This window comes from Lepidochelys kempii, chromosome 8, assembly GCF_965140285.1.
Source record: "Lepidochelys kempii isolate rLepKem1 chromosome 8, rLepKem1.hap1, whole genome shotgun sequence".
Lineage (NCBI taxonomy): Eukaryota > Metazoa > Chordata > Testudines > Cheloniidae > Lepidochelys > Lepidochelys kempii.
In genome coordinates, this window is record NC_136387.1 from 37,612,883 (window position 1) to 38,178,066 (window position 565,184).

The following is a 565,184-nucleotide window of genomic DNA, read 5'->3' on the forward strand; positions in this document are numbered from 1 at the left end:
CACGTATATCACCTTACTGAAGGGACTCTGAACGTTGCAGGGTTCTGAACACAAGGCTTCTTCTTAAGGGAATTCGCATTAGGTACCCCTATCAGTTTATCCCTGAATCTCAGCATCAATGTCTGCACACACAGAGAGTTATTAGTTTAATTTTGTTTTGAATTACAACAGGAAGCAGAGAGAATCGGAAAAGAAAATACGTTTTTCCAGCCAAGAGGCTGGAAATGAGGCCGTTTATCCTGGTAAACGTCAATGGGGAACCAATTCCCAGTATTTCTGGGGGTAATTGCTAGTCGATGAGCAGCGACTTGTAAAGCCAGTAAAAAGGGGTGAAAAGAAAATATAAATTATTGGCCTATGGGCTGATGTGTTTATTAGGTTTGTGTGTCTGATTTCATACTGGTTCATTTGATAAGACGTCATGAACAAAGCATTAGGTTGAGAATGATGGGGGTTGCTTAGTGGACTGTCGGTCTGTAGGTTGTGTAGATCTGAGAACAAGTAAAAAATATATATTCTCTCATACTACAGAACCTGTGAAAAGTTCCCCCTACAAAAATGTATTGTCTTGAGAACTTCCTGTGGGAGTGGGAAAGGAGGAAATGGAAAAAAGGGATTAATAAAATAAAGGCTACAGAGGCAGTGAGATTTCCTGAATATCCTCTCCTTGTGGAGTTATTGGAGACAGTATCATGTTTCCTGGCTTGACTCTCAGGAGCTCCAGGATTATTCCCACTAACCTAGGAATGTTGCTACTCCACAGACAGTATCAGTGATGATAAGTCCTGTGCTGGGATATGGAATGCCTACAGTCACCTGTTAATTGCCAGTGATTACGAAGTCATTGCATTTGTGCTTTGTAATTTATAGCCTTATCACATTCACCTGTGAAGATTTCATGACCCTTTCCTGTGTGTGACACAAATTCCACAAAAAGAGTAGATTAAATGTAGACAGCATAATGCTTAGTGACAGGCCCTCTCAGAGGTCCTGAGAGGCCTGGGCCACTTCCAGCTTTTGAGGCCCCTAGCCATAATAAAAATAAAAATTGACAACATGTAAACAAAATAAGGCACCAAAAAAAGAGGGAGACATAATTTGAATATTTTTTTATTTTACAAATGCTTTTCTAGCCTTTTTCTGTGCAAATGCATTAATTATTGAGGAAAAATCTAGCTCTTTTCCCTTAGTTGAATAGTGACAGTTCTTTACCTGCTTCAACACGTTAAAGGTGCATTCACCTGAAGCAACTGATGCAGGGAAACTGACAAAAATACACAATGCAATTGTGATATTAGGAAACACCCGAGAGAGTCCAAGTTAGAGTATTTCTTGAAGCAATTCCTTTGGCTTGCAATCCAATTAAAGTTTGTGGAATATATTCGTTTGAGGTAGATGACCTTGTCACTGAGATTATTTGAGATTTCTTTGTTGTACTGTTGCTGAAATTGTTCAGCTGCACAAAGTAGATCTTCATTACTCAGTCTGTTGAACTTCCAAAGAAACCCAAAAAGGGTACAGATTAGTTGCAGTGACTCAACTCGACATGTAAGACCTGATTGAATAGAGTCAATGATGACAAGGAAGAGATTGACCCTACGATGCTGCTCGGCATCGGATTCAGTAGGTAAGTTGTGATTGGTGGAGAACTCGGATGAAATGCCAATATTCTGTGCTACTAATTTGGACTCAGTCAGGATTGCATCCCATTGTTCACAAATCTGTTGAATGTCATTGATAAGACTTTCAATGTTATCCCTCTCAACATCAAGTGTAGCATTGCATGCTTCAATTACCAGAGTAGTTTGGTGAATCATTGTAAGTAGCTTCATCCACAAAGATGACATCAGAGTGCATTCAAATTTGGACATATGCTTCTGAATAGACTGAAGTTCAGTTTGAGCCTGTGCAGTGAGATTGAGAGATTCAAGCTCATGTAAAGCCTTTCTCACTGAATTCAAATGCTGCGTAACTGGTTGAACACCATCAATCTGTGCAGACCATCTAGTTTTCGACATCCCATGCTGTGAAACAGGAAGATATTGCTTCAGAATTTCCCATCTTTGTGGACTGCTCCTGAAGAGATTGTACATTTGCTGAACAGTTCCAAAGTAAGTAATTGCCTCCGTGCATGATTCAGCACAGTCAACACCTACAAGGTTTAGTGTGTGGTTTCCAGAGCTGGAGAAAATACAGTCTGAATTATGCTCAAGCAGAACTGCTTGTACACCTTTGTACTTCCCAGCCATATTAGATCCATTGTCATCGACTTGACCAATGCAGACTTGAAAATCTAACTTAAAACCTTCTAGAATTGCTAGTACTCGAGCAGCAATTTCTTTTCTAGTTTTTCTCATGAAATTATCAAACAAAATAAACCTTTCCTCAACTGAAAATTGTGAGCTGGCTACAATCTTAACATATCAAATAATCAAAGTAGTCTGTTCCTTGTGAGAACAATCTGGAGTGGCATGAACAATGATTGAAAAATACTTGGCATTTTGAATCTCATCAAGAATTGTTGTTAGTACAAATGACCCACATAGGTCAATAAACTCGTTTTGTATGCATTTAGAGAGATAAGGAACTTGCATGCGCTTTTGACTCTCTTGCAATTCTCGAACACATTTAACATGCTCTGATAAAAGTGGGTCATATTTGCTGAGAAGTTCAACTATGCCTAGAAATTTTCCATTTGCACGATCACCAATACGTTGACTAGAACCAAAGAAAGCCAATCCCTGCTCAGAAAGAGAAAGGATGACATTCAGGATGCTCTCAGGAAGCTTTTTCCAGTTATTAGTTTCTGTAGAGAGTTCAGTCAAGAGTAAATTCTCAACTGAACTTTCAGCTGATGCTGCCCTACTGGCTGATTTCCATGCAACATAGTTTTCTCTGTGTGACATTGAACTCTCATGTGATGGTATTCGGTCTTTCAACTTCCTCCAACCTCTGTTGATGCTCCATCCTGATTGATCAGAGAGAACTGATGCATTTGAAGCACTTTTGTTCAAAATGAAGCAGGGTGTACAGTACAGAGATTGTTTTTCTGTACTCCAGCATAACCAGTCTCTTGTGCAGGTCTCACCATTAGGAAGAGTTTTTGTCAGCAGATGAGTAGGGAAAGCATGATTATCAGCATTTCGTGGAGTGTTACTTGGAATTTCAGAATAACTAATTTGAAGAAAAGTTTGCATTTGGGCAACATTGCTCTTGTCAATAATTCCAATGTCAGTCACAGTGAAACCTGTAGTACCCATGAATTGCTCTTGCTGCGTAAGATCTACATCAGAGGTTCTCAAACTGGGGGTCAAGACCCCTCAGGGGGTCACGAGGTTATTACATGGGGGGGGTCGTGAGCTGTCAGCTTTCACCTCAAAGCCCGTTTTGCCTCCGGCATTTATAATGGTGTTAAATATGTAAAAAAGTGTTTTTAATTTATAAGGGGGGGTTGCACAAAGAGGCTTGCTATGTGAAAGGAGTCACCAATACAAAAGTTTGAGAACCACTGATCTACATCTTCCTGTTGCTGTTGCGTTTCTTGATCATACACAGGATCTTGAGCTGCATCTGTTACGGTTGGCACATCTCCTTCTTGACTACTGTCCTCATGTTCAGGTATTGGCATTGAAATATCACCTGTTGCAGTTGCAGAGTTTTCATTATCTGTAGCATTGTTTGTTGGGTAAGGTGTGTTTTCCAGTGGTTTGAGAAATGAAGTTATTGGCTTTGAGCTCTTAGCTGCTGCATCACTCAGTTGTTTTTGCGGTCTCTTGCTTGCACCACTTTCAAATCTCCTCTTCATAGTGATCTATCTGGTCAATATGTAGCCTATCCACAGTTGAAATATTCTGCTGTAAATAAGTAGCTTATCTACACTTGAAATCTTCTACTGTAAACATGTACACAAATGCTGAATGGTACACAAATGCTGAAAAGACTTCAAATGAAGGAATTAAGAATTAATTAAGAACACAAAATGAAACAGACAGGTTATTATCCTTATCATGGAATCAAAACTCAAGCATGCAAGGTATAATATAACAGGCTGAGCTGAAGACAAAGGGATGACATATATATATATATTAAACACAGACATGGGTATAGACAGAGGGATAATGTCCAAAAATTTCAAACCTGTATCCTCACAAAACTCACTCTACGAGATTGTCCTCACAAATTTTCACCTTGAATCTGGGCCTATAGACTATGAAAGCCTATGATGATGGCCAACCTACCAAGCTATGGCTCAATCAACCAACCAGTCACCTCTTTTAGCTACCATATGAAGATAATAATGAGGAATTCTCACACATAAATAATCCCTAAGTTAACTAGATGTAAAACTATAAGGATACTAAAATGTAACAATTCTCTACCATTCAACACGCACTTGATCCAGCACCAGCCACTAGTAGTGGTTTGTTTATATAATCATCTGATCTGAGAGGACATGTTGATCATTGTCTAATCTTGCGCCATCAGAACTGATATATTTTATGAACATTTTAAACTCTTTAAAATGACAAAATCTATATCAGTTAACAAAAAATGTCTTTTACCAAATCACATCTCTTATATGCTTAAATTTGCAGCTCTAAACTGAGAGAGTGTGACACATTTTGGTCCGATAGGGATGTGCATAAAAACAAGTTGCAAAATTAATCAAATCCCAAAAAATTAACAAGTGTCTCAATTTGAGGCCCCCTTTGAGCTTGAGGCCCTGGCCAAATGGGCCTCCTGTCCCCCCCTCTGATTGGCCCTGCTTAGTGATGCACCAGGCCACCAGGCAGCTTCAGTGCTATTTCGCAGACTAAGGGTTTCTAGGCTAATTTAATTCTATCTTGGTATTTACAGTCTTTGAAATAAAGAAAAAATTGTATCTGGTGAATATGTAGAAGATGGAAAATACTTGGAAGGCAGGGATGTGGAATAACACTCTAAATGTCAGGATCTATGAAAAATGTAACAGAATTTCACTTTCTTCAGCAATGATCTCCTAAAGTGTCTCTCACTTATATTCATAGTAAAGCAAAATACGGATTTTTTCCGGGGCAAAACATTCTACTATATGAATGATCTGCAGGTTTCCATGGCTTCTTTCATGTCTTTACTGAAAATAACCTATCTTTTGATTCTAACACTGTTTTACCGCCAACTTTCCCCTTTTACATTGACCCCTCCCACTAAACGTTAACACTTGGTTTAAACCCTCACCCTTCCCCTAGAACTAAACCAAGACCCAAATTGTAACCCGAACATTTATCCTAGACCTTTATCCCCAACCTCATTTTACAGCTAGCCCCTAATCCTAAACCCTAATCCCTATTTTAAAGACCTACAGTGACAGGGTTTGTGAGGCACCTCTTTGTAAAGTGCTTTGAAGATGTAAAGCACTCAATAGAGGCTGAATCTTTCCTCCTGAAGCTATCCCGCACACTGGCTTATTTTTCAAGATAAGGTGTTTTAAGTAGCATTCTTCAGAGAGATGCTTTTGGTTTATTTAGTAGTATAAACAAAGGGGCTCTTGTTCTCCCTGCCATAGATGGAAAAGCCCATCTCAGCGCATTCAAGTTTAATGCAGTGCTGCTGACAGTTCCCAGATCGGTTGTCCTGGGATCTGACTGAAGTCACTGTACCGTCCCGGCGGCAGGAGGCCAAGCTGCCTCCCTCAATGTACCCCACCAGCTTTCCTCCAGCCTTCTTTGCTAAGAGCCTCTCTACCGACGGGGGGAGACTTGGTCTCCGAGTTCCTTCACCCCCCGACCTCGCCCTTCCCAAGTGCCGGCGGGAGGCCAATTAGCGCCAAGGGCGATTCTGAGTCGCGTGATGGACTGCTTTAATTTTCCCTTTGTGCTGCAGGCGACCTGCTTTGTAAAACAGTTACGAGAAACCGCGACTGTCACTCTGCAACCCAATTAGACCGGCCCCTGGGAAAGAACAGCCGACGCACAGATAAATCCTGAGCCTGGTAATTTTAATACAAGTCACAGCTTGTCGCCCTCTCTGCTAGGCAGTGGCGACAGATTTCGCTAATGTTCAGCTCGGTCTCTAGCGCACCTAACAATGGGATGTGACAAAGCACCCGAGGGAGGGACAGAAGCTGCGCCGGGATCCTGGCCTGATTGGAAGGGGAAAGCACCTTTCCAGCCCGTGGCGGGGTTGCCGGGCCTGACCGCTGCACATCGGGAGACAGCAGAGTTGGCTTCTCTGCAGGCGCTGGGCGGCTTTTAGGAAGAGCTGGGACCCAAGGGCGCTGGTGGAAATAAGGGACAGGAACGGCGATTGCCTTTAAAACAGCTCAGGTCTGATCGGAACAATAATACCACCCGCTGGGGTAAATACACACCGGGGCTGATTCTGCTTATTCACCAAGGCTGGACAGAGAGCTTAGTTGAGTGCTCCAGATTGGGAGGCTCATCTGGCACTTTGCACAGTCCAGAATAGATCCATTGGTTTGGGACCTTAGACACAAAAATCTCCTTCCCGGGGTTTGTTTTCCACCAGAAAGCCCACAAGGCCCACAGAGTAAAACTGAATCCTGTTTCAGACGCTGATGATTCAATTACCCGAGTATTTCCTCCCTAGTTTGAGGGCCTGGCACTGTTACCCCAGCTAAAATCGGGCATAGGAAAAAAGAAAAGGAAAAGGCTTCCTCTCCCCTTTCCTCCCACCTAACTTCCAGGATTGTTGATGTTCATGTAAAGGTACCAGTACCAAAAGGTAAATTAACAACTCTTTCTGGCCCCAGGTCTGAGCAATCAGGGAATGTAATCTGTGTGCTGGAAAGTGCCCCAGCAGCTGGTAGGTTTTTAATAAATTCTATGCAATCTGTCCAGGATGAACCTCGGAATGGGCATCTAAACCATCTGCTCTAAGGTAGTAATCCTAATGGTGTCTGGGATCTTTTGGAAATGGACATAGAAAATAAATGGACATAAACCTGCTTTGCTTACAAGGGCTGAAAATGTCAGGTAGTATGGTCACAAAAGCAAGGGACTTCTGAATTCAGCAGGAATTTTGGATGTGCACAGAACACAGACAGGACTGGTTCCCGCATGGTTACAGAACTGGAGTAAAGTGGAACAATTTTCAGCTTGTGTGATTGGAGGATATCTGGATCCATATTATAAGACTGTCCTACATAAATGAGGAAAAGTTGAGGTGCCTTTGTTATTCTTTTGTTCCACTCTTTGTTTCTACAGGGAATTTGCCAATGCAATATTACTGTCTTCCTTTTAAACAAACAAAACTAAAAAAAATGGAAATGGCTGTTGAAAATAGCAATTCCAGTCCTAGTTAGCACTGGGGAGATGCCAGCATTTCTTGCTCAATTTTGTTCTACTTTTTCTACAGCAAGTTACAGCGGATCAGCATATTTGATTTGGGCAAAATGAAGTAACAGCAGCCTAAATTGAGCTTGAGCACTCCTGAATTTTAGGAGTGTTCAAATCTGGAAGGCAAGTGCTAGATTCCCTTTCTGAATATTAGATAAATCTGGAAAGGAAAAGCCAATTTCTGCTTCTATGGCTCAGATGTGGAAATCCTCCTAAGTGCCTGGTACTGTACCTAAAGCTGCCCAGGACCTCTAGTAGATCCTTCCCTCCCTTACTCATCATTTTAACTTCTGGTGGGATCCACATACCTCCGTGGCTAGGCTTCAGATAGTGTCCATTTAGTCCACCCAATTTCTTCTTGGGGGCTGCTAGGCAAGGTCACACCAGCATCCCTAATCCAGTCTGGGGAAGTCTTCTGAAGGTGATATCTGGGCCAAAGCCTTCTATTCCTTGGGCATACTTGTTCCCCATTCACAGTGCTACCCCCTTCTAGCATCCAGCTCTCCATTCACAGCAAGCTGCAGGGCATGGGGTCTCAGCTTCCCCAGTCCCTCCCACTCCCATTCCTGTTGATAGCTGACAAGGAAATGCTGGGAAATGTAGTTCCGTCCCTGCTCCAGGGCTGGCTCTATAGGCAGGGAGCTGGCCAAGGAACTATAGCTTCCACATCCCTTTGGGTTCTCAGTTCCCATGCTGGATCCCTGCTTCTCCGAGGCTCACTCTTAGGGCCTCCACTTCTGCAGTGCTGCGAGAGGGGAGGAAGTGAGTGTTATGGGGCCCCTTTTGACCTTGGGCCTGGCGCTATGGAGCCATTGGCGCCATGGTAAATCTGGTACTGCTAGGGTAGAGTCTCTGATTGTTACCATTAACAGCCTCCCTGAATGTTGTAATAATCATGGAGAATGTCCACTCCTGAGGTGAAGCACTGACCACTGTTACTGCCTGTAACTGTGCCTTACTGGGTCACAACTGAGGATGCCAAATGCAGGACGAACTGCTGAGAAATAGGGCAAACGCAAACCGAAACTGGTGGTTATTCTTTTATAAGATATGCCAAACCAGCCACAACAGTAAACTCCTGTTTTACTACACTGGCTAACGAAAATATAAAGACAATTTCCTCAGGCATTTGGGTTCTTATATCAGCACCAAAAACATTGGATTCAGAGATGAGTGGTTCTTTACAACCGGTCTCATCAAATAATAGGTTCTTCTGATCCCAAAGGACCAGCCACACACCCAGGTCAATATATAACTTAGATCTTACCCAAAAATCATGCTGGTGCCAATCCTTTAGTATCTAAAATCTAAAGGTTTATTCATAAAAAGAAAGAAAGGTGAGGGTTAAAATTGGTTAAAGGAATCAATTACATAGAGTAATGACAAAGTTCTTGGTTTAGGCTTGTAGCAGTGAATAAACTGCTGACCTAAATCAAGTCTCTGGAGTACATCCACAGCTTGGATGGGTCATTCAGTCCTTTGTTCAAAGCCTCAGTTTGTAGCAAAATTCCTCCAGAGGTAAGAAGCAGGACTGAAGACCAAATGGAGGTGTTTCCAGGGCCTTTTATAGCTTTTGCCATGTGTAGGGCATCCCATTGTTCTTATTGTGGAAAATTACAGCAACAAGATGGAGTTAGGAGTCACTTGGGCAAGTCACAGGTTGTCATAAATATAAAGGGAAGGGTAAACACCTTTAAAATCCCTCCTGGCCAGAGGAAAACATCCTTTCACCTGTAAAGGGTTAAGAAGCTAGGATAACCTCGCTGGCACCTGACCAAAATGACCAATGAGGAGACAAGATACTTTCAAAAGCTGGGAGGAGGGAGAAAAACAAAGGGTCTGGGTCTGTCTGTGTGATGCTTTTGCCAGGGACAGAACAGGAATGGAGTCTTAGAACTTAGTAAGTAATCCAGCTAGATATGCGTTAGATTATGATTTTTCTTTAAATGGCTGAGAAATTAAGTTGTGCTGAATAGAATGGATATTCCTGTCTGTGTGTCTTTTTGTAACTTAAGGTTTTGCCTAGAGGGATTCTCTATGTTTTGAATCTAATTTCCCTGTAAGGTATTTACCATCCTGATTTTACAGAGGTGATTCTTTTTGACTTTTTACTTCTATTAAAATCCTTTTCAGAAACTGAATGCTTTTTCATTGTTCTTAAGATCCAAGAGTTTGGGTCTGTGGTCACCTATGCAAATTGGTGAGAATTTTTACCAAACCTTCCCCAGGAAGTGGGGTGCAAGAGTTGGGAGGATTTTGTGGGGGGGGGAGACGTTTCCAAACAACACTTTCCTAATAAAAATAAACCCAGATAAACGTTTGGTGGTGGCAGTGGAAGTCCAAGGGCAAAGGGTAAAATAGTTTGTACCTTGGGGAAGTTTTAACCTAAGCTGGTAAAAGTAAGCTTAGGAGGTTTTCATGCAGGTCCCCACATCTATACCCTAGAGTTCAGAGTGGGGAAGGAACCTTGACACAGGTTCATGTCCAATTTCCCTCAGTCATTGCAGGAAGCCATTACCTACATTCCAGACAGCACAGTTTACATGACAGTCCACTCAGCGTAGATGGTCATCTCTCATAATCCATTGTCAATCAAGTGTTTCTTGCTGAACCACTTAATTTGAACACTCCCTCCAAAATGTGGTGGCTAGCTACCTTGTGGATGTTACTCCAGGAGCAAACATTTGATATCCAAGTATAGAGCCAATACTTATAACTTCACATAGAAAAATAATACATGCATACAGATAGCATAATCATAACCAGCATATCAACCTTTTCATAGACACCTCACTCAACAACCTTTGTACTATATTTGCTGCAAATATATAACAGTGGTTGAAACAATGATCTATATGGTCATATGTTAATCAGATAATGTCACACTGCCAGAACAGGCTGCCCTGTTGTAGCCCATCTGGAAGATCTCCCGGCCCTTTTCCTGGAAAGGGTGTAAGGCAGCATCAGATGGGAAAATCTTGATAAATGCAAAGTTTATCAAGGAAATGCAAAGTTTATCACTAAATGCAAAGTTTATCACTAAGGAAAACATAATCCCAACTCTACATATAAAATGGTGGGTTCTAAATTAGCTGTTACCACTCAAGAAAGAGAACTTGGAGTCATTGTGAATAGTTGTCTGAAAACATCCACTCAATGTGTAGTGGCAGTCAAAAATGCAAACAGAATGTTGGGAATCATTAAGAAAGTGTTAGATAATGAGGCAGAAAATATCATATTGCCTCTATATAAATCCACGGTATGCCCATATCTTGAATACTGCGTGCAGCTGTGGTTGCCCCATCTCAAAAAATGATATATTGGATTTGGAAAAGGTTCAGAAAAGGGCACGATAATGACTACGGGTATGGAACGGCTTCCGTATGAGGAGAGATAAATAAGACTGGTACTTTTCAGCTTGGAAAACAGATGAATAAGGGGGGATATGACTGAGGTCTATAAAATCATGGCTGGTGTGGAGAAAGTAAATAAAGAAGTGTTATTTACTCCTCATAACACAAGAACTAGGGGTCACCAAATGAAATTAATAGGCAGCAGGTTTAAAACAATCAAAAGGAAGTATTTCTTCACATAACACACAGTCAACTTGTGGAACTCTTTGCCAGAGGATGTTGTGAAGGCCAAGACGATAACAGGGTTCAAAAAAGAACTAGATAAATTCATGGAGGATAGGTCCATCAATGGCTATTAGCCAGGAGGGGCAGGGATGGTGTCCCTAGCCTCTGTTTGCCAGGAGCTGGGAATGAGCAACAGGGAATGGATCACTTGATGATTACCTGTTCATTACATCTACGGCACTTGACACTGGCCGCTGTCGGAAGACAGGATACTGGGTTAGATGGACCTTTGGTCTGACCCAATATGGCCATTCTTATGTTCTTCCTGTTTGATGAGTATATTACCCTGGCAATGAAAAGTGGCCACCCATGTGTGATTTACAGAAGCAGTAGCTGCTGAAAAGGATAATAATGCTTCCTACAAACAGAAAGCTCTTTCTGTATTGTCCTTTGGCCTGATTAAAATTCTGGGTGGGTCAATTTAAGTATTTGAAATATTTTTCAGGATCTAAGAGTCAGAGAGGATTAGTGGAGTGAAGACTGGCCAGAAGTTAGAACCCTCTGAGCTGGAGGTTTGGCAATTTATTCTCTCAAGTAAGTCACTTATAATTTCTGTGACTTAGTTTCCTCACCTGTAAAATTAAGATAATACTCTTTTGAGGTTGCTGTGAAGGTTAATTAGTGTCTGTAAAGCACAGTATAAGGGCTAAGTAGTCATCTTATTATTTTCCACTGGAAAAAATCCAGCTTTTAGGCCACTGGCCTTGATTAAAGGTTAGATTTATTGGGAGGATCTTCATTTATATATAACTCACTAACTCTAACTTGCGTAACTCACAAGTGTCTCATAGTTCCATGAAGCTGTAATTGGTGACCTCAACTGGATGGGAAACAAATATTTTAAAAGGACTTTGTCTCTTCAAAAAAATGGATCTTGATCCCTTTTAAAAAGTGGAGACTGTACAGATAGTCTTTCAGAAAAGAGTCTTTCGTCTCACTAAATAATATCCTGGAACCTTTTGAAATCAGATGGGAGGTATTGGGGAGAAAGAAAAAGAAGAATCCACAGCAGAATCAAAGCCACAAACAGGAAGAAAGGAAAAATATACACTTTTCCTTCTCTTTAATACCTTTACAGGTATCTTCTGTGTCATTTGGAACTCTCTATTTTCTCTCTATTTTCTATTTACCCGTTCCTCATTAATTACATTCCTCAGATATTATAATGTACTTATTTATATGGGCTGCACAAAATAATGCTATCCTTTAATTTAATACAGTGACCAATACTGCAGCATTCCAGATGGAGTTTAATAACTGCCACATAGATGTCATAGTTTTATTTTCTACCTCTAATTAAATCTAATACGTTCTTTGCCTTTTACTGCAGCTGTGCATTGGCCAGTGATTTGTCTGCAATGATACTTTCATTGGTTGCCAGATTCGTGTAATGCTGCATGATTATTCTATTTAGTATAAATTAATTTGACTGATTCTTTGCTCATATAGGGCCAGATTGCAGATCACTTACTTATCCAGGTGAGCAGTTACCTACACCAGCAGTCTCATTGAGGCCTGTGAATCATCAAGGAAGTTTGTGAGTCTGACAAACTAATCATCAATGAGTTCACAATCTGGGAGCATATATTTAACATTTTTTCAACACGGCTTTATTTGCCTTCTATTGACAAATCCTTTGAACAGAAACATCCTTTGTGATCGTATCACAGAGCTTTAAAATGTGATGCTGGCTGAATTGAGGGGTTGTGCTCCTATAATCTCTGAACATAGCAAAAATACAACATATGTTTGTTTACATAAGCATGATAAAAAGAAAAGAAAACAAAACATACAAAATACAATTTCAAAAGAAAAAATTACATTTAATTGGATGTGTGATATCTCTATATGGCTTTATTTCTGATAATGACCACTTCATGACATCTATGAATGTTCCAAAACCATTATCAGATATCAATATTGATATTGTCAGTCTTTGGTCTGCAAGTATGCCATCATTGATTTGTTTCTAAATGGATTGAAGTAGCTGACACATTACGTATCAGCATGGAATTATTGTTACATGTTTGGCTTAAATGCAGTCATAAAGAAATCTGCATGGAATTTTGTCTGGCTATAGATCCAAATGTATTTGATGAGAATTTGGTACTTTCTTGAAAGCGTGACATTCAATGCATATTTTTTTTCAGAACATAACCCTTATGACAATTGGGAAAATGAGATAATAATAACTTTGAAAATGTTCTCTAAAAACATCTGCTCAATGTGCTGTGGCATTCAAAAAAAGCTAACAGAATGTTAGGAACCAATAGGAAAGGGATAATAATAAGACACAAAATACCATAATGCCACTATATAAATCCATGGTATGCCCACCCCATGAATACTGCATGCTGTTCTGGTTGCCCCATCTCAGAAAAAATATATTAGAATTGGAAAAGGTATAGAAAATGATTAGTTTCCATATGAGGAGAGTTAAAAGACTGGGACTGTTCATCTTAGAAAAGAGACGACTAAGGGGGAATATGACAGAGGACTATAAAATCATGAACTGGGTGGAGAGAGTGAATAAGGAAGTGTTATTTACCCCTTCACATAACACAAATGTGATAGTGGCAGACCAGGTGTCAGCTCATGGCAAGGTACCTCAATTGAATACTGACAAATGCGTAGCTGAATTCAGTTTGGCTCACCTGTGTGTTATATTGTGAAAATAGGTAACAGAATTTTAATAATGTGTTTAGTGTTTAGACTTTATTGAATGCTTGTAAATTGCTGCATGCATTAATCTCACTTATAATATCTGTGTCCCATATTATAAGATAATATTTGAGTGTTTGCATTGTAAGCCTCTGTGTAAATCACCAGACAGGAGAGAGACATTAACTAGTGTAAAAGGAAAAGGAGTACTTGTGGCACCTTAGAGACTAACCAATTTATTTGAGCATAAGCTTTCGTGAGCTACAGCTCACTTCATCTTCAAATAAATTGGTTAGTCTCTAAGGTGCCACAAGTACTCCTTTTCTTTTTGCGAATACAGACTAACACGGCTGTTACTCTGTAACTAGTGTAAAGTGCTGACCTCCAACAGAAGGTGTTATGTCCTGGCCATCACAGAAGGCCCAGTAACACCAGGTGGATAAGAGGGAACCTTAAAGAAGACAAAAGACTTTCTAGTTTACTCTTCCTCTCCTCCCCCGACCTCTCACGAAGATGAGTATTGCAAATGAATTCCTCCATCAGCTGAGTTTGCATCTAAAGCAGGGGCATGAGAGGGTGTGGGTAAGGGAATAAAAACCCCTTGTAAATAACTTCTAATTTCTTTTTCCAGTATAATAAATTCTTTAGATAGTTTATTAGAGGATTGGCTACATATGTTGTCTTTGGTGTGAGATCTAAAGTGCAGTTGACTTGAAGTAAGTGACAGGTCCTTTGGGGCTGGGAGTAACCTGAATATTGCTGTGATCTTTGGTGTAAGGAACCATCTATCACAAAGCTAAGCTTACCTAGTTGGCAAGACAGACCCCAGAATACCTGGGTGGCGAGGCGGATGGGGACTGTCTCTGACTCCATGTTAAGGCTGTTATAGTGCTTGAACATAAAAAAATCTTGACACAATTCACAGTCAACATGTGGAACACATTTCTAGGGGATGTTGTGAAGGCCCAAAGTATAACTGGTTTCAAAAAAGAATTAGGTAAGTTCATGGAAAATAGGTCCGTCAATGGCTATGAGCCAAGATGGCTGCAACGCAATCCCATGCGCCAGGTGTCCCTAAACATCTGCCTGCCAGAAGCTGGGAATGGATGACAGGGGATGAGTCACTTGATACTACTCTCCCTGTTCTTTTCATTCCCTCTGAAGCATCTGGCTCTGACCACGGTCAGAAGACAGGATACTGGACTAAGTGGACCATAACTCTGACACAGTATGGCCATTCTTAAGTTTTTATGTTTTTGTCCTAAAGGAATATGTATTTTGCAGAAAAAGAAAACAAGCTTTAGAAGTAGATTGCAAATTCTTAATTCTTTATTTTCTTTATTAACACAGGTCTAAAGTGTACGGGGAGATGTCAGCAAACCAGTAAAGTGCCTGAAACCACTATGGCTTATTGCTAAAAGCAGCCAAGTCAGCAGGCTGTAAATTGGCCATGTCACAGCCTCAGCTTGACAAAGGCAGGAGGGGAGGGGATTTGGGTGCCACATAAAGGGCAGCTTGACCCCATGTCCTTCCTGATAAGAATTGTGTTGAAGCTGCTGATACATGCATCTTAGAAGAGCAGGATGTACCCTCAGGAATGTGTCTAACAGGGTCTCAAGGCTGCAAACTCTGGGAAAAAACCCACACCTGGTTCATCAATAATCATAAGGAAGCCTCTTGCTTGACCATTGGAACTGCTTGCTTAACAAGTTTTCGTTAAGGGACATGTCATTCTATTACTAATGTATAAATAAGGGGGACAAGTTTGAGGTAGTTGGACTCTCCCTCTGGATACATCTTGCAGTCCCCAGCGGCAGACGGGCTGCTGCTGTGCCACTCGAGAGCCAGACTCAGCTTCGGTAATTATCGAGGGTTCGGCGTGTTTTGCTAACCTGCTGTGAATGTGTGTAAGTGCTTGAGGCTAAGTAAAGTTTAGCTTTAAGTGAAAGCACTCTTGTGTTGTCCTGTTTGTGCCAGCCATCTATTGGTTGGATGGCTGCGTCTCCCCTGATTTATTTCCTGACACCACCTCACACAGAGTAAAAGTTACCAAGAGCTTTGGGTTGAAAGAGCCCCAGGTAACAAAAGAACTTGCAATTACAGCAACATCTCTTCTGAAATATTTACAGGGGTTAAAACTCAGGACCAAATTGCACATTGCTGGGAAGATTCACCAATAAACAGTGCCAATCAAAGAACTTCGAAATTCAATTTTTTTCAACAAAAGAGGGACAAATTGAAAAGTTAGTCCCTCTTTTTGACCAGCTGTAAATGCAGGTGAGATCCAGGAAGATTTCTCATTTGAAGGCTGGAAGAAATAAATGAAGCTTCTTCTTTAACTGAGTTACTTCCAGTGTTCCAACCAGTGAGTCTAAATACACAGAAAAGAATCTGCTCAACCACCTGCTAACTAGGTCCAAACCAGTGGAAAATGCCAGGGCACTCTGATCACATGGATCATTTTTAATTCCCCACTAAAGGAGAGTCAACCAGCATCTATACTCAAACAGGTGGTGATCCCTCCAGCCCTTGCTCAAGAAACCATCTTTTAACATTCATGCTCTTGACAACTATTGCCATAACATTCTTTTCTGAGACTTACTATTGAGAAGGAGGCAGTGGGCCATCTCCAGTACCATAGAGCATCCTCTAAATCTTTGGACACCAGCAAGTCAGATTTCAATCCTAAATGTATGTGAAAATGTAATTAAATTTGGGTGTTCTCTTAATACTGATAGGCCCTTACACTGCTTTTTGTACTCTAGGGCATGAGGTACTTTTGTCTGTGGAACCTGGCAGGGATGAAAGTAATCACTTTAAATTGGTTTCGCCTATTCCTTGTGGAGAGAGACTGGAGGCTGATGATGTGTGACTGCTCCTTAAATTCCAACAGAACCAAAGAAATAACACTTAGTGAATTAGAAGAGTCCAAGAGAGATTTAAGGAATAAATGACTGTGACGTTCTGTACCTTGGGGGAACACCCAGCACCCCCATATTCATCCATATAATATGATTGTGTGGTATCTAACGCAAAGTTTGTCATGTCAGGTGTCTTTGGAAGGCTCATAGTGTACTGAGCATTGTTGTTATAGTAATCGTTGTTACAGTAATGTTATAAGTTGTAATTTCATGTATATAGTTATGAGGCTGAAAATGTGTCCCCATGACTTAAAGCAAGTCCAGGCAAAAACTCTCCAGAAGCAGAGGGGCAGTTTACACCTCATCAGGGCATGTATGGGACAAACCCAGCCCAGCCTCACAGGAACAAAGGACACTGGCCTGGGCAATAACAAAGGATCTGTTGGACTCTCGAGTGAATCACCCCACTTCCTTTGGTCAGTTTGGGATTGTGATAAGGTAATGCTCACCTGCCTCTGAAGTGGGGGGGGGGGAGGAAGAAAGGACATGATAAAAGGGAGAGATGTTTGCTGTGCTCTTCCTCTCTCTTCCACCTCCATCTAGAAATATCACCACCAAGTGACTAAAGCGCTGATCAAAGGGAAGAGCCTGGCTGAAGGGCAACCAGCCAGCCTGTGGTGAGAAACATCTAAGTTTGTAAGGGCATTGAAAGTGTTAAGATCAGCTTAGAATGTGTTTTGCTTTTATTTAATTTAACCAAATCCGACTTGTTATGCTTTGACTTATAATCACTTAAAATCTATCTTTGTAGATAATAAATTTGTTTGTTTATTCTACCTGAATCAATGCGTTTGGTTTGAAGCATGTCAGAGACTCCCCTTGGGATAACTAGCCTGGTGCATATTAATTTCTTTGTTAAATTGATGAACTCATATAAGCTTGTAGTGTCCAGCGGGCATAACTGGACACTGCAAGATGGAGGGTCCTAGGGTTGTGTCTGGGACCGGAGATATTGACTAGTGTCATTCGGTTGCACAATCCAAGGAGCAGCTTACATGCTAGAGGCTGTGTGTGAACAGCCCAGGAGTGGGGGTTCTCACAGCAGAGCAGGGTAAGGCTGGCTCCCAGAGTCAAGGATTGGAGTGACCTAGCAGATCACTGGTCCAGATAACACCAGGGGAATGTCACAGTAGTGCAGGGTGTATGTGCAGCTTGTTACTCCAAGTGAAGTTTATACTTTAAGCACTGATATTTGTGATTTTAAATGAGTCTTAAGTGCAGTGGCTAAGAACAGTCAGGAGGAGGTCACAGTTTTGTTATTTTCTGTTTGTTTATTTCGGGTGAGGGAAATAAGCACGAGAAATGGCTAGTGTCATTTGGTTGCACAATCCAAGGAGCAGCTTACATGCTAGAGGCTGTGCGTGAATAGCCCAGGAATGGGGGTAAGGCTGGCTCCCAGAGTCAAGGATTGGAGTGACCTAGAAGATCACTGGTCCTGGTAACAGCAGGGGAACAACAGAATGAAACAATTGAAAGGGTCCCAAATTCAGGACAAATGATTGTAAAATAAATTGACACAGAAAAACAGGGATCTACAAGATGTAGTAACCCAGTGGATAATCCACAGCAAGAAATATATACCCATTGATTGCCACACCCTTGAGAATGCATCATTAATTTACATTTAATACATTGGGAGGTGTTCCTGAGGAAATTTCACATCACAAAAACTTGGCTTGTTGCAATCAGTGAGAATCAGTGAGTAAGAGGCTATCCATTGTGGCAAATGGACAATATAGTTTTTTTTTTGGTGTGTGCAATGCCTGTCACAATGGAGCCCTGTTCTCAGACGGCTTAAGTGTACATACATAAATAAATAAATAATAGGGTAAAGATATGGCACATGATATGGTTAATAAATCTGGAATTATGATACCATTTTGATATGGGGGAGTTTTGCATTAAAACCCTTTTTATTTTTATTTTTATTATGCAAAAATACAGTAACACAATATGATGTGTGTGATGGGATGGATTAGGCCCATAGGCCCCCTGTTGGAGGCCTCAGGGTCCTGCCACACTCTGTCCTAGAGGGGAGCAGAAGAGAAGTCCTCCAAGTGGCCTAGAGTGGTTGCAGGGAAGCAGCCAATGAGGGTGGCCATACGGAGCAGCCAATCAGGGCCTAGCAAACTCACATAAAAAACATTCAGGGCCAGAGTCAGTCAGTTGCTGCCTAGAGCTGGAGGAGTGAGATCTGTGTTCCTGGCTGGCTGAAGGAGCAGCAGGACTAGAGCAGTAGGACTATGGACAGAGCAGTTGCTGGTAGGGACTGGGGGAGCAAGGAAGTGCTCCTGACTAGCTGCTGGGACTGAGCCCAAGCCAGTTGCTGGCAGGGACCAGGGGAGGAAGAGGGAGCTCCTGGCTGGCTGCTGGGACTGGGTAAGGACTGAGCCCAGGGAGGGCTGCAGGAACACAGTGTCTCCAAGGAGTAAACCCTTGGGATACGGCCTCATACCAGGGCCAGGATTGGTTAAAGACTGAGCCCAGGGAGGGCTACAGAGATACCAACAGAAGGCTAGTGGGATAGGCACCTGGTGGACTGTATGCCCTGGAATGGGTCTGTTCTGTCTCAAATACAGATGGTGTGTGTGACTTGGCTAGAAGGTTGAGTCACTGAAAACCCACCTGAGAAACCACCAACAGGGGCCATCACAAATTGAGAGAGTTTAGGCACATGCACTTCACCAGGGGGCACTCACGAGAGGTGGATGCCACCCCATTAAATTGTGGCCAATTATATAAGCATTTTTATAGTCAAATTTAATTTTTCTGCCCTTAGTTGGGTGAGGATAAAACCATTGGCTTAAAATAAAGCTGTGTGCATGCCTCTGAGTGCAGAATTTGGTCCACACAATATGAATGTTTGTTACAATGTCCATTTCAGGTTATACTCATAAAATAGATAGAAGGAAAGACAATAGATGGTTCACAGAACATCTGCCATTCTGGGGAGGGAGACTGATATGATGAGATCAAATAAACATTATTTAGAACAGATTCATAGATTCTAAGGCCAGAAGGGGCCACAGTGATAATCTAGTCTGACCTCCTATATAACACAGGCCAGAGAACTTCCCCAAATTAATTGCTAGAGTAGATCTTCTAGAAAACATTTGATCTTGATTTTAAAAAAGGTCAGTGATGGAGAATTCACCACAACCATTGGTAAATTGTTCCAAAGAACAATTACTCTCACCATTAAAAAATTATTCCTTATTTTTAGTCTGAATTTGGCTAGCTTCAACTTCAACCCATTGGATCATGTTATAACTTTCTCTGCTATATTGAAGAGCCCATCATCAAATATTTATTTCCCATGTAGGTTGTCAAGGTTCCTTCCCCACTCTGAACTCTAGGGTACAGATGTGGGGACCTGCATGAAAACCTCCTAAGCTTACTTTTACCAGCTTAGGTTAAAACTTCCCCAAGGTACAAACTATTTTATTCTTTGCCCTTGGACTTCCACTGCCACCACCAAACGTTTATCTGGGTTTATTTTTATTAGGAAAGTGTTGTTTGGAAACATCTTGCCCTCCCAAAAAATCCTCCCAACGCTTGCACCCAACTTCCTGGGGAAGGTTTGGTAAAAATTCTCACCAATTTGCATAGGTGACCACAGACCCAAACTCTTGGATCTTAAGAACAATGAAAAAGCATTCAGTTTCTGAAAAGGATTTTAATAGAAGTAAAAAGTCAAAAAGAATCACCTCTGTAAAATCAGGATGGTAAATACCTTATAGGGTAATTAGATTCAAAATATAGAGAATCCCTCTAGGCAAAACCTTAAGTTACAAAAAGACACACAGACAGGAATATCCATTCTATTCAGCACAGCTTATTTTCTCAGCCATTTAAAGAAATCATAATCTAATGAATATCTAGCTAGATTACTTACTAAATTCTAAGACTCCATTCCTGTTCTGTCCCTGGCAAAAGCATCACACAGACAGACCAAGACCCTTTGTTTTTTCTCCCTCCTCCCAGCTTTTGAAAGTATCTTGTCTCCTCATTGGTCATTTTGGTCAGGTGCCAGCGAGGTTATCCTAGCTTCTTAACCCTTTACAGGTGAAAGGATGTTTTCCTCTGGCCAGGAGGTATTTTAAAGGTGTTTACCCTTCCCTTTATATTTATGACATAGGTACTTACAGATTGCAATCAATTCGCCCCTTAACCTTCTCTTTGTTAAGCTAAATAGATTGAGCTCTTTGAGTCTATCATGATCAGACACGTTTTCTAATCCTTTAATCATTCTTGTGGCACTTCTCTGAACCCTCTCCAATTTGTCAACATCCTTCTTGAGTTGCAGGCACCAGAACCAGAAACAGTATTCCAGCAGCAGTCACACCAGTGCAAAATGCAAAAGTAAAATAACCACTCTACTCCTAATTGAAATTCTCCTGTTTATGCACCCCAAACAGGGCTGGATTAACTTTTTGTGGGCCCAGTGCCAAACATTTTTGTGGGCCTCCATGGGGAATTATTGTAAAAGGGGCCAGGGGCAAAAGCACAGTGGGGCGGGAGCTAGGGTTGGTCTCTTGAGCAAGGGAGGGGCCGTGGGTAAACTGCAAACACAGCAGGGCTGGGGAGGGGGTAAACAGGATCCCCTCCCCAGCCCCTGCCCACATAGAGAGGGTACCTACCTGGTTCTAGTCCATTCTCTTCATCTCTCTCTGCACTGAGCTGCCCCTCCTCCCGCAGCAGCGGACAGGTTCTCTTCCAGCCCTCTGGGGTGGGTGTTGGGAGTGGGAGGAGAGGAGGCTAATGTGTTTACTCCTATAACCGGACTCTTAGTTTCCAGTCCGCACTGCTAACCGGACACTCAGGTCCTGTTTTCTACTGGATTTTCCAGTCTAAAACTGGATACCTAACAACAGGGCTGCCAGAAAAGTCAGGGTGGGGTGGGGGGGAGGGACAAGCAATCATTTTTAAGTGGGGGGGAAGCAAGTGGTGGGTGGGCTAGGGAGAGGAGAGGAGCTAGTGGGCAGGGCCATGTCTGTTGTACTGCTACCCAGGTAGGTTGGAAACTGGGGGGATCAGTTGACACAGTATCCCCAGCCCAGGTGATGTGAAGCCAGTGGTGGATTTAGAGTTAGTGGGGCCCCCTGGCACTGTGCTCAGCTTCACTTTTGGGGCCCCTCCTTGGGACTCAGCCAAGAAAAAGAATATTCTCTTTTATCTCCCCCGCCCCCATTTTTCATTCTTTCTTTCTTCATCCTCCTCCTATAAGTAATAGCAAGTAAATGAAAATAAAGTGAGGTACCTTGATTGTTCTTGTAATCTGACTTATTTTTCCACAGATCACTTGAAAATCGCTGGGGGTCTTGGTGGACACTTAATTATCTTTCCAAATATTGTTTGTACCATTAGCTAACTATTGTAAAGTGCATTGGATGAGAGCGCTTTATAAAAAAATATAAAAAAACCTTGGGGTGTGGGGTCTGGCCAGGAGCTAGGGTGAGGGAGGGGGCTCAGGGTTGGGGCAGGAGGTTGGGGTGTGGAGCACCTACCTAGGGAAGCTCCTGTTTGGTGCCGGGCTGCAGGAGCTCCCGTTTGGTGTTCAGCGTGGGGGTGGGGATGGTGGGGTGCAGGAGTCAGGGCATGGGGTGTGAGGGGGGATGGGTATGTGTGGGAGATGCAGGAGTTAGGACAGGGGGCTGGGGAGATGTGTGGGGGGTGCAGGAGTCAGGGCTGGGGGCTGGAGGTGTGTGAGGGGGTACAGGAGTTGGGGCAGGAGGCTGGGTTGTGTGTGTGGGGTGCAGGAGTCTGACAGGGAGCTAGGGGTGTGGGCTGAGGTCGTGGGAGTGCTCACGGCAAGGGTCTGGAGGGGGTAACCCCGATTCCAGCCCCTTCCCCAAGGTCCCAGCCCCGCCTCTTCTCCTCCTCCTCCTCCCTGGAGCAGCAAGCACACTGAGGCTCTGCTCTTCCCCCTCCCTCCTGCTGGCAAACAGCTGATCGGTGGCAGGGAGAGGGGGAGGGGAGGGAATGCAGCACGCTAGGAGAAGAGGCGTGGGGAGGAGCTTGGCTGCCAGAAGAGCCTGCCCTGCTGCAGCAGGAACTGGCAGCATCAAGCTTCTTCCTCCACAGGACAGAGCGGGGGGCAGAGAAGAGCGGGTAAGGCGGGGGCCCCTTTGGACTGTGGGGCCAGCACCATGGCACCACTGGCGGCATGGTAAATCCAGTACTGACCCCAAAATCACATTAACTCTCTTGGCCACAGCATCACTCTAGGAGTTCATGTTTAGCTGATTATTCACCACAACTTCTAAATCTTTTTGAGAGTCACTGAGTCCCACGATAGAGTCACCCATCTTGTAAAGTATATTCTTTGTTTCCAGGTCAGGTGCATATGTAAAGCTGCCTGCAGTGGTTCAAGAGCGAGAGTACCAAACTTGGGACAGACTGTCAGGAAGAAGGGCATAAATGACAAACTGGTTGTGACTTCTAGACTTCGATTTCACCAACCAATCATCAAATGTGAACTCCTCCGGCACTATAATGACACAGGATTTTCCAGCTGCTCTCTGTGCTGAAAACATTGTTCAGCACTACGCGCTGTCCAACATCAATAGTGCTGATCTGTCATCATTACAGGTGAAGCATGGCGAGATGAGATTTCGGTTTATGTAAATTAATGAAATTGGAGTGGTGACAGTGAAACTGAAATATGTAAATGACAAGGTCCCCTGCTTCGAATCGGCCTCTTACACTGTCTGTGTGGCAGCGAATCACTCTGAGTCTGGCCGCCTCCATTTTCGCGGTGGCTGGCGTGTGGACCCTGATGGCTGAAAATGGCCGATTGTCCTACACCATCTTGAGCGGCGAGGCGCTGGGGGACCGCTGGTTTCCATCAGCTCCCGGGGCGGGGATATTTACGCGCTGGGCACCTGGGCCTGCGGGCGAACGAAGAACTTCAGTGTCCATGTCCCGGCGGCGGACCCTGGGGTCCCCTCCCTGAGCGGCACAGCCTCTGTGCACATCTTCATTCTCCACGAGGATAACAACGTTTGTTGCCTGCTGCCAGCTGGGGAGCCGCGGGTGTTGCGGGAAAGTGCCCTGCGCTGCGAGCTGCGGGCACTTGGCTCACAGGCTGCGGGTTTCTGACGGCGATCTGGGCTGTCACACGTGGCTCTCCTTCCAGCGGGCCGCTGACCGCAGCCTGTTCCGGGTGGGGCTGCACATGGGGAATCAGAACGCTGCGGCTGGGGAGCAAGGCCGGTGACTGTGGTGAAAGATCAGGGCGACCCAGTGCTTTCTTTCTACAGCCATAACCGTCACCCTGAACTGATCGAGCAGCTCACCGAGGGTTTGTCTTATATGACAGTGTGACTGATAGTCACCCTGGGGTGCATTTCCTTTATTTTCTTGTTCAAACGTATAGTCCTGATTTCCAGCCACTGCCGGAGTACAGGGGACTAGCCCGGGATCCCTTTGCTCCTGCGAGGGCTCCGGGAAAAGGGATGAGAATGGCTCCTTCTGTGGCACTTCTAAGTGTCAGGCGGCTTATCTCGGCTGCTGTCCAAGAGTGACCTGATTTTGGTGAAACCCTTGAATCCCATCAGGATTTCTAACGGGTGGAAATTCTCATGCAAAAACCTTAGAGGGGATGGACCTAGCGAGATGGTAAAGCAACTTTTCCCTGGGGTGAGTCATTGCAGGCTCGTTACTTCTCTTCATATGTTCTTGGAGGATCGTATCATAGTCTGAATGTTGGATTTGTGCAGAGTTGTTTTCATTTATGCTTCCTGCTTTTCCTCTGGGTCCATTTTCTCTCGGGTATGTGGTTCATCTTAGTCTGACTATCTGATGACTATTATAGGGGAAAAAAGAAATGGTTATATATTTGGAACGAACAACTTTTACGAACAACTTTCTGCTGACTGATGCTTTCGCTGGTGCTACGCGGTATCTTTACCTTCCCATTGACTTTCAGTTGTGGCAGACAGCATAGTTCCATGTTGGCACTCAGTGTATGTAAGGATACCGGGGGGAGATGGTTCCAGGTATGACAAAACCCAAGGAGTCTGGTGGACCATAGTGCTTTTCTCTCATGTCTGGTTGACCAGAAGATGGTGATTTTTCACTCTCAGATATGGACCTCACCCCACTTACCCATGGGTTTATCACATGGATTATTGTCATTCATGCTCCTTGAGCTTCCCTTCCTGAGGCTCTGGATTTTTTTTTTATGTAGCGTTCAACTGCTCAGCTTTTGAGTGAGGTGGGATGGTATCTGCACATGAACTCCATTCTTTCCACTGGCTACCACTTCTGGGTGCAATTCAAAATACATTTTAATGCCAGCCGTAGCCTGCAAGGGAACCCAGTTATTTAAGAGCAGCGCCTTTCTTAAGCTCTGTAAGGGCAGCTGAGATGCGCTGTGGCATATCCACTATCAGAGGCTGGAACTCTGCTTCCCAGAGACAGCAGGGTTGTCCTTGTCTCAGGTTTTTTAACTTTCTCTCCTTGACTGTGATCTGTGCATGACAGCCCAAATTCAGGAAGCTTCCGATTAGGAAGGAGATGTTTTGTTCAGTCAGCTGTTTTGAGTAAAAAGCTTTGCTTTCTTCTTTTCGTTTGTAAGATATGTTAGTTTCTTAACAAAGATGGAATGAAGTTTAACCTTTTGTAGATAACTAGGTACTTTGAGTGGAGGCAAACATTTAATAAACTTATGATCCTGCTGTTATACTATTTTTCTAATTCATCCGCATACGATGATGACTAATGTGTAAGGAGACAAACTCCCAATACTGACGACTAACAATTACATCCTAATTATTTATGTCTAGCTTTAAATATTTCATTCATCGGCCTATTTGCCAAAGTATATGAGATGCGTCATTAGCAATCGATACGGAGCCTAAGGGTATGTATTAAAAGAAAATGGACTCTGGAGTAAGAGGACATATTATAACTGGGTCAAGACCTATATTTGTCGTTGGTTTCTAAATTACAGAACCCGATACTTTCACAGCCTACACGTGCAAAAGAATCAGTAGAAAATATGTGTTTGTAGCTTTTATGACATTCCCACATCTCTCTTTCCTCTTCACATTTTATGAAGCATTTCCGTGAGAGAGAGGTTTTGATGTTGCGATTCATTTAGAGCAATTTTTGGTTTAGACTCAAGATGTCGCTGTTGTCTACAGTTACGGACAAGGATCGCGGATGATTTATCCCTTTCACAGTGCAGTCAGCAAAGCAAGTCACGAAAGACAACGGTCACCACACGAGTAAACAGGCAAAGGGAAAAGAAAGGTATTGTCAAAGGAATGTATCTGTATATTTAAATTATTTCTTTATTTTGTTGCACAACATAGTGAACCATAGCGAGGCGGAGACAAGAAATGATCTTCTTGCCAAGCCTTTATGAAGCGGTTACTATGAAGAACAGAAGCAAACTAAGATGTCGGACTCAGGGCTGGTACTTAAAAGACCTATTTACTGCATGCTGGTTCTGCGTGTCTGTCTCTGAAGAGGCTCGTTACTGAGTGTCTGAAGCGCTAGCCTGGTGCTTTTATGGGGAATATGGCCGAGGATCTAGAACTGGATAATATCAGAAACCTGCCAGCTCGCAGGCTGCGGACTGTGTCAGGAAAAGAGAATTTGTGGAGCTGAAAATGCAGAATGGAGCCCTGATCGTCACTGTGAAAATGGACAGAGCAGAGCTGCGTGGGCAGACAGTAAGTTGTGCACTGAAATTTAAGATTGTGGTTGAAAATCTTGCAATGTAGTATGTGGAACTAGAAATCCTGGATGATTTCCCCACGTGGCTGAATCTGTTTTAGTGGGCAGTGTACTTCCTATAGTAGGGCTCAAGATCCTCTTTGGTCACATATGAGATTTGGGCAAATGCACACTTTGCTTTGAAAGTAGAGAATCGTGGCGGACATAATAAAGTGCCAATTTTAATACTGGAAGAGTCATTGGACAGAGAAAAAGGATCGACTCAGAATCGAATAACAGCAGCCAAACACGATGGGGCTCCCCAAAGATCTGGCACCCTCCATATGAGTATCACTGTGCTGGAGTCTAACAATAACGCCCCTGCATTTGATGGAAACATCTACACTATCTGCCTAGTGGAGAATGTGGACAAAGGCATCCTGGTTATTGACTGAATGGCACCGATTTAAATGAAGGAGGAAATGGAAGGATAGAGGAAATTGTCGGCAGCAACACGACAATCAATGTTCCGAAAATGTTTTCTATCGCTCCTGATAACGGGGAGCTAGGGGTGGAAGGTGAAGTGAATTGTGGAGAATATAATGTGGGAGTGCAGGCGCGGGAGGGAAGTCAGTTAGCGTTGCACAGTTCTTGTAAATGTTGTGAATGGCAATGACAATGTCCCAGCAGTGACGGTAAATTCCCTTTCTAATCCTATCGGGGAAGACACTGCAGCTGGGACGATGGTCGGTCTGCTCAGCGTCATAGACCAGGGCTCCGAAGACAACGGGAAGATCAGCGGCCACATTCTGCAGAACGTACCGTTTCAGCTGCTGTCCCTGCGGAAAACACATTCTCCTTGGTGACCAGCGGCGTCTTGGGCAGAGGGGCGGCCACCTACAACATCACTCTAGTTGCCTGTGATTGCGGCTCCCCTCCCCTATGCCCTATATAGCAGGGGAACCCTCCCAGTGCGCATTTCTGATGTAAGTTACATCACAAGGGGTGGCAGTCACCCCTTCCCCAGGCCAGAAGCCTGAGCCTCAGACTCTTTGGTGTCCCGCCTTGATCCAGGGCCTGGGCTAATTGACTGTTTGTTCCCCTGCCAGCCTGAGCACAGGCCTGGGCCCCCAGCTACAAGTGGAGACTGCTTCGTTCCCCACGGTGGCTGAAGTATCATTAACGTAGTGAGGCAGAGTGGCCTCCTGAGGACCCAGAGTGGGAGTGTCCCCGATTGAGCCACTACAATACATATAGTAATTGTAAAGTTCTTCTTTTAGGCTTGTAGCTGTGATGGAATAAACTGCTGTCTTAAGTCAAGTCTCTGGCTGCTTCCAAATCATTGAAAGGTCCTCAGTCCATGGGTTAGAATGCGCCCATTAGTATAGTCCGGAGGCTTGGGCAGGATAGAGGCTGGAACAGGATAGAGGCAAAATGGAGGGGTTTCCAGGGCCATTTATATCCTCTGCCATGTGGAGGGAAACCCATTGCTTCAAACAAAAACCTCAGCCCAGCTAGTAGAGAATCACAGGTGACCAGATAGTGTTTGGAGTCACATGGGCAAGTCACATGTTCATGCCCAGTTTCGCTCAGTCATTGCAGGAGGCCACTTTTACGTATTTTCCAGATAGCACATTTGCAGGACAGTCCACTCAATGTACAGGGGTGTCTACTATGGTCCGTTGTGAGTTAAGTGTCCTTTTGACGGGCCACTCAATTTGAATAGTCCCTCCAAGATGCGCTGACTAACTACTTCATGAGCATTACCGCAGGAGCAAACATTTGAAATCCAGGTATAGAGCCAATGTTCATCATTTCAAATACAAAAGTAATACATGATTACAGATAGCATAATCACAATCTGTGACTCATAACCTTTTCATAGACATCTTACATGCCACATTTTACACAAGCTGTGTTGCAAATATATAACTGTGGTTGCAACAATGTTCTACATGATCATATTTTAATCAGGTAAGGTCACACATGTGTTCTATATATAAATCTACAGTATTTACAGCTATATAATCTCTCTCCATGTATCGCAGATAGTCAGATCTACCACTCTAGGGGTATCTATCATTGCAGTGTGACCTTGAACATCAGTACCCCTCAGTCCCTCCTAGTCTCTCCCTGTAGCAAATAATTGTTTAGTTTTAAGTGGGCTGTAATACTTTGGTCTAATTTTGGCTGTTGTGTTTAGTGTGTGGGTGCTGGGTGGTGCTGGTGGCCTGTGATACACAGGAGGTCACACTAGAAGACCTGGTTGCCCCCTCTGGCGTTTGACTCTGTGATTCTTTGCTTTTTGAATATTGCTAGTAGATGGATGAAATTAAAATCAAATGCTAACTGATCATTTTTAAAAACTATTGCCTTTTTGATAGAATTCGCTGTAATAATCCATTTCGACTCAAGCTGTCGCTGCTGTCCATCACTATCATACAGCTTTCCCTACGCAGACCACTCTTCTAGTAAAGGCAAACACGGAAGGGATTTTTCCTGTGGGAACGGATGACAAAGGGAAAAACAAGGAAAAGACTCGATGTTCGCAATTGAGTTATACAAAAGCATTCCACTGAAATCTGAAATAGTCTTGTTCTTCGGCAGAAGATACTGAACAAGGCTTTATTTGTGGAGAGGTTGACACTATGAAGGGGATAAATGAAAGCAGATATCGGGTTCGGAAATAGCCCTTCTTTCCTTTCTTTCTAACCTATTCTGCTTTTGTTCTGCAATCGCTGGATGGGATGCTATTCGGTACTGTAGATGCTATTCGGTTCCCGCGAATTAGAGCCTGGTACCTTTATTATAGGGAATATTGCCGATGAGCTGGGGCTGGGTATCAAACATGTCTCCTCGCCGCGGCGGACTGTGTTTTGTGCAGGGAACTGAACGAAAGCTTGGAGAAGTGAATTTGCAGAACGGGGCCCTTCTTGTCAGTGAGACGATGGACAGAGGAGAGCTATGTGGGCGAACAGGAAGCTGTCAGATGAAATTTGAGCTTGTCATTGAAAATCCTCTCTCCTACACTATTGTCGACTGGCAGTCCTGGTTCCAAATGACAGCTCGAGCAGATTTCTCCAGAGTGGAGAAGTATCGCTCCCAGGAGCTGAATCAGCAATGCCTGGCACGGTGTTCCCACCAGTCGGCTCTCACGATCCGGATGTTGGGAATACTTCTTTGGCCCCTTACAAACTTACGAGAAGTGAGCATTTGCTTTAAAAGTACATACGTGTCGTGAATGGAATAGAATCCCAATGTTAGTGTTACAAAAGTCACTGCAGGGAGAACAAGAGCCGATCCAAAATATCACTGTAAAAGCGAAAGACAACGGGATTTCCCAAAGATACGTCTGCATCGGTGTGCTGGATTCCAACGCTGCCGGTCCCGTGCTTGGTTAAAAGAGCTACGCTGCCAGACTAGCGGAGGATGTGGTCAAAGACGTATTGACTATTCAGCTGAATGCTACTGATGTATTGGAATGGAAGAAAAGAGTACACTTTGGGCACTAACTCTGCACCTGAAGTGCAGAGACTATTTTCTACTGAGCGTGATACCGGGCAGATACTGGAAGGGGGTTGGGGGGGGGTGGATTTTGAGAGAAGGTGGAGAATATGATATGGAAGTGCAGGCGCGGGAGGAAAGTCAGTTACTATTGGCATCCCATTGCAGTTCTTGTAAAGGTTGTGAATGGCAATGGCAATGTCCCAGCAGTGACGGTAAATTCCCTTTCTAATCCTATCGGGGAAGACACTGCAGCTGGGACGATGGTCGCTCTGCTCAGTGTCATAGACCGGGGCTCCGAAGACAACGGGAAGATCAGCGGCCACATTCTGCAGAACGTACCGTTTCAGCTGCTGTCCCTGCAGAAACCACATTCTCCTTGGTGACCAGCGGCGTCTTGGGCAGAGCTGTGGCCGCCGCCTACAAGGTCACTATAGTCGCCCGGGATTGCCGCTCCCCTCCTCTGCCTCTCAGGGAATCCCTCCGAGTGAGAATTTCCTATGTAAATGACAAGGCCCCCTGCTTCGAATCGGCCTCTTACACTGTCTGTGTGCGAGCGAATCACTCTGAGTCTGGCCGCCTCCATTTTCGCGGTGGCCGGCGTGTGGACCCTGATGGCTGAAAATGGCCGATTGTCCTACGCCATCTTGAGCGGCGAGGCGCTGGGGGACCGCTGGTTTCCATCAGCTCCCGGGGCGGGGATATTTAGGCGCTGGGCACCTGGGCCTGCGGGCGAACGAAGAACTTCAGTGTCCATGTCCCGGCGGCGCACCCTGGGGTCCCCTCCCTGAGCGGCACAGCCTCTGTGCACATCTTCATTCTCCACGAGGATAACAACGTTTGTTGCCTGCTGCCAGCTGGGGAGCCGCGGGTGTTGCGGGAAAGTGCCCCGCGCTGCGAGCTGCGGGCACTTGGCTCACAGGCTGCGGGTTTCTGACGGCAATCTGGGCTGTCACACGTGGCTCTCCTTCCAGCGGGCCGCTGACCGCAGCCTGTTCCGGGTGGGGCTGCACATGGGGACTCAGAACGCTGCGGCTGGGGAGCAAGGCCGGTGACTGTGGTGAAAGATCAGGGCGACCCAGTGCTTTCTTTCTACAGCCATAACCGTCACCCTGAACTGATCGAGCAGCTCACCGAGGGTTTGTCTTATATGACAGTGTGACTGATAGTCACCCTGGGGTGCATTTCCTTTATTTTCTTATTCAAACGTATAGTCCTGATTTCCAGCCACTGCCGGAGTACAGGGGACTAGCCCGGGATCCCTTTGCTCCTGCGAGGGCTCCGGGAAAAGGGATGAGAATGGCTCCTTCTGTGGCACTTCTAAGTGTCAGGCGGCTTATCTCGGCTGCTGTCCAAGAGTGACCTGATTTTGGTGAAACCCTTGAATCCCATCAGGATTTCTAACGGGTGGAAATTCTCATGCAAAAACCTTAGAGGGGATGGACCTAGCGAGATGGTAAAGCAACTTTTCCCTAGGGTGAGTCATTGCAGGCTCGTTACTTCTCTTCATATGTTCTTGGAGGATCGTATCATAGTCTGAATGTTGGATTTGTGCAGAGTTGTTTTCATTTATGCTTCCTGCTTTTCCTCTGGGTCCATTTTCTCTCGGGTATGTGGTTCATCTTAGTCTGACTATCTGATGACTATTATAGGGGGAAAAAGAAACGGTTATATATTTGGAACGAACAACTTTTACGAACAACTTTCTGCTGACTGATGCTTTCGCTGGTGCTACGCGGTATCTTTACCTTCCCATTGACTTTCAGTTGTGGCAGACAGCATAGTTCCATGTTGGCACTCAGTGTATGTAAGGATACCGGGGGGAGATGGTTCCAGGTATGACAAAACCCAAGGAGTCTGGTGGACCATAGTGCTTTTCTCTCATGTCTGGTTGACCAGAAGATGGTGATTTTTCACTCTCAGATATGGACCTCACCCCACTTACCCATGGGTTTATCACATGGATTATTGTCATTCATGCTCCTTGAGCTTCCCTTCCTGAGGCTCTGGATTTTTTTTTTATGTAGCGTTCAACTGCTCAGCTTTTGAGTGAGGTGGGATGGTATTTGCACATGAACTCCATTCTTTCCACTGGCTACCACTTCTGGGTGCAATTCAAAATACGTTTTAATGCCAGCCGTAGCCTGCAAGGGAACCCAGTTATTTAAGAGCAGCGCCTTTCTTAAGCTCTGTAAGGGCAGCTGAGATGCGCTGTGGCATATCCACTATCAGAGGCTGGAACTCTGCTTCCCAGAGACAGCAGGGTTGTCCTTGTCTCAGGTTTTTTAACTTTCTCTCCTTGACTGTGATCTGTGCATGACAGCCCAAATTCAGGAAGCTTCCGATTAGGAAGGAGATGTTTTGTTCAGTCAGCTGTTTTGAGTAAAAAGCTTTGCTTTCTTCTTTTCGTTTGTAAGATATGTTAGTTTCTTAACAAAGATGGAATGAAGTTTAACCTTTTGTAGATAACTAGGTACTTTGAGTGGAGGCAAACATTTAATAAACTTATGATCCTGCTGTTATACTATTTTTCTAATTCATCCGCATACGATGATGACTAATGTGTAAGGAGACAAACTCCCAATACTGACGACTAACAATTACATCCTAATTATTTATGTCTAGCTTTAAATATTTCATTCATCGGCCTATTTGCCAAAGTATATGAGATGCGTCATTAGCAATCGATACGGAGCCTAAGGGTATGTATTAAAAGAAAATGGACTCTGGAGTAAGAGGACATATTATAACTGGGTCAAGACCTATATTTGTCGTTGGTTTCTAAATTACAGAACCCGATACTTTCACAGCCTACACGTGCAAAAGAATCAGTAGAAAATATGTGTTTGTAGCTTTTATGACATTCCCACATCTCTCTTTCCTCTTCACATTTTATGAAGCATTTCCGTGAGAGAGAGGTTTTGATGTTGCGATTCATTTAGAGCAATTTTTGGTTTAGACTCAAGATGTCGCTGTTGTCTACAGTTACGGACAAGGATCGCGGATGATTTATCCCTTTCACAGTGCAGTCAGCAAAGCAAGTCACGAAAGACAACGGTCACCACACGAGTAAACAGGCAAAGGGAAAAGAAAGGTATTGTCAAAGGAATGTATCTGTATATTTAAATTATTTCTTTATTTTGTTGCACAACATAGTGAACCATAGCGAGGCGGAGACAAGAAATGATCTTCTTGCCAAGCCTTTATGAAGCGGTTACTATGAAGAACAGAAGCAAACTAAGATGTCGGACTCAGGGCTGGTACTTAAAAGACCTATTTACTGCATGCTGGTTCTGCGTGTCTGTCTCTGAAGAGGCTCGTTACTGAGTGTCTGAAGCGCTAGCCTGGTGCTTTTATGGGGAATATGGCCGAGGATCTAGAACTGGATAATATCAGAAACCTGCCAGCTCGCAGGCTGCGGACTGTGTCAGGAAAAGAGAATTTGTGGAGCTGAAAATGCAGAATGGAGCCCTGATCGTCACTGTGAAAATGGACAGAGCAGAGCTGCGTGGGCAGACAGTAAGTTGTGCACTGAAATTTAAGATTGTGGTTGAAAATCTTGCAATGTAGTATGTGGAACTAGAAATCCTGGATGATTTCCCCACGTGGCTGAATCTGTTTTAGTGGGCAGTGTACTTCCTATAGTAGGGCTCAAGATCCTCTTTGGTCACATATGAGATTTGGGCAAATGCACACTTTGCTTTGAAAGTAGAGAATCGTGGCGGACATAATAAAGTGCCAATTTTAATACTGGAAGAGTCATTGGACAGAGAAAAAGGATCGACTCAGAATCGAATAACAGCAGCCAAACACGATGGGGCTCCCCAAAGATCTGGCACCCTCCATATGAGTATCACTGTGCTGGAGTCTAACAATAACGCCCCTGCATTTGATGGAAACATCTACACTATCTGCCTAGTGGAGAATGTGGACAAAGGCATCCTGGTTATTGACTGAATGGCACCGATTTAAATGAAGGAGGAAATGGAAGGATAGAGGAAATTGTCGGCAGCAACACGACAATCAATGTTCCGAAAATGTTTTCTATCGCTCCTGATAACGGGGAGCTAGGGGTGGAAGGTGAAGTGAATTGTGGAGAATATAATGTGGGAGTGCAGGCGCGGGAGGGAAGTCAGTTAGCGTTGCACAGTTCTTGTAAATGTTGTGAATGGCAATGACAATGTCCCAGCAGTGACGGTAAATTCCCTTTCTAATCCTATCGGGGAAGACACTGCAGCTGGGACGATGGTCGGTCTGCTCAGCGTCATAGACCAGGGCTCCGAAGACAACGGGAAGATCAGCGGCCACATTCTGCAGAACGTACCGTTTCAGCTGCTGTCCCTGCGGAAAACACATTCTCCTTGGTGACCAGCGGCGTCTTGGGCAGAGGGGCGGCCACCTACAACATCACTCTAGTTGCCTGTGATTGCGGCTCCCCTCCCCTATGCCCTATATAGCAGGGGAACCCTCCCAGTGCGCATTTCTGATGTAAGTTACATCACAAGGGGTGGCAGTCACCCCTTCCCCAGGCCAGAAGCCTGAGCCTCAGACTCTTTGGTGTCCCGCCTTGATCCAGGGCCTGGGCTAATTGACTGTTTGTTCCCCTGCCAGCCTGAGCACAGGCCTGGGCCCCCAGCTACAAGTGGAGACTGCTTCGTTCCCCACGGTGGCTGAAGTATCATTAACGTAGTGAGGCAGAGTGGCCTCCTGAGGACCCAGAGTGGGAGTGTCCCCGATTGAGCCACTACAATACATATAGTAATTGTAAAGTTCTTCTTTTAGGCTTGTAGCTGTGATGGAATAAACTGCTGTCTTAAGTCAAGTCTCTGGCTGCTTCCAAATCATTGAAAGGTCCTCAGTCCATGGGTTAGAATGCGCCCATTAGTATAGTCCGGAGGCTTGGGCAGGATAGAGGCTGGAACAGGATAGAGGCAAAATGGAGGGGTTTCCAGGGCCATTTATATCCTCTGCCATGTGGAGGGAAACCCATTGCTTCAAACAAAAACCTCAGCCCAGCTAGTAGAGAATCACAGGTGACCAGATAGTGTTTGGAGTCACATGGGCAAGTCACATGTTCATGCCCAGTTTCGCTCAGTCATTGCAGGAGGCCACTTTTACGTATTTTCCAGATAGCACATTTGCAGGACAGTCCACTCAATGTACAGGGGTGTCTACTATGGTCCGTTGTGAGTTAAGTGTCCTTTTGACGGGCCACTCAATTTGAATAGTCCCTCCAAGATGCGCTGACTAACTACTTCATGAGCATTACCGCAGGAGCAAACATTTGAAATCCAGGTATAGAGCCAATGTTCATCATTTCAAATACAAAAGTAATACATGATTACAGATAGCATAATCACAATCTGTGACTCATAACCTTTTCATAGACATCTTACATGCCACATTTTACACAAGCTGTGTTGCAAATATATAACTGTGGTTGCAACAATGTTCTACATGATCATATTTTAATCAGGTAAGGTCACACATGTGTTCTATATATAAATCTACAGTATTTACAGCTATATAATCTCTCTCCATGTATCGCAGATAGTCAGATCTACCACTCTAGGGGTATCTATCATTGCAGTGTGACCTTGAACATCAGTACCCCTCAGTCCCTCCTAGTCTCTCCCTGTAGCAAATAATTGTTTAGTTTTAAGTGGGCTGTAATACTTTGGTCTAATTTTGGCTGTTGTGTTTAGTGTGTGGGTGCTGGGTGGTGCTGGTGGCCTGTGATACACAGGAGGTCACACTAGAAGACCTGGTTGCCCCCTCTGGCGTTTGACTCTGTGATTCTTTGCTTTTTGAATATTGCTAGTAGATGGATGAAATTAAAATCAAATGCTAACTGATCATTTTTAAAAACTATTGCCTTTTTGATAGAATTCGCTGTAATAATCCATTTCGACTCAAGCTGTCGCTGCTGTCCATCACTATCATACAGCTTTCCCTACGCAGACCACTCTTCTAGTAAAGGCAAACACGGAAGGGATTTTTCCTGTGGGAACGGATGACAAAGGGAAAAACAAGGAAAAGACTCGATGTTCGCAATTGAGTTATACAAAAGCATTCCACTGAAATCTGAAATAGTCTTGTTCTTCGGCAGAAGATACTGAACAAGGCTTTATTTGTGGAGAGGTTGACACTATGAAGGGGATAAATGAAAGCAGATATCGGGTTCGGAAATAGCCCTTCTTTCCTTTCTTTCTAACCTATTCTGCTTTTGTTCTGCAATCGCTGGATGGGATGCTATTCGGTACTGTAGATGCTATTCGGTTCCCGCGAATTAGAGCCTGGTACCTTTATTATAGGGAATATTGCCGATGAGCTGGGGCTGGGTATCAAACATGTCTCCTCGCCGCGGCGGACTGTGTTTTGTGCAGGGAACTGAACGAAAGCTTGGAGAAGTGAATTTGCAGAACGGGGCCCTTCTTGTCAGTGAGACGATGGACAGAGGAGAGCTATGTGGGCGAACAGGAAGCTGTCAGATGAAATTTGAGCTTGTCATTGAAAATCCTCTCTCCTACACTATTGTCGACTGGCAGTCCTGGTTCCAAATGACAGCTCGAGCAGATTTCTCCAGAGTGGAGAAGTATCGCTCCCAGGAGCTGAATCAGCAATGCCTGGCACGGTGTTCCCACCAGTCGGCTCTCACGATCCGGATGTTGGGAATACTTCTTTGGCCCCTTACAAACTTACGAGAAGTGAGCATTTGCTTTAAAAGTACATACGTGTCGTGAATGGAATAGAATCCCAATGTTAGTGTTACAAAAGTCACTGCAGGGAGAACAAGAGCCGATCCAAAATATCACTGTAAAAGCGAAAGACAACGGGATTTCCCAAAGATACGTCTGCATCGGTGTGCTGGATTCCAACGCTGCCGGTCCCGTGCTTGGTTAAAAGAGCTACGCTGCCAGACTAGCGGAGGATGTGGTCAAAGACGTATTGACTATTCAGCTGAATGCTACTGATGTATTGGAATGGAAGAAAAGAGTACACTTTGGGCACTAACTCTGCACCTGAAGTGCAGAGACTATTTTCTACTGAGCGTGATACCGGGCAGATACTGGAAGGGGGTTGGGGGGGGGTGGATTTTGAGAGAAGGTGGAGAATATGATATGGAAGTGCAGGCGCGGGAGGAAAGTCAGTTACTATTGGCATCCCATTGCAGTTCTTGTAAAGGTTGTGAATGGCAATGGCAATGTCCCAGCAGTGACGGTAAATTCCCTTTCTAATCCTATCGGGGAAGACACTGCAGCTGGGACGATGGTCGCTCTGCTCAGCGTCATAGACCAGGGCTCCGAAGACAACGGGAAGATCAGCGGCCACATTCTGCAGAACGTACCGTTTCAGCTGCTGTCCCTGCGGAAAACACATTCTCCTTGGTGACCAGCGGCGTCTTGGGCAGAGGGGCGGCCACCTACAACATCACTCTAGTTGCCTGTGATTGCGGCTCCCCTCCCCTATGCCCTATATAGCAGGGGAACCCTCCCAGTGCGCATTTCTGATGTAAGTTACATCACAAGGGGTGGCAGTCACCCCTTCCCCAGGCCAGAAGCCTGAGCCTCAGACTCTTTGGTGTCCCGCCTTGATCCAGGGCCTGGGCTAATTGACTGTTTGTTCCCCTGCCAGCCTGAGCACAGGCCTGGGCCCCCAGCTACAAGTGGAGACTGCTTCGTTCCCCACGGTGGCTGAAGTATCATTAACGTAGTGAGGCAGAGTGGCCTCCTGAGGACCCAGAGTGGGAGTGTCCCCGATTGAGCCACTACAATACATATAGTAATTGTAAAGTTCTTCTTTTAGGCTTGTAGCTGTGATGGAATAAACTGCTGTCTTAAGTCAAGTCTCTGGCTGCTTCCAAATCATTGAAAGGTCCTCAGTCCATGGGTTAGAATGCGCCCATTAGTATAGTCCGGAGGCCTGGGCAGGATAGAGGCTGGAACAGGATAGAGGCAAAATGGAGGGGTTTCCAGGGCCATTTATATCCTCTGCCATGTGGAGGGAAACCCATTGCTTCAAACAAAAACCTCAGCCCAGCTAGTAGAGAATCACAGGTGACCAGATAGTGTTTGGAGTCACATGGGCAAGTCACATGTTCATGCCCAGTTTCGCTCAGTCATTGCAGGAGGCCACTTTTACGTATTTTCCAGATAGCACATTTGCAGGACAGTCCACTCAATGTACAGGGGTGTCTACTATGGTCCGTTGTGAGTTAAGTGTCCTTTTGACGGGCCACTCAATTTGAATAGTCCCTCCAAGATGCGCTGACTAACTACTTCATGAGCATTACCGCAGGAGCAAACATTTGAAATCCAGGTATAGAGCCAATGTTCATCATTTCAAATACAAAAGTAATACATGATTACAGATAGCATAATCACAATCTGTGACTCATAACCTTTTCATAGACATCTTACATGCCACATTTTACACAAGCTGTGTTGCAAATATATAACTGTGGTTGCAACAATGTTCTACATGATCATATTTTAATCAGGTAAGGTCACACATGTGTTCTATATATAAATCTACAGTATTTACAGCTATATAATCTCTCTCCATGTATCGCAGATAGTCAGATCTACCACTCTAGGGGTATCTATCATTGCAGTGTGACCTTGAACATCAGTACCCCTCAGTCCCTCCTAGTCTCTCCCTGTAGCAAATAATTGTTTAGTTTTAAGTGGGCTGTAATACTTTGGTCTAATTTTGGCTGTTGTGTTTAGTGTGTGGGTGCTGGGTGGTGCTGGTGGCCTGTGATACACAGGAGGTCACACTAGAAGACCTGGTTGCCCCCTCTGGCGTTTGACTCTGTGATTCTTTGCTTTTTGAATATTGCTAGTAGATGGATGAAATTAAAATCAAATGCTAACTGATCATTTTTAAAAACTATTGCCTTTTTGATAGAATTCGCTGTAATAATCCATTTCGACTCAAGCTGTCGCTGCTGTCCATCACTATCATACAGCTTTCCCTACGCAGACCACTCTTCTAGTAAAGGCAAACACGGAAGGGATTTTTCCTGTGGGAACGGATGACAAAGGGAAAAACAAGGAAAAGACTCGATGTTCGCAATTGAGTTATACAAAAGCATTCCACTGAAATCTGAAATAGTCTTGTTCTTCGGCAGAAGATACTGAACAAGGCTTTATTTGTGGAGAGGTTGACACTATGAAGGGGATAAATGAAAGCAGATATCGGGTTCGGAAATAGCCCTTCTTTCCTTTCTTTCTAACCTATTCTGCTTTTGTTCTGCAATCGCTGGATGGGATGCTATTCGGTACTGTAGATGCTATTCGGTTCCCGCGAATTAGAGCCTGGTACCTTTATTATAGGGAATATTGCCGATGAGCTGGGGCTGGGTATCAAACATGTCTCCTCGCCGCGGCGGACTGTGTTTTGTGCAGGGAACTGAACGAAAGCTTGGAGAAGTGAATTTGCAGAACGGGGCCCTTCTTGTCAGTGAGACGATGGACAGAGGAGAGCTATGTGGGCGAACAGGAAGCTGTCAGATGAAATTTGAGCTTGTCATTGAAAATCCTCTCTCCTACACTATTGTCGACTGGCAGTCCTGGTTCCAAATGACAGCTCGAGCAGATTTCTCCAGAGTGGAGAAGTATCGCTCCCAGGAGCTGAATCAGCAATGCCTGGCACGGTGTTCCCACCAGTCGGCTCTCACGATCCGGATGTTGGGAATACTTCTTTGGCCCCTTACAAACTTACGAGAAGTGAGCATTTGCTTTAAAAGTACATACGTGTCGTGAATGGAATAGAATCCCAATGTTAGTGTTACAAAAGTCACTGCAGGGAGAACAAGAGCCGATCCAAAATATCACTGTAAAAGCGAAAGACAACGGGATTTCCCAAAGATACGTCTGCATCGGTGTGCTGGATTCCAACGCTGCCGGTCCCGTGCTTGGTTAAAAGAGCTACGCTGCCAGACTAGCGGAGGATGTGGTCAAAGACGTATTGACTATTCAGCTGAATGCTACTGATGTATTGGAATGGAAGAAAAGAGTACACTTTGGGCACTAACTCTGCACCTGAAGTGCAGAGACTATTTTCTACTGAGCGTGATACCGGGCAGATACTGGAAGGGGGTTGGGGGGGGGTGGATTTTGAGAGAAGGTGGAGAATATGATATGGAAGTGCAGGCGCGGGAGGAAAGTCAGTTACTATTGGCATCCCATTGCAGTTCTTGTAAAGGTTGTGAATGGCAATGGCAATGTCCCAGCAGTGACGGTAAATTCCCTTTCTAATCCTATCGGGGAAGACACTGCAGCTGGGACGATGGTCGCTCTGCTCAGTGTCATAGACCGGGGCTCCGAAGACAACGGGAAGATCAGCGGCCACATTCTGCAGAACGTACCGTTTCAGCTGCTGTCCCTGCAGAAACCACATTCTCCTTGGTGACCAGCGGCGTCTTGGGCAGAGCTGTGGCCGCCGCCTACAAGGTCACTATAGTCGCCCGGGATTGCCGCTCCCCTCCTCTGCCTCTCAGGGAATCCCTCCGAGTGAGAATTTCCTATGTAAATGACAAGGCCCCCTGCTTCGAATCGGCCTCTTACACTGTCTGTGTGCGAGCGAATCACTCTGAGTCTGGCCGCCTCCATTTTCGCGGTGGCCGGCGTGTGGACCCTGATGGCTGAAAATGGCCGATTGTCCTACGCCATCTTGAGCGGCGAGGCGCTGGGGGACCGCTGGTTTCCATCAGCTCCCGGGGCGGGGATATTTAGGCGCTGGGCACCTGGGCCTGCGGGCGAACGAAGAACTTCAGTGTCCATGTCCCGGCGGCGCACCCTGGGGTCCCCTCCCTGAGCGGCACAGCCTCTGTGCACATCTTCATTCTCCACGAGGATAACAACGTTTGTTGCCTGCTGCCAGCTGGGGAGCCGCGGGTGTTGCGGGAAAGTGCCCCGCGCTGCGAGCTGCGGGCACTTGGCTCACAGGCTGCGGGTTTCTGACGGCGATCTGGGCTGTCACACGTGGCTCTCCTTCCAGCGGGCCGCTGACCGCAGCCTGTTCCGGGTGGGGCTGCACATGGGGACTCAGAACGCTGCGGCTGGGGAGCAAGGCCGGTGACTGTGGTGAAAGATCAGGGCGACCCAGTGCTTTCTTTCTACAGCCATAACCGTCACCCTGAACTGATCGAGCAGCTCACCGAGGGTTTGTCTTATATGACACTGTGACTGATAGTCACCCTGGGGTGCATTTCCTTTATTTTCTTATTCAAACGTATAGTCCTGATTTCCAGCCACTGCCGGAGTACAGGGGACTAGCCCGGGATCCCTTTGCTCCTGCGAGGGCTCCGGGAAAAGGGATGAGAATGGCTCCTTCTGTGGCACTTCTAAGTGTCAGGCGGCTTATCTCGGCTGCTGTCCAAGAGTGACCTGATTTTGGTGAAACCCTTGAATCCCATCAGGATTTCTAACGGGTGGAAATTCTCATGCAAAAACCTTAGAGGGGATGGACCTAGCGAGATGGTAAAGCAACTTTTCCCTAGGGTGAGTCATTGCAGGCTCGTTACTTCTCTTCATATGTTCTTGGAGGATCGTATCATAGTCTGAATGTTGGATTTGTGCAGAGTTGTTTTCATTTATGCTTCCTGCTTTTCCTCTGGGTCCATTTTCTCTCGGGTATGTGGTTCATCTTAGTCTGACTATCTGATGACTATTATAGGGGGAAAAAGAAACGGTTATATATTTGGAACGAACAACTTTTACGAACAACTTTCTGCTGACTGATGCTTTCGCTGGTGCTACGCGGTATCTTTACCTTCCCATTGACTTTCAGTTGTGGCAGACAGCATAGTTCCATGTTGGCACTCAGTGTATGTAAGGATACCGGGGGGAGATGGTTCCAGGTATGACAAAACCCAAGGAGTCTGGTGGACCATAGTGCTTTTCTCTCATGTCTGGTTGACCAGAAGATGGTGATTTTTCACTCTCAGATATGGACCTCACCCCACTTACCCATGGGTTTATCACATGGATTATTGTCATTCATGCTCCTTGAGCTTCCCTTCCTGAGGCTCTGGATTTTTTTTTTTATGTAGCGTTCAACTGCTCAGCTTTTGAGTGAGGTGGGATGGTATTTGCACATGAACTCCATTCTTTCCACTGGCTACCACTTCTGGGTGCAATTCAAAATACATTTTAATGCCAGCCGTAGCCTGCAAGGGAACCCAGTTATTTAAGAGCAGCGCCTTTCTTAAGCTCTGTAAGGGCAGCTGAGATGCGCTGTGGCATATCCACTATCAGAGGCTGGAACTCTGCTTCCCAGAGACAGCAGGGTTGTCCTTGTCTCAGGTTTTTTAACTTTCTCTCCTTGACTGTGATCTGTGCATGACAGCCCAAATTCAGGAAGCTTCCGATTAGGAAGGAGATGTTTTGTTCAGTCAGCTGTTTTGAGTAAAAAGCTTTGCTTTCTTCTTTTCGTTTGTAAGATATGTTAGTTTCTTAACAAAGATGGAATGAAGTTTAACCTTTTGTAGATAACTAGGTACTTTGAGTGGAGGCAAACATTTAATAAACTTATGATCCTGCTGTTATACTATTTTTCTAATTCATCCGCATACGATGATGACTAATGTGTAAGGAGACAAACTCCCAATACTGACGACTAACAATTACATCCTAATTATTTATGTCTAGCTTTAAATATTTCATTCATCGGCCTATTTGCCAAAGTATATGAGATGCGTCATTAGCAATCGATACGGAGCCTAAGGGTATGTATTAAAAGAAAATGGACTCTGGAGTAAGAGGACATATTATAACTGGGTCAAGACCTATATTTGTCGTTGGTTTCTAAATTACAGAACCCGATACTTTCACAGCCTACACGTGCAAAAGAATCAGTAGAAAATATGTGTTTGTAGCTTTTATGACATTCCCACATCTCTCTTTCCTCTTCACATTTTATGAAGCATTTCCGTGAGAGAGAGGTTTTGATGTTGCGATTCATTTAGAGCAATTTTTGGTTTAGACTCAAGATGTCGCTGTTGTCTACAGTTACGGACAAGGATCGCGGATGATTTATCCCTTTCACAGTGCAGTCAGCAAAGCAAGTCACGAAAGACAACGGTCACCACACGAGTAAACAGGCAAAGGGAAAAGAAAGGTATTGTCAAAGGAATGTATCTGTATATTTCAATTATTTCTTTATTTTGTTGCACAACATAGTGAACCATAGCGAGGCGGAGACAAGAAATGATCTTCTTGCCAAGCCTTTATGAAGCGGTTACTATGAAGAACAGAAGCAAACTAAGATGTCGGACTCAGGGCTGGTACTTAAAAGACCTATTTACTGCATGCTGGTTCTGCGTGTCTGTCTCTGAAGAGGCTCGTTACTGAGTGTCTGAAGCGCTAGCCTGGTGCTTTTATGGGGAATATGGCCGAGGATCTAGAACTGGATAATATCAGAAACCTGCCAGCTCGCAGGCTGCGGACTGTGTCAGGAAAAGAGAATTTGTGGAGCTGAAAATGCAGAATGGAGCCCTGATCGTCACTGTGAAAATGGACAGAGCAGAGCTGCGTGGGCAGACAGTAAGTTGTGCACTGAAATTTAAGATTGTGGTTGAAAATCTTGCAATGTAGTATGTGGAACTAGAAATCCTGGATGATTTCCCCACGTGGCTGAATCTGTTTTAGTGGGCAGTGTACTTCCTATAGTAGGGCTCAAGATCCTCTTTGGTCACATATGAGATTTGGGCAAATGCACACTTTGCTTTGAAAGTAGAGAATCGTGGCGGACATAATAAAGTGCCAATTTTAATACTGGAAGAGTCATTGGACAGAGAAAAAGGATCGACTCAGAATCGAATAACAGCAGCCAAACACGATGGGGCTCCCCAAAGATCTGGCACCCTCCATATGAGTATCACTGTGCTGGAGTCTAACAATAACGCCCCTGCATTTGATGGAAACATCTACACTATCTGCCTAGTGGAGAATGTGGACAAAGGCATCCTGGTTATTGACTGAATGGCACCGATTTAAATGAAGGAGGAAATGGAAGGATAGAGGAAATTGTCGGCAGCAACACGACAATCAATGTTCCGAAAATGTTTTCTATCGCTCCTGATAACGGGGAGCTAGGGGTGGAAGGTGAAGTGAATTGTGGAGAATATAATGTGGGAGTGCAGGCGCGGGAGGGAAGTCAGTTAGCGTTGCACAGTTCTTGTAAATGTTGTGAATGGCAATGACAATGTCCCAGCAGTGACGGTAAATTCCCTTTCTAATCCTATCGGGGAAGACACTGCAGCTGGGACGATGGTCGGTCTGCTCAGCGTCATAGACCAGGGCTCCGAAGACAACGGGAAGATCAGCGGCCACATTCTGCAGAACGTACCGTTTCAGCTGCTGTCCCTGCGGAAAACACATTCTCCTTGGTGACCAGCGGCGTCTTGGGCAGAGGGGCGGCCACCTACAACATCACTCTAGTTGCCTGTGATTGCGGCTCCCCTCCCCTATGCCCTATATAGCAGGGGAACCCTCCCAGTGCGCATTTCTGATGTAAGTTACATCACAAGGGGTGGCAGTCACCCCTTCCCCAGGCCAGAAGCCTGAGCCTCAGACTCTTTGGTGTCCCGCCTTGATCCAGGGCCTGGGCTAATTGACTGTTTGTTCCCCTGCCAGCCTGAGCACAGGCCTGGGCCCCCAGCTACAAGTGGAGACTGCTTCGTTCCCCACGGTGGCTGAAGTATCATTAACGTAGTGAGGCAGAGTGGCCTCCTGAGGACCCAGAGTGGGAGTGTCCCCGATTGAGCCACTACAATACATATAGTAATTGTAAAGTTCTTCTTTTAGGCTTGTAGCTGTGATGGAATAAACTGCTGTCTTAAGTCAAGTCTCTGGCTGCTTCCAAATCATTGAAAGGTCCTCAGTCCATGGGTTAGAATGCGCCCATTAGTATAGTCCGGAGGCTTGGGCAGGATAGAGGCTGGAACAGGATAGAGGCAAAATGGAGGGGTTTCCAGGGCCATTTATATCCTCTGCCATGTGGAGGGAAACCCATTGCTTCAAACAAAAACCTCAGCCCAGCTAGTAGAGAATCACAGGTGACCAGATAGTGTTTGGAGTCACATGGGCAAGTCACATGTTCATGCCCAGTTTCGCTCAGTCATTGCAGGAGGCCACTTTTACGTATTTTCCAGATAGCACATTTGCAGGACAGTCCACTCAATGTACAGGGGTGTCTACTATGGTCCGTTGTGAGTTAAGTGTCCTTTTGACGGGCCACTCAATTTGAATAGTCCCTCCAAGATGCGCTGACTAACTACTTCATGAGCATTACCGCAGGAGCAAACATTTGAAATCCAGGTATAGAGCCAATGTTCATCATTTCAAATACAAAAGTAATACATGATTACAGATAGCATAATCACAATCTGTGACTCATAACCTTTTCATAGACATCTTACATGCCACATTTTACACAAGCTGTGTTGCAAATATATAACTGTGGTTGCAACAATGTTCTACATGATCATATTTTAATCAGGTAAGGTCACACATGTGTTCTATATATAAATCTACAGTATTTACAGCTATATAATCTCTCTCCATGTATCGCAGATAGTCAGATCTACCACTCTAGGGGTATCTATCATTGCAGTGTGACCTTGAACATCAGTACCCCTCAGTCCCTCCTAGTCTCTCCCTGTAGCAAATAATTGTTTAGTTTTAAGTGGGCTGTAATACTTTGGTCTAATTTTGGCTGTTGTGTTTAGTGTGTGGGTGCTGGGTGGTGCTGGTGGCCTGTGATACACAGGAGGTCACACTAGAAGACCTGGTTGCCCCCTCTGGCGTTTGACTCTGTGATTCTTTGCTTTTTGAATATTGCTAGTAGATGGATGAAATTAAAATCAAATGCTAACTGATCATTTTTAAAAACTATTGCCTTTTTGATAGAATTCGCTGTAATAATCCATTTCGACTCAAGCTGTCGCTGCTGTCCATCACTATCATACAGCTTTCCCTACGCAGACCACTCTTCTAGTAAAGGCAAACACGGAAGGGATTTTTCCTGTGGGAACGGATGACAAAGGGAAAAACAAGGAAAAGACTCGATGTTCGCAATTGAGTTATACAAAAGCATTCCACTGAAATCTGAAATAGTCTTGTTCTTCGGCAGAAGATACTGAACAAGGCTTTATTTGTGGAGAGGTTGACACTATGAAGGGGATAAATGAAAGCAGATATCGGGTTCGGAAATAGCCCTTCTTTCCTTTCTTTCTAACCTATTCTGCTTTTGTTCTGCAATCGCTGGATGGGATGCTATTCGGTACTGTAGATGCTATTCGGTTCCCGCGAATTAGAGCCTGGTACCTTTATTATAGGGAATATTGCCGATGAGCTGGGGCTGGGTATCAAACATGTCTCCTCGCCGCGGCGGACTGTGTTTTGTGCAGGGAACTGAACGAAAGCTTGGAGAAGTGAATTTGCAGAACGGGGCCCTTCTTGTCAGTGAGACGATGGACAGAGGAGAGCTATGTGGGCGAACAGGAAGCTGTCAGATGAAATTTGAGCTTGTCATTGAAAATCCTCTCTCCTACACTATTGTCGACTGGCAGTCCTGGTTCCAAATGACAGCTCGAGCAGATTTCTCCAGAGTGGAGAAGTATCGCTCCCAGGAGCTGAATCAGCAATGCCTGGCACGGTGTTCCCACCAGTCGGCTCTCACGATCCGGATGTTGGGAATACTTCTTTGGCCCCTTACAAACTTACGAGAAGTGAGCATTTGCTTTAAAAGTACATACGTGTCGTGAATGGAATAGAATCCCAATGTTAGTGTTACAAAAGTCACTGCAGGGAGAACAAGAGCCGATCCAAAATATCACTGTAAAAGCGAAAGACAACGGGATTTCCCAAAGATACGTCTGCATCGGTGTGCTGGATTCCAACGCTGCCGGTCCCGTGCTTGGTTAAAAGAGCTACGCTGCCAGACTAGCGGAGGATGTGGTCAAAGACGTATTGACTATTCAGCTGAATGCTACTGATGTATTGGAATGGAAGAAAAGAGTACACTTTGGGCACTAACTCTGCACCTGAAGTGCAGAGACTATTTTCTACTGAGCGTGATACCGGGCAGATACTGGAAGGGGGTTGGGGGGGGGTGGATTTTGAGAGAAGGTGGAGAATATGATATGGAAGTGCAGGCGCGGGAGGAAAGTCAGTTACTATTGGCATCCCATTGCAGTTCTTGTAAAGGTTGTGAATGGCAATGGCAATGTCCCAGCAGTGACGGTAAATTCCCTTTCTAATCCTATCGGGGAAGACACTGCAGCTGGGACGATGGTCGCTCTGCTCAGTGTCATAGACCGGGGCTCCGAAGACAACGGGAAGATCAGCGGCCACATTCTGCAGAACGTACCGTTTCAGCTGCTGTCCCTGCAGAAACCACATTCTCCTTGGTGACCAGCGGCGTCTTGGGCAGAGCTGTGGCCGCCGCCTACAAGGTCACTATAGTCGCCCGGGATTGCCGCTCCCCTCCTCTGCCTCTCAGGGAATCCCTCCGAGTGAGAATTTCCTATGTAAATGACAAGGCCCCCTGCTTCGAATCGGCCTCTTACACTGTCTGTGTGCGAGCGAATCACTCTGAGTCTGGCCGCCTCCATTTTCGCGGTGGCCGGCGTGTGGACCCTGATGGCTGAAAATGGCCGATTGTCCTACGCCATCTTGAGCGGCGAGGCGCTGGGGGACCGCTGGTTTCCATCAGCTCCCGGGGCGGGGATATTTAGGCGCTGGGCACCTGGGCCTGCGGGCGAACGAAGAACTTCAGTGTCCATGTCCCGGCGGCGCACCCTGGGGTCCCCTCCCTGAGCGGCACAGCCTCTGTGCACATCTTCATTCTCCACGAGGATAACAACGTTTGTTGCCTGCTGCCAGCTGGGGAGCCGCGGGTGTTGCGGGAAAGTGCCCCGCGCTGCGAGCTGCGGGCACTTGGCTCACAGGCTGCGGGTTTCTGACGGCGATCTGGGCTGTCACACGTGGCTCTCCTTCCAGCGGGCCGCTGACCGCAGCCTGTTCCGGGTGGGGCTGCACATGGGGACTCAGAACGCTGCGGCTGGGGAGCAAGGCCGGTGACTGTGGTGAAAGATCAGGGCGACCCAGTGCTTTCTTTCTACAGCCATAACCGTCACCCTGAACTGATCGAGCAGCTCACCGAGGGTTTGTCTTATATGACACTGTGACTGATAGTCACCCTGGGGTGCATTTCCTTTATTTTCTTATTCAAACGTATAGTCCTGATTTCCAGCCACTGCCGGAGTACAGGGGACTAGCCCGGGATCCCTTTGCTCCTGCGAGGGCTCCGGGAAAAGGGATGAGAATGGCTCCTTCTGTGGCACTTCTAAGTGTCAGGCGGCTTATCTCGGCTGCTGTCCAAGAGTGACCTGATTTTGGTGAAACCCTTGAATCCCATCAGGATTTCTAACGGGTGGAAATTCTCATGCAAAAACCTTAGAGGGGATGGACCTAGCGAGATGGTAAAGCAACTTTTCCCTAGGGTGAGTCATTGCAGGCTCGTTACTTCTCTTCATATGTTCTTGGAGGATCGTATCATAGTCTGAATGTTGGATTTGTGCAGAGTTGTTTTCATTTATGCTTCCTGCTTTTCCTCTGGGTCCATTTTCTCTCGGGTATGTGGTTCATCTTAGTCTGACTATCTGATGACTATTATAGGGGGAAAAAGAAACGGTTATATATTTGGAACGAACAACTTTTACGAACAACTTTCTGCTGACTGATGCTTTCGCTGGTGCTACGCGGTATCTTTACCTTCCCATTGACTTTCAGTTGTGGCAGACAGCATAGTTCCATGTTGGCACTCAGTGTATGTAAGGATACCGGGGGGAGATGGTTCCAGGTATGACAAAACCCAAGGAGTCTGGTGGACCATAGTGCTTTTCTCTCATGTCTGGTTGACCAGAAGATGGTGATTTTTCACTCTCAGATATGGACCTCACCCCACTTACCCATGGGTTTATCACATGGATTATTGTCATTCATGCTCCTTGAGCTTCCCTTCCTGAGGCTCTGGATTTTTTTTTTTATGTAGCGTTCAACTGCTCAGCTTTTGAGTGAGGTGGGATGGTATTTGCACATGAACTCCATTCTTTCCACTGGCTACCACTTCTGGGTGCAATTCAAAATACATTTTAATGCCAGCCGTAGCCTGCAAGGGAACCCAGTTATTTAAGAGCAGCGCCTTTCTTAAGCTCTGTAAGGGCAGCTGAGATGCGCTGTGGCATATCCACTATCAGAGGCTGGAACTCTGCTTCCCAGAGACAGCAGGGTTGTCCTTGTCTCAGGTTTTTTAACTTTCTCTCCTTGACTGTGATCTGTGCATGACAGCCCAAATTCAGGAAGCTTCCGATTAGGAAGGAGATGTTTTGTTCAGTCAGCTGTTTTGAGTAAAAAGCTTTGCTTTCTTCTTTTCGTTTGTAAGATATGTTAGTTTCTTAACAAAGATGGAATGAAGTTTAACCTTTTGTAGATAACTAGGTACTTTGAGTGGAGGCAAACATTTAATAAACTTATGATCCTGCTGTTATACTATTTTTCTAATTCATCCGCATACGATGATGACTAATGTGTAAGGAGACAAACTCCCAATACTGACGACTAACAATTACATCCTAATTATTTATGTCTAGCTTTAAATATTTCATTCATCGGCCTATTTGCCAAAGTATATGAGATGCGTCATTAGCAATCGATACGGAGCCTAAGGGTATGTATTAAAAGAAAATGGACTCTGGAGTAAGAGGACATATTATAACTGGGTCAAGACCTATATTTGTCGTTGGTTTCTAAATTACAGAACCCGATACTTTCACAGCCTACACGTGCAAAAGAATCAGTAGAAAATATGTGTTTGTAGCTTTTATGACATTCCCACATCTCTCTTTCCTCTTCACATTTTATGAAGCATTTCCGTGAGAGAGAGGTTTTGATGTTGCGATTCATTTAGAGCAATTTTTGGTTTAGACTCAAGATGTCGCTGTTGTCTACAGTTACGGACAAGGATCGCGGATGATTTATCCCTTTCACAGTGCAGTCAGCAAAGCAAGTCACGAAAGACAACGGTCACCACACGAGTAAACAGGCAAAGGGAAAAGAAAGGTATTGTCAAAGGAATGTATCTGTATATTTCAATTATTTCTTTATTTTGTTGCACAACATAGTGAACCATAGCGAGGCGGAGACAAGAAATGATCTTCTTGCCAAGCCTTTATGAAGCGGTTACTATGAAGAACAGAAGCAAACTAAGATGTCGGACTCAGGGCTGGTACTTAAAAGACCTATTTACTGCATGCTGGTTCTGCGTGTCTGTCTCTGAAGAGGCTCGTTACTGAGTGTCTGAAGCGCTAGCCTGGTGCTTTTATGGGGAATATGGCCGAGGATCTAGAACTGGATAATATCAGAAACCTGCCAGCTCGCAGGCTGCGGACTGTGTCAGGAAAAGAGAATTTGTGGAGCTGAAAATGCAGAATGGAGCCCTGATCGTCACTGTGAAAATGGACAGAGCAGAGCTGCGTGGGCAGACAGTAAGTTGTGCACTGAAATTTAAGATTGTGGTTGAAAATCTTGCAATGTAGTATGTGGAACTAGAAATCCTGGATGATTTCCCCACGTGGCTGAATCTGTTTTAGTGGGCAGTGTACTTCCTATAGTAGGGCTCAAGATCCTCTTTGGTCACATATGAGATTTGGGCAAATGCACACTTTGCTTTGAAAGTAGAGAATCGTGGCGGACATAATAAAGTGCCAATTTTAATACTGGAAGAGTCATTGGACAGAGAAAAAGGATCGACTCAGAATCGAATAACAGCAGCCAAACACGATGGGGCTCCCCAAAGATCTGGCACCCTCCATATGAGTATCACTGTGCTGGAGTCTAACAATAACGCCCCTGCATTTGATGGAAACATCTACACTATCTGCCTAGTGGAGAATGTGGACAAAGGCATCCTGGTTATTGACTGAATGGCACCGATTTAAATGAAGGAGGAAATGGAAGGATAGAGGAAATTGTCGGCAGCAACACGACAATCAATGTTCCGAAAATGTTTTCTATCGCTCCTGATAACGGGGAGCTAGGGGTGGAAGGTGAAGTGAATTGTGGAGAATATAATGTGGGAGTGCAGGCGCGGGAGGGAAGTCAGTTAGCGTTGCACAGTTCTTGTAAATGTTGTGAATGGCAATGACAATGTCCCAGCAGTGACGGTAAATTCCCTTTCTAATCCTATCGGGGAAGACACTGCAGCTGGGACGATGGTCGGTCTGCTCAGCGTCATAGACCAGGGCTCCGAAGACAACGGGAAGATCAGCGGCCACATTCTGCAGAACGTACCGTTTCAGCTGCTGTCCCTGCGGAAAACACATTCTCCTTGGTGACCAGCGGCGTCTTGGGCAGAGGGGCGGCCACCTACAACATCACTCTAGTTGCCTGTGATTGCGGCTCCCCTCCCCTATGCCCTATATAGCAGGGGAACCCTCCCAGTGCGCATTTCTGATGTAAGTTACATCACAAGGGGTGGCAGTCACCCCTTCCCCAGGCCAGAAGCCTGAGCCTCAGACTCTTTGGTGTCCCGCCTTGATCCAGGGCCTGGGCTAATTGACTGTTTGTTCCCCTGCCAGCCTGAGCACAGGCCTGGGCCCCCAGCTACAAGTGGAGACTGCTTCGTTCCCCACGGTGGCTGAAGTATCATTAACGTAGTGAGGCAGAGTGGCCTCCTGAGGACCCAGAGTGGGAGTGTCCCCGATTGAGCCACTACAATACATATAGTAATTGTAAAGTTCTTCTTTTAGGCTTGTAGCTGTGATGGAATAAACTGCTGTCTTAAGTCAAGTCTCTGGCTGCTTCCAAATCATTGAAAGGTCCTCAGTCCATGGGTTAGAATGCGCCCATTAGTATAGTCCGGAGGCTTGGGCAGGATAGAGGCTGGAACAGGATAGAGGCAAAATGGAGGGGTTTCCAGGGCCATTTATATCCTCTGCCATGTGGAGGGAAACCCATTGCTTCAAACAAAAACCTCAGCCCAGCTAGTAGAGAATCACAGGTGACCAGATAGTGTTTGGAGTCACATGGGCAAGTCACATGTTCATGCCCAGTTTCGCTCAGTCATTGCAGGAGGCCACTTTTACGTATTTTCCAGATAGCACATTTGCAGGACAGTCCACTCAATGTACAGGGGTGTCTACTATGGTCCGTTGTGAGTTAAGTGTCCTTTTGACGGGCCACTCAATTTGAATAGTCCCTCCAAGATGCGCTGACTAACTACTTCATGAGCATTACCGCAGGAGCAAACATTTGAAATCCAGGTATAGAGCCAATGTTCATCATTTCAAATACAAAAGTAATACATGATTACAGATAGCATAATCACAATCTGTGACTCATAACCTTTTCATAGACATCTTACATGCCACATTTTACACAAGCTGTGTTGCAAATATATAACTGTGGTTGCAACAATGTTCTACATGATCATATTTTAATCAGGTAAGGTCACACATGTGTTCTATATATAAATCTACAGTATTTACAGCTATATAATCTCTCTCCATGTATCGCAGATAGTCAGATCTACCACTCTAGGGGTATCTATCATTGCAGTGTGACCTTGAACATCAGTACCCCTCAGTCCCTCCTAGTCTCTCCCTGTAGCAAATAATTGTTTAGTTTTAAGTGGGCTGTAATACTTTGGTCTAATTTTGGCTGTTGTGTTTAGTGTGTGGGTGCTGGGTGGTGCTGGTGGCCTGTGATACACAGGAGGTCACACTAGAAGACCTGGTTGCCCCCTCTGGCGTTTGACTCTGTGATTCTTTGCTTTTTGAATATTGCTAGTAGATGGATGAAATTAAAATCAAATGCTAACTGATCATTTTTAAAAACTATTGCCTTTTTGATAGAATTCGCTGTAATAATCCATTTCGACTCAAGCTGTCGCTGCTGTCCATCACTATCATACAGCTTTCCCTACGCAGACCACTCTTCTAGTAAAGGCAAACACGGAAGGGATTTTTCCTGTGGGAACGGATGACAAAGGGAAAAACAAGGAAAAGACTCGATGTTCGCAATTGAGTTATACAAAAGCATTCCACTGAAATCTGAAATAGTCTTGTTCTTCGGCAGAAGATACTGAACAAGGCTTTATTTGTGGAGAGGTTGACACTATGAAGGGGATAAATGAAAGCAGATATCGGGTTCGGAAATAGCCCTTCTTTCCTTTCTTTCTAACCTATTCTGCTTTTGTTCTGCAATCGCTGGATGGGATGCTATTCGGTACTGTAGATGCTATTCGGTTCCCGCGAATTAGAGCCTGGTACCTTTATTATAGGGAATATTGCCGATGAGCTGGGGCTGGGTATCAAACATGTCTCCTCGCCGCGGCGGACTGTGTTTTGTGCAGGGAACTGAACGAAAGCTTGGAGAAGTGAATTTGCAGAACGGGGCCCTTCTTGTCAGTGAGACGATGGACAGAGGAGAGCTATGTGGGCGAACAGGAAGCTGTCAGATGAAATTTGAGCTTGTCATTGAAAATCCTCTCTCCTACACTATTGTCGACTGGCAGTCCTGGTTCCAAATGACAGCTCGAGCAGATTTCTCCAGAGTGGAGAAGTATCGCTCCCAGGAGCTGAATCAGCAATGCCTGGCACGGTGTTCCCACCAGTCGGCTCTCACGATCCGGATGTTGGGAATACTTCTTTGGCCCCTTACAAACTTACGAGAAGTGAGCATTTGCTTTAAAAGTACATACGTGTCGTGAATGGAATAGAATCCCAATGTTAGTGTTACAAAAGTCACTGCAGGGAGAACAAGAGCCGATCCAAAATATCACTGTAAAAGCGAAAGACAACGGGATTTCCCAAAGATACGTCTGCATCGGTGTGCTGGATTCCAACGCTGCCGGTCCCGTGCTTGGTTAAAAGAGCTACGCTGCCAGACTAGCGGAGGATGTGGTCAAAGACGTATTGACTATTCAGCTGAATGCTACTGATGTATTGGAATGGAAGAAAAGAGTACACTTTGGGCACTAACTCTGCACCTGAAGTGCAGAGACTATTTTCTACTGAGCGTGATACCGGGCAGATACTGGAAGGGGGTTGGGGGGGGTGGATTTTGAGAGAAGGTGGAGAATATGATATGGAAGTGCAGGCGCGGGAGGAAAGTCAGTTACTATTGGCATCCCATTGCAGTTCTTGTAAAGGTTGTGAATGGCAATGGCAATGTCCCAGCAGTGACGGTAAATTCCCTTTCTAATCCTATCGGGGAAGACACTGCAGCTGGGACGATGGTCGCTCTGCTCAGTGTCATAGACCGGGGCTCCGAAGACAACGGGAAGATCAGCGGCCACATTCTGCAGAACGTACCGTTTCAGCTGCTGTCCCTGCAGAAACCACATTCTCCTTGGTGACCAGCGGCGTCTTGGGCAGAGCTGTGGCCGCCGCCTACAAGGTCACTATAGTCGCCCGGGATTGCCGCTCCCCTCCTCTGCCTCTCAGGGAATCCCTCCGAGTGAGAATTTCCTATGTAAATGACAAGGCCCCCTGCTTCGAATCGGCCTCTTACACTGTCTGTGTGCGAGCGAATCACTCTGAGTCTGGCCGCCTCCATTTTCGCGGTGGCCGGCGTGTGGACCCTGATGGCTGAAAATGGCCGATTGTCCTACGCCATCTTGAGCGGCGAGGCGCTGGGGGACCGCTGGTTTCCATCAGCTCCCGGGGCGGGGATATTTAGGCGCTGGGCACCTGGGGCTGCGGGCGAACGAAGAACTTCAGTGTCCATGTCCCGGCGGCGCACCCTGGGGTCCCCTCCCTGAGCGGCACAGCCTCTGTGCACATCTTCATTCTCCACGAGGATAACAACGTTTGTTGCCTGCTGCCAGCTGGGGAGCCGCGGGTGTTGCGGGAAAGTGCCCCGCGCTGCGAGCTGCGGGCACTTGGCTCACAGGCTGCGGGTTTCTGACGGCGATCTGGGCTGTCACACGTGGCTCTCCTTCCAGCGGGCCGCTGACCGCAGCCTGTTCCGGGTGGGGCTGCACATGGGGACTCAGAACGCTGCGGCTGGGGAGCAAGGCCGGTGACTGTGGTGAAAGATCAGGGCGACCCAGTGCTTTCTTTCTACAGCCATAACCGTCACCCTGAACTGATCGAGCAGCTCACCGAGGGTTTGTCTTATATGACACTGTGACTGATAGTCACCCTGGGGTGCATTTCCTTTATTTTCTTATTCAAACGTATAGTCCTGATTTCCAGCCACTGCCGGAGTACAGGGGACTAGCCCGGGATCCCTTTGCTCCTGCGAGGGCTCCGGGAAAAGGGATGAGAATGGCTCCTTCTGTGGCACTTCTAAGTGTCAGGCGGCTTATCTCGGCTGCTGTCCAAGAGTGACCTGATTTTGGTGAAACCCTTGAATCCCATCAGGATTTCTAACGGGTGGAAATTCTCATGCAAAAACCTTAGAGGGGATGGACCTAGCGAGATGGTAAAGCAACTTTTCCCTAGGGTGAGTCATTGCAGGCTCGTTACTTCTCTTCATATGTTCTTGGAGGATCGTATCATAGTCTGAATGTTGGATTTGTGCAGAGTTGTTTTCATTTATGCTTCCTGCTTTTCCTCTGGGTCCATTTTCTCTCGGGTATGTGGTTCATCTTAGTCTGACTATCTGATGACTATTATAGGGGGAAAAAGAAACGGTTATATATTTGGAACGAACAACTTTTACGAACAACTTTCTGCTGACTGATGCTTTCGCTGGTGCTACGCGGTATCTTTACCTTCCCATTGACTTTCAGTTGTGGCAGACAGCATAGTTCCATGTTGGCACTCAGTGTATGTAAGGATACCGGGGGGAGATGGTTCCAGGTATGACAAAACCCAAGGAGTCTGGTGGACCATAGTGCTTTTCTCTCATGTCTGGTTGACCAGAAGATGGTGATTTTTCACTCTCAGATATGGACCTCACCCCACTTACCCATGGGTTTATCACATGGATTATTGTCATTCATGCTCCTTGAGCTTCCCTTCCTGAGGCTCTGGATTTTTTTTTTATGTAGCGTTCAACTGCTCAGCTTTTGAGTGAGGTGGGATGGTATTTGCACATGAACTCCATTCTTTCCACTGGCTACCACTTCTGGGTGCAATTCAAAATACATTTTAATGCCAGCCGTAGCCTGCAAGGGAACCCAGTTATTTAAGAGCAGCGCCTTTCTTAAGCTCTGTAAGGGCAGCTGAGATGCGCTGTGGCATATCCACTATCAGAGGCTGGAACTCTGCTTCCCAGAGACAGCAGGGTTGTCCTTGTCTCAGGTTTTTTAACTTTCTCTCCTTGACTGTGATCTGTGCATGACAGCCCAAATTCAGGAAGCTTCCGATTAGGAAGGAGATGTTTTGTTCAGTCAGCTGTTTTGAGTAAAAAGCTTTGCTTTCTTCTTTTCGTTTGTAAGATATGTTAGTTTCTTAACAAAGATGGAATGAAGTTTAACCTTTTGTAGATAACTAGGTACTTTGAGTGGAGGCAAACATTTAATAAACTTATGATCCTGCTGTTATACTATTTTTCTAATTCATCCGCATACGATGATGACTAATGTGTAAGGAGACAAACTCCCAATACTGACGACTAACAATTACATCCTAATTATTTATGTCTAGCTTTAAATATTTCATTCATCGGCCTATTTGCCAAAGTATATGAGATGCGTCATTAGCAATCGATACGGAGCCTAAGGGTATGTATTAAAAGAAAATGGACTCTGGAGTAAGAGGACATATTATAACTGGGTCAAGACCTATATTTGTCGTTGGTTTCTAAATTACAGAACCCGATACTTTCACAGCCTACACGTGCAAAAGAATCAGTAGAAAATATGTGTTTGTAGCTTTTATGACATTCCCACATCTCTCTTTCCTCTTCACATTTTATGAAGCATTTCCGTGAGAGAGAGGTTTTGATGTTGCGATTCATTTAGAGCAATTTTTGGTTTAGACTCAAGATGTCGCTGTTGTCTACAGTTACGGACAAGGATCGCGGATGATTTATCCCTTTCACAGTGCAGTCAGCAAAGCAAGTCACGAAAGACAACGGTCACCACACGAGTAAACAGGCAAAGGGAAAAGAAAGGTATTGTCAAAGGAATGTATCTGTATATTTCAATTATTTCTTTATTTTGTTGCACAACATAGTGAACCATAGCGAGGCGGAGACAAGAAATGATCTTCTTGCCAAGCCTTTATGAAGCGGTTACTATGAAGAACAGAAGCAAACTAAGATGTCGGACTCAGGGCTGGTACTTAAAAGACCTATTTACTGCATGCTGGTTCTGCGTGTCTGTCTCTGAAGAGGCTCGTTACTGAGTGTCTGAAGCGCTAGCCTGGTGCTTTTATGGGGAATATGGCCGAGGATCTAGAACTGGATAATATCAGAAACCTGCCAGCTCGCAGGCTGCGGACTGTGTCAGGAAAAGAGAATTTGTGGAGCTGAAAATGCAGAATGGAGCCCTGATCGTCACTGTGAAAATGGACAGAGCAGAGCTGCGTGGGCAGACAGTAAGTTGTGCACTGAAATTTAAGATTGTGGTTGAAAATCTTGCAATGTAGTATGTGGAACTAGAAATCCTGGATGATTTCCCCACGTGGCTGAATCTGTTTTAGTGGGCAGTGTACTTCCTATAGTAGGGCTCAAGATCCTCTTTGGTCACATATGAGATTTGGGCAAATGCACACTTTGCTTTGAAAGTAGAGAATCGTGGCGGACATAATAAAGTGCCAATTTTAATACTGGAAGAGTCATTGGACAGAGAAAAAGGATCGACTCAGAATCGAATAACAGCAGCCAAACACGATGGGGCTCCCCAAAGATCTGGCACCCTCCATATGAGTATCACTGTGCTGGAGTCTAACAATAACGCCCCTGCATTTGATGGAAACATCTACACTATCTGCCTAGTGGAGAATGTGGACAAAGGCATCCTGGTTATTGACTGAATGGCACCGATTTAAATGAAGGAGGAAATGGAAGGATAGAGGAAATTGTCGGCAGCAACACGACAATCAATGTTCCGAAAATGTTTTCTATCGCTCCTGATAACGGGGAGCTAGGGGTGGAAGGTGAAGTGAATTGTGGAGAATATAATGTGGGAGTGCAGGCGCGGGAGGGAAGTCAGTTAGCGTTGCACAGTTCTTGTAAATGTTGTGAATGGCAATGACAATGTCCCAGCAGTGACGGTAAATTCCCTTTCTAATCCTATCGGGGAAGACACTGCAGCTGGGACGATGGTCGGTCTGCTCAGCGTCATAGACCAGGGCTCCGAAGATAACGGGAAGATCAGCGGCCACATTCTGCAGAACGTACCGTTTCAGCTGCTGTCCCTGCGGAAAACACATTCTCCTTGGTGACCAGCGGCGTCTTGGGCAGAGGGGCGGCCACCTACAACATCACTCTAGTTGCCTGTGATTGCGGCTCCCCTCCCCTATGCCCTATATAGCAGGGGAACCCTCCCAGTGCGCATTTCTGATGTAAGTTACATCACAAGGGGTGGCAGTCACCCCTTCCCCAGGCCAGAAGCCTGAGCCTCAGACTCTTTGGTGTCCCGCCTTGATCCAGGGCCTGGGCTAATTGACTGTTTGTTCCCCTGCCAGCCTGAGCACAGGCCTGGGCCCCCAGCTACAAGTGGAGACTGCTTCGTTCCCCACGGTGGCTGAAGTATCATTAACGTAGTGAGGCAGAGTGGCCTCCTGAGGACCCAGAGTGGGAGTGTCCCCGATTGAGCCACTACAATACATATAGTAATTGTAAAGTTCTTCTTTTAGGCTTGTAGCTGTGATGGAATAAACTGCTGTCTTAAGTCAAGTCTCTGGCTGCTTCCAAATCATTGAAAGGTCCTCAGTCCATGGGTTAGAATGCGCCCATTAGTATAGTCCGGAGGCTTGGGCAGGATAGAGGCTGGAACAGGATAGAGGCAAAATGGAGGGGTTTCCAGGGCCATTTATATCCTCTGCCATGTGGAGGGAAACCCATTGCTTCAAACAAAAACCTCAGCCCAGCTAGTAGAGAATCACAGGTGACCAGATAGTGTTTGGAGTCACATGGGCAAGTCACATGTTCATGCCCAGTTTCGCTCAGTCATTGCAGGAGGCCACTTTTACGTATTTTCCAGATAGCACATTTGCAGGACAGTCCACTCAATGTACAGGGGTGTCTACTATGGTCCGTTGTGAGTTAAGTGTCCTTTTGACGGGCCACTCAATTTGAATAGTCCCTCCAAGATGCGCTGACTAACTACTTCATGAGCATTACCGCAGGAGCAAACATTTGAAATCCAGGTATAGAGCCAATGTTCATCATTTCAAATACAAAAGTAATACATGATTACAGATAGCATAATCACAATCTGTGACTCATAACCTTTTCATAGACATCTTACATGCCACATTTTACACAAGCTGTGTTGCAAATATATAACTGTGGTTGCAACAATGTTCTACATGATCATATTTTAATCAGGTAAGGTCACACATGTGTTCTATATATAAATCTACAGTATTTACAGCTATATAATCTCTCTCCATGTATCGCAGATAGTCAGATCTACCACTCTAGGGGTATCTATCATTGCAGTGTGACCTTGAACATCAGTACCCCTCAGTCCCTCCTAGTCTCTCCCTGTAGCAAATAATTGTTTAGTTTTAAGTGGGCTGTAATACTTTGGTCTAATTTTGGCTGTTGTGTTTAGTGTGTGGGTGCTGGGTGGTGCTGGTGGCCTGTGATACACAGGAGGTCACACTAGAAGACCTGGTTGCCCCCTCTGGCGTTTGACTCTGTGATTCTTTGCTTTTTGAATATTGCTAGTAGATGGATGAAATTAAAATCAAATGCTAACTGATCATTTTTAAAAACTATTGCCTTTTTGATAGAATTCGCTGTAATAATCCATTTCGACTCAAGCTGTCGCTGCTGTCCATCACTATCATACAGCTTTCCCTACGCAGACCACTCTTCTAGTAAAGGCAAACACGGAAGGGATTTTTCCTGTGGGAACGGATGTCAAAGGGAAAAACAAGGAAAAGACTCGATGTTCGCAATTGAGTTATACAAAAGCATTCCACTGAAATCTGAAATAGTCTTGTTCTTCGGCAGAAGATACTGAACAAGGCTTTATTTGTGGAGAGGTTGACACTATGAAGGGGATAAATGAAAGCAGATATCGGGTTCGGAAATAGCCCTTCTTTCCTTTCTTTCTAACCTATTCTGCTTTTGTTCTGCAATCGCTGGATGGGATGCTATTCGGTACTGTAGATGCTATTCGGTTCCCGCGAATTAGAGCCTGGTACCTTTATTATAGGGAATATTGCCGATGAGCTGGGGCTGGGTATCAAACATGTCTCCTCGCCGCGGCGGACTGTGTTTTGTGCAGGGAACTGAACGAAAGCTTGGAGAAGTGAATTTGCAGAACGGGGCCCTTCTTGTCAGTGAGACGATGGACAGAGGAGAGCTATGTGGGCGAACAGGAAGCTGTCAGATGAAATTTGAGCTTGTCATTGAAAATCCTCTCTCCTACACTATTGTCGACTGGCAGTCCTGGTTCCAAATGACAGCTCGAGCAGATTTCTCCAGAGTGGAGAAGTATCGCTCCCAGGAGCTGAATCAGCAATGCCTGGCACGGTGTTCCCACCAGTCGGCTCTCACGATCCGGATGTTGGGAATACTTCTTTGGCCCCTTACAAACTTACGAGAAGTGAGCATTTGCTTTAAAAGTACATACGTGTCGTGAATGGAATAGAATCCCAATGTTAGTGTTACAAAAGTCACTGCAGGGAGAACAAGAGCCGATCCAAAATATCACTGTAAAAGCGAAAGACAACGGGATTTCCCAAAGATACGTCTGCATCGGTGTGCTGGATTCCAACGCTGCCGGTCCCGTGCTTGGTTAAAAGAGCTACGCTGCCAGACTAGCGGAGGATGTGGTCAAAGACGTATTGACTATTCAGCTGAATGCTACTGATGTATTGGAATGGAAGAAAAGAGTACACTTTGGGCACTAACTCTGCACCTGAAGTGCAGAGACTATTTTCTACTGAGCGTGATACCGGGCAGATACTGGAAGGGGGTTGGGGGGGGGGTGGATTTTGAGAGAAGGTGGAGAATATGATATGGAAGTGCAGGCGCGGGAGGAAAGTCAGTTACTATTGGCATCCCATTGCAGTTCTTGTAAAGGTTGTGAATGGCAATGGCAATGTCCCAGCAGTGACGGTAAATTCCCTTTCTAATCCTATCGGGGAAGACACTGCAGCTGGGACGATGGTCGCTCTGCTCAGTGTCATAGACCGGGGCTCCGAAGACAACGGGAAGATCAGCGGCCACATTCTGCAGAACGTACCGTTTCAGCTGCTGTCCCTGCAGAAACCACATTCTCCTTGGTGACCAGCGGCGTCTTGGGCAGAGCTGTGGCCGCCGCCTACAAGGTCACTATAGTCGCCCGGGATTGCCGCTCCCCTCCTCTGCCTCTCAGGGAATCCCTCCGAGTGAGAATTTCCTATGTAAATGACAAGGCCCCCTGCTTCGAATCGGCCTCTTACACTGTCTGTGTGCGAGCGAATCACTCTGAGTCTGGCCGCCTCCATTTTCGCGGTGGCCGGCGTGTGGACCCTGATGGCTGAAAATGGCCGATTGTCCTACGCCATCTTGAGCGGCGAGGCGCTGGGGGACCGCTGGTTTCCATCAGCTCCCGGGGCGGGGATATTTAGGCGCTGGGCACCTGGGCCTGCGGGCGAACGAAGAACTTCAGTGTCCATGTCCCGGCGGCGCACCCTGGGGTCCCCTCCCTGAGCGGCACAGCCTCTGTGCACATCTTCATTCTCCACGAGGATAACAACGTTTGTTGCCTGCTGCCAGCTGGGGAGCCGCGGGTGTTGCGGGAAAGTGCCCCGCGCTGCGAGCTGCGGGCACTTGGCTCACAGGCTGCGGGTTTCTGACGGCGATCTGGGCTGTCACACGTGGCTCTCCTTCCAGCGGGCCGCTGACCGCAGCCTGTTCCGGGTGGGGCTGCACATGGGGACTCAGAACGCTGCGGCTGGGGAGCAAGGCCGGTGACTGTGGTGAAAGATCAGGGCGACCCAGTGCTTTCTTTCTACAGCCATAACCGTCACCCTGAACTGATCGAGCAGCTCACCGAGGGTTTGTCTTATATGACACTGTGACTGATAGTCACCCTGGGGTGCATTTCCTTTATTTTCTTATTCAAACGTATAGTCCTGATTTCCAGCCACTGCCGGAGTACAGGGGACTAGCCCGGGATCCCTTTGCTCCTGCGAGGGCTCCGGGAAAAGGGATGAGAATGGCTCCTTCTGTGGCACTTCTAAGTGTCAGGCGGCTTATCTCGGCTGCTGTCCAAGAGTGACCTGATTTTGGTGAAACCCTTGAATCCCATCAGGATTTCTAACGGGTGGAAATTCTCATGCAAAAACCTTAGAGGGGATGGACCTAGCGAGATGGTAAAGCAACTTTTCCCTAGGGTGAGTCATTGCAGGCTCGTTACTTCTCTTCATATGTTCTTGGAGGATCGTATCATAGTCTGAATGTTGGATTTGTGCAGAGTTGTTTTCATTTATGCTTCCTGCTTTTCCTCTGGGTCCATTTTCTCTCGGGTATGTGGTTCATCTTAGTCTGACTATCTGATGACTATTATAGGGGGAAAAAGAAACGGTTATATATTTGGAACGAACAACTTTTACGAACAACTTTCTGCTGACTGATGCTTTCGCTGGTGCTACGCGGTATCTTTACCTTCCCATTGACTTTCAGTTGTGGCAGACAGCATAGTTCCATGTTGGCACTCAGTGTATGTAAGGATACCGGGGGGAGATGGTTCCAGGTATGACAAAACCCAAGGAGTCTGGTGGACCATAGTGCTTTTCTCTCATGTCTGGTTGACCAGAAGATGGTGATTTTTCACTCTCAGATATGGACCTCACCCCACTTACCCATGGGTTTATCACATGGATTATTGTCATTCATGCTCCTTGAGCTTCCCTTCCTGAGGCTCTGGATTTTTTTTTTATGTAGCGTTCAACTGCTCAGCTTTTGAGTGAGGTGGGATGGTATTTGCACATGAACTCCATTCTTTCCACTGGCTACCACTTCTGGGTGCAATTCAAAATACATTTTAATGCCAGCCGTAGCCTGCAAGGGAACCCAGTTATTTAAGAGCAGCGCCTTTCTTAAGCTCTGTAAGGGCAGCTGAGATGCGCTGTGGCATATCCACTATCAGAGGCTGGAACTCTGCTTCCCAGAGACAGCAGGGTTGTCCTTGTCTCAGGTTTTTTAACTTTCTCTCCTTGACTGTGATCTGTGCATGACAGCCCAAATTCAGGAAGCTTCCGATTAGGAAGGAGATGTTTTGTTCAGTCAGCTGTTTTGAGTAAAAAGCTTTGCTTTCTTCTTTTCGTTTGTAAGATATGTTAGTTTCTTAACAAAGATGGAATGAAGTTTAACCTTTTGTAGATAACTAGGTACTTTGAGTGGAGGCAAACATTTAATAAACTTATGATCCTGCTGTTATACTATTTTTCTAATTCATCCGCATACGATGATGACTAATGTGTAAGGAGACAAACTCCCAATACTGACGACTAACAATTACATCCTAATTATTTATGTCTAGCTTTAAATATTTCATTCATCGGCCTATTTGCCAAAGTATATGAGATGCGTCATTAGCAATCGATACGGAGCCTAAGGGTATGTATTAAAAGAAAATGGACTCTGGAGTAAGAGGACATATTATAACTGGGTCAAGACCTATATTTGTCGTTGGTTTCTAAATTACAGAACCCGATACTTTCACAGCCTACACGTGCAAAAGAATCAGTAGAAAATATGTGTTTGTAGCTTTTATGACATTCCCACATCTCTCTTTCCTCTTCACATTTTATGAAGCATTTCCGTGAGAGAGAGGTTTTGATGTTGCGATTCATTTAGAGCAATTTTTGGTTTAGACTCAAGATGTCGCTGTTGTCTACAGTTACGGACAAGGATCGCGGATGATTTATCCCTTTCACAGTGCAGTCAGCAAAGCAAGTCACGAAAGACAACGGTCACCACACGAGTAAACAGGCAAAGGGAAAAGAAAGGTATTGTCAAAGGAATGTATCTGTATATTTCAATTATTTCTTTATTTTGTTGCACAACATAGTGAACCATAGCGAGGCGGAGACAAGAAATGATCTTCTTGCCAAGCCTTTATGAAGCGGTTACTATGAAGAACAGAAGCAAACTAAGATGTCGGACTCAGGGCTGGTACTTAAAAGACCTATTTACTGCATGCTGGTTCTGCGTGTCTGTCTCTGAAGAGGCTCGTTACTGAGTGTCTGAAGCGCTAGCCTGGTGCTTTTATGGGGAATATGGCCGAGGATCTAGAACTGGATAATATCAGAAACCTGCCAGCTCGCAGGCTGCGGACTGTGTCAGGAAAAGAGAATTTGTGGAGCTGAAAATGCAGAATGGAGCCCTGATCGTCACTGTGAAAATGGACAGAGCAGAGCTGCGTGGGCAGACAGTAAGTTGTGCACTGAAATTTAAGATTGTGGTTGAAAATCTTGCAATGTAGTATGTGGAACTAGAAATCCTGGATGATTTCCCCACGTGGCTGAATCTGTTTTAGTGGGCAGTGTACTTCCTATAGTAGGGCTCAAGATCCTCTTTGGTCACATATGAGATTTGGGCAAATGCACACTTTGCTTTGAAAGTAGAGAATCGTGGCGGACATAATAAAGTGCCAATTTTAATACTGGAAGAGTCATTGGACAGAGAAAAAGGATCGACTCAGAATCGAATAACAGCAGCCAAACACGATGGGGCTCCCCAAAGATCTGGCACCCTCCATATGAGTATCACTGTGCTGGAGTCTAACAATAACGCCCCTGCATTTGATGGAAACATCTACACTATCTGCCTAGTGGAGAATGTGGACAAAGGCATCCTGGTTATTGACTGAATGGCACCGATTTAAATGAAGGAGGAAATGGAAGGATAGAGGAAATTGTCGGCAGCAACACGACAATCAATGTTCCGAAAATGTTTTCTATCGCTCCTGATAACGGGGAGCTAGGGGTGGAAGGTGAAGTGAATTGTGGAGAATATAATGTGGGAGTGCAGGCGCGGGAGGGAAGTCAGTTAGCGTTGCACAGTTCTTGTAAATGTTGTGAATGGCAATGACAATGTCCCAGCAGTGACGGTAAATTCCCTTTCTAATCCTATCGGGGAAGACACTGCAGCTGGGACGATGGTCGGTCTGCTCAGCGTCATAGACCAGGGCTCCGAAGATAACGGGAAGATCAGCGGCCACATTCTGCAGAACGTACCGTTTCAGCTGCTGTCCCTGCGGAAAACACATTCTCCTTGGTGACCAGCGGCGTCTTGGGCAGAGGGGCGGCCACCTACAACATCACTCTAGTTGCCTGTGATTGCGGCTCCCCTCCCCTATGCCCTATATAGCAGGGGAACCCTCCCAGTGCGCATTTCTGATGTAAGTTACATCACAAGGGGTGGCAGTCACCCCTTCCCCAGGCCAGAAGCCTGAGCCTCAGACTCTTTGGTGTCCCGCCTTGATCCAGGGCCTGGGCTAATTGACTGTTTGTTCCCCTGCCAGCCTGAGCACAGGCCTGGGCCCCCAGCTACAAGTGGAGACTGCTTCGTTCCCCACGGTGGCTGAAGTATCATTAACGTAGTGAGGCAGAGTGGCCTCCTGAGGACCCAGAGTGGGAGTGTCCCCGATTGAGCCACTACAATACATATAGTAATTGTAAAGTTCTTCTTTTAGGCTTGTAGCTGTGATGGAATAAACTGCTGTCTTAAGTCAAGTCTCTGGCTGCTTCCAAATCATTGAAAGGTCCTCAGTCCATGGGTTAGAATGCGCCCATTAGTATAGTCCGGAGGCTTGGGCAGGATAGAGGCTGGAACAGGATAGAGGCAAAATGGAGGGGTTTCCAGGGCCATTTATATCCTCTGCCATGTGGAGGGAAACCCATTGCTTCAAACAAAAACCTCAGCCCAGCTAGTAGAGAATCACAGGTGACCAGATAGTGTTTGGAGTCACATGGGCAAGTCACATGTTCATGCCCAGTTTCGCTCAGTCATTGCAGGAGGCCACTTTTACGTATTTTCCAGATAGCACATTTGCAGGACAGTCCACTCAATGTACAGGGGTGTCTACTATGGTCCGTTGTGAGTTAAGTGTCCTTTTGACGGGCCACTCAATTTGAATAGTCCCTCCAAGATGCGCTGACTAACTACTTCATGAGCATTACCGCAGGAGCAAACATTTGAAATCCAGGTATAGAGCCAATGTTCATCATTTCAAATACAAAAGTAATACATGATTACAGATAGCATAATCACAATCTGTGACTCATAACCTTTTCATAGACATCTTACATGCCACATTTTACACAAGCTGTGTTGCAAATATATAACTGTGGTTGCAACAATGTTCTACATGATCATATTTTAATCAGGTAAGGTCACACATGTGTTCTATATATAAATCTACAGTATTTACAGCTATATAATCTCTCTCCATGTATCGCAGATAGTCAGATCTACCACTCTAGGGGTATCTATCATTGCAGTGTGACCTTGAACATCAGTACCCCTCAGTCCCTCCTAGTCTCTCCCTGTAGCAAATAATTGTTTAGTTTTAAGTGGGCTGTAATACTTTGGTCTAATTTTGGCTGTTGTGTTTAGTGTGTGGGTGCTGGGTGGTGCTGGTGGCCTGTGATACACAGGAGGTCACACTAGAAGACCTGGTTGCCCCCTCTGGCGTTTGACTCTGTGATTCTTTGCTTTTTGAATATTGCTAGTAGATGGATGAAATTAAAATCAAATGCTAACTGATCATTTTTAAAAACTATTGCCTTTTTGATAGAATTCGCTGTAATAATCCATTTCGACTCAAGCTGTCGCTGCTGTCCATCACTATCATACAGCTTTCCCTACGCAGACCACTCTTCTAGTAAAGGCAAACACGGAAGGGATTTTTCCTGTGGGAACGGATGTCAAAGGGAAAAACAAGGAAAAGACTCGATGTTCGCAATTGAGTTATACAAAAGCATTCCACTGAAATCTGAAATAGTCTTGTTCTTCGGCAGAAGATACTGAACAAGGCTTTATTTGTGGAGAGGTTGACACTATGAAGGGGATAAATGAAAGCAGATATCGGGTTCGGAAATAGCCCTTCTTTCCTTTCTTTCTAACCTATTCTGCTTTTGTTCTGCAATCGCTGGATGGGATGCTATTCGGTACTGTAGATGCTATTCGGTTCCCGCGAATTAGAGCCTGGTACCTTTATTATAGGGAATATTGCCGATGAGCTGGGGCTGGGTATCAAACATGTCTCCTCGCCGCGGCGGACTGTGTTTTGTGCAGGGAACTGAACGAAAGCTTGGAGAAGTGAATTTGCAGAACGGGGCCCTTCTTGTCAGTGAGACGATGGACAGAGGAGAGCTATGTGGGCGAACAGGAAGCTGTCAGATGAAATTTGAGCTTGTCATTGAAAATCCTCTCTCCTACACTATTGTCGACTGGCAGTCCTGGTTCCAAATGACAGCTCGAGCAGATTTCTCCAGAGTGGAGAAGTATCGCTCCCAGGAGCTGAATCAGCAATGCCTGGCACGGTGTTCCCACCAGTCGGCTCTCACGATCCGGATGTTGGGAATACTTCTTTGGCCCCTTACAAACTTACGAGAAGTGAGCATTTGCTTTAAAAGTACATACGTGTCGTGAATGGAATAGAATCCCAATGTTAGTGTTACAAAAGTCACTGCAGGGAGAACAAGAGCCGATCCAAAATATCACTGTAAAAGCGAAAGACAACGGGATTTCCCAAAGATACGTCTGCATCGGTGTGCTGGATTCCAACGCTGCCGGTCCCGTGCTTGGTTAAAAGAGCTACGCTGCCAGACTAGCGGAGGATGTGGTCAAAGACGTATTGACTATTCAGCTGAATGCTACTGATGTATTGGAATGGAAGAAAAGAGTACACTTTGGGCACTAACTCTGCACCTGAAGTGCAGAGACTATTTTCTACTGAGCGTGATACCGGGCAGATACTGGAAGGGGGTTGGGGGGGGTGGATTTTGAGAGAAGGTGGAGAATATGATATGGAAGTGCAGGCGCGGGAGGAAAGTCAGTTACTATTGGCATCCCATTGCAGTTCTTGTAAAGGTTGTGAATGGCAATGGCAATGTCCCAGCAGTGACGGTAAATTCCCTTTCTAATCCTATCGGGGAAGACACTGCAGCTGGGACGATGGTCGCTCTGCTCAGTGTCATAGACCGGGGCTCCGAAGACAACGGGAAGATCAGCGGCCACATTCTGCAGAACGTACCGTTTCAGCTGCTGTCCCTGCAGAAACCACATTCTCCTTGGTGACCAGCGGCGTCTTGGGCAGAGCTGTGGCCGCCGCCTACAAGGTCACTATAGTCGCCCGGGATTGCCGCTCCCCTCCTCTGCCTCTCAGGGAATCCCTCCGAGTGAGAATTTCCTATGTAAATGACAAGGCCCCCTGCTTCGAATCGGCCTCTTACACTGTCTGTGTGCGAGCGAATCACTCTGAGTCTGGCCGCCTCCATTTTCGCGGTGGCCGGCGTGTGGACCCTGATGGCTGAAAATGGCCGATTGTCCTACGCCATCTTGAGCGGCGAGGCGCTGGGGGACCGCTGGTTTCCATCAGCTCCCGGGGCGGGGATATTTAGGCGCTGGGCACCTGGGCCTGCGGGCGAACGAAGAACTTCAGTGTCCATGTCCCGGCGGCGCACCCTGGGGTCCCCTCCCTGAGCGGCACAGCCTCTGTGCACATCTTCATTCTCCACGAGGATAACAACGTTTGTTGCCTGCTGCCAGCTGGGGAGCCGCGGGTGTTGCGGGAAAGTGCCCCGCGCTGCGAGCTGCGGGCACTTGGCTCACAGGCTGCGGGTTTCTGACGGCGATCTGGGCTGTCACACGTGGCTCTCCTTCCAGCGGGCCGCTGACCGCAGCCTGTTCCGGGTGGGGCTGCACATGGGGACTCAGAACGCTGCGGCTGGGGAGCAAGGCCGGTGACTGTGGTGAAAGATCAGGGCGACCCAGTGCTTTCTTTCTACAGCCATAACCGTCACCCTGAACTGATCGAGCAGCTCACCGAGGGTTTGTCTTATATGACACTGTGACTGATAGTCACCCTGGGGTGCATTTCCTTTATTTTCTTATTCAAACGTATAGTCCTGATTTCCAGCCACTGCCGGAGTACAGGGGACTAGCCCGGGATCCCTTTGCTCCTGCGAGGGCTCCGGGAAAAGGGATGAGAATGGCTCCTTCTGTGGCACTTCTAAGTGTCAGGCGGCTTATCTCGGCTGCTGTCCAAGAGTGACCTGATTTTGGTGAAACCCTTGAATCCCATCAGGATTTCTAACGGGTGGAAATTCTCATGCAAAAACCTTAGAGGGGATGGACCTAGCGAGATGGTAAAGCAACTTTTCCCTAGGGTGAGTCATTGCAGGCTCGTTACTTCTCTTCATATGTTCTTGGAGGATCGTATCATAGTCTGAATGTTGGATTTGTGCAGAGTTGTTTTCATTTATGCTTCCTGCTTTTCCTCTGGGTCCATTTTCTCTCGGGTATGTGGTTCATCTTAGTCTGACTATCTGATGACTATTATAGGGGGAAAAAGAAACGGTTATATATTTGGAACGAACAACTTTTACGAACAACTTTCTGCTGACTGATGCTTTCGCTGGTGCTACGCGGTATCTTTACCTTCCCATTGACTTTCAGTTGTGGCAGACAGCATAGTTCCATGTTGGCACTCAGTGTATGTAAGGATACCGGGGGGAGATGGTTCCAGGTATGACAAAACCCAAGGAGTCTGGTGGACCATAGTGCTTTTCTCTCATGTCTGGTTGACCAGAAGATGGTGATTTTTCACTCTCAGATATGGACCTCACCCCACTTACCCATGGGTTTATCACATGGATTATTGTCATTCATGCTCCTTGAGCTTCCCTTCCTGAGGCTCTGGATTTTTTTTTTATGTAGCGTTCAACTGCTCAGCTTTTGAGTGAGGTGGGATGGTATTTGCACATGAACTCCATTCTTTCCACTGGCTACCACTTCTGGGTGCAATTCAAAATACATTTTAATGCCAGCCGTAGCCTGCAAGGGAACCCAGTTATTTAAGAGCAGCGCCTTTCTTAAGCTCTGTAAGGGCAGCTGAGATGCGCTGTGGCATATCCACTATCAGAGGCTGGAACTCTGCTTCCCAGAGACAGCAGGGTTGTCCTTGTCTCAGGTTTTTTAACTTTCTCTCCTTGACTGTGATCTGTGCATGACAGCCCAAATTCAGGAAGCTTCCGATTAGGAAGGAGATGTTTTGTTCAGTCAGCTGTTTTGAGTAAAAAGCTTTGCTTTCTTCTTTTCGTTTGTAAGATATGTTAGTTTCTTAACAAAGATGGAATGAAGTTTAACCTTTTGTAGATAACTAGGTACTTTGAGTGGAGGCAAACATTTAATAAACTTATGATCCTGCTGTTATACTATTTTTCTAATTCATCCGCATACGATGATGACTAATGTGTAAGGAGACAAACTCCCAATACTGACGACTAACAATTACATCCTAATTATTTATGTCTAGCTTTAAATATTTCATTCATCGGCCTATTTGCCAAAGTATATGAGATGCGTCATTAGCAATCGATACGGAGCCTAAGGGTATGTATTAAAAGAAAATGGACTCTGGAGTAAGAGGACATATTATAACTGGGTCAAGACCTATATTTGTCGTTGGTTTCTAAATTACAGAACCCGATACTTTCACAGCCTACACGTGCAAAAGAATCAGTAGAAAATATGTGTTTGTAGCTTTTATGACATTCCCACATCTCTCTTTCCTCTTCACATTTTATGAAGCATTTCCGTGAGAGAGAGGTTTTGATGTTGCGATTCATTTAGAGCAATTTTTGGTTTAGACTCAAGATGTCGCTGTTGTCTACAGTTACGGACAAGGATCGCGGATGATTTATCCCTTTCACAGTGCAGTCAGCAAAGCAAGTCACGAAAGACAACGGTCACCACACGAGTAAACAGGCAAAGGGAAAAGAAAGGTATTGTCAAAGGAATGTATCTGTATATTTCAATTATTTCTTTATTTTGTTGCACAACATAGTGAACCATAGCGAGGCGGAGACAAGAAATGATCTTCTTGCCAAGCCTTTATGAAGCGGTTACTATGAAGAACAGAAGCAAACTAAGATGTCGGACTCAGGGCTGGTACTTAAAAGACCTATTTACTGCATGCTGGTTCTGCGTGTCTGTCTCTGAAGAGGCTCGTTACTGAGTGTCTGAAGCGCTAGCCTGGTGCTTTTATGGGGAATATGGCCGAGGATCTAGAACTGGATAATATCAGAAACCTGCCAGCTCGCAGGCTGCGGACTGTGTCAGGAAAAGAGAATTTGTGGAGCTGAAAATGCAGAATGGAGCCCTGATCGTCACTGTGAAAATGGACAGAGCAGAGCTGCGTGGGCAGACAGTAAGTTGTGCACTGAAATTTAAGATTGTGGTTGAAAATCTTGCAATGTAGTATGTGGAACTAGAAATCCTGGATGATTTCCCCACGTGGCTGAATCTGTTTTAGTGGGCAGTGTACTTCCTATAGTAGGGCTCAAGATCCTCTTTGGTCACATATGAGATTTGGGCAAATGCACACTTTGCTTTGAAAGTAGAGAATCGTGGCGGACATAATAAAGTGCCAATTTTAATACTGGAAGAGTCATTGGACAGAGAAAAAGGATCGACTCAGAATCGAATAACAGCAGCCAAACACGATGGGGCTCCCCAAAGATCTGGCACCCTCCATATGAGTATCACTGTGCTGGAGTCTAACAATAACGCCCCTGCATTTGATGGAAACATCTACACTATCTGCCTAGTGGAGAATGTGGACAAAGGCATCCTGGTTATTGACTGAATGGCACCGATTTAAATGAAGGAGGAAATGGAAGGATAGAGGAAATTGTCGGCAGCAACACGACAATCAATGTTCCGAAAATGTTTTCTATCGCTCCTGATAACGGGGAGCTAGGGGTGGAAGGTGAAGTGAATTGTGGAGAATATAATGTGGGAGTGCAGGCGCGGGAGGGAAGTCAGTTAGCGTTGCACAGTTCTTGTAAATGTTGTGAATGGCAATGACAATGTCCCAGCAGTGACGGTAAATTCCCTTTCTAATCCTATCGGGGAAGACACTGCAGCTGGGACGATGGTCGGTCTGCTCAGCGTCATAGACCAGGGCTCCGAAGACAACGGGAAGATCAGCGGCCACATTCTGCAGAACGTACCGTTTCAGCTGCTGTCCCTGCGGAAAACACATTCTCCTTGGTGACCAGCGGCGTCTTGGGCAGAGGGGCGGCCACCTACAACATCACTCTAGTTGCCTGTGATTGCGGCTCCCCTCCCCTATGCCCTATATAGCAGGGGAACCCTCCCAGTGCGCATTTCTGATGTAAGTTACATCACAAGGGGTGGCAGTCACCCCTTCCCCAGGCCAGAAGCCTGAGCCTCAGACTCTTTGGTGTCCCGCCTTGATCCAGGGCCTGGGCTAATTGACTGTTTGTTCCCCTGCCAGCCTGAGCACAGGCCTGGGCCCCCAGCTACAAGTGGAGACTGCTTCGTTCCCCACGGTGGCTGAAGTATCATTAACGTAGTGAGGCAGAGTGGCCTCCTGAGGACCCAGAGTGGGAGTGTCCCCGATTGAGCCACTACAATACATATAGTAATTGTAAAGTTCTTCTTTTAGGCTTGTAGCTGTGATGGAATAAACTGCTGTCTTAAGTCAAGTCTCTGGCTGCTTCCAAATCATTGAAAGGTCCTCAGTCCATGGGTTAGAATGCGCCCATTAGTATAGTCCGGAGGCTTGGGCAGGATAGAGGCTGGAACAGGATAGAGGCAAAATGGAGGGGTTTCCAGGGCCATTTATATCCTCTGCCATGTGGAGGGAAACCCATTGCTTCAAACAAAAACCTCAGCCCAGCTAGTAGAGAATCACAGGTGACCAGATAGTGTTTGGAGTCACATGGGCAAGTCACATGTTCATGCCCAGTTTCGCTCAGTCATTGCAGGAGGCCACTTTTACGTATTTTCCAGATAGCACATTTGCAGGACAGTCCACTCAATGTACAGGGGTGTCTACTATGGTCCGTTGTGAGTTAAGTGTCCTTTTGACGGGCCACTCAATTTGAATAGTCCCTCCAAGATGCGCTGACTAACTACTTCATGAGCATTACCGCAGGAGCAAACATTTGAAATCCAGGTATAGAGCCAATGTTCATCATTTCAAATACAAAAGTAATACATGATTACAGATAGCATAATCACAATCTGTGACTCATAACCTTTTCATAGACATCTTACATGCCACATTTTACACAAGCTGTGTTGCAAATATATAACTGTGGTTGCAACAATGTTCTACATGATCATATTTTAATCAGGTAAGGTCACACATGTGTTCTATATATAAATCTACAGTATTTACAGCTATATAATCTCTCTCCATGTATCGCAGATAGTCAGATCTACCACTCTAGGGGTATCTATCATTGCAGTGTGACCTTGAACATCAGTACCCCTCAGTCCCTCCTAGTCTCTCCCTGTAGCAAATAATTGTTTAGTTTTAAGTGGGCTGTAATACTTTGGTCTAATTTTGGCTGTTGTGTTTAGTGTGTGGGTGCTGGGTGGTGCTGGTGGCCTGTGATACACAGGAGGTCACACTAGAAGACCTGGTTGCCCCCTCTGGCGTTTGACTCTGTGATTCTTTGCTTTTTGAATATTGCTAGTAGATGGATGAAATTAAAATCAAATGCTAACTGATCATTTTTAAAAACTATTGCCTTTTTGATAGAATTCGCTGTAATAATCCATTTCGACTCAAGCTGTCGCTGCTGTCCATCACTATCATACAGCTTTCCCTACGCAGACCACTCTTCTAGTAAAGGCAAACACGGAAGGGATTTTTCCTGTGGGAACGGATGACAAAGGGAAAAACAAGGAAAAGACTCGATGTTCGCAATTGAGTTATACAAAAGCATTCCACTGAAATCTGAAATAGTCTTGTTCTTCGGCAGAAGATACTGAACAAGGCTTTATTTGTGGAGAGGTTGACACTATGAAGGGGATAAATGAAAGCAGATATCGGGTTCGGAAATAGCCCTTCTTTCCTTTCTTTCTAACCTATTCTGCTTTTGTTCTGCAATCGCTGGATGGGATGCTATTCGGTACTGTAGATGCTATTCGGTTCCCGCGAATTAGAGCCTGGTACCTTTATTATAGGGAATATTGCCGATGAGCTGGGGCTGGGTATCAAACATGTCTCCTCGCCGCGGCGGACTGTGTTTTGTGCAGGGAACTGAACGAAAGCTTGGAGAAGTGAATTTGCAGAACGGGGCCCTTCTTGTCAGTGAGACGATGGACAGAGGAGAGCTATGTGGGCGAACAGGAAGCTGTCAGATGAAATTTGAGCTTGTCATTGAAAATCCTCTCTCCTACACTATTGTCGACTGGCAGTCCTGGTTCCAAATGACAGCTCGAGCAGATTTCTCCAGAGTGGAGAAGTATCGCTCCCAGGAGCTGAATCAGCAATGCCTGGCACGGTGTTCCCACCAGTCGGCTCTCACGATCCGGATGTTGGGAATACTTCTTTGGCCCCTTACAAACTTACGAGAAGTGAGCATTTGCTTTAAAAGTACATACGTGTCGTGAATGGAATAGAATCCCAATGTTAGTGTTACAAAAGTCACTGCAGGGAGAACAAGAGCCGATCCAAAATATCACTGTAAAAGCGAAAGACAACGGGATTTCCCAAAGATACGTCTGCATCGGTGTGCTGGATTCCAACGCTGCCGGTCCCGTGCTTGGTTAAAAGAGCTACGCTGCCAGACTAGCGGAGGATGTGGTCAAAGACGTATTGACTATTCAGCTGAATGCTACTGATGTATTGGAATGGAAGAAAAGAGTACACTTTGGGCACTAACTCTGCACCTGAAGTGCAGAGACTATTTTCTACTGAGCGTGATACCGGGCAGATACTGGAAGGGGGTTGGGGGGGGTGGATTTTGAGAGAAGGTGGAGAATATGATATGGAAGTGCAGGCGCGGGAGGAAAGTCAGTTACTATTGGCATCCCATTGCAGTTCTTGTAAAGGTTGTGAATGGCAATGGCAATGTCCCAGCAGTGACGGTAAATTCCCTTTCTAATCCTATCGGGGAAGACACTGCAGCTGGGACGATGGTCGCTCTGCTCAGTGTCATAGACCGGGGCTCCGAAGACAACGGGAAGATCAGCGGCCACATTCTGCAGAACGTACCGTTTCAGCTGCTGTCCCTGCAGAAACCACATTCTCCTTGGTGACCAGCGGCGTCTTGGGCAGAGCTGTGGCCGCCGCCTACAAGGTCACTATAGTCGCCCGGGATTGCCGCTCCCCTCCTCTGCCTCTCAGGGAATCCCTCCGAGTGAGAATTTCCTATGTAAATGACAAGGCCCCCTGCTTCGAATCGGCCTCTTACACTGTCTGTGTGCGAGCGAATCACTCTGAGTCTGGCCGCCTCCATTTTCGCGGTGGCCGGCGTGTGGACCCTGATGGCTGAAAATGGCCGATTGTCCTACGCCATCTTGAGCGGCGAGGCGCTGGGGGACCGCTGGTTTCCATCAGCTCCCGGGGCGGGGATATTTAGGCGCTGGGCACCTGGGGCTGCGGGCGAACGAAGAACTTCAGTGTCCATGTCCCGGCGGCGCACCCTGGGGTCCCCTCCCTGAGCGGCACAGCCTCTGTGCACATCTTCATTCTCCACGAGGATAACAACGTTTGTTGCCTGCTGCCAGCTGGGGAGCCGCGGGTGTTGCGGGAAAGTGCCCCGCGCTGCGAGCTGCGGGCACTTGGCTCACAGGCTGCGGGTTTCTGACGGCGATCTGGGCTGTCACACGTGGCTCTCCTTCCAGCGGGCCGCTGACCGCAGCCTGTTCCGGGTGGGGCTGCACATGGGGACTCAGAACGCTGCGGCTGGGGAGCAAGGCCGGTGACTGTGGTGAAAGATCAGGGCGACCCAGTGCTTTCTTTCTACAGCCATAACCGTCACCCTGAACTGATCGAGCAGCTCACCGAGGGTTTGTCTTATATGACACTGTGACTGATAGTCACCCTGGGGTGCATTTCCTTTATTTTCTTATTCAAACGTATAGTCCTGATTTCCAGCCACTGCCGGAGTACAGGGGACTAGCCCGGGATCCCTTTGCTCCTGCGAGGGCTCCGGGAAAAGGGATGAGAATGGCTCCTTCTGTGGCACTTCTAAGTGTCAGGCGGCTTATCTCGGCTGCTGTCCAAGAGTGACCTGATTTTGGTGAAACCCTTGAATCCCATCAGGATTTCTAACGGGTGGAAATTCTCATGCAAAAACCTTAGAGGGGATGGACCTAGCGAGATGGTAAAGCAACTTTTCCCTAGGGTGAGTCATTGCAGGCTCGTTACTTCTCTTCATATGTTCTTGGAGGATCGTATCATAGTCTGAATGTTGGATTTGTGCAGAGTTGTTTTCATTTATGCTTCCTGCTTTTCCTCTGGGTCCATTTTCTCTCGGGTATGTGGTTCATCTTAGTCTGACTATCTGATGACTATTATAGGGGGAAAAAGAAACGGTTATATATTTGGAACGAACAACTTTTACGAACAACTTTCTGCTGACTGATGCTTTCGCTGGTGCTACGCGGTATCTTTACCTTCCCATTGACTTTCAGTTGTGGCAGACAGCATAGTTCCATGTTGGCACTCAGTGTATGTAAGGATACCGGGGGGAGATGGTTCCAGGTATGACAAAACCCAAGGAGTCTGGTGGACCATAGTGCTTTTCTCTCATGTCTGGTTGACCAGAAGATGGTGATTTTTCACTCTCAGATATGGACCTCACCCCACTTACCCATGGGTTTATCACATGGATTATTGTCATTCATGCTCCTTGAGCTTCCCTTCCTGAGGCTCTGGATTTTTTTTTTATGTAGCGTTCAACTGCTCAGCTTTTGAGTGAGGTGGGATGGTATTTGCACATGAACTCCATTCTTTCCACTGGCTACCACTTCTGGGTGCAATTCAAAATACATTTTAATGCCAGCCGTAGCCTGCAAGGGAACCCAGTTATTTAAGAGCAGCGCCTTTCTTAAGCTCTGTAAGGGCAGCTGAGATGCGCTGTGGCATATCCACTATCAGAGGCTGGAACTCTGCTTCCCAGAGACAGCAGGGTTGTCCTTGTCTCAGGTTTTTTAACTTTCTCTCCTTGACTGTGATCTGTGCATGACAGCCCAAATTCAGGAAGCTTCCGATTAGGAAGGAGATGTTTTGTTCAGTCAGCTGTTTTGAGTAAAAAGCTTTGCTTTCTTCTTTTCGTTTGTAAGATATGTTAGTTTCTTAACAAAGATGGAATGAAGTTTAACCTTTTGTAGATAACTAGGTACTTTGAGTGGAGGCAAACATTTAATAAACTTATGATCCTGCTGTTATACTATTTTTCTAATTCATCCGCATACGATGATGACTAATGTGTAAGGAGACAAACTCCCAATACTGACGACTAACAATTACATCCTAATTATTTATGTCTAGCTTTAAATATTTCATTCATCGGCCTATTTGCCAAAGTATATGAGATGCGTCATTAGCAATCGATACGGAGCCTAAGGGTATGTATTAAAAGAAAATGGACTCTGGAGTAAGAGGACATATTATAACTGGGTCAAGACCTATATTTGTCGTTGGTTTCTAAATTACAGAACCCGATACTTTCACAGCCTACACGTGCAAAAGAATCAGTAGAAAATATGTGTTTGTAGCTTTTATGACATTCCCACATCTCTCTTTCCTCTTCACATTTTATGAAGCATTTCCGTGAGAGAGAGGTTTTGATGTTGCGATTCATTTAGAGCAATTTTTGGTTTAGACTCAAGATGTCGCTGTTGTCTACAGTTACGGACAAGGATCGCGGATGATTTATCCCTTTCACAGTGCAGTCAGCAAAGCAAGTCACGAAAGACAACGGTCACCACACGAGTAAACAGGCAAAGGGAAAAGAAAGGTATTGTCAAAGGAATGTATCTGTATATTTCAATTATTTCTTTATTTTGTTGCACAACATAGTGAACCATAGCGAGGCGGAGACAAGAAATGATCTTCTTGCCAAGCCTTTATGAAGCGGTTACTATGAAGAACAGAAGCAAACTAAGATGTCGGACTCAGGGCTGGTACTTAAAAGACCTATTTACTGCATGCTGGTTCTGCGTGTCTGTCTCTGAAGAGGCTCGTTACTGAGTGTCTGAAGCGCTAGCCTGGTGCTTTTATGGGGAATATGGCCGAGGATCTAGAACTGGATAATATCAGAAACCTGCCAGCTCGCAGGCTGCGGACTGTGTCAGGAAAAGAGAATTTGTGGAGCTGAAAATGCAGAATGGAGCCCTGATCGTCACTGTGAAAATGGACAGAGCAGAGCTGCGTGGGCAGACAGTAAGTTGTGCACTGAAATTTAAGATTGTGGTTGAAAATCTTGCAATGTAGTATGTGGAACTAGAAATCCTGGATGATTTCCCCACGTGGCTGAATCTGTTTTAGTGGGCAGTGTACTTCCTATAGTAGGGCTCAAGATCCTCTTTGGTCACATATGAGATTTGGGCAAATGCACACTTTGCTTTGAAAGTAGAGAATCGTGGCGGACATAATAAAGTGCCAATTTTAATACTGGAAGAGTCATTGGACAGAGAAAAAGGATCGACTCAGAATCGAATAACAGCAGCCAAACACGATGGGGCTCCCCAAAGATCTGGCACCCTCCATATGAGTATCACTGTGCTGGAGTCTAACAATAACGCCCCTGCATTTGATGGAAACATCTACACTATCTGCCTAGTGGAGAATGTGGACAAAGGCATCCTGGTTATTGACTGAATGGCACCGATTTAAATGAAGGAGGAAATGGAAGGATAGAGGAAATTGTCGGCAGCAACACGACAATCAATGTTCCGAAAATGTTTTCTATCGCTCCTGATAACGGGGAGCTAGGGGTGGAAGGTGAAGTGAATTGTGGAGAATATAATGTGGGAGTGCAGGCGCGGGAGGGAAGTCAGTTAGCGTTGCACAGTTCTTGTAAATGTTGTGAATGGCAATGACAATGTCCCAGCAGTGACGGTAAATTCCCTTTCTAATCCTATCGGGGAAGACACTGCAGCTGGGACGATGGTCGGTCTGCTCAGCGTCATAGACCAGGGCTCCGAAGATAACGGGAAGATCAGCGGCCACATTCTGCAGAACGTACCGTTTCAGCTGCTGTCCCTGCGGAAAACACATTCTCCTTGGTGACCAGCGGCGTCTTGGGCAGAGGGGCGGCCACCTACAACATCACTCTAGTTGCCTGTGATTGCGGCTCCCCTCCCCTATGCCCTATATAGCAGGGGAACCCTCCCAGTGCGCATTTCTGATGTAAGTTACATCACAAGGGGTGGCAGTCACCCCTTCCCCAGGCCAGAAGCCTGAGCCTCAGACTCTTTGGTGTCCCGCCTTGATCCAGGGCCTGGGCTAATTGACTGTTTGTTCCCCTGCCAGCCTGAGCACAGGCCTGGGCCCCCAGCTACAAGTGGAGACTGCTTCGTTCCCCACGGTGGCTGAAGTATCATTAACGTAGTGAGGCAGAGTGGCCTCCTGAGGACCCAGAGTGGGAGTGTCCCCGATTGAGCCACTACAATACATATAGTAATTGTAAAGTTCTTCTTTTAGGCTTGTAGCTGTGATGGAATAAACTGCTGTCTTAAGTCAAGTCTCTGGCTGCTTCCAAATCATTGAAAGGTCCTCAGTCCATGGGTTAGAATGCGCCCATTAGTATAGTCCGGAGGCTTGGGCAGGATAGAGGCTGGAACAGGATAGAGGCAAAATGGAGGGGTTTCCAGGGCCATTTATATCCTCTGCCATGTGGAGGGAAACCCATTGCTTCAAACAAAAACCTCAGCCCAGCTAGTAGAGAATCACAGGTGACCAGATAGTGTTTGGAGTCACATGGGCAAGTCACATGTTCATGCCCAGTTTCGCTCAGTCATTGCAGGAGGCCACTTTTACGTATTTTCCAGATAGCACATTTGCAGGACAGTCCACTCAATGTACAGGGGTGTCTACTATGGTCCGTTGTGAGTTAAGTGTCCTTTTGACGGGCCACTCAATTTGAATAGTCCCTCCAAGATGCGCTGACTAACTACTTCATGAGCATTACCGCAGGAGCAAACATTTGAAATCCAGGTATAGAGCCAATGTTCATCATTTCAAATACAAAAGTAATACATGATTACAGATAGCATAATCACAATCTGTGACTCATAACCTTTTCATAGACATCTTACATGCCACATTTTACACAAGCTGTGTTGCAAATATATAACTGTGGTTGCAACAATGTTCTACATGATCATATTTTAATCAGGTAAGGTCACACATGTGTTCTATATATAAATCTACAGTATTTACAGCTATATAATCTCTCTCCATGTATCGCAGATAGTCAGATCTACCACTCTAGGGGTATCTATCATTGCAGTGTGACCTTGAACATCAGTACCCCTCAGTCCCTCCTAGTCTCTCCCTGTAGCAAATAATTGTTTAGTTTTAAGTGGGCTGTAATACTTTGGTCTAATTTTGGCTGTTGTGTTTAGTGTGTGGGTGCTGGGTGGTGCTGGTGGCCTGTGATACACAGGAGGTCACACTAGAAGACCTGGTTGCCCCCTCTGGCGTTTGACTCTGTGATTCTTTGCTTTTTGAATATTGCTAGTAGATGGATGAAATTAAAATCAAATGCTAACTGATCATTTTTAAAAACTATTGCCTTTTTGATAGAATTCGCTGTAATAATCCATTTCGACTCAAGCTGTCGCTGCTGTCCATCACTATCATACAGCTTTCCCTACGCAGACCACTCTTCTAGTAAAGGCAAACACGGAAGGGATTTTTCCTGTGGGAACGGATGACAAAGGGAAAAACAAGGAAAAGACTCGATGTTCGCAATTGAGTTATACAAAAGCATTCCACTGAAATCTGAAATAGTCTTGTTCTTCGGCAGAAGATACTGAACAAGGCTTTATTTGTGGAGAGGTTGACACTATGAAGGGGATAAATGAAAGCAGATATCGGGTTCGGAAATAGCCCTTCTTTCCTTTCTTTCTAACCTATTCTGCTTTTGTTCTGCAATCGCTGGATGGGATGCTATTCGGTACTGTAGATGCTATTCGGTTCCCGCGAATTAGAGCCTGGTACCTTTATTATAGGGAATATTGCCGATGAGCTGGGGCTGGGTATCAAACATGTCTCCTCGCCGCGGCGGACTGTGTTTTGTGCAGGGAACTGAACGAAAGCTTGGAGAAGTGAATTTGCAGAACGGGGCCCTTCTTGTCAGTGAGACGATGGACAGAGGAGAGCTATGTGGGCGAACAGGAAGCTGTCAGATGAAATTTGAGCTTGTCATTGAAAATCCTCTCTCCTACACTATTGTCGACTGGCAGTCCTGGTTCCAAATGACAGCTCGAGCAGATTTCTCCAGAGTGGAGAAGTATCGCTCCCAGGAGCTGAATCAGCAATGCCTGGCACGGTGTTCCCACCAGTCGGCTCTCACGATCCGGATGTTGGGAATACTTCTTTGGCCCCTTACAAACTTACGAGAAGTGAGCATTTGCTTTAAAAGTACATACGTGTCGTGAATGGAATAGAATCCCAATGTTAGTGTTACAAAAGTCACTGCAGGGAGAACAAGAGCCGATCCAAAATATCACTGTAAAAGCGAAAGACAACGGGATTTCCCAAAGATACGTCTGCATCGGTGTGCTGGATTCCAACGCTGCCGGTCCCGTGCTTGGTTAAAAGAGCTACGCTGCCAGACTAGCGGAGGATGTGGTCAAAGACGTATTGACTATTCAGCTGAATGCTACTGATGTATTGGAATGGAAGAAAAGAGTACACTTTGGGCACTAACTCTGCACCTGAAGTGCAGAGACTATTTTCTACTGAGCGTGATACCGGGCAGATACTGGAAGGGGGTTGGGGGGGGTGGATTTTGAGAGAAGGTGGAGAATATGATATGGAAGTGCAGGCGCGGGAGGAAAGTCAGTTACTATTGGCATCCCATTGCAGTTCTTGTAAAGGTTGTGAATGGCAATGGCAATGTCCCAGCAGTGACGGTAAATTCCCTTTCTAATCCTATCGGGGAAGACACTGCAGCTGGGACGATGGTCGCTCTGCTCAGTGTCATAGACCGGGGCTCCGAAGACAACGGGAAGATCAGCGGCCACATTCTGCAGAACGTACCGTTTCAGCTGCTGTCCCTGCAGAAACCACATTCTCCTTGGTGACCAGCGGCGTCTTGGGCAGAGCTGTGGCCGCCGCCTACAAGGTCACTATAGTCGCCCGGGATTGCCGCTCCCCTCCTCTGCCTCTCAGGGAATCCCTCCGAGTGAGAATTTCCTATGTAAATGACAAGGCCCCCTGCTTCGAATCGGCCTCTTACACTGTCTGTGTGCGAGCGAATCACTCTGAGTCTGGCCGCCTCCATTTTCGCGGTGGCCGGCGTGTGGACCCTGATGGCTGAAAATGGCCGATTGTCCTACGCCATCTTGAGCGGCGAGGCGCTGGGGGACCGCTGGTTTCCATCAGCTCCCGGGGCGGGGATATTTAGGCGCTGGGCACCTGGGGCTGCGGGCGAACGAAGAACTTCAGTGTCCATGTCCCGGCGGCGCACCCTGGGGTCCCCTCCCTGAGCGGCACAGCCTCTGTGCACATCTTCATTCTCCACGAGGATAACAACGTTTGTTGCCTGCTGCCAGCTGGGGAGCCGCGGGTGTTGCGGGAAAGTGCCCCGCGCTGCGAGCTGCGGGCACTTGGCTCACAGGCTGCGGGTTTCTGACGGCGATCTGGGCTGTCACACGTGGCTCTCCTTCCAGCGGGCCGCTGACCGCAGCCTGTTCCGGGTGGGGCTGCACATGGGGACTCAGAACGCTGCGGCTGGGGAGCAAGGCCGGTGACTGTGGTGAAAGATCAGGGCGACCCAGTGCTTTCTTTCTACAGCCATAACCGTCACCCTGAACTGATCGAGCAGCTCACCGAGGGTTTGTCTTATATGACACTGTGACTGATAGTCACCCTGGGGTGCATTTCCTTTATTTTCTTATTCAAACGTATAGTCCTGATTTCCAGCCACTGCCGGAGTACAGGGGACTAGCCCGGGATCCCTTTGCTCCTGCGAGGGCTCCGGGAAAAGGGATGAGAATGGCTCCTTCTGTGGCACTTCTAAGTGTCAGGCGGCTTATCTCGGCTGCTGTCCAAGAGTGACCTGATTTTGGTGAAACCCTTGAATCCCATCAGGATTTCTAACGGGTGGAAATTCTCATGCAAAAACCTTAGAGGGGATGGACCTAGCGAGATGGTAAAGCAACTTTTCCCTAGGGTGAGTCATTGCAGGCTCGTTACTTCTCTTCATATGTTCTTGGAGGATCGTATCATAGTCTGAATGTTGGATTTGTGCAGAGTTGTTTTCATTTATGCTTCCTGCTTTTCCTCTGGGTCCATTTTCTCTCGGGTATGTGGTTCATCTTAGTCTGACTATCTGATGACTATTATAGGGGGAAAAAGAAACGGTTATATATTTGGAACGAACAACTTTTACGAACAACTTTCTGCTGACTGATGCTTTCGCTGGTGCTACGCGGTATCTTTACCTTCCCATTGACTTTCAGTTGTGGCAGACAGCATAGTTCCATGTTGGCACTCAGTGTATGTAAGGATACCGGGGGGAGATGGTTCCAGGTATGACAAAACCCAAGGAGTCTGGTGGACCATAGTGCTTTTCTCTCATGTCTGGTTGACCAGAAGATGGTGATTTTTCACTCTCAGATATGGACCTCACCCCACTTACCCATGGGTTTATCACATGGATTATTGTCATTCATGCTCCTTGAGCTTCCCTTCCTGAGGCTCTGGATTTTTTTTTTATGTAGCGTTCAACTGCTCAGCTTTTGAGTGAGGTGGGATGGTATTTGCACATGAACTCCATTCTTTCCACTGGCTACCACTTCTGGGTGCAATTCAAAATACATTTTAATGCCAGCCGTAGCCTGCAAGGGAACCCAGTTATTTAAGAGCAGCGCCTTTCTTAAGCTCTGTAAGGGCAGCTGAGATGCGCTGTGGCATATCCACTATCAGAGGCTGGAACTCTGCTTCCCAGAGACAGCAGGGTTGTCCTTGTCTCAGGTTTTTTAACTTTCTCTCCTTGACTGTGATCTGTGCATGACAGCCCAAATTCAGGAAGCTTCCGATTAGGAAGGAGATGTTTTGTTCAGTCAGCTGTTTTGAGTAAAAAGCTTTGCTTTCTTCTTTTCGTTTGTAAGATATGTTAGTTTCTTAACAAAGATGGAATGAAGTTTAACCTTTTGTAGATAACTAGGTACTTTGAGTGGAGGCAAACATTTAATAAACTTATGATCCTGCTGTTATACTATTTTTCTAATTCATCCGCATACGATGATGACTAATGTGTAAGGAGACAAACTCCCAATACTGACGACTAACAATTACATCCTAATTATTTATGTCTAGCTTTAAATATTTCATTCATCGGCCTATTTGCCAAAGTATATGAGATGCGTCATTAGCAATCGATACGGAGCCTAAGGGTATGTATTAAAAGAAAATGGACTCTGGAGTAAGAGGACATATTATAACTGGGTCAAGACCTATATTTGTCGTTGGTTTCTAAATTACAGAACCCGATACTTTCACAGCCTACACGTGCAAAAGAATCAGTAGAAAATATGTGTTTGTAGCTTTTATGACATTCCCACATCTCTCTTTCCTCTTCACATTTTATGAAGCATTTCCGTGAGAGAGAGGTTTTGATGTTGCGATTCATTTAGAGCAATTTTTGGTTTAGACTCAAGATGTCGCTGTTGTCTACAGTTACGGACAAGGATCGCGGATGATTTATCCCTTTCACAGTGCAGTCAGCAAAGCAAGTCACGAAAGACAACGGTCACCACACGAGTAAACAGGCAAAGGGAAAAGAAAGGTATTGTCAAAGGAATGTATCTGTATATTTCAATTATTTCTTTATTTTGTTGCACAACATAGTGAACCATAGCGAGGCGGAGACAAGAAATGATCTTCTTGCCAAGCCTTTATGAAGCGGTTACTATGAAGAACAGAAGCAAACTAAGATGTCGGACTCAGGGCTGGTACTTAAAAGACCTATTTACTGCATGCTGGTTCTGCGTGTCTGTCTCTGAAGAGGCTCGTTACTGAGTGTCTGAAGCGCTAGCCTGGTGCTTTTATGGGGAATATGGCCGAGGATCTAGAACTGGATAATATCAGAAACCTGCCAGCTCGCAGGCTGCGGACTGTGTCAGGAAAAGAGAATTTGTGGAGCTGAAAATGCAGAATGGAGCCCTGATCGTCACTGTGAAAATGGACAGAGCAGAGCTGCGTGGGCAGACAGTAAGTTGTGCACTGAAATTTAAGATTGTGGTTGAAAATCTTGCAATGTAGTATGTGGAACTAGAAATCCTGGATGATTTCCCCACGTGGCTGAATCTGTTTTAGTGGGCAGTGTACTTCCTATAGTAGGGCTCAAGATCCTCTTTGGTCACATATGAGATTTGGGCAAATGCACACTTTGCTTTGAAAGTAGAGAATCGTGGCGGACATAATAAAGTGCCAATTTTAATACTGGAAGAGTCATTGGACAGAGAAAAAGGATCGACTCAGAATCGAATAACAGCAGCCAAACACGATGGGGCTCCCCAAAGATCTGGCACCCTCCATATGAGTATCACTGTGCTGGAGTCTAACAATAACGCCCCTGCATTTGATGGAAACATCTACACTATCTGCCTAGTGGAGAATGTGGACAAAGGCATCCTGGTTATTGACTGAATGGCACCGATTTAAATGAAGGAGGAAATGGAAGGATAGAGGAAATTGTCGGCAGCAACACGACAATCAATGTTCCGAAAATGTTTTCTATCGCTCCTGATAACGGGGAGCTAGGGGTGGAAGGTGAAGTGAATTGTGGAGAATATAATGTGGGAGTGCAGGCGCGGGAGGGAAGTCAGTTAGCGTTGCACAGTTCTTGTAAATGTTGTGAATGGCAATGACAATGTCCCAGCAGTGACGGTAAATTCCCTTTCTAATCCTATCGGGGAAGACACTGCAGCTGGGACGATGGTCGGTCTGCTCAGCGTCATAGACCAGGGCTCCGAAGATAACGGGAAGATCAGCGGCCACATTCTGCAGAACGTACCGTTTCAGCTGCTGTCCCTGCGGAAAACACATTCTCCTTGGTGACCAGCGGCGTCTTGGGCAGAGGGGCGGCCACCTACAACATCACTCTAGTTGCCTGTGATTGCGGCTCCCCTCCCCTATGCCCTATATAGCAGGGGAACCCTCCCAGTGCGCATTTCTGATGTAAGTTACATCACAAGGGGTGGCAGTCACCCCTTCCCCAGGCCAGAAGCCTGAGCCTCAGACTCTTTGGTGTCCCGCCTTGATCCAGGGCCTGGGCTAATTGACTGTTTGTTCCCCTGCCAGCCTGAGCACAGGCCTGGGCCCCCAGCTACAAGTGGAGACTGCTTCGTTCCCCACGGTGGCTGAAGTATCATTAACGTAGTGAGGCAGAGTGGCCTCCTGAGGACCCAGAGTGGGAGTGTCCCCGATTGAGCCACTACAATACATATAGTAATTGTAAAGTTCTTCTTTTAGGCTTGTAGCTGTGATGGAATAAACTGCTGTCTTAAGTCAAGTCTCTGGCTGCTTCCAAATCATTGAAAGGTCCTCAGTCCATGGGTTAGAATGCGCCCATTAGTATAGTCCGGAGGCTTGGGCAGGATAGAGGCTGGAACAGGATAGAGGCAAAATGGAGGGGTTTCCAGGGCCATTTATATCCTCTGCCATGTGGAGGGAAACCCATTGCTTCAAACAAAAACCTCAGCCCAGCTAGTAGAGAATCACAGGTGACCAGATAGTGTTTGGAGTCACATGGGCAAGTCACATGTTCATGCCCAGTTTCGCTCAGTCATTGCAGGAGGCCACTTTTACGTATTTTCCAGATAGCACATTTGCAGGACAGTCCACTCAATGTACAGGGGTGTCTACTATGGTCCGTTGTGAGTTAAGTGTCCTTTTGACGGGCCACTCAATTTGAATAGTCCCTCCAAGATGCGCTGACTAACTACTTCATGAGCATTACCGCAGGAGCAAACATTTGAAATCCAGGTATAGAGCCAATGTTCATCATTTCAAATACAAAAGTAATACATGATTACAGATAGCATAATCACAATCTGTGACTCATAACCTTTTCATAGACATCTTACATGCCACATTTTACACAAGCTGTGTTGCAAATATATAACTGTGGTTGCAACAATGTTCTACATGATCATATTTTAATCAGGTAAGGTCACACATGTGTTCTATATATAAATCTACAGTATTTACAGCTATATAATCTCTCTCCATGTATCGCAGATAGTCAGATCTACCACTCTAGGGGTATCTATCATTGCAGTGTGACCTTGAACATCAGTACCCCTCAGTCCCTCCTAGTCTCTCCCTGTAGCAAATAATTGTTTAGTTTTAAGTGGGCTGTAATACTTTGGTCTAATTTTGGCTGTTGTGTTTAGTGTGTGGGTGCTGGGTGGTGCTGGTGGCCTGTGATACACAGGAGGTCACACTAGAAGACCTGGTTGCCCCCTCTGGCGTTTGACTCTGTGATTCTTTGCTTTTTGAATATTGCTAGTAGATGGATGAAATTAAAATCAAATGCTAACTGATCATTTTTAAAAACTATTGCCTTTTTGATAGAATTCGCTGTAATAATCCATTTCGACTCAAGCTGTCGCTGCTGTCCATCACTATCATACAGCTTTCCCTACGCAGACCACTCTTCTAGTAAAGGCAAACACGGAAGGGATTTTTCCTGTGGGAACGGATGTCAAAGGGAAAAACAAGGAAAAGACTCGATGTTCGCAATTGAGTTATACAAAAGCATTCCACTGAAATCTGAAATAGTCTTGTTCTTCGGCAGAAGATACTGAACAAGGCTTTATTTGTGGAGAGGTTGACACTATGAAGGGGATAAATGAAAGCAGATATCGGGTTCGGAAATAGCCCTTCTTTCCTTTCTTTCTAACCTATTCTGCTTTTGTTCTGCAATCGCTGGATGGGATGCTATTCGGTACTGTAGATGCTATTCGGTTCCCGCGAATTAGAGCCTGGTACCTTTATTATAGGGAATATTGCCGATGAGCTGGGGCTGGGTATCAAACATGTCTCCTCGCCGCGGCGGACTGTGTTTTGTGCAGGGAACTGAACGAAAGCTTGGAGAAGTGAATTTGCAGAACGGGGCCCTTCTTGTCAGTGAGACGATGGACAGAGGAGAGCTATGTGGGCGAACAGGAAGCTGTCAGATGAAATTTGAGCTTGTCATTGAAAATCCTCTCTCCTACACTATTGTCGACTGGCAGTCCTGGTTCCAAATGACAGCTCGAGCAGATTTCTCCAGAGTGGAGAAGTATCGCTCCCAGGAGCTGAATCAGCAATGCCTGGCACGGTGTTCCCACCAGTCGGCTCTCACGATCCGGATGTTGGGAATACTTCTTTGGCCCCTTACAAACTTACGAGAAGTGAGCATTTGCTTTAAAAGTACATACGTGTCGTGAATGGAATAGAATCCCAATGTTAGTGTTACAAAAGTCACTGCAGGGAGAACAAGAGCCGATCCAAAATATCACTGTAAAAGCGAAAGACAACGGGATTTCCCAAAGATACGTCTGCATCGGTGTGCTGGATTCCAACGCTGCCGGTCCCGTGCTTGGTTAAAAGAGCTACGCTGCCAGACTAGCGGAGGATGTGGTCAAAGACGTATTGACTATTCAGCTGAATGCTACTGATGTATTGGAATGGAAGAAAAGAGTACACTTTGGGCACTAACTCTGCACCTGAAGTGCAGAGACTATTTTCTACTGAGCGTGATACCGGGCAGATACTGGAAGGGGGTTGGGGGGGGTGGATTTTGAGAGAAGGTGGAGAATATGATATGGAAGTGCAGGCGCGGGAGGAAAGTCAGTTACTATTGGCATCCCATTGCAGTTCTTGTAAAGGTTGTGAATGGCAATGGCAATGTCCCAGCAGTGACGGTAAATTCCCTTTCTAATCCTATCGGGGAAGACACTGCAGCTGGGACGATGGTCGCTCTGCTCAGTGTCATAGACCGGGGCTCCGAAGACAACGGGAAGATCAGCGGCCACATTCTGCAGAACGTACCGTTTCAGCTGCTGTCCCTGCAGAAACCACATTCTCCTTGGTGACCAGCGGCGTCTTGGGCAGAGCTGTGGCCGCCGCCTACAAGGTCACTATAGTCGCCCGGGATTGCCGCTCCCCTCCTCTGCCTCTCAGGGAATCCCTCCGAGTGAGAATTTCCTATGTAAATGACAAGGCCCCCTGCTTCGAATCGGCCTCTTACACTGTCTGTGTGCGAGCGAATCACTCTGAGTCTGGCCGCCTCCATTTTCGCGGTGGCCGGCGTGTGGACCCTGATGGCTGAAAATGGCCGATTGTCCTACGCCATCTTGAGCGGCGAGGCGCTGGGGGACCGCTGGTTTCCATCAGCTCCCGGGGCGGGGATATTTAGGCGCTGGGCACCTGGGGCTGCGGGCGAACGAAGAACTTCAGTGTCCATGTCCCGGCGGCGCACCCTGGGGTCCCCTCCCTGAGCGGCACAGCCTCTGTGCACATCTTCATTCTCCACGAGGATAACAACGTTTGTTGCCTGCTGCCAGCTGGGGAGCCGCGGGTGTTGCGGGAAAGTGCCCCGCGCTGCGAGCTGCGGGCACTTGGCTCACAGGCTGCGGGTTTCTGACGGCGATCTGGGCTGTCACACGTGGCTCTCCTTCCAGCGGGCCGCTGACCGCAGCCTGTTCCGGGTGGGGCTGCACATGGGGACTCAGAACGCTGCGGCTGGGGAGCAAGGCCGGTGACTGTGGTGAAAGATCAGGGCGACCCAGTGCTTTCTTTCTACAGCCATAACCGTCACCCTGAACTGATCGAGCAGCTCACCGAGGGTTTGTCTTATATGACACTGTGACTGATAGTCACCCTGGGGTGCATTTCCTTTATTTTCTTATTCAAACGTATAGTCCTGATTTCCAGCCACTGCCGGAGTACAGGGGACTAGCCCGGGATCCCTTTGCTCCTGCGAGGGCTCCGGGAAAAGGGATGAGAATGGCTCCTTCTGTGGCACTTCTAAGTGTCAGGCGGCTTATCTCGGCTGCTGTCCAAGAGTGACCTGATTTTGGTGAAACCCTTGAATCCCATCAGGATTTCTAACGGGTGGAAATTCTCATGCAAAAACCTTAGAGGGGATGGACCTAGCGAGATGGTAAAGCAACTTTTCCCTAGGGTGAGTCATTGCAGGCTCGTTACTTCTCTTCATATGTTCTTGGAGGATCGTATCATAGTCTGAATGTTGGATTTGTGCAGAGTTGTTTTCATTTATGCTTCCTGCTTTTCCTCTGGGTCCATTTTCTCTCGGGTATGTGGTTCATCTTAGTCTGACTATCTGATGACTATTATAGGGGGAAAAAGAAACGGTTATATATTTGGAACGAACAACTTTTACGAACAACTTTCTGCTGACTGATGCTTTCGCTGGTGCTACGCGGTATCTTTACCTTCCCATTGACTTTCAGTTGTGGCAGACAGCATAGTTCCATGTTGGCACTCAGTGTATGTAAGGATACCGGGGGGAGATGGTTCCAGGTATGACAAAACCCAAGGAGTCTGGTGGACCATAGTGCTTTTCTCTCATGTCTGGTTGACCAGAAGATGGTGATTTTTCACTCTCAGATATGGACCTCACCCCACTTACCCATGGGTTTATCACATGGATTATTGTCATTCATGCTCCTTGAGCTTCCCTTCCTGAGGCTCTGGATTTTTTTTTTATGTAGCGTTCAACTGCTCAGCTTTTGAGTGAGGTGGGATGGTATTTGCACATGAACTCCATTCTTTCCACTGGCTACCACTTCTGGGTGCAATTCAAAATACATTTTAATGCCAGCCGTAGCCTGCAAGGGAACCCAGTTATTTAAGAGCAGCGCCTTTCTTAAGCTCTGTAAGGGCAGCTGAGATGCGCTGTGGCATATCCACTATCAGAGGCTGGAACTCTGCTTCCCAGAGACAGCAGGGTTGTCCTTGTCTCAGGTTTTTTAACTTTCTCTCCTTGACTGTGATCTGTGCATGACAGCCCAAATTCAGGAAGCTTCCGATTAGGAAGGAGATGTTTTGTTCAGTCAGCTGTTTTGAGTAAAAAGCTTTGCTTTCTTCTTTTCGTTTGTAAGATATGTTAGTTTCTTAACAAAGATGGAATGAAGTTTAACCTTTTGTAGATAACTAGGTACTTTGAGTGGAGGCAAACATTTAATAAACTTATGATCCTGCTGTTATACTATTTTTCTAATTCATCCGCATACGATGATGACTAATGTGTAAGGAGACAAACTCCCAATACTGACGACTAACAATTACATCCTAATTATTTATGTCTAGCTTTAAATATTTCATTCATCGGCCTATTTGCCAAAGTATATGAGATGCGTCATTAGCAATCGATACGGAGCCTAAGGGTATGTATTAAAAGAAAATGGACTCTGGAGTAAGAGGACATATTATAACTGGGTCAAGACCTATATTTGTCGTTGGTTTCTAAATTACAGAACCCGATACTTTCACAGCCTACACGTGCAAAAGAATCAGTAGAAAATATGTGTTTGTAGCTTTTATGACATTCCCACATCTCTCTTTCCTCTTCACATTTTATGAAGCATTTCCGTGAGAGAGAGGTTTTGATGTTGCGATTCATTTAGAGCAATTTTTGGTTTAGACTCAAGATGTCGCTGTTGTCTACAGTTACGGACAAGGATCGCGGATGATTTATCCCTTTCACAGTGCAGTCAGCAAAGCAAGTCACGAAAGACAACGGTCACCACACGAGTAAACAGGCAAAGGGAAAAGAAAGGTATTGTCAAAGGAATGTATCTGTATATTTCAATTATTTCTTTATTTTGTTGCACAACATAGTGAACCATAGCGAGGCGGAGACAAGAAATGATCTTCTTGCCAAGCCTTTATGAAGCGGTTACTATGAAGAACAGAAGCAAACTAAGATGTCGGACTCAGGGCTGGTACTTAAAAGACCTATTTACTGCATGCTGGTTCTGCGTGTCTGTCTCTGAAGAGGCTCGTTACTGAGTGTCTGAAGCGCTAGCCTGGTGCTTTTATGGGGAATATGGCCGAGGATCTAGAACTGGATAATATCAGAAACCTGCCAGCTCGCAGGCTGCGGACTGTGTCAGGAAAAGAGAATTTGTGGAGCTGAAAATGCAGAATGGAGCCCTGATCGTCACTGTGAAAATGGACAGAGCAGAGCTGCGTGGGCAGACAGTAAGTTGTGCACTGAAATTTAAGATTGTGGTTGAAAATCTTGCAATGTAGTATGTGGAACTAGAAATCCTGGATGATTTCCCCACGTGGCTGAATCTGTTTTAGTGGGCAGTGTACTTCCTATAGTAGGGCTCAAGATCCTCTTTGGTCACATATGAGATTTGGGCAAATGCACACTTTGCTTTGAAAGTAGAGAATCGTGGCGGACATAATAAAGTGCCAATTTTAATACTGGAAGAGTCATTGGACAGAGAAAAAGGATCGACTCAGAATCGAATAACAGCAGCCAAACACGATGGGGCTCCCCAAAGATCTGGCACCCTCCATATGAGTATCACTGTGCTGGAGTCTAACAATAACGCCCCTGCATTTGATGGAAACATCTACACTATCTGCCTAGTGGAGAATGTGGACAAAGGCATCCTGGTTATTGACTGAATGGCACCGATTTAAATGAAGGAGGAAATGGAAGGATAGAGGAAATTGTCGGCAGCAACACGACAATCAATGTTCCGAAAATGTTTTCTATCGCTCCTGATAACGGGGAGCTAGGGGTGGAAGGTGAAGTGAATTGTGGAGAATATAATGTGGGAGTGCAGGCGCGGGAGGGAAGTCAGTTAGCGTTGCACAGTTCTTGTAAATGTTGTGAATGGCAATGACAATGTCCCAGCAGTGACGGTAAATTCCCTTTCTAATCCTATCGGGGAAGACACTGCAGCTGGGACGATGGTCGGTCTGCTCAGCGTCATAGACCAGGGCTCCGAAGACAACGGGAAGATCAGCGGCCACATTCTGCAGAACGTACCGTTTCAGCTGCTGTCCCTGCGGAAAACACATTCTCCTTGGTGACCAGCGGCGTCTTGGGCAGAGGGGCGGCCACCTACAACATCACTCTAGTTGCCTGTGATTGCGGCTCCCCTCCCCTATGCCCTATATAGCAGGGGAACCCTCCCAGTGCGCATTTCTGATGTAAGTTACATCACAAGGGGTGGCAGTCACCCCTTCCCCAGGCCAGAAGCCTGAGCCTCAGACTCTTTGGTGTCCCGCCTTGATCCAGGGCCTGGGCTAATTGACTGTTTGTTCCCCTGCCAGCCTGAGCACAGGCCTGGGCCCCCAGCTACAAGTGGAGACTGCTTCGTTCCCCACGGTGGCTGAAGTATCATTAACGTAGTGAGGCAGAGTGGCCTCCTGAGGACCCAGAGTGGGAGTGTCCCCGATTGAGCCACTACAATACATATAGTAATTGTAAAGTTCTTCTTTTAGGCTTGTAGCTGTGATGGAATAAACTGCTGTCTTAAGTCAAGTCTCTGGCTGCTTCCAAATCATTGAAAGGTCCTCAGTCCATGGGTTAGAATGCGCCCATTAGTATAGTCCGGAGGCTTGGGCAGGATAGAGGCTGGAACAGGATAGAGGCAAAATGGAGGGGTTTCCAGGGCCATTTATATCCTCTGCCATGTGGAGGGAAACCCATTGCTTCAAACAAAAACCTCAGCCCAGCTAGTAGAGAATCACAGGTGACCAGATAGTGTTTGGAGTCACATGGGCAAGTCACATGTTCATGCCCAGTTTCGCTCAGTCATTGCAGGAGGCCACTTTTACGTATTTTCCAGATAGCACATTTGCAGGACAGTCCACTCAATGTACAGGGGTGTCTACTATGGTCCGTTGTGAGTTAAGTGTCCTTTTGACGGGCCACTCAATTTGAATAGTCCCTCCAAGATGCGCTGACTAACTACTTCATGAGCATTACCGCAGGAGCAAACATTTGAAATCCAGGTATAGAGCCAATGTTCATCATTTCAAATACAAAAGTAATACATGATTACAGATAGCATAATCACAATCTGTGACTCATAACCTTTTCATAGACATCTTACATGCCACATTTTACACAAGCTGTGTTGCAAATATATAACTGTGGTTGCAACAATGTTCTACATGATCATATTTTAATCAGGTAAGGTCACACATGTGTTCTATATATAAATCTACAGTATTTACAGCTATATAATCTCTCTCCATGTATCGCAGATAGTCAGATCTACCACTCTAGGGGTATCTATCATTGCAGTGTGACCTTGAACATCAGTACCCCTCAGTCCCTCCTAGTCTCTCCCTGTAACAAATAATTGTTTAGTTTTAAGTGGGCTGTAATACTTTGGTCTAATTTTGGCTGTTGTGTTTAGTGTGTGGGTGCTGGGTGGTGCTGGTGGCCTGTGATACACAGGAGGTCACACTAGAAGACCTGGTTGCCCCCTCTGGCGTTTGACTCTGTGATTCTTTGCTTTTTGAATATTGCTAGTAGATGGATGAAATTAAAATCAAATGCTAACTGATCATTTTTAAAAACTATTGCCTTTTTGATAGAATTCGCTGTAATAATCCATTTCGACTCAAGCTGTCGCTGCTGTCCATCACTATCATACAGCTTTCCCTACGCAGACCACTCTTCTAGTAAAGGCAAACACGGAAGGGATTTTTCCTGTGGGAACGGATGACAAAGGGAAAAACAAGGAAAAGACTCGATGTTCGCAATTGAGTTATACAAAAGCATTCCACTGAAATCTGAAATAGTCTTGTTCTTCGGCAGAAGATACTGAACAAGGCTTTATTTGTGGAGAGGTTGACACTATGAAGGGGATAAATGAAAGCAGATATCGGGTTCGGAAATAGCCCTTCTTTCCTTTCTTTCTAACCTATTCTGCTTTTGTTCTGCAATCGCTGGATGGGATGCTATTCGGTACTGTAGATGCTATTCGGTTCCCGCGAATTAGAGCCTGGTACCTTTATTATAGGGAATATTGCCGATGAGCTGGGGCTGGGTATCAAACATGTCTCCTCGCCGCGGCGGACTGTGTTTTGTGCAGGGAACTGAACGAAAGCTTGGAGAAGTGAATTTGCAGAACGGGGCCCTTCTTGTCAGTGAGACGATGGACAGAGGAGAGCTATGTGGGCGAACAGGAAGCTGTCAGATGAAATTTGAGCTTGTCATTGAAAATCCTCTCTCCTACACTATTGTCGACTGGCAGTCCTGGTTCCAAATGACAGCTCGAGCAGATTTCTCCAGAGTGGAGAAGTATCGCTCCCAGGAGCTGAATCAGCAATGCCTGGCACGGTGTTCCCACCAGTCGGCTCTCACGATCCGGATGTTGGGAATACTTCTTTGGCCCCTTACAAACTTACGAGAAGTGAGCATTTGCTTTAAAAGTACATACGTGTCGTGAATGGAATAGAATCCCAATGTTAGTGTTACAAAAGTCACTGCAGGGAGAACAAGAGCCGATCCAAAATATCACTGTAAAAGCGAAAGACAACGGGATTTCCCAAAGATACGTCTGCATCGGTGTGCTGGATTCCAACGCTGCCGGTCCCGTGCTTGGTTAAAAGAGCTACGCTGCCAGACTAGCGGAGGATGTGGTCAAAGACGTATTGACTATTCAGCTGAATGCTACTGATGTATTGGAATGGAAGAAAAGAGTACACTTTGGGCACTAACTCTGCACCTGAAGTGCAGAGACTATTTTCTACTGAGCGTGATACCGGGCAGATACTGGAAGGGGGTTGGGGGGGGTGGATTTTGAGAGAAGGTGGAGAATATGATATGGAAGTGCAGGCGCGGGAGGAAAGTCAGTTACTATTGGCATCCCATTGCAGTTCTTGTAAAGGTTGTGAATGGCAATGGCAATGTCCCAGCAGTGACGGTAAATTCCCTTTCTAATCCTATCGGGGAAGACACTGCAGCTGGGACGATGGTCGCTCTGCTCAGTGTCATAGACCGGGGCTCCGAAGACAACGGGAAGATCAGCGGCCACATTCTGCAGAACGTACCGTTTCAGCTGCTGTCCCTGCAGAAACCACATTCTCCTTGGTGACCAGCGGCGTCTTGGGCAGAGCTGTGGCCGCCGCCTACAAGGTCACTATAGTCGCCCGGGATTGCCGCTCCCCTCCTCTGCCTCTCAGGGAATCCCTCCGAGTGAGAATTTCCTATGTAAATGACAAGGCCCCCTGCTTCGAATCGGCCTCTTACACTGTCTGTGTGCGAGCGAATCACTCTGAGTCTGGCCGCCTCCATTTTCGCGGTGGCCGGCGTGTGGACCCTGATGGCTGAAAATGGCCGATTGTCCTACGCCATCTTGAGCGGCGAGGCGCTGGGGGACCGCTGGTTTCCATCAGCTCCCGGGGCGGGGATATTTAGGCGCTGGGCACCTGGGCCTGCGGGCGAACGAAGAACTTCAGTGTCCATGTCCCGGCGGCGCACCCTGGGGTCCCCTCCCTGAGCGGCACAGCCTCTGTGCACATCTTCATTCTCCACGAGGATAACAACGTTTGTTGCCTGCTGCCAGCTGGGGAGCCGCGGGTGTTGCGGGAAAGTGCCCCGCGCTGCGAGCTGCGGGCACTTGGCTCACAGGCTGCGGGTTTCTGACGGCGATCTGGGCTGTCACACGTGGCTCTCCTTCCAGCGGGCCGCTGACCGCAGCCTGTTCCGGGTGGGGCTGCACATGGGGACTCAGAACGCTGCGGCTGGGGAGCAAGGCCGGTGACTGTGGTGAAAGATCAGGGCGACCCAGTGCTTTCTTTCTACAGCCATAACCGTCACCCTGAACTGATCGAGCAGCTCACCGAGGGTTTGTCTTATATGACACTGTGACTGATAGTCACCCTGGGGTGCATTTCCTTTATTTTCTTATTCAAACGTATAGTCCTGATTTCCAGCCACTGCCGGAGTACAGGGGACTAGCCCGGGATCCCTTTGCTCCTGCGAGGGCTCCGGGAAAAGGGATGAGAATGGCTCCTTCTGTGGCACTTCTAAGTGTCAGGCGGCTTATCTCGGCTGCTGTCCAAGAGTGACCTGATTTTGGTGAAACCCTTGAATCCCATCAGGATTTCTAACGGGTGGAAATTCTCATGCAAAAACCTTAGAGGGGATGGACCTAGCGAGATGGTAAAGCAACTTTTCCCTAGGGTGAGTCATTGCAGGCTCGTTACTTCTCTTCATATGTTCTTGGAGGATCGTATCATAGTCTGAATGTTGGATTTGTGCAGAGTTGTTTTCATTTATGCTTCCTGCTTTTCCTCTGGGTCCATTTTCTCTCGGGTATGTGGTTCATCTTAGTCTGACTATCTGATGACTATTATAGGGGGAAAAAGAAACGGTTATATATTTGGAACGAACAACTTTTACGAACAACTTTCTGCTGACTGATGCTTTCGCTGGTGCTACGCGGTATCTTTACCTTCCCATTGACTTTCAGTTGTGGCAGACAGCATAGTTCCATGTTGGCACTCAGTGTATGTAAGGATACCGGGGGGAGATGGTTCCAGGTATGACAAAACCCAAGGAGTCTGGTGGACCATAGTGCTTTTCTCTCATGTCTGGTTGACCAGAAGATGGTGATTTTTCACTCTCAGATATGGACCTCACCCCACTTACCCATGGGTTTATCACATGGATTATTGTCATTCATGCTCCTTGAGCTTCCCTTCCTGAGGCTCTGGATTTTTTTTTTATGTAGCGTTCAACTGCTCAGCTTTTGAGTGAGGTGGGATGGTATTTGCACATGAACTCCATTCTTTCCACTGGCTACCACTTCTGGGTGCAATTCAAAATACATTTTAATGCCAGCCGTAGCCTGCAAGGGAACCCAGTTATTTAAGAGCAGCGCCTTTCTTAAGCTCTGTAAGGGCAGCTGAGATGCGCTGTGGCATATCCACTATCAGAGGCTGGAACTCTGCTTCCCAGAGACAGCAGGGTTGTCCTTGTCTCAGGTTTTTTAACTTTCTCTCCTTGACTGTGATCTGTGCATGACAGCCCAAATTCAGGAAGCTTCCGATTAGGAAGGAGATGTTTTGTTCAGTCAGCTGTTTTGAGTAAAAAGCTTTGCTTTCTTCTTTTCGTTTGTAAGATATGTTAGTTTCTTAACAAAGATGGAATGAAGTTTAACCTTTTGTAGATAACTAGGTACTTTGAGTGGAGGCAAACATTTAATAAACTTATGATCCTGCTGTTATACTATTTTTCTAATTCATCCGCATACGATGATGACTAATGTGTAAGGAGACAAACTCCCAATACTGACGACTAACAATTACATCCTAATTATTTATGTCTAGCTTTAAATATTTCATTCATCGGCCTATTTGCCAAAGTATATGAGATGCGTCATTAGCAATCGATACGGAGCCTAAGGGTATGTATTAAAAGAAAATGGACTCTGGAGTAAGAGGACATATTATAACTGGGTCAAGACCTATATTTGTCGTTGGTTTCTAAATTACAGAACCCGATACTTTCACAGCCTACACGTGCAAAAGAATCAGTAGAAAATATGTGTTTGTAGCTTTTATGACATTCCCACATCTCTCTTTCCTCTTCACATTTTATGAAGCATTTCCGTGAGAGAGAGGTTTTGATGTTGCGATTCATTTAGAGCAATTTTTGGTTTAGACTCAAGATGTCGCTGTTGTCTACAGTTACGGACAAGGATCGCGGATGATTTATCCCTTTCACAGTGCAGTCAGCAAAGCAAGTCACGAAAGACAACGGTCACCACACGAGTAAACAGGCAAAGGGAAAAGAAAGGTATTGTCAAAGGAATGTATCTGTATATTTCAATTATTTCTTTATTTTGTTGCACAACATAGTGAACCATAGCGAGGCGGAGACAAGAAATGATCTTCTTGCCAAGCCTTTATGAAGCGGTTACTATGAAGAACAGAAGCAAACTAAGATGTCGGACTCAGGGCTGGTACTTAAAAGACCTATTTACTGCATGCTGGTTCTGCGTGTCTGTCTCTGAAGAGGCTCGTTACTGAGTGTCTGAAGCGCTAGCCTGGTGCTTTTATGGGGAATATGGCCGAGGATCTAGAACTGGATAATATCAGAAACCTGCCAGCTCGCAGGCTGCGGACTGTGTCAGGAAAAGAGAATTTGTGGAGCTGAAAATGCAGAATGGAGCCCTGATCGTCACTGTGAAAATGGACAGAGCAGAGCTGCGTGGGCAGACAGTAAGTTGTGCACTGAAATTTAAGATTGTGGTTGAAAATCTTGCAATGTAGTATGTGGAACTAGAAATCCTGGATGATTTCCCCACGTGGCTGAATCTGTTTTAGTGGGCAGTGTACTTCCTATAGTAGGGCTCAAGATCCTCTTTGGTCACATATGAGATTTGGGCAAATGCACACTTTGCTTTGAAAGTAGAGAATCGTGGCGGACATAATAAAGTGTCAATTTTAATACTGGAAGAGTCATTGGACAGAGAAAAAGGATCGACTCAGAATCGAATAACAGCAGCCAAACACGATGGGGCTCCCCAAAGATCTGGCACCCTCCATATGAGTATCACTGTGCTGGAGTCTAACAATAACGCCCCTGCATTTGATGGAAACATCTACACTATCTGCCTAGTGGAGAATGTGGACAAAGGCATCCTGGTTATTGACTGAATGGCACCGATTTAAATGAAGGAGGAAATGGAAGGATAGAGGAAATTGTCGGCAGCAACACGACAATCAATGTTCCGAAAATGTTTTCTATCGCTCCTGATAACGGGGAGCTAGGGGTGGAAGGTGAAGTGAATTGTGGAGAATATAATGTGGGAGTGCAGGCGCGGGAGGGAAGTCAGTTAGCGTTGCACAGTTCTTGTAAATGTTGTGAATGGCAATGACAATGTCCCAGCAGTGACGGTAAATTCCCTTTCTAATCCTATCGGGGAAGACACTGCAGCTGGGACGATGGTCGGTCTGCTCAGCGTCATAGACCAGGGCTCCGAAGACAACGGGAAGATCAGCGGCCACATTCTGCAGAACGTACCGTTTCAGCTGCTGTCCCTGCGGAAAACACATTCTCCTTGGTGACCAGCGGCGTCTTGGGCAGAGGGGCGGCCACCTACAACATCACTCTAGTTGCCTGTGATTGCGGCTCCCCTCCCCTATGCCCTATATAGCAGGGGAACCCTCCCAGTGCGCATTTCTGATGTAAGTTACATCACAAGGGGTGGCAGTCACCCCTTCCCCAGGCCAGAAGCCTGAGCCTCAGACTCTTTGGTGTCCCGCCTTGATCCAGGGCCTGGGCTAATTGACTGTTTGTTCCCCTGCCAGCCTGAGCACAGGCCTGGGCCCCCAGCTACAAGTGGAGACTGCTTCGTTCCCCACGGTGGCTGAAGTATCATTAACGTAGTGAGGCAGAGTGGCCTCCTGAGGACCCAGAGTGGGAGTGTCCCCGATTGAGCCACTACAATACATATAGTAATTGTAAAGTTCTTCTTTTAGGCTTGTAGCTGTGATGGAATAAACTGCTGTCTTAAGTCAAGTCTCTGGCTGCTTCCAAATCATTGAAAGGTCCTCAGTCCATGGGTTAGAATGCGCCCATTAGTATAGTCCGGAGGCTTGGGCAGGATAGAGGCTGGAACAGGATAGAGGCAAAATGGAGGGGTTTCCAGGGCCATTTATATCCTCTGCCATGTGGAGGGAAACCCATTGCTTCAAACAAAAACCTCAGCCCAGCTAGTAGAGAATCACAGGTGACCAGATAGTGTTTGGAGTCACATGGGCAAGTCACATGTTCATGCCCAGTTTCGCTCAGTCATTGCAGGAGGCCACTTTTACGTATTTTCCAGATAGCACATTTGCAGGACAGTCCACTCAATGTACAGGGGTGTCTACTATGGTCCGTTGTGAGTTAAGTGTCCTTTTGACGGGCCACTCAATTTGAATAGTCCCTCCAAGATGCGCTGACTAACTACTTCATGAGCATTACCGCAGGAGCAAACATTTGAAATCCAGGTATAGAGCCAATGTTCATCATTTCAAATACAAAAGTAATACATGATTACAGATAGCATAATCACAATCTGTGACTCATAACCTTTTCATAGACATCTTACATGCCACATTTTACACAAGCTGTGTTGCAAATATATAACTGTGGTTGCAACAATGTTCTACATGATCATATTTTAATCAGGTAAGGTCACACATGTGTTCTATATATAAATCTACAGTATTTACAGCTATATAATCTCTCTCCATGTATCGCAGATAGTCAGATCTACCACTCTAGGGGTATCTATCATTGCAGTGTGACCTTGAACATCAGTACCCCTCAGTCCCTCCTAGTCTCTCCCTGTAGCAAATAATTGTTTAGTTTTAAGTGGGCTGTAATACTTTGGTCTAATTTTGGCTGTTGTGTTTAGTGTGTGGGTGCTGGGTGGTGCTGGTGGCCTGTGATACACAGGAGGTCACACTAGAAGACCTGGTTGCCCCCTCTGGCGTTTGACTCTGTGATTCTTTGCTTTTTGAATATTGCTAGTAGATGGATGAAATTAAAATCAAATGCTAACTGATCATTTTTAAAAACTATTGCCTTTTTGATAGAATTCGCTGTAATAATCCATTTCGACTCAAGCTGTCGCTGCTGTCCATCACTATCATACAGCTTTCCCTACGCAGACCACTCTTCTAGTAAAGGCAAACACGGAAGGGATTTTTCCTGTGGGAACGGATGACAAAGGGAAAAACAAGGAAAAGACTCGATGTTCGCAATTGAGTTATACAAAAGCATTCCACTGAAATCTGAAATAGTCTTGTTCTTCGGCAGAAGATACTGAACAAGGCTTTATTTGTGGAGAGGTTGACACTATGAAGGGGATAAATGAAAGCAGATATCGGGTTCGGAAATAGCCCTTCTTTCCTTTCTTTCTAACCTATTCTGCTTTTGTTCTGCAATCGCTGGATGGGATGCTATTCGGTACTGTAGATGCTATTCGGTTCCCGCGAATTAGAGCCTGGTACCTTTATTATAGGGAATATTGCCGATGAGCTGGGGCTGGGTATCAAACATGTCTCCTCGCCGCGGCGGACTGTGTTTTGTGCAGGGAACTGAACGAAAGCTTGGAGAAGTGAATTTGCAGAACGGGGCCCTTCTTGTCAGTGAGACGATGGACAGAGGAGAGCTATGTGGGCGAACAGGAAGCTGTCAGATGAAATTTGAGCTTGTCATTGAAAATCCTCTCTCCTACACTATTGTCGACTGGCAGTCCTGGTTCCAAATGACAGCTCGAGCAGATTTCTCCAGAGTGGAGAAGTATCGCTCCCAGGAGCTGAATCAGCAATGCCTGGCACGGTGTTCCCACCAGTCGGCTCTCACGATCCGGATGTTGGGAATACTTCTTTGGCCCCTTACAAACTTACGAGAAGTGAGCATTTGCTTTAAAAGTACATACGTGTCGTGAATGGAATAGAATCCCAATGTTAGTGTTACAAAAGTCACTGCAGGGAGAACAAGAGCCGATCCAAAATATCACTGTAAAAGCGAAAGACAACGGGATTTCCCAAAGATACGTCTGCATCGGTGTGCTGGATTCCAACGCTGCCGGTCCCGTGCTTGGTTAAAAGAGCTACGCTGCCAGACTAGCGGAGGATGTGGTCAAAGACGTATTGACTATTCAGCTGAATGCTACTGATGTATTGGAATGGAAGAAAAGAGTACACTTTGGGCACTAACTCTGCACCTGAAGTGCAGAGACTATTTTCTACTGAGCGTGATACCGGGCAGATACTGGAAGGGGGTTGGGGGGGGGGTGGATTTTGAGAGAAGGTGGAGAATATGATATGGAAGTGCAGGCGCGGGAGGAAAGTCAGTTACTATTGGCATCCCATTGCAGTTCTTGTAAAGGTTGTGAATGGCAATGGCAATGTCCCAGCAGTGACGGTAAATTCCCTTTCTAATCCTATCGGGGAAGACACTGCAGCTGGGACGATGGTCGGTCTGCTCAGCGTCATAGACCAGGGCTCCGAAGACAACGGGAAGATCAGCGGCCACATTCTGCAGAACGTACCGTTTCAGCTGCTGTCCCTGCGGAAAACACATTCTCCTTGGTGACCAGCGGCGTCTTGGGCAGAGGGGCGGCCACCTACAACATCACTCTAGTTGCCTGTGATTGCGGCTCCCCTCCCCTATGCCCTATATAGCAGGGGAACCCTCCCAGTGCGCATTTCTGATGTAAGTTACATCACAAGGGGTGGCAGTCACCCCTTCCCCAGGCCAGAAGCCTGAGCCTCAGACTCTTTGGTGTCCCGCCTTGATCCAGGGCCTGGGCTAATTGACTGTTTGTTCCCCTGCCAGCCTGAGCACAGGCCTGGGCCCCCAGCTACAAGTGGAGACTGCTTCGTTCCCCACGGTGGCTGAAGTATCATTAACGTAGTGAGGCAGAGTGGCCTCCTGAGGACCCAGAGTGGGAGTGTCCCCGATTGAGCCACTACAATACATATAGTAATTGTAAAGTTCTTCTTTTAGGCTTGTAGCTGTGATGGAATAAACTGCTGTCTTAAGTCAAGTCTCTGGCTGCTTCCAAATCATTGAAAGGTCCTCAGTCCATGGGTTAGAATGCGCCCATTAGTATAGTCCGGAGGCTTGGGCAGGATAGAGGCTGGAACAGGATAGAGGCAAAATGGAGGGGTTTCCAGGGCCATTTATATCCTCTGCCATGTGGAGGGAAACCCATTGCTTCAAACAAAAACCTCAGCCCAGCTAGTAGAGAATCACAGGTGACCAGATAGTGTTTGGAGTCACATGGGCAAGTCACATGTTCATGCCCAGTTTCGCTCAGTCATTGCAGGAGGCCACTTTTACGTATTTTCCAGATAGCACATTTGCAGGACAGTCCACTCAATGTACAGGGGTGTCTACTATGGTCCGTTGTGAGTTAAGTGTCCTTTTGACGGGCCACTCAATTTGAATAGTCCCTCCAAGATGCGCTGACTAACTACTTCATGAGCATTACCGCAGGAGCAAACATTTGAAATCCAGGTATAGAGCCAATGTTCATCATTTCAAATACAAAAGTAATACATGATTACAGATAGCATAATCACAATCTGTGACTCATAACCTTTTCATAGACATCTTACATGCCACATTTTACACAAGCTGTGTTGCAAATATATAACTGTGGTTGCAACAATGTTCTACATGATCATATTTTAATCAGGTAAGGTCACACATGTGTTCTATATATAAATCTACAGTATTTACAGCTATATAATCTCTCTCCATGTATCGCAGATAGTCAGATCTACCACTCTAGGGGTATCTATCATTGCAGTGTGACCTTGAACATCAGTACCCCTCAGTCCCTCCTAGTCTCTCCCTGTAGCAAATAATTGTTTAGTTTTAAGTGGGCTGTAATACTTTGGTCTAATTTTGGCTGTTGTGTTTAGTGTGTGGGTGCTGGGTGGTGCTGGTGGCCTGTGATACACAGGAGGTCACACTAGAAGACCTGGTTGCCCCCTCTGGCGTTTGACTCTGTGATTCTTTGCTTTTTGAATATTGCTAGTAGATGGATGAAATTAAAATCAAATGCTAACTGATCATTTTTAAAAACTATTGCCTTTTTGATAGAATTCGCTGTAATAATCCATTTCGACTCAAGCTGTCGCTGCTGTCCATCACTATCATACAGCTTTCCCTACGCAGACCACTCTTCTAGTAAAGGCAAACACGGAAGGGATTTTTCCTGTGGGAACGGATGACAAAGGGAAAAACAAGGAAAAGACTCGATGTTCGCAATTGAGTTATACAAAAGCATTCCACTGAAATCTGAAATAGTCTTGTTCTTCGGCAGAAGATACTGAACAAGGCTTTATTTGTGGAGAGGTTGACACTATGAAGGGGATAAATGAAAGCAGATATCGGGTTCGGAAATAGCCCTTCTTTCCTTTCTTTCTAACCTATTCTGCTTTTGTTCTGCAATCGCTGGATGGGATGCTATTCGGTACTGTAGATGCTATTCGGTTCCCGCGAATTAGAGCCTGGTACCTTTATTATAGGGAATATTGCCGATGAGCTGGGGCTGGGTATCAAACATGTCTCCTCGCCGCGGCGGACTGTGTTTTGTGCAGGGAACTGAACGAAAGCTTGGAGAAGTGAATTTGCAGAACGGGGCCCTTCTTGTCAGTGAGACGATGGACAGAGGAGAGCTATGTGGGCGAACAGGAAGCTGTCAGATGAAATTTGAGCTTGTCATTGAAAATCCTCTCTCCTACACTATTGTCGACTGGCAGTCCTGGTTCCAAATGACAGCTCGAGCAGATTTCTCCAGAGTGGAGAAGTATCGCTCCCAGGAGCTGAATCAGCAATGCCTGGCACGGTGTTCCCACCAGTCGGCTCTCACGATCCGGATGTTGGGAATACTTCTTTGGCCCCTTACAAACTTACGAGAAGTGAGCATTTGCTTTAAAAGTACATACGTGTCGTGAATGGAATAGAATCCCAATGTTAGTGTTACAAAAGTCACTGCAGGGAGAACAAGAGCCGATCCAAAATATCACTGTAAAAGCGAAAGACAACGGGATTTCCCAAAGATACGTCTGCATCGGTGTGCTGGATTCCAACGCTGCCGGTCCCGTGCTTGGTTAAAAGAGCTACGCTGCCAGACTAGCGGAGGATGTGGTCAAAGACGTATTGACTATTCAGCTGAATGCTACTGATGTATTGGAATGGAAGAAAAGAGTACACTTTGGGCACTAACTCTGCACCTGAAGTGCAGAGACTATTTTCTACTGAGCGTGATACCGGGCAGATACTGGAAGGGGGTTGGGGGGGGGGTGGATTTTGAGAGAAGGTGGAGAATATGATATGGAAGTGCAGGCGCGGGAGGAAAGTCAGTTACTATTGGCATCCCATTGCAGTTCTTGTAAAGGTTGTGAATGGCAATGGCAATGTCCCAGCAGTGACGGTAAATTCCCTTTCTAATCCTATCGGGGAAGACACTGCAGCTGGGACGATGGTCGGTCTGCTCAGCGTCATAGACCAGGGCTCCGAAGACAACGGGAAGATCAGCGGCCACATTCTGCAGAACGTACCGTTTCAGCTGCTGTCCCTGCGGAAAACACATTCTCCTTGGTGACCAGCGGCGTCTTGGGCAGAGGGGCGGCCACCTACAACATCACTCTAGTTGCCTGTGATTGCGGCTCCCCTCCCCTATGCCCTATATAGCAGGGGAACCCTCCCAGTGCGCATTTCTGATGTAAGTTACATCACAAGGGGTGGCAGTCACCCCTTCCCCAGGCCAGAAGCCTGAGCCTCAGACTCTTTGGTGTCCCGCCTTGATCCAGGGCCTGGGCTAATTGACTGTTTGTTCCCCTGCCAGCCTGAGCACAGGCCTGGGCCCCCAGCTACAAGTGGAGACTGCTTCGTTCCCCACGGTGGCTGAAGTATCATTAACGTAGTGAGGCAGAGTGGCCTCCTGAGGACCCAGAGTGGGAGTGTCCCCGATTGAGCCACTACAATACATATAGTAATTGTAAAGTTCTTCTTTTAGGCTTGTAGCTGTGATGGAATAAACTGCTGTCTTAAGTCAAGTCTCTGGCTGCTTCCAAATCATTGAAAGGTCCTCAGTCCATGGGTTAGAATGCGCCCATTAGTATAGTCCGGAGGCTTGGGCAGGATAGAGGCTGGAACAGGATAGAGGCAAAATGGAGGGGTTTCCAGGGCCATTTATATCCTCTGCCATGTGGAGGGAAACCCATTGCTTCAAACAAAAACCTCAGCCCAGCTAGTAGAGAATCACAGGTGACCAGATAGTGTTTGGAGTCACATGGGCAAGTCACATGTTCATGCCCAGTTTCGCTCAGTCATTGCAGGAGGCCACTTTTACGTATTTTCCAGATAGCACATTTGCAGGACAGTCCACTCAATGTACAGGGGTGTCTACTATGGTCCGTTGTGAGTTAAGTGTCCATGCGCTGACTAACTACTTCATGAGCATTACCGCAGGAGCAAACATTTGAAATCCAGGTATAGAGCCAATGTTCATCATTTCAAATACAAAAGTAATACATGATTACAGATAGCATAATCACAATCTGTGACTCATAACCTTTTCATAGACATCTTACATGCCACATTTTACACAAGCTGTGTTGCAAATATATAACTGTGGTTGCAACAATGTTCTACATGATCATATTTTAATCAGGTAAGGTCACACATGTGTTCTATATATAAATCTACAGTATTTACAGCTATATAATCTCTCTCCATGTATCGCAGATAGTCAGATCTACCACTCTAGGGGTATCTATCATTGCAGTGTGACCTTGAACATCAGTACCCCTCAGTCCCTCCTAGTCTCTCCCTGTAGCAAATAATTGTTTAGTTTTAAGTGGGCTGTAATACTTTGGTCTAATTTTGGCTGTTGTGTTTAGTGTGTGGGTGCTGGGTGGTGCTGGTGGCCTGTGATACACAGGAGGTCACACTAGAAGACCTGGTTGCCCCCTCTGGCGTTTGACTCTGTGATTCTTTGCTTTTTGAATATTGCTAGTAGATGGATGAAATTAAAATCAAATGCTAACTGATCATTTTTAAAAACTATTGCCTTTTTGATAGAATTCGCTGTAATAATCCATTTCGACTCAAGCTGTCGCTGCTGTCCATCACTATCATACAGCTTTCCCTACGCAGACCACTCTTCTAGTAAAGGCAAACACGGAAGGGATTTTTCCTGTGGGAACGGATGTCAAAGGGAAAAACAAGGAAAAGACTCGATGTTCGCAATTGAGTTATACAAAAGCATTCCACTGAAATCTGAAATAGTCTTGTTCTTCGGCAGAAGATACTGAACAAGGCTTTATTTGTGGAGAGGTTGACACTATGAAGGGGATAAATGAAAGCAGATATCGGGTTCGGAAATAGCCCTTCTTTCCTTTCTTTCTAACCTATTCTGCTTTTGTTCTGCAATCGCTGGATGGGATGCTATTCGGTACTGTAGATGCTATTCGGTTCCCGCGAATTAGAGCCTGGTACCTTTATTATAGGGAATATTGCCGATGAGCTGGGGCTGGGTATCAAACATGTCTCCTCGCCGCGGCGGACTGTGTTTTGTGCAGGGAACTGAACGAAAGCTTGGAGAAGTGAATTTGCAGAACGGGGCCCTTCTTGTCAGTGAGACGATGGACAGAGGAGAGCTATGTGGGCGAACAGGAAGCTGTCAGATGAAATTTGAGCTTGTCATTGAAAATCCTCTCTCCTACACTATTGTCGACTGGCAGTCCTGGTTCCAAATGACAGCTCGAGCAGATTTCTCCAGAGTGGAGAAGTATCGCTCCCAGGAGCTGAATCAGCAATGCCTGGCACGGTGTTCCCACCAGTCGGCTCTCACGATCCGGATGTTGGGAATACTTCTTTGGCCCCTTACAAACTTACGAGAAGTGAGCATTTGCTTTAAAAGTACATACGTGTCGTGAATGGAATAGAATCCCAATGTTAGTGTTACAAAAGTCACTGCAGGGAGAACAAGAGCCGATCCAAAATATCACTGTAAAAGCGAAAGACAACGGGATTTCCCAAAGATACGTCTGCATCGGTGTGCTGGATTCCAACGCTGCCGGTCCCGTGCTTGGTTAAAAGAGCTACGCTGCCAGACTAGCGGAGGATGTGGTCAAAGACGTATTGACTATTCAGCTGAATGCTACTGATGTATTGGAATGGAAGAAAAGAGTACACTTTGGGCACTAACTCTGCACCTGAAGTGCAGAGACTATTTTCTACTGAGCGTGATACCGGGCAGATACTGGAAGGGGGTTGGGGGGGGGTGGATTTTGAGAGAAGGTGGAGAATATGATATGGAAGTGCAGGCGCGGGAGGAAAGTCAGTTACTATTGGCATCCCATTGCAGTTCTTGTAAAGGTTGTGAATGGCAATGGCAATGTCCCAGCAGTGACGGTAAATTCCCTTTCTAATCCTATCGGGGAAGACACTGCAGCTGGGACGATGGTCGGTCTGCTCAGCGTCATAGACCAGGGCTCCGAAGACAACGGGAAGATCAGCGGCCACATTCTGCAGAACGTACCGTTTCAGCTGCTGTCCCTGCGGAAAACACATTCTCCTTGGTGACCAGCGGCGTCTTGGGCAGAGGGGCGGCCACCTACAACATCACTCTAGTTGCCTGTGATTGCGGCTCCCCTCCCCTATGCCCTATATAGCAGGGGAACCCTCCCAGTGCGCATTTCTGATGTAAGTTACATCACAAGGGGTGGCAGTCACCCCTTCCCCAGGCCAGAAGCCTGAGCCTCAGACTCTTTGGTGTCCCGCCTTGATCCAGGGCCTGGGCTAATTGACTGTTTGTTCCCCTGCCAGCCTGAGCACAGGCCTGGGCCCCCAGCTACAAGTGGAGACTGCTTCGTTCCCCACGGTGGCTGAAGTATCATTAACGTAGTGAGGCAGAGTGGCCTCCTGAGGACCCAGAGTGGGAGTGTCCCCGATTGAGCCACTACAATACATATAGTAATTGTAAAGTTCTTCTTTTAGGCTTGTAGCTGTGATGGAATAAACTGCTGTCTTAAGTCAAGTCTCTGGCTGCTTCCAAATCATTGAAAGGTCCTCAGTCCATGGGTTAGAATGCGCCCATTAGTATAGTCCGGAGGCTTGGGCAGGATAGAGGCTGGAACAGGATAGAGGCAAAATGGAGGGGTTTCCAGGGCCATTTATATCCTCTGCCATGTGGAGGGAAACCCATTGCTTCAAACAAAAACCTCAGCCCAGCTAGTAGAGAATCACAGGTGACCAGATAGTGTTTGGAGTCACATGGGCAAGTCACATGTTCATGCCCAGTTTCGCTCAGTCATTGCAGGAGGCCACTTTTACGTATTTTCCAGATAGCACATTTGCAGGACAGTCCACTCAATGTACAGGGGTGTCTACTATGGTCCGTTGTGAGTTAAGTGTCCTTTTGACGGGCCACTCAATTTGAATAGTCCCTCCAAGATGCGCTGACTAACTACTTCATGAGCATTACCGCAGGAGCAAACATTTGAAATCCAGGTATAGAGCCAATGTTCATCATTTCAAATACAAAAGTAATACATGATTACAGATAGCATAATCACAATCTGTGACTCATAACCTTTTCATAGACATCTTACATGCCACATTTTACACAAGCTGTGTTGCAAATATATAACTGTGGTTGCAACAATGTTCTACATGATCATATTTTAATCAGGTAAGGTCACACATGTGTTCTATATATAAATCTACAGTATTTACAGCTATATAATCTCTCTCCATGTATCGCAGATAGTCAGATCTACCACTCTAGGGGTATCTATCATTGCAGTGTGACCTTGAACATCAGTACCCCTCAGTCCCTCCTAGTCTCTCCCTGTAGCAAATAATTGTTTAGTTTTAAGTGGGCTGTAATACTTTGGTCTAATTTTGGCTGTTGTGTTTAGTGTGTGGGTGCTGGGTGGTGCTGGTGGCCTGTGATACACAGGAGGTCACACTAGAAGACCTGGTTGCCCCCTCTGGCGTTTGACTCTGTGATTCTTTGCTTTTTGAATATTGCTAGTAGATGGATGAAATTAAAATCAAATGCTAACTGATCATTTTTAAAAACTATTGCCTTTTTGATAGAATTCGCTGTAATAATCCATTTCGACTCAAGCTGTCGCTGCTGTCCATCACTATCATACAGCTTTCCCTACGCAGACCACTCTTCTAGTAAAGGCAAACACGGAAGGGATTTTTCCTGTGGGAACGGATGACAAAGGGAAAAACAAGGAAAAGACTCGATGTTCGCAATTGAGTTATACAAAAGCATTCCACTGAAATCTGAAATAGTCTTGTTCTTCGGCAGAAGATACTGAACAAGGCTTTATTTGTGGAGAGGTTGACACTATGAAGGGGATAAATGAAAGCAGATATCGGGTTCGGAAATAGCCCTTCTTTCCTTTCTTTCTAACCTATTCTGCTTTTGTTCTGCAATCGCTGGATGGGATGCTATTCGGTACTGTAGATGCTATTCGGTTCCCGCGAATTAGAGCCTGGTACCTTTATTATAGGGAATATTGCCGATGAGCTGGGGCTGGGTATCAAACATGTCTCCTCGCCGCGGCGGACTGTGTTTTGTGCAGGGAACTGAACGAAAGCTTGGAGAAGTGAATTTGCAGAACGGGGCCCTTCTTGTCAGTGAGACGATGGACAGAGGAGAGCTATGTGGGCGAACAGGAAGCTGTCAGATGAAATTTGAGCTTGTCATTGAAAATCCTCTCTCCTACACTATTGTCGACTGGCAGTCCTGGTTCCAAATGACAGCTCGAGCAGATTTCTCCAGAGTGGAGAAGTATCGCTCCCAGGAGCTGAATCAGCAATGCCTGGCACGGTGTTCCCACCAGTCGGCTCTCACGATCCGGATGTTGGGAATACTTCTTTGGCCCCTTACAAACTTACGAGAAGTGAGCATTTGCTTTAAAAGTACATACGTGTCGTGAATGGAATAGAATCCCAATGTTAGTGTTACAAAAGTCACTGCAGGGAGAACAAGAGCCGATCCAAAATATCACTGTAAAAGCGAAAGACAACGGGATTTCCCAAAGATACGTCTGCATCGGTGTGCTGGATTCCAACGCTGCCGGTCCCGTGCTTGGTTAAAAGAGCTACGCTGCCAGACTAGCGGAGGATGTGGTCAAAGACGTATTGACTATTCAGCTGAATGCTACTGATGTATTGGAATGGAAGAAAAGAGTACACTTTGGGCACTAACTCTGCACCTGAAGTGCAGAGACTATTTTCTACTGAGCGTGATACCGGGCAGATACTGGAAGGGGGTTGGGGGGGGGTGGATTTTGAGAGAAGGTGGAGAATATGATATGGAAGTGCAGGCGCGGGAGGAAAGTCAGTTACTATTGGCATCCCATTGCAGTTCTTGTAAAGGTTGTGAATGGCAATGGCAATGTCCCAGCAGTGACGGTAAATTCCCTTTCTAATCCTATCGGGGAAGACACTGCAGCTGGGACGATGGTCGGTCTGCTCAGCGTCATAGACCAGGGCTCCGAAGACAACGGGAAGATCAGCGGCCACATTCTGCAGAACGTACCGTTTCAGCTGCTGTCCCTGCGGAAAACACATTCTCCTTGGTGACCAGCGGCGTCTTGGGCAGAGGGGCGGCCACCTACAACATCACTCTAGTTGCCTGTGATTGCGGCTCCCCTCCCCTATGCCCTATATAGCAGGGGAACCCTCCCAGTGCGCATTTCTGATGTAAGTTACATCACAAGGGGTGGCAGTCACCCCTTCCCCAGGCCAGAAGCCTGAGCCTCAGACTCTTTGGTGTCCCGCCTTGATCCAGGGCCTGGGCTAATTGACTGTTTGTTCCCCTGCCAGCCTGAGCACAGGCCTGGGCCCCCAGCTACAAGTGGAGACTGCTTCGTTCCCCACGGTGGCTGAAGTATCATTAACGTAGTGAGGCAGAGTGGCCTCCTGAGGACCCAGAGTGGGAGTGTCCCCGATTGAGCCACTACAATACATATAGTAATTGTAAAGTTCTTCTTTTAGGCTTGTAGCTGTGATGGAATAAACTGCTGTCTTAAGTCAAGTCTCTGGCTGCTTCCAAATCATTGAAAGGTCCTCAGTCCATGGGTTAGAATGCGCCCATTAGTATAGTCCGGAGGCTTGGGCAGGATAGAGGCTGGAACAGGATAGAGGCAAAATGGAGGGGTTTCCAGGGCCATTTATATCCTCTGCCATGTGGAGGGAAACCCATTGCTTCAAACAAAAACCTCAGCCCAGCTAGTAGAGAATCACAGGTGACCAGATAGTGTTTGGAGTCACATGGGCAAGTCACATGTTCATGCCCAGTTTCGCTCAGTCATTGCAGGAGGCCACTTTTACGTATTTTCCAGATAGCACATTTGCAGGACAGTCCACTCAATGTACAGGGGTGTCTACTATGGTCCGTTGTGAGTTAAGTGTCCTTTTGACGGGCCACTCAATTTGAATAGTCCCTCCAAGATGCGCTGACTAACTACTTCATGAGCATTACCGCAGGAGCAAACATTTGAAATCCAGGTATAGAGCCAATGTTCATCATTTCAAATACAAAAGTAATACATGATTACAGATAGCATAATCACAATCTGTGACTCATAACCTTTTCATAGACATCTTACATGCCACATTTTACACAAGCTGTGTTGCAAATATATAACTGTGGTTGCAACAATGTTCTACATGATCATATTTTAATCAGGTAAGGTCACACATGTGTTCTATATATAAATCTACAGTATTTACAGCTATATAATCTCTCTCCATGTATCGCAGATAGTCAGATCTACCACTCTAGGGGTATCTATCATTGCAGTGTGACCTTGAACATCAGTACCCCTCAGTCCCTCCTAGTCTCTCCCTGTAACAAATAATTGTTTAGTTTTAAGTGGGCTGTAATACTTTGGTCTAATTTTGGCTGTTGTGTTTAGTGTGTGGGTGCTGGGTGGTGCTGGTGGCCTGTGATACACAGGAGGTCACACTAGAAGACCTGGTTGCCCCCTCTGGCGTTTGACTCTGTGATTCTTTGCTTTTTGAATATTGCTAGTAGATGGATGAAATTAAAATCAAATGCTAACTGATCATTTTTAAAAACTATTGCCTTTTTGATAGAATTCGCTGTAATAATCCATTTCGACTCAAGCTGTCGCTGCTGTCCATCACTATCATACAGCTTTCCCTACGCAGACCACTCTTCTAGTAAAGGCAAACACGGAAGGGATTTTTCCTGTGGGAACGGATGACAAAGGGAAAAACAAGGAAAAGACTCGATGTTCGCAATTGAGTTATACAAAAGCATTCCACTGAAATCTGAAATAGTCTTGTTCTTCGGCAGAAGATACTGAACAAGGCTTTATTTGTGGAGAGGTTGACACTATGAAGGGGATAAATGAAAGCAGATATCGGGTTCGGAAATAGCCCTTCTTTCCTTTCTTTCTAACCTATTCTGCTTTTGTTCTGCAATCGCTGGATGGGATGCTATTCGGTACTGTAGATGCTATTCGGTTCCCGCGAATTAGAGCCTGGTACCTTTATTATAGGGAATATTGCCGATGAGCTGGGGCTGGGTATCAAACATGTCTCCTCGCCGCGGCGGACTGTGTTTTGTGCAGGGAACTGAACGAAAGCTTGGAGAAGTGAATTTGCAGAACGGGGCCCTTCTTGTCAGTGAGACGATGGACAGAGGAGAGCTATGTGGGCGAACAGGAAGCTGTCAGATGAAATTTGAGCTTGTCATTGAAAATCCTCTCTCCTACACTATTGTCGACTGGCAGTCCTGGTTCCAAATGACAGCTCGAGCAGATTTCTCCAGAGTGGAGAAGTATCGCTCCCAGGAGCTGAATCAGCAATGCCTGGCACGGTGTTCCCACCAGTCGGCTCTCACGATCCGGATGTTGGGAATACTTCTTTGGCCCCTTACAAACTTACGAGAAGTGAGCATTTGCTTTAAAAGTACATACGTGTCGTGAATGGAATAGAATCCCAATGTTAGTGTTACAAAAGTCACTGCAGGGAGAACAAGAGCCGATCCAAAATATCACTGTAAAAGCGAAAGACAACGGGATTTCCCAAAGATACGTCTGCATCGGTGTGCTGGATTCCAACGCTGCCGGTCCCGTGCTTGGTTAAAAGAGCTACGCTGCCAGACTAGCGGAGGATGTGGTCAAAGACGTATTGACTATTCAGCTGAATGCTACTGATGTATTGGAATGGAAGAAAAGAGTACACTTTGGGCACTAACTCTGCACCTGAAGTGCAGAGACTATTTTCTACTGAGCGTGATACCGGGCAGATACTGGAAGGGGGTTGGGGGGGGTGGATTTTGAGAGAAGGTGGAGAATATGATATGGAAGTGCAGGCGCGGGAGGAAAGTCAGTTACTATTGGCATCCCATTGCAGTTCTTGTAAAGGTTGTGAATGGCAATGGCAATGTCCCAGCAGTGACGGTAAATTCCCTTTCTAATCCTATCGGGGAAGACACTGCAGCTGGGACGATGGTCGCTCTGCTCAGTGTCATAGACCGGGGCTCCGAAGACAACGGGAAGATCAGCGGCCACATTCTGCAGAACGTACCGTTTCAGCTGCTGTCCCTGCAGAAACCACATTCTCCTTGGTGACCAGCGGCGTCTTGGGCAGAGCTGTGGCCGCCGCCTACAAGGTCACTATAGTCGCCCGGGATTGCCGCTCCCCTCCTCTGCCTCTCAGGGAATCCCTCCGAGTGAGAATTTCCTATGTAAATGACAAGGCCCCCTGCTTCGAATCGGCCTCTTACACTGTCTGTGTGCGAGCGAATCACTCTGAGTCTGGCCGCCTCCATTTTCGCGGTGGCCGGCGTGTGGACCCTGATGGCTGAAAATGGCCGATTGTCCTACGCCATCTTGAGCGGCGAGGCGCTGGGGGACCGCTGGTTTCCATCAGCTCCCGGGGCGGGGATATTTAGGCGCTGGGCACCTGGGCCTGCGGGCGAACGAAGAACTTCAGTGTCCATGTCCCGGCGGCGCACCCTGGGGTCCCCTCCCTGAGCGGCACAGCCTCTGTGCACATCTTCATTCTCCACGAGGATAACAACGTTTGTTGCCTGCTGCCAGCTGGGGAGCCGCGGGTGTTGCGGGAAAGTGCCCCGCGCTGCGAGCTGCGGGCACTTGGCTCACAGGCTGCGGGTTTCTGACGGCGATCTGGGCTGTCACACGTGGCTCTCCTTCCAGCGGGCCGCTGACCGCAGCCTGTTCCGGGTGGGGCTGCACATGGGGACTCAGAACGCTGCGGCTGGGGAGCAAGGCCGGTGACTGTGGTGAAAGATCAGGGCGACCCAGTGCTTTCTTTCTACAGCCATAACCGTCACCCTGAACTGATCGAGCAGCTCACCGAGGGTTTGTCTTATATGACACTGTGACTGATAGTCACCCTGGGGTGCATTTCCTTTATTTTCTTATTCAAACGTATAGTCCTGATTTCCAGCCACTGCCGGAGTACAGGGGACTAGCCCGGGATCCCTTTGCTCCTGCGAGGGCTCCGGGAAAAGGGATGAGAATGGCTCCTTCTGTGGCACTTCTAAGTGTCAGGCGGCTTATCTCGGCTGCTGTCCAAGAGTGACCTGATTTTGGTGAAACCCTTGAATCCCATCAGGATTTCTAACGGGTGGAAATTCTCATGCAAAAACCTTAGAGGGGATGGACCTAGCGAGATGGTAAAGCAACTTTTCCCTAGGGTGAGTCATTGCAGGCTCGTTACTTCTCTTCATATGTTCTTGGAGGATCGTATCATAGTCTGAATGTTGGATTTGTGCAGAGTTGTTTTCATTTATGCTTCCTGCTTTTCCTCTGGGTCCATTTTCTCTCGGGTATGTGGTTCATCTTAGTCTGACTATCTGATGACTATTATAGGGGGAAAAAGAAACGGTTATATATTTGGAACGAACAACTTTTACGAACAACTTTCTGCTGACTGATGCTTTCGCTGGTGCTACGCGGTATCTTTACCTTCCCATTGACTTTCAGTTGTGGCAGACAGCATAGTTCCATGTTGGCACTCAGTGTATGTAAGGATACCGGGGGGAGATGGTTCCAGGTATGACAAAACCCAAGGAGTCTGGTGGACCATAGTGCTTTTCTCTCATGTCTGGTTGACCAGAAGATGGTGATTTTTCACTCTCAGATATGGACCTCACCCCACTTACCCATGGGTTTATCACATGGATTATTGTCATTCATGCTCCTTGAGCTTCCCTTCCTGAGGCTCTGGATTTTTTTTTTATGTAGCGTTCAACTGCTCAGCTTTTGAGTGAGGTGGGATGGTATTTGCACATGAACTCCATTCTTTCCACTGGCTACCACTTCTGGGTGCAATTCAAAATACATTTTAATGCCAGCCGTAGCCTGCAAGGGAACCCAGTTATTTAAGAGCAGCGCCTTTCTTAAGCTCTGTAAGGGCAGCTGAGATGCGCTGTGGCATATCCACTATCAGAGGCTGGAACTCTGCTTCCCAGAGACAGCAGGGTTGTCCTTGTCTCAGGTTTTTTAACTTTCTCTCCTTGACTGTGATCTGTGCATGACAGCCCAAATTCAGGAAGCTTCCGATTAGGAAGGAGATGTTTTGTTCAGTCAGCTGTTTTGAGTAAAAAGCTTTGCTTTCTTCTTTTCGTTTGTAAGATATGTTAGTTTCTTAACAAAGATGGAATGAAGTTTAACCTTTTGTAGATAACTAGGTACTTTGAGTGGAGGCAAACATTTAATAAACTTATGATCCTGCTGTTATACTATTTTTCTAATTCATCCGCATACGATGATGACTAATGTGTAAGGAGACAAACTCCCAATACTGACGACTAACAATTACATCCTAATTATTTATGTCTAGCTTTAAATATTTCATTCATCGGCCTATTTGCCAAAGTATATGAGATGCGTCATTAGCAATCGATACGGAGCCTAAGGGTATGTATTAAAAGAAAATGGACTCTGGAGTAAGAGGACATATTATAACTGGGTCAAGACCTATATTTGTCGTTGGTTTCTAAATTACAGAACCCGATACTTTCACAGCCTACACGTGCAAAAGAATCAGTAGAAAATATGTGTTTGTAGCTTTTATGACATTCCCACATCTCTCTTTCCTCTTCACATTTTATGAAGCATTTCCGTGAGAGAGAGGTTTTGATGTTGCGATTCATTTAGAGCAATTTTTGGTTTAGACTCAAGATGTCGCTGTTGTCTACAGTTACGGACAAGGATCGCGGATGATTTATCCCTTTCACAGTGCAGTCAGCAAAGCAAGTCACGAAAGACAACGGTCACCACACGAGTAAACAGGCAAAGGGAAAAGAAAGGTATTGTCAAAGGAATGTATCTGTATATTTCAATTATTTCTTTATTTTGTTGCACAACATAGTGAACCATAGCGAGGCGGAGACAAGAAATGATCTTCTTGCCAAGCCTTTATGAAGCGGTTACTATGAAGAACAGAAGCAAACTAAGATGTCGGACTCAGGGCTGGTACTTAAAAGACCTATTTACTGCATGCTGGTTCTGCGTGTCTGTCTCTGAAGAGGCTCGTTACTGAGTGTCTGAAGCGCTAGCCTGGTGCTTTTATGGGGAATATGGCCGAGGATCTAGAACTGGATAATATCAGAAACCTGCCAGCTCGCAGGCTGCGGACTGTGTCAGGAAAAGAGAATTTGTGGAGCTGAAAATGCAGAATGGAGCCCTGATCGTCACTGTGAAAATGGACAGAGCAGAGCTGCGTGGGCAGACAGTAAGTTGTGCACTGAAATTTAAGATTGTGGTTGAAAATCTTGCAATGTAGTATGTGGAACTAGAAATCCTGGATGATTTCCCCACGTGGCTGAATCTGTTTTAGTGGGCAGTGTACTTCCTATAGTAGGGCTCAAGATCCTCTTTGGTCACATATGAGATTTGGGCAAATGCACACTTTGCTTTGAAAGTAGAGAATCGTGGCGGACATAATAAAGTGCCAATTTTAATACTGGAAGAGTCATTGGACAGAGAAAAAGGATCGACTCAGAATCGAATAACAGCAGCCAAACACGATGGGGCTCCCCAAAGATCTGGCACCCTCCATATGAGTATCACTGTGCTGGAGTCTAACAATAACGCCCCTGCATTTGATGGAAACATCTACACTATCTGCCTAGTGGAGAATGTGGACAAAGGCATCCTGGTTATTGACTGAATGGCACCGATTTAAATGAAGGAGGAAATGGAAGGATAGAGGAAATTGTCGGCAGCAACACGACAATCAATGTTCCGAAAATGTTTTCTATCGCTCCTGATAACGGGGAGCTAGGGGTGGAAGGTGAAGTGAATTGTGGAGAATATAATGTGGGAGTGCAGGCGCGGGAGGGAAGTCAGTTAGCGTTGCACAGTTCTTGTAAATGTTGTGAATGGCAATGACAATGTCCCAGCAGTGACGGTAAATTCCCTTTCTAATCCTATCACATTCTCCTTGGTGACCAGCGGCGTCTTGGGCAGAGGGGCGGCCACCTACAACATTACTATAGTTGCCTGTGATTGCGGCTCCCCTCCCCTATGTCCTATATAGCAGGGGAACCCTCCCAGTGTGCATTTCTGATTAAGTTATATTGCCCCCTGCTTCGATGTGGCCTCATACACCAGTGGTTCTCAACCAGGGTTACCTGTACCCTTGGGGATACGGAGAGATCTTCTAGGGGGCACATCAACTCATCTAGATATTTGCCTAGTTTTACAACAGGTACATTATAAGCACTAGCGAAGTCAGTACAAGTTAAATTTCATACAGGCAGAATGAGGACGTAAGTCTTTTTTCAGTAAGAGTGTGCTATGACCCTTTTGTATTTTTATGTCTAATTTCCTTAGTAAGTACTTTTTAAGTGAGGTGAAACATGGGGGTATGCAAGACAAATCAAACTTCTGAAAGGGATTCAGTAGTTTGGAAAGGTTGGGAACCGGCCTCTTGCACTGTCTGTGTGTCAGGGAATAACTCTCTGGGCCTCTGCATTTTCTGGTTGGCCATGGTGGACCCTGAGATAAAGACCCCAGAGAAAGTTGCTTTATGCCATAAATGACTTCTTCTTGGAGCAGCTAATCCTGGAACCCACAAGGGGAGAGGTAGTCCTAAATGGAGTATAGGATATGCTCTAAGAGGTGAATGCAGCTGAACTGCATGGTAACAGGGACCATAATATAATTATATTTAACATCCTTGTGTGTTGGAAGGGTGAAAACAGCGAAGATGCCCACCACAGAAGCCCATCACAGTAGCATTTAACTTCAGAAAGGGGAACGACACAAAAATGAGGATGCTAGTTAAATATAACGAAAAGGAACCATCATAAAAGTTAAATGCCTGCAAGCTTCATGGGAACAAATACACCATAATAAAGGATTATTAAATATTGCCCCCAAATTAAAAACCATAATAAGAAGACCAAAAAAGCAGGGCCAATTGTTGGGGTAGGGGGTGGCAAGAGGGCCATTTGCACTGGACCTCAAGCTCAAAGCAGACCTCAAATTTAGACACTTGTTGTTTGTTTATTTATTTGCATTTGATAAGTTTCACAGCTTGTTTTTATGTGCATCCCTATCGGACCAAAATGTGACACATTCTCTCAGCTTAGAGCTGCAAATTTAAGCAAATAGATGCGGTTTTGTAAAAGACATAATTTTTTGTTAGCTGAGATAGATTTTGTCATATTAAAGAGTTAAAAATGTTCATAAATATTAATTAAAATATATTGGTTCTGATGGCACAAGATTAGACCATGATAAATGTGTCTTCTCAGATCAGCTGATCATATAGACAAACCACTTCTAGTGGCTGTTGCTGGATCAAGTTTGTGTTGAAAGGTAGAGAATTGTTACATTTTAGTGTCTTTATAGTTTTACATCTAGCTAAAAGAGGTGACTGGTTAGTTGAGCCCTAGCTTGGTAGCTTGGCCATCATCATAGGCTTTCATAGTCTATTGGCCCAGATTCAGGGTGAAAAATTGTGGGGACAATCTTGTACAGTGAGTTTTGTGAGGACACACGTTTGAAATTTTTGGACATTATCCCTCTGTCAGTATCCGTGTCTGTGCTTACCATATATATATATATATATATATCATCCCTTTGTCTTCAGCTCAGCCTGTAATATACTTTGCATGCTTGAGTTTTGTTTCAGTGATAAGGATAATAACCTGTCTGTTTCATTTTGTGTTCTTAATTAGTATTCCTTCATTTTAAGCAATTGTGTACCATTCAGCATTTGTGTACATGTTTATAGAAGAATATTTCAAGTGTGGATTGGCTACATATTTACTTTAGAACATTTCAGATGTAAATAAGTTGAGGAAAGGTTTATTGTTTGATAATTTCATGAGAAAAGCTGGAAAAGAAATTGCTGCTCGAGTACAAACAATTCTAGGAGGTTTTAAGTTAGATTTTCAAGTCTGCATTGGTCAAGTCGATGACAATGGATCTAATATGGCTGGGAAGTACAAAGGTGTACAAGCAGTTCTGCTTGAGCATAATTCAAACTGTATTTTCTCCAGCTGTGGAAACCACACACTAAACCTTGTAGGTGTTGACTGTGCTGAATCATGCACGGAGGCAATTACTTACTTTGGAACTGTTCAGCAAATTTACAATCTCTTCAGGAGCAGTCCACAAAGATGGGAAATTCTGAAGCAATATCTTCGTGTTTCACAGCATGGGATGTCCAAAACTAGATGGTCTGCACAGATTGATGGTGTTCAACCAGTTACGCAGCATTTGAATTCAGTGAGAAAGGCTTTACATGAGCTTGAATCTCTCAATCTCACTGCGCAGGCTCAAACTGAACTTCAGTCTATTCAGAAGCACATGTCCAAATTTGAATGCCCTCTGATGTCATCTTTGTGGATGAAGCTACTTACAATGATCCACCAAACTACTCTGGTAATTGAAGCACGCAATGCTACACTTGATGTTGAGAGGGATAACATTGAAAGTCTTATCAATGACATTCAACAGATTTGTGAACAAGGGGATGTGATCCTGACTGAGTCCAAATTAGTAGCACAGACTATTGGCATTTCTTCTGAGTTCTCCACCAATTGCAACTTACCTACTGAATCTGATGCTGAGCAGCATTGTAGGGTCAATCTCTTCCTTCTCATCATTGTCTCTATTCAATCAGGTCTTACACGTCGATTTGAGTCACTGCAACTAATTTGTACCCTTTTTGGGTTTCTTTGGAAGTTCAACAGACTGAGTAATGAAGATCTACTTTGTGCAGGTGAACATTTTCAGCAACAGTACAACAAAGAAATCTCAAAAGATCTCTGTGACGAGATCATCTTCCTCAAACAAATATATTCCACAAACTTTAAATTGGATTGCAAGCTGAAGGAATTGCTTCAAGAAATACTTGGAGTTGGACTCTCTGAGGTGTTTCCTAATCTCACAGTTGCATTGTGTATTTTTGTCAATTTGCCTGCATCAGTGGTTTCAGATGAACACACCTTCAATGTGTTGAAACAGGTAAAGAACTATCACTATTTAACTATTGGACAAGAGCATTTGAATGGGCTCACCCCATGCTTAATATCAACTGTGACAAAAAAGCTAGAATTTTGTCAATTATTAGTGCGTTTGCATAGAAAAAGGCTAGAAAAGCATTTGTTAAATAAAAAAAATACAAATTATGTCTCACTCTTTTTTTTTGGTGCCTTTTTTTTTCATGTGTTGTCATTTTTTATTTTTATTATGGATAGGGGCCCCAAAAGCTGGAAGTGGCCCGGGCCTCTCTGGACCTCTGAGAGGGCCTGCAAAAAAAATGCCAGCATGGATAAACAGCAAAGTAAAAAGTGGTTAGAGGCAAAAGGCATCCTGCAAAAATTGGAAGTTAAATCCTATTGAGGAAATACAAAGGAGCAAAAACTCTGGCAAGTCAAGTGTAAAAGTGTAATTAGGCAGGCCAGAAAAAGAATGTGAAGCGCAACAAGCAAAACTAACAGCAAACTTCTTTAAAAGTAAACCAGAAGCAGGAAGTACATCAGTGGGGCCACTAGGGAATGGAGGTGCTAAAGGAGAACTCAAGGAAGACAAGGCCGTTGTGGAGAAGCTAAATTAATTCCTTGACTCAGTCTTCACTGCAGTGGATGTGAGGGACATTTGCACACCTGAACCATTCTTTTTACATAACAAATCTAAGGAGCTTTCCCAGACTGAGATGTCAATAGAGGAGTTTTTGGATTAAATTGATAAATTAAACAGTAATAAGTTACTAGAATCAGAAGGTATTCATCCAAAAGTTCTGAGGGAACTCAAATATTAAATTGTAGAACTACTAATTGTGGAATGTAACCTATAACTTAAGTCAGTATCTGTTCCAGATGACTGGAGGACACCAACTGTTAAAAAGTCTCCAGAGGTAATCCTGGCAATTACAGACATGTAAGACTAACTTCAGTACCATGAAAATTGGTTGAAACTATAGTAAAGAACAGAATTAACAGGCACATAGATGAATCCGGTTTGTTGGGGGAAGAATCCACATGGCTCTTGTGAAAGGAAAATCTTACCTTATCAATCAATTAGAATGCTTCTTTTGGTGCGGGGAGGAATCAACAAACATGTGGGCACGGGTGATCCAGTGGAAATAGTATATTTGGACTGTCAGAAAGCCTTTGACAAGATCCCTCCCCAAAGGCTCTTAAGCAAAGTAAGCAGACTGTGGAATAAGAGGCAAGGACCTCTCGTGGATCAATAACAGGTTAAAAGACAGGAACCAAGGGGTCAGAATAAATGGTCAGTTCTCAGAATGGAGAGAGGTAAATAGTGGTGTCCCCCAGGGGTCTGCACTCAGACCTGATGTTCAACTATTCACAAATAATCTGGAAAAGGAAATGAACAGTGAGGTGGCAAAATTTGCAGGTGATATAAAATAACTCAAGATATTTAAATGCAAAGTAGAATGCAAATAATTAGAAAAGGACCTCAGGAAAATGGGTGATGGAATTTCATCTGCCATTTTCTTGCCCAATATCGATAAGTGCAAGTAATGCATATTGGAAAACATAATTCCAACTATACATACAAGATGATGTGATCTAAAGTAGCTGTTACAACTCCAAGATTAAAAAGAGATTAAAAAGACTGTGACTGGTCAGATTGGAAAAGAGGAGACTGAGAGGGGGAATATAACAGAGGGCTATGAAATTGTGGATGACATGGAGAGAGTGAAAATAAGTGTTATTTACTGCTTCACAGAACACAAGAACCAGAGGTCACCTAATGAAATTACGAGGCAGCAGATTTAAAACAAAGAAAAGGAAGTCCTTCTAAACAGGAGGCACAGTGAACCTGTGGAATTCGTTGCCAGGGGATGTTGTGAAGGCCAAAACTATAACAGGGTTCCTAAAAGAATTAGATAAGTTTATGGAGGTGAGGTCCACCAATGACTATTAGCCAAGATGTTGTAAGGATCTATCCCCATGCTCTGGTTGTCCCAAGCTTCTGACTGCCGGAAGTAGGTGGGTCAATAATACATCTTAAATTTATTATTTGTTACCATAGCTTAATGTAGCATGATATGGCAGTGTGTAGAACGATGTCTTTGTATACGTGTCAGTTTTTATGAATGTTGTTTTACATGAATTTCACAGCAACTGGTCTTTATTGTATGTATATTATCACTTATAAGAAAATGAGGCTAGCTACAGTCAAGTGCTATGTACTGAACTGGCAGGACAACCTTCAGCATTAGATACGTTCTTTGAATTAGTTAAACTCCTCAGCTGTCTCGTCCGGTGTGGGAACAGGAACAAGTCTGATATAATATAGACAGACAGTGAAACAGTCAAGACATTCTATCACAGATCGGACCCAGAGTCTAGGTATATGCAGTTGTTATAATTACGAGATGGTGACAATAGAATGGAGATGAAACTATAAGTGAGCCTCAAACGTACGGCCTGATTGAAAGCAGCCAAAGGTGAACTTTAAAGAGTAAAATTTAGGTTGGGATTTTCATAAGAGAGTTAGCTCCCTAAGTCCCATTGCAAGGCAATGAAAGATAGGCACCAAACTCTCACCAAAATCCCAGCTTCCATCTTCAAGAGGCTCATTTGTCACATCAGCTTTTGCTCTCCCTGCCCAGTGAAGTGGTAGGTGTTTTGGTTACAAACAGCAGTTTAACGATTTGATTAATGTTCAAAGGCTTACATTGATATTGTGCCGGGTCACTTCTACTACTAAATATAACTTGCCTTCCCGAGTAGAAGTTTTGTTGTTGTTAGTGACTAAGACAATGCATTTCACTTTAATCTTCAGAGCCTGTAATGTATCTTTCAATTATTCACCTTTTAATTCCAACCACAAAAAAAGGCATAAAAGGAAATAAATGGAAGAACGCAATACCACTGGCAATTGTGAAGCAATTTTCTGTATGAGGAAAATATGTAATGCGCACAATCAGCCACATGATGTCGCTCTCCACCTAAAAAGAAATGGTAAGGCAAAAAATCAAAACCTCTCCTCTTTTGCCTGTATACGCAGACAATCAGGGGTTCAGGAGGACGTCAAATACCGTGGCATTGGAATTAAACTACCAATTTCCAGAGGCTTACACATTTTTGTATGATTTGGCTGTATATTCGAAGAAATCGGCGTCCGCGATGCCTCTTCTCCGGCGAGACTCCCTGGGAACTGGGCAGCTGCTGCGGCTGGTTCTGCTACACACGGCCTGGGAGGTGGGCAGCGGCCAGGTCCGTTATTCCCTGCCGGAGGAATCCAAACACGGCACCTTTGTGGGCCGCCTGGCCCAGGACCTGGGGCTGGAGGTGTCGCAGCTGGTGCCTCGGATGTTCCGGATGATCTCCAAAGGCAGGGGAGACTATTTTGAGGTAAATTTGCAGAGCGGCGTTTTGTTTGTTAATTCGCCAGTAGACAGGGAAGAGGTGTGCGGCCAAGGCCCCCTGTGCGCCATTGACCTGGAGGTGATAGTGGACAAACCCCTGAGGATATTTCACGTGGAAGTGGAGATACAGGATATAAATGACAATGCTCCTGTGTTCCCCGTAACTGAATTAAATCTCTTTATATCAGAATCAACACTGTTGGGCTCGCGTTTCCCACTAGAGGGCGCGTTTGACACAGATATTGGTACAAACTCTCTGCTAATCTATAAACTGAGCTCTAATGAATATTTTACTTTAGATGTACAAGTGAGAAATGACCATAATAACTTAGCAGAGCTTGTGTTAAAGAAAGCTCTGGACAGAGAGGAAACCCCTGAGCATCGTTTATTGTTCACCGCCACTGACAGGGGCAAACCGGAGCTGACGGGCACGGTTCAGCTGGTGATCACTGTGCTGGATGCCAATGATAACGCGCCTGTATTTAATCAGTCTGTTTATGAGGTAACTGTGTTGGAAAATACAGCTAATGGGACATTAGTAATCAAACTTAACGCCACCGATTTGGATGAAGGAACTAACAAGAACATTTCATATGCGTTTGGTAATTTTGTGCCTCCCATTGTAAGAGCGGCGTTTAACCTAAATTCCGATACCGGTGAAATCAGGGTGAAAGGAGACCTCGATTACGATCACGTTCAGTTATATGAAATTCGAGTTGAAGCTCAAGATAAAGGTCACCAGCCAATGACGGGACAGTGCAGTGTTTTACTTCATGTTTTAGACGTGAACGATAACGCCCCTGAGCTGGCCGTGACTTCCCTTTTCCTGCCGGTGCCGGAGGACGCTCCCCCGGGGACAGTGGTGGCTCTTATTACCGTCTCCGACCGGGACTCGGGAGACAACGGCAAAGTCACCTGCTCCATCCCCCCGGACCTGCCCTTTCAGCTCGTCTCCACCTTTAAGAATTATCACTCGCTGGTGCTGGCGGAGGCCGTGGATCGGGAGCGAGTGTCTGAATATAAGATCCTGGTGACAGCCAGAGACGAAGGGGCCCCGTCTCTCTCGGCCAGCAGCAGCATTTTGGTGCCGATCGCGGATGTGAACGATAACGCCCCTGCTTTCCCTCAGCCCGTGTACACGGTGTTTGTGAAGGAAAACAACCGTCCCGGGGCCCATCTCTTGAGCGTGTCGGCGTCGGACCCGGACGTGCGGGAAAACGCCTTTGTGAGCTACTCGGTGGTGGAGCGCAGTGTGGGAGAGCAGCAGCCCGTGTCCAGCTACATCTCGGTGCACTCGGAGAGCGGGCACATCTATGGGCTGCAGCCCTTTGACTACGAGGAGCTGCAAGCGCTGCAGTTCCAGGTGAGCGCGAGGGACGCCGGGTTCCCCTCCTTGTGCGGGAACGTGACTGTGCAGCTCTTCGTCCTGGATGAAAATGACAACGCGCCGGCAGTGTCCCCGCCTGGCTCCGGCCGCGGGTCGCCAGGGCCCGAGCTGGTTCCGCTGTCGGCCGGCGCAGGGCACGTGGTGGGCAAGGTCCGAGCGGTGGATGCGGATTCCGGCTACAACGCGTGGCTTCGCTACGAAGTGCAGGAGGCCGGGACTGCGGGGCCTTTCCGGGTGGGTGTGTACAGCGGGGAGATCAGCACCACGCGGGCCTTGGAGGAGGCGGACGGCCCCAGCCAGAGACTCGTGATCCTGGTGAAGGACCATGGGGAGCCGGCGCTGTCAGCGACAGCCACGGTCAGCTTGTCCCTGGTGGAGAGTCCGCAGGCTGTGAAATGGGACTCGAGGCAAAGGGTCGGGAGCGAAAGGCCCTTGGTTGACATGAACGTGTCTTTAACGATCGCCATTTGCTCGTTGTCCGGGCTGTTTGTGTTGGTGATTGTCGTGTACGTTGGCCTTAGTTGCCATCCGGGTCCGGAAGTGATGTGCGGTCCTGGGAAAGCCACCGTGGTGTGCTCGAGCGAGGTGGGGAGTTGGTCCTATTCGCAGCGCCAGAGCCGGAACCTGTGTGTCTGGGAAGGCACCGCCAAGAATGACTTGATGGTTTTCAGCCCCAACTTTCCTCAGTCCTCGGAAAATGGAGAGGCAGGGAAGGGGCAGATTCTCACACCAAATGTGTCTGGCCAGGTGAGTTTCATGAATTTGTTCTATATTTGTTTGTGAATTTTTTAAAAATGTTAATTCCTTAATGTATTTGAAGAAATTAAACTAAGACGTATTGCTTTATAAGCCACCTTTTCGCTCCATTAGATTTAGGAAGACAGTTTCAACATTATTAATTAAAGTGATAATTATTTTTGAGTATGAAATAATAGTAAAAACATATATAGCGGATGAGAGCAGTTGTTCTCTCCTCCGAAGGTGACCAGTTAAAGATACTTCTGAAGAAGGTTCAGGGATCTCCATAATGGGCAATTATGGGAAAACCTGGCCTATAGGTGAACCCCTGGCACATAGATGTTGGTTTATGTTATGAAACATTAGATTTTTATAGCTTTTAGTGGTATTTTATTCTTTCTAAACTAATTGTAATTTTAAATTATCTAAACACACCTTTCATCTTTGATTGTTTCTCAGTAAACTGTTGGTCTCTTCAGTGTCTAGAGGCAGAGAGTTCCACAAGTCGAGAATGTACGGCGTAAAATGTGTTTTATTTTATCAATTTTAAATTGGTTCCTCCTCAGTTTCAATTCTCTTGTTCTTGTATTATGATAAGCTATAAACCAGAATTTTTCACTGATATTTGTCTGTATAATTCGTTATATTGTATGGCTCTTTTCAAGTCCCCTATCACTCATCTCCTCTCTCAACAGTTTTAATCCTTTCAGTATCACCTATTTTTCATTCCAGCTCGCTCGATTACTTTATTTAATTGAATAGTTTCAGTGGAAATTTTAATGGAGGAAAGGTAAATAGCTAAAATATTTTGGTGAGAACAATGCCCTAAGTTATTTTTCTGATGAATTATTATGTATAATATATGAATTATTATGTATACTTTAGCTTTAAACATGAGTAGATGTTGTAACAGTTATTGTTAGTCACAGTTGATAGGAAATTTAAATGTTGACACAGTTGCTGAAAATCATATGGAGCTATAGAGATTTGTGGTTGACAATTGCATCTTCGAAGAAGCAGTAATAGTAATAATAATAATAAGAAGAAAAACACTATTGTTCTAAAGTTGTCATCTGTTGCACAATATAAGCAGAGCAATAATTTTCTGCTTCTGCATTAACTTCAGACTATGCAACATGTTTAGAGTGCTAGACAATTTCAGCAGAGAAATGCAAAGGGAAGAAACAACTTGAAATTACACTTTCTTTTCTTGTTTGGAGCTGGTAATAGGAGATGCAAAGAGAGTGAATGTAAGCCAAGCATTGGCTGACTTTCACACAAATATTGACTTTTAAAATATGTTGCTATAAAAGTAAATAATTATTTCTTGTGGTGTAATTTATTTCAGAAAGAAGATTAAATATTGTGACTTATTTGAAGGAATTCAAATGCTTTCAGATATTAGGATTAGGCTCCCAAAATCACGCCACTTGTTTCCCTTCGTAATTGGTATATACTGGTCATAATAATAGTCCTGATTGTCTTCTCATTTATTCCTGAGATCAATAGAGTTATGAAGTGAAAAAACATGGAATGTGAGAGAAAAATTTGGCTGAATATTAATTTGCTGAGAGGTTGCAAGTGTCTGTAATATGAAGATCATGAAGATGTAATTATATTTATAAGTATAGAATGTCATTTTAAAACTATGGGATTTTGGTGCTGAAAAGAGACAATAGAAAGTTTTAGAAACGAAAACTGTGATTTTTTACATTAAAGGGAAATTGTACCTTTCTCTTATTCCTTCCATTCAGGGTAGGTACTAGAAACTGACTCCAGACGACAGAACATTCAGATTTAAGTATATATACGTAACCCTTCTGCCTGAAAGAGTTGTCAGCAACAAGGGCCAGGTTCAATATCTAGGGGATCCATTCCAATAACACAATGCAAACCAGCTCGAGCCCCCACCCAGTGACCTGGGACAAATATATACCACCCCTGCTGGGCACCTCCAAGAGGCAATACTTCCCCTCTCCCAAGCACCTAGTCTGAGTGTAGCAGAAAGCCTTTTAATAACAGAGAGAAACAATGTGGCATTATGTTGGGGAAATACCACCAACAGGATTCATAACACAACCCATGAGCAAAAAACCCACCCCAAGCAAATTGGGGCATGCCCTTTTCCCAAAAGTCCAATGACCCAAAAGTCTCTGTCCCTGGTCAGGGCAGCCCCAGAGTTCGAAAGTTTATCTGCAGAGCTTTACCTCCCAACCTGGGTGGAGATGGAGGTAACAGGCACCTTACATCATCTGAAGCTGACCATCCCACAGCTCCATAGGCCTTCACTCCACTCCACCAGCCACCCCGCTAACTGCTTTGCCCAGTGCCGTAGCTCCACAAGCAGGTCCCCCGTCCCAAGAGCTGCTCTGCGTCCCACCAGCAGCTACCACTGTCCTATGAACTGCTCCACCAGCCTGTCCACAAGGTACTCCAGCCCTCCTGCAAACTTCTCCACAATATATCTTCAGGCTCCCACACTACTAAACACAACACTCAGTGATTTCAGCTCTTAGTCAGTTCAGCTCTTTGGTGAATTCAGCTTGTAGCAGGGGAGCCTCAGTGCTGGTGCACCATTAGCCCAAAGTGAGCTCAGCAGTCTGTAACTAGACTCCTAATGAAATCAAAATTAGCTCTGATATTCCACAGTGGAGAGAGGAGGAAGTGCAATTAGCATGTAAGGCCCTCACCAAAGGGCCCATGCCACCAAGTATAAATACTTGTCCCCAACCTCTCTCAATTCATAGAGTTTTGGAACCCATGACCCTTGCCTAGCAAGTGCTACTTAGTTGATGGTGAGTCCGTCCATCATAACAAAAGGCCAAGTACAGTTCCAAGCACAGTTCCCATAATCAGGGTAATAACAATTTATTCTTCCTCCCCCAATAACAGAGACACTGGGGATCCCACAGCAGCCAAAGTGACCATTTGGGCAGCTATGGCCTCATTCTAGGCGGGGTGGGTGTGCCTATGCAAATGATATCAGCTCTTGAAGTTCTTTTCCACAACTTGCCACACCTCACCACCAGATGTCAGGATGGAGCTCATCCTGACACTGCTTACATATAGATGAACATATTTATATTAAAAGTTCAAACTGAGGAGTTCAGGCCAGGAGGGAACACTGCTACATTTTGGGTGAGGCATGCTTTTTAAAAAATGCTCCTAAATGAAAAGGGATTTTTTTCTTTTAAATCAATAGAAAACAAACACTTTTGGAAGGGTCTTTCTTCAGTCACTGTGTACTGATTGTAACTCTGGTTTGAAGAATTTGCTAAATTTAAAAGTACCTCAAATTCTTCTCCTTCCCTTTCAGACAGTGTCTGAATTGCTGAACTGCTGTACTTTAGTTAAGAAAACTCCCGTTTCCGAATAATTTCTGAAAATTATGTTGTGACAAATGGAATTTTCTGTAATATTTTCATGTGCCTAAGTTTCCTTCTGTAGTTACTCAGTGGATGCAAAAGGGACTTGGAACAGAGTAGGAAACATGAGTTGTGTGTCTCCTAGCTGTATGGGGTGGAATGAATGGGTCATTAAAGAACTGGTTGAAACTGACCCAGATAAACAGAGGCTCCAGAAAGACAATGAGACCACACGCATGCACGCACGCACGCAGGCAAGGACTGAAAAATTGACATCTAACAGCAGGAAACCCTGTTAGGCAGAACATGTGAACTCGTCTGGAGAAGAAAGGAGAAAGGTATCAAGTGACTGGAATAAGGGCTGTGCTTTGGAGAGACATACAGCTCTTATCTGGGACTGAGGACCAGGAAGAAAGCCAGAGCCAGCTTGTACTGGCTGGACCAGGATGGACTATGTCTTAATCTTTGCCCCTCTTTGCAACCTAAGGACTTCCATATACTGTGTGCCAAGTGACTAATACATTATTACCTTGTTTTGAAATGGCTGCCTGCTGTTGCTGAAAATATTCACTGAAAGCCTTTTGCATGAAAGAGGGACAGTGCAAGCCTTCCATCAGAATCTGTCTTGCCTGGATTTGCTACAGAGAATCATGGTCAGATACAGTGATCACTAGTGCCTGAAAGCTCAGTTTTTGGAATTTCGGAGACCATGGGCCTGCTCCTCAGGAACTGTGTGAATCCTTGGGGTTTGGCATATTAAAAGGGTCACTGTCAAGGGACTGGTTATTGCTGGGGCATAAACCAGACTCTGTGGATCCATGACAGATGTCACTGTCCTTTTAGGTGTACAATCTTCTCTTCAGCCTCCGGAATGACATTGCAGCCATTATTTTAAATGGCTGCCTAACAATATCTTTTCAAATTGGATAATCCTGTTAACATTCTTCAGAAAGAAATTGCAATCATTTAATAATTTCTCTGGAGGTATTTAAAGGTCCATAAAAATAATAACTCTATTTGGTCAAAATTCAGAAAGAAGGTATTAGATATTTTTACAGACAGTAAGTATAATTAACAAAATTGCTGGGTAAATGATTCATATGGACAGCAGTTCTCTGCCCTAATCAACAGATATATAATTTATTCCAGATTATTTCTTCACCATGAAGGAGTTTAATAATAGTTTTAAAATTAGTCTTGCATAATCCTTCAATATTATCTGTAACTGGCGTCCCTGGGTATTTAATTTCCTCCCAAAGACTCAAAGATTGTAAATGTAGTATCCTACATTTGGAGAGTCCAATCAGCAGTATTTCTGTTTTGTATAGTTTTAATTTTGTTTCCTAAAGCATAGAACATTAATCCAGAATGCAGGCATCCTCAATGATAGATTATAGGGCCTGGGGTGTAAGTGTTCATGTCTAATGGTTAGAGTCAGGCACATGGAACCAGAACTGGGGTCAGAGTCAGGTGTCAAGCCAAAGGTCAGAGCTGGAGTCATGTGTAGCGCATAGAAGCAGGGATCTGGAATGAGCCAGGAAAGGAGGAACAGAGAGGGATCTTGAATAAGGATGACAGGAACCAGGAACAGGCAGAAAGGCAGGGCTCAGGCAGTATCAGCAAGTTAGGAATTAATCTAGTTGCTCAGATAACATCTGTGCCTCTTTCTGGTTTAGGTAGAGCATCCCAGCTAGTTGGTCTGCTGGATATCTCCCCCAGCCAGGAGCTTTGTGGGTGGGGCCTTTGCAAGATAGAGCTTCACTGGCTCCCTTCTCAACTGGGTCAGGTGGGTTGCTGGGTGGTGGCCTTGGTGTGAGGACTGTGTAGGGACACCTGGGCAGAAGTTCAAGGACTGTGATCCATCACATAGATTTACATGATCGTGTTAAAGCATAATAGCATCAGCTTAGATCAACACTTTTTGATGTATCCTGTTATAAAAGCAAATAATAGAGGAAACTTGGGTATGCCTGATACATTCTTCTTTCCAACTTTATAACATTGGCCACGGACCACTCTGTAGATCAGAAATATACCAATGAAAATTAAGGCTGGATATAAATATTGTTATGCATTGAACGAAGAAAAGCCACACAACCCGGTCAAAAGCCTTCTGAGCATTAGAGAGAATGAAATCATTGCTTGACATTTTGCTGTCCAATGGTGATTAGAAAAGCTGCTTCCAGTTATATGTACAGATTTATATGGATGTATTTATTTTCATATTACCTTTTCAATTCTAATAGCATATGTCAAACTGTTCTATAGTGGCTCAAGAGAGTGGCTACTAACGTCAGTGGTATGTTAGAAAACAGGCCACAAACCCCAAACTGGCTGTGAGTTCTCTGGTTAGATTTAAACAACCAGTTATCAAGTGTAAACTCCTCAGGCACTATAACAACCTTAACATGGAGTCAGAAACAGTCTGATCTGTCTTTCCATCCAGGGGAGCTTGCCTGTGGGATAGATGATTCTCAGGTTACTCCCACTCCCAAAGGACCAGTCACTTACCTCAGGTCAATTGCACCTTAGATCGCAAACCAAAGACAATACTTGTAGCCAATCCTATAATAAACTATCTAAAGATTTATTATGTAAAAAAAGGAGACAAGAGAGTTGTTTACAAGATTAAAGCAGGGAAATATATATACATACAAATAAGTTCCAATCTTAAATTAAAAACAAACAAACAAACCAGAAGCTTTTATAATAAGCAAGCTCTGTATGTCCTGTAGGGCTAACTCAGGCTAAGCACTGGGGATCTTTTGGTCATCCTTTCCACCTCACAGTCCAAGCAGCATAAAGATACACTTCCTTCTTGTGAGGGGTTTTTACCCCTTCCCTCCTTCTGCTTCAAGTGAAAACTTAGCTGGTTGGAGGAATTCACTTGAACCTTTCCTCTTCATTGGCAGGTGGGGGAAGGGAAGGAGAAGGGGGCATGGAAAGGCAGGATAGAGCAGAACAATCAACAAAAGGTTTTATTCTCTGATGTTCCATAATAGTTCATCTGGTGTCAATGGGCCTTTTTGTCAGGTGGGACATAACACCTTCTATTGGATACTAGTACTTCACACTAGTTAATACTTCTCTCCTGTCTCCTGACTTATACAGTTACAGGGGCTCACAATGCAAATGCTCATATATTACCTTACAACATGGGATATGGATGTTTTAAGTGAGATTAATTCATGCAGCAACTTACAAGCATTCAATAAAGTCTAAACACTAAGCACATTATTATAATTCTAATACCTATTTTAAGAATACTAATACAGAGATGAACCAGACTGATTTCAGCTATTTGTTTGTCAGTATTCAAGTAAGGCCTGGGGACCTTGGCATAAGCTGGCACCTGCTTTGCCAGCATCACAGCATAGACAGAGCCATTATGTTAGTGACATTATTCATGAAAAAAGTTGGGAGATATGATTATTAGATACGAATTTCCCTTTTGCAGCAGCAAGACCACTGTAGCATTTATTAGTCTCATTTTATTTCTGTAATTTTCAGTGGTAGGCATGGACCCAGTTTGCCAAATTGGGGCTTCTGTTATCACCCACAACTTATTTTAATTTACATTTATATATACATTTTAAATCCCAGTTGTTCCCCCTTGTCTTATTTCTTTCTTGTCTTTCTTTTGAATATACTTGTGTGTTAAGTTTAACCAATGCTAATTCATTATACTGTTTATTTTTATTCTATTTTAACTCATTATTTCAGGCTATTGATTTTATTAAAGGATAAACTGGCTTATTTCCAAAGGTTTTAATCATCCTTCTATATCTGTGACCTGCTGGCTTCTTGAGATCCTGGAGATTTTCCTCTGGTTATGTCAATAATTCCAGGAAATGTGTGGCATCTCCTGATTTTTGAAATAAGGAAACATTGAAAAGTATCCAAAGCATTTCAGGATATGAGAAAGCTTGTGTGTGGAGCACTGTGCAAACAGTTCATTAATGATAGTCCTTGGCTCAGACAGCTTCCAATATAAAATGGAGTTTACTAGTCTGAAAGGCTTAGGTCTCTAAGAGCTAGAAATATTAATGCTTTTTTCCCTTTGTGATTTTAAAACAAGATAAAATACCATACTTTTACATTTGGTGTGTGCACTGACTTAGAGTGTATGTGGTAGACTCCAGTCTTCTGGCAAGATAAATAACCTTTTCCCTATCCTGAAAATTTAAACAAGTTTCCTGTAATAGTTTTGGGCTGGTTGATTCTCTGGACCCTTTCAGATCAATGACAGCTGACGTGACCTTAATAAAGATTTCTTTAAAAAGGAGCCCATAAACTGGAGCATGTTATTGGCTCGTTCCATTTCTGGTAAATTAATTAAATGCGGAGTAGAGTTTCTGGCTATGTTCCCTAGGCCACCTGTTTGATAGATACTTTTAAATAATTACTCTGAATCTTGCTGATCTTTATTTCCACTCTGTGGCTTTTCTGTTTTCAAGACTTCCACCTCTTAATACGAAGTGAGCTTCCACTAGCCTTTCCTGAGAGGCCTCTGTGCCGTTTCATATATTTCAGGATAGCCGGAAGAGCACCAACCTGTTCTGAAAGTTTCATGTTTCCATTGTGCAATGCATTAAGAATTTCCATTACTTTCATTAAATTAATTCAGTGGCTTCTTGAGCTATTCCACTGCAATGTGTCTTTGTCGTGGACTGCTCAGGTGGGGAGTTGTAAGAGGACGCCCGCAGTCAGGTGGATTCTGACTGGAGAAGATCCGAATTGCCAAGCCACCATGTTTTTGTCGGCTCGTTTTAAGTTCAGCCATCTTCTAATCTAGAGAGAAAGTTCCTTAGGGCTTTTGAGTTGCTTTCTAGAGGCGAGGCATTGCTGGGGGAGCAGAGCTCTGGCTGTAGCGATCTGTCACAATATAGGGTCACTTGATGTCTACCCGATAATTTATATTTAGAAACACAGGTAGAGATTTTGCAAAATGTCTATTATTCACCAGGCATGAAGTAATGGTGTGGGGATATTTATTCAGAAATACGTCATATTACAGAGTAAAACGAGCACCCAGCCTGGGCAAAAGGGAAAATGTTCCTTGAATTTTCACATTCACTTCACTAACAATTACTGTCACAACACCTAACTTACATGTAGTTGTAGTTAGCAGGCCTATTATAGTTCATTGTGACTTGTTAGTTCCATTCTGTGTACAGACATTCACTGTAAAGGGACTCACCAATGCATTTCGTAAAATAAGGTGGAAAGTTTTCAAATGAAAGTGTACTTTAAAACCCGAACAAGAATGATGTTTTACGTTTTCTTTTACTGAACACCTGAAAGATGGAAAGCCTTTAACTTTCTGCATTCAGATAAGTATAAAAACCATATTATATATTTCCAGTTAGCTGATGCATATTTCCTCTTAGCAAAAGACAAAACAAGTATGAGAGATCATTAATTTAAATACTAACTTAGCTAACACTAATATTGGGGGCGGAGACCAGGCTACAAGAATCTCACCTCAGGGACGGCAAAAAGATTAGACGCCATGTACTACAACCCACAGCATCAGCATTGCTCCAGACTTTTAACGATTATTCCTTCTGAAATTAAGTTCCGATGAAAGGACAATCTACAAAAAATAGATTAGAGCCAATAATTAAGTATAGTTGATCAAAAGAGTCCTTATACCATAATGGGAGGGCGGAACGGGGAACAGGAAGGAATGATGATTAAATATAAGGAAAAGAAAGAGCTAGCAACAGACTTTATATGTACACCACAAGGTGTCGCTGTTGACTGAACGTACATTTTCATTGAAGGAAAAAAGACAGCTCCTCCCACCGTATTCATAACAACATCTGCAGCAAATCAGAGACTGATCGGCATTGCAAAGGTTCAGTTCGAGTCGTGGAAGGCAAAGACGTGGCAGGATATATTAAAGCATATTTATTTTCAGGCAAAAACTTGGATTTTATTTGTTAGCCGGCTCTCTCCGCATTCGCAATGAATCTTCTCTGGCGAGACTCCCTGGGAACCGGGCAGCTGCTGCGGCTGGTTCTGCTACACACGGCCTGGGAGGTGGGCAGCGGCCAGGTCCGTTATTCCCTGCCGGAGGAATCCAAACACGGCACCTTTGTGGGCCGCCTGGCCCAGGACCTGGGGCTGGAGGTGTCGGAGCTGGTGCCTCGGATGTTCCGGATGGTCTCCAAAGGCAGGGGAGACTATTTTGAGGTAAATTTTCAGAGCGGCGTTTTGTTTGTTAATTCGCCAGTAGACAGGGAAGAGGTGTGCGGCCAGAGCCCCTTGTGCGCCATTGACCTGGAGGTGATAGTGGACAAACCCCTGAGGATATTTCACGTGGAAGTGGAGATACAGGGTATAAATGACAATGCTCCTGTTTTCTCGATAAACGAAGAAAACCTGAGTATAGCAGAATCACTGACGCTTCCAGGTTCGCGTTTCCCACTAGAGGGCGCATCTGATGCAGATTTTGGTACAAACTCGCTGCTAACCTATAAACTCAGCCCAAGTGAATATTTCACCATAAAGGTGCAAACTAATGAAGAGCAAAGTAAATCTTTAATCCTTGTTTTACAGCAATCTCTGGACAGAGAGGAAACCCCTGAGCATCGTTTATTGTTCCCCGCCACTGACAGGGGCAAACCGGAGCTGACCGGCACAGTTCAGCTGGTGATCACTGTGCTGGATGTGAATGATAACGCCCCTTCTTTTCATCAATCTAGTTATAAGGTTCGATTGTTAGAAAATACAGCTGATGGATCAATGGTAATTAAAGTGAACGCAACCGACTTAGATGAGGGAATTAATAAGGATATTTTATATACACTCCGCGGTGTTACTCAACCCAATGTAAGTGCCACGTTTAGAATAGATTCAAATACTGGAGAGATCAGAGTAAATGGAGAACTGGATTTCGAAAACACTAAATTACATGAAGTTCGAGTAGAGGCCACTGACAAAGGTAATTTCCCATTATCTGGGCACTGCAGTGTTTTCGTAGAAGTGTTAGACGTGAACGATAACGCCCCTGAGTTAACAATAACGTCTCACTCTCTGCCGGTGCCGGAGGACACTCCCCCGGGGACAGTGGTGGCTCTTATTAGCGTCTCCGACCGGGACTCGGGAGACAACGGCAAAGTCACCTGCTCCATCCCCCCGGACCTGCCCTTTCAGCTCGTCTCCACCTTTAAGAATTATCACTCGCTGGTGCTGGCGGAGGCCGTGGATCGGGAGCGAGTGTCTGAATATAAGATCCTGGTGACAGCCAGAGACGAAGGGGCCCCGTCTCTCTCGGCCAGCAGCAGCATTTTGGTGCCGATTGCGGATGTGAACGATAACGCCCCTGCTTTCCCTCAGCCCGTGGACACGGTGTTTGTGAAGGAAAACAACCGTCCCGGGGCCCATCTCTTGAGCGTGTCGGCGTCGGACCCGGACGTGCGGGAAAACGCCTTTGTGAGCTACTCGGTGGTGGAGCGCAGTGTGGGAGAGCAGCAGCCCGTGTCGAGCTACATCTCGGTGCACTCGGAGAGCAGGCACATCTATGGGCTGCAGCCCTTTGACTACGAGGAGCTGCAAGTGCTGCAGTTCCAGGTGAGTGCGAGGGACGCCGGGTTCCCCTCCTTGTGCGGGAACGTGACTGTGCAGCTCTTCGTCCTGGATGAAAATGACAACGCGCCGGCATTGTCCCCGCCTGGCTCCGGCCGCGGGTCGCCAGGGCCCGAGCTGGTTCCGCTGTCGGCCGGCGCAGGGCACGTGGTGGGCAAGGTCCGAGCGGTGGATGCGGATTCCGGCTACAACGCGTGGCTTCGCTACGAAGTGCAGGAGGCCGGGACTGCGGGGCCTTTCCGGGTGGGTGTGTACAGCGGGGAGATCAGCACCACGCGGGCCTTGGAGGAGACGGACGGCCCCAGCCAGAGACTCGTGATCCTGGTGAAGGACCATGGGGAGCCGGCGCTGTCAGCGACAGCCACGGTCAGCCTGTCCCTGGTGGAGAGTCCGCAGGCTGTGAAATGGGACTCGAGGCAAAGGGTCGGGAGCGAAAGGCCCTTGGTCGACATCAACGTGTCTTTAATGATCGCCATTTGCTCGTTGTCCGGGCTGTTTGTGTTGGTGATTGTCGTGTACGTTGGCCTGAGATGCCTCCCGGGTCCGGAAGTGATGTGCGGTCCTGGGAAAGCCACCGTGGTGTGCTCGAGCGAGGTGGGGAGTTGGTCCTATTCCCAGCGCCAGAGCCAGAACCTGTGTGTCTGGGAAGGCACCGCCAAGAATGACCTGATGGTTTTCAGTCCCAACTGCTGTAATTGGGCAGAGAAAAGTGGGACAGTGAAGGAACAGGAGTTGGCACCAAATTAATCTGGCCAGGTGAGTTTCATGAATCTGTTCTATATTTATTACGTATTCAAATATTTTGAGATCTAAATGTGGGTTGACAGGATTGTTTTCCATGAAAATGTAATAGAAATAAATTAAACCCGATTGTATTGCGTTAGAAGAGATGTTTATGAGGACAGTTTATATATTTTAATTGCAGTGGTAGTTTATTTTGGGGAATGAAATGGTAGTGATATGTCTGCTGTATCAGAGCAATTGCCCTTCAGTTTGGTATCTTGTTTCTGACGGTGACCAGTTAGGGATGCTTCTGAGGAAAGTTCAGGGATCTCCATAATGGACAATTATGGGATAACCTGAGTATATGTGAAACTCAGTGCTAACCTCTGGCATATAGCTTTTGGCTTATGTCCACAAACATTAGGTTTGATATAACTTTTTTGTATTATATTATATCTAAAGTAACTGGCTTTAAATTATCTAGATGACATCTAATCTTTTTTGTTTCCCAGTAAACTCTGGGTCTTGTAATGTGTCCTGGCAGAGAGTTCCACAGGTGGATAGATCATGGTGCAAAAATATGCTTCCTTTTTTTAGTTTACAATTAATTCCTCCTCAGTTTTATTGAATGCCCCCCCCCAATTCTTATATGAGGAAAAATGGGGAACTAGAGTATTTCCCTGACTTCCTCTGTGTCATTCATTATGTTAAATGCTTTTATAATGTCCGCTCTCACTCATCTCTTTTCTAAACAGCTCGGCCATATAAAACTGAATTGCCTGACGCTTAAAGTAACCCCATGGTCTACTCCCCCACATGCTCCAGTGAATGCTACTACCATTGCTCCAGGGGCAGGACTGGAGCAGGAGGTAATCCTAGCAAACTATATTAGGATTAACAACGAGGAGCACTTTAGAGACTAACAAATTTATTTGGGCATAAGCTTTCATGGGCTTTTGTGGGCTCTAACCCACTTCATCAGATGCACGGAGTGAAAAATACAGTAGGTATGTATAAATATACAGCACATTAAAAGATGGGAGTTGCCTTGCCAAGTCGGGGGGGGGGGTCAGTGCTAACGAGGCCAATTCATTCAGGGTGGATGTGGCCCATTCCCAACAGTTGACAAGAAGGTGTGAGTATCAGAGGGAAAATTACCATCCTAGCCACTATGGATATAGAAGCTCTCTACACCAACATTCCACATAGAGATGGACAACAAGCCATCAGGAACAGTATCCCTGATAATATCATGGCAGACCTGGTGGCTGAGCTTTGTGACTTTGTCCTCACCCACTATTTCAGATTTGGGGATGATTTATACCTTCAAGTCAGTGGCACTGCTATGGGTACCCACATGGCCCCACAGTATGCCAACATTTTTATGGCTGACTTAGAACAGTGCTTCCTCAGCTCTCATCCCCTAGCACCCTTACTCTACTTGCTCTACTCTACATTGATGACATCTTCATCATCTGGACCCATGGGAAGGAGGCTCTTGAGGAATTCCACCAGGATTTCAACAATTTCCACCCCACCATCAACCTCAGCCTGGACCCATCCACACAAGAGATTCACTTCCTGGACACTACAGTGCAAATAAGCGATGGTCACATAAACACCACCCTATACCGGAAACCTACTGTCCGCTATACTTACCTACATGCCTCCAGCTTTCATCCAGACCACATGCCACGATCCACTCTCTACAGCCAAGCCCTAAAATACAACTGCATTTGCTCCAATCCCTCAGACAGAGACAAACACCTACAGGATCTCTATCAAGCATTCTTAAAACTACAATACCCACCAGGGGAAGTGAAGAAATAGATTGACAGAGCCAGAAGGGTACCCAGAAGTCACGTACTACAGGACAGGCCCAACAAAGAAAGTAACAGAATGCCACTAGCCATCACCTACAGCCCCCAACTAAAACCTCTCCAACACATCATCAAGGATCTTCAACCTATCCTATCACTCTCACAGACCTTGGGAAGCAGGCCAGTCCTCGCTTACAGACAGCCTCCCAACCTGAAGCAAATACTCACCAGCAACTACACACCACACAACAGAAACACTAACCCAGGAACCAATCCCTGCAACAAACCCCGTTGCCATCTCTGTCCGCATATCTATTCAAGGAAAACCATCATAGGACCTAACCACATCAGCCACACCATCAGGGGCTCGTTCACCTGCACATCTACCAATGTGATATATGCCATCATGTGCCAGCAATGCCCCTCTGCCATGTACATTGACCAAACCGGACAGTCTCTATGCAAAAGAATAAATTAACATAAATCAGACATCAAGAATTGTAACATTCAAAAACCAGTAGGAGAGCACTTCCAATCTCCCTGGACACTCAATAACAGACTTAAAAGTGGCCATTCTTCAACAAAAAACCTTCAAAAACAGACTTCAATGAGAAACTGCAGAACTGGAATTAATTTGCAAACTTTACACCATCAAATTAGGCCTGAATAAAGACTGGGAGCGGCTGGGTCCCTACAAAAATAAATTTTCCCTATGTTGCTATTCACCACTTATTGTCAACTGTTGGGAATGGGCCCTGTCCACCCTGATTGAATTGGCCTCTTTAGCACTGACCCCCCACTTGGTAAGGCAACTCCCATCTTTTCATGTGCTGTATATTTATACCTGCCTACTGTATTTTTCACTCCATGCATCTGAGGAAGTGGGTTATAGCCCACGAAAGCTTATGACCAAATAAATTTGTTAGTCTCTAAGGTGCCAGAAGGACTCCTCATTGTTTTTGCTATACAGACTAACACAGCTACCCCTCTGAAACCTATATTAGGATTGAGTCTTGGGAGTGTAGTGAAGCATTTATCAAAAATTCTAAGGTAAATGGCATAGACTAAGGGCTGGACTCTGGAGGGACATAGCATCCCACATCATTTTGGTCAAGAAAAGTTTGATAAAGGAGGATGACAGACTTCTGGTAAAAGTGTAATTGGCTTTGGCTGAATTCCCTATAACTGTACCATTGGCCAAGGTCTACCTTGAATGCAAGAATTTTAAAGGAGATGTTAAAATTGGAAATCTAGTTTCCCACTGATGTTTTAATTAGTAGTGATATTCTAGCCATGTCTAAGCAGGTTAATATCATGACTCGCAGTCAGAAGGAGTATTGCTTTGCCTTGCCTGGCTTGTCTGTGGACAGCAGGGAGGGCTTTGGGTGTGTGTGTGTGAAAATGCCCCCCAGTTCTTTGTCAGCTGAAAGTAACAGTTTGTCCCCTGAGGAGGGGTTTGGAGATCTCATTGCTTTGCCAGAGTCTGTTCTTAGCATAAATGAGACTCACAAGGAATTTGTGGGGGCATAACATGCTGATCCTTCCCTGGACAAGGAGAGGGATAAGGCTCAGAATAATACCGCATCTGTGAAAGAAAAGGGCTGATTTTTTTCTAGAAAGAGGCTTGTTGTACAAGGAGGCTCCCATAGGGAAAAATTGATGCCGTACTGAGGTTTACAAGTGGGTACTGGTGCTTGTTGAGCCTAGGATAGAGTTGCTGAAGCTAGCTCATGATTGTCCCTTTTCTGGACACTTAGGAGTGGAGACAACCTTGTGATAGGCTAAAACAGAATTTCTATTGAACTCACATTTTTGAGATGGTGAAAGATTACTGCAAGATTTTTGTTTTATGTCAAAAGAGTTAGAGGTTAAAGGGACCATGTGAGACATCTGACCTGACCTTTGCCTATCATTAAGGTGGTGTTTGCCAGGGTATTTGTAGATATTATGGGACCCCTACCCAGACCTTCCAGAAATGGGAAAATATAAACTGATCGTGGTGGATTCTGCCAGCAGGTACCTGTAGCAGAGCGATAACTCACCGGTGCGGCACCTCCTGCTGGTTGTCTGGGAATTAGCTCTTTTCCAGTTTATGGAGCACCCTCTGCAGGCCAGTGTCTCGCCTGCCACTGGTCCCCACGTCCCTCCCAGACCCTGGTGCCCCTTTACCTTGGGGTGCTGCCCCCTGGCAGTGCCCCCACACTCTGGGTCTCCCTTCCCAGGGGAACCCCCAACCCTCTATCCCCACCTTGCCTCAGTGGCTACTGCCAGTTATCATCTAGCCCCTACTCACTGAGGCAGACTGCAGTCTGTAAACCACTCATCATTCACAAGGGGGTAGGACCTGCTGCCTCTGCCTATTCCCAGGCTGCCCCTCTGCAGCCCCAGTACCTTTCTGGGCCTTTACCAAGGCCTGCAGCCTGGGGGGTTACCAGGCTGGAGCGCCTCAGCTTCCTGTGCCCTTCCCCAGCACTGCTCCACCTCAAGTACCCTTCTCTCCTTCTCTTTCAAGAGCTAGAGAGAGACTGGTTTAGCTCCTGTCTCACAGCCCTTCTGTGGCCTGACTGGGGCCTGACTGGGGCCTGGCCCAAGATGTGGCTTCCCCAATCAGCCTAGCCATTTTCTCTCAGCCCCAGGCCTCTCCAAGGGCTGGTTTTTAACCCCTTCTGAGCTGGTTTTGTAATGACCCAACCACTCCCAGTCTTTATTCAGGCCTAATCTGATGGTGTCCAGTTTGCAAATTACAGACTCCAACGTGAAACTGCAGAACTGGAATTAATCTGTAAACTGGACACCATCAGATTAGGCCTGAATAAAGACTGGGAGTGGTTGGGTCATTACAAAACCTAAACCTAATTTCTCCAATACTAATTTCCCCTTACTGTTACTCACACCTTTTTGTCAGCTGTCTGAAATGGGCCACTCTCATTACCACTTCAACAGTTATTTTTCCTCCCTTGGTATCCTGCTGTCAATTGAATTGTCTCAATAGACTTACCTCACACTTGGTAAGGCAATTCACATCTTTTAATGTATTTATACCTGCTCCTGTATTTTCCACTCCATGCATCTGATGAAGTGGGTTCTAGCCAATGAAAGCTTATGCCCAAATAAATTGTTAGTCTCTAAGGTACCACAAGGACTCCTCATTGTTTTTGCTGATACAGACTAACACGGCTATCACTCTGAAACCTGTCACAGAGCTCTTCTGTTTCCTGAAACCTGTGTGAACCCCTTATGCTTAAGGATCAGTTCCACCAGGTATTTAGCTTGGACAATCTGCTTATCTTCTCCAGATCTGAGGAAAAGCTCTGTGAATCTCGAAAGCTTGTGCTTCCCACCAACATAAGTTGATCCAATAAAAGATACTACCTCACCTACCTTGTCTCTGTTATATATTCATCACTACTTTATTCCAGTCTGCAGTCAGATATATGTAAGATCCATATGCACCTGTTATAGAGACTTTCTATTTGCCAAAGTGAAAACAAGTATGATACACAATTAATTTAGACATTAAACTAAATATCACTAATATAATGTTGTCTGCATATAACTTGACTACAGCAGTCCCAATAGCCACACCTCAACAAAACAGAATTTATGAAAGAAACCTCCCAGTATTAGACTTGTTCTAGATCTTTGACGATCATCTGCTCTGAAGTTAAGGTCTGATGTAAAGAAAATCTTAAAAATTTGTTCAAAATGGTTGATATTTACTAACAAAATTAAAGATGATTAAATGGTTTTTTAATCATAAATATAATTTAAGCGATTTCTTTCCTTCAGAAAAGAAAAAGGGAAACTATTTGGAAGATTAGTATATTAGGTCACGGACTAAAGGTTTTATCTTTATAAACATAATATATAAACATATATATAAACATATATATAAACATAATATATAAACATAATATATAAACATAATATATAAACATAATATATAAACACCTAAACAGTGTCCATGACAAGAGGAAAGTTAAGTTAAGTCAAGAATGATTAAATATAAAGAAAAAGAATAGCTAGTAGCTAGCTGACTTTATATATTTATGTCACAAGGTGCCGCTGCTGACTAAAAATACGTTTTCATAGAAAGGGAAAAATACAGCTCCTCCCCCCGTCCCCATACTAAAATCTGCAGCAAATCAGAGATTCACCAGTATTGCCTGACATTGGCCTTGAATGAAACCTCTACATAGACGTGGCCCGATACATTGAAGCATACTTAATATATGGGAAAAACAGGGATTTTACTGGATAAGCGACACAGACCCGCGACTGCGATGGCTCTTCTCCGGCGAGACTCCCTGGGAACCGGGCAGCTGCTGCGGCTGGTTCTGCTACACACGGCCTGGGAGGTGGGCAGCGGCCAGGTCCGTTATTCCCTGCCGGAGGAATCCAAACACGGCACCTTTGTGGGCCGCCTGGCCCAGGACCTGGGGCTGGAGGTGTCGGAGCTGGTGTCTCGGATGTTCCGGATGGTCTCCAAAGGCAGGGGAGACTATTTTGAGGTAAATTTGCAGAGCGGCGTTTTGTTTGTTAAGTCGCCAGTAGACAGGGAAGAGGTGTGCGGCCAAAGCCCCCTGTGCGCCATTGACCTGGAGGTGATAGTGGACAAACCCCTGAGGATATTTCACGTGGAAGTGGAGATACAGGATATAAATGACAATGCTCCTGTGTTCCCTGTAAGTAAAGAAAATCTGTTTATTTTAGAATCGAGATTCTCCGACTCACGCTTCCCACTAGAGGGCGCGTCTGACGCAGATATTGGCACAAACTCTCTGCTGACCTATACACTCAGTCCAAGTGAACATTTTACTGTAGACATGCGAACGAATGATGAAAAAAGTAAATCGTTAGTCCTTGTATTAAGTAAACCACTGGACAGAGAGGAAACCCCGGAGCATAATTTATTACTCACTGCCACAGACAGGGGCAAACCGGAGCTCACCGGCACAGTTCAGCTGGTGATCACTGTGCTGGATGTGAATGACAACGCGCCTGTATTTAATCAGTCACTTTATAAGGTCCAGTTACTAGAAAATGCACCAAACGGATCACTAGTAATTAAACTCAACGCCACAGATTTGGATGAGGGAATAAATAAGGATATTATATATTCAGTTCGCAGTGTCACTCCGCTCAGTGAAAGCTCCATGTTTAGCATAGATTCAAACAGTGGTGAGCTGAGCGTGAATGGAAAATTGGACTTCGAAGACACAAGTTTACACGACATTCAAATCGAGGCTACGGATAAAAATCCGCATCCCTTGGCTGGGCACTGCAATGTTTTGGTGGAAGTGTTAGACGTGAACGACAACGCCCCTGAGTTGGCCGTGACTTCCCTTTCCCTGCCGGTGCCGGAGGACGCTCCCCCGGGGACAGTGGTGGCTCTTATTAGCGTCTCCGACCGGGACTCGGGAGACAACGGCAAAGTCACCTGCTCCATCCCCCCGGACCTGCCCTTTCAGCTCGTCTCCACCTTTAAGAATTATCACTCGCTGGTGCTGGCGGAGGCCGTGGATCGGGAGCGAGTGTCTGAATATAAGATCCTGGTGACAGCCAGAGACGAAGGGGCCCCGTCTCTCTCGGCCAGCAGCAGCATTTTGGTGCCAATCGCGGATGTGAACGATAACGCCCCTGCTTTCCCTCAGCCCGTGTACACGGTGTTTGTGAAGGAAAACAACCGTCCCGGGGCCCATCTCTTGAGCGTGTCGGCGTCGGACCCGGACGTGTGGGAAAACGCCTTTGTGAGCTACTCGGTGGTGGAGCGCAGTGTGGGAGAGCAGCAGCCCGTGTCCAGCTACATCTCGGTGCACTCGGAGAGCGGGCACATCTATGGGCTGCAGCCCTTTGACTACGAGGAGCTGCAAGCGCTGCAGTTCCAGGTGAGCGCGAGGGACGCCGGGTTCCCCTCCTTGTGCGGGAACGTGACTGTGCAGCTCTTCGTCCTGGATGAAAATGACAACGCGCCGGCAGTGTCCCCGCCTGGCTCCGGCCGCGGGTCGCCAGGGCCCGAGCTGGTTCCGCTGTCGGCCGGCGCAGGGCACGTGGTGGGCAAGGTCCGAGCGGTGGATGCGGATTCCGGCTACAACGCGTGGCTTCGCTACGAAGTGCAGGAGGCCGGGACTGCGGGGCCTTTCCGGGTGGGTGTGTACAGCGGGGAGATCAGCACCACGCGGGCCTTGGAGGAGACGGACGGCCCCAGCCAGAGACTCGTGATCCTGGTGAAGGACCATGGGGAGCCGGCGCTGTCAGCGACAGCCACGGTCAGCCTGTCCCTGGTGGAGAGTCCGCACGCTGTGAAATGGGACTCGAGGCAAAGGGTCGGGAGCGAAAGGCCCTTGGTCGACATGAACGTGTCTTTAACGATCGCCATTTGCTCGTTGTCCGGGCTGTTTGTGTTGGTGATTGTCGTGTACGTTGGCCTTAGTTGCCATCCGGGTCCGGAAGTGATGTGCGGTCCTGGGAAAGCCACCGTGGTGTGCTCGAGCGAGGTGGGGAGTTGGTCCTATTCGCAGCGCCAGAGCCGGAACCTGTGTGTCTGGGAAGGCACCGCCAAGAATGACCTCATGGTTTTCAGCCCCAACTTCCCTCCCTCACCGAAGATTGAGGGGAACTGGAAACAGGAGCAGCTAATCTGTGATGGACAGGTTAGTCATGTAACTGATTTCACGAGAAATATCCCTCTGAGATATAAGAGTTTTTTTACAGGATTTTCATATTGGCTACAGTATTAGGATTTCATAATGTGGTCTAGGTGAAAACCATAATTTAGGTAGAAATCGTGTTTATCAAAATTTCCAAAACGGGCTATTGAAAAGCAGGTGAGCGGTAATTTGTTATGGGAACGTCTTTTTTATTAATAGTATGAGTCGATGTAAACTCCTTTGCAGTTGCAAATTTAAGGGTAAAGCTGTTTATTTAAAAAAATCATACTACTATTTTAAGATAAATGGTGAACGTCTTTTCCATTGGTGGAAATAGATATGATCATATTAGCATACGTTGCCTGACACATTGTATTTAGGTTAGGGTCCTATTCTCTTTCATTATTTTCTATTTCTTCAGACCTATATATTTTAAAGAAATCTACACTAAATTTTCTCTATGAATACTATGACTTTCAGCCTTTGTGTGGTTGATAAGAAAGTCTGGGTGCTTAAGTGTGTTTCTTTTCTTAGTGATCGTATACCTCGCAGAAAGGTATTTTACAAATGTAGGTCTGCATGGTGTTCGTGAAAACATCATCAGAAGTGCAGTCCTTTGTGTGAATTTGATTTTATTCTTAAGAACTCTAAAATTACTTGCATTTGAGCAAAATCTCATCCAGACATTTTTCGTTGCTGATAATCCCAATGTCATTCAGGCTTCAGAAAAGAATCATTAGTTCACAAAAAATCCCTTTGGAAAGGTGACTCTTTACTTGGTATTTTTTTAAATCTGAATTTGAGACATTGTCTGTAACATGTCCTCATCTGTTGGGCATTTTAAATATCCCTAGTTCAGTAAGAAAAAATTAAGTTGAGATTTTAAAAGTTCTTATTTAGTTAATATAGTACCGATAGGAAGTGAAGAGAAACAGTCAAATGAAAAATGAGGCATCACATGAAGGCAGATAACTAAAAAGTGACAAATTTTGTAAGTGTTAGTATGGAAATGCTAGAAGTCTAAATAGTAAGATGGGTGAATCTGATACCTTGAACTTGGTATTAAATGAGAATATTAGTATAATAGAAATCACAGAAATTAGGTGGATTGATGACAATCATTGTAAACAGTAGTACTTGGATGCAAAATATATTGTAATGACAGAGTAGGTCATGCTTGTGGGGGAGGGGCAGTATATGTGAAAGAAAGCACAGAGTCAAATATAGTGAGTATCTTAAACAAATCAAACTGGTCAATAGAATCTCTATGGCTAGAAATCCCATGCTTAAATGAGAAGAATATAGTAGTAGGAATACACTATCAACCACCTGACCAGGAGGGTAACAATGACTGTGAAATGCTCAGGGAGATTAGAGAGGCTATAAAAATAGAAAACTCAGTAATAAGGGGGTATTTCAACTATCTCCATATTGACTGGGTACCTGTCACCGCAAGCCAGGATGCGGAGATAAAGTTTCTAGATACCATTAATAAGTGCTTCTTTAAGCCGCTAGTCCTGGAACCCACAAGGGGAGAGAGAATTCTTGACAGTCCTAAGTGAAGCACAGGAGATGGTCCCACAGATGCATATAGCTGAACCACTGGATAATACCCACCATAATAAAATTAATTTTAACATCCTTGTGTAAGGGGGGAAATACCAAAGAAACCCACCACATTAGCATTTAACTTCAAAATGGGGAACTAAACAAAAATAAGGATGCTAGTTAAACAGAAATTAAAAGGAACAGCCACAAGAGTGAAATACCCAGAACCTCCATGGAAACTTTTAAAAAACACCATAGTAGAGGCTCAGATTAAATGAATACTCCAAATTAAAAACCATAGTAGGAGGACCAAAAAATGCCACTATGGCTAAACAACAGAGTAAAAGAGTCCATTTAGAGACAAAAAGCTATCCTGTAAAAATTGGAAGTTAAATCCTACTACAGAAAATGGAAAAGAGCATACACTCTGCAAGTCAAGTGTTAAAGCATAATCAGGTGGGGGAAAAAAAGAATTTGAAAAGCAACTAGGAAAAGACATAAAAACCAAAAGCAAAATTATTTCTAAATACATCAGAAGTAGGAAGCTACCAAGCAACCAGTGGGGTCACTGGGCAATGGAGGTGCTAAAGGAGCACTCAACAAAGAGGAGGCCATTGCAGAGAAGCTAAATGAATTCTTTGTGTTGGTTTTCTCTGCAGAGCCTGTGAGGGAGATTCCCACACTGAGCCACTCTCTTTACATGACATATCTGAGGAACTGTCCCAGATTGAGCTGTCTATAGAGGAGGTTTTGGAACAAATTGATACATTAAACAGTAATAAGTCACCAGGGCCAGATGGTTCATTATTTGCCCAAAAGTTCTGAAGAAACTCAGATATGAAATTGCAGAACTTCTAAGTATGGTAAGTAACCTATCACTTAAATAAGCTTCTGTGCCAGATGATTGGAGGATAGCTAAGGTGACACCAATTATTTAGAAAGGTTCCAGAGGTGATCCTGGAAATTACAGGCTGGTAAGCCTGGCTTCAGTCCAGGAAAATTGGTTGAAATTGTCATAAAGATAAGTATTATCAGGTAGATTAACATTATATATTGGGGAAGAGTCAACATGGCTTTTGTAAAGGGAAATCATACCTCACCCTACTAAAATTCTCTGAGGTGGTTAGTAGATACAGTGTACTTGGACTTAGAGAAAGCCTTTGACAAGGGGGGAGGGATAGCTCAGTGGTTTGAGCATTGGCCTGCTAAGCCCAGGGTTGTGAGTTCACTCCTTGAGGGGGCCATTTAGGGATGGGGCAAAAATTGGGGATTGGCCCTATTTTGAGCAGGGGGTTGGACTAGATGACCTCTGAGGACACTTCCAACCCTGATATTCTATGATTCTAAGGTCCCTCACCAAAGGCTGTTAAGCAAAATAAGCAGTCATAGGATAAGAGGAAAGGTCCTCTCATAGATCAGTTGCTGGTTAAAAGAAGGGAAATAAGGGGTAGGAATAAATAGTCAGTTTCCAGAATGGAGAGAGATGTTTCCCAGGGATCCATACCAGTTATTTTCAACATATTCATAAATTATCTGGAAAAAAGGGGTAAACAGTGAGGTGGCAAAGTTTGCGGAAAATACAAAATTACTCAAGATAGTGAAGTCCAGAGCAGATTGTGAAGAGCTAAAAGGGATCTCCCAAAACTGGGTGACTGGGCAACAAAACGGCAGATGAAATTCAATGCTGATAAATGCAAAGTAAATTATCATAAATTGTTTTATAAGGATTAGGCATTAAACAATCTCATACTTTCTAAATAATCCTATATTCTTCCCTTTTACTGACTGATTTCACATTTTACTTAATTATTCCAAATGATTAATCTGATTAACATAATTTAAGAGGGGTAATAACCTTATGTGGGGAGCAGAGCACATACGAGCACCACTGATCTTCATTTTCAGTATTTGATTTTGTTTTTGAGCATTCCTTTTGCCCCCCTCTTCTGGAATTTCTTTGAACGTATCTGAGATGTGTCATGTCTGGAAAAACAAGAACCCGTGGCTAGGCAGACGTTTTTTTCTGTCGTAGAAACATAGACCGGGAAGTTGGTGGCCTCTCTCCCTCCATGTGCGTGTGAGCAGCCGAGCAATAGCGTATGAAGAGCTCTGCTCTGCTTCTAAATCTGTCTCTTATTCACAGTTAGCTAATTTGCAGACATCTAGTTAAATAAAGGGCAAAGTCGAAGCTACAGATGAGAGATGTGTGGAGTGATTTCGAAGCACTGTGAAGAAGAAAGCTTCCAGAATCTACAGCCTCACACTGTGCTTATACTGTTACTGGCCCGGTAAGGGACAAGATGTTGCTTTCCAAAATGAATGATATGAAGAAGACGCCTAGGAGACACCTGAGACTTGTTGATGTTCTAGGTGGGTTAGAGTCTACTAATCTTTCTTCCCTTTTTAGAAAATTAAACTGAATGATTACAGTTGTCTGACACTAGGGACTCCCATGTCCCATCCAGTGCTCTTGGCTAGAAGACTTTCTAAAAGTGGGGAAGAAACCCTCATCTAAATCTGTGCGATGTGCCGTACTAACAACTTGAAGCTCTGTGTCGTTTCATATCGTAGTTCTTGAAGATGCTAGTGCACCGGTTGCTTTTCAAGATAACTGAAGTAGGTGTTTACCTACATGACATGACAATTTTAGGTAAACTATGCAAAGACATTATTTAATCGAAGATTTGGGGAAAGGGGACACAGAGATGTTGTTTATACCCCGATCAGGTATATGCCGAAGTGGAAGACAATTTCTAAATATTCAAGCTGTGGAAGAGACAGACGATATTGCTTAGCTGAAGAGGTGGAGAAGGGCCTTGGCACCGATTAATTTTCACCTGAAGAGTCAGATATGAAGTCGGAGTCTATGCAAATTAATATCTTAAATACAAGATGTAAAAATAATTGATTGTACACGAGAACCTATACTGTGTTTTGCATTATTGTGCTTTATTTATATGAATGCATCTACATCGAATGGTCTCAGAGGGGAGATCTTTATCTTCCATGGATTTCTTCAGAGATGTACTGGTATAAATTGATAGAAGAATTTCGCTCCAGCTTGGGAAATTACATTCTGACCATCCATTCTCCATGGCATTTATAATTAGATATAGTGTTGTGCACTTGTTTTTCTAAAAGCGGTTGTGTGTATTGATAATGCAAACTGGTTGACGTGAAAAATTTACATATTGCTACATCCCAGCCCAGCAGGTGAGTGACCCTTATGTAGAATCTGAAAGACATTTTGGATCCTAGAGAATGAGTGTTGCTAAAAGAATGAAAATTCTTCTTCTTCTTCTTCTTCTTCTTCTTCTTCTTCTTCTTCTTCTTCTTCTTCTTCTTCTTCTTCTTCTTCTCCTCCTCCTCCTCCTCCTCCTCCTCCTCATCAGCAGTAGCAGCAGGAGGAACAAAAATTATAATTAATAAACTATTTAGATGCAGGAAAATATTTTTAAAATATCAAGCATGTATTGGAAAAACCTAAGAAGTTCTGAAAAACGAATTTCCTCAAATGTTGTGCACCGGGTATTGATGCCAGTCAGACATAAGACTTCTCATGATTCCCTCATGTATTTAAATAATAAAAATACAGGATAAATGGTGACTACTGAAGAAGAATTAGGAGATACTAATTCAATTACAACCCATTATTTTTTGCCTCTTCTGCTTACTCTTAAACGCCGCACTTAAAATTATTATTCTTTATAGACGAGAAATTAGGGGGGCATTTTCCTGTGTTAAGACAAGTGGCAAGAAAATAGAGTTCAGCAGTGTGTGATCATAGAGATCTATGGATACTAGGAAATTGCACAGCGTTCAATAGTTAAATAGTTAAGGGCACTTCATCGTTTCAGCTTCTAAACGCGTCCTTGCAATCTCTTATTCACATTACTTACTGATCCCAGTAACGCCACTGAAGCTCAGTAGGTACGAATCAGCTCCTAAGAATTAAAGATACAGGACTGCGTACTTAGAGTCTAAGATCTTCAAGACAGGGAATAGGAGTTCGGTATCTATATGGTAGAATGTAAATGTGCAGCGTATATACATGATAAGAAAGATAAAATAATAACAGAAAGAAAGACAGGTTATAAGCTGGTAAACCAAGTGATGTATTTAATAAACCCTCCAGTTGTTTTGAAGATCGCAGTTTTTAAGGGGCTCATGTTCTGAAATCATCACAACAGAAAATAAACACTGGACATGATAAAGTCTCGTACAATGAAAAGGGGTGTTATCGGCACACAGGCGCTGCTAATGTTACCACTGAATATATAATGAAAACAATGTACTTCAGTATACCCTAAGTTATCACAAATTAAAATACACATATTTCTATAAAATTTAAAAATGAGTTGTAAAAAAATTCTGAAAAAGGGACAAGAATAAGAACAATAAGAAGACAAAACACAAGCATATGACATAAAAATAATCATAACAATGACAGGTTTCAGAGTAACAGCCGTGTTAGTCTGTCTTTGCAAAAAGAAAAGGAGTACTTGTGGCACCTTAGAAACTAACCAATTTATTTGAGCATGAGCTTTCCTGAGCTACAGCTCACTTCATCGGATGCATACTGTGGAAACTGCAGTAGACATATATACACAGCAGGACAGTGCGGTGGGAGGGGGTATTGTTTCATGGTCTCTCTGTGTATATAATGTCTACTGCAGTTTCCACGGTATGCATCCGATGAAGTGAGCTGTAGCTCACGAAAGCTCATGCTCAAATAAATTGGTTAGTCTCTAAGGTGCCACAAGTACTCCTTTTCTTCATAACAATTATGTTGTATTTCTACATTTAGTCACATGGTGTCGCTGTAGACCAAAAAAAGGACTTCGGTGAGAAAGGAAAACGGAAGCCCCTCCCAGGTTTGTACTATGAATCACGTCAATATCAAAGGGCGGATCAAACCGGGCACAGAGGCACTAGACTGAGCAATTTGCAAAGATAAGGCTAAAATATATTTTAACTTTTTTTGTATTAGCCACGTCTTAACTGGCGAATTTTGAAAGGAGAGTTTCCGCGATGGCTCTTCTCCGGCGAGAGACCCTAGTAACCGGGCAGCTGCTGCGGCTGGTTCTGCTACACACGGCCTGGGAGGTGGGCAGCGGCCAGGTCCGTTATTCCCTGCCGGAGGAATCCAAGCACGGCACCTTTGTGGGCCGCCTGGCCCAGGACCTGGGGCTGGAGGTGTCGGAGCTGGTGTCTCGGATGTTCCGGATGGTCTCCAAAGGCAGGGGAGACTATTTTGAGGTAAATTTGCAGAGCGGCGTTTTGTTTGTTAAGTCGCCAGTAGACAGGGAAGAGGTGTGCGGCCAAAGCCCCCTGTGCGCCATTGACCTGGAGGTGATAGTGGACAAACCCCTGAGGATATTTCACGTGCAAGTGGAGATACAGGATATAAATGACAATGCTCCTGTGTTCCCTGTAAATGAATTAAATCTGTTTATATCAGAATCAACACTGCCGGGCTCGCGTTTCCCAGGAGAGGGCGCGTTTGACGCAGATATTGGTACAAACTCTCTGCTAACCTATAAACTCAGCTCCAATGAATTTTTCACTCTAGATGTACAAAAGAAAAACGACAAAAGCAAATCTGCTGAGCTCGTGTTAAGGAAGGCTCTCGATAGAGAGGAAATCCCTCTTCATAATTTATTACTCACTGCTACTGATAGGGGCAAACCGGAGCTGACGGGCACAGTTCAGCTGGTGATCACTGTGCTGGATGTCAATGATAACGCGCCTGTCTTTGGTCAATCCGTGTATGAGGTCAGTGTAACGGAAAATACAACTGTTGGGGAGTTAGTCGTCAAACTCAACGCCACTGATTTGGATGAGGGGATTAATAAAGATATCGCATATTATTTTAATATTCTTTCTGATCCCGAAGTAAAAGACATGTTCAGTATAGATTCTCATACCGGAGAAATTAGAATCAAAGGAGAACTGGATTTTGAAGGTACTAAATTGTATGAAATTCAAGTCCAAGCTACAGATGAAGGTCACGCTCCAATGGTCGGACACTGCAAAATTTTGGTGGAAGTTTTAGACGTGAACGACAACGTCCCTGAGCTGGCCGTGACTTCCCTTTACCTGCCGGTGCTGGAGGACGCTCCCCTGGGGACAGTGGTGGCTCTTATTAGCGTCTCCGACCGGGACTCGGGAGACAACGGCAAAGTCACCTGCTCCATCCCCCCGGACATGCCCTTTCAGCTCGTCTCCACCTTCAAGAATTATCACTCGGTGGTGCTGGCGGAGGCCGTGGATCGGGAGCGAGTGTCTGAATATAAGATCCTGGTGACAGCCAGAGACGAAGGGGCCCCGTCTCTCTCGGCCAGCAGCAGCATTTTGGTGCCGATCGCGGATGTGAACGATAACGCCCCTGCTTTCCCTCAGCCCGTGTACACGGTGTTTGTGAAGGAAAACAACCGTCCCGGGGCCCATCTCTTGAGCGTGTCGGCGTCGGACCCGGACGTGCGGGAAAACGCCTTTGTGAGCTACTCGGTGGTGGAGCGCAGTGTGGGAGAGCAGCAGCCCGTGTCGAGCTACATCTCGGTGCACTCGGAGAGCGGGCACATCTATGGGCTGCAGCCCTTTGACTACGAGGAGCTGCAAGTGCTGCAGTTCCAGGTGAGCGCGAGGGACGCCGGGTTCCCCTTCTTGTGCGGGAACGTGACTGTGCAGCTCTTCGTCCTGGATGAAAATGACAACGCGCCGGCAGTGTCCCCGCCTGGCTCCGGCCGCGGGTCGCCAGGGCCCGAGCTGGTTCCGCTGTCGGCCGGCGCAGGGCACGTGGTGGGCAAGGTCCGAGCGGTGGATGCGGATTCCGGCTACAACGCGTGGCTTCGCTACGAAGTGCAGGAGGCCGGGGCTGCGGGGCCTTTCCGGGTGGGTGTGTACAGCGGGGAGATCAGCACCACGCGGGCCTTGGAGGAGGCGGACGGCCCCAGCCAGAGACTCGTGATCCTGGTGAAGGACCATGGGGAGCCGGCGCTGTCAGCGACAGCCACGGTCAGCTTGTCCCTGGTGGAGAGTCCGCAGGCTGTGAAATGGGACTCGAGGCAAAGGGTCGGGAGCGAAAGGCCCTTGGTCGACATGAACGTGTCTTTAATGATCGCCATTTGCTCGTTGTCCGGGCTGTTTGTGTTGGTGATTGTCGTGTACGTTGGCCTGAGATGCCACCCGGGTCCGGAAGTGATGTGTGGTCCTGGGAAAGCCACCGTGGTGTGCTCGAGCGAGGTGGGGAGTTGGTCCTATTCGCAGCGCCAGAGCCAGAACCTGTGTGTCAGGGAAGTCACCGCCAAGAATGACCTGATGGTTTTCAGCCCCAACGTCCCTCATTCCTCGGGGAATGTGGGCATAGAGAAACCTCAACAGGAACTGACACTGAAGTCTTCTGCGGTGGTGAGTCAGATGACTGAATCCTTATTTGGAAATATTTGTATGTTGTAGGTCTTTATGTGTTCTTAGGCATGTTGTCTGTGAAACGAATGAAGAAGCAACTTTTAAAAAAATTGGATGTTCCTTATAGCAACTGCGATAGTAGTAGCTGGAGAAAGGTTTTTTTTTGAGAGAATTAACTGTTATCAATAACTTCTATAATTCTACTTATGTGTAGGTACTTTGGTAGTCATAGACAGGAATGTGGGCTTTAATAATGAGAATTAATTGTAAGAAAAGTATTTGGATGTTTATGCCACTATTTCTGTTTATGTCATATTTATACTAAAGAAAATCTTGTCGTGAATGTTAATTAGAGAAATACAAAAGTCCTTGCAGATTCACATTAGGGTGAGTTTGTTTATATTGTTCGGTATTTATATTATTGCTATTATTAGTGCCTATATTTTACATAGTGGAAATTTTTTTTATTAACAAGTATCAATAAACGTACAAGTTTTGTCCTACGATTTTACAACACATGAAGCAGTGCTCTGTCTTTTTGATGCATTGCTATGTGTCAGCGTTAGCAATATTAAGAAACACATTAATTTTGCCACTGTCTTCTGACCCCCAAACTCTGGTATTTTATTCTTATGGTAGAAATGATTGTAACTGAAGGAAAATTACTCACATTCTTCATTTTTGTCAAATATTTTACCTGTATTTTTAAAATAAGTTTATTACATTATTTCCTGAAACCCTTCAAAGTAAGGATTTAAATGACCCCAATAGTAAAGTTTAATCACCCTATAAATAATCAATTTTACTGCAGTGTGGATGGATTACTTCACTATTGTGTCATTTATGCCCTTGTATAAATTGTAACACACACATACACACACGATTGCAGAGATACACAGTTCACCCCGCCCCTCTCTCAACTAACTAAATCAGCGCTTTTCAAACTATTTAGGCTGCCTTCCCTTTTCCAAATAATGCAGTCTACTGCATACCCTCCTAGGAGATAGGCAGACACAACACGTTTGGGTCAGGTGCTCCCAGATTTCTCCCTTCCATTTAGCAACAGCTTCTAGAAGTTTTGAAGCTAGAAGTTGGGGAGCACAGATGAATGTTTGGAGGGGCAAGTGGCGACACCAGGCAGCTCGTACCAGCCCCTCCTGGCAGGGCTTGGGGAGGGAATGCCACCGTCACCCCGACTCACCTCAGGGGGCCACACAGCCTGTCTTTGAGTGTGTGTGTGTGTGGGGTGCAACCAAAAACTGTAAGTCAAAGGTAGGGGGCTCAGCTGCTGCCCGCTGAGGAGAGTCAGGGTGTGGAGATGGTTTGCAGCTGGCCTGAGCCACCTGGCATAGCTGCTTGCCCCTCGGATGTTCCTACACCTTAAGGGAGTGCACCCCACATTTTGAAAACCTCTGTACTAAATAAAATGCATTGTCGTCCATTACAGGATTTTTCTTGTATACCTCCTGACGAGAGCTTGTGTACTCCTAGGAGTATCGGTACTCCAGTTTGAAAACCACTGCTGTAAACTGTGGTATACTGCCACCTATCACTATAGTACTGAAGAACTTCCACATACAATCGGTAATAATAGTGAAATCCCTAGTGGACTTCATGAAGGCTCTAGCACTTCTTCCGTTTCAGGGTCATAATTCTGATTAGGGTAGCCCTTTTTTCTTGTCAATTTTATTATTCTCCTTTTTTGTTTAGTTGTCCAAAGTGACGAAGAGTCAGTACTGTGAGGTCATTCTTATGGTGGAAAAGCTTTTTAAAAAAGGAAGGTCTTACAGTGTTTTCTAAAGATGGTCAGATTCTGGATTTGCCTCCTCCCGTCTGGAAATTTATTCTCTAGTCCGATTCCCCTCAGCTGAGAATGCTTTGACCCCAGCTGTGAGGTGCTTTGTCTTTCTTGGGTTTTGTCATCTGAATTGTCCCAGGGAAACACAGCTGTCATAGTGGTTCACAGATTGAAATTCAGTCTTTGATATAGCCAGGGCTTGATCCATTAATTGCTTTGAAACTTACGTTCAAAGCCTTAAACTAGCATGGGAAACTGACTGGCATCCAGTGGAGGGATTTGAGCATGACTTGATGTGCTCCGGATGGTCTGAGCTATGGAGAACGGTGGCAGCTGCATTCTGTACCAGCTGGAGCCAGTTCATTGTCTTCATTTTCAGATTCAGTGAATTACAGTAATCCAATTTAGATATGCATATACATGGATCACCGTGGCCAGGTCCTTGCTTAGGAGGAAGGAAGTTTCCTAGCAAGCCGGAAGTGAAGTAAAGTATTTCTAGATACACTTCTTGATCATCCATGCTCTGCTAAGAGCGGAATAGGACCTCCTACTGTGGAGAGCTCCACAGTTTCCCACATCACATGGGCTTGGTATCATCTCTGTATCTTTTGCCTCCTTTTCCCTTTCATCCTTGTTGCTTTTAATTCCAGTTGCTTTCTGTGTAATGTCACCTCATTTAATACTTTCCTCCCTACCTCGCTGTTAACACCATCCTTTGCTCAGCACCTCTCTTTGCTATTTTATTTTTAATTCTGCTCTTGCTGAACTGCACCCCCATTATTATTAATATTACTCTGTATTACATCCTTGGGATTATTTTAAACAAAAAGCCTTCACACTATACAAGATCTTTAAAAATAAGAAGGGGAAAGCAACTGTCTAAATTTTATCCCCATGAGTCACCAATAAATCTTGACTATGAACTGCCTCTGTAGGTTTGAGTAGTCAGGAGTATTGTTAAACCCTTTGACACTTTCCTGATAACAGGAGAGGCACATAGGGCCTGCCTCCCCTGTTTACATGTTAGAAGGAGTCTGAGCAGAGATATTGAGACTCAAAGAATGATGAAATGCAGTCCATTAGCCATTGATAGGTAAAGATTGCATGAAGCATTACATAAATCTGGAAATTGAGGGATAGCAGTTTTAAATGTTGGTCACTGGCTGTGCTCTCATCAAGACAGCTGCTCAAAGAATTTCTTGAGAGGGACCTAACAAAGAAATTGCAACTCTCCATCCCATCAAAAATACTTTTGAACTTCAGAAAGGGGATGATCAGTGCATCTCTCCTCCCACTGAAGTGAAGTGAAATAATCTAAGTAAAATTCTCCCTACCACCCCCAAACTCCTCTCCCCCGCTTGCTTGGTTACATGCACAGTTCTGTTATCAGGAAACTGTCAAGTAAAATAGAAAGGCCTTTTCAAACTTCTAAAATATATCTTCCAACAAAAAAGTCAACAAAGATTCTTAAAGTTGTGTGGAGTTGTCTTCCTTGTGCCCTGGTTCCTAATTATTGCCTGAAGTTAACTGCATTGGTTTCACTAGTTGCTGCAAAATGGGAAGTTGGTGTGGAATTGCAAGTGAAATAAGACTGTAATGTTGGCATTTATGTATATTTGATTACAGTAGTCTCAAAGTACTGGGTCAGATTAATTGTCATTCTAGCCCAGTATTCTGTCTTCTGACAGTGGCCAGTGTCAGATGATTCAGAGGGAATGAATAGAACTGGGCAATTTTGAGTGATCCATCCCCTGTCATGCCATCCTGCCCCAGCTTCTGGCAGTTGGAGGTTTAGGTACACTCAGAACATGGGGTTTCATCCCTGACCATCTTGGATAATAGTTATTGATGACCCTATCTTCCATGAATTTAAATAATTCTTTTTTGAACCAGTTATACTTTTGTCCTTCACAATTGTGATGCTAGTATACCAGGTGACAGCTTATGCCAAGGTCCCAAAGTCTCAGCTGGACATTGACAAATACATAGCTGGAATCAGTCTGGCTCACCTCTGTGTTAGTAGTGTAAAAATAGGAGTTATGGGACATAAGAGAGAGACACTAATTGGTGTGATCTGCAACAGAAAGAGTTATGTCTTTCCCAACAGGAAAGGTTCATTGACACTAGATGGTCTATTGTGGGATGTTAAAGAGGACAAAATACTTTGTTGTTCTGCTTCCCCCTCCCACCATGAAGCTGAATCATGAAGGTGGAGTCCTCCCATCAGCTGAATTTGCAGCTCAGAATGCATGACAGGAGGGGGTAAAACCCCAAACAAAAAGAACTAGGTATCAGTATTCTGCTTGGACTCTGGGAAGCAAGTTTTCTAGATATAAGCAACAGATCCCCAGTTGCTTAGCCTGGGTTAGCCCTAAAGCACAAGTAGAACTTGCTTATTATAGATGCTGCTATTAGCTTTTGAAATTTAAGATTGTAACCCATTTGTGTAATTATATTTTCCTGCTTTAACCTTGTAAGTAATTCTCTAGTTTCCCTTTCCTATTTAATAAATCTTTATATAGTTTATTATAGGATTGGCTACAAGTGTTGCCTTCAGTGTGAGATCTGAGGTGAAATTGACTTGCTGTTTGACTGGTCCTTTAGGACTGGGAGTAACCTGAATATTTTTGTGATTGTTGGTGTCAGGGACCATCTATTAAAAAATGTGTGCTTACCAGGGTCGTGAGATAGATTGGAGTTCCCAAAGGACTATCTGTGATTCCATGTTAAGGCTGTTACGGTGCCTGAGGAGTTCACATTGAATAATTGATTGGTGAAATCTAAGTATAGAATTCACAACCAATTTGGGGTTTGCGCCCTGCTTCCTAGCAGTCTGCCCTGAGGTTGGTAATCACACTCTTGAGTCAGTGCAAAAAGCATTATATTAACATCCTATGGCAATGAGTTCCACAGATTGATTATGCATTGTGTGAGGTATTTCCTTTCGTTTGTTTCAAATTTTCTGCCTATTAATTTCATCAGGTGACCCCTACTTCTTGTGTTATGTGAAGAGGTATTATGATATTTACTGTCTTATTATCTATTATTGTCTTATTCTCTATCCCTTTCCTAATGGTTCCTAACATTCTGTTAGATCTTTTTGACTGCTGCTGCATATTGAGTGGATGTTTTCAGAGAGCTATCCTCAATAACTCCAAGATCTCTTTCTTGAGTGGTAACAGTTAATCTAGTGTATGTATAGATTAACATGTATGTTAATCTAGTGTATGTATCTAATATAGTGTATGTATCTAATAGTGTATGTATCTAATAGTGTATGTATCTAATCTAGTGTATGTATAGTTAATCTAGTGTATGTATGTACCTCACCATCAGTCTCAGTAAGACAGAGGTCTTGTTCCAGACAGAATCTCATTCCAATGCCTTAGTGCCAGCCATCTTCATCCAAAGCATACAGCTGAAAAATGGGGATCAGTTTAAGTATTTGGGCAGCATCATCTCAAGTGATGGTTCCTTTGATATGCCCCCAGCATCAGTAAAGCCAGCCAGGCCCTCTGCCGACTCCAGACAAAAGTCTTTCACCAACACAACATTTGTCTCTCCACCAAATTGAAAATCTACAGTGCAGTGGCTCTGACATATCTCCTGTAAGGATCTGAGACATGGACTCTTTCTAGATGGCACAGTAAACAGCTTGAGCAATTTCACATGAGCTCCATCCACTCAATAATGAGCATTTGCTGGCAGGACAGAGAGACGAATATTAAGATCCTTGAGAGAGCAAACACAACCAGCATTCAGGAAATACGATTCAGAGCAGAACTTAGGTGGACTGGAAATGTCATCAGAATGGAAGACCACTGTCTCCCAAAACAGATCTTGTATGGAGAGCTGAGTCAAGGCAAAAGAAAGAAGGTTGTCCATATAAGTGCTTCAAAGATAACCTGAGGAGAAATCTCCAGTGGGCTGGCATCAATCTCAAAGAACTCAAGGAAATGGCTCAGAACAGGTGGCTCAGAACAGGCTTGCTGGTGGTCTCTAACAAGATCAGCATGTAACAGGTTCAAGTGGGATTGACGAAATCGTCTCCAGGCTGCACGTGCAAAGTGCCACAAAGCTGCATCATCAAACCTCAGAGATTTGACTTCCCATGCCCTCAGTGTGTCTGACTCTGTGCATCAAGGTTTGGACTTAAGAGAAAATTGTGACAATATCATCATCATCATCATTGTCAGTGATGGACTACCAACAATCTCTTCGAGCATTTCATAGTGACTGTCACCATTTTGATCAGGTGGCCGGTAGTGTAGTCCTCCTGATAGTCTTATTGTTCAAGCATGGAATTTCTATCAATAGAGATTGTATGATATAGTTTGATTCATTTGAGGTTTTTATTTTATTTGACTCTATGCATTTTTCACATATAGTGCCACTCCCCCACGCGTGTAACCTACTCTGCTATTCCTGTGTATTTGGCACCTGGTATTACCATGTCCCACTGATTATCCTCATTCCACCAAGTTTCCCCAATGGCTATTGTATCAGTATCCTTATATAATGTCAGATACTGGAGTACCTGACAACCACCCATCTTAGTATTTATACTTCAGTCATTTGTATATAAAGCACTTGTACATTTTGTCAATATTCAGTGGCTTGCCTTCATATGTTACATTTAAATAAGATGGTCTTACATTTAACTGTTCCTCACTAGCTCCTACCTTCCCTTTACCAACTTCTTTCCTATCCTCTTTACTAGGATGTAGAGTCCCCTCTTTAATATATTTATCCCCAAAGGATAGCTCCACATGTGCTCCTCTGCACCTGTTGTTTCCTCCCCAGGCCTTAGGGTTTAAAAAATCCTCTGCAACCTTTTTGTTAATATGCCAGCAATCTAGTTCCATTTTCCTTTAGGTGGAGCCCATCCTTCCTGTACAGGCTCCTCTGTTCCCGAATGCTTTCCCGGGTCCTAATAAACCTAAAACACTTCTCCCTACACCATCCTCTCATCCAGGCATCGAGACTCTTATCCTACAATTCTGCCTAACTGGCCCTGCAAATGCTGCCTGAATCCTTTCATTTGATAAAACCTCCCATTACTCATCTCCACCATGATATTGTGCCCGCTAAACCTGATATTATAACTATTTCCTGTGTTTCATACTTACTTTCTGAAATGGACTGTAAACTCCTTGGCACATCGCCGGTGCATTTAAATTGCCTGCAAAGCGCTATGCGCATGTATTGCACTCCACCGCTCGCACCAGTGCCATCCTCTTGCTAATCATTACCACCAGCGCAGCTTCTACTGCTGCTCGTCCTCTTCATTATGAGGCAAAATATATCAGCCCGGCTGATGAAAAACAACCGCCAGTTGGATCGTAGCTCTGCATTGGCAGCGCACTGGACATTATTAGATCAAGTTTTTAAGTCCTGTGGCGCGATCATCTAGTCGGGTGGGTGGATGGAGTTCCCCTTTACTGCGCTTCCATAGGAGATACGCTTGTGCAACTGACAGAATAACTAGGCTTCTGATTTTGTTCTTCAAAGCTCTCAGTGAGCTGGGATCTGAAAGGTCGCTTCTCCCTCTGTGACCATAACCTCCCGAGATGGCTGCGATCCTCTAGGATGATGAAATGCCTGATGTAAAGAGTAAGAACAGTGAGAATGGGAAACAGAACCTTTGCTGGCTCATGAGCAGGGAACTCCCTTCCTGAAGAGCTGAGGATTGCAAGGGCCCTGATCATATTCAGGACAAAATACAAGACCCAACTCTTTGATATAACCTTCCCATCACATACTCGCTGATTCATACCAACGCACACACTTGCACTTGCAAGTGCATGCACAAACACAAAAGCGAAACAACTCAACGCTACTATTCTGTCTTCTCTTAGAAAGAGAATAGAAATACAAGGAACGACAAGAATACAAAGAAAAGAAGAGAAAAGTGCATTTGATCCTTTATATCCCTGGACAAGGAAGAGAAACAAAATATCAGGGCTGCCTGTAATCCACTCACATATATCAGTTTTGTAAGGCGCTTAGATACCATGGCTTTGGGCATAGTATAAAATATAAATAAATATATTTAATCTTCTTTGATTAAACTGATCTGTTGTTGGTACCAGCTGAACTTCTATTTAAAAGTTAATTGTTATTAGTAGGAAATACAAATTGATCTTTTTAAAGCGGAAATCTTAGTTGTTTCACAGTTTAGCTGTTGGTAACAAATTTAACTCTCAATTAAAATTCTTGTTCCTTCTACTAAATGACAAATGCTGGACACTCGCTCAATAAATGATAAACAGTAACCCAGGAAACAATAAAAGAACATTTTATTTTCCACTGCATTTATCTTCGTGTGCCCCAAAGCATTTTACAGGGTTACGGTAAATTATACCACTACGGAGTTAAATAATAAATAATAGAAAAAAGAAAGATAAATTAAAAAGTAAAGAGAAAAATGTTATAGATGAGATTTTAGAGATGGAGAGTCACTGGGACAGACATATACAAAGACTTCCTAGAGGATAGAGCTGGGGAGGTAAGATTGCGGACGGAATGTGAGGAAATCGGGAATGAACCAAAGCTTATTAAAATTAGTGAAAGAATCTTATTAACGTCAATGGTGTTTCATTAAGGTTTGAATGAAGGAGTGGGGAGGAGAGAAGCCGAGAGTTTCAGAGTACCCATGAGGTCGGATAGAGCAAATCAGGGAGGGTTTCAAAAACGAAACAAAATGTAGAGAACAGAACTCCTGTTTTCAAACGTCAGAGCTCAAATCTCTTTGTAAAGAAAAGGCCAGAATCATTAGCAAAGTAATTTTTAAAAAGTTAAATGAGATGCTTGTGGCATTTCCCATTTCCATCAATAAAAAGTGGACACTCTGAGTACTGGAGAGCGAGGAAAATATAAAATAGATATTATCGTTTTACATTTATATCTGCTTTACGGTTAAATATTTCAATATTTCTTTTATTGGGGGAAAGAAAGTTCCTTTAGTCTATCCCCGGTTATTACAACATCATTCACTCAGATTTTTCTATGCACACACATAATATGAGAATGATCAGAAATCAGATTAAGTATAAATAACATGAAAATATTTATTCTCAAAGATGCATTAAATATAAATACGAAAAAAATAATTTGTTGCTGTGACTCACATTTACCACATTGTGGCGCTGTCTACTAAAAGACCGCGTTATCCCAGGAAAATAGAAACATAGCTCCGCCCTGGGAGGAAGAAAACATTGGCTGCCCCAGTCTCAGAATAACGGATCATACTGGATGCGACAAGAGGGGACGGAATGCATTGTGACCGTCCTCCAGGGTCGCTCAAAAATATTATATAGAACGGCTAGTTCTTAGCTAATCAGATTTGAATCGGAAACATTCTGCGCCCGCGATGGCTCTTCTCCGGCAAGACTCCCTGGTAACCGGGCAGCTGCTGCGGCTGGTTCTGCTACACACGGCCTGGGAGGTGGGCAGCGGCCAGGTCCGTTATTCCCTGCCGGAGGAATCCAAACAAGGCGCCTTTGTGGCCCGCCTGGCCCAGGACCTGGGGCTGGAGGTGTCGGAGCTGGTGTCTCGAATGTTCCGGATGGTCTCCAAAGGCAGGGGAGACTATTTTGAGGTAAATTTGCAGAGCGGCGTTTTGTTTGTTAAGTCGCCAGTAGACAGGGAAGAGGTGTGCGGCCAAAGCCCCCTGTGCGCCATTGACCTGGAGGTGATAGTGGACAAACCCCTGAGGATATTTCACGTGGAAGTGGAGATACAGGATATAAATGACAATGCTCCTGTTTTCCCTGTGAATGGCTTAAATATATTTATTGCAGAATCGAGATTGCCGGGCTCTCGATTCCCACTAGAGGGCGCGTCTGACGCAGATATTGGTACAAACTCTCTGCTGATTTATACACTCAGCCCAAATGAACATTTCACTCTAGACTTGCAAACGAAAAATGATCAAACCACATCTGCAGATATGGTTTTAAAGAAACCACTGGATAGAGAGGAAACCTCTGTGCATAATTTATTACTCACCGCCACTGATGGGGGCAAACCGGAGCACACTGGCTCAGTTCAACTCCTCATCACTGTCCTGGATGCCAATGATAATGCGCCTGAATTTAATAAGCCAGTCTACGAAATAAAATTATTGGAAAATACAGCTAATGGTGTATCAGTGATGACCCTCAACGCCACAGATTTGGATGAGGGAACGAATAAGGATATTTCCTATTATTTCATTAGTCATCTTCCCCCTGATGGAAGAGACTTGTTCAGTATAAATTCAAATACTGGTGAGATCAGAGTAAAAGGAGAAATTGATTTTGAAGTGTACAATGTATATGAAATTCGCGTTGAGGCGAAAGATAAAGGGAATCCCCCACTGGCTGGACACTGCAAAATTTTGATAGATGTTTTAGACGTGAACGACAACGTCCCTGAGCTGGCCGTGACTTCCCTTTCCCTGCCGGTACCGGAGGACGCTCCCCCGGGGACAGTGGTGGCTCTTATTAGCGTCTCCGACCGAGACTCGGGAGACAACGGCAAAGTCACCTGCTCCATCCCCCCGGACATGCCCTTTCAGCTCGTCTCCACCTTTAAGAATTATCACTCGCTGGTGCTGGCGGAGGCCGTGGATCGGGAGCGAGTGTCTGAATATAAGATCCTGGTGACAGCCAGAGACGAAGGGGCCCCGTCTCTCTCGGCCAGCAGCAGCATTTTGGTGCCGATCGCGGATGTGAACGATAACGCCCCTGCTTTCCCTCAGCCCGTGTACACTGTGTTTGTGAAGGAAAACAACCGTCCCGGGGCCCATCTCTTGAGCGTGTCGGCGTCGGACCCGGACGTGCGGGAAAACGCCTTTGTGAGCTACTCGGTGGTGGAGCGCAGTGTGGGAGAGCAGCAGCCCGTGTCGAGCTACATCTCGGTGCACTCGGAGAGCGGGCACATCTATGGGCTGCAGCCCTTTGACTACGAGGAGCTGCAAGTGCTGCAGTTCCAGGTGAGCGCGAGGGACGCCGGGTTCCCCTCCTTGTGCGGGAACGTGACTGTGCAGCTCTTCGTCCTGGATGAAAATGACAACGCGCCGGCAGTGTCCCCGCCTGGCTCCGGCCGCGGGTCGCCAGGGCCCGAGCTGGTTCCGCTGTCGGCCGGCGCAGGGCACGTGGTGGGCAAGGTCCGAGCGGTGGATGCGGATTCCGGCTACAACGCGTGGCTTCGCTACGAAGTGCAGGAGGCCGGGACTGCGGGGCCTTTCCGGGTGGGTGTGTACAGCGGGGAGATCAGCACCACGCGGGCCTTGGAGGAAGCGGACGGCCCCAGCCAGAGACTCGTGATCCTGGTGAAGGACCATGGGGAGCCGGCGCTGTCAGCGACAGCCACGGTCAGCCTGTCCCTGGTGGAGAGTCCGCAGGCTGTGAAATGGGACTCGAGGCAAAGGGTCGGGAGCGAAGGGCCCTTGGTCGACATGAACGTGTCTTTAACGATCGCCATTTGCTCGTTGTCCGGGCTGTTTGTGTTGGTGATTGTCGTGTACGTTGGCCTGAGATGCCACCCGGGTCCGGAAGTGATGTGTGGTCCTGGGAAAGCCACCGTGGTGTGCTCGAGCGAGGTGGGGAGTTGGTCCTATTCGCAGCGCCAGAGCCGGAACCTGTGTGTCGGGGAAGTCTCCGCCAAGAATGACCTCATGGTTTTCAGCCCCAACTTCCCTCACTCTTCGGAAAATTGGGAGGAGAAACAGCAGGAGCTCACACCAAATGCAGCAGGACAGGTAAGTCTCTGGAAGTAATGTCACGAGTAGTCTCTCAGAGAAGACTGTGATAGTATCTCCTGCTTTTTGTGTAAATAGTTATTTGAGATGGCTTTTAAAATAAAGACATTTGAAAGTAATCGCTATTTTTTTAAGGACATATCTAATGGTTTCACAAGAAATGAATGATGCTCAATCGTGATTTTTGTATTTCTGATGAGTGATCTGAAGCTTTGGTGAAATTTAAGGGGAGGGTTCAGTCCTGAGGCTTGGGTAGATTGTTTTTAATAATGAAAATTAATATTTTAAATACATTTTCTCTTTTTAGTGTTACCTTTTACTTTTAATCAGTATGTAACCCGGAAGTGTTTTTCTTTAAAGTCTGCAGGAAAATCACGCTTTTTATTTCGCACTAATTTCGAGCTGAAATAGATTTCAGCCTCTGTGTGGTTTGATTCTTAGGAACTCAAACCGTGCAATAGCAGGATATATTTAAAGTTCTGAAAAATTAGCTCTGATTGTGAGTTGTCAGATCCGCTAGATTTTATTTATTTATTGTTTGAACAGACTGTCACTTTCAAGGAGTGTTCCAGTTCGATTTTAGTAATCTGAAAATAGACGCTTGATTTCCTTTTCCATCTCTTAATGAAAACATTGCTGTTTTTCCTTCAGTCCCTGACTGAATTTCAGTCTTAGTTAAAATGAAGAAATGGAGAGACTGCAGCTCATAAGAAAGATGAAGGCTCCTGTTAGGAATACAAACATTCACGTTTTTTCAGTGTCCTACAGTCAATTGGAGGAAAAATAATATGTTGCCATCTCCTATTTTCGCAATTTTGTAGCAAAATTCTCACAACGAGGCAAGTATTCCTGTCAGTGATGAGAGTTTGGACTCTATGGTGGACGGTGTTTCTTTATCTCAACACTGTGGCACTAGTGTAGTGGCAAACACAATTGTATAATATTGTATGGTGAAAAATAGTTTTAAGTGTTAGACTGAAGCATTGAATTTCAGCTGTCCTCCTGAATAAAAATGCTCAATATATATTAATTGGAGATGGTAAGATCTGGCAAATGTATATTAGGAACGTCTATAAGTTTATGGGTTTAGATTTCAGAAATTTCAGCTACTGATGTAGTGGGAAGAAGTAGTAGTGAAAAGAAAGAGAGGACCGTATCTTGATTACACTAGTGTAAATCCAAAGTAATTAGGTATTCCAATGGCATTCCATCCTCTACCTGTAGGAAACAACGAACTCCTATTGGCTTGAGTAGGAATAACTCATATCCTGGGAAGCACAGTTTCTAAGTATTGATTCATAAATATCATATTATGATGATTTTTCACCTTATTCTTTTGAAGCATAGGAACTGCCTTATCGGATCACACCAATGACTGTCACAGTAGCATACTAGTAGATGTCTTGAGGAAGGTGTAAAATTCCAGTGACAAATGCTAGCATGCCTCTGGGAAGCTTCTTCTTAATCCAGGGCAGTTGTTGGTTGCTTCAGTCTTGAAGTAAGAGGCCTTTTTATTATGTATAGTGCACGAGAAGATATTTCAGAAATGCGGAGTCCTGGTGATGAAGATAATAGTAATGGTTATTTGTAGCATAATCATATAAATGTAGGGCTGGAACTGGAAGGACCTCCAGAAGTCATTAAGTCCAGCCCCTGGGTTGTGGTGAACCAAGTGAACACATCTCTAACAGATGTTTGTCCAACTTGTTTTTAAAAACGTCCAATCATGGGGATTTCACAACCTCCCTTGGAAGCCTGTTCCTGACCTTAATTACAAAATTACTCAGATTTTACAGAAGTCGATTTTTGGGAACAGATTGTATAAAGTCGAGTGCATGCATCCACACTAAGCACATTAATTCGGCGGTGTGCATCCACAGTACCATGGCAAGCATCGACATTCCAAGCAGTGCACTGTAAGTAGCTATCCCACAGTTCCCGCAGTCCCCACTGCCCATTGGAATTCTGGGCGGAGCTCCTAATGCCTGATGGTGCCAAAAATTCGTTGGGGGTGGTGATGGGTAAATGTCATCAGTCAACCCTCCCTCCCTCCCTCCGTGAAAGCAACGGCAGACAATCATTTCACGCCCTTTTCCCTAGATTGCCCAAGCAGATGCCATAGGATGGCAAGCATGGAGCCGGATCAGCTCACCACAGCAGTTATGACCATTGTAAACACCTCACGCATTATCGTGCAGTTTATGCAGAACCAGAATCTGCAAAACCAGGTGACAAGGCGATGGCAGCATGGTGACGAGAGGGATGAGGACATGGACACAGATTTTTCTAAAACCGCAATCCCCGGCAATTTGGAGATCATGGTGTTAATGGGGCAGGCTCATGCTGTGGAAAGCTGATTCTGGGCTCGGGAAACAAGCACAGACTGGTGGGACCGCATAGTGTTTCAAGTTTGGGATGATTCCCAGTGGCTCCTAAACTTTTGCATGTGTAAGGGCGCTTTCATGGAATTTTGTGACTTGCTTTCCCCTGCCCTGAAGTGCAAGAATACCAAGATGAGAGCAGTCCTCGCAGTTGAGAAGTGAGTGGCCATAGCCCTGTGGAAGCTTGCAACACCAGACAGCTACCGGTCAGTTGGTAATCAATTTGGAGTGGGCAAATCTACCGTGGGGGTTGCTGTGATGCAAGTAGCCAACACAATCATTGAGCTGCTGCTATCAAAGGTAGTAACTCTGGGAAATGTGCAGGTCATAGTAGATGGCTTTGCTGCAATGGGATTCCCTAACTGTGGTGGGGCTATAGACGGAAAGCATATCCCTATCTTGGGACTGGACCACCAGGACAGCCAGTTGATAAACCGCAAGGGGTGCTTTTCAATGTGCTGCAAGCACTGGGGGTGGATCACAAGGGACATTTCACCAACATTAATGTGGGATGGCCGGGAAAGGTTCATGATGCTCACATCTTCAGGAACTCTGGTCTGTTTAAACGGCTGCAGGAAAGGATTTACTTCCCAGACCAGAGAATAACTGTTGGGGATGTTGAAAAGCCTATAGTTATCCTTGGGGACCCAGCCTACCCCTTAATGCCATGGCTCATGAAGCCATACATAGGTATCCTGGACAGTAGTAAGGAGCTATTCAACTATAGGCTGAGCAAGTGCAGAATGGTGGTAGAGTGTGCCTTTGGACGTTTAAAGGGTCACTGGCGCAGTTTACTGACTTGCTCAGACCTCAGCGAAACCAATATTCCCATTGTTATTGCTGCTTGCTGTGTGCTCCACAATCTCTGTGAGAGTAAGGGGGAGACGTTTATGGTGGGGTGGGAGGTTGAGGCAAATCGCCTGACCTTTGAATACACGCAGCCAGACACCAAGGCGATTAGAAGAGTACAGCAGGAAGCGCTGCGCATCAGAGAAGCTTTGAAAACCAGTTTCATGACTGGCCAGGGTACCGTGTGACACTTCTGTTTGTTTCTCCTTGATGAAAACCCACTCCCTTGGTTGCCTCTAATTCCCTGTAAGACACCCACCCTCCCCTCTTTGATCACAGCTTGCTTGCAAAGGAAATAAAGTCACTATCATTTAAAAACCATTCTTTATTAATTGATTATAAAAATAGAGAGAGAACTCACAAGGTAGCCTGGGTGGGGTGTGGGAGGAGGATAGAAAGGAAGGAAAAGGCCACTTCAAAATTTGTTGAATGACAGCCTTCTGTTGCTTGGGCTGTCCACTGGGGTGGAGTGGTTGGGTGCCCAGAGCCTCCCCCCGCCGCGTTCTTGGGCAACTGGGTGAGGAAGCTATGGAATTTGGGGAGGTGAGAGGGCAGTTAAACAGGGGCTGCAGTGGCACCCTGTGATCCTTCTGCCCTTCCTGAACCTCCATCACATGCCGGAGCATGTCCATTTGATCCCGCAGTAACCCCAGCATCGCATCCTGCCTCCTCTGATCTTCCTGCCGCCACCTCGCCTCACGTTCATTGGCCGCTTTCCTGTACTGTGCTACTGTGTCCCTCCACACATTCTGCTGAGCTCTGTCAGTGCCGGACGACTGCATGAGCTCAGAGAACATTTCATGGCGCTTGTGGTTTTTTTTGCTGCCTTATCTGAGATAGCCTTTGGGACGGAGGAGGGAGGCTTGAAACATTTGCAGCTGCTGGAGGAAAAAAAGGGAGTGAAGTATTTAAAAAGATACATTTTACAGAACAATGGCTATACTCTTTCACGGTGAACAACACTATTCACATTACATAGCACATGTGATTTTTGTACAAGGTCGCATTTTGCATCTTATATTGAGTGCCTGCGGCTTTGGTGTTAGAGATCACATATGCAGTGCCAGGCAACAGAATTAGGCTTGCAGGCGGCCATGGTAAGCAATAGTCTTTCGGCTTCTGCAACCTTCATAACAGCAGTGCTCTCCTTTCCCATACCAAGCAAAGCCCATTGAGTTGGCCATTTAGTGCTGCGGTTTTCATGTTAATGTGCAGCATAGTCTTTCGGCTTCTGCAACCTTCATAACAGCAGCGCCCTCCTTTCCCATACCAAGCAAAGCCCGTTGAGTTGGCCCTTTAGTGTTGCGGTTTTCGTGTTAACATGCAGCCGCAGAAACCAAACTAAACCCCCCACCATCCAATTCTCTGGGATGATCGCTTTACCCCTCCCCGCACCGCATGGCTGGTATCAGGGAAGACCCCTGGTAGCCAAATGTGAACAGCTCAGCGCCAATGCCCCTCTCCCCCACCGTGTGGATAACTGTGGGGAGGATTTCTTTTCAGCCACAGACAAACAGCCCAGTAGAATGGGCACCTCTGAATGTCCCCTTAGTTAAATTCCCCTATTTCAACCAGGTTACCATGAATGATAACACTCTCCTGAGGATAACACAGAGAGAGAAAGAACGGATGTTGCTTGAATGCCAGCAAACGCCAGGACCATACGCTGCCAGGCTTTGTCATGTAATGATACCAGATTACTTGCTACTAGTATGGTGTGGTAAAGTGTCCTACCATGGAGGAAGGAATAAGGCTGCTCTCCCCAGAAACCTTCTGCAAAGGCTTTTAGAGTACCTCCAGGAGAGCTTCATGGAGATGTCCCTGGAGGATTTCCGCTCCATCCCCAGACATGTTAACAGACTTTTCCAGTAGTGGTACTGGCCACTAAATGCATCCCAAGTCGTCAGGGCTGATTAATAATTAAAAAATGCTTGCTTTTAAAACATGTATTATATTTAAAAAGGTACACTCACCAGAGGTCCCTTCCCCAGCTTGGTTGGGTTGGGAGGGTATTTCATAGAATCATAGAATATCAGGGTTGGAAGGGACCTCAGGAGGTCATCTAGTCCAACCCCCTGCTCAAAGCAGGACCAATCCCCGACTAAATCATGCCAGCCAGGGCTTTGTCAAGCCTGACCTTAAAAACTTCTAGGGAAGGAGATTCCACCACCTCCCTAGGTAACTCATTCCAGTGTTTCACCATCCTCGTCATGAAAAAGTTTTTCCTAATATCCAACCTAAATCTCCCCCACTGCAACTTGAGACCATTACTCCTTGTTCTGTCATCTGCTACCACTGAGAACAGTCTAGATCCATCCTCTTTGGAACCCCCTTTCAGGTAGCTGAAAGCAGCTATCAAATCCCACCTCATTCTTCTCTTCTGAAGACTAAACATCCCCAGTTCTTTCAGCCTCTCCTCATAAGTCATGTGTTCCAGTCCCCTGTTTCAGTCAGAGTGATAAAAAGATCCTGGCTGTCAGGGAGAACGATGTGCTGTGTTCTCTCCTCAAGCTCGTCCTCTTCCTCCTCATCTTCCCCATCCGCAAAATCCTCAGGCATGGCGGAGAGTATCCCATCCTCGGAGTCCATGGACAGGGGTGGGGTAGTGGTGGCGGCCCCCCCTAGAATTGCATGCAGCTCAGCATAGAAGCAGCATGTCTGGGGCTCTGTCCCGGAGCGTCCGTTTGATTCTTTGGTTTTCTGGTACACTTGTCTGAGCTCCTTAAGTTTCACGCAGCACTGTGTTGCATCCCTGGTATAGCCTCTGTCCCTCATGGCCTTGGAGATTTTTGAAATGTTTTGGCATTTCGTCTTTTGGAAAGTAGTTCTGATAGCAGGGGTTCCTCTCCGATGAAGTGAGCTGTAGCTCACGAAAGCTTATGCTCAAATAAATTGGTTAGTCTCTAAGGTGCCACAAGTACTCCTTTTCTTTCTCCCCATACAGTAATCAGATCCAGTACCTCCCGTTCTGTCCATGCTGGAGCTCTTTTTTGATTCTGGGACTGCATGGTCACCTGTACTGATGACCTCGCCAGGCCAAACAGGAAATGAGATTCAAAACTCCCCGGGGCTTTTCCTGTACACCTGGCCAGTGCATCCGAGTTCAGAGTGCTGTCCAGAGTGGTCACAATGATGCACTGTGGGATAGCTCCCAGAGGCCAATGCCTTCGAATTGCGTCTACACTAACCCTAATTTGAAACAGCAATGTTCATTTCGGCGCTAATCCCCTCATCAGGGAGGAGTACAGAAATTGGTTTTAAGAGCCCTTTATGTCGAAAAAAATGGCTTCGTTGTGTGGACGGGTGCAGGGTTAATTTGATTTAATGCTGCTAAATTTGACATAAACTCTTAGTGTAGACCAGTTAGAAAGTTTTTCCTAATATGTAACTTGCTTCTTCCTCCCTATGCACTAGGTCAGTAAACCCCTAAAGAAGGCAATTAGATTAGTTTGGCATGATTTGTTCTTTACAAATCCATGCTGGCCATTTCATCCTACAGGTGCTTACAAATTCACTGTTTAATAGTTTGTTCCAGTATCTTTCCAGGTATTGCAGTTAGGCAGACTCATCTGAAACTCCCTGGTCCTCTTTGTTCCCCACTTTAAAGATAGGTACTATGTTTGCCCTCCTTCAGTCTTCCGGGAACTCACCAGTCCTCTGCTTCTCAATGATAATTGCTTATGGTTCCAAGATTGCTTCAGCTGGTTCCTTAAGTACCCTAGGATGAATTTAATCAGGCTCTGCCAACTTGAATTACCTAAGGTATATACATATTCTTTAACCTTTTATTTCCCCTATTTTGGCTTTCATTTCTCAAATTATTTTTTTGCTGGTCAGTCTCATTTTAAACACTGAATTTTAGGGATTGATTTTTGAACATAAGTCATTGATCTCATACTTGCCACCCAAGAAGGAAATTGCAAGTAAGCGAGATTTCATTTTAACAATAGAGTCCATGGATTACAGGAATGATCACCCTTTTTTCTACTTGATAGTAAACAAGAAGTAAAATCGGATTATGGGAATGGATAGATATTAATCTGAATGTTCTCTTTCCCTTTTTATTTTACCTTGGGTTATTCAGCAGGTTTTCCCTCACTATAACATTTAGGTTATTTACAAAATATGCAGTAATTACTGAGAACCAGAATAATGTAAGCAGAACAATCAGTGTAAGCAGAACAATCTGATATTGAAGGAAACAAAATAAATATCGTCAGTGCAGATGCATCTACCAGAGAATCTATGACTTTTAAATTGCATCGTTTATTTCTCTGCAATGGTCTCGGAAAGCTCCATATAGAAATTCTGTTTTACAGAAATAAATAAAGGCTAATAGAAATTGGCTCTAAATTAAATTGTGGGGTTGTAAATGCATTGTAACATAGCAGTCACAACTTCTAAGAGGAACTTGACTGAGAGCATCCAAGCTACTAATGGAAGGAACACACCTAGTTCTAGACTAATGCTTGTTTCTGGGTTTTATTCACAACAGAAAATAATATCTGGGTTAAGCTGTGATTTACTTTTAGAATATGTACTAACTCAAAGCTAAACCAGCCAATAACGACTTCCCACCCCTACCCCCCAGAATGGAGTCTTCTATACATGACAACTTCTTCGACATAGTAGAATTCCTTGCATACTATGGAAGACACTTTCCCTCTCATCTTGACACGCACAATCAGCTGTCAGTTGAAAAATAGTTTGCGCAAATCCTTGCCAGAGCGTAACGTATTCATGACACTCCCCATACCAGCAATATTTTAGAGAAAATATAATTTTAATGGTCGTGGGAATAGGAAGATAACCAACGCACGAGACTGAATGAGGATTTTCTCGAAGTTACCTCCTCCGAAGCTGTGTCCTGCACGGGGGCGCTGATACAGAAGTAGTACTGAGGAAATGGAAATCAGATCAGATCTCCAATTGTGAGAGAAACTGGGATTCCCACAGCTAAGGACTCCCGTGGTCCTCTGAACGGAGGGAGCAATTCCCAAAGAATAAAAGGGATGAGAGAAAGCGGTTCTTGTGAAGAAAAGAGTTGTGTGTGCCAGAAAATGGCCAGAGGGACTTGGAAGGGATTCTCATTGGAGCCTCTACTGCTTTCAAGAACCACGAAGAAGCATTGCAGGAAATAGTTAACTGTAAAAGTAACCACTGGTGCTTTCTGATTTGGGGACGTGGGGAGAAGGAGATTCCGATCTTTCCAGACTCTAGGACTAGGACACAAACAGGAAGGAATTAAGACAGATTTTTTTAAAAAAGAAAACGGTTTTCTGTTTCCACACTACCAGTCATCAGAGAGAGGAAAAACAAAATGAAACATTTTTTGGGCTTCATTCCATTAACATATGTTTGGAAATGGTAAAAAAAAGTTAATTAAGTTAATGGCCGCAGAACTTTGGAGTCTGAATTCAGGTAATATATTTAAATAGGAACACACAAGCCACAGATATTATGGTGATATATATACGATAAAATGCAGAACTATGTGATAAATAAATTTCTCTGTGACCACTTCACTTTTCTGCGCACTCAGTCACAGCTGATGAAATTATTCTGCAACTGGGGAGTCATGAGATCATCTCAAATTGTTGATGATAAAAATCCCTTTACTACATCACACCATCACATACACATATGTCATTTGTTGAGGGAGATGACTGACTCAATACAGATTCAGAATCTAGGTATCCGAATGTGAAAATAACCTCCCTTAATTGTACTATGTGTGTGATGAGTGTGTGTGGTTTTCTGTATAACTAATTTTAAGTTTGCATGCACTTCAATATCTGTTGATGCGATCACTTACAGAAAGTTAGAAATGGAAATGTTGCGTAAACATTTTGCAGAGCAACTTTTAAAAGCACAAAGTAACGGAAAACAGATAAACCAGCCAGAGGAGACAACAGAAGAAAAGCAATATATGAGATATTAAAGCAGGTAACTACAATTCAAACTACTTCTTTCTCCTCTCCTAAGGCCTCCTGCTGTTCATCTCACATGATTTATGTTGTGACTTTTGTTCTTTGTACAACAAAACTAGTAAGAACAAACCACAAGGGCACAGTTAAAGCTCAAATAAAAGTATGTACTAAATACATAAACATGTAACTCCTAACGACATACATACTGCTTCTCTGGCTGTTTTCTAGCAGTTTATCAAAATATAAAACACAGTAAGCACCTCTAGAGGGTTCAAAAACTATTTTAAGGGATACTACCCTATTCATATAGATTATAATTTGTAACTGAAGAGATATCTTATCATTCAGAGCCGCAGTGAAACACTTGACTTGGCTACAGAGCTCCATATTATTGCCGTCCTTAGAGAAACTCTGAGGCCATTTTTCCTGTCCCTTTCGTTGACCCCATTGCTAAAAAATTCTCTTCTACCTTTACATAAATTAGATGATTACACCTAGTTATGTATTATCTTTACATATGTCTAGTGAGCTCACTATAACTTGATAACGAGATTGTATTTTCTACGTTTTCCGAAAGTTAGAGTTTTATAAGATAGAAAACATATTCCAATAAAAATTTATTAATTTCCTAGGTGCATTTATTAAGAAATGGAAACTTTTAAATCGCACATCATATGTTCTCACATTATCACCTAAAATATCAAGTCAGTCAGTCAATCAAACAAACCCCAGCTGTTTCTAGACCCCCTTATTTTAAAAAGCTATTTAATGTCTTCATATATACATATTTTACTTGAATACAATTTTCCATAATATCAGATAAGATCACCTTATGCAAGAACTGCGTTTGAAGACTGAGACACAAGGGTAACCAGTGCCCATGTGGACAGAGAATAAAAATATTGACGAACAACTATGAAGAAAAATAGTATGGTATTGCATTTATAACTTCAGTCACAAAGTGTCGCTGTCTACCTAAAAAGGAATTTCCTTCAATAGGGAAAAACACAGCGCCAGCCTGATTTAGAGCAGTTTGAATAAAGCTCAAGAAGATGACGAAATAATACTGGAGGAAAAGGGACTGGATTTAAAGCATTAAATTATGATATTTTGGCACATATTTAAAATAATTTTCTACATTTGAGAGACATAAAGCAGTAACATTTTACAAAGAAGAAGCATCCTACGTCCGCGATGGCGGTTCTCCGGCGAGACTCCCTGGGAACCGGGCAGCTGCTGCGGCTGGTTCTGCTACACACGGCCTGGGAGGTGGGCAGCGGCCAGGTCCGTTATTCCCTGCCGGAGGAATCCAAACACGCCACCTTTGTGGGCCGCCTGGCCCAGGACCTGGGGCTGGAGGTGTCGGAGCTGGTGTCTCGGATGTTCCGGATGGTCTCCAAAGGCAGGGGAGACTATTTTGAGGTAAATTTGCAGAGCGGCGTTTTGTTTGTTAAGTCGCCAGTAGACAGGGAAGAGGTGTGTGGCCTGAGCCCCATGTGCGCCATTGACCTGGAGGTGATAGTGGACAAACCCCTGAGGATATTTCACGTGGAAGTGGAGATACAGGATATAAATGACAATGCTCCTGTTTTTTCGGTAAATGAAGATAATTTCATTATTGCAGAATCCAGACTCCCAGACTCGAGTTTCCCACTAGAGGGCGCGTCTGACGCAGATATTGGAACAAACTCGCTGCTAACCTATAAACTCAGGCCAAGTGAACATTTCATTCTAGATGTGCAAAGAAAAAATGATCAAAGTAAATCTTTAGTGCTTGTTTTAAAGAAAGCTCTGGACAGAGAGGAAACCCCTGAGCATCGTTTATTACTCACAGCCACTGACGCGGGCAAACCGGAGCTGACAGGTTCAGTTCAGCTGGTGGTCACTGTGCTGGATGCCAATGACAACGCGCCTGTGTTTAATCAGTCTGTTTATGAAGTGAGTTTATATGAAAATGCTGCCAATGGGACGTTAGTTATCAAACTCAACGCCACAGATTTGGATGAGGGAATCAATAAAGACGTTTTCTATTCATTTAATAACCGCATGTCTATCAAAATAAAAGACATGTTTAGCCTAGATATTAGCACTGGCGAAATAAGAGTGAAAGGAAATATGGATTTTGAAACTCAGAACACCTATGAAATTCAAGTGGAAGCTATTGATAAAGGACACGCACCATTGGTGGGACACAGCAAAGTTTTGGTGGAAGTGTTAGACGTGAACGACAACGTCCCTGAGCTGGCCGTGACTTCCCTTTCCCTGCCGGTGCCGGAGGACGCTCCCCCGGGGACAGTGGTGGCTCTTATTAGCGTCTCCGACCGGGACTCGGGAGACAACGGCAAAGTCACCTGCTCCATCCCCCCGGACCTGCCCTTTCAGCTCGTCTCCACCTTTAAGAATTATCACTCGCTGGTGCTGGCGGAGGCCGTGGATCGGGAGCGAGTGTCTGAATATAAGATCCTGGTGACAGCCAGAGACGAAGGGGCCCCGTCTCTCTCGGCCAGCAGCAGCATTTTGGTGCCGATCGCGGATGTGAACGATAACGCTCCTGCTTTCCCTCAGCCCGTGTACACGGTGTTTGTGAAGGAAAACAACCGTCCCGGGGCCCATCTCTTGAGCGTGTCGGCGTCGGACCCGGACGTGCGGGAAAACGCCTTTGTGAGCTACTCGGTGGTGGAGCGCAGTGTGGGAGAGCAGCAGCCCGTGTCCAGCTACATCTCGGTGCACTCGGAGAGCGGGCACATCTATGGGCTGCAGCCCTTTGACTACGAGGAGCTGCAAGTGCTGCAGTTCCAGGTGAGCGCGAGGGACGCCGGGTTCCCCTCCTTGTGCGGGAACGTGACTGTGCAGCTCTTCGTCCTGGATGAAAATGACAACGCGCCGGCATTGTCCCCGCCTGGCTCCGGCCGCGGGTCGCCAGGGCCCGAGCTGGTTCCGCTGTCGGCCGGCGCAGGGCACGTGGTGGGCAAGGTCCGAGCGGTGGATGCGGATTCCGGCTACAACGCGTGGCTTCGCTACGAAGTGCAGGAGGCCGGGGCTGCGGGGCCTTTCCGGGTGGGTGTGTACAGCGGGGAGATCAGCACCACGCGGGCCTTGGAGGAGGCGGACGGCCCCAGCCAGAGACTCGTGATCCTGGTGAAGGACCATGGGGAGCCGGCGCTGTCAGCGACAGCCACGGTCAGCCTGTCCCTGGTGGAAAGTCCGCAGGCTGTGAAATGGGACTCGAGGCAAAGGGTCGGGAGCGAAGGGCCCTTGGTCGACATGAACGTGTCTTTAACGATCGCCATTTGCTCGGTGTCCGGGCTATTTGTGCTGGTGATTGTCGTGTACGTTGGCCTGAGATGCCACCCGGGTCCGGAAGTGATGTGCGGTCCTGGGAAAGCCACCGTGGTGTGCTCGAGCGAAGTGGGGAGTTGGTCTTATTCGCAGCGCCAGAGCCGGAACCTGTGTGTCGGGGAAGGCACCGCCAAGAATGACCTGATGGTTTTCAGCCCCAACGTCCCTCACTTTGCCGAGAACTGGGAGAAGAAGATAGAATCCGAGTTCACACCTAATGAGAATGAAATGGTGAGTTTTTGTTGTGTGATATATATGCCTTGTTTATATTTTTCTGTGATTATGTCCTATTATTTTCCCTTGGTATTCCCCTGCAAACTATGTTCATTTACATAAAGTTTTTTTGAAATTTTTAATCAGTGGCTTTAATTGTCTTCAAAATAATCCTGGAAATAAATCCAGGGCATTATAACTCCCCAAATCTCTGTTTTAATGTTCAGTATTATAACTTTGGACATTCTTGTTCTTCACATAATAGTGTAATCCTTCTCTGAAGGCAAGTGAAACTAGTTATTTTTGTTTAGTGTGTTATAGGTGATACATGTAGTAGTCATGCCTATAGTTAAGGTTGCCTGGCATATTTCTTTTCATTCACTTAATATTTTCCTAAATTTAAATAGTTCAGAGTGAAATTTATCATGGTGAATATCTGCATCACACATTTTTTTCTTTTTTTAAAATATTTCAGCCAAAAGTTTTGATCTATTTCTGACAATTAGGTATATTTTGTCTATGTTAAAAAAAGTTCGTACATGTGTTTTTTTAAGCAGCTCTTACACTTCTATTCTTTGATGCAGGGACTTGAAATTTGTATCTGGGATTTCCCTTTGGCTAGCTCCATGAAAATTCACCATAATTTAGTGAAGTTTTAATTTCTTGAACAATCTCAAGTAGCACATGCTCAATAGAGACTTGTTGGAATTTGGCAGCTAAATTCTCTGAAGAGTCCATATGCACTGAGCATGCTTTATGCCCTTTCAGATTTTACATGCCAACTGGAGTACACATGTGCTTCCCCACAGAGTAATTACCCATGCTCCATCCCAGGCATGCAGGGACTGAGCAGGCCTTTTCTAATAATTCCTCCTGTTGGTGGCTGGGGGACACTGTGGTGGTGGACACAGGAACTGAGATCAGGGAGACAGTGTATCCTGTGCTTTCAGGCAGAATGGAGGAGAAGGATGAAACACCCTGATTAAAATGCAAAGGGGTGAAGAGGAGGAGGGGAGGAAGGAATGCAGGAGTGTGTTTGAGTGGAGGTTAAGGGCCTCTGGGAGGAATGGGAGTTAGGACAGTTGCTGGGGATAGGAGCAGGGGGTGGGGGCAGAAGGCTGAGAGGGAGGAACAAAGGGGGGGGGCAGGAGCTAGGGGTAAGGTTGCAACCTGCCCAGGGTTTACCAGAATTCCCCCCCTCCTTTTTGAGGTAGCTTTCCCAAGAAATCTGTAAGGGTGCTTAGTCCACACTGCCAGCTGTCCAGTTTTTTGGACTGAGCATCATCCCAGATGTCCCATTTTTCTGTACCTCAGAGGTAGCAACCTTAGCTAGGAGGGAGTGTGATAGGAGCAGGGAGGAGGGGAAAAGCAGGATCCCTGTAGGTGATAGAAGATGAGCAAGGAGGGGGGAACACAGGCAGGAGCCAGGGGAAGAAAGGGAGGGAGGGGTAAGATAGGGACAAATGGGCAGGAGTTGGGCAGAAGATGGATGATCAGGAGACAGGGATATCAATAGACAGGATATATGAGTAGGAGTTGAGGAGGGGACAGAAGAGGACAGAGAGAGGCTTGAGTGGAGACAAAGGCAGAAGGGTCTAAGTACTAGAACACACTCCCCTTCAGAACCTGGACTTGAACCCAGCATTTCTTGGTTATCTAGTAAGCAGCTGTGAAATCTACTCAGCCTACTACACCAGTTACTCTGTTGGTTCACATGGTAGAGGCCTGTGTTGTGGATATAAAGAGCCTAACCCTGTGGGTGACCCATGTTAGGGGTCAATATGATTTTATATGATGAAACATTTGTATTTAAATTTTTAATTTTTTAAAAACCTTAAATTACATTAAAAGGACCTATGTTAAAATAAAATTCAGGTTGAAACGTCAGTTATTCAAAGTTATGAAATGCCAGAATTAAGGTTGCCCAAAGAATATTAACTCGGCCCCATCATGGGTATGCATTATGATACAGTATATAATTACATGAACTGTATACACACACTGTTTTCCACAGGACCCCTATGTTGTTCAATGCATAGGACAGACTGTTCTCTGGGAATTAATCAAGGTTGTGTAGTGAATGAGTATATTTTCTGTAGGAACCCAGCCTCATTTGTTGCAGAAGCTGGAAGGTATATGGTGAATGAGGCAGAGAACTGCAGAAAGAGAAAGGATGGTTTTGTAGTTAAGGCAGTTGAATGCCACCCTAAAGAACTGGATTCTGTCCATGTCTCTGCCACAGAGTTCCTATGTGATGCTGGGCAAGCTACATAAATCTAAATGCATGCAAGTGGACAATGTATATTCCTCATTTTCTGGATATCCAACTAGATACATCTGGGCTCTGATTTGCAGAAGTGCCGAGCACTAACTATATCTGAAGTCAGTGGAAGCTTTGTTCCAAACATATAAAGTGCTGTAAAAATGATTATGTTCTCTGAAGATATGGCCCTAGGCTTCTCAGATGGGCACCAAAATTAGTTGATCCTTCCAACAGTTTTGGCTTTCATCACTGAGCCTCATTTCCTCATGTGTGAATTGGAATAATAATACCACCTTGCCTCACAGGGGTGTTGTAAAATTAAATTCAGTAGTGTTTGTAAAGAATTAATATTCTACTATCAGAACAGGAAATTAATAATTCTGTATTCAGTGTGGGGTTTGGATGGTGTGTATCACATAATGCGTGGCACCACACATTGAATGATGATGATAAAAGTAATATTGAATAGCTACCCATTCAGTATGCACTGAGTGAGGGCTCCTGAGGAAAAATAGTTTATGCACAAGGGGGCTGAATTAAGTTTGCAAGAGAAAACCTATTTGTCAATAACCCTACCGTCATTGCAAATATCTTTATTTTGCCTACTATAATCCTTGTCCCTGGTAGCCTCTTGGGTCTAGATTCATTAAAGGACTTAGATATTGTGATGCTGAGTGTCATGGTACCTAGAAAATTGCTGGGATGCACAAAGCCAGATTTAGGCATGGGGACTCCCTATACAATGAATGGGAATGGATAGGTGCCTCAGAATGGGAGTGGGGAGCACTGAGAAGGGAGCTGCCTAACATAGCCAATAGGAGCTATCAAGGTGAGAGGTGTCTCCTAAGCCCTGCCTCTCTCAGGGAGTTAAGTGCCTAAATCCAGACTGGAAGGAGATGCCTATCTCTGCTTGGGATTGTCAGCTGTGAACCCTCACCTGCACTCAGGCACTTCTTGCAAGAAGCTGGTGGTGGGAGGGCAGAAGAGGGAAGAGGAGGAAGAAAAGAAGAAAGAAGAGGGGACGGATTAGATGCTGGGTCTTGCAACCTCCCAGGTGATACTCCACCCACCGGGTACAGAGACATTCTTATGTGATTTCTGACCTAATTACCATTTATTTATTTACCTAATCCAAAATGGACTAGATTCAACAAGAGATACTCAGGGAGTCCCACATCAGACTAGGACATGGGCCAGTGGTTAGGACTCTCACCTGGGAGGTGACAAATAAATATTCAAATCCCTTCACCCCCTTAGGCAGAGTGGAGGGACTTGAACGTGTGGTCTCCTACATCCTGGGTGAGTATCTTAATCACTGAGCTAAAAGTTATGAGGGAGTGTCTTCTTCTCCCCTCCCGCATTTTTTGTGGAGGTAGATGGCCTCTGAGCATGCCAGATTGAGCCCACATGCCAGTTAGGCAGAGGAACACCTTTCTTCTCCCTGTTTGTGAATTGCTCTAGGATTTAGGTGGCTGGCCACCTAGAGAGAGACTAAAGCACATATGCCCAGAGGCAGAAATATAGACATCTAGGGAATTTTTACTGCAAAAATGCAGGTGCTGAGGGAGTTTAGGCACCTAGAGAGTTAGGCAGCTGCTGAGGAAGGGTTTTGTGAATATGAGTGGCATCTCAATCTGGGATTTAGGTAGATGAAGTTAGGCACCTTTGAGAATCTAGCCTTTGTATTTAGAATTTTTAAATTGTGTACCAGCAGCATTAATGGTCACACCATCCTCTTCCTAATTCCAATTGGGTAGGAGAACTGAAACAGACAAACTCAAAATTTTACACAAATAGAAAATTACCCAAAAGCAAAAAATTGAGTGAAAACTAGCAAACATTCAGTTGTTTGGTAAAAGACATTAACACCTTTAACAATGACCCTCTTGCCTGTCCCTTCTCAGTCATATTCATCCTCCTCACTTAGAAAGTCTTCATATTGTTATAGATGAAAATGGCTATTTTGCCAAAAACAATGTATTGAACTTTAACATGCAATGAATATTAATTTGGGAGTGCTCTTAGAGCCCTAATTCAGGGGGACAGTATCGCAGTCTCTCAGTCCAGCCACTTCCTCAGTGGCAAGTCGGGGTGGAAGAGACCTGGGCCCACTCATTACTCTGGGTCCCGGCCCAGGCACCCTGTAGATGGCTGCCACTTGCATCCCCTCTGACTCCTCAGTTAATTTCCCTGGGCCACTTCCCTGCAGCGTAAAGCACCCTTCTTTGTCCTTACCTCAGGGCTTCAGTCCTCCAGTCTTAGCAGCTAGCCAGGAGCTGTCTCTAGCTTTCCTGGTCCCTTCTGGCAGCACTGCTCTGTCCAGGGTGCTGGCACTCCTTCCTCCTGCTAGGAACCTGATCTTCTGTGCTCAAGCTCCAGGCAGCTACTGAAGCTGCTCTGCTCTGCAACCCTCCTTATATGGGAGAGCCCAGCCCTGATTGTCTGCTCCTTGCAGCCCCTCTCTAATTATCTGCCCCCTATGCAGCCTCCTTAGGACTCTATTAACCCCTTATGGGCCAGTGTGGAGCAGATTTCCCATCACAGTGAACCAACAATAGTTTTAAAATGAAATGCCCAGTAACAGATTTTTAAACATATAGAAGATGTTTGTAAAGCCATGTGTTCCTTGTCCTTTTTAAAATAATTTTCCACTTTTGCCCTATTTTCTTTATTGTCTATATTAAATTCATTAGTATGCTTTACGTCCTTGCCTTATTCCTCTTTGAAAAGAGAAGGTATTAGAGCTACATCATTTTATAAGAACTATTGGCTGGGGTGATATAATGCTTCTCTTTGTGTCATAAATTCAGAGCCATATCCTGGGGCATAGTGTTGTATTTAAATAATTCAATTCAACCCCATCAAAGGCTTTTTCTCACATCTAATGATAGGAGAATCTGAGTGTTCTTTTGGATCTGGACTGAATATAGTATTTTTAGTTCCCATCTTGTATTTGTTAGGTATATCTACATTTCATAAATCCTGTTTGGTCTTTATTAATATAGCTTGGTGATACCTGAAGTGGTGTACTCTACAGTGCCTTAGCCAGAATCCTTACACGTGAACTTAGTAAATAAATTGATTTGTATCGTTAAAATCCAATTCAGGTTTGGGAATGACTTCTGCACAGAGGTTTATATTTCTTTCTCTCTGAATATTGTGTAACACGCATCTGTGAGAGGCCTATCCAATTTTATTTTAGAGCTTTATAATATTTTATAATTAACCTATCTTGAGTCAGGGCATTACCATTTTCATACCATCAATGGCTATTAAGATGTCTTCTTCTGTGATAGATTGTTCAAGCATATCTATATCTAAAACCTGAAATATGGAGTATCATTTTGTTTATCTAAAGTGCATTTTCTCTTAATAATGGATAATCTATTATGTGCATTTTTACGATAAGTTGAAAATGCATCATGTAGTTCTTTGGGGTGGGTAACCATTTCTCCATGGCATTTCTAACTGTTGGGATGACATAGTTAGTTGACATTACTTTTAATTTTCAGACCAATAGTTTGCTTTCCCTTTGCTTATTTGTTTTTGTTTTTTGTTATTGTTGATTTTGATTTTTTTTGTACTGGAGGTCTATTTCTCTGGTTTCAATTATAGTCTAGGTTAGTCTATCTATTTTGAATTTAAGAGGGTCCTATTAATACATCAACCTCTCACTAATGTTTTAAATAGGTGCCAGATATCTTACATTTACCGTTATGTGTATGTATGATATCTTCATCCACATTTTCTAAATATTGAATAATATGATTTTAAAATTATTTACTTGGTCTGGATCTTGTCATGGGAGACAACTCAAACTCCAGGTTTTCTTAGAGAGCTTTTTGTCCCTCAAGTTAAATGTCAATTCAACTGGAGTATGGTTTGACCATGTAATATTATGTATGTCTGCATGCATAGTCTGCAGGAAGATGGTCTTCTGCAATTCTGGTCAGAATTTAACCAGACTCAAAATCTATCCTGAACAAAGGTTATATGGGTGAAAAAAGATTAGAAATCTTATTCATATGAGACTTCAAATATATTTCAATCCCATTGTCCCTATGCTTAAAAAGACAATGTCCTAGAAAGACAATGTATCTTTAAAAAGACAGTGTATCTTTCCATTGCTTCAATATATAGATATAATTTCCTCATAAAATTATTTCTCCTTCTTGGATAGAGTCTAAAATCCTATATTACTCATTAAAACACTGTTTTTTATTTGAGTTACGGGCATAAATTGATCTTATTGTAACTCTTCTGCCATTTAAATATCCTTTGAGGGTAATAAATCTACCATTAGTATCTATAATTTGGTCTATTATTTTAAATCTAGTGTGTTTGGATAAAGGAATAGCTGTTCTTTTTCAACTCTGGCAGAGGCATAATAGTTTTGTCCCAAATATATTCCCTTTAAGCCACTCTCCCATCTCTCATTAAAATGTGTTTCTTGTATACAGAAAATATTGGATAGAGTTTTCCTTAGTTCTTGTCATAAATATAAAGGGAAGAGTAAACCCCTTTAAAATCCCTCCTGGCCAGAGGAAAAATCCTCTCACCTGTAAAGGGTTAAGAAGCTAAAGGTAACCTCGCTGGCACCTGACCAAGATGACCAATGAGGAGACAAGATACTTTCAAAAGCTGGGAGGAGGGAGAGAAACAAAGGGTCTGTGTCTGTCTATATGCTGCTTTTGCAGGGGATAGAACAGGAATGGAGTCTTAGAACTTTTAGTAAGTAATCTAGCTAGGTATGTGTTAGATTATGATTTCTTTAAATGGCTGAGAAAAGAACTGTGCTGAATAGAATGACTATTTCTGTCTGTGTGTCTTTTTTGTAACTTAAGGTTTTGCCTAGAGGGATTCTCTATGTTTTGAATCTAATTACCGTGTAAGGTATGTACCATCCTGATTTTACAGAGGTGATTCCTTTACCTCTATTTACTTCTATTTCTATTAAAAGTCTTCTTGTAAGAAAACTGAATGCTTTTTCATTGTTCTCAGATCCAAGGGTTTGGGTCTGTGGTCACCTATGCAAATTGGTGAGGATTTTTACCAAACCTTTCCCAGGAAGTGGGGTACAAGGGTTGGGAGGATTTTGGGGGGAAAGACGTGTCCAAATTACGTTTCCCAGTAAACCCAGTTAGAGTTTGGTGGTGGCAGTGGATATTCCAAGGACAAAGGATAAAATTAATTTGTACCTTGGGGAAGTTTTAACCTAAGCTGGTAAAAGTAAGCTTAGGAGGTTTTCATGCAGGTCCCCACATCTGTACCCTAGAGTTCAGAGTGGGGGAGGATCCTTGACAGTTCTATACTGACCTTGTGTCCTTTAACCACATAATTTAGCCTATAACATATATTCAGGCAGGCTTAATAAGAGCTAATTGTTACAATAAGATCTAAATGATTATAAGGTACACCGCTTTGAACATTATAATCATTTTTATATATTGTATTCTAATCCATCAGAAGTAGCTATACTTTCCTGAATTCTTTTGAGTAGATTTAAAACAAAACAATGTGCTTTCTTAAACAATCAAAACCACAGTATACTTATCAGATCATTTCTTAATGTAACCTTATACCCCACTTCTGTTAAACTGTCTTTGGGGTATATCATAAGAGTAAAAAGTTTGAGTGGTGAAATAAAATAAATATTCGTAATAAACAGTAATATTTTACCCATCATTCTCTATCTTATGCTTCCCTTCTATTGAACTACTTCTGTAGTGCATCTGTTTGTTGTTCAGATTTTGGTGTTGACCTTTACACACTTTTCTTTTAATGGAAGTTATTGGGGAATACATAAATTCATAGATATTTAGGTCAGAAGGGACCATTATGATCATCTAGTCTGACCTCCTGCACAACGCAGGCCACAGAATTTCACCCACCACTCTTGCAAAAAACCTCTCACCTATGTCTGTCTGTGCTTTTGAAGTCCTCAAATCGTGGTTTAAAGACTTCAAGGAGCAGAGAATCCTCCAGCAAGTGACCCGTGTCCCATGCTACAGAGGAAGGCGAAAAACCTCCAGGGCCTCTTCCAATCTGCCCTGGAGGAAAATTCCTTCCTGACCCCAAATATGGTGATCAGCTAAACCCTGAGCATATGGGCAAGATTCATCAGTCAGCTACTACAGAAAATTCTTTCCTGGGTAACTCAGATCCCACACCATCTAATATCCCACCACAGGCCATTGGGCCTATTTACCATGAATATTTAATTACCAAAACCATGTTATCCCATCATACCATCTCCTCCATAAACTTATCAAGTTTAATCTTAAAGCCAGATAGATCTTTTGCCCCTACTGCTTCCCTTGGAAGGCTATTCCAAAACTTCACTCCTCTGATGCTTAGAAACCTTTGTCTAATTTCTAGTCTAAATTTCCTGGTGGCCAGTTTATATCCATTTGTTCTTGTGTCCACATTGGTACTAAGCTTAAATAATTTCTCTCCCTCTCCGGTATTTATCCCTCTGATATATTTATAGAGAGCAATCATATCTCCCCTCAACCTTCTTTTAGTTAGGCTAAACAAGCCAAGCTCCTTAAGTCTCCTTTCATAAGACAAGTTTTCCATTCCTCGGATCATCCTAGTAGCCCTTCTCTGTACCTGTTCCAGTTTGAATTCATCCTTCTTAAACATGGGAGACCAGAACTGCACACAGTATTCCAGGTGAGGTCTCACCAGTGCCTTGTATAACGGTACTAAAACCTCCTTATCCCTACTGGAAATACCTCTCCTGATGCATCCCAAGACCGCATTAGCTTTTTTCATGGCCATATCACAATGGCAGCTCATAGTCATCCTATGATCAACCAATACTCCAAGGTCCTTTTCCTCCTCCGTTACTTCTAATTGATGCGTCCCTAGCTTATAACTAAAATTCTTGTTATTAATCCCTAAACGCATGACCTTACACTTCTCACTATTAAATTTCATCCTATTACTATTACTCCAGTTTACAAGGTCATCCAGATCCTCCTGTAGGATATCTCTGTCCTTCTCTAAATTGGCAATACCTCCCAGCTTTGTATCATCCTCAAACTTTATTAGCACACTCCCACTTTTTGTGCCGAGGTCAGTAATAAAAAGATTAAATAAGATTGGTCCCAAAACCAATCCTTGAGGAACTCCACTAGTAACCTCCCTCCAGCCTGACAGTTCACCTTTCAGTAGGACCCTTTATAGTCTTCCCTTTAACCAATTCCTTATCCACCTTTCAATTTTCCTATTCTTATCCAATTTAACTAATAATTCCCCATGTGGCACGGTATCAAACACCTTACTGAAATCTAGGCAATTTAGATCCACTGCGTTTCCTTTGTCTAAAAAATCTGTTACTTTCTCAAAGAAGGAGATCAGGTTGGTTTGGCACGATCTACCTTTTGTAAAACCATGTTGTATACGAAGCTTTCCATATATCTTCTGGATCATCTAATTTAGCTTTATGTCACATCTGAATAATAATGACTTCTTTGCTTCAACAGTTATCAAAGAGAGGGCAATAAGGAAGACAAAGTATAAGATTTTATATGTATAGGAAAAACAGCTTTATATTTAATTAGCTGTTGATAAGAGCATGAAGAATTGAAGGAAAAAGTTACTAATATTAAAGCCACAGTGTGCAACTATGGACTTTGAGGTGGTGTTGATTTTCAATGTGAAAATAAAAGTGAGAGTGCATGGGATAAAAATAGGTTGTGATGATGCTGAGGAGATGAAAACTTTCCTCATCTGATATGAGCACCAATAGAGAAAAAATAATGATAAATGTTTGAATGATTCTGTCAACAACCCTACAGCTGACTTCCTCTCTGATTTTGACTAGGATACATTGCTTTGGTGTGCTATTTTTCCTGCTTTATAGTCATTATATATTTATTCTAACTTGCCTATAGTGCATTTTTATTTTTTTACTTTTTTATTATTGTCCTACATGGAATATTTCAGTGTGTATCTCATATACTAGGCAAAATTGAAAGCATCTGGAAGATTTTGATTAGATAAAATATAATCTAACTGCATATTTCAAAAAAATCTTCTTTCTGTTTGACAATGTCATTAATAGTTTTATTATAATTTAATTTGAAAATTACAAATACTTTGAATTTTGAAATTTAAAATACATGAAATTTAAATTTTTATATAAATTTTTAAAAAATTATAAATACTTTAAAATTTTACATAATATAAGAATTTCCATTATTTAGCCAAATCCTGAATGCCTTTCTCTGGAAAAAAATCCAAAGAAGCCAAAAGAAGTAAAGTCAATGGAAGCTTTGTCTGAATAAGGAGTACATGATCTTCCCCATTTTCTTCAGTGAAAGTTCTCATCTGGGAAATGGATATATGGCCAAAGTTTTCTGACATGGCAGTCAAATCTTTGGGAAAGTCATAAATCAAGGGGAAAATAGATGCTGAGTGACACAGTCATATAGCATGACTTTCACCTCCTAATAATCCAGAAGGAAATCATATCCCACCATTCTAAATCCAGAATTCCCCAATTGCATGTTTATTATAGTCATAGTCATCTAAATGTTATAATTTCTGAAGACAGAAAATGAAATACAAATTTTTCTAAAATAAAACCTGATTTTACTAATTATTTTATGCTTAGGTATACTGTTCAAGAATCGGATTTGGTTGTCAAAACTTGCATCTTTTAAATATTTGGATGAATTTTTCAAACATGACGTGTTTTTCCCCTCAAAATGTAGAGAATGATTTGTTTATTGAAAATAAAAATAAATTCTACATTAGTGGGTTTAGTTGCTATAACTTTTCATGCAGTCTTGTTGAATTTCCAATTAATAGCCACATGCCTGATGATGTGAGGGACCAATGCGCTGAGCTCCAATTCTACATCACTGGACAGAGCCCATAACTGAATAGACACAGAAAGTGAGGTTGTATGACAAGCAATGCTCCTTATGTTTATCAAATGAAATCTGCTATTCCAAGTTGGTTCTCTTTCTAATACATTAGTAAGTAGCACAGTAAATCTGTGCAGTGTTTTTTATTAACAGAGGTAGTAACCTGGAAGAACAGACTGTTTGGCAGCTGTCACTGGACTGTGTGATCTTAGGGACACAGGTTGTCTTTTTCTTCTGTGTTTGTACATCACCTAGCACAACGGTGTCTTGGTCAATCACTGGTGCTCCTAAGCACAACAACAACAACAAATGCAGACTACCCTGTATCAAATTGGATTATAATTCAACCCACTTTACCTTAATTTATCATATTTCTGTCTATGATTTATCTATTAGATAATTACCCATGGAAAAGTTTGGTATGAATAAAATAACTAGCGTAGGTTACTTCAGAAATGCACAGTTCGGTTGTCATGGCAGATCTGTTAAAAAGGACTCATAGGAAGGAGCAGGTTTAAGTACTAGGCAGCCACATCAAATTTGTTCTAAGATGCTAGAAAGATGATAAAATGAGATTATGCAACATGTCAACAAGCTGAGATAAACAACAATATTCACTCAATGGAAAACACATGTGTGCTTCAGTTCCATATAAGGAGAGATTAATAAGACTTGGACTTTTTACTTGGAAAAGAAATGACTAAGGAAGGATATGATAGAGGTCTATAAAATCATGTCTGGTGTGGAGAAAGTAAATAGGGAAGTGATACTTACTCCTTCTCATAACACAAGAACTAGGGGTCACCAAATGAAATTAATCAACAGCAACTTTAAAACAAACAAAAGGAAGTATTTCTTCACATAATGCACAGTTAATCTGTGGAACTCTTTGCCAGAGGATGTTGTGAAGCCCAAGACTATATAACAGGGTTCAAAAAAGAACTAGATAAGTTCATGGAGGGTAGGTCCATCAATGGCTATTAGCCCGGATGGTCAGGGATGCAACCCCCGTCTGAAAGTCCATAAACCTCTGACTACCAGATCCTGGGAGTAGACAACAGGGGATGGATCACTTGATAACTGCCCTGTTCTGTTCATTCCCTCTGAAGCACCTGGCATTGACCACTGTTGGAAGACAGGCTACTGGGCTGGATGGACCATTGGTCTGATCCAGTATGGCCGTTCTTATATTCTTATGATATATGTTTGCATATTTTTTGTTAAAAGGAAAGGATGTCAAGTACTATTGAAATAGTAAATCTTAAAATGATTTTCTTTTACTGTTATATACATGAAGGAGGAAATTGTCTTGTGCCAAATAGTAGACCAAAGCACCAGGGGAAATTCCTTATCTAAGACTTTTTCTGTAAATCCATACATTTACATTTGTTTTCTTCAACAAGTTCAACAACTTCATTATATAATTTTGAAATTGCATCATTGAAGACTCTAATGATCACTACCAAATTTTCAGTCTGTGGATGTCTGCTATTTCCTGGAGTTTGAGATACTATAATTTAAGTATGTACTGGTACCTTTTCCATACAGATGGTTCTTAGTAATATCTTCAGGTCCATTCTTTTTTTCCTTTTAAGTGTCTCCCCTACTCGTTGCAGGCCCACATGTCCCCATTTTAAAAAAGGATAGGTGTTTTCTCATACAAAGCTTAGATTATATCGAATTGCCCTAAAGGGAGAAGCTTAGGATTGGCACTCACTCTTGCTTTATTCCAGGTTTTTGATATAATGGAAATTGCTGAATAGGAACTCATTTGAATATGTCTCATCTGTTTTGGTAAGAAGAATATTGTCCCATGGGGTCAGTGAAAGTTTCCTGCAGGCAATCGTTGTCCACTGGCTATTACTATCCCAATTGTTCTATGCTACACGATCTGTAGTTGTGCTGCTCAGTTCTATAGGGTAAGGGGCTGCTACCACCTTTCTTGCATAATGACTTATACAAAGTTTTTCTATTAACTCCAAGGACCATTGTCCAAATAAAATGAAACATGGAGGACTGTGATTCTTCTAATACCTCAATAGGGTTTTATGTTGACAATTTTACCATCATGGCTGTACTAAACCACAGAATTTATTATTAGCTTATTTTATTTGATTAAATCTTTCAATAGATTTTTTTCAACAGAAATGTAATGTACATTGTATAATGTTTCCAAATGGGGGATAATAAGTATAATAAGTATAAGTATAAATAGTAAGTTACTTTATCAAGGTTTTTGCACAATGGAAGCTGATTTTTCTTATATTTTTGATATAATTGATTCTAAAACCCAAGGTTTCTCTGAATTGGATGATTTTATTCATAACATGAAGCAGTGGGGTAAGGAGGTCTAAAATCCTCATAAAAACATCATCTGTATGTAGTACAACTTTAATATTTAGGCCTCCTGCATTTATTCCATTGTTACTGAATCTTTTATTACTTTGTTTTGGTTTGGAAATGGTTTCAAGACAATTAAAAATAAGAGTGGTGGCAGGGACAGCCCTTTCTGGGTGAATCTCTGAAGGCCAATAAGTTCAGAGAAGCTATGACTAATTTGGAATCTGACTATAAGAGTTTTATAAAGGGATTCCATCTGCCTCATAACTTTTTCTCACATCAACCAGTATTCTTCTGAAGTAATTCCATTCTCCCTGACCAAGACTTCTCTAGATCAAAAGACAGCCATATACTAAGTGTACTATTTGACTGGCCCAAATGGATTACACCTGGAACTCTCCATATGTTACCCACTACTTGGAAACATCTAATAAATGGTGTCTGGTATCTACTAATTACTTATGCCACCAGAAGGTCTACCCTAGTGGCAAATACCATGCCAAATTCCTTCATATCAATATTTAGTAGGGAAATAGGTCTATATGAGACACAATACATTTTATCTTTGTCAGACTTCACAATCAATGAAGTATGGGCTTCTAACATAAATTGTGGAATTTGCAAAGAATCTAACAGTCTGTTAAATAAAATGCTAAATCTGCTGCTGAATCTTTATGATATTGACTAAAGAGCCCAGCAGGGCCTGGTTACTTGCCAGCAGGCATCTTTTAAATTATATTATGAATGTCTTCTGCACTGATAGGTCTAGCTTAGCTTCTCTCTTGGTTCTTAGTCAAAGCAAGTAAATTAACAGTTGCAATATACTTTTAGCTGATTTTTATCTAAATTTCACTTGTATAGAATAAGTGTGAAAATGTTCAAACATTTGGTATATTTCACTGTTTTATTATTCAGACTTTACCACCTTCTATTTCAATGATGTTTCTCGTTCCTCTCACTTACCTCAGTCTATAAGCTAATTTTTAAAGTTAACACTACTTTAGCTCACAGATGACTCTTTCCATTTAATATGTAAGAAAAGCTTTAAGTTGCCCTGCCTGTGTTGTCAAGTTTTTAGAAAACGTTTTGCCTCTGTTTATTTATGTAATATATATATTACAATATTTTAATTCCTGGTAATAAGCAGTTTCTTTCAGGTTCCCTTTCTCTTGCTATTACAGTCAGTTTACCCTAACATATTCTTTTATATGTTTCTCATATGGTATTAAGACTTCCCTTTTTTCATCCTTTGAAAGTATTTGTCTCACCTTTCAAAATGTTCAGTGGTACTGGGTCCCTCTGAATGAAGATATGTATGCCTGGATCTAGCAAAACATGTTAGCTCTTGTTTAACTTGTTATCTTTGAAAACTCGTGGCGAACCGGGGAAGTCCCGGATGACTGGAAAAAGGCTAATGTAGTGCCAATCTTTAAAAAAGGGAAGAAGGAAGATCCTGGGAACTACAGGCCAGTCAGCCTCACCTCAGTTCCTGGAAAAATCATGGAGCAGGTCCTCAAAGAATCAATCCTGAAGCACTTGCATGAGAGGAAAGTGATCAGGAACAGCCAGCATGGATTCACCAAGGGAAGGTCATGCCTGACTAATCTAATCACCTTTTATGATGAGATTACTGGTTCTGTGGATGAAGGGAAAGCAGTGGATGTATTGTTTCTTGACTTTAGCAAAGCTTTTGACACGGTCTCCCATAGTATTCTTGTCACCAAGTTAAGGAAGTATGGGCTGGATGAATGCACTATAAGATGGGTAGAAAGCTGGCTAGATTGTCGGGCTCAACGGGTAGTGATCAATGGCTCCATGTCTAGTTGGCAGCCAGTATCAAGTGGAGTGCCCCAAGGGTCGGTCCTGGGGCCGGTTTTATTCAATATCTTCATAAATGATCTGGAGGATGGTGTGGATTGCACTCTCAGCAAATTTGCAGATGATACTAAACTGGGAGGAGTGGTAGATACGCTGGAGGGGAGGGATAGGATACAGAAGGACCTAGACCAATTGGAAGATTGGGCCAAAAGGAATCTGATGAGGTTCAATAAGGATAAGTGCAGGGTCCTGCACTTAGGACGGAAGAACCCAATGCACAGCTACAGACTAGGGACCGAATGGCTAGGCAGCAGTTCTGCGGAAAAGGACCTAGGGGTGACAGTGGACGAGAAGCTGGATATGAGTCAGCAGTGTGCCCTTGTTGCCAAGAAGGCCAATGGCATTTTGGGATGTATAAGTAGGGGCATAGCGAGCAGATCGAGGGACGTGATCGTTCCCCTCTATTCGACATTGGTGAGGCCTCATCTGGAGTACTGTGTCCAGTTTTGGGCCCCACACTTCAAGAAGGATGTGGATAAATTGGAGAGAGTCCAGCGAAGGGCAACAAAAATGATTAGGGGACTGGAACACATGAGTTATGAGGAGAGGCTGAGGGAGCTGGGATTGTTTAGCCTGCAGAAGAGAAGAATGAGGGGGGATTTGATAGCTGCTTTCAACTACCTGAAAGGGGGTTCCAAAGAGGATGGCTCTAGACTGTTCTCAATGGTAGCAGATGACAGAACGAGGAGTAATGGTCTCAAGTTGCAGTGGGGGAGGTTTAGATTGGATATTAGGAAAAACTTTTTCACTAAGAGGGTGGTGAAACACTGGAATGCGTTACCTAGGGAGGTGGTAGAATCTCCTTCCTTAGAGGTTTTTAAGGTCAGGCTTGACAAAGCCCTGGCTGGGATGATTTAACTGGGAATTGGTCCTGCTTTGAGCAGGGGGTTGGACTAGATGACCTTCTGGGGTCCCTTCCAACCCTGATATTCTATGATTCTATGATTCTATGAACTTTAGACATAATATTTGTCCCATTGACTTCGATGAAACTACTTGGGTTTAAAGTTAAACAGGTGCTTAAGTGCATTGTTGGAGGGGACTCAGTGTCCATGCTTTTGGCTTTTACTGCTATTCTACTGAAGGAAGACGCCAACACTGGAGGTTGGCCTGGCCATTTACTTGCCGTATAGTGGCCTCATTGAAAAAGGGTCACAAAGAAGATCTGCCTCATACTGAGAAAGAGGAGCGATCAGCAGGTTACCTCAAGTGCCTATATACAAATGCACAAAGCTTGGGAAACAAGCAGGGAGAACTGGAAGTCCTGGCACAGTCAAGGAATTATGATGTGATTGGAATAACAGAGACTTGGTGGGATAACTCACATGACTGGAGTACTGTCATGGATTATAAGCTGTTCAGGAAGGACAGGAAAGGCAGAAAAGGTGGGGCAGTTGCACTGTATGTAAGAGAGCAGTATGACTGCTCAGAGCTCAAGTATGAAACTGCAGAAAAACCTGAGAGTCTCTGGATTAAGTTCAGAAGTGTAAGCAACAAGGGTGATGTCGTGGTGGGAGTCTACTATAGACCACCAGACCAGGGGGATGAGGTGGACGAGGCTTTCTTCCGGCAACTTGCAGAAGTTACTAGATCGCAGGCCCTGGTTCTCATGGGAGACTTCAATCACCCTGATATCTGCTGGGAGAGCAATACAGCGGTGCACAGGCAATCCAGGAAGTTTTTGGAAAATGTAGGGGACAATTTCCTGGTGCAAGTGCTGAAGGAACCAACTAGGGGCAGAGCTCTTCTTGACCTGCTGCTCACAAACCAGGAAGAATTAGTAGAGGAAGCAAAAGTGGATGGGAACCTGGGAGGCAGTGACCATGAAATGGTCGAGTTCAGGATTGTAACACAAGGAAGAAAGGAGAGCAGCAGAATACAGACCCTGGATTTCAGAAAAGCAGACTTTGATTCCCTCAGGGCACTGATGGGCAAGATCCCCTGGGAGAATAACATGAGGGGGAAAGGAGTCCAGGAGAGTTGGGTGTATTTTAAAGAATCCTTATTGAGGTTACAGGGACAAACGATGTGTAGAAAGAATAGTAAATATGGCAGGCGACCAGCTTGGCTTAACGGTGAAATCCTTGCTGCTCTTAAATACAAAAAAGAAGCTTACAAGAAGTGGAAGATTGGACAAATGACCAGGGATGAGTATAAAAATATTGCTCGGGCTTGCAGGAGTGAAATCAGGAAGGCCAAATCACACCTGGAGTTGCAGCTAGCAAGAGATGTTAAGAGTAACAAGAAGGGTTTCTTCAGGTATGTTAGCAACAAGAAGAAAGTAAAGGAAAGTGTGGGCCCGTTACTGAATGAGGGAGGCAACCTAGTGACAGAGGATGTGGAAAAAGCTAATGTACTCAATGCTTTTTTTGCCTCTATCTTCACGAACAAGGTCAGCTCCCAGACTACTGCACTGGGCAGCACAGCATGGGGAGAAGGTGACCAGCCCTCTGTGGAGAAGGAAGTGGTTCGGGACTATTTAGAAAAGCTGGATGAGCACAAGTCCATGAGGCCGGATGCGTTGCAGCCGAGAGTGCTAAAGGAGTTGGCGGATGTGATTGCAGAGTCATTGGTCATTATCTTTGAAAACTCATGGCGATCGGGGGAGGTCCTGGAGGACTGGGAAAAGGCTAATGTACTGCCCATCTTTAAAAAAGGGAAGAAGGAGGATCGTGGGAACTACAGGCAAGTCAGCCTCACCTCAGTCCCTGGAAAAATCATGGAGCAGGTCCTCAAGGAATCAATTCTGAAGCACTTAGAGGAGAGGAAAGTGATCAGGAACAGTCAGCATGGATTCACCAAGGGCAAGTCATGCCTGACTAATCTAATTGCTTTCTATGATGAGATAACTGATTCTGTGGATGAAGGGAAAGCAGTGGATGTGTTGTTCCTTGACTTTGGCAAAGCTTTTGACACGGTCTCCCACAGTATTCTTGCCAGCAAGTTAAAGAAGTATGGGCTGGATGAATGGACTATAAGGTGGATAGAAAGCTGGCTAGATTGTCGGGCTCAATGGGTAGTGATCAATGGCTTCATGTCTAGTTGGCAGCCGGTATCAAGTGGAGTGCCCCTAGGGTCAGTCCTGGGGCCGGTTTTGTTCAATATTTTCATAAATGATCTGGAGGATGGTGTGTATTGCACCCTCAGCAAGTTTGCAGATGACACTAAACTGGGAGGAGCGGTAGATACGCTGGAGGGTAGGGATAGGATACAGAGGGACCTAGACAAATTGGAGGATTGGGCCAAAAGAAATCTGATGAGGTTCAACAAGGACAAGTGCAGAGTCCTGCACTTAGAACGGAAGAATCCAATGCACCGCTACAGACTAGGGACCGAATGGCTCGGCAGCAGTTCTGCAGAAAAGGACCTAAGTGTTAAAGTGGATGACAAATTGGATATGAGTCAACAGTGTGCCCTTGTTGCCAAGAAGGCCAATGGCGTTTTGGGATGTATAAGTAGGGGCATTGCCGGCAGATCGAGAGACGTGATCATTCCCCTCTATTCGACATTGGTGAGGCCTCATCTGGAGTACTGTGTCCAGTTTTGGGCCCCACACTACAAGAAGGATGTGGAAAAATTGGAAAGAGTCCAGCGGAGGGCAACAAAAATGACTAGGGGACTGGAACACATGAGTTATGAGGAGAGGCTGAGGGAACTGGGGATGTTTAGTCTACGGAAGAGAAGAATGAGAGGGGATTTGATAGCTTCTTTCAATTACCTGAAAGGGGGTTCCAAAGAGGATGGATCTAGCAGATGACAGAACAAGGAGTAACGGTCTCAAGTTGCAGTGGGGAAGATTTAGGTTGGATATTAGGAAAAACTTTTTCACAACGAGGGTGGTGAAACACTGGAATGCGTTACCTAGGGAGGTGGTGGAATCTCCTTCCCTAGAAGTTTTTAAGGTCAGGCATGACAAAGCCCTGGCTGGGATGATTTAGTTGGGGATCGGTCCTGCTTTGAGCAGGGGGTTGGACTAGATGACCTCCTGAGGTCCCTTCCAACCCTGATATTCTATGATTCTAGGATTCTAGGATTCTAGGATTCTATGATCAGTATGTGGCTAATACTGGTATGAGCTTCAGGGGGTTAGGAAACAAGAAGCAATCTCTTACATAATCTCTTCTAGAATCAAGAATTCACATTTCCAAAGGTACTTTGCATATTTATAGTCCAATCAAACTCATCTTCCCTTTAAATTGTCTGATCTATTTATTTGTGTGTTAAATGTTAAATTAAGGTATCTAATATTTACCTCTTTAGAAACAAAGCTAAGCAGAGTGGGGAAGAACTTGTCAAAGAAAGATTTTTATCCTCTTCTATTAGAGATATACATTGAGCAGATGATGGTCTCTTTGCCCACAAGGTCACACCTTATTGTTATGAATTGACCAAATTTGTCTTTTTTGGCATATTTGGCCTCCGATTGTAATGATTTAGAAATCAGTCTAGACACGCCTTCCATACTGTAGACATACAATTCCTGCCTGAACCAGGAATAGCCTATTTCTTCTTTCACATTTCTAATGAGATTATTGTAAAGACTCATAACTAGTCTTTATTTTTTGTAAGTATTCAAACCACTAACATTTAAATTAAGGTGCTAAGATATAGGGACTCCTGTTAATATAAATCATGCTTTCTTCATATAACATTACCCATTCTTGTCAAATGTAAAATTATTGTCATTGCTACACTTTCTCTTTTCCTACTAATTCAGTTGTAAATTTCCCATATTTATACCAAACAGGTGTTTTAGTATTTTTGACTGCTTGATCTGTGAAGGCTGAAATACTTTTCCTCTCGCCCTTTCCCCTCTTTGTTTCCTTCTTAGAGGATACATCTTTATGGTGGGAAGCGTCCTACTCATCCACATCGATTTGGTTTCATTTCTTTTTTCTGTTTTTAAGTCTGATCCCGACGTTATTAGCAGGTTTTAACTGAGTCTCAGTTCTGATAATATAACATGAATGTTAAGGGGAAATCAAAGCTTAAGAGGGAGGGACCAACAGTTTCTTACATTGGCACAATGCAGAGATCTGGTGTTTCTTCTGAGTGCCTTTCTTATTCTTAATGTGAGCAAGGACAGAGTTTGAAAAATAGAAATGCATTGTCCCTCCACTTCCAATGGGACACGCCATTCTCTAATAATTCTCTTTAGGTGCTCCTTGTTCTTATAGTAGTGCAGCCAATTATACAATAGGTTGAGTCCGTGCATCTACGTGTGGAAACACTGCGTGGCATGTTCTGTTTTGGTACATAGGAGCTTCTTTCTCCTTCCCAAAGAATTATCGTAGTAGTGTTTTCATATATTTCTCCCCATTTTCTATCCCTTCTGTGAGTTCTTTCAGTCTTAACGCTATTTTTTCTCTTTGCCTTTTCAAATCATTTTAAGGTCCAGATCAAACTTCTTGATTTTAGCCAACTGAATTCCTTTATCTACATTAGTTAGTATATCAGTACATTCTTATCAGTAAATTCTTCTACGTATTTATTACTTCCTGAAGATGGTTTCCATCTCCGTTTATATTCATTTTTATTTCAGATAATATTTCTCTGATGTCTGCCTTTGTAGCAGGCACATTCTTATCCTTGTCCATTGCACGTTGTTTGCCCACAGGTAGCTCTGTAGTGGGTCTTACTGCTTCTCTCTGGTGGCGTGCATAGAAGCTGTTAATATCATAAGCAGCTTTCTGTACAAGCATCCTGGATTTGGGAATCTCCAGACACCTGTCATATGAGTTTTCAGGGATTCATATTTATCTAAGTCATCTCAGTTGGCAAACGTACAGACAGACCATTGCTTTGGTTCGCTAAACAGGAGCAATCGCTTGATGTCATGGTGGATTATATAACGCATAAAATACAAGGGGGAATGGGGAGCTCGAAAGAGTTAGCGAGAGAGAGAGAGATGGGAAAAACTTGGCCACTGTTCCTGCCTCTTCTGGGATCCTTCCGGATACTTATGGAATATTCCTGCCCAAGCATCTCTAAGGTGCTTATCACCATTATCTATTTTGATAAACACACACAAGATGACGAACTGATGACAAAATATGAAAAGCACAGAATGAAGGTACAATAAATTAATACAATTGAACAGTTATATAGTTCAATTATTTCTCATAGGTTCAAGTATATTAATATAATTTGTATAAAATATTTCTCCACACTCTTAGGCTAGCACTCATTCCTTCACCACAGAAGAGCCATAGAGTTTGACTACCCAACATTTCACACATTCGAAAGACGTGGGGAATTTTGGTCTGATTTATCTACTGAAGGAAGGTCAGTACATTTGAATGTTTGCAAATGAATTTTTCCTACTATTTGTACCTGAACACGTAGATCATAATAGAGTATCTTTTGAGGTAAATCATTTTGTAAAATAATACATAAAATACTAGGGCTTCTAAAAATATTTTTCACACCCTTGTCTTACGAATTAATAACTGAATTTGAAAGGAAAAGGACACAGGCATCGAGGAAAATTACCAGAAATGAAAAATAATACATCTTAGGGGCCAGCAACTAGCAAAAATCCCATGCTATCTAAGGGAGTAGATTCACACAATCAAATTAGAGTTCTATAATTTCCGGTAAGAATATAAACTATTTTAAATGTTAAATTAAAAAGCACAATACTGAAAACCAATGGCGTCATCAGAATAGTAAAACACCACGAAAAAAGTGTATACATTACAAAGAAAATAGTGTTACAACTATTGATAATCATTGTTCACTTACACATTCACAAACACATGGTGTCGCTGTCCCCTAAAAATCCGTTTCAGTAAGAAAAGAAACACATAGCTCCCCCTTCAATTTAAACGACAGCATTAGATGAAACGTCAGGAGGGCTCCCGGATGTGAGAGAACTGGATTTAATTAAACTGCTTTCAAAGGTACCGCATCCCCCCCATTCACTGGACTCTGCAATTCGCTCAGTTCAAAACTGATTTATAAACCGGCACCGGCGCACCGCCCAGTGTGCGCGATGGCTCTTCTCCGGCGAGACTCCCTGGGAACCGGGCAGCTGCTGCGGCTGGTTCTGCTACACACGGCCTGGGAGGTGGGCAGCGGCCAGGTCCGTTATTCCCTGCCGGAGGAATCCAAACAAGGCGCCTTTGTGGGCCGCCTGGCCCAGGACCTGGGGCTGGAGGTGTCGGAGCTGGTGCCTCGGATGTTCCGGATGGTCTCCAAAGGCAGGGGAGACTATTTTGAGGTAAATTTGCAGAGCGGCGTTTTGTTTGTTAAGTCGCCAGTAGACAGGGAAGAGGTGTGCGGCCAGAGCCCCTTGTGCGCCATTGACCTGGAGGTGATAGTGGACAAACCCCTGAGGATATTTCACGTGGAAGTGGAGATACAGGATATAAATGACAATGCTCCTGTGTTCCCCGTAAATGAGCAAAACCTGGGTATTGCAGAATCACTAACCCTTCCAGGTTCGCGTTTCCCACTAGAGGGCGCGTTTGACGCAGATATTGGTACAAACTCTCTCCTGACCTATAAACTCAGCCCAAGCGAACATTTCACTCTAGATGTCACAGCTAACGATGACCAAATCAAATCTGCAGAGCTTGAGTTAAAGAAATCTCTGGACAGAGAGGAAACCCCTGTATATCGTTTATTTCTCACCGCCACTGATGGGGGCAAACCGAAGCTCACCGGCACAGTTCAGCTGATGATCACGGTGCTGGATGTGAATGATAACGCGCCTGTGTTTAATCAGTCAGTTTATAAGGTCCAAATGCTAGAAGGTTCAGCTAATGGGACATTAGTCATCAAACTTAACGCCACAGACTTGGATGAAGGTATTTATAAGGATATTACATATGCCTTTAGCAGTCTTGTTCCTCCCCATATTAAGGACACGTTTAAAATATGTGAATATTCTGGTGAAATTAGGGTTAAAGGGAAAATGGATTTCGAATACATTAACTTGTACGAAATTCAAGTTTCGGCCAAGGATAAAGGGAATCCCCCACTGGCTGGACACTGCAAAGTTGTGGTGGAAGTTTTAGACATTAACGATAACGCCCCTGAGTTAACAATAACGTCTCACTCTCTGCCGGTGCCGGAGGACGCTCCCCCGGGGACAGTGGTGGCTCTTATTAGCGTCTCCGACCGGGACTCGGGAGACAACGGCAAAGTCACCTGCTCCATCCCCCCGGACCTGCCCTTTCAGCTCGTCTCCACCTTTAAGAATTATCACTCGCTGGTGCTGGCGGAAGCCGTGGATCGGGAGCGAGTGTCTGAATATAAGATCCTGGTGACAGCCAGAGACGAAGGGGCCCCGTCTCTCTCGGCCAGCAGCAGCATTTTGGTGCCAATCGCGGATGTGAACGATAACGCCCCTGCTTTCCCTCAGCCCGTGTACACGGTGTTTGTGAAGGAAAACAACCGTCCCGGGGCCCATCTCTTGAGCGTGTCGGCGTCGGACCCGGACGTGCGGGAAAACGCGTTTGTGAGCTACTCGGTGGTGGAGCGCAGTGTGGGAGAGCAGCAGCCCGTGTCGAGCTACATCTCGGTGCACTCGGAGAGCGGGCACATCTATGGGCTGCAGCCCTTTGACTACGAGGAGCTGCAAGTGCTGCAGTTCCAGGTGAGCGCGAGGGACGCCGGGTTCCCCTCCTTGTGCGGGAACGTGACTGTGCAGCTCTTCGTCCTGGATGAAAATGACAACGCGCCGGCAGTTTCCCCGCCTGGCTCCGGCCGCGGCTCGCCAGGGCCCGAGCTGGTTCCGCTGTCGGCCGGCGCAGGGCACGTGGTGGGCAAGGTCCGAGCGGTGGATGCGGATTCCGGCTACAACGCGTGGCTTCGCTACGAAGTGCAGGAGGCCGGGACTGCGGGGCCTTTCCGGGTGGGTGTGTACAGCGGGGAGATCAGCACCACGCGGGCCTTGGAGGAGGCGGACGGCCCCAGCCAGAGACTCGTGATCCTGGTGAAGGACCATGGGGAGCCGGCGCTGTCAGCGACAGCCACGGTCAGCCTGTCCCTGGTGGAGAGTCCGCAGGCTGTGAAATGGGACTCGAGGCAAAGGGTCGGGAGCGAAGGGCCCTTGGTCGACATGAACGTGTCTTTAATGATCGCCATTTGCTCGGTGTCCGGGCTGTTTGTGTTGGTGATTATCGTGTACGTTGGCCTGAGATGCCATCCGGGTCCGGAAGTGATGTGCGGTCCTGGGAAAGCCACCGTGGTGTTCTCGAGCGAAGTGGGGAGTTGGTCATATTCGCAGCGCCAGAGCCGGAACCTGTGTGTCGGGGAAGGCACCGCCAAGAATGACCTGATGGTTTTCAGCCCCAACTTCTCTGACTCTGCAGAGAATGGTGAGCACGAGAAACTACAGGTAGCACAGGTGAGTCTGGTGTATCTGCATGTGGAATTTTTCTTACTATATGTCTAAATAATTGTGGTTAGAATTCCATATGGAATTTGTTTCGTCTGTAGAATAACGTGATTTACCATCTAATGAACAATTTCTTCGTATAGTGGTTCTTCATGTAAGGTATACTCTGGACAGCTGTATAAGGTGAAAACACCTGTGACTGTTTTATCTGGTATCCATTTGCCGTATTTCAAAATATTTGGATACCAAGTGTAAAGGGCCAACAGTTTTCGAGATACTGTTTGAATGAAAATAGTACACGTGTTTGTAAAATTCAGATAATGAGGCTTTAAATATTAACTGAAAGCATGGAGATCATTTCTCTGAAAAAGTTTTTTAAGATAAAGATATCCACTTTTTCTCATTGTACTCCAGTTTTCAAGAGCATGCAGGCGATCTAATATTTCCTGTGCTATGAAATAATGGGAGTAAATAAATGCTATGTTTCAGTCAAGCTATCTCTGCTTGGAAAGATTTGATTTAGTGCTGTAGGTCAGCATCAAGGCATGAAGTTCCCTACCATGGAACCTGTTCAACATGGAAAACATTGATACAAAGGGATATAAATTCCGTGTTGAAGTGTGCGGCAGACATTACTACAGGGATATTTATGTGGGGTTATTTATGTATATATATACTTTCAAGATTATGGACAAAACTTTATAACTAAAGGATAGTTTAGGAAGGGATAGCTCAGTGGTTTGAGCATTGGCCTGCTCAACCCAGGGTTGTGAGCTCAATCCTTAAGGGGGCCATTTAAGGATCTGGGGTAAAAAAAAATTGGATGATTTAATTGGGAATTGGTCCTGCTTTGAGCAGAGAGTTGGACTAGATGACCTCCTGAGGTCCCTTCCAACCCTGATATTCTATGATATTTTGTAAGCAGAAGGATAAATCACGTGCAGTATTTGGTCAAGTGTGATGCCGGTCTGTTCTTTGGCCAATTAATATTTTAATAATAATTTGGTGGAACCCTCTTCTCTTAAAAAATGTTCCATCAAGATCAATATAGCCTCAGAGTATCTATTAGTAGAAATATCGTATCACTCTTTCGCTGTGTCTTTAGCTAAAGTTCTATCTCAGCCTTGAAAGAACGTTCCTTTTCCTCCTCATTGGTGGCCCTCGCTACACCTGTTACTTACTGTTTTCCATTCCATCAGTCTTCTCTCTTGCGTTTGCAGTAGAGGCATTTTTACATTTCCCATATTACAGTTCTACCAGATTGTCAGCATGTATGTATCAGCGTTCTTAGCATCTTTTATATTTGCTTTTAGGGCTTGATTGTGGCACTTCGAGATGTATCTTCCTCCGCAAGTAGTTCCATTTAGTTTAATGAGACTTGGCGCCAAGGGCTATTCAAAGTGAATAAAGTTACCACAATCTAGCCTGTGTTGATGTCACTGATAGTGGAAATATAATAACTGTTGTTGAACGAAGAGCAACTGGAAACATTTTAATGGAAAATGTGATGGTGCTAATAAACTATCTGGATGTTGGAAGCCAGTTTTAAATCTCTAGTTTTGTCATCAGGAATTTAAAACTTGCCCGTGATATCTCTAAATGTGGAGTGGACCCCGCTTGCTTTACTCCGGCTAGTGTTTTCTTTGACTTCACTGAAAATAGGAATTGCTGCTAGACAAAAATGCCTGAAATTGTTGGAAAAGGGTTGTTACAAGGAATACGACCCGGCAATTCAGATGAAAGTGCAAATGGAGAGGTGCTTTACTAATAATGTTCCATTTTATCCGAACCGGCTTTTACTTTCTAACCCCAAACAATTAGAATTTCTTGTTTCTGGTTTTCTCTGTGAATGTCTCACAGAGGGGCAGTGTGGAATGAGAAACCTTTCACCATAGCGAATAAAGGAGAGATTTTACTAGGACCTAGGAGTCTTGTTCTTTCCTCCAAAGTCGGAAAAATACTGACCGATTTGAGTTCAGTATTTTAAAGATGTGATGGGGAATGTAAATATAATAAAATGCTGGGCTTCTCAGCTATAGGGACACTCAAGTGAAAACACATTCTAGTATCAGAGGGTCTGTATCGGCAAAAAGAATGAGTAGAACTTGTGGCACCCTAGAGACTAACAAATCTATTCTTTACACTGTAGTATGTGTGTCCAGTGGTATGGAAAATGGAAACACTAAAATGGAAGAGGGTTTCTGACTGAATTTGTTTCCAGTAGAGGATAGATTGGGGGAGGAGTGTAAGGGGTGCTGATAGTACTGCTCCAAGCTCCCCACAGAAAATAAACTCTGCCCTTGTGAGTAGCCAGAATGAGGCACCTCATAGGAAATTTGTGGTCCTCTGTGATCGCTTGAGGTCAAGGATGATCTCTTTCATGGGTTTTATTCTTTATGGATCCTTTGCTGACTGAGGAGTCTGATCTTTGAGCACCAGGCTCCTTGGCAGATGTTGCAGATGGTGTTGGAAGTCAAAGTTGGGACATGATTGCTGCATGACAGTTGTCTTTTCTTTCTTCTCTGGCACTTTTCTGTGACCAGGGCAAGGTGATTTTCCTCAAAAGTGGATGTTTCTTCTCTGATAAGTCTTTGCCAGTTATCCCTATCCTGGGCTACTGTCTCCCAGTGTGTGGTGTTGATGCCACATCTCTTGATGTTTATCTTGAGCGTGTCTTTAAAGCATTTCTTTTGTCCTCCCCATTTCTTTTCTTCTTTGGTGAGTTGGGCATACAACAATTGATTTGGTAAGCGTACATGAGGCATGCGCACACAGTGCCCGCTCCACATCAGCTGGTGCTGGATAATCAGGGCCTCTACATTGAAGATGTCAGCCTCTGTGAGGACACTGACATTACTGCAGCGATCCTCCCACTTTATGTTGAGGATCTTCCAAAGAAAGTGCTGGTATTGGCATTCCAGGTTTTTCAGGTGTTTTCTGTAGGTCACCCAAGTCTCCCAGCCATAGGGGAGAGTTGGGATTACCACTGCTCTATAAACTAAAAGTATAGTATGTGTTCTGATGTCATGATTGTTGAACGCCCAGCAAGACAGTCTGCCAAAGGCAAGGCTGGCATAGTGGATTCTGTGCGGAATATCAATGTCTATGTCTGCCCTCTGTGACAGATGGCTGCAAAGATAGGCAAAGTATTCTACATTTTCCAGTTCTTCTCTGTCAGTGTAGATCTTCTTTGCTGGGTCTTATGATTGACTGGGAGCTGGCTGGTGGAGAACTTCTGTTTTGCCGATGTTCACAATTAGCCCTAGGATTTTGTAAGCTTAAGAGAAGCAATTAAGGGATGTTTGTAGATTCTCCTTTGGGTGTGCAACTACAGCACAATCATCAGCATATTGGAGTTCAGTTATTGTTGCTGATATTACTTTAGTTCTGGTACAGAGAGGAGAAAGATTGCAGAGGTTGCCGTCAGTCTGATATTGGATGCCAATGCCCTGAGGTAGTCGGTCTTGGGTTAACATTTTCATAGCTGCTAAAAAAATGGAGAAGAGTGTGGGTGTTTTATACCAGTTTGGATGACAAAGGACTCAGAGGTAGAGCCACTGCACAGGATGGAGGCAGTCGTGGAGGAGTCTTAAAATGGTGATAAATTTGCTTGGGCAGCCAAACTTTGACATGATTTTCCACAGAGCCTCATGGTTGACAAAGTCAAAGGCTTTGGTCAGCTTGATAACGGCCATATACAGCCCCTGATGTTGTTCACTGGTGCTTCATGATTGTCTGAAGCCTCACTGGGACTCTGGAAGTAATTCTTCTGCAAAAGGGAGCAAGATGGAGCAGGCAATTCAGTGAGATTCCAGCAAGAATCTTCCCAGCAATTGAGAGGAGGGCAATGCCTTCATAGTTGCCACAGTTGGCTCTGTCTCCCTTTTTGAAAATGGTGATAATGTTAGCATTACATAAGTTATCAGGGATTTCTTCTGTGTGCTAGATTTTGAGGAGCAATAAATGAAGCTTGTTAGTCAGTGTTTCTCCCACCACTTTCAGTACTTCAACTGGAATGCCATCAGGACCCAGTGCTTTATTGTTCTTTATTTGCTTAATTGCTCTGTGGACCTCCTTAGGTGTTGGTGGGTTGGCAAGAGTTTCCCAGACTGGGTGCTGAGAGATGAAGTTGATGGTGTCATCAGTCACACTCAATTTCTGATTAAGAAGCTTTTGGTACTGTTTCTTCCAGTGCTCTTTGATGGATTCTTTATCTTTAAGAAAGGTACTACCATCTCTGGATCTCAGTGGTGTGAGGCCACATGAGCTTGGTCCATACAGGGTCTTTGTCTCACATAAATTGTTCCGCATATCATGTCTGTCAAAGAATGCTTGGATTTCTTTTACTCTGTCCTCCCACCATTTGTATTTGTTTTCTTGGATCCTCCTTTGAACTTCAGCTTTGAGCTGATGGAGAGATCTCTTCTTCTGACTGGATGATGGATGGTTTTGCCAGTGACAGAAAGCTTTTATCTTCTGGTCCAAAAGGGCTGTGATCTCAATATTGTTTTTGTCAAACCAATTCTGATGGCAGCAGGTAACAAGGCCAATGGATTCCTCACAGACCTCATGGATGGTCTGTTTTAGGGCTTCCCAGGCTTCTTTGACACGTGTGTTGTCATTTCCAGGTGTGTATATGGTCAGTTTTACACTGAGGAGTGATTGGTGCACTGAGGATTGAAGTCTTTGAATATTGTATTACCGTCTGTGTGATTTGGATTGCTTTCTATGTTTTGGTGCAATCCTGATGGACACGACTCACTGACCTCACCAGGTGGTGGTCAGTCCAGCAATCATTGACATGGCATGGGTGATTTGGACAAATTATGCAGGTATTCAAAATAGGGATGGTAAATATCATGTAAAAAGTTAATCATTTAAATGATTAAAATTATATCATTTAACCGGTTAACCAAGGTTGCTCCTGCAGGCACCACACAGCTGGGGCTGAGGTTGGCTGGCTGGCTGGCTAGTGCAGGGCAGCCAGGGCTGGGGTCCCTTTGTCTGGCTGGCATGGGGAGGCCAAGGCGGGGGCTGGACCTGCAGGTCTAGGGCTGGGGTTGCTCCGGCTGGCTGGCACAGCCAGGGCTAGGGTCCGTCCAGCTGCAGCTGAGGCTGGTGTTTCTCTGGCTGGCATGGGGCAGCAGGGGCTAGGGCTGCTCCAGCTGGCATGGGGTAGCCAGGGTTGGGGCTGCTCCAGCCAGCACGGGGCTGTAGCTGCTCCACCTGGTTGGCCCAGGGCTGGAGCTGCTCTGGCCAGCACTGGGATGGAGCTGGTCCGACTGGCACACGGGGTTAACGGTTAAGGTCAGTTAACGGTAAATCGAATGCTTACCAGTTAACTGGTTAACCATTGAACATTTCCATCCCTAATTCAAAACCTGATTTTTGTGTTGCTTGGCTGCTCCATTAGATTCCTTGAACTTTGTTCTGCCTATGTGTGCTCAGCTGGGCTCCTGAGCCTTGGCTCTTTCTTGATTGGAGAAAAATAAATGATGACATCTTCGAAAGGACAGCTACTTTGGCACAAGAATGTAGGGTCACTCACAGTGAATAGTGTAGATCTGTGATCCTCCTTCTCCTTTGTTTATGAAGAAGGAAACAGTTATCAGTGTTGACATATAAAGTATCACCACTGGGCATCTGAGTTAACTCCCTCTGAGATGCAGGAGGCAGATCACATCTCTCACAGCTATTTTTCCAGGCTCTTTGCAGACTCATCTCTGCATCAGTTACATTTGGTTCATATTTGTTCATGGCTGAGATTTTCTTCTCAACCATAACAGTAGGCTTTTTATTATTATGATCAAATAAGAACAAGCTGGTAGACTGATATGGGAAATGGGATGATACTATTGGTTGCCCTAGTTTGACAGTTTTCTGTTACTCTCTAAGAGGAGACTGATGACAAAGGCTGCTGCACTAATGGAGGATTGGAATAATGAAAACACAAATTGGGAACTTTCCCAAAAGCTTTTCTATTCCCTAATGTTTAAGAAACTTGAATTTATACAATTACAGACATCCAGGATATGCAAATTCTCACTGATATTAAAGAAAGAGAATATCTGTGTTTATAAAAATTGAAACTAATTTGATTTTTAAATTTAAATTTTAAATGATAAAGACAATGAGAGAGAAAAGAAAGTTTTGCAGCCATTTGGGAAAGACCAATGATGCCCATGATAGGAGAAAAAAATAACAATGGAAGCTCCTTTTGTAAAATAACCAAGAGATGAAAATAGACTCTAAGCAGGATAGAATTTATTTTTTTCCCCAAATTTTCTGAATGATCAAAGTGTGTTAGACAACTAAAATGATAACTAGCTTGCTTTTACAGGTGTTTATGTGTTGTATTTTGGCTTATTTTTCTCACTTATGTAAAAATGTAACTACTAGTTCCAATAAAGAGAATTATAATTAAGTTCCACTATAAAACCCCAGCCATATCAATTAATCATTGACATCCGAAGTAAATTGGTGGTATTGCTCCATTGAATTAATATAATTTTTATTCACTTTTAGCATCCTAGTTTAGTGTAACTGATTTGTTTTCTATGATTGATTTGTGATTTGTAGCATTTAATACCATGTATGTAGTGGACACTGTAATGTACTTTGTACATGTATAACATCATACATGAATATTATATCCTCATACAGTTTTGTCCTCCAGTCATTTGCTCTTCTACCTCCCTTTAGCCCTGAACCTCAAAGGCATAGGATGTGGTATTTAACAGACTGGAGCCAGCGATAGTGTTATCAGCAAATGTTACCTCATATTATAATACAATAAAGCAGCCTTTTGTTTTGTTTTTAAAATTTGATCTGTGATCATGTGAATTTAAGAGTCTTTTTCATGCAACCACTTGAATAATTTTATGAGATTTCATCCAACAGTGCTATAATTGTTACTTTAGAGTAGAAAGAATCCGAGATTACCATTGACTATTATAAACTAGGGCTGTTGATTAGCTGCAGTTAACTCATGTGATAAACTCAAAAAAATTAATCGTGATTAAAAAAATTAATCACAGTTAATCACACTGTTAAACAATAGAATACCAATTGATATGTATTAAATATTTCTGGATGTTTTTCTACATTTTGAAATATATTTATTTTTATTACAACACAGAATACAAAGTGTACAGTGCTTTATATTATTCACTTTATATTATTATTTTTATTACAAATATTTGCAATATTATGTTTGTTTTTACTGTGAAAATATTTGTAATAAAAAATAAATATAAAATGAGCACTGTACACTTTGTATTATAATAAACAAATAATAAACAAAAGAAATAATATTTTTCAATTCACCTCATACAAGTACTGCAGTGCAATCTCTTTATTGTGAAAATATAATTTACAAATGTAGATTTTTTTGTTACATAATTGCACTCAAAAAGAAAACAATGTAAAATTTTAGAGCCTACAAGTCCACTTAGTCCTAATTCTTGTTCAGCCAAGTTTGTTTACATTTATGGAAGATACTGCTGCCTGCTTCTTATTTACAATGTCACCTGAAAGTGAGAACAGGCATTCGCATAGCACTTTTGTAGCTGGTTTTGCAAGGTATTTACTTGCCAGATATGCTAAACATTTGTATGCCCCTTCATGCTTTGGCCACCATTCCAGAGGACATGCTTCCATGCTGATGACGCTCATTAAAAAAATAATGGGTTAATTAAATTTGTGACTGAACTCCTTGTGGGAGAATTGTATGTCTGCTGTTCTGTTTTACCCACATTCTGCCATATATTTCATGTTATAGCAGTCTTGGATGATGACTCAGTTTTAAGAACACTTTCACAGCAGATTTGACAATATGCAAAGAAGGTACCAGTTTGAGATTTCTAAAAATAGCTACAGCACTCAACCCAAGGTTTCAGAATCTGAAGTGCCTTCCAAAATCTGATCAGGACTGTGTGTGGAGCAATCTTTCAGAAGTCTTAAAAGAGCAACACTCTGATACAGAAACTACAGAACCCAACCACCAAAAAAAAAAAAAAAAAAAAAGGAAAGAAAGAAAGAAAGAAAGAAAGAAAGAAAGAAAGAAAGAAAGAAAGAAAGAAAATCAATCTTCTTCTGGTGGCATCTGACTCAGATGATGCAAATGAACATAGGTCAGTCTGCTCTGCTTTGGATTGTTATCTAGAAAAACCAGACATCAGCATGGAAGCATGTCCTCTGGAATGGTGGTTGAAGCATGAAGGGACATATGAATCTTTAGTGCATCTGGCAGGTAAATATCTTGCAACGCTGGCTACAACAGTGAATGCCATGTGAATGCCTGTTCTCACTTTCAGGTGACATTGTAACAAGAAACAGACAGCATTATCTCCTGCAAATTGTAACCAAACTTGTTTGTCTCAGGGATTAGCTGAAGTAGTATTGAGTGGACTTGTAGGCTCTAAAGTTTTCCATTGTTTTATTTTTGAATGCAGTTATTTTTTGTACATAATTCTACATTTGTATATTCAACTTTCATGATAAAGAGATTTCACTATAGTACTTGTATTAGATGAATTGAAAAATACTATTTCCTTTGTTTTTACTGTGAAAATATTTGTAATAAAAATAAATATAAAGTGAGCACTGTACACTTCGTGTTCTGTGTTGTAATAGAAATCAACATATTTGAAAATGTAGAAAACATTCAAAAATATTTAAATAAACGGTATTCTATTATTAAGTGTGCGATTAATCGCAATTAATTTTTTTAATCGCTTGACAGCCCTATTATAAACTAAAGAATTTATTGGCCAACATCCTGTATATCTTATAACATATTTTGAGAAATACCGTTGACAAGTCATAGGGAAGAGCCTGGTGTGGACTATGCTGGCCCTACTGAGATATGAAACGAGAAAGAATGAGTGGAAGAGGAAATCCGACTATGAATGATCTGCGCACAAAATGTAGCATATCTTGTAGTTTTTGACTTCCTTACCTTTTTTGTATTTTGATTTAGTAAGTATGTTTGAGGCTATTTTGATTAAATAATGCAACGAGCACCCCAGATGGATTGACACATAATTGTGACCGTCCAGTGAAATGTTCCATGTGAGCATCCATATGAGGTCACCTGAAGAGCACTGGTTAGAAGAGAAGCAGCTATAGGGTGGAAATAAATCTTTTTCCCCTGTACGTTGCCTATAAAGCCTTTTAATTTCCATAGTGGTTTACTGAAGAAAAAATAAAAGAGGACCCTTCCGGATCTGACAGACTTCAAGTGCTTTATGGGAAAAATGTGAATACCCAAACATTTTGGAAATGAAAAGTATCTGTTTCATTCAGTTGTCCTATGAAACCCGAACTGGTGATGATTTATTCTTCCGTACCTGTTAAGAATATGGTCCATCAATTACTTTTATAGCACTTGTTAGGGCATCTGAGAGAGAACCTAAAATTCTAGAAATTGAGAAACATTTTAGATGTAATAGGTCCTCATCCAAAATCTGAAGGCGAGAAATGCACCAGCAAACATGGAATGCACTTCTCATGAATGCGACTGGAGACCCTGGAAATTAGGAGCCAACAATACGTTGATGACTGATAAACCTGCATTCGAAGTTACAGTGCCATCAGTTAGTTATTGCAACACTTCAGCAAGATAGAAAGTGAGACAATATGCAATTGGCTCAAACGAATTCAAAGTAAAACAGAGGTGATACCGCTAGGGCGAGGAGACCAGGCATAATCGTCCTCTTTGCTTCCCAGTCAAAGTCTGTATCCTCAGATCATCAAGGAGGTGCACAGCTGAGGATCATTCTGGACTAATCTCTTGTATTAGGCACTAAAATACCAGCATTTGCAAGAAACACTTTCCCTCATCGTTGGCAAGTTAAGACTGTGTGACCTTTACTTTCAAAGGCAGACCTAGTCATGATGATTTTTATGCCATTATCACCTATAGCTGGTGATAGGGCCGCAGGTAGCAATCTGTACTTCCCGGGTATCTTATTTTTAAAAGCGAAGAGCGTGGACAATGAGGTTAGGGATTGTCATGAGAAGTCATTGGTGGGGAGGTTGAGAGAAGTGGGAAAAGAAAGGGGCCGCCTTACATGTGTTCCGGGTCTTCAAGAGTTACCATGGCATCAGAGAAAGATGTAAACCACCACAATGCACAAACCTGTGCAATACAAGGTCATACTGAGATTCCTCCCTCTATATCAATCACGTTTTTGAAGTATAAAGACTGATAGCCCTTGTCTTTTTATCCTAGCTAGTATTTCATACTATTAAGATCTCTACTATTTCATACTATCTCTGATCTCTAAATAATTATCGAGATTAATTACAGAAATAAAAAAGAATTTATGCCAATTTAAGGTAATAGGAGAATACGAAATTAATATCTATCTATTGTTTCTCTCTACACAGTCAACACCAGAGTACGATCGCATATGTATTTAAGCAATTTAGAAAAGGCAGGTAATTTACTGGAGAGTACAGTAAATATAATAAAGAATACTTCGACTGCAGCTGAATTAGACTGGTGCCCGTTTCTAAGAAAAAATGGTATTTTGGATTTAATATTTCCTGAGTTTTTAAAGTTTAGTGAAGGAACAAAACGTGTATGGCTAGATTTTTGGGGCTGTTTGGTGATATTTTGGATTTATTCTGTTAAATACCTAGATAAACCATCATTTAGCGAATTCAGTGATGTAGCGGTCTCAGGATATTAGAGAGGGGGTGAGTGAGGTAATATATTTTATTGGACCAACTTCTGTTGGTGAGATAGACAAGCTTTCTAGCTTACACTGAGCTCTTCTTAAAGTCAAATGAAGCTTGTCTCTCTCACCAGCATAAATTGGCCCAATTAAAGATAGCATCTCACTCACCTTGTCTCACCAACCTTGTTCATCACTTAGCTGTCAGATTAAAAAAAAAACAACAACCTCAGAAGAACTGGTACACTTTTTAATGAACCAAAGCAACTTCCTGAGAATTTGTCATTAGTTCTACTGGGTGATAATGGATGAGAAAGAGTCTATCGACCTTTCTGATCATACTGAGTTTGGGAACATGAATTAATGTAGAAATACGTCTTAGAAACGAGGACAGTGATGCAAGGGAATTCAGCGCGGCATGTTCTTGGGATTATTTGCTTGAAAATATTTATGCAGGAAAACCACAGATATGATACACCAATATTGGTGTCTATGCAGAATAAATTATGTAACTTTTTACTAAGGGAGGCAGTGAGCTAAGAGAGAAAACGTTTTCAAAATCCACGAAACTCTTTCATTTTAGTGTACCCCACTAGATGCTTCCCCGGATTTAAAATCCAAATCGCAATTTACTTAGCTGTGAAAAAATAATGAACATGCGGCTCTGGAGACTGGTTAGTAAATATCATGGTCAGATGACTCAATTTCTGACGAAGTCCCGTGCACCTTCTTCCTCCCAGTTTCAATGAAGTTCATGGAAGTTTTACTTGAATAGCACGAGAGAGATGTAGCCCTTTTTCAGCGCTCAGGTGTTAATTTTGCTCACACAGTGCAGATCTAACTTCTATAGGGTAACCTCCAATTCAGCAAGGTACTTAAGCACATGCCTAATTTTACACAAATGAATTCATCCATTAAGGTCAACAGGACATCTCACTTGGTGCACACGTGCCTTGCTGAGCATAGGACAAACCCCGCCGTTCACCCGTCTCCCTAACAGAGGCAAACACTCTAATTTACTTCATCTTGGGCAAAACCAACCAACGAATTAGCCAAAAAAGAGAGCGACAGAGAGAAAACCAATACATGCAAATGTCTACAATTGTGCAGTTTGCACTCCACAAAATAAGTAAAAAAATCTTATTAGTAACGGGAAAAAATTCTCAGGTGTGAAAGAATGGTGAGTAAAACACAAAAGTTCTGGGAGCGCAGTGAAAGTTTTGCACATATCGAATGACATGCCACAAAAATACGTCAACAACATATATACATGCTATAGGATAGTATATTTGTCTTTACACTAAAATTTCTAACATTCATTAAAAAGATGGAGGCTAGTATACCTGGGCTAGAAACATACTTTAGTTAATCATGAAGATAACTATTCCAACACAACAAAACAATCCCCAGTTTCATGAGGGAGTTCAATTTTTCAGTGAGAACGGCAACATTTGGAAATACTAGAAATTTCAGAATAATTCTGAAACACATAAAAAAAATCCCTGACGGTTAGAAAGCTACAACCACATTCACGCACATGGTGTCGCTGTTCACTAAAGAAATGTAACAAATTAAAATTGAACTCCTGCCTCCAACAACGGAAAATTACAGTCATTCAGAGCCTGGGGTCTGGGCTGAAATCTGTAGACGGATATTACGGGTTTTTTTCTCATCTACTTTAATATCTACGAAAGGAGATAATTTATAAAAAGGCAAACCGAGTCCGCGATGGCACTTCTCCGGCGAGACGCCCTGGTAACCGGGCAGCTGCTGCGGCTGGTTCTGCTACACACGGCCTGGGAGGTGGGCAGCGGCCAGGTCAGTTATTCCCTGCCGGAGGAATCCAAACACGGCACCTTTGTGGGCCGCCTGGCCCAGGACCTGGGGCTGGAGGTGTCGGAGCTGGTGTCTCGAATGTTCCGGATGGTCTCCAAAGGCAGGGGAGACTATTTTGAGGTAAATTTGCAGAGCGGCGTTTTGTTTGTTAAGTCGCCAGTAGACAGGGAAGAGGTGTGCGGCCAGAGCCCCCTGTGCGCCATTGACCTGGAGGTGATAGTGGACAAACCCCTGAGGATATTTCACGTGGAAGTGGAGATACAGGATATAAATGACAATGCTCCTGCTTTTCCCGCACCTGAAAAAAATCTATTTATTTTAGAATCCAGACTCCCAGACTCGCGTTTCCCACTAGAGGGCGCGTCTGACGCAGATATTGGTATAAATTCTCTGCTAACCTATAAACTCAGCCCAAATGAATATTTCAGTATAGATGTGAAGAAAAATAACGAGCAAAGAAAATCGTTAGTCCTTCTGTTAAAAGAACATCTGGATAGAGAGGAAACCTCCGTGCATCATTTATTACTCACTGCCACTGATGGGGGCAAACCGGAGCTCACGGGCACAGTTCAGCTGGTGATCACTGTGCTGGATGCCAATGATAACGCGCCTGTGTTTAATCAGTCCGTCTATGAAGTGCGTTTGTTAGAAAATGCGTCTAATGGGACATTAATCATTAAACTCAATGCAACCGATTTAGATGAGGGAATTAATAAAGACATTTCATATTCATTTACTAATTCTTTTAATCCTAATTTAAGAAATATGTTTAGTTTAGATCCAAACACTGGTGAAGTAAGATTTAAAGGAGAATTAGACTTCGAAAATATCAGGTTATATGAAATTCAAATCGAAGCCACTGATAAAAGTACTTTCCCCTTGACTGGACATTGCACCCTCGTGGTGGAAGTGTTAGACGTGAACGATAACGCCCCTGAGCTGGCCCTGACTTCCCTTTCCCTGCCGGTGCCGGAGGACGCTCCCCCGGGGACAGTGGTGGCTCTTATTAGCGTCTCCGACCGGGACTCGGGAGACAACGGCAAAGTCACCTGCTCCATCCCCCCGGACCTGCCCTTTCAGCTCGTCTCCACCTTTAAGAATTATCACTCGCTGGTGCTGGCGGAGGCCGTGGATCGGGAGCGAGTGTCTGAATATAAGATCCTGGTGACAGCCAGAGACGAAGGGGCCCCGTCTCTCTCGGCCAGCAGCAGCATTTTGGTGCCGATCGCGGATGTGAACGATAACGCCCCTGCTTTCCCTCAGCCCGTGTACACGGTGTTTGTGAAGGAAAACAACCGTCCCGGGGCCCATCTCTTGAGCGTGTCGGCGTCGGACCCGGACGTGCGGGAAAACGCCTTTGTGAGCTACTCGGTGGTGGAGCGCAGTGTGGGAGAGCAGCAGCCCGTGTCGAGCTACATCTCGGTGCACTCGGAGAGCGGGCACATCTATGGGCTGCAGCCCTTTGACTACGAGGAGCTGCAAGTGCTGCAGTTCCAGGTGAGCGCGAGGGACGCCGGGTTCCCCTCCTTGTGCGGGAACGTGACTGTGCAGCTCTTCGTCCTGGATGAAAATGACAACGCGCCGGCAGTGTCCCCGCCTGGCTCCGGCCGCGGCTCGCCAGGGCCCGAGCTGGTTCCGCTGTCGGCCGGCGCAGGGCACGTGGTGGGCAAGGTCCGAGCGGTGGATGCGGATTCCGGTTACAACGCGTGGCTTCGCTACGAAGTGCAGGAGGCCGGGGCTGCGGGGCCTTTCCGGGTGGGTGTGTACAGCGGGGAGATCAGCACCACGCGGGCCTTGGAGGAGGCGGACGGCCCCAGCCAGAGACTCGTGATCCTGGTGAAGGACCATGGGGAGCCGGCGCTGTCAGCGACAGCCACGGTCAGCCTGTCCCTGGTGGAGAGTCCGCAGGCTGTGAAATGGGACTCGAGGCAAAGGGTCGGGAGCGAAGGGCCCTTGGTCGACATGAACGTGTCTTTAACGATCGCAATTTGCTCGTTGTCCGGGCTATTTGTGTTGGTGATTGTCGTGTACGTTGGCCTGAGATGCCACCGGGGTCCGGAAGTGATGTGCGGTCCTGGGAAAGCCACCGTGGTGTGCTCGAGCGAGGTGGGGAGTTGGTCCTATTCCCAGCGCCAGAGCCGGAACCTGTGTGTCGGGGAAGGCACCGCCAAGAATGACCTCATGGTTTTCAGCCCCAACTTTCCTAACTCTGCAGAGAACGGAGAAAAAGAGAAACAGCAGGAGATGACGCCTAATCTCTGTGGAACGGTTAGTGACGATGTCCTTTTTGGTTTTGTCTGAGATTTTCTAAGCGTTTTCTAATTTGGGAGAAAATGTAAGGCTGTTTGAAAGTTTCTAAAAATTTTACGAATTCTTGTCAAAGTCTTCCAGACGTTGCTGACCCAGAGAGGAGAAATGGCTCAGGGGAGTGTTATTCTGTGTGAATAGTGAATCCCCGCCCCCCGATTTAATTTGAATTAATGTAAAAACCCGGAATGGCTATGAAAATGGTCCTCTCTATATTTTACATGGAGACCCCAGACGCGATTTTCTGTATTCGGCGCTCATCTCTTTCAAATGTACTTTCCAAACTGAAAGGCAGAATACTCCACATCACGATTGCTCATCTTCTGTAAACTCTCATTGATTTATATTGAACCAATTTTCCACAATTTACACCAACGTCACTCTTCTCTTATTTTGCCCTTCTCAGTGATAAAACATTGAGTCGGTGTCAGCAATTTTCAGTGCCTAGTCAATACATTCTACGCAGCAATGATGACTATTTTATAACTTATTCTTTTTCGGTGAAAAGAAAAGGAGTACTTGTGGCACCTTAGAGACTAACCAATTTATTTGAGCATAAGCTTTCGTGCTCAAATAAATTGGTTAATCTCTAAGGTGCCACAAGTACTCCTTTTCTTTTTGCGAATACAGACTAACACGGCTGTTACTCTGAAACCTGTCTTTTTCGGTGATGACCCTTCCTGTGCCTCGTGTCTTTTAGCCTCTAGTCGATTTCTAAAAAATTAGCAAACATATGTATAAATAAATGAAACAACAATTCTGCGGTGAATTCCCTTTGGGGATTTCAAAATAATTAAGTATCTCAGCGCATCTGTGATATTTCTTTTCCCATTTGAAGATGGGGAACTCAGACACAGAAACACGCAATGATTCGCAGAAGATAACACAGAAAGAGAAATCAGATTTCTTAGCATGTGTCTTTAACCTCAAGAGCACCTTTCTTCTCTTTGGTTCCTTTATGGTAGCTATGCTGTCCTACTGGAGTTTTATCACTTTTCTCTTTTACCTATTAGATGGTGTATTTTCCTTACAATGAAGTACTGGAATACCATCCGGGAAACAGTGTTTTTTGTTATATTTGTTTCTTAATTATAGTTCCAGAGTCCTTTATTACACTTAAATCACTTGAGGTTTCAGTGGAGCATGGTGAACAAAATCATTTAATAATATTACCCTATATTCAAGGTGTATTTCTGTAATAACTCCTCTTGATCACAGGAAAAAAAGTACTCAAATAGATTAGTATTATCTGTTGGCACTTTCAAGCTGGTCACTAGAATCATAGGGACTCTACTTATAGGTCTTAGATGTTTGATTAATAACAGATAATGCCCCTCCCCCAGTTATCTCCCAACTGTATTGTTCTATCAGGCGTGATACAGATTATCATTCCCTAGAATATTCAGCTATTCTCCCATGGTAATGAACAGTAACTAATCTTATGAAGAGGAGCATGTACTTTTTAAAGAATAGGTATCACCGTTATTTACGCCAATGGAATGCTTTTTTGAAATTTATTTCAGAGTGATTAAAGACAGCAGATTGTTTTTATTACCTATTTCCACTGACTGTACATCCATATACCTGAGCCATTTCAGCTGTTGTTTTCCTGATTTTACTTCTTGTCTGATATTGGGTCAGGGAAAATGATCTGTCTTTGGTGATATCTTTGGTCATAGTTCTTTAGAAATTTTATGGGTATGTGCTCGTAAGAATAATTAATGTTGGCTTAACTCCCGTCCCCAGCAAAATATAGGACCATTTTTCTAACAAATTTTACAGAATTGAAAGTTGGATAAAATATAAATTAAATTAAAATAGAGTAAGATCACAGGAACATTGGCATTGCCAGACTGGATCAGACCAAAGGGCCATTTAGTCCAGTATCCTGTCTCTGACAGTAGCAAGTAGCAGATGCTTCAGAGGAAGATATAAGAACCCCACAACAGGCACATGTGGGATACTCTGCCCCACCTTTAGGTATCATTCCGATCTCTAATAATTAGAGATTGGCTTAAACCCTGAAGCAAATGGTTTAATAGCCCTCCCAGAAACGTTGTGGCATTTTTTTATGATAACTGGCTATTCTTGATATCCATATAAATATCCAACCTCTTTATGAATCTCGTTAAATTCTTGGTCTCAAGGACTTTCTATGGCGACAAGGTTCCCCAATCTAATTACACTTCGTGTGAAAAAATATTTCCTTGTAACAGGTTTTGAATTTCCTACCTCTTAATTTAATTTAATATCCCCTTGTTCTTGTGTTATGAGACAGAGAGAACAGAGGGTCCTTTTCTAGACTATTTCTTATTTTATATCATCTTCTTTCTAAGGTAAACAATCCCAACCTTTTAAATCTCTCTTAACATAAGACCTTTTCCAGGCCCTTGACCGTTCTCCTCACCCTTTCTGAACGTCTTTCAGTTGTGCAATATATTGTTTTGCGATCAGGTGGCTAGTGCTACACACAGTATCCAAATGAGGTCACACTATAGATTTATGTAAAGGCTTATAATATTTTCCATATTATTCTCTGTCCCATTCTTGGTGCATCCTAACAACTTGTTGACTTTTTGACGGCAGCTGAACATTGAGCAGAGGTTTTTATTAAGCTGTCTACAGTAGCACCCAAGTCCCTGTCGTGGGTTGATACATTTAGAACTTTATAAGGTGTAGATGTAGTTTATTTCCCCCCTCCAATATGCTTTTCTTTGCATTTGTTGACATTACATTTCATTTGCCATCTTGTTGTCCATTCACCTAGCTTGTTGGGGTCTCTCTGAAGTTCCTCGCCATTTGCTTTGCTCCCGACTAACGTACATAAGTTTGTGTCATCTACAGATTTTGATACCTGAATTTATATCATTCCCTTCCAGGTAATTAAATATTAAACAACACAAAACCTAGTTCAAAACCTTTAGGAACCGCTGTTAACTTTTGCCATGATGCAACCTGACCACTTAATTCTACCTCTACTTTCTGTCTAGCTGGCAGTTTTTGATCCAAGACAATACTTTGCCTCTCACCTCAAGACTACTTAACTTCTTTAGTTGCCTGCATACAAATTTGTCAGTTTTGTAAGTCTAAATAAATTGTGTCAGATGGTTATTTTTATTTACTATTTTATTGACATATTCAAAGAATTCTAAAAGATTAATATGATTCGATATTCCATTGCAGACTCCATGCTGGTTAGACCCTGTCATGATTAGATCTATGTTGTTGCCTGCCCTCCCAGGCAAGCAGATATTGGAAGGCAATAGCTTGCATATGAGACCATCAAGGTCATAAAATGTGTATATATATAAAATAGTCTTCAAATGCGGGTTTCGTCTTATAAGAGGAAACATACGGCTCTCCAGTCTTTTTCCACTGTGAAGAGAAACTAACAGGCTACTAGATGTTTCCTGCTTGAGAGAATACAGGGCCAGCGGCCCAAACTTAACTGCCTACAAGAGATGGCAGATGACTCAAGGTTTTTCCAGTTGTGGAAAACCGTGTTGTTGTTCTTTAGTGTTTATGTAAGTAGTTGACATGTTTCTGCCTTCTGGCTATGGCATGGAGCCTTCTTTATTCTTGTTGGTCAATGATTTCCCTCTGGCAATGGATGAAGAGCAAGCGTCCATGTGGATTATTTTAGCTGAGTATATCAACTGTCTTTGATATCGTTGAGAGTGAGGTTTCGTGGAACCTGGCAGGGTTGGATGGATTTGCTCTTGATTATTTACCTTTCTCGGTGAGAGGTCTCAGAAGGTATATGTTTTCTGATTTCTCATATGACTAAGGGGTAGCTCATGTGGGTTATTGTAGCGTTCTAGTCTTTTCTCCCACCTGTTTAACTTTTAGATGAAGGCGTTACAGGAAATAATTAAACATCTTGAGCTTTGATTCCTTGGGAAAAATCAGGAAACTTCAACGAATGCAAAATATGTTTAACTTGATAGTTAAGAGACGCTTCTGGCAGAGAGCCTACTACACTCCCTGCACCATTGACTGTAGTAGTGTACAGCTCCCGAATACAACTGAAGAGATTGGTTCTAACCTTCAAATCTCAAATGGCCCCTGAGTACCTCAGGGATTGTCTGGCCCCTTCTCCTGATACGATGCCACCTCAGTTGAGATCAGCCGAGGCTCTTGAACCAACAATTTCCTGGTTTCAGTAGGAGACCTATCAGGTCATGAATATATAAACTTCACATATGAAGACATCTGTTCATAGTTGAGATATCTGGGAATTATTTTCCACTTCCAGCAAAGTTTACTACATTTTATATTTCAACATTTTGCCATTATAAAAAAGAGGGGACATGGTTGTTAATAGCAACCATTATCAGGTAATTATGAGTATGTGTTTCTTTGCGAATAAGGGCGGGGTGACCGTCATATATTTATGGTGTCAATGGTAATTTTAAAAAGGAATTCATCTGTTTCAGATTTGAATATAGAGACAATATATACCAAATTTACAAAATATTCAAGGTAAATAAAAATAGGACAAAATAGAAGGCGTTTATTTCAATAGCAGGCTAATGATAAAAAGAACTAGTGGAACATAGCAAGTGGTATAGTTAATGAGTCAGTAAAATATAAGAAACATTTCTGAATCAAGAAAAATAGTTATTGAGATTTAAAAAAATTGAAAGGCATGATTTGCAATTGTACTTACACATTTAGTCACAAGGTGTCGCTGTCGCCTAAAGAGACATTTCAGAAAGAAACCAACACAGAGCTCCTCCCCCAGAAGCCCTGAAAATCCTGCCCCTCAGCGCGTCAGGCGGGCTCCCGGACGTGTCGGGCCTGGATTAAATTAAACTGCTTTCAAAGGGCATCTTCCTTATTCACTGGACTCTGCGGTTCCTTCAGTTAAATCGCTGATTCATAAACCGACACCGCCCAGTGTCCGCGATGGCTGTTCTCCGGCGAGACTCCCTGGGAACCGGGCAGCTGCTGCGGCTGGTTCTGCTACACACGGCCTGGGAGGTGGGCAGCGGCCAGGTCCGTTATTCTCTGCCGGAGGAATCCAAACACGGCACCTTTGTGGGCCGCCTGGCCCAGGACCTGGGGCTGGAGGTGTCGGAGCTGGTGCCTCGGATGTTCCGGATGGTCTCCAAAGGCAGGGGAGACTATTTTGAGGTAAATTTGCAGAGCGGCGTTTTGTTTGTTAAGTCGCCAGTAGACAGGGAAGAGGTGTGCGGCCAGAGCCCCCTGTGCGCCATTGACCTGGAGGTGATAGTGGACAAACCCCTGAGGATATTTCACGTGGAAGTGGAGATACAGGATATAAATGACAATGCTCCTGTGTTCCCTGTAAATGAAAAGTATCTCAGTATTGCAGAATCGAGACTGCCAGACTCACGTTTCCCACTAGAGGGCGCGTTTGACGCAGATATTGGCACAAACTCTCTGCTAACCTATAAACTGAGCTCAAGTGAACATTTCACATTCAATGTTAAATCAAACGATGACAACAAGAAATCCTTAGTGCTGGTGCTAAAGAAATCTCTGGATAGAGAGGAGACTCCTGAGCATAATTTATTACTCACGGCCACAGATGGGGGCAAACCGGAGCTGAGGGGCACAATTCAGCTGGTGATCACTGTGCTGGATGCCAATGACAACGCGCCTGTATTTAATCAGTCTGTTTACAAGATTCGATTGTTCGAAAATGCAGCTAATGGGACATTAGTCATCAAACTCAACGCCACCGATTTGGATGAAGGAAGTAATAAAGAGGTTTCATATACTTTTAGCAGTTTCGTTCCTCCCACTGGAGGAGATATGTTTAGTTTAGATCTAAATACAGGAGAGGTCAGAGTCAAAAGCCGTTTGGATTTCGAAGAAATTAATGTATATGACATTCAAGTTGAGGCAAAAGATAAAGGTAATCCTCCTTTGTCAGGACACTGCAATATTGAGTTAGAGGTTTTGGACGTGAACGATAACACCCCTGAGCTGGCCGTGACTTCTCTTTCCCTGCCGGTGCCGGAGGACGCTCCCCCGGGGACAGTGGTGGCTCTTATTAGCGTCTCCGACCGGGACTCGGGAGACAACGGCAAAGTCACCTGCTCCATCCCCCCGGACCTGCCCTTTCAGCTCGTCTCCACCTTTAAGAATTATCACTCGCTGGTGCTGGCGGAGGCCGTGGATCGGGAGCGAGTGTCTGAATATAAGATCCTGGTGACAGCCAGAGACGAAGGGGCCCCGTCTCTCTCGGCCAGCAGCAGCATTTTGGTGCCGATCGCGGATGTGAACGATAACGCCCCTGCTTTCCCTCAGCCCGTGTACACGGTGTTTGTGAAGGAAAACAACCGTCCCGGGGCCCATCTCTTGAGCGTGTCGGCGTCGGACCCGGACGTGCGGGAAAACGCCTTTGTGAGCTACTCGGTGGTGGAGCGCAGTGTGGGAGAGCAGCAGCCCGTGTCGAGCTACATCTCGGTGCACTCGGAGAGCGGGCACATCTATGGGCTGCAGCCCTTTGACTACGAGGAGCTGCAAGTGCTGCAGTTCCAGGTGAGCGCGAGGGACGCCGGGTTCCCCTCCTTGTGCGGGAACGTGACTGTGCAGCTCTTCGTCCTGGATGAAAATGACAACGCGCCGGCAGTGTCCCCGCCTGGCTCCAGCCGCGGCTCGCCAGGGCCCGAGCTGGTTCCGCTGTCGGCCGGCGCAGGGCACGTGGTGGGCAAGGTCCGAGCGGTGGATGCGGATTCCGGCTACAACGCGTGGCTTCGCTACGAAGTGCAGGAGGCCGGGGCTGCGGGGCCTTTCCGGGTGGGTGTGTACAGCGGGGAGATCAGCACCACGCGGGCCTTGGAGGAGGCGGACGGCCCCAGCCAGAGACTCGTGATCCTGGTGAAGGACCATGGGGAGCCGGCGCTGTCAGCGACAGCCACGGTCAGCCTGTCCCTGGTGGAGAGTCCGCAGGCTGTGAAATGGGACTCGAGGCAAAGGGTCGGGAGCGAAGGGCCCTTGGTTGACCTGAACGTGTCTTTAATGATCGCGATTTGCTCGTTGTCCGGGCTATTTGTGTTGGTGATTATCGTGTACGTTGGCCTGAGATGCCATCCGGGTCCGGAAGTGATGTGCGGTCCTGGGAAAGCCACCGTGGTGTGCTCGAGCGAGTTGGGGAGTTGGTCCTATTCGCAGCGCCAGAGCCGGAACCTGTGTGTCGGGGAAGGCACCGCCAAGAATGACCTGATGGTTTTCAGCCCCAACGTCCCTCACTTTGCCGAGAACCGGGAGATGGAGAAACAGCTAGTGATGGCGTCCAATGTCTGTGGAACGGTTAGTGATATCCTCTTGTTTTAGAAGGATTACAACTTCCTTTTATAACAGATATTTACAGCCATTTTAATAATTAATTGTCTCATTTGACGCTTTGTAAAATAGTAACAATAGTAATAATTTGATATGAATCGTCTGGTTTTTATCGGTTTCTTCCACTACTATTAAAAGTGTTGATTGCAAACACAGAAATAATAGAATTGGGATAGAATTATTTTCTATGCATTAAAATCTTATGTTACAATAATATTGTTTTCGATGTAGTTTTAGTTATTTTATAGAGTAAGTATTAGGGGTTGCACTTTGAGGGTCGTCCAAAATAACTTTATTTGCTTGGGCAATTATTGTAGAAATTGCTAGTTTATCTTTCAATTCTCATTAGTTATGACCATTGATAGCCCTACTCTTTACTTAAAGAAATAAAACTTTTCACTTAGATAGCGAAATCTATCTGAAGATGCCGAACTACTTTAGAAAAATGTTAATTAAGGTTCTGTGATGAAGCCTGCCAAAAGCCCTGTGAGTTAGATACGACTGTCCCCATTTGTAGGTGAGATATTCTTATAGAGAAGCGAAGTAAGTTGCCCATGGTCATACCAGAAGTGTGTGACTGAGGAGGGGATAGAAACCCGACCTCCTACTTCCCACCCTTCCCTCCTTAATCACAAGGGTGTCTGTCCGACTCTCTTTAAAATCGGAGAAAAAAACTTACCTTGTCTCCACTGTGAAAAGAATGGGCACAAGATCATTGTGTCTTTGGGTCTCTTCTTGAAACTGGATTATTTTATTTGTCCATTATTTTAATCTTCATATGGGAGTATAATTCATTTTTCCCCATAATGCAGCATGGAAATGGGCTTACAAGACTTGGAAATAATTATTATTCTTAATTATTATTGTTCTTCCTTGAGCCCTAAAATGGTCTGTTATACATTGTAACTAAAATAGTAGTTCACTGAAGCTCTGCCAGACACAGAAATATCTAATTAAACACTCCTTTTAAAACTTAATTTTAAAATTAGAAGTCTTTGCTGAGAAGAAATATCAATAAATTTTTTGTATTAAGAATGAAGTGTTATTCATACTAAATACTGGTTTGTAATAACTACCCTTCACTCAAGAAAGACTCAAGAACTACTCTTCACTCAAGGTGCCTTCCTTCATATATGATGAATGATTTTATATTATTTTAAATATATTGCCCTATTAATAGTAAAACAGACTGCCATCCCTTTGGAAGCAAAAATGTTAATCTACTCCCTCCTAGTGACAGAAACTAACTTTATGGAGAGGAGGGAGCAGCTTGTCAAAAGTAGGTGTAAACATTGTGTACTGCCATGGAATCTTTTACTTGGATTTTATTTCACTCTTGAACATCGATTTGTATGAGAATTGTTATTAATCATAACTTAATTGTAGGAAAGTATATTATTACCTTTACCTTATTTTCTCTGATACTGCAAAAGTTGCTTGCAGATGCTAGTTTCCAAGTTTTAACTTTGTTTTCCAATATTGGATTATAGAATATAAGAAAAATTAAAATTGTAGTATTTCTCAGAAAATTCCCTTAAATTATAGATTTCCTGGTCCCCTTTTCTAACAAAAGACTGTGGACAATAAAAATGTTATTTAAAACAGGTGTAAAATTTAGTAATTTTTATATTCAAGTTGACAGAATTGCAAATTGGAAAAGAAAGAAAATAAATATAAAATAATAAGGAAGAAAATGTTTTTAGACATTTTCCAGATTTGGTCACATGATAAGATAGGTCCCATTCCCCCCTTAAACAGTAAGGATGCCAGACAGGATGGGAATTGTCTCTATCTGACAACAACATGAAAATGGAATATGGGCATGCTGAAGAGGACACAGATAGCCCTTTCCACTTCCCATGCTAAAGAGGGGAGCTATTAGTCTCTCCAGGTGTTTCCTGCTTGAGATAGGAACTGTCAGCTATGCATACTTTCCTCTCAATAGGAGGAGATAGGAGTTGGCCCTGGCTTTTTCCACTTGATGGAGCCATTTTGCTGTAATGTATTACTTAGGCATATAAAGGGCATATCCCTGTATTACTTGTGTGTCCAAAACTTCCAGTGATTTTAACTGAGAGAGACAAGGTGGGTGGGGTAGTATCTTGAGCTCCGTGAAGGTCTTCTTCAGGTCTGTGGAGGTCTGTGGAGCTCAGTCCAACAAAAGGTTTGTCTCTCATATCCTCGGAGCAGCACCACTACAACAACCCTGCAGACAATGATTTCAATGGGAGCTGTAGACATACTAGGACTGAAGTTCAATGCACTAAGATTTCACAACATAACCCTCCGCCCCACATCAGCATGATAATAAAAGTGATCTCTAGTGACATCATCAGTGAAAACAGTGCCCTCAGGTGAAAACAGTTTCTTCAGTTGTGCAGAATGTGCCAATGGCCTACTAGATGATCTAATAACTTGTCCTGGAGTCGGACTATGGTTAATTGCTCTCATATCCCTTGATTGCTCTCTTATCTTGATTCTTCATCACAGGTCACCTTGGTATAGAGATGGCTTGTGACACTTAGATATCACAGTGATACCTTTTTTAGAAACAGTACTATAGACAGATAGAAGAAGAGATAGATCAGAAAGGTAAATGGCTAGAGTGAAGGCAGCAGAAATAGCAATCTCAGCTGGACAAACTATGATAAACAGTTTAAATCTTACTCTATGATGGTGTGGGAAATAAGACAGGCCTTCTTCACTTGTATCAGAGCATCCTCAGTGTTCTGATCAGTGGAAGTGCTCTGGGAGGAGAACAGCCTGGTAAGTTCAGGCTAGCTTCATAGATATTATCAAGTGCTTTCAGACTAAGCTTGGCTTTTGTATGAGCAGAACCATTGGAGACAAGGTTGAGGGTGCAGCAATGGGTGGTTTCTTTTTGTGTGTGTTTTCTTTCTGTTCATTCATTCATTCATTCATTCATTCTTTTGTTCTTTCATTCTTTCTTTCTCATCTGGTGTCACTTATTCAGGTTCTAGATGTACTCAGAGAGCATTGGGTTACTCATCTGTGAACGGGGTCCTTGTTACTCTTAGTTGATGGAGGATGGGTTTCATTGTTGGTGGGTATTTTCATTATTGGTGGGTATTGGTGGGTATTTTATTTTACCTTAGGAAAGGTAGGATGCCAGCTTCTTCTAGAAAGCAATTGTTAGGCTTCTGGTCAGGATGCCATTGCTTGATGACGATAATCACATTTATTATTTGCCTTCACTAATTGCCCTTTTACTGGTACATGGTGTCTGGAGTGGTTCATGACCAACCTCAGGGGAGACTTTAAAAAGCAGGGCAGACACCCCAAACTGGTTGTGTATTCTATCATTATATTTCAGCAACCCAATAACATTCATTTTTACTTGAGGTGCATTATTAATATTTTACACTAAATGTAATGCTTAACAGCTAAAATAGATGCTTACAATTTTTATGAGAGGGTGTTTCATCCCCTGATGTTGCTAGTTATTCCCCATCACCTTGTACATGTTGGTTTAATTAAAAGATCTTTATTATGTACTATCATTCTGACCTTATCTTTTAGAAGGTCTTAGTGGGTCACAACTGAGGATGCCAAACTCAGGACAAACTGCTGAGAAATAGGGCAGATACACCCCAAGACTGGTGGCTAATCCCCCATAGGATATACCAAACCAGCAACAAAAGTAAACTTCTTTTTACCACACTGGCTAACAAGAAGTCATAAAAGCAGTTTCCTTAGGCATTCCAGTCCTTGTATTACCACTGAAAATACAAGACTTAGAGATGACAGGTTCTTTAAAACCAATCTCTTCAAATAAAAGGTTATTCTGATCCCAAAGGACCAGCCACACACCCAGGTCAATATATAACTTAGATCTTACCCAAAAATCATGCTGATACCAATCATTTAGTATCTAAAATCTAAAGGTTTATTCATAAAAAGAAAGAAAGAAAGGTCAGAGTTAAAACTGGTTAAAGGAATCAAATACATACAGCAATTGCAAAGTTCTGGGTTCAGGCTTGTAGCAGTGAAGGAATAAATTGCTGGTTTAAGACACGTCTCTGGTTGCTTCCAAATCATTGGAAGGTCCTCAGTCCATTGGTTAGAATGCTCCCATTAGTATCATCCAGAGGCTGGAGCAGGATAGATGCAAAATTGAGGGGTTCCTAGGGCCATTTATATCCTCTGCCATGTGGAGGGGAACACATTGATTTAAACAAAAACCTCAGCACAGGTAGTGGAGAATCACAGGTGACCAGATAGTGTTTGGAGTCACATGGGCAAGATACATGTTCATGCCCAATTTCGCTCAGTCATTGCAGGAAGCCATTACCTATATTCCAGGCAGCAGGTTCACAGGACAGTCCACTCAGCATAGATGGGCATCTCCCATGGTCCATTGTGAATTAAGTGTCTTTTTCATGGGCCACTGATTTTGAATAGTCCCTCCAAGATGTGCTGGCTAACTACTTTGTGGGTGTTACCCAGGAGCAAACATTTGAAATCCAGGTATACAGCCAATATTTATAACTTCAAATACAAAAATGATACATGCCTACCAATAGCATAATCATAACCAGCAAATCATAACCTTTTCATGGACACCGCACTTGACAACCTTTGTACAAGATTTGTTGCAAATATATAACAGAGGTTGTAACAATGATCTATATGGTCAAATTTTAATCAGGTAACATCACAAGGAGTCAGTGTGTTTCTGTTGTTCTTAGGGAATGTTTTTGTACCATTCTTGATATCGGGATTTTTCTGGTACCACTTGATTTCGGGATGTGTTTGCATGAGTACTCTGTGCCTAGCACTTTTTAGGAATGTGTATTTCTGCTATATAAGTCCTATTCTTGCCTGATTCTGTGAGCGGGTCCGGCCTCTTGCTCACAGCTTGTCTTTATATCAGTCTGTATAACAGTCTTTATATCAGCAAAACTTTGATTACTACTTTATATCAGTAAAGCTTTGATTACTACTTTAGCCTAGGCCTCAGGCCTCATACCAGTCCTCTGATACAAGATTGTATGTCTCAGGCTCTCTTCCTACTACATAGTCTAAATACAAAACATGTCCTTACAAGTCTAACATCTATCTTGAATAGTACTCAGGTACAGGAGAAATGGTCTGGTTTCCAGCTATGAATTTGTCAGTGCTCAGCTGATGCCTACAGCCTTAGCAAGAGCTGGCACCTGGTCTATCATCATCACACATGGAATACTTCTGGGGGAATTCTGTGCCACTGTGAACGCACAGAATTCATGTGTCCTGCAGAATTTTTTTCTCTGCAGAAAATGCATTCTGGCCGAGGAGTGCTGCCATTCCATCTTTCACACACCAGAGGCCGCTGTGGTGCCATGACAGCTAGCAGCATGAATGCAGCTGGCTGTTCTGGTGCCATAGCGGACTCTGGTGGACAAAAGGTAGAACTGCAGTTCTTCTGGAGCAGAATATATTTTCTGTGGGGAAAAAAATTCTGTACGTGCACAGTGGCACAGCATTTTCCCAGGAGCAGAAGTTCATCATAGCACCCTGCCTGCGGAGCCAAGTTAGGACAGACAGATTGGGCACACAGGACTGCTGGGGTATGAGTATCACAGACTGGGATTCAGAATAGCTAGTGGGAGAGGGACAGAGTGGAGTGTGGGCTCAGGAGCTAGTGGTGTGACAGCATTGATCCAGGGGTTGAATGGGAATGGGGGTGCAAGGCTACATGGGAACAGGGACGGGGGGCTGCAGGGACACATGGGGATGGGGGAGCAGGCTGCAGAGACCCACGAGGGTGTAGGGACAGTGGCAAATGTGCCTGAGTGAATGGGAGAGACTTAGTATCAGCCAGCGTCTGCATGGGGGAAGCTCACCAACTCCCTAACAATCCCGCCTCTTCCTCCCCGCCAAAACCATATTCCATATTTTTCCGACCTACACCCAACAACCCTCCAGGCTCCTTCCCTCTTCCTCAGCTTCTCTGTTACCCCTAACTCCTCCAAGCCTTTACACTGCTTCTGACAGGTGCAGGAGATACAGTTCTGTATTGTAATTTAAATGAATTACTTAAAGTTCTGTATTAATATGCATAGTAAGGAATCTATTTGTCAAAAAGAAATTACCAGAATCTTTTTTTGTCTGTATTGTTACAGACATTCTTGCTGACAGATATTTTGAAATGAATTACCAAAATATTTGAAATTGGCATGATTATATTGTGTTATTTTGACAAATAAAATATGCAGAATTTTAAAGTATTGTGCACAGAATTTTTAATGTTTTGGCACAGAATTCTCCTAGGAGTAATGGAAATACTTTTTCACTCAGTGTGTTATTAGACTGTGAGACTTGTTGCTACAGGATGTTGCTGAGGCCAAGAATTTAGCAAGACACAAAGATGGATTGGACTTCAAGGCAGATAACAAAAATAAACAGAATAATAATAGTTAATGTTAAAAAGTTTTTGAAGGCATATAAAATCTCCTGCTTCAGGGTTTAAGACAATTTCTAAGGTTGGGGATTAAGATGATAAATTTATGGAGGACAAGTTATCCCATCTCTTCCTATTGTCTGGTTTCTTTCACTTTTCTCTGAAGCATTTGTTATTGGCCCTGTCAGAGACAGGATACTAGACAGGTCTGATCCAGAATTACATTTTTTATGTTCCTGTGATCCAGATTTTCTTGACCCCCCCAATAATAGCTTTAGACTTGGGTATGGTAAAGATACTGTATTGATCTTGTATATCAGTCCTCTCCAGCAATGGATAAAGATCAAGTGTCCATGTTGATTATTTTAGACAATTCTATCAGCTGCCTTTGAAAGTCTTGACAATAAGATAATTGACATGGCTGTTGACACTGGCCAGGTTGGAGAGAGAGTTGGATTTGGTTGACTTAATTCCTTTTTCTGTGGAAGGATTTTGCATTGGGTGGTTTCTTATCAGCCCAAGGGAACTCATGTGGATTATTACTTGTATCCCTCCTTTTCAATGTGTACACGAAGCTGTTAGGGAACATAGTGAGGCAGTTTCACCTGTGTGTGTCTTCAGATGGTTTAGTTGCTAGGTGTTCTAATGCTTGGGTAACATTCAGATTATTCTGGTTGGATGGGAGAAATAATTGGAAGAAATGGCAGAAGTAGTGTCCTTTTTCTAAGATTAGAGTGTTGGATCATTTTTTGTTTCTGTGATTCATAGATTTTAGTTTCTATAGAATGGTTTAGTCCACAGTTTCTGTGGAATCTTCAGGTGCTTCTAGAAATCTAGATAGCAGTGGCTCAGAGTGGGTTTTGCCATTTATCCTTGGCCAGGAAGTTGCACCCTTTTATTTTGGATGTGGTCTTCATCACAATAATCCATGCTTTTGTTGTTTCCATATTGGATTCCTGCAATTCTTTCTACATTGGGTAACATCTGAAATACACAGAAATATCAGTTATTGCAGAAAATGGATGCCTGCTTGATGGTGCTTCTCACAGAGTGTGTATTATACTCATTCTGCATAAATTGTATTAGTTTGCACTTTGCAGCTTAAGTCTGTGTGCAATTTAGGTTGTTGAATGTAGCCTATTCAGGTCTAAATATTTTGTTTCTTATGTATCTCAGGGACTGCCTCTCTCCTTGTACAATCAGAAGTGAAGTCAGATTGCCTGTCTGCTCCACTGAGATCAGCTGAGGTATCTGAGCTAATAGGATCCTAATTAAAATGGGGAGGGGACTGGAAGCCAGATATTTTTCACTGACTGACAGTTGAATGTAGTTTTGGTCATTGGAAGGGTCGCTGAGTTGTTTACTCACAAGACTGGGTCTCACTGAGAAAAATATACCAATGGTTGTAGCTGCCTGCTGTGTCCTGCATAATATCTGTGAAGCCAAGGGGGGAAAGATTCCACCAGGTGGAGAGCAGAGATAGCTGTCTACTGAATTTGAACAGCCAGAGACAAAGGCTATTAGAAGAGCTCAACATAGAGCTATATGGCTCAGGGATGCTTTAACAATGAGCCAGAATAGTGTGTATTGTTGTAGTGTGCTCTACCTGGCACTGCTCTTTTGTGGCGTGGTAGGAATTGTGTGGTGATTGCTGTACATGTAGGAACATAACATTGTTGATGCACCTATTAATTTAGTTTGTGACTGATCCTCTGAGTTTTATGACACTATATAGGAACAGGTAATTGGTTGCTCTCAGAACTGCTCAGCACTCGCAGGCATGTTGCGAAGTAATAAAGGAGAATAATGTTCCAAATAATATAATTTTATTCTGTAACAAAATCAGTGAAAAACTCTGTGCAAATTTAAAACAAATACTTTAAAAACATGATAAAACAATAAATTCAGAGAACAGCACTTTTGAAAGGGCAAGAACATTTGTGTCCACTTTAGTTACACATACACCAACTGTGGCTTTCACGGATCAGTGTATGTGAAGCTCTGATTGTCTTTAATGTCCCCCAGGATGGAGTGGTAGGGGTAGAGTTGCAGCGAGTGGTGTCCTGTGGAATGTTCAGGGGATGTAGGAAGGTGCTGTCATGGAGTTCTCCATGGACTGCACAGGGAGGCGAGCCTGGGATTATTGAATGTATAGGTCCCCAGGAGACTGCAGCATCTGTGTTTGCTGCTGGAGAAGACCCATTATGTCCTGATACATCTCCCTCTCCTTTTCCTGCACCTTTCTCCCCTCCACTCTTTCCTTCCTACCTTTCTTATAGTTTTAATCAGTGAGGAACGGACAGTGTTGTCCTGGTATCTAGCTTGTAAATATAAAGTCAACTCTCATAGTTAATATCTCACAGAACTATGATGCTGGTTAAGGATGGGAGTGAATTTCTGACATCTCCATTTACTAACAAATATTTCCTCCATGATAAATATGTGAGATTATGGTACCAGTAGAGGACCTGTTGGAGTGAAATTGGCAGAAGAAATATTCTTTTTAAAATTGTTGTTTCAAAATTAAGTTTAACAGTTGATTTACTTATGTATCTGACTGGGAGGTAAGAAAATGTAAATATTATTATATGAATATAAAAATTTACACAGTAAACAATCAGTTGTTAGTCATTCCCAAAACAATGAAAATCTATCTCACTGCCCAATGCATTGATGTAAAATAAGTAAAAATAGTGTAAAGAAATTTTGTTAGCAGAGTAGTGAAAGATGAAAGGAAGTCCTGATTAAGGTAAAAGATATATGGGGAAAAATCTTCACTGTTGTGTTTACACATTCTGTCACAAGGTGTCGCTGATGTCTAAAGAGACTTTTCAACAGGAAAGAAACACACAGCTCCTCCCACAGAAGACTGGAAAACCCTGCCTATCGCGTCAGGAGGGCTCCCGGATGTGAGAGGAGTGGATTAAATAAACTGTTTTCAAAGGTCTCTCACCCCGCCATTCACTGGACTCTGCCGTTCGCTCAGTTAAAAAACTGATTTCTAAACCCGCGCCCCGCGTCCGCGATGGCTCTTCTCTGGCGAGACTCCCTGGGAACCGGGCAGCTGCTGCGGCTGGTTCTGCTACACACGGCCTGGGAGGTGGGCAGCGGCCAGGTCCGTTATTCTCTGCCGGAGGAATCCAAACACGGCACCTTTGTGGGCCGCCTGGCCCAGGACCTGGGGCTGGAGGTGTCGGAGCTGTTGCCTCGGATGTTCCGGATGGTCTCCAAAGGCAGGGGAGACTATTTTGAGGTAAATTTGCAGAGCGGCGTTTTGTTTGTTAAGTCGCGAATAGACAGGGAAGAGGTGTGCGGCCAGAGCCCCCTGTGCGCCATTGACTTGGAGGTGATAGTGGACAAACCCCTGAGGATATTTCACGTGGAAGTGGAGATACAGGATATAAATGACAATGCTCCTGTGTTCCCTGTAAATGAACAAAACCTGAGTATAGCAGAATCACTGACGGTTCCAGGTTCGCGTTTCCCACTAGAGGGCGCGTCTGACGCAGATATTGGTATAAACTCGCTGCTAACCTATAAACTCAGCCCAAGCGAAAATTTCATTGTAGAGGAGAAAACGAAGGAGAAAAGTAAATCTTTGGTCCTTGTGTTAAAGAAACCTCTTGATAGAGAGGACATCCCCGCGCATCATTTATTGCTCACCGCTATTGATGGGGGCAAGCCGGAGCTCACCGGCACAGTTCAGCTAGTGATCATTGTGCTGGATGCCAATGACAACGCGCCCATATTTAATCAATCCGTTTATCAAATCAAATTATTGGAAAATGCAGCTAACGGGACTTTAGTCATAAAACTCAACGCCACTGACATGGATGAGGGCATTAATAAGAATATTTCCTATTCGTTTACCAGTCATATTCCTCAAAACATAAGAAAAGTTTTCAGGATAGAACAAAATACTGGAGAAATCAGGGTTAAAGGAAATATAGATTTTGAAGATATTAATCTGTTTGAAATTCAAGTTGAGGCAAAGGATAAAGGGAATCCCCCGTTAGGGGGACACTGTAAAGTTATGATAGACATTTTAGACGTGAACGATAACGCCCCTGAGCTGGCCCTGACTTCCATTTTCCTGCCGGTGCCGGAGGACGCTCCCTTGGGGACAGTGGTGGCTCTTATTAGCGTCTCCGACCGGGACTCGGGAGACAACGGCAAAGTCACCTGCTCCATCCCCCCGGACCTGCCCTTTCAGCTCGTCTCCACCTTTAAGAATTATCACTCGCTGGTGCTGGCGGAAGCCGTGGATCGGGAGCGAGTGTCTGAATATAAGATCCTGGTGACAGCCAGAGACGAAGGGGCCCCGTCTCTCTCGGCCAGCAGCAGCATTTTGGTGCCAATCGCGGATGTGAACGATAACGCCCCTGCTTTCCCTCAGCCCGTGTACACGGTGTTTGTGAAGGAAAACAACCGTCCCGGGGCCCATCTCTTGAGCGTGTCGGCGTCGGACCCGGACCTGCGGGAAAACGCGTTTGTGAGCTACTCGGTGGTGGAGCGCAGTGTGGGAGAGCAGCAGCCCGTGTCGAGCTACATCTCGGTGCACTCGGAGAGCGGGCACATCTATGGGCTGCAGCCCTTTGACTACGAGGAGCTGCAAGTGCTGCAGTTCCAGGTGAGCGCAAGGGACGCCGGGTTCCCCTCCTTGTGCGGGAACGTGACTGTGCAGCTCTTCGTCCTGGATGAAAATGACAACGCGCCGGCAGTGTCCCCGCCTGGCTCCGGCCGCGGCTCGCCAGGGCCCGAGCTGGTTCCGCTGTCGGCCGGCGCAGGGCACGTGGTGGGCAAGGTCCGAGCGGTGGATGCGGATTCCGGCTACAACGCGTGGCTTCGCTAAGAAGTGCAGGAGGCCGGGGCTGCGGGGCCTTTCCGGGTGGGTGTGTACAGCGGGGAGATCAGCACCACGCGGGCCTTGGAGGAGGCGGACGGCCCCAGCCAGAGACTCGTGATCCTGGTGAAGGACCATGGGGAGCCGGCGCTGTCAGCGACAGCCACGGTCAGCCTGTCCCTGGTGGAGAGTCCGCAGGCTGTGAAATGGGACTCGAGGCAAAGGGTCGGGAGCGAAGGGCCCTTAGTTGACCTGAACATGTCTTTAATGATCGCCATTTGCTCGTTGTCCGGGCTGTTTGTGCTGGTGATTGTCGTGTATGTTGGCCTGAGATGCCATCCGGGTCCGGAAGTGATGTGCGGTCCTGGGAAAGCCACCGTGGTGTTCTCGAGCGAAGTGGGGAGTTGGTCCTATTCGCAGCGCCAGAGCCGTAACCTGTGTGTCGGGGAAGGCACCGCCAAGAATGACCTGATGGTTTTCAGCCCCAACTTTCCTAACTTTGCAGAGAACGGGGAGAAGGAGACGCCCAAACTATGTGGCACGGTTGGTTAAATAATATTTCCCTCCACAATGCATTGTTTCCTGTGTCTCACTGAAGTTTATTGTTAAGTAGTTCGTAGTGATTCCCTAATGGATTTATATATTTTTTAAAAATGCACGTTTGAATGACGAATAATTAATCTTTTTAGCGATCCAGCTTTCTGTGTGTTGTTTTTGGGTGGTTACTTCGGATACAGTTTTTGAAACATAAGTGGTTTTTAGTAGCATTCGAATGAAATTTGAGATATGTCAGTTTGAATGGATACAAGCCAAAGGATATAATATTATACATATAAATTTGCAATTTTATTGGCTATAGTTTGCTCTTTTTTTTAGTAGTACCGTCTGCGCTATTAATTCCATGAGAAACACTTTTTTTATGAAGAAGAAATAAATAGCCATGATCTGGTGGTAGCATCCGTGTTCTTTGTCTGGGGAGTATTCCTCCGAGAATTACTTCCTTATAATTTTTGTTATTGGAGATGGCTTGTTATATGCTTCTTGACTGATAGTTTCCATTGATGATGACGACACCGTGAAGAACAATACTTTGCAATGGTTTAATACCTTCCATCTGAAGAAGCCAAAACATGTTAAAGCATTAGGATGAGTAAAGATGTACCGCTTTATTCCACCTTTATTCACACTGAAACCTTATAATTGAGTCCTAAGCCTTCAAAATTGGGTTGAAGTGGGACAAGACTGGTGAACAGTCTGGGTGCTGGCTCTGAGTTACTCCTCACCATGCCACCGCAATTTATCTGTAATTATCCCCTTCCTTCTGTGGGGAAACTGAGAACCAGAGCAGTGAAGTGACATGTCCAAGGTTACAGAAGGTTTGCAACAGATCCAGAAACACAGTGAAGAGCTCCTGGTTGCCAGTCTTGCTTCTTGCCTAGAAAAACATCTTTCCTTTCCTTGGATTTCCTCCCATATTTTATTATTCCATTTGTCCCTTATCATTTTCTCTCCTGCTTATTATATGTTATTTGTTCTCTTTTAAATGCAGTTCAGACGTGTTTTACGAATTTTTTTTAGTTTTTATGCTGTTCTTTCCTAGACTATCAACCTAAAGCACTTTAGTATATGACATCTCTTACAAGATTCCAGAGAATCTAGGGAAGCATCCAAATTAATGTCATGATATAACCATATTTTTAAAATTTCTGTTTCTACAGTATTGTTTATGGTTTCAGGATACAGCAGTAGAAACATCTTAGTGAGGAATACCTGGGTGTACCTATTATCAGAAATTTATAGGCTTTTATTTTAGGGCTATTGATTAATTACAGTTAACTCACATGATTAACTCAAAAAAATTAATCGTGATTAATAGCAGTTTTAATTGCACTGTTAAACAAATAGAATACCAATTGAAATTTATTAAATATTTTGATGTTTTTCTACATTTTCATATATATTGTATTCTGTGTTGTAATTGAAATCAAAGTGTATATTATTTTTTATTACAAATGATTGTACTGTAAAAATGATAAACAAAAGAAATAGTATTTTTCAGTTCACCTCATACAAGTACTGTATTGTAATCTTTGTTGTGAAAGTGCAATTTACAAATGTAGCTTTTTTTGTTACATAACTGCATTCGAAAACAAAACAATGTAAAACTTCAGAGCCTACAAGTCCACTCAGTCCTACTTCTTGTTCAGCCAATTGTTAAGTCAAACAAGTTTGTTTACATTTACAGGAAATAATGCTGCCCTCTTATTTACAATGTTACCAGAAAGTGAGAACAGGCATTTGCATGACACTTTTGTAGCTGGCATTGCAAGGTATTTACGTGCCAGATATGCTAAACATTCATATGCCCCTTCATGCTTCGGCCACCATTCCAGAGGTCATGCTTCCATGCTGATGATGCCCATTAAAAATAATGCATTAATTAAATTTGTGACTAAACTCCTTGGGGGATAATTGTATGTTCCCTGCTCTGTTTTACCCACATTTTGGCATATATTTCATGTTATAGCAGTCTTGGATGATGACCCACCACATGTTCATTTTAAGAACACTTTCACTGCAGATTCGACAAAAAGCAAAGAAGGTACCAATGTGAGATTTCTCAAATTAGCTACAGCATTCCACCCAAGGTTTAAGAATCTGAAGTGCCTTCTAAAATCTGAGAGGAATGAGATGTGGTGCATGCTTTCAAAAGCCTTAAAAGAGCAACCCTCTGATGCGGAAACTACAGAACCTGAACCACCAAAAAAGAAAATCAACCTTCTGCTGGTGGCATCTGACTCAGATGATGAAAATGAACATGCATTGGTCTGCACTGCTTTGGATTGTTATTGAGCAGAACCCATTATCAGCATGGACGCATGTCTTCTGGAATAGTGGTTGAAGGTGGAGACATATGAATCTTTAGTGCATCTGGCATGTTAATATCTTGCGACGCCGGTTACAACATGCCATGCGAATGCCTGTTCTCACTTTCAGGTGACATTGTAAACAAGAAGCGGGCAGCATTATTTCCTGAAAATGTAAACAAACTTGTTTGTCTGAGCTATTGACTGAACAAGAAGTAGGACTGAGTGGACTTGCAGGCTCTAAAATTTTACATTGTTTTATTTTTGAATGCAGTTTTTTTGTACATAATTCTACATTTGTAAGTTCAACTTTCATGATAAAGAGATTGCACTACAGTAGTTATATTAGGTGAATTGAAAAATACTATTTCTTTTGTTTTTTTAGAGTGCAAGTACTTGTAATAAAAAAATAAAGTGAGCGCTGTACACTTTGTATTCTGTGTTTTAATTGAAATCAATATATTTGAAAATGTAGAAAACATGCAAAAATATTTAAATAAATGGTATTCTATTATTGTTTAACAATGCAATTAATTACAATTAATGTTTTAAATTGCTTGACAGCCCTATTTTATGTTATTTATTACAGATTTTATAATCAGTTTTTTGTTTACCACTGTGTTATCAGCTTTTAAATGGATTTTATTACTTGGAAGTTCTCCTTTTCCTGATAGATCACAATTAAATAACTGAATGAGTGTGTATCTTCAAGAATCTTACAAAATACTGTTCATTATGATGAACTGCTTCTTTTGGATTTTATTTAAAATTAACAATGGTTATTTAGATTTGTGATGCATTATAACCCATATAAGTACTTCCTTTCTATGAGTCATTTCCAGCTTTTGGTTTTCAGATTCCATTTTGGTTTCTTTTTCAATAGTAATGGATTCTGGAACATAGGAAACAATGCAGTGGTTTTACAACCTTTAAAAAAGAATGATGGCAGCTTATTTTTATATCTCCATTTCTAACTACTACGAGAGAGAGATCCTGTGCTCAGAGAACTAAGAGTTGTTTTGGGAAACAGTTACAGAATGTATTCTGTTTTTCCTAGTAAATGGAACAGAATTACAAAGTGGGGAAGATATGATGTTAGAAAATAAATAAAAATAGTAAAGAGATCATCTTAATATATTTATCCTGTTATTTTTTTCCTTTGGATGCAGGGAACATTTTTTGGGGTGTGTGTAGCAGGGCTGGCCTGACCATGAGGCAAACTGAGGTGGCCGTCTCAGGTGCCAGACTGGGGCGGGGGGTGTCACCATTAGGACCCAGAGAGTAGAAAATTGTGTCTGTTGCTGGTGCATATGTATTCTCTCTGCTCTAGATGCACAGAGATGGTGGAGTGCTGTGCTGGAGGAAGGAGGGCACAAGAGACATAACAGGCAGGCAGGAGAAAAGGTGAGAGGGAATAACAGAAAGCAGCAGGAGCTGCAGGGAGAGAGAGAGGAGGAGGAGCCTCTTATTACCTCTCTAGCACCCCCAGGAGCCTGGACTGATTAACCCCAGCTTCTCGGGGAGCTTCCTGTTTCCTGCTGCTTCCCTGAACCCACTTGAGGAGAACAGGCAGTCAACTGAAGTAGTAGGAGCCGGTTAGGCCTTTAATATGCTGATATCATCCCTCACTCAGGTCCTGCTACCAGCCTGCTTCTTTGTCCCCTTCAACTGAGTGTTGAGTGCCACTATAGCTGGCACAGAACAGCAGTCATGAGTGAAAGAAGAAAATGTGCTTCTGGGGCAGCATTCAGAAAAAGCAAGCAAGCAAAGGAAGCTTTCTGTCTAAGCAGGAAGGAGCTCTCCTGAGATATATAGACACAAATGTTCACGGTGAGCCTTCCAGCCCAGGTGAGGATGTGAGTGGTGAGGAGATGCCTGATCTTCCAGTTAGTCAGAGTGCAGGTGACCTGGCAGCTACTGCAGCATCCATATCTCCATCTCAAATGGATGTAACCATGCACATTTCTGAAGAAAAGTGTAGATCAGAGAAGAGTGTGGTGGAGGCGCAAGAAATAGCTGCTGCTGAGTTTAGTTCCTTAAGTCTAGATGATCCAGGACTATGGACCCACTTGAGCAGTAGCCTGAGGGACTTCCTTGTGCTGCATGGGCCACAGCAAGTGAAAAACTTCATGTTCTCCAAAGACAGTGAAGATAGAAGTTTCCATCCAACACATTACTGGCGTGAAATCCTCAATGGTGACAAAGTAGAGAGGCCATGGCTTATGTACTCAAAAACCCACAATGTTGCATACTGTTTTTGTTGCAAACTCTTCCAGTCTAATGTTCCAGCCACATTGGGTTCTCCAGGAACAAAGGACTGGAAGAATCTGGCTAGAAATCTGGCATGCCATGAGAAGGCAGCAAATCACCAGAGAGCATTCCATAGGTGGAAAGAGCTTGAGATGAGACTGAAGTTAAAGGCCACCATAGATGATCAGCATCAAGAGAAGATTGCATCAGAGTCTCTTTACTGGCCAAATATTCTGAAAATGCTCATTGCCATTGTGAGAATGCGTGCTACCCAAAACCTAGCACGGCATGGCACTTCAGATCAGCTGTATGTGCCAAACAGTGGAAACTTCCTTAAAATTGTGGAGCTGATGGTGAGTTTGATGCTGTACTCCAGGAGCATCTAAGAAGAGTCACCACCCAAGAAATGTACACACACCACTACCTTGGAAAAACAATTCAAAATGAGATATACAGTTACTGGCAACAAAAGTCAAACAGAAGATTGTGGCAGATCTGAAGTCAGCAAGATATTACTGTGTTATTCTGGACTATACATCTGACATCAGTCATATGGAACAAATTACTTCAATGATGCGTTTTGTAACAAGAACAGAACCTAGTGAAAATGTCCCTGCAATGGTGACTGTCATAGAGCATTTTCTAGAATTTATTGACATTGATGATACTACAGGAGCTGGTAAGACAAATGTGCTTCTTAAAAAGCTGGAAGATACGGGAATTGCGATAGCTGACATGAGAGGTCAGGGCTACGATAATGGTGCCAACATGAGAGGAAAGAACAGAGGAGGGAAGACATGGATCTGAGAGCTAAACCCTATAACTTTTTTTGTCCCATGCAGTTCTCATTCATTGAACTTGGTGGTCAGTGATGCAGCATCAGCTTCTAGTGAGGCTGCTGAATTTTTTAATATAATTCAAAGCATCTATGTATTTTTCTCCTGATCAACTCATTGATGGCAAATTTTGAAGCAACATCTGGGAACATCCTCTCTGACACTGAAACCACTGAGTGCCACACAATGGGAAAGTCAAGTGGAGGCGATAAAGCCTATCAAACACCAAATTGGGAAGACAGATGATGCCATAGTTGCCATTATGGAGGATAATGCTATGACAGGAACTGTTCATGGGAGAACAGTGGCTGAGGGAAATGGAATCACCAGAAACATACATAACTTCAAATTTCTGTGTGGCTTAGTGTTGTGGCATGACATAATGTTTGAAATAAATGTTGTAATCAAGAGACTCCAAGGTGTTGACCTTGATATATCTGGAGCAATGGAACAACTGGACAAAGCAAAGTCATACCTGCAGTCTTACTGGTCAGATGAGGTATTTCAAAATATTCTGAAGAATGCACAGAAGTTGGCAGAGGAACTTCACGCTGAAGCTATTTTCCCACCCATTCAAGAATACAAGAGTCACCGAAGAAGAAGACATTTTGATTCCAAGGCATGGGATAATCCCACAAGAGACCCCAAACAACAATTCAAAGTTGAATTCTTTAACCAGGTGCTAGATTGTGCAGTACATTCAGTTGAAGAACATTTCATGCAGCTCAAGGAACACAGCAGTATATTTTGGATGTTGTATGATATTCCAAAACTCCTCACTATACCCGAAGAAGACCTACACCAGCGATGCAGGGCATTAGAGACAGTGTTGACACATGATGGCATGCATGATATTGATGCGAGTGATTTAGGTGGTGAACTGAAAGCCCTTTCAAGATACATTTCAGCAGGATCAACTCCAAGGGCTGTTCTGGAATATATGTGGACAAATAAGATGACCACCCTCATTCCAAATGCTTTTGTTGCTCTGCGCATACTTCTAACACTTCCTGTAATGGTTGCCAGTGGAGAATGCAGCTTCTCCAAGCTGAAGTTAATAAAAACACATCTATGCTCCACAATGACAAAGGAGAGGCTGGTCGGCCTTGCAGCCATCTCAATAGAGCATGGGCTGGCCCAGACTGTGGACCTTCAGAAGGCTGTTCAAATCTTTGCAACCAGGAAGGCATGGAAAGCACCACTTTGATTATTCAAACAGATAAAAATGCCAGTGTTTACTATGCAGACAAGAAAAGTTACATTTGCTGTTCAGGCATTTGAAAGTTAAGTGTTACTTAAAATGTTTGAACAAGGCATGTTAAGTTGTTAATTCTCCTTTCTTGGGGTGTGTAGCAGAGCAGTACCATGAGAGGAGTGGAACAGGAAGAACAGGAAGAAGGCAGAATTGAGATCTTTCAAAGTTTTGGCCCCTGCCTCGGATGCCAAAATGTTGTGGGCCAGCCCTTGTGTGTAGTAGCCATCTGTGAGTTCTAACGGTTTTTTGAAACACGGTTTAACTGATTTAATTTGTGCCGTTAGTAAGCATGGTACACATTGGAAGATAATCCTGTATTTGTGATAACTTTATTGGCATGTGACTGGAATAACCGAAAAAAATTTACTGACATAGTGACTATATATACCCTAACTATCCACCAGGAGGAGACAGACAACTGTACAAACTTCTTCCACTGGGGGAGAGGAGTTATCAGTCTCCTCTGGTGTCTCCTACTAGGAAGAGGCGTTGACCAGCTGTCCTGTCTTTGCTGTCACCAAGAGTGGATGAAAGTTGGTGCCAATACCTTCAACTTGGGGAAGCCTTTCTAACGTGCTGAATTATTTGAGCATTTAATGGGTCTTTTCCCACCTTCTTTGAGCATCCCAAGCTTCTAATAGACGAATATAAAGCAAAACAAATCACACATGGATACACAAGATTATAGGGCATACAAAAATGCAAAAGGAAAAGAGTCACTGTCTCAAATAATATACTTTTTTTAAAATGGCACTATATAAAATAGGTTTATATGTTGCCTTAGCCTCTGGTTCTAGTAACATAGCCCAAGACCAAAATTATTCTTCAAATTGTTCCACTATTTTACTGATATTGCCTATAATTATATATATAGCAAAGTATTTACAAACACTGGTAGTTAAGTTGCCTAAACATTTGCATTCTCAATGGCCTTTTCCAGTTGCTTATAACCTGCTCAAAATCTGCTTATAACCTTTACATTTTTAGTTTAAATTGCAGGTTTAGTCAAAGTAGAGATCAGCTTTTGAGAGAGTTAAAATGGATTGTTTTTATGTGAAAACACAGTAAAATGTATTATTTTCCTTAAATATGTAACATTTCTGAAAACAGCTCTAGTGCCTAAATAAGTGATCTGTAAAAACTTTAAACTTAAGGGGGGGGGGACATATGTGCTTTTCAGTGATCTGTTGAAGTGGTTTTGAGATTTGCTGACTTTAAAAAAGATTGGGAAACATACTGTGACCGTATACACTGGTTGCTGCTTTCTTTCTAACGATTTCCTGATGTCCCGTTCGCATTGTGTAAATGTGTGCATGTAACTGATACATTCTATTTTAGTATCTGGTGGTATCACTTATGTTCTACTGGCTCCCTGCATGCATGTGTAAGAAAGTTAAGAGGAATTTAAAATTTAATATGCAAGTGTTTATGTAACGTGATCTGCGAAAGTGTGTGCAGATAAAGATCGGGCTGTAAAGGAGCCCAAACATATTCCACGAGAAATCTGAAGCTATATATGTAATGGGGGTGTAGCTATACCTCATTATATATGTTCTGTTAATCTATGTATTGTGTGAGGCAGGACTCCAAATAAGCCCTAGTTTTAGAGAGTGAACATATTGTACACGCCAAGGCATTTCATTTCTGCCGAAAAATAGAATGGAAGTTACTTGTTTTTGTAAATTTTATTTTTGAAAAACGTAGGAAATTCCATTAAAAAACAATGTTGAAGAACACTAAGATTGCAAAAGGAAGCACTCAAAAGTCGGGAAATGCCAACATTCAGGTTTCTAACACATCGATAACTGTGCTCATATATGCATATTCATTAAAATAGTCTTTAATTAAATAATTAAATTGGTTTCTTCTCCAGCTTAAAAGGTTGTGAATGAGGAAGAAGTCCAGAAAAAATCGCCTTCACTCTATGTAGAATAATAATCTGCAGGTAAGGCAGAGGGTAACTGGCAAAATAATAAGAATAAAAATAAATATTAACCAGCTCCCATATTTACTGAATGCAATGTATCCTCTGCACTGATGTAAACAAACATTTAGGCACTTGTGGAAAACCAGCACAAGGGCAATGCACAATTTAAATAATTTAAGCCTGCAAAATAAAACTATGCTTCTGTACACAGAATTTCACCTTGAATGATGTAGTTAAAGAAGCTAGCCCAACCAACCAATCAACTAACGATTTAATAAAATAATAATGGCAGAATCTATATGAATATTCATAAGGAAGAAGGATTTGGTGTTTCCTGAGTTTTGAATGCTTTCCTTTCAAACCTCCATGTTCTTTCAATATTTTTTGTTCTGTCCGAGTCGGAGATAACCGTAGCTATGTATCGCTGTAAGATAAACGTAAGATATAGAGATATTAAGATGTAGACGCGTGTGTCAGTGGAAGTGTATTAGAAGGTTGTGCAGGATCAAGTGATGAAATCTTTAAAGATCTGAATGGGAAAAGATTAAAACACCTTCCTATAGGTAAGGAACCCCAGACTTCTTTTGGTGGCTCAGTTATAGAGGCAAGTTTAGAAAATTTCTGTCCGTTGCCAAATATTATCTCCTATAATGCGCACAGAACGACATAAAGTTCGAAGGGATATCTTCCGTGATAGCTCGGCGGGCGGAGGGAAAGGGGCAGGAAAAGATGAGAAAACAGTATGCTTGAACCCTCTGGATTAAAGAAGACATAGTTTGGAAGGTATAAACTACGGAAAGGTCTGAGACACAAGGTGGCGCTATCGGCTAAAAAGACACTTAAGAGAAAAAACACAGCTCCTCCTTCAAAAGCACTGAAAATCCTGCCTTTCAGCGTATCAGGCAGACTCCCGGATGTAACAACGGCATTTTAATTAAACTGTTTTCAAATCTGCAACGCATCCTCCTCATTCTCTGGACTCTGCGCGTTCGCTCAGTGAAAAAACTGATTTCTAAGTAGTCCGCGATGGCTCTTCTCCGGCGAGACTCCCTGGGAACCGGGCAGCTGCTGCGGCTGGTTCTGCTACACACGGCCTGGGAGGTGGGCAGCGGCCAGGTCCGTTATTCCCTGCCGGAGGAATCCAAACACGGCACCTTTGTGGGCCGCCTGGCCCAGGACCTGGGGCTGGAGGTGTCGGAGCTGGTGCCTCGGATGTTCCGGATGGTCTCCAAAGGCAGGGGAGACTATTTTGAGGTAAATTTGCAGAGCGGCGTTTTGTTTGTTAAGTCGCCAGTAGACAGGGAAGAGGTGTGCGGCCAAAGCCCCCTGTGCGCCATTGACCTGGAGGTGATAGTGGACAAACCCCTGAGGATATTTCACGTGGAAGTGGAGATACAGGATATAAATGACAATGCTCCTGTGTTCCCTGTAAATGAAAAGTATCTCAGTATTGCAGAATCGAGACTGCCAGACTCACGTTTCCCACTAGAGGGCGCGTTTGACGCAGATATTGGCACAAACTCTCTGCTAACCTATAAACTGAGTCCAAATGAATATTTCACTTTAGATTTGCAAAAGAACGACGAACACAGTGATGGTTTAGTCCTTGTATTAAAGAAACCCCTGGACAGAGAGGAAACGCATGTGCATTATTTATTACTCATCTCGACTGATGGGGGCAAACCGGAGCTCACCGGCACGGTTCAGCTGGTGATCACAGTGCTGGATGTGAATGACAACGCGCCTGTATTTAATCAGTCAGTTTATAAGATTCGATTGTTCGAAAATGCAGCTAATGGGACATTAGTCATCAAACTCAACGCCACAGATTTGGATGAAGGAATTAATAAGGATATTTCATACTCCTTCAGTAGTTTTGTTCCTCTAAGTGGAAGAGATGTCTTCACAATAGAACCGAATACCGGTGAGATCCGAATTAAAGGACAATTAGATTTCGAAAAAAATAAAGTATATGATCTCCAAATTCAGGCTGACGATAAAGGTAACCTTCCTTTGTCAGGACACTGCAAAGTTTTGATAGACGTTTTAGACGTGAACGACAACACCCCTGAGCTGGCCGTGACTTCCCTTTTCCTGCCGGTGCCGGAGGACGCTCCCCCGGGGACAGTGGTGGCTCTTATTAGCGTCTCCGACCGGGACTCGGGAGACAACGGCAAAGTCACCTGCTCCATCCCCCCGGACCTGCCCTTTCAGCTCGTCTCCACCTTCAAGAATTATCACTCGGTGGTGCTGGCGGAGGCCGTGGATCGGGAGCGAGTGTCTGAATATAAGATCCTGGTGACAGCCAGAGACAAAGGGGCCCCGTCTCTCTCGGCCAGCAGCAGCATTTTGGTGCCGATCGCGGATGTGAACGATAACGCCCCTGCTTTCCCTCAGCCCGTGTACACTGTGTTTGTGAAGGAAAACAACCGTCCCGGGGCCCATCTCTTGAGCGTGTCGGCGTCGGACCCGGACGTGTGGGAAAACGCCTTTGTGAGCTACTCGGTGGTGGAGCGCAGTGTGGGAGAGCAGCAGCCCGTGTCGAGCTACATCTCGGTGCACTCGGAGAGCGGGCACATCTATGGGCTGCAGCCCTTTGACTACGAGGAGCTGCAAGTGCTGCAGTTCCAGGTGAGCGCGAGGGACGCCGGGTTCCCCTCCTTGTGCGGGAACGTGACTGTGCAACTCTTCGTCCTGGATGAAAATGACAACGCGCCGGCAGTGTCCCCGCCTGGCTCCGGCCGCGGGTCGCCAGGGCCCGAGCTGGTTCCGCTGTCGGCCGGCGCAGGGCACGTGGTGGGCAAGGTCCGAGCGGTGGATGCGGATTCCGGCTACAACGCGTGGCTTCGCTACGAAGTGCAGGAGGCCGGGACTGCGGGGCCTTTCCGGGTGGGTGTGTACAGCGGGGAGATCAGCACCACGCGGGCCTTGGAGGAGGCGGACGGCCCCAGCCAGAGACTCGTGATCCTGGTGAAGGACCATGGGGAGCCGGCGCTGTCAGCGACAGCCACGGTCAGCCTGTCCCTGGTGGAGAGTCCGCAGGCTGTGAAATGGGACTCGAGGCAAAGGGTCGGGAGCGAAGGGCCCTTGGTCGACATGAACGTGTCTTTAATGATCGCCATTTGCTCGTTGTCCGGGCTGTTTGTGCTGGTGATTGTCGTGTACGTTGGCCTGAGATGCCACCCGGGTCCGGTGGTGATGTGCGGTCCTGGGAAAGCCACCGTGGTGTGCTCGAGCGAAGTGGGGAGTTGGTCCTATTCGCAGCGCCAGAGCCGTAACCTGTGTGTCGGGGAAGGCACCGCCAAGAATGACCTGATGGTTTTCAGCCCCAGCGTCCCTCACTCTGCAGAGAACAGGGATGAGAAACTGCTAGTGATGGCGTCCAATGTGTGTGGAACGGTTAGTGAAAGATTGTTGCACCTCCAGAACATTTGTAACATCTGTGTAACTGAACACAGTTTTTCTAAATATGCTAGTAGTGTCTGGGTGTGGATTTTGAAGTTCTATATGATATTTTTAATATTAAACGACTTATACTTTCCCCATGAATATGGTGTGTAGGTAGCGAAAATCCTGGGTATGGAATTATTCCCTCTTGCTGAGCGGCTTTGAATAGGTAATCTTTGTAGTGATTTCCGTTTGTATGAACAAAGAATATAGCAATGTTTGTTTAAACTTTATTTTATCTGGGAATTCTCTTTATATTTTTCAACCCCTTTCCACTTTTCCATTAGTCTATAAATGTTCTCCAGTAGTATTTTAATGGGCACTTAGAACATGTGCTTTTGAAATAACAATCTTCCGACTTCATTGACAGGTGTTAATAATGTTCATCTTTCTGGAAACCCATGTCCTTGTGGGATACTTAATGTAAATGTTTTGACCTTTCAGCACAATATTAAAAGTTGCTTTTCTCATAAGATTCACAGTTCAGGTATTAAAACTATTGGTAGTGTGGAGGCTGTGATTTAGAATTGTCTTTTCATATTTTTATGGCAGGTTATATCAGTGCTTTAAACTTTGCCAGAAGCTGGGAATAGGCAACAGGGATCACTTGATGATTGCCTGTTCTGTTCATTCCCTGTGAAGCACATGGCATTGGCCACTGTCGGAAGACAGGATACTGGGCTACATGGACCTTTGGTCTGACCGAATGTGGCTGTTCTTATATTCTTATTGTGGTATGATTAAATTCCTCTTTATGAAATATACAAATGTACAAGGGGTACAAAGAGAAGACTAGAATAGTATAGCTATTTTTATACAGCCTTATAAGCAATTTATTTTTAAAACATAGAATGAACTCCATGGTTTACCCCACTATCAGCCGTGTCTCATTTTAATATTCGGGTCAAAATATCTTACAATGGAGTCATATGTTTTCTTTGCTTGGGAATAAATTCCTTCAAAAATTTATCAGGCAATCTCCATCACTGATGGCTCTTGATATGTAGATTGTGTGGCACTCTCAATTCCATCCCTCATAACACTGATTGTTGATTATAATGATTGCAGTTATTATAGCAACTTCTGTAATAATACAGCTTTTAACTTCCGTAGTACCTTCCGTCAAAGGATGTCAATGCACTTTAGAGAATTAGGGTGAATTTCATCCCAGTACAAAGAGCCTTGACACTTAAATCCGGCTTTAAAGGTGAAATTCACGCCATGTGCAGAGGGAAAGCACAAAACCTATGTACCCACTTAAGCCGCACAATATCCTTTACAAGATTCATGTGGCCTTGCGCTGGCCTTCTGCACTAAGGTGAATTTCACCAGTTAATTAATTTAGACTTTTTAATTAATCAGACCAGTTAATTAATTTAGACTCACATATACCCATGAAGTATTGTAACTAATCCCATTTACTGATGCGGCAAATGGGAACTCGAGCAGTGAAGTGACTTGTCCAAGACTACGGAAAATCTGTGGTAGATCTAGGAACATGAGTGCGCACATCTCCGGATTTCCTGTCATGTGCCTTATCCAGAAGTTTATCTTTCTTCTCCTTGGATTTCCTGCAAAGCATGGGTGGTGTCATTGGCCCTTTCTCATTTTCTCTCATGGAATATGTTTCTTCTTTTTATAGTGCAGCGCAGAAGTATTTTATAGAAAATGAGAATTTCTAATATTTTTTTGAGCTATCATCATAAAGCATTTGATTATATGTTAGTTCGCACAAAGTTCCAGTGAATCAATGTAAGCATCAAAATCCTGTAATTATATTACTATATTCATCAACGTTTTATTCCTGAAGTCATAATCCTTGGTGACAGGATACACTAACAGAAACATACTGGTTGTGCTAGTTACCTATATATCAGACATGTATAGGTCTTGCTTTTACTTCTTATGGATGATCTTAAACTAGATATACTTGTTCTTTTCCTTTTGAATTATTACAACTGTAATTATTGCAGCTGTAAAATTATTATAACTGTATTATTGCTGCTGTAAAACAGGTTTCCACCATATGGAAGGTCTTTTTTTCCTAATAAGGGACAGCTAAGTGAACAAATATATGTGTCATTTGCCAAGAATAAGAATAAACACCATAGATGAAATCTTGGCTCCATTGAAGTCAATTGCTTTGACTTAAATGGAGCTGGGATTTCACACCATATATTATAAATTATTTCCTTTCCCCCACATTTGAACTGATTTGTTTAAGAATTGGGATGAATGTGATTAAAGCAGTGGCTGGGTTCTATTGCCTTTAATTTCTTTTCACTTTCCTTGAGTCACTTTCAGTTGTTTCTAGATTTCACTTCTGCTTTCTTTTCCATAGAAATGGATGCTGGAATACTGAAAATAACCCAACTTTAAAAAACAATTGCCTTATCTTGTTTCCAGCCCCATTTCTGTGTAAATCAGCAGATAACCTCTAAGAGTGAGATATCTTCAGCTTAAAACAATGAAAATTGTGTTTAAAAATAACACAATTGAGTACTTTATCCTAGAATATTTAAAAGAATTCCAATGTGGATTTAAAAATAAAAATAATTAAGTAAACATAGTAAAGAGAACATTTTGGCATGTTTGTTTATTTATTTATTTTTGTTGGATGGAGGCAATAATTTTTTGATGGTTAAGGATGTGTGATTTTTGCCGTTCCATAGATGTTTTTGATTGGTGGTGTTATACCTTGGAGGGTTATCATCACAAGTGACAATGTTATTGACATGCAGTATGGAAATGCAGAGAAATTGCTTCACATGGTGGCTAGATACTCTCATTATCCCACTAGAAGAGGCAGACAGTTATCCATACTTCTTGAGGTAAGTTATTAAGCTACCCAAATACCTCCTTCTGGACCTGACCAGATAGCCATGTGCTTTTCTGGCACCAAGAGGGGATAGAAATTGGCCTTAATATCTTTTGTTTGGAGAGCCATTTTAATGTGCTGAATTCCTTATGCACATGGGCCCCAAACAGCAAAACACTAAACTCTTGAGTAGATTCATTGACATGCTTAAAGCTAACTGGGTTTTTAAGTGATTTGCTGGAGCAAAGCCTCAATGGGGTCTGCTCTTGCAGTCCTTCCACAACCCAAAAGTCTAATGATTTCATTTGTAGGAAAAGAGGACAAAGGCACCCAATACTTTTAGAATTAAGTGCAAACATTTCAGTGCATTTTTTAAAATAATAGTGGTACTTTTTAAAAAAGCCCCCTATCAATTAAAATGCCTTCAGAATGCCTTCACCTTACACCTTCTTCACCTGTTATATATATATGAATTTATGGAGATATGTTTACATATAATAGATGGAATATGTAGCAACACCTAAATATAAATTAACCTAAAATATTTGTTTCCATTTTCTAAGGCCTTTTCTGGCTGCTTATGTTTTTCCCAAACTTTACTTCAGGGACTGAAATTCTGGAAGTTTGGTCTCAGCACATTTTCTTTTTTGAAAGATCAAAAATGGTTTAGCTATTTTCAAATGAACAGAGAATGAAAAATATATTTTTTCATAATTAAGAAAACTGTTTTGACATTTTTTGAACAGCTGTAGTGTCTAAGCAGAAGGTGGTAGAAACTTAAAATCTGACTAAGAGGTAAGTCTTAGGCATCAGATATGTCTATCAGTGGCCTGGTAAAAGTCTTTTTAGATTTGATCAGTTAAAATCAGTTTTTTAACGTGCAGTGTTTTAAAGTGTTTGGGTTTTGTTTTGTTGTATGATCATTATTTTAATAGTCGGTATTGGCACTCTGTATGTGGTCATGTATAGCTGAGTGGAAATTCACTTTAATATAAGGACTTGCTATGTTCCACTGGCTCTGTGCATGCATATGTAAGAAATTAGAGAAGAATTTCACATTTTACCTGTGGATGGTATGTGGAGTATGATCTGTGAAGTTGAACACTGAAGGAAGCAAAGCTCTAAAGGTGCCTGTCTTATTCCATATGTCCTGTGAAAAGTTTCAGCCATGTTTTATTATATAAGATCTATTTATCTACACTGAATGAGCCAGGGCTCCTTAGGCAACTTTGCAGTCATGGAGGCTGGGTTTCAGAGGAGCCCTTCCCTTATTGAGTTCAGGTATTCTGAAAGACAGACCATTCTACTACTGCCCAACAGGTAGTTCCATATGATTGCACTTCTTTACTATATTATTTGTCTTTTAAAAACCTAGAGAATTCCCTGGGAATGGTAAGGTCACCAAAGAATCCCTGAAAAGTCAGGAAATGTGGAAGTTAAGGGTTCCCACACATCTTTAGCTCTGAGCCATGTGTGTAACCATTATAATATATTTTTTGGTTACATTATAACATAATGTTTTTCTTCAGGCCTCTGTCTCCTTCTTTGTGCAAGGTGGATGGAGAAAGAGGCAGGGTTGTGAAACCTATGAGGCAGAGGTTCAGAAAGTGTCTGTCTCCTTCCTTGCACAGGATGGTCAATGAACTCTGAGGATAAAAATAAATATTGAACAATTGCTTCATTCACAACACATCAAATAACCAAAAACCAAATCCAGGTTGCTTGCATTATGAGTGTTTCACTACCCTTAAAGGTCTTTCCACATGTGTTTATTGATTGATTGATTGTATATATAGGTACACAGTGTCTCTGTAGACATGTAGAGATATAAAGTATATCAACTTATAGGTCACTAGAAAGAGATATTATGACACTGTTTTAAAAGTAAAGAATCAGGTTCTGAAATGTTATTCAAAGATTTAAAGGCAACAATAGCTTACCACAGATAACTATTTTGGCCTAAAATCTTTACTGTGTTTCATAATATTATTTGGCTATAGGAAAATATTATCATATGCTTGACTCTCCCCTGTAGCACACTAATAAAAACGTGTAATGTTAGACCAGACGTCTGTGTTTTAAACATTAAGACAATTTTCCAAGGTTAAGGTATCACATATTTATTTTGCTCCTTCGGCTACAGAGAGAAGATCAGGATATCTCCATATTATACCAATTAATTATTTCCAAACAAAGTACGTTAAGACGTAGAACTAATAGTATCTTTCGGATAGGTTGTAAAGAAAAAGAACTTCAGAAAACTGTAAGGATTATGTACATTGTTATATTAATCTATATATTTAAAGCATGGAAAGGTCTCAGACACAAGGTGTCGCTGTCGCCTAAAAAGGCTTTTTAACAGGAAAGAAACATACAGCTCCTCCCTCAGAAGCACTGAAAATCCTGCCTGTCAGCGCGTCAGGCCGGCTCCCGGATGTGACAGCATTGGATTTAAACGAAATTAATTTCAGAGATCCCGCATCAGGATATTCATAGGGAATCAGGAGTTTCAAGTCACTGATTTATAAACCAGAACCGCCCAGTGTCCGCGATGGCTGTTCTCCGGCGAGACTCCCTGGGAACCGGGCAGCTGCTGCGGCTGGTTCTGCTACACACGGCCTGGGAGGTGGGCAGCGGCCAGGTCCGTTATTCCCTGCCGGAGGAATCCAAACACGGCACCTTTGTGGGTCGCCTGGCCCAGGACCTGGGGCTGGAGGTGTCGGAGCTGGTGCCTCGGATGTTCCGGATGGTCTCCAAAGGCAGGGGAGACTATTTTGAGGTAAATTTGCAGAGCGGCGTTTTGTTTGTTAAGTCGCCAGTAGACAGGGAAGAGGTGTGCGGCCAGAGCCCCCTATGCGCCATTGACCTGGAGGTGATAGTGGACAAACCCCTGAGGATATTTCACGTGGAAGTGGAGATACAGGATATAAATGACAATGCTCCTGTGTTCCCCGTAAATGAAGAACTGCGTATCTCAGAATCGAGACCTCCGGACTCACGCTTCCCACTAGAGGGCGCGTTTGACGCAGATATTGGCACAAACTCTCAGCTAACCTATAAACTCAGCTCAAGTGAACATTTCACTCTAGACTTGCAAAAGAACGAGGAAGGCCGTGAGTTTTTAGCACTTGTAGTAAAGAAACCACTGGACAGAGAGGAAACCGCTATGCATCGTTTATTACTCATCTCGACTGATGGGGGCAAACCGGAGCTGACGGGCACAGTTCAGCTGGTGATCACAGTGCTGGACGTGAACGACAATGCGCCTGTATTTAATCAGTCCGTTTACAAGATTCGATTGTTCGAAAATGCAGCTAATGGGACATTAGTCATCAAACTCAACGCCACAGATTTGGATGATGGAATTAATAAAGATATTATGTATTCGATACGCGGCAGTGCGACACACAGCGGAAGTGCCGTGTTTAGCCTACTTCCAGACACAGGAGAGATCAGAGTCAACGGACTATTGGACTTCGAAGACACTAATTTATATGAAGTTCGGGTTCAGGCTACGGATAGAGGTAATCCTCCAATGGTCGGACAATGCACTATTTTGGTGGAAGTTTTAGACTTGAACGATAACACCCCTGAGCTGGCCGTGACTTCCCTTTCCCTGCCGTTGCCGGAGGACGCTCCCCCGGGGACAGTGGTGGCTCTTATTAGCGTCTCCGACCGGGACTCGGGAGACAACGGCAAAGTCACCTGCTCCATCCCCCCGGACCTGCCCTTTCAGCTCGTCTCCACCTTTAAGAATTATCACTCGCTGGTGCTGGCGGAGGCCGTGGATCGGGAGCGAGTGTCTGAATATAAGATCCTGGTGACAGCCAGAGACGAAGGGGCCCCGTCTCTCTCGGCCAGCAGCAGCATTTTGGTGCCGATCGCGGATGTGAACGATAACGCCCCTGCTTTCCCTCAGCCCGTGTACACGGTGTTTGTGAAGGAAAACAACCGTCCCGGGGCCCATCTCTTGAGCGTGTCGGCGTCGGACCCGGACGTGCGGGAAAACGCCTTTGTGAGCTACTCGGTGGTGGAGCGCAGTGTGGGAGAGCAGCAGCCCGTGTCGAGCTACATCTCGGTGCACTCGGAGAGCGGGCACATCTATGGGCTGCAGCCCTTTGACTACGAGGAGCTGCAAGTGCTGCAGTTCCAGGTGAGCGCGAGGGACGCCGGGTTCCCCTCCTTGTGCGGGAACGTGACTGTGCAGCTCTTCGTCCTGGATGAAAATGACAACGCGCCGGCAGTGTCCCCGCCTGGCTCCGGCCGCGGCTCGCCAGGGCCCGAGCTGGTTCCGCTGTCGGCCGGCGCAGGGCACGTGGTGGGCAAGGTCCGAGCGGTGGATGCGGATTCCGGTTACAACGCGTGGCTTCGCTACGAAGTGCAGGAGGCCGGGGCTGCGGGGCCTTTCCGGGTGGGTGTGTACAGCGGGGAGATCAGCACCACGCGGGCCTTGGAGGAGGCGGACGGCCCCAGCCAGAGACTCGTGATCCTGGTGAAGGACCATGGGGAGCCGGCGCTGTCAGCGACAGCCACGGTCAGCCTGTCCCTGGTGGAGAGTCCGCAGGCTGTGAAATGGGACTCGAGGCAAAGGGTCGGGAGCGAAGGGCCCTTGGTCGACATGAACGTGTCTTTAACGATCGCAATTTGCTCGTTGTCCGGGCTATTTGTGTTGGTGATTGTCGTGTACGTTGGCCTGAGATGCCACCGGGGTCCGGAAGTGATGTGCGGTCCTGGGAAAGCCACCGTGGTGTGCTCGAGCGAGGTGGGGAGTTGGTCCTATTCCCAGCGCCAGAGCCGGAACCTGTGTGTCGGGGAAGGCACCGCCAAGAATGACCTCATGGTTTTCAGCCCCAACTTTCCTAACTCTGCAGAGAACGGAGAAAAAGAGAAACAGCAGGAGATGACGCCTAATCTCTGTGGAACGGTTAGTGACGATGTCCTTTTTGGTTTTGTCTGAGATTTTCTAAGCGTTTTCTAATTTGGGAGAAAATGTAAGGCTGTTTGAAAGTTTCTAAAAATTTTACGAATTCTTGTCAAAGTCTTCCAGACGTTGCTGACCCAGAGAGGAGAAATGGCTCAGGGGAGTGTTATTCTGTGTGAATAGTGAATCCCCGCCCCCCGATTTAATTTGAATTAATGTAAAAACCCGGAATGGCTATGAAAATGGTCCTCTCTATATTTTACATGGAGACCCCAGACGCGATTTTCTGTATTCGGCGCTCATCTCTTTCAAATGTACTTTCCAAACTGAAAGGCAGAATACTCCACATCACGATTGCTCATCTTCTGTAAACTCTCATTGATTTATATTGAACCAATTTTCCACAATTTACACCAACGTCACTCTTCTCTTATTTTGCCCTTCTCAGTGATAAAACATTGAGTCGGTGTCAGCAATTTTCAGTGCCTAGTCAATACATTCTACGCAGCAATGATGACTATTTTATAACTTATTCTTTTTCGGTGAAAAGAAAAGGAGTACTTGTGGCACCTTAGAGACTAACCAATTTATTTGAGCATAAGCTTTCGTGCTCAAATAAATTGGTTAATCTCTAAGGTGCCACAAGTACTCCTTTTCTTTTTGCGAATACAGACTAACACGGCTGTTACTCTGAAACCTGTCTTTTTCGGTGATGACCCTTCCTGTGCCTCGTGTCTTTTAGCCTCTAGTCGATTTCTAAAAAATTAGCAAACATATGTATAAATAAATGAAACAACAATTCTGCGGTGAATTCCCTTTGGGGATTTCAAAATAATTAAGTATCTCAGCGCATCTGTGATATTTCTTTTCCCATTTGAAGATGGGGAACTCAGACACAGAAACACGCAATGATTCGCAGAAGATAACACAGAAAGAGAAATCAGATTTCTTAGCATGTGTCTTTAACCTCAAGAGCACCTTTCTTCTCTTTGGTTCCTTTATGGTAGCTATGCTGTCCTACTGGAGTTTTATCACTTTTCTCTTTTACCTATTAGATGGTGTATTTTCCTTACAATGAAGTACTGGAATACCATCCGGGAAACAGTGTTTTTTGTTATATTTGTTTCTTAATTATAGTTCCAGAGTCCTTTATTACACTTAAATCACTTGAGGTTTCAGTGGAGCATGGTGAACAAAATCATTTAATAATATTACCCTATATTCAAGGTGTATTTCTGTAATAACTCCTCTTGATCACAGGAAAAAAAGTACTCAAATAGATTAGTATTATCTGTTGGCACTTTCAAGCTGGTCACTAGAATCATAGGGACTCTACTTATAGGTCTTAGATGTTTGATTAATAACAGATAATGCCCCTCCCCCAGTTATCTCCCAACTGTATTGTTCTATCAGGCGTGATACAGATTATCATTCCCTAGAATATTCAGCTATTCTCCCATGGTAATGAACAGTAACTAATCTTATGAAGAGGAGCATGTACTTTTTAAAGAATAGGTATCACCGTTATTTACGCCAATGGAATGCTTTTTTGAAATTTATTTCAGAGTGATTAAAGACAGCAGATTGTTTTTATTACCTATTTCCACTGACTGTACATCCATATACCTGAGCCATTTCAGCTGTTGTTTTCCTGATTTTACTTCTTGTCTGATATTGGGTCAGGGAAAATGATCTGTCTTTGGTGATATCTTTGGTCATAGTTCTTTAGAAATTTTATGGGTATGTGCTCGTAAGAATAATTAATGTTGGCTTAACTCCCGTCCCCAGCAAAATATAGGACCATTTTTCTAACAAATTTTACAGAATTGAAAGTTGGATAAAATATAAATTAAATTAAAATAGAGTAAGATCACAGGAACATTGGCATTGCCAGACTGGATCAGACCAAAGGGCCATTTAGTCCAGTATCCTGTCTCTGACAGTAGCAAGTAGCAGATGCTTCAGAGGAAGATATAAGAACCCCACAACAGGCACATGTGGGATACTCTGCCCCACCTTTAGGTATCATTCCGATCTCTAATAATTAGAGATTGGCTTAAACCCTGAAGCAAATGGTTTAATAGCCCTCCCAGAAACGTTGTGGCATTTTTTTATGATAACTGGCTATTCTTGATATCCATATAAATATCCAACCTCTTTATGAATCTCGTTAAATTCTTGGTCTCAAGGACTTTCTATGGCGACAAGGTTCCCCAATCTAATTACACTTCGTGTGAAAAAATATTTCCTTGTAACAGGTTTTGAATTTCCTACCTCTTAATTTAATTTAATATCCCCTTGTTCTTGTGTTATGAGACAGAGAGAACAGAGGGTCCTTTTCTAGACTATTTCTTATTTTATATCATCTTCTTTCTAAGGTAAACAATCCCAACCTTTTAAATCTCTCTTAACATAAGACCTTTTCCAGGCCCTTGACCGTTCTCCTCACCCTTTCTGAACGTCTTTCAGTTGTGCAATATATTGTTTTGCGATCAGGTGGCTAGTGCTACACACAGTATCCAAATGAGGTCACACTATAGATTTATGTAAAGGCTTATAATATTTTCCATATTATTCTCTGTCCCATTCTTGGTGCATCCTAACAACTTGTTGACTTTTTGACGGCAGCTGAACATTGAGCAGAGGTTTTTATTAAGCTGTCTACAGTAGCACCCAAGTCCCTGTCGTGGGTTGATACATTTAGAACTTTATAAGGTGTAGATGTAGTTTATTTCCCCCCTCCAATATGCTTTTCTTTGCATTTGTTGACATTACATTTCATTTGCCATCTTGTTGTCCATTCACCTAGCTTGTTGGGGTCTCTCTGAAGTTCCTCGCCATTTGCTTTGCTCCCGACTAACGTACATAAGTTTGTGTCATCTACAGATTTTGATACCTGAATTTATATCATTCCCTTCCAGGTAATTAAATATTAAACAACACAAAACCTAGTTCAAAACCTTTAGGAACCGCTGTTAACTTTTGCCATGATGCAACCTGACCACTTAATTCTACCTCTACTTTCTGTCTAGCTGGCAGTTTTTGATCCAAGACAATACTTTGCCTCTCACCTCAAGACTACTTAACTTCTTTAGTTGCCTGCATACAAATTTGTCAGTTTTGTAAGTCTAAATAAATTGTGTCAGATGGTTATTTTTATTTACTATTTTATTGACATATTCAAAGAATTCTAAAAGATTAATATGATTCGATATTCCATTGCAGACTCCATGCTGGTTAGACCCTGTCATGATTAGATCTATGTTGTTGCCTGCCCTCCCAGGCAAGCAGATATTGGAAGGCAATAGCTTGCATATGAGACCATCAAGGTCATAAAATGTGTATATATATAAAATAGTCTTCAAATGCGGGTTTCGTCTTATAAGAGGAAACATACGGCTCTCCAGTCTTTTTCCACTGTGAAGAGAAACTAACAGGCTACTAGATGTTTCCTGCTTGAGAGAATACAGGGCCAGCGGCCCAAACTTAACTGCCTACAAGAGATGGCAGATGACTCAAGGTTTTTCCAGTTGTGGAAAACCGTGTTGTTGTTCTTTAGTGTTTATGTAAGTAGTTGACATGTTTCTGCCTTCTGGCTATGGCATGGAGCCTTCTTTATTCTTGTTGGTCAATGATTTCCCTCTGGCAATGGATGAAGAGCAAGCGTCCATGTGGATTATTTTAGCTGAGTATATCAACTGTCTTTGATATCGTTGAGAGTGAGGTTTCGTGGAACCTGGCAGGGTTGGATGGATTTGCTCTTGATTATTTACCTTTCTCGGTGAGAGGTCTCAGAAGGTATATGTTTTCTGATTTCTCATATGACTAAGGGGTAGCTCATGTGGGTTATTGTAGCGTTCTAGTCTTTTCTCCCACCTGTTTAACTTTTAGATGAAGGCGTTACAGGAAATAATTAAACATCTTGAGCTTTGATTCCTTGGGAAAAATCAGGAAACTTCAACGAATGCAAAATATGTTTAACTTGATAGTTAAGAGACGCTTCTGGCAGAGAGCCTACTACACTCCCTGCACCATTGACTGTAGTAGTGTACAGCTCCCGAATACAACTGAAGAGATTGGTTCTAACCTTCAAATCTCAAATGGCCCCTGAGTACCTCAGGGATTGTCTGGCCCCTTCTCCTGATACGATGCCACCTCAGTTGAGATCAGCCGAGGCTCTTGAACCAACAATTTCCTGGTTTCAGTAGGAGACCTATCAGGTCATGAATATATAAACTTCACATATGAAGACATCTGTTCATAGTTGAGATATCTGGGAATTATTTTCCACTTCCAGCAAAGTTTACTACATTTTATATTTCAACATTTTGCCATTATAAAAAAGAGGGGACATGGTTGTTAATAGCAACCATTATCAGGTAATTATGAGTATGTGTTTCTTTGCGAATAAGGGCGGGGTGACCGTCATATATTTATGGTGTCAATGGTAATTTTAAAAAGGAATTCATCTGTTTCAGATTTGAATATAGAGACAATATATACCAAATTTACAAAATATTCAAGGTAAATAAAAATAGGACAAAATAGAAGGCGTTTATTTCAATAGCAGGCTAATGATAAAAAGAACTAGTGGAACATAGCAAGTGGTATAGTTAATGAGTCAGTAAAATATAAGAAACATTTCTGAATCAAGAAAAATAGTTATTGAGATTTAAAAAAATTGAAAGGCATGATTTGCAATTGTACTTACACATTTAGTCACAAGGTGTCGCTGTCGCCTAAAGAGACATTTCAGAAAGAAACCAACACAGAGCTCCTCCCCCAGAAGCCCTGAAAATCCTGCCCCTCAGCGCGTCAGGCGGGCTCCCGGACGTGTCGGGCCTGGATTAAATTAAACTGCTTTCAAAGGGCATCTTCCTTATTCACTGGACTCTGCGGTTCCTTCAGTTAAATCGCTGATTCATAAACCGACACCGCCCAGTGTCCGCGATGGCTGTTCTCCGGCGAGACTCCCTGGGAACCGGGCAGCTGCTGCGGCTGGTTCTGCTACACACGGCCTGGGAGGTGGGCAGCGGCCAGGTCCGTTATTCTCTGCCGGAGGAATCCAAACACGGCACCTTTGTGGGCCGCCTGGCCCAGGACCTGGGGCTGGAGGTGTCGGAGCTGGTGCCTCGGATGTTCCGGATGGTCTCCAAAGGCAGGGGAGACTATTTTGAGGTAAATTTGCAGAGCGGCGTTTTGTTTGTTAAGTCGCCAGTAGACAGGGAAGAGGTGTGCGGCCAGAGCCCCCTGTGCGCCATTGACCTGGAGGTGATAGTGGACAAACCCCTGAGGATATTTCACGTGGAAGTGGAGATACAGGATATAAATGACAATGCTCCTGTGTTCCCTGTAAATGAAAAGTATCTCAGTATTGCAGAATCGAGACTGCCAGACTCACGTTTCCCACTAGAGGGCGCGTTTGACGCAGATATTGGCACAAACTCTCTGCTAACCTATAAACTGAGCTCAAGTGAACATTTCACATTCAATGTTAAATCAAACGATGACAACAAGAAATCCTTAGTGCTGGTGCTAAAGAAATCTCTGGATAGAGAGGAGACTCCTGAGCATAATTTATTACTCACGGCCACAGATGGGGGCAAACCGGAGCTGAGGGGCACAATTCAGCTGGTGATCACTGTGCTGGATGCCAATGACAACGCGCCTGTATTTAATCAGTCTGTTTACAAGATTCGATTGTTCGAAAATGCAGCTAATGGGACATTAGTCATCAAACTCAACGCCACCGATTTGGATGAAGGAAGTAATAAAGAGGTTTCATATACTTTTAGCAGTTTCGTTCCTCCCACTGGAGGAGATATGTTTAGTTTAGATCTAAATACAGGAGAGGTCAGAGTCAAAAGCCGTTTGGATTTCGAAGAAATTAATGTATATGACATTCAAGTTGAGGCAAAAGATAAAGGTAATCCTCCTTTGTCAGGACACTGCAATATTGAGTTAGAGGTTTTGGACGTGAACGATAACACCCCTGAGCTGGCCGTGACTTCTCTTTCCCTGCCGGTGCCGGAGGACGCTCCCCCGGGGACAGTGGTGGCTCTTATTAGCGTCTCCGACCGGGACTCGGGAGACAACGGCAAAGTCACCTGCTCCATCCCCCCGGACCTGCCCTTTCAGCTCGTCTCCACCTTTAAGAATTATCACTCGCTGGTGCTGGCGGAGGCCGTGGATCGGGAGCGAGTGTCTGAATATAAGATCCTGGTGACAGCCAGAGACGAAGGGGCCCCGTCTCTCTCGGCCAGCAGCAGCATTTTGGTGCCGATCGCGGATGTGAACGATAACGCCCCTGCTTTCCCTCAGCCCGTGTACACGGTGTTTGTGAAGGAAAACAACCGTCCCGGGGCCCATCTCTTGAGCGTGTCGGCGTCGGACCCGGACGTGCGGGAAAACGCCTTTGTGAGCTACTCGGTGGTGGAGCGCAGTGTGGGAGAGCAGCAGCCCGTGTCGAGCTACATCTCGGTGCACTCGGAGAGCGGGCACATCTATGGGCTGCAGCCCTTTGACTACGAGGAGCTGCAAGTGCTGCAGTTCCAGGTGAGCGCGAGGGACGCCGGGTTCCCCTCCTTGTGCGGGAACGTGACTGTGCAGCTCTTCGTCCTGGATGAAAATGACAACGCGCCGGCAGTGTCCCCGCCTGGCTCCAGCCGCGGCTCGCCAGGGCCCGAGCTGGTTCCGCTGTCGGCCGGCGCAGGGCACGTGGTGGGCAAGGTCCGAGCGGTGGATGCGGATTCCGGCTACAACGCGTGGCTTCGCTACGAAGTGCAGGAGGCCGGGGCTGCGGGGCCTTTCCGGGTGGGTGTGTACAGCGGGGAGATCAGCACCACGCGGGCCTTGGAGGAGGCGGACGGCCCCAGCCAGAGACTCGTGATCCTGGTGAAGGACCATGGGGAGCCGGCGCTGTCAGCGACAGCCACGGTCAGCCTGTCCCTGGTGGAGAGTCCGCAGGCTGTGAAATGGGACTCGAGGCAAAGGGTCGGGAGCGAAGGGCCCTTGGTTGACCTGAACGTGTCTTTAATGATCGCGATTTGCTCGTTGTCCGGGCTGTTTGTGTTGGTGATTATCGTGTACGTTGGCCTGAGATGCCATCCGGGTCCGGAAGTGATGTGCGGTCCTGGGAAAGCCACCGTGGTGTGCTCGAGCGAGTTGGGGAGTTGGTCCTATTCGCAGCGCCAGAGCCGGAACCTGTGTGTCGGGGAAGGCACCGCCAAGAATGACCTGATGGTTTTCAGCCCCAACGTCCCTCACTTTGCCGAGAACCGGGAGATGGAGAAACAGCTAGTGATGGCGTCCAATGTCTGTGGAACGGTTAGTGATATCCTCTTGTTTTAGAAGGATTACAACTTCCTTTTATAACAGATATTTACAGCCATTTTAATAATTAATTGTCTCATTTGACGCTTTGTAAAATAGTAACAATAGTAATAATTTGATATGAATCGTCTGGTTTTTATCGGTTTCTTCCACTACTATTAAAAGTGTTGATTGCAAACACAGAAATAATAGAATTGGGATAGAATTATTTTCTATGCATTAAAATCTTATGTTACAATAATATTGTTTTCGATGTAGTTTTAGTTATTTTATAGAGTAAGTATTAGGGGTTGCACTTTGAGGGTCGTCCAAAATAACTTTATTTGCTTGGGCAATTATTGTAGAAATTGCTAGTTTATCTTTCAATTCTCATTAGTTATGACCATTGATAGCCCTACTCTTTACTTAAAGAAATAAAACTTTTCACTTAGATAGCGAAATCTATCTGAAGATGCCGAACTACTTTAGAAAAATGTTAATTAAGGTTCTGTGATGAAGCCTGCCAAAAGCCCTGTGAGTTAGATACGACTGTCCCCATTTGTAGGTGAGATATTCTTATAGAGAAGCGAAGTAAGTTGCCCATGGTCATACCAGAAGTGTGTGACTGAGGAGGGGATAGAAACCCGACCTCCTACTTCCCACCCTTCCCTCCTTAATCACAAGGGTGTCTGTCCGACTCTCTTTAAAATCGGAGAAAAAAACTTACCTTGTCTCCACTGTGAAAAGAATGGGCACAAGATCATTGTGTCTTTGGGTCTCTTCTTGAAACTGGATTATTTTATTTGTCCATTATTTTAATCTTCATATGGGAGTATAATTCATTTTTCCCCATAATGCAGCATGGAAATGGGCTTACAAGACTTGGAAATAATTATTATTCTTAATTATTATTGTTCTTCCTTGAGCCCTAAAATGGTCTGTTATACATTGTAACTAAAATAGTAGTTCACTGAAGCTCTGCCAGACACAGAAATATCTAATTAAACACTCCTTTTAAAACTTAATTTTAAAATTAGAAGTCTTTGCTGAGAAGAAATATCAATAAATTTTTTGTATTAAGAATGAAGTGTTATTCATACTAAATACTGGTTTGTAATAACTACCCTTCACTCAAGAAAGACTCAAGAACTACTCTTCACTCAAGGTGCCTTCCTTCATATATGATGAATGATTTTATATTATTTTAAATATATTGCCCTATTAATAGTAAAACAGACTGCCATCCCTTTGGAAGCAAAAATGTTAATCTACTCCCTCCTAGTGACAGAAACTAACTTTATGGAGAGGAGGGAGCAGCTTGTCAAAAGTAGGTGTAAACATTGTGTACTGCCATGGAATCTTTTACTTGGATTTTATTTCACTCTTGAACATCGATTTGTATGAGAATTGTTATTAATCATAACTTAATTGTAGGAAAGTATATTATTACCTTTACCTTATTTTCTCTGATACTGCAAAAGTTGCTTGCAGATGCTAGTTTCCAAGTTTTAACTTTGTTTTCCAATATTGGATTATAGAATATAAGAAAAATTAAAATTGTAGTATTTCTCAGAAAATTCCCTTAAATTATAGATTTCCTGGTCCCCTTTTCTAACAAAAGACTGTGGACAATAAAAATGTTATTTAAAACAGGTGTAAAATTTAGTAATTTTTATATTCAAGTTGACAGAATTGCAAATTGGAAAAGAAAGAAAATAAATATAAAATAATAAGGAAGAAAATGTTTTTAGACATTTTCCAGATTTGGTCACATGATAAGATAGGTCCCATTCCCCCCTTAAACAGTAAGGATGCCAGACAGGATGGGAATTGTCTCTATCTGACAACAACATGAAAATGGAATATGGGCATGCTGAAGAGGACACAGATAGCCCTTTCCACTTCCCATGCTAAAGAGGGGAGCTATTAGTCTCTCCAGGTGTTTCCTGCTTGAGATAGGAACTGTCAGCTATGCATACTTTCCTCTCAATAGGAGGAGATAGGAGTTGGCCCTGGCTTTTTCCACTTGATGGAGCCATTTTGCTGTAATGTATTACTTAGGCATATAAAGGGCATATCCCTGTATTACTTGTGTGTCCAAAACTTCCAGTGATTTTAACTGAGAGAGACAAGGTGGGTGGGGTAGTATCTTGAGCTCCGTGAAGGTCTTCTTCAGGTCTGTGGAGGTCTGTGGAGCTCAGTCCAACAAAAGGTTTGTCTCTCATATCCTCGGAGCAGCACCACTACAACAACCCTGCAGACAATGATTTCAATGGGAGCTGTAGACATACTAGGACTGAAGTTCAATGCACTAAGATTTCACAACATAACCCTCCGCCCCACATCAGCATGATAATAAAAGTGATCTCTAGTGACATCATCAGTGAAAACAGTGCCCTCAGGTGAAAACAGTTTCTTCAGTTGTGCAGAATGTGCCAATGGCCTACTAGATGATCTAATAACTTGTCCTGGAGTCGGACTATGGTTAATTGCTCTCATATCCCTTGATTGCTCTCTTATCTTGATTCTTCATCACAGGTCACCTTGGTATAGAGATGGCTTGTGACACTTAGATATCACAGTGATACCTTTTTTAGAAACAGTACTATAGACAGATAGAAGAAGAGATAGATCAGAAAGGTAAATGGCTAGAGTGAAGGCAGCAGAAATAGCAATCTCAGCTGGACAAACTATGATAAACAGTTTAAATCTTACTCTATGATGGTGTGGGAAATAAGACAGGCCTTCTTCACTTGTATCAGAGCATCCTCAGTGTTCTGATCAGTGGAAGTGCTCTGGGAGGAGAACAGCCTGGTAAGTTCAGGCTAGCTTCATAGATATTATCAAGTGCTTTCAGACTAAGCTTGGCTTTTGTATGAGCAGAACCATTGGAGACAAGGTTGAGGGTGCAGCAATGGGTGGTTTCTTTTTGTGTGTGTTTTCTTTCTGTTCATTCATTCATTCATTCATTCATTCTTTTGTTCTTTCATTCTTTCTTTCTCATCTGGTGTCACTTATTCAGGTTCTAGATGTACTCAGAGAGCATTGGGTTACTCATCTGTGAACGGGGTCCTTGTTACTCTTAGTTGATGGAGGATGGGTTTCATTGTTGGTGGGTATTTTCATTATTGGTGGGTATTGGTGGGTATTTTATTTTACCTTAGGAAAGGTAGGATGCCAGCTTCTTCTAGAAAGCAATTGTTAGGCTTCTGGTCAGGATGCCATTGCTTGATGACGATAATCACATTTATTATTTGCCTTCACTAATTGCCCTTTTACTGGTACATGGTGTCTGGAGTGGTTCATGACCAACCTCAGGGGAGACTTTAAAAAGCAGGGCAGACACCCCAAACTGGTTGTGTATTCTATCATTATATTTCAGCAACCCAATAACATTCATTTTTACTTGAGGTGCATTATTAATATTTTACACTAAATGTAATGCTTAACAGCTAAAATAGATGCTTACAATTTTTATGAGAGGGTGTTTCATCCCCTGATGTTGCTAGTTATTCCCCATCACCTTGTACATGTTGGTTTAATTAAAAGATCTTTATTATGTACTATCATTCTGACCTTATCTTTTAGAAGGTCTTAGTGGGTCACAACTGAGGATGCCAAACTCAGGACAAACTGCTGAGAAATAGGGCAGATACACCCCAAGACTGGTGGCTAATCCCCCATAGGATATACCAAACCAGCAACAAAAGTAAACTTCTTTTTACCACACTGGCTAACAAGAAGTCATAAAAGCAGTTTCCTTAGGCATTCCAGTCCTTGTATTACCACTGAAAATACAAGACTTAGAGATGACAGGTTCTTTAAAACCAATCTCTTCAAATAAAAGGTTATTCTGATCCCAAAGGACCAGCCACACACCCAGGTCAATATATAACTTAGATCTTACCCAAAAATCATGCTGATACCAATCATTTAGTATCTAAAATCTAAAGGTTTATTCATAAAAAGAAAGAAAGAAAGGTCAGAGTTAAAACTGGTTAAAGGAATCAAATACATACAGCAATTGCAAAGTTCTGGGTTCAGGCTTGTAGCAGTGAAGGAATAAATTGCTGGTTTAAGACACGTCTCTGGTTGCTTCCAAATCATTGGAAGGTCCTCAGTCCATTGGTTAGAATGCTCCCATTAGTATCATCCAGAGGCTGGAGCAGGATAGATGCAAAATTGAGGGGTTCCTAGGGCCATTTATATCCTCTGCCATGTGGAGGGGAACACATTGATTTAAACAAAAACCTCAGCACAGGTAGTGGAGAATCACAGGTGACCAGATAGTGTTTGGAGTCACATGGGCAAGATACATGTTCATGCCCAATTTCGCTCAGTCATTGCAGGAAGCCATTACCTATATTCCAGGCAGCAGGTTCACAGGACAGTCCACTCAGCATAGATGGGCATCTCCCATGGTCCATTGTGAATTAAGTGTCTTTTTCATGGGCCACTGATTTTGAATAGTCCCTCCAAGATGTGCTGGCTAACTACTTTGTGGGTGTTACCCAGGAGCAAACATTTGAAATCCAGGTATACAGCCAATATTTATAACTTCAAATACAAAAATGATACATGCCTACCAATAGCATAATCATAACCAGCAAATCATAACCTTTTCATGGACACCGCACTTGACAACCTTTGTACAAGATTTGTTGCAAATATATAACAGAGGTTGTAACAATGATCTATATGGTCAAATTTTAATCAGGTAACATCACAAGGAGTCAGTGTGTTTCTGTTGTTCTTAGGGAATGTTTTTGTACCATTCTTGATATCGGGATTTTTCTGGTACCACTTGATTTCGGGATGTGTTTGCATGAGTACTCTGTGCCTAGCACTTTTTAGGAATGTGTATTTCTGCTATATAAGTCCTATTCTTGCCTGATTCTGTGAGCGGGTCCGGCCTCTTGCTCACAGCTTGTCTTTATATCAGTCTGTATAACAGTCTTTATATCAGCAAAACTTTGATTACTACTTTATATCAGTAAAGCTTTGATTACTACTTTAGCCTAGGCCTCAGGCCTCATACCAGTCCTCTGATACAAGATTGTATGTCTCAGGCTCTCTTCCTACTACATAGTCTAAATACAAAACATGTCCTTACAAGTCTAACATCTATCTTGAATAGTACTCAGGTACAGGAGAAATGGTCTGGTTTCCAGCTATGAATTTGTCAGTGCTCAGCTGATGCCTACAGCCTTAGCAAGAGCTGGCACCTGGTCTATCATCATCACACATGGAATACTTCTGGGGGAATTCTGTGCCACTGTGAACGCACAGAATTCATGTGTCCTGCAGAATTTTTTTCTCTGCAGAAAATGCATTCTGGCCGAGGAGTGCTGCCATTCCATCTTTCACACACCAGAGGCCGCTGTGGTGCCATGACAGCTAGCAGCATGAATGCAGCTGGCTGTTCTGGTGCCATAGCGGACTCTGGTGGACAAAAGGTAGAACTGCAGTTCTTCTGGAGCAGAATATATTTTCTGTGGGGAAAAAAATTCTGTACGTGCACAGTGGCACAGCATTTTCCCAGGAGCAGAAGTTCATCATAGCACCCTGCCTGCGGAGCCAAGTTAGGACAGACAGATTGGGCACACAGGACTGCTGGGGTATGAGTATCACAGACTGGGATTCAGAATAGCTAGTGGGAGAGGGACAGAGTGGAGTGTGGGCTCAGGAGCTAGTGGTGTGACAGCATTGATCCAGGGGTTGAATGGGAATGGGGGTGCAAGGCTACATGGGAACAGGGACGGGGGGCTGCAGGGACACATGGGGATGGGGGAGCAGGCTGCAGAGACCCACGAGGGTGTAGGGACAGTGGCAAATGTGCCTGAGTGAATGGGAGAGACTTAGTATCAGCCAGCGTCTGCATGGGGGAAGCTCACCAACTCCCTAACAATCCCGCCTCTTCCTCCCCGCCAAAACCATATTCCATATTTTTCCGACCTACACCCAACAACCCTCCAGGCTCCTTCCCTCTTCCTCAGCTTCTCTGTTACCCCTAACTCCTCCAAGCCTTTACACTGCTTCTGACAGGTGCAGGAGATACAGTTCTGTATTGTAATTTAAATGAATTACTTAAAGTTCTGTATTAATATGCATAGTAAGGAATCTATTTGTCAAAAAGAAATTACCAGAATCTTTTTTTGTCTGTATTGTTACAGACATTCTTGCTGACAGATATTTTGAAATGAATTACCAAAATATTTGAAATTGGCATGATTATATTGTGTTATTTTGACAAATAAAATATGCAGAATTTTAAAGTATTGTGCACAGAATTTTTAATGTTTTGGCACAGAATTCTCCTAGGAGTAATGGAAATACTTTTTCACTCAGTGTGTTATTAGACTGTGAGACTTGTTGCTACAGGATGTTGCTGAGGCCAAGAATTTAGCAAGACACAAAGATGGATTGGACTTCAAGGCAGATAACAAAAATAAACAGAATAATAATAGTTAATGTTAAAAAGTTTTTGAAGGCATATAAAATCTCCTGCTTCAGGGTTTAAGACAATTTCTAAGGTTGGGGATTAAGATGATAAATTTATGGAGGACAAGTTATCCCATCTCTTCCTATTGTCTGGTTTCTTTCACTTTTCTCTGAAGCATTTGTTATTGGCCCTGTCAGAGACAGGATACTAGACAGGTCTGATCCAGAATTACATTTTTTATGTTCCTGTGATCCAGATTTTCTTGACCCCCCCAATAATAGCTTTAGACTTGGGTATGGTAAAGATACTGTATTGATCTTGTATATCAGTCCTCTCCAGCAATGGATAAAGATCAAGTGTCCATGTTGATTATTTTAGACAATTCTATCAGCTGCCTTTGAAAGTCTTGACAATAAGATAATTGACATGGCTGTTGACACTGGCCAGGTTGGAGAGAGAGTTGGATTTGGTTGACTTAATTCCTTTTTCTGTGGAAGGATTTTGCATTGGGTGGTTTCTTATCAGCCCAAGGGAACTCATGTGGATTATTACTTGTATCCCTCCTTTTCAATGTGTACACGAAGCTGTTAGGGAACATAGTGAGGCAGTTTCACCTGTGTGTGTCTTCAGATGGTTTAGTTGCTAGGTGTTCTAATGCTTGGGTAACATTCAGATTATTCTGGTTGGATGGGAGAAATAATTGGAAGAAATGGCAGAAGTAGTGTCCTTTTTCTAAGATTAGAGTGTTGGATCATTTTTTGTTTCTGTGATTCATAGATTTTAGTTTCTATAGAATGGTTTAGTCCACAGTTTCTGTGGAATCTTCAGGTGCTTCTAGAAATCTAGATAGCAGTGGCTCAGAGTGGGTTTTGCCATTTATCCTTGGCCAGGAAGTTGCACCCTTTTATTTTGGATGTGGTCTTCATCACAATAATCCATGCTTTTGTTGTTTCCATATTGGATTCCTGCAATTCTTTCTACATTGGGTAACATCTGAAATACACAGAAATATCAGTTATTGCAGAAAATGGATGCCTGCTTGATGGTGCTTCTCACAGAGTGTGTATTATACTCATTCTGCATAAATTGTATTAGTTTGCACTTTGCAGCTTAAGTCTGTGTGCAATTTAGGTTGTTGAATGTAGCCTATTCAGGTCTAAATATTTTGTTTCTTATGTATCTCAGGGACTGCCTCTCTCCTTGTACAATCAGAAGTGAAGTCAGATTGCCTGTCTGCTCCACTGAGATCAGCTGAGGTATCTGAGCTAATAGGATCCTAATTAAAATGGGGAGGGGACTGGAAGCCAGATATTTTTCACTGACTGACAGTTGAATGTAGTTTTGGTCATTGGAAGGGTCGCTGAGTTGTTTACTCACAAGACTGGGTCTCACTGAGAAAAATATACCAATGGTTGTAGCTGCCTGCTGTGTCCTGCATAATATCTGTGAAGCCAAGGGGGGAAAGATTCCACCAGGTGGAGAGCAGAGATAGCTGTCTACTGAATTTGAACAGCCAGAGACAAAGGCTATTAGAAGAGCTCAACATAGAGCTATATGGCTCAGGGATGCTTTAACAATGAGCCAGAATAGTGTGTATTGTTGTAGTGTGCTCTACCTGGCACTGCTCTTTTGTGGCGTGGTAGGAATTGTGTGGTGATTGCTGTACATGTAGGAACATAACATTGTTGATGCACCTATTAATTTAGTTTGTGACTGATCCTCTGAGTTTTATGACACTATATAGGAACAGGTAATTGGTTGCTCTCAGAACTGCTCAGCACTCGCAGGCATGTTGCGAAGTAATAAAGGAGAATAATGTTCCAAATAATATAATTTTATTCTGTAACAAAATCAGTGAAAAACTCTGTGCAAATTTAAAACAAATACTTTAAAAACATGATAAAACAATAAATTCAGAGAACAGCACTTTTGAAAGGGCAAGAACATTTGTGTCCACTTTAGTTACACATACACCAACTGTGGCTTTCACGGATCAGTGTATGTGAAGCTCTGATTGTCTTTAATGTCCCCCAGGATGGAGTGGTAGGGGTAGAGTTGCAGCGAGTGGTGTCCTGTGGAATGTTCAGGGGATGTAGGAAGGTGCTGTCATGGAGTTCTCCATGGACTGCACAGGGAGGCGAGCCTGGGATTATTGAATGTATAGGTCCCCAGGAGACTGCAGCATCTGTGTTTGCTGCTGGAGAAGACCCATTATGTCCTGATACATCTCCCTCTCCTTTTCCTGCACCTTTCTCCCCTCCACTCTTTCCTTCCTACCTTTCTTATAGTTTTAATCAGTGAGGAACGGACAGTGTTGTCCTGGTATCTAGCTTGTAAATATAAAGTCAACTCTCATAGTTAATATCTCACAGAACTATGATGCTGGTTAAGGATGGGAGTGAATTTCTGACATCTCCATTTACTAACAAATATTTCCTCCATGATAAATATGTGAGATTATGGTACCAGTAGAGGACCTGTTGGAGTGAAATTGGCAGAAGAAATATTCTTTTTAAAATTGTTGTTTCAAAATTAAGTTTAACAGTTGATTTACTTATGTATCTGACTGGGAGGTAAGAAAATGTAAATATTATTATATGAATATAAAAATTTACACAGTAAACAATCAGTTGTTAGTCATTCCCAAAACAATGAAAATCTATCTCACTGCCCAATGCATTGATGTAAAATAAGTAAAAATAGTGTAAAGAAATTTTGTTAGCAGAGTAGTGAAAGATGAAAGGAAGTCCTGATTAAGGTAAAAGATATATGGGGAAAAATCTTCACTGTTGTGTTTACACATTCTGTCACAAGGTGTCGCTGATGTCTAAAGAGACTTTTCAACAGGAAAGAAACACACAGCTCCTCCCACAGAAGACTGGAAAACCCTGCCTATCGCGTCAGGAGGGCTCCCGGATGTGAGAGGAGTGGATTAAATAAACTGTTTTCAAAGGTCTCTCACCCCGCCATTCACTGGACTCTGCCGTTCGCTCAGTTAAAAAACTGATTTCTAAACCCGCGCCCCGCGTCCGCGATGGCTCTTCTCTGGCGAGACTCCCTGGGAACCGGGCAGCTGCTGCGGCTGGTTCTGCTACACACGGCCTGGGAGGTGGGCAGCGGCCAGGTCCGTTATTCTCTGCCGGAGGAATCCAAACACGGCACCTTTGTGGGCCGCCTGGCCCAGGACCTGGGGCTGGAGGTGTCGGAGCTGTTGCCTCGGATGTTCCGGATGGTCTCCAAAGGCAGGGGAGACTATTTTGAGGTAAATTTGCAGAGCGGCGTTTTGTTTGTTAAGTCGCGAATAGACAGGGAAGAGGTGTGCGGCCAGAGCCCCCTGTGCGCCATTGACTTGGAGGTGATAGTGGACAAACCCCTGAGGATATTTCACGTGGAAGTGGAGATACAGGATATAAATGACAATGCTCCTGTGTTCCCTGTAAATGAACAAAACCTGAGTATAGCAGAATCACTGACGGTTCCAGGTTCGCGTTTCCCACTAGAGGGCGCGTCTGACGCAGATATTGGTATAAACTCGCTGCTAACCTATAAACTCAGCCCAAGCGAAAATTTCATTGTAGAGGAGAAAACGAAGGAGAAAAGTAAATCTTTGGTCCTTGTGTTAAAGAAACCTCTTGATAGAGAGGACATCCCCGCGCATCATTTATTGCTCACCGCTATTGATGGGGGCAAGCCGGAGCTCACCGGCACAGTTCAGCTAGTGATCATTGTGCTGGATGCCAATGACAACGCGCCCATATTTAATCAATCCGTTTATCAAATCAAATTATTGGAAAATGCAGCTAACGGGACTTTAGTCATAAAACTCAACGCCACTGACATGGATGAGGGCATTAATAAGAATATTTCCTATTCGTTTACCAGTCATATTCCTCAAAACATAAGAAAAGTTTTCAGGATAGAACAAAATACTGGAGAAATCAGGGTTAAAGGAAATATAGATTTTGAAGATATTAATCTGTTTGAAATTCAAGTTGAGGCAAAGGATAAAGGGAATCCCCCGTTAGGGGGACACTGTAAAGTTATGATAGACATTTTAGACGTGAACGATAACGCCCCTGAGCTGGCCCTGACTTCCATTTTCCTGCCGGTGCCGGAGGACGCTCCCTTGGGGACAGTGGTGGCTCTTATTAGCGTCTCCGACCGGGACTCGGGAGACAACGGCAAAGTCACCTGCTCCATCCCCCCGGACCTGCCCTTTCAGCTCGTCTCCACCTTTAAGAATTATCACTCGCTGGTGCTGGCGGAAGCCGTGGATCGGGAGCGAGTGTCTGAATATAAGATCCTGGTGACAGCCAGAGACGAAGGGGCCCCGTCTCTCTCGGCCAGCAGCAGCATTTTGGTGCCAATCGCGGATGTGAACGATAACGCCCCTGCTTTCCCTCAGCCCGTGTACACGGTGTTTGTGAAGGAAAACAACCGTCCCGGGGCCCATCTCTTGAGCGTGTCGGCGTCGGACCCGGACCTGCGGGAAAACGCGTTTGTGAGCTACTCGGTGGTGGAGCGCAGTGTGGGAGAGCAGCAGCCCGTGTCGAGCTACATCTCGGTGCACTCGGAGAGCGGGCACATCTATGGGCTGCAGCCCTTTGACTACGAGGAGCTGCAAGTGCTGCAGTTCCAGGTGAGCGCAAGGGACGCCGGGTTCCCCTCCTTGTGCGGGAACGTGACTGTGCAGCTCTTCGTCCTGGATGAAAATGACAACGCGCCGGCAGTGTCCCCGCCTGGCTCCGGCCGCGGCTCGCCAGGGCCCGAGCTGGTTCCGCTGTCGGCCGGCGCAGGGCACGTGGTGGGCAAGGTCCGAGCGGTGGATGCGGATTCCGGCTACAACGCGTGGCTTCGCTAAGAAGTGCAGGAGGCCGGGGCTGCGGGGCCTTTCCGGGTGGGTGTGTACAGCGGGGAGATCAGCACCACGCGGGCCTTGGAGGAGGCGGACGGCCCCAGCCAGAGACTCGTGATCCTGGTGAAGGACCATGGGGAGCCGGCGCTGTCAGCGACAGCCACGGTCAGCCTGTCCCTGGTGGAGAGTCCGCAGGCTGTGAAATGGGACTCGAGGCAAAGGGTCGGGAGCGAAGGGCCCTTAGTTGACCTGAACATGTCTTTAATGATCGCCATTTGCTCGTTGTCCGGGCTGTTTGTGCTGGTGATTGTCGTGTATGTTGGCCTGAGATGCCATCCGGGTCCGGAAGTGATGTGCGGTCCTGGGAAAGCCACCGTGGTGTTCTCGAGCGAAGTGGGGAGTTGGTCCTATTCGCAGCGCCAGAGCCGTAACCTGTGTGTCGGGGAAGGCACCGCCAAGAATGACCTGATGGTTTTCAGCCCCAACTTTCCTAACTTTGCAGAGAACGGGGAGAAGGAGACGCCCAAACTATGTGGCACGGTTGGTTAAATAATATTTCCCTCCACAATGCATTGTTTCCTGTGTCTCACTGAAGTTTATTGTTAAGTAGTTCGTAGTGATTCCCTAATGGATTTATATATTTTTTAAAAATGCACGTTTGAATGACGAATAATTAATCTTTTTAGCGATCCAGCTTTCTGTGTGTTGTTTTTGGGTGGTTACTTCGGATACAGTTTTTGAAACATAAGTGGTTTTTAGTAGCATTCGAATGAAATTTGAGATATGTCAGTTTGAATGGATACAAGCCAAAGGATATAATATTATACATATAAATTTGCAATTTTATTGGCTATAGTTTGCTCTTTTTTTTAGTAGTACCGTCTGCGCTATTAATTCCATGAGAAACACTTTTTTTATGAAGAAGAAATAAATAGCCATGATCTGGTGGTAGCATCCGTGTTCTTTGTCTGGGGAGTATTCCTCCGAGAATTACTTCCTTATAATTTTTGTTATTGGAGATGGCTTGTTATATGCTTCTTGACTGATAGTTTCCATTGATGATGACGACGAAGGACAATACTTTGCAATGGTTTAATACCTTCCATCTGAAGAAGCCAAAACATGTTAAAGCATTAGGATGAGTAAAGATGTACCGCTTTATTCCACCTTTATTCACACTGAAACCTTATAATTGAGTCCTAAGCCTTCAAAATTGGGTTGAAGTGGGACAAGACTGGTGAACAGTCTGGGTGCTGGCTCTGAGTTACTCCTCACCATGCCACCGCAATTTATCTGTAATTATCCCCTTCCTTCTGTGGGGAAACTGAGAACCAGAGCAGTGAAGTGACATGTCCAAGGTTACAGAAGGTTTGCAACAGATCCAGAAACACAGTGAAGAGCTCCTGGTTGCCAGTCTTGCTTCTTGCCTAGAAAAACATCTTTCCTTTCCTTGGATTTCCTCCCATATTTTATTATTCCATTTGTCCCTTATCATTTTCTCTCCTGCTTATTATATGTTATTTGTTCTCTTTTAAATGCAGTTCAGACGTGTTTTACGAATTTTTTTTAGTTTTTATGCTGTTCTTTCCTAGACTATCAACCTAAAGCACTTTAGTATATGACATCTCTTACAAGATTCCAGAGAATCTAGGGAAGCATCCAAATTAATGTCATGATATAACCATATTTTTAAAATTTCTGTTTCTACAGTATTGTTTATGGTTTCAGGATACAGCAGTAGAAACATCTTAGTGAGGAATACCTGGGTGTACCTATTATCAGAAATTTATAGGCTTTTATTTTAGGGCTATTGATTAATTACAGTTAACTCACATGATTAACTCAAAAAAATTAATCGTGATTAATAGCAGTTTTAATTGCACTGTTAAACAAATAGAATACCAATTGAAATTTATTAAATATTTTGATGTTTTTCTACATTTTCATATATATTGTATTCTGTGTTGTAATTGAAATCAAAGTGTATATTATTTTTTATTACAAATGATTGTACTGTAAAAATGATAAACAAAAGAAATAGTATTTTTCAGTTCACCTCATACAAGTACTGTATTGTAATCTTTGTTGTGAAAGTGCAATTTACAAATGTAGCTTTTTTTGTTACATAACTGCATTCGAAAACAAAACAATGTAAAACTTCAGAGCCTACAAGTCCACTCAGTCCTACTTCTTGTTCAGCCAATTGTTAAGTCAAACAAGTTTGTTTACATTTACAGGAAATAATGCTGCCCTCTTATTTACAATGTTACCAGAAAGTGAGAACAGGCATTTGCATGACACTTTTGTAGCTGGCATTGCAAGGTATTTACGTGCCAGATATGCTAAACATTCATATGCCCCTTCATGCTTCGGCCACCATTCCAGAGGTCATGCTTCCATGCTGATGATGCCCATTAAAAATAATGCATTAATTAAATTTGTGACTAAACTCCTTGGGGGATAATTGTATGTTCCCTGCTCTGTTTTACCCACATTTTGGCATATATTTCATGTTATAGCAGTCTTGGATGATGACCCACCACATGTTCATTTTAAGAACACTTTCACTGCAGATTCGACAAAAAGCAAAGAAGGTACCAATGTGAGATTTCTCAAATTAGCTACAGCATTCCACCCAAGGTTTAAGAATCTGAAGTGCCTTCTAAAATCTGAGAGGAATGAGATGTGGTGCATGCTTTCAAAAGCCTTAAAAGAGCAACCCTCTGATGCGGAAACTACAGAACCTGAACCACCAAAAAAGAAAATCAACCTTCTGCTGGTGGCATCTGACTCAGATGATGAAAATGAACATGCATTGGTCTGCACTGCTTTGGATTGTTATTGAGCAGAACCCATTATCAGCATGGACGCATGTCTTCTGGAATAGTGGTTGAAGGTGGAGACATATGAATCTTTAGTGCATCTGGCATGTTAATATCTTGCGACGCCGGTTACAACATGCCATGCGAATGCCTGTTCTCACTTTCAGGTGACATTGTAAACAAGAAGCGGGCAGCATTATTTCCTGAAAATGTAAACAAACTTGTTTGTCTGAGCTATTGACTGAACAAGAAGTAGGACTGAGTGGACTTGCAGGCTCTAAAATTTTACATTGTTTTATTTTTGAATGCAGTTTTTTTGTACATAATTCTACATTTGTAAGTTCAACTTTCATGATAAAGAGATTGCACTACAGTAGTTATATTAGGTGAATTGAAAAATACTATTTCTTTTGTTTTTTTAGAGTGCAAGTACTTGTAATAAAAAAATAAAGTGAGCGCTGTACACTTTGTATTCTGTGTTTTAATTGAAATCAATATATTTGAAAATGTAGAAAACATGCAAAAATATTTAAATAAATGGTATTCTATTATTGTTTAACAATGCAATTAATTACAATTAATGTTTTAAATTGCTTGACAGCCCTATTTTATGTTATTTATTACAGATTTTATAATCAGTTTTTTGTTTACCACTGTGTTATCAGCTTTTAAATGGATTTTATTACTTGGAAGTTCTCCTTTTCCTGATAGATCACAATTAAATAACTGAATGAGTGTGTATCTTCAAGAATCTTACAAAATACTGTTCATTATGATGAACTGCTTCTTTTGGATTTTATTTAAAATTAACAATGGTTATTTAGATTTGTGATGCATTATAACCCATATAAGTACTTCCTTTCTATGAGTCATTTCCAGCTTTTGGTTTTCAGATTCCATTTTGGTTTCTTTTTCAATAGTAATGGATTCTGGAACATAGGAAACAATGCAGTGGTTTTACAACCTTTAAAAAAGAATGATGGCAGCTTATTTTTATATCTCCATTTCTAACTACTACGAGAGAGAGATCCTGTGCTCAGAGAACTAAGAGTTGTTTTGGGAAACAGTTACAGAATGTATTCTGTTTTTCCTAGTAAATGGAACAGAATTACAAAGTGGGGAAGATATGATGTTAGAAAATAAATAAAAATAGTAAAGAGATCATCTTAATATATTTATCCTGTTATTTTTTTCCTTTGGATGCAGGGAACATTTTTTGGGGTGTGTGTAGCAGGGCTGGCCTGACCATGAGGCAAACTGAGGTGGCCGTCTCAGGTGCCAGACTGGGGCGGGGGGTGTCACCATTAGGACCCAGAGAGTAGAAAATTGTGTCTGTTGCTGGTGCATATGTATTCTCTCTGCTCTAGATGCACAGAGATGGTGGAGTGCTGTGCTGGAGGAAGGAGGGCACAAGAGACATAACAGGCAGGCAGGAGAAAAGGTGAGAGGGAATAACAGAAAGCAGCAGGAGCTGCAGGGAGAGAGAGAGGAGGAGGAGCCTCTTATTACCTCTCTAGCACCCCCAGGAGCCTGGACTGATTAACCCCAGCTTCTCGGGGAGCTTCCTGTTTCCTGCTGCTTCCCTGAACCCACTTGAGGAGAACAGGCAGTCAACTGAAGTAGTAGGAGCCGGTTAGGCCTTTAATATGCTGATATCATCCCTCACTCAGGTCCTGCTACCAGCCTGCTTCTTTGTCCCCTTCAACTGAGTGTTGAGTGCCACTATAGCTGGCACAGAACAGCAGTCATGAGTGAAAGAAGAAAATGTGCTTCTGGGGCAGCATTCAGAAAAAGCAAGCAAGCAAAGGAAGCTTTCTGTCTAAGCAGGAAGGAGCTCTCCTGAGATATATAGACACAAATGTTCACGGTGAGCCTTCCAGCCCAGGTGAGGATGTGAGTGGTGAGGAGATGCCTGATCTTCCAGTTAGTCAGAGTGCAGGTGACCTGGCAGCTACTGCAGCATCCATATCTCCATCTCAAATGGATGTAACCATGCACATTTCTGAAGAAAAGTGTAGATCAGAGAAGAGTGTGGTGGAGGCGCAAGAAATAGCTGCTGCTGAGTTTAGTTCCTTAAGTCTAGATGATCCAGGACTATGGACCCACTTGAGCAGTAGCCTGAGGGACTTCCTTGTGCTGCATGGGCCACAGCAAGTGAAAAACTTCATGTTCTCCAAAGACAGTGAAGATAGAAGTTTCCATCCAACACATTACTGGCGTGAAATCCTCAATGGTGACAAAGTAGAGAGGCCATGGCTTATGTACTCAAAAACCCACAATGTTGCATACTGTTTTTGTTGCAAACTCTTCCAGTCTAATGTTCCAGCCACATTGGGTTCTCCAGGAACAAAGGACTGGAAGAATCTGGCTAGAAATCTGGCATGCCATGAGAAGGCAGCAAATCACCAGAGAGCATTCCATAGGTGGAAAGAGCTTGAGATGAGACTGAAGTTAAAGGCCACCATAGATGATCAGCATCAAGAGAAGATTGCATCAGAGTCTCTTTACTGGCCAAATATTCTGAAAATGCTCATTGCCATTGTGAGAATGCGTGCTACCCAAAACCTAGCACGGCATGGCACTTCAGATCAGCTGTATGTGCCAAACAGTGGAAACTTCCTTAAAATTGTGGAGCTGATGGTGAGTTTGATGCTGTACTCCAGGAGCATCTAAGAAGAGTCACCACCCAAGAAATGTACACACACCACTACCTTGGAAAAACAATTCAAAATGAGATATACAGTTACTGGCAACAAAAGTCAAACAGAAGATTGTGGCAGATCTGAAGTCAGCAAGATATTACTGTGTTATTCTGGACTATACATCTGACATCAGTCATATGGAACAAATTACTTCAATGATGCGTTTTGTAACAAGAACAGAACCTAGTGAAAATGTCCCTGCAATGGTGACTGTCATAGAGCATTTTCTAGAATTTATTGACATTGATGATACTACAGGAGCTGGTAAGACAAATGTGCTTCTTAAAAAGCTGGAAGATACGGGAATTGCGATAGCTGACATGAGAGGTCAGGGCTACGATAATGGTGCCAACATGAGAGGAAAGAACAGAGGAGGGAAGACATGGATCTGAGAGCTAAACCCTATAACTTTTTTTGTCCCATGCAGTTCTCATTCATTGAACTTGGTGGTCAGTGATGCAGCATCAGCTTCTAGTGAGGCTGCTGAATTTTTTAATATAATTCAAAGCATCTATGTATTTTTCTCCTGATCAACTCATTGATGGCAAATTTTGAAGCAACATCTGGGAACATCCTCTCTGACACTGAAACCACTGAGTGCCACACAATGGGAAAGTCAAGTGGAGGCGATAAAGCCTATCAAACACCAAATTGGGAAGACAGATGATGCCATAGTTGCCATTATGGAGGATAATGCTATGACAGGAACTGTTCATGGGAGAACAGTGGCTGAGGGAAATGGAATCACCAGAAACATACATAACTTCAAATTTCTGTGTGGCTTAGTGTTGTGGCATGACATAATGTTTGAAATAAATGTTGTAATCAAGAGACTCCAAGGTGTTGACCTTGATATATCTGGAGCAATGGAACAACTGGACAAAGCAAAGTCATACCTGCAGTCTTACTGGTCAGATGAGGTATTTCAAAATATTCTGAAGAATGCACAGAAGTTGGCAGAGGAACTTCACGCTGAAGCTATTTTCCCACCCATTCAAGAATACAAGAGTCACCGAAGAAGAAGACATTTTGATTCCAAGGCATGGGATAATCCCACAAGAGACCCCAAACAACAATTCAAAGTTGAATTCTTTAACCAGGTGCTAGATTGTGCAGTACATTCAGTTGAAGAACATTTCATGCAGCTCAAGGAACACAGCAGTATATTTTGGATGTTGTATGATATTCCAAAACTCCTCACTATACCCGAAGAAGACCTACACCAGCGATGCAGGGCATTAGAGACAGTGTTGACACATGATGGCATGCATGATATTGATGCGAGTGATTTAGGTGGTGAACTGAAAGCCCTTTCAAGATACATTTCAGCAGGATCAACTCCAAGGGCTGTTCTGGAATATATGTGGACAAATAAGATGACCACCCTCATTCCAAATGCTTTTGTTGCTCTGCGCATACTTCTAACACTTCCTGTAATGGTTGCCAGTGGAGAATGCAGCTTCTCCAAGCTGAAGTTAATAAAAACACATCTATGCTCCACAATGACAAAGGAGAGGCTGGTCGGCCTTGCAGCCATCTCAATAGAGCATGGGCTGGCCCAGACTGTGGACCTTCAGAAGGCTGTTCAAATCTTTGCAACCAGGAAGGCATGGAAAGCACCACTTTGATTATTCAAACAGATAAAAATGCCAGTGTTTACTATGCAGACAAGAAAAGTTACATTTGCTGTTCAGGCATTTGAAAGTTAAGTGTTACTTAAAATGTTTGAACAAGGCATGTTAAGTTGTTAATTCTCCTTTCTTGGGGTGTGTAGCAGAGCAGTACCATGAGAGGAGTGGAACAGGAAGAACAGGAAGAAGGCAGAATTGAGATCTTTCAAAGTTTTGGCCCCTGCCTCGGATGCCAAAATGTTGTGGGCCAGCCCTTGTGTGTAGTAGCCATCTGTGAGTTCTAACGGTTTTTTGAAACACGGTTTAACTGATTTAATTTGTGCCGTTAGTAAGCATGGTACACATTGGAAGATAATCCTGTATTTGTGATAACTTTATTGGCATGTGACTGGAATAACCGAAAAAAATTTACTGACATAGTGACTATATATACCCTAACTATCCACCAGGAGGAGACAGACAACTGTACAAACTTCTTCCACTGGGGGAGAGGAGTTATCAGTCTCCTCTGGTGTCTCCTACTAGGAAGAGGCGTTGACCAGCTGTCCTGTCTTTGCTGTCACCAAGAGTGGATGAAAGTTGGTGCCAATACCTTCAACTTGGGGAAGCCTTTCTAACGTGCTGAATTATTTGAGCATTTAATGGGTCTTTTCCCACCTTCTTTGAGCATCCCAAGCTTCTAATAGACGAATATAAAGCAAAACAAATCACACATGGATACACAAGATTATAGGGCATACAAAAATGCAAAAGGAAAAGAGTCACTGTCTCAAATAATATACTTTTTTTAAAATGGCACTATATAAAATAGGTTTATATGTTGCCTTAGCCTCTGGTTCTAGTAACATAGCCCAAGACCAAAATTATTCTTCAAATTGTTCCACTATTTTACTGATATTGCCTATAATTATATATATAGCAAAGTATTTACAAACACTGGTAGTTAAGTTGCCTAAACATTTGCATTCTCAATGGCCTTTTCCAGTTGCTTATAACCTGCTCAAAATCTGCTTATAACCTTTACATTTTTAGTTTAAATTGCAGGTTTAGTCAAAGTAGAGATCAGCTTTTGAGAGAGTTAAAATGGATTGTTTTTATGTGAAAACACAGTAAAATGTATTATTTTCCTTAAATATGTAACATTTCTGAAAACAGCTCTAGTGCCTAAATAAGTGATCTGTAAAAACTTTAAACTTAAGGGGGGGGGGACATATGTGCTTTTCAGTGATCTGTTGAAGTGGTTTTGAGATTTGCTGACTTTAAAAAAGATTGGGAAACATACTGTGACCGTATACACTGGTTGCTGCTTTCTTTCTAACGATTTCCTGATGTCCCGTTCGCATTGTGTAAATGTGTGCATGTAACTGATACATTCTATTTTAGTATCTGGTGGTATCACTTATGTTCTACTGGCTCCCTGCATGCATGTGTAAGAAAGTTAAGAGGAATTTAAAATTTAATATGCAAGTGTTTATGTAACGTGATCTGCGAAAGTGTGTGCAGATAAAGATCGGGCTGTAAAGGAGCCCAAACATATTCCACGAGAAATCTGAAGCTATATATGTAATGGGGGTGTAGCTATACCTCATTATATATGTTCTGTTAATCTATGTATTGTGTGAGGCAGGACTCCAAATAAGCCCTAGTTTTAGAGAGTGAACATATTGTACACGCCAAGGCATTTCATTTCTGCCGAAAAATAGAATGGAAGTTACTTGTTTTTGTAAATTTTATTTTTGAAAAACGTAGGAAATTCCATTAAAAAACAATGTTGAAGAACACTAAGATTGCAAAAGGAAGCACTCAAAAGTCGGGAAATGCCAACATTCAGGTTTCTAACACATCGATAACTGTGCTCATATATGCATATTCATTAAAATAGTCTTTAATTAAATAATTAAATTGGTTTCTTCTCCAGCTTAAAAGGTTGTGAATGAGGAAGAAGTCCAGAAAAAATCGCCTTCACTCTATGTAGAATAATAATCTGCAGGTAAGGCAGAGGGTAACTGGCAAAATAATAAGAATAAAAATAAATATTAACCAGCTCCCATATTTACTGAATGCAATGTATCCTCTGCACTGATGTAAACAAACATTTAGGCACTTGTGGAAAACCAGCACAAGGGCAATGCACAATTTAAATAATTTAAGCCTGCAAAATAAAACTATGCTTCTGTACACAGAATTTCACCTTGAATGATGTAGTTAAAGAAGCTAGCCCAACCAACCAATCAACTAACGATTTAATAAAATAATAATGGCAGAATCTATATGAATATTCATAAGGAAGAAGGATTTGGTGTTTCCTGAGTTTTGAATGCTTTCCTTTCAAACCTCCATGTTCTTTCAATATTTTTTGTTCTGTCCGAGTCGGAGATAACCGTAGCTATGTATCGCTGTAAGATAAACGTAAGATATAGAGATATTAAGATGTAGACGCGTGTGTCAGTGGAAGTGTATTAGAAGGTTGTGCAGGATCAAGTGATGAAATCTTTAAAGATCTGAATGGGAAAAGATTAAAACACCTTCCTATAGGTAAGGAACCCCAGACTTCTTTTGGTGGCTCAGTTATAGAGGCAAGTTTAGAAAATTTCTGTCCGTTGCCAAATATTATCTCCTATAATGCGCACAGAACGACATAAAGTTCGAAGGGATATCTTCCGTGATAGCTCGGCGGGCGGAGGGAAAGGGGCAGGAAAAGATGAGAAAACAGTATGCTTGAACCCTCTGGATTAAAGAAGACATAGTTTGGAAGGTATAAACTACGGAAAGGTCTGAGACACAAGGTGGCGCTATCGGCTAAAAAGACACTTAAGAGAAAAAACACAGCTCCTCCTTCAAAAGCACTGAAAATCCTGCCTTTCAGCGTATCAGGCAGACTCCCGGATGTAACAACGGCATTTTAATTAAACTGTTTTCAAATCTGCAACGCATCCTCCTCATTCTCTGGACTCTGCGCGTTCGCTCAGTGAAAAAACTGATTTCTAAGTAGTCCGCGATGGCTCTTCTCCGGCGAGACTCCCTGGGAACCGGGCAGCTGCTGCGGCTGGTTCTGCTACACACGGCCTGGGAGGTGGGCAGCGGCCAGGTCCGTTATTCCCTGCCGGAGGAATCCAAACACGGCACCTTTGTGGGCCGCCTGGCCCAGGACCTGGGGCTGGAGGTGTCGGAGCTGGTGCCTCGGATGTTCCGGATGGTCTCCAAAGGCAGGGGAGACTATTTTGAGGTAAATTTGCAGAGCGGCGTTTTGTTTGTTAAGTCGCCAGTAGACAGGGAAGAGGTGTGCGGCCAAAGCCCCCTGTGCGCCATTGACCTGGAGGTGATAGTGGACAAACCCCTGAGGATATTTCACGTGGAAGTGGAGATACAGGATATAAATGACAATGCTCCTGTGTTCCCTGTAAATGAAAAATATCTCAGTATTGCAGAATCGAGACTGCCAGACTCACGTTTCCCACTAGAGGGCGCGTTTGACGCAGATATTGGCACAAACTCTCTGCTAACCTATAAACTGAGTCCAAATGAATATTTCACTTTAGATTTGCAAAAGAACGACGAACACAGTGATGGTTTAGTCCTTGTATTAAAGAAACCCCTGGACAGAGAGGAAACGCATGTGCATTATTTATTACTCATCTCGACTGATGGGGGCAAACCGGAGCTCACCGGCACGGTTCAGCTGGTGATCACAGTGCTGGATGTGAATGACAACGCGCCTGTATTTAATCAGTCAGTTTATAAGATTCGATTGTTCGAAAATGCAGCTAATGGGACATTAGTCATCAAACTCAACGCCACAGATTTGGATGAAGGAATTAATAAGGATATTTCATACTCCTTCAGTAGTTTTGTTCCTCTAAGTGGAAGAGATGTCTTCACAATAGAACCGAATACCGGTGAGATCCGAATTAAAGGACAATTAGATTTCGAAAAAAATAAAGTATATGATCTCCAAATTCAGGCTGACGATAAAGGTAACCTTCCTTTGTCAGGACACTGCAAAGTTTTGATAGACGTTTTAGACGTGAACGACAACACCCCTGAGCTGGCCGTGACTTCCCTTTTCCTGCCGGTGCCGGAGGACGCTCCCCCGGGGACAGTGGTGGCTCTTATTAGCGTCTCCGACCGGGACTCGGGAGACAACGGCAAAGTCACCTGCTCCATCCCCCCGGACCTGCCCTTTCAGCTCGTCTCCACCTTCAAGAATTATCACTCGGTGGTGCTGGCGGAGGCCGTGGATCGGGAGCGAGTGTCTGAATATAAGATCCTGGTGACAGCCAGAGACAAAGGGGCCCCGTCTCTCTCGGCCAGCAGCAGCATTTTGGTGCCGATCGCGGATGTGAACGATAACGCCCCTGCTTTCCCTCAGCCCGTGTACACTGTGTTTGTGAAGGAAAACAACCGTCCCGGGGCCCATCTCTTGAGCGTGTCGGCGTCGGACCCGGACGTGTGGGAAAACGCCTTTGTGAGCTACTCGGTGGTGGAGCGCAGTGTGGGAGAGCAGCAGCCCGTGTCGAGCTACATCTCGGTGCACTCGGAGAGCGGGCACATCTATGGGCTGCAGCCCTTTGACTACGAGGAGCTGCAAGTGCTGCAGTTCCAGGTGAGCGCGAGGGACGCCGGGTTCCCCTCCTTGTGCGGGAACGTGACTGTGCAACTCTTCGTCCTGGATGAAAATGACAACGCGCCGGCAGTGTCCCCGCCTGGCTCCGGCCGCGGGTCGCCAGGGCCCGAGCTGGTTCCGCTGTCGGCCGGCGCAGGGCACGTGGTGGGCAAGGTCCGAGCGGTGGATGCGGATTCCGGCTACAACGCGTGGCTTCGCTACGAAGTGCAGGAGGCCGGGACTGCGGGGCCTTTCCGGGTGGGTGTGTACAGCGGGGAGATCAGCACCACGCGGGCCTTGGAGGAGGCGGACGGCCCCAGCCAGAGACTCGTGATCCTGGTGAAGGACCATGGGGAGCCGGCGCTGTCAGCGACAGCCACGGTCAGCCTGTCCCTGGTGGAGAGTCCGCAGGCTGTGAAATGGGACTCGAGGCAAAGGGTCGGGAGCGAAGGGCCCTTGGTCGACATGAACGTGTCTTTAATGATCGCCATTTGCTCGTTGTCCGGGCTGTTTGTGCTGGTGATTGTCGTGTACGTTGGCCTGAGATGCCACCCGGGTCCGGTGGTGATGTGCGGTCCTGGGAAAGCCACCGTGGTGTGCTCGAGCGAAGTGGGGAGTTGGTCCTATTCGCAGCGCCAGAGCCGTAACCTGTGTGTCGGGGAAGGCACCGCCAAGAATGACCTGATGGTTTTCAGCCCCAGCGTCCCTCACTCTGCAGAGAACAGGGATGAGAAACTGCTAGTGATGGCGTCCAATGTGTGTGGAACGGTTAGTGAAAGATTGTTGCACCTCCAGAACATTTGTAACATCTGTGTAACTGAACACAGTTTTTCTAAATATGCTAGTAGTGTCTGGGTGTGGATTTTGAAGTTCTATATGATATTTTTAATATTAAACGACTTATACTTTCCCCATGAATATGGTGTGTAGGTAGCGAAAATCCTGGGTATGGAATTATTCCCTCTTGCTGAGCGGCTTTGAATAGGTAATCTTTGTAGTGATTTCCGTTTGTATGAACAAAGAATATAGCAATGTTTGTTTAAACTTTATTTTATCTGGGAATTCTCTTTATATTTTTCAACCCCTTTCCACTTTTCCATTAGTCTATAAATGTTCTCCAGTAGTATTTTAATGGGCACTTAGAACATGTGCTTTTGAAATAACAATCTTCCGACTTCATTGACAGGTGTTAATAATGTTCATCTTTCTGGAAACCCATGTCCTTGTGGGATACTTAATGTAAATGTTTTGACCTTTCAGCACAATATTAAAAGTTGCTTTTCTCATAAGATTCACAGTTCAGGTATTAAAACTATTGGTAGTGTGGAGGCTGTGATTTAGAATTGTCTTTTCATATTTTTATGGCAGGTTATATCAGTGCTTTAAACTTTGCCAGAAGCTGGGAATAGGCAACAGGGATCACTTGATGATTGCCTGTTCTGTTCATTCCCTGTGAAGCACATGGCATTGGCCACTGTCGGAAGACAGGATACTGGGCTACATGGACCTTTGGTCTGACCGAATGTGGCTGTTCTTATATTCTTATTGTGGTATGATTAAATTCCTCTTTATGAAATATACAAATGTACAAGGGGTACAAAGAGAAGACTAGAATAGTATAGCTATTTTTATACAGCCTTATAAGCAATTTATTTTTAAAACATAGAATGAACTCCATGGTTTACCCCACTATCAGCCGTGTCTCATTTTAATATTCGGGTCAAAATATCTTACAATGGAGTCATATGTTTTCTTTGCTTGGGAATAAATTCCTTCAAAAATTTATCAGGCAATCTCCATCACTGATGGCTCTTGATATGTAGATTGTGTGGCACTCTCAATTCCATCCCTCATAACACTGATTGTTGATTATAATGATTGCAGTTATTATAGCAACTTCTGTAATAATACAGCTTTTAACTTCCGTAGTACCTTCCGTCAAAGGATGTCAATGCACTTTAGAGAATTAGGGTGAATTTCATCCCAGTACAAAGAGCCTTGACACTTAAATCCGGCTTTAAAGGTGAAATTCACGCCATGTGCAGAGGGAAAGCACAAAACCTATGTACCCACTTAAGCCGCACAATATCCTTTACAAGATTCATGTGGCCTTGCGCTGGCCTTCTGCACTAAGGTGAATTTCACCAGTTAATTAATTTAGACTTTTTAATTAATCAGACCAGTTAATTAATTTAGACTCACATATACCCATGAAGTATTGTAACTAATCCCATTTACTGATGCGGCAAATGGGAACTCGAGCAGTGAAGTGACTTGTCCAAGACTACGGAAAATCTGTGGTAGATCTAGGAACATGAGTGCGCACATCTCCGGATTTCCTGTCATGTGCCTTATCCAGAAGTTTATCTTTCTTCTCCTTGGATTTCCTGCAAAGCATGGGTGGTGTCATTGGCCCTTTCTCATTTTCTCTCATGGAATATGTTTCTTCTTTTTATAGTGCAGCGCAGAAGTATTTTATAGAAAATGAGAATTTCTAATATTTTTTTGAGCTATCATCATAAAGCATTTGATTATATGTTAGTTCGCACAAAGTTCCAGTGAATCAATGTAAGCATCAAAATCCTGTAATTATATTACTATATTCATCAACGTTTTATTCCTGAAGTCATAATCCTTGGTGACAGGATACACTAACAGAAACATACTGGTTGTGCTAGTTACCTATATATCAGACATGTATAGGTCTTGCTTTTACTTCTTATGGATGATCTTAAACTAGATATACTTGTTCTTTTCCTTTTGAATTATTACAACTGTAATTATTGCAGCTGTAAAATTATTATAACTGTATTATTGCTGCTGTAAAACAGGTTTCCACCATATGGAAGGTCTTTTTTTCCTAATAAGGGACAGCTAAGTGAACAAATATATGTGTCATTTGCCAAGAATAAGAATAAACACCATAGATGAAATCTTGGCTCCATTGAAGTCAATTGCTTTGACTTAAATGGAGCTGGGATTTCACACCATATATTATAAATTATTTCCTTTCCCCCACATTTGAACTGATTTGTTTAAGAATTGGGATGAATGTGATTAAAGCAGTGGCTGGGTTCTATTGCCTTTAATTTCTTTTCACTTTCCTTGAGTCACTTTCAGTTGTTTCTAGATTTCACTTCTGCTTTCTTTTCCATAGAAATGGATGCTGGAATACTGAAAATAACCCAACTTTAAAAAACAATTGCCTTATCTTGTTTCCAGCCCCATTTCTGTGTAAATCAGCAGATAACCTCTAAGAGTGAGATATCTTCAGCTTAAAACAATGAAAATTGTGTTTAAAAATAACACAATTGAGTACTTTATCCTAGAATATTTAAAAGAATTCCAATGTGGATTTAAAAATAAAAATAATTAAGTAAACATAGTAAAGAGAACATTTTGGCATGTTTGTTTATTTATTTATTTTTGTTGGATGGAGGCAATAATTTTTTGATGGTTAAGGATGTGTGATTTTTGCCGTTCCATAGATGTTTTTGATTGGTGGTGTTATACCTTGGAGGGTTATCATCACAAGTGACAATGTTATTGACATGCAGTATGGAAATGCAGAGAAATTGCTTCACATGGTGGCTAGATACTCTCATTATCCCACTAGAAGAGGCAGACAGTTATCCATACTTCTTGAGGTAAGTTATTAAGCTACCCAAATACCTCCTTCTGGACCTGACCAGATAGCCATGTGCTTTTCTGGCACCAAGAGGGGATAGAAATTGGCCTTAATATCTTTTGTTTGGAGAGCCATTTTAATGTGCTGAATTCCTTATGCACATGGGCCCCAAACAGCAAAACACTAAACTCTTGAGTAGATTCATTGACATGCTTAAAGCTAACTGGGTTTTTAAGTGATTTGCTGGAGCAAAGCCTCAATGGGGTCTGCTCTTGCAGTCCTTCCACAACCCAAAAGTCTAATGATTTCATTTGTAGGAAAAGAGGACAAAGGCACCCAATACTTTTAGAATTAAGTGCAAACATTTCAGTGCATTTTTTAAAATAATAGTGGTACTTTTTAAAAAAGCCCCCTATCAATTAAAATGCCTTCAGAATGCCTTCACCTTACACCTTCTTCACCTGTTATATATATATGAATTTATGGAGATATGTTTACATATAATAGATGGAATATGTAGCAACACCTAAATATAAATTAACCTAAAATATTTGTTTCCATTTTCTAAGGCCTTTTCTGGCTGCTTATGTTTTTCCCAAACTTTACTTCAGGGACTGAAATTCTGGAAGTTTGGTCTCAGCACATTTTCTTTTTTGAAAGATCAAAAATGGTTTAGCTATTTTCAAATGAACAGAGAATGAAAAATATATTTTTTCATAATTAAGAAAACTGTTTTGACATTTTTTGAACAGCTGTAGTGTCTAAGCAGAAGGTGGTAGAAACTTAAAATCTGACTAAGAGGTAAGTCTTAGGCATCAGATATGTCTATCAGTGGCCTGGTAAAAGTCTTTTTAGATTTGATCAGTTAAAATCAGTTTTTTAACGTGCAGTGTTTTAAAGTGTTTGGGTTTTGTTTTGTTGTATGATCATTATTTTAATAGTCGGTATTGGCACTCTGTATGTGGTCATGTATAGCTGAGTGGAAATTCACTTTAATATAAGGACTTGCTATGTTCCACTGGCTCTGTGCATGCATATGTAAGAAATTAGAGAAGAATTTCACATTTTACCTGTGGATGGTATGTGGAGTATGATCTGTGAAGTTGAACACTGAAGGAAGCAAAGCTCTAAAGGTGCCTGTCTTATTCCATATGTCCTGTGAAAAGTTTCAGCCATGTTTTATTATATAAGATCTATTTATCTACACTGAATGAGCCAGGGCTCCTTAGGCAACTTTGCAGTCATGGAGGCTGGGTTTCAGAGGAGCCCTTCCCTTATTGAGTTCAGGTATTCTGAAAGACAGACCATTCTACTACTGCCCAACAGGTAGTTCCATATGATTGCACTTCTTTACTATATTATTTGTCTTTTAAAAACCTAGAGAATTCCCTGGGAATGGTAAGGTCACCAAAGAATCCCTGAAAAGTCAGGAAATGTGGAAGTTAAGGGTTCCCACACATCTTTAGCTCTGAGCCATGTGTGTAACCATTATAATATATTTTTTGGTTACATTATAACATAATGTTTTTCTTCAGGCCTCTGTCTCCTTCTTTGTGCAAGGTGGATGGAGAAAGAGGCAGGGTTGTGAAACCTATGAGGCAGAGGTTCAGAAAGTGTCTGTCTCCTTCCTTGCACAGGATGGTCAATGAACTCTGAGGATAAAAATAAATATTGAACAATTGCTTCATTCACAACACATCAAATAACCAAAAACCAAATCCAGGTTGCTTGCATTATGAGTGTTTCACTACCCTTAAAGGTCTTTCCACATGTGTTTATTGATTGATTGATTGTATATATAGGTACACAGTGTCTCTGTAGACATGTAGAGATATAAAGTATATCAACTTATAGGTCACTAGAAAGAGATATTATGACACTGTTTTAAAAGTAAAGAATCAGGTTCTGAAATGTTATTCAAAGATTTAAAGGCAACAATAGCTTACCACAGATAACTATTTTGGCCTAAAATCTTTACTGTGTTTCATAATATTATTTGGCTATAGGAAAATATTATCATATGCTTGACTCTCCCCTGTAGCACACTAATAAAAACGTGTAATGTTAGACCAGACGTCTGTGTTTTAAACATTAAGACAATTTTCCAAGGTTAAGGTATCACATATTTATTTTGCTCCTTCGGCTACAGAGAGAAGATCAGGATATCTCCATATTATACCAATTAATTATTTCCAAACAAAGTACGTTAAGACGTAGAACTAATAGTATCTTTCGGATAGGTTGTAAAGAAAAAGAACTTCAGAAAACTGTAAGGATTATGTACATTGTTATATTAATCTATATATTTAAAGCATGGAAAGGTCTCAGACACAAGGTGTCGCTGTCGCCTAAAAAGGCTTTTTAACAGGAAAGAAACATACAGCTCCTCCCTCAGAAGCACTGAAAATCCTGCCTGTCAGCGCGTCAGGCCGGCTCCCGGATGTGACAGCATTGGATTTAAACGAAATTAATTTCAGAGATCCCGCATCAGGATATTCATAGGGAATCAGGAGTTTCAAGTCACTGATTTATAAACCAGAACCGCCCAGTGTCCGCGATGGCTGTTCTCCGGCGAGACTCCCTGGGAACCGGGCAGCTGCTGCGGCTGGTTCTGCTACACACGGCCTGGGAGGTGGGCAGCGGCCAGGTCCGTTATTCCCTGCCGGAGGAATCCAAACACGGCACCTTTGTGGGTCGCCTGGCCCAGGACCTGGGGCTGGAGGTGTCGGAGCTGGTGCCTCGGATGTTCCGGATGGTCTCCAAAGGCAGGGGAGACTATTTTGAGGTAAATTTGCAGAGCGGCGTTTTGTTTGTTAAGTCGCCAGTAGACAGGGAAGAGGTGTGCGGCCAGAGCCCCCTATGCGCCATTGACCTGGAGGTGATAGTGGACAAACCCCTGAGGATATTTCACGTGGAAGTGGAGATACAGGATATAAATGACAATGCTCCTGTGTTCCCCGTAAATGAAGAACTGCGTATCTCAGAATCGAGACCTCCGGACTCACGCTTCCCACTAGAGGGCGCGTTTGACGCAGATATTGGCACAAACTCTCAGCTAACCTATAAACTCAGCTCAAGTGAACATTTCACTCTAGACTTGCAAAAGAACGAGGAAGGCCGTGAGTTTTTAGCACTTGTAGTAAAGAAACCACTGGACAGAGAGGAAACCGCTATGCATCGTTTATTACTCATCTCGACTGATGGGGGCAAACCGGAGCTGACGGGCACAGTTCAGCTGGTGATCACAGTGCTGGACGTGAACGACAATGCGCCTGTATTTAATCAGTCCGTTTACAAGATTCGATTGTTCGAAAATGCAGCTAATGGGACATTAGTCATCAAACTCAACGCCACAGATTTGGATGATGGAATTAATAAAGATATTATGTATTCGATACGCGGCAGTGCGACACACAGCGGAAGTGCCGTGTTTAGCCTACTTCCAGACACAGGAGAGATCAGAGTCAACGGACTATTGGACTTCGAAGACACTAATTTATATGAAGTTCGGGTTCAGGCTACGGATAGAGGTAATCCTCCAATGGTCGGACAATGCACTATTTTGGTGGAAGTTTTAGACTTGAACGATAACACCCCTGAGCTGGCCGTGACTTCCCTTTCCCTGCCGTTGCCGGAGGACGCTCCCCCGGGGACAGTGGTGGCTCTTATTAGCGTCTCCGACCGGGACTCGGGAGACAACGGCAAAGTCACCTGCTCCATCCCCCCGGACCTGCCCTTTCAGCTCGTCTCCACCTTTAAGAATTATCACTCGCTGGTGCTGGCGGAGGCCGTGGATCGGGAGCGAGTGTCTGAATATAAGATCCTGGTGACAGCCAGAGACGAAGGGGCCCCGTCTCTCTCGGCCAGCAGCAGCATTTTGGTGCCGATCGCGGATGTGAACGATAACGCCCCTGCTTTCCCTCAGCCCGTGTACACGGTGTTTGTGAAGGAAAACAACCGTCCCGGGGCCCATCTCTTGAGCGTGTCGGCGTCGGACCCGGACGTGCGGGAAAACGCCTTTGTGAGCTACTCGGTGGTGGAGCGCAGTGTGGGAGAGCAGCAGCCCGTGTCGAGCTACATCTCGGTGCACTCGGAGAGCGGGCACATCTATGGGCTGCAGCCCTTTGACTACGAGGAGCTGCAAGTGCTGCAGTTCCAGGTGAGCGCGAGGGACGCCGGGTTCCCCTCCTTGTGCGGGAACGTGACTGTGCAGCTCTTCGTCCTGGATGAAAATGACAACGCGCCGGCAGTGTCCCCGCCTGGCTCCGGCCGCGGGTCGCCAGGGCCCGAGCTGGTTCCGCTGTCGGCCGGCGCAGGGCACGTGGTGGGCAAGGTCCGAGCGGTGGATGCGGATTCCGGCTACAACGCGTGGCTTCGCTACGAAGTGCAGGAGGCCGGGGCTGCGGGGCCTTTCCGGGTGGGTGTGTACAGCGGGGAGATCAGCACCACGCGGGCCTTGGAGGAGGCGGACGGCCCCAGCCAGAGACTCGTGATCCTGGTGAAGGACCATGGGGAGCCGGCGCTGTCAGCGACAGCCACGGTCAGCCTGTCCCTGGTGGAGAGTCCGCAGGCTGTGAAATGGGACTCGAGGCAAAGGGTCGGGAGCGAAGGGCCCTTGGTCGACATGAACGTGTCTTTAATGATCGCCATTTGCTCGTTGTCCGGGCTGTTTGTGCTGGTGATTGTCGTGTACGTTGGCCTGAGATGCCACCCGGGTCCGGTGGTGATGTGCGGTCCTGGGAAAGCCACCGTGGTGTGCTCGAGCGAAGTGGGGAGTTGGTCTTATTCGCAGCGCCAGAGCCGTAACCTGTGTGTCGGGGAAGGCACCGCCAAGAATGACCTGATGGTTTTCAGCCCCAACTTTCCTCAGTCCTGGGAGAATGGAGAGGCAGGGAAGGGGCAAGTATTTACACCAAACGCATTGGGAATGGTGAGTCATTGGAGTCAGTCCTGATCTATAAGGAACGCTTATTCAGTTATTTCCCATTTGAATATGTTCTTATGCATTTCTTTAATTCATCAGAATAGGCAGAGTTCTAGTAAGTCAATGGACTAAATTTATTCCTGGTAGAAGATAAAGGGAATTAAACCAAGCATGACTCACCCAATGAATTTTGCTACAATGGACATGATCCTTAATTTCAGCTGTTTAATATGTAATAGTCAAATCTATTATTGTTTCTATGTCAGGAGTTGGATTCATATTTTTTGATGAAAAATGAGGATACCTATATGCTATTTGTGATTCCATGATTTAACAAATGTGATTGCATGTTTCATTGGTAGAATGTAAATGCTCTTTCGGGGGTGGTTAAATTGCTGAAATTTGTGAACACAGTTGGAAGTATCAATACTTGATGAATGGAGAGGGGTTAACTAGTGGTGTTCCGCAAGGGTCAGTCCTAGGACCATTCCTATTCAACTTATTCATAAATGATCTGGAGAAAGAAGTAAACAGTGAGATGGCAAAGTTTGCAGATGATACTAAACTGCTCAAGATAGTTAAGACCAAAGCAGACTGTGAAGAACTTCAAAAAGATCTCACAAAACTGATTGGGAAACAAAATGGCAAATGAAATTTAATGTGAATAAATGTAAAGTAATGCACACTGGAAAAAAATAACCCCAACTATACATACAATATGGTGGGGGCTAATTTAGCTACAACTAATCAGGAGAAAGATCTTGGAGTCATCATGGATAGTTCTCTGAAGACGTCCACGCAGTGTGCAGCGGCAGTCAAAAAAGCAAACGGGATGTAAGGATCATTAAAAAAGGGATAGAGAATAAGACGGAGAATATCTTATTGCCCTTATATAAATCTATGGTACGCTCACATCTTGAATACTGCATACAGATGTGGTCCCCTCATCTCAAAAAAGATATACTGGCATTAGAAAAGGGTAACTAAAATGATTAGGGATTTGGAACGGGTCCCATATGAGGAGAGATTAAGGAGGCTAGAACTTTTCAGCTTGGAAAAGAGGAGACTAAGGGGGGATATTATAGAGGTATATAAAATCATGAGTGGTGTGGAGAAAGTGAATAAGGAAAAGTTATTTACTTGTTCCCATAATATAAGAACTAGGGGCCACCAAATTAAATTAATGGGTAGCAGGTTTAAAACAAATAAAAGGAATTTCTTCTTCATTCCGCGGACAGTTGACCTGTGAAACTCCTTGCCTGAGGAAGTTGTGAAGGCTAGGACTATAACAGGGTTTAAAAGAGAACTGGATAAATTCATGGAGGTTAAGTCCCTTAATGGCTATTAGCCAGGATGGGTAAGGAATGGTGTCCCTAGCCTCTGTTTGTCAGAGGGTGGAGATGGTGGCAGAAGAGAGATCACTAGATCATTACCTGTTAGGTTCACTCCCTCTGGAGCACCTGACATTGACCACTGTCAATAGACCGGATACAGGGCTGGATGGACCTTTGGTCTGACCCATTATGGCCTTTCTTATGTTCTTATGGGTTATCATTTAAACTGAGAGTAGTTTAAGCCCAGAGTCAAGCCTGATTCCCAACTCTGGCACTTTGAGTGCAGAAGTGGGGGCCTGCAAGGATTCTAAAAATTAATATTGGACACTCCAGGCTTGTATTAAACTCCCAAGGTTACATCTTTTCTCTGACCTTGGATGGGTAGATGCTCACCACCCAAGAGCAAAAACCCCTTCGAGAACGCAGGAAGGCGCACTTGGGAATTCTTTCCTGTGGGGTACCCTCAAGCCCTTTCACCACCCCCGCAGGAAAATGCTGAGAAAGAAAATAAAGGAAATCAGCTGTTGCCACCAGCTAATTAAACAACATGTGCACAAACCTCTTAGGACACAAAATCCAATCCTCTTATTAAAAAAAGATAATTTTTATTAAAAACAAAAAGAAAGAAATACATTTGAAACTCAGGCTATTGCTAGACTTAAAAAACCCACTTACAATAATTAAACATCAAGAATAACCTTCTTGAGGTCCAGCTTAAAGGTTACAAGCAAAACAAAAGCATTTGGGTTTAGCACAGAGGAGTCCACAAGCCATAAAAAAATAAAAGGGATAAACCTAATTTAGTCTTTCTAGACATTTCCTGATCTACTTACATATCTGGGGTTGTAACTGAGTAGTTTTTAGGTATGATTCTGATGATTTTTTATATCTGGCACCAAGCTTTTTACAGCATAGTCTCTGTCCCTTCTCTCCAGGAGAACAGACAAAAGAGGAGTCTTGTTTCAATTTTAAAAAGTTCTAGCCTTCCCACTGGCTCTTTTGGCCAGATGTCCACTCATTTCCTTTTACCTATGCAAGCAGTGACTTTTAATCCTTTACAGGTAAAGCAAGTAGAGAACAGCTACTAAGAGGGATTTTACAGCTAACTGGCTGGCTGGGTTCATAAAAGGGAGGTACCCTCCCCTTCATTTATCACACCCAGACTTAACTGTTGTCCTTCACAAAATGACTATTTTGACTTAAGGATGTTCAAGTATAGTTCCTATCAAACCATTAACTGCAAAAAAATCAGGGGAATCACCAGTTTAGACTATCGATACATCCACAGCAACTGCATGGTCTCAAGCGTCTTCATGCCCAAACATATTCATAACCCCCGCAGCTCTACTACAAAGTCACTTTCAGTTGTAGCTTAGAACCACTCATAACACACATATCCAATTTCTCAGTCACACTTACACACAAAACCTTCATGCATCTGATGAAGTGAGCTGTAGCTCATGAAAGCTTATGCTCAAATAAAATGGCTATTTTCTAAGGTGCCACTAGTACTCCTTTTCTTTTTACACAAAACCTTAGCTCTGACCTCAGGAAAATTAAAATCTCTTACTAATGGGAATACCTGTAATGTGAACGTTTGTAATGTGTTATTTGTACATGAGATCAGCTTGAAATCAAGGAGGACTTTTTGATGAAAATTCCTTTATTATGTTTTAAATATTATGCATGTGTTGGCCCTGGGCCAGGAAAGGTCAGGGACAATGTGGGGTTTGGAGAGAGAGACTTGGAATACGTGAAGCAATACAGCAGGGATTAGTTGGTGGGGAAGGAGGTGTTGGTCAGGGGAATATGGAGACACAGAACAGTGAGTTACCAGTACGGGAGGACAGCGAGTTGGTAGAAGGCATGGGGAGAGCAAAGCTTTTTGTGACATGGTGGGCGGAGGGCTTGGTCTTAGGGTTTCTCTGAGCACCCCTCCCCGTCACTAGCCCCGTTGGCTTCCCCCATACCCCACTCAATCTCTCCGAGTTTCCTATCCCATTCTACAATTCAATATTTTTGTTGATATTTATTTTTTAATGTTAAAAAACTAAATGAACAAAATATTCCAATTCAGAATGGGTAAGGGACCTGGAGAAATGGAGCAGAAGGCTTAGAACTGGGGTCTGTGCTGGGCATTGAAATTAGGGAATTGGGCGAGGGACCTGTGGAGTGCCAGAGAGAGCCTCCTCTGGAGAACCACAGGACGTTTGTCAGCAGCAGCACCTGCCTCTAGGCCAGGGGTTCTCAGATATCATTGCACCACAACCCCCTTCTGACAATAAAAATTACTGCACAACCCCAGGAGGGAGAACTGAAGCCTGATCCCACCCGACCCCCACTGCCCCAGGCGGGGAAAGGAGGGGCCAAAGCTGAGGCCCAAGGGCTTCTGCCCCAGGCGGGGGGCCTGTAACCTGAATCACAACACACAGGGCTGAAACCCTCAGGCTTCGGCTTCAGGTGGTGAGGCTTGAGCTTTGGCTTTGGCTTTGGCCCTGGGCTCCAGCAGTCTAACACCAGGCCTGGAGACCCCATTAAATGGGGACCCCTCAGCCACTTTGCGGTCCTGACTCACAGTTTAAGAACCACTGCTTTAGAGTGAAGGAGCTGCTAGCACAAGGTTTCTGACAACTTTGTAACTGAGATCTTTTCTCTTCCTTTTCCCAGGGGCATCTAGCCCCTGTTAGTAACAATGGGCTGTCAAGCTGTCCTGCAGTGGCTCAAGAGCATGGGTACCAACCTCAGAGCAGTCTGTTAGAAAACAGGACACAAAACCCAAATTGGTTGTGAGTTCTATACTTAGATTTCACTAATCAGTTATCAAGTGTCTCCTCAGGCACTAAAACAGCCTTACCAGGGCATCACAGACAGTCCTTCTGGGTACTGCGATCTGTCTTGCTGACCAGATAAGCCTGCCTTTGTGGTAGATGGTCCCTTATACCCAAAGATCACAGCAATATTCAGGTTATGCCCAATCCCAAAGGACCAGTCATCTACTCCAGGCACAGGCTCTGACTTTCCAAAGTGCTTGGGCGTGCCTGGCTCTGCCCCAGGCCCTGCCCCCACTCCACCCCTTCCCCCAAGGCCCCACCCCACCCCGCCTCTTCCTGCCCCAGCTTCACCCTCACCCTGCCTCTTCTCGCCAAACTCCTCCCCCGAGGGCATAGTGTCCTTGCTCTGCTCCTCCCCCCAAAGCCTCCTGTGCACTGCGAAACAGCTGATCACGGTGGGCGGGAGGGAGGGGGAGGCGCTGATCTGCGGGGCCCACTGGTGGCAGGGAGATACTGGGGGAGGGGGAAGCTGATAGGGGGGCTGCCGGTTTGTACCCACCATTTTTTTCCCATGGGTGCTCCAGCCGCAGAGCACCCACGGAGTCGGAGCTTATGACTCCAGGTCAATTGCACTTTAGGTCTCATATCAAAGACTACATTTGTAGCCAATCTTATAATACATTATCTAAACATTTATTATACAGGACAAGGACACAAGAGAGTTATTTAAAAGGTTATAGCAGGTAAACATACATACACACAGATGAGTCTTAATCTTAAATTTTGAAAAGTAATGGAAGCTTCTAGAATAAGCAAGCTATATACATTAGAATCTCAGTGTTACGGGCACCTCTGGAATGGACGTTGTCCGTAACTCTGAAATGTTCATAACTCTGAACAAACCACTGTTCAGGCTCCAGATCCATCAGCTGACACTCCAGACCAGACTTCAACAGCAGCTGAGCTACCTACTCAGCGCTGGCATGAGTTTGCAAGCTTGTCCCAGTTGGGTGTGTGTGTGTGTGAAAACAGCGCATCCCCCTCCTGGCTGTGGGAGGGTGAGAATAAGAACAGTGTGTGCCTCTCCCCGTGGGGAGGGGTGAAATCGGTGCAGACCCCAGCACTGCTCCTACTCTGCTGGCTATGGCTGCCTTGGGCCGGCAGCCCCAGCGTCTTGCTGTAAGTGGCTGCCCCGTGTGTGGAGACAGGCAGCCCAGATGTACCTACCTTTAAGATGCAATACAGGCACAGAACAGTATTTGCTTTTTTTGTCTCCACTGCTGCCTGATTGGTTACTTCCAATTTCACATGGTGTCCAGTTGGCTGGTCAGTCTGTAACTCTGGTGTTTGTATCTTTGAGGTTCTACTGTATGTCCTTTAGAGCTAACCCAGGCTAAGCACTGGGGATCTTTTGCTTATGCTTCGTCATCCTTGCCCCCTCAGAGTCCAAGCAGCGTAAAGATATAGTTCTTCCTTGTTAGGGCTTTTTATTTCCTCCCCCATGCCTTGCGCTTTGCTGCAAACTCAGCCGGTGGGAGGAATTCACTTGCATGGCTTCTCTGCATAGGGGTAGGGATAGATTGATTGTTCTCTCCAGTCCGGTGATTCACACAGTCACAGGGGCTTCTAATACAACTGCTTAAATATTACCTTACGATATGGGATACAGATGTTATAAGCGAGATTAATGCATGCAGCAGTGTGTAAGCAGTCAAAAAAGTCTAAACACTAAGCACATTTTTATAATTCTAATACCTTTTTTGACAATACTAACAAACGGATGAGCCAGACTGGTTCTAGCTCTGTAATTACCAGTGTTCCACTGAGGCACGGGTCCTTGGCTTGAGTTGGCACCTGATCTGCCAGCAACACAGGGGCCATGGAGGAGAGAGGGGCCAAAAAGTTGGGGATAGTTACAACCAAATTGTCAGAGAAGGGGAGCTTGCAGTTCTGCTCCAAAGACAGCTGCTGCCTCTGGCCAGTTTCCTGTGGTTGGTCAATGGTCTCATAGCTGTGGGGAAGTCAGCCAGACTGGGACTCGGCTGATGAAGGTCAACAAGTGGCCTGGAGGCTGCATGAAGGAATGGGGGGCAGGGAGGATATAATGGCAGATAGGGTGAGCTGTTAGTAAGGGCTGTGCTTCAGGGTTTAAGCCAATCTCTAACTATTGGAGACCAAGAAAAGAGCTATCTCACATCTAACTATTCTTAAATTTTTATACCTTATTTGAAAATATCTGGTATTTACCATTGTCAGAGAGAGGATACTGGTCTAGATGGACTTTGGATCTAGTGAAGTGTGGCAACACGTATGTTCTGAAACGTGTTCTACTTGTGAAATACTTGAGTAAAGTTTGGTGTGTATGAAGGTTTTCGGGGCTGTAATTGTTTAGCTATAGGAAGACAAAAAGGTGAGGTGATTTTAATATGTTTCCATAGAGACGATACTAAGTATTTGTAGCAAAAGTATAATAGAATCTTCTGTTGTCCCCTGAGATTTAGAGGATTCAATTTGTAGACTAAATTAAATTCTTAAAGTGAAAAACTTAATTTACTTAATTCTTGTTTTAGCAGCAAATTTCAGGCCAACTAGAAATATGAGATCACTAAAGTTGCCTCCTGTGATGAAGTGGGATTTTTTGGTAATATTTTTATGATGCCTGTTTGTGCCTCAGGTTCCCCTATATGCTGCATTGTTACCTAGTTTTGGGGGAGAAGGACTGTTTGCTCTTAGGGCAGGCAAAGAGACATAGATATGGGTGTTGCCTAGATGTCTGGGCCTTAATCCCAATATTAGTGGAGCATCTGAGAAGACAATGACAAATCCAATTGCCCAACGTTGATACCTAACAACCAAGGACCCAGATAGCTATAGACTTCCCCCTCTGCCTGAGCCTCATACCCCCATCTTGGGAACAAAGGACTGGAGAGGTGGGGGTTAAGTGTTGGCTGCTAGAAGCAGTAGGGAGGTTCTCACCTGGAGTCTGACCAAGGAGATCAGACACTACATCATAAATCAACATAATTTATGTCACTGTCACTCAGGGATGTGAATTAGGCATCTTCCCCCTCATGACACAATTTATGACAACTTAAGCACAGGTGTGGATAGTGCTATGTCTGCCTTCCTGCTGACATTGCTACCACTGCTCACCAGAGTGGAGTAATTAAGCTGATGTGAGAGCTCTTTCCCATTGGCTTAGAGTAGGTACACAGACAGAGTTTAAACAATGGGGTTCACTACACTTGGCTGCACTAACCAAAATGGACTATGCTTTAATCTTCATTTCTCTATGCTAACCTAAGGACTTCCTATGCTGTGTCCAGTTGACTAAGAAACCCGCCGTTTTGACAATGCTGTATGAGTGTCACTGCAAATGCTTGTTGAGGTGCATTCATAGCTAAGAGTGGACAAGTCTCCATCAGAGATGTGTCTCAGTGGGTCTCACTGAGTGGCACTCATGCTGCGAAGCAGGAGTGCTGCAGGCCCAGAGATCCAGTCTAAGGAGGTGGTGAAGCCGCATGGCATAACTTGGAGGAAGTGTGAGACCCCTAGGGAGTCTGGCACACTGAAGGGGTTCCTCCTAGAGACTATTACAAAGCTGGGGCCATAGTCCTGATCCTGTGGATATGTGACACCTACATAGTAAGAATGTTACACATTTTTATGCAGAGTATTTTAGTATTACACAGTATTTATTGAGATCTAGGGTTAATCACATACAAAGTATACAATGGTCATATTAAAAAGGTAAGTGTTTGCAAAGCTACACTGGTTATGGAAAAAGAGTGGATATTATAAGTTTTATGCACACTGTGTGCAAATTTCCTTTGAGGACTTGAGTTTACTGATGCTTCATGAAATTTGTTTTCATTAAGAACATGCCTGGGATGTACCAGATTGATGTGACTTTAAAATAAATGATTACTTGCAAACCCAGGAAATTTGGCTTTTGGATAGTCCCAGAAGTGTAGTAAAAGTTGTAATTTAAAAAAAGTCTCTGACAGAATTGGTTTTGTAAATAGTAGATTTTGGAATAAAATTCTGCAGTTGTATAAGAAAAAAGGAAGGAATCTCCACTGCCAAACTGACATTTCTCGGCATTCTTTGTGGGCCAAATTTCCCCTTCCCTGCTTACACTAATGAGCAGTTACTCCCAGTAGTCCTTCCACTGACTGTTGTGACTGCCCCTGTAAGTAATTACACTGCTCACACAAGTAAGCAAATGGGTCACAGTCAGGTCTTATAATTGTTGTCCTCAAAAGGTGGGGGCCAGAGTGCAAGAAAGTTACTCAGAGTGAGTAGTAACCTACCTTCGGAGTAGGTCCTTTGGAATAAAGATGACAGAATCTGGCGCTAAAGAAATTACTAACGCTATTGTGCCAAACAATATTCTAGTGAATGGGAATTTTGTCATGGATAATGGAAACAATATCAGGTCCATGGATGGAGCACAAATGGAGTTTTTCAGAGTGAAGAAGGAGTTCCCACACCAGTGAAGGTGGGGCATATAATTCAGAACATGAGTGACTGGTCCAAAATGTGAATTATTAACTTGGTGTTGTCCCAGATACAGTCAAACACATGAGGCAAAAGAGAAAGTGTCCCAGAGAGGGATCATTGAAAAAGTACTGAAGCGGAGTAATAAGTATCCATGCCCAAGACATACATTTTGTAGGAGAAGGAGGAGTGAGATCAAAACAAAAGAAAAAGCAATCAAATCAGAGTTAATGATAATAGTAGACAGGAACCAAGACTAGCTGTCCAACCAAGCTATCCAAAGAAGCTATTAACGAAGATATCACCAGTTTTTTAATCACAGCTATGAAAGAAGCCAAGAAGCAAAGCAACTCAGGGTATTTAACAGCAAAAACCAGAGTGTACCTAGAAATGGTAATTTAATGTAAGCAGCCAGAATACCAACCACCCAGAGACATAATTACCAAGGAAGAACTGTTTCCTTGCGCTTAACTTGCACTGTCTAGTATCTGGATGGCTGGCTGATTCATTGCTGTCATTCTTGATGTCTGAGGGCCTGATCTAAAGTCCTTTGAAATAAGTGTAAAGGTTTCTACTGACTATAGGCATGTCTACACTATAAAATTAGGTCGATTTTATAGAAGTTAGTAACTGATTTTATACAGTCGATCGTGCATGTCCCCACTAAGCGCATTAGGTCAGCAGAGTGCGTCCTCAATATTGTGGCTAGCATCGACTCACGGAGTGGTGCACTGTGGGTAGCTATCCCACAGTTGCCACTGCCCACTGGAATTCTGGGTTAAGCTCCCAATGCCTGATGGGGCAAAAACATTGTCGCGGATGGTTTGGGGTACATGTCATCAGTCTCCCCTCCCTCCCTCCCTTCTTGAAAGCAACCACAAACAATCATTTCTCACCTTTTTTCCTGGGTTATCCATGCAGATGCCATAGCATGGCAAGCATGGAGCCCACTCAGCTGGACATTGCTTTTGTGAGCATTGCAAAAAAACTCGCGCATTATCCTGCAGTATGTGCAGAGCCTAGTTAGGAGCCGCCAGCACGAGGAAGATTGTGGACACACATGAGGAGGACATGGACACAGACTGTCCTGAAAGCAGAGGATGTGGCAATTGGGATATCATGGCGGCATTAGGGCATGCTGATACAGTGGAATGCCGATTCTGGGCCTGGCAATGGTAATTTTCTGGTCTGGGAAGAAAGTCCCTTCTTGCAGCTTTCTGAACAGCCCAGAGTTCCGAAAGATGCAAGCGTCATGCACCTTTCCCAGCCATCCCACGCTGACGTCAGTGAAATGGCCCTTGTGATCCACCAGTGCTTGCAACACCATTGAGAAGTACCCCTTGCGGTTTATGTACTCTTTGGCAAGGTGGTTTGGTGCCAAGATAAGGATATGTGTTCCTTCTTTCGCCCCACCACAGTTAGGGAACCCCATTGCAGTAAAGCCATCCACTATGACCTGCACATTTCCCAGAGTCGCTACCCTTCTTAGCAGAAGGATATTGATCGCCCTGGCTACGTGAATCACAGCAGCTCCCACAGTAGATTTGCTCACTCCGAATTGATTCCCAACTGACTGGTAGCAGTCAAGCATTGCAAGCTTCCACTGGGCTATCATCACTAGCTTCTATGCCAATAGTTATCCTTGGGGACCCAGCCTACCCCTTGGTCCCATGGCTCATGAAGCCATACACAGGGAGCCTGGACAGCAGTAAGGAGCAGTTCAACTATAGGCTGAGCAAGTGCAGAATGGTGGTAGAATGTGCCTTTGGGCGTTTAAAAGGGTGCTGGTGCAGTTTGCTGAGTAGGGGAGACCTCAGCGAAAGCAATATTCCCACTGTTATTGCTGTTTGCTGTGTGCTCCATAATATCTGTGAGAATAAGGGGGAGACATTTATGGTGGGGTGGGAGGTTGAGGCAGATCGCCTGGCTGCCAATTTTGAACAGCCAGACACCAAGGCAATTATAAGAGCACACCAAGGCGCACTGTGCATCAGAGAGGCTTTGAAAACAGTTTCATGACTGACCAGGCTACGGTGTGACAGTTGTGTGTGTTTGTCTTTTGATGCAAAGCCACCCCCTTTGGTGAATGTACTTCTCTGTAAGCCAGTCCCCCTCCCTCTTCGACCACAGCTGCCACAGGAAATAAAGTCCCTATTGTTCTGAATCCATTCTTTATTTATTAAAAAAACCTTGAGATCACTGACAAGGCTGACTAGTAAAAGGAAGCCCGGGTGAACAAAGGGGATGGGATGTGGGAGGAGGAAAGGACAAGGTCACATTGCTTATTGTAGCCACACTACAAATCAAAGCTGTTTGAATGACAGCCTTCTGTTGCTTGGACCATCCCCTGGAGTTGAGTGGCAGGGTGCACTGTATGCTTTCCTGCCTCTGCCACCAAATGCCTCTGTCATAAACATAACGGGAAAAATAACAACCTTCCTGTATACAGTACTATAAAATCACTCCTGGCCGGAGGCACAATATCCTTTTACCTGTAAAGGGTTAAGAAGCTCAGGTAACCTGGCTGGCACCTGACCAAAAGGACCAATAAGGGGACAAGATACTTTCAAATGTGCAGGGTGAGGGGGGGGAAGGCTTTTGTCTGTCTGTTCTGTGTGCTTACCAGAGAGAGATCAAGAAAGCAAGCAATCCAGCTCCATTAGAATTAGTAAGTACTAGCAAGGAAATGTGTTAGTTTACTTTTGTTTTGGCTTGTGATTTTCTCTGTGCTGAGAGGAAGGTTTATTCCTGGTTTTCTTTTTGTAACTTTAAAGTTTTTGCCCAGAGGGAAATCCTCTGTGTTTTAAATCTGATTGCCCTGTGAGATTATATTCCATTCTAATTTTACAGAGGTGCTTCTTTTACCTTTTTTCTTTCTAATAAAGTTCTGTTTCTTCTAAGAACCTGACTGATTTCTCTATTGTCCTAAAACCCAGGGGTTCGGGTCTGTGATCACTTTGTAATCAATTGGTTAGGATATTATTCTCAAGCCTCCCCAGGAAAGGGGATGTAAGGGCTTGGAGGGATATTTTGGGGGAATAGGAACTCCAAGTGGTCCTTTCCGTGATTCTTTGTTAAATCACTTGGTGGTGGCAGCATACTCTCCAAAGGCAAAGAGTTTGTGCCTTGGGGAAATTTTACCCTAAGCGGGTAGAAATAAGCTTAGGGGGTCTTTCATGAGGGTCCCCACATCTGTACCCTAGAGCAGTGCTTCTCAAGCTATCTGATTTGGGGGACCAGCAATTTTTTTCCAATGTGCGCGCAGACCAGCAGCCGATGGCTCGCGGACCAGCACTGGTCCACTGACCACCATTTTGAGTAGCACTGCCCTAGAGTTCAGAGTGGGGAGGGAACCCTGACAGCCTTCATGCATTCAGCTGTCCCCTATCAGTGTGAGAGGACTGCATGGGCTCTGAAAACATGTAATCTCAAGTGTGTTTTTTTGTCTTCTAATTTGCGATAACCTCAGGGATGGCATTGATGCAGGGAGCATAGAAGCATTTGCAGCTGCAGGGGGAAAAAGGGGAGAGTAGACTTTTAAGAAGATACATTTCTGAGAACAAAAGGGAGATTCTTTCACAGTGAATCAAGCAATTCACAGCAGACAGCACATGTGTTTTAGGTACAAGGTTGCATTTTGCCTTTTATATTGAGCACCTGCTGGTATGATGACACATCACACACGGCTGGGCAACAGAATTCAGTTTGCAGGCAGCCATGGTAAGTCAAAGGGTATGTGGGGTTGGCTTCTTCCGCATTCATAACATGTGGGAATGGTTTCAAACTGCAGTGCCATCCTTTCCCATAGCAACCAATGCTGTTTGTGTTTGCCGTTTAAAAGGAGAGGCTCCGGTTTTGGGGTGGATGTGCAGCACACCCCTCCCCTCTTCCCTAGTCTCTGGAATGATCCCTTTTAGCCAAGCGCAAACAGCCCAGCATACCCGGGGTCTAATGTGTTGAGGATCACCAAACAGAGGGGATTAATGTTCCCTTACAAAACTTCCCCTATTTCAACCAGGTGACCATGAATGATATCACTCTCCTGAGGCTGACACAGAAAGATAAAGACTGAATGTTGCATGAGTGCGACTAAAACCCAGGACCATTCGCTGCCATGCTTTGTGCTGCAATGATTCCAGACCACTTGCTACTGGCTTGGAGTGGTAAAGTGTCCTACCATGAAGGATGAAATATGGCAGCCCTCCCCAGAAACCTTCTGCAAAGGTTTTCAGAATACGTCCAGGAGAGCTTCATGGAGATGTCCCTGGAGGATTCCCACTCCATCCCCAGACATGTTAATAGACTTTTCCATTAGCTGTACTGGCCGTGAATGCATCCCAATTGTTCAGGGAAAATCAAACATTAAACACAATTGCTTTTAACCCCTGTAGTGTTGATACAAATGTGCATTCACCAGAGGTGCCTTCTCCGCCTTCAGGATCCAGGAACAATAGGTCCTGGGAGGGTATTGGCTCCAGGGTGAGGAAAAGGTCCTGGCTTCTGGGATGAACGGATTCTCCACTTGCCTGCTGCACATTCTCCTCCTCCTCTTCCTCCTCAAAATCCTCATCCATGTTGCGTGAGGCAGCCACCTTGCAGGTGTCCACGGAGAGTTTTGGGGTACTGGTAGGGTAGTCCCCTAGAATGTTTTGCAGCTGAGCATAGAAGCGGCATGCCTGGGGATCTGACCAAGAGCAACCATTTGCCTCCTTTGTTTGTCTTTTGGTAGGCTTGCCTGAGCTCCTTAATTTTCACATGGCCCTGCTGTGTGTCCCTGGTGTAACCTCTCTCCACCATGTCCTGTGCAATTTTGGCATATATATCAGCATTTCTTCTGCTGGATCAGAGTTCTGCCTGCACAGATACTTCTCCCCATATTGCAATCAGATCCAGTGTCTCCCGTTTGCTCCATGCTGGAGCTCGTTTGAGATTCTGGAACTGCATGGTCATCTGTTCTTGCCACACTGACCAAACAGGAAATGAAATTCAAAAGTTCCCAGTGCTTTTCCTGTGTACCTGGCTAGTGCATCGACAGAGTTGAAAGTTGTCAGGGTTCCCTCCCCACTCTGAACTCTAGGGTAAAGATGTGGGGAGCCGCATTAGAGACCCCCTAAGCTTATTTCTACCACCTTAGGTTAAAAACTCCCCAAGGCACAAATTCTCCCTTGTACCTTGGATTAGGTAACACTGCCACCACCAAGTGATTTAGACAAACTCAGGGAAAGGACCACTTGGAGTTTTCCTACTCCCCCTTTAATATCCCCCCACACCCCTTTTCCTAGGGAGACTTGAGAATAAACAAGATGAGCACAGACCAGCCTTGGGTTCTTTTTAGGACACTAAAAAAAACCCCAATCAGACTCTAAAAGAAACAGAACTTTATTATAAAGAAAAAAGGTAAAAGAAGCACCTCTGTAAAATTAGAATGGAAGATAATCTTACAGGGCAATCAGATTAAAAAACACAGAGGATTTCCCTCTGGGCCAAACTTTAAAATTACAAAAAGAAAACCAGGAACACATGTTCCTCTCAGCACAGAGAAAAACACAACCCAGAACAAAAATAAACTAATGCATTCCCTTGCTAGTACTTACTAATTCTAATGGAGTTGGATTGCTTGCTTCCTTGATCTGTGTCCGGCAAGCACATAGAACAGAAAGACCAAAACCTTCGCGTCCGCCCCCCCTCCCCCAGAGTTGAAAGTATCTTGTCCCCTTATTGGTCCTTTTGGTCAGGTGCCAGCCAGGTTACCTGAGCTTCTTAACTCTTTACAGGTAAAAGGATTTTGTGCCTCTGGCCAGGAGGGATTTTATAGTATTGTATACAGGAAGGTTGTTACCCTTTCCTTTATATATATGACAAAAGTGCTGTCCAGAGCGATCACATTGGAGCACTCTGGGATAGCTCCCGGAGGCCAATACCATCGAATTGCACAGCACTGCATGTACACTACTCCAAAATCGACCCAGGAAGGTCGATTTTAGTGCCACTCCCCCTCATGAGGGAGGAGTACAGCAGTCAATTTTAAGAGCTCTTTAGGTTGGTGGAACAGGGTTGGTTGTGTAGATGCATTCATTATAAAATCGACCTAACATGGCTAAATTCGACCTAACCTCATAGTATAGACCAGATGAGATTTGAATCAATTCCTGCAAGAGGAACACATCTCCTTGAAAGCTGACTGGTTGAAAACTGGCACCGGTCACTTTCACTTCCATCATTCTCTTTCCCTCCTTAAGCCCTGGATTTCTTTAGTTGTTTAACCATACTAAAATCTGTAAATCAGTTATATTTCTATGTTTTTTGGACTGCATTTAAATAGCCCCACTCTGAGATATTCTAGGTCACATGTCTGATCTATTTTAAATGTGTAATAATGGGGTGACCGTGTATGGTACACATTTTGAATAGGTTTTGCCTTCATTTTTCTGACAACAAGCAAAATCAACTGCTTTTTAAAAAGTATTTGTGATGTAAAAGTTTTTGAAATCGTGAGTCACATTCATTTATTCATCATAAGAAATTAAATAAGACAGCAAGTCCTATCTTCAGAGTTATGTTGACAAAGATGATACCAATACACGGGAAGGCAATGAACAAATGGTGCCATATTTAGTTCCATTTCATTAGAAACATAGAAGAAACAGTATTTTCCTAATAGAGACTGTCGTGTTTTGTAGGAAAAGAAATTATATTTTAAAGCTTCTAAGAGGGAGTTACAAACTCTGTAGAACTTTTTAAAGCAAGACAGTAGTCAACAATGAGTATCTAACTGGCACTGAAAGGCAGAGGAGTCAAATTCAGATGGTGTTTGGTGACGCACTCTACCAGCGTTTCTTTGGGGACTCGGTCAGGTTGTGCAGAATTTAAGGTTTTGTTTTTAAAAAATGCTCTTGTCTTTAAGAATGTGAAGCACACCTTCCCAGTGTGACCCAGTGTGATTACTACATTTGTACAAGCAGACCGGAACAATGCGAGTAAACTAATTGCTAGATGTCAAGTTGTATCATAGTTGAATAAAGCCAGTGGATTATTACATTGAAGAATTTGGGCCAGTAGTAAAAAGATGGCATATTCGTCATTCATCTAAAGGGATTGTTGAGCCTGAATCCTTGTTGACAACAACGAAAATGTGAACATGGATAACTACGTCAATGTAGTTCAGGACCCAGGAACACTGGTCACTGTATGACCAAAATAAACGATCGAAACATTTTTGTAGCTATAGTTGTACGTAGACTAAAAACATTTGGTGCACCGTCCTTCATCTGTGCAGTTATGCCTTTAGGCAGTAGGTGGCGCTGTTAACCGGAAGATGTAAACAGGGAGGAAGACTATGATTCTTGAAGCTAGAACGGCGTTTAGAGCTGACTGCCGCGCTCTGTTGCAGTGACTCTGGCTCGGAGGATATTTCCCAACCTTTGTATTGGAGTCCAGTGCTTCAGACACTAGGGGTCGCGGAGCTGTGTGTTTGACTTTTGTCAGGAAGCTACAACAGAGATGTGGCTCCGGCATTAAGTTCAGAAGAGACTTCGCTCCAAAGGGGGAATGCGCAGTTCCAGCAGGAAGCCACTGAGGGTATGTCTACACTACGAAATTAGGTCGAATTTATAGAAGTCGGTTTTTTTGAAATCGGTTTTATATATTCGAGTGTGTGTGTCCCCACAGAAAATGCTCTAAGTGCATTAAGTGCATTAACTCGGCGGAGCGCTTCCACAGTACCGAGGCAAGCGTCGACTTCCGGAGCGTTGCACTGTGGGTAGCTATCCCACAGTTCCCGCAGTCTCCGCTGCCCATTGGAATTCTGGGTTGATATCCCAATGCCTGATGGGGCTAAAACATTGTCGCGGGTGGTTCTGGGTACATATCGTCAGGACCCCGTTCCCACCCTCCCTCCCCCCGTGAAAGCAAGGGCAGACAATCATTTCGCGCCTTTTTTGTCTGCTGCCAGCCAAAGATGTAAAGGATAGATGGAGTGGGTCAGAACAAGAAATAGACCAGATTTGTTTTGTACTGATTTTCCTCCTCCCCTGTCTAGATCACACTGCAGTCAGTCACAGAGAAGGCGCAGCGAGGTTAATCTAGCCATGTATCAATCAGAGGCCAGGCTAACCTCCTTGTTCCAATAACAACGATAACTTTGGTGCACCATTTCTTATTGGAACCCTCCGTGCAGTCCTGCCTGAAATACTCCTTGATGTACAGGCACACCCTTTGTTGATTTTAGCTCCCTGAAGCCAACCCTGTAAGCCGTGTCGTCAGTCGCCCCTCCCTCCGTCAGAGCAACGGCAGACAATTGTTCCGCGCCTTTTTTCTGTGCGGACGCCATACCAAGGCAAGCATGGAGGCCGCTGAGCTCATTTTGGCAATTAGGAGCACATCAACCACCACACGCATTATCCAGCAGTATATGCAGCACCAGAACATGGCAACGCGATACCGGGCGAGGAGGCGACGTCAGCGCGGTCCCGTGAGTGATCAGGACATGGACACAGATTTCTCTGAAAGCATGGGCCCTGCCAATGCATGCATCATGGTGCTAATGGGGCAGGTTCATGCTGTGGAATGCCGATTCTGGGCTCGGGAAACAAGGAGACTGGTGGGACCGCATAGTGTTGCAGGTCTGGGACGATTCCCAGTGGCTGCGAAACTTTCGCATGCGTAAGGGCACTTTCATGGAACTTTGTGACTTGCTTTCCCCTGCCCTGAAGCGCATGAATACCAGGATGAGAGCAGCCCTCACAGTTGAGAAGCGAGTGGCGATAGCCCTGTGGAAGCTTGCAACGCCAGACAGCTACCGGTCAGTTGGGAATCAATTTGGAGTGGGCAAATCTACCGTGGGGGCTGCTGTGATGCAAGTAGCTCACGCAATCAAAGATCTGCTGATATCAAGGGTAGTGACCCTGGGAAATGTGCAGGTCATAGTGGATGGCTTTGCTGCAATGGGATTCCCTAACTGTGGTGGGGCTATAGACGGAACCCATATCCCTATCTTGGCACCAGAGCACCAAGCCGGCGAGTACATAAACCGCAAGGGGTACTTTTCGATAGTGCTGCAAGCTCTGGTGGATCACAAGGGACGTTTCACCAACATCAACGTGGGATGGCCGGGAAAGGTGCATGACGCTCGCATCTTCAGGAACTCTGGTCTGTTTCAAAAGCTGCAGGAAGGGACTTTCTTCCCAGACCAGAAAATAACTGTTGGGGATGTTGAAATGCCTATATGTATCCTTGGGGACCCAGCCTACCCCTTAATGCCATGGCTCATGAAGCCGTACACAGGCAGCCTGGACAGTGGTCAGGAGCTGTTCAACTACAGGCTGAGCAAGTGCAGAATGGTGGTAGAATGTGCATTTGGACGTTTAAAGGCGCGCTGGCGCAGTTTACTGACTCGCTTAGACCTCAGCGAAACCAATATTCCCACTGTTATTACTCCTTGCTGTGTGCTCCACAATATCTGTGAGAGTAAGGGGGAGACGTTTATGGCGGGGTGGGAGGTTGAGGCAAATCGCCTAGCTGCTGGTTACGCGCAGCCAGACACCAGGGCGGTTAGAAGAGCTCAGGAGGGCGCGGTACGCATCAGAGAAGCTTTGAAAACCAGTTTCATGACTGGCCAGGCTACAGTGTGAAAGTTCTGTTTGTTTCTCCTTGATGAAACCCCCCGCCCCTTGGTTCACTCTACTTCCCTGTAAGCTAACCACCCTCCCCTCCTCCCTTTAATCACTGCTTGCAGAGGCAATAAAGTCATTGCTGCTTCACAGTCATGCATTCGTTATTCATTCATCACACAAATAGGGAGATGACTACCAAGGTATCCCAGGAGGGGTGGTGGAGGAGGGAAGGAAAATGCCACACAGCACTTTAAGCACAGCAATTTAAAAGTTTACAACTTTAAAATTTATTGAATGACAGCCTTCTTTTTTTTGGGCAATCCTCTGTTGTGGAGTGGCTGGTTGGCCGGAGGCCCCCCCACCGCGTTCTTGGGCGTCTGGGGGTGGAGGCTATGGAACTTGGGGAGGAGGGCGGTTGGTTACAGAGGGGCAGCAGTGGCAGTCTGTGCTCCAGCTGCCTTTGCTGCAGCTCAACCATACACTGGAGCATTCTGGTTTGGTCCTGCAGCAGCCTCAGCATTGAATCCTGCCTCCTCTCATCACGCTGTCGCCACATTTGAGCTTCAGCCCTGTCTTCAGCCCGCCACTTATTCTCTTCAGCCCGCCACTTACTCTCTTCAGCCCTCCACCTCTCCTCCCGGTCATTTTGTGCTTTCCTGCACTTTGACATTATTTGCCTCCACGCATTCGTCTGTGCTCTGTCAGTGTGGGAGGACAGCATGAGCTCGGAGAACATTTCATCGCGAGTGCGTTTTTTTTTCTTTCTAAGCTTCACTAGCCTCTGGGAAGGAGAAGATCCTGTGATCATTGAAACACATGCAGCTGGTGGAGAAAAAAAAAGGGACAGCGGTATTTAAAAAGACACATTTTATAAAACAGTCGCTACACTCTTTCAGGGTAAACCTTGCTGTTAACATTACATACATAGCACATGTGCTTTCGTTACAAGGTCGCATTTTGCCTCCTCCCACCACGTGACTACCCCCTCAACCTTCCCCCCTCCCTGTGGCTAACAGCGGGGAACATTTCTGTTCAGCCACAGGCAAACAGCCCAGCAGGAATGGGCTATACTGAGTGTCCCTGAAGAAAAGCACCCTATTTCAACCAGGTGACCATGAATTATATCTCACTCTCCTGAGGATAACACAGAGAGAGAAAGAACGGATTTTGGTTGAATGCCAGCAAACATACACTGCAATGCTTTGTTCTACAGTGATTCCCGAGTATGTGTTACTGGCCTGGAGTGATAAAGTGTCCTACCATGAAGGACGAAATAAGGCTGCCCTCCCCAGAAACCTTTTGCAAAGGCTTTAGGACTACATCTAGGAGAACCGCAAATGCCAGGGCAAAGTAATCCTTTCACATGCTTGCTTTTAAACCATGTATAGCATTTTAAAAGGTACACTCACCAGAGGTCCCTTCTCCGCCTGCTGGGTCCAGGAGGCAGCCTTGGGTGGGTTTGGGGGGTACTGGCTCCAGGTCTAGGGTGAGAAACAGTTCCTGGCTGTCGGGAAAACCGGTTTCTCCGCTTGCTTGCTGTGAGCTATCTACAACCTCCTCCTCCTCCTCATCTTCTTCATCCCCAAAACCTGCTTCCGTATTGCCTCCATCTCCATTGAAGGAGTCAAACAACACGGCTGGGGTAGTGGTGGCTGAACCCCCTAAAATGGCATGCAGCTCATCATAGAAGCGGCATGTTTGGGGCTCTGACCCAGAGCGGCTGTTCGCCTCTCTGGTTTTCTGGTAGGCTTGCCTCAGCTCCTTCAGTTTCACGCGGCACTGCTTCGGGTCCCTGTTATGGCCTCTGTCCTTCATGCCCTGGGAGATTTTCACAAAGGTTTTGGCATTTCGAAAACTGGAACGGAGTTCTGATAGCACGGATTCCTCTCCCCAAACAGCGATCAGATCCCGTACCTCCCGTTCGGTCCATGCTGGAGCTCTTTTGCGATTCTGGGACTCCATCATGGTCACCTGTGCTGATGAGCTCTGCATGGTCACCTGCAGCTTGCCACGCTGGCCAAACAGGAAATGAGATTCAAAAGTTCGCGGTTCTTTTCCTGTCTACCTGGCCAGTGCATCTGAGTTGAGAGTGCTGTCCAGAGTGGTCAGAATGGAGCACTCTGGGATAGCTCCCGGAGGCCAATACCATCGAATTGTGTCCACAGTACCCCAAATTCGAGCTGGGAACGTCGATTTAAGCGCTAATCCACTTGTCAGGGGTGGAGTAAGGAAATCGATTTTAAGAGCCCTTTAAGTCGAAATAAAGGGCTTCACTGTGTGGACGGGTGCAGGTTTAAATCGATTTAACGTTGCTAAATTCGACCTAAAGTCCTAGTGTAGACCAGGGCTGAGTCTATTCATTATTTCACTTCTTAGCTGCCTCGATCTGGGAGATGCTTGCATACAGATTGCATACAGTGTGCTGGAAGACTCAGAAGCTGGATTCAATATCGTAGACACCAGAGATCGGGGACTGGATATTCCGCAAGTGGTATCCCGCAGAACACGGCTGGTGTCTGACTCAAGTAAGCATTATTTTGTTCTGAATGTAAGCAATGGGCTGATGAATAACCGCTAGGATCGAGAGCAGCTCTGTGAGTCGGAGAGCAGAGGTTGTATTAACCTAAAGCTGGTGATAGAGAGTCCCTTGGAACTGTATGGGGTAGACATAGAAATACTAGATAGAAACGTTCCTCTTAAATCATTAGTTTACACACCCCGGAGTTAGTAGCTGCGAGCTCTCTCGCTTTTTGCTAGGGGGGAGCGCTCGATCCTGACATCGGTACCAATTCTATCAGGAGTTACAAGTTCAGCCTCAGGGGCATTTTGGGGTAGACACGCAGAGCTCCAGCGATCACAGCAACTCAGGCTGGGGCTGGAGCAGCCCCTTGATCGCGAGCAGCAGCAAGAGCACCCGCTGGTTCTGACAGCTCTGGATGGTGGGAATCCCCCTCGTTTCGGGGACACCCACATCTCGGTTCCTGTGGTAGAGGCAATGGTAAGGCGCCTCAGTCTGAAGAGTCAGTGTACAGGACCTGGAGCCCCAGGGGTCACAGGTCGTCCAACGTCACACCACTGATTTAGACGAAGGTGCTAGCAGGGACGTGACCTATTCCTCCTCCAGCAAAGCCAAACGGGTCTTCTCCTTGGATGCTCAGAGTGGCGAGATCACACTGAAGGGAGCAGCACGTGAACCGTTTACGAACTGTACCATCAGGCCAAAGACAGCAAAACCTACGCGCTTTCCCATCCGGGACAAAGTCTGGAGCAGATCATTGCTATCAGTAACAACGCGCCCCAAGTGAAGGTGGCTTCGCTTTTCAGCCCTGTGCCTGAGGACGCTTTGCCTGGCACAGAGGTTGGTCACTGTTCGTTACAGAGGTTCGGGAGGGAAGGGGAAAGTTCATTGTCAGATTCCTCCGCATCTTCCGATCTCACGTGTCTTCCGTGGATCACTATTACTACCTGCTCACAGATTCACTACTGGACAGCGACATCCACTCGTCTGCTCTTGGCTCCGGTTCTTCTCTGTCTGCCACTGCCTCTACACTGCCACTTTCAGCGCTAACATTTTTGACTGTTCAGGGGTGTGAAGAAACATCCCCCTGAGCGACGAAAGTTTTAGCGCTGAAAAGTGCCAGTATAGACAGAGCTTTATTGCTGGGAGCCGCGCTCCTGGCGATAAAGCTACCACCGCTGGTTAGGAGTGTGTTTTTTTAATCGCCAGGAGAGCTCTTCCCCCGGCTATAAAGCGTGTCTATACTGTCCACATCACAATGCTGCCGCGGCCCCGCTGTAACGTGGGTAGTAGTGTAGACAACCTAGTTCAGGCCTCCGATGTCCGTGACAATGAGCTGGGCTTCCTGCAGCCATCCCACGTGGTGCATGCGGAGACCAGTGCTCCGGTATCTCCATCTGTCAAATGACTGCTTTGGATCCCGACACTGAGCAGAAGGGCCCGCTCACCTAGTCCATACGGGAGAGCCTGATTGAAGGACTCTCTGTTTTCAGGTACTTCGCCATTAATTCCGGAAGCGGAGTTATCTACACCCAAGCAATCTTCCACTCCGAGAAGTCAAAAGACATTTCCACTAGCGCCCAAGCTCAGGATGGAGACTCTCCACAGCTCTCTGGTGGTGGATCAGAATGACAACACACCTGAAATCCTGCACCTTTCTCCCCTCGCAGGATCCGTCATAGGGTATGTCTGTGCTTACAGCGTTTTTGTACTGTAAGTTTCACTGGTGAAAGTAAAGCTCTGGTTTGTGTACTCACTCAATTCCTCAGGCGTCAGAGAGCGTTTACACTACCAGCACTTTCATCGCCGATGAGAGCAGCGCTGTAGGGCAGCTATCCCACAATGCGGCTTTCTCTGGGGGCGGGGGAGGGCGCTGGTGGAAGGCACTCTGGGTCCCTGCTCAGTGCCCTGTGCTGCCCTACTTCATGTCTCAGGAGACCCATTAGTTCCTTGTTTCTTCATGGCTTTTTAAAAACATCCTGCTGTCTGGCGGCTTTCCCCGCCACATCTACAAACAAAGGGAAAGGGAGCTTCAAACTTCCTGGGGCTTACAGGGAGAGGGGCGGACGGAGATCCTGGCCAGAGTGATCGCTTTCGGAACTGTGGCATATCCTTCCGAGGCCAAAAGGAGTTTAGGCTGGAAGAAGTGTCTTCACTTTCACAGCAGCGCGAAAAGAACAGTGGTAAGAGCTATATGTCTCTCGTGAAGGTGGTTTTCTTTTTGCGATGAAAGTTCTGAGTTTCACCACAAAAAGTCATTAACAAGTGTAGATGCACCTGCGGTTTTAGCGCAAAAAAGAGACTTGGTGCGCTTTAAATGGTAAGTGTAGACATACCCATAGTGGAAATGGTGCCTCGAACCGCAGGTGTGGGCTAATGGCTACAAAAGTGGGGGAAGATGACAAAGATGCAGGAGAAAACTGCCTGGCTGTCTTTCCATCTGCTTTCCTCTGTCGACCCCAGCCTTTTCACTATTTCACCACAGTCCGGGGAAATGAGAACTAAGTGCATTATTAAAAAGACAAATGCAGCAAAGCAAAAACTCACTGTCTTTGTCAAAGACAATGGTGCCCCTTCCCTTTCCACATCAGTGACTGTTGGGATGTTGCTGATGGAGATTGTACCTCAGGCTCTCCTAAATTTTACTGATGACCAGCCTCTTTCAGGTTTAAATCTTTATTTAATAATGTCTTTGTGGGCCATTTCCTTTCTTTGATATTGATACTAATTGCTGTGAATTTGCACTCTTACAGAGAAATCCGATACCACAGCTGTCCTCTCTTCTGCTGTGTCTAGATATGACAGCTATATGGGACGTTTCCCCTGGCAAATTTTCCTAATTTATCAGAGGGCTCTGCAAACCCCTTACAAAGGTGTAATTACATGGTATTACTTAGTCCAATGCCTACAATGGATGGCTCCAAGGTTAATAGTGAAGAGATTAATGTTGATTTTTACCTCAAATGATATTTTAATGTGAATGACGATGCCCACACATACACACTTAACTATACACGAGGAGGTGATATCCACCTGATCTGCTATAGAGTCATGTGATAAGCTGCTTTTATTATACATCTTTGAATGCATCCCCCTCTGCTCACTAATCCATTTCTGCTGGACCTACTAATATTCCAACCATCCAATAAGCAAACTCTAAAAAAATCAGCATGCTAGAGAATATTTACTTCTTACATTCTCTCCAAATAAAATGAAAATGGCTGTCCCAATAATCAGAATGAATCATCAGAATTCATTTCTGCACTAGTGATAAATTTAAAATCTGGTAACTTGTGACTTAGCAGGTCTAGAAACTGAAGCTTTATATTATTCAGAATGTAAGAATGGCCACACTGGGTCACACCAAAGGTCCATCTAGCCCAGTATCCTGTCTTCTGACAGTTGCCAATGCCAGGCACTTCAGAGGGAATGAAAAGAACAGGTAATCATCAACTAATCCATCCCCTGTCAGTTACCCATGCCCAGCTTCTGGCAAACAGAGGCTAGGGAAACTATCCCTGCCCATCCTGGCTAACAGCCATTGATGGAACTGTCCTCCATGAATTTATCAAGTTCTTTTTTGAACCCTGTTATAGTTTTGGCCTTCACAACATCCTCTGGCAAAGAGTTCCACAGGTTGACCGTGCGTTATGTGAAGAAATACTTCCTTTTGTTTGTTTTAAACCTGCTGCCTATTAATTTCATTTGGTAACCCCCAGTTCAGGTGGTATGAGAAATGAATAAATAACACTTCCATCTTTACTTTCTCCACACCCGTCATGATTTTATAGACCTCTATCATATCCCCGCCTCTTAGTCCTCTCTTTTCCAAGCTGAGAAGTACCAGTCTTATTAATCTCTCTTCATATGGAAGGTGTTCCATACCCCTAATCATTTTTGTTGTCCTTTCCTGTAGTTTTCCAATTCCAATATATATTTTGGGATGGGGCGACCAGATCTGAAAGCAGTATTCAAGATGTGGGCATACCAGGGATTTATATAGAGGAAATATGATATTTTCTGTCTTATTTATCCGTTTCTTAATGATTCTCAACATTCTGTTAGCTTTTTTGACTGCTGCTGCACATTGAGTGGATCCTGGCTAATAGCCATTGATGGAACTATGCTCCATGAATTTATCATGTTCTTTTTTGAACCCTGTTATAGTCTTGGCCTTCAAAACATCCTCTGGCAAAGAGTTCCACAGGTTGACCGTGCGTTATGTGAAGAAATTTTCAGAGAACTATCCAGAATGACTCAAAGATCTCCCTCTTGAGTGATAACAGCTAATTTAGACCACATCATTTTATATGTATAGTTGGGATAATGTTACTTTGCATTTGTCAATATTGAATTTCATCCGCCATTTTGTTGCCCAGTCACCCAATTTTATGAGATCCCTTTGTAACTCTCCGCAGTGTACTTTGGACTTAACTATCTTGAGTAGTTCTATATCATCTGCAAATTTTGCCACCTCATTCTTTACCCCTTTTTCCAGATCAATTATGAATATGTTGAACAGTACTGGTCCCAGTACAGACCCCTGGGGGACATCACTATTTACCTCTCTCCTTTCTGAAAACAGAGCATTTATTCCTACCCGTTATTTCCTATCTTTTAACCAGTTAATGATCCATGAGAAGGCCTTCCCCCTTATCCCATGACAGCTTACTTTGGTGAGGGACCTTGTCAAAGGCTTTCTGAAAATCTAAGTACACTATATCCACTGGATCCCCCCCATTCAAAGAATTCTAGTAGATTGGTGAGGCATGATTTCCCTTTACAAAAACCATATTGACTCTTCCCCAACAAATCATGTTCATCCATGTGTCTAATAAGTGGGATTTAATTTCCTTTTTGTTAAGGATACCTTTTTGCCTCTAACTGTTTCTTTTACTTTGTTGTTTAGCCACAGTGGCACTTTCCCAATCCTCTTACTATGTGTTTTAATTTAAATGGAGCCTCTTTTATGTTGTCTTTAAAAAGTTTCCATGCATTTGCCGGGATTTCACTTTTGGCACTGTACCTTTTAATTTTTGTTTAACTAACTTCCTCATTTTTGTGTAGTTTCCTTTCTGAAATTAAATGCTACCATGGTGGGCTGCTGTGGTGTTTCCTCCCTTCCACACAGGGATGTTACATTGTATTGTGTTATGGTCACTATTACCAAACAGTTCACCTCTTGCACCAGATCCTGTGCTTAGGACTAAATCAAGAATTGCTTCTCCTCTTGTGGGTTCCAGGATTAGCTACTCCAATAAGTAGTCATTTAAGGTGTCAAGAAACTTATCTCTGCATCCCATCCTGAGGTGACATGTACCCAGTCAATATGGGGATAGTTGAAATCCCCCATTATTATTGAGTTTTTAAATTTTATAGCCTCTCTAATCTCTCTGAGTATTTCACAGTCACTATCACCATCCTAGTCAGGTGGTCGGAAGTATATCCATACTGCTATATTCTTATTATTCAAGCATGGAATTACTATCCATAGAGATTCTATGGTATGGTTTGGTTCATTTAAGATTTTTACTTATTTGACTCTTTGCTTTCTTTCACATATAGTGCTGCTCTCCCACCAGTATGATCTATTCTGTCCTTCCGATATATTTTTTACCCTGGTATTACTGTGTCCTATTGATTATCATCATTTTCTCCCGAGGACATTCTGCGCCAAAAAATTAAAAATTCTGCACCAAAAAATTAAAAATTATGCATGCAATATTTTAAAATTCTGCACGTTTTATTTGTCAATAAATAAATTTAGAGACTCCAGCATGGCAGTGGGGAGCACATGCCACTGGCTGCACAAGGGCGGCCGATCACCCTGCAGCCTTCCCCCTCCCCCCCGACATGGACTTGGTGGTGAGGCTGCACTTGACCCTGACACAGCACAAGACCTGGGCTTGCCCCAGAAACACCCTGGGGCCCTGCCTCTCCACACGAGGCACACCAGGTATGGGGCATGCAGGCTCAACGAGGCAGGAGCCAAGTGTGTGTGTGGTGGGAGTTTCAGTGTGGGGGGATCCAGGTTTGGGGTGAGAGGATTCTGTGTGGGACAATCTAGGTGCAGGCAGATCAGTGGGGGGGTCTAGGTGTGGGGGGATATGGATGCACAAAGGCTCATTGGGCGGGTTCCAGGTGCAGGGGCAATGGGACTCTTCAGGGGCTTCTGGGCGAAAGTGGTTGGGGCTCAGCAAAGAGGTTTGGGTGTGGAGGTCTTAATGGCAGGGGGGTTTGGGTGCTGGGGGAGTGGGGCTTGGTGGGGTGGGGGTCTGGGTGTGGCTAATTGGGGGTCAGTGGTATGGGGGATCTGGATGTGGGTGCTCAGGGTGGTGCAGGGGGATGGGGCTTGTCAGGGTGGCGGTTTGAGTGCAGGGAGATCAGTGGGGGGTAGTCTGGGTGCAGTGGTGTGGGTCCAGATGCAGGGGGCTCCAGCTACAGGGGTTGAGGTTCAGTAGGGTGGGGTTCAGATATGGAGGGTTGGGGGGTTCTGGGTGTACAGGATGAGACTTGGTGGGGGTGTCTGGGTATGGGAGGTCCAGATGCACAGGGGTTGGGCAGATGAGGGAGCAGCTCCCTGTACAGTGACCTCTCCCCCCGCAGCTGAGGAGTGATGGGGGCAGGAAGCAGGGGAGGATGCAGAGCTTCCTGCAGCTGAGGGAAGTTTCTGGGAGTGGGTCTGACATAGCCACAGCCACTCCTTGCAGGGGAAGAGGAAGTCCCATTCTCTCCTGTCTCCAGGACTAGCAGCTGATCCTGGCTCAGAGTAGGAGCCACTGGCTGGGGTGCCTGAAACAATGTACCTGCACAGGTAGGGAGTGGTGCGTGAATACTCTTGCAGTTTCCCTTTGCTTCACTGTCAGAAAGTCATTTTTCTGTGGGGAAGCAAAGAAATCTGAGGGGGACATTAATTCTGCGCATGCACAGTGGTGCAGAATTCCCAAGGAGTAATCATTCCACCAAGTTTCTGTGATGCCTATTCTATCAATATCCTCATTTAATATGAGGAACCCAAGTTCACCCATCTTATTATTCAGAAAATTGAATTGTTTGTTTTCCAATGGGACAGCAGGTGCTGGCAGCCCTGGAAGTGCTCAAGGTATTGGTCTTTCAAATAATGATGTGTTATGTCTAGAAAAATCTAATTTAAGTGTTTTTAGATATGTTTTAAATGTATCACTTGTATTTTTCCTTTCCCACTGAGCCCTGTAAAGTTGAAATCCTGGTACTAGGCCACATCATATATATGAAGCTTGTATATAACTTTTTACATCTCAGCCTGAAGAAATGCCTTTTTTAGGGCAAATGAGTTTAATGTTGGAGTGAGCCTGCCCTTGTCTAAACAGAGAGTTAGATATGTTTCTTGTCTTAGATAGGTATAGGCTGTCCATCTGTCTGACTGGCATAAGCATTTTAGTGAATGCTTCAAAATAGTATGTACGTGTCACAAACCCAGATTAAGAATAGCATAGAAAAGACAAATGATGTCTAGACAAAACACAGCACAATAAGTGGAGAAATGGAAGATTGTGAAGATTTGTTAACCAAACAATGAAAGCAGAAAGGATTTATTGAAGAAATGGGGAGGAAGGGAGGGAAAAGAAGGTCTTTGGTGCACAAGTAGTAGGAGACTGTTCAAAGCCTAGTGGCAGCATGAATGGTGGTGCAAAGAGTGTGAGGGAAATCAGTAGGAAAGGCAATTTGGGAAGTGTGCCGTGGAAAAGTTGGGGATAAAGAAAGAACATGGGGCAGATTATGTGGGGCTGGAAATAGGGATAAGGATCTTGAATTTGATTTACTATGAGGTAGGAAGATAATGAAGAGATGCAAGGACTGACATAGATGGAGAGCTGAAGATAAGGTAAGCAGTAGCATTTTGAAACAGAAATGCAAAGTAAGAGGTAAGGTTGTTGAAGAGGAAAAGGTTACATAAATCAAGGTGAAAAATTGCCAAGGCCTGAACAAGTGCTTTGCACGTGGGAATAGTGAGGGAAGGGAAGATATTGATGATATTAAATGGAAAGAAATGGCAAGAATTAGTGAGGGCCTGGAAAGGGGAGGAGAAGAGGAGGAGACTAAAAAATTGCCTTGAAGTTCTGAGTCTGGAAGATGGGGAGGTGTAACCGTGCCTTAGTGGGTCACAACTGAGAATGCCAAATTCAGGACAAACTGCTGAGAAATAGGACAAACACAGCCCAAAACTGGTGGTTATTCTTCTATAAGATAGACCAAACCAGCCACAAAAGTAAACTCCTGTTTTACCACACTGGCTAACAAGAAAACATAAAGGCAGTTCCCTCAGGCATTCCACTTCTTATATCACCACCAAAAACATTGGATTCAGAGATGAGTGGTTCTTTACAACCAGTCTCATCAAATAATAGGTTCTTCTGATCCCAAAGGACCAGCCACCCAGGTCAATATACAACTTAGATCTTACCCAAAGATCATGCTGATCCCAATCCCTTAGTATCTAAAATCTACAGGTTTATTTATAAAAAGAAAGAAAGAAAGAAAGAAGGAAAAAGGTGAGAGTTAAAATTGGTTAAAGGAATCAAATACATACAGTAATTGCAAAGTTCTTGGTTCAGGCTTGTAGCAGTAATGGAATAAACTGCTGGCTTAAGTCAAGTCTCTGGAGTACATCCACAGCTTGGATGGGTCATTCAGTCCTTTGTTCAGAGCTTCAGTTTGTAGCAAGGTTCCTCCAGAGGTAAGAAGCAAGATTAAAGACAAAATGGAAGTGTTTCCAGGGCCTTTTATATCCTCTGCCCTGCAGAGGGAAACCCATTGTTCTTAGTGTGGAAAATTACAGCAACAAGATGGAGTTTGAGTCACATAGGCAAGTCCCATGTCCATGCATTTCACCTAGTCATAGCAGGAAATTTCATTAAGTGTAGATAGGCATCTCCCATGGTCCATTGTCAGTTAAATGTTCTTTCAAATCCACTCAATTTGAATAGTCCCTCCATGATGTGCTGGCTAATTTGAACTTCAGGTACAGAGCCAATATTTATAACTTCAAATACAAAAATGATACTTGGTTACAGAAAGCATAATCGTAACCAGAAAATCAAAACCTTTTCATAGACATCTTACTCAACAAACTCTGTACAATATTTGCTGCAAATATATAACAGTGGTTGCAACAATAATCTATATGGTCATATTTTATTTAGATAATGTCAGAGAAGGATAATGGGTTTGTCAGTTTTGTAGTTTGAGACAGTGACATGAAATCCAAGAAAACATATTTGACTGACTGCTGGATATGCAAAACTGAATATGGAGGAGAGTGGTGATAGAGGAGTAGATTTCTGAATCATCCAGGGAATGCAATCGCTTCACAGGGAAGATTTAGGGCTTGATTCACCGTTATTTTACTCCTATTTTATACTAAAGTAATTAATTTACTTCAGTGCTGGAGTAACACAGTGGTGAATCCAGCCCTTAACATTTTAAAAGTTGTTAAACACTTGCAGTACTTCTGATTGTAATTTGAGGAAGGTAAAGGAGAACAGGTCCTCCGCCGCAAAGTTGCCACCTTCTTGCCTCTTAAAAATAAAGAACTAGTTTGTTTTGAAGCATGAAAAGTTTTACAATGAATTGCCCTTCTTCCAGAAATATTTTAATTCACTTATTTTATTTATAGGTATGAGGAAGTATTTGTGAAGATACTCTGCATGTCTCTCTACAGTATTAGAGAGATAAGGTGGATGAGGTAATATCTTTTATTGGACCAACTTCTGTTGGTGAAAGAGATGAGCTTTACATCTTACACAGAGCTCTTCTTCGGGTCCTGAAAGCTCAAAAGCTTGTGTCTCTCCCCAAGAGAAATTGGTTCTTGTCTCTCTAGTATCCTGGGACCAAGGTGGATACAACAACATCTGCAGAATATTGTAATTAGCTGTAGACATATAAATAGATTACTCCATTCTTGTTGGAATCAGTGTTCAACTTCATGATGAGCAGTGCAGCCTGGAGTATACATTTTCATGCATAACTCCATAAGATACGGTTATTTGCAGTATTTTCCTGAGGTACATTCTCTTTCAGGAAGTTACTAACAATTTTTAGATTAGTAAACTCAAAACAGCTAAAAGGGAAAAGAAACCAAAGTGATAAAATAGGGTGGCAATGAGGTGTGTAAAAGAAGACATTAAAAAATATAAAGAGAATGGGATGGAGGATTATCAGTAGAGTTAGACAGAGAAATAATAAAATTGAAGAACAAAAACGTTTTCAAATCAATTTTGGCCACTTTAAATTGGAAACGGAGAATTTAGGGAAGTGGTGCCTAAACTGTGGGGTGCACCCCCCTAGGGTGGCATGGAGGAATTCTGGGGGGAGGGTGGGAAGGGCCTGAGCCAGCCCCCACAGGAGGTGGGGAGAGAGCACCACGCAGCCCCACTTTGCCCTCAGTTCTGCTCTGGCCCCACCCACTCCTGTGGCCCTGGCCTCAGCCCCGGGCTTGGTGGCAGCTCCAATCCTCTCCTGGCCCTGGCTTTGGCCGCAGCCCAGCCTTGGCCCATGGCCCCAACCATGGTTCCACCCCCAGCCCTACTCCTGGCCCCAGATCTGCCCCCAGTCATGGCCTCAGCCCCTGGGTCTCAACCTGGCTGTGGCTCCAGGCCAAGCGTGGCCCCCGGGCCTAACCATGGTCCCCACTCCCAGCTACAGTGGTCCCAGCCCTGACCATGGCCCTGCTTCCAGCCCAGCTCCCGACCACAGTTGAGGGTTGGGAGGGTGGACAGGGGCAAGTGGGGGCATGCTGTCAAAATTTTGGGGACCACTGACTTTGAGAAAGGAAAAAAGAAACAGAAGGGTTGTTAAACATTACCTTATGTAGGGCTGGAAGGAATTTTATCCCAAATCAGGTTGGCAGTGACCTTGATTTTTTTGCACTTTGCTCTACGAGTGTGGTTGTGGGTCACTTGCCAGGATTATCTGGGTATATCTCATTTAATTATTTCCCTGCTGTTGCAGGGGCCTTGAGCACTGGTGCACCTTGGTCCATTCTGTTCTTTGCCTGTTGCTCATAATAGTCTAGTCTCCTGTGGGTCTCATTTACTTTGGTCTTATTTCCCTTGTTGAGTTTAGTATGCCAGAGGTGATGGTGGTCTGTGAGATACAGGAGGTCAGACTAGATGAACTTCTAGTGGTATTCTATGTCTCTAAGTAAGCATTTCATATCCATCTTCAGATCAGTGAGAAAGCAGGGATAAGTTTTCCAAAAGGGAGATAGCACATGTGATATAAACAGCTATTAAAAGGTTGCTAAACTAAGGGCAGGGCTACACTACAGCAGTACTACTGTATAACTTCATGGCTCAGGGGTGTGAAAAATCCACACTCCTGTGCCTCCTAGTTATGCCGACATAAGCGCAAGTGTAAACAGTGCTATGTGGGCAGAGAGCTTCTCCCATCCACGTAGCTACGGCCTCTGATGGAGGTGGATTAACTGTCAGCTGGAGAGCTCTCTCACCTCTCCTAGACTAGAGTGTCTTCATTAAAACTGGTACAGCACTGCAGCTACAGCAGTGTAGCTACATTGTTGAAGCTGTACCGGATGCAGAGTTTTAAGTGTAGACCCGTTCCGGGTCAAAGTTGCACATATCCCTTAGTGTTGAGGAAAGCAAGCAAGTAAATTAGTGATTTTTTTCAAAACCTAATGTATTTTCAATAATGTATTTAAAAGGTGTTTAAAGACTGGAGTGTAGCAAACACAGCTACTTTACAGTATTTTATTAAATGCTTAGGACATTTGAATTAGGTCCAATGGTCAGGGCTGAGGACCCCAAACCCCTAGGTTCCCTTTTGAACTCTATCACCAGTTCATTACAGGTGATTACTCCCCTGTGCGTCTCAGCTATAGGTATGTTTAGGTTACTAATACACATCTTCACAAGGATCTTCTAAGGATTAATTAATTTGTCTTTGCACATCATTGTGGGCTGATTGTAAGTCAAGTGAAATCAGTGGGAGTCTTTCCATTTATTCCAATGGGCTTTGGGTCAGGCCTTTTGAAATTATTGGGTGAAAGATGTTATAAGAAGTGCAAAGTATTAGTAAGAGGAAAGACAAACCAGGAACTAATTGAGCAATAATTTTTTTTCAGACATTGTGGGGAAATTCTTCAACACTTGGAAGCGGTCAAGTTTGGATACTGACTCAGGGTCTGTGTGTTCTGGTAAGGATTAGGTAGGAACTCATCCCATTTATGGGAAACTAGAAGTCAAGTTAAGTAGTGTGCTCTGAATAAGTAAGTAATACATAAATTAAATTAAATAAAAATACAGCATACTGATTAGGAACCTGATTTGTGGGTTATTCTAGAAAAAGGTAAAAAATAAAATCTATTATTCCCAGGTACAGAGGCATCGAAAGGGCTAACAATATATATATATATATATATATATATTGTAATATCAGCACAACATATTGAAGAAAATATACAAGATACACAATTTCACATCCAAACTCACTTAGTGTTTGTGTGTGTAATTAAGGTATTTGTTACAGTTATTTTGTATGAAACATTTGCTATACAGTGGTCATTATAGGATAAAAAAGAATATCATTGCCTTAGAGGTGGTGTGGAAGAGAGTGAGGAAGCTGATGTCAAATCTGAGATTGTTTATAATTATTAAGGCAATATTAAGGATATGGTCTAATTACAAAAGTATAGATATCATTGCATAACAGATTTTCAAATGTATTAAAGGGGTGGATAAAATCAAGAGAAGGTATTGTTTTACACGGGTGACATCAAGAGACAGCTAGATATATTTATTTTTAATATTTTACATAGGGAATTTTAGTGTAAATTAAGTATCATATAGACAGCTCAAAGGACTTAAATCTTTTTACCACAGATCAGGTAGACTATGGAAGCAAAACTGTAAGACTCCGCACACTATCCAGCCGTGTTCTTTAAATATAATTTTCCTCCCCGTTTACAGTTAAAGAGGGGAGATCGGTCCTTCTCCTTTCAGACCTTGGCTTTTCTGCTGATACTGACAAATCGTGCTAGTGGTGGGGAATTTGTTTATTTGAACACCTGTCAACTGCGGACTGGGTTGGGAGGAGGAATGATTTCACACAAGCCTCTGAATAATCAGATGGTAACAACTTTTGTTTTTAGTTAGGTGGTTGAAAGGCACATCGTCTTCAGAAATGTGGGGGTGGGAAATCAGAAGGGGGAGAGATTAAAATACAGTTTCAACAGGCAGGTATTTTAGGTCAGGCAGGCTTTACTAGTTGCCAGAGATTTTTTACTTTCTTCTTTGTTGATAGCGCTTCATTGTATTCCAGTGAATGTGGATTCATTGCGACACGTGGGCTCACGTTGAAAGCCGTCTCTGGCTGTCACTGTTTATTTATTTTTGTAAAGTCTGCTCTGTTTGGTTGGAATGTTTTTTCTACTTGTGCTGTGGAATTAGCTGCTGTATAAAATAAATGGCTGGAAAGGGCATGGGTAAGACTGCATAGAAAGAGTGCATAGAAAGCGTTAAAATTTGACCTTACAGCATATTTGTCGACTCTTGCTTTTGATTGATTATTGTAATTAAAATCCTGGTGTGAAGATAGCTAGAAATGCAAGAGAGAGGTAGATTGCCTAAAGTCAGACGATATAAATAGCTGTGAAAAGTGGATGTCCTCTGTACTGTTTAATAGATATAATTGGATGAAGGTCTTCTGAAGTGAATATGCTATAAATTATGTTCCAAGATCCTCTTGCAAAGTAACACGAATAACGTAATATTGATTGTTTATTACAAGACAAATATTTAAAATAAAAATTGAACCTTGATTATATTTTTCCATTTGACATTTCTGCATAACTAGCTCATTAGGTCACATTTTAATCATATTCCTTTTCTCTGATCAAGCAAAAAGGGTGATAAATACTAATCGTATCGCTGCAATTTCCTTCATTTCGCTTTCATTCAGGAAATCTCAGGCCCACGTCTTTTTCTTTTAATGTGATTTTAGCCTGACTGGGTACCTGGGAAAGTACCGCTTCTAAATTATAGCATGCATTTCTCCCTTTAGAAGCAACATCAAAGAATGTAAGTTGTCTTTTCCATTTTTAAAGGCTGTGAGGTTTCACAGATGCACCCGGCTGAACCGAATTAAAGAAATGGTACACCACTCTGATCCAATAGGGGGCGCCTCTTCGGCCTCTGTGTCTTTGAGGGGACATGTCTCCTACTGGCAGAGTTTCTGTGTGTCGCTGTCCGCTGATACGATGCGATAGTTCTCAGGGATCTGTCCGGCTGCTCTGCAGCTGCAGCGCTCAGGGACAGTCACATAAGAGTGTTGCCTCCTGTATCTTTATTGGCCTTTTCAGCGAGCCCTTTACGCACCCCAGTGCGGCAGTTCTGCCTGATTTCCCCTTGTTGCGGGTTTGCCGAGATATTGAGGGGCCGGCTTTCATGTGTTCCTGAAGCATTCGAGCTGCGATCCGTTTCGGGCAATTTTTCTAAGGATTTAGGGATTGCAGATTCTGGGACCTCCACCTCTCCAGCATGAGCCGGAGCTGTTCACATCTGATTTCAGACGCGGGACCATAGACCAAGAAGCCACATGTGACTCCAAACTAAACTGCTTTTTGCACTCGAAAGCGGTGATGGAAAATCCCCTACACGTTCTGTCCATTCAAATCGAAGTGACCCAGATAAACAAGTCCCGATTTCCCACGCAGACAATTCAAGTCTATTACCTAGGTTGCTTGCGACTCCAGGGCCGCGTGTCACTCGAGAGTGAACAGAGGATCCTGGCAGCAATTCTCTGACAACCTAACGTCTCCATTAAAACGAGTTCTTCGTATTAGATCTGCAGCCCCGAAGCGGTGTCAAGTGCTTTCTCTTTTTAGGATTGGTAAAGCCTCTGGACCATAGAAAGCAGCTAATATACCAGCTAAACACCTTTGCAAAAGATGGAGGCTCCCAGATAATCTGGACTGTTACTGTTTTGGGTGCTGGTGACAACACCTAGGTGTTCAGCCAGTGTGTGGATCGGGTTACTGTCGGGGCAGCGTTTCTGAAGGCATTTCACTATCCTCGGCCACAGCAGTTGCCTTATGTCGGACCCTTGGGGGGAATGGTGTAGTGCGTCGGCAGGCAGGAGCACAGGATTCAGTCACCCAGGTCTGAATCCAACCAGTGCGCAGATTAGGAGGAGACGCACGGAAGCTTCTGACCGCCTGCATCTTTATACGATGTTCACATCCGCTCTAACGGGGTGCATGTCAGCGAGGTCCGGGCATTGCAGTGTCAGTAAGAGATAACTGAGGGGAACTGCAGCTCTCCGCAAATCGTCCTCGCCTGTCTTTTCAGCCCAGTGCCTACAACGGAGCGCCGGGGAGAAAGGTGCCTTTAATTACTGTGATGGACAAAGATTCGGGAGTCAAGGAGAGAGTTTGCTGGCGGATTCCAGGCGTCTTTGGGAACAGAAAGGCCTGTGAAGAACTGTCACTGTAGGTACGGATGTGGTTCTGGGCCGTGAGACAGTGTCCGAGTATTAGCATCACTGTTCAGGGACTGGATGGGCGTCCCGCCAGTGCTAACAAAATCCACCCTGGGAGTTGTCTGTCTCTCTTGGACAATAGAGGCGCGGGTCTCTGCCTCTCCTGAAGTGTCCTTTCTCTCCCAGAGTCGCTATTCCAGGCTGAGTATCTTCAGGTTTCCCAAGTCCAAGTTAAAGCCCACAGCCACGGCAATACTCCCTTCCTAGGAACCGGACACCTGATAGCTCTGGCCCTGGTGCGCACAGACAGGTTACCTGGTGTTCCTAACTATGGCACTCAATGGACTCTCAGCCAGATGTTTGAGAGAGTTATGATTTGTTACAGCCAACTGAGCCCAGTTCTGCGCCTCTTTCCTCTGACTTCAGAGCACCCAGGACGGCCACCGGTAATGGCGAAACAGCTCTCTCAGTCACTCTCACTATTGTCTTGTTCATCCCTGACTCAAGTCCTTCTGGATTTTAGTGAGGTGGCAGGAAATCAAGTAAGTGCTGCAGTCAGTCTCAGCTTCTGTTTACTCAGCAACATGGTTTCCATTTCCGGGTTGGTTTTGTGTTTTTCAGTCCTACCTGCACCAAAGCGCCGCTCTCAGAAGGAAAGCCTTGTACAGAAGTGTCTTACTTAGGACTCTGGTGTCTGTAAAGACTTCATCGGTCCCCTTTCAAAATATTATTTACCACCCGAATTCCCGGAGGGAAGAAGAAGTGACGTTTTCTCGGATGTCGGTGGCTTTATGGCCTATTTGGAATCCATTCTCCGTACGTTGTATTTCTAACCTCGCAGAACTTTAATGCAACGTTAATGGTAAATAGCACTTTCAAGTTTATATCTAGAAAAGAACCCAGTGAATGAAACTGAGGCAAGAGATTACATTAAGTAGTGAACATCAGAGTTACACTTTGGCTAAAATATTATTTTATCGTCAGCTTTTCTGTTGTGAAGACAGTTTCACTCTTAACGAAGAGAAATACTTTTGGTAACGATCAGTTGAACATTTAATATTGCTCTTTATTTGGACTAGTTCGATTACATTGCTGCTGTTTTCAGTTAACAGAGATGATTAGTTTTAGGTTTCCAGTGTAAGCAGCAGATTGTGAGCCCTTTCGTTACTCATGCTGGTGAGGAGTTACTCACTCGAGTAGTCCCATTAACTTTAGCAGAGCTACTGGTGTGAGGAAGAGTTCACCAATGTGAGCAAGGAGTTCATAGGCTGAGTCGTATGGATTGATGTCAAAGTAGTCATAGCCATGGGAGCTCTTCAAGTCATCCCTGCTAAATACCTCAAGACTGAGTCATTGGATCCAAAAGCAGCAGGTTTTCCATAACGTCAACTCTCAAAACAAAAACAAAATGTAAAAATGTCACTGATGACATCGTTGATGTCGAAGTCCTGGGGAGCGAGGGTTTTTCCTTTAGCCCGGGGAGTTAAACTGGCAGCCCAGTCTCATAAAGTATTGCAGAATTTCTGCTGTCCCCTCGCAGGCAAATAATCTGAGACAGCGATCCTAGTCTTGCTAAGGGTGATCTCCCTCACACCCCTCCTTGTATCCAGACCCCACTCTGTGTTCTTAGAACCCGATGTCTTTCTGGCTCTACCACTGGACCAACATCCTAAGGAAAGCATGTGGGTGGGTAACTTCTTCATATGCTTTCGGAGTAATAAATACTTTGTGCCACCCGCGACTCGGTTTTAATCACTCTCTCCCTTTATTTACAGAACAAAGAGCAAAATCCTTGAAATCTGTAACACTTCTAATAAACATACAAGCAAGTATTGACGGGGCATCTACTCTCCGGTTAAGTGAAGCAGATCCTAGTACGAACAGCAAGAGGTGTTTCAGAGTAGCAGTCCTGTTAGTCTATATTTGTAAAAAGAAAAGGAGTACTTGTGGCACCTTAGAGACTAACAAATTTATCTGAGCATAAGCTTTAGTGAGCTACAGCTCACTTCATTGGAAGTGTGAGCAGAGGTGTGCAGCTAGAAATTCAGGGCCTGATCCTGCGTCTGTTGAAGTCAGTGGGAGTTTTGCCATTGATTTCAGTTGTCATAGGATCAGAATCTTAGTGCGGTGATCATTCTCCTTTCGCGGGAATAATCCAAGTTCATTTACATTAGTAAGTGAGCTCAGAAGCAAGCAAAAAGCAGGGGGAAGGGGGGCTCATAATAAAACCACTCCACTAAATTAGATAGAAACAAAGATAACTTTTACGTTCTTCAAATGGCATCTTAAGAACCAGAAGAATTTTATGCTAAGCCAGGAGTTTGCTAGAGCAGTGGTGAGCTCTGTTAAATGAGAGCTGTTACTTTCCTCTCACACGTCACTTCTACACCCAGATGTACTGACAGCATGGCTTGGGCGTTTTCCCTTGCTAATGCTGGCTGTTATGTTGCAGATGTGTACGGAATCGGCAGGATCTCAGGCAGGGAGAATTTTCCGCATCTTTTCCGAGTTTGTCATTCATGGAAATATATCCAGGTTTCAAAAACAGATCCAAAAGGTTCTCTGAGGGCATTTAGAAGGGTACGATCTATTTATTCTGTAACATTTTAACACTTTTCTTTAATCCAGTGCTGTGGCGAAGACTGTTCTTCACTAGCTGGCATGACGTCTGTTAGACCTCTAAGTGGCGCTGTCCACCAGTAAGGTACCCAACGGTAATAGAAGATCTTTTCCATCCACATGATCACATATAGCAAAGCCAGCTGCAATATAAAAGAGCTGGCGGTGGCTGGCTCAGCAGCAGATAACCCGGTGATTTCAGGGAGCATAAGGAAGAGCATATGCTCTTTCCCCACGTTTTATAAAACTGTTTTGTGGGTTTTTTAAAAATTATTTTACCATTTTGCTTTGGTATGGTAACTTCAGCTCTTTGCTGAGATATTGGATTATGTTACTGTTGAAACGGTCTGCAGGGAGCTGAGCCACGGAAGGAAGAATGCGGGTCCATTTAATGGTGTTCTTCCTTATTTCCTACACCGTGAATGGGCAAATAGAGTATTCCATCTCCGAAGAAACTGAACGTGGTGTGTCTGTTGGGAATATAGCAAAGGATTTAGGAATAGATGCAACTACACTTTCACTCCGGAAATTTCGCATGATCACCAGTTCAAGTAAGCAATATTTTAATTTGGATGTAAACACGGGGGCTTTGTCAGTTAATGAGCCCATAGACAGAGAGCAGGTTTGTGAATTAAAAACTACTTGTTTTCTGAATTACGAACTTGTGCTAGAAAGCCCTCTAGAGCTTTATAAAATGGAATTTAAAATACTAGACATAAATGACAACTTCCCCACGTTCCCTTTAAATGAATATCACTTAAATGTAGCAGAGTTTTTATCTCCTGGGGCTCGGTTTACACTCCCCAATGCCCAAGACTTTGATGAAGGCACCAACAGTGTCCAGACCTATTATCTGAGCCCTCTCGAACACTTCCGTCTGGAAATGCAAACACGCGGGGATGGGAGTAAGTACCCCGAACTGGTGCTGGAGAAGCCCTTAGACAGGGAGCAGCAATCCACCCACAGACTTGTAATTACAGCCAAAGATGGTGGGAATCCCGAGAGGTCCGGTGACGCCCAAGTCATTGTGACTGTTCTTGATACCAATGACAACGCTCCAGCATTTGAACATTCGCTCTACAGGGCAAGTATCTTGGAAAACTCCCCCAACGGCACGTTGGTAACCAAAGTACATGCCACTGACTTAGACGAAGGTCAAAATGGAGAGATCAGATACTCCTTTAGCAATAGCACTTCTGCTGATTTACAGAGACTGTTTCTAATCCACCCTCAGACCGGGGAGGTAAAAGTGAATGGCATTCTAGATGTTCAGAGATCTGTTCTAGAGATGTTCATTGAGGCGACGGATAATGGTGCGTTTGGAATGTCCAGTACAGCTAAATTGCTGGTGGAGGTCATTGATGTAAATAATAATGCCCCAGAGGTTACAATCACCTCTCTTTCCAGTCCCATCCCCGAAGACGCCGCGCCCGGCACTGTGATAGCTCTTTTGAGTGTTCTGGATAAAGACCCTGGCGAGAACGGGAAGGTAACTTGCCAGATCCCCGCTAACATTCCCTTCCAACTAAAACCCTCTTTCGACAATTACTATAGTTTGGTTACTGTTGGGCTTCTGGACCGAGAATTGGTCAATGAATATAACATCACCATCACCGCCACAGACCTTGGTTCCCCGCCAATCGTCACTCAAAAGACTGTATTGGTGCAAATCTCCGACGTGAACGATAACCCTCCCAAGTTCGCCAGACAGTCCTGTGACATCTCTGTGACGGAGAACAATCATCCTGGAGCATCTTTGTTACAGGTGTCAGCATCTGACCTCGACATTAGCGGGAATGGTCAGGTCTCTTATGCGCTCAGGGACATCGACATTGCAGGTAGCTCCTTGTCCAGTTTTTTATCCCTTAACTCAGAGAATGGAAACATCTATGCAAAAAGCACCTTTGACTATGAACAACTCAGAAGTTTTCATTTTCAAGTGGTAGCCAAGGACAACGGGTCCCCGGCCCTGAGTGCGGCCTTAACTGTGAATATATTCATAGCGGATCAGAACGACAACGCCCCGGTCATCCTATACCCTGGGGCCAGGAACGGCTCGGTCGCGGTGGAAATAGTCCCTAGGTTAGCCGATGCCGGTTACCTCGTGACTAAAGTGGTGGCGGATGATGCGGACAGCGGGCAGAACGCGTGGCTTTCCTACCATCTGCAGCAATCTTCCGACTCCAGCCTATTCAGGGTTTTGCCCAATACAGGAGAACTCAGGACTACTCGCTCCATGAGGTCCACAGATTCCATCAAACACAAAGTGATCATTCTAGTGAAGGACAATGGGGAGCCGTCCCTCTCCTCCACGGTAGCCCTGGGCATCCTGCTGGCTGACTCCCTTCCTCAGGCCCTCCCAGACTTCGATGACGGGATGGAGGGACAAGAGCAGCTCACTAGCCTGAACCTTTACTTGATCATCTCGCTCGCTTCCATTTCCTTTGTGTTCCTTGGGTTTGTACTCTTCCTTCTTCTCACAAGGTTTTTCCATTGCAGAACGAACCTCTCCCGCAGCGGCTGCTGTTCAGGGTGCTGCCCAGTGGATGAGCACGACAAGTATCGCTTCAACGTGCGCATGCTCCCAAGATCTCATTTCACGCCCGGCATGGTGGAGGTCTCAGGAGTGGGAAAACTGACCCACACCTATTTGTACAGGGCTTCTGTGGGTGTTGGGCCTAGCAACAAGAATTTACTAGTGAATGGAGACGCTGGAAGTCTTTCCAATGGCGCAGGATTACAAGTGCCCACGGCCTGTGTTCAAGTCCGGAAGGTGAAGAGCGATCACTTTAATGCTATTCTAGTGGTAAGTAGTTTTTGTTTAAATTATCCCCACTTAACCTAAATGTACGTGGACTGTTTGGTTTTAAATTTACTTACCCAGCGGTTCCAGTGCTAATCCTGTACAAAAGAGAAGCTTAAAAAGGGAAATGATTTAATCACAGGATAGCAGATGCCGTTATGTTAAGAAGAGCAAAATGAAATCTCCTAAATATAATTCTAATTAGGATCTCCTAATTCTGTTTTAAACCGAAGAACTATACGAGAAAAAAAATACCTTCGAATGTAGCATGGACACGGTATGCCATATAAAGTCAGATGGTGCTCAGGCTGAGGGAACTCTGTACTCTATGTACAAGTTCACCAAACAACAATTAGATGGAAAGAGGTTGTGAAATAAGTGAAAAGTAAATTGACTTGAGTTCAAATATCTAGAGCATGAGAACAAACAAACAAAAAATCCAGAAAAGAGAGATGCTACTGGAACTTCCTAGATTCTAATATTTTCCACTTATTGAGAGTTTCCCTTTAGGGAGGGAAATGGTGAGAGAGAAAATAATGTCATATGAAAAGGTGATATTTTAAAGTCCTAATGCGACTTTTCCAAAGCACCTAAACTTGCATGCACCGCAGGTTAAGAACCACTGACCTAAGGGAATTAGTTGCCCAGCTCCTTCTGTATCCTTTGAAAATCCCATCCTCAAAGCTTTAGATTTGCAATTCAATTATAATCTTCTAAAAATAATATAAGGATTTTGTGGGACAAAATAATTTCTGGTCCTGTCACATTACAAGTGACCTCCCTCTGAGGAGGAATCATTTTGTAAGATTGTAGCACAGGACTGTGAGTCAAGAAAGCTGAATGATGTTCTAGGATGTCACTGACTTGCTCAATGATGTTTGGCCAGTTGCTTATGCTTCAGTTTCCCGATCTGCAAAATAATGATGATACCTTTTTGCCACTATCTTTTGAGTTTTAATTAATGCTCCTGAATAACTTTGAGATGCTATGAGGATGGTAAAAGTTCTAAATGTTTATCTACAATTAAAACTAACCTGCAGTTTACAATTATGCATCATGAAAGCACGAATTTTAGTCTGAGCTATATGCATTTATCTGCTTTTCACTAATTTGATTGGGTTGATACACAAAATATTGGGCTATGTTCAGTATACTGTACCAGCAATCACTAGAAAGGAATGGTATCTTTAGTTAGACTTTATGGCTTATGGCTAAGAATTTTAAAAGTGATGAGTGCTTTTTAAATGTTTTTGAATGTCCAACCCGAGACAACTTCAGACTCTGAAAATCAGGCTCTTTTACTACCCAATTTCTGAAAATCAGCTATGTTTAAGCTGTTTCCAATTAGACACCCAAAGAGGTGACCAAAATGACTAGTCACTTGTAGGAACATAGAAGTTACTATATTGGACCAGTCCTGAGACCTATCTACTCCACTGTCCTGTCTCTGACAGTGGCATGTACCAGATGCTTTTGAGGAAGGTGTAAGAGCCCCACCGAAGACAGATATGGAATAACCTTCCCCCCACATTAGGTCTCATCCTGGTCTCTAAGGGTACATCTACACAGCAATGCCCCTGCGGCAGCTAGTCTGGGTCAACTGACTTGGGCTTGTACTGGAGGCTAAAAATAGCAGTGTAGACATTCCTGCTGAGGCTGGAGCTCTGGTTCCGAAATCCTTGGAGAAGGAGGATCTCAGACTCCAGGCTTCAGCCTCAGCCCCAAAGTCTGCACTGCTATATTTAGTCCAGCAGTCTGAGCCCCTCCACCCCAGTCAGTTGACCTGTGCTCAGAGTCTCACTGCCACTTTTTTTTTTCTGGGTAGGCAAACATTAATAGTTACAGATTGGCTACAGCCCTGAAATATGTTTAATATTTCCAAAATTGTTGTCGTCATTAAGTATGATAACATAGGATATTTCTGTTACCCATATAATATTTCAGTCCGTTTTTCAATTTTGCTAAATTCCTGGCCTCAGTGACTTCCTTTGACAATGAGTTCCATAGTCTAATTACTTTTTCACACATTATGTATTTCCTTTTATGAGTTTTGAATTTCTACCTTTTAATTGAGTTTAATATATCCTTGTTCTTGTGTTATGACACAAGGAGAACAGAACCACCATATCTACCTTCTAGATCATTCCATTTTAATATTCTTATATCACGTCTTTCATTCATCTAAGGTAAACAATTCCATTCTTTTCAATCACTCATCATATGAAAGATTTTTCCATGTCCCTAATCATTCTTATTGCCTTTCTCTGAATCCCTCTAATTCTTCATTAAAATCCTGACCTGCATAACTATGACAGCTACAGGTTTAAATGTTTGTCATTGTTTGGTTTATTCACAATTACCCCACTAGTTTTATTATAAAAGTGGTAGTAGATTTAAAGTCCTCTTACTGATTACTGTGCTGATAAATGGTCACTCATTTCAGAGATCTACCACCAAGCAATGAAGGAATACAATCAATGAATTTCACAAAACCCAGAATTTTCAAAAGCTTTGGGTAAGAACTTGTGTGGTCCAAAAAAAATAGCAGTTAGGAGCATCAAGAGAATATTTTGGATATTCTGCATTTGGTGAGCTTGGACTGGAAACATAACTGACAATTCAGTTTTAGGATTTTCAAAACAACCCCGCTTAGAATTAGTTTAATGGAGAGTTATCAAAAGTTTTCTGGAACTTCCCTAACCCGCAGGATTGCTGCAAGAACAACTTCATGTTTTAAAGTCACTTGCTTCAATGGAAAAAGGTATATAAGTGCAAAGGAGCGATAGTACTACAGATAATTGTACTAGGGTGACTGACTGACACAGTTAACTTCCATGTTCCCATTGAGCTAGAATTTTTACAGTATTGCAGTCTATTCAAATGATGCTAATTCTAAAAGTAATACACAATAATTTGATTGCTTTATGTATTTGAAGAGATTTAGAATAAAATCAGGCCTTACCAAGGTAAAGACATACTGTACTATAAATTTTCCTGTGATCTGATACGGTATAAGACCTTGGGCTTCAAGATTTGCAGTAATTCTGGAAAATTGATCCATACTCAGAAGTCATATTGATTTAGGTGTGATTTATATGCATAGAAAAATCACAGGATCATCTTATTAGTAAAGAACAATTCTGTTCTTATTTTTTTGTATTGGAATTAAAGTTAAACATTTAAGTTCTACCTTTAGATGCATTAAATAAATAAAGTTTAAATAAAGTTTGTATGCAGTCATTTGATTATTTATTTATTTATTTATTATTTGATAATGACCCACCTTGATTACCATGCACATTGTAGGGAGAGTGGTCACTTTGGATGAGCTATTACCAGCAGGAGAGTGAGTTTGTGTGTGTACGGGGGGGGGTGAGAAAACCTGGATTTATGCTGGAAATGGCCCACCTTGATTATCATGCACATTGTAGGGAGAGTGGTCACTTTGGATAAACTATTACCAGCAGGAGAGTGAGTTTGTGTGTGTGGTTTTTGGAGGGGGGTGAGGGGGTGAGAGAACCTGGATTTGTGCAGGAAATGGCCCACCTTGATTATCATACACATTGTGAAGAGAGTGGTCACTTTTGATGGGCTATTACCAGCAGGAGAGTGAGTTTGTGTGTGGGGGGGTGGGGGGTGAGAAAACCTGGATTTGTGCTGGAAATGGCCCAACTTGATGATCACTTTAGATAAGCTATTATCAGCTGGACAGTGGGGTGGGAGGGGGTATTGTTTCTTGGTCTCTGTGTGTATATAATGTCTACTGCAATTTCCACGGTATGCATCCGATGAAGTGAGCTGTAGCTCACGAAAGCTCATGCTCAAATAAATTGGTTAGTCTCTAAGGTGCCACAAGTACTCCTTTTCTTTTTGCAAAGACAGACTAACACGGCTGTTACTCTGAACTCTAAAATTGTATTTATTTACTATTATTATTATTATTTATTAAAAGACTTGGGATATTATATATGATGGTGTAATATGAAGGTATGTGGGACGCCACTATTTTCAGAGCTGATTTCTGCATTAAGAGATCTGGCTGTAAGAGGTGCTGAACAGCTTAATGAGATTTGCACTGTCTCTGCATATTATAGTTAGAAGCATGTAGACATGAAATAAGGATGTGATTGTATTTATAGGGTTTTTAAATGTTTCCTGTTTAGGGTTATTGCAATTTTAGATTGTTGATTTGGTAGGTTTAATATCTAGAAATTAGAAAAGGATTTTTCTTCACCATTTCCTTTTACCCCCAGGTGTATGCCCCCTTTTGGTGTGCTAAGGATACTAATGTAGTGGGGCTATAGAACAGAAAAAAAATACCAATTTTTGAAGAGTAGAATGTGACTGAAGCATAAAGGTGGGGAATTCAGGGAATGTTCTCCTTTTTCTGGAACACTTTGCTGGGATTATCTGTTGGAATTAGGTAGGTGTATCCCACATAGTAAAGTTTTTATGATTGGGATGAATGGAGATAGCTGGAACTCATTACTTTCAGTCTTCTATGTTGCTGGTTAAAAGATCTGTGTTCCCATATAAAGTAGTAATAATAATTTTTAACAATTCTAATTAAAAGAATGAGAAGGTTTGTCAGTGTCACAGGTGGGACTCATAACACTGCCTACTATTAAGATTGCCCAGTATGTCCCATTCCTGTTTTTAGTTGCTTTTGATTTGCTGAACTTTAACCGTTTGGGATGAAATTTTCCATGCTGGATGTCTGTTTCAGGCTTGGTGATAACAAATTAGTTGTGCACGATAGGAATGAATGAGGTGGTTATAAGACTGCTTAGTACTAAAATGAAAGGATTCATAAGGGACATTCCAACAACAGTACTGGAAAAAAGAAAAATCCTGGAAAATTTCCTCCTGTATTGTACCTCCACCAAGGTGTGCCCAGTAGAAGCCAGACATAGCTGTGAATTTGTGGTAAGAAGTTTAGCAAAGAAATGAAAGCTTGCATAGACAAAGTATCATAGTATAGATGGAATGGAAGCCTGGTTGGAAGATGATACTGAGGTTATTGAGAAGGAGTGGTGAACACAGGTGTTGACTTTTTTTTTTCCAGGTGGGTGCTCCACCCTTGCTCTGTCCCAAGGCCCCGCCTCCACCCCACCTTTTCCCGCCCCTCCCCTCCCCCGAGGACCCCCTCATACCTGCTGCTCACTCCTCTCCACCTCCCCTGAGTGCCTCCCACCAGCCGCTGGCTGCCCTGGTGCCTGCTGAACAGCTGATCAGCAGCCAGCCCTGGGACCCCAGAACCACTGTGGCTGGTGGGTGCTGAGCACCCCCTATTTTTTCCATGGTGCTAGAGCCCTGGAGCATCCATGGAGTTGGCACCTATAGCGGTGGAGTTCTCAGATTTTCTGGACCCCTTCAGTCAATTTTCATCCTGGGTATGGCAAGGATACTGCTCTGCTTTTGCTGAGGGAATGAAGGCAGGGTGTTTTCGTTTACAGCTGAGTTGAGCTTTAGATTTTAGCTGATACACGTCAACTGGACCTAGTATTTTGAAAATAAATATAAAGTACATGTAATTATTTTTATTAGCTTACTGCAAAGGAGAACAGTAATAATCAATTACACATTTTTAAAACTCTAAAACTAAATAAAATAAAAGTATGGTGTGAATGTGGAAAGATGTAGGACAAAGTCTGGCTGTTCGGAGAGATCCACACTGTTATTGCCTAGATTAGGTAGTAAACTCAGTGGAACACCAGTGTTACATGTCCCAGGTTTGATTCTCAGATGGTGTAAATTAGTGTCGTTCCAATGAAGTCAATAGAGCTATGTTGATTGAAACCAACTGCTATCATTTACTCTGTTAGCTCAAATGGCAGAAGTCTGTGCAGTGGATCTAAAGGGTCTAACATTGCTGATGGCCCATGTGTGTCAACATGATGCTATATGATAGAATTTCTGTTTTTTTTCAGTTTGCCTTTTTAAATACCCAGGAAATTACATACAAAAAAACATTAAAGGAACATTGTTAATGTTGCAAAGACAAACACTCAAAAGATAGGAAGTGCTAGAATTAGGTTGCCTGTGCATATATTTTTATATAAAATATATGTATATTTATATTAGGTTTCCATTGTGCATATATATCATGATACAATCTTTGATTATATGATCATATACTATTTTTTCCACAGGACTGCTCTGAATGTGTCAGGATTGTTTGGTAAGGAGACTGTTGCTGTAGGATTCCTTCATTTGTTGCAGAAGTTGGAAGGTGTGTAGTGAGTGAGCCCAGGCATTGCAGGAAGAGAAAAGATGGTCTTGTGATTAAGGTAGTTGAATGAAGCCCTGGATTCTATCCCTACCTGTCTGCCAGGGAGCTTCTGTGTGGTGTCAGGCAAGTCACTTTAGGCCATGTCTACACTATACAATTAAGAAAAGGAGTACTTGTGGCACCTTAGAGACTAACAAATTTATTTGAGCATAAGCTTTTGTGAGCTACAGCTCACTTCATTGGATCCGATGAAGTGAGCTGTAGCTCACGAAAGCTTTTGCTCAAATAAATTTGTTAGTCTCTAAGGTGCCACAAGTACTCCTTTTCTTTTTGCGAATACAGACTAACACGGCTGCTACTCTGAAAACTATACAATTAAGTTGACCTAATTTACGTTGGCATACAGCTGCTTCAGTAATTATGTCTCTTGTGTGTGTCTACACTTTGCTCCTTGTGTTGGTGGTGTGCATCCTCATCAGGAGTTCTTGTATCGATTGTACTGTCAGTCTGGGGCATTGTGGGAAGGCTTCTGAAAGCCAGTAACTGTCGACACAAGGAATGCAATGTCTACACTGACACTGTGTCAACCAAACTACATCGACCTTGGCTCTATGACACTCATGGAGGTGGAGTTATTAAGATGGCAGGGCAGGTACATCGGCAGGAGCAAAATTTAAGTGTAGACACTTCCATAGTTGGGTAGATGTAAGTGCCTTGCATCAACCTAACTCTGTAGTGTAGACCAGGCCTTACACCAAACTTCCTACAGGTGGTCAATCGTGTGTTCCTCATTTTATGGTGCCCAATTTGTGATCCTGGGTCTGATTTGTAGAAGTGCTGAACATTGTAGAAGTGCTGAACAGCTGCATCTGAAGTCAATGGGAACAGTGCTTTGAACATAAAAATTGCTATGTAATGTTATGTACTCTGAAAAATCAGGCCTTAAGCAATCTCAGATTGGGGACCCAAAATTAGTGGATACTTCTTACTCTAATCTGTGTACATCATCTTCCCATCTGTAAAATGGGGATAAAAATGTCTCCTCATCTCAAAGAGGTATAATAAAAATATATAAATTAATGTTTGTAAACACTCAGCTTCTATAGTGATAAGTACCATAGAAAAGCCAATGAGGAAATTAATAATTCTTTCTTCAGGTTTAAACAGGATGCAGTAAATAAATCATGGACCATGAGGAGAAAAGAAAATATTGAATTGTTGTTCATTCAGTGACCACAGTCCATCCTGTCCACTGTATGAGGCAGGGGTCCCGTGGAAAAAATTGTATGCGATCATATAGTTAAGACTGTATCATATGCGAAAGGGGGCCTGTGATGGGGTATATCAGGCCTTTTGAAGCCCCCTCCTGGAGGCCTTGTGGTCCTATTATTCCTTACTCCAGAAAGGAGCAGGGGAAGTGGGTTCTCCGGGCCTGCCTAGAGAGGCCTTCTGGAAGCAGCCAATCAGAGTCCCGCAGGCACATATAAAAGGACCTGCAGGCCCTCCTGAACACATCAGTTCCTGAATAGGGCCAGAGGGGTAAGGAAGGTTGGTCTGCTCTGGCCAGAGGAGCTTTATGGGTTGCATTTGTAAAATCTAAAAGCAAGAGGACCAAGAGCTATAGCCCTAAAGTAATGGACAGAGGTGAAGAGACCAGGAGGGAAGGATCCAGGAATGTAGCAGCAACCAATGAAAGGAAGCAGTATGTGGTTGCTGCTTATAAGGTCCCTGGCTTGGGGCCTGGAGTAGTGGGTGGGCCTGGGTTCCCCACTGGCTAAGTGGTCTAAGCCCTGAGGAGGGGACAAAGCTCCTTTAGAAGCCTGAGCAAAGGGCTGGATTTAAAGGGCCCAGAGGTGGGTCTGAAGATCCTGGTGAGGGTGAGCAGTTTGGTGAACTCTTTGCAACCCTGGAAGGGGGGTTCATTTGTGATTGTGTGACTTAGTTGGAGGGCTGAGCCAGTGAAGACCCATTAAGTGAGGAGGGCAACCTGCAGGGGGTGCCAGGAACAGGAAAAGGCCTGCAGTACCACATACAGCAGCAGGAGGTACTCGAGAAGTGAGTGTTGCCTGTCACAGGGGCAAATTAAGGTTGCATAGGCAGCCTTAATTCTGGCATTTCCTAACTTTTGACTGCTTGACTTTGCACATCTTTCAATGCATGTTTTTGTCTATTTTTATAGACGATACACAAGTATATTAACTATACATGGTCAGGTCAACATTTCAGATAGTCTCAACTCAGATTTTAGTTTCAATTTTATGCAGGCAGTTAAATGTGTGATTGACCCTCTCCCCATTTGTGTGCATCCACAAATTAAATATCTGTCTGATTTGGTTGCACAAATAGAGTTTTTACCAGCAGTTTATTGCATGAGTAAAATTTCAATCACAATTTTAGAGGCCCATAAATATTTTGGGCTAACTACAACTCAGTGGAGTTTGGCCAAATTCTCTATTGGCATTATGTTTTTTAAAACTGGGCCTAGAAAACTTCAAGAAGGAAGATGATGCAAAAATGTCACTGAAGATGTGTTTAAAGGAATATAACAAATTAGGAACAAAGAGAAATTAAGGAAACTACAAATATCAAAGACAGAAGGATAAATGATACACATAGTTTCTTAGCAACAGGATGGCTCCGTTAGGGTGCAGAAAATAGACAGAAGGCAGGGTGGAAACTTCATGACAAAAGCTTTGATAGTTCTAAAACCCAGTAATTTATTTCCTTCTATATTTATCCAGAAGTAGAGAATAACTTCTGAGAGTCTGAGACATTTTGTGTGGGAATGATTAGGGCAAGGACAGGACAAGGAGTAATCATAGAATCATAGAATCATAGAATATCAGGGTTGGAAGGGACCCCAGAAGGTCATCTAGTCCAACCCCCTGCTCGAAGCAGGACCAATTCCCAGTTAAATCATCCCAGCCAGGGCTTTGTCAAGCCTGACCTTAAAAACCTCTAAGGAAGGAGATTCTACCACCTCCCTAGGTAACGCATTCCAGTGTTTCACCACCCTCTTAGTGAAAAAGTTTTTCCTAATATCCAATCTAAACCTCCCCCACTGCAACTTGAGACCATTACTCCTCGTTCTGTCATCTGCTACCATTGAGAACAGTCTAGAGCCATCCTCTTTGGAACCCCCTTTCAGGTAGTTGAAAGCAGCTATCAAATCCCCCCTCATTCTTCTCTTCTGCAGGCTAAACAATCCCAGCTCCCTCAGCCTCTCCTCATAACTCATGTGTTCCAGTCCCCTAATCATTTTTGTTGCCCTTCGCTGGACTCTCTCCAATTTATCCACATCCTTCTTGAAGTGTGGGGCCCAAAACTGGACACAGTACTCCAGATGAGGCCTCACCAATGTCGAATAGAGGGGAACGATCACGTCCCTCGATCTGCTCGCTATGCCCCTACTTATACATCCCAAAATGCCATTGGCCTTCTTGGCAACAAGGGCACACTGCTGACTCATATCCAGCTTCTCGTCCACTGTCACCCCTAGGTCCTTTTCTGCAGAACTGCTGCCTAGCCATTCGGTCCCTAGTCTGTAGCTGTGCATTGGGTTCTTCCGTCCTAAGTGCAGGACCCTGCACTTATCCTTATTGAACCTCATCAGATTCCTTTTGGCCCAATCCTCCAATTTGTCTAGGTCCTTCTGTATCCTATCCCTCCCCTCCAGCGTATCTACCACTCCTCCCAGTTTAGTATCATCCGCAAATTTGCTGAGAGTGCAATCCACACCATCCTCCAGATCATTTATGAAGATATTGAACAAAACCGGCCCCAGGACCGACCCTTGGGGCACTCCACTTGATACCGGCTGCCAACTAGACATGGAGCCATTGATCACTACCCGTTGAGCCCGACAATCTAGCCAGCTTTCTACCCACCGTATAGTGCATTCATCCAGCCCATACTTCCTTAACTTGCTGACAAGAATACTGTGGGAGACCGTGTCAAAAGCTTTGCTAAAGTCTAGAAACAATACATCCACTGCTTTCCCTTCATCCATAGAACCAGTAATCTCATCATAAAAGGTTATTAGATTAGTCAGGCATGACCTTCCCTTGGTGAATCCATGCTGGCTGTTCCTGATCACTTTCCTCTCATGCAAGTGCTTCAGGATTGATTCTTTGAGGACCTGCTCCATGATTTTTCCAGGGACTGAGGTGAGGCTGACTGGCCTGTAGTTCCCAGGATCCTCCTTCTTCCCTTTTTTAAAGATTGGCACTACATTAGCCTTTTTCCAGTCATCCGGGACTTCCCCGGTTCGCCACGAGTTTTCAAAGATAATGGCCAATGGCTCTGCAATCACAGCTGCCAATTCCTTCAGCACTCTCGGATGCAACTCGTCCGGCCCCATGGACTTGTGCACGTCCAGCTTTTCTAAATAGTCCCTAACCACCTCTATCTCCACAGAGGGCTGGCCATCTCTTCCCCATTTTGTGATGCCCAGCGCAGCAGTCTGGGAGCTGACCTTGTTAGTGAAAACAGAGGCAAAAAAAGCATTGAGTACATTAGCTTTTTCCACATCCTCTGTCACTAGGTTGCCTCCCTCATTCAGTAAGGGGCCCACATATTCCTTGGCTTTCTTCTTGTTGCCAACATACCTGAAGAAACCCTTCTTGTTACTCTTGACATCTCTGGCTAGCTGCAGCTCCAGGTGCGATTTGGCCCTCCTGATATCATTCCTACATGCCCGAGCAATATTTTTATACTCTTCCCTGGTCATAAGTCCAACCTTCCACTTCTTGTAAGCTTCTTTTTTATGTTTAAGATCCGCTAGGATTTCACCATTAAGCCAAGCTGGTCGCCTGCCATATTTACTATTCTTTCGACTCATTGGGATGGTTTGTCCCTGTAACCTCAACAGGGATTCCTTGAAATACAGCCAGCTCTCCTGGACTCCTTTCCCCTTCAAGTTAGTCCCCCAGGGGATCCTGGCCATCCGTTCCCTGAGGGAGTCGAAGTCTGCTTTCCTGAAGTCCAGGGTCCGTATCCTGCTGCTTACCTTTCTTCCCTGCGTCAGGATCCTGAACTCAACCAACTCATGGTCACTGCCTCCCAGATTCCCATCCACTTTTGCTTCCCCCACTAATTCTACCCGGTTTGTGAGCAGCAGGTCAAGAAAAGCGCCCCCCCCCCCTAGTTGGCTCCTCTAGCACTTGCGCCAGGAAATTGTCCCCTACGCTTTCCAAAAACTTCCTGGATTGTCCATGCACCGCTGTATTGCTCTCCCAGCAGATATCAGGGAAATTAAAGTCACCCATGAGAAGCAGGGCATGCGATCTAGTAGCTTCCGTGAGCTGCCGGAAGAAAGCCTCATCTACCTCATCCCCCTGGTCCGGTGGTCTATAGCAGACTCCTACCACTACATCACTCTTGTTGCACACACTTCTAAACTTAATCCAGAGACACTCAGGTTTTTCTGCAGTTTCGTACCGGAGCTCTGAGCAGTCATACTGCTCCCTTACATACAGTGCTACTCCCCCACCTTTTCTGCCCTGCCTGTCCTTCCTGAACAGTTTATAACCATCCATGACAGTACTCCAGTCATGTGAGTTATCCCACCAAGTCTCTGTTATTTCGATCACGTCATAGTTCCTTGACATCACCAGGACCTCCAGTTCTCCCTGCTTGTTTCCAAGGCTTTGTGCATTTGTATATAAGCACTTGAGATAACCTGTTGATCGCCCCTCATTCCCAGTATGAGGCAGTCTCAAATAATGGTCTCAAATTGCGGACAGGACAAGGAGTAATGGTCTCAAGTTGCAGTGGGGGAGGTTTAGGTTGGATATTAGAAAAACTTTTTCACTAGGAGGGTGGTGAAACACTGGAATGCGTTACCTAGGGAGGTGGTAGAATCTCCTTCCTTAGAAGTTTTTAAGGTCAGGCTTGACAAAGCCCTGGCTGGGATGATTTAATTGGGGATTGGTCCTGCTTTGAGCAGGGGGTTGGACTAGATGACCTCCTGACTTCCAACCCTGATATTCTATGATTCTATGATTCTAAGGTAGAAATGCTTAAAAGCTTTTACATTTCACCAGTGCTGGGGGGTGGGGGAAGTCAGAAGTACTATCTTTTGGCAGAGAACCAAACCCAGATGGCTTACATGCCAGAATTCTTGAATGGAGCACTAAAATGAACTAAAAACTCTTTGGTCACAATACATGGCCATGTATATATGGTATTTACAAAAATGTTAGAAGACTGTTAAGGTTGGAAAATCAAGCACTGAACAGTTAGGGAATGCCAGAATTAGGGTTGCCTGCCTGTGCTCTTCTGCCTCTATCCTCCCCACCTGCTGTCTCTGTCCCCTTCTGCTTCTGTCTCCCTCACCCAACTCCTGTCGTTGTCCTCCTAGCTCCCTGACTCCTGCCCCTTCTCTCTTTGTGCCTGTGTCCCTTGCTCCTGCTTATTCCCCCACCCCCAGGTCCTATCCTTTTCCCTTCATGGCTCCTGCCCTTTCCCCCATTCCTATCCTCCCACATCCATGGCTCCTTCTCATTCCCCATCCCCTCTACTCCTGCCCTCTCCCCCATTTTATTACTGTCATCCTCTATCCCCATCATCTTCGCCTCTCTCTTCCATTTCCTCCTGCTGGCTTCTGCTCCTAACCAGGCTCAAAGGCTCCTATTGTTCCTCCCACATTCCTCACTGCCCTCTTCGCCCCCGCCCCCGCCTGTGAAATCAGGGTGCTTCCACTTCCTCCACACTTCATGGCCAGCAGCTAGAGGAAGCACAGGAGACTGTCTCTCTGCTCTCAGTTCCAGTACCACAGTGGCCCCCAACAGATAGGAGGAGAATTGCAGGGAAAGTCCTGTGGTGGACCATACACAGTTGCTCTGTGGGGAAGGTGCATGCGGTCTGCTTGGCATGTTGGAGCTGTGAAGTGATGCAGAACAGGGCCAGCTTTAGGCACCAGCTAGGGAAGCAGGTGCCTAGGGCAGCAAATCTGAAGGGGCGGCACTCCAGCTGTTCTTGGGGCGGCACTCAGGCTGCTTCTTCTTCTTCTTCTTCTCCTTCTGCAGCACTTCTGCGGCAGCTTTTTTATTTTCTCTGCTTTGGCGACACTGCTGCGGCAGGTTTTTGTTTGTTTTTTTTTGCTTCACTGCTTGGGGTGGCAAAAAAGGTAGGGCCGGCCCTGATGCAGAATACTCAATACAGACAGACTCTTCAGTAGAATCTTGGTAAGAATTCTGCAGCTAAATACTCTGACGATGCATGAACTGGGACTTTTTCAGAGGCTTATAAATTGGCCAGATATGAACACATTTTCGTAGACAGCAAAAGGCACATCTCTGAAATCAGAGCAGCTCCCCAGCCAAATTTCAAGTACCTGTTCCAGAGCATGGATTGCCAGCTTTTCAATAAAACAATTATACAAAAGTTTTTTAACATGAACAAAACAACGTATCTTCCCTAAAATCGTTCTCAGAAATGATTGGGCCATTTTAGCTGAAAGTTTAAAAAAATAAAATTGAGTCTGAGCCAGACATCTGGCATGGAAATGGCCAAACAACTCTTCTTGCAGACAAAGTTATGAACAATTGAAACAGTGTGTTGCCATAGAAATCATCGGGCAAACTTAACTATAAGCATTGCTACCTGCTCTGCCTAGAATAAACACTCCACTCCCCAAAGAATATGGAAAGCTATATATGATTATCTCCTGGAGTATAAATGAATTTATGCAATACTCTCCGAAATTATCTCCAAGATATTACAGACTCTATCACAAATATTAGCAAATACCAAAACCTCTCCCAAGTATACACAAAATATCCAAAATTCCCCAAGTCTCTGGGCCTGATTCTAAAAGTGTCCTCATTTCATCTAAAGACAACTTTGCTGGTGCAAACACTAACACCTGTGATTGATTCTGTCACCTGCATGTCCAGGTGTTAAACTTGTGCATGCAGGGGTATTGCATCTTAAAAAGTGCATGCACAAGTATTTATGCCTATGTCAAGGTTCCTTCCCCACTCTGAACTTTAGGGTACAGATGAAGGGACCTGCATGAAAACCTCCTAAGTTACTTTCACCAGCTTACATTAAAACTTCCCCAAGGTACACATTAATTTTATCCTTTGCCCCTGGATTTCCACTGCCACCACCAAACTTTAACTGGGTTTACTGGGAAACGTAGTTTGGACACGTCTTTCCCCCCAAAATCCTCCCAACCCTTGCACCCCACTTCCTGGGGAAGGTTCGGTAAAAATCCTCACCAATTTGCATAGGTGACCACAGACCCAAACCCTTGGATTTTAGAACAATGAAAAAGCATTCAGTTTTCTTACAAGAAGACTTTTAATAGAAGTAAAGGAATCACCTCTGTAAAATCAGGATGGTAGATACCTTACAGGGTAATTAGATTCAAAATATAGAGAATCCCTCTAGGCAAAACCTTAAGTTATAAAAAAGACAGACAGACAGGAATAGTCATTCTATTCAGCACAACTCTTTTCTCAGCCATTTAAAGAAATCATAATCTAACACATACCTAGCTAGATTACTTACTAAAAGTTCTAAGACTCCATTCCTGTTCTATCCCCGGCAAAAGCAGCATACAGACAGACACAGACCCTTTGTTTCTCTCCCTCCTCCCAGCTTTTGAAAGTATCTTGTCTCCTCATTGGTCATTTTGGTCAGGTGCCAGCGAGGTTACCTTTAGCTTCTTAACCCTTTACAGGTGAGAGGATTTTTCCTCTGGCCAGGAGGGATTTTAAAGGGGTTTACCCTTCCCTTTATATTTATGACACACACCCCAAATCTCAGCTAAGGTGAAACGCTGGCTGGGATTTCTTCCTGGAGCTCCAGGAAAAACAGAGTTAATAAGACACATGCACCTCTAAATATACTACCAAGTACATAAAGACTAACAACATTTTCCATATCTCAAGGACGATTTTAACCAGTTGATTCTGGGAAACTTTCACGGGAGAGTCCATCAGCCACTCTGTTAGAAGCTCCTGAGATGTGTTGGATGTCGAAATCAAAATCTTGGAGAGCTAAACTCTACTAAATAAATTTTTTGTTATTTCCCATGGCAGTATGAAACCACTGTAGCGCAGCAGGGTCGGTTTGCAGGTGGAAACGCCGTCCCCAAACATATGGGTGTAGCTTTTCCAGGGCGTAGACAATGGCGTAACATTCTTTTTCACTGACTGACCAGTTGCTTTCTCTCTCAGACAGTTTTTTGCTGAGAAACACTACAGGGTGGAATTCTTGATCAGGTCCTTTCTGCATTAAAACTGTTCCCACACCACGCTCGGATGCATCTGTGGTTACTAGGAACGGTTTGTCAAAGTCTGGGGCCCTTAGTACAGGGTCAGACATGAGAGTCGCTTTAAGGTGGTTAAGGGCCTTCTGACACTCTTCGGTCCACTGAACGGCATTTGGCTGTTTCTTTTTGGTTAGGTCTGTCAGTGGGGCGGCGATTTGGCTGTATTGCGGTACAAATCGTCTGTAATAACCGGCCAAGCCTAAGAAGGATTGAACCTGTTTCTTTGACTTTGGGACAGGCCACTTTTGGATAGCATCCACTTTGGCCTGTAGGGGGCTGATAGTTCCTTGACCCACCTGGTGTCCAAATAAGTCAGTCTGTTTAGGCCTATTTGACACTTCTTAGCCTTAAGAGTTAGTCCTGCCTTCATTATGCGCTCAAGGACTTTTTGTAGATGTTCCAGGTGTTCTGCCCAGGAATCCGAAAATATGGCCACATCATCAAGGTAGGTGACTGCATATTCTCCTAATCCCGCTAGGAGACCATCTACAAGTCTTTGGAAGGTGGCGGGTGCATTTCACAGCCCGAAAGGGAGTACATTAAATTCATACAGCCCGAGATGTGTGGTGAAGGCTGACCTTTCCTTGGCAGATTCATCTAGCAGTACCTGCCAGTACCCCTTGGTTAAGTCCAAGGTAGAGATGAACTGGGCCCATCCCAGTTTCTCTAATAGTTCATCTGTGCGTGGCATTGGATAGTTGTCTGGGCGAGTTTCAGCATTTAGCTTACAGTAGTCCACAGAAAAATGTATCTCCCCATCTGGTTTGGGAACTAGAACCACTGGAGATGGCCATGCACTTCCAGAGGGGCGGATTACACCCATCTGTAACATATCCTGGATCTCCCGTTCTATAGCAGTTTTAGCTTGCGGAGACACCCGGTAAGGTTGGACTTTAATTGGGTGAGCATTACTTGTGTCAATGGAGTGGTATGCCCGTTCAGTCAGTCCTGGGGTGGCTGAGAACGTTGGCGCGTAGCTAGTGCACAGCTCCTTGATCTGCTGTCACTGCATACACCCAAGGGTCATGGAGAGGTTCACCTCTTCCACACCACCAGCTCTTTTCCCTTCGTAATAGACACCTTCAGGCCACTCAGCGTCCTCTCCTCCCTGGGCTGTAAACTGACAAACCTTTAATTCTCTGGAATAAGAGGGCTTTAGAGAATTAATATGGTACACCTTAGGCTTTCGGTTGGAGGTGGGGAATGCTATGAAATAATTAACAGCTCCCAGGTGCTCCTGGACCGTGAATGGCCCTTCCCACAATGCTTCCATTTTATGGGCCTGGAGTGCCTTTAAGACCATGACCTGGTCCCCTACTTTGAAGGAACGCTCTCTGGCATGTTTATCATACCAGGCTTTTTGCTCTTTTTGAGCATCCTGTAAGTTTTCTTTAGCAAGGGCTAAAGAGGTTTGGAGGGTGTTTTGCAGGTTGGTTACAAAGTCCAGAATGAAAAGGAGTACTTGTGGCACCTTAGAGACTAACCAATTTATTTGAGCATAAGCTTTCGTGAGCTACAGCTCACTTCATCGGATGCATACTGTGGAAACTGCAGAAGACATTATATACACAGAGACCATGAAACAATACCTTCTCCCACCCCACTCTCCTGCTGGTAATAGGTTATCTAAAGTGATCACTCTCTTTACAATGTGTATGATAATCAAGTTGGGCCATTTCCAGCAGAAATCCAGGTTTTCTCACCCTCCACCCCCCCCCACCACTCACACTCCTGCTGGTAATACCCCATCCAAAGTGACCACTCTCTTTACAATGTGTATGATAATCAAGGTGGGCCATTTCCAGCATAAATCCAAGTTTAACCAGAACGTCTGGGGGTGGGGGGCGGTAGGAAAAAACAAGGGGAAATAGGCTACCTTGCATAATGACTTAGCCACTCCCAGTCTCTATTTAAGCCTAAATTAATAGTATCCAATTTGCAAATGAATTCCAATTCAGCAGTTTCTCGCTGGAGTCTGGATTTGAAGTTTTTTTGTTTTAAGATAGCGACCTTCATGTCTGTAATTGCGTGACCAGAGAGATTGAAGTGTTCTCCGACTGGTTTATGAATGTTATAATTCTTGACATCTGATTTGTATCCATTTATTCTTTTACGTAGAGACTGTCCAGTTTGACCAATGTACATGGCGGAGGGGCATTGCTGGCACATGATGGCATATATCACATTGGTGGATGTGCAGGTGAACGAGCCTCTGATAGTGTGGCTGATGTTATTAGGCCCTGTGATGGTGTCCCCTGAATAGATATGTGGGCACAGTTGGCAACGGGCTTTGTTGCAAGGATAGGTTCCTGGGTTAGTGGTTCTGTTGTGTGGTATGTGGTTGTTGGTGAGTATTTGCTTCAAGTTGGGGGGCTGCCTGTAGGCAAGGACTGGCCTGTCTCCCAAGATTTGTGAGAGTGTTGGGTCATCCTTCAGGATAGGTTGTAGATCCTTAATAATGCGTTGGAGGGGTTTTAGTTCAGAATGTTAGTTCCTGGAGAAGGTGTAAATCCTTCCCATTGCTGCTTCACCAACTGTAATGGCCCCTTAACCTCACGGCCATATACAAGTTCCCTAAACTGGGATGTGGTACAGCTCTATAGGCAAAGAGCAACTGCTGCAACACTAGGTCCCAGTCATTGGAGTGCTCATTTACGAATTTACGTATCATAGCCCCCAAAGTTCCATTAAACTTCTCCACCATGCCATTTGTTTGATGGTGGTAAGGAGTGGCAACCAAGTGATTTACCCCATGAGCTTTCCAGAGGTTTTCCATAGTTCCTGCCAGGAAATTAGTCTCTGCATCTGTGAGGATGTCAGAGGGCCAACCTACCCTGGCAAAAATGCCTGCTAGTGCCTGGCACAGACTTTTAGCCCTGGTGTTGCTTAGAGCTACTGCTTCCGACCATCGGGTGGCAAAATCCATGAAAGTCAGTATGTACTGCTTTCCTCTGGGTGTCTTTTTCGGAAAAGGACCCAGAATATCCACAGCTACTCGCTGAAATGGAACTTCAATGATGGGGAGTGGTTGTAGAGGGGCTTTGACCTGGTCTTGAGGTTTTCCCACTCTTTGGCACACCTCACAAGACTGGACATAGGTAGAAACATCCTTGCCCATTCCCTCCCAGTGGAATGACCCCCCCAAAACGGTCTTTGGTCCTGTTCACTCCAGCATGGCCACTAGGGTGATCGTGGGCTAAGCTCAAGAGCTTGGCCCGGTATTTAGTTGGAACTACCAACTGTCTCTGAGGATGCCAGTCTTCCTGGTGTCCACCAGAAAGAGTTTCCTTGTATAAAAGTCCTTTTTCTACAACAAACCTGGATCGATTAGAAGAGCTGAGAGGCGGTGGGTTGCTCCTTGCCGCCGTTCAAGCTCTCTGGAGGCTTTCATCTGCTTCCTGTTCAATCTGGAACTGTTCCCTTGATGCTGGAGACATCAGTTCCTCATTGGATTGTGGACCTATGCTTGGTCCCTCTGGAAACGATGTAGGGGATGGGGCTGTTTCCGTTGACTGTGAACCGTTCTCCGCTGGGACACTATGTTGGGATTCAGGCTCCGGCTGAGCCTCTTGTGTAGCATTATCGGCTGTTGCCAGTTCAGGTTCGGTGGGGCCCTCTGGTGTTGAGGTTGCAAGTACTGGATTCAGTGCTGGCAATGGGTCTGGTGCTGGCTGTTCTGCTGGTTCCGGTTCTGGGACTGGTTCCGTCTGGGTCTCTGAGACTGGATCCACTACTGCTGTTGCAGACATTGGCCTGGGGTCCGGGTCCATCACCTCTGACCGGGTCCTGATAGAAGTTTCCGGAACAGAGCTAGGCCTCACGGCTTGTTTATCCTGGCTGCGGGTGACCATTCCCACCCTCTTGGCCCGCTTCACATGATTGGCCAAGTCTTCCCCCAGCAGCATGGGGATGGGATAATCATCATAGACTGCAAAAGTCCATGTTCCTGACCAGCCCTGGTACTGGACAGGCAACTTGGCTGTAGGCAAATTGAAAGAGTTGGACTTGAAGGGTTGAATCGTCACTTGGATCTCTGGGTTGATTAAACTGGGGTCCACTAAGGAAGCATGGATAGCTGACACTTGTGCTCCGGTGTCCCTCCACGTGGTGACCTTCTTCCCGCCCACACTCACAGTTTCCCTCCGCTCCAAGGGTATCTGGGAGGTATCTGGGCCTGCGGACCTCTGGTGTGATTCCGGTGCAATGAACTGTAATCTGTTGGGGTTCTTGGGGCAGTTGGCCTTTACATGCCCCAGCTCGTTACATTTAAAACATCGTCCAGCTGACGGGTCACTGGGGCTGGAGAACGGGGTGGTGGGACGATAAGGGGTCTGGAGGGTTCTTTGGGAGGTAGGTGGGGCTTTGGGCGGCCCCCGGTAATAGGGTGTGGTCTGGGGTTGTCCCTTCTGGTCTCCGCTCCAACTACGACCAGTTTTCTTCTTCTCTGCCACCTCCACCCATCTGGCTCCAATCTCTCCTGCCTCGATTACAGTTTTGGGCTTCCCATCTAGGATGTATCTTTCTATTTCCTCAGGAACACCCTCTAAGAATTGTTCCATTTGCATTAGGAAGGGCAAATTTACTGGAGATTCAACACTTGCTCCTGATATCCAGGCATCCCAATGTTTCACAATGTGGTAGGCATGTCGGGTAAATGACATGTCTGGTTTCCACCTTAGGGCTCTGAACCTCCGACGAGAATGCTCGGGTGTTATCCCCATTCTGACTCTCACCTTGGATTTAAACAGTTCATACTTGTTCATGTGTTCTTTAGGCATTTCAGCCGCCACCTCAGCTAAGGGTCCACTGAGCTGCAGCCTCAGCTCTACCATGTATTGATCGGTAGAGATGCTGTACCCAAGGCAGGCCCTTTTGAAGTTTTCTAAGAAGGCCTCCGTATCATCGCCTGCCTTGTAGGTGGGGAACTTTCTGGGATGGGAAGTGGTACCTGGAGAAGGATTGCTAGGGTTTGTTGGTATATTCTGCTGAGCCTTTACCTTCTCCATCTCATGCTTCCTTTCTTTTTCCTTCTCCTCCTCCACATGCTTCCCTGCCTCCATTTCCCTCCTGTGGGCAGCCTCCTGTACCTCCTTCTCCAGCCGCATGAGTTCTGTCTGTCTTTCATATTCCTTTTGTTTTTCCTTAGCCTGAAATCTGGCTAATTCCAGCTTTTGTTGAGCCGTGGATTCTGTCATCCTAACCTCTCTGTTTTTAACTAACTTTACACCCGAGGTTTAGAAATAAACCAACAAAACTTGGCTGTAAAATTTTGCTGTGCTGGAATAGGATACCTATTCTCTGATAGTGATTGTCAGCCTACAGAAAAAGACAATTCCCTTTGTCTCTGCTTTGGCCCCAAATCAAAGCAAAAAACCTCCAACTACTTGGAAACCTGCTTACCAGCAGCTCAAAGGAAAAAAAAAATTCCTTTTGAAACCTGTGCTCCTTGTAAAAAAAAAAAATCAAAATCCTAAAAAAAAACCCCTACCACTTTTGTCTCCAGGCAAATGGGTAGAACACCCCCCTATTTACTTTTAGGGAAAAATACAACTTCTGGTTTGCAAAGACTGTTAAGTACCCTGCCTCCAGGCAAAGAAAACCTGGAATTCACAAAGATAATCCCCTTTTGTCTCTGCTCTGGCCCCAAAGCAGAGAAAAAACTAGCTGCTTTTAGTTGGACCTCCTTTCCAGCAGCCCCAAAGGAAAAAAAAATTCCTTTTTAAAATCTGTATTTCTAGTTCAAAAAATCTCAAATTGATTTCAAAATGATTTCAGGTTAATCCCACCACTCTGCCACCATGTCAAGGTTCCTTCCCCACTCTGAACTCTAGGGTACAGATGTGGGGACCTGCATGAAAACCTCCTAAGCTTACTTTCACCAGCTTACGTTAAAACTTCCCCAAGGTACAAATTAATTTTATTCTTTGCCCCTGGATTTCCACTGCCACCACCAAACTTTAACTGGGTTTACTGGGAAACGTAGTTTGGACACGTCTTTCCCCCCAAAAATCCTCCCAATCCTTGCACCCCACTTCCTGGGGAAGGTTTGGTAAAAATCCTCACCAATTTGCATAGGTGACCACAGACCCAAACCCTTGGATCTTAGAACAATGAAAAAGCATTCAGTTTTCTTACAAGAAGACTTTTAATAGAAGTAAAGGAATCACCTCTGTAAAATCAGGATGGTAGATACGTTACAGGGTAATTAGATTCAAAACACAGAGAATCCCTCTAGGCAAAACCTTAAGTTACAAAAAAGACAGACAGACAGGAATAGTCATTCTATTCAGCACAACTCTTTTCTCAGCCATTTAAAGAAATCATAATCTAACACATACCTAGCTAGATTACTTACTAAAAGTTCTAAGACTCCATTCCTGTTCTATCCCCGGCAAAAGCAGCGTACAGACAGACACAAACCCTTTGTTCCTCTCCCTCCTCCCAGCTTTTGAAAGTATCTTGTCTCCTCATTGGTCATTTTGGTCAGGTGCCAGCGAGGTTACCTTTAGCTTCTTAACCCTTTACAGGTGAGAGGATTTTTCCTCTGGCCAGGAGGGATTTTAAAGGGGTTTACCCTTCCCTTTATATTTATGACAGTCTATATAAAAAGAAGTGAGGTTGAAATCTCTGAAAATCACACCTTATGTCTTTTCCAGTTAAGAAGCTATATCTTTTTGATCACTGATACAGATTGCTTCATGAGTTAATGTAAATATGTAATTTACATCCTCCATAAAGTATGTAAAATATTATTCTTAAAATGTTTATGAAATGTAGTCCCTTCTAGACAGCATATCTACCTTATAGAAATCTGTGGACAGGTCAAGCATGACTAGGCTTTCTGTAATTCCAGGCAAGAGCCTATAGATTTCCCATGATAAAGGTACTAAGGCAGAGGGCTTTCTAAGGTATTTATATAATGGCAGTTACTATAGACTATAAGCACTACAGCAGAACCAAAGACTGTGACTCCTCTTACGTCTCCACAAACCCTGACATTTCTGCCTTTCTCCACTCTTCTATGGCTTATGAGGGCCCAGGCAGAGAGTTGCTGATTCTAAGGGTCCTCCTGAACTGCATCTTCCCAGGGGTTTCAGGCTTTGGTGGTTAGCATGGGGAGGGGCTGAATCTACAGTCTGTAAACAGGTTTTGTAACTAATGGACCACTCAGCCAACTTTTACTCTATATTCCCTTCATTTACCTCTCAATTTTTTGCTAATCAGCAAAGCACAGTAAAAATTCAAATTAAAAAAGGAAAATATAATCAGGGAGCCGCCCATAAAATAGTCACTGCTACATTGCACGTCTGTAGGAATGATGAGGACAAAACTGTAATGAAATCCAAGTTTTCTGGTTTCATCAGCTGCAGGGGTTATCAATATCTCTGTGGAGCTCTCTGAAGCTAGCATGCCCTGCTCTGGTATTTCTGTTTATTGTTGGAAGATAAATCCTATGTTATTGCAAAATCTTGCTCACAAAATCATTGTTTGTTTGTGGTTATAATCAATACGTGCCATATAGAGTTTGGGTACTAAAAAAGTTGGTTAATCACAAACCTAAGCAATATGGATTCATAGTATAGCGGGCAAATGTGCCTGAATTCTTTGACCTCATTACTTTACTGGTAGGTAAAATACTGGACATAGTCTAGGTTTAATGGAATGTTTTGTTATTATGTCAATTACTTTGACTTATGAAATCAGAAGTCATAGGCTAGGGAAAGAAATAATGAAATATTTTTAAAATCTAAAATGAGGTGAATATTCTGTTTGGGTTTGGTTTGTATACAAATCCAACACTTAAGCGATTCATACTCACATGAATAGAAGCTAGTAAAATATGACATTCAATATTGACAGTAATTCTTGGGAGAGGTTCAAATACCAAAGAAAGATTAAAAACATTCAGAAGTATTTGAATAGATTGTGTATTAATTTTCCAATGGACTTCATTGTATAGAAGTTAGGCTAATGTATAGAATTAAAAATAGGTAGCTATAGTGGCCAAAACCTACTAGTAAACAACAAACTATTAAATGTATATAGGTAAAATAACAAACTAGATAGAAAAGACTTGGGGTGGTTAAGGATAAAGCACTTAAACCACTTGTACAATATTTGTAAGTAATGAGAAAGCACAACTGCTCCTGGAGTTAAGTGTATAAAGTAAGAAGTACAAACTGGCAGAAGTTGCTTTGGCATCAGGTGTTACTTCAAAGTTCATATTTATAATACAATTATTTGCAGTTCTGGTAACCTTATTTAAGGAAAAGCATTGCTGAGATTGTAAAGATGTAGTGAAGGGTACAAAATGGTTTAGGAACATAAATTATGAGAGAGGGATAAACAACAAATGAACAAGACCTGGCATGTATATTTTAAAAAAAGGAAACCAGGGATATCATAAAGGTACAGGACCCTTAAAAGAAATGTTAATATACAACAGACTAATTGAAAGTGTCTGTTAATCAAATAGGTTCAGATTCTGCTACCTTTCTTCCTGAGTAATGAAATCAACAGGACTACTTATGAAGTAAGATACTCCTTAACAGGAGCAAGCATGGCAGATTTTGGCCCATAGTATTTAATGTAATATGCTTAAAATAATCAATTCCAGACAGAACATATTCAGTTTTAGCAGATGGATTTTGTTATTAGGATTTGAAGTGAAATCTTCTAAGCTCAGAAATGCCTGTTGAGAATTAGCAAACAAAATATTTTCTGCCCTAGTTTTTCTGCTCAGTCTTTCCTATACAACCACATGACCTAAAGAAAGCTGTGAAGCAGCAACCATTACATTGTGGTCTCATAAAAATTCTCTCAGGATTGATATGTGTTTTATGGTGCCTGCATTCTCATCTAGACCAGCCTGTTTTATTACTTGAAACAGTAACTGAAGAAAGCTATAAAATACTTCATTTTCTACCCAAATATTTGAGTCTGTGGTATGTATTAAAATTGTATGCAAAGATCTAAATTTCTGAATGTGCAACCAGAGGGGCTATAAGAAACTGAACGTTTGTTAGTTATTTTGGAGTATTGAGGGCCAAATCCACCCGTTCCATGTAAAAAGCTGTAACGGTTCCCTTGTGGAGATTTCTCCAAATCATTTGGTTGGGGGGTTGGGTTACTCTCGCTCCATTCATGGAAGGAGTTGTAAGGCTGACTCTCAAACCTGGGGGCTCTGCAGGAGGCCAGAGCCATGTGTGGTGACTCCCTGTGGCTCTACATGAACTCCTGTCCCTGGGGGTTCCCCTGACTGCACAGGTGTGCTGGAGGAACTCTTCTTCCTCCAAGCTGCAATGGGGCCAGGTACTCCATTTTGGCTACATAGGCTGTATTTCTGTTTCCATGTCCTAGGTAAATTCTGCAGATCCAGAGAGTAGACAGTTTTTTAATCATCTTGGCCCACCCAATCTCTGATCCCTCCCCCAATGAAAAACCTGCCTCCTGTGGAGAGAGTTCTGCCAGGTCGGGGACGGGGGCACAGAGGGAAACAGTGTTACAGAGGTGGCTGACCCTCTCTCCACAAGGGAGTGTAAGACTCCCAGGCATGAAGGCATCCTCCAATTCTAGAGGGAATGATGTAGCTCATATTTATTCTATAAAGTGCTAGTCAAAGTATACCTTTGTTCAGCTTAACAAACATGGGATTGAATTTCCCCCACACCAAGTAAACAACAATAAAATAATCAATCATAAAATGCCATCCTGAAAAGGAAAACTATTACACCAGTCCTAAACTCTGCCCCACTCATAACCTTTTAAAACAGTTTGGGAGATTGCTGTGGGGACGCTCTGTAAAATCGGGCACCATAGCCTTTGGGGCCAGATCCTGGCCACCATTAAATCTGCTTTTCACAACTCCAGCCAGAGCCGTCCCTTGGGTAGGGCGAATCGAGGCGACAGCCCCGAGCTCCATGCTTTGGGGAGCCCTGCGCTTCTATAAAATCGGGATTGTCCTTATATTTAGCCCTTTGTCCCATGTCCCAACTGATGTATGATCAGGATGCCATTTGTCCCAATATTCAGGTAAGGAGGCAGGCAGGGAGGTGAGGCAAAAGGCGAATGGGTGAGTGGGGTGAGGAGGTGAGCAACAGGTGGGCAGGTGGTGGACAGTGAGGAGGAGAGAGGCAGTTGGGTAGATGGCGGTGTGAGGTTCACACCAGACAGATGGCAAGGAGACTAGCGGGGAGGCAGGCAGGCAGGTGAGGAGGTGAGCGACAAGCGGGTGGAGGAGGATGAGGAGGTGAGGCTCTGCATCCCCCTAGGGATGGCCCTGACTCCAGCACAGCTTAGCATGCTTAAACCTGGCCTAGGTGGCCAGCTGAGGGTTCCCTATAAATAGGAGAATCTTCTGGTGGTACAGAGCTGGAATAGGCCGTGTGTGTGTGTATGTGAGTAAAGGTGGTGTACAGCTCCTGTGCCATTCCCTTAGGTTGTGCACTTGGGCCTCTATTTTTTATCCTAAGATGATCTTTTGATGGCTGTGGGATGTATGCTGTGGGTTATGTTTGCTGGTAGGTGAAATTCACTCTTGCACGGGGGGCCAACACAAAATCTGTGCTTCTCTTAAGTCCCATTTAAACCATAAAAATGGGATTGAAGTTGCATGTAGGCTTTGTGCTGGTCTTCTATGTGGGGAGAAATTGACTAGATATTAGCAGCATGTGTTAGGGAGCTTATTCTTTCACCCACTTACTTCCCTGGTCCTTCTCGCATGAACAGAGAGCAACAATACCCGAAGTCCAAAGGTGCAAACAATTCGATGTTTATTGGGGTGAACTTCCAGCAAGCATGATTCCAGTTTCCTTCCTTAGTATCCTCCTTCCCAGCTCTGACACCACAGAGCCTTACACCTGTGTCCCTGTTCCCATTCCTACCCTTAGCCAAACATGATTCCAACTTCCTTACTCCCATTCCCTGTTCCCATTTCCCCCTTTAGCAAAACATGATTCCAATTTTCTTACCCCCATTCCCTTTTCCCATCTCCCACACCCACCCCCTCCCTCCCACTCCCACACCCTCATTGACAACAGATTATATAGTAAAACTTGAGTTCTGCTTAGCTATACCTTAACCAATCATTTTCCTGAAATTTAACTAACCAATCCTAACGTATTGTAACATGATTATGTAACCAATTATATCCCACCACCTTAATTAGTTTACACCCAGCAAAATTAATTATACAGCAGACAGGAACAATCACAGAACCAGACGGAGATTATACAGACAAACAACAGCAAAGTGGGAACTATGACAAAACAATACAGAAGTGAGGATTTCACATCCCAGCTATTGATAAGTGAGTTCTTGCCAGACAGGATGCTATCAAACTAAGTTTCCTTTTACATTTTCTAGGCACTTCCCTTTCTCTGGAGGTGATAGGAATACAATCCTGTCCTGATAGTGCCTAACAGCCCAATAGCACCTTATTTCAATGTGACTAGTTTGGAATGTGAGGATGTGACTGTTCGCTTCCCAGCTTATGGCTGCCTCTGCTGCTTAGCCAAAGGCCTGAGCCTAAGCACAGGGCCACAAACTGTCACAGTAAGAGAAGGCCCTTACACCAGCAGACAGTGATTTTGATTCTTTCTTTTATACCTCTAGAACTAGCCAAGTGATAAGAATACACCTAAATTCTTAAAGTACAGGCCTTTGCAGACAGGCCTGAATATCTATATCCTAACAGCATGGTTGAATGGTTTAATGTGGTGCTATAGATGGACTTGAAATAAGTTTAAAAAAATCAGTCATGAAATGGACTGACAGCCAAAGTGAGAAATCTGAGATGACAATGCTCATTTTTGGGGGGTTAGTCAGCAGAGGGACTGCTGCATTTTGAGTAGACCGAAGATGCATTAAGAAATGAGTAGGCAGCCCAATGAACAATTCTCAAGTAATAAAAGCATGAATTAAACATTCTGTGTAAGTTGCATTGTCCCATAATTCAAAAACCTAGCACGGCTGTGTAGATGAAGAAAGGGCACCTTTCTAACATCCTTTTATACAGTTTTATGGGCAGCTCTGAATCAAATATGATTGCGTAGATATAGGCCTTACTAAATTAAGTGCTGAGACTATGGCCTGGTATGGGATCATTTGCTAATTTAGTATAACTATCACTAATGAAGATAAACCATTGAGCTAGTATTGGGAAATACAGAGAACCTGGGAAAGTTGTAGGATCTCCAATAGATTGAAGATGAAAAATACAAAAGATGAAGGAGAAAACATTGAAATTGCAGAAAGCAAAATCTGATCAAATACAGGACATACTGTACACTTAGATGAGTAAACTAGTTAGCATTACAGTGGAAAATGGGGTGTGGGCAGTGGGGAGGCTGTTAAATAACTACATATGTTTAAGAATACCATGATGTGAATATACACAGACACTGGGAAGAATGGGGAGCCTGACAGTGCAACTCTAAGCCCTTTGGTTGATTAATGAGAGGCTCTGATGGGCTTGAAGAAAATCCTATCTAGTTCTTCTCAGCTGGAAGGAATATGACTTCTCCTGATATCACTGCTGGCCTGTATTTTTGATTGAGTGATGTATTTTTATTGTCTGATCTCCAGGATGTCTCTCTAGTTTTTGTGGGAGTGGGAGTGGAATGTTGGGTGTGCACCCATGGTGGGGGAGCACTGTTCATAGTATTCCCCAAACACAGTTTCAGTTGGTTCAGTCCCTGTGCTTAGTGCTCAGCTTCCTACTTTGCCTGAGATACCTGGATCGAATGGAGAGCAAAGCACAGATCAGATGCACTTAACCCCAGCATTTCCCTGGGACAGAATAAAATGTCCCTTTCATACAGAGGAACAACTTGTAGAAATCCTAAGATTATAAGAAGACATATGATGGGAAGAAAAAGAAATGTAGGAAACAAAGGGAGAAGAAAGAGGTCAACTGGGATTAATCAAAGAGGAAGAAACCTTCTTTGAGGACCAAGGGAAGAAGAAAGGCAGTAGAAGGATAGGTGGATGGATTAGAGATAGCAGATGGAAGGATAAAGATGGGAGAATTGTGGAGGGGAAGAAAGAGGGGTGGAGAGAGTTAGGCAAGGAAAAAGGGGCAGAGAAACACAGAGAGTGGTAGAAGGGGAGGAGAGAAGGAGGAAGTCAGAGAGCAAAGGGAAGAAGAATAGGCAGTGGGAGGAAACCTGATGGAGAAAGGGAGAGAGACCAGATTAAAGTGAAGGGGACAAAGCAAGTAAAAGATGGAAAGCAGGAGTGGAGCTGTGAGTGCTGATGGAGGGAAGAAATATGGGGCATGAAAAAACAGATATGCAGGGGGAGAGGAAAGGGGGGAAGATAGAACTCACACAGACAGAAGAACGTGCAGCTAGAAGTGATGCTCAGTGAGCAAGCTCTCAAGGAGATACTATCAAGTATTTAAGAGAAGCCAACTGTCAAGAAGTCATCTAATCAGAAAGTCCAACAGTCATCAATAAAGGCCCACTGACTCATAGGACAGGCCAGTGACTGCTCAAGGCCAGCAGAAGAACCAATTTAATTGGATAAATAAAACAAACCTTGACTCTACCTCATGTCAAAATATGTCTTGTCTTCAGGAATAGGGCTAGGTCAGGGAGACAAGGGTGTGGTTTGAGCCAGATCTTGACCACTGATAAGGTAGTAAACTTACAGTAAAACTGGACTTTAAAGGAAATAAATGAAAAATGGAGAAGAGAAACTCAGAAGCCCTCAGATGCAAAGGGCCCTCCCAACAAAGATAGAAATACAGACAATGTAAAGTTTGTGTATAGGGACATGATAGTAATTAATATAAAATACCTCATTTATACAGATGAATGAGATTCATGGAAGGGTATAGGGGAAAAAACAGCTGCTTATAATTACAGAATTTTAAAGACAGAATAAGAAGAAAAGTCAAATAATAAATGAAATAAAAACAATAAAACATAGAATTAAATATTTATTTACATATATGAAAAATGAACAACCTGGCTAAGAATAAAAGGCATTAGTAGAAGGGTAGGGAAGCTATCTAGACATTTTCTGTGATGTGGGGTCATCAGGATCACAGTGCTCTGAGTATGAAATGTCTGGCATCACTCTGGAAATAAACAATCCCAGTTTCTTAATGCTAACAAACAAATACTGTCAGAGAGAAAAAAAATCATGCACAAAGCATACATCCTCAGAGCTCGGTTTCCCTAACTGAACATTAGGACGCTTCATTTACAGATCTTATCAGTATCTTTATTGGAGTAGGTGCCTTCTGGTAACCCTCTTGTTTTATACCCTGGGGAGTGTTCCCATCATGCTCTGCTCTTATAGGGGTATTCTTTCCCATGTAGAATACATTCCATTTTTCTCTCTGCCATATCACTTATAAAAGGAGGAAGTTAGAAGAGAGTGTTGTGGTCCTGAGGGTGGTAAAAGAACCTTAATAGAAGAGAACAGTAGAATAAATTAAAAATACATTGGCTAATACTCTGATAAAGGGGGTGGGGGAAGGAAAGAAATAGAGGTTACTGCAACCTGCTCACCATAAAGGAGGATAGCCTGTCACATAGCTCAGCTTCTGAATTTATTCTTTTCCTCAATATTCATTTAAAAAGTTGAAGATCACACCCCAAAGAGTAGCATAACTGTAGGAGTGATGAACACTGGGGTGGGGAAATATTAAGATGCAGGGAAAAAATAACAGGGTAACAATTATCTGAAATGAATCTGTTTATGAACCAGTATGTCTTACATTCAGTTCACTTTGTTGAAATTCACTTATGATGGTTTGGGCTAAGGAATTACAGTTCACAAAAGAGCATGACAAAGATCAGAGCTCCGTAGAGAGACATAATGGTGGCTAGGGAGAATGCACTAACTAAAGCCATCAGCAAAACATTTGGCAGTAACAAAGGCACTGAAAGGCTTTGTGGTGAATTTACACAGGTGAAAGTTATTTTGGCAATCTAAGTCTTTAATGTCCTCTCATTTACAATGTTGTAGCATGTGAAATTACAGTCACAAAATTACTGGAAGGACTTTGTAGTCATCATAAAAGTACAACAGAAGACAACCTTGTCTACACTTACAGGAGGATTGACGCTGTGGTGATTGATGCATCGGTGGTCAACTTAGCGGGTCTAGTGAAGACCTTCTAAATCGACGCTGATCGCTCTCCCATCTACTCCTGTACTCCACCTGATTGAGAAGAGTAAGGAGAGTCGACGAGAGAGCGTCTCCCGTCGACGTTGCATAGTGTGGACCCTGCGGTAAGTAGATCTAAGCTATGTCGATTTGAGTTATGCTATTCACATAATTCAAATTGCATAGCTTAGATCTACTTTTCCTTTAGTGTAGACAAGAGATCTCTGTAGTCAGAGGTCTTTAGTGCTAAATTGGTCTAGATAATACTTAGTCCTGCTACGAGTGCAGGGGACTGGACTATAGATGACCTCTCGAGGTCCCTTCCAGTCCTATGATTCTATGACTTTATGATTCTAAATATTGGGGAAAAAGTGAGAAATATTTGAGTGTGCCTCAGAGACCGAGAAAGACAAAGAAATATTTTCCCTATGTACTTCTATTATACATACACCTCTACCCCAATATAACGCGGTCCTCGGGAGCCAAAAAATCTTGCCGCATTATAGGTGAAACCGTGTTATATCGAGCTTGCTTTTGGCCTCGAGCAAAAGCATTTTCTGTGGGAACCTCTTGGGGGTGACAGCGGGTGTGCGGTGCCCTGGGCTGGGCTGGTGGGGAGCTCTGGGTGTCATGGAGCTGCCGGGGCTGTTCTCGTGGCCGGGCTGCACTGCTCGCCGTGGGGCTGCTGGCTCGCAGCAGTTGCTGTGACTGGCCGTGGCGCAGGGCAGCGCGGTGGCGGGATCGCCCGCCCGCTGGCTTCGCCACCACTACTGCTGCTGGGGATGGATGTGGTTCGTGGAGCCGCGGTGAGTGTCAGGCAGCAGCAGAGAAGCGGCTGCTATAAAGGGGAGGGGGTGAGGGATGCTTGCTAGCCGCAGTCAGTGCAGCCTCCTTCCCCCGCCTTGAAAGCCTGGGTGTTAGTGTCTGAGCCAGAGAGCGAGCTGGGGAAGTCGGGGAAGTGCCGCCGGCTTGCAGTGCTGCAGTCCCCTGTCTCTGAATCAGCGATAGCGGCTCGTGGAGCGGAACCCATGCAGTGTTATTCTGATTATACAGAGGAGGAGGAGGAAAGCTAAGTCTCCCATGCCCTATCCAACGCCCCCATTCCCCATCCCCTGACGCCCTGCCCCCAGAACCTATGAACCATCCAACCCCCCCTGCTCCCTGTCCCCTGACTGCCCCCCGAGACCCTCTGCCCCTTATCCAACCCTTCGGCCCTGGCCCGGCACCCTTAACACGCTGCTCAGAGCAGCGTGTCAGAGCCAGACACGCTGACGGGCTGATCCGCCAGAGCGTGCAGCCCCGCCCCGCCAGAGCGCTGCTTTACCGCGTTATATCCGAATTCGTGTTATATTGGGTTGCGTTATATCGGGGTAGAGGTGTATTATGTCTGTCTGAATCCACCTTTACAACAAATCTCTCACTCTTGCTGTCTCTCTTTGCAGACCATTTTCTAAAACAACAGCAAATGCACTACTGAGCAAAAAGAAATAGTTTGTGACCTAAATACAGGCAATATTTAGACTACATTTTGTCTGGTTGGCTAGAAGCCCCACATCCAGGAGTAACAGCAGTGTTTAAAATAGTCTGGTTTGAGCTGTCTCAGAGATACAAAAGGAAATTCTGAACCGATTAGATTCAGACCAAAGAGAAGAGCAGATACACTGATATATGTATCTATATATCTCTATATATAGATATATATAGATATATATATATAGAAATGAAAGAACAGATTCATACCAATGAGCAATTTGGCACAATATTACAAAGAAAGAAGACATGAGTTACAAATGAGAGGACCTGTCTACAAGCAAGTTAGGCACAAAAGATGATCTAATCTAATCGCCTTTTATGATGATCTAATCTAATCTAATCGCCTTTTATGGTGAGATTACTGGTTCTGTGGATGAAGGGAAAGCAGTGGATGTATTGTTTCTTGACTTTAGCAAAGCTTTTGACACGGTCTCCCATAGTATTCTTGTCAGCAAGTTAAGGAAGTATGGGCTGGATGAATGCACTATAAGGTGGGTAGAAAGCTGGCTAGATTGTCGGGCTCAACGGGTAGTGATCAATGGCTCCATGTCTAGTTGGCAGCCGGTATCAAGTGGAGTGCCCCAAGGGTCGGTCCTGGGGCCGGTTTTATTCAATATCTTCATAAATGATCTGGAGGATGGTGTGGATTGCACTCTCAGCAAATTTGCGGATGATACTAAACTGGGAGGAGTGGTAGATACGCTGGAGGGGAGGGATAGGATACAGAAGGACCTAGACCAATTGGAAGATTGGGCCAAAAGGAATCTGATGAGGTTCAATAAGGATAAGTGCAGGGTCCTGCACTTAGGACGGAAGAACCCAATGCACAGCTACAGACTAGGGACCGAATGGCTAGGCAGCAGTTCTGCGGAAAAGGACCTAGGGGTGACAGTGGACGAGAAGCTGGATATGAGTCAGCAGTGTGCCCTTGTTGCCAAGAAGGCCAATGGCATTTTGGGATGTATAAGTAGGGGCATAGCGAGCAGATCGAGGGACGTGATCGTTCCCCTCTATTCGACGTTGGTGAGGCCTCATCTGGAGTACTGTGTCCAGTTTTGGGCCCCACACTTCAAGAAGGATGTGGATAAATTGGAGAGAGTCCAGCGAAGGGCAACAAAAATGATTAGGGGACTGGAACACATGAGTTATGAGGAGAGGCTGAGGGAGCTGGGATTGTTTAGCCTGCAGAAGAGAAGAATGAGGGGGGATTTGATAGCTGCTTTCAACTACCTGAAAGGGGGTTCCAAAGAGGATGGCTCTAGACTGTTCTCAATGGTAGCAGATGACAGAACGAGGAGTAATGGTCTCAAGTTGCAGTGGGGGAGGTTTAGATTGGATATTAGGAAAAACTTTTTCACTAAGAGGGTGGTGAAACACTGGAATGCGTTACCTAGGGAGGTGGTAGAATCTCCTTCCTTAGAGGTTTTTAAGGTCAGGCTTGACAAAGCCCTGGCTGGGATGATTTAACTGGGAATTGGTCCTGCTTTGAGCAGGGGGTTGGACTAGATGACCTTCTGGGGTCCCTTCCAACCCTGATATTCTATGATTCTATGATTGAAACATGGAAATAAATGTCTACGGCAGTACCAGAAACAAGAAATTCACACCAGCTCAGGAGGAATCTAAGAATACATTTAGGGAAGGGGAAAATCACAGCTGCAAGAGCAGATCATGCTCTCAGGAAAATCCCATGGAGTGTGAGGAAAATGCAGAATATGCGCTGGAAAAATCCCAGTTCTTTTATTTTCAGAACCACGCTATCCCCATTCTGACTCCAGTGAATATTTTGGGCTCAGCAGAGGGGTGGGCAGAGAGGGTGGAGGCTTATCAGAGAGAGGGTCACAATCTGTGATGTTTTTCCCCTTCAAACATTCCCCCTTAAATAGCTATGCAATCCACAAGTGTTTTTTCCCTCTGTAAAATAATACTGATTTCTGAGAGTTTCTTCTCCACACTATAACACCACTCCCTTTCACAAACATATTCCCTGAGGGAGAGAGGGATGGGGGCAGGCAGGAAACCAGTGGATACAGGGATCCTGAGGGAGCCTGCTGCAGGTAAGAAGGGGATTGGGGAAGTAGTGTGGGCCTCTGTCCAAAAGCATTGGCCCTCTTGTGATTTTCCCATGGATCTCAGAACATCTGTGGGGTTAGAGGATCGTGCTCCTACAGTAGGACAAATTATCTGTAGGCAACTTTGCAGGTTCAAACTCAGGAAGTTTCCTGGCCCCTACAAAGGTTTTTCCTGCATAAGGCATAATCTTGCTCATGATTGCTGACTGCCCTTTTCATGTTCTAATCCTGTGTGTGGATTGACTTGATTTAATTCTGAATAAGGCAAATCAAGTTGTAGACAACAAAATGCAAGATTTATAGAGTAGCACCCACTGGCAGCCAGCGCTTCCCCTTCCCTCTCAGTGCCTCCTGCCCACCGGTGGCCCTGCCGGTCAACTTTTCTCCCTCCCTCCCAGCACCTCCTGCCCACCGCAGATCAGCTGTTCTGGGGCATCCAGGAGGTGCTTGTAGGGACGGGGAGGAGCAGGGACAGGGCATGCTTGGGGGCGGGGATGGAACTGGGCGGGAATAGGCGGGGCGGGAATAGGAAGGGCAGGGGTGGGGGCTTGGAATGAAGGGGTAGAGTGGAGGTAGGGCCTAAGGCGGAGTGAGGGCAACAAAAGGCAGGACGGGGATGGGAACTTGGGGGAAGGGATTGGATGGGGATGGGGCCTGAAGCGGAGCAGGGGTTGAGCACTCCCGGGGCCAGGAGGAAGCCGGCACCTGTGCCTCACAGCACTGGCCCAACCCTTCCAATATCCCATCTCTAGCCATGGCTATCTCTGATGCTTCAGAGGAACAGGAGATCAAAACTGCAGCCCAGCATTCATCAACTAAGAGGTCTTATTACTGCCTTGTACAATGGCATTAATTCTTCTCTATCTCTACTGGAAATGCCTCATTTAAAACATCCCAGGATTGCATTTGCCTTTTTTGCAGCCACATGACATTGGTAGCTCATAGTTAAAGCTAAAATTTTGTCATGGGTATTTTTAGTAAAAGTCACAGACAGGATGTGGGCAATAAACAATAAATAAGGGAAGCCCAAGCCCCACAGTGTGGAGCTGACAGCACGAGCCCCACCACCTGGGGCTGACAGACAGAGCCCTGACACTCAGGGCTGAAGTCATGGTGGTAATGTAAAATCACAGAATCCTTGACGTCCATGACCAACTCATAGCCTTACTCATAGTCATCCTGTGATCGACCATATCTCTCTCCTCCTCTGTTGCTTTGAGCTGATAAGCCGCCAGCTTGTATCAGAAATTATTTTTATTAGATCCTAAGTGCACATCCTTACATCCTTGCACTATTGAATTTCATCCCATTTCTGTTATTCCAGTCTTCAAGGTCATCCAGATATTTCTGTACAATATTCCAGTCCTCTGTGTCAGCAATGCCTCCCAACTTTGAATCCTTAGCACATTTCATTAAAAGAAAAGGAGTGCTTGTGGCACCTTAGAGACTAAGCTCACTTCACGAAAGCTTATGCTCAAATAAATTTGTTAGTCTCTGAGGTGCCACAAGTACTCCTTTTCTTTTTGCAGATACAGATTAACATGGCTGCTACTCTGAAACCTGTCACATTTCATTAAGACACTTCTACTTTTTGTGCCAAAGTCATTAATAAAAATATTGTATAAGATTGAGTCAGATATGTAAAGTTATATCCCTCTCTTGGGTAAAAAATGACAGAGGAATATTATTTAGGCTCATGACATATTCTCCTGACGCAAAGGCCTGGTCTATACACAGATTTTATACTGCTATAATTATTTAAATTAGGAGTGTAATTTTTTTTAACCAAATTGTTATACCAGTGAATCTCCTAGTTTGGGTGCCATTATACCCATATACTGGTGTCTTATATTGGTTTAGTTTCTTTCCTTCCTGTACAGGAATTTGCTATACCAATATAACCACTTTTATACTGGTATAATTGTATCCACTTTAGAGGAGTTGCACTGTTTTAACAATGCCAGTATCATTACCGCTACAGACTAGGGACCGAATGGCTAGGCAGCAGTTCTGCGGAAAAGGACCTAGGGGTGACAGTGGATGAGAAGCTGGATATGAGTCAGCAGTGTGCCCTTGTTGCCAAGAAGGCCAATGGCATTTTGGGATGTATAAGTAGGGGCATAGCGAGCAGATTGAGGGACGTGATCGTTCCCCTCTATTCGACATTGGTGAGACCTCATCTGGAGTACTGTGTCCAGTTTTGGGTCCCACACTACAAGAAGGATGTGGATAAATTGGAGAGAGTCCAGCGAAGGGCAACAAAAATGATTAGGGGTCTAGAACACATGACTTATGAGGAGAGGCTGAGGGAGCTGGGATTGTTTAGCCTGCAGAAGAGAAGAATGAGGGGGGATTTGATAGCTGCTTTCAACTACCTGAAAGGGGGTTCCAAAGAGGATGGCTCTAGACTGTTCTCAATGGTAGCAGATGACAGAACGAGGAGTAATGGTCTCAAGTTGCAGTGGGGGAGGTTTAGATTGGATATTAGGAAAAACTTTTTCACTAAGAGGGTGGTGAAACACTGGAATGCGTTACCTAGGGAGGTGGTAGAATCTCCTTCCTTAGAGGTTTTTAAGGTCAGGCTTGACAAAGCCCTGGCTGGGATGATTTAACTGGGAATTGGTCCTGCTTCAAGCAGGGGGTTGGACTAGATGACCTTCAGGGGTCCCTTCCAACCCTGATATTCTATGATTCTATGATTAAAGGAATACTACATACTGTGTGTGTAGACAAGGCCTAAATGAGCCTGTGTTTGTAGGTGGTGCATGCATGTAATATCCATTAACTTCAATAAGAGTTGGGCATATACAGCAGCTGAAGATTTGGGCCCAATATGTTATCATTGGATGGTTTTGCCATTGGAGGGTCAGATTCCGATATTCTGCTCATGTTGAATAATACATTGAGTTGAAGTCAGTGAAACCACTCATAGTATAAGATGATGTTCTTTGTGAGTAAGGGTATCAGAATCTGGTTCTTAATGGGGGTCTACTTTTAAAAATTGTAAAACATTAACTCAATAGATACTGAAGTGCTGCTTCTCAACCTCTGCCTTTTACTGGAAAAATCAATGTTACTAGAGATCAAGTCCTGAAGCCCTTCCTCAATAGGAGTTTCTCCTGAATAAGTACTGCAGGACTCTCTTTGCGTTTACTAAGTGTATCGTCTCATAGAGATAACTAAAGTTATCATGACCATCAAAAAATTTTATTTTGATTTAAATCTACCCAGGGAACATTTAATCAGAACATACTCAGTTTCACCATCTCAGTTAAAAGCAGAAGTGTAGTCAGTACACAATTGTGTAAATCTAATATTTTAAGAAAGGAGATACTATGCTATATTTATGTACACATTACTGTAGCTAGTGCTGCTGTGTGGGATTAATCTGTAAAATGGGAATAATAGTATTTATGTGTATTGTGAGTCTTAAATCTAATGGTCGGAATTTGGGTGTCATTGGGAATTATGGGTAATCAGAATTTCTGAAAATTAGGGGACATATTTTCAAAAGAGCTTAGCACCCAAACTTGCATTGATCAATGGGAAGGAAAAATTATTAAATGCATGCAAAAATGGCACACAGTACTTTATTTATGTGTCACTCAGAGACTCACATTTAATTTCAAAATCTGTCATATGCTGCCAAACTTTTGGTGTCTTTGGTCCTAAATCCATTGAATAACATCATGATCATAGTAACACATCTAGTAATGTTCTATATGTGGTCTTGTTAATGCCTCATATGTTACTGTTAAAATAACTTCCAATTTCAAAAATTTTAAATGGTTAATATTAATTTTCACTTCTAACATGCCTTTTATTGGAGGAGCTCAAAATACTGTGATCAGATTTTTCAAGTGAAATCATAGAAATGTAGGACTGGAAGGTACCCTCGATAAGTCATTTAGTCTAGTTCCTTGCGCAGAGTCAGGATTAAGTATTATCTAGACCATCCTTGACAGGTGCTTTTCTAACCTGTTCTTAAAAACCTCTAGTGATGGAGATTCCACACCCCACCTAGTTAATTTGTTCCAGTACTTAGCTACCCTTACAGTTAGGAAGCTTTTCCTAATGTTTGACCTAAATCTCCCTGACAGCAGGGGTGCTGAAACAATTTGTATAGTGGGGGTGCTGAGAGCCATTGAGCCAAATTGTAAACCCTGTATATGATGGAAACTGCAGCACCCCCAGCACCCCGAGTTCCAGTACCTATGCCTGACAGTAATTTAAGCCCATTACTTCTTGTCCTGTCCTCAGTGGCTAAAGAGAACTATTTGTCACCCTTCTCTTCATAGCAACCTTTTATGTACTTGACGACAGTTATCATGTCCCCCCTCAGTCTTTTCTTCTCCAGTTTTTTAAGCATCCTATCTTTCCAATGCATTGGTATAGTTTGCTTTTGTACCCTGAATCTCTTTAAAAAATGCCAACTCTTTGGAACTAATTTTTCCCTTAGACTTGCTTCCCACGGGATCTTACCTACCAATTCTCTGAGTTTGCTAAAGTCTGCATTCTTGAAATCCTTGTAGGTCATGTTTTCTAGATCTTTTGTCATTTTTGTTGCTCTCCTCTGGACTTTCTTCAATTTGTCCATATCTTTCCTGAAGTGTGGTGCTCAGAACTGGACACAATACTCCAGCTGAGGCCTTATCAGTGCTGAGTAGAGTGGAATAATTACTTCTTGTGTCCTGCTTACAACACTTCTGCTTATACATCCCAGAATGATGTTCACTTTTTTTTTTACAACAGGATTACATTGTTGACCCATATTTAGTTTGTGATCCACTATAGCCCCATGTCTTTTTCCACAGTACTGCTTCCGAGGCAGTCATTTCCCGTTTTCTATATGTGTAATTGATTATTCCTTCTTAAGTGTAGTACACTACATTTTTCCCTATTGAATTTACTTCTGTTTAATTCAGACCATTTCTACAGTTTGTCAAGATCATCTTGAATTCTAATCCTGTCCTCCAAAGCACTTGCAACCCCTCCTAGCTTGCTGTCATCTGCAAACTTTATAAGTATACTCTCTGTGCCATTATCCAAATCATTTTTGAAGATATTCAATAGAACCAGACCCAGGAGAGATCCCTGCAGGACCCCATTCAATATGTCTGTCCAGCTCAATTGTGAACCATTGATAACTACTCTCTGAGAATGGTTTTCCAGACAGTTGTGCATTCACCTTCTAGTAGATTCATCTAGGTTGTATTTCTCTGGTTTGTTTATGAGATCATGTGAGACAGTATCAAAAGCCTTAATAAAGTTGAGATATATGACACCTTCTGATTCTCCCCATCCACAAGGCTTGTTACTCTGTCAAAGAAGCATATTAGCTTGGTTTGACATGATTTGTTCTTGACAAATCCATGTTGATTGTTGCTTATTACCTTATTATCTTCTAGGTGGTTACAAATTGATCATTTGATTATTTGCTCCATTATCTTTCCAGGTACCAAAGTTAAGATGACTGGTCTATAATTCCCTGGGTTGTCCTTATTCCCCTTTTTATAGATAGGTACTATATTTGCTCTTTTCTAGTCCTCAGGTATATCTCCCGTCCTCCAATGAGTTCTCAAAGATAATTGCTAATGGTTCAGAGATCTCTTCAGTCAGTTCCTTAAGCATTCTAGGATGTGTTTCATCAGGCCCTGCCAATCTGAAGACATGTAACTTGTCTAAGTAATTCTTAACTTGTTCTTTTTCTATTTTACCCTCAGATCCTGCCCCATTTACACTTTTGTTCTCTATGTTAGTCGTCTGATCCTTGCTAACTTTTGTGGTGAAAACTGAAACAAAAAAGACAAGAACATAAGAATGGCCAGAATTGGTCAGACCAACGATCCATCTAGCTCAATATCCTGTCTTCTGACACTGGCCAATGCTAAGTGTTTCAAAGGGAATGAATAGAACAGGTAATCAACAAATGATCATCCCCTGTCGCCCATTCCCAGCTTCTGGCATACAGAGGCTAGGAATGTTTAACTTCAGCTATTACTGCATTTTCTGTTATTGTCTTTCCTGCCTCATTTAGTAATGGGCCTATCCTGTCCCTGGTCTTCCTCTAGCTCCCCATATATTTGTAAAATGCTTTCTTGTTACTAGCTAGTTTAATCTTGCTTTGTGCCTTGGCCTTCCTAATTTTATCCCTACATGCTTGTGTTTATATATATATATATATATATATATATATATATATATATATATATATATATATATATATATATATATATATATATTCATCCTTTGTCATTTGACCTACTTTCCACTTCTTGTATGACTCTTTTTTAGTTCCAGGTCACTGAAGATCTCCTGGTTAAGCCAAGGGAAAAAATCTTACCATACGTCCTATCTTTCCAATGCATTGGTATAGTTTCCTCTTGTACCCTGAATCTCTTTAAAAAATGCCAACTCTTTGGAACTAATTTTTCCCTTAAACTTGCTTCCCACGGGATCTTACCTACCAATTCTCTGAGTTTGCTAAAGTCTGCCTTCTTGAAATCCATTGTCTTTGTTCTGTTGTTTTCCCTCCTACTATTCCTTAGAATCATGAACTCTATCATTTCACCCAAGCTGCCTTCCACCTTCAAATTCTCAACTAGTTCCTCCCAGTTTGTCAGAATCAAATCCAGAATAGTCTCTCTTCTAGTCACTTTCTCCACCTTCTGTCTCCAATAACTTGTTGGGTAATCTGTGCCCTGCTGAATTATTTTCCCAACAAATGTCTGGATATTTGAAGTCCCCCATCACCACCAAGTCCTGTATTTTGGTTTAGTTTGTTAGTTGTTTAAAAAAGTCTCATCCACCTCTTCTTCCTGGTTAGGTGGTCTTTAGTAGACTCTGCCATGACATCACCCTTGTATTTTACCCCTTTTATCTTTACCCGGAGACTTTCAACAGGTCTGCCTCCCACGAGTCTCAACCTCAGTGCAAGTGTATACATCTTTGATATACAAGGCAACACCTCCTCCCTTTTTCCCTGCCTGTACTTCCTGAATAAGGTGTACCATTCTATTCCAATATTCCTGTCATATGAATTATTCCAACAAGTTTCTATAGTGCCAATTATGTAATATTTGTGATTATTCACTAGTATTTCTAGTTCTTCCTGTTTATTCCCCATACTTCTTGCATTCATATACAGACATCTAAGATGTTTATTAGATTTCTCCTCTATATACCCTCTTGTCTCTCTTTTGTCCATGCTGCAATTTCCCATGTTTCCCCCAGATTCTGACCCTTCACCCAGGTCTCCATTTTTTGGATTTACCTGTGGGTTTTTGTCTCCTGCCCCCGTCAAACCTAGTTTAAAGCCTGCCTCTCTAGGTTTTCCAGTCTGTATCCAAAGATACTCTTACCCTTACTTGACAGGTGGACCCCATTGCTGCTCAACAGTCCTATTTGGAACAAGATCTGATAGTCAAGGAAGCTGGAGCCCTTCTGTTGACGCCATCCATGCAGTCATGTATTTACTTCCAGGATGTGTCTGTCTCTGCCTGGATCCGTACCCTCGACCAGAAGGATCCTTCACCCTCACCCCCAGAGTCCTGTAGTCACTTCTGCTATGCTCAGGTCATACCTCCAGTAACATTAGTGCCTACCTGGATGAGCAGCATGGTGTAGTAGTCAGAGGGCTGGATGATCCTTGGCAATCTTTCTGTAGTGACTTGGCTATGGGCCCCTGACAGGCAGCACACCTATCCCAGGATGCAAGGTCAGGCCTTCAGATGGATGCCTCTGTCCCCCTTGGAAGGGAATTGTCCACCACCACCACCCTTCATTTCCTCTTGTGAGTGGTGGCCACAATCCTCCCAGCCTTGGCTGTGGTTCTCCTCCTCCACCCTTGGGGGAGATTCCTCATCCTTTTTTTCCAGGGCAGCATGTTGTCTTTTTTTATCTCTGTGGATGGGTAGGTTGCAAGATCCATACTTAGGTAACCCTCCACCCCAAAATATATATATATATATATATGGAGCCAGATTTTCAAAAGAACTTTGCTCCCATTTGGGCACATATCTGAAGGGGCCAGATTTTCAAACATGTAGAACACCCAGAAACTCCCACTGGCCTTCCTGGTCTGAACAGGCCTAAATTTGTCTAACTTTCAAAAATAAGTTGGTTTGGGTGGCTCCCAGCAGTGACTGCTGAAGTCAGTGGAATCTATTGGTTGCTCAGCATGTTTGAAAATGAGGCCACTTATTTAAGTCCCTATATTTGTAAGTAGGAACCTAACTTAGATGCTTTGATGCTTCTCCGTTAGCAATGTTTTTGTGTGCCCTGTACACATTGATCAAGACAGCCATTGCACCATTGGCTGTAATTTTGACAGTTCTGATAAACTATGTGGGGGGAGGGATAGCTCAGCGGTTTGAGCATTGGCCTGCTAAACCCAGCATTGTGAGTTCAATTCCTGAAGGGGCCATTTAGGGATCTGGGGCAAAAATTGGGTATTGGTCCTGCTTTGAGTAGGGGGTTGGACTAGATGACCTCCTGAGGTCCCTTCCAACCCTGATATTCTGTGTGAACTTGGGCCTTGCTGGTACTTGAATATGAGTCTAAAAGGAGCATTGGAAAACAAATGCAACTACTATTTCTTCTCCTGAACCTCTCCCTACAGTTCTAGTTGCATTTGCCTCACTGTTTGCCTGTATATTATTATGTAAAATAAACTGAAGCCCATGTTAAATAATCTCATAGTTCATGGTTGTGACTTGCAAAATTCAACCAGTGGATAGTGGCAGGGTAGGACTGTTACAGCAGTGGTTGAGAGGATCAAGGAAGGAGAGGTAGCAGTGAGAGGAAATACTCCCCAAAAGAGTGGGGAGGGTAATGCAGCAAGAATGAATTAAAGTGGGGGGCAGAGAAGACGGTCTTTAAGAAGGAAAGCAACATAACTGTAGAAGTACACTGGTAGAACCAGCTGTAAGCAAAAACACACTGGGGGAGGGGAGTGCATGCTTTTCAGAGTGTGCTGATTTAACACTCATGAGCTGATGCAGTCTAGCTCTGCAGCAGCAGCAGTAGGACCAGAAGTCTAGGCAACTCAGCAGTGAGACTGGACAGGAAGGCAGTTCATTCCCTGTTTTCCCCTCTAGCACCTAGAATGAGGAGCGGGAAAGAGGCCAAAGAACCACTCTGTATTCCTTTCCTATGACAAGCTGCTGCCTTGCTTTTGTTTGGGGCCCCACAGCTTGCCCTGGTGGTGGCCTTGTGGGTAGAAAAAATGCAGACAGGAATTAATGTTGGTAAATATGGGAAGGCTTCTTCCACATCCCCTATATCCATGGCCAGTCTGGGACAGGGAGAGGGGTAGGAGGGCCATTTGGCCTGGACCTCAAGCTCAAAGGGGCCTCAAATTTAGACACTTGTTAATTTGTGGCATTTAATAAGTTTCACAGCTTGTTTTTATGCACATTCCTATCAAACCAAAACGGGGGACACTTTCTCAGCTTAGAGCTGCAAATTTGAGCAAATAAGAAATGTGATTTGGTGAAAGACATCATTTTTTGTTATCTGATATAGATTTGGTCATATTAAAGATTTTTAGATGTTCATAAATATTAGTAAAAATATATCGGTTCTGATGGCACAAGATTAGACCGTGAAGAGTGTGTCCTCTCAGACCAGCTGCTTATATAAACAAACCACCACTAGTGTCTGGTGCTGGATCAGGTGTGTGTTGAAAGGGGTCTTAAAAGCTGGAAGTGGCTTGGGCCCTCTCTGGACCTCTGAGAGGGCCTGCCTATATCATAGGAGATAGGTGTTAGACATTAGACCAAAGAGCCTCTGCAGTAGCAGGCGACAGCCCCGGGTAGAAGAGCTATCTTTCTCTTTGTCTAGACATAAAACGTATGTAAACACACACATGGACATCACACTCACTCTTTCTCCTAATTTGAGTGTGGGCGGGAAGGCAGGGCTTTTAGGAATTGAAGGGGTCCCTGACTGTCTCCCTGGGGAGGAGAGAGGTATCTCTGTGAAGGGGGGTGGCTATGGGGGTAGTTGGCTCTGAACTCCCAGGGGCTGAGGAGAGGGTGCGGGGGCGGTCCTGGTGTGTGTTGGGGGGATTGGTGCTGCGGTTGGCTCCGGTGAAGAGCTCCCTGGGGAAGGGGCTCGCCCCTGTGTGGGATAGGTGCTGTGGCTGGCGGGGCACTCTTGCCCTCCACGGGGTAGCCGGCAGGCCGCGCAGCCCCCTCCCGTGCAGTCTGGCTGCTGCTTGCCTCGGTGTCGCTGTTCCCTGCCCGGGTGCTGAATTGGAGCCAGCTGGAGCTCAGCGCCCCTCCCCCGCACACTCCACGCAGCAGCCACAGAAGGAGGAAGTGGAGCTGCGAGTCCCCCGAGCTGCTGGAGGAGGAGAGGCCGGATCCGCCGCCGCAGGGCCGGGTAGCAGCCGAGCCGGGGAGCATGGATTTTCTGAGGAAGCGGGCGGCTCGGGAGCCGGCAGCGGTGGAGGCTGCAGGGGCGGCGGCAGCGCCGGGCGCAGCGAGCGGCGCCTGCTAGCCGGGTGCATGAACCCGCTGCTGGGTGTGGGAGGCGGCGGCGGCGGCTGAGGGATGTGAGGCCCGGCAGGGCTGCGAGCGCGTCAGGTGAAAGCTGAGCTCGGCTCCCCCCACCCCTCCCTCCGCCCTCGGCCATGGCGCCGTCTTCTCCCCGCCACTGCTGCGGGGCGGCGGCGCTCCGGATCCTGGCTCTCCTGCTCCTGCTGTGCCTGGGGCCGGCGGGCGGGCAGCTCCGCTACTCGGTGCAGGAGGAGCTGCAGCGCGGCGCCTTCGTGGGGAACGTGGCGAGCGACCTGGGCGTGGATCCGCAGCGGCTGTCGGCTCGGGGCGCACGGCTGACCTCGGGCAGCGGGCGGCAGTACCTGGAGCTGGATCTGGGCCGCGGGGCGCTGCTGGTGAAGGAGCGCATGGACCGGGAGGCGCTGTGCGAGCTTAGCCCCTCCTGCTTCCTCAGCCTGGAGCTGGTGATCGAGCAGCCCATCGAGGTGCACAACGTGGAGGTGGAGGTGCTGGACATCAACGACAACGCGCCACGCTTCCCGCGGCAGGGCTACCGGCTGGAGGTCAGCGAGTCTGCTGTGCCCGGCGCCCGCTTCCACATCGAGAGCGCGCAGGACCCCGACGTGGGCACCAACTCGGTGCAGAGCTACCGGCTCAGCCCCAACCAGCACTTCGCCCTGGACCTCAAAGGCTTCCAGCGCGGAAGCAAACTTCTGGAGCTGGTGCTGCAGCAGCCCCTGGACCGGGAGCAAAGCGCCTTGCAGCAGCTGGTGCTCACCGCCATGGATGGGGGCAGCCCCGCCAGGTCTGGCACGGCCCAGATCTCCATTCGGGTCATGGACACAAACGACAACTCGCCCGTCTTTGACCGATCCACCTACTCAGTGAACCTGCTGGAGAATGCGGTCCCGGGCACGCTGGTGGTGAAGCTGAACGCCTCGGACCCGGACGAGGGCTCCAACGGGGAGGTGCTGTACTCCTTCAGCGGCTACACCCCCCAGAAGGTGCGGCAGCTCTTCAGCATCGACCCCGTCTCCGGCGAGGTGAGAGTCAACGGCACGCTGGACTACGAGGAGGCCTCCTCCTATGAGATTTATGTGCAGGCCACCGACCGGGGCCCTGTGTCCATGGCCGGGCACTGCAAGGTGCTGGTCAATATCGTGGACGCCAACGATAATGCCCCCGAAGTGGTGCTGACCTCCCTGTACAGCCCGGTGCCGGAGAATGCCTGGCCCGAGACTGTGGTGGCTTTAATGAGTGTAACCGACCAGGACTCCGGGCCGAACAAGCAGGTCAGTCTGAGCATCCCTCCCAACATCCCCTTCAAACTCAACTCCTTCAAAAACTCCTACACGCTGGTCACGCAGGGCAACCTGGACCGCGAAAGGGCTTCCTCCTACAACATCACGGTCACGGCTACGGACGCCGGGACCCCTCCCCTCTCTTCCCACAAAGTGATACAAGTGTACATCTCTGATGTCAACGACAACCCTCCGCGGTTCGAAGAGCCCATGTATTCCGTTTACATCCCCGAGAACAACGCGCTCGGGGTTTCGCTGTGCACTGTCAAAGCCATCGATGCCGATGCCAACGAAAATGCCTATGTGTCCTATTCTCTCCTGAAAGGGGAAATTCAAGGGCTACCTGTCATATCCTACGTCTCCATTAAATCCGACAATGGTAACATATATGCGGTCAACTCCTTTGATTACGAGAAGTTAAGGGAGTTTCAGGTTGTTGTTCAGGCCCAGGATGCTGGGACCCCAGCACTTAGCAGCACTGTCACTGTCCACGTGTATGTGGTGGATCAGAATGACCATGCCCCTCAGATTCTGTACCCTACCTCAACCAACGCCTCGGCAGCCTTGGAGATGATCCCTCGCTCGGCACACGCAGGTTATTTGGTTACCAAAGTAATAGCCATTGATGCAGACTCTGGACAAAATGCATGGTTGTTCTACCATCTGGCTCAAGCCTCAGACCCAGATCTCTTCAGAGTGGAGCTACACAGCGGGGAGATTAGGACTACTCGCAAACTGGGGGATGACAGTGTTACTACTTTCAACCTGTCAGTTGTTGTGAGAGACAATGGAGAGCCATCCCTGTCCTCAGCAGTAGCCATAACCATCGCTGTTGTGGATAGAGTTTCCAAAATCATCCCTGACACAAGGAGGCATATCAAAAGTACTAGAAACTACTCAGAGATAACACTGTATCTCATTATTGCTCTGAGCTCAGTTTCATTCATATTTCTTTTGACAATCATTGTCCTAACAGTCATCAAGTGCTACAGATACAGTGTGTATGGTGACTCCTGTTGTGGAAGTTTTTGTGGGCTCAGAGAAAGGTATCCTGCTGAAACGTACAAGCAGGCTAACAACAACGTTGACAATAGGATACCGCATGGTTTAAAAGTACAGCCACATTTTATTGAAGTGCGGGGGAATGGGTCTCTCACTAAGACCTACTGCTATAAGGCATGTCTGACTGCAGGATCAGGAAGTGACACTTTCATGTTTTACAATACTGGTGGCCCAACGGGAACAGGTCCTCATGCAGTGATGGCTGAGAGACATCTGACAGGACAGAGTGGTCAGAGTGCACAAAACCTGATCATACTTAAAAATGACTCCATTACGCCTAATGAGGTGAGGATGAATTGATACATGACCAGAACCATGTTCTGAACCTAACAATGTGTCCTTATCTGAAGGTTAAAAGTGGAATGTCTAGATTCAGTTTATTCCCTATTTTGGTTGCTGAATTCTAATCTATGAAACACGGTTTGGTTTCTAGGTAAATACTGGGGCTTTCTAGGTTTATTTGGTAAGTTAGTGGCTCAGTGTGAGCACATTGTTTGAGACTCACTTAATTTCTGTTGTAGATGGTATAGAAAAGGTTTCCCCTTCCTCAACCCCCTCCCCTTTTCTTTACAGATATGCCCACTCCAACAAACTACTGAGGAATGACACATGTAATCTTAGGTTTCAGAGGAACAGCCGTGTTAGTCTGTATTCGCAAAAAGAAAAGGAGTACTTGTGGCACCTTAGAGACTAACCAATTTATTTGAGCATGAGCTTTCGTGAGCTACAGCTCACTTCATCAGATGTTTACCGTGGAAACTGCAGCAGACTTTATATACACACAGAAATCATGAAACAATACCTCCTCCCACCCCACTGTCCTGCTGGTAATAGCTTATCTAAAGTGATCAACAGGTGGGCCATTTCCAGCACAAATCCAGGTTTTCTCACCCTCCACCCCCCCACACAAATTCACTCTCCTGCTGGTGCTAGCCCATCCAAAGTGACAACTCTTTACATAATCAAGTCGGGCTATTGATTATGTAAAGAGTTGTCACTTTGGATGGGCTAGCACCAGCAGGAGAGTGAATTTGTGTGGGGGGGTGGAGGGTGAGAAAACCTGGATTTGTGCTGGAAATGGCCCACCTGTTGATCACTTTAGATAAGCTATTACCAGCAGGACAGTGGGGTGGGAGGAGGTATTGTTTCATGATTTCTGTGTGTATATAAAGTCTGCTGCAGTTTCCACGGTAAACATCTGATGAAGTGAGCTGTAGCTCACGAAAGCTCATGCTCAAATAAATTGGTTAGTCTCTAAGGTGCCACAAGTACTCCTTTTCTTTTTACATGTAATCTTAAAATTTTAAGGTTAGAATGCTGCAGAAGAAATGAGATGATACTAAGAATCAATAAGACACTTTACAGTGATTAAAAATATTTGACAATGTATTGCTTCTGTGCCCAGACAAAATTACCATGGCCAGGCCACTAATAAGATAGATTTGGTTTAGTATATGTGCTTTAGTTGTCTGAGAACATGTTCTCTATACTTTGATGTTTGCACTGCATGGGGCTGCCTTTTTCTCTTCTCCTGTCTGGCAATACAATGACACATTTCAAGGCTGTTGACCCAGTCTACCAGTTATGATGTTGCAGTGCAACAACCTGTAACCTGCTGGTTTGCTATTGAAAACTGTTTAATACCTGTGGTTTGACCAGCAGTATATTAACCTCTGCAATATTTTCCCACAGTGATGAATTAGTCACTGCTTTCTATTAGCACATAGCCAGCGTAGACCTAGTGTACAGTTTGTAGTGTTCTATATCATTCCTGTGTTATGGATTTTGGAAGTGAACACAGCAACACTTCACTATGAGTGAAAAGATAGTGATTTCACTGCTGGGCAGATTGTGTTTTAATTCTGATGTATAAGGAAAATATTGCATTTACTGTACATTACTTGTGCACTGGTAATATGGCAAGCACATGGCTTGTACATTTACATGAAAAATGTATGCAAGCATAAGGAAAGATTGTATCCTTGTGCTTGGATGGAATGTTGCTTTGCTTTTTTGTATCTACACAGAAATATTAACCAAATCTTTATGCTTATTAGCCCCTCTCAAATCAGCCAGAATGTTTTTCTTTTGAAAACAAGGACATGTCTTATCAAGCCATGTTTTTTTGTTCTCCTTATTAAGAAATGAGCATCTTGTCTCACTGGTTTTAAAAGATATAAAATGCAGGCTTTAATAACAAGGTTTCTCCTAAAATAATGCTGATACCAAACAATGTTCCTCCATTTACAATTGATGTAGCTATTTTACTCTTTCCCAGTGATGCAATAATATGACTTTGATGACTATGTGATTTTCACAATCTAAGTTCATAACGGCTATCAAATATATAGTGTAGTGGGGCAAATGAACCATTAGTTATCTGATTCTTAATATGTATTATAAATATTTTTATTAGAAATATCTAGAATTTGTTGATCATAAGGTGACATGCTAGACATGGTGCAGAAAAGGGAAGAATCAGAGGATTACAAATATTCCTTAGATCAGAGCTTCTGTGCAAACAGATGGATGATAATTGAAAATGACTTCGGTTTAGATGTAGAAACAGCAGAAATTTGTAATAGATTCCCATCGTGACTTTAGGAGATAGATCCTATTGCATGAAGTGAATTAGCAATTTCTGAGGAACTGTGCAGGTAAAGCAAAGACAGCTTACTAACCCTAGTGTTGGTGTACAATAGCAGAGAGACACACTACAAATTTATTAACTCCTGTTTTTAATGTTGGAATGAAACAATATCTACCACATATTCAGTTGTGTGAAGAACCAGAATTCAGATGTGCAAGCAATTACTTATTAGTTTTGCAAGATTTAAACAGAGAAGAAATTCTGTTAGATACTGTTTTCCACAAGTTCAGTGAAATTTCCTAAGGCCTTGCATTACAAAAATTGCCTATGGTGCTGTAATGCAGAGAACCTGTGTCATTGTCAGATGCACATGAGACAATGTAGCCATATAACTGAATTCACAGGTTAATAATTTTTAGCAGATTATCTCTTTCAAATTTACATATTTTGCCCCATTACTCAGTCTCCACATACACATGTTAAAAGCGATCCACTGATTAACAATGTCAAGGTATGCTGGTTTTAATGGACATTGTTAGTCTTATTAAACGTGCCAAACACCATATTTTGCTTGTTTCTATAGCAATAGTAAATTTGTATAATTCTTGAAAGGCCCATCCCATCATCTATAAAGTGTACTAGCAGGGATCACTGCATCTTGTGGCATCTCACAACATTGATATATAATGTAACTGTTACCACTGGACAATCTATAAAGAAATATTTTTTTCTAATAAGGCTTGGGGACAGATGTTATCATCAATTAACTATAATATGATAAGAAGCTGCACCAGTTACTCAGGCTTTCTGTGGAATTTACCATAAGTGAAAATATTTCTTGGGTTTCACATATATTAAAATGTTGTATACATTAATTCTGCAGTCAGATAAAAAAAATTCTGTGCCCAGGATACGTGTGTTGGTGTGGGTGTCACAGGTTCTTTTTATATTTAAAATTAGAGACAGATTCTTCTTTCACTTACTCTGAGGCAAATCAGGAGTAACTTCATTGTCATCAGTGGAATTATATTGATGTAACTGGCCTATTAAGTTTAGGGATTTCTTTGCATCAGCTGAAACTCTGTGGCTTCCTATATGGTTTTTCTGTACTATTCTACTAATGTGTTAGTTGTGGTATGGTAAATGATAATGTCCTTTTTCTTCAAGACAGCTCATGCTTCTGCTAATGTTCAGCTCACTGTCTCCTAGGCCCTTTTGCAGGCCTATATGGTTATTTCAAATGGAATCTCAGTCTCAATCAAGTTTGTTTTGTAAAAATCAAACATATTAGCACTTGCATGAGTAGTCTTTAAACTAGCAGGCAGTGGAGTGATTGTTGGCGGCACTGGAGACAAGGATCAAGATACTTGGATTAATGAATGACTGGTGCTATAGCATCACTACTGGATAACCGGGGCAGTCAGCAAAGGATAATTACATACGGATAAAATTAGCTTGTGCAAAATATTTTGATTTCATTGTTGGAATTCTGTGAAGTTACAGCCAGCATGTATGGCTGTCTACTGGTGTGGACTGTGAGTGTGTGGAGGGGAGCGATCCTATTCTACCCCTTGGGTCCCTGGTATTGCTGCCTATCATTTTCAGAAATGACTTATCCTCATTGTTCTGAAACTTTAATAATATATTCTAGTGTCCATTTCTCTCATACACCCATTGAATTGCTGAGTGACACTTGGTAATATCTGTTCCCTGCTGTCTTTTTATCTTAGCCACCTTGTTTATGCCCTCTGTGTAGCTAAACCTGTCCGTTATATCTTGGATACCATGGCAGCCTCTTCACTTCGATGCAGGGATGAACAATCAGACGGGCATCTGGTCTAACTCAGTATTCTTAGCAAAAATGCACTGTGGCACTTTATTAATTGTCAGCTGGCATACTGAATCCTTGATGGAAAAAATATACCGTCAGTTCTGGGCATTGGCCTCCCTCTGATCCCATTTTGTGCACTCATTGGATGATCAGTAAAATGTAGGTTCCTCAATAAATAAAGCACTGTGTATCTTCTGAAGGAAAAATTGAAGCTGCAGATTAGTAATGATAAATCCTTGTAGTTCATTCATTTTGTGGTTGTTTATACACGCTGAAGTACTACTCCCTCCCCGTGCCATCCCCAGTTGGCTGCTTCGAAGACAGAGTGCTATTCATTTGAAATAAATCAAACAAAAATGTGTTTCACACATCTTGGTATTTCTTTAGATTCAAGTGTGCTTTGAAGTGTCTAAATCTAGCAAACACATAGCATTGTCCAAAGCAATCTTCCCAAGAGATTTCTCACAAGGGCTTTAAAGGTATTAATGTTGGAATATCTTACAATCTCAGTTCAAGGACTTAAGCCTTTAAGAAATTCTTTGGGCTCTCTGACATTGGAAAGGTTAAATAGAAATGTTTGTTCTTTTGGTTAGAAGCAGCACCAGTTCCTTTTCTGCTATGCAGGGTCAGTGCTCTGTGCTCCAGGGAAGTCAAACTGTGAGGCTGAGGGTAACTGCTGTGCTGGCAGAAACTTGCATCTAACATTAAGCAGACAAAGCAGTGTTTCACTGTACCAGAACTCATAAATATATTTTAAAGAAGCATTGACCTGTTAATTTCATTTTTGTTTTCTTAGGGTTAGGAATGCAAATGCTCATTGTTAGGGGGAAATATTCTGTACTGAATTTTGTTCTGTTATCTTTTCATTCTAGTTTCTGGAACGATAAACAAATGCTAGACTACAAATAGTTTATTCTCTATGTTGAATTTAGTGTGAGCATTTTTGTATAATCACTCTCAGATTTTACAGTAGGAAATCTGAAATAGCTCCATGAATCCCACAACTGTCAACATATTCTCAGTAGAAAGGAAACTGAGCTGTAAGTGGTCTAGGATTTTAAAAGGCCTTTTATTTATTGCTTCAAAGTGGATATATTTGATAAGAAGATAGTATGTTATTCTACTAAGTATTTGTGTGAATATAGGAATAGAGTGGGATGTGTTTAGCACTCTCATCATTTGCTAACTGTTTGTAAATGTTTGATTCACACAAACAGGGCTTGAGCCAACACCCATTGTAGTTAATGGAGGGGGGCTTTTTTTATTTCAGTGAATACTGAATCAGGCCCAGAGTACATATGAATCTCATAATTCAAGCAACAAATACTTGAGATGTCAACATATCAGAACTAAGGAAAATGATTTTTCATTAACATTTGTTTGTAATTCAGCTAAAATGTTAGTGAAATTGGATCAACATTATGCTATTTTAAAACATTGTCGTAAAATTTTGCATAAACATGTTTTGTTTTTAGGATGACTGCAAACATTTGGTAGCATAAAATGGGTTGGTTGGTTATGCCTGGACACATTAATCCCTTTGTATAGCTTCTGGTTCCCTGAATGGTTGAACATACCCCATGTGCTCTGTAGGGTTAGAAGTCATAAGATACTATGGTGAGACACTCTGATTCTGTGGTGATGTCCACCATTAAAAACACCTCGATAAATTTTGATTCAGTTTTTCAGAAGGAGTCATTGCTTTTTATGTGCTCTTTCTGAGCCAAACAGGAAAAGCTGATGATGGCAGAAACAGGGCGTGGCTTTGGGCTGCTTCCTACTACTGCATGTGTGATGAAAGCTTCCCATTACATCCTTCTTCTTGAAGACCATTGAGGAGTAGAAAGGATTGTTGCCAGTGGCACTACCTTGTGGCCTTGCAAAGACACTGGATGGGAGTGCAGTCTAAGATCATATCTAAGATGGCAGAATGGGGTAGTGGGCCACAAATCATTCCTTGCAATGAGACAATATCAAGTAGGGGTGACTGTCACCACATAGTCTCCCTCCACTCAACAGGGCCTATGACAAGCCCTGCAAAAGATATCAGTTATCAATTGCCAATAATTTTTTGTGAACTGTCCACTGGGAATTGTACTAAGACCACCAAACTAATTTCATGTTGGCCACGAAGCAGCACCGAGATGCTCACAGCTGTCACTATCTATACAGCAGGGGCAGATTTGAATTTGTAATCTGTAAATGAAAAGATCCATATCACATTACCAAACTCTGGTCCATTTGACCTCGCTAGGGCTTGAAAGTGGTACTAGTCTGTCACAGGACCTGTTTGGTGGAGGGGGATTGTGTTTGGAACAGCCCAAACATCCAAACTTTGAACCATCTGATTTTACCCATCACTATATTTATATTTAGCTTTGTTACCATGATGCTGGTTTTCAGTCTGCTTATACATATAGTTTGGCTGTGTTAATGCTGGATTTGATTTGTTTTTAACATTCAGTTCCTCTTGTAGTGATATACAGAACATAAGAATTCATAAAGCTGTGGGTACATTGTGGAATGCAGATAGGAAATTGGCAGGCTTATCTGTTTCCACACTTGAACAACTAACATTAATCATTATGACATATGCCTCAAACTCACTTCCCGTGCCCTGGCTGCCCAACATTCTGCTTTGAAGTCATATGCCTCCTCAACTGGCTTCTCTGTTGGGACCAAAGGCAAAGAGTACTTATGGAGGCAGGGCTGATAGTAGGACCAGAGAAGCCTATTATTGCTAATGCTGCAAAGAAGATGTTGGTATTGATTTCTTTTGCTCCCACTAGCATTGCCAGTTACAGGATATTGGCTTATGATGGCATAAAAGTATGATGAACATGTCTCCTGCAGATCACTGACAGCTCCCAGTCATCCAATGTTCAAACCCAGTCCTTCAGTGTCCAGTAAAACTAAGCAAGAGCAGCCCCAAAGAAATGGAAGACTGTTCTCATGTGATTCACTGTTTTCTCCCATGCAGTAGAAAAATGGTCATAAAAACTAAGAGCTAGATTCTGCCACCCATACCCATGCTGAGTCAGACCTGTGAAGATTCTTAAAAAAGTAAGGAAATTCCCAGACAAATTAATTAAAATAACAGCTTTATAGTTAAAAAACTCAACAACTCATATATATTTGACTGTCAGAACATTTGCAGTTAAGGTTCCAGTACCATCTTAACATGTGCCCCCATATCCATCCCCACTCTCCTATGTAGGCCAAAGACATTTTCCCCTTCTGCCTTTTAAATACAAGTGGTAGAGCCCTACTGTTCCCTACTCTGATATGTTACTGAACCCTGTGAAATGCCAAACAACTACTGCATCTGGACCAGAAACCTGGCCCTTTGCCATTCCTTCTCACTAAAGGCAGAGATTACATTTTGCATTTTAATATCCATACAAGGGCTAAATACTACATCTCCTCCATTCCACTGTAGATTGGAGACTTTATGATACACACCAGATTACCTATGTGGATATTATATATATCTACAGTGTCCCAGTACACTCTGGCAGTATGGGTCATCTACCATGCACTCCAAATATATGGCAGATCAACCTCTACTCTGCTCAACCTACACAATGAAAAAACAGAGGGCTTATGGCAGTTGCAAACTATTCCAGCAAGCATATCTGGTGGAGCAATAACCCTTTTGAATGCCACACTGACTTCATGGTTGTAATTTATATTATATTTAAATCAAAGGTGTCGTGTGGCTCAGATGCAGCCTACTTGATGAATTTATCCTGTCTCCATGACAGATTCATAATCTGCAGCATGAAAGCTTTCATTTAAATAAACTAAGTTTCTAGCCCTTATTAGTGAGAAGAAAAACATCCAAGTGTTGTGAACCAATGTAGCAGTGTGACAGACAGTCTCTCCTTTTTTGCCTTTCTTTCCTTCTCTGCTTCCTTGAGAATTCCCCAGTTTTCAGCCATGACTATAACTTAATATGGTTTTTGGCCAGGACTATAGGAAGAATTCTATTCCTCATGCTGCTTCTCTCTCTTTTTGATCAGACACTCTAAGGACCAGAGATTCTTTGAACCACTCCATTCCTGGTGCAGAAAGAGTGGAAATCAGCTCTGTCTTCTGAGCTGAGAATTCCCTTGGTGTTCTTTCACAACAGAAGAAAAGTCAAGATAGCCAGCTCATGTATCTGCTCACCTGCAGTCCGTGGTGTAGGAGGCATGTCAGGATGGGGAAAAGTTGTGATAAGAGTGTGTTGTTTTCTGATACTCCTTAGTAGGTGGATGGTTCCTTGAGGACCACTACCAGCTGACGAAGTTTAGAACAGTCCTAAAGTTTTTCTTTAAAGTTGAGTGGGGCTAGGGCCAGGGCCAGAACATAAGAATGGCCATACTGGGTCAGACCAAAGGTCCATCCAGCCCAGTATCCTGTCTGCCGACAGTGGCCTATGCCAGGTGCCCCAGAGGGAATGAACCTAATAGGTAATGATCAAGTGATCTCTCTCCTGCCATCCATCTCCAACCTCTGACAAACAGAGGCTAGGGACACCATTCCTTACCCATCCTGGCTAATAGCCATTAATGGACTTAACCTCCCTGAATTTATCTAGTTCTCTTTTAAACCCTGTTATAGTCATAGCCTTCACAACCTCCTCAGGCAAGGAGTTCCACAGGTTGCCTGTGCGCTGTGTGAAGAAGAACTTTCTTTTATTTGTTTTAAGCCTGCTGCCCATTAATTTCATTTGGTGGCCCCTAGTTCATATATTATGGGAACAAGTAAATAACTTTTCCTTATTCACTTTCTCCAAACCACTCATGATTTTATATACCTCTATCATATCCCCCCTTAGTCTCTTCTTTTCCAAGCTGAAAAGTCCTAGTCACTTTAATCTCTCCTCATATGGGACCCATTCCAACCCCCTAATCATTTTAGTTGCCCTTCTCTGAACCTTTTCTAATGCCAGTATATCTTTTTTCAGATGAGGAGACCACATCTGTATGCAGTATTCAAGATGTGGGCCTACCATGGATTTATATAAAGGCAATAAGATATTCTTCGTCTTATTCTCTATCCCTTTTTAAACGATTCCTAACATCCTGTTCGCCTTTTTGACTGCCACTGCACACTGCGTGGACGTCTTCAGAGAACTATCCATGGTGACTCCAAGATCTCTTTCCTGATTAGTTGTAGCTAAATTAGCCCCCATCATATTGTATGTATAGCTGGGGTTATTTTTTCCAATGTGCATTACTTTACATTTATCCTCATTAAATTTCATTTGCCATTTTGTGTCCCAATCACTTAGTTTTGTGAGATCTTTTTGAAGTTCTTCACAGTCTGCTTTGGTCTTAACTATCTTGAGCAGTTTACTATTGTCTGCAAACTTTGCCACCTCACTGTTTACCCCTTTCTCCAGATCATTTCTGAATAAGTTGAATAGGATTGGTCCTAGGACTGACCCTTGGGGAACACCACTAGTTACCCCTCTCCATTCTGAAAATTTACCATTTATTCCTGCCCTTTGTTCCCTGTCTTTTAACCAGTTCTCAATCCATGAATCTTCCCTCTTATCCCATGACAACTTAATTTATGTAAGAGCCTTTGGTGAGGGACCTTGTCAAAGGCTTTCTGGAAATCTAAGTACACTATGGGTATGTCTACACTACGGAATTAGGTCGAATTTATAGAAGTCATTTTTTTAGAAATCGGTTTTATATATTGGAGTGTGTGTGTCCCCACAGAAAATGCTCTAAGTGCATTAAGTGCATTAACTTGGCGGAGTGCTTCCACAGTACCGAGGCTAGAGTCGACTTCCGGAGCGTTGCACCGTGGGTGGCTATCCCACAGTTCCCGCAGTCTCCTCTGCCCATTGGAATTCTGGGTTGAGATCCCAATGCCTGATGGGGCTAAAACATTGTCGCGGGTGGTTCTGGGTACATATCGTCAGGCCCCCGTTCCCTCCCTCCCTCCATGAAAGCAAGGGCAGACAATCGTTTCGCGCCTTTTTTCCTGAGTTACCTGTGCAGACGCCATACCACGGCAAGCATGGAGCCCGCTCAGGTAACCGTCACCCTATGTCTCCTGGGTGCTGGCAGACGTGGTACTGCATTGCTACACAGTAGCAGCAACCCATTGCCTTGTGGGAGCAGACGGTGCAATACGACTGGTAGCCGTCATCGTCATGTCCGAGGTGCTCCTGGCCACATTGGCCAGGAGCGCCTGGGCAGACATGGGCGCAGGGACTAAATTTGGAGTGACTTGACCAGGTCATTCTCTTTAGTCCTGCAGTCAGTCCTATTGAACCGTCTTATGGTGAGCAGGCAGGTGATACGGATTGCTAGCAGTCCTATTGCATCATCTTCTGCCGGGCAGCCATGAGATGTGGATGGCATGCAGTCCTTCTGCACCGTCTGCTGCCAGCCAAAGATGTAAAAGATAGATGGAGTGGATCAAAACAAGAAATAGAACAGATTTGTTTTGTACTCATTTGCTTCCCCCGCTCCCCCGTCTAGGGGACTCATTCCTCTAGGTCACACTGCAGTCACTCACAGAGAAGGTGCAGCGAGGTAAATCTAGCCATGTATCAATCAGAGGCCAGACTAACCTCCTTGTTCCAATAAGAACAATAACTTAGGTGCATCATTTCTTATTGGAACCCTCCGTGAAGTCCTGCCTGAAATACTCCTTGATGTAAAGCCACCCCCTTTGTTGATTTTAGCTCCCTGAAGCCAACCCTGTAAGCCGTGTCATCAGTCGCCCCTCCCTCCATCAGAGCAACAGCAGACAATTGTTCCGTGCCTTTTTTCAGTGCGGACGCCATACCAAGGCAAGCATGGAGGCTGCTCAGCTCACTTTGGCAATTAGGAGCACAGTAAACACCACACGCATTATCCAGCAGTATATGCAGCACCAGAACCTGGCAGAGCGATACCGGGTGAGGAGGCGACATCAGCGCGGTCACGTGAGTGATCAGGACATGGACACAGATTTCTCTGAAAGCATGGGCCCTGCCAATGCATGCATCATGGTGCTAATGGGGCAGGTTCATGCTGTGGAACGCCGATTCTGGGCTCGGGAAACAAGCACAGACTGGTGGGACAGCATAGTGTTGCAGGTCTGGGACGATTCCCAGTGGCTGTGAAACTTTCGCATGCGTAAGGGCACTTTCATGGAACTTTGTGACTTGCTTTCCCCTGCCCTGAAGCACATGAATACCAAGATGAGAGCAGCCCTCACAGTTGAGAAGTGAGTGGTGATAGCTCTGTGGAAGCTTGCAACGCCAGACAGCTACCGGTCAGTTGGGAATCAATTTGGAGTGGGCAAATCTACTGTGGGGGCTGCTGTGATGCAAGTAGCCCACGCAATCAAAGATCTGCTGATATCAAGGGTAGTGACCCTGGGAAATGTGCAGGTCATAGTGGATGGCTTTGCTGCAATGGGATTCCCTAACTGTGGTGGGGCCATAGACGGAACCCATATCCCTATCTTGGCACCGGAGCACCAAGCCGGTGAGTACATAAACCGCAAGGGGTACTTTTCAATAGTGCTGCAAGCTCTGGTGGATCACAAGGGACGTTTCACCAACATCAACGTGTGATGGCCGGTAAAGGTACATGACGCTCGCATCTGCAGAAACTCTGATCTGTTTCAAAAGCTGCAGGAAGGGACTTTATTCCCAGACCAGAAAATAACTGTTGGGGATGTTGAAATGCCTATAGTTATCCTTGGGGACCCAGCCTACCCCTTAATGTCATGGATCATGAAGCCAGACACAGGCAGCCTGGACAGTAGTCAGGAGCTGTTCAACTACCGGCTGAGCAAGTGCAGAATGGTGGTAGAATGTGCATTTGGACGTTTAAAGGCGCGCCGGTGCAGTTTACTGACTTGCTTAGACCTCAGCAAAACCAATATTCCCACTGTTATTACTCCTTGCTGTGTGCTCCACAATATCTGTGAGAGTAAGGGGGAGACGTTTATGGCGGGGTGGGAGGTTGAGGCAAATCGCCTGGCTGCTGGTTACACGCAGCCAGACACCAGGGTGGTTAGAAGAGCACAGGAGGGCGCGGTACGCATCAGAGAAGCTTTGAAAACCAGTTTCATGACTGGCCAGGCTACGGTGTGAAAGTTCTCTTTGTTTCTCCTTGATGAAACCCCCCGCCCCTTGGTTCACTCTCCTTCCCTGTAAGCTAACCACCCTCCCCTCCTCCCTTCGATCATTGCTTGCGGAGGCAATAAAGTCATTGTTGCTTCACATTCATGCATTCTTTATTCATTCATCACACAAATAGGGGGATGACTACCAAGGTAGCCCAGGACGGGTGGTGGAGGGGGGAAGGAAAATGCCACACAGCACTTTAAAAGTTTACAATTTTAAAATTTATTGAATGCCAGCCTTCTTTTTTTGGGGCAATCCTCTGTGGCGGAGTGGATGGTTGGCCGGTGGCCCCCCCACCGCGTTCTTGGGCATCTGGGTGTGGAGGCTATGGAACTTGGGGAGGAGGGCGGTTGGTTACACAGGGGCTGTAGTGGCAGTCTGTGCTCCAGCTGCCTTTGCTGCAGCTCAACCATACACTGGAGCATACTGGTTTGGTCCTCCAGCAGCCTCAGCATTGAATCCTGCCTCCTCTCATCACTCTGCCGCCACATTTGAGCTTCAGCCCTGTCTTCAGCCCACCACTTACTCTCTTCAGCCCGCCACCTCTCCTCCCGGTCATTTTGTGCTTTCCTGCACTCTGACATTATTTGCCTCCACACATTCATCTATGCTCTGTTAGTGTGGGAGGACAGCATGAGCTCAGAGAACATTTCATCATGAGTGCATTTTTTTTTCTTTCTAATCTTCACTAGCCTCTGGGAAGGAGAAGATCCTGTGATCATTGAGACACATGCAGCTGGTGGAGAAAAAAAAAGGGACAGCGGTATTTAAAAAGACACATTTTATAAAACAGTGGCTACACTCTTTCAGGGTAAACCTTGCTGTTAACATTACATACATAGCACATGTGCTTTCGTTACAAGGTCGCATTTTGCCTCCCCCCACAGCGTGGCTACCCCCTCAACCCTCCCCCCCCCGTGGCTAACAGCGGGGAACATTTCTGTTCAGCCACAGGCAAACAGCCCAGCAGGAACGGGCTCCTCTGAGTGTCCTCTGAAGAAAAGCACCCTATTTCAACCAGGTGACCATGAATGATATCTCACTCTCCTGAGGATAACACAGAGAGATAAAGAACGGATGTTGTTTGAACGCCGGCAAACATACACTGCAATGCTTTGTTGTACAATGATTCCCGAGTACGTGTTACTGGCCTGGAGTGGTAAAGTGTCCTACCACGAAGGACGCAATAAGGCTGCCCTCCCCAGAAACCTTTTGCAAAGGCTTTGGGAGTACAGCCAGGAAAGCCGCGAATGCCAGGGCAAAGTAATCCTTTCACATGCTTGCTTTTAAACCATGTATAGTATTTTAAAAGGTACACTCACCGGAGGTCCCTTCTCCACCTGCCGGGTCCAGGAGGCAGCCTTGGGTGGGTTCGGGGGGAACTGGCTCCAGGTCCAGGGTGAGAAACAGTTCCTGGCTGTCGGGAAAAGTGGTTTCTCCGCTTGCTTGCTGTGAGCTATCTACAACCTCATCATCATCATCATCATCTTCTTCGTCCCCAAAACCTGCTTCCGTGTTGCCTCCATCTCCATTGAAGGAGTCAAACAATACGGCTGGGGTAGTGGTGGCTGAACCCCCTAAAATGGCATGCAGCTCATCATAGAAGCGGCATGTTTGGGGCTCTGACCCGGAGCAGCCATTCGCCTCTCTGGTTTTCTGGTAAGCTTGCCTCAGCTCCTTAAGTTTCATGCAGCACTGGTTTGGGTCCCTGTTATGGCCTCTGTCCTTCATGCCCTGGGAGATTTTGACAAAGGTTTTGGCATTTCGAAAACTGGAACGGAGTTCTGATAGCACGGATTCCTCTCCCCATACAGCGATCAGATCCCGTACCTCCCGTTCAGTCCATGCTGGAGCTCTTTTGCGATTCTGGGACTCCATCATGGTCACCTCTGCTGATGAGCTCTGCATGGTCACCTGCAGCTTGCCACGCTGGCCAAACAGGAAATGAGATTCAAAAGTTTGCAGTTCTTTTCCTGTCTACCTGGCCAGTGCATCTGAGTTGAGAGTGCTGTCCAGAGCGCTCACAATGGAGCACTCTGGGATAGCTCCCGGAGGCCAATACTGTCAAATTGTGTCCACAGTACCCCAAATTCGACCCGGCAAGGCCGATTTAAGCGCTAATCCACTTGTCAGGGGTGGAGTAAGGAAATTGATTTTAAGAGTCCTTTAAGTCGAAATAAAGGGCTTCATCGTGTGGACAGATGCAGGTTTACATCAATTTAACGCTGCTAAATTCGACCTAAAGTCCTAGTGTAGACCAGGGCTATGTCTACTGGATCCCCCTTGTCCACGTGTTTGTTGACCCCTTCAAAGAACTCTAATAGATGCGTAAGACATGATTTCCCTTTACAGAAACCATGTTGACTTTTGCCAAACAATTTATGTTCTTCTATGTGTCTGACAATTTTATTCTTTACTATTGTTTCAACTAATTTGCCCAGTACTAACGTTAGACTTACCGGTCTGTAATTGCGGGGATCACCTCTAGAACCCTTTTTAAGTAGTGGCATTACATTAGCTGTCTTCCAATCATTGGGTACAGAAGCTGATTTAAAGGACAGGTTACAAAACATAATTAATAGTTCCGTAATTTCACATTTGAGTTCTTTCAGAACTCTTGGATGAATGCCATCTGGTCCTGGTGACTTGTTACTGTTAAATTTATCAATTAATTCCAAAACCTCCTCTAGTGAGACTTCAATCTGTGACAATTCCTCAGATTTGTCACCTACAAAGGACGGCTCACGTTTGGGAATCTTGCTAACATCCTCAGCTGTGAAGACTGAAGCAAAGCACTCATTTAGTTTCTCTGCAATGACTTTGTCGTCTTTAAGTTCTCCTTTTGTATCTCGATCGTCCAGGGGCCCCACTGGTTGTTTAGCAGGCTTCCTGCTTCTGATGTACTTAAAAAACATTTTGTTATTATCTTTTGAGTTTTTGGCCAGCTATTCTTCAAACTCCTTTTTGGCTTTTCTTATTGCATTTTTACACTTAATTTGGCAGTGTTTATGCTCCTTTCAATTTCCCTCACTAGGATTTGACTTCCACTTTTTAAAAGATGCCTTTTTATCTCTCACTGCTTCTTTTACATGGTTGTTAATCCATGGTGGCTCTTTTTTAGTTCTTTTACTGTGTTTTTTAATTTGAGGTATACATGTAAGTTGGACCTCTGTTATGGTGTCTTTGAAAAGTGTCTATGCAGCTTGCAGGGATTTCACTCTAGTCACTGTACCTTTTAATTTCTGTTTAACTAACCTCCTCATTTTTATATAGTTCCCCTTTCTGAAATTAAATGCCACGGTGTTGAGCTGTTGAGGTGTTCTTTCCACCACAGGAATGTTAAATGTTATTATATTATGGTCACTATTTCCAAGCGGTCCTGTTATAGTTACCTCTTGGACCAGATCCTGTATTCTACTCAGGACTAGATTGAGAATTGCCTCTCCCCTTGTGGGTTCCTGTACCAGCTGCTCCAAGAAGCAGTCATTCAAAGTATCGAGAAATTTTGTCTCTGCATTTTGTCCTAAGGTGACATGTACCCAGTCAATATGGGGATAATTGAAATCCCCCACTATTATTGAGTTCTTTATTTTGATAGCCTCTCTAATCTCCCTTAGCATTTCATCATCACTATCACTGTCCTGGTCAGGTGGTCGATAATAGATCCCTACTGTTATATTCTTATTATAGCGTGGAATTACTATCCATAGAGATTCTATGGAACATGTGGATTCATTTAAGATTTTTACTTCATTACAAGTACAGTCAGAGAATCTTGGAGCCATAATTGTCTTTTTCACAACTAAGCCCAGCAGAAACTGGGCACAGAGACTGGGTTTAAACGTGAAGGTAGTTACTAGCACAGATGTTTAATATTTTGTTGCAATGGGTGGAATTTCTCTTTTGTGTATATCAGGCTGTGAAGAATGCTACAATGCAGAGTACCAAATAGCTCCTCAAACTCAGATAGTGACGGGGGCCTTATAACTATTGAGATAGCCAGATAGAAAGATGGCGCATATCATTATTGCTATATCTTTATTTGTGTAAAACTTATTGGTCTAGAGAAGAGCACACTGTGAATCCCAAGGGCAAGGACAAAGCTGCCTTTAAATAATTTAGGGTATTCAACAAATTTTTAAAAGTAATGGGACCAAATTCACTTCTAGTCTACCTCCAGTGACTTCAGTAGAATTACACCATTACTAGCATGTATTATTTGGGTATTGGCCACTGTACAAGACACATCAAGTATGAATGTAATTCATTATGTCTATACTCTAACATTTTCGAACTTGGATGCCTAACATTAGACACCTACATGCACAATTGGCCATCAAAAAAGTGTCACAATATTTAAATGTGCTGAGCACCTGCAGCTACAATTGAAATCAATGCTCAGCACCTCTGAAAATTAAGCTGCTTAGCTGCTTAAATATTTAGGTGCCTGATTTAGGCACCCTCATTTGAAAATGTTGCCTATAATTTTAAATTATTATGAATGTTGCTATTGTATGCAGTGCACTGTAAGAAAAGTGGTGTTAACATTTTCTGGAGCAACTTGTAATCAATCAGGAATTTCTCAGGCAACCCTTACATAGCAAGTCATGCTGTAGCAGGTCAGCGTGTGCTGAGATGTACTGGTTGAAGGGTATTGCTCTCTATTTTTTCCTTCATGTTTTTATGCCTTTTTATCAGTGTGGAAAATGTAGCAGCTCTTGGTCTTATGAAAGAACATGTCTGCCTTCAGTAAAAACCTGCTGCAGCCTGCGAGTCTGATACAATCTAGTGCAGTCCTCTGCAGTCCACTAACCCCAGCAGAAAACTCACAGCAAGCAAACTGGCCCCAATGTATTCTTCACAGGGGGGCTGCATTTTGTATATGTACAGATGGATACATTCCAGGGTAAGAGCATAAGTGGCCTAGTTTTATCGGGGAAACCAGCAAATTATTTCTTTTCTTTTCCAGCAATAATCATCTTCTCCTATGGCCAGGATTTTTCTGAACATGGGCAAAATAATAGCCCCCCAATTTACAAAAATAACCTCCTTCCCCACATTAACCCTCACAATCCAAAGTCTTGGTATATAAACATTTAACTCCATATTCAGTGACCTAAGTGCACTCAGACAAAAGTGTCTTTAGATTTACTGGGAGATTTGGCAGCTCTGAATGCATAAAAAATGTAAGTAGTTCTATGGAGCCATTTGACAATAGATGTGAAAATGTTTAGAAACTCTGGAGAAGAGCCTGTATTCAGCTGCCTAGATTTTAAAATATGTTTTAATACAAATTAATACAGATTTTGTTCTCTTTGTTTCTGCAGCCAAAACAACCCAATCCTGATTGGCGTTATTCTGCATCCCTAAGAGCAGGAATACAAAGGTATGTACTGTGCTTCCCCTTCTTAAGGGCTTATATCTTTCTCCCTTTGTGAAGGAGACTGTCTTTCAATCTGGTACATCTGGTGACATACGCTAGTAGATCTGCATGCTGTGAGGGAAGCACCCAAGTTTTGCTTCTGAGGCATTATATCTACCAGCTCTACCGATTCACTGTAATTGTCTTTTATGCTGTTCATTACTATATTAGAGTTTGGTCTATGCATTCATGGTTTTTACCTCATGCTTCTTTATACATTTACTATGAATGCCTGATTGCTACAATTATTGAATTATTTAACTGATTATACACTCTTCATTCACATTAAAGCTTCCTGTTATCATCCACTCTGATAAATTTAAATAGATTGTATGCAGCATGAATAGTTTTCTATCTCACTACCTCTCATTACCATAAAAGTGTACCACTGCTGCAGGCAGTTTATTAACCAGGTGGTACATTCAAGGTGTTTAACAAAGTTAAAATGGCATTGACAAGCATATCAGGTTGAGATTTCCAAGGAAACCTTCATGAGTTAGGTGCCCACCTTAGACTCCTTTAGAAATCTCAGCCTTAGATCCCAAAATAATATCTTTGGTCTCTGTGTCTTAGCAAATTAACTAACCAGTCTTATTCTCAGATCTATTCTGACTTTATCAATAAGACCAGATAACAAATTTAGAAATAAATAAAAAGGCCATGGTAATTTCAAGTGACACTAGAAACTCAGAGGGGAAATCATTTGCTGAATACAAAGAAACATAGATTTGAGGGAATTAAAATGTATTTTCATGTTTCTCTGGAGACTATTACAGCAAATACAAAGTAAAATAACTGTACATAAAATATTTGAAATGCCCTTTTAACTAAAAAATACCTTTTCTAATCAATATGAATTTTGATTTTCCTTAGTTAAATCAAATTTAAATATCATACAGATCAAAATCATTTGGAAGGTGTCAAGACGAATTACAGTCTTGCAGTATTGAGCTCCCAGTTCTAAAAATCTTGCCCATTAACACTGAGAAATAAATTGACCAAGTTTTAGAAACTTTTTTCGGTCCAAACTGAAACAGAACACTTCTTGAAATCAGTGGTAGCCTTGCCTGCATACAGGTGGAACAGGGGCTACTTCAGGATTTTGCCTGAAGTAACTTGCATGGTAAGTGAAAAGGGTGAGCTCATTTTAAAAAAACAGATATCTACTTTTTTCATTTTAAGATATCAGGCATCTATTCCGCGCCCCTCCCCCCCACCCATCATCTCCTTATGAGTTCAGAGCTAGACAATGTTCAACAATTAAATTTACTGGTCTCATGGCAGACTGTTCATCATTTGACACTGTATAAAACTTAATATTGTGTGGTTTCTGTAGTTTGTGACACCTAATTTCTCCCTTCAAAATTGCTTGCCAAAAGCATATGGTAATCAGCATCAGATACTATAAATTGCATTGGAATATTTGCTGTAGAAGAGTGACTGATAATCGCATGCTGAAAGAAGCCCAGAACTGACTTTCACTATTTACTTCACTGCTAAGACATTACAAACATGATATGGATTAGGGCCCAGGTCCTCAGAGGTATTTAGGCCTCTAAATTCTTCTAACTTCTATTTCAGTTTTCAGAGTAGCAGCTTTGTTAGTCTGTATTCGCAAAAAGAAAAGGAGTACTTGTGGCACCTTAGAGACTAACCAATTTATTTGAGCATAAGCTTTCGTGATGAAGTGAGCTGTAGCTCACGAAAGCTTATGCTCAAATAAATTGGTTAGTCTCTAAGGTGCCACAAGTACTCCTTTTCTTTTTTCTATTTCAGTGGAAGTTAGGCACCTAAGTACCTTTGAGAATCTGGGGCTACATGACTTCCTTGCAGTGTTACTGATTTCACATCACATTCATGAAAACAAACCATCCTCTAGAGATAATATTTGTGTCTGATATGAACTGCATGGAATTATGTTGCAACATTCAAATAATAACCAAAGACAATTTTTGCAGTTGTTGCAGGATTGACATGATAGATGCTTTAATAGTGCATTAGCAGAATCTGCTAGCATGATGCAATGTTGCATTAGCCGTGGTGCAACAAAGAACAACTGTGACTTTGGAGAAATGACCAGAAAAGGGAATGTTGAACAAAAACAGGTCAGATGGCAACTATGTAATTTAATCCGTATGCTTGTTTATTCAGTGCTGTGCACATGGAGGAGGCAGGAGTCTTACGAGGAGGGCCGGGAGGACCTGAACAGCTGTGGCCAACAGTATCCAGTGCAACACCAGGTTAGGATCAAAGTACTGACATCTGTTAATGGGATATTGGGAACTGTGATGGCTCTATTCCTTTAAAGAGAGAAATGATTGTTATTTGAAACACACTTCCCACTGGATCATTCTTAACTTTCTTTCTACTTTGTGTCTCTGAATCAAGTCCCTATGAAACACTCTCTTGAATATAAATAAGATGGGGATACATAAAGCAAAGAAACCTTTTCTGCTTTATTCACTAGCAAGTGCATACTGGAATCAGGCCTCAAAGTTTGGATCCACACCTGAACTTATCCAATGTTTTGAGGTGGTCAGACCCAGGAATTTGGTATGGTTTACTAGAGAAGGAGGCCCAGTTGTGAGGTGTGGATCCAGATCCACATTTCCCCAAAGTTTGAGTATTTGGGTTTAGGGTTTTAATTTATTGTCCATTTCTAATAGTCATCAAAACTACCAACCTTGCAAAAAGAGCCGCTCAATTGGGGATGGAGTAAGTAATACAGAACCTCACCAATTCTTACTTCACTATTTTGCAAACTCAGTAATTGTTTTTAAATACTCACAGGTCTCATTCTGCTGTCAGGTAGTAAGGTTTCTTATTACTAAGTGTTCACTCCTTTTATAAACTAAACTACAGTACATTTAATAGTACGCTATGGAGGGTTATCATAAAACATTTAACTAAACTGCTATTCACTTGTGAAAATAAATGACCAAAACACCTTTTATGATGAAGTATTCTTAATTTTTTTTCATTATTTACTTGCTGACTCAGTAAATCAAAATTCAGTAAGAATCAGCAAAGGGTCTCGATTACTGGAGATAAGCAAATTCACTCAGTTCTTTTGCAGTGAAAGCAATAGATGTATTCTCACATTACATTTTGGGATAAAAAGAATTTCATCGTTTAAAATGCCTACAAAGTGTTAGGAATGGTATTTGGTGCTGCTCAGAAGTTCAGACATCAAGCACTGTATTAAGGAAAAATGTTATAACGTGGTGTGGAAGCTAAAGCTCTTTCAAAAATAATTGGATAGCTTTCATATTTCTTTGCGGGTGGAGAAGCAGAGAGATAGAAATAGAAATATTATGTGTACATTAAACATTGCTACGATTTCTTTTTATGGTTCAGTTGATTAAATATGCACAAGATTGCATTGCTGTGTTACAAATATTTTACTGAACAATTAAGCTAAAAGTTGTATTTGAGAATAAAAATGCACATGGCTCATCCAGATGGCAAACAATGAAACTGGAAATAATTTGCAGAACAACCTTTTAACCTGCTGACTGATTAAATATGGGAGGATCCTTAGGGCTCTAGCAGGGGCAGGAGGACCTTTCAGGGAAAAAATTAAATTAATTCCTGTGGCCTAGATTATAATTTTATGATCTGACCTGGATAAGGGACAGACCATAGCTGCGTGCTCCAGGAGTAGACCACAAGGGGAATTGTCTCAGAGTCCGAATTCATTCCCAGCTTCAAGGATGGAGTAACTTCACTCCATTTTGTGAGGAAGTACCCTTTGTGCCTGTCAAGGTTCCTCCCCCACTCTGAACTCTAGGGTACAGATGTGGGGACCTGCATGAAAAGCCTCCTAAGCTTATCTTTACCAGCTTAGGTCAAAACTTCCCCAAGGTACAAAATATTATACCCATTATCCTTGGACTGGCCGCTACCACCACCAAACTAATACTGGTTACTGGGGAAGAGCTGTTTGGACGCGTCCTTCCCCCCAAAATACTTCCCAAAACCTTGCACCCCACTTCCTGGACAAGGTTTGGTAAAAAGCCTCACCAATTTGCCTAGGTGACTACAGACCCAGACCCTTGGATCTTAAGAACAATGAACAATCCTCCCAACACTTGCACCCCCCCTTTCCTGGGAAATGTTGGATAAAAAGCCTCACCAATTTGCATAGGTGACCACAGACCCAAACCCTTGGATCTGAGAACAATGAAAAAGCATTCAGTTTTTTACAAGAAGACTTTTAATAAAAAATAGAAGTAAATAGAAATAAAGAAATCCCCCCTGTAAAATCAGGATGGTAGATATCTTACAGGGTAATTAGATTCAAAAACATAGAGAACCCCTCTAGGCAAAACCTTAAGTTACAAAAAAGATACACAGACAGAAATAGTTATTCTATTCAGCACAATTCTTTTCTCAGCCATTTAAAGAAATCATAATCTAACACATACCTAGCTAGATTACTTACTAAAAGTTCTAAGGCTCCATTCCTGGTCTATCCCTGGCAGAAACCAGCATACAGACAGACACAGACCCTTTGTTTCTCTCCCTCCTCCCAGCTTTTGAAAGTATCTTGTCTCCTCATTGGTCATTTTGGTCAGGTGCCAGCGAGGTTACCTTTAGCTTCTTAACCCTTTACAGGTGAGAGGAGCTTTCCCCTGGCCAGGAGGGATTTCAAAGGGGTTTACCCTTCCCTTTATATTTATGACACGCCCCCCAAATCTCAGTTAGGGTGAAACACTGGCTGGGATTTCTTCCTGGAGCTCTAGGAAAAACAGAGTTAATAAGACACATGCATCTCTAAATATACTACCAAGTACATAAAGACTAACAATATTTTCCACATCTCAAGGACGATTTTAACCAGTTGATTCTGGGAAACTTTCACGGGAGAGTGCATCAGCCACTTTGTTAGAAGCTCCTGAGATGTGTTGGATGTCGAAATCAAAATCTTGGAGAGCTAAACTCCACCGAAGAAGTTTTTTGTTAGTTTCTTTGACGGTGTGAAGCCACTTTAGTGCAGCATGGTCGGTTTGCAGGTGGAAACGCCGTCCCCAAACATATGGGCGTAGCTTTTCCAGAGCGTAGACAATGGCATAACATTCTTTTTCAGTGACTGACCAGTTGCTTTCCCTCTCAGACAGTTTTTTGCTGAGAAACACTACAGGGTGGAATTCTTGATCAGGTCCTTTCTGCATTAAAACTGCTCCCACACCACGCTCGGACGCATCTGTGGTTACTAGGAACGGTTTGTCAAAGTCTGGGGCCCTTAGTACAGGGTCAGACATGAGTGTCGCTTTAAGCTTGTTAAAGGCCTTCTGACACTTTCCGGTCCACTGAACAGCATTTGGCTGTTTCTTTTTGGTTAGGTCTGTCAGTGGGGCAGCGATTTGGCTGTAGTGTGGTACAAATCGCCTGTAATAACTGGCCAAGCCTAAGAAGGATTGAACCTGTTTCTTTGACTTTGGGACAGGCCACTTTTGGATAGCATCCACTTTGGCCTGTAGGGGGCTGATAGTTCCTTGACCCACCTGGTGTCCAAGGTAAGTCACTCTGTTTAGGCCTATTTGACACTTCTTAGCCTTAACAGTTAGTCCTGCCTCCCTGATGCGCTCAAGGACTTTTTGTAGATGTTCCAGGTGGTCTGCCCAGGAATCCGAAAATATGGCCACGTCGTCAAGGTAGGCGACTGCATATTCTCCTAATCCCGCTAGGAGACCATCTACAAGTCTTTGGAAAGTGGCGGGTGCATTTCGCAGCCCGAAAGGGAGTACATTAAATTCATACAGCCCGAGATGTGTGATGAAGGCTGACCTTTCCTTGGCAGATTCATCTAGCGGTACCTGCCAGTACCCGTTGGTTAAGTCCAAGGTAGAGATGAACTGGGCCCGTCCCAGTTTCTCTAATAGTTCATCTGTGCGTGGCATTGGATAGTTGTCTGGGCGAGTTACTGCATTTAGCTTACGGTAGTCCACGCAAAAACGTATTTCCCCATCTGGTTTGGGAACTAGAACCACTGGAGATGCCCATGCACTTTCAGAGGGGCAGATTACACCCATCTGTAACATATCCTGGATCTCCCGTTCTATAGCAGTTTTAGCTTGAGGAGACACCCGGTAAGGATGGACCCTAATTGGGTGAGCATTACCTGTGTCAATGGAATGGTATGCCCGTTCAGTCAGTCCTGGGGTGGCTGAGAACGTTGGCGCGTAGCTAGTGCACAGCTCCTGGATCTGCTGTCGCTGCATACGCCCAAGGGTCATGGAGAGGTTCACCTCTTCCACACCACCAGCACATTTCCCTTCATAGTAGACACCTTCAGGCCACTCAGCGTCGTCTCCTCCCTGGGCTGTAAACTGACAAACCTTTAATTCTCTGGAATAAAAGGGCTTTAGAGAATTAATATGGTACACCTTAGGCTTTCGGTTGGAGGTGGGGAATGCTATGAGATAATTAACAGCTCCCAGGCGCTCCTGGACCATGAATGGCCCTTCCCACGATGCTTCCATTTTATGGGCCTGGAGCGCCTTTAAGACCATGACCTGGTCCCCTACTTTGAAGGAACACTCTCTGGCATGTTTATCATACCAGGCTTTTTGCTCTTTTTGAGCATCCTGTAAATTTTCTTTAGCAAGGGCTAAAGAGGTTCAGAGGGTGTTTTGTAGGTTGGTTACAAAGTCCAGAATATTAGTTCCTGGAGAAGGTGTAAATCCCTCCCATTGCTGCTTCACCAACTGCAATGGCCCCTTAACCTCACGGCCATATACAAGTTCAAATGGGGAAAACCCTAAACTGGGATGTGGTACAGCTCTGTAGGCATAGAGCAACTGCTGCAACACTAGGTCCCAATCATTGGAGTGCTCATTTACGAATTTACGTATCATGGCCCCCAAAGTTCCATTAAACTTCTTACCATCATCAAACAAATGGCATGGTGGAGGAGTGGCAACCAAGTGATTTACCCCATGAGCTTCCCAAAGGTTTTTCATAGTTCCTGCCAGGAAATTAGTCCCTGCATCTGTGAGGATGTCGGAGGGCCAACCTACCCTGGCAAAAATGTCTGCTAGTGCCTGGCACACACTTTTAGCCCTGGTGTTGCTTAGAGCTACTGCTTCCGGCCATCGGGTGGCAAAATCCATGAAAGTCAGTATGTACTGCTTTCCTCTGGGTGTCTTTTTCGGAAAAGGACCCAGAATATCCACAGCTACTCGCTAAAATGGAACTTCAATGATGGGGAGTGGCTGGAGAGGGGCTTTGACCTGGTCTTGGGGTTTTCCCATTCTTTGGCACACCTCACAAGACTGGACATAGGTAGAAACATCCTTGCCCATTCCCTCCCAGTGGAATGACCCCCCCAAACGGTCTTTGGTCCTGTTCACCCCAGCATGGCCACTAGGGTGATCATGGGCTAAGCTCAAGAGCTTGGCCCGGTATTTAGTTGGAACTACCAACTGTCTCTGAGGATGCCAGTCTTCCTGGTGTCCACCAGAAAGAGTTTCCTTGTATAAAAGTCCTCTTTCTACAACAAACCTGGATCGATTAGAAGAGCTGAGAGGCGGTGGGTTGCTCCGTGCTGCCGTCCAAGCTCTCTGGAGGCTTTCATCTGCTTCCTGTTCGGTCTGGAACTGTTCCCTTGATGCTGGAGACATCAGTCCCTCATTGGATTGGGGACCTAGGCTTGGTCCCTCTGGAAGCGATATAAGGGATGGAGCTGTTTCTGTTGACTGTGAACCGCTCTCCGCTGGTGCACTATGTTGGGATTCAGGCTCCGGCTGAGCCTCTTGTGTAGCATTATCGGCTGTTGCCAGTTCAGGTTCGGTGGGGCCCTCTGGTGTTGAGGTTGCAAGTACTGGATTCAGTGCTGACACGGGGTCTGGTGTTGGTTGTTTGGCTAGTTCCGGTTCTGGGACTGGTTCCATCTGGGTCTCTGGGACTGGATCCACTACTGCTGTTGCAGACATTGGCCTGGGGTCCGGGTCCATCACCTCTGACCAGGTCCTGATAGAAGTTTCCGGAACAGAGCTAGGCCTCACGGCTTGTTTAGCCTGGCTGCGGGTGACCGTTCCCACCCTCTTGGCCTGCTTCACATGCTTGGCCAAGTCTTCCCCCAACAGCATGGGGATGGGATAATCATCATAGACTGCAAAAGTCCACATTCCTGACCAGCCCTTGTACTGGACAGGCAACTTGGCTGTAGGCAAATTGAAAGAGTTGGACTTGAAGGGTTGAATCGTCACTTGGATCTCTGGGTTGATTAAATTGGGGTCCACTAAGGAAGCATGGATAGCTGACACTTGTGCTCCGGTGTCCCTCCACGTGGTGACCTTCTTCCCGCCCACACTCACAGTTTCCCTCCGCTCCAAGGGTATCTGGGAGGTATCTGGGCCTGTGGACCTCTGGTGTGATTCCGGTGCAATGAACTGTAATCTGTTGGGGTTCTTGGGGCAGTTGGCCTTTACATGCCCCAGCTTGTTACATTTAAAACATCGTCCAGCTGACGGGTCACTGGGGCGAGGTGGGTTGCTGGAGAACGGGGTGGTGGGACGATAAGGGGTCTGGAGGGTTCTTTGGGAGGTAGGTGGGGCTTTGGGCGGCCCCCGGTAATAGGGTGTGGTCTGGGGTGGTCCCTTCTGGTCTCCGCTCCAACTGCGACCAGTTTTTTTCTTCTCTGCCACCTCCACCCATCTGGCTCCAATCTCTCCTGCCTCAATTACAGTTTTGGTTTTCCCATCTAGGATGTATCTTTCTATTTCCTCAGGAACACCCTCTAAGAATTGTTCCATTTGCATTAGGAAGGGCAAATTTACTGGAGAGTCAACACTTGCTCCTGATATCCAGGCATCCCAATGTTTCACAATGTGGTAGGAATGTCGGGTAAATGACATGTTTGGTTTCCACCTTAGGGCTCTGAACCTCCGACGAGACTGCTCGGGTGTTATCCCCATTCTGACTCTCGCCTTGGATTTAAACAGTTCATACTTGTTCATGTGTTCTTTAGGCATTTCAGCTGCCACCTCAGCTAAGGGTCCACTGAGCTGCGGCCTCAGCTCTACCATGTATTGGTCGGTAGAGATGCTGTACCAAGGCAGGCCCTTTCGAAGTTTTCTAAGAAGGCCTCAGTATCATCACCTGCCTTGTAGGTGGGGAACTTTCTGGGATGGGAAGTGGTACCTGGAGAAGGATTGCTAGGGTTTGTTGGTATATTCTGCTGGGCCTTTATCTTCTCCACCTCCTCCACATGCTTCCTCTCTTTTTCCTTCTCCTCCTCCACATGCTTCCTCTCTTTTTCCTTCTCCTCCTCCACATGCTTCCTTGCCTCCATTTCCCTCTTGTGGGCAGCCTCCTGTACCTCCTTCTCCAGCCGCATGAGTTCTATCTGTCTTTCATGTTCCCTTTGTTTTTCCTCAGCCTGAAATTTGGCTAATTCCAGCTGTAGTCGAGCTGAGGATTTGGTCATTCTAACCTCTCCGTTTTTAACTAACTTTACACCCGAGGTTTAGAAATAAACAAACAAAACGTGGCTGTAAAATTTTGCTGTGCTGGAATAGAATACCTATTCTCTGATAGTGACTGTCAGCCTACAGAAAAAGACAATTCCCTTGTCTCTGCTCTGGGCCCAAATTAAAGCAAAAAACCTCCAACTACTTGGAAACCTGCTTACCCAGCCCAAAGAAAAAGCAAATGGGTAGAACACACCCCCCCTATTTACTTTTAGGAAGAAAAGAAAAAAAAACCTCTGGGTTGGAAGACTGTGAATTTCCCTGCAGGAGTTAAGTACCCTGCCTCCAGGCAAAGAAAACCTGCAATTCACAAGATAATCCCCTTTTGTCTCTGCTTGGCCACAAAGCAGAGAGAAACCAAGCTGCTTTCAGTTTCAAAGCTGCTTTCTGGACTTCCTAAAAATTCCTTTTTAAAATCTGTATGTCTAGTTCAAAAAATCTCAACTGGATCTCAAAATGATTTCAGGTTAATCCCACCACTATGCCACCATGTCAGGGTTCCTCCCCCACTCTGAACTCTAGGGTACAGATGTGGGGACCTGCATGAAAAGCCTCCTAAGCTTATCTTTACCAGCTTAGGTCAAAACTTCCCCAAGGTACAAAATATTACACCCGTTATCCTTGGACTGGCCGCTACCACCACCAAACTAATACTGGTTACTGGGGAAGAGCTGTTTGGACGCGTCCTTCCCCCCAAAATACTTCCCAAAACCTTGCACCCCACTTCCTGGACAAGGTTTGGTAAAAAGCCTCACCAATTTGCCTAGGTGACTACAGACCCAGACCCTTGGATCTTAAGAACAATGAACAATCCTCCCAACACTTGCACCCCCCCTTTCCTGGGAAATGTTGGATAAAAAGCCTCACCAATTTGCATAGGTGACCACAGACCCAAACCCTTGGATCTGAGAACAATGAAAAAGCATTCAGTGTTTTACAAGAAGACTTTTAATAAAAAATAGAAGTAAATAGAAATAAAGAAATCCCCCCTGTAAAATCAGGATGGTAGATATCTTACAGGGTAATTAGATTCAAAAACATAGAGAACCCCTCTAGGCAAAACCTTAAGTTACAAAAAAGATACACAGACAGAAATAAGAAAAGGAGTACTTGTGGCACCTTAGAGACTAACCAATTTATTAGAGCATAAGCTTTCGTGAGCTACAGCTCACTTCATCAGATGCATATCGTGGAAAATGCAGCAGACTTTATATATACAGAGAGAATATGAACCAATACCTCCCCCCACCCCACTGTCCTGCTGGTAATAGCTTATCTAAAGTGATCATCAGGTGGGCCATTTCCAGCACAAATCCAGGTTTTCTCACCCTCCACCCCCCCACACAAATTCACTCTCCTGCTGGTGATAGCCCATCCAAAGTGACAACTCTTTACACAATGTGCATGACAATCAAGTTGGGCTATTTCCTGCACAAATCCAGGTTTTCTCACATACCCCCCACCCCCATACACACACAAACTCACTCTCCTGCTGGTAATAGCTCATCCAAACTGACCACTCTTCAAGTTTAAATCCAAGTTAAACCAGAACATCGGGGGGGTGGGGTAGGAAAAAACAAGAGGAAACAGGCTACCCTGCATAATGACTTAGCCACTCCAAGTCTCTATTTAAGCCTAAATTAATAGTATCCAATTTGCAAATGAATTCCAATTCAGCAGTTTCTCGCTGGAGTCTGGATTTGAAGTTTTTTTGTTTTAAGATAGCGACCTTCATGTCTGTGATTGCGTGACCAGAGAGATTGAAGTGTTCTCCGACTGGTTTATGAATGTTATAATTCTTGACATCTGATTTGTGTCCATTTATTCTTTTACGTAGAGACTGTCCAGTTTGACCAATGTACATGGCAGAGGGGCATTGTTGGCACATGATGGCATATATCACATTGGTGGATGTGCAGGTGAACGAGCCTCTGATAGCGTGGCTGATGTTATTAGGCCCTGTGATGGTGTCCCCTGAATAGATATGTGGGCACAATTGGCAACGGGCTTTGTTGCAAGGATAAGTTCCTGGGTTAGTGGTTCTGTTGTGTGGTATGTGGTTGTTGGTGAGTATTTGCTTCAGGTTGCGGGGCTGTCTGTAGGCAAGGACTGGCCTGTCTCCCAAGATTTGTGAGAGTGTTGGGTCATCCTTTAGGATAGGTTGTAGATCCTTAATAATGCGTTGGAGGGGTTTTAGTTGTGGGCTGAAGGTGACGGCTAGTGGCGTTCTGTTATTTTCTTTATTAGGCCTGTCCTGTAGTAGGTAACTTCTGGGAACTCTTCTGGCTCTATCAATCTGTTTCTTTACTTCTGCAGGTGGGTATTGTAGTTGTAAGAAAGCTTGACAGAGATCTTGTAGGTGTTTGTCTCTGTCTGAGGAAACAGATTGATAGAGCCAGAAGAGTTCCCAGAAGTTACCTACTACAGGACAGGCCTAACAAAGAAAATAACAGAACGCCACTAGCTGTCACCTTCAGCCCCCAACTAAAACCCCTCCAACGCATTATTAAGGATCTACAACCTATCCTAAAGGATGACCCAACACTCTCACAAATCTTGGGAGACAGGCCAGTCCTTGCCTACAGACAGCCCCGCAACCTGAAGCAAATACTCACCAACAACCACATACCACACAACAGAACCACTAACCCAGGAACTTATCCTTGCAACAAAGCCCGTTGCCAATTGTGCCCACATATCTATTCAGGGGACACCATCACAGGGCCTAACAACATCAGCCACACTATCAGAGGCTCGTTCACCTGCACATCCACCAATGTGATATATGCCATCATGTGCCAGCAATGCCCCTCCGCCATGTACATTGGTCAAACTGGACAGTCTCTACGTAAAAGAATAAATGGACACAAATCAGATGTCAAGAATTATAACATTCATAAACCAGTCGGAGAACACTTCAATCTCTCTGGTCACACAATCACAGACATGAAGGTCGCTATCTTAAAACAAAAAAACTTCAAATCCAGACTCCAGCGAGAAACTGCTGAATTGGAATTCATTTGCAAATTGGATACTATTAATTTAGGCTTAAATAGAGACTTGGAGTGGCTAAATCATTATGCAGGGTAGCCTGTTTCCTCTTGTTTTTTCCTACCCCACCCCCCCGATGTTCTGGTTTAACTTGGATTTAAACTTGAAGAGTGGTCAGTTTGGATGAGCTATTACCAGCAGGAGAGTGAGTTTGTGTGTGTATGGGGGTGGGGGGTATGTGAGAAAACCTGGATTTGTGCAGGAAATAGCCCAACTTGATTGTCATGCACATTGTGTAAAGAGTTGTCACTTTGGATGGGCTATCACCAGCAGGAGAGTGAATTTGTGTGGGGGGGTGGAGGGTGAGAAAACCTGGATTTGTGCTGGAAATGGCCCACCTGATGATCACTTTAGATAAGCTATTACCAGCAGGACAGTGGGGTGGGAGGAGGTATTGGTTCATATTCTCTCTGTATATATAAAGTCTGCTGCAGTTTCCACGATATGCATCTGATGAAGTGAGCTGTAGCTCACGAAAGCTTATGCTCTAATAAATTGGTTAGTCTCTAAGGTGCCACAAGTACTCCTTTTCTTTTTGCGAATACAGACTAACACGGCTGTTACTCTGAAACAGACAGAAATAGTTATTCTATTCAGCACGATTCTTTTCTCAGCCATTTAAAGAAATCATAATCTAACACATACCTAGCTAGATTACTTACTAAAAGTTCTAAGGCTCCATTCCTGGTCTATCCCTGGCAGAAACCAGCATACAGACAGACACAGACCCTTTGTTTCTCTCCCTCCTCCCAGCTTTTGAAAGTATCTTGTCTCCTCATTGGTCATTTTGGTCAGGTGCCAGCGAGGTTACCTTTAGCTTCTTAACCCTTTACAGGTGAGAGGAGCTTTCCCCTGGCCAGGAGGGATTTCAAAGGGGTTTACCCTTCCCTTTATATTTATGACAGTGCCTGGGTAGCTACTTTGGTTTAGGATTAAGTTGGGGAGAGGAGGTAAAATCAGGACACTTATTACTCCCCATTCCCTCTCTCTGCCCCCTCCCTGCCCACTTGCTTGTAATGGGGCATACTGGGCAAGTAGCTCCTGCTCTTCCTACCACAGCCAGAGTCACAGTTTGGGCAGGATCAGGCAAATGAGTAAAGAGGTAGTAAGAACGTGTATCTCCCGCCCCAGGAAGTCTTTCTGCTCTTTGAGAAAACCAGCCTCTTAAAAAGTCAAAGGTAGTTCAAACTGTTTTGAAATCCGGTTTGTGTGAATCATGTTTCTTGATCCTTCCAAATGACTATTCTTCCTGTGCAAGAAAGGATCTTTTGTTTCCTTTTTATCTGGCCTTAAGAGTTTAATGACTGCTAAAATAACATAAATGAGACCTTTGTTAGCAATGTTCCTTCCTACTATTTGTAAAGAGAAGATGTGGATTTCATTAGCCTTCAGTAACAAATAGGTTATGCATATAGAAGTGTCAGTTAGCAGAAAAGGTAAAATTAACACATAACTTTAATACATTACACTTTCAAATATAGCTGTTTATCACAATGGTTTATAATTACAGCTTTGGGTTCCCACACACATTTTCCTCTTTTAATTGTTCTACCTCCTTTCCACTGTTCATGTTCATGACTTGTGCCATTTTTCATCGGTTAAGACACAAAAATATGCTTTTCATTAGATATTTGACCAATTTCAGCCAATTACACTGGATAGAGACAACATATGCAGTTGCTCTTGACATACCATTTACATCGGAACAGTGCTACACCTGTGTCCAGATAAACTCACAAATTAGCTGCTCATTATCTCTATTTCCATCAACATATGCAGCAGCTGCAGCTCTCCACTTCTTATAAGTATAAAACCGCCTCAAATCCCGCCTCACATACACATACTTAGTGCAGTTGTTTTACTCAATTGATTAATTCCAATTGGTTTGTCACTAAACTATTCATTTAATTTAGCACTCCACAAAAGCCTCAGATAAAATGCTTCAGACTGAAGGAATCAGAAAGTTAATCAATGAGAGCATCAAAAGATGATGTCATAGGAATGTTCTAAGAAGGATGAACAAGTCAAGTGTTAAGTCAGTAAATCCTTAATTCCTAGTGCCAAGCTATACTCAGACACTACATGGTATATCACCAGTTCTATACCTTTCAGGGTAAATCCTGCTTTACATGGATAAAGCTTCCACTGACTTCAGTAGGAGTTTCACCTATGCAGCTGAGAGCAAAATTTGGCCCATTGTTTTTTGTTCCTTTCACAGGTTCTTACACAAAGTGATGAAATCCAAATTTAAGGCTTATGCTCTGTCCTGAACTCACTCTGAGGTGAACAAAAGGCCCAGTGGTCTAAGTTAAGAATACACAATCAGATTCACTTTCAAATTCCTGACTTTTTTTCACCTGTGTCATAGTTTTAATGCCATTTAATGAGAGGTTGTTTTTAAAAATTGGTTTCCTTGTTTGAAAAACAAGTTATGAAGCATATTATATTCCTGACAAAGAGCTCTTCCAGCCTCTCAGGTAAGGAGCTACTCTGTGTATTTGGTAAATATTTTATCTCAGTGGTTTTTCTATGTATTATGGGTGAGATTTTCAGAGAAGACATCCAACTCCCATTTCATTAGGCATCCAACTCCCATTTTAATAAGTCTACATGTAGACTTATTATAATTATTAGACAGCCTATAGGTAGACTTGTTATGTACCTGAATGTTGCAGTTCACTTGCTTTAATAATTGCTTCTGGATATTTGAAATTGCATGATGGAGATACATTTACATCCAAAAATTTGTTACTTAAAAGAAAGTTAAGGTTGTCAAGTCAAGCACTCAAAAGCTAGGAAATGCCAGAATTAAATTTGCCTGTGCAACCTTAATTCAGCCCCTTTGTGCATATGCATTATGATACAGAGTGAAATCCTGGCTCCACTGAAGTCAATGGGAAATGTGCCACTGGCTTCAGTGGGGCAAGTATTTTCACCCACCATCTTAGCACTGTTTTTGCACAGGAATTCCACCTCATTCACAGCACAGGATGGACCTTGCCCAGGGTGGTGTAGTCAATGAGGCTGTTGTCCGTAGGACGGTTGCTTCATTTGCTGCAGATGTTGGAAGATATCTAGTGCATGAGGCAGGAAACTCCAGAACAGAAAGGATGGTTATGTGATTAAAGCAACTGAATGCCATGCTGAACAGCTGTATTCTATCGCTGACTCTGCCACTGTGTTCCTATGTGCTGCTGGACAAGTTGCTTAAACCAGAATTTTCAGAGGTGGCCACGAATGGTGTATTGCTCATTTCCGAGTGCCCAACTTGAAAAATCTGGGAGCTGATTTGCAGGAGTGCTAGATGCTCCCAGCTGGAACTGAAGTTGACTGGAGTTCTGCTTCAAACATATATAGTGATATAAAAATGCTAGATACTTTGAAAAATTAGGCCTTAGGGGCTAAATTCACCAAAAGACTTATGTGTCTAGATCCCAGAACCTGGACCCACCAGGATTCACAAATCCCCTGCTCAGCTGCCTGCAAGCCCTGTTGATGCCTAAACTCACTTGGTGCCTACATTTTTGCAGTAAAAGTTCCTAAATGCCTGTGTTTCAGCCTCTGAGCATGCACACTGCAGCCACATATCAAGCATATGGATGCCTAAGCCCCAGAACAAGTCATGAACTGGGGAAAGATAGGCATTTCTCTGCCTTCATCGCCTGTGGGGCCCAATAAGGTAGGTGAGTTCTGAGCTCGCCTACTGGATCAGATTCCTATAGATGAACTAACACAAAATGGCCAGGGTGAGCCGGACCTTCCTCATAACTTTTAGCCCAGTGTTTAGAATACTCACCTGGGACGTGGGAGACCCTTGGTTCAAGTCCCCATCTCAGGGAGGGAACGAATTTGAATAGGGATTTGCCACGTCTCCAGTGAATGCTCCAACTACCAGGCTTACAGAGTCATTCTCAAGCTTGCTTTCTCTCTGTGGTCTAACTATTCTTTATTTATTTATCCAGTGGAACAGCTTCAACAGGGTGACTGAGGGAGTTATGCATCACAATAGCCCAGAGCTCCATGGTTAGGGCACTCACCTTGGAGGTGGCAGAATCCTGTTCAGCTCCCTTCTCACCCTCAGCTGCAGATGGGAACTTGAACCAGTGGTCTCCAACATCCCAAGTGAGTACTCTAACCACTGGGATAAGAGTTATAAGAGAGTGCATCCAGCTGCCACTTCTTGCTAACACAGAGTATCACCTAATGCTAAGAGAGGGTTTTGTAGTTGAAAATCCAAAGCAGGGGGAGGCACCTTCCTGCAGCCTGGACTTAGGTGCCTATCTCCAAGACAGGGGGCTTTCTACACACTCCTCAGCTTGGCATCTCCCACTGGCTATCTTAGGCGAGGAACCAGCTAGCATGCTGACTTTTGTGAATCCTATTCTAAGGCCCTTGTCTCTCCCTGTTCATTGTACAGGGGTGCCTAGGCACCAAACTGGGGCTTTGTGAATCCCAATGGTTTTTTAGGAGCGTAAAAGTTAGGGGTGACTACGCACAGTTTCTTTGTGAATCTAGCCATGGCTGTCTTAAATTGGATGCCCAAAGCTGGTGGATACTAAACAAATATGTCCTTAATTGCTCCATGCCTCAGTTTCCCCTCTGTAAAAAGTGGGATGATAATACCAGTGTATCTCATATGGGTGCTATAAAGATAAATTCATCAATGTTTGTGAAGCACTCAGATGCTATACTGATGAATATCCATGATGAGAAAGCCTATGCGGATATTAATTCTGTATTCAATGTAGGATTTAAATGGAGTACAGTAATTAAGGCACAGGGTCATATATGATAACTGTGAACAGAAATATTGAATGGCTTTCCATTTAGTGAGCACTGTTCATCCTGTGCCCTGAATGAGGCATGGAACCTACAGAAAAAATAGTGTATAATCATAGGTTTCAGAGTAACAGCCGTGTTGTGGGTGAAATACTGGCACCATTGAAGTCAATTGAAAAGCTCCCATTGACTTCAGTGGACCCAGGATTTCACTCTGTATCATAATGGATATGCACAAAATGGCTGAATTAAAGTGGCATGTGAGATGAATCCTGAGATTTCCTAACTTTTGAGTGTTTGACTTTGCAACTTTAATGTTCTTTTAACATTGGCTTCTTAATGTAATTTCTCACATTTTTTAAAGAAAGCAAATTGGAAAAAATAGAAATTCTGTAGTGTGGAAACATATTGACCCCAACATGGGTCATCAGCAGGACTGGGATCTTCAAATCCACAGCACAGACCTTTGCTACCATTTGAGCTAGCTGAGTAACTGGTAGCAGTAATACAGTGTTATCCCCTATGTGGATTAACCAGTAGAGGGGGAAGAGAGAGACAATTTACCAGTGAGTTTAAGAGCTATTTACTGACAGCAGATGAATGTTGAGACTTGGGTATCTGGGTTCAGTGCTAGATTCTGGAGGGGAGTATAACCTAGTGATTATAAACCCTTCTGCTCCTGTTCCTGCAATCCTGACCCCTTCTACTCTTGTTTCCTCCAGTCTGTCCCTATCTTAGTCTTCTCCACTTTAGCTCCTGTTCCAGTCTCCCTGGCTCTCACTGGCTTCTATCTCAGTCTCTTTCCCTCTCTTTTTCTCTTCTCCCCACTGGTTCCTGTTTTAGCCCTCCCCCTCTTCCTCCCTGAATTCCTGGCAGGCAATTTCCTTCTCCATGTTGTCTGGACACCAGCAGGAGGAGCATGGGAGCATAGGAGAGACAGTCTCCTTATTCTCAGTTCCAGTGCATGGTGTCACAGCAGTTCTCATTTGCAACAAGGATCAATTACAGGGAACATCCTGCTCAGCCCCTGAAGCAGTGGGATGGAACTTATTTCATGACCCTGTGGGGATGATGCATGCACAGTCCAGTTGGAACACAGGCATTATGTGGGGCTAGAACATGCTCAATGCAGATGCAATCCTCAGAGAATTTAGCTGCCAGCCTCTAACAACCCTTCCTACTGAGTATGTGTGAACTGCAATTTTCAGAGGCTCATAGCTTGGTCAAATTTGGGTAGATTTTCACAAGGAGAGCAAAGGACACATCCCTGACACCCGGGCAGTTCTCCTGCCAAATGTCAAGTCCCTGCTCAAAGCATGGAAGCGCTAGAGCTTCACAATGGAACAGTTGTAAAAAAATTTAATATGGGCAAAAATGTATTTTTAACTAATTTTATTCTCAGAAATGTCTGGACCAGTTTTGCTGAAACTTTCCAAAACATGTGCCCAGCATGGGAAATTTCAGCCAAAATAGTTAAAATTTGGCAAAGTTATAACCAAGTGAAAATAGGATCTTATCATGGAAAGTATTATGCGCCTTAAATATTAGTGTCAATACCAGCTGTGCTTGTAATAGACCTTGCTGGTTTTGAAGAATTAAGTCCAATACAGTATATTGTGCACATACACAGTAATGCTGTTCTATGCCTAAAGAGAAAAGAAGTTCTAAGACACTATGAAATATATAAACAGCAGCTGGAACAGAGAAGGGGAGCTCTGACAACAGCAATCAGAAAACCTAGGAGAGGATATATACCTCTATTAAATTAATCTATTTCTGCATAAAATCTTTATGCTGACTAGATCAGTTTAGGTGATGTTGACTAGTTTATAAGAAAGTCTTGCATTCTAAATACGGCTGACAGAGATCTTAATCCTACTGATAAAAGTTACAAAAATAGAATGAGTTATAAATAGTGGAACAAAAATAAACAATTAAAAACATCTGAAACATGACAAATAAGCATTAAGATGGTCTAATCTGAAAAGCAATAGAAGCCTTTATATGATATTTGTAATGGTGGTACTGGATGGAAGACAGAGTGCTGAGAATGGGATGATTGCCTGAGAAATCGTGAAGAGAATAATGATGACGGGATGATGATAAGGGGCCTGGGAAAGTGACAGAGAGCAGGGAGATAGCACTGATCTCTTAATAGATTTTAAGGCCAGAAGGAACCATTACGAGGCCATGGAATTTCACCCAGTAGTTCTTGCATCAAGCTCATAATTTCTGGTTGAACAAGAGCATATCTTTCAGAAAGACACCCAGTCTTGATTTAAAGACTTCAAGTGATGGATTGAGATGAGAGGGGCCAAGTCAAAGGGGCATGGGGTGATGAGGTAGGGTTGGCAGAGGATGTAAAAAAGGGTTGAAAGCCCTGAGAATGGGATTATAGAAACCCTGGGAAAAGAGAACAGAAACCACTGAGACTTGGATGACTGAGTGTCTTAAAAATGGGGCACTGAGCACTCAGAATGGGATAAGAGGGGCCCTCTATTGAAGTGGGATAATAGAACCCTTAGGATAGGGGACAGAGGACCCTAAAAATGGGATTATAGAGACTCTGGAGAGAGCCCTGAGAATAGGTTATTAGAGATCCTGGGGAAGGGGGGCTGAAAGCCCTGGTAATCGTTAATGGGCTTCTGGGAAAGAGGACCCAGAGCCCTGCTGAGGCTGGCTCAAGGTAATACAATTTCCATTTGAAAAATATGATTTGATCTGTCCAAATGTTTGAATCCATTTAGCATCTCTACAGAAGGGAATGAATGATTTTTTCCAGTTTGACCCTTTTACTTTTACATCAGACACAGCTCTTGAAATTCATGAGGCATAATGCTCCAATAGCTGCTCACTGGGATGCCATGATATTGTCATGGGGATCTTAGTTCATGAGATTTTTTTTAAATCATTTTAAAGAGCAAGAGTCAAAGCAGATGATTTATGTGATTGGGAAAGGCCCTTGCCTTTCACATACCTTGTTCCCATGGATATGTATTGTGATCCTAAATGGGGGACGTTCTCTTCCCAGTTGCAGTAGTGGGCTTTCCCTCTCCTCCCTCAAGTGATCTTCCTTAGCTGAGGAAGGAAGCCTGGATAGGACTCTCTTTGGACTCCATTGGTGTCATGCCTAGATGTCACTGTAGCTGTGTCTCCATGGGTCACAACTGAGAATACCAAATTCAGGACAATTAGGGCAGATACACCCCAAAACTGGAGGTTATTCTCCCATGAGATACACCAAACCAGCAACAAAAGTAAACTTCTGTTTCACCACACCGGCTAACAAGAAGTCATGAAAGCAGTTTCCTTAGGCATTCCAGTCCTTGTATCACAACCAAAAACACTAGAGTTAGAGATGAGTGGTTCTTTAAAACCAATTTCATCAAATGAAAGGTTCTTCTGATCCCAAAGGACCAGCCACACACCCTGGTCAATATACAACTCAGATCTTATCCCAAAATCACGCTGTTGCCAATCCGTTAGTATCTAAAATCTAAAGGTTTATTTATAGAAAGAAAGAAAGAAAGAAAGAAAGAAAGAAAGATGAGAGTTAAAATTTGTTAAAGGAATCAAATATATACAGTAATTGCAAAGTTCTTGGTTCAGGCTTGTAGCAGTGATGTAATAAACTGCTGGCTTAAGTCAAGTCTCTGCTTGCTTTCAAATCATTGGAAGGACCTCAGTCATAGAATCATAGAATATCAGGGTTGGAAGGGACCTCAGGAGGTCATCTAGTCCAACCCCCTGCTCAAAGTAGGACGAATCCCCAACTAAATCATCCCAGCCAGGGCTTTGTCAAGCCTGACCTTAAAAACTTCGAAGGAAGGAGATTCCACCACCTCCCTAGTGAAAAAGTTTTTCCTAATATCCAACCTAAACCTCCTCCACTGCAACTTGAGACCATTACTCCTCGTTCTTTCATCTGCTATCACTGAGAACAGTCTAGATCCATTCTCTTTGGAATCCCCTTTCAGGTAGTTGAAAGCAGCTATCAAATCCCACCTCATTCTTCTCTTCCACAGACTAAACAATCCCAGTTCCCTTAGCCTCTCCTCATAAGTCTTGTGTTCCAGTCCCCTAATCATTTTTGTTGCCCTCCGCTGGACGTTTTCCATTTTTTTCACATCCTTCTTGTAGTGTGGGGCCCAAAACTGGACACAGTACTCCAGATGCGAATAGAGGGGACTGATCATGTCCCTCGATCTGCTGGCAATGCCCCTACTTATACATCCCAAAATGCCATTGGCCTTCTTGGCAACAAGGGCACACTGTTGACTCATATCCAGCTTCTTGTCCACTGTAACCCCTAGGTCCTTTTCTGCAGAACTGCTGCCTAGCCATTCGGTTCCTAGTCTGTAGCAGTGCATGGGATTCTTCCGTCCTAAGTGCAGGACTCTGCACTTGTCCTTGTTGAACCTCATCCGATTTCTTTTGGCCCAATCCTTTAATATTTCTAGGGCCCTCTGTATCCTATTCCTACCCTCCAGCGTATCTACCTCTCCTCCCAGTTTAGTGTCATCTGAAAACTTGCTGAGGGTGCAATTCACACCATCCTCCAGATCATTAATGAAGATATTGAAAAAAACTGGCTCCAGGAGCGACCCTTGGGGCACTCTGCTTGATGCTGGCTGCCAACTAGACATGGAGCCATTGCTCACTACCCACTGAGCCCGACAATCTAGCCAGCTTTCTATGCACCTTATAGTCCATTCATCCAGCCCAAACTTCTTTAACTTGCTGACAAGAATACTGTGGGAGACCGTGTCAAAAGCTTTGCTAAAGTCAAGGAATAACACGTCCACTGCTTTCCCCTCATCCACAGAGACAGTTATCTCGTCATAGAAAGTAATTAGATTAGTCAGGCATGACTTGCCCTTGGTGAATCCATGCTGACTGTTCCTGATCACTTTCCTGTCCTCTAAGTGCTTCAGAATTGATTCCTTGAGGACCTGCTCCATGATTTTTCCAGGGGCTGAGGTGAGGTTGACTGGCCTGTAGTTCCCCGGATCCTCCTTCTTTCCTTTTTTAAAGATGGGAACTACATTAGTCGTTTTCCAGTAGTCTGGGACCTCCCCCAATCACCATGAGTTTTCAAAGATAATGGCCAATGGCTCTGCAATCACATCCGCCAACTCCTTTAGCACTCTCGGATGCAGCGCATCCGGCCTCATGGACTTGTGCTCGTCCAGCTTTTCTAAATAGTCCCGAACCACTTTTTTCTCCACAGAGGGCTGGTCACCTCCTCCCCACGCTGTGCTGCCTAGTGCAGTAGTCCGGGAGCTGACCTTGTTCGTGAAGATAGAGGCAAAAAAACATTGAGTACATTTGCTTTTTCCACATCCTCTGTCACTAGGTTGCCTCCCTCATTCAGTTAGGGGCCCACACTTTCCTTGACTTTCTTCTTGTTGCTAACATACCTGAAGAAACCCTTCTTGTTACTCTTAACATCTCTTGCTAGCTGCAACTCCAGGTGTGATTTGGCCTTCCTGATTTCACTCCTGTATGCCTGAGCAATATTTTTATACTCCTTCCTCAGTCCCTTGGTTAGAATGCTCGCATTAGTATAAGTTCAAAGTCCAGAGATTTGAGCAGGAAAGAGGCAAAATGGAGATATTTCCAGGGTCTTTTATAGCTTCTGCCATGTGGAGGGAAAACCATTGTTCACACTGGAAATTACAGTAACAAGATGATGTTTGGAGTCACATGGGCAAGACACATATCCATGCATGATTTTGGTTACTCATAATAGAAGTCATTACCTATACCTCAAAAAGCACGTTGACAGGAAAGTCCATTCAGGGTAGGTGGGCATCTTCCATTGTGAGTTAAATGTTCTTTTGATGGGCCACTCAATTTGAATAATCCCTTCAAGATGGGCTGGCTAAATACCTTGTGGGCGCTACCCAGGAGGAAACATTTTGAAATCCAGGTATAGAGCCAACAGTCATAACTTCAAATACAAAAATGATACATGCATACAAATAGCATAATCATATTCAGCAAATCATAACTTTTCCCATAGACACCTTACTTGACAACCTTTGCACCAGATTTGTCACAAATATGTAACAGTGGTTGCAACAATGATCTTTGTGGTCATATTTTAATCAGATAACATCACAGTCACTTAAGAGAACCACAGGAGCTGAGGGTGCTGCCTCTGCAATGCTCCTGCTGGCCCACAAAAGACTAGAGATGGAAATCAAATCTGGGTCTCATATGGTGGTGCAGTACATTACATCTCTATTTTAATATAAATAAAGCACGGTGACTATCTCACCTGTAAATCACATCCTCAAATCCCATTTCTAAGTCTCATCACTGGCTCCTTGAATCAAATTCAAGCTTGTTGCTCTCACCTTCACGATCATGTGGTCTTACCCAGGCCTTCATGTCTGCCCTCATTACTGTGTACACTTTCTCACTCCTGGTGCACCTCCCAGTTTTCTCTGCATACTACTTCCTTTGTTTGCATCTTTTGCCTTCTTTCATACTACCCCATACATTTTGAACAGTCTCCCGCCTCTGGCTTGCCAAGTGTTCATTCTTCTTCTCTTCCTGTTCTTCCTTAAAACCCATTTCTCTCCTGAACCCTCCCTTCTCTGATCTCCTCTCTTAAGGGCTCTCCTTTATCTCCTCTATCTGAATTGTTGTCCCAGAAATGTTGGAAATGAGGTCACCAGCATGGCCACACATGACCTTTGAATATTTCACATTGAACTAAAAGTCTGCTGTGATAAGTGCTTCCCATTTCTGACAGCCATATGGAAGGTGGAGCAGGCTAAGAATTTCAGGTCTTCTTTGCTCTGAACTAAAACATTTTGAAATCAAAAAGATTTTCAAAAATTATGCTAGAAACAATTAAATATGTATACTGTAGCCGCAGCATGACAGCCCAGCTATTAGTTTTTTAAAAAATGCCTGTGATCTTTCTGACTGGAAGTACATGTCTAGTTCACAAGATGCAAATTGCTGCTGAATCTTTTGGTGCAGCTCTCAGTATTTGCAACTAGGACTCAATAATTGATTGCAATAATTTATGCTTTCTTCAGCGGAATGGTGACCCTGTGCCTCCATCATATTCAGTGAAGTGGGGGAAAGAGACACTATATTATGCAGAGATTGTAGTCACTGCATGCTTAATACTGAAGGCTAGTACACATTTGATTTTGGACCCATGCTCAACTTCAGGAAAACTCAACCAATCTACTCGAAATTACATGTGTGATTTTAGGATCAATTTTTTTTTCTGGAAAGTGCAAGATAAATCAGACAATATATTTGGGAGCAATTGTGGTTCAAAAAATGAGGCGGTCATACTTCTTGAACATTTACAAAGATCCTGGGATGGGGGGAGGCGAGGTTGGGTGGAGCAGGAGCTCATCATGATTCAGATTTGTTTTAATCTGTCTTGACGAGAGCTGGTGTGATTGAGTAGTTTTTTTGTTTTGTTTTTGAGGAGGGAGGATATTCTTAGAAAAGTTATGTTGTTATTCATAGCAATGTTATGCATACCTAGTCTCTGGTACATTTTTAATTCCATCTGCTAGAAGCCCTGGCATCCATTTGTGAGCTTCCCAAAGTGTGCAAAAGGCCCATGTGCACTTCATGACCTCCACATAAGTCATCTGTTCTGATGCAAGCTTCCCTAAGGCCCACATCCGAGCAATTGCTCTATGCTGAGATGCTAAATGCACATAACACTGGAGGCCTGTACACTTAAATCCCATGAAAGCCTAGAGGAGGAGGAGGAGATGGTGGCTTTCTGGAGGCTATTGAAGAACAATGGTAGATACGCTGGAGGGGAGGGATAGGATACAGAAGGACCTAGACCAATTGGAAGATTGGGCCAAAAGGAATCTGATGAGGTTCAATAAGGATAAGTGCAGGGTCCTGCACTTAGGACGGAAGAACCCAATGCACAGCTACAGACTAGGGACCGAATGGCTAGGCAGCAGTTCTGCAGAAAAGGACCTAGGGGTGACAGTGGACGAGAAGCTGGATATGAGTCAGCAGTGTGCCCTTGTTGCCAAGAAGGCCAATGGCATTTTGGGATGTATAAGTAGGGGCATAGCGAGCAGATCGAGGGACGTGATCGTTCCCCTCTATTCGACATTGGTGAGGCCTCATCTGGAGTACTGTGTCCAGTTTTGGGCCCCACACTTCAAGAAGGATGTGGATAAATTGGAGAGAGTCCAGCGAAGGGCAACAAAAATGATTAGGGGACTGGAACACATGAGTTATGAGGAGAGGCTGAGGGAGCTGGGATTGTTTAGCCTGCAGAAGAGAAGAATGAGGGGGGATTTGATAGCTGCTTTCAACTACCTGAAAGGGGGTTCCAAAGAGGATGGCTCTAGACTGTTCTCAATGGTAGCAGATGACAGAACGAGGAGTAATGGTCTCAAGTTGCAGTGGGGGAGGTTTAGATTGGATATTAGGAAAAACTTTTTCACTAAGAGGGTGGTGAAACACTGGAATGCGTTACCTAGGGAGGTGGTAGAATCTCCTTCCTTAGAGGTTTTTAAGGTCAGGCTTGACAAAGCCCTGGCTGGGATGATTTAACTGGGAATTGGTCCTGCTTTGAGCAGGGGGTTGGACTAGATGACCTTCTGGGGTCCCTTCCAACCCTGATATTCTATGATTCTATGATTCTAAGCAAAGGCTCTGAGCTTATTCTCGTTCTAGACCCATCTTTGCTACTGATTGGACAGACCAGTATATGGCATTTTACAACCATTAGTGAGATCTCACAGCACCTCTGTCAGTCAGGTAGACATCATCTGTTTCTGAGAGAGAAACAGACTCAGGAAAGTTTAAGTGACTTGGCCATGGTCATATGAAATTAGAGCCCAGATCTCCTTACTACCAGTCCTGTGCTTAATTCACTAGACCATAGAATGTAACCCCTCTCCCTCCCAAGTCCTTCCGATCTATTTAACCTCTCAATGTATCATTTTTATTATTTAACATATAGGGAGCACTGTGGGTGATAACACTTACTTATCTATCTCACAGGGGTACCTACCTTATCACCCTCTTGGTTAATGCACAGCCAACACTCAGTTCACAGGTATTTACTGTCTCAAGGAGGTCGGGGGCTTCACTACAGACATGTGCAAAAAGAAAAGGAGTACTTGTGGCACCTTAGAGACTAACCAATTTATTTGAGCATAAGCTTTCATGAGCTACAGCTCACTTCATTGGATGCATACTGTGGAAAGTGTAGAAGATCTTTTTATACACACAAAGCATGAAAAAATACCTCCCCCCACCCCACTCTCCTGCTGGTAATAGCTTATCTAAAGTGATCACTCTCCTTACAATGTGTATGATAATCAAGTTGGGCCATTTCCAGCACAAATTCAGGTTTTCTCCCCCCGCCCCCATACAATGTAAGGAGAGTGATCACTTTAGATAAGCTATTACCAGCAGGAGAGTGGGGTGGGGGGAGGTATTTTTTCATGCTTTGTGTGTATAAAAAGATCTTCTACACTTTCCACAGTATGCATCCGATGAAGTGAGCTGTAGCTCACGAAAGCTTATGCTCAAATAAATTGGTTAGTCTCTAAGGTGCCACAAGTACTCCTTTTCTTTTTGAGAATACAGACTAACACGGCTGTTACTCTGAAACCTACAGACATGTGGACCACCTGTCAGACAACTGCCACAATTTGTGAGAGTGAACCCACTTGGTCACTTTCAGGAGAGGAAACTTGGTCGGGGAAGAGAGTTGGTAGTGCAGCAAGTTCCAGCCAGATGTCACACGGGGCCTGTGCAGTTTCTAGAAATCGAATACTGTGTGTATGTGACCTGCTTTGAAAAGGGAGGAAATCAAAGTGCACTAAGAAACTGTTAGTGTGAAGCAGCAGGTTACATACAGACACTATGTGGCAGGCTAGCATGGGATAGTATTGCACCCCAGCTTGCCATGAACTAATGGTTCATCTCGACAAGTCCTAAGTGTGCCACAAATGGAGGCAGATAATAAAGGGGTGGCTGACAAGTTTCCATATGTCCCTGGAGCTCATGGCCTCAGAAAATGAGCTCAGTGAGGTGCGTGCAGTCCAGGGTTGCCTTGGAAAAATTGAGAGTGTATCTACACTGCAATCATGAGGTGTGATTGCAATTGGTGTAGACCAGGGGTGAAAGTAAGTTAGAGGACTTACTGGTACGCCGGAGTCCTGAGCTGGGGGCGTGGCCTCAACCGGAAGAGGCGTGGCCTCAACCGGAAGAGACAGGGCCTTAAATCCCTGGGCCCGGGCCAGGGCTCCAGTTGCGGTAGTGGCGGCTGGGAGCCCGGGGCCCTTTAAATCTCCCCCGAGCTACTAGCTGCAGAGGCGGCTGGGAGCCCCGGGATTCGGGGGCGATTTAAAGGGCCCAGGGCTCCAGCTGCCGCTACTGCAGTGGAGCCCTGGGCCCTTTAAATCACTGAGGAGCCCTGGGGGCTCCCGGCTGCCACCGCTACCCCGGGGCTCTGGGCTCTGGCAGAGCTTTAAAGGGCCTGGGGCTCCGCTGTGGTAGCAGCTGCCAGAGCCTTGAGCCCTTTAAATCCCCACCTGAGCCCTGCTGCCCAAGCCCTGGGGTAGCAGTGGCCGGGCTCCATCGGGGAATTAAAGGACTCCGGGGCTCCAGCCACCGCTACCGCCGCAGGGCCCTTTAAATCCCAGCCTGAGCCCTGCTGCCCAAGCCCTGGGGTAGTGGCGGCGGGGCTGCGGCAGGGATTTAAAGGGCCCCGGAGCTCCAGCCACTGATACTGCCCTGGGGCCCTTTAAATCCCGGCCTGAGCCCTGCTGCCCGAGCCCTGGGGTAGCGGCAGCGGGGCTCTAGCGGGGATTTAAAGGGTCCCGGGGCAGTAGCAGCGGCTGGAACTCCGGGGCCCTTTAAATCCCTGCCAGAGCCCCGCCGCCACTACCCCAGGGCTTGGGCAGCAGGGCTCAGGCCGGGATTTAAAGGGCCCCAGAGCTCCAGCCGTCGCTACTACTCCGGGGCCCTTTAAATCCCCGCCAGAGCCCCGCCACCACTACCCCGGGGTTCGGGCAGCAGGGCTCAGGCGGGGATTTAAAGGGCCCTGGGGCAGTAGCAGTGGCTGGAGCTCCGGGGCCCTTTAAATCCCTGCCAGAGCCCCGCCGCCGCTACCCCAGGGCTCGGGCAGCAGGGCTCAGGCCGGGATTTAAAGGGCCCCGGAGAGGGGGATAGCAGCGGCTGGAGCTCTGGGGCCCTTTAAATCCCCGCCACTACCCCAGGGCTTTAAATTGTCCTCTCTGAAAGCTGGTCCTGGTACGGTGCACCGGCTCTTACCGTACCAGCTTACTTTCACCTCTGGTGTAGACATACCTGAGCTAGTAGCTGGGATACCAGAGCAGTGAATCTCTGTCAATGCACGTTTCAGCATGACCTAACCATACAGGGAATTATCCAGTGTTCCTTACTTGGTGCCCAAGCTCAAGCCCAAGATTGAAGCTCCATGATTGTGGTGTAGATGTACCCTAAAATCCAAAAGGCCAAATTCAGAATGGAGACTAAGTGAGTCTACACAAGATTAAGGAAGTTTAGAGGATGTCCAAATCAGTGTAACCTACACTTTCTTCTGGCCCCTCAGCATGTATGTTTCGCCATCTTATCCTTCTCCCAGACTTACTGAGATTCCGTTAGATCTAATTACTTATTCAGAACCCCTTACACTCAGAGAACCAATTTCAGAGGTGATGTGCAATTCAGATCCCTTACATTAAACACCCACCATGCCAATGTCTAAGGGAGCCTAATTACACACTGAGGGGCTAAGAGAAGGTATAAGCTAATGTAACTGAACACCCTCCTTTAACTTACACTTTCTTATATCTTCTCCTGGCTCCTCAGTATGTGAATTACAGGGTTGCACTTAAAATGTTTTTCTGTTTTGATAGACATTACCAACTCTATTATTTGTTGTAAGTATAAGGAATCTCTCTCAAACTGGTGGAATAACAGCCTTATTGATCTGAAAGTGCTTGACTTTAATATCTGTTATTATTATTAATTTATTATATACATTATACCCAAATGTTTGCAAGGCATCTCAAAAAGCAAATAGTCAAGCAAGGTCCCCATGCTGAGGAACTTGAAATCAGGATTTTAGATCTGACACAAGTGAGGGAGAGAACGAACAAGAAGAGGGCAGAGTAGGGGAGGACAGATATTACAAAAAGATCATCCAGTGACTCAGTTGTTTCACTTACATTTCTCAGTGGGTAATTTTGTTACAAATCTGTTCTAATTTTCAAAGCTAAGCAGGTTTGTACTTGGGTGGGTGACTTCTGCTTAGTATCTAGGTTTGCTGCTTTTCTGTGATAATAATGGCAACACCCAATGATTTATGTATTTGATGTCTTCCATGCCTAATGGTAATATTCTGCATTTATGCAGAAGACATGAATTTGATTCCCACGCCTGTTATTTCCCTAGGGCTTCAGTAAGTAAAAGAAACAATCCCTATCCTACAGCTTTACTACCTTGGGTTGTGATCATGTCAGATCTTATAAGCTAAGCAAGGATTTGCCTGGCCAGTACTTGGATGGAGTGTGTGGAATTTACATCTTTTTTGCATGAGACTGCAGCTGCTATTTTGTCTCTGACTGTGCTCCTTCTTTCTTCCTGGTTATGTTTCTGCTTTCACCAGCTTACTTACTTATTTACTCCTTAATAGTCTTCAGAAATTGTTTTTTGAAAAGGAAATTATATTAAAATAAATGTTAATTCAACATTTAGGTGTTCAGATTCCCAGAGCAATCTTAACTCTGTATGTACATACATGTGATTCATTACCAGTGTGACATGTCTTTCAGCAAATAAAATAATATAATGGAAAAGTATTGTTACATTTTCAATAACTGTATATGTATGTACATATGTAGCCTTTCACATTACTGCATATACATTGTGTGATCATTCATGAAAAACTGTATTGTAATATACACATTTGAGGGGACTGAACTAAGGTATTATTTTGGTGGTGGTTGTTATTATTATTGTAGTATAGTGGTGCCTAGCAGCTCTGACTAAGATTGGGGATCCATTGTCCTCGGCAGTGTACGTACCGAAATACGGGTCCTGGCTGAGATTAAGTGACTTGCCCAAGAACACAAAGTGATTATGTGGTAGAGCTGGGAATTTAATCCAGCTCCGTGCTTTTAAACACAAGACCAAACTTTCTTTCTAAGAGATTCCAAGTATCCCTTGCATGGCACTGAAGCCTTAATTCTTGTTGAATTGCATGAGAGGTACAGAGGGTAATCCGCTCCTCCCAGAATTGAGCCCTAAATTTATTCTGGGAACTTTGTGGCAGATCATCTGCCCTGTTTCATCCCTTTTGTGCCCATCCCTTTTGTGCTCCATCACTTTGCTAAGGAGTACCTAGCAAGATTAGACCCAGTGTAGATGGCTCCTATGTCACTTACCCCCAGAGGCCCTAGAGCCAAGACATGTTATGAGCAGCAAGGAGACACCGCTGGAGCCACAGAAAAATGGCCATTTGGGGATTGTTTCCAGATGGCATATGTTAAAACAGCTATGAAGATGCTCTAGCTTGCACCAGGGTCAGGGATGGACAGAGAATCAGAGATCTGAAACCATCTCCTTGATGTCCTGCCTCCCCATCATCCCACTGTGGCCAGCAGAAACTTGGTGCAATAGAGAACCTGGCCCTTTAACTCAGAATTTCCTGAGCATTGTGTGATTAAAATCTCAGCCTCTATGTTTCACTGTGCTGCTTTGCAGACACTACATAAACATTGTCAGGCCTCAGCAGTACAGAAGCTCTTATTTAAAGAGAAGGGCAAAGGCTCCTTCACATCCCTGTTGTCCATTATGTTTCCCCATTTAACAACCTTCCTAAGCCTCTTAACATCCTTCCATTCAAGCAGGACAGGGCAGGGTAGAGCAGAACAAAGAGTGCTGCTGCAGTGCTTTTTCTGTTTATCTAGCACATAACCTGGTTATTTACATAACACTGACCTAGCAATGCTGCATTGACTGTGAGGTCTTTAAACTCCCAGCCATTCAGTCATTACGTGTGTGCACTCAGAGGGTGGAATGAGGGATGTAGAACAGTAATAACAGCACTCGAAGGCATCCCCTTCATTATGGGGATTTAATTCTGAGAAAATCAAGGCTCTGGCTGTGGAGGGAATAAGAGTCTGAGTGCAGCTTCTGTGTTGTATTATATTATATTCACCCATCCCTAAAAGCATTCCCTTATAGTACACACACATAGCCAAGAAGGGAAATGCGTTGAGTAGGGGGGAAAAGCCCTCATGGCTGTTGTAGAGATTGTCTATGTTTATATTGAAAAAAATTGTGAGCTGTTTCTACAAGTGCAGGTAGGTTAGAATAATCCTTGAAGAGGCAGGGGAGAGTTGGCATGACCTCTGGTGGTTATTGCTCAGCCTCTTTTCCCCATCTCAAAGCTTACCAGATTCAGAACCCAATAGCAGACAAAAAGCAAAATTGTGAACAACTTCATCTTATCCCACACCTAACACTGACAGAGAGGCTGCAGCTAAAAGTGAATTCATTGGCTAAGCTTTGAACAATATAAAATTACTTTGCTTGTATTTTGATCCAGTTTGTTGCTAGGGAATGATGAAGCACTTCATTAGTTATCACTAGAAGCCTAGTTCTGTCTTGTGGCTGCTTTGCATGGTTTGTTTTTCATCTCTGAGAAAGGAGCTGGTTTGATTTTCACAAGGAAAAACTAAACTATATTCCCTAAGGGGCAAACTCTGCATTGCTGACTGCACAGGCTTCCCTGGCAGCAGAAACAATTGCTATTCTGTTGCAAAAAGAGAAGCAGGATCTGAGGGGGCTGTGAAGTGGTTCAAATCCCATGTACTCTGCAGAGCTCAGCACCATGGGGACGCCCTATGCTAGAGCATAAAGAGCTTGGTTGCATGAAAGTCTGGGAGGGGGAAAGATGATTCATTGCTATGTGGATGTTCCCATCCTTCTCCCATGAGAGCTACTGCAGTGTTTTTCCCTCTGTGCATCTCCCCAGTTCAGCCACTAGAGTGGGATGCTGGGCCAGCGCTTTGTTCATAAGTTACACATCCTTTGCCCATAATTGGACCCTGAGTGCCCAGATCAGATGTATAAAAACTGACTTGCTTTTAAGCTTTGAAAAAGAAATACTCAATTAGTTCCTTATATTTTATTCACAAGTGGTGGACTAGGGTTTCTAAACAAGCTCAGCAAGTTTCTAAGCTCTAGACTTTCACACATGATGGTCTACTGAAGCTGTCTCCCATTCTCGCAAAAAAGCAGGCACCCTGCAGGCCCAGCTATCAGTGTTATATTTAAACTGGGTTCCTTTTTAAATATCCTGAAATTAATCAGTTTTTTTTTCCAAAGATGAAAAAGAGACCATCTGCAGTCACATCATTTCAATAATCTTTGATAAAGAGCAAAACATCTCAACCTGTCTTATGTCAGTAGTGCCAACACCAACCATTCAAAAATCATGTCAGGCCCCCAAAGTCATGAGATTGGCTTAAAAATCAAGAGATTTTTTAAAAAGTGATCATTTCTGGATTCTTTTTGTTTACTTTCTGGTATGGTGGTCTTTAGAGTTCATGTTTTCAAGATTTTCTCTGCAGCCATGAGGGTTAGAAATTTTTTTTAAAAAAATTGAAAGCTGAGATTCTCACATGATCAGTTGAAACCAGGATCTGGGCTTTAAGATAAGCACCAATTATCACAAGATTCACAATAAAATCACAAGAGTTAGTAACAGTGTTATCGAGTGAAAAATAACAGATGATACACTTTAAAAACTCACATTATATTATTTGAAAAATGAGTAATGAAATGACCCCTCTGAAGCCTTCATTCGAGACACTGCCTGCAAACTCTAATATAATACATTTATTTACAAAATATCCAAACTGGAACTAACAAGAAGTGTGCATTATAAGCAGAGCTCATGATCTTTCATTGTTGTAACTCATCTTCCCTTGTCTCCTGCCCCCTTTGTAGGTATCTCTTTCTGTATTATCTTTAACTTATACTGCAAGCTCCTTGGGGCTTCTACCTGTCAGTTTATTTGTAAATCAATATGCACACCTATGATTCTATATAAATATTAGCAATTAATAACAATATTAATGTAATAACTTCTGTCTTCAGCCTCCCACAGCACCAATCGTAAACACCCTGTGTCCATAGACTTTAAGGCCAGAAGGGACCATCATGATCATCTAGTCTGACCTCCTGCACATTGCAGGCCACAGAACCTCACCTAGGCCCTCTTTTAATAAACCCCTAACCTCTGGCTGAGTTACTGAAGTCCTTAATTCATGATCTGAAGACAGCACGATACTGAGAAATCCACCATTTACACTAGTTTAAACCTCCAAGTGACCTGTGCCCCATGCTCCAGAGGAAGGTGGAAAAATCCCAGGTTATCTACCAATATAACCTGGGGAAAATTCCTTCAGGACCCCAAATATGTCAGTCAGTTAGATTCTAAACATGTGAGCAAGACCCGCCAGCCAGACACCCAGGAAAGAATTCTCTATAGTAACTTACAGCCGTCCCCATCTAGTGTCCTATCACTGGCCGTTGGAGATATTTGCTGCTAGTAATCACAGATCGGCTACATGCTATTGTAGGTAGTCTCATCATACCATCCCCTCCATAAACTTATTAAGCTCAGTCTTGAAGCCAGTTAGGTTTTTTTGCCCCTACTGCTCCCCTTGGAAGGCTGTTCCAGAACTTTACCCCTCTGATGGTTAGCAACCTTCGTCTAATTTCAAGTCTAAACTTGTTGATATCCAGTTTATATCCATCTCAAATAAAGTGAGCAGAGATTCACTACCAGAACCTACCTTCCAGTCACATTACATGAATAACAGAGACACAAATGACAGAAACCAGAAGTGTATTTTAAATATGGTGTTTTTATATCCTAAGCTCTGGATGCACAGTTTAAGTTCTGTGGCTTTAACTGTTTGAAGGATAAAAGTTGGCAGCACTGTGACTGTCTAGTAAAAGTGGCAGCAATTATGTTCAGAAACAGAACTGCGCTCCTACTGTTAAAATTTGTAAATCTCAACATCTTTCTTCATACACAAACTTTCAAGTTACATCTAAACATTTCAGGGATACTGGATGCCCAAGGGGACTGGTAATGGGAAAGGGAACCTCTGGGTCTGCACACAAAATGGCTTGGTGATCGCAGTCCATTTCCCTGTAGACGTGCATCACCGAAAACACCATGAGGGTTGACACTAATTGGCAACCCCAGCAGGGAGGCCAATAGGTCATAGAGCCTGAATCCCCAGAGGTCAATTTCAGGTCATGTTTGTGGCATACTGGCAAGGCAGTGTGATGGGAAGACTTTCAGTACCTCTGCCTGTGTTGTACATTTTATGTGGGTAAATTGACCTCACCTTTCATTGGTATTACAGTTTAATTACTTTGTGTTTATTTCTTTAAGTTTTCTTTGGGAATGTTCAAAATGTAACAGCTACAGAATTAAAATGAAGCAAACTTATGAAGGGTTACAATTAATTTCAGAATTCCTGTCTGTCTTATTTCTTCTCATGCAGTTCCAAGATGACAAGCAGTTGTAATTGTAACACACATTATGGAAGCTGTATCTTGGGCCTTTGTAGCTAAAGAGTGGGGTCAGTCTTGACGGGGGGTCTTCTTTGATAATAACCTCGGTCTGAATCTGGGAATTCTTCTCATTCTGCCCATTTCCCCCAATTCATTTGAATTACATCTGATTCTGAGAGCTCTGCACAGTTGTTTCCTTTAGGGTAAAATCATCACAGGTTGGGTTACAAGTGGAAGTGAAGTGTTTCTGCCCAGAGCAGTGTTTGTTTGATACATAGTCTGTAGGCAGGTTTTGAAACAGCATGACATGGTGGCATGCATCTTCCTAGTGTAATAAAGAAGAGGTGAAAACAGGCAGTTAAAGATTAGATATGTCTATACAGAAGCTGGGAGGTGTGATTCCCAGCTTGGGTAGAGAGACATGGCAGCTCTGCTTGGGCTAGCATGCCAACAATAGCAGTGTGGTTGTGGCAGCTTGGTTTAGCCACCTGAATATGTACCTAGGGGGTTGGGCAGCACTGCATTTGGGTGGCTAACCTGTGCTGCCACAGCCACACTGCTATTTTTATCATGCTAGCTCAAGCACAGCTAACACATGTATGTCTACCCGAGCTGGGAATTTCACTTCCCAATCCTGTGTAGGTTTCAGAGTAACAGCCGTGTTAGTCTGTATTCGCAAAAAGAAAAGGAGGACTTGTGGCACCTTAGAGACTAACCAATTTATTTGAGCATGAGCTTTTGTGAGCTACATTTTCCACTTTTATGCATCTGATGAAGTGAGCTGTAGCTCACGAAAGCTTATGCTCAAATAAATTAGTTAGTCTCTAAGGTGCCACAAGTCCTCCTTTTCTTTTTGCAATCCTGTGTAGATATAGCCCATGTCTCTCATTGAAAAGAGCTGTGATAACCCTGTGTTAGGCAATCGTTCAGAAGAAAATGGCTGCCAAGTTTGCCTGCAGAGACACTGAGTTATCAGAATCTAAATACATGCTTTATAAAGCATGTTGGGATATCTTGAGCATGATGGATGCTCAGAATTGCTCATACACATTTTTGTATGGTGAATGCAGCAATCTGTATGGAACGTGGATGGAGGAGCACAGGTTTCCGGAGGGAAGAATTTGGAGAGGCACCAGAAAACCAATCTTTGTTCACATGGCGAGAAAGTTAGCTGCAGTTGGAGCATTTCTGTGCATAGTAGAGCAGGGCAGGAAACAGTTTTCCTGTCCTGGGAAAACTTTTGAGATTTTGAATAACTTTCCCATATGGAATTGGGACAAAAAGTGGGGGGGAGAGACAGTTCAGGTCAATCAAAAAGTTCTATTTTAATAATTTTGAAACATTCTGTTTTTATTTAGACCATTTTTTGTTTCTACTCTAATTAGCTTAAATTTAAACATGAAAAGTTGTTTTGAAACAGAAAATCAGAATTTTTCATTTAGAAAATGTCAAAGCAGGATATCTCAACAATCAAAAAAGTTTTTTTCAAATTTGTTTTAGTTGAGAAATTTGTTGAAACTGACCCTTTCCCACAAAAAAGTTTTGATTTTGACATACTGGCATTTTTTGATGAAAAAGTTTTATCTAAAAATTCATAGAATCATAGAATCATAGATTATCAGGGTTGGAAGGGACCCCAGAAGGTCATCTAGTCCAACCCCCTGCTCAAAGCAGGACCAATTCCCAGTTAAATCATCCCAGCCAGGGCTTTGTCAAGCCTGACCTTAAAAACCTCTAAGGAAGGAGATTCTACCACCTCCCTAGGCAACGCATTCCAGTGTTTCACCACCCTCTTAGTGAAAAAGTTTTTCCTAATATCCAATCTAAACCTCCCCCACTGCAACTTGAGACCATTACTCCTCGTTCTGTCATCTGCTACCATTGAGAACAGTCTAGAGCCATCCTCTTTGGAACCCCCTTTCAGGTAGTTGAAAGCAGCTATCAAATCCCCCCTCATTCTTCTCATCTGCAGGCTAAACAATCCCAGCTCCCTCAGCCTCTCCTCATAACTCATGTGTTCCAGTCCCCTAATCATTTTTGTTGCCTTTCGCTGGACTCTCTCCAATTTATCCACATCCTTCTTGAAGTGTGGGGCCCAAAACTGGACACAGTACTCCAGATGAGGCCTCACCAATGTCGAATAGAGGGGAACGATCACGTCCCTCGATCTGCTCGCTATGCCCCTACTTATACATCCCAAAATGCCATTGGCCTTCTTGGCAACAAGGGCACACTGCTGACTCATATCCAGCTTCTCGTCCACTGTCACCCCTAGGTCCTTTTCCGCAGAACTGCTGCCTAGCCATTCGGTCCCTAGTCTGTAGCTGTGCATTGGGTTCTTCCGTCCTAAGTGCAGGACCCTGCACTTATCCTTAATGAACCTCATCAGATTTCTTTTGGCCCAATCCTCCAATTTGTCTAGGTCCTTCTGTATCCTATCCCTCCCCTCCAGCGTATCTACCACTCCTCCCAGTTTAGTATCATGACCAGCTTTAGTAAATAGCTTCCTTAATAAAGACCCAGTTTAGTTTTAGAAACATGGAGTCCTCTCAAGCTATTACCTAGCACATGGTACATGAAACACAGCGGTCAGTCTAGTGCAACGTTTCTCAAATGTGGCCACCGTGGCCGCATGCAGCCACCAGTGGCTTTTCTTCTGGCCACAGCCCGCAGGCGCAAAGCAGCGGCCCCTCCCCTTCCCTGTTGCTCCTGGATGCACCACCTTGATGTTGTCTGCTGGGGCTGCAAGCCTAGCCCCCGTGTGGAGACGGTTGGAGCACAACACTGGAGGAGCAGGCAGCTGGTGAATTCCCCACCTTTCCAAGGGTGGTGGGGCTCAGACTTTGGGCTTCAGCTCTGGGATGGTGAGGCAGCAGACTCCAGCTGCAGGGCTTTGGGCTCCAGCCCCAGTAGGGTTGCCAACTGTCTAATTGCACAAACCCAAACACCCTTGCCTCACTCCTTCCCCGAGGCCATGCCCCTGCTTGGCTCCTTCTCTGAAGCCCCACCCCCCTGCTCGCTCCATCCCCCCTCCCTCCATCACTCTTCCCTCACTTTCACTGGGCTGGGGCAGGGGGTTGGGGTGCAGGAGGGGTTTGGGTGTGGGCTCTTGGAGGGAGTTTGGGTGTGGGAGGAGGCTCAGGGCTGGGGTAGGGGATTGGCAGCTGGAAGAGGGTGTGGACTCTGGGCTGGGGGGTGGGGCCAATGGGTTTGGAGTGTGGGAGGGGGCTCCAGGTTGCGCCTGGGGCAGGGGTTGGGGTGCAAGAGGGGTGCAGGCTCCAGCTGGGCTGTGCTTACCTCAGGTGGCTCCCGGAAGTGACCAGCATGTCCCTCTGGCTCTTATGCTCAGGTGTGGCCTGGCAGCTCCGTGCACTTCCCCCACCTGCAGGCACTGTCCCCACAGCTCCCACTGGCTGTGGTTCCTGGCCAATGGGAGCTGCGGAGTCAGTGTTCAGGGCAGGGGCAGCATGCAGAGACTCCCGCCCCGACTGCCCCTACACCTAGGAGTCAGCCATGCCAACCATTTCCAGGAGCCACACAGAGTCAGGGCAGGTAGGGAGCCTACCTTAGCCCCACTGCGCTGCTGACCGGACTTTTTGCCTATTAAAATCTCCCGGATTGCTTTCAGTAGCAACTGGGAGATTGAGGCCAATTCCAGGAGACTCCTGGCCAATCCGGGAGGATTGGCAACCCTAAACCCGGGGTTTAAATCCGGGTGCATGGCTTTAGGCTCCTTCCCCATTCCCCAGTCATGGGGCTTTGGGCTCTGGCTATGAGGCTTCAGGACCTGGCCTTTCACTGTCTCCCCAGGCCCCACCAACTCCATCACCCCTGGCACCTACTGCCTATCCCAGCCCCCCCCTCCAGCTCTTAATCCCCCCCACCCCCAATTTACCGGGGCTGAGTAAGTCTTCTGTGAAAAGTGATATTTATCTTTGTTAATATCACTTTTTACAACAGACTTACTAGCTAGCAATAAATAAATTACAATGGTTTGGGTGTGTGTATGTGCATATTTATTTGGTTTTCCTAAAGCTAATTAAGTATTTTAGGAAAAAGTGTGAGAGCAGCCACCAGCAAGAGTTGATGGCCGCACTCTGAGGCCACCAAAAAATTTGTCCTGAGAACTGCTGGTCTAATGAGACCCACAACATGGAAGAGAGTGATTAACAGGAAAACAAGGCAGCACCTAGAAACAGAGAAAAACAGGCAGCATGGAGAGGACTCAGAATACCAGGAGTGCTAGATTTCCAGACAAAGAACTTTGCACAAGCATGGAAGCAGTGGAAGCAATTATTGAGGTCATATACTGAGCCGATCATGGAGGATAAAGATGAGAAAATGAAGGTAAATATTTTTATTATCTTAATGGGAAGGAAAAAAAAGACGAGCAGTGAGTTAGACAGTGTTGCCAGGAATAATACCCAAAACATTTAACAACTGATAAAGATGTTTGATGAGTACTATGACTGCAGACAGAAAGAGACTGGAGAGATATACTGTTTTTTTTTTACCCAAAACCAAGAAGCAGAAGAGGGAATAGATAATCTCATTGCAGAGATGAGAACTTGGGAATCCATGTATAACTTTGGAGACCTCAAAGAGTCTCTAATTAGAGACAGGGACAGGATTGTTTGTGGGACACATGATTCCAGTTTACAAGAGAGATTGTTGAGAGAAGCAGTCTAACTCCAGGGATAGCAACATGCTGAGACAAGCCAGGGAATGTATCTACTGGCTGGACATGAATGCCCAATTGAGAACATACATGGTACAGTGCGAGGTCTGCAAACAGTATATTGGTCAATATTAGAAGGAGAGTCTACAGCCTCATGAAATCCTAACTCAATCTGGGAAGAGGTCAGAACAGACTTTCAGTGAAGGGACTACATGGTCACAGTAGGTTAGTACTCCAATTTCTGGGAGTTGGACTCTGGAAGATACTCAGGCAAGAACTGTGATCAGGAAACTGAAGGTGTATTTTGCAAGGTATGACATGCCTGACACACTGTGCTCAGACAATGGGCTACAGCACAAGAGAGAGACAATGAGCCACAGCACACTGCAGCAGAATTCAAATGTTTCAGTTGCCAAATGAGAATTTTAACACAAGATGTCTTGCTCTGGATACCTGTAAAGCAACAGGAATGCAGAGTCAGCCGTAAAGAGAACCAAGAGACTGATGGCAAAGGCAAAACAGTCAAGACGGGATCCCTACCTATCAATGTAGTACCATCACAATACACCTTCCTATAGACTAGATAATAACCTAGCAAAGGGACTGATGGGCTAGAAAACCAAGACTCTGCTTCCAGTGAGGAGTAACCTGCTGCAGCTCAGCAGAGGAATGACAGACAGAACATAGAAGCAGTTAAGAGAACACCAAGTTAGGCAAACAGTCCTCTACAACAAAGGAGCCAAAGACCTGAGGCCACTATGCACAGGTAAGCCAGTCTGGTCTAACTATTGAATAGCCACACAAGCAATGGCAAAAAACAACAGTCCAACCTGCAATGGGACACAGGTCACATGAGATAGCTATGTACTCAGGACAGTGATGGAAAAGAAACTGAAGATAACTGCAGAGTAATGGCAGACAGACAGCACACCCAGACAGATGGGGCCAAGTCCAGGACCAGGAGGACTTAGAGCCTCAGGCATCAGCAGGCCTCATGTAGGAGTGTCAGAAGAAACAAGGTACATTAGCGACACAAAGGACCAACAGGACACCACCCAAAAGAATGAAGGCAACAGCAGGATGGAAGCAAGTCTCTCCCACCAGTAAAGTTAGCACAAACAAGGAGTGGGAGACTGGTTCAAAGATCAGCATTCTTGAAGGAAGATGAGGCCTAACAGGCCACAGTGGGGTGGTAGTAAAGGCCATGTCCATAGCGTGGGCTATGTAGTAGTAACCTCTGACCACAGAAAGTCAGCTCAAGCTTGCACAAAAGACAAAATAACAATAAATGTTAAAAGGAATGATGTAGTAACCTGCATGGAACTTGGAGGGAGGAGCCTGGGTTGCAGGAGGGAAGAGTTTGGAGGAGGCTTCCAGGAAGCCAATCTGTGTGCTTATGGCCAGAATGCTAGCTGGAGTTACAGTGTCTCTGTAAATTGTTCTCTTAATAAAGAGGCAGTTTAGTTTTAGAAACATGGAATTCTCTTATGCTATTACCCAGCATGCAGTATATGAAACAATGAGCAAGAGCAGTTGTGGGGTTTTTTTTGGGGGGGGGGGCAGGAGGGAAGGGCACCAGTTTCCCAGAATGCCTGATTCCTGCTTCCAGTCAACCACCTGACCTACACCATTAACCCTTGCTGGTCCAAACTTGCCATCACTCATCCCAGCTCTCTGATCTAGTCATTCCTGACCCCTCATATATAGATCCCTCACGTCAGGTGAGCCATTCAATATATGTCCCCCAATTCCTGTTGTCCCTTTACACACACATACATATCTCCTTCCCTCTGGTTACACTTGTGCCATATATACACTGTCCCACTCATGCAGTCCTCCCATTCCACTGCATTTCCTTCTGACCTGCTGTTCCTGGCTACCCTCCCCTACACTGAAGGGGGGAGGGAAGAGACTTAGCAGAAGGAAGTGGGGGGAAGTTAGTGAAATCTTCACTCTTTATCCTCTGAGAGGTTCAGGGAAGGGGACACTGCCACAGCTTGCTGTTGACAGGACAATCTTTACATCTTGTCCTCCTTGAAACACAGGATATGGGGAGCTTCCTGGGGGATTTCCATTCCCTATCTTCCTCTAGGCCCAATGAAAGGGGGCTTATGGGAGCTGTTGCTGGTTGAATTCATCTCTCCTCCCACCCAAGGACCAAGATTTTAACTCCCTCTAGAACAAATAAGAAGGTCGTAGAGGTGCAGGGGGTCTGGTTAGGCCTCTGGTGTTGCAGGTACTGACAGCCTCTGTCTGGCAGTCACTCCCTCCCTTGTTGCCTCCTTGAGGCACTGTGGTCATGTGACTAATCCTCTGGGCACAACATGTAATACATGTGTCATGCCCCAATACCAGCCCAGCAACTTGTATAAAATCACATTATTTTCTGTATCTATTGAAACACACAGGTTATTCAGTCATTATTGTAATAGATTGTGGGGGTTCCTTCTTTACTGAACATTTGAGATGGATGAGGGTCTGACTATGCCTCCCTAAGGAAGGGTAGGATGCCAGCTTCACTCAAGTGAGTGGTTGCTCTGTCCTTACTCAGGAAACCATTGGCAACTCAGGACAATGGCAATCTTGCCAATCATCTTCAACTTTTTTCTTTATGAGAAAGTTTATTAAGAAGATTGTGATGAAGCAACTTTGGTTTCATCGCAAGGCCCTAGATTTCCTAGATCCCTTTCAGCTCTACTTTTGACTTGGGTATGCTATGGAGACTATATTGGACTTGCTGGTTTTCTCCTTTTAATTATGGACAATGGTTTTGTTCAAGCTAATTCTGTTAGATCTATTGGCAGCCTATTGTCTGAGATTTTGGTAACTTGCTGGCAGCCTCTGGCTGAGGTAGATGGAATTTAACTGAAGTGGTTCTGTTTTTACCTTTCTGAGAGAACCCAGAGGTTAGTTTTGGAGAAATAAAATAACAATAATTTGTTTGGAAATTTGGGCCTTGGAACAGTGATCTATTCTTTGTGGCTTCCAGTCTGGATTACTGCAACATACTCTATTTGAGGCAACACATGAAGACCTCCTAAGTATTGCCAATCCCAAGTGTTCAAAAATCATGAGTCAAGCCCTCCAAAATAATGAGATTTTAAAAATAATAAACATGGGTTCTTTTTATTTGCCTTCTAGTATTTTAATGGTTAAGATTCATGTTTTCAAGCTCTTCTCTGCAGCCATGAGGGATAGAAACTTACTTTTTGAAACAGAGGCTTAGATTCTCAGTTAATAACCTGATTCCACAAGCTGGGGCTCTAACAAAGCCACCAAATACCTTGAGACTCAATAAAAATGCAAGAGTTGGCAATAGCACACTTGGAAGTCACAAGTGGTGGCCTGTGTGTTAAGTGGTGTTAATCACTGGGAACATAAAAAACTATTCTTCCACAACTGTATTGGCTTTCCAATGAAACTAGAATGGAATTCAAGATGTTAATGTTGAACTATAATGTCCTAGATGGCTTGGATCTTGGCTATCAGATGGACCACATTACTTCTTATGTACATGGTAGTAGTGGAGGTCAGCTCAGGTAATCAAACTAGTAGTCTTTAGCTGATGGCCAGGCAGTCTTAATGGAGAGCCTTCAATTCTGAAGTTTGCATCCTGCTCTGGTCTGACAGAGGATGAGTTTGTTGACCTTGAAGGCACAGTACAAGGCTAATCTCTTTTCGCAGGGGGGTTGAGGAGGTGAGTGGAGTTGGTTTGGTTTTGTTCTAGGAAATGCCTTGTGTTTGCTCTGAAAAACAACAAACATGTATTTCCTTAAGTGTTGTACATGTGCTCTGAGTCAAGATAATTGGGCGCATTTTTATAAATCTAAAAATAAAATGTACATATGGTGAAATGAACATGAGGTTATTGAAATGAATTTAGCACTAGTGAAATGTGGCAGATTGATGAATCTGTGAATTAGGTCTCCTGTTTACCAACAGAATAGGCATAGCACAGTGTAAGTTTCTGCTTCCACCTAGTGCCATTATGCCTCATCTTTGACCTGGAGGAACCACATCTAGGGGCTAATGAGCAGATCGCTGTTCATGGGCTAGCAAGTCTTTGGTTTCTGTGCTGCAACTGGCAATAAGGGGACAAATTAGTGTTATTTTTTATGGTAGTCTTTGTGACGTGGAGATTTGTCCCACCAGGAACTGGACAGAGGCGTCAACTCATTTCACATAGACCACAAAATAATCATGAGATGGTAACATCTTTAAGCTATGTTCAAACCAGTTATCTTGAGGTGAAGGGCTCCATATCACATTAGTCATCTAAGCCTTAAGAAGTATAAGATATATGAAGTAAACCCTAGAAGATGTTCAGTCAGTATTTCAGAATAACTGGACGGTGCCCTCTATGCAGAGTAACAGTTTGCACTGTACAAACTGAATTCCCAGATAAGAATGTCACTGCCTAATTGGTAGAAACATATTCAGGTCAAGTGTCAGATGCAGTTACGCTGGAGAACAGTGTAGGTCCATGCAGCCTTTAGGGAAGGGGCATAATAATAGCATACTGAACAAGAATCCAGAAACCAGTGCACAGATCTGAAGGAAACCATCGGAAGACATTTTTCAATCTTACAGACTATGATTATTTATTACTCAGTCCTGTGATTCTGAGATGCGAGCTGTTCGTACACTGAGATTACATTTAGCAAGGCTTCTGCTCTCCAGCAGTAGCACATGGCATGTTCTGTTTATCACAGAAGCCTGTGTAAAGAAGAGCATCTCTTATTAATGCATGCTTGTGTAGGGATGAGAGTATGTAAATAGTCCATGAATAGTCTCCTATTTACCTGTGCAGTATTGCCAACTCTGAGCATTCAAAAACCATAACTCAGGCCCCCAAAATATTGAGACTGGCTTAAAATTCATGAGATTTTAAAAATAAATAAATGTAAACTTATTTTTATTTACTTTCTGGTGCATGAGTCTTTTGGGGTCAAAATTTTAGGCTTTCCCCTGCAACCACGAGGACTAGAAACTTTTTTTTAAAATAAAAGCTGAGAGTCTCACATAATTACATAACTCCCATATCTGGGTCTTTAAGAAAAGCAACAAATATTGTGACAGTTGGCAACACAGCCTCTGAGTAAAAGGTAGAGGATGGGTGGGCATGAACTTCTGGTCAGAAGGAACTAGGGAGAAAGAAAGGGAGACTCTTACAGGAAACTTCAGGAGCAGAAAGAGAAGGCGAGAAAGATTAGGCTGAAGTTTATCTTGTGTTTAGGGCTGTCAATTAATCGCAGTTAACTCATGCAATTAACTCAAAAAATCAATTGCTATTTAAAAAATTAATCACAATTAATCGCAGTTTTAATCGCACTGTTAAACAATAGTATACCAATCGAAATTTATTAAATATTTTTGGATGTTTTTCTACATTTTCAAAATATTGATTTAAATAACAACACAGAATATAAAGTGTACTGTGCTCACTTTATACTATTTTTATTACAAATACTTGCACAGTAAAAATGATAAACAAAAGAAATGGTATTTTTCAGTTCACCTCATACAGGTACTGTAGTGCAACCTCTTTATCATGAAAGTGCAACTTACAAATGTAGATTTTTTTGTTACATAACTGCACTCAAAAACAAAACAATGTAAAACTTCAGAGCCTACGAGTACACTCGGTCCTACTTCTTGTTCAGTCAATCACTAAGACAAACAAGTTGGTTTACATTTATGGGAGCTAATGCTGCTGGCTTCTTATTTACAATGTCACCTGAAAGTGAGAACAGGTGTTTGCATGGCACTTTTGTAGCTGGCACCGCAAGATATTTACGTGCCAGAAATGCTAAACATTAATATGTCCCTTCATGCTTTGGCTACTATTCCAGAGGACATGCTTCCATACTGATGGCACTTGTTAAAAAAAATAATGCGTTAATTGAATTTTGACTGAACTCCTTGGGGGAGAATAGTATGTCTCCTGCTCTGTTTTACCCACATTCTGCCATGTATTTCAGATTATAGCAGTCTCGGATGATGACCCAGCACATGTTCATTTTAAGAACACTTTCACTGCCGATTTGACAAAACGCAAAGAAGGTACCAATGTGAGATTTCTAAAAATAGCTACAGCATTTGACCCAAGGTTTAAGAATCTGAAGTGCCTTCCAAAATCTGAGAGGGATGAGGTGTGGAGCGTGTTTTCAGAAGTCCTAAAAGAGCAACACTTTGATGCGGAAACTACAGAACCCAAACGACCAAAAAAGAAAATTAACCATCTGCTGGTGGCGTCTGACTCAGATAATGAAAATTAACATGCGTCGGTCCGCATTGCTTTGGCTCGTTATCAGGCAGAACCCATCATCAGCATGGACGCATGTCCTCTGGAATGGTGGTTGAAGGTGAAGGGACATATGAATCTTTAGCACATCTGGCATGTAATTATCTTGCAATGCCGGCTACAACAGTGCCATGCGAACACCTGTTCTCACTTTCAGATGACATTGTAAACAAGAAGCGGGCAGCATTATCTCCTGCAAATGTAAACAAACTTGTTTGTCTGAGTGACTGGCAGAACAAGAAGTAGGACTGAGTGGACTTGTAGGCTCTAAAGTTTGACATTGTTTTGTTTTTGAATGCAGTTTTTTTTCACAATTCTACATTTGTAAGTTCAACTTTCATGGTAGATTGCATTACAATACTTGTATTAGGTTAATTGAAAAATACTATCTCTTTTGTTTTTTACAGCACAAATATTTGTAATAAAAATAAATACAAAGTGAGCACTGTACACTTTGTATTCTGTGTTTTAATTGAAATCAATATATTTGAAAATGTAGAAAACATTCACAATATTTAAATAAGTGGTATTCTATTATTGTTTAACAGTGCAATTAATCACGATTAATTTTAATCGTGTTTTTAATCGCAAATATTTTTTTAATCACTTGGCAGCCCTAGTTGTGTTATTATTATTTGAGCTGCCATTAAATCAAAACACTAGGAAGGGGTAAGTTTGAGCTGATGAAGTGTGGGTAGACTTTATTGGAACAGAGTAAGAATGCCACCTGCTCATAGATTGTCTTTATCACCGCTGATTTTGTACTGAGCATAGAGCAGAATTACCTGGGCAAACAGCTGGAGGTTACAGATACACTTGTTACAGTCACAGCTGGAGAGTAGGAGAGAGAAAACTGACAGTTCAATTTGACTTCCATTGACAAGCAATAAGATGTCACAAATTTTCAGGTTAGATATGCTGGAGAAGTCCGTAAGCCAGTCTCATGTTACTGACACTAGGAAAAAATAACCTTTATTTTCTGAAGAAAACCAACTGAGTTACACTTTAAGTTTAGGTATAAATCTGAGAACCAGTAGCTTCTGGTGCCTCACCCTTTCTTCCGCATGAGAAGGGAGCTGAACGGCTGTTTTGTAGGTGCCTGTCCCATTTTCTTGACTGAGAGGATAAAATGTTCTGTTGCACATCACTAATACTTTCAGATGAGTGAGTTGGGCTCTGGAGCAGAGGGGGGCTGTACAGTTACACAGATTCAATTTTCAGTATTCATAAACTAATTTTAGTTTTTCTTTTCCTCATTCCTCTCTCTCGCCTCCTCTTCTCTTAATTCTGTTTGTATCCCTGAGAAACGTTGCTCGACCATTCTGCCACCCTTGTTTTTGAGGCACAGTTTCTCTATAAATATGGGTCTTGCATAAAACCTTGAGGACAGCCTGGTTTAAGCTCAGCCTGAGCTCCAGTGTCAAGGAGTTCTCTAGTTGAGGGTTCTCCACCAAGAACATCCTAACTCCCAAAAGTTTGGCACTGGTCTTTGTTAGCCAAAATGTCTCAGATAATTTCAGGTGAAATGGTGGGCCTTGGAGAAAGAGGCGGTCTCTAAAGAAAACCAGGAACTGTCTAACTTTAAGGGTCTTAAATATTAGGACCAGCATCTAAAATGAGATCTGGTATTGAAGGCTGCTGCCTTTTCCACATGGCTTTCAGTATCAGCTCCAGATATCGTGCTTTGCAGTAGCAAAACCTGGAGGTGACAAAAGCATAAAACGCCATGGCTATCACCTCTTCTGAGAGAAACAGATGCAATCTCCCGGCTAGCTGAAAGTGGAAGAAGGCATTTCTTATCACTGTTTACCTAAGAGCAGCAATGAGTCCAATTGAACCTAAGACCGCAGATCATTTTGACTATTGGAAGGCAGGTGTCCTCAACAGACGGTGAAATCTGATTTCCACTTAGGGATATTCCTTCTCTTGACAATGTTATGTCTGTCTTACATGAGCATGAGATTGCTGCTTTATATCTCTGCAGTAATTTCTCTCTGTTACTGAGGTGTCTTGTTGGCAGCACAGGCTGTGTCTTCTGAGAAAATTATATCTAATTAAATGTGATCAGCAGATTGGTGTCAGTGGGACCAGTGATATCTCACTATCTCTCCTTGGCCAACGTAGCAGAGGAGAAAGGATTTATAATTGAGTTGTGGGTTTCAGTCCCCATGAGAAAGCACTTTAGGAAAAGGGAGCATTTGCCCATCATGGACTCCTTAGAACCTGTTCAAAAATATTGAGTGAAGCCATCTTTAAGCTGTTCCACCTGTGCAATATCCTGATCTGAAGGCTGATTGGGAGGGGTTCAAATTATGGGCAGAGTTCATAGAATCATAGAATCATAGAATATCAGAGTTGGAAGGGACCTCAGGAGGTCATCTTGTCCAACCCCCTGCTCAAAGCAGGACCAATCCCCAATTAAATCATCCCAGCGAGGGCTTTGTCAAGCCTGACCTTAAAAACTTCGAAGGAAGGAGATTCTACCACCTCCCTAGGTAATGCATTCCAGTGTTTCACCACCCTCCTAGTGAAGAAGTTTTTCCTAATATCCAACCTAAACCTCCCCCACTGCAACTTGAGACCATTACTCCTTGTCCTGTCCTCTTCTACCACTGAGAATAGTTTAGAACCATCCTCTCTGGAACCACCTCTCAGGTAGTTGAAAACAGCTATCAAATCCCCTCTCATTCTTCTCTTCTGCAGACTGAACAATCCCAGTTCCCTCAGCCTCTCCTCATAAGTCATGTGTTCCAGACCCCTAATAATTTTTGTTGCCCTTCGCTGGACTCTCTCCAATTTATCCACATCCTTCTTGTAGTGTGGGGCCCAAAACTGGACACAGTACTCCAGATGAGGCCTCACCAATATCGAATAGAGGGGAACGATCACGTCCCTCGATCTGCTCGCTATGCCCCTACTTATACATCCCAAAATGCCATTGGCCTTCTTGGCAACAAGGGCACACTGCTGACTCATATCTAGCTTCTCGTCCACTGTCACCCCTAGGTCCTTTTCCGCAGAACTGCTGCCTAGCCATTCGGTCCCTAGACTGTAGCTGTGCATTGGGTTCTTCCGTCCTAAGTGCAGGACCCTGCACTTATCCTTATTGAACCTCATCAGATTTCTTTTGGCCCAATCCTCCAATTTGTCTAGGTCCCTCTGTATCTTATCCCTGCCCTCCAGCGTATCAACCACTCCTCCCAGTTTAGTATCATCCGCAAATTTGCTGAGAGTGCAATCCACACCATTCTCCAGATCATTTATGAAGATATTGAACAAAACCGGCCCCAGGACCGACCCCTGGGGCACTCCAGTTGACACTGGCTGCCAACTAGACATGGAGCCATTGATCACTACCCGTTGAGCCCGACAATCTAGCCAACTTTCTACCCACCTTATAGTGCATTCATCCAGCCCATACTTCTTTAACTTGCTGCAAGAATACTGTGGGGGACCGTGTCAAAAGCTTTGATAAAGTCAAGAAACAATACATCCACTGCTTTCCCTTCATCCACAGAACCAGTAATCTCATCATAGAAGGCAATTAGATTAGTCAGGCATGACCTTCCCTTGGTGAATCCATGCTGGCTGTTCCTGATCACTTTCCTCTCATGTAAGTGCTTCAGGATTGATTCCTTGAGGACCTGCTCCATGATTTTTCCGGGGACTGAAGTGAGGCTGACTGGCCTGTAGTTCCCAGGATCCTCCTTCTTCCCTTTTTTAAAGATTGGCACTACATTAGCCTTTTTCCAGTCATCTGGGACTTCCCCCGTTCACCACGAGTTTTCAAAGATAATGGCCAATGGCTCTGCAATCACAGCTGCCAATTCCTTTAGCACTCTCGGATGCAACTCGTTTGGCCCCATGGATTTGTGCACGTCCAGCTTTTCTAAATAGTCCCTAACCACCTCTTTCTCCACAGAGGGCTGGTCATCTACTCCCCATGTTGTGATGCCCAGCGCAGCAGTCTGGAAGCTGTCCTTGTTAGTGAAGACAGAGGCAAAAAAAGCATTGAGCACATTAGCTTTTTCCACATCCTCTGTCACTAGGTTGCCTCCCTCATTCAGTAAGGGGCCCACACTTTCCTTGGCTTTCTTCTTGTTGCCAACATACCTGAAGAAACCCTTCTTGTTACTCTTGACATCTCTTGCTAGCTGCAGCTCCAGGTGCGATTTGGCCCTCCTGATTTCATTCCTACATGCCCGAGCAATATTTTTATACTCTTCCCTGGTCATATGTCCAACCTTCCACTTCTTGTGAGCTTCTTTTTTATGTTTAAGATCCGCTAGGATTTCACCGTTAAGCCAAGCTGGTCGCCCGCCATATTTACTATTCTTTCGACTCATCGGGATGGTTTGTCCCTGTAACCTCAACAGGGATTCCTTGAAATACACCCAGCTCTCCTGGACTCCTTTCCCCTTCATGTCCCCCAGGGGATCCTACCCATCCGTTCCCTGAGGGAGTCGAAGTCTGCTTTCCTGAAGTCCAGGGTCCGTATCCTGCTGCTTACCTTTCTTTCCTGTGTCAGGATCCTGAACTCAACCAACTCATGGTCACTGCCTCCCAGATTCCCGTCCACTTTTGCTTCCCCCACTAATTCTTCCCTGTTTGTGAGCACCAGGTCAAGAAAAGCTCCCCCCTAGTTGGCTCTTCTAGCACTTGCACCAGGAAATTGTCCCCTATGCTTTCCAAAAACTTCCTGGATTGTCTATGCACCGCTGTATTGCTCTCCCAGCAGATATCAGGAAGATTAAAGTCACCCATGAGAACCAGGGCGTGCGATCTAGTAGCTTCTGCAAGTTGCCGGAAGAAAGCCTCATCCACCTCATCCCCCTGGTCCGGTGGTCTATAGCAGACTCCCACCACTACATCACTCTTGTTGCTCACACTTCTAAACTTAATCCAGAGACACTCAGGTTTTTCTGCAGTTTCGTACCGGAGCTCTGAGCAGTCATGCTGCTCCCTTACATACAGTGCTACTCCCCCACCTTTTCTGCCCTGCCTGTCCTTCCTGAACAGTTTATAACCATCCATGACAGTACTCCAGTCATGTGAGTTATCCCACCAAGTCTCTGTTATTCCAATCATGTCATAATTCCTTGACATCACCAGGACCTCCAGTTCTCCCTGCTTGTTTCCAAGGCTTTGTGCATTTGTATATAAGCACTTGAGATAACCTGCTGATCGCCCCTCATTCTCAGTATGAGGCAGGAGCCCTCCCCTCCCAGACGTTCCTGCCTGTGCTTCCACCCGGTGTCCCGCTTTCCCACTTACCTCAAGGCTTTGGTCTCCTTCCCCCGGTGAACCTAGTTTAAAGCCCTCCTCACTAGGTTAGCCAGCCTGCTCGCAAAGATGCTCTTCCCCCTCTTCGTAAGATGGAGCCCGTCTCTGCCCAGCACTCCTCCTTCATGGAACACCATCCCATGGTCAAAGAATCCAAAGCCTTCTCTCCGACACCACCTGCGTAGCCATTCGTTGACTTCTATGATTCGACAGTCCCTGCCCCGGCCTTTTCCTTCCATGGGGAGGATGGATGAGAACACCACTTGCGCCTCAAACTCCTTTATCCTTCTTCCCAGAGCCACCTAGTCCGCAGTGTTAATGTAGCCACATAGTCCGCAGAGTTAATGTATTTGATGCATATAGAAATATGATCCTCCTTGCACAATCATTGAATTGTGTCACTGGAGGTGCAAATTGAGGAATCACTGATGCAAAAAGGTACAGGGGTGCGAAGTACACATTTGGATGCGCAGTTATACAATTTGCACATGCAGTGGTAGTAAATGGTAGTGTAATTGTGGGTACACATGTGTACATGCATTTTTTAGCACACACATCTTCACCTTCAGATTTTGAGAGTACAACCCTGAGTGTATATCTGTCTGACTAGTACAATGGAATAACGATACATGCAGCATTCTTAAACATCCTTTAGCTGCACTCTTTTCTCTGTATAAAATGTGTATTCTTTGACTGCACTTCCTAAGCCCTCAACAAAATCTCAGCTGCTGAGCAGCTGTTTATGTGTTTCACTTTGGCTGAATTGTTCACTATTTCATATGTCAGCAGGAAGAACTATAAATAGAGCTTTCATCCCCATATTGTGGTGGTGCTATGTATTATTTCTGCTGGTTACCTAAAGCTGCAGATTGCCATTACTTCTTCAAGTCTGCTGTAAAGTGACCACATTTAAGCTAGGCTAAGTGTCACCACTGTGAGTCAAAAGAAAAATGTGAAGAAATATATTGATTGTGGCTTCTTGTTCTGGGTGCTTATTAGGAGGAGAAGCATTACAAGATGAATGAACAGCCAGTCCTGCTGCTGGCCAGGCTGTCATTCTTGTTCTCTGGCAACTGGTCTTTTGCTGCAGAAGTCACCATGTTGAAAAATATTTTGTAAATATCTTCAAAGAGCTGTTACAATCCTCCTTTTATTCAAGTGGGTTTACTCATGATGCTCATAAATCTAATACTCTACATGCGGAGTTCATATTTTAGTGGGCCTCACCTCCCCTGTTATCTGGGTTGCGGATGGATGTGATTTAAGAGAGATGCTGGGAAAAGGGAACTGAAACAAATGTTCTTTTGTGGTTAGTGAGGCTTCCCGTTACCAGCTCTAAGGGAGTCAGGCACTGCCATGGAAGGGCTCTGGCTGCATGAAAGTTTGTTGGATTTTTAGATAATGTAGTCTCGCCTCATTCCTTCTGATACTCCATGTGCTGCAATATTTTTATGGCGAGACTCACTACATGGTGCTGTTACTCATGGTTTTTCAGTTTTATTTTGGGGTTTTGTTTGTTTCTTTGTTTTGTTGTTTTTCTTTTTCATGTGAGCAATGTTCAATTGTAACCCTGCCTCAGTGGGCCTGAACTGAGAATGCCAAATTCAGGACAAACTGCTGAGAAATAGGGCAGATACACCCCAAGACTGGTGGCTAATCCCCAATAGGATATACCAAACCAGCAACAAAAGTAAACTTCTGCTTCACCATACTAGCTAACAAGAAGTCATAAAAGCAGTTTCATTAGGCATTCCAGTCCTTGTATTACCACCAAAAACACTAGACTTAGAGATGAGTGGTTCTTGAAAACCAATCTCTTCAAAAAAAAGGTTCTTGGGATCCCAAAGGACCAGCCACACACCCAGGTCAATATATAACTTAGATCTTACCCAAAAATCACGCTGATGCCAATCCTTTAGTATCTAAAATCTAAAGGTTTATTCACAAAAAGAAAGAAAAGTGAGAGTTAAAACTGGTTAAAGGAATCAAATACATACAATAATTGCAAAGTTCTTGGTTCAGACTTGTAGCAGTGATGGAATAAACTGCTGGCTTAAGTCAAATCTCTGGCTGCTTCCAAATCATTGGAATGTCCTCAATTCCTTGGTTAGAATGCTTCCATTAATATAAGTTCATAGTCCAGAGGCTGGAGCAGAAAAGAGGCCAAATGGAGGTGTTTCCAGAGCCTTTTATAGCTTCTGCCATATGGCGGGAAACTCATTGTTTCAGACAAAGCCCTCAGCACAGCTAGTGGAAAATTACGGGTGACAAGATGGGGTTTGGAATTATATGGGCAAGTCACATGTCCATGCATATTTTTGCTTAGTCACAGCAGGAAAGTCCATTATCTGTAGATGGCATCTCCCATGGTTCATTGTGAATTAAGTGTCCTTTTGATGGGCCACTCAATTTGAATTGTCCTTCCAAGATGTGCTGTCTAGCTTCATGGTGGCTGTTACCCCAGGAGCAAACATTTGAACTCATAGAATCATAGAACATTAGGGTTGGAAGAGACCCCAGGAGGTCATCTAGTCCAACCCCCTGCTCAAAGCAGGACCAGTTCCCAGTTAAATCATCCCAGCCAGGGCTTTGTCAAGCCTGACCTTAAAAACCTCTAAGGAAGGAGATTCTACCACCTCCCTAGGTAACGCATTCCAGTGTTTCACCACCCTCTTAGTGAAAAAGTTTTTCCTAATATCCAATCTAAACCTCCCCCACTGCAACTTGAGACCATTACTCCTCGTTCTGTCATCTGCTACCATTGAGAACAGTCTAGAGCCATCCTCTTTGGAACCCCCTTTCAGGTAGTTGAAAGCAGCTATCAAATCCCCCCCATTCTTCTCTTCTGCAGGCTAAACAATCCCAGCTCCCTCAGCCTCTCCTCATAAGTCATGTGTTCTAGACCCCTAATCATTTTTGTTGCCCTTCGCTGGACTCTCTCCAATTTATCCACATCCTTCTTGTAGTGTGGGGCCCAAAACTGGACACAGTACTCCAGATGAGGCCTCACCAATGTCGAATAGAGGGGAACGATCACGTCCCTCAATCTGCTCGCTATGCCCCTACTTATACATCCCAAAATGCCATTGGCCTTCTTGGCAACAAGGGCACACTGCTGACTCATATCCAGCTTCTCATCCACTGTCACCCCTAGGTCCTTTTCCGCAGAACTGCTGCCTAGCCATTCGGTCCCTAGTCTGTAGCGGTAATGATACTGGCATTGTTAAAACAGTGCAACTCCTCTAAAGTGGATACAATTATACCAGTATAAAAGTGGTTATATTGGTATAGCAAATTCCTGTACAGGAAGGAAAGAAACTAAACCAATATAAGACACCAGTATATGGGTATAATGGCACCCAAACTAGGAGATTCACTGGTATAACAATTTGGTTAAAAAAAATTACACTCCTAATTTAAATAATTATAGCAGTATAAAATCTGTGTATAGACCAGGCCTTTGCGTCAGGAGAATATGTCATGAGCCTAAATAATATTCCTCTGTCATTTTTTACCCAAGAGAGGGATATAACTTTACATATCTGACTCAATCTTATACAATATTTTTATTAATGACTTTGGCACAAAAAGTAGAAGTGTCTTAATGAAATGTGACAGGTTTCAGAGTAGCAGCCATGTTAATCTGTATCTGCAAAAAGAAAAGGAGTACTTGTGGCACCTCAGAGACTAACAAATTTATTTGAGCATAAGCTTTCGTGAAGTGAGCTTAGTCTCTAAGGTGCCACAAGCACTCCTTTTCTTTTAATGAAATGTGCTAAGGATTCAAAGTTGGGAGGCATTGCTGACACAGAGGACTGGAATATTGTACAGAAATATCTGGATGACCTTGAAGACTGGAATAACAGAAATGGGATGAAATTCAATAGTGCAAGGATGTAAGGATGTGCACTTAGGATCTAATAAAAATAATTTCTGATACAAGCTGGCGGCTTATCAGCTCAAAGCAACAGAGGAGGAGAGAGATATGGTCGATCACAGGATGACTATGAGTAAGGCTATGAGTTGGTCATGGACGTCAAGGATTCTGTGATTTTACATTACCACCATGACTTCAGCCCTGAGTGTCAGGGCTCTGTCTGTCAGCCCCAGGTGGTGGGGCTCGTGCTGTCAGCTCCACACTGTGGGGCTTGGGCTTCCCTTATTTATTGTTTATTGCCCACATCCTGTCTGTGACTTTTACTAAAAATACCCATGACAAAATTTTAGCTTTAACTATGAGCTACCAATGTCATGTGGCTGCAAAAAAGGCAAATGCAATCCTGGGATGTTTTAAATGAGGCATTTCCAGTAGAGATAGAGAAGAATTAATGCCATTGTACAAGGCAGTAATAAGACCTCTTAGTTGATGAATGCTGGGCTGCAGTTTTGATCTCCTGTTCCTCTGAAGCATCAGAGATAGCCATGGCTAGAGATGGGATATTGGAAGGGTTGGGCCAGTGCTGTGAGGCACAGGTGCCGGCTTCCTCCTGGCCCCGGGAGTGCTCAACCCCTGCTCCGCTTCAGGCCCCATCCCCATCCAATCCCTTCCCCCAAGTTCCCATCCCCGTCCTGCCTTTTGTTGCCCTCACTCCGCCTTAGGCCCTACCTCCACTCTACCCCTTCATTCCAAGCCCTCACCCCTGCCCTTCCTATTCCCGCCCCGCCTATTCCCGCCCAGTTCCATCCCCGCCCCCAAGCATGCCCTGTCCCTGCTCCTCCCCGTCCCTACAAGCACCTCCTGGATGCCCCAGAACAGCTGATCTGCGGTGGGCAGGAGGTGCTGGGAGGGAGGGAGAAAAGTTGACCGGCAGGGCCACCGGTGGGCAGGAGGCACTGAGAGGGAAGGGGAAGCGCTGGCTGCCAGTGGGTGCTACTCTATAAATCTTGCATTTTGTTGTCTACAACTTGATTTGCCTTATTCAGAATTAAATCAAGTCAATCCACACACAGGATTAGAACATGAAAAGGGCAGTCAGCAATCATGAGCAAGATTATGCCTTATGCAGGAAAGACCTTTGTAGGGGCCAGGAAACTTCCTGAGTTTGAACCTGCAAAGTTGCCTACAGATAATTTGTCCTACTGTAGGAGCACGATCCTCTAACCCCACAGATGTTCTGAGATCCATGGGAAAATCACAAGAGGGCCAATGCTTTTGGACAGAGGCCCACACTACTTCCCCAATCCCCTTCTTACCTGCAGCAGGCTCCCTCAGGATCCCTGTATCCACTGGTTTCCTGCCTGCCCCCATCCCTCTCTCCCTCAGGGAATATGTTTGTGAAAGGGAGTGGTGTTATAGTGTGGAGAAGAAACTCTCAGAAATCAGTATTATTTTACAGAGGGAAAAAACACTTGTGGATTGCATAGCTATTTAAGGGGGAATGTTTGAAGGGGAAAAACATCACAGATTGTGACCCTCTCTCTGATAAGCCTCCACCCTCTCTGCCCACCCCTCTGCTGAGCCCAAAATATTCACTGGAGTCAGAATGGGGATAGCGTGGTTCTGAAAATAAAAGAACTGGGATTTTTCCAGCGCATATTCTGCATTTTCCTCACACTCCATGGGATTTTCCTGAGAGCATGATCTGCTCTTGCAGCTGTGATTTTCCCCTTCCCTAAATGTATTCTTAGATTCCTCCTGAGCTGGTGTGAATTTCTTGTTTCTGGTACTGCCGTAGACATTTATTTCCATGTTTCAATCATAGAATCATAGAATATCAGGGTTGGAAGGGACCCCAGAAGGTCATCTAGTCCAACCCCCTGCTCAAAGCAGGACCAATTCCCAGTTAAATCATCCCAGCAAGGGCTTTGTCAAGCCTGACCTTAAAAACCTCTAAGGAAGGAGATTCTACCACCTCCCTAGGTAACGCATTCCAGTGTTTCACCACCCTCTTAGTGAAAAAGTTTTTCCTAATATCCAATCTAAACCTCCCCCACTGCAACTTGAGACCATTACTCCTCGTTCTGTCATCTGCTACCATTGAGAACAGTCTAGAGCCATCCTCTTTGGAACCCCCTTTCAGGTAGTTGAAAGCAGCTATCAAATCCCCCCTCATTCTTCTCTTCTGCAGGCTAAACAATCCCAGCTCCCTCAGCCTCTCCTCATAACTCATGTGTTCCAGTCCCCTAATCATTTTTGTTGCCCTTCGCTGGACTCTCTCCAATTTATCCACATCCTTCTTGAAGTGTGGGGCCCAAAACTGGACACAGTACTCCAGATGAGGCCTCACCAACGTCGAATAGAGGGGAACGATCACGTCCCTCGATCTGCTCGCTATGCCCCTACTTATACATCCCAAAATGCCATTGGCCTTCTTGGCAACAAGGGCACACTGCTGACTCATATCCAGCTTCTCGTCCACTGTCACCCCTAGGTCCTTTTCCGCAGAACTGCTGCCTAGCCATTCGGTCCCTAGTCTGTAGCTGTGCATTGGGTTCTTCCGTCCTAAGTGCAGGACCCTGCACTTATCCTTATTGAACCTCATCAGATTCCTTTTGGCCCAATCTTCCAATTGGTCTAGGTCCTTCTGTATCCTATCCCTCCCCTCCAGCATATCTACCACTCCTCCCAGTTTAGTATCATCCGCAAATTTGCTGAGAGTGCAATCCACACCATCCTCCAGATCATTTATGAAGATATTGAATAAAACCGGCCCCAGGACCGACCCTTGGGGCACTCCACTTGATACCGGCTGCGTGGGGTTGCTCCGTGCCACCGTCCACGCTCTCTGGAGGCTTTCATCTGCTTCCTGTTTGGTCTGGAACTGTTCCCTTGATGCTGGAGACATCAGTTCCTCATGGGATTGTGGACCTAGGCTTGGTCCCTCTGGAAGCGATATAGGGGATGGAGCTGTTTCTGTTGACTGTGAACCGCTCTCCGCTGGTGCACTATGTTGGGATTCAGGCTCCGGCTGAGCCTCTTGTGTAGGGTTATTGGCTGCTGCCAGTTCAGGTTCGGTGGGGCCCTCTGGTGTTGAGGTCGCAAGTACTGGATTCAGTGCTGACACGGGGTCTGGTGTTGGTTGTTCGGCTGGTTCCGGTTCTGGGACTGGTTCCGTCTGGGTCTCTGGGACTGGATCCACTACTGCTGTTGCAGACATTGGCCTGGGGTCCGGGTCCATCACCTCTGACCGGGTCCTGATAGAAGTTTCCGGAACAGAGCTAGGCCTCACGGCTTGTTTAGCCTGGCTGTGGGTGACCGTTCCCACCCTCTTGGCCTGCTTCACATGCTTGGCCAAGTCTTCCCCCAACAGCATGGGGATGGGATAATCATCATAGACTGCAAAAGTCCACATTCCTGACCAGCCCTTGTACTGGACAGGCAACTTGGCTGTAGGCAAATTGAAAGAGTTGGACTTGAAGGGTTGAATCGTCACTTGGATCTCTGGGTTGATTAAATTGGGGTCCACTAAGGAAGCATGGATAGCTGACACTTGTGCTCCGGTGTTCCTCCACGCGGTGACCTTCTTCCCGCCCACACTCACAGTTTCCCTCCGCTCCAAGGGTATCTGGGAGGTATCTGGGCCTGTGGACCTCTGGTGTGATTCCAGTGCAATGAACTGTAATCTGTTGGGGTTCTTGGGGCAGTTGGCCTTTACATGCCCCAGCTCGTTACATTTAAAACATCGTCCAGCTGACGGGTCACTGGGGCGAGGAGGGTTGCTGGAGAACGGGGTGGTGGGACGATAAGGGGTCTGGAGGGTTCTTTGGGAGGTAGGTGGGGCTTTGGGCGGCCCCCGGTAATAGGGTGTGGTCTGGGGTGGTCCCTTCTGGTCTCCGCTCCAACTGCGACCAGTTTTCTTCTTCTCTGCCACCTCCACCCATCTGGCTCCAATCTCTCCTGCCTCGATTACAGTTTTGGGTTTCCCATCTAGGATGTATCTTTCTATTTCCTCAGGAACACCCTCTAAGAATTGTTCCATTTGCATTAGGAAGGGCAAATTTACTGGAGAGTCAACACTTGCTCCTGATATCCAGGCATCCCAATGTTTCACAATGTGGTAGGCATGTCGGGTAAATGACATGTCTGGTTTCCACCTTAGGGCTCTGAACCTCCAACGAGACTGCTCAGGTGTTATCCCCATTCTGACTCTCGCCTTGGATTTAAACAGTTCATACTTGTTCATGTGTTCTTTAGGCATTTCAGCTGCCACCTCAGCTAAGGGTCCACTGAGCTGCGGCCTCAGCTCTACCATGTATTGGTCAGTAGAGATGTTGTACCCAAGGCAGGCCCTTTCGAAGTTTTCTAAGAAGGCCTCAGTATCATCACCTGCCTTGTAGGTGGGGAACTTTTTGGGATGGGAAGTGGTACTTGGAGAAGGATTGCTAGGGTTTGTTGGGATATTCCGCTGAGCCTTTATCTTCTCCACCTCCTCCACATGCTTCCTCTCTTTTTCCTTCTCCTCCAGTTCTTTGGCCCTTGCTTCCATTTCTTTGTCCCTTGCTTCCATTTTCAGCCGCATGAGTTCTGTCTGTCTTTCATGTTCCCTTTGTTTTTCCGCAGCCTGAAATCTGGCTAATTCCAGCTTTTGTCGAGCCGTGGATTTTGTCATTCTAACCTCTCTGTTTTTAACTAACTTTACACCCAAGGTTTAGAAATAAACAAACAAAACTTGGCTGTAAAATTTTGCTGTGCTGGAATAGAATACCTATTCTCTGATAGTGATTTGTCAGCCTACAGAAAAAGACAATTCCCTTGTCTCTGCTCTGGGCACAAATCAAAGCAAAAAACGTCCAACTACTTGGAAACCTGCTTACCAGCAGCCCAAAGGAAAAAAAAAATTCCTTTTCAAACCTGTGCTCCTTGTAAAACAAAAAAATCAAAATCCTAAAAAAAAAAAACCCTGCCACTTTTGTCTCCAGGCAAATGGGTAGAACACACACCCCCTATTTACTTTTAGGAAGAAAAGAAAAAAAAAAACTCTGGGTTGGAAGACTGTGAATTTCCCTGCAGGAGTTAAGTACCCTGCCTCCAGGCAAAGAAAACCTGCAATTCACAAAGATAATCCCCTTTTGTCTCTGCTTGGCCACAAAGCAGAGAAAAACCAAGCTGCTTTCAGTTTCAGCTGCTTTCTGGAATTCCTTTCCAAAGGAAAAAAAATTTCCTTTTTAAAATCTGTATTTCTAGTTCAGAAAATCTCAACTGAATCTCAAAATGATTTCAGGTTAATCCCACCACTATGCCACCATGTCAAGTTTCCTCCCCCACTCTGAACTCGAGGGTACAGATGTGGGGACCTGCATGAAGAACCTCCTAAGCTTATCTTTACCAGCTTAGGTCAAAACTTCCCCAAGGTACAAAATATTCCACCCGTTGTCCTTGGACTGGCCACTACCACCACCAAACTAATACTGGTTACTGGGGAAGAGCTGTTTGGACGCGTCCTTCCCCCCAAAATACTTCCCAAAACCTTGCACCCCACTTCCTGGACAAGGTTTGGTAAAAAGCCTCACCAATTTGCCTAGGTGACTACAGACCCAGACCCTTGGATCTTAAGAACAATGAACAATCCTCCCAACACTTGCACCCCCCCTTTCCTGGGAAATGTTGGATAAAAAGCCTCACCAATTTGCATAGGTGACCACAGACCCAAACCCTTGGATCTGAGAACAATGAAAAAGCATTCAGTTTTTTACAAGAAGACTTTTAATAAAAAATAGAAGTAAATAGAAATAAAGAAATCCCCCCTGTAAAATCAGGATGGTAGATATCTTACAGGGTAATTAGATTCAAAAACATAGAGAACCCCTCTAGGCAAAACCTTAAGTTACAAAAAAGATACACAGACAGAAATAGTTATTCTATTCAGCACAATTCTTTTCTCAGCCATTTAAAGAAATCATAATCTAACACATAGCTAGCTAGATTACTTACTAAAAGTTCTAAGACTCCATTCCTGGTCTATCCCCGGCAAAGACCCAGCATACAGACAGACACAGACCCTTTGTTTCTCTCCCTCCTCCCAGCTTTTGAAAGTATCTTGTCTCCTCATTGGTCATTTTGGTCAGGTGCCAGCGAGGTTACCTTTAGCTTCTTAACCCTTTACAGGTGAGAGGAGCTTTCCCCTGGCCAGGAGGTATTTCAAAGGGGTTTACCCTTCCCTTTATATTTATGACAAGGCCTGATAAAGTTTGTAGATGACACAAAAATTAGGGGAATGGTAAATAATGAGGAGGACAGGTCACTGATTCAGAGTGATCTGGATCACTTAGTAAACTGGGCACAAGCAAACAATATGCATTTTGATATGGCTAAATGTAAATGTATACAACTAGGAACAAAGAATGTAAGCCATTCTTAGAAAATGGGGAACTCTATCCTGGGAAGCAGTGACTTTGAAAAAAAGATTTGGGGGTCATGGTGGATAATCAGTGGAACATGAGCTCCCAGTGTGGTACTGTGGCCAAAAGAGCTCGTGTGATTCTGGGATGCATAAACGGAGAAATCTTGAGTAGGCATAAAGAGGTTACTTTATCTCTGTATTTGGCACTGCTACAACTGCTGCTGGAATACTGTGTACAGTTCTGGTGCCCACAATTCAAGAAGGATGTTGATAAATTGTAGAGGGTTCAGAGGAGAACCACAAGAATGATTAAAGGATTAGAAAACCTGCCTTACAGTGTCAGACTAGTTAAAAATCTCAATCTATTTATCCTAACAAAGAGACGGTTAAGAGGTGACTTGGTTACAGTCTGTAAGTACCTACATGGGGAACAAACATTTAATAATGGCCTCTTCAATTTATCAGAGAAGGGTACACATGATCTAATAGAATTTGCTAGACATATTCAGACTGGAAATTAGGCATAAATTTTTAACAGTTAAAGTTATTAGCCATTGGAACAGTTTACCAAGGAGTATAGTGGATTCTTCATCACTGACAATTTTAAAATCAAGATTGGATGTTTTTCTAAAAGATCTGCTCTAGGAATTATTCTGGAGAACTCTTATGGTGCATGTTATACAGGAGTCAGACTAGATGATCACAAGGGTCCATTCTGGCCTTGGAATCTATGAATCTATTAAAAGGCAAACAAATATTTTTTTTAACTGTCACCTCTGCAAACAAATGCATTTTTGTTGCACACATCATCAGTATGAGTCCAAAAATTATGAGTTAGGCACCCCCAAATCATGAGATTGGCTTAAAAATAATGAGATTTTTTAAAAAAATATTATTTTATATTTGCCTTCTGGCTTCTGAACATTTAGGGTGCACTTGGGTCCCTTTTTCAAACTTTTCTCTGCCACCACTAGGGCTAGAAACATAATTCTTTCTTTAAAAAAAAAAGAAAACTAAGATTCTTACATATTCACCTTAATCCAACAGCTGGAATTTAAGGAAAACACTAAATACCCCAAGAGTTGATAACACGTATATAAGCACCAAATAAAAGAATCATTAGAAGTACTAATGCAGCCCCATTGGGACCATATTCTCTGCCACTTTCTACTTTCTTGTTTAAGTATTACTTTTGGTGTTTGTTACTATTACCATGTATTTATTTAATCCATGTGCTATATGCACATGGTGCATTACAGAAAAGCAAAATAACAGGTCTTTCTCTGTCCTAAGGGGGTTACAATCTATATTAAATTCAACCCATCGATGGTTGATAATAAACAAATGATAAGGGAGGTCAAATATAACAGTGACAGTGTCTGAGGTATGCGTAATGCTGTTGCCAATTGGTTTGTGAGTGAGTGTGTGTGTGTGTGTGTGTGTGTGTTCTTTCAGTTTGCTGACCAGACATACGCAGATAGCTGGTTCAGCAGATAATGCTACCCAGTGTTGTTAGTTGCTAAAGGCTGTAATGTCTTTGCCTTAGTAGCCGTGTTCAGGCTGCCCAGTGTTTCTGTCCTTGGTTTTAATTAGCAGTAGACAAGGCAGCCTGCTCATTCAACAGACTTCAGTGTTACTCATAAAGAAAGACCACAGGCACAGTTCAGTGACAAAGGTATTTGGCCAGGTTTATTGCCCCCTAGGCACAGTTTGTCCTGGCTCCGTGGTTACAGCTACACTAACATAGAAGTGCCCAGTAGCAAGGAATGGCTCAGTTTGCAGTGGGAGTTCCTGCCGTCCCATAGGCCACCAAAAGAATTAAAATGAAGTGCCCTAACATTTATAGGCTAAAACAAACAACTAACTTACACACCACCTTACATATTTCATGACATTTATGTGTTATCTCCTCTTGTTCCTGATATTTTGAACAAAATATCCCTTATTCATTATTCCATCAAACCATCTTATCTTTTACTAGATTGGGGTATATCTGTACTAGCCATAGGTGCTGACACCATGGATGCTATAGGGCTGGAGCACCCATGGGGGGAAAACGGTGGGTGTTGAGCACCCACCCCCTATAAGCCCCCCCACAACCCCTCCAGTGCCTCCCACCCACCAGCGGGCCCTGTGGATCAGCGCCTCCCCCTCTGTCCCTGCACCTCCTGCCTGCCACAATCAGCTGTTTCACGGCATGCAGGGAGGTTGGGATGGAGGGAGAAGGAGCAAGGATGCTGCACACTGGGAGGAGGGACGGGGCAGGAAGAGGTGGGGCAGGGATGGAAAGAGGTGGGGTGGGGGTGGGAAGAGGCGAGGCGGGCATGGGGCCTTGGGGGAAGGAGTGGAGTGGGGGCGGGGCCTGGGGAAGAGCTGGGGGTTGGCAGTTTGAAAAGTCAACATCTGTGGTACTAGCTAAAATATATATACCTAAATATCTAGTGCCTAGTACACTAGCAACAACTCTGTTCATGTACTGGACAGTGAACTTGTAAACATTTACTTGAATACATCTCCTGATTTGTTTCACAGTCTTGCACCAGGCCCAGGCTCTTTCTCTCTCTACTACAAATGCTGCTTATAGTAGGCTAATTTTAGGACTGTTATTTTTTCATATAAATAAATACAAGCTCTCCTTTCTGCACAGAATGACACTGGGACAACAGGCTCACACACCACTAGTCCTGTTATGAAGGGCAGAGCAGAAGGGGAGGCAGCACAAAGAAGAGCTGAGATCAGTGTCTGCTGATGCTTTGTGCAGATCTTTTCTCCCTTCCCACATTCGATGATTAGCTGTTGAGCTGAGCCCAGCAACACAGATTTCTAAATGTTAGTTTCCTCCTGCCACTGCGGGCCGTTCTGTCCTTCTACTGTATGGTCAGAGGACCAGCAACGGAGAATCCTGTCTGCAGCCAGTGCAGTCCACTCCCTCCCTGGGCCCCTATCCCCACAGCTGGCTCGGAGTGACGCACTGCTCAGTAGTACCAGAGAAAACAGCGTATCTTATCAGGTGAGCCAAGTCACCAGGGACAGGAATCTTTCAGTTGCCTCCTACAGCAGCAGAAGCCCATGTCCTCCTCCACTTCAAGAGAAAGAAGGGTTCAGGTTTAGCGGAATCTTAGGGAGGAGATAAAAGTGCTGCAGTGAAGGCAGAGACAAGAGTAGGAGCTGTAAAAAGACAACCTAACTCCACAGACCTGCTCCTTGTGCAAATTCAGAATCATAATTGATTTTAATGACTAGCATAATGACTAGCTTTTTACTCCTGTTAGCCCTGCAGAGGACAACAGAGTTAAAAGGGAGTGAGCTGGATTTTATTCCTTCGTGGTCACCATCAATTAAATTGTTTACTAAGTTCCAGTCATTTATAACTGTGCAAACCCACCACAGACAATGAGGAACTCATTTAGTTTGCAGAGTCTTTATCACTGGTGATGATGTGCAAGAAGGAAACTGCCCAGTTTGACTGCCAAAGTCCATCTGGTAGCAATTTGTACGTTTAAAGATTTTGGGCTTGATTCTCCATTCTCGTGTAGTCATTTTTTACCAGTGTAAAGTGAGTTTAAAACACTAACAGATCAGGATTGTAACATTTTACCCCATTTTCTACTGGTATAAATGACAACACAAGGTTCAGAGCAATGGGGAACCAGGCCCTGTGTAAGCTAGTTGTACAGGTCAATTCAAGGCTGAAAAGGGATCTGAGATCGGGAAACCATTTTGCTTCCAATTGAAATAAAAACTCTCTGTCTCTTTAAAATGTGCAAGATAGCACGGGAAACAGAAATGAGTTAGATGATTGTTTTTGACACATGGAACTCAAAAAACATACATGTTTTGAAATGCATTTGTCTAATCACAGCAAGTATGCAAAATACCTGACAAAAATAATTTTGATAAACAAGATACACTACTGTGGATTAATACCCAGCTGTTTTTCATATGCATTACATTTTTTTTCCTCACAAGTTCTGTGAAAGCATTTTAATGTATGGATTTGGTTCATATTCTTATTTAGGCACCTAAACAGAACTGGTTCATATTAGGTTCACATTTGTAAGTAATAGAATGATGCATTTGCCCACAATGACTGTGAAGAAGCCATTTTGATATACAATGCTAATAATCTGTGAACTATGAAGGATTTAAAGGGTGAATTATAAAGGCTCTGAAGAATGATCGTGATCACTTCAAAGAGCCATTGTTTTGTAACTGGTAAAGAAAAGGTTGATCAAAATACACATACACCGATATATAGTAGTGTGTGTGTGTATATGTATATAACAAAATACACATGATACACTAACTAAATATGGAAACTGAAATACATAAAATTAAGACTGGTTTCAGAGTAACAGCCGTGTTAGTCTGTATTCGCAAAAAGAAAAGGAGGACTTGTGGCACCTTAGAGACTAGCCAATTTATTTGAGCATGAGCTTTCGTGAGCTACAGCTCACTTCATCGGATGCATACCGTGGAAACGGCAGCAGACTTTATATATACACAGAGAATATGAAACAATACCTCCTCCCACCCCACTGTCCTGCTGGTAATAGCTTATCTAAAGTGATCATCAGGTGGGCCATTTCCAGCACAAATCCAGGTTTTCTCACCCTCCACCCCCCCCCCACAAATTCACTCTCCTGCTGGTGATAGCCCATCCAAAGTGACAACTCTTTACACAATGTGCATGATAATCAAGTTGGGCTATTTCCTGCACAAATCCAGGTTTTCTCACATCCCCCCCACCCCCATACACACACAAACTCACTCTCCTGCTGGTAATAGCTCATCCAAACTGACGACTCTCCCAGTTTAAATCCAAGTTAAACCAGAACATCTGGGGGGGGGGGTAGGAAAAAACAAGAGGAAACAGGCTACCTTGCATAATGACGTAGCCACTCCCAGTCTCTATTTAAGCCTAAATTAATAGTATCCAATTTGCAAATGAATTCCAATTCAGCAGTTTCTCGCTGGAGTCTGGATTTGAAGTTTTTTTGTTTTAAGATAGCGACCTTCATGTCTGTGATTGTGTGACCAGAGAGATTGAAGTGTTCTCCGACTGGTTTATGAATGTTATAATTCTTGACATCTGATTTGTGTCCATTTATTCTTTTACGTAGAGACTGTCCAGTTTGACCAATGTACATGGCAGAGGGGCATTGCTGGCACATGATGGCATATATCACATTGGTGGATGTGCAGGTGAACGAGCCTCTGATAGTGTGGCTGATGTTATTAGGCCCTGTGATGGTGTCCCCTGAATAGATATGTGGGCACAATTGGCAACGGGCTTTGTTGCAAGGATAAGTTCCTGGGTTAGTGGTTCTGTTGTGTGGTATGTGGTTGTTGGTGAGTATTTGCTTCAGGTTGCGGGGCTGTCTGTAGGCAAGGACTGGCCTGTCTCCCAAGATTTGTGAGAGTGTTGGGTCATCCTTTAGGATTGAATTAAGTTAAATTAAGGATTGATTAAATTAAGACTGGATTTTTATCATAAGGAATATCATGAAATCACTGATTAGTTTTAAAAAAAATCAATCAACTTTTGACAGTTTGAAATGTTTGTGCGAGTGAGCGGATGTGATGAGCAGGAGAGCAAATGTCACTAAGAGCTGCACAGTGAAACCCTGGGCTGCATGAGGGATTATTAATGTCAGCATCTTCAAACCTGGATGTTTAAAGTTAGGCTCTTAAATCAACGTTTGGCTCCTAAACAGAACCAGCCTGATTTTCAGAGGTGCAAAGGAATGCCAACTACCATTGAAATCAGTGGGGGTTGTGGGTATTCAGTGCCTTTAAAATCAGAACAGTTCTGTTTAGGTGCCTAAATAAGAATAGAAGGGATCTGGGAGAAAGATTTTCAAAGTCACAAAATACCAGTTAGGCACCTAGCTCCTATTCAAAGTCTATAGGAGTTAGGTACCTAAGTGCTATTTGAGCCTTTGAAAGTCTCCCCCTAAGAGCCTAATTTTAGGCACCAGGTTCGAAAATATTTGCCATTCTGTCTACATTAGAATTTTTAGCCATTTTGAACAACGGGTGTCAAATATTCTCACACCCCCATCAGCCAGTGTTGAATTTGGTTGACCCACTGGTTTGAACAAGGTTTGGACAGAGTTCATTGTCCATTTTAAAGCAGTGATGGCCCTTCATTGTATTAGGGGTTGAACATGCTTTGTTCAAATAAGTGCTAAACTCAGTTGACACTGTCCACACCCATGTGACAGCCAAGTTCAGCACTGTTTGAGGAAGGGGCAGGAAGGATTGGGATTGACACCCATTGTCAAACTCAGCTGGAAAGCAGGAGTTCAGCAACAACAATGTGGTCCCACAATGGATCAGACCAGTGGGCTCTCAAAGAGTGCTTAATTGACCCCTTTGCAGTGCAGCTGGAACCCATCGTTTTCTTTAGCAAACATCATTAATCTAAAGGGAGGGGAAAACCACAAGGGCTTCAGGGAGTCTGCAGACCCATTGGGGAAAGATCTGGATGAGCACGGTGTAATGTGGGAAACAGTGGAAGAGAAAAGAGGAGGAAAAAGAAGAGGAAAGAGTTGTGAGACAAGGAGCGGAGGAGGGAGAATTGGCAGTAGGGTAAAATGAGGAAAGAAGGAGGAGGAGGTTGAGCCCAACAGAACATGAGGAAGAGGTGAGGGAATAGAGAGAAAGAGGAGTGGGAAAGGAGGGTTGGTGGTGTTTTTTTGTTTGTTTGTTTTTTAAGGAGAACAGTTTAACTAAATAAGAAAGAGACAGGGAGGAATAATAGGTGAAATGGGGGGGACATGAATGGGAAGTAGATTTAGAGAGGAAAAAAGCTTCTCAAACAGAAAGGTGTGATGAGAAAGAGGAGTGAGATGAAAGCTTAACTGTTTTAGATAAATACACTTTAATGTTAAAATTGTTGAACACTAGTAAAATTAGGGAATACTGGTGCTGAATTTTCCTGAGGAAAGGATATGCCAGGGTACATGGTGTAAGGCAGGAGACAAAGTAGAGTGAAGAGAGAACAAAGGAAAGAAGGAAGAAAAGAAGCAAGGAAGATGGTGTAGTAATTTATTTTTAAAATTGTATATAAAAGTTTGATGCCGAAATGTTGCAGTATAATAACAGAATGCACCCCACCCACCCCCAGAGGAATTATACACAATTGTATTTTATTGCAAATGTCAGTTTGTTGACCTGGCTGGACACTACATTCAGTGATTTATTTGAGTCTTCAAAAGCTTTAGGGGGGTACACTACTAGCAGTTCCAGTAACAGATGAGTTAACTCCCTAAGGAGCCCTGAGTCCTGAGAAAGAAAAGATAAGATAAGGGGTAAGAAAGAAAGATTTATGTGTAATGCTGAGCTGGGTTGGCTCTGGCATAAGTGCAACCACTGGGAGTGTGTGGAAGACACGTTGTTCTCTCAAACGTCCCATTCCCTGCTGAATTCCCAGCCAACTTCGCTTGTGCTGTAGCGCGGGAGGAAAGAATGAAAAGGCTTCTCTCCCTCCCCTAGACATGGCCACATCCTGCTGTTAATCTCTGTTTAATACCCCTTGGATCAAAATATTCTCTAACTACTCTCCACTCCTCACCATGGCTCCTGTTGATGCTGGGTGATCCCTGGGTGGCTGCATTTGAAGAGCCAGCAGAGGGAGGAGGTTGATCAAAGGTAATATCCCTCCTTCCTGCCCTGAAAGAAATAGGGTCTCCCAGTCTGACCACTATGGTGAAGGGGCAGCTCTGAGGGGAATGTTGTGGGGGCACACTAGTCCCACAGAGCATGAGGAGGACGTAGAGCAGCTGGGAGAGAACACAAAGCATAGGGGACACACAGAAACCTGGGGAGGAAACATAGTTGGGGATGTAGCCCTATCTATAGATTGTGTATTAATTATATTGATTACTTAAGAATTCCCAGTTATCAGTCTGAGGGTTGACAGGTACTTGTCCCAAGATCAGGCCCAGTATTATTAAAATTACTGTTCAGTTGGGAATTCCGCTGTGCACAATTGCAACACGCACACTTCAGGAACCCTTCTGTATTTATAATGGTTTATTAATTAATTAGCAAAGTCACAAACACTCTAACCCATCAAGGTGGATAGAGATAATATAGAATGTGCATCAGAACACCCATTTACTCACACCATCCCTTGCAGAACAACCTGAAATGTTAGCCATTATCTTCCTCCTCACCATCACCTTCCTCATCATCACCAGTGGCCATCATCCTGGCACCTCCCAAGGGCTACATCTATCTCTCTTCCTGCCCACAGGCTGGGATACAGCTTTTATACTATATTACACTGACGCCACTATGTCTAATGCATATTCAGTAGGGGGTTCTCCCCTCTTTCTTATTTGTATTTCATCACCCAACTAATGTTGGGGTGCCTTTCTCCTATAGGTTAGTATATTAATGATCTCAAGTTATTATCATGTATGTCAGTTCATTGCCATGGCACTCTTGTGGCCAAACATCTGCAGATGTTCTATCCTAAAATATCCAAAAGCTGATGTTAGCTCATGTTCCTGTGGTTGGCTGGTGTCATTATAGATAAACTTCCCCCTTACACACTCCCAGCTCCCCAAAACTTAGGGGTGACTATTAGGCCATTTATCTTTGCCAAAGTTCATAGGTAGAGCCAACCCTATGTTACAGTGAATCAGGGCGACTGCGCCGGGCCCCACACTTTGGGTGGCCCTGCAGTGGCAGGAGGTGGGCGGGTGGGCGAGGTAAGGAGGCGAATAGGGAGGCAAGCGGCAGGCCGGCAGGCAGTCAGTCAGGGAGGGGAACCGAGGAGGGGGGCCAAGGAGGACCCCCCTTACCAGAACTTCCCCCTCTCCCCAGCACCTCATGCCCACCGGCAGGTCCCACCAATCAGTGCCTCCCCCTCCCTCTCAGCGCCAACCACAGATCAGATGTTTCACTCCCAGCATCAGGAGGCACTGGTGGGGACGGGAGAGGAGCAAGGGCGCAGTGTGCTTGGGGGAAGGAGGAGGAACTGGGTGGGGAAGAGGCGGGATAGGGGTGGGAAGAGGTGGGGCGGAGCAGGGGTGGGAAGAAGCAGGGCGGGGTGGGGATTTGGGGGAAGGGGTGGAGTTGGGGCGGGGCCTGGGCGGAACTGGGGGGACCACCCCCGGCCAATTAGAAACCAGGCACCTATGTCCCGAGCCCCACACCCTCCTAGGGATGGCCCTGTTCATAGGCCTCAAGCCTTATGTTAACTGCTGAAACCAAAGTCTTACAGGAGACAGGCCTCTGGGTTCCTTGTGTTATTGCTAAATGAAATAAATGCCAAAGCTAGTTCTATGGGCTACAGGGGACATGAGGTGAGAGGATACTAAGGGGACACAGAGCATGAGGGTGGTGTAACAAGAGTTACAGAGCCCTGGGGTAGACACAGTGCTGGGGGCAGAATACTAGTGGGGACATTTGGTGGGCTGACACAAAACACATGGCAGGACTGTGGGACACAGAGCACTGGGTGGACACAATCCAGGAGGACAGAGAGCACAATGCGGGACATGGGGATGCAGCACTGGGGAGAACACAGCACTACAGTATCACCCTATTTTATGAACTAATTGGTGACTGAGGAGTTCATAAAATAAAACAGTTCATAAAACTGACCATCTCAAAATTATAGTAAGTGTGGTGCAGAAGTTGTAGTATGGTGCACTGCATTGCTTTCTTCTTGTCCTTCAAACCACTGCCATGTGATTTCCAGTGCATTAAAGGCATCAGAATGTGAAGGGAGATTGACTTGTTCTTCATCGACATCATTTTTGTTATGTGATTTATTTTTCTGTTGGGAAAAATGGTTTGTATAACTGGTTGTCTGTAAGATTGGTGTGCATAAAATCAAGGTTCTACTGTATTCACAAACACACACACAGAGATGCATGTGCAAACACACACATTCATGGTGGAATTGTAGGACATGATGCAGGGTAGGAGGTGTAAAAGCTTGTTTGTGGCGCCAGCTGCGTGTCCCTCACAACTTTTGGATAAAAACACCTGGGCTCTGATCTTCAAAGCAGCTCTACTCAGGGCATCAGGAAATGGAAGCAATGCAACCTACACTCATTGGGGTTATTTACGTTCCAGAAACTCAGTTCACGAAAGGTTCATTAAAATGGGCTCAGATTCCGGCTCAAAAGTCTGCTGGTCTCTCCTTCCTCACAACAACTGTTCCCTGTGTCCCAGAAGCCCAATCCTTTGATTAAGAGAACAGAAGGTCCTTCTGTCCATGGAAGCCCAAAACCCAGGCAGGCAGAAGTGAGGAGAATCCCCCTCCTGGTGTCCCCAATCCCTGAGAAGCTGGTAAAGACCTCAGATCAGAGTGTACACACCCTGCATGTGGGTAAAGAGACATGCCTGAGGCTTGCAATCCTTGATCATGGGGAATAGAGGGAAGAACGCCACCTAGAGGATAAAACTCTTAGGCAAGGGAAAGAAAGAGAGACCCCGGCCTGGAGCCCTGCAACTCTATGGGAGGAAAGAAGAGCTCATTATCAGTTGGGAGTTGGGACCTGTTTTGAGATACCATCTCTTTCCCCTAGTCAAGGATTGGGCTCCTGGGGTCTGTCTCCTTTTTGGAGGGAGATGGGGGTGGGATGAGGAAAGGCCTGAATGGAGAGAGGGTATAGGGAAAAAGGGAGCACCTGCAGGGAAAAAGTTTGAGGGGGTTGCTCTTGAGGGTCTGGGTTTATTGAGTCTAGTGACATGTACAAACTGCCTCTGGTCTGGTTTGTCGAACTGCGTTTCTCACTGTGCATTATTTTATTGTTTGTGCAAAACTGGGCAAATGATGTCTATTGTTTTTAATGTTTCAATCATATTTTAAATGTATATATATGATTATATTAAAATATATTTCCATGATTTCTCCACCTATAATCACAATCTCCTAACAATTGCCACTACCAGACTGCAGGCATAATGCATTATTAAGGTGACCATTCATGCCGTTTTGGCCAGAATAGTCCCCTTTTTAAGCTCTGTCCCTGGCGTCATGATGTTTTTGGCAAAACAGGACATTTGTCCCATTTGCTATTGCCCTAAATGGGCATGGAGGAACATTCAGGAGAGAGCAAACGAGACAAATGCCCAATTTTGCCAAAAAAGTCATGACGTCGGATCAGATGAGCGGCAGTGGCAGGCGGGTTGGGCTGTCAGCCCCATATGGTGGGGCTCAGGGTGTGAGTCCCGTGTGGTGGAGCTCAGGCTGACAGCCCTGTACCCCACCACGGGGCTTGGGCGAGCAATGACACCAGGTAGCTCGGGCAAGTGGTGATGCCAGGTGGCTCGGGCTGTCAGCCCTGTGCGGCGGGCCTCGGGTGAGTGGCAACACCAGGCAGCTTACACAGTGTCCTGTTTTCAGTTTAGGGGAATATAGTCACCCTATACATTATGCAAATAAAAATCCATATAACGCAAGCCCAGCATCTGGAGCAGTCAGTAGCAAAATCTGTAGACAAAGCAAACTAGGATATGTATTCTGCATTCATACCAAACTGCAATATACATCCAGTTGTATCAAGAATATAGCAAGCGGCCAGATATATGCATACACTATAATTATGACATATTATATATAGTCCCTGATGTGAATTGGGTGAGGAAAGGGTTAAAATTGTTGCTGAGTAAGGGGAGTAACAGGTACCTTCGTGTACCGTGTACCGCAGGCAGGCCCATCCTTACGCAGCTGCGTAGGGCACCAGAAAAGTGCTCTGCATAGCTGCATGCTGCTCCAGCCCCTGCTCCGGCTCTTCCCCAGGGCCCCCACCCCTGCTCCACCCCAGCCCCACCTCTTCCTGCCCCTGCTCCACCGAGCCCTGCTCTGCCCCAGCACTCCCCTGAGCTCTGCAGCAGGGCTGGGCCTGCACTCACCTGGGCCCCCCAAGCCTGCCCCGCCCCCCCATGCGGGGGGGGGGGGGAGCTGCGTAGGGCCCCAGAATAGCTAGGGACGGCCCTGATTGCAGGATCGAAGAGACATTCAGCTATGGGGGAATGGGACTGGGCTAGGGTAACCAGACGTCCCAATATTTTTGGGACTGTTTCGATATTAGGGGCTTTGTCTTACATATGCAACTGTACCCCCTTCTCCCTCCAAAAAAGGAGCATCCCGATTTTTCACATGTGCTATCTGGTCATCCTAGACTGGGCAGCTTAGGTACTACTGAGTCCCCAAACCAAAAAGGAGGGAGCTGTATAAGAAGCTGAACTGAACTGAAGAGCAGGTTTTTCCTCTAATAAGGGAGCAATGGGGCTGTAGACGACTTATTCTATTTGTTTGTTTGCTCAGTGTCTGTGAGAAGCCATTTATCATCCAGTGTTAGGCTTTGCTCAGAAGAGGCCTGATTTTTAGCCTACGGTAGTTGGCAAGTCAGTTGCTACTGCAATAACAGCCCAGAACACAGTGGCAGAGCTACTCCAGTGCCTGAGATAAATACATTTTTTAAATCTTTTCCCTGGAAGAATTTTTCTTTAAATAAAATTTTTATATTTAATTTAAAGTCCAGTTGTGCCACAACACTAATAACCACCACAAATCAAACGATAAACTGCAGCAAGTCCTTGTTGCCTTTCTCTTGTATTGTGCCTGGATGTTAGAGCAGTGGGGGGTTGGGGATCTCACACACCATATGCGCTATAATTACCTAGTTTAATGTTACTGTATTTAAACACAGGCAGGGATTAAAGCAGCAGACTCCCTGGTAGGGAGGAGCTTTTATTTTGCCAATTCCACCTCTATCGTAGGGCAGGACAGGTCAAACAGATGGAAGTGCAAAGAGTGAGATTTATTTGCTTGCTTTTTAAAAATTCCAAATTGACGTGATCCTTTGAAAAGACTATGGCCATTTGCAGACTATTGCAGACTAGGCTATTTGAGCTTTAACTTTTTTCTGTCTGCATCACTTCCCTATCTCGAAATTCAATATCTACCACTTCTCTTGATTAAAAAAAAAGATTAAATGGGCATTTTAATCCAGAAAAGGCTTAGGGAAGTTCAGTGAAGCCAGAATGCCTGCAGAGATCCCCTGAATGACACAGAGAGGTTTTTTTTCTCCCGTGCACATAATGCTTGCACTTGGCATGCTGTTTCAGAATAAGTGTGCAGAATGTCAGACTCTTTATAGCAGTGAATATTCATCATGCCAGCCAGAGGCAGAAGCTGCAGTCTGTGCAGCATCAGCAAAGGAGGCAGGGAGGAAAAAATCAAGTTAATGACTGGCTTTCCCTGCGATTTACTTCCTGCTTGTCGCCTGATCTCCATTTTAAATAAATGCATTTAATTAATAACAATGTGGTTACACTGACATGAGGGTGGAGGGGTCTGTCAATAAGGACTGGGTTAGTCCTAGACTCACAGTGTGTTCTGTTGGCTGGAAAAATCAGACAATTCAAAAATATTTCCTTTGAAACTACTAAGAATAGATGGTTTGGTTGAAAGCTTTTATCTGAATGACCTCTTGGATCCGCGAGCCATTGAAATCCTTACAGACAGGGACAAAATGATGAATGGGAAGGGGAGGGACAGAATGGAAGCAAGCTGCTGTCTCGGCTGAGCATGTCACGTAGTCACAAATGTCTCTGCATGGAGATAGAGCTGCACAGAAATGCTTCTACCTCCCTTTAGCAGGGGCACATCTGCTCTCACACTAAACTCAGCCTTCTTCTGACAAAGGTTCTTTAAGAAAGCTGCAGAGACATGGGAGGCAGAGACAAAGCACTACACTCATAATATATGGACAGTTCTCATTATGTAAAGTGAGCACCACCTGTTCCTGACAAATGCCAGATTTTAGCTTTTGGGTTATTCAGAGACCACAAGTATGCACATTCCCTAAAAAAGAGAAAATAAAATGTCAATGAGAAAAAAACCAGCATCCCTGGTCCAGTCTTGATGGGAGAATTGATTTGCCAGCTGAGTGACACAATGTTTTATGCTCTGTGAAGCAGGCATTGTGCCCTACACTTAGAAGATATCTCAATTCCAGACTATTTTAACCTGTCACTCTGCGTGTCAGCTCTGTTCTGCTTACACATCATTTGGAATAGGGAACAAGCCAGTAAAAACCAACCCCTCAATTGAGTGAATGCACAAATCTAGTCTTCCAAAAGATAGCCATTTAAATCTGGGTGACAGACATTTATTTTATAGTCTTTCATCAAAAGGTTACCAAACTCACGAACTACACAGGGGTCACTTGGCTCATTGTTGAAATGCAGCCTCTCTGGAGTGGAATGAAGCTGCTTTCTAAACAATACAACCCTGACCACAATCTTATTGAATTGAAACTAAAGGGGGAATCTAGGGCTGCAGAAAATTATCCATGCTGTAATTTCGAACACACACTTCTTGCAAATAGTAGCAAAGGATTTTTCATGACTACTGCTGTTTATGATTTTAGTTTTATATTTCATCTTTTTTTAAAAACTGGCATATTCAGTTGTGCAGTGTCTCTGAAAGCCATGGTGGGGTGTGGTTCAGCACTATGTCAGAGGTCTGCTGAAATGCTTGCATTTGTCTTTGAGCCTGTGGGTGGTGGCTAATGAGGTCAAAAAGGCATCTTCCATTTTAGAACGCAGACATGCACACACATCTCTAGTGTCAGGGAGCTGCAGTTGCAGCCTGGGTTTAGTTTCTGTTTTGTGCCTATGTTTTAAAAATAAATCATTTGGTCATTGAACATAAGGACTCCTGAATTCATTGAGAACAAGACAAAGTGAGAGCGCTACCTACCTAGTCAACTCTACTTCAGGGAATGCCTAGGTACTGGCAAGAAGGGGCCAGTCCTATTTTTCTTTGTGATGACCTCTGACAAGGTCATATATAGTTGTAGGGTGCAGAGAAAGGAGTGTAACACTTTAAATGAAGTGTGATAAATGTAGTTGGGGGGGGCAGCTTTATTTAGACCGTTTTTATAAGTTCAATAAACAGCTTAAAAGCATTTATTAAGCTCCAGAAAATATGCAAGAGAAGCACAACTAATCCTGTTAAGTGTAAAGTTACATCTAAATCATAGTTTTTGTGTGTTAAATGCTTGTTGATCAGACAATAAATAACTCTTTATAGAGGCTTTAGAAACTGGGGGGTAGGTGACATTTATCCCTGATCTGAAATGCCTGAACATGCAGTGATAGTACAATTGAACTGTGACCTTCCTGCCTGACACTCCAGATATAAACACTGTTGTCAGGTAAATCAAGCAGAAGTGAAATTTCTTGAAAAGGCTGCTGAAGCCCTGCTACTAGGAAATGATGGTCATTATGTTATTATGTTCTATGCTATTATGTTCTGGCTGTAGCCATCTCCCTGCTTTTGAGTTCCTCAGCCTGCTGTAAGGGTAATTAGTTTCCTTTGGCTTAGTGAGTATTAAGGAGTATTAATATGCTTAGTTTATAGGGGCATCAAATATATTCAAGGGCTTCAATAAGGACAGACAAGTGGAGGCAAACCTCTTAGTCTTGGTGCTCACAGAATCCTGATTCCAGGGTAGATATTATGGGTTTGCTAAATTTGGTTCCACTATAGCAGAAGGATTTGTGATGTATATTACTCACTTAATCTGGTGAGTAGATTTGTGTAAACAGAACCAGATTAAAGGGACAGTATCCTGTTTTGCATTAGATTTCAGTGGTACAGACAGACACACATGTGCACTTTGTAGTATTGTTTAACATTTTCAGGCAATGCAGGGCCCCCCACATTGTGTCATAGGAAATACCCTTTTACACTGCAGAAAGGGATCTTAAATAGCCCTTGCAGAATACTCTAATCCAGTGGTTCCCAAACTTGTTCCGCCGCTTGTGCAGGGAAAGCCCCTGGCGGGCCGGGCCGGTTTGTTTACCTGCCACATCCGCCATTCGGCCGATCGTGGCTCCCAGTGGCTGCGGTTCGCTGCTCCAGGCCAATGGGAGCTGCTGGAAGTGGCGATCAGCTGAACCTGCGGATGCAGCAGGTAAACAAACCGGCCCAGCCTGCCAGGGGCTTTCCCTGCACAAGCGGTGGAACAAGTTTGGGAACCACTGCCCTAATCATAAGGTCAGGTCTCTGCTCAACATAAAGTCAGTGTAATGGCCCCTCTCCCTGGTATAAGGGACATGTTGAGGACAGGAGGAGCATGGCCAGAATAGACTGTGCTCTGGTTGTTTTGCTGATATAGTGGTCTATAGAGGGGCATAATAAGATAACACACTTTAAAGAAACCTTGGGGCTATACTTCTTCTGCACTGTGCAGGCCTCTGACACAGTCCAGAATTAGGGAGGTCCACAAGTAGCTTATGGACACCTCCGTCTCTCCCATTTATGTGCCCAATGCGGGAATAGAAGAAAAGAGAATCTGTACCAGGGTTATTTGGAAGGAGTGATGGATGGGGGTTGTTGGGAAGGAGAAAACATTTATTTGTCAAATAAAGCTTGATTTAAAGTATGGGATGCAAGAGGTCACATTTTCTGTATACAAGAAGAGAGAGGATCAATTCCTAATTTGGAACTAGGCCAAGACATACACTGTTCAGTTCAGTAATTTATTATTTCAAGGAAATGAGGGGGGTATCAAATGTGCACACATCCCCAGGCAAAAAGCTTAATTAAACCAGAGTGAAGGATGAAAGTATGTATTGGTGTCTGGGGTGTTAAGCGACTTGCCAGAACACTAGTATTGTCAAGAACAAACATGAAAAAAGTCAACCGTTCAAAATTAATGTGACAAGAAACTCACAGGAATGTTGTAATTTTTGTAAAAAGAAACGACACAAAGTTCTGTTAACATTGCAAAAAAATGAAGGTATTTGAAAACAGGGAAATTCAGTTAAGCCCACCAAGACAACCGTCCCAAAAGAAGCAAAAACGCTGAGGCAGTTTTATCTAGCCATATTAATAAATGTATGTATGTATTGTAAGTTAAGTTCCCATACATAACACCGGTTTATCTAATCATTGACCACAGAGCTAATGTCTCTTTGTCATGTAGGAGGCAACAGCTTTTCTTTATGATCACACCATTCCCAGGAGAAGACGTGCTTCACCATTTCCTGTTTATATGTCCCCTGCTGAAAACAATAATCTTACCTTACTCACAAAGATTCCATGGGCCACGTATTACACAAATGTCCTCAAATACTTGCTAATGTAGCACGTAAACTGCCCTTGTAGGGTCTAGAACATGAAAATACAACTAGGGGTGCCAACTTTCTAATTGTGCAAAACCGAACACCATAGCCCCGCCCCTTCCCCAAGGCCCTGCCCCCATCCCGCCCCTTCCCAGAGGCCCTGCACTCGCTCACTACATTCCCCTTCCCTCAGTGGCTCGCTCTCACCCACCCTCGCTCACTTTCACTGGGGGGGGGTCTGGAATGTGGGAGGGGATGAGGGCTCTAACTGGGGGTGTGGGTTCCGGCGTGGGGCCAGAAATGAGGGTTTAAGAGTGTGGGAGGGGACTCCGGGCTGGGGCAGGGAGTTGGGGTGCAGGAGGGGGTGAGGGCTTCGACTGGGGGTGTGGGCTCTGGGGTGGGGCTGGAGATGAAGGGTTTGGGGTGCAGGAGGGGGCTACAGGCTGGGGGGTGGGGCCGAGGGATTCAGAGTGCAGGACAGGGCTGTGGGTTGAGGCAGGGGGTTGGGGTGCTGGAGGAGGTGAAGGCTCTGGGCTGGGGGTGAGGCCTCTGGGGTGGGGCCGGGGATGAGGGTTTGGGTTGGGGCTCAGGGCTGGGGCAGGGGTTTGGGACTTGGGGTTGGGACATGGGCTTACCTTGGGCAGCTCCCAGGCAGCAGTGCAGCAAGGCTAAGGCAGGCTCCCTGCCTGTCCTGGCACTATGCTGCGCCCCGGAAGCAGCCAACATTTCTGCCTCCTAGTCAAGGGGCCCAGAAGACTCCGCGCGCTGCTCTTGCCTGCAGGCACTGCCCCCACAGCTCTCATTGGCTGGTTCCTGGCCAATGGGAGTGTGGAGCTGATGCTCAGGGCGGAGCCCCTTGACTCCCCCCTGCCTAGGAGCCGGACCTGCTGGCTGCTTCCGGGGCACAGTGCAGTGCCAGAACAGGTAGGGACTAGCCTGCCTTAGCCCTGCAGCACTGTCAACCAGACTTTTAACGGCTCGGTGCTGACCGGAGCTGCCAGGTTCCCTTTAGGGAACACCCTAAGTACAATATCTGCATGAAAAGCAAAGATCAAGAAGCATCACACATATCAGAGATTTGTATGTATGCAACCAGTTTTAAGGAGAGACTGTAAACTTAAAAATGTGTTCTTTGTTTCTGAAACAAGAAAACCCTTTGGTTTGCGTACATAATACTTTTTAAAACTTAAAACACCTATGCCTAAAATTGCAGAAGCTGCAGAACCACATAGTGAGATTCAGAAGTACAAGAGATATTACATGTTTCACACTGATCACAGAAGAGAATGTAGGAGCATTGTGGGACTGCTGAGAGGACCAATTGCAATGGTCCAGCTGAAATGCTGGTGCTTTTGGTCTACTCTGCCACTGCAACGATGCATGCAGAGTGGCTCAGTGCAGAATATGGTGGTGAGATTTGTTCAGAGCAAATGCAATTACAATGGTGCTGACAGTGTTTATGCACTATTGCATGCACGTGTGTGTGGACAGGAAGTGTGTTACAATCATGACAGGTGCTTGAAATTGTATTTGCAACATTACATTTCTCTAGGGTACACAAGAACAAGGTTTTGATCAGACTTCAAAGGTTTAAAAGGTCATAACAAATAATTCCAAACATAAGCATCAAATCTTCCCCAAAATACTCAGTCTCCAGCAAATACTCAGGACAGATCAATTAAAATAAATTTGAAGTTTCTATCCAAAATTGGGAGTTTGTAAAAGTACATAAGAACATAAGAACGGCCATAGTGGGTCAAACGAAAGGTCCATCTAGCCCAGTATCCTGTCTTCCCACAGTGGCCAATGCCAGGTGCCCCAGAGGGAATGAACAGAACAGGTAATCATCAAGTGATCCATCCCCTGTCACCCATTCCCAGCTTCTCGCAAACAGTGGCTAGGGACACCATCCCTGCCCATGCTGGCTAATAGCCATTGAAAGCGTTGAAGACTCTTCAAATAGTAAAAGAACAAAACAAATGAAAAATAGCTTATTTTTCAAACTCCCTACAAATGTAATCCATATCACATTTGGTCAGCATATTGTTAGTGGCAGAAGACCACACACAAGAAATTTCAAGTAAACTGGTTAGTTTTGGCAAATTGTGGCAGTGAGATTCAAAATTGGGTTAATACTGGAAAGCTAGTTGCAAGCTGCCTAGCTTAAAGCGTGCCTGCTTTGTTTGGTACGTTAGAAACCATGGCAGAGTTCTAAAACCAAGCAGGGGCTGTATAGACCTGTGAGTCTAGCACACCAATTAAGAACTTCCCTAGTTATGTCCAAAGTACTAGAAGGCCTGAAATGTCTGCAAAATGCTGATGACAAAGCTTTCTTATATTTTTATTTGACAATGAGTAGCTTCCAAAATAAAGTGATCTACCATATCTCATCTGAATGCCAAGTGTGGGGGGGGGGTCACCAAAATCTGAAATTTTAGGCCTTGCTGTTATGGAGTTACAGCATGACAAGAAAACTTACAAAGAATTTTCCAGTCTAGGAAATCACTGAAATATTTACTCTCCTCTCCAAACATTTTTGCCAATTCACTCCCAATTTGACACCAATCATCCCTCTAATTTCTGACTTTGCATTCCAGTTCATAGTCTGTCAAGACTTTCACTTTTCCTGAACATTTTAGAGGAGTAGCCTTTCTTGTCTTTAAAAGGGGCAAAGGCTATGGAGAAGACTGTCCACAGTTATGAGCCCTGATTTGGAACCTTGTTTGAAAGAGTCCCTTAGGCGCGACAGTTTGCCCTGTGTATGCTATATTAGCTGATTAATTGTATTTGATGCTGCTGTAAGATTTTAATGTTGTTTTGACTTTTTCAGAACCTGAGGCAGGAGAGGTTTCCCCCCCAGTGGGAGCTGGTGTGAACAGCAACAGCTGGACCTTTAAATATGGACCTGGCAATCCCAAACAAGCTGGTCCCGGTGAGTTGCCAGACAAATTCATTATCCCTGGATCTCCTGCGATCATCTCCATCCGGCAGGAACCACCAAACAGCCAAACTGACAAAAGTGACTTCATAACCTTTGGCAAGAAGGAGGAGACCAAGAAAAAGAAGAAAAAGAAGAAGGGAAACAAGACTCAGGAGAAAAAAGAAAAGGGGAACAGCACCACTGACAACAGTGACCAGTGAGGGGTTTATACTGTCAGAACCCAGTTAGCCAGTTTTTTTAATATTGGCAGATCTCTCCTATGTAGCAACTCCCAACTTCTTCCTATTGTTAACAAATTTCCAGTATATATAGACTTCAGAAATCCGCAGGAAGTTCACAGTGTCTGTCTAGATTGCTTAACAGGTTTTGTCTTGAAAAGCTTTATTAAGTCTGGTGTTAACTTTTTTTCTCCACTCTGGCTTGTTTTCAGACTCTAAAAAGCAGACACAAGTTTCCTTTCTCCTACGCCGAAAAGGAGAATCTTCACAGTACAGCCAGTGAGAGGTTGGACTCTCTGCATTGTGATTCCTGTGATCCTGTCTTGATGACACTTACAGGACAAGTTTAAAAGTTTTAATATTGTGCACCCTGTGTCTGATTGGAAACATTTATGTGCAGATGTCAGCTAGGTGATACAAGATCAGATTATAAAATGCAAGAAGAGCTGGTAAAATATGAACAACAAAGGAAACACCTAATGAACATAGTGTTCAAAGATGGTCAGGCTGGGGAGGAAATGTCTCAAAGGAGATGACCAGACTTTTTGAATCTAGAGACTAGCTGTGTGGAATACTGAGTCTTTTGCATGACGTATTGTACACACTCCAGCAAAGAAAAGCTCACATTTACAGCTTTTTAAGATACCATAAAGTATAACTCTCACCAAGCCATTGGCTATATTGTTAGTATAAGTCCGATTATCCTAGCAAGTATGTCCCTCAGAGTGGGACAACAAGGGATGGGCTGACATCTAGGGAATGTAACTGACTGTGATATTTCCTCTACATCCCTGTTTCCAGTCTATTAAACATTCTTTTGCACTTAATGTCTCTGAAAAGGTCAGAGTATTTTCCACAACAGATATGCAAAGTGAGAAAAAGAAATGCATTATCTATGCTATTTGTTATTTGATATATTTATTTATAAAGAAAATATAGCTGTAAATGTTAAAGAAATATGATGCCCTTTAACCCAAACAGAAGTCAATCTACAGCTATTAGAAATGATAATTGCTGCTATTAAAGTGCTTTAGAGAAATTGCCTGAAACATCTGTATTATATCGGCCACTTGCCAATCACAGCTTTATTCTGTCAGGTCACTCGGGCGCTGCCTCTTCCAATCACAGCTTTATTCTGTCGGGTCACTTGGCCGCTGCCTCTTGCATGTATTAATAAATACAAGAATATAATTTTTTGCATTAATCTGCACTTTGAATACACAACATTTGCAAACAATCTGTCCTAATATAAAGAAGCAGAAGCAAACTGTTTCTCACACAAGAAGATCTACTAACCTGCTAGCTCTGTGCAGTGTCTTGGTGTTATCTCCCACACAACCTTTTTTGGTTTTAGTTTTACTTTTCTATGAGGTTATGAATTGCTGACCCTACTAACACTCATTATGTAAAATTCAAGTACTGTATGTATGCTGTATGCTCTTATAAGAATCCTGAAATATTTATTCTGTGCTTGTATATGTGAATGTCAATGGAACTATTACCTAGACTGGACTTTAAGCTTTACTGTTGAAAGTAAATCCATTCTTTCTTTTTTGTACACTTGTGGAAAAGTGGAGTAGTGTTAATTTTTTAAGCCACTGTTGGTTATCAGTTTTTGTGTATGAAACACAAGTAAAATATCTTTCTTAAATCAAGAAATCAGTGACTCAAGGGCATTTATTTATGGATGGTTATAAAGCAACAGCTCTGTGAATTGCTAAAAGATAAGACTACAACTGGTACATTGATTGTATCATTTGGTATCAGTGTTTGGGCATAGACCAATATATGAATTTTTAAACAGAATGTAGCGCTACAAGGAATTCTAAAGAGATGCCTAGAGTATTTTACATTCACAAAGTAAAGCTCAAGGTGTCCTACGAACCTGAGCTCTATAAGATACCACACTTTTCTTAAAATTTCTAATGCTCACTGTAATCTAGGATCAAAGAGAACAGCTTTGTTCTTTGTGACATGTCTGATAAGTTTTAAATTTCCAAACTGCAGAGAGTTCATAGCTGGTCAATTACTACTAAGTTCAAAAACCTGCCAGTCTTGAAAACCATAGAAGGTAAAAAACCTGATTCAAAGGATTTCATAACTCAAAGAATGAATTTTAGGGAAGCATCAAAGGTACCCTGTAGTCCAAGAAATAGGGGTCTGTTTAGATTCATTTTCATTTGTGGCTATCAGTCTTGTGCTGTTGGCAAAGAAGAAATACTACTCATGAAAGAAACTCACCATTGACTCCAAGCAGCATACAAGAATCTTCAGAAGTTCAAGAGCCAAGGTGCACCTGCCGGGGCTCAGGGCTTCAGCACTGAGGGGAGGGAGATCTTGGGGCTTCAGCCCTGGTGGGAGGCGCCTGCTGGGGCTCGGGGCTTCAGCCCTGTGTGTGGGGGTGTGTGTCTCAGGACTTCTGCCCCACATGAGGCACCTGCTGGTGCTCAGGGCTTCAGCCCTGCTGAGAGGGGGTGTCTCAGGGCTTGTGCCCCACAGGAGGCACCTGTCTGGGCTCAGGGCTTCAGCCCCGCTCCTGCAGAAGCCCTGAGCCCTGGCAGGCATGCCTCTGGGGTTGAGGCCCCGAGCCTCCTTCCTCCCTGCTGGGCAGAAGCCAGAAGTGAGGTGTGGTGGGGGGTACATGGGGTCACATGCCCCCCGCAGATTTTTGCCAGGATTTGCTGACCCTGCTCGGTCACATGGTGCTTCTGGGCCCCCTCTGTGTATGGCAGCTGCAGCCGTGGGGAGAGGCAGTGGCAAACAGCTGGGAGCTGCAGGGAGAACCGCTGAGGGTAAGGGGAGGTGCCTGGGGGGGGGCGTGACTCAAGCTGTTGGGGGTGGGGCGAGCCTTTAAATTGTGCCCCTCCACTCTCAGCAGACACCAATCATCTCTGGCAGAATCTCCTAGCCCCACCATCCCACTGCAGGGCAGAAGCCCCAAGCTTCTCCCCCCACAGTCTTGTAGGTGGAGAATGGGGTTGGGAGGGGGGCTCCACGAACTGCACTTTAACTGTAAAATAGCTGTATACAGCTCATGGGCTGCAATTTGACTACCCATGATATAGAACACTCAGGGAAGAGGTGGAGGGCCTGAAAAAAAGCCCAGAAGAGTATACTTTACTGATTAATTATGCATTGGCGGAAGAATGAATAAAATACTCTTCCAGATGATTTAAGATTTGACAACACACTTAATTTTTCAACTGTGAACCCTTAGTTTCAATTTATAATACTGACATGTCAAAAGTGAAATGTGGTAACTTGGCACAACTGGCATTCTTGGTCCAAGGAAATATCCAGGACTGGGGTAGCAGTGGGATTCTGCAGCACAGAACTGGGATGATTTTGCAGAGCTGGGTGTTGGGGTCTAGTACTTGGCTAACACACACATGCGGAGCAGGATTGAGAACACTATATAACCACTACAGAACAAACAAATCAATGGGTAAGAGAAGACTAAGACCCATAGCAATCAACGAACAAGCAAATGTCTTTCTTTTTCCACCTGTTAACAATTTCACAAACAAAACACAGGTGAACTAGCTGAGTCCATGTTACAATGACATATTTTTTAAAGACAAGTAGGCTTGAAAGAAATCTCACATCTGGCGTAGTTTATTTTTCTCTGTCCCCACAGCTCTAAATAGCAAGCATTGTCTCTGTGGACATTTGCTTTTCATGCTGCCTGTAGGGTTTTATAGGGCCAAGTGAGCAAAGGTGAAACATATCCTCATTAATCTGTTCTATATTTACATCACAACTTTATAAAAGCTATCTCTAGTACAGCATTGTACATTAGAGATCTAAGACAGCCTGTTGTAATTTCTTCCTGATTTGCATTTGGGCCACGTCAAACAAGAGTGGACAATTTTAAAGAATTCTATGGATCATGTGCAAGAGGAAAACCTGATACTCAATTTCCCAAATCTATATGACACTCCATTACTGAATTAATTGTGGTAAGATCTGACACATTGGTATCTCTCTAAAGAATCTTCTCTCCCCCCCCGCCCCACCCCCACTCGCTCAGTGTGTCTGAATAAATATCTTCATTTTTGAACATTTAAAGAATGCTAATAGACTCCTTCCCCCTGGAGATATAAGTACCTCCTTAGAACAATGCCGAATAGTTCACGACACACTGACTACAATTCATGTAGGATATCTGCATTTCCTCCCACCTCCCAGAATCCAACTACCATCTTTCCCTTACATAAGTAGAACTTTCCATCATCAACTTGGGACATGGTCATCACAGTGTTGCCTTCTGTGTAGGTCAAGACCTTGGGGAAACTGAGTTCCGCCCTCTCATGTCTGAGATAAGCTCTGAACAACATTCCTTCCTTCATCCCATTCCCTCCTACCAACAGTTTTCTGAGTGTACTGCAAAGATGTGTAGGAGAGGCTTCAATGGCCATCCCTGTCTGATTCCTAATAAGTTAATAGATTTCTTGTTTCTGCTGCCATTCACTCATTAAAGAAATAGTGGCTATGCCTAGACTCATAACCTTAACCAAGTTAAAAAAGTTACAAGAATCCCATATTTCTGTAAAACTTTTCATAAATAATGTGCAGCTTGGTCAGAAGTATTACTTTGATCAAATGCTTTGCTTTGACTAAGAGGACTTTCTGAACATTCCCTGGTCTCCTTTTAGTCTGTGCTTCATAAATTTTCTGAATAGAAAACTAAAAAAAAATAAACAGACGATTGGTTCTGTGGTTTTGTCACCTGGAATGCAATCACCTACACAAGCATAGCTACCAACACTATTGGGCACAGTATGCTTCAGCACCCACAGTATGAGGGACCATAAATAAGGAGCCATTGATGCTATCAGCTGTGCAATAAATACATCATGTCTATGGCATAGCTATAAAATGTCTGGTAATGGTGACTGGTAAACATAAGACACAAAAATCTGAGGCAAGACAGCGTTCATCTTTCCCTGCAGGGAAAAGTGCACAGCTGTTACAATGGACTACTGCCGCCTTTTCACATTCCTTGGCTATGCCTGTATAGTCGGTCTCACGTACATCACTATAGTACTGTGATGTTGTACTGCATATGTTTTATGGAAATATGCTTATGAGTGTGAATATGTAATTGGAATATGCTTTATGCAAAAAGTCTCTTGTAAGGTATCATTACAAAGGTTATAACCTACTGAATATATTCCTCCTATTTGTATGCATGTAACATTCTTGTATCTGAAGCTAGAAATATGAAGTATAACTCTGAGGTCCTATTGTAATTATGCAAAGTGTGGGCCATTAATGGTGGTTTAGAATCTTGATGGCTCCCATTGACTAGGACAATTGGTTGTAGATGGTTTATTTACCTGCAAGCCTTCCTGTATAGGTCTGGGCCGGCTCATGGGTAATGAAGAATGAAGTCTTACAAAACATGTGACCATGTCACATGATACTGCAATCCACCTTAAATCTGGTACTTTTCCTTTTAGAAGGAGGGGTGGGCACCCAGAGAGACAAAAGATTCCCACCTTGTGCCAAAGCTATAAAAGGGGGTGGAACAGAACAAAGGCAGCAGTCATGAGAACACCCCTGATCTCCACTAAGATGTTTGCTGGAACTAACAAGGACTGTACCAGGGGAAAGGACTGGGCCCAGACTAGGAAGGAGTCTAGTCTGTGAAAGAAGCTTATTGGAATATCTCTGAGGGTGAGATTTTACCTGAAATCAGTTTCTTAATGTATTAGGTTTAGACCTGTGTGGTGTTGCTTTATTTTGCTTGGTGACTTACTTTGTTCTGTCTGTTATTACTTGAAACCACTTAAATCCTACTTTTTATACTTAATAAAATTACTTTTTGTTTATTAATGAACCCAGAGTAAGTGATTAATACCTGGGGGAGCAAACAGCTGTGCGTATCTCTTTATCAGTGTTATAGAGGGCGGACAATGTATGAGTTTACCCTGTACAAACTTTATACAGAGAAATACTGATTTATTTGGGGTTTGGATCCCATTGGGAACTGGGTGTCTGGGTGCTGGAGATACATGACCTGCTGAGCATTTTTTGTCTAAAGTCTGCAGCTTTGGGGGTGTGGGCCAGACCTGCGTCTGTGTTGCAGCAGGCTAGCATGTCTGGCTCAACAAGGCAGGGTTCTGGAGTCCCAAGCTTTGGCAGCAAAAATGGGCTCAGAGGTATTCTCAGCACGTCAGGTGACAATCCCAAGGGGGTCTCTGTGACCAAACCCGTCACAAGTACATTGAAAGCGCTTAACATCAAATGACTACAGAGAGATGGTAAAATAAAAAAGCAATCACATCATCCATTGAGTGAGCAATTTTGACATTATTAGAAATGAAACCAAAATTACAAAAATAGCTTCCATGCATGTGCAAATGTCTGTTGAATGAAGATACCAAATAACCAAGCAAGGTCTGACCTCTAGGGTGGGCTTCATCTTGGACATATTGGGCTATAAACCAGACCAGGGGATGGTGCTGTGACGTTATCTGATTAAAATATGACCATATAGATCATTGTTGCAACCAGTGTTATATATTTGCAGCAAATATTGTACAAAGGTTGCCAAGTGAGATGTCTGTGAAAAGGTTATGATTTCCTCATTATAATTATGCTATCTGTATGCATGTATCATTGTTGTATTTGAAGTTATAAGTATTGGCTCTATACCTGGATTTCAAATGTGTGCTCCTGGAGTAATGCCCACAAGGTAATTAGCCAGCACATCTTGGAGGGACTACTCAAATTGAGTGGCCCCTCAAAAGAGCATTTTAACTGACAATGGACCATATGAGATGCCCATCTACACTTGATGGAATTTCCTGCTGTGACTAGGCAAAAAGCATGGACATGGGACTTACTCATGTGACTCCAAACTCCATCTTGTTGCTGTAATTTTCCACAGTAAGAACATGGGATGCCCTCCACATGGCAAAAGCTATAAAAGGCTCTGGAAACACCTCCATTTGGTCTTCAATCCTGCTTCCTACCTTCCGTTTGCTACAAACTGAAGCTCTGAACAAAGGATTGAATGACCCATCCAAGCTGTGGATGTATTCCAGAGACTTGACTTAAGCCAGCAGTTTATTCCATCACTGCTACAAGCCTCAATCAAGAACTTTGCAATTATTGTATATATTTGATTCCTTTAAACAATTTTAACGCTCACCTTTCTCTTTCTTTCTTTCTTTCTTTCTTTCTTTCTTTCTTTCTTTCTTTCTTTCTTTCTTTCTTTCTTTCTTTCTTTCTTTCTTTCTTTCTTTCTTTCTTTCTTTCTTCTATTAATAAACCTTTAGATTTTAGATACTAAAGGATTGGCATCAGTGTGATTTTTGGGTAAGATCTGTTATATATTGACCTAGGTGTGTGGCTGGTCCTTTGGGATCAGAAGAACCTATTATTTGGTTAGACTTTTTGTAAAGAACCATTCATCTCTGAATCCAGTGTTTTTGGTGGTGATATAAGAACTGGAATGCCTGAGGAAACTGCCTTATGCCTTGTCAGCCAGACTAGTATAAGGGCCATACTGTCAATCAAACCCTAATCCCGCCCTTGACCCCTTAAACCCTGCCCACCAGTCACCAGAAGTCCCACCCCATGGAGTGATTAAACTGTTTCTTTTCTGAAAAATCTCTCAACAGCTTGACGATGCCTTTCTAGAGGACCTAGAGGCCCTGGACAGCTTTGCATCAAGCAGCGAAGATGAACCAGGCCCATCTTGTTTTTGCTCAACGCCAATACAAAATGTTGAAGAGGACTCCGAGGATGACAGCTATGAGGAGTTTAGGAGAAGGCTTGTCATGGAACTGATTGAACCAGTGCCACGTTGTGAGCGTAAAAAAGTTATGCGGACTATTGTTCGCGTTGCTGTTTATGCTGTCCTTAACCACTGTCTTAGGGAAAAGCTTTTCGAAGATTGTGAGGGCTGTGTCATAGATGCACCAGGCCAGCGGCACCATGACTGTGTGACCTGGACTTCAGTGGATATAAACTGCAAGCTCCGGGGCCTGTGTGCTGAGCTGCGTTTGGAAAGCTTATTAAATACTGTTATTGCCATAGGTTATGCTATGCAGTGTCTGTGCCTAACCCAAGAACATTTAGCTTAAGGGGTGACCTTGATAAATGCTGTGCAATTCAGTGGAAACCCTGACCGTGTTTTAAAGAAAATGACCAAACTGGAAGATGCCTGCTTAGAGCGTTATATTGACCATCTGGTCCGCACAAAAAGTTACAGAACCCTGCTTAAGAAAAAGGCTATTTGTAAGAAATCTAAAAGGATTAAGTTAGAAAATGGTGAGGGGCCAAACATGCGATATAAAACTTGGTAGCTGTAAATTTAAAAATAAATCTATTGAAAAGGGCTTTGTGATTCTCTGTATTTCTGTTAAAAGGTCTCTGGCCCTTAAGGGAGCTTAAAGTTTTGTTTTTTTTTAATGGAGCATCTTGGTTTGTTTTCAAGGAGCTGTCTGTCTTTTAAATAAAAAAATTAATTGTTTGTGAGAACCTAGCTCTTGGGTCTTTTGTGTAAGAGAGACCCATTTACCTCAAAAAGTTGCAATGTATGTTGTGGGAGGGAAAAAATATCCTAAAAGTGTGTTTACAATAAAACAAACAAGGATGGTTCAGACATGTAGTTGAGTACAATAGAGCTGACTTATTCTGTTGAACTGAATGGGTTTAACCACCCCCCTCACCGAATAGCCAGGGTGACTGTGATTACTCACCCTTGTTGCCATAGGGTTAAATTTGATGGGGATGCACCCACAGTAAGGGAGGGGAGTGGGTGAGGATGGTGAGTTCTGATTAATATGAAATGAAATAAAACCTCAGGAGTTTGCAGATGCTATTGGACAGTTTAAATATAACCCCTGGAGTTGGCAGAACTCTATTGGTCAATTTAAATATGACCTAGGAGTTGGTTGAAGGCTATGGGGCACTTTTTCTAGAAAGCATCCCCACCCCGCAAACTTTAAGCATGAAAGAAACATGTTTTTTTAAAAAACAAAAAACAAACCCCAAGACATTCATTGATATCTGCAAAGGGTCCCTCCTTTGAAATGATTACTGTAAGAAGCCCCTACAGGGGAAAAAACCATTTATTTGAACTTAAAAAAAGAAAAAAAAGAAAAAAGAAAAGCAGCCCAGTTGTGCAGACAACTTATTCCCTCACCCAGATCACAAAAGGCAATGCTAGGGAGGGTTGATCCAAGCAACCTGCTAACTATTTTGAAACAAAGAGTTAGGATGGTATAAAAACCTCAGGTAGCTTGGAGACTGTCTCTTTCAACAGAAACTCTCTTGAATTGCTGCTGGACTGCAAGAGGAGGTATGCTCCCTGTTTTTAACTCTGAAAATATATATTATATAATGCCATTCTTTGGCCATGCTGTCTGAGTAAATAATGGTGCCTATCTTTATTGCAGTGTGATCTGTTTAGCATGGAACCAGTAACTTTAAGTTGCAGTTCATCACCAGGCCAAGGTAAAAACCATTTTTAACTGTAGTTGTGCTTAATAACTTCAGGTATTACACAGGTTGTATAGGGATTTGGGGGCTAATACTAACTATCATTTGTGCTTGTTTTTAAACCCAAAGGACCCAAGCACATATGGCTGAGGGGGACAGAACAAGCATGGGCCTATTAAATGCATGTGAGTTTATTGTAAAGTATTTTGTTGCAAACAGTGTTTTAAACTGCTGGTGTGTGTGTGTGTATATAAAACATAGGTGGGGGTTTTAAAAAGTATATGGCTGCAAACTTGGTTTGGTGTGTTTATCAAGCTGCTGGGGTTTTGTGTGTGGGTGTGAGAGAGAGGTCTGTGCAAGACGTAGGTGTGGGGTTTTTAAAAGTGCTTGGTTGCAAACTGTTGGTTTGTTTCCAACTAACAGGGTTTTTTACTGTGCATAATGTTTTTAAAATGGGTTGTTTATAGAGTTTTGGGGCATTTGGGGTTAATACTAACTAACATTTTGACTTGTTTGTTAACCAAAAGGCCCCAAGCACACATGGCGGCGGGGTACAGAACAACCATGTGCCTTTTAAAAGCATGTGGGTTTATTGAAAAGTATTTTGTTGCAAATAGTGTTTTAAACTGCTGTTGTGTGTGTTTGTGTAAAACATAGGTGGTTTTTTAAAAACGTATATGTCTGCAAACTGATGGTAATGGTGTGTTTCCAACTAACAGGGTTTTTACTGTGCAAAATGAGATGTATTTTTAAAAAAATATTTGTGGAGTTTGTTTTTAAAGTGGTAGAAATAAACTCAAAACCTGTGTTTGTTGTATAGCCTGCAATGGACTATTTTGTTTTAAAGCTATGACTTTTTAAATAGAAAAACACCCTAATGAATATTTTTTTAAAGTTTACTAGACAGTTTCATGTGTTTTATTATAATGTTGTTTGCTTTACAGTACGGTCAAAACATGAGGGGGTAAACAACCTCAAAAGAAAAAGGAAAGAGACAGCTGAAAAGAAAAATTCACCAGTATCAGTGACTGGTGGATGGATGAAGCCCAGTAAATATATTTTGCTTATTAGTCTGGTTAATTTATGAGGTTTTGTATTTTAAGTAAATACATAGGTGTGGGTGAGAAAGATGGCAAAGTTACGTTTTTGTAAAATGTTTTTTCCCCTGCCCCAATCAGGCATGTGCAGCCCTTCTGACAAGGCTGTAGTGCGAGCTACAAGGACACCCCCACGAGAACCACCAAAGAACCAGGAATCTGCTCTGAAACTTTTAACAACACAAAACAGCACAAGAGTGCAGATGAAGCATCAGGACAGTCCAAACCTCATGTACGTCAAACCCAAGGACAAAACAAAAGACTCTGGTAAAAAACAGCCATGCAAACACAACTCCAGTTCCTCAGCGGCCACCACCACACCAAGCCCTGAGAAACATGTGAGCGAAAACGCTCACATTCACAAACCCAGAGCACGCACTCTAGGGGCTCTGAATGTGCACAAAAACACACACATTCAGAAACCCGGAGCAGGCGCTCTAGGGGTTGTGAATAAAAAAACAAGGACTGACAAACCATTCTCCCAAAACCATAAGCTCGTCACAGATCCCCCATATTCTAGTATTTGGGAAGAGTTTGATGCTTCATTCAGAAAACTGATGGACGCTGTATCCTCGGGGAGTCTAAAAGAAAGAAGGGCTGGAAAGGGTGGCTCTGAGCAGGCGTGACTAGTCGTGGAAAGGGGCCTGGGTAAAAGGGTGCACATCAGCTCATGTGTAAACAAAAGGGCAGCGCTTGGGGGATAAACAGATGGCTGCCAAAAAGTTCCAGGCCAGGGTTGCTGTAAAAATTTTAAAAAGGGCTAAAGAGGTAATGAGGAAAAAAAAAACAAAAAGAGATGCCCCTACCGGAGGCTCTCAAACTGGCATGTCTGAAAATGGGGAGGGCATGTCTGAAAATGGGGAGGCGAAATCAGACTCTGGTTTAGAAAATTCCCCAGAGGGCTCTCTAGACGGGTTCCCATCTACTCCCAGTGACCCTCACGGAGGCGCCTCGGAGTCTGATTCTCAATTAGCATCTGATGTAGAAGATGCCGCTGATGGTTCCGTAGAGGAACCCCCAAGTAACACTGAAAATGCAGAGGTGTATACGGAGAGAGTGAGAAGTTGGCAACGCAAATTACCTAGATTTGGGGGGTCAGTGTATTGTGAGGAATTTCGTTTTGTCAATCTTGAGCAAATAAATTCAGCTCAACAGGTTGTTGAAGCCATACACAGAGGGATACAGTTAGTTCTTGATGACATTAATGGTAGGGTAGGCCCTGATGATTATGTACAGTTACGTTTAGAGAGCCGTAATTTAACTAACCCTTTGTTTTCGATCAGAAGAACTAGGGATGAGCTGTTTGCTGAGGATTTCTTAAACCAGACCTCAGAGCAGCTACAGAGCAATAGAGAGTTGCATGTTGATGGGACATTGCGCCTCGTTGTGACAGTTGTAAAAAACAGGGGTGGGGGTGCTCGTAGAGTTTTAAATTCTATCCTTAGTAGTCAGATTATTCATAAAAAGAGACTGTGTTTAGTAGACCTGACTTACACCGGTACCGGTCTATGTTTTGCTGGTGGGCTCTTGGCAGTCATGTCCGGTCATAAACCTACGGATGCGGAATTGTTAGCAGAGGCAAGAAAGCTGCATGAGAAACTGGGGTGGTCAGATCAAAAAAAGGTTATGCTCAGAGACGTAGCAAAGTTTGAACGGCATTTAGGAGTTAATATACAGGTGGTGCTGTATGTGGTGAAAGGTGGCTGGGGTGTTTTTAAAAAGTGGGGCCCAGTGTACCCTAAGACTTATTTCCTCCTGTTGCACGATGAGCATTACTATGGGGTTCTGGATGTGAAAAAGTTGTTTGGAGCAAAAAATTGTTGTGAGTTTTGCCACATGGTGTACAGTCACGACCACTCTTGCAGGTATCGTTGCCACCTCTGCTTGAGCGTAACATGCTCAGACATCATGGGCGTGCAGCTGAGGTGTCCTAGCTGTAGACTGTATTGTCGGTCCAAAGAGTGTTTAGACAGACATATCGACTGTCATCAAAAAACCAAGCTGACTGCCTGTCTAAAACTTTGTGTGATAAGTGTCAGTCTTACGTGGACAAGTGGCGCAGATGTAAAGGGAGGCGGTGTAAGCAGTGTCAGGGTTTGATCGTTGGTGATGTAGACAGTCACCTCTATTTTATGGACAGCCTTAGAAAGCCTGAATTCTCAGAAAAGTATATTTTTTATGATTTTGAATGCACGCAGGAGACTGAATTGCACACTCCCAATTACATTTTTGCTATGTCCCTAAAGCCAGAAAAATCCTGGGAATTTAAGGGCGACAAGTGTCTTTCTACGTTTGTTAAGACCTTTATTGGCAAAGAGTTCCGGGACTACACATTCCTAGCGCACAATTCCAAAGGTTATGATGAGTACTTCAGCGTTAGACAGTTACTGAAGGAAAAGATGTGCATAGAACTGATCACTCAGGGTAGTAAACTAATGTGTGTGGAAGTTAAGGCCATTGGGCGTTCGTTTTATAGACTCTTTAAACTTCTTGTCCATGAAGCTTAGCAAGCTCCCGCAGGTGATGGGGTTTGAAGGGTGCAAAGGATATTTTCCACATTTTTTTAACACTTTAGAAAATCAAAATTACGTGGGGCCTATACCTGGTGTGGAGCACTATGGTGTAGAAAGCATGATGCCCAGGGAAGAAGCAGAGTTTCTCGACTGGTATCAAGACCACAGCTCTGAGATGTTTGACTTGCAGAAAGAGCTTGCGTATTACTGTCAGCTGAATGTAAAAATTTTGAGACAGGCTTGTATCTTATACAGAAAAGATATTATGAAAATGACGGAAAAGGGCGATATAGTAGAGAGAGAACCTGGTAAATGCACCGAGATAAAACTGTGTATAAATCCATTCTGGTGCATAACGCTGGCATCTGTCTGCATTGCTATGTACAGGTTTATGTTTTTGGAGCCTCACAGCTGGAAAAAGAGATATTCAACTCCATCTATTCGTGGCTGTTGTATACCTCTTAAAAAGAAAATATACAAATACAGCATGCTTTACAGGGTGGGGAACTACAGGTAGGGCCCTACTTTTTTAGACCATTATGCCAATGTTGATGGGGTACACACAGCCTTTGAGTTTAACGGGTGTTTTTTTCATGGTTGTGTCACCTGTCATTGTGAAAAAGCACAAAACCCTATGACGGGTACAACTTTTGGGTTTCTTTATTACAAGATGCAGCTCAAGACCGACTATCTAAAACAACTTGGTTTTGTAGTGAGGACTCTTTGGGAGCACGAGTGGGAGGTGATGAAAGAAACAGACAGGGAGCTTGCAGGCTTTTTAAACTGAGCCCAGTTACTGCAGCCTCTCGTGCCTTGGGATGCTCTTTTTGGGGGGAGGACAAACGCTATCCGTCTATATTATAAACCTAACCCCAGGGAAGAAATCCACTATTATGATTTTACCAACCTGTATCCTTTCGTAAACAAAACCAAAGACTATCCTATCGGACACCCCGATATGGTTTATGACAAATTTGGACCCCTTGCAAGTTAGTTTGGAATTGCAAAAGTTAAAGTGTACCCCCCCATGAGGCCTCTTTTTTCCATTGTTACCTGTCAGAGTGGGTGGCAAGCTTATGTTCCTGCTTTGCCGAACCTGTGCGGAAACTGAGCAGTGGGAGACGTGCACCCATACTGACAAGGAGAGGGCTATCCTGGGGGCTTGGTGCACGGTGGAATTTAACCCGGCCATAGCGAAGGGGTACGCGGTGGCTAAAATCTATGAAATCTGGCATTTTAATGAAAAATCTGATGGACTCTTTTCAGAGTACATAAAATTACACCTCTGCCAGAAACAAGAGGCTTCAGGGTATCCCAGCTGGTGCACAGACAAAGAAAAACAAAATAAGTATGTTAACGATTTCTACCAGAAAGAAGGCGTGCGTTGATGCCAACACGAGATCAGGTTAAACCCCGCTAAACGCCAAATTGCTAAACTGTTTTTAAATTCTCTATGGGGTAAATTCGGCCAAAGAACCAACCTACCCAATACCAGCATCATGAGAGACCCTGACGGTCTCTTTCAGTACCTGTTTTCCCCCAACTACAAGGTTTCATCCTGCGAGTTTATCAACAATGAAACAGCGTGCGTGTCTTGGAAGCAAGCAAAAGACTGGTACTCTGTCTCTGGCAATACCAATGTTTTCATAGCCTGTTTCACCACTGCTTATGCCCGCTTAGAACCATACAGCCTCCTAGACGGGTTGCAAGAGTGGTGCCTGTACCATGACACTGACTCGGTGATATCTGTGAAAAGGGAGGGTGACTGGAATCCCCCTCTGGGGGATTAGTTAGGGACCTCACGAGCGAGATCCCGCCAGATCAACACATCACTGAGTTTGTGTCGGCAGGCCCAAAAACATACGGGTATAAGCTGTCGGGAGGAAAGGCCTGTATGAAGGTCAAAGGTATTACCCTGAACGTAGCAAACTGTGAAAAGATCAACTTTGACAGTTTGAAAGATCTAGTCCTGGACTATTGCACGGGCCTGCGAGAAAACCCCTCAAAAAAGATAGAGGTGCAGCAGTCCTCTATCATAAGAAACAAAAATCAGTGGCAAATAGAAAGAAAAACCCTTAAAAAAACACAGAAAGTCGTTTACAACAAGAGGGTCCTAGGAGAAGGGTTTTAAACCCTGCCCTACGGCTTTTGAAAAATGGATACGAGGTGGAAACACCCCTTTTCTGTAATTCTTGCAGGGCCTAGCAACTGCGGGAAAAGTTACTTTATAAAAAATGTATTGGATAACACCAAACAAACATTGTCTGTTACGCCTGAGAATATTGTGTGGTGTTACAGTTGTTGACAACCTCTGTATAAAGAACAGCTCTGTAAATATCCCTTTATCAATTCTGTGGAGGGGCTGCCTGATGTTTTTGATGATGACAGTTTGTTTCCTACCAATAAAGTAAACATGATTATCATAGATGATTTGATGAACTCTGCTTGTGAAAGCGATGAAATTGAGAAAGCCTTTAGCAAGTACGTGCATCACGGACACCTGAGCATTATGTATATACCTAGAACGTATTTTGTCAGGGAAAAAAGAGTCGCACGATTAACCTAAACACTAACTACATGGTTCTGTTCAAAAACCCCAGGGATAAATTACAAATTGCTACACTCGCTCGGCAAATGTACCCCGGCAAAGCTCAATTCCTTCTAGAAGCTTTTGAGGATACTACCAAAAGTCCTTATAGCTACTTGGTGGTGGATTTAAATGCTTCCACACCAGAAGCTTATAGACTAAGAACTGGTCTTTTCCCTCCAGACTGGCCGGCAGTTTATACTTTAAAAAGAACAACAGCCGGGTATAAAAAGAGATGAATTATTGGCAGGCCCCTTTTTAACAGCTAGGACTGCTGACTGAAAACATGTCTAGCTGCGTGAAGAGAAACCTGGGCCTTTTAAAATTACTTAGCAAATCATCCCTGCAGCAAAGGAGGGCTATACTGTGCTCGGCCTCTGACGATCTAGGAGGGGCCATCTCAGAAATAGCGCTCAGTACCTTAAAAGGAAACGTACCTTTAATACAGAATTAAGTGTGTGTGCTGAAAAAGATTCATCTGAAAAAGGATTGGCAACAGCATGATTTGTGGGTAAGATCTGATTTGTATATTGGCCTGGGTCTGGGGCTTGGTCCTTTGGGATCGGGAGAACCTTTTTCTTTTACTGGGGTATTGGTTTTCATAACCATTCGTCCCCATAATGAGTAGCACTGGTGGTAATACTGGGAAACTGGAGTGTCTAAGGGAATTGCTAGTGTGACTTGTGGTTAGCCAGTAGCACGTAGTCTGGAGTCATTGCATAACAAAGAATGGCAGCGTATGGTCCTAGTGTTTCCTGGCATTCAAGCAACATCCGTTCTTTATCTCTCTGTGTTATCCTCAGGAGAGTGATATCATTCATCGTCACGTGGTTGAAATATGTAAATTTTATTAAGGGGACATTCAGAGGTGGCTGTTCCTGCTGGGCTGTTTGCCTGTGGCTGAAAAGAAATCTTCCCCACTGTTAGCCATGTGGTGGGGGGCGGGGTGAAGCCATCATCCCAGAGAATTGGGTGTGTGTGTGGGGGGGGGTTAGTTGGGTTTGTGCTGCACATTAACCCGAAAACAGCAGCTCCTCCTTTTAAATGGCCAACCCATTTTAAATGGCCAACCCAACAGGTGCTTGGTATGGGAAATGACGGAAATGAGGGCGCTGCTGTTTGAAACCATTCCCACATGTTATGAAGGTGCTATGTAATGTTAACAGCTTGGTTCACCGTGAAAGTGTCTACCCATTGTTCTCTAAAATGTGTCTTTTTAAATACTACTTTCCCTTTTTTCCTCCCGCAGCTGCAAATGTTTCAATGCTCCCCCTATCATCTCCGTCCCAGAGGCTAGCGCAGATAAGAAGGCAAAAAAAACGCACTCACGATGAAATGTTCTCTGAGCTCATGCAGTCCTCCCACACTGAAAGAGCCCAGCAGAATGCATGGAAGCAAACAATGGCAGAGTCCAGGAAAGCAGAAAATGAACACAAGGACAGGAGGGATGAGCAAAAGGCGAGGTGGTGGCAGCATGATGGGAGGAGGCAGCATGCAATGCTGAGGCTACTGGAGGATCAAATTGATATGCTCCGGCGTATGGTTGAGCTGCAGGAAAGGTAGCAGGAGCACAGACCGCCACTGCAGCCCCTGTGTAACTGCCCGCCCTCCTCCCCAAGTTCCATACCCTCCTCACCCAGGCACCCAAAAACGCGGGAGGGGGCTCCGGACACCCAACCACTGCACCCCAGAGGACTGCCCAAGCAACAGAAGGCTGGCATTCAATAAGTTTTGAAGTGCAGTGTGGCCTTGTCCTTCCCTCCTCCCCTCCTCCACCACCCAACCCGGTGCTTCCCTACTCCCCCACCCCTCCAGGGCTACCTTGGCAGTTATCCCCCTATTTGTGTGACAAATTAATAAAGAATGCATGATTTTGAAACAACAATGACTTTATTGCCTCTGCAAGCGGTGATCAAAGGGGGGAGGTCGGTTGGCTTACAGGGAAGTAGAGTTAACCAAGGAGGCGGGTTTTCAACAAGGAGAAACAAACAGAATTGTCACACCGTAGCCTGGCCAGTCATGAAACTGGTTTTCAAAGCTGCTCTGATGCGCACTGTGCCCTGCTATGCTCTTCTAACCACCCTGGTGTCTGGCTGCGTGTAATTAGTGGCCAGGCTATTTGCCTCAACCTCCCACCCTGCCATAAACGTCTCCCCCTTACTCTCACAGATATTGTGGTGCAAGCAGCGATAACAATGGGAATATTGGTTTTGCTGAGGTCTGAGCGAGTCAGTAAACTGTGCCTGTGGCCCTTTAAATGCCCAAAGGCACATTCTACCACCATTCTGCACTTGCACAGCCTATAGTTGAACTGCTCCTTACTACTGTCCAGGCTGCCTCTGTATGGCTTCATGAGCCATGGCATTAAGGGATAGGCTGGGTCCCCAAGGATAACTATAGGCATTTCAACATCCCCAACAATAATTTTCTGGTCTGGAAAGTAAGTCCCTTGCTGCAACCGTTCCCACAGATCAGAGTTCCTAAAGATGCAAGCGTCATGTGCCTTTCCCAGCCGTCCCATGTTGATGTTGGTGAAACGTCCCTTGTGATCCACCAGTGCTTGCAGCACGATTGAAAAGTACCCCTTGGGGTTTATGTACTCGCCGGCTTGGTGCTCCGGTGCCAAGATAGGGATATGGGTTACATCTATGGCCCCATCACAGTTAGGGAATCCCATTGCAGCAAAGCCATCCACTATGACCTGCACATTTCCCAGAGTCACTACCCTTTATAGCAGCAGCTCAGTGATTGCGTTGGCTACTTGGATCACAGCAGCCCCCTCAATAGTTTTGCCTACTCCGAATTGATTCTCAACTGACCGGTAGCTGTTTGGTGTTGCAAGCTTCCAGAGGGCTATCACTACTCGCTTGTGAACTGTGAGGGCTGCTCTCATCTTGGTATTCTTGCGCTTCAGGGCAGGGGAAAGCAAGTCACAAAGTTCCATGAAAGTGCCTTTATGCATGCAAAAGTTTCGCAGCCACTGGGAATCATCCCATACCTGCAACACTATGAGGTCCCACTAGTCTGTGCTTGTTTTCCGGGCCCAGAATTGGCGTTCCACGGCCTGAGCCTGCCCCATTGCCACCAGGATGGCCAAATTGCCGGGGCCTGTGCTTTGAGAGAAGTCTGTATCCATGTCCTCATCACTCTCATCACCGTGCTGCCGTTGCCTCCTCGCCTGCTTTTGCAGGTTCTGGTTCTGCACATACTGCAGGATAATGCGCGAGGTGTTTACAATGCTCATAACTGCCGCGGTGATCTGAGCGGGATTCACACGTGCAGTGGGATGGCGTCTGCAGGAGAGCAGAGTTGCAGCGGAAGCAGTGGATGACGATGGTTAGCAGGCCTACTGCACCGTCTGCTGCCAGCAGCACCAGGACACAACAGAGGCAGTGTCGGTGAGCTGAGTGGGCTGCACGCTTGCTGTGGTATGGCATCTGCAGGAGAGCAGAGTTGCAGAGGAAGCGGTGGATGACGATGGTTTGCAGTCCTACTGCACCGTCTGCTGAAAGTAGTATGGCGTCCGCATGGAATAAAGGCGCAAAACGATTGTCTGCCGTTGCTTTCATGGAGGGAGGGGCGACTGACAACTTGTACCCAAAACCACCCGCGACAATGTTTTTGCCCCATCAGGCATTAGGACCTTAACCCAGCATTCCAATGGGCAGCAGAGACTGCGGGAACTGTGGGATAGCTACCCACAGTGGAATGCTCCGAAAATCGATGCTAGCCACGGTACTGTGGATGCATTCTGCCGACTTAATGCACTTAGTGGGGACACACACAACTGACTGTATAAAATCGCTCCTATAAAAATCGACTTCTATAAATTCTACCTAATTTCATAGTGTAGACATACCCTGAGTCTCTGTATAACAAAAGAGAATGTTCAATAAAAGGGAAAGGGAACCAAGCATTAGTTTGGGAAAACACCACAACCATATTCAAAAGCATGGAACCGTAAGCAAAAACAGTGCATTGGGCAGTGACCTTTGCCTCCCTTTCCCATCTTGTGGTGGGAAAGCCAGATGAATGAATGCCCCTTTAATACATCATGCCCCTCTCCCTCCACTGCACCCCACTCGCAGTTGGCTGTCGATGGTTAGCAAAGACCCAGAGTTCAGAGGTGTGTCTGCAGGGGTTCACCTCCCACCCCAGAAAGGCGGGAGGGGAAATGTTGAGCAATGTATCTGTGGTCACTGTGTGCCTTTGCAACTGTCTGTTTGCTGCTGCTGCTTTTCTCTGCTGCCACAGGTCACTTGCTTAGGCTGCATTTCTCCGAAACATGCTTCCCTGTGTTGCCACTGCTTGTCTGTACTGCCGTTAGACACTCAGTGCTGCTTCTGCGATGATGTGTTCTGAGGTTCCACTGCTTAACCCAGGTCTTTAGTGCTTGCAGATCTTAGTGATTTCACTAGGTGGCAGGAACCTCATGGCCCGTAGAGCCTCTATGGTGTCTTTTCTTTTACCAGTGTTTCAACACCAGGTCTAAAGCTTAAGCTCTTATCAGTGATTCAGTAATCACTGAACAGAAACAGTGACTTTCAATTGAGTCTAATTAGCTGTCTTTAAATACTGAAGAGGAAAATGTCAAATGGTGTCTAGGACTTGCTGAGCAGAGTCTCCACCCCCTCTTTTGTTCACTGGGATTTGGCATCCCTACCCCCTGCTCAGTTAGTAAAGTTCAGTTTAAGGTGACCCCTCAAACAAGGCAGGTTAAGTACAGTTCTTCTTCCCTTTACTTGTTAAATAAGGATGGCAACATTTCATTATCCCTGCACTCAATACTAGAGTGATTTGTAACCCAACAGTGATCATTTTGGCAAAGCAACTCCATTATGCTGCACACCAAGGCAGAGCAGGCATGTCTATGTAAACACTGTCTGTTCCTAGAGTCTTCTCCCCCGGCTCATCACTAGATGTCAGGGGAGAGCTCATCCAGACCCTGATTACACAGGTTGCCCACCAGCCATTTTGGAATAACATCTCCCTTTGGCAATTGGGCACCACAAGAACCGTTATGGCCTCCAAAAGGTGGAAGGCCTGAAATGATAGAAAAAACTTTTATCTCATTCCCCCCCTCCCCTCCCGGCCGCCACCCAACCCAAGTAATTCTGCAATTTTTAGAAATAAAAAAAAGTTTTGAATTTTTAACTTACCATTGGCTCTGCAATTCTTTTGCTGCAGTTAACCTAGCTGTGTCCAAGGAGCTTCTGTGGTCTGAAGCATCCCTCCCTGAATATACTGAAGTTCAGTTTGGAAAAGTATCATTTTATGTCCTTGAAATTCCACAAGGATTTTTTTCTGTGCTCTTGCGCTGAGCTACTTGAAGCAATAACCCTCTGTTCCAGGCCCCTCAACCTCGACAGGCGGCAGCATCTCCACAGCTCACCCACATGGCAGCAGAAGCCTGGGTCAATGTACCTTCAGGGAGCATTCCAAGAGGATGCGTTTCCATGATGGCTGAAGTTCAGGTGAGGGCCAATAAACAGGTCCAGTACCAAAGACAAAGGGACTTATGGCTAGAGGAAAAACTCAGGCTGGCTGCAGAGCTTGAGGACTGGGCTTCAGCCTGGGAGCAGGCATTTGCTTCACATGGCTAAGGGGGAGGCCAGAGATCAGCAGAAAGAACTGTTTGAGCGGCTGCTATCACTAATGGCAGCTAGAGTACTGGCTTCCGCTGTACCACCCACACTATGTCCTGAGTCCCCTGTGTGGTACCCTGTGATATAGTCCAGAAATAGCTTAGAAAACTCCATGGCTGGATGACCCATTCAATTGGGCCCCAGGAGCAGCTGGGCAGGACAACTTGCCCCATGCAGCAGTCCATACTGACCCTCTCCCCTGTAGATGCCCCTCCCTGTGCCAACTTCATGGCAAATGGGGAAAGAAGAGAAAGGAGAATAGGGGGCCAGAGGGCATGCAATGTTAGAGGATTCTGTTTTGTACATGCTTTCACTATTTGCACTTGCTTATGCACTTTTAAAATTTATTTTCTGTAAGGTTCTGTTGTTAGTGATGTAAGGTTCTGTTGGAGTGGTATTGGCAGCTGGCCAGCCTGGCAATGGGCTAATGTTGTACTTTTCTAATACATGTTTATAAATAAATATTTTTATTTAATCAAGAAAGTTTATTGCTATCACTGCATCACATCATACACTGTGTGTTTAAAATAATAAAGGTAAACACATGATCAGGGGGATTAGGAATTAGTATACAAATACTAAACCTTGTTACAGTCATCTGTATCAATCTGTATTTCAATCACTTTGCTACATCAATCGTCCTGTGAATTCCCTCCTGCCCTATTTCATAAGTGGTCATGTCATTCATAAGTACATTGCATGGTAATCAACTCTCCACCCCTCCCCAAGCACTGAAATGCCCAAGAAACACTGAGCTCCATCCCCTCCACTTCCCCCACCCCAAGCACATTCATAAAGGTACTATTCCCCTTCTCCCATTGGGCCATGCAGATCCATAATGTAGGAGCACAAAACATCCCTGACGTCTGTTGCCGAGGTGCATCCAGCTCCAGCTGTGATAGGAGCACTTTCTGGCTGAGTGTCCTAACTCAGCAGCCCCTCACTGTCATAGGCCCATTCATGGGGAAATGGCTCACCTTTAGCTTCACAAAAGTTGTGAAGAGCACAGCAAGCCACAGTGATGCGGACAGTATTGAGATGATACTGGCATCCAAATGGGTCTGTAAACATCACCAGTGGGATTTCAATCTGCCAAAAGCACATTCAGAGACCATTCACACCTGCTGAGAGTGTAACTACACCGTCCTTTGCCAGGGCCTCTAAGATCAGGGTACAGTTTCACAAGCCAAGGCAAAAGTGGGTATGTGGGGTCCCCAGAATTATGGGGTGGACAGTAACTCCATTTATGACAATGAGATCCCACCAGTCTGTGCCTGTGGCCCTGCACCAGAAGTGTCAGTTTTACATAGGGGACATCAGCAGCTACACCAAGTGTCATGAGCAGCACCAACCAGTTAGAATCTGCCATGCCTCGGTATTCCTTCTGCTCTTGCTCCATCATAAGCTCATCAGGTGCCTGTGGTGAGTCAGAAAACACCGCCAAAATGCCCACCAGCATCTCACAGGAGTGCGGTCCATTTTCTGACACAGGAGTGAAAGTATAAGTTCTTCAAAAAAGGTGCCTCCTCCATGTTGCTGGCTGCAGTAGCTGGGAGCAAACAGACCAGAATGACGCGCAGCCGGATGCCTTGCCGGACTGTTCAAAATTCCTGCATTGTGCAAGGTCGACATTCCCACAGTGCACCATGGTTAAAGAGCTAGTGCAGCCACATCTCAGGAGGGTGCTAGGGAATCTGGGCTATGGCTGGTTTGACTCAGGTCTGTGTGGCTGCCAGAGCCCCAGGGTTTGAGACTCCGTTAGAAAATTCTTAATGCAGGGTTAACAATCAGAGTAGATGCTTGAACTCTGGGTTCTCTAACCCAGGGTCAGCTGACTCAAGTCCCATTAACCCTGGGTTTATATTGCTGTATAGATGTATCCAAAGTCTATCCACTTCCCCCTTTTAATTCTAAAAGGAAGCCCACTTGTTTTTATTTTTAACTTATATTTTTAACTTAGTCCCTGATTCCACAAGGCATTTCACATGGAGTAACTTTATCAACATGAGCAATTCCATTGAAATCTTCAGGACTACTCACATACATAAAGTTACTTGCAGTCGTATTTGTAGATCAGCACCTTGTCCCTCAACCTGAATTAACAAAGCACATAAGGGAAAGAGAATTAGTTTGCCACTGGTTTCCTGCCTATTTAAAGAAGGTAATAAAAATGAGTAAATTTGTACTTGCCACAAACTCTTGCCAAAGAACCGCATGTCTTTGTCTTGTGTCTTGTTTCGAGCATGTGCACTTGGATTTGCAACAAAATAGCTTCCAGACAAGGGGAGAAACAAATTTAACTTAAAGTGAAAGGTATTAGGATTCAAAGGCCAGGAAGGGCTCTGGGGATCTACTCTTCTAGCGAGCACACAGAGGTTAAAGGCATCCTCATAACACAAAGTGGTTTACACTGACTGCATATTGCAGCCACCATGCCCCCAATTTCAATTACCTCCACCTTCACACAGCATCTGGAGTTAATAATTCAGAGGAAAGGTAGAGGCATCTCAGGAAGAGCAGTGGGACTGAGCTGGTCTCTTATCCCAATAGATTTCCATTGTGAACAGAGTGATAGGAACAGAGAAGTCCTGCTTTTCTGCTGAGGTAGCTAAGGAAGAAAACATCCTCTTCCCTCTCAAGATGACTTCAGCAAGGGTACTGAGCTGACTATGGACATGCCACCTACACTGCAAAAATATCCCCACGGCAGCAAGTCTCAGAGCGAGGGTCCACTGGCTGGTGCTTGCAGGGCTTGTGCTATGGGGCTAAAAAGAGCAGTGTAGATGTTCCCACTCGGGCTGAATACCAGGCTCTGACACCTGGTGGTGGGGAACCAGGGAGCCTGGTGGTGGGGAACCAGGGAGCCTGGTGGTGGGGAACCAGGGAGCCTGGTGGTGGGGAACCAGGGAGCCTGCGTGGGAATGTCTACACTGGTATTTTTAGCTCCATACTGTGAGCCCCACAAGCAGGCTCTGAGCCTCATTGCTGTGGGTTTATTTTTGCAATGTAGATGTGCCCTATGTTACTCAGCAGAGAGAGGCACAGAAAGAAAGCGATTATGGGTGTGACTGTTTGCCCCACTCAAAAAATAATCTGTTGCTGGGACTGTCCCGCAACTGCATGCCCTATCTTCTCTTGAGCTGTGGACTACATAATGATTTCCTGTTTATAGTACAAGATAGCTAGACAGGAAGCCAGTGGGCCACTTAATAATGGCAGATATTTACTGCTGCTGTTACTGGCTTTGTTACAGTGAGGCACCTTCTTCCTCCAGCTGTTGTGATGGTACAGTGCAGTTAATATGGTCTCCAGCATCAGTGTTCACAAGGCTTCCCTAGGTGTAAGTCCATGTGGGTCCAATGCACCAGTGTTTATTGCTTTCTCTTCATCGAGTGTGAGCAATCACAGGGCCTGATTCAACACAGCTCACTTTGCATTGATACAAATGACCACACAAAGTGTAGGGCAACAGTAAATCTGGCCCATAAAGGACCTTTCATTAAGACTAATAACTGTAACAAAAACCTATGTGACATGCCCCATTAGCTGTGATCTTCATGCATTACGTGGCTGAAGACTGCAGCTGCTGCTTCCAACTTGCTACATTTCAAAGAGCAGTATCACACAAGCCATATCACATTAGTGTGGAAAGGGCAGATGCTAATTTGTGCTACACAGATAGTCTTTCATAGCAAAATGATGCTACTCTTGCCCTTCTCTATCGGTGTTCCTTACCTTTTGTCCATATTTGTGTGTTCACTCTCAAAAGGCATCAAAATTCCTCTCTCCACAGGTAGTCAGGCTCAGTGCCGATGTACATTTGTGGGTGATGAAATCTGTTGTGGATGACTGGTCCTAGCACCTAGAAGGCAATAAGTTACACTTTTAGGATTTCTATTTATCCATCTACAGATTTCATAATGTCTTAACCTTTGTATTGCCAGGTGCACAGAACACTTTTGAGCACCACAGGAGTGTCTTTTCTATGGAGTAAGGTGTTTATTTTCAGTACACACTGGCTGCCTACATTTATCTTTGTAGAAGTCCTTCATCTTTCCCAGCAGGCATTGTCAGTATATGCAGACCCTGGTAGGTAGTTTTTTTATTGGCAGTATTATTCAGCGGATAGAGAATGGGGCTTGGAGTCAGGAGACTTTGGTATTTTTCCCAGGTCTGCCACCTACTTACTGTGTGACTCTGAGTGAGTCATTTAATCGGTGCCTTAGTTTCCCCACCTGAAAAATAGGAATGATTTGTATCCACTTACAAAGCACTCTAAAATCTATAGGTGAAAAGTTTTATGTAAGTGCTATATATTAATTATTATATTATATTATTATTAATGGTTTATAGCAATAGAACACTGAATTTTCTATACTGCCCTTCATCCAAGAATCTCAAAAAATAATTAAGCCTCACAGTTCCCCTGTGAGATAAAAAAGTATTATCCCCATAGATGGAAAACTGTGTCACACAGAAATAAATGAAGCAAGGCTGTCATATGCCTCTCTGTAGGAATTAAAAATGGTTACTTACCTGTACAGCGTCAGCTCTGTGTCCTTGGAGAGCCAGGACGCAGTACCCAGCCTGTCTGACTCACGAAGGACAGTCCCACCCAGCCTCTGCTTGAACCAAAGCCAATCAGAAGAAAGACTTACAAAAAGCAATGAAAAGACAGTGGGAGACACACCTAAACCCCTCTGGACAAGGGTGACAGGATTAAGGAAACTCCCTTAGCCTTATTTGCATCAAAGATGGGACAGGGAGGCATTTCCATTAGCATACAGAATGGAGAACAGAGATTCCAAGGCAAGAACTGCACTGAACTCTGGGACCAGAAAAGTAGGAAAGCACTGCATGATGGGGGAATCTCTGCTCCAGATGTTAATGAACCCATGCCTGTACACACCCAGCTCAGCAGTTATCAGATCAATTCCAGTAATAAATCCTTTATTGATATCCAAAAGAGTGAAGCTGCCTAATTGCATTGTGAGCTCCCTCAAAGGAACACTGCCCATAGACAGGAATGATCAGCTCCTATTGTCTAGCCTGAACAAAACAATTTTGGTATACTCCATTGAGCCATCAGCTTACCCATAAACAAATCTAGTGTTCTCCCTTGAACCATTGTTCTTTCTCTGTAAAAATCCCTACCCATGCTCAAATAAGTGCTCTGATGCCTGGATCCAAAATCTGCATCAGTTCCATTGGGACTTCATCTTCTCCTGACTGATCATGCTGGGGGCTCTGCCTGTCTCCAGCACTCCAGACCCTCAGCTACCACCACCACCTGGGACCCCCGATGGATTCAAGATTCACAGAGTGATGAGAACCCAGCTCTCTCTCTCTCTCTGTCAATCTGTATAGCCTTCTGACCCTGACTTGTGTGATCAGTTATAATTTTCTAAATCTGACTTTTATAATCAAATTGAAATTAGATTTAATATTATAACTGTTTTGTTTGTTTGGCTCCCCTATGGTTATTACCTGGCAATAAATAACTTTCATGGTTAAGCTGGTTGCTTCTCTCTCTCTCCCTTGTGGGTGTTTTTTGGCTTCCTCATTTGCTCTTCAGCAACACTCCTTGTACCTAAGCTAAAGATCCCTGCAGTGCCCAAAAATCCTGTGGGGTTTGCTCATCAAGTGGGCTACTACCAGAACAATTGTAACGTGAAAGTGGGGATAGGGACGTGCTGAACTGGGGGCATAGGAGGTGGCAGCTTGGAGGTGCTGCTCGACCCTGTCTACTGAGTCCAGGATATATAAGGGGTCAGCTTGGGAGTGCTGAGGGAAGCCAAAAGGATGTGGAAAAACTGGAAAGAGTCCAGCGGAGGGCAACAAAAATGATTAGGGGGCTGGAGCACATGATTTACGAGGAGGGGCTGAGGGAACTGGGATTATTTAGTCTGTGGAAGAGAAGAATGAGGGGGGATTTGATAGCAGCCTTCAACTACCTGAAAGGGGGTTCCAAAGAGGATGGATCTAGACTGTTCTCAGTGGTGGCAGATGACAGAATGAGGAGTGATGGTCTCAAGTTGCAGTGGGGGAGGTTTAGGTTGGATATTAGGAAAACTTTTTCACTAGGAGGGTGGTGAAGCACTGGAATGGGTTACCTAGGGAGGTGGTGGAATCTCCTTCCTTAGAGGTTTTTAAGGTCAGGCTTGGCAAAGCCCTGGCTGGGATGATTTAGTTGGGGATTGATCCTGCTTTGAGCAGGGGGTTGGACTAGATGACCTCCTGAGGTCCTTTCCAACCCTAATATTCTATGATTAACCCAGTCCTCTCAGATGTGCTCTTTTAATGTGTGTGTGTGTGTTCATCTGATTCTGTGGCTGGAAGAACCCAGCCCTGGGGAACCTAGGTCCTGCAGTATAGCTCCACTGGGAGGGAACTTGCAGAAGTAGAGCTCCATATGAGAACACAAGTGACACAAACAGTACATTGATAGAATCACAGAACACCCCCTCCCCCCGCCAGAAGAGTAACCCTAATAAATGAGCATACCCCAAAGTAACAGGCAAATCTGGTAACAGTTCCCCTGTGAGATAAAAAAAGTATTATAGATCATGGGTGGCCAACCTATGGCTCCAGAACCACATGCAGCTCTTAGGAAGTTAATATGCGGCTCCTTGTATAGGCACCGACTCCGGGGCTGGAGCTACAGGCACCAACTTTCCACAGTGCCGGGGGCTGCTCACTGCTCAACCCCTGGCTCTGCCACAGGCCCTGCTCCCACTCCATCCCTTCCCACCCCCACTCCGAGCCTCCTGCATGCCTCGAAATAGCTGATCCAGAGGTGAGGGAAGGGATGGGGAGGCGCTGATCGGCAGGGTTGCTGGTGGATGGGACGCACTGGGAGGAGCTAATGGGGGGCTGCTGACATACTACTGTGGTTCTTTGGCAATGTACATTGGTAAATTCTGGCTCCTTCTCAGGCTCAGGTTGGCCACCCTTGCCATAGATGGAAAATGGAGTCACACAGAAGTAAATGAAGCAAGGCTGTCATATGCCTCTCTGTATGAATTAAAAATGGTCACTTACCTGTACAGTAACTGTTATTCTTCAAGATGTGTTGTGCACATATACATTCCACTGTATGTGTATTTGTGCTCAATGCACTCAAGTTGGTAGATTCAAGTGCACTGGGCACACATACACCTGCAGTAGAAATCACATGTGCACAATCACTTCAAGGAGAATAATAATGTCAGATCTTTTTACCATGTGCTCCTGCATATAGGTGTGGCATCTTGCCACTCAAGTATGATCTATTACTGCATTTTGACCAGAGCATGTCCTGTTGGTAATACTTGCCTCCACTCACACACTTATGAACAATCGGGGTTTGAGAGAGGCACAAAAGTGGGTTTCAGCGTGGTCTTTGTGAAAACATGTCTGCTCAGATGAAATGTTCCATCTATATCACATACACAGCAGGCAGTTGGGAATGTGCCTGGTAGGAGGAAAGGGCTAGGGGTTGAGGGTGCATGACCTTGGAAACCCTAGATGGGGGGATGATATTTTCAGTTTCTTCAGGCATGGTGTTGGTGGGACTTGTGATTTGTTGCATTAGAGAATATCCTCTCTAGAAATGCTCCCTGGTGAGGCTGGGAGAGAGAATAATTTGCCTGGAGGAAGGATTTCTGATAAGTGGGCAGCTGACATATAACATGGGAGATTGAAAGGACTTGTCCCATTGTAGAGGTATAACTTATTCCAAATGTGAGGGACTTGTCTGATTAGTGATAGGAGGATTTTGACCTTGTGCTTTCCATGAACAATTCCTGGAACTCTTCAGATACATCCTTAAAACATACTTTTGTGAAGCTCACCAATTCTAACCCAGGTCAATAAAAAGGCTATCATTCATCCATTACATTAAAATAAAATAGTATAAATCTATTGGATCACACAATGCATTTTATATGCTCTGTTTCATTTATCTATTTTGGGTTGTAAGCCCTGTGGGCAAGGACCATCTATTTGTGTTCAACAGGAGCCTGATACAATAAAATATTGTTTCATATTCTCTGTGTATATATAAAGCCTGCTGCAGTTTCCATGATATGCATCTGAGGAAGTGAGCTGTAGCTCACGAAAGCTTATGCTCTAATAAATTGGTTAGTCTCTAAGGTGCCACAAGTACTCCTTTTCTTTTTGCGAATACAGACTAACACGGCTGTTACTCTGAAACCTGAGTACAATATTGTTACTTAACAAGTAATAAATAATATTTAGACCTATTTTCCTGGCCATCTCCTGCATCTAGATTACTGATCTTCATAGCTCACTTTATGTCCTTCTTTACCAGTCTCCCATATTTGTGTATCATTTTCAGACACATTCTTTTTGCACTGTGTGGCTAGTACCCCTGATTGCCTTTGGTTGTCCAATAATTGTGAGGACTAAAAGGGTTCCATGGTTTTGTGACTTACTCCCTTTCATGACCACCCAACTGACATCCATAATAATGGTGTGATGTGACCAGAACTTTCTATAGCTCAAGCAGGTGGTTATGAGGAATCTGGAATAGCAGTGTAGGGGTGGTGAGATACTGTAATGGACTGATGGGGACAGGATTACTCAGAGGGTCCAGTGACAATGTAGTAGTGGGCAAACCAGGAAGCACAGCTGCGTGGAGTAGGGCAGACCAGTCTCTGGTTCTGTGGTGATGAGAGTACAATCACATTTTGTACTGCAGTGGATGGGAGATCAGCACTTCATTACTTATCTTGCTCCATCCAAGTATAAGTGATCTTTGTGAGCACCCTACTGGGATGGTTTGTTTTTCTTCATATTTTGTGAGCTCACTAAGCGTGCGCAAATGAATAACTGAGGTCCTCAGTCCTGAATTCCTGAATCCATAGAACTGGTATGTGTTTGAACCTGCTTTTCTTTCTTCAGACTCATTACTGCACAAGGCCATTCTGACTGGCTTAGAGGTCAGGATGGCGGTTTCTCTTTGTAATTTGTATACATTGTTTTTCATGCCACCCCTTTTTCTTCTGGGGGAAGCTGTGTGGCCTAGACAATCAGCTTTCTTTGCAGCTATGCAGATGGTGGTAACGTTTGAGGTGCATGATATCATGCCTACTATTATTTACCCTTCATATTTTTGTGGGTGCATGTAGGCCTGGCACTCTCCTCTTCCTGGGTGCATTTCCTGCTGCCGGTTTGACTGATGCTCTTCTGACATAAAAAAAGTGAGTAAGTATCTGGTGTTTTTAAAAGAAAATGGTCAAAACCATTATAAATCCCAGAACAAACATGCATGCAATAGATTTTAAAACCCCACTCTTACTCGGATTGATATAATACAAGTTCTCTATGTGGTTAAGTGAAAACAGATTATGAATATTAAAAAACCTATAGACATAATTATCAGAATTGAATATAAGCAGATTTATTATCAGTGCATTTTAATTTATTAAAAGTATTTGTCTGGAACTCTAGGTGCATTTACAATCTCTGTAAAACACAAACATTCAACTGGATCAGTATCCAAAAAAAAAAAAAAAATCTTCAGAATTCCTCATTCCACTGCAAAATAAAATCCTCTATGCTTTCAGCCAAGGGAAAAAACAGACTGTGTTATGTGCTCTGAAGAATAAATCTGCTCTCTGTCAGACCAAGAGAAGAAGTGAGTTAGAGTCAGGGCCATTCATTGAAAATATCCTGCCTCCTTCCCATATGAACCAGATGTTATGCACCTAAGCAGCTCATTAGATTAGAACAGCCATGGTATCACATGGGAAAAAGGACACAAGTATTATATGCTCACAATGAGAAGTATTGCTTGACACATAATATGCATGTACCTTCTGAAATTTTTAAATGGCCTTCACTTACAGCCCCATGTCAAAAACACTGTAGTAATCCAATGACAAAGGCATGGGTTGTTACAGCAAGATCCGCATCAGAAAGAATAGGTCTCAGTTTTCTTTCCCAGTGAAAATTACAAAACAAAGAAAAAACTCCACTGTCAGTCATTGCTATTACCTGGTCTGCTATGGTCTACATATGTGTTCGAATGTTATGGTCATTTGTATCAAAAGTGACCAATAGATCAGCAGAATGAGATAATTTGCCAATACAACCATTATACATTAACATTACTCACACAAGTAGTTCCATTGACTTCTGTGGAACAATCCATGATTAAGAGCTCATCATTGTGAGGCAAGAATGCACAGACTAGTCTAATATAATATTACTTGTATATATGTTTATATATTGTAATACTTCCCGTAGCTCCCATTGGCCGGGAACAGCAAAGCGCGGCCACTGGGAACTGCGAGTGGCAGTACCTGCGGACGCTCAGGTAAACAAAGTGTCTCGTGGCCTGTCAGGCGCTTACCCTGAACAAGCCGTGAACCAAGTTTGGCAACCCCTGATATAGTCTGACCTCCTGTATAATTGAGGTCATATAACTTCCCCAAAATAATTCCTAGAGCAGATCTTTTAGAAAAGCATCCAATCTTGATTAAAAAATTGACAGTGATGGAAAATCCAACTTCCCCCCCTGCCCTCCCAGTAAATCGCTGCAATGGTTAATTACTCTCACTGTTAAAAATGTACACCTTATTTCCAGTCTGAATTTGTCTGGCTTCAATGTCCAGCCATTTGATTGTGTTATAACTTTCACTGCTAGATTAAAGAGCCCATTATTAAACGTGTGTTCCCTACATAGGTATCTATAGACTGTAATCAAGTCATCCCTTAACCTTCTCTTTGTAAGATAGTGATAAATAGATTGAGCTACTTGAGTCTATCAGACATGTTTTCTAATTATTTGATCATTCTCCTAGCTCTTCTCTGAACCCTCTCAAATTTATCAATATCCTTCTTGAATTGTGGACAGCAGAGCTGGACACACTATCCTAGCAGTAGTTGTACCAGTGCCAAATAGAGAGATAAAAACCTCTCAACTCCAACTCAAGATTCCCCTGTTTATGCATCCAAAGATTGCATTAGCCCTTTTGGACACAGTTTCACTCTGGGAGCTCATGTTCAGCTGATTATTCACCATAATCCTCCAAATCCTTTTCAGAGTAACTGCTTCCCAGGATAGAGTCTTCCATTGTGTAAGTATAGCCTACATTCTTTGTTCCTAGATGAATACATTTACGTTTAGCTATCTTAAAACATGTATTTGCTTGTGAAACAATCCAGATCTCTCTGTATCAGCTACCTGTCCTCACCCTTATTTACCACTCCCCGAATTTTTGTGTCAGCTGCAAATTTTATCAGTGATGGTTTTATGTTTTCTTCCAGGTCATTAATACAAATTTTAAATAGTGCAGGGCCAAAAACTGAGCTTTGAAGGACCCCATAGAAACACACCTGTTCAATTATGATTCCGTATTTACAATTATATTTTGAGACCTCCTGAGATACTAGTGGAATGGAAATAGTAGTCATATCATATGATAACATATCATCTGAGGTTTTTTTTTTCCCAAATATAGAACAAATTTATTGAACACTTCTGCCTTTTCTGCATTACTATTGATAATTCTACTATTTCCATCTAGTAATGGACCAATACCATTGTCAGGATTCTTTTTGTTCCTAATATATTTTTAAAACTCCTTATTGTCCTTAACTGCAGTCCATAAATTTCTCCATGTGCGCCTTTGCTTCCCTTATCAATTTTATACAATTCCTAGCTTCTGATTTATAATCATTACTATGATCTTCCACTTTCTTTCATTTGTTATACAATATTTTTATTAGCTGCTTTCACCTACCCTCTAAACCATCTTGATTTTTAAAGCAATACTGCAGGATTATGGCTAGTAAAGTGTTCTTAAATTATTCTCAATTATTCACATTTTTCTGATTTACTTCTGTCTTCCAGCTGATTTGGCTCAATTACTTTTAGCTTTGTGAAATTGGCCCTTTTAAAGCACCAAGTGTGTATATCACTCATCTGAACTTGATCACATTTATCATGTGTAAACAGAATAAAGTCATGAGCACTTGTACTTAAATTAACATTAACTTTTAGTTCTTTGACCATTTCTACGCTTTTTTAGTTAGGAAATGTCATCTATAATATTTAAAAATTCCAAGGATGTTTTCGTATTGGCAGCACCTCCAGCACATGTCACAGACTAAAGTCTACCAAGAGCATTTAGCTTTTTTCCCCTACACATTATACATGGGTGCATAACAAACCACTCTTCCTGTTCCTTAATGTGATTTGCTCTTCTGTAGGAGACACCAATTAATATCTCATTTTGTGCTTTATCTGTTAGGATATTCATCCATAAGCATTCATGGTCATTTTCTTCTGAATTATCAGTGACTCGGAAACAGGTAATGACATTTTTATACAGAGTTCAATTCCCCCTCCCCTTTTGCCCATTCAATCCTTCCTAAATAGGTAATAATCATTGATTTTAACATTCCAATCATGGGAATCATCCCATAAGATTTCGGTATTTTTTGATCATATTTATGCTAATAAATGAGCAATTCCAAATCCTCTTGTTTCTTACCCAGGCTCCTAGCACTGGCACATAGGCACTTAAAGAATTTCTTCTTTTTGTGGCCTTTCGTTCCTTTATTAAATTTGTTCTCAACATCCCAACTTTAGAGAGTGAAGACAAGGAGGCAAAGAACAGACCCCTGTAGGACTCTTCTGGAGATCTGAAGAGAGAAGAGAAAAATAGATAGTTTGAGGTGAGAGTCTGGTGTCAAATAATGGACTTGGACTGGATCATGGGAGGGGGTCAATGAAAGAAAGGAGAAGTGGTGCTGTTTGATGAGGAATGGAGAAGAACAGAAAGGAAAATGAACTTGTTGTGGAAAAAGTCTGTAGGGCACGGGACTGTCTCCAGAGATGTTCAGCAGTACAGAAACAGGAGCAAAAGAAGTGGGCCTTGGGGGTAAACCAGAGTTAGGGGTTGAAGGCACAGATTTTGTCAAGGGTGGCTGAGAAAATGGAGTGGGGGATTCAACACCAGAATCAATGGAGGAGGGAGCAGAGAGGAGGAGGCTGAGGATATGGATGGCTAGAAGGTGGCAGAGATAGGATGCCTGGTGGCAACTGCCCTGATCTCGGTGAACTGAGAGGGAATTGTAAGAGCTAATGATGAGCTCCTGCCTGTTCCACTCCAAGATACTGGGCATTTTAGTAACCATCTGGGAGTTTTGATGGACCAGCCACCATGCAAGTTTAAAATCACATGGCCATTTCCAAACTCGGTTTGCAATCAAAGGGGATTTCAAGGGGTTTAACCCACCTGCCAAGAAACTGCATCAGACTTTCCCTTTTCCTCTGGCTCATGGGCAGTTGAGTCTCTTGAGATTTAATTCAGGGTCCCTACCAACATCTGAAAGCCCTCAGTGATACATAGTCTCCCCTTCATGTTTGCTGAGTAATAGTCATACTCCTACATACACAATAAAGTCAGAATAGGTTTTATCCATGGGTTCTATGTGGCAGGATGTATTTGTGGATCTTAACATACAGAACACTCTAGTTTGGATAAGCTGTACTCCTTTTCTGGGGTCATCCCTTTATCAACACTGGGCCAGAATACTGACACAATGATTGTGTGATTGTAACAGATCTAGCACACACCACCACGGCGCCTTCTGCTGGTTGCCTCGGGAATTAGCTCAATTTCAGCTCTCGGAGCGCCCTTTGCTGGCTGGTGTCTCACCTGCCTCAGGGCCCCCCATGTCCCTCCTGGACCCCGGTGCCCTTTTACCTCAGGGTTCTGCCCCAGCAGTACCCCCTCACTTTGGGTCTCCCCTCCCAGGAGAACCCCCAACCCTCTATACCCACCTTGCCTCAGTGGCTACTGCCAGTCATCCTCTAACCCCCTTTCTCTGGGGCAAACTGCAGACTGTAATGGCCACTCATCACTGGCAATGGGGATTGGACCAGCTGCCTTTCCCCACAGCCCCAGTACCTCCCTAGGCCTTTACCAAGGCCTCAGCCTGGGGAGTTGCCAGGCTTGAGCTCCCCAGCTCCTCTTGCCCTTCCCCAGCACTGTTCTGCTTCCAGTACCCTGTGCTCCCAAGGCTGGAGTGAGACTGACCCAGCTCCTCCCTGAGCCCTTATAATAGGGCCAGGTGTGGCTTGATTGGGTACAGCCACAGCTGTGGCTGCCTCCCCATTCAGCCTTTAACCTTGTTTTCCAGGAGCAGGGTAACTGCCCTGCTACAGCGATGTAAAGCAATGTATTAAGATCTCACATATATAATATACCATTTGGTGCATACATCTTCATGCGTCTCATGCCAGAATTTTATGCTTGAAATTTGTAATGATACATGAGACAGAAGAGATCCGACTTTTTACGGTATTCTTCAAAATAATACGTAAATTGATTATTACATTTTCTTTGTATTTCATATATTAACTGCTTCTCTGTCAACATGAAATGACCACAATATCAGCATGAGAGAGATGAATGCACTGATGTCTTGTTGCCAGATTGAAAGCCCAGAGATTCTGTGAACTAAAGAGAGAGTTTTATTACAGTGAATCAATGCGAGTCCCTAAGTGTGATCTTTAGCACTGATAACTGTCAAAGCTTACTTTTAATTTCCTCCAAAATATTAGGCTGTTTTAAAGTGACCATTGTAACTGATTATATTGCTGTGAACATGTTTTTTGGTTAAATAAAATGACTAAGTTTTTAACTTTACTCTCCTTCATTTATTTGCTTGGTGTTATTTGGAGTCACTCCTTTATAATATTTCAACCTTAGCTGTTCTTTAACAAAGTTTTTGTTTGGAAATGCATTTTAGAACTAGACAAGCCAACTATAAAGTATTGATTACTGTATACATTCAAGGTGAGAGTTCCATAGGAAGAAGTATTTGAAGGAGAAGTTGTTGGTTCCCAGGAGCAGGGAGATGGTTCCAAACACAGGAAGAGGCTGAAAGAAGACACAAAGCCCTGGTCTACACTAGGACTTTAGGTTGAATTTAGCAGCGTTAAATCGATGTAAACCTGCACCCGTCCACACGATGAAGCCCTTTATTTAGACTTAAAGGGCTCTTAAAATTGATTTCCTTACTCCACCCCTGGCAAGTGGATTAGCGCTTAAATTGGCCTTGCCGGGTCGAATTTGGGGTACTGTGGACACAATTCGACGGTATTGGCCTCCGGGAGCTATCCCAGAGTGCTCCATTGTGACCGCTCTGGACAGCACTCTCAACTCAGATGCACTGGCCAGGTAGACAGGAAAAGAACTGTGAACTTTTGAATCTCATTTCCTGTTTGGCCAGCGTGGCAAGCTGCAGGTGACCATGCAGAGCTCATCGGCAGAGGTGACCATGATGGAGTCCCAGAATCATAAAAGAGCTCCAGCATGGACTGAATGGGAGGTACGGTATCTGATCGCTGTATGGGGAGAGGAATCCGTGCTATCAGAACTCCGTTCCAGTTTTCGAAATGCCAAAACCTTTGTCAAAATCTCCCAGGGCATGAAGAACAGAGGCTATAACAGGGATCCGAAGCAGTGCCGTGTGAAACTTAAGGAGCTGAGGCAAGCCTACCAGAAAACCAGAGGGGCGAACGGCCGCTCCAGGTCAGAGCCCCAAACATGCTGCTTCTATGATGAGCTGCATGCCATTTTAGGGGGTTCAGCCACCACTACCCCAGCCGTGTTGTTTGACTCCTTCAATGGAGATGGAGGCAACACGGAAGCAGGTTTTGGGGACGAAGAAGATGATGACGATGATGAGGTTGTAGATAGCTCACAGCAAGCAAGCGGAGAAACCGCTTTTCCTGACAGCCAGGAAATGTTTCTCACCCTGGACCTGGAGCCAGTACCCCCCGAACCCACCCAAGGCTGCCTCCTGGACCCGGCAGGCGGAGAAGGGACCTCCGGTGAGTGTGCCTTTTAAAATACTATACATGGTTTAAAAGCAAGCATGTGAAAGGATTACTTTGCCCTGGCATTCGTGGCTTTCCTGGCTGTACTCCCAAAGCCTTTGCAAAAGGGCTCTTTCTGGGGAGGGCAGCCTTATTGCGTCCTTCGTGGTAGGACACTTTACCACTCCAGGCCAGTAACATGTACTCGGGAATCATTGTACAACAAAGCATTGCAGTGTTTGTTTGCTGGCGTTCAAACAACATCCGTTCTTTATCTCTCTGTGTTGTCCTCAGGAGAGTGAGATATCATTCATGGTCACCTGGTTGAAATAGGGTGCTTTTCTTCAGGGGACACTCAGAGGAGCTGTTTGCCTGTGGCTGAACAGAAATGTTCCCCGCTGTTAGCCACGGGGAGGGGGGAGGGTTGAGGGGGTAGCCACGCGGTGGAGGGAGGCAAAATGCGACCTTGTAACGAAAGCACATGTGCTATGTATGTAATGTTAACAGCAAGGTTTACCCTGAAAGAGTGTAGCCACTGTTTTATAAAATGTGTCTTTTTAAATACCGCTGTCCCTTTTTTTTTCTCCACCAGCTGCATGTGTTTCAATGATCACAGGATCTTCTCCTTCCCAGAGGCTAGTGAAGATTAGAAAGAAAAAATAACGTACTCGTGATGAAATGTTCTCTGAGCTCATGCTGTCCTCCCACACTGACAGAGCACAGACGAATGCGTGGAGGCAAATAATGTCAGAGTGCAGGAAAGCACAAAATGAGCAGGAGGAGAGGTGGCGGGCTGAAGAGAGTAAGTGGCGGGCTGAAGACAGGGCTGAAGCTCAAATGTGGCTGCAGTGTGATGAGAGGAGGCAGGATTCAATGCTGAGGCTGCTGGAGGATCAGACCAGTATGCTCCAGTGTATGGTTGAGCTGCAGCAAAGGCAGTTGGAGCACAGACTGCCACTACAGTCCCTGTGTAACCAACCGCTCTCCTCCCCAAGTTCCATAGCCTCCACACCCAGACGCCCAAGAACGCGGTGGAGGGGCCACCGGCCAACCAGCCACTCCACCACAGAGGATTGCCCAAAAAAAAGAAGGCTGGCATTCAATAAATTTTAAAGTTGTAAACTTTTAAAGTGCTGTGCAGCATTTTCCTTCCCTCCTCCACCACCCCTCCTGGGCTACCTTGGTAGTCATCCCCCTATTTGTGTGATGAATGAATAAAGAATGCATGAATGTGAAGCAACAATGACTTTATTGCCTCTGCAAGCAATGATCGAAGGGAGGAGGGGAGGGTGGTTAGCTTACAGGGAAGTAGAGTGAACCAAGGGGCGGGGGGTTTCATCAAGGAGAAACAAAGAGAACTTTCACACCGTAGCCTGGCCAGTCATGAAACTGGTTTTCAAAGCTTCTCTGATGCGTACTGCACCTTTCTGTGCTCTTCTAACCGCCCTGGTGTCTGGCTGCGTGTAACCAGCAGCCAGGTGATTTGCCTCAACCTCCCACCCAGCCATAAATGTCTCCCCTTTACTCTCACAGATATTGTGGAGCACACAGCAAGCAGTAATAACAGTGGGAATATTGGTTTCGCTGAGATCTAAGCGAGTCAGTAAACTGCGCCAGCGCACCTTTAAACATCCAAATGCACATTCTACCACCATTCTGCACTTGCTCAGCCTGTAGTTGAACAGCTCCTGACTACTGTCCAGGCTGCCTGTGTACGGCTTCATGAGCCATAGCATTAAGGGGTAGGCTGGGTCCCCAAGGATACATATAGGCATTTCAACGTCCCCAACAGTTATTTTCTGGTCTGGGAATAAAGTCCCTTCCTGCAGCTTTTGAAACAGACCAGAGTTCCTGAAGATGCGAGCGTCATGTACCTTTACCGGCCATCCCACGTTGATGTTGGTGAAACGTCCCTTGTGATCCACCAGAGCTTGCAGCACTATTGAAAAGTATCCCTTGTGGTTTATGTACTCGCCAGCTTGGTGCTCCGGTGCCAAGATAGGGATATGGGTTCCGTCTATGGCCCCACCACAGTTAGGGAATCCCATTGCAGCAAAGCCATCCACTATGACCTGCACATTTCCCAGGGTCACTGCCCTTGATAACAGCAGATCTTTGATTGTGTGGGCTACTTGCATCACAGCAGCCCCCACAGTAGATTTGCCCACTCCAAATTGATTCCCAACTGACCGGTAGCTGTCTGGCATTGCAAGCTTCCACAGGGCTATCGCCACTCGCTTTTCAACTGTGAGGGCTGCTCTCATCTTGGTATTCATGCGCTTCAGGGCAGGGGAAAGCAAGTCACAAAGTTCCATGAAAGTGCCCTTACGCATGCGAAAGTTTCGCAGCCACTGGGAATCATCCCATACCTGCAACACTATGAGGTCCCACCAGTCTGTGCTTCTTTCCCGAGCCCAGAATCGGTGTTCCACAGCATGAACCTGCCCCATTAGCACCATGATGCATGCATTGGCAGGGCCCATGCTTTCAGAGAAATCTGTGTCCATGTCCTGATCACTCACGTGACCACGCTGACGTCGCCTCCTCGCCCGGTATCGCTCTGCCAGGTTCTGGTGCTGCATATACTGCTGGATAATGCGTGTGGTGTTTAATGTGCTCCTAATTGCCAAAGTGAGCTGAGCGGCCTCTATGCTTGCCTTGGTATGGCGTCCGCACAGAAAAAAGGCGCAGAATGATTGTCTGCCATTGCTCTGATGGAGGGAGGGGCGACTGACGACACGGCTTACAGGGTTGGCTTCAGGGAGCTAAAATCAACAAAGGGGGTGGCTTTACATCAAGGAGTATTTCAGGCAGGACTTCACGGAAGGTTCCAATAAGAAATTGTGCACCTAAGTTATTGTTCTTATTGGAACAAGGAGGTTAGTCTGGCCTCTGATTGATACATGGCTAGATTTACCTCGCTGCACCTTCTCTGTGAGTGACTGCAGTGTGACGTAGAGGAATGAGTCCCCTAGACGGGGGAGCGGGGGAAGCAAATGAATACAAAACAAATCTGGTCTATTTCTTGTTTTGATCCACTCCATCTATCTTTTACATCTTTGGCTGGCAGCAGACGGTGCAGAAGGACTGCATGCCATCCACATCTCATGGCTGCCCGGCAGAAGATGATGCAATAGGACTGCTAGCAATCCATATCGCCTGCCTGCTCACCATAAGACGGTTCAATAGGACTGACTGCAGGACTAAAGAGAATGACCTGGTCAAGTCACTCCAAATTTAGTCCCTGCGCCCATGTCTGCCCAGGCGCTCCTGGCCGACGTGGCCAGGAGCACCTCGGACATGACGATGACGGCTACCAGTTGTATTGCACCATCTGCTCCCACAAGGCAATGGGTTGCTGCTACTGTGTAGCAATGCAGTACCGCGTCTGCCAGCACCCAGGAGATGTACGGTGACGGTTACCTGAGCGGGCTCCATGCTTGCCGTGGTATGGCGTCTGCACAGGTAACTCAGAAAAAAAGGCGTGAAACGATTGTCTGCCCTTGCTTTCACGGAGGGAGGGAGGGAACGGGGGCCTGACGATATGTACCCAGAACCACCCGTGACAATGTTTTAGCCCCATCAGGCATTGGGATCTCAACCCAGAATTCCAATGGGCAGCGGGAACTGTGGGATAGCCACCCACGGTGCAATGCTCCGGAAGTCGACTCTAGCCTCGGTACTGTGGAAGCACTCCGCCGAGTTAATGCACTTAATGCACTTAGAGCATTTTCTGTGGGGGGACACACACTCGAATATATAAAACCGATTTCTAAAAAAACGACTTCTATAAATTCGACCTAATTCCGTAGCGTAGACATACCCAAAGATTAAAGTGGGAGGATACAAAAGAGGCTGTAAGAAAGAGTTCCTGGCAATGGTGCTACTCAGTGTGCAGCAGAACCAGGTCCCATAAAGGATGGAAATGAAGATAATGAATTGTATTTATTTATGATTTATAAAATGTGCCTATCACATTCTTCTAGATATAAATACAAGCTCAAGAGTCTCAGCAGATATAACCGACCAAGGTATTGTATAAGGAGAGAGGTAATCTGAGGTATTAATGCTCCAGACCGTTTAGGGGTTTATAAATTTAATTCCTTGGATTTTCAGAGGACATAGGGCCAGATGGTTCCACACCACTATGCAGGTGTTGAAGTGGGGGAGGGTATAAAGAAACTCTCCCCGTGTGACTTTGGTTGGTCAGATACAATTATAGTCTTTGCACTCACCTGAGCCCCAATGATTGTTCCCCTTGAAGGGCTAGCAATCCTAAAAAGGAACAGGGAGGGCTAGGGAGGCAAGGCATTGACCCTTCTCCCCACTGCACCAGCCAGCAGAGCTGAAGAAGTGCAACCGTGGGTGTAGTCCCCCGTTCTGGGGTGTTCCTGGAGGAACTGTCGCCTCCTGAGGCATACTGCATCCCAATAGTCTCAGTGAGATTGTGCAGCTTTGTACTGACCCCTAAATGGAGCAGTAGACTACAACTACAGCTTCTGGTTTGTTTTCAGTTTGCAGAGGCTGGTAGGGAGCAATGTGCTATGAGAGAGGCAAGGGCAGCCAAGCAGCCACCCAGTAGCACAGGAGCCAGCAAACAGAGCTGAAAACAGGGGAGTTTATGCAGGGGGTGAGGGTCTCAGGATCTTAGGTGCAGAGGCTGTTACTGCTACAGAGGCAGCAGTGATAGTGACACAAGGAATAGAAAAGATAATGATGATGACTGGATTTGGAATCTGTGACATGTACATTATCCTGGAGTGGGAACCTATGAAGTGGCACCTGATAGAGCTGATGGAAGAGAAGATGGAAGGCTTGGAGATGTAGGTGGAAACTATGGTTGCATTTCAAAGGGGATTCAAGCAGATGGTGGAGGGAAAGTGAGAGGCGGCTGAAGGAAAAACTCAAGACTCACAGATGCAAGCTGGACTGGAGAACTCTGAGGGTAGTCTGCTGGATAAGGCAAGTGGCCAGTGGAAGCATGTGACTACAAGAACCAAGCAAAGGAAAAGACCATCTAGTGAAGGAGAAATAGAGCTCAGAAACAGGTTTGCTGAGGTGAAAAATTTAAAAAAGGGCACAGCAGGCAGTAAAAGAAGGTGGGAGGGCAAGGAAGAAGAGAAGAGCAGCTTGTCCTACAAGAAGAGGGGAAGAGTCAATGGAGATAGAGCCCCAGGAGGACAGAGGACGACTTGCAGAAGACTGCAAGTGAGAACACAAGACAAGAGGACTTGCAGTCAGAAAGAACAGAAGGCAGTGTAGTAGGAACAGCCAGAGATGGGACACTACATGGGAAGAGTTCTGAGTTACTACAGAGATTTCTTTCCCAGGTGTCCAGCTGGTGGATCTTGCTGACAATGCTCAGGGTCGAGCTGATCACCATATTTGGGGTTGGGAAGTAATTTTTCCCCAGGTCATATTGGCAGAGACCATGAGGGTTTTTCATATTCCTCTGAAGCATGGGCCACGGGTCACTTGCTGGTTTAAACTAGAGTAAATGGTGAATTCTCTGTAACTTGACATCTTTAAATTATGATTTGAGGACTTCAGTAATTCAGTCAGAGGTAAAGGGTCTATTACAGGAGTGTGTGGGTGAGGTTTGTGTCCTGTGATGTGCAAGAGGTCAGAGTAGATTATCATGATGGTCTCTTCAGGCCTTAAAATCTCTGAGTATGATTCCCTAATAAGGAGCAATGGATTGAAATAGGAACTTTAGGCTTAATATTAGGAAAACTTATCAATAAAATAGTTGGATAGTGTAGTAGTCCATTTCTCATGGCTAGCCTCAGACTTATGATTTTCAATTTCCTGTATTTTCCTTAATATAAAATATACACTTGGCTTTCTCTAAATATGTCTCTTGTTTCCCAAGGAAAAAATTCAGTGCACCAGAATGGCAATTGTTCGAGTTCAGGTTAAAAGAAGTCAGAGACTAACAAAGGTGTTAGTCATGCAAAATACAGGAGGTCAGATTGGATGAGTCAATATGGTCTATTCTATGTGCTGTCCGTTGGCCAAACTAAAACTTGGTGTAAGTGGGTGCACTAAATTCAGTGGAGTTGAACCCAATCTTTGGTCTGAACTTGGTCTTCTGATTATACATATTTCATTTTTAAGCTAGTTCTTTCCTTTTGCAAGTATTTTGCACTGTACACCATAATTATTAACTTTCTAAATAAACAATATGATGTACTGTGTCAAATCAGTCTGAAATTCTGGGTAATTGTATCCACAATTCCCCCCTCAAATATTTGTTATTACTTTAAAATATGCTGGCAGATTTGTTAAAAATAATCTTGCATGTGTGAATCCAGATGAGCCTAGCTATCCTTAATTAAATCACAACACTCCAGCTGGTCCTTGTTCCATTTCTGTTTAACGTTTTTGAGTCCAATTCCCAGGGCTAGCTTCAGACTTATGACTTTCGATTTCCTATATTTTCCTTAATATAAAATATAGGTGCTACACTCAGCTCTCTTTAAATCCTTCTCTTGTTTCCAAAGATGTTTTGAATACATGTGCTAATATTGCCCCATTTCTTTGGCATTTGCTTCAGAATTCTGGGTAGGAGGCTTTTTAATTTTGTACAGTTCCTTAATCTTCAACTGCTCTAATTTTGTAAGTACCTATTCTGGCAAGATTCAGATTTCCTTCAGCAGATTTTCCTTCTCCAACCTATTCATCTCTGTTTCTGGAGTAAGTGACTCATTTTTACTGATTATACTTTTATCAGTACTTTCCCCTTGCCCTCTCTTGTTCCTTGTGTAATTAAATGAAATGTTATCCCTTCATTATTGAATGCTAACCCTACTGTTCATCTGTTAGGCATAGGCCCAAGCCAAAAGAGCATGTAGTGTAGTTCAGGCACAAACAATTTAGTTTGGAAATGTAATATATATGTTGACAGTCGTGGTCCAGTCCAGAAAAGCTTCATGGAGGAAATGTGTTTGAAGGAGAGGTTATTTGATTCACAGGAGGAGGGAAGTGATTTCAAGCATAAGTGCCTGAAAGAAGATACAAAAGTTAAAGTGGGAGGAGAATACAAAGGAGGCAGTTCCCTTCGTTCTTCTGCCTTCTCCGTCATGATTTTTCATGCAGTCTCCTCATTCATCGGGATTTTCCAGTTTTCAGGCAGGGATAGATGGGGCACACTTCACGATTGACAAACTTTGCATATTTGTAGGCTTCTATCTCATCTCTTCATCTCCTTTTCCCCAAGCCATACATATTTAACTCTCTTCCCTCACATTTCATTTCCTTCAAGCCTTTATCTCCTGGTAATATTTCTCAGTTTATCAATATACTGCATTTGAGCAGTGTGGCCATCTTATTATAAAACGGATATTATAGAAATGGAGAAAATATAAGTCAGACAGAAATATACATGGATCTAGGAACTGTAGTTAATTAAAAATATCACAAAAGATACATCTCAGCAGTTTAGAAAATAGGAAGCTTATTGATGGCTCATTGTACAATATACAGTACACAATACAAACAGATGCTACAGGTGTATCTGAATTGGTGCCTCGTAAAAATTATAGGGGAAATGTATAAAGAAATATATAAACAAAATGCCCTGATGTAGACTAGGAAATTGGGGGATTGAAAAGGTGATTTGTATCCTTTATTGGCCCCCAATTTATGCCCTGCTCCAAGTTCAGCTCAGCTAAACTAGAGGTAAGGAGCCAGAGCATCTGTTATTATTTAGTGATTCAGTGGTGTCTAGTGAAGGGCCAAAAATCCATTAATATGTATGTAAGATCTTAACCACAGTCTCTGTTAAGAACTTTTCACATAGGCCCAAATTCCACAGCTTGGTCTGAGGCATGGGCTCTAGCTAACAATGGATAATATATGGCTAAAGAAAAGCTGGGTAAACAGGAGACAACCTTGCTTTGTTTCAACTAGATAAGCGGAGTCAGCATAACTTCAGGTGGTGAGCAGTAATTGGGTGTCCTTATCATGAGTTACAGGCACCCAGTACACTGAAAGGAGCCTCAAAGTCTACTCCCTGGTGCAGGAAGGAGATACAGACAAACTCCCCAAATGCCAACCAGAGTTCAGGGAGAGGCCTAACATGTCAGTATGAGATAGGACATCCTCCCTTCCACAGATGTACCCTCCCTTACAGATGCTACTTTTAGTTCTCAGAAACACAATGGTGAACCCTAACACAATTTCTATTGCCGTGTACTTTTCACTGTCTTTTTGTTTTAAATCCCCAGGAATGTACCTGTTGGCCAACCGGAAGAGCTACCTCATTCCTATGGACCCAAAATCAGGATTTAACTTACACATTGCAATAGGAAAAGTTTGAGGGAAAACACCTGTGTATTAGCAATATGTTAACCTGAGCTATGGGCAGAGCCATTATGTAATCTTTTAGACTATTGGCTTATTGTGCTAATCTTGTCTTGCAGCTAGAACCTATCCAGGGGCTTGGGAACTCCCACCCCGTCACTTCTCTCCGCCCATGAGCACCCTATATAATCTATTGTAATCAATTGTTTAGCAGTGTCTCACTGAGCCTAATAAGCAAAGTGACACTCCGCCAGTGCTGTGCGTAATAATCCCTCATGCTTGACTCTACATGGTGTCCATTTCTGTTCCTTCATCTAGTCAAATAGTTTCTGAAGATAAAAATGTATCCAGTTAGAAGGATAAACATTAATGTTATTTAAATTGGAGTAAGATTAATAGATTTTAAATTGCAGGGCGGGAAAAAAAGATCTGTGAACCTGAAATATTTTTAGGACCCTGCAAACTGCACTGTTGTTATTATTATTAATAGCAGCAGTAGTGTTTGTATTATGGTAGTGCCTATGAGCCCCAGACAGGAACCCAGACACCACTGTGAACAGCACCCAGCAAACAAAACAAAAAAATGGTCCCTGGCCAAAGACCTTATAATCTAGATTCTAAATAATAATTAATTAGATCTGGAAACCCTGGGACTTCCTGAGGATCATCTTCCCTGTGATCACAAGCCTCTTTCTGGTCTCATCCTGTCAGATCTCACTGCAGATTTTAATATCACTGTGACCTTAAAAAGTTTAGTGGAGAATCCCCTGGAGGAGGCTCCTCTTCCCATTCAAATCCTACCTGTGGGCCCTGCTTTGCATATCTGGAAGAGAATTTCCATCCCTGATTCATTCCTTTGTGGTCTGGGAGTATCCAAGACTCTGCTACCTTTATCCTTTTCCCCTATGTCTGCTCTGCTGGGGCCTCTGCCTTTAAAAAACAAAGATTCATTTTTCAGGTTAATTGGGTCTGGGAAGCCATACTGGAATAAAACCCTGCCACTGTCCCAGAAAAAGCCAAATGTTTGATACAGCAGCCATGAAACTGTACAGGCTGGGGCTTGCATGAAGACAGAGGCATGACATTGTGGGAGTTTCGTTGCATGTTGAGTGGGCAGCTGGATGAATACGAGGAAGCCAGTGGGTGGCAGGTGCAGTGTGATGTGTCACACTTTGGACAGCAACAGAACAGAACAGAGTAGGAACCCAGCACCCAAGGAATTATGATATATTAAAATACCTACCCAATATTAAATTATATTTTGCTGCCTATAAAGCCTGTCTGGCCCTTTCCATCAATTTTCTGTGATTTCCACGACGTGGCCACCAAGCTTCTTCCAGAACTTTCTCCATATTCAGCTTCTGTGAGGGAGGGAATGTGTAGAGATGGGAAGAGTATCATGGGAACTGTTAGGGGAGGGAGTTACCAAGGATCTTTTGGGGATAAAATCCATTAATTTATATGATGAATGGACACATTAAGTAAATAATGCCGGGTAAATGCAGGTGCCCCCCTGTGACTCAAGGATCCCTCAAGGCCAGCTGGCAAGGGGGTTACAAGAATATACTGAAACTGGTATGTAGATTCTGGCTCACCAAACAATATCATGTGGGGTCTTAAATGAAAGCCAGGGTCACACTGATCATTGTTATTGCTGTGACATATATGTACAGATACTATGTACGGAGTTATGTATATATACTGAAAATATGTTCTTGGATTCCGTATCACAGCAGAGGTGGAGAAACAGATTTCCTGTCAGACAAGGGATATTTATTCTCCTGTCTCTTTGTTGAAATGTAAATTAAGTATTGTCCCATTCACAATGGGTCTGACATTAACCTGTGTAAGCTGAAAGCAGATGAAGGATTGAAAGAATTTCAGAAAGGAACTAACAGGTATAGAAACACAGCAGGGGAAGAAAACTGTATCTTGAGATCCAGTGAACTTCTGAAATTTACTATATTTGGGGAACAAAGAAGACACTCCATCATCTTGCACCTAGAAAGTAAATGGGCAGTGCATTTACATTAATGAAAATGGGATCACAACTAGCCTTGGCTGAAGGCTCTGCCCCAGGAAATGGGTTCAGGTTGCCCTATATGGTAGGGGAAGGTTGCCTGGGGAGGTCCCAGATATCCCGTTTCTGACATTATAGAGTCATGAGTGGAGTGATGATGGCTGAAGTGGTGCTGTCTGTTAGCTCACTCATAAAGCAGTGGGGGAGATGATGGGGTTGAGTCTATGAAGGATCTTTTTGTGAATGTGTGGGGGGCAGATGACTGCACGAGTCTAACATTCAGAGGTCTAACCCTAGGGCCTGACTTCTAGGAAGAAGGGAGCTATGACACATAATTTGGCATCTATAAAGCCTCAATGAGATGCCCTTGTATATGTAAGGGGACTGTTGCCCCCTTACTAACATTCACTGAGAGTGTTTTAGTTGCTAGCTCCCAGTACTAAAAAGGGGGAAGGGTCGATGGGGAATCAGGACCCTGAGACTGACAGCCCCCAGGAACAATGGGGAGAGGCCAATGCTCCAGGTCAGCTTGAATGACAGGGCAGGCAGGCTAATCAGGGAGTCAGGCGGCCAGGGAGGTCCTGTCCTCCGTGTGAGCTGGATTTGCCTGGGTCAGACAGAGTGGAGCCGAGCTAAGGAGAAAGCAGGGGCCCAAGCTAAGCTGGGGAGCAGAACTGTGCCAGATCCAGAGGGACCAGAAAAGCAGCCCAGAGAGAGCAGACCCTGTCCTGGGAGCAGAGTTTCAGCCCCTGTCATAAATATAAAGGGAAGGGTAAACACCTTTAAAATCCCTCCTGGCCAGAGGAAAAATCCTTTCACCTGTAAAGGGTTAAGAAGCTAGGATAACCATGCTGGCACCTGACCAAAATGACCAATGAGGAGATAAGATACTTTCAAAAGCTGGGAGGAGGAAGAAAAACAAACGGTCTATGTCTGTCTGTGTGATGCTTTTGCCGGGGACAGAACAGGAATGGAGTCTTAGAATTTAGTAAGTAATCTAGCTAGATATGCATTAGATTATGATATCTTTAAATGGCTGAGAAATTAAGCTGTGCTAATAGAATGGATATTCCTGTCTGTGTGTCTTTTTGTAACTTAAGGTTTTGCCTAGAGCGATTCTCTATGTTTTGAATCTAATTACCCTGTAAGGTATTTACCATCCTGATTTTACAGAGGTGATTCTTTTTTACTTTTTACTTCTATTAAAATCCTTCTTTTCAGAAACTGAATGCTTTTTCATTGTTCTTAAGATCCAAGGGTTTGGGTCTGTGGTCACCTATGCAAATTGGTGAGGATTTTTACCAAACCTTCCCCAGGAAGTGGGGTGCAAGGGTTGGGAGGATTTTGGGGGGAAAGATGTTTCCAAACAACGCTTTCCTAATAAAAATAAACCCAGATAAACGTTTGGTGGTGGCAGTGGAAGTCCAAGGGCAAAGGGTAAAATAGTTTGTACCTTGGGGAAGTTTTAACCTAAGCTGGTAAAAGTAAGCTTAGGAGGTTTTCATGCAGGTCCCCACATCTGTACCCTAGAGTTCAGAGTGGGGAAGGAACCTTGACAGCCCCAAAGCCAGAGGCACAGCCCAGAGAGAGCAGACTTGCCCTGGGAGGAGAGCTGCAGCAACCAGAGCCAGAGTCTGGAGCTGGGTGCAGTGAGCAGCTGGGGAGAGCGAGGGGGACCCTGGGCAGCGGGCCCAGCACAGGGAGACGCCTCAGCCAAGAGGCTCTGCAGGCCAGGCTTGGATCGTAACCCCAACAGGGCGGAGGCGACACTGGGAAGAGGGGTCCTACCACTTAGAGCCTGAGAGCGTGTGGCCACCACTAGAGCAAGTGTCCAACCCACAGCATCCCTGCAGCACAGCCAGGGCCTGAGCAGGAGGCCTGGGACTTACAAGGAACAGACTGTGAACTGCCCTGACATTCCAGAGACACTGTTTGTGATGTTCCCTGCCACAGAGCGGGTTGATGTGTTTCCTTTAACCTTTCCCATTATTCCTTATTCTTTTTAAAATTAATTGTTGATTAAATGACTTACATTTGCTTTAACTTGTATATAATGGTCATGGGTCAGAGAAGTGCCCAGTGCAGAGAGAGTACCCCGGAGTGGGGACATCCTAGCCCCTGTCCTAGGTGACCACAGCAGGGTTGGGGGTTGAGCCCCCCAGGAATCCTGGGCCCAGCCTTGTTGGGGTTGCGAGGACTCTGCCAGACAGGAGAGTGGAAGGGGAGTCCTCAAGGGCAGGGAGGCCACTGGGTAAAGGAAGTGGGAGTGAGGACTCAGATCCTTTCGCTAGCCTACTTCACCGGGGTAGTGCAGAAGCCAGGAAAGTTCCCCACAATAGCGGGACTATTCCCCCGCTTACCTATAGAGAGATTAAACAGATTCCCTGCTAAGAGGTACCAAGAGGAGAGGGGGATTTGATGGTAGCTTTTCTTCTCAGGCCTCTCTGGCTCAGCCACAGTAGGCAGATCGTTTTCAGGCATCAGCTCCCCCACATCTCCTGAGAGGTGGGTGAGCCTTCCTGGGGAAGCAGCTTCCCTGTTGTAGCAGGTGAGGCTCCTGTGGGAAGCTGCTCTTCCTCTGGGAGGCCCCTCCTCCAGCATGGTGGTTGAGGCCTTCCGGCCTGGCAGCTCCACAAGTGCAGCAAGGGAGGCCTCTGGGCATTGAAGCTCCTTGAGCATAGTGAGTGAGACTTCCTGGAGCAGCAGGTCCCCAGCTGTGGTGAGGAAAGCCTCCTGAGTGGCAGCTCTCCCAGTGTGGAGGATTTCATGCCCTCTGGACCTGATTTCTCAGCATTCCCCTGTTCTTTTCTTTTTCAAACCTCCAAATAGCTCTGGCCTGTTTGTTTGGTTTTTTCCTTCTTTGGCCTGGACCTACCTTGCTCCCTCAGCCTACTTTCTTTCCTCTTTTTACCAGCTTGTCCTCTTCCTTGGGCTTCTCTCTCTTTCTGCCTTTTGCATCCCTTCTAGCTTCCTGGCTTCTTCAGCCCACTCTCCACCAGGAAACATTTCTGCTGGGGATCATTGGATACCTTCATCCAGCCCTTAGAAGCCTGCTAAGAAACAAATTCAATTGTAGAGGAAAAACTGAGCAAGAGTGTTAGGATATAGATATTCAGGCCTGTCTGTAAAGGCCTATACTCTAAGAATTTAGGTGTATTCTTATCACTTGGCTAATTATAGAGGTATAAAAGAGAGAATCAAAATCACTGTCTGCTGGTGTAAGGGCCTTCTCTTACTGTCACAGTCTGAGGCCCTGTTCTTAGGCTAAGGCCTTTGGCTAAGCAGCAGAGGCAGCCATAAGCTGGGAAGCGAACAGTCACATCCTCACATTCCAAACTAGTCACATTGAAATAAGGTGCTATTGGGCTGTTAGGCACTATCAGGACAGGATTGTATTCCTATCACCTCCAGAGAAAGGGAAGTGCCTAGAAAATGTAAAAGGAAACTTAGTTTGATAGCATCCTGTCTGGCAAGAACTCACTTATCAATAGCTGGGATGTGAAATCCTCACTTCTGTATTGTCTTGTCATTATAGTTCCCACTTTGCTATTGTTTGTCTGTATAATCTCTGTCTGGTTCTGTGATTGTTCCTGTCTGCTGTATAATTAATTTTGCTGGGTGTAAACTAATTAAGGTGGTGGGATATAATTGGTTACATAATCATGTTACAATATGTTAGGATTGGTTAGTTAAATTTCAGGAAAATGATTGGTTAAGGTATAGCTAAGCAGAACTCAAGTTTTACTATATAATCTGTAGTCAATGAGGAAGGGGGTGGGAGATGGGAATAGGGGTAAGGAAATTGGAATCATGTTTTGCTAAAAGGGGAAATGGGAACAGGGAATGGGGCTGGGGAAATTGGAATCATGTTTGGCTAAGGGCAGGAATGGGAACAGGGACACAGGTGTAAGGCTCTGTGGTGTCAGAGCTGGGAAGGAGGATACTAAGGAAGGAAACTGGAATCATGCTTGCTGGAAGTTCACCCCAATAAACATCGAATTGTTTGCACCTTTGGACTTGTTGCTCTTTGTTCATGCGAGAAGGACCAGGGAAGTGACTGGGTGAAGGAATAAGCCCCCTAACAAAGAGGATTAGAGACCCCTAAACCTAGCAAGAGCTTGCAGGTAACATCCAATTCTCATTTACACTGTGGTAAATCTGGAGTAGCTACACTGATTTCAAAACTCTAAATTTATTCTGATGTAAATGACAGTGGAAGCTGGTCCACACTTTATCTCCAGTCTCTTTCCCTAAATAATTTGCTCCTGTTGGGGCAGCGCAGGCAGCAGAGAGGGACAGCCCAGTTCAAGGGTTAATCACCACCTGCCTATTTAAAGCAGACTAAAGTTCTGTTCTGAAAAGTGAATTTGTAAATACAGTATTGTGGACTCCCATTGTCACAGCTCTGGTGCTATGGCCCCAGCTTTGGAACAGTTTCTAGGAGGAACCCTTTCAGTGTGCCAGAGCTAGGAGTCTTGCTCTTCCTCCAGGGCAAGCTATACAGCTTCACCACCTCCTTAAACTAGACCCCTGCTGCACACCATGAGTTCTGTTCAGTGAGTCCAGCTGAGAGAGACCCCTGATGGAGACTTGTACACTCTTCAGGGATTAATGCACCTCACCCAGCATTTGCAGTGATCCTCACGCAGCATTGCCAAAACAGTAGGGTTTATATGTTAACTGGAACACAGCACAGGAAGTCCTTAAGGTCGTCTGGAGAAATGAAGGTTAAAGCATCATCCATTCTGGTTAGCCCTGAGTTCAACCAAGCTGTAGTGAACCCCTTGGTTTAAGATGTCTGTCTCCCTCTGTCTGACCTCCTTGGCCAAACTCCGGGTGAGAGAGCCTCAATTCCTTCCAGCAGCCAACTTTTATCCCCTTCCTCACCTCTTCCAGGCCTTTGTTCTTGAGCTGGAGGATTGCTGTTCAGCTTCCCTAAGGAGAGGGAGGAAAGGTTATTGGTTGCTAAGTGTCAATGTCCTGGCAATTCAATTTGCCACTGTCTTCTCAGATACGCCATTGATAAGGGGACTAAGGCCCAGACAGCTAGGCAACACCCATATCTATGTGTCTCAGCCTGCCTAGAGAGCAAACGGTTCTTTCCCTCCCCCACTGGGTAGCAATGCAGCATATAGGGGAAACTGAGGCACAAACAGTCTTCATAAAAATATTACAGAAAATTCTCATTCTGTTGCATCCATGTCTCACAGTTTAGGGTGACTGCACTTGTATTTTCCCTTAGTGGTTCAGCAAGGGTCCCCACTCTCAGGCTTTCTTCCAGCTCCCTAGCTTTTGCATTTCTTGGGTGGAAACTTGCATTGTCCCCTTCCTGACCAGTTCCCTGCCTTCAGTGTGTTATTTCCCGCAAAAGACAATCTGCGTAGCCAGGCCTGCCTGCTTTCTCTTCAGAGACTGATAACTGACTGCCCATTGTTAACTACACAGCACATGCTGTACAAGCCTATTTTATTCTTAAAGTAAAAGCACTACAGAGAAAACATTAAAACAATATAAGAGCATACACCCCTGCTAATAAACTTACCAGAGATCACCCCAGCTTTTACATGGGCTCTGGCAGCAGCAGTCCTTCAAAACTCCACAAAGGGGTCTCTCTGGTCACAAGTTCACAGCAGCCTCAGCCCAGAACCAGCACCCTCACAAAAAGTTTAGTCCATCCTTTATACAGTTTGAGGGCCTTTGAACTGAAGTTTCCAGGAACAGGTGAGTAGCAGACAATATGTCTCTCTGCCCAGGGCATAGCTTCAAAAGGCTGGCTTTGGAGGGGAGAACTTTCATTTCCTTCCTCCCAAGGAAACCAACATCACACGTATTATCCCAAAAAAGCAGTTTGAAGTTCCCAGTACTTTCCAGAGATTGCATCAGTTGGTCTCTTAGAGAAGTTACATGCACCCCATACATAATTGCATTTAATACTAAGGACCACAAAGATATTAAACTTAATTCAACAATGAATATCTTAATTCCATAAGGTTTGTCAGTCTGTCACACCAAGGGCTTGGCTACACTTGCAAGTTAGAGCTCATTAAATCAGCCCCGGGTTCCCTAACTCCTGAGGTGTCCACACCGGCAAGGCACTTAGAGCGCCCGGACTCTGCAGCTGGAGCACTCCTGGTAATCCACCTCCACGAGAAGCATAGAGCGTGCTGCACCCTGGCTGAAATGCCCAGGTGTCAGTGTGGATGACATATTGCATTACTACACTGTGACTGGCCTCTGGAAACGTCCCGTAATCCCTTGAAGTCAAGTGGCCACTCTTGTCATTGTTTTGAACTCGGCTGCAGGCATGCAGATATCCCCTTTCAAAGCTCCATTTCTGACAGCCGGCATGCTTATCTGCTCCAGGACACAAATCAGACCGTTACTGTGGAATGCTGCTGCTGCAGAGACAGGGGTGTGTGTGTGAGAGAGAGAGAAAGAAAGAGAGAGGCATGGGCGGGGGAGGGCTGATGTCGGGGTTTCCCCCTGCCGCTGTCTGAACTTACAAGACAGCATGCTGACAGACTCTCTGACCCCCAAAACACACTGTCTCTCCCCCCACACACACACAACATATTCCCTGTCACACTCCAACCCCCCCCTCATTTGAAAAGCACTCTGCAGCACACTGGGGTAGCTACCACAATGCACTGCTCTCTGTGGCATTGCAAAAGCTGCTAATGTGGCCATGCCACTGCGCTTGCAGCTGACAGTGTAAACACACGGCAACACTTTCACTGCTGCAGTCTCCGAGGACTGGTTTAACTCCCAGCGCGCTACATCTGCAAGTGTAGCCATAGCCCAAGTGTCACAGTTCCAGGGTTAACTGAACTTTTGCCCCCTCCTCAAGGGTACCCCATTACATCTCGGGCCTCTAGCCATCACCCTTCCATAGGCAGGGATCTCTGTCCAGACCAGGGATTTTGGCCTACAGTCCCCTGCAATTCACTGTACTTATCCCAGAAGGTCTGACCTAAGTCCAACACCTGCAGTTGGCCCTCTCTCAGGGACAGTGACAGAGTGACCAACCAGCTTCTCCAAAGCACAGTACATTTATTTTAGAACAAAAGCATTACGGAGAAAACATAAAACAATAAAAATTTACTAGCTTACAAGGCGTCAGCCATCTTTCACATGGACATCCTAGGAGGTTCCAGTCCTTCCAACCCTTTTAGCAGGACTTTGCCCTCTTGCTTACAATCTCATGTCAGTTTTTGGATCAAAATGAGGGTCACTCAGCTAGTTCTGGATGACACTTTATCCCATAAGCTCTTTCTTTGGGTGACAGGATGCTGTTAGTATCTATAAATTGAGCCCTTTGGAAGCCAGCACCCTGGTCACTTAGAACACCCAACGGCAGACAATTGTTTTGCGCCTTTTTTCCTGAGTTACCTGTGCAGATGCCGTACCACAGCAAGCATGGAGCCAGCTCAGCTAACTGTCACCGTATGTCTCCTGGGTGCTGGCAGATGCGGTACTGCGTTGCTGCACAGCAGCAGTTTATTGCCTTTTGGCAGCAGACAGTGCAGTATGACTGGTAGCCGTCGTCGACGTAGTCCAGGGTGCTATTTTAACCTGGCGCCTGAGCAAACATGGGAGTGACTCAGCCAGGTCATTTCCCTTGTTTCGTCTCGTGGCAATTCAGTCCTGCACTGTCTTTTAATCTGCAGCTAGCAGAAGATGATGACCAGTAGTCATACTGCACCGTCTTCTGCTGAGCACCCAGGTGTTGACGATGGATAGCGGTCATACTGCACAGTCTGCTGCCAGCAAGATGTATAAAGATAGATGAACTGGGTCAAAATAAGAAATAGACCAGATTTGTTTTGTATTCATTTTCTCCTCCCTCCTTCCCTCTGTGAAATCAATGGCCTGCTAAACCCAGTTTTGAGTTCTCTCCTTGAGGTTTTGAGTTCTATCCTTGAGGGGGCCATTCAGTTTCTCGCAAAGCCACCTCCTTTGTTGATTTTAATTCCCTGTAAGCCAACCCCGCAAGCCATGTCATCAGTCGCCCCTCCCTCCATCAGGGCAATGGCAGACAATCGTTCCGCGCCTTTTTTCTATGCAGACGCCATACCACAGCAAGCATGGAGCCCGCTCAGATCACTTTGGCAATTAGGAGCACCCCATTATCCAGCAGTATATGCAGCACCAGAACCTGGCAGAGCGATACCGGGCGAGTAGACGACGTCAGCGCAGTGACGTGAGTGATGAGGACATGGACACAGACTTCTCTCAAAGCATGGGCCCTGGCAATGTGGGCATCATGGTGCTAATGGGGCAGGTTCATGCGGTGGAACGCCGATTCTGGGCTCGGGAAACAAGCACAGATTGGTGGGACAGCATAGTGTTGCAGTTCTGGGATGATTCCCAGTGGCTGCGAAACTTTCTCATGCGTAAGGGCACTTTCATGGAACTTTGTAATTTGCTTTCCCCTGCCCTGAAGCGCATGAATACCAAGATGAGAGCAGCCCTCACAGTTCACAAGCGAGTGGCAATAGCCCTGTGGAAGCTTGCAATGCCAGACAGCTACCAGTCAGTCAGGAATCAATTTGGAGTGGGCAAATCTACTGTGGGGGCTGCTGTGCTGCAGGTAGCCAGTGCAATCACTGAGCTGCTGCTATCAAGGGTAGTGACTCTGGGAAATGTGCAGGTCATAGTGGATGGCTTTGCTGCAATGGGATTCCCTAACTGTGGTGGGGCCATAGACAGAACCCATATCCCTATCTTTGCACCGGAGCACCAAGCCGGCGAGTACATAAACCGCGAGGGGTAATTTTCAATCGTGCTGCAAGCACTGGTGGATCACAAGGGACATTTCACCAACATCAACGTGGGATGGCCGGGAAAGGTACATGACGCTCGCATCTTTAGGAACTCTGATCTGTGGGAATGGTTGCAGCAAGGGACTTACTTTCCAGACCAGAAAATTATTGTTGAGGATGTTGAAATGCCTATAGTTATCCTTGGGGACCCAGCCTACCCCTTAATGCCATGGCTCATGAAGCCATACACAGACAGCCTGGATAGTAGTCAGGAGCTGTTCAACTACAGGCTGAGCAAGTGCAGAATGGTGGTAGAATGTGCATTTGGGCATTTAAAAGCGCATTGGCGCAGTTTACTGACTCGGTTAGACCTCAGCGAAACCAATACACAGACACAGGTAACTAACCGCTTTCATGTTCTCTCCACAGGTATCGTTGCGGAGAGTGGACCAGATGATATGTCTGGGGCGAGAAAGCAGAAGGAGACTCCGCTGGTTGGAAGGCATGAGATGCGCTGTCCTGAGGTTGGGGGTTCCACGACCACCACCCCCAAGAGGAGAAGGCAGGTGGTGGTGGTCGGGGACTCTCTCCTCCGGGGGACTGAGTCATCTATCTGCCGCCCTGACCGGGAAAACCGAGAAGTCTGCTGCTTGCCAGGGGCTAAGATTCATGATGTGACGGAGAGACTGCCGAGACTCATCAAGCCCTCGGATCGCTACCCCTTCCTGCTTCTCCACGTGGGCACCAATGATACTGCCAAGAATGACCTTGAGCGGATCACTGCGGACTATGTGGCTCTAGGAAGAAGAATAAAGGAGTTGGAGGCGCAAGTGGTGTTCTCGTCCATCCTCCCCGTGGAAGGAAAAGGCCTAGGTAGGGAGCGTCGAATCGTGGAAGTCAACGAATGGCTACGCAGATGGTGTTGGAGAGAAGGCTTTGGTTTCTTTGACCATGGGATGGTGTTCCATGAAGGAGGAGTGCTGGGTAGAGACGGGCTCCATCTTACGAAGAGAGGGAAGAGCATCTTTGCCAGCAGGCTGGCTAACCTAGTGAGGAGGGCTTTAAACTAGGTTCACCGGGGGAAGGAGACCAAAGCCCTGAGGTAAGTGGGAAAGCGGGATACCGGGAGGAAGCACAGGCAGGAATGTCTGTGAGGGGAGGGCTCCTGCCTCATACTGGCAATGAGGGGCGATCAACAGGTTATCTCAAGTGCTTATATACAAATGCACAAAGCCTTGGAAACAAGCAGGGAGAACTGGAGGTCCTGGTGATGTCAAGGAACTATGACGTGATCGGAATAACAGAGACTTGGTGGGATAACTCATATGACTGGAGTACTGTCATGGATGGTTATAAACTGTTCAGGAAGGACAGGCAGGGCAGAAAAGGTGGGGGAGTAGCACTGTATGTAAGGGAGCAGTATGACTGCTCAGAGCTCCGGTACGAAACTGCAGAAAAACCTGAGTGTCTCTGGATTAAGTTTAGAAGCGTGTGCAACAAGAGTGATGTAGTGGTGGGAGTCTGCTATAGACCACCGGACCAGGGGGATGAGGTGGATGAGGCTTTCTTCCGGCAGCTCACGGAAGCTACTAGATCGCATGCCCTGATTCTCATGGGTGACTTTAATTTTCCTGATATCTGCTGGGAGAGCAATACAGCGGTGCATAGACAATCCAGGAAGTTTTTGGAAAGCGTAGGGGACAATTTCCTGGCGCAAGTGCTAGAGGAGCCAACTAGGGGGGGTGCTTTTCTTGACCTGCTGCTCACAAACCGGGTAGAATTAGTGGGGGAAGCAAAAGTGGATGGGAATCTGGGAGGCAGTGACCATGAGTTGGTTGAGTTCAGGATCCTGACGCAGGGAACAAAGGTAAGCAGCAGGATACGGACCCTGGACTTCAGGAAAGCAGACTTCGACTCCCTCAGGGAACGGATGGCCAGGATCCCCTGGGGGACTAACTTGAAGGGGAAAGGAGTCCAGGAGAGCTGGCTGTATTTCAAGGAATCCCTGTTGAGGTTACAGGGACAAACCATCCCGATGAGTCGAAAGAATAGTAAATATGGCAGGCGACCAACTTGGCTTAATGGTGAAATCCTAGCGGATCTTAAACATAAAAAAGAAGCTTACAAGAAGTGGAAGGTTGGACATATGACCAGGGAAGAGTATAAAAATATTGCTCGGGCATGTAGGAATGTTATCAGGAGGGCCAAATCGCACCTGGAGCTGCAGCTAGCCAGAGATGTCAAGAGTAACAAGAAGGGTTTCTTCAGGTATGTTGGCAACAAGAAGAAAGCCAAGGAATGTGTGGGCCCCTTACTGAATGAGGGAGGCAACCTAGTGACAGAGGATGTGGAAAAAGCTAATGTACTCAATGCTTTTTTTGCCTCTGTTTTCACTAACAAGGTCAGCTCCCAGACTGCTGCGCTGGGCATCACAAAATGCGGAAGAGATGGCCAGCCCTCTGTGGAGATAGAGGCGGTTAGGGACTATTTAGAAAAGCTGGACGTGCACAAGTCCATGGGGCCGGACGAGTTGCATCCGAGAGTGCTGAAGGAATTGGCGGCTGTGATTGCAGAGCCACTGGCCATTATCTTTGAAAACTCGTGGCGAACCGGGGAAGTCCCGGATGACTGGAAAAAGGCTAATGTAGTGCCAATCTTTAAAAAAGGGAAGAAGGAAGATCCTGGGAACTACAGGCCAGTCAGCCTCACCTCAGTCCCTGGAAAAATCATGGAGCAGGTCCTCAAAGAATCAATCCTGAAGCACTTGCATGAGAGGAAAGTGATCAGGAACAGCCAGCATGGATTCACCAAGGGAAGGTCATGCCTGACTAATCTAATCGCCTTTTATGATGAGATTACTGGTTCTGTGGATGAAGGGAAAGCAGTGGATGTATTGTTTCTTGACTTTAGCAAAGCTTTTGACACGGTCTCCCATAGTATTCTTGTCAGCAAGTTAAGGAAGTATGGGCTGGATGAATGCACTATAAGGTGGGTAGAAAGCTGGCTAAATTGTCGGGCTCAACGGGTAGTGATCAATGGCTCCATGTCTAGTTGGCAGCCGGTATCAAGTGGAGTGCCCCAGGGGTCGGTCCTGGGGCCGGTTTTATTCAATATCTTCATAAATGATCTGGAGGATGGTGTGGATTGCACTCTCAGCAAATTTGCGGATGATACTAAACTGGGAGTAGTGGTAGATACGCTGGAGGGGAGGGATAGGATACAGAAGGACCTAGACAAATTGGAGGATTGGGCCAAAAGGAATCTGATGAGGTTCAATAAGGATAAGTGCAGGGTCCTGCACTTAGGACGGAAGAACCCAATGCACAGCTACAGACTAGGGACCGAATGGCTAGGCAGCAGTTCTGCAGAAAAGGACCTAGGGGTGACAGTGGACGAGAAGCTGGATATGAGTCAGCAGTGTGCCCTTGTTGCCAAGAAGGCCAATGGCATTTTGGGATGTATAAGTAGGGGCATAGCGAGCAGATCGAGGGACGTGATCGTTCCCCTCTATTCGACATTGGTGAGGCCTCATCTGGAGTACTGTGTCCAGTTTTGGGCCCCACACTTCAAGAAGGATGTGGATAAATTGGAGAGAGTCCAGCGAAGGGCAACAAAAATGATTAGGGGACTGGAACACATGAGTTATGAGGAGAGGCTGAGGGAGCTGGGATTGTTTAGCCTGCAGAAGAGAAGAATGAGGGGGGATTTGATGGCTGCTTTCAACTACCTGAAAGGGGGTTCCAAAGAGGATGGCTCTAGACTGTTCTCAATGGTAGCAGATGACAGAACGAGGAGTAATGGTCTCAAGTTGCAGTGGGGGAGGTTTAGATTGGATATTAGGAAAAACTTTTTCACTAAGAGGGTGGTGAAACACTGGAATGCGTTACCTAGGGAGGTGGTAGAATCTCCTTCCTTAGAGGTTTTTAAGGTCAGGCTTGACAAAGCCCTGGCTGGGATGATTTAACTGGGAATTGGTCCTGCTTTGAGCAGGGGGTTGGACTAGATGACCTTCTGGGGTCCCTTCCAACCCTGATATTCTATGATTCTATGATTCTATGATTCAATATTCCCATTGTTATTATTGCTTGCTGTGTGCTCCACAATATCTGTGAGAGTATGGGGGAGATGTTTATGGCAGGATGGGAGGTTGAGGCAAATCACCTGGCCACTGATTACGTGCAGCCAGACTCCAGGGCAGTTAGAAGAGTACAGGAAGGCACAGTGCGCATCAGAGAAGCTTTGAAAACCAGTTTCAGGAATGGTGAGGCTACAGTGTGAAAGTTCTGTTTGTTTCTCCTTGATGGAACCCCCCTCCTCCCAATTCACTCTACTTTCCTGTAAGCTAAGCACCCTCCCCTCCCCACTTCAATCACCGCTTGCAAAGGCAATAAAGTCATTATTGCTTCATATTCATGCATTCTTTATTTATTCATCACACAAATAGGGGGATAACTGCCAAGGTAGCCCAGGAGAGGTGGTGGAAGAGGGAAGGACAAGGCCACACAGCACTTTAAAACTTTAAAACTTATTGAATGCTAGCCTTCTGTTGCTTGGGCAATCCTCTGGGGTGGAGTGGCTGGTTGGCCGGTGGCCCCTCCACCGCGTTCTTGGGTGCCTGGGCGAGGAGGCTATGGAACCTGGGAAGGAGGGCGGTTGGTTACACATGGGCTGTAGTGGCGGTCTGTTCTCCTGCTGCCTTTCCTGAAGCTCAGACATACACTGGAGCATATGAGTTTGATCCTCCAGCAGCCTGAGCATTGACTCCTGCCTTCTTTCAGCAAGCTGACACCACCTACCATCTTCAGCCCACCACCTCTCCTCGCAGTCATATTGTGTTTTCCTGCACTCTGAGATTGTCTGCCTCCATGTATTTTGCTGTGCTCTGTCAATGTGGACAGGACAGCATGAGGTCAGAGAACATTTCATCACGAGTACACTTTTTTCGCCTTCTAATCTTCGCTAGCCTCTGGGAAGGAGAAACATATCCAGCTGGTGGAGAGGAAAAAAGGGAGAGTGGTAGTTAAAAGGAAACATTTTATAGAACAATGGGTACACTCTTTCAAGGTAAACCTGCTGTTAACATTACATAGCACATGTGCTTTCATTACAAGGTTGCATTTTGCCTCTTATTGAGGGAATGCCGATTTGGTGTGAGAGATCACTCACGCAGGGCCAGGCAGCAGAATTTGGCTTGTAGGCAGCCATGGTAAGCCACAGTCTTTTGGCTTCTTTAACCTTCATAACATGTGGGAATGGCTACAAACAGCAGCACCCTCATTTCCTATATGAAGTAGCTGTTGGGTTGCCCATTAAAAATGGGTTGGCAATTTGAAAGGAGGGGCTGCAGTTTCCAGGTTCACGTGCAGCAGCAACCCAACTAACCCCCCCCCCCACACACACAATTCTCTGGGATGATGGCTTCACCCCTCCCCCCACCGCGTGGCTAACAGCGGGGAAGATTTCTGTGCCACCACAGGCAAACAGTCCAGCAGGAACAGGCACCTCTGAATGTCCACTTACCAAAACCACCCTATTTCAACCAGGTGACCATTAATGATATCACTTTCCTGAGGGTATCACAGAGAGATAAAGAACAGATGTTGTTTGAATGCCAGCAAACACCGGGACCATATGCTGCAATGCTTTGTTCCTCAATGATTCCCAACTGCATGCTACTGGCCTGGCATGGTAAAGCATCCTACCATGGAGGATGGAATAAGGCTGCCCTCCCCAGAAACCTTTTGCAAAGGCTTTGGGGATACATCCAGGAGAGCTTTATGGAGATATCCCTGGAGGATTTCTGCTCCATCCCCAGACACTTTAACAGACTTTTCCAGTAGCTGTACTGGCTGCGAATGCCAGGGCAAATTAATCATTAAATACGCTTGCTTTAAACAATGTATAATATTTACAAAGGTACACTCACCAGAGGTCCCTTCTCCACCTTCTCTGTCTTCAGGGTCTGGGAGCCCACCTTGGGTGGGTTCAGGGGGTATTGGCTCCAGGTCCAGAGTGAGAAACAGATCCTGGCTGTTGGGGAAACTGGTTTCTCCGCTTCCTTGCTGTGAGCTATCTACAACCTCCTCCTCCTCCTCATCTTCCTCACCCCCAAAACCCGCTTCCATGTTGTCTACCACTCCTTGGACGGAGTCAAAGCACAGGGTTGGGGTACTCCCTAGAATGGCATGCAGCTCATCATAGAAGCGGCATGTTTGGGGCTCTGAGCCGGAGCAGCCATTTGCCTCTCTGTTTTTTTGGTAGGCTTGCCTGAGCACCTTAATTTTCATGTGGCACTGCTGCAGGTCCCTGTTATAGCCTCTGTCCTTCATGCCATTGGAAATTTTTTCAAATATTTTTGCATTTTGTCTTTTCAAATGGAGTTCAGCCAGCATGGATTTGTCTCCCCATATAGCGATCAGATCCCATACCTCCCGTTGGGTCCATGCTGGAGCTCTTTGGTGATTCTGGGACTGCATGGTCTCCTGTGATGATGAGCTCTGCATGGTGACCTGTGCAGGTGAGCTCGCCTCGCTGGCCAAACAGGAAATGAAATTCAAAAGTTTGCAGGCTTTTTCCTGTATACCTGGCCGGTGCATCTGAGTTGAGAGTGCTGTCCAGAGCGGTCACAACTGAGCACTCTGGGGTAGCTCCCGGAGGCCAATACCATTGAATTGTGTCCACAGTACCCCAAATTTGACCTGGCAAGGCTGATTTCAGCACTAATCCCCTTGTTGGGGGTGGAATAAAGAAATCAATTTTAAGAGCCCTTTAAGTCAAAAAAAGGGACTTCATCGTGTGGACGTGTGTAGGGTTACACTGAGATAATGCTGCTAAATTCAACCTAAACTCGTAGTGTACACCAGGCCTCAGAAGAGTAGCCATTTCTTGAATGAATGGGTGTCTGTATCCTTAACATTGCTTATATATCCAAAATATATTAAAATATAAAGCAAAATTATGTGCCATTGATTGTGGTGGCTAAGCCCTTGGGATCAGCATAGCTAATATTAGATTAGATTAAAATATGGCATTTTCTGTGTTAGACAAACTCCCTCTTCAGGATTCCGACTCTGACTCGACTGGAGGTGGTAGTCTCTCTATCACCCTCTGAGAATGAGACCTGATTCACATCTCTCCGAGTCCTAGGATACCTTTTGGTTCCTAGGTGTTAAGCTGTTTGGTTGGAAACTGTCTCTTTTTGCATTGCCTTCCAAATGTAGGCGAGAGAGGGCACAAATTGCAAAACACTAAACTGGCTTTATACCTGTGGGTTAAGGTTTCAGTGAAAGAGACCGAAGCCAGTGCTAAACCCACTGCAGCGCTCCAATCCCCTCCCCACTGGCCTCCAGGGATAAAATGATTAATATGCATGAGCCACGTGGCCCGCTTTTCCTCCTAAATCCAGATCAGTTTGGAGCTCTCTGCTCATATTTCGTCTCCACCCAGGATCTAAGTGTGATGACCTCTTAGCCCCCATTTATCCTCTGCCTCCAGACTCCACGTCGTTGCCTAAAACTCAGTCGTATTCAGCCTGATTTAGAAACCTCAGAGATTTCATAGTGTTGTGGTTTAAGACAGAACAGTTTAGGACTGAGAGTGGGCTCCTGCTGCCGCTCAAGTTAATGGCAAAGCTGCCATTCAGTGCGTGTAAGACAGAACCGTCTCCTTCTTCTGAGTCCAGTACAAACAGTCTTCGGTTCTGGGTATATTCAGCACTCTGCGAGCTTCTGCCTTTTTCTCATGTGTGCAAAACTCCGGCTGAAATCACACAAGGTCGTTCGTATTTTTGAAACGGTTTCTTGTTTCGTTGTGTGACTTGCAGAACATAACGTCAGATTCTCTCTTCTGACAGCGTCAGACTTCAGATGTCCAGCTGCATCCGCCCTCTGCTGGAATTTGTCATATGCAACAATAGAAGAGCGCATTTTCCTCCGAAATAGAATAACCCTGTGAATAAATAGAAATACAGGGATATAATCCAGCTATTTCTCATTCACCTCCCACCCCCTTTCTCCCCAAATCCCGCTAAACACGTTTTGGGCTTTGAGACTCCGCATGCGATTTACAGTGTGTTTCAGTCTCTTTAACCCTTTTAAATCCAAGACCTCCTCCCTGGTAATTGAAAAGATTAGGAAGAGCTTCTGCCTTCTAGTTAAGCAGTAAGGCAGCTTTACGTCTCAAACTCGTCAGTGAACCCTAAAACAGGGGTTCTCAAACTGGGGGTTGGGAGGTTATTACATGGGGGATCCTGAGCTGTCAGCCTCCACCCCAAACCTCACTTTGCCTCCAGCATTTATAATGGTGTTAAATATATTTAAAAGTGTTTTTAATTTATAAGGGGAGGTCATACGCAGAGCCTTGCTATGAGAACGCTGTCACCAGTACAAAAGTTTTGAGAACCACTGCCCTATAAGGAAAATGTATTTAACTGATCCTGTTACCTCATGTATAGACTTTTATTTTGTTGTTCTCAGGGGGATCAAACAGGAAAAAATGCTGTAATTTTAATGGAATGTGTTATGTCGGTCATTTTAAAGGGGAATTTCCCATTCATATGGCCCAGTAACTTTAACCTTACAAGGTAGAACTTCCCAACCTGATTGAGGAATTCTGAAATAAGAGGAAGTCACCATCTATATGGTACAGACACCTTGGGGACTGAATTCTTCTCTACAAAACTTCAAAACTGGTTACATTATTCCTATGGTCATTCTGCACCAAAAAAATTAAAATTCTGCAAAGTTCTGCAAATTTTATTTGTCAAATAAATGTGGAGACTCCAGCATGGCATTGGGTTGCACAGGCCACTGGCTACACAGAGGTGGGAGATCACTGTGCCACTCCCCCCTCCCCAGCCATGGACTCAGCGGTGAGGCTATACCCAGGGCCAATCCGGGGGGAGGAGGGAGGTGGAGGCAGGAGGGCCATTTGACCTGGGCCTCAAGCTCAAAGGGGGCCTGAAATTTAGACACTTGTTAATTTTGTGGTATTTGATAAGTTTCACAATTTGTTTGTATGCGCATCCCTATTGGACCAAATTGTGACACACTCTCTCAGCTTAGAGTTGCAAATTTAAGCAAATAAGAGATGTGATTTGGTAAAAGACATTAAGTGTTTGTTAACTGATATACATTTTGTCATATTAAAGAGTTAAAAATGTTCATAAATATTAATAAAAATATATTGATTCTGATGGCACAAGATTAGACCATGTGTTGTCATTTTTTAATTTTTATTATGGCTAGGGGCCGCAAAAGCTGGAAGTGACCCAGGCCTCTCTGGACTTCTGAGAGGGCCTGGCTGCACCCAACCATGACACAGCGCAAGGACCCGGCCTGCCCCAGAAACACCCCAGGTGCCTGCCCTCTGTGTGGGCAGGCAGGCTCAGCAATGCAGGATCCAAGTGTGAAGGGGCTTAATATGGGGGAAATCCAGGTGTGGGTTGAGAGGGTTCTGTGTGGGGCAATCTGTGTGTGGGCAGCTCATTGGGGGATTTGGGTGCAGGGAGGATCTGTATGCACAGGGGCTTGTCGGGGTGGGGGAGGGTTCTGAGTGCAATGTTAATGGAACTCTGCAGGGGGGGTCCATGTGAAGGTGGTTGGGGCTCAGTGGTGGGAGTCTGGGTGTGGGGATGATAAAGCTCAGCAAGGGCATCTGGGTCTTGGGGGGTCCAGATGCTGGGGAAGTTGGGCTCAGTAGGGTGGGGATCCAGGTGCAGCTGGTTGGGGCTTGGTGGGGTGGGGATAGCTCTTTGGAGTGGTCCAGGAGCAAGGGGAGTGGAGCTCATGGGGGGGGGGGAGTTGAGTACAGGGGGATGATGCTCAGGAGGAGGGTCTGAGTATGAGAGGGTCTGAATGCACAGGGGTTGGGCAGATGGGGGAGCAGCTCCCTGTACAAGGATCCCCCCCTGCAGCTGAGAAATGATAGGTGCAAGAAGTGCGGGGAGGCAGGGGGAGTTTACAGAGCTTCCTGCAGCCTGGGGAGAAATCTGGGGGTGGGTCTGACATGGCCCTGCATGCCATGCAGGGGAAGAAGAAGTCCTCTCTTGCCCAGCCCAGCTGAGCCTGGTGCAAGGTAGGAGCCACTAGCTGGGTCTTCCCCAGTCCCACCTTTTGCCCCTCAGTGATTTACCTCTCTGTCGGCTGCCCTGGGCACCCAACACACACTGCTGGGGAGGATCGCATGACTGCTTTTGTGGCTTCCCTTTGCTTCCCTGTCAGAAAGTCATTTTTCTGCAGAGAAGGAAAGAAATCTGCCAGGCAAATAAATTCTGTGCATGCACAGTAGTGCAGAATCCCCCCAGGAGTATTATGTGTAATATGCACCCATATACAGTATGTATGTGTGTATTATGAAACACATTGGGCCAAAACTTGAGGTCCTTATTCAGTTTTCACTCAGTCATTGATTATGCGAACTCCCATGGGAGTGAAGTTGGTGCTGAAGTCAATGAGAGTTTGCTAGGGTAAGGAATGATTAAAAGGTGAATAAGGATTTGTATTTTAGGCCCAATAGGGTTAGCTTTTACTATTGTGATGATCCTCCAACTTCTGATATGGAAATTTCCTACTTCCCCTGAGTATCTGTGTCTACATTAGAGAGATCACAAAGGTAGATAATTTTTTCTGAGGTTTTTTAAACAGAATTCTTAGTATAACTTACGTTTTCTTGAAAAAAGAAAAGGAGTACTTGTGGCACCTTAGACACTAACAAATTTATTTGAGCATAAGCTTTCGTGAGCTACAGCTCACTTCATCGGATGCATGTAGTGGAAAATACAGTCGGGAGATTTTCTATACACAGAGAACATGAAACAATGGGTGTTACCAAACAGACTGTAACAAGATTGATCAGGTAAGGTGAGCTATTACCAGCAGGAGAGGGATACAAACAAAACAAAAAGCAACAAAACACTGTGTCTTGGGAACTTGGTGCTTTGTAGTAAACATAAATGTGTTAGAATAAGACAAGAGCCCCAGGTTGACAAAAACAGTTAAGAAGCGGTTGGTCTTGCCTTTGCCTTGTCAGCAATCGAAGTGTGAGCTAGGAAGGAGTTAAGAGGGCGGGACCGTTTCTCGCGTCCTGTCCTTGGTGCTGAAGCGTAACGCGAGATTTCTCTGATCTGCCTTGATCGGGCTCGTTGTTTGCCGCTGTGTCTGGGTTTGCGTCTTCCCTTGGAAGAGAGCGAGCATTCTCGCCAAGGCGAGGGATGGAAACGAGTTCCCTTTTAAAAATAATACACATGAAAAGTAGCCCTTAAGTGCGAGGTAAGGACTCAGATTCACCAACTACCTCCCCTCCATCTTCCTTTTCCCAGAATGCTGTAGGTTGCTGTTTACTCTGGCTGCCTTCCCTTCCTCTCCTCCTTTGGTCACTCACGTTATTCTACACTCCCTTACCATAACAAACCTCTTCAATGGCATTACTGACCTCCTTCTAGCTAAACCCAAAGTGTACTTCTCTGTCCTTATCCTTCTTGATTAGCGATGTCAAAAACAGAAGGCAGCTCTCGTTTTCCTAATCTCTCTCTCTCTCTCTCTCTTTTTTTTTTTTTTTTTGCTTCCCTGGTTTTATAGCCTCATGGCTCTCCTCCGACGTCACTGACTGCTCCTTTGGCATCTCCTTTAATAGCTCATCTCTTGTTTAGTTACACAGGCTTCTGGTCGTGATCCCCTCATTTTCGCTCTCTCAAATACTTTATCTCCTTTCACGTCTTCATCTCAGATTCCGAAATCTATTTATCTACCCAGACTTCTCTCGTCCCTCCTGTCTCTCGTCTGTAACCGGCAATCTGACATTTGAAAGGCTTTCCCAAGCGAAACATCGCGTCATTCCTCCTAATTCCTTCCCTGTGTTACTTCTCCCTTAATTGAAAACTCAATTTTCCTTCCTATCTCCCCGGAATCTCACTGTAATCTCTGACTCCTTCTACAGTTTCTCACAAAACCCTGTTGTTGCTTTCTTTTTAATAACTCCAAACCCACCCTTTCCACCATTATCCCACTGTTGATACTTTTGTTCCTATGTTGGTAATCTCCTGCACTGATTACTGTAATGTTCTATGTGCTCTCACTGTCTCTCGACTCTCACCACTCAAGTCTGTCCAAAATGTCGATGCTAAAATCGTAAAAGGTAATTATTGCTTTACACCGCCCATCCAGGTGACAGTCCTTGCTTCAGCAATTCAATTCTTTGAGGACACGTAAGAATTAAATAGCGATCTCACTAATTTATCCTGTGAATCACGTGCTATTGCCGAGCACCCTTTAACAGGTGAAAAATAAAAAGATGTCGGCTAAAACAATATCAGGCTAATTAAGATACTCGTGGGACTCGGGGACAAGAATACAAACCTGTATCATAAGAAAGCAGTGGCAGAAATACCTCTCTATGCATTATCAACAACATGAAATATTTTAATTTTTTGAGAGAACTTAAAACTTGGATAAAAGTACTAGACCCTTGGTAACAATATTATTTGATCAATCTACTCGATATCATCCATGAAAAACCAGAGAAATTAAAAGCCAAAAAGGCGGTGATACAAAACCAGGGTAGAATTGTTTCACTATCCCAATTATATAACTCACGCATATTGGTTCAGAGGCATTCCCGTCTGTAGTTCGTGTTATGCCATTGAGGTCAATCACAGCAACGTCTCGGATAAACTGCTTGAAGTGCTAATAAATGTAATGAATTCAAAGAATGAAATTCGGATTCTACCTCAACATAAAATAGATATTGGGTAGATGGAGTTTTCGACGCAGATGTCGATGAATTATTGGAAAAACAAATGTTCTTTTATGGTCTCTCTGGACTCTTTAATACCTCAGGATATTGGAGAGTTGTAGCTGGTCCAGACATCTGTGACATGTTTGGCATGCGGATTAAACTGAAATACGTTCATTTTAAGGTCTGTTCCACTGAACACAAAGATTAGGAAAATCAGACCATTAATTTGGCTGATTCATATTAATGGCTTTGAAAAATAGACCCTAAAGGCTGAAACTAAGAAGTGAATATTTCTCTGGAGATACGGAGCATGTCATGGGTACAGAAGAGAATTAGTGTTATTTCCTTGAAAACGTGGAGGCAGGAAAGGGACTGGTTAGAGATCTCATGGAAGGCCATCCAGCCGTTCGCAAGCATTCAGCAGAATGTCACAGACAAGGTAAAGTGGAAATGCAAGTACCAGTAGCTGAAAATGCTGCGAGTAAAAAAATAGAGGTAATAATTATCTCACTTGAAGGTAATCTTTGATATGATGTAAAGCATAGAGGTTTCCTTTGTTCTCCAAACACTGAGACGCTGCGGGGAGGTTTTGGGGGTATGGATTGCCCATAAATTGTGTGCTGGCTTAAGTAGCAACAGAAGATACCTAGTTTACATTGCGAAATTGGCTCTTAGATTACTTAAGCAAGAACAAGATATGAAATGTGATGGGAGTGCTTTCTTGGAAAAGCAACAAATAACCAACGTTTTCAGCCTGCTGTGTCCAACTTGTCAGCTGACACGACTGATTTCTTGACCTATATTCTACAGAGTGTTGTAGCAATGTCTGGTATACTTACATTTACTATATGACATGTATTAGCCATATGTGGGGAAACCGTTACTATAAAATGTCTTTCAGGCTATGGTGAAACAGCTAGATTCTCTGTGCAGTTTTAAGTGTGTTGGACATAGTGGAATCCATGTATGCTTGCAAATTATTGAAAATGAGAAACTTATTCAATATCTTAATTTGAAAAGAGCCAAAACATGGTATAAAATTTTTGTCTGAGCTCTTTGCACGCATATTTGCAGTTCTTGGTTTGAACTCTCTGTGTCGCTCTTGCTGTATTTTTATTGCTGCTGAGACTCGAGGAATTTTCAGGCAGGAAGCAGCGAGCTGAGAACCAGCTACCCTGACATCTGGCTGTTGAAATCCCGGCTGCAATATTGTGCTTCTATTTGAATATTACCCTCGCTCAAAACCGTTCAAAAGGATTTAAAAGCGTCGCTGCGTCAAGAAATGAAATGAAACCCCTCTCTTCCGTGGAAGGAGATTATAAATGTGATCACAGACTGGTTTTCTTTCTCTTCCTTTTTCTGTATGATGTCGCTTATTCGCTGATTCCTGTAGAACTGGAGGGGGTGGAGTGGGGGTGGGGAGGGTTGCTGCCGAAGATCTTGAGCGATTCATACACAGACTGTTGGATGGTAAGATCCGAGTTAATTACGGGGTAAATAAACTGTTATATTTACCAATGTGAAAAGGGGGAAAGTGTAAGTGAAGATCGAATAGAGTAAACATAGGTACTCAACCCCTTTTTCGTCTGAGTATTGAGGCAGAAATGGAAAATCCACTCGGTGTATTGACAGTGAAGATGGAGATTCTGGAGATAAGGAACAATGATCCTCATTTTCCCGACAGTCATATCATACCAGTTGTTAACTTTCTGAGGTATCGCGATAGACAGGCAAGGATGAGAGCCCATTCCATGAACTAATACTAAAAGGGAAATCAACACAATTACACGACTTTCTGCATTTGAAGACCTAGAGATGGCAGGCTTTTCTAGTTTTGGTCTATATGTAAAGGAAAATGCACGTACCATGCAGAGTACGGCTGCAGAAGAATGTATCAAAAGTGTTGTTTTCGTAATAAATACGACAGATATGAACGAGTGAGGTGGGAAAGGAATAGGTGGCGAAGGGGAGGTACAGGAAGAGAACACCTGCTTTAAGTCCTAAGAATTTAGCCAAGTAAAATAAGCTTCTTATCTAAATTACTGAACAGGAGATGCCTACATGAAATAAGTAGATTTTAGAAAGCTGGAAAAAATTAACTACTTTTAAGGTGCAAAAATTGTGCCGAATCATTGCATTTTACAAAGTTCTCATTGAGGTTCTGGAATTAAAGGATATGGTATGCTAAGAGAAAACTAAACACGAGGTACTGGTGTAGGTCTTTTTAGTGTCAAAGGACTTAAATTTATGGGGAAATAGGAGGTCCTCTGTGCAATAATTAAAGACTACCCTTCTGTGCTAAAATTCATAACAAAATAAAAAATACCCGGATAATCGAAAAGGCCTTCGACTGTGAGAAGCTTCAGTACATCATCGCCATATTTTCAATGAAGAGGAGCTCGCCCTAATTGACTTCCCTGGAAACATTAAAATAGAAAATTACCCATTTTAATCACAATTACTGTATGTTTACTCAAATCCATGCACCTTGCACTGGAAAAACCAACAACACAGCTGTACTGACAATGTAAATTCTACCGCTTTAGATTCGAATCAGAATGCCAATGTGAGATGTTCACTAGTAGAGTAAGTGAACAATTTTATATTTATATAAACCCTGAAAATGGTGACAACTGTGTTCTAAGAACAATCTATTATGATTTTATATATATATATATAATCTGTGTTGCAATCAGACTGCAGATAGAGGGTAGTCCCTTCCATTAAGCTCTGAAGAAATTATCTTAGTTGATGATTAATGAAAATGACAATGTTCTCTTCATTTTATATCCTCTGAAGAACAGCAACTTCATCTCCCAAATCAACAAAGGAAGGTTGTATAATTATTAGATGGGTGGTAGCTGTTGATGGATACACTGCTCAGAAGTTCTGGTTTTCACATCAGCTGTTGACAATGCCCACCCTGATCTGCGTACAATAAGATCCCAGAATAGGAAAATGGGAACCTCAAGGCCAATAACAGATCTAGTTGTAGCCAAGCTCTTACTCTTTCTAAAGACAATAAGCAACTGACTCTAAATGTATTCCAAGTTACTGGGTTTTCACACACACACACACACACATATATATATATATATAATTAATATGTATAAATATGAAGGGAAAAAACATTCACGATTTATTTATTTATTTATTTATTTGGCTTTAAATTCATTTCATTGTCTAATTCTGTTATGATGATGATGATAACCGTAGATGTTTATAAAACAAGAAACCTTAGAGATGGAGACATCTCTATCTTGGTGTCTTACTATACATCTAAAAAATAGCACATAAACAATCTGTTTAGTAATTTATTTGGCCTATAATATAATTTCTTGTTTTAGCTTCTGTCATGGTGATAGTACTCAAGGAAACGTATGAAAGAAGAAACTCCAGAGATGGACACATCTCTGCACGTTGCTATACTGCATGTAACTTCCCGAGTAACTTTGCCGACATAACTGGTACCGCATCTCTGTCCTGCCCATACAATCATGAAACTTCTCTAAAAGTTTACTCAGGCATCAATGAATTTAAGTTTCTCAGACCCTTCTTACCAAGTTTAGCTGGTGAATATAGTCCTACTGGGTCTATCCTTCCACCAAATACATTTCCAACAAAGAGGAGGGAAAAGTGTCAATAGAAAAGGTAATCGGTTTAAAATGTATGTATATAATTCTAATCAATAAAACACTGTTGTCCCGTTTTACATAAAATGTATATTAAAATGATTGAACTAGAGAAGTTAAGATCGTTTGTTATAGTTTCGTTTCCTCTCTATGTTCATTTTATATTACTGTCTATAAACATATAACAAACAGCCTTCAGAGCAAATGTATGTATAGTATATGTGTATATTTGCCCTGGGGATACTTATGGCACTTGATCTTAACTGTACCTAGGTTTCAAAGTCATACTGGTTTCTGTAATTGTCGGTTGAACACTTGGTGGCGCTGTTGGCCAAGGTGCTGCAGAAATGGCGAAGCAAATACTGTGCTCTCTATTGTTATAAAGGCGTCATCCAGGGAAGAGGAAAAGCGATAACTGCTTGGGAAGACATTCGAGGACTAATAAGTAGTCTGGCACCGGTAAGACAGCCTGCAGTATCAGAGCAGGGAGCATTGCTGGGAGCCACTCCGGGTCCCTGAGAGTTGCTGTACTTTGGAATGGCTTGAAGAGAAGGGAAGCTCGGTAGGAGAAGGCAAGTCCTGTCTGTCTTTCTGCTTGTTTCTGTTTGCGAGGCGGTATCGGACACCCTGCGATACTCCGTGCCGGAGGAGAGGGAAAGCGGATCTTTTGCAGGCAATATCGCAAAGGATCTGGGGCTGGATGTAAGAAAGCTCTCTGCTCGTAAGGCTAGGGTCGTTTCTTCTCAGGGCAGCCAAGAGCAGCTGCAGCTCAATGTAAACAGCGGGATTTATTAATAGGAGAGCAAATAGACCGAGAGTGGCTGTGCAGTCCCCTCTACCCGTGCAGTTTGTATTTCGAATTAGTGCTGGAAGATCCATTGCAGTTATATCGGGGCTAGGTGCAGAGAGAGGATATCAATAACAATTCACTTCCATTCCCACCCAAAAGAGCTGATCTTAAACATTAACGAAGTGTCTCAAACCCACACCCGCTTCCCCCTGCAAAGAGCCCAAGATTCAGACGTGGGAACAAACGGTATCCAAAGCTACAGGATCAGTTGCAATGAACGCTTCCGTCTGGATGTGCAAACCCACCAGGACGGCAGCAAATATGCGTAGCTGGTGCTAGAGAAACCGCTAGATCGTGAGGAGAAGACAGAATTTAATTTGATCCTCACAGCTGCCGATGGGGCATTCCGCAGAGGACGGGCACAGCCCAGGTAGGCGTCGTTGTTCAAGATACAAATGACAACTCTCCTCAGTTCAGTCAGTCTCTATACGGTGCAGTTGGTGGGAAATAGCCTTCGGGGTACTCTGGTCTCTAAGGTTGAAGCAAGCGATTTGGATCATGGTTCAAATGCAGAAATCACCTATTCATTCAGGCAGGTACCTAACAAAGTCCTCTGGTTATTCAAGTTAAACCAATTAACAGGTGAAATCACCGTTTGGGGACTTACTGATTTTGAAGAAGCAGCGATGTATGAACTGAACATTGAGGCCACCGATTCTGGGGGCCTCTCTGCACACTCCACGGTCCTTGTGAAGTTTATAGGTGTAAATGACAATCCCCCAGAGGTGACAATCACCTCTGTAACCAGCCCGGTATCTGAGGACTCCCCCAACGAGATTGTGGTAGCCCTGTTCTGTGTCAGAGACCGGGACTCCGGGGACAATGGGGAAACAATTTGCTCCATTCAGGCTAATCTCCCTTTTGCTCTAAAACCAACTTTCCAGAATTATTACGAGTTAGTGACACAAAGTCCACTGGACAGGGAGGAAGTGCCGGAATATAATATAAGCATCACAGCCACAGACCTAGGGCACCCCAGGCTAACCGCTGAGCGGGTCATCAGTGTGCAAATATCGGACATTAACGATTGTTTAATCAGTCATCATATCTCATGTACCTGAAGGAAAACAACAATCCCAACCAGCTGGTTGGAGCTGTGCGCTCTGAAGACATGGATACAGAGCAGAATGCCAGAGTGAGGTACTATTGCCTGGGAAGGTCGGTGACTTCCAGTTGTCTTCTTACATCTCCATAAACTCCGAAGACGGGAATGTGTACGTTCTGCGGTCTCTGGGTTATGAGCAAAGGAGGGATTTCCAGGTTACAGTGAGAGCTGCATATGGCGGGTCCCTTCCACTGAGCTCTGAAGTCATTGTTCGAGTTGTGACAATTGATGAAAATGACAACGCCCCCTTCATTTTATACCCTCTGCAGAACAGCAGCTCCCCCGCTAATGACCTGGTTCCCAGATCGGCGGAGGCGGATTAACTGGTGACAAAGGTGATGGTTGTGGATGGAGATTCCGGTCAGAATTCTTGGCTTTCCTACCAGCTGCTGAAAGCCACAGACCCAGGTATCCTCATTGTCGGGCTCCAAAACGGGGAAGTAAAAACCACGAGGCCAGTGACTGAACGAGACAACTTTCAACAAAAGCTTGTCATCCTGATTAGGGATAATGGAAAGTCACCTCGCTCCACTACAGCGGAAGGTCCATGTGCTCCTGGTAGACGGGCTCTCAGACGCCTACATGCAGATAGAGGATACGTCAAAGGAAGCAGAAGAAGATGGAACGTTGATTTTGTATTTAGTAATTTATTTGGCTTTAATTTCCTTTATTTTTCTTGTCTCTGTGGTGATAACTGTCGCCATGATGAGAAATACAGCAGGAATGTGCAGGGAAAGATACACTGCGTCCTCCAGGAATTTTTACGCGATTCCAACTTTTCCAACACCTTGCTAGACATAACAGGCACTGGGACTCTCTGGCAATCCTATCGTTATGAGGTCTGTCTGACAAATGGGCCAGGCAACAGTGACTTTAAATTCTTTCAACCGCTGGGATCGCCTTTGCCTGTGGAAAATGGTAATGTGGAAGTGAATCCCAAGACCAGTTTGGAGACTCAGACTAATTCCAACATGCTGGATGGAAAGGATCCCGTGAGAGGGGTGAGTGAGCACTTCCACTTAGCGCTTGCGCTATGGAGACAGGAGTATTGTTTGGATAATTTTATTTATCTTATGCCTCCACTAAAAGTTCATTGTTAATAATAAAGGGATGAAACCCCTATATACATCCTTTCTCCTTCCCTTTCCATAATCTATATGTATTTACCTGGGATTGAAACACATTTTGGACTATATACACGTATGCCTTCGTATGAATCAATGGTATTTCTCCCTTGAAATAATATAGGTTGCTATTTTCAAAGGATCCTAAACGATAAAGCCCCAACACTGCATTGAAATTGGTGCCCAACTCCATCTTTTGAAAATCCCAGCCATGGGTTTATTCTTCTTAACGTTCACCTCCTTGATTTCCAAACTACAAGGCTGTGATATGAGAGTACTGAATAGCCTAAAGGCCATAACCAAGCGAGAAAGTTACGTCCTATTTAGGTTCTGATCACTATTTAGGTTCTGTCCATCAATTATAAGATACAAGTTCGTATACATCGGACAAGGGGTCACAACTTGTGTTGCTATAACTGTTAATTGTGACAAATTTGGAAATCTGTAGGCTTTGTATTGTATTGCTGAGATAATGGTTGCATTTTTATTTGTTTGTTTGTATAGAGGGAGTAGCTTTTTGTTTATTAAAGAATTTTTAACAAATTAACCTAGTTATTTTAAAAAGGATTGGAAACTAGGCAATGAAGAGGAGAAGGCTATTGTACTAATAATCTAGAGACTGTTTGTACTGGCAGAGAAAACTAATTTTGGAGTACCAGAAGATGAAGGAATGGGGGCAAAGAAAATCCATGAGGTAGACAGTGCTAGCCCATGAAGAGTGGGTTTGTTGTTGCTGTTATTTAAAAACAGGGATTTAAAAAAAAAAACTGGGTCCTGAAATGAACGTGGGACCGATGGAGTCCTCTAAGGATTGAAGTGTCCTCATCATGCTTATTTCTGTATTTCAGAAAGTGGGCATTAAAATGTTGTGCATCCCATAGTTCAGAAAGTTGGGTCTCGAGAGAAGAGTTATAGTAGACAGGGGAAGAGAGATGAAGGCATTAATAGAGATTTTTCAAGAAAACGGAGTGAAGCAGCGTTGTACGTCGGTGATGTTTGAGGAGAATGGGGGACGGGAGAATGATGATCGTAGGTTGCCAGCGCCCAGCTCTAAGAGATGAAGAAGGAGAAGAAAAGTTCTAAGTCACGGATGGTACCAAAATTTAGGACAGTAAAGGCAAATAATTCACAAAAGATTGAGGCCGACTGGAGGTTGCTCCCGTGGCCCAGAAAAGTGAAAGGAAGCTGAATTTGTATCTGTCTCTATAAAGTATTTCTTTAAATATTTGTAAACTACTATAGGGATCAATTCTTACCATTAATGACTAAACAAAAGGTGAGCCATCTTTCTGTTTAGGGTGACTGACCTCTGCTAGTCTTCTTTGTGCATCCGAGATTAGTGTAAGAAATTAGGTTTATTTTGACTTTCACGAGAAAATGTTGTTTTTTCCTGATCCTTCTATGCTCAGAATACAGATCTGCTCTTTCTACCCACCTCACCAACAGTGACCCAATAGCTCTTCAAAAAGGGGCATGGTCTGGCCAAAAAGGGATGTGCTTACCTCAAAAATTCTTTAGTCAGAGCTGTTAAAATTCAAACTTGACATTAAGAGTTTTTAAAGTCTGAAGAATAGACATAGTGAGCGACACAGTGGTCTTGTGAGAAAATACCTTGAAAATGTATGTCTGCAGAAGAGAATATCTTTTCAGAGGAAAACCCCAGATCAGGAGCTGAGAGCTGTGCTCACAAGGTTTGATTAGGTGCAAAGGGAAGAAACATGAGATGGAGTCTGACACAGAGGGTGAGAATCTTCCTGTCCCACACCACACACAGATGACCATGGCAGTGGAACTGGCCTGATTGCAGCCCCTGAGAGCCAAGGAAAACGTGACCAGCAGAGATGGATGGCAGAATTAGGGATCAGGGAGAGGGAAGGAGCCCAGGGTGCTGAGAGAAAGCCCAGGAGAGGCACATGGAACAAACAGCAACAGTCAAGGCCAAAGAAGAAGCCACGGAGAAAAACCACCGAAGATGAAAGGCCATCTAAGAATATGAGGAAAGAGCACACAGGAGGCTGAGGAAAGGGGGCTGATGGAAGCTCATACAATGCAGCTCAGGATACTGAAGCAGCAAAAGGGGCTTCCCCATCCTTTGAGTATGCCCCCTTTTCCCCCACAACGCAAGGGAATGTGAGAAAGTCTGCCCAGTTTATGAAGAGGATGACTCTTTATCAGAGAGTACCTGTCCGCTTTGGAAAGACTATATGGGATGAACAGTATTCCAGAGAATAAACCGACGTCTATTCTCTTAACCAGAATAACTGGGAAGGTGAGCCAAGACTTAATGATAAAGAGGAGAGTGATGCTAAGGTGTACAAGAAATTAAAAAAAATTATCCCTGACACCTATCGATTGAAGAAAGTTCGAGTGTCTAAATATCTCGCATGTTGAATATGTACATAAAAGATGTAATTTTATGACAAAATGGAGAATGGGAGTGCAGGCTGAAGGTGATTATGGAAAACTGATCTGATGGCCCAGGAGCAATTGTTATGGATAGTTCCAGATGGGGTAAAGGCAGCCATCTGTGACAAAAACAAAACCCTTCACCATTTTTGAGGCTGCAGACATTGCTGATGAATATGTTGAATCAAGGGCCCATCAGAGGCACAAATCCCAGAGGAATTAAAATCCTCATGACATCCTGATGAAGAGGGGATTGGAAATAAACCTAACCACAACTTTGATTTAAAAAACCCTCTAGAGCCAAGGGTTTAAAATCCCCCTACCAAAAGGGAAGACACGTATTCTGTCAT

The 565,184-nt window shown here is 44.2% G+C and overlaps 6 protein-coding genes and 3 pseudogenes across 15 annotated transcripts; all 9 read left to right on the plus strand.

Moving 5' to 3' along the window:
* The first annotated feature begins 125,199 nt into the window (after positions 1 to 125,199).
* LOC140915797 (protocadherin alpha-C2) lies at positions 125,200 to 487,280 on the plus strand. 10 transcript variants are annotated; one of them, XM_073356101.1, is made up of 5 exons: positions 384,519 to 387,357; positions 404,949 to 405,007; positions 407,195 to 407,283; positions 486,432 to 486,533; positions 486,973 to 487,280. In XM_073356101.1, exons 1-5 carry the CDS (start codon positions 384,844 to 384,846, stop codon positions 487,041 to 487,043), a joined length of 2,835 nt encoding a protein of 944 aa, XP_073212202.1. In that variant the 5' UTR covers positions 384,519 to 384,843; the 3' UTR covers positions 487,044 to 487,280. The 10 variants fall into 10 exon arrangements, with proteins under 10 accessions (XP_073212203.1, XP_073212198.2, XP_073212204.2 ...); XM_073356102.2 differs by lacking the exon at positions 384,519 to 387,357 and adding an exon at positions 125,200 to 127,649 and having other exon boundaries at positions 486,432 to 487,280; XM_073356097.2 differs by lacking the exon at positions 384,519 to 387,357 and adding an exon at positions 145,271 to 147,794 and having other exon boundaries at positions 486,432 to 487,280.
* LOC140916403 (protocadherin alpha-13) lies at positions 136,976 to 139,345 on the plus strand. Its single transcript, XM_073358059.1, has one exon. It carries the CDS (start codon positions 136,976 to 136,978, stop codon positions 139,343 to 139,345), a length of 2,370 nt encoding a protein of 789 aa, XP_073214160.1.
* On the plus strand, positions 154,371 to 156,797 carry LOC140916405 (protocadherin alpha-8). The gene has a single exon (XM_073358060.1). It carries the CDS (start codon positions 154,371 to 154,373, stop codon positions 156,795 to 156,797), a length of 2,427 nt encoding a protein of 808 aa, XP_073214161.1.
* Positions 218,023 to 220,529, plus strand: LOC144930796 (protocadherin alpha-13 pseudogene; annotated as a pseudogene).
* Positions 225,294 to 227,872, plus strand: LOC144930785 (protocadherin alpha-8-like). Its single transcript, XM_078854037.1, has one exon. It carries the CDS (start codon positions 225,444 to 225,446, stop codon positions 227,841 to 227,843), a length of 2,400 nt encoding a protein of 799 aa, XP_078710163.1. The 5' UTR covers positions 225,294 to 225,443; the 3' UTR covers positions 227,844 to 227,872.
* On the plus strand, positions 237,129 to 239,724 carry LOC144930816 (protocadherin alpha-8-like). Its single transcript, XM_078854174.1, has one exon. It carries the CDS (start codon positions 237,281 to 237,283, stop codon positions 239,105 to 239,107), a length of 1,827 nt encoding a protein of 608 aa, XP_078710300.1. The 5' UTR covers positions 237,129 to 237,280; the 3' UTR covers positions 239,108 to 239,724.
* Positions 249,153 to 251,918, plus strand: LOC144930817 (protocadherin alpha-13 pseudogene; annotated as a pseudogene).
* Positions 276,055 to 284,008, plus strand: LOC144930797 (protocadherin alpha-3 pseudogene; annotated as a pseudogene).
* On the plus strand, positions 337,255 to 384,760 carry PCDHAC1 (protocadherin alpha subfamily C, 1). Its single transcript, XM_073356109.2, has 3 exons — positions 337,255 to 339,970; positions 381,582 to 381,794; positions 384,512 to 384,760. Exons 1-3 carry the CDS (start codon positions 337,541 to 337,543, stop codon positions 384,758 to 384,760), a joined length of 2,892 nt encoding a protein of 963 aa, XP_073212210.2. The 5' UTR covers positions 337,255 to 337,540.
* Positions 487,281 to 565,184: the final 77,904 nt, after the last annotated feature.

Excerpts from the sequence above, each read along its gene's own strand:
- LOC140916403 (XM_073358059.1), top strand. The coding sequence starts at position 136,976 with ATGAATCTTCTCTGGCGAGACTCCCTGGGAACCGGGCAGCTGCTGCGG.
- LOC140916405 (XM_073358060.1), top strand. The coding sequence starts at position 154,371 with ATGGCTCTTCTCCGGCGAGAGACCCTAGTAACCGGGCAGCTGCTGCGG.
- LOC144930785 (XM_078854037.1), top strand. The coding sequence starts at position 225,444 with ATGGCTGTTCTCCGGCGAGACTCCCTGGGAACCGGGCAGCTGCTGCGG.
- LOC144930816 (XM_078854174.1), top strand. The coding sequence starts at position 237,281 with ATGGCTCTTCTCTGGCGAGACTCCCTGGGAACCGGGCAGCTGCTGCGG.
- PCDHAC1 (XM_073356109.2), top strand. The coding sequence starts at position 337,541 with ATGCGGGTCCATTTAATGGTGTTCTTCCTTATTTCCTACACCGTGAAT. Across the intron at positions 339,971-381,581 it reads ACTTTAATGCTATTCTAGTG|GTGGACCCCATTGCTGCTCA; the intron begins GTAAGTAGTTTT and ends CTTACTTGACAG. Across the intron at positions 381,795-384,511 it reads ATGCTCAGGTCATACCTCCA|CAGCCACAGAAGGAGGAAGT; the intron begins GTAACATTAGTG and ends CACTCCACGCAG.
- LOC140915797 (XM_073356096.1), top strand. The coding sequence starts at position 384,844 with ATGGCGCCGTCTTCTCCCCGCCACTGCTGCGGGGCGGCGGCGCTCCGG. Across the intron at positions 387,358-404,948 it reads ACTCCATTACGCCTAATGAG|CCAAAACAACCCAATCCTGA; the intron begins GTGAGGATGAAT and ends TTGTTTCTGCAG. Across the intron at positions 407,284-486,431 it reads AGTATCCAGTGCAACACCAG|AACCTGAGGCAGGAGAGGTT; the intron begins GTTAGGATCAAA and ends TGACTTTTTCAG.